Source organism: Aphelocoma coerulescens, chromosome 3, assembly GCF_041296385.1.
Source record: "Aphelocoma coerulescens isolate FSJ_1873_10779 chromosome 3, UR_Acoe_1.0, whole genome shotgun sequence".
Lineage (NCBI taxonomy): Eukaryota > Metazoa > Chordata > Aves > Passeriformes > Corvidae > Aphelocoma > Aphelocoma coerulescens.
Window position 1 is genome coordinate 98,977,834 of NC_091016.1, and position 576,716 is coordinate 99,554,549.

The following is a 576,716-nucleotide window of genomic DNA, read 5'->3' on the forward strand; positions in this document are numbered from 1 at the left end:
CTTAGCAGAATGAAGGCCACATAGGAGATACTAACAAGGGCTTTGCAAGCTTATGGCTATTTATTTCATATTTTCTCATGTATAAAAACCAAGTATTTTCGTCTTCTTAATATTGTCTAAAGAATGAGTAACTGGGTGTCCTGGGTTGAGGTGTATTCTATTACCATCCTCATGAGCTGTGGAAATCAGGTGGGGCAGTGTTTCCTTGCCTCCTCCCCCCAGACTATCTTGCTGTTAATGGCCCATCATTGTCCTGCTGCATGACTCAGAGATAACTCCCTCCAGACTATCTTCTGTTAACGAGCCTAATCAACACTTGGCCTCATGACTCATTACCCTATTGTGAGATGCTCCACCCAGAGGGAGGAACCAAGCATCCCATCGTGGATATAATCTGGGACTCTAAACACCAGAGACTCTCTTTCCACTGGATTTCCGAAGGACGGGAGCTACACAGTCACCACGGACTTTCTGAGGAAGAGCAGACCCCTTTCTACTACAGGATCACCACTTCAGAGGGCTGTGACCACCACCCTGCCTAACAGGGACTCAGGTTGTATCTTGACTCTGTCAGTGTTTTCTTTTACTTTCTTTTCCTTTTCTTTAATTTCCATTAAATTGTTATTCTGACTTGGTGCCTCCCACTGGTTTGTTTTCAAACTAGCTCACTGGATCTGTCCTTACCTGGTAAGGTACTGTAGTTATAAGCCTCTGCTGTGTTCTGTGCATGCACCTGTGCACACAGACACCTGGCCTGATGGGTTTTTTGCTTAAAAAAAACCACAAGCTAAATAGGCATTAGAATTTGCAATTTTTCTGACAATTACAAGCATGCCTTAAGTGTCTGGGTTGAGGAACCTTCATCTAAATAGGCATTAGAATTTGCAATTTTTCTAACAATTACAAGCATGCCTTAAGTGTCTGGGTTGAGGAACCTTCATCACTGGCCTATATGACCCTGGATTTTCTATCTGTCTGTAAGGACAGGGGAAGAAATCCCTTTCTAGCATAAAATCAGTATCATTGTTCATGATGAACAAGTGTTTCCATGTCAGTCTTCTTACAATTCTATCTTCATAATCCACAGGGCTTCAGTGAGACTTCCATGCTCTTATGTGAGGATAAACTTGATTTATAATCTTTAAGCTACGATATAAATAAGTTTTGGAGATAGCTTTATTTCCCATTTTTTTCTTCTGTAGGAAGTGGCTGAGTTGTTTTTAAAGAGGACAATTTGAGAATATTGTCTTTCTGTACATCACCTGGACACCTTTTTTGGGAAAAGTTAAAAGATTTTTTTACATGCCACTAAATCACACAAGCCTTCTCTTTTTGGAAATGTGTCCTATCCCAAAGATACCCTGGAGCTGACAGATTATAGTCCTACATAGTCCTAATATTATTTTTCAAGAGATTGGAATAAAAAAATGCCATTTAGAGTCTATATAGGATAGATATAGGATCCTCATATAGGATAAGCACATTAGATCAGAAAGGCTAGACTTTGGCATGTAAATTTTATGTATGTTATAAACTGCTTGCAGATCTTCATTGGGTGCATATGAATGCCAGCAGCTGTTGGACTGCCCTGTACTCTACCTCTGCCAAAGCAATATGGAGCACTGAGAAGTTATTTAGCTTTAATCACAGAATCACTGAATGGTTTGGATTGGAAGGGACCTTACAGATCATCTAGTTCCAACTCCCCTGCAATGGATAGGGATACCTTCCACCAGACCAGGTTGCTCAGAGCTCCGTTCTGCCTGTCCTTGAACACTTTTGCACAATTTGCAATATTAATCTGAAGTCGTCATCTCAGAAATCATTGCAGTAGATAAAAATGCAACTGTCAAAATAATGAAACCTGTGTAACTAATACATATATTCTGACCTTGCTTTCCAAGAGAGGGCTTTAAAAGCCTTTGCCATGTAAGGATATGTAATAAAATATGCCACCTATTAGGAATATAAATATTTTTCATTCTTCCACTCTATGCTAGAAAATCTGACATTAAGAGGTGGAATGTTGTTATTACTTGAACATCAATTATCCTACTCTCATTTTAAATAAGAACCTTTGCAGATTTTGTTCCTTTGTCCATTGTGGTTTTCCCTTTTCTGTCAGTTTTCTGTTGCTGACTTTCCCCTGTTATTCATCAGTGAATTTCATCTCAGCAATATTGCAACTCTTTCTGAACTTCATCCTCAGTTGAGCAGAGGGGATTTTTTTTGTTTGTTTATTTGTTTTTCTGTTGTGGGTAGTTTATATTCCATGTTTTTAAAATTATTTTTAAGAAAGACTCATGTTTAAAAGGAAGATCTACACAAAGTGCACTAAGTACATTTTTATATACTATCTTATGCCCTCTCTTGGCAGTAAAAGTCAATTCTGAATTGCTTTAGCAAGAACTATAAAAATGTAAATTGCTAAGATCTGATTTGGTCTTATTGCTTGAGCTGAGTTCTAGCAGCTAAATCTAGAATATATAGCTGCTGAACCTTATTAATACAGGATAATTTACATATTCAGAAGGATCCTATTGTAGTCTTTCAGTTAGTATAAGATGAATGAGAAAAAGCTCCAGAGGACATCTAAATAAGGTTCTGAATTTGAAATTTTTGCCTTCATTTAAAATTTAGAATTCCTTTAGAAGTATATCAGCTTATGGTGTCTAATTCCCCCTTTTTTATTTTTGAAGGGGGTTTCAAATAATGAAACAGATTATTTTATTTCATATGGGTTGCAATTTTAGAAAAAAATTATTATATAAAGAAACTTAATGCTATTGTTTTGTCTTTGATCCTAAATGATCCAAATGAAATGTAATAAAATTTTCCAATCATATCTCTGTGATGTAACAAGGGAAAGGTATATGTATACCAAAAGTAATACTCTCTATTTTTTCAGGACTTTTGCAAAATTATTCCAGTTTATGCTGCAATACAGCAAAGTAGAGAAAACTTATGTTTTTTTTCCTGTATTAACTGTTTGGTATTAGATTCTGATCCAGCCAGTCGCATGTGTACTCTGCACACAAATAACCTTCAGCAAAAGGAATTTGCAAGAGCACATAAAGAAGATAAGAATGTTTATATATTTCACATATTATATATAGTAGTTGTGCAAGTAGTGGTATTTACTTTATAAGTGGACATTCTTTTAATTTAAATAGACTACTTGAACTCGGTCAATTTTTCAGTAGAAGCAGCTTGTCAGTATAATCTGCTTGATTTCAACATGAGAAGATAGACTCTGCAAAAAGCTCAAGATGTTAGACAAATTTCATGGTCCAATAAACATAAATTTGACAGATGGAACTTGCTGGCATGGGATCTTTTCAATCTTATGATTCAAAATAGACCAGACATTTGTGTAGATGTTATCTTCAGACCAGCTACCTAAAATGGAATTGACAAGCACAGTGAAATCCTATGAAGTGTTTACTAGCTGCAGTCAATTATATGGTTTTGGTATTCTTGGATATTTGTGGGTTGTACAGCCAGCAGGCAGAACTGCGTGGAGCTAATCTAGTACTACCCAGCTCACAGACCACATCAAATGAGTCCAGTATCAGGCTCACAGCTTCTGCAGAGCTGCCCTACATTTTTCAGAGATACCACTTCTAAAGACTTTGGTGATAAAGAACACATCAGACTGCTAGGCATTCTCAAGAGGAGAGAAACACATTGGTAGTAGGCAGAATGTACTTTCATTTAAACCATTTGGTGATTTTCCCACTCTCTTCTTTAGATAAACCTAACTTTCACCACAATAACTTTTCAGTGAACTTCAAATTAAGTGAATGACTGCAGATCTAACAGGTATGATAAAGTTGCTGATTACAATCTAAATTCTGTGATTGCATCTGTGGTTACTGAAATTTTTGTGTAAGGAGAGACTGTATGATGGGACTTCATCCTGGGGAAATGTGTTTCCAGGGCACAAAGATGCACAAAATTTAAGCTATGCCATCTGTACATGTTATTAAACAAATGACAGAAATGTGAAATCTAGTAAAGCCATGGACATTTAAATTTGCCAAGATTTGCAAAAATACTTGCAAAACACTGTAGAATGAGTCACTCTAATGTTATTGACATAATTTATTGTTTCTCATAATATTAACATTGAGGAGAATTCTGACTAACATATCCTGAAACTTTTCTGGAAAGCAAATATAATCTCTTCCAGATTGGCACTGAAACCGCACAAACAATTCACACTTAGAAAAGCAGGGATCTACATTAAAATATTTGGCAAATTCACATAAAACCTTAGTTAATTTAAGAAGGGATAATATAATATTTAATTATTATAAAGCCAATTTCAAATAATGATTTATTCTTCCTCTTAATTCACATTTATTCCATTTAGTCATTTTATCATCCCTCTACCATGCCATAAAGCTATCTGTTGACTGCTCAGAAAATGGATAAAGCACTAGCAAAAAGCCAATAGTGATAATATATAGCATTTCTTTTATATATTGCACCCCCACTCTGTGGATATGCTATCATTTCCACAGATCCATTAGATGGTATCAGGTACCATATTTTGTTCTGTAAATTGCACCAAAGGAGTCTTCTGTTATGCACTCAAATTTTTGTTTACAGGGAAGCAAGCAATCACAGACTCTGTGAGAATCACAGAAAAACTTTGGCACCCCACAAGTCACTCAGAAAACTGCATATTACCAGCAATAGGATGGCAGCAGGTACTTTAATTTGACCATGCTTATTCACACAAAGAGCCAGCATTTGTGACTCAGATTAAAAAAAAAACACACTTGGCACAACAGTGTTTAGGTAGAGAAGCAGTCTTTGCTACTGGACTTTATAGTATCTTGGTTATATCTCATTCTGACATTTTAATTAGAAACTTAGACTTAATGCTTTTATCTTTTCTATTCTGTGATAAATGCAAGTAGTAGTTCAGTCGAGGTTTCTAAACATACTCAGACACTTCAGGATGCAGACAAAACTGTAGTAGGATTTACAGAATCCTGTAGAAACTAATTAGGAATTTAATAGCCAGGTGCTTCTGAAAGTCTAATTAGGTGGATATTTAAATTTTTAACAGCCCCTTGCAAATAAAAATATGAGCCGTATAGGCTCTAGAAGAAAAATAAGGATTTTTATTTAATCTTTTAAATAAATTTTCGAATTTAATATCCCTGGAAAATTTATTTATTTTGTTGTTTATGTCTCTGATTCAGATTGCTTTGCTCTTTATGTAGCAGTGCAGTGAGGATCTCCACATGCATTAATGCAATTCAGTGCAATTTATTTTTCATAGTGGCTTTTATATCATATACTCTAAACCCATCAATTTTTGGTATGATAGACCTTATGACAGTGAACAACAGTAAAGAAAATATATTTTATTTTCAGAGTAGATAATTTGTGACATTTGGGGGGAAAAAAGTAATTGTGGTGGGTTGACACTGGGTAGGTGCCAGGTGCCCACCAAAGCTACTCTATGCTTCTCAGCTGGACGGGAAAGAGAAAATGTAACACAGAGCTCATGGGTTGAGATAAGAGCAGGGAGGGATCACTCACCAGTTACTGTCATGGGCAAAACAGGCTTGATTTTGGGAAATTATTTTAATTTATGAACAATCAGTGGGAGAAGAATAATGAAAAATAAAACCAAATCTTAAAAACACCTTCCCCCTATCCCTCCCTTGTTCCCAGCCTCAAGTGCAATCCATAATTCTCTACCACCTCCCAGTGCAGCAGCACAGGAGAATGAGTTGTGGTCGTTTCATCACATGTTGTCTCTGCCACTCCTTTCTCCTCAGGAGAAGGACTCCTCACACTCTTCCCCTGCTCCAGAGTGGGGTCCCTCCCATGGTAGACAATCCTCCATTAATTTCTCCAAAATGAGTCATTCCCACAATTTGCAGTTCTTCATTAACTGCTCCAGCACTGTCCTTTCCATGGTGAGCAGTCCTTCAGGAACAGCCTGCTCCAGCATGGGTCCCCCACAGGGTCACAAATCCTGCCAGCAAACCTGCTCCAGCATGGGCTCCTCTCTCCATGGAGCCACACATCCTGCCAGGAGCCTGTTCCAGTGCAGGCTTCCCATGGGCTCACAGCCTCCTTTGGGCATCCACCTGCTGCACCACAGACCTCCATAGACTGCAAGGGTACAGCTGCCTCCCCATAGCCTTCCCCATGGGCTGCAGGCAAATCCCTGCTTTGGCACCTGGAGCACCTTCTCCCCCTGCTTCTTCACTTACCTTGGTGCCTGCAGAGTTGTTCCTCCCACATAATCTCACCCCTCTCTTCATTGGCTGCAATTGCTTCTGCACTGTAACTTTTTCCCTTGCTGAACTATGTTATCCCAGAGGTTCTGCCACTGTCACTGATGGGCTCATCCTTGGCCTCTGGGGGGTCAATCTTGGAGCTGGCTGGCACTGGCTCCGTTGGACATGGGGGAAGCTTCTGACAGCTTCTCACAGAAGACATCCTGGTGACCTTCCTGATGCCAAAACCTGGCCACACAAAACCACTACAGCAGTATACCGTATTTCAAGTGTAATAGAAAAGTCTTTTGAGGATGTTCCCAGTACAAAGGGGGAAAAAAAAGCAATAAGGAAATATTTAGTAAGATTAAAATATGAAAACCATGTAATAGATTTGGTTATACAGATGCATATAACTATAAAATTCACTGAACATGAATTTAAAATTTCCTCGTTATAAAAATGTAGTTCAAAGGTAGGAAAAATAAATTTGGTGATTAGTGGAAGGGTAGCTTTTCTAGTTGTGGGCAATTGAGTGAGATTTCCTGGTAATATTAAGAGTAGGTCTCATGGATGCATTTTCAACAAAATGACCTCAACAGGATAATAATTTTTGGGGTTCATGTCATTGACGAGAAAGTATCTTTCTGTGAAGGAATTCCTAGGAGTAAAAGTTAAATACTGGTGAATAGAAAGGAGACAAATGCCTCAAGATTTAAAATAAAGTCCTTGAAAGCAGTGATGGAGTTTCAAATCCCCTAGTATGGTCAGTTCAGTATGTTCTACATTGATTATCTGATTACAGCACTATTGAATGTCATTGGAGGATTTTCTTTCAGTCTCTTCTTGTGACTTGTTCCATTCTATATAAGATATCCACTATTTCTTTGGATCAGATTACTGTAATCAATAGGTTTAAAAGTATCTCGCAGATAAAGATTTTGAACTAAAAAATATCATACCCCATTTAGGAGATTCTCTTTCACCTTTTTAGTGAAAAATAGCAAATTGCTGAGTTTGAGGGTTCTTTTTTTCTTTTTCTTTTTCACTTTTGATCAGCGTGGTGAAAGACTTTAATAACATTTTATTTCTATTTTTTTTTCAGAAAGCTCCCATTTACAGCCCCTAATACCCAGAAAAGTTAACACAGTCTCAAAAAACAATGGGTGTGAGAAGACATTTCACTTATTATTAAATCTGGGTGTTCTGAAGCCTCTGACATTTTGTGTAATGTTGTGCCGGTTTGGCCAAATTTAGAAATATATCGTCTGAGAGAGAGCAGGCTACAAACAACCCCTCCCCCACCAGGTTCAGGGAAAAAAACTTATTCCTCAAAGGAAAGTGAAAGAGATAAAAGGTATTTATTTAACGAACACACAGGGAAAGGATAATAATGCTAAATAATGTAATCTCTTACTGTGGAGAAAAAAAACTGGGAAAATGTCAGAGTCATCCCTTTGGTACTCCTCCTTCGAGCTGGGGCAGCGTGGGTCCCCTCCTCCAGGGGCCAGGGCCCTCGGTGGAGAATAGTCCCAGCATGTGTTCTGATGTTGGAAACAATCCAGCAGAGAAAGGGAAAAATCCGAAATTCCAGGAAAAAGCAAAGTTCAACTCTCCGGAGGGAAAAAAACCTGAAAGCTGGCTGAACAAGCAAAGCAGGGTGCTTCTCTGCTCCTCTCCCCACAGCCCAGCAGCAGCAGGGGAAAAGAAAAAAAAAATTCAGAGAGCAAGAGTGTATTATCTCTGTCTGTCCTTGGAAAGCACTGCTTTGAGAAGTTTGCTCAGTTTTCTCTCTCTCTGCTCAGGCTCAGTTTAAAAGCACAGAAAGGCATAAAACTACTTTCTGGGCATAGAGCAGCGATGGGGAATACAACATCAAGTCACCCCAAGACAAATGTGAAATTGTGCTTCATCCATTATGAGACTATGTATGTTTAACTCTTCAAGTTCTCAAGGAAAAGAAAGGAATGGTATCTTTATTTCTGAATAGATTTGTCTATTCTTTAATTTAAATAGAAAAATTACCTGTACAAAGCTGTCAAAATGCCGCTTTCCCAAGGAGGATTTTGACCACCTAGTTTCTGAGGTTTGCAGATGTCAAATGGTATTTTTTTGCTTTCCAAAACTGTTAAAGAAATTTGCTGCAGACTGATGGGCTGCTGAGAAGAATTTAGTAATGAAATAAAACTTGTTAATTGCAGGTGAAGCCTGAAACAGATTCCTCCATGATAGTGTGGACTCTAAATTTTGCTAAGCCTGTCTAGACCTTTATTTAACTTGTATTCACAACCTGCAAAATTATTATTTTCCACAGATCCCAATGTATGTGTGAGATATAAAATGGCTGACCAGAAAATAACCAGCTGGAGATAACTGTTGTAAAACAGATGCTCTGATAAAGCTCACCTTGAACCTGATGGAGTGATACTGCCTGCACTGACTGAAGGCGTGCGTAGTTACAGATGTAACCAAAACATTTCCATGAGGAGCAGCTGTGCAGCCTGCATCTTTGGAGATTTCAAAGACCAAACTGGATAAAACCCTGACCAACCCAATCTGAGCATATTATTGTCCCTGCTTCAAGAAGGGCTTGTACTGGAGATCTCCTGAGCTCCCTCCCAGCCTGAATTATGCTATAACCTTATGAGTATCAATCCTTTTTGCACTTTGCAATGGCACAAATTTCTCAGTTTGTTCTGGGTTCCCAGCATTTTGGTCTTGTTGCACAGACACCCACATACCAATTGTTTAAAAAATATATATAATTTATGAAATTTTGGATGGGATAATGCTCAGTATCTTAAACCAGTCGACTGCCTCTACCACGCAGAGATTACCTGAGGAATTACCAGTACACAGCATGGGCATTCACAGAGCAAAAAATTTTTAAAAACTGTCTGTACTAAGGATGTAACTTCAAAAAATCTTGGTTTTCATCCTTATATCACAACTCCATATATGTTGCCGCAGTGTTTGTGAAGAATGAATCTTTTATCTTCACATAGGTGGGGTACACACCTTAGTAATATATCTTGGAGTTGAAGGCCTATATGCCTTCAGCAGAGATCATTGCAATATGATACTTTCAGGCTCAAAAGTATTGGCTCTGAAAAGCAAGGTGATTTTTTTTTAGAATGCAAGTTTACATCCTCTGTAACAGAGGGACAAAGAGCACTTATTCTACTCTTTCTGCAAGGAATGTTGCATCCTTCATAAACACCCTCTTCACCCTGACAGGAAAGTTCTTTGGAGATATTTCAATATTTTATTAATATGTAAAACATCCAGTGTATTATATATTCAAAATGAGTTAGTGATCTTTAGCAGCAAAACAAATAAGACAATGAGTTTTATATTTGTGACAAGAAGATAAAACTGCCAAACTTGTTCAGCAAAGACACTGGTTTGTCTCTCTACATGTCCACTCTGCTAACTTGAGTGTGGTGAGACAGACTATGATGTAGATTATGTCTGACCTGACTGGCATGAAGAAAGCTCTGCTGAGGAAAATGCATTTTTGGATTTAGAAGGTAATACATACCCTTCAACAAGGAAGATTAAAACATCACTGTCTTGTTAATTTCTTAATTATATGGATAAAATACATTATTTTAAACAACCTATTGTATATCTATCATCTTTGGGACTATGGACCCTCAAGGTACCATATGGAGCTAAAGACAGGCTAATCAAACATATTTTTAAGCTCAGTTCATCCTTCTCTATATAGATGAATAGAGGGTTAGAATGTTATTGCAGAAAGTATTGTATACTTGCACATGATTAATACTCTTCCCAATTAATATTACATGAAAACCAAATCCTAACAGACATTTAGCCACAGCCTTTTATATTACTTAAATGAGCTAATTAGTAGATTTTGGAATTCTTTCATAAATACACATGGGAACTTTTTCTTATTTTAAATTTCCAAGACATGTAATTTATACTGTTATTTCTGAACTATTTCTGTTGCTGTGCATTTGGTATCTTATTTAATATAGCATACTCTATTGGTTAGCATTACACCTACATTCCTCAGAATACCATTTTCACTTTGGATAGATTTATTCGTCAAGCTTTATGTAGGAGTGTGTGTGAGCCGTTCACCCTTGACTCTTAATGTAGCAGTGAAGTCAGCACTTTTGGGGTGACAGTCATCTTGATCTGCTTTCAATGACTGCTTTAGTATGAGATGAATTAGACCCAAAAAGGTACTCATTTGTCTGATTAGGTTTAAGCATGCAAAAGGTGACTGGCTCAGATACAGAGGATCTCACCATAAATGTTGACATTTGATAAGATGTATCACTTCCCCCAAATCCACAACTGGACATGTATGAATCATTTCCAACAATCAGGAGGTGTATTTGCAGTCTAATTACATCTGTTTCAAAGTAAAAAGACAGTAAATTATCTATAGATAAATAATCCAATCAAACAAATAAAACTCCTGATAATTATCAAATCATGTTCAAATATTTTTTCCTGTAAAATAGCATAGTAAAAAAGTAATTTACTATGAAATTAATGTAATGCTAAAAGTGTTTATTTCCTTTCAGCAGAGGGAGCTTGGAGTGTATAGGATATATGTGCTTTCCAACTTCATGTTTAATTATATTCATTCCAACCATAACAATCCTAGTACCCTGAAAGCCCCTCTTGATGCTTCTCATTCATTTCTGTGTCATTATTAAAAAACATTTTACAAAAATAATTATCTTGTATTATTTTCGTTAATTAAATCAACCACTTCTTCCTTATGTGAAAATATCCCATTACATACCTATTTCACTTTTATGACCAAGACTAATACTTAATCTAGGAATGTCCATGTCAACTTTAGCAACTAAGAGGACATTTAAGCAGGCGTCTCAAAACCTTAATTTCTGTTTGAATGCCCCCATTAAAATGATTGATGAAATCTTTGATGAAACAATAAACACTTTCATGTAGGTGCCAAACTCAAAGTGACCAAGATGTTAGGTTGACAGATGCAGTAGATCATGTTCCAGGCCTTTTTTTTTTCCCTTTTGACAAGAGCTAGTTAACATTTCAATCACCTAGGAATTAGGAACTTTGAGGACCATTGACCAGCATCAGCAGTAACCATTGACCTTGCCAACACGGTAGCTAAATTTCTGAAGCTGTCTACAGAACTTCTCAGTCAGCTCTGCAGCAAATGTCAGTCTCCAGCTCTACACTGAACAAGGGCTGTAAGGGAAATGATTCATTGCACTCAACTTTATATCTGAGCTGGACACTGTAGTAACTAAAATGGTATGTGCTTTGCTTACTTAAATGATATAAATTAAACAGAAAACGATTGACAACAAATTCTTCAGCACTGGATCACAAGTCAAATTTTATTTCAAATATACAAGAGTTTTAAAGAAGTAAGCTTGGTCAGAAGGTTTAGTCTTTAGGTTTTGTAGTATCAAAGGAAACTTTGAGCCCTGCTGTGGAATGGTATGGTGGCTTTATTGTGGTCTGATAATTCTGCTGGTTAAGGAGCTGAATTTTAGCATAATACTTCTCTCTTAAAATCAGACCTATTAATAGATTAAAGCCTCAAATGAAAAAATGTCGTACAACCATATTGTTTTCTTCTGATTTGGTATACAATAGTCTGAGGTGTTATTCTGAGAATAAGGATCAGGGGCTTCCTGGGTGAAGCTGTCTCCAAGCTCCCCCTGTGCAGAGGGGTAACTGCTCAGTGCCCTTGATCATTTCATGAACCAGGCATGAACCAGGTGTGGACAGGGTGGGACAAGTGGAGTCATTAGCTTGGCTTGTCACCCACTGCACTCATTGGCACCTTCTGCAGCCCTGTGGAAGCTGGTATGGAAATTGCAGAAGTGTCCAGGGAAATGAGCTATGCTTTAGCTCTGATAATACACTTAACAAGCCATGGCTTTTCTCACATGGCAGATTTGTGGATACAAACGGAAAATTAAATCCATCCTGTGGATCAGTTTATAAAAGTAACCTTTGTAATTTGGGGAAAAAAACTTTCTGGTTGCAAGACTGTACTTTGACCATGATTACCTATATAGGTAAATACTGTGGTATTTGTATTGGGTTATTGTGTGGGATTGAATTCTAGTACAAGGTGAAAAATACAGCGTCTTTTCTTTTTGTAGAAGTTACAGCCCAAAAGATTACTAGCCCTGAGTGAACAGGACCAAAATGTATGAGACAAGATATGCCCCAAAAGAAAAGGTGCATTTCAGAAGCATGCCTTCCTCCTACATAGGAATAAAATATTGATATGGATACAGCTGGTATCCTGCACTTCCTGCCACCACGGAGAAAGTTCATACTTCAGGGAATTTTCAAAGACAAAATAGCAAGAACATGTAAATAAAATATAAACTATTTACCTCTGTACTGGATTTTTTCCTTGGTAGGTGCTGTCATTTTCTTCAACAAAATGACAGGCCATCAAACAAGGAATTTATGTTTTCCAGAGTTACATTTGTTCCTTCTTTCATATTTGATATGTAATTTTAAATGGTGGAAACCTTTTTCTTTGTTATTGATCTCAAAGAGGGGTTTTTTCAGAGGTAGAAGTATTTGCAACAAGACATTCTGGAAGGGCCTTGCACTGGCAGTCTTCTCTGAGCTTTTCTCCTGCTCTGGAAAGAGGATAGTGAGAAAATTAATATTGGTGAAACATCCATGTAGTAAAGAACATAAGAAATCTGACTTCTCTGATTTCTATGATGCTGCAATGCTTTCCTAGCGAGTGAGGACCATCAGCCTTTTCTCTAACTGCTAAAAAGTCGAAGAAATCCCTCTCTGTTCTTCCTTCTCATCCTGGCTGCTGCCATCATAGTGACACAAGCTCTTTGCTAGTGTGTGCTTGCCTGGCAGAGAGCAATGTTTGTGTGCTTCTCCCAGGAGGAAATGCTTCTCTGCCTGTGTGCAATGCTCAGGGACTCCCAGGAGGGGAAATGATCTGTCAGTTTTCATGACTGACCAGCGGGTCTGCAAGAACACCAGCAAAAGCTGACACATCCAAATGCACACAATAGTGGGGAGGTGTCTGAGCTCTTAGGCAGACAGTTTTCTTGCCACTTAATTCACATTTAGACAATTATCCTCAAAAATAATTAGAATGGCAAATAATTTTGCCTGGAATAGGCAAAATTATGTTTTGAAATAAAAGCCTGACCTTTGCAGACATGATGACATTTGCCAAGGGGAACATGCCTTTTTCTTAACATGCCTTTTTCTTAGCATTTTTCAAGCCTTGATTACAGTATATTTTATATAGTCCAAAGTTCATAGGAGAGAGAGAACAAGGAAAGAAAGGGAGGAAGCAAGTATATTTTTAAATATATACACAAATTAGAACACAAATGCTGCATCTATATCTAGATTTAGAAATTAAAATTGGAGAGGATCTCTGAAGTCATTAAGACAAATCCCTTCCTGTCACACACACTTTATGTTAGCACAGCAGCATCTTGCTTACAAACGAGCAGTAGCACATTCACATGCAGTAATTCTGTTGATCAGAGCTGTATATTATACATTCTTCTCATCGCAAATCTATTGACTAATGCAGATGTGCTGTGCCTGTTATTTCCTTCCTACAGTCAGTGGGATGAAGGAAAAGTTAGTTATGTAAATCTCCCAGTAATTAAGTTTTCTTGAGCTAGTGAGATAGTACATCAAAAGATGGAATGACCACAAATTATAATGCATTCCACCAGAAACTATTTTCTTTATATTTCCATTGAAAAGCAAGGATGTTGTTAAATTAAAACAGGTTTGCTTGAATAAATTTAATTAGGTGCACACAGTATGTTATTGCTCTTTTTCAGAACTTTCATGTCTAACTCTGTAGCCCTTTAATTTTTGTTGCTAGGGTGTGGTTTTTTTCTTTAAAAGTTTCCAGCTTTTGGTGTTGCATTTACGAAGAACGGCCACTAGAGTGCTGCAAGTATCCATTGAAGCTGCACTTGTGTACATCTACCATCAGTATGTCAGTTTAAGACATATATTTCATATATATTTATCATACATACTTTTTTTTAAACTTAAGATTGGGTACTAAGTAAATACCTAAAATCTTTAAAATGTCTACGTGTATAAGCTAGCTCGGATCTGATACTTTTGAATCTATGGAAAAGAAGCATGTGACTGCTTACCACGTAGTTTACAATTCCATAATAGTTTAGAGGATTGACAATTACATCATATACACCATTGTGATTTAAAGGGTTACCAAGGAACCACTGTTAAGTACCCATTTTCTTGTTTAAGCTGTCTGTAGCATTATTGATGCAACTGTAATATGAGTGCCTCAAGTCTGTTGTCAATTTCTGAATTGACACTAACAGAACATACAGACAAAACTTGTTTCTGAAACTTGTCTGAGTGCTAATATGAAAATCATCATAGAAATCTCAATTCTTACTCAAAGTTTTGGTCAAATCTATGAAACAGAATTAGTCCAAGAAGGAGTCACAACTTTCTGTGCCAAAAGGGATGCACTTTCCTTCCCTGTGATAAGCCCTGAATACAGTGACAGAAGATCCACTCACCCCTGACATAACACAGAATCATGAAATTATAGATTCATAGAATCATAGAATGTTGTGGGTTGGAAGGGACTTTAAAGATCTTCTAGTCCCAACCCCCATGCCATGGGCAGGGACACCTTCCACCAGAATGGATTGCTCAAAGCTGCATCCAACACTTCCAGGCACGGGGCATCCATGACTTCTCCGGGCAACTTGTTCCAGTGCCTCACCACCCCCCTGTCTGTCTATTCTAAACCTACTCTCTTTCAATGTAAGGCCATTCCCCTTTGTTCTATTTACTACAGACCCTTTTAAAGAGTCCCTTTCAGGTTTCTTACGGGCCCCCTTCAGGTACTGGAAGGGGCTATAAGGTGTCCCTGGATATAAGGTGTCTCTTCTCCCAACTGAACAACCTCAGCTCTCTCAGCCTGTCTCCACAGGAGAGGTGCTTCAGGTCTTGTATCACCTTTGTGGCCTCCTCTGGACTCACTCCAATGGGCCCACATTCTTTTTATATTGAGGGCCCCAGGGCTGATGCAGCGCTGCAGGTGGGGTCTCACCAGAGCAGAGCAGAGGGGGAGAATCCCCTCCCTCTCCCTGCTGGCCATGCTGCTTTGGGACCAGCCCAGGAGATAATTGACCCCCAGGGCTGGGAGTGAGCACTGCTGGGTCATGTCCAGCCTCTCATTAATCAACACCTCCAAATCCTTCTCGGCAGGGCTGCTCTCAATCTGTTCTCTGTCCAGCTTGTGTTTTACTTGGAGTTGCTCTGATCCATATGCAGAGCCCTTCACTGGCCTCTTGAACATCATGAGGTTTTCGTGGGCACTTAGCACCCAGCTTGTTCTTCCCTGCCAGTGATTAATCCCTTTACAGCAGCAGTTGTAAGAGTAGTAGCCTGACAGGGAGGGATGATGATAGAAGCCCCTCTGCTATAGCCTATTAAGTTTTGAGGAGAAGCCAAGGGGCATCTCATGTTTCTGTGGTTTTAAGGTTGACCTTGGCCCTGTCTAGTACAGCAGAAGCTGTCTTGGTCAGACTCTTTCATAACCAAAAGTTAGAGGAAGGGACTGAAATTAAAAAAAAAAGAAAGCAAGCAAAAGCTGCTTGAGATAGTACACTTCTGACTGTCTAGTCAGAAGTCAACTTATTCTAAAAGAGATATAAAAATATCACTTTAAAGCTAGCCAAAGACAAGGCCAAAGTATAATAATACTCAAAGGTTAGGAAGAGAAAGATTAATGGTGGGAAGTCTTATCAGAAAGAAAATGATACTGGGGTGATCTGAGCACTTCTAGCCTGCTCTGAATAGTATATCAGGACACAGCACAGAAAAGGGGAAGACTGCTGGGACAAATAGATTAGGAAATGCAGTAACACTTAAAGAATTGGACAAGCTGCCATTGCAAAGCGCTGTTACAAGAGAAAGCTTAAAAAATCCTTGTAAGACCCTGAAAGACGAAGACGACTGAGGTCACTGTCACTATGACGACCAGCAAAATGGACAGAGGAAAAGAACAGGCAAAGAAAACTGAAACCAGAATGATTTGACACACACACATGCTCTTTCTGATCACTCAGGGGAAAAGGAGAGTGGAATGAAGGCGGAAAAGCACTTCAATGGTAAGCAGAGATGGGCAGGGTTTCTTTTGCCTTCATCCTTTGGTTGATATTAAATTCCTTTCCATTTCACACCCTCCATTCTAAATTGGCAGTATCAAACTCTGCTTAAAGTTAATGAAGGATGTGTTTTTAAAGTGTTTGATATTTAATACCCCTTTTAAATGTCACCATGTTCCAGGAATTTCTAATATCACTAAGTTTTTTTATCAACCTTGATTTTTTCACCCTTTTATACTTATCTTACATGGTAAACTCAAAGACCAAGTATAGAAATGTCTGGAAATCCCCAAATATCAGCTATTGCAAACACATAGATTAATAAGGATTTACTTAATCACCAATGTGGAATTAATCCATGTAAAACTATGCAAACAGTTTGGCTCAGGAGGTATAACCAATACGTCAAATTCTTCTTTCATGCAATTGCATGCCAGCTAATTGACTGATGTCATACTATTGATTTGTCCTTTCAGGAAATTTGTATTTTAAATGATTTCATATTTTAATGCAGAATATGGTCATCAGTGGTTGTGGTGAATAAGGGACAGTGAAATAAATTAAATGTTCTATGTCCTAACGAAGGATCAGAGGGAATCTATTACCCTGATGTGGCATAGGGAGAGGAAACTCTTTACAGCTGCATGAACACCTGTGCAATCAAAGACATCTTGTCTGGGCAAAACATCCATGGTCTCTGGAAGGGCTGGAGCTCCAAAGAACCCAGCACCCTTGTTGATACACAGGCTCATGCTCTGTTGTGGCACACTGTAATGTCTGATGTCAAGTGTTCCTGGCATAGGTTGGCTACGAAAACTTCTTATCAGAAGACACTGTCAGGTTACCAAAAAATAGTTTTTATGAAGCAAGGTAGACGTTCATCCACAGGAGAGTTTTTAACCTTTGAAAAGCCTATATTGTTGCCAGTAGGTGCTCAATGTCACAGAGCACCTTCTTCTGGGAGTTGGCCAACCATGAAAAATATTTTGCTGTTGAAAGACTTCCTGAAACAATACATGGCTCAATCAGTGGCCTCAAACAATACTCAGCTGCAGCTTTAAGCACCAATCTGACCTCTTTCAAGAAAACCAGTGTTCAGATAAATCAAACTTTTGCAGTGCTTGTGCTAAACTTCTGCTCAGAGGAAAGTGGTGTGTTTCCCTTATTTTGTCTGCTGCTAGAAGTGGTATTAACTTTGATCTCTACGGTGTGTTTTTTATAGGTAATGCAGAGTCCAGAATGTGAAGGGGTAGTGACACGAAAAACTAGGACTAGGCAAGCAGAGGTCTTCTCATAGGTTGTTATACGCTTGGAATCAGTGCACCGATGAACTCTTTAAACTCTAGGAGTTTAAAACTCTAGGAGATTTTTACTTCCATGACAAAGAGTGACAAGATCTTGTCTATATGCATTTAAGACCCTACGTATATCCCTCTGAATAACCTAAGTAATGCATCTGTTGTATTTAGCAAAATGCCAGAAGGGGTAGTCAGTTCAGAATAAAAGAAAAGTTATTTTTTCTTTTTAATATAGACTAGTTGAAAGTCCAAGCACCCTGTAGACTCCTCTCTTAATACCCAAAGTGGCTTAAATTGTCTGACATTTTACACACAGCTGAATTTCACTTCAGGTGCATCAATAGGTGATGGCTGAAGGAGCTCTAAGCAATCTGTATTGCTATACTTAGGCTATTTTCTGGAGAGGGGGAAGGAAGAACCAAGGATCAAGAAAAGTGTGAATTTCATGGTGATTTGCAAGTAAGTGTGCAGACAACACTTTAGGGCCAAAGCTGTATTTGTTAGCACTTGTACTGAGTTACCATCTATATGTGAATAATTCTCAAAATTGATTCTATTCTAAACACCCCCCTGCATGCCAAGATTTTAATTGATATGTTTCTTAGCAATGTTCAGAGTTAAACACAGGTAAAACAGATTTTTCTCTTTACCCCTACTCATGTTTGTTACCTTCTTTTCAGTTCTCAGTAGATCTCCTGGGACTGTAATACAGGGACCATTATTAAAAAAAAAATCTCCTTAGATATCCTGGTGTATATTGCACTGAACAATTCTGAAAGATTCAATCACAAAGCAAAAACTTTAGATACTTCAAGTCTCTCTGGTTTCCCAAAAGCCCAGTATTTTTCATATCTATTCAGAACAGTGAAGCAAAGACTATTGTTAGTCTTCATTTTGACCATATCACCTCTAACAGTGTATTGCTTCACTCATTCTTTCTGCTTTATAATGTAAAACATAATAGGGTTTTTCATTTTCAGGGTCTTCCATGATCTCTCCTCTCCTATCTATCATGTCACATTCACCATGAAGATGTCAGCCCTGTCCCTGAGTCTTTCACCCATCTCATTTTTCAAATAATTTTTTTTCAAAATATCTTCCTTCCTTCTTCCCCAGTGTTTAACTCCCTGACAATACCTACAATAAAACTTTCCTGCTTTCTTTTGAAAGTCCCTGAAACTTCTCTTTTTGGAAAAATAAATGAAGGATTTTTACTACAGCTAGGTGCATTTACTATGTAAAGTTCTAGAGCTTCTTAGTTTCCTCAGATTTTAGTTCTCTGTCTGTCTCTACATTACTTCTTACTTTCAAATTCCCAATTTCTGATCTGTGGGGCAAAGACCATCTCTGCTTGGTGTTTTCACTAGGCTTAGAATGATGCAGTCCTGGATGAGATGCTGAACTGTGACTAGCAAAACAAACAAAAACAGAGGTAGAAAGAGCATCTCTGAAGAAAGAGTTGCTTATGTTGTCTAGGGAAAAAAAAGGAGAGTCATTTTCTGAGACCCAGAATGCACAATAAATTACCAAGTTACAGTTGTTTACACTCAGAATGGGAAATGTATCCTTATGTTCCCAATTAATTTACTTCAGCTTTTATGGATGCACACACCTGCTGAATAGCTCTTCCAGAATGCCCAGTAACTACTTCAGCAAAAAGCCTCCAAGAGACTTGGATTTTTCTAGTTTGTATTACTGGTTTTAGAGTTGTGTAGTCTAGAAATTGCATCAGAGGTCCAACAGTTCATTGCTACAATAATACTTGTTTTAATGCTGTTTCTAGAAGGTCTGGGGAAATCAAGATCCCCATAGCACAGTCAATTAAATCTCTCTTTGTGACCCAGTAATCGCAGAGAAGACCTGTTGGTTCTGTTGACTGCAGAATATGGGAAAGACTTCAGTTCTCAGTAGTGTTTTCTGGATCATAATACATTATTTTTCTGAGAAGTAGAAATAAAATTTGGTGTATTATATTTTTCTTGCACAGACACCTTAACATAGATCAAAACTTGGTTTTTTAAGACAAAAAATACATAAATATGCCATCAAATCACTAATCAGGAAATACTAAACAAAAACTAAGGACAGATAATAAAGGCAACACTAAATGGGAAGTCAGCTTTAAGAATTCAGTAACCATTGAACATTTACAGGCATTAATGTGTGATGACAAAATGTAATATTTATAAAAGCCATTTTTTTCAAAAAGAATAAAGCAAGATTAAAGTACACTTATATTACTAATACAGTACAACAAAGGAGAAGTAAAAGCAAATGGTTTTATAAACAAAGGAAGAATTTCTTTCTGAATGTACAAATTATTTTACAATTACTCTATTCTTGCAACCAAAAGTGACTCGTTATTATGTTCTACATTCTGCAACACTTTCTTAATTAGGATTTTATTTCAGTTCCATGCCATTAAAAACAGAGCCAACTTTTACAGAAGAGATGTTTGATCCTGTAAACACTTTCCTAATGTATGGGCCCACTGAATTCCAGCAAAATGTTCAGGACCAGACTATAGAATTTTTTAAATCTGTAGACAGACATCATAATAATGGAAAAAGCCTAGTTCAAGGATAGATAAGCCACAAATAGGTTTTTTTCATTAACAGTAATTAACACAGAAATACAGTTGAAATAATCTTCACAATATATCCTAATTTTAGCAGCTTGTACTGTTGAAACTTTGTTAAAATCCCTTTTGCTAGTGCCTCATAATATTTTACAGTTCTGTTTTCCTGTGAAGATTGAAAAAAATAATGGAGGAATTTATTTAAACAGCCATAATGTTGAATTTAAATAAAATATGGCGTTTAATAACAAGTGTAACCCAGTCACTGAAATGTTTGCTGCCTCAGCCATGAATTTCTTCTCTAGGATTTAGAGTGATGGGACAGAATGAGAGTTTCTTTACTGAGTGGCAACTAGTCTAGGTCCTCCTCGTGCTCATCCTGTCTGTCAACACCAGTCCAGCCTGCAGTGAAGGAGTGACTTCATCAGGGTGCATGTACAGGCTTCTGCTGGCCTTAGTCTGGTGACCCTGAGTTCTGGTGTGTGCCTGGTCCTCACACCACATGGGCAAGATCCACCAGAGAAACTGCATCGAGAACCAGTGACTCCTACAGCCCTGCCACACGCCAGACCTGATATAGGGCACACATGGGTTGCTCTCTCCTGCCCTTCTGCACTTCTGGGCTGCACCTTCACAGACACCAAAGAGAAATGTGTGTGGTTGCTGGCCAAGCTGGCAAACAGCACTGAGATTGGCTCAGCTGGTTGGAGCATGGTCCTAATAATGCCGAAATTGTGGGTTTGATCCTTGTATGGGCCGCTCGCTTAAGAGTTGTATTCAATGATCCTTATGGGTGCCTTCCAACTCAGAATATTCTGTGGTAATAAGAAGCTGTGCTGAACCTTGGAAAGGCACTCCCACTTTTTACAGTGTAGATAGACTTAATTATTCTGTTACTTCATGCTATTGCATCAGTATAATGGAGGAAAAAATTCAGACTCCAAGTCACTAAATAGAATGAACATTGCTTTTTTAAAAAAAAAAACAGGGCAATAGAGCTTGACTGGATATGATAGATTCATAACTACATTTCACACTAATGATAACAGCTACAAAAAGCTATGAATCTGCTTACAGTTATAGACACCAGTTTAGGCAAGTCTTCCTGGAAAAGAGAAGAGCCAAGACTTAGTTCAGGATGATGTTTAACCACATGTGTAACATTTAATTTTAACCTCATGCATAAGTGCTTTGTAGTTTTGGGATCTAAGTGAGGAAAAAAATCAACAAAAAATAGTTGAAATATTTTTCTTTGACATTTCTCTTTTTTTATTTGGAAATACATTAAGCAGCCCTGCATTCTGGAATATAGTATTTTTTACAAAGTCTGTCAAACTAAGCAAACAGAAACAAGAGTTTTTATCTCCTGTAGAAATGACTGCACTGCATGATTTATTTGAAGGTAACCACTGAGTCACTCTCACAAAGAACTTGACTGCTCACAAATAAATTCTCTATTTTTTTTTTAAATTATTATTCTCAGCATCAGAGGGCTTCTCTAGTGTCCCCTTTTCATTACCTTTTTGGGAGATGTGTCTCTCCTCCCCTGAGCAGTGCTTCCAGCAAGAGCCAGGAGAGCAGCTTGATAGCACTGCTGCCTGCTTGGTGGGTCCAGCCAGAGGGATGCTTTGGGAACAGAGAGGTGCCAGAAGGTAGAGCAGCTGCTGATGCCAAGGCATCCCAAAGCTTTTAAATTGTGGTGAGAAGCAAACCCCACAGGGGAGAAGATCTGTATGTTGTTCCTGAGCCCACACCAGAGCAGGGATGATTATGGCTCCCTGCCTTGTAATTCCATTGCCACACTCTTCACTGATACGCAAATGTAGTGAAGGGTGGCCAAATACGCTCGGAGAAAATATCAACAAGGAGAAAAAACCAATTCTGAATGACGTGCCAGCCCCAGAGAAATTGCGCTCCTATGTCTTTTACCTGGACATATTTAGATGCCTGAAAGGCCATTACTGCTTGGGAATAATTAAATAATTGATTCTGATAAAGAATATGAAGGTAAGTTGCTGTCGCCATATATCAGGTTTCTGTCCTGCTGGGTTTTCCCCCTCCCTTTTAAGTTCTTAGAAGTTCCATGAAGCTTTTATTGAATTTTCTTTCTTTCCTATGAGCTCTATTATTCTGTACTGTCTGGGCTCAAAGGTCTTGAATAGTACCTTACAGTTCTAATTCTTGCAGCTGAAAAGATCATAAAATGAATCACTGAATGTTGTTCAAAGAGCTGAAGTCAGAACCTTAATTTCATGTTGCTGCTTTCCTGTATTTTTGTCAAAATAAATATTGATTTATAAAGTTTTAAATGCCTAAAAATGCCTATTCTCTTTCATATCATAGTATTTAATGTTAGCTTAGTTGTAAGTTTGAGTACTATTTAAACACCTTTATTACAGGCAATAAGAAGAAATGGATAAATTTTTCTTGAACTGGGCACACCTGTGCCTCTTTCAGCTTTACTGCAATACTGTTTGCCTTCAGTCTATGACAAGAAGCTGAACCTTTACTTGATCACTCGAATGTACACTAGTTCTGATGCTTCTCAAATATATAAAATTAAATATATATACAATATATATACAAGCCTTTCCCAGTTTAAAATCCCAGTTAAAAATTAAATCAGTAGACCAAAAGAAAGAAGAGAGTGAAGAACAGAAAGAGGCTTTAGTCTAAATCTGAAGATGAAAACTGTTGAATAATTGACTACCCAGGAAGAGAACTGTTATAGAAATTTTTGTTGATTATTTATGAAATAGTGCATTGCAGAGGTCCCAAACATAATATCAACATGATTCTGACAAGTGATTTTGAGAAATACAGACAAAGCAGTTCTTGCTCCTAGAAGTGCAAGTAAAGGGGAAAGATGAAAGGGGAAGGATTATTACTGGCTTTATTTAAAAGCCAAAGAACAGAGGCACAGCCAGTACTTGTAACTTGCCTGGGTACAGGCAAATCTGTTTTTTAATAGAACACTGACACTGATTTCCACTCACAGGATAGCTGTTCTGCTTTTGATTTGCTCCTGGTGACCACAGGTTACAAATTTAGCAATGTGTCCTGGCCTAGAGAACTCACTGTGTAAAAGAACCAGACACCCAGAACACGAAAGCCACCTGGTGTGGGTTCTGTGGATTGCTTCCTCCAATCACTGCAGATTTTAGACGGTTATTTCCTGGATATAAAGCACCGGGTAGAAATGGGTCTTCAGAGATTATTTGAGTGGAATACAGCATCAAGAGAGCTGTCAATTTGTAGCCCATTCCATTATATATGGAGGATGACCCTTAGAAAGAAATGTATGGAGTGGATCCTAAGATTTGTAGCCTGACCAGAGTAATAGAATATCTACCGCCAGCAAAATCCTGGAAGTGATAAAACATTGATTTGCAGAGCAAAAAAGCAGAGGTTGACTTATTAGAAATTAAACAATAGATCTTCTGTCTAAGAAATTCAGCATTTATGTTCATTTTGCTCAGACATAGTGCCTCTGGCAGTGATTCTGATTAAGACTATGAAGGTAAGTTGTTGTCACCATGTATCAGGTTTTCTTCCTGGAGATTTTTTCCTCCGCTGTTAATTTCTTAGGAGTTCCATGAAGTTTTCCCTGCGTTTCCTCTCTTTCTTTTGAGCACTACTGCTCTGTACAGTCCAGACTCCAAGGTCTTGAATAGTACCTCACAGTTCTAATCCTTGCAGCTGAAAAGATCATAAAATGAATCACTGAATGTTGTTCAAAGAGCTGAAATCAGAAGTGTACTGTGTTTTTTAAGAAGCACAGTGTGGTATGAAGCCAACCTTTAACAACATAGAATTGCTAATTTTTTTTTTTTTAAGAAATAGAATCTTCTTACAGTGTCATCCAGAGAGTATTGGTAACGCTGGATTGTGACAATGTTAGGACCAGCCTCAATGTTAGAACTCAACCTTGTTTGTATTATCATGATTTTGAAAAAAAAAAAAACCAAAAAACAACAGGTTTCTATGACACTGCTGACTTTATTAAAGTTAGTAGCATTGATTGTTAAAGTTGATGTCAGGAGCTCAGTGAACATTTTTCTGTAAGAATGAACTTAGTTATTTGCTTTCTGATAGCTATAAATGTAGTACCATTTTGACATGACAGAGCCCCATCTTTACAATATAACAATATAATGAAGAGTTTTAAAATGCTCTCATAGCATCAACAGCCAGAAACTTGAGTATTGAAATGTCTTTGAGAAAAGGCTTGGAAATCTGGATGGTGATTATAGATTAAGTTGGTTTAATGAGTACACCATCAACCTAGTAGACTGTAAAGATAGCTTAAAGCTATTTTAACTGTCTCAGTCATTTCTGTGCCAAAGACAATGGCAGCAAATTTAAGACACAGCCTGCATAGACATAGATTCTTGTAATATGGGGAAAAAAATATTGTATGTTAGTGTTTTCACCAGTAATAACAAGCTTCAAGTACTTTCAATTTCTTACACAGTTTTATTTTCTGAAATGCTCACGTTGATTTCAGTGGTGACTAAGAGCAGTCATTATCTTTAATGACCACTGGTCATCTCTTTGGAATGAAGACATCTACTTCAATTATTCAACAGCTCAGACACAGTGAGCAGCACAGTGTATTAATTTAGGTGAAGCATCTGCAACCTGTGCTAACACAGTCCATGTTAGAACAGTTATCCTCACTGCACAGTGTCTTGTCTGAGTAGGTGCAAAGACAGGGATTTACTTGCCAACTGAAAAGTCAAGGAGGAAAACAGCCAGGTTTCCTAGGCACTGAGCTGATGGTCTGATATTTAGACCATCCTTCATTTTCCTTGCAGAACAAAAGGTAGCAAAGATGTGAAAACATGAGAATATCTTCCAGCACACTTGCCATCTTTTCCTTTCATTTCGCCGTTCAGCCGGGGTTTGAGATGCTCTTTGTGGTTTGTGTGATGTGCGAATATTTAGCTGCTGCTCCAGATGAAATTTCACTTCCTGGCTGCACCGTGCCAGAGTATCTCAGAGTTTATCATTGTATTTAAGCTTCAATACCATAATGACTGTTTTTGAAATGCATGCTTGACATTGTCTACTGTTTCCATTGAGCACAGAAGAATAAAAATATGAAGTAGTCTTAATAGAATGGCCTTTGAGCATTATAAATTCTGCTAACCCTGAAAAGCACACAAGATAAAATTTATGTCATGGGTAACATTCAAACTTGACTATTTTGTGTGTAGCTCAAATGTTTGAATATCTTATACAATACCCTGTACTTGTTTACAGTAGTTTCTGTACGATGCTAGCTAATTGATATTACCAGCAGGACATAAACAATTATTTATGGTTTCTGTCTGTTGATTTCAATAAAAACAGGAGTTGCTCATGCTGAGGTTTTGCTGTTTGGCTGTCAAAACATAACACAATATTATAAAAAGTTAAAATTAATAATGCATCTTTTAAAACCAGCCATTTACAGTAGTCAAATTTTAGCTTCCAGATAAATCCATGAGTGCAGTATTCAAGTAATAAATTTTCTTGTAAATCTCTAAAACACCATAACTTTTTATTTTTAAATAACTGACACCATCCTAGGGAATTACTGAGACCAAAGGAAAAAAAAATTCTCATGACTTTCATTCTTTTCCCCCCACTTTTCAACAAGTAGATTAAAATTTTCAGAAGAAAAAACGTTTATGGATGCCTTCTGCTTCGTAGTATGAATTCAGAAACATCCCCATCTGGTAAAAAAATATGTAGGAATTCTCATTGCATTTCTGGCAAAACTATCCAGAGGACACTGCATTCTTCTGTAAATATAATTGTACAAGGAAAATGTCCACAAAATATAGAGAATATACGGGGGAAAAATAAAATAATAGGGTAATATTTAATGAGACAATATTTGAAAAAAAGTGATAAATTAAAGCAGCAGTTCTGCTTTTCTTCCTCTCTTGGTTAATGATTGTCAAGGTTAGCTACAAAGAATATTTCTGGAGAAAAACTAATTTGTTCTCTGCAATTCATAGGTGAAAAGTAGTATTTTGTAGGATAAATGATTAGAAGATCAGGGTACTTGAGAAATATAAGGCACAACCCAAATTGTCAGAGCATATCCATAAAATAATAATTGTCAGTTCTTTCTTTATTGTGTAAAACTTCTAGTATTTCTCTCCCTGTTCTACTGGTTTGGTGTTTTTTTCTACAATTCTTACATAAGTGTGCTGCCTTGTTTACTAGGTTGTTTATTTGTATATGGCTGCTCTTTATTCACTGATGTCCAAAGGGCTGAATCTCTTTGGGACAGCAGCTGTCTTTCACATTGAAACTTTTCTGATCTTTTTGTCTCTAATATTATAATAGCAGTGGCTCACAAACAACATCCTGTAGCCTGCAAAGAGTATAATTGCACACAGAGCTATTTATAGCTAAAGCAGACATTTTGTTTATTTGTGTGTTTATATTTATTAATATGTCCTTTTTTATCCTTCAGATTGGCCAGTCCAACCCTCCCATCCTTTGTCTTTCCCTTATCATGAGAAAAACATCTGTTGAACATGATATACCTTTCATTCTTTCCATTTGCTATTTTCCACAGCTATTTCCATGTTTGTGCAATTTTCATCATTGCCTTGATCTAGAGGGAGAATAAGCCTCCTTTTGCAGTCCAGATACTGCAAATTGATGTAACCAGCCTGTTACATCTCTGCTAGATTCTGCTTCATTACCATTCTTCCACAGTGAATCAGAAGGTGGTGTGAAGTAATCCATCATTCAAGTGACTAGCAGGAATATGTTGAACTTCCAACTAGACTGGGATGGGACATACAATTTTATGCTGGACTCCTCTTTATATTTGTCATATATTTACTAGAATTGAAAAAAAACAGCAAATTAGAATATTGAGAAAATGTTACTGAAAAAAGGCTTCCACTTTGCTGTTACCATTTTATGCAACTAAGAGTAGCCCAGACAGTTAAGTGTGAAGGATGAAACCCTGTCAGTGGGAGTTTTGTCACTGACTCCAGCTGAAACTGGAATGTGTTTGCAGTTGTGTCTCAAATGTCAGTGCAGGAAATGAACTCGGAATGTGCTATTTATCTCAGAGGGGTTAAAACATCAACCTCTTGCCACAGATCCATCAAAAATATGCAGTATCATAGACACCTCTCTTGTATGTCAATTAATTGATGTAAAACATGAGGTATCTGATATATCTATTAATCTATTTATCTAAAAAAATCCTCCAAACCCCACATATTTTCATTTTGGACTTCAGTCACTGAGTAGCAGTGTAAAAATTTAATTCAATCAAGTATTATTTATTTTAAACAAAGCTTTCAAAATCCAAAATTCTTTATATGCATTTTTAGTAGTAAAAATAGGATTTATTCTTTTTATTTCTTATTGAAATAATAGAACTTCTTTCCTTTTCTGTTCTGTTCACAACTAATGTCAAGAGTTTGATGTGATGAGGTTTCCTGCATTTGTCAAAAGCTTGGGAGAAGAAGCTTGGGTCAGTCTTTGATTCATAAATTAATTCAAAGCAGCTGGTACACTGTGTGAAATTATTCTTGCAAGGAACAGATTAATCTTGATTTCATGACCCAACTGAGAGTACAATATGACTACTATCTATACACCTACTTGAATTGTAGTACATTCATACTGATTTGTAGCAGTAAAAACCACAGTAACATATCAGTGTTCACGCTTTTGTATCAAATGATTACTTTTAAGAATAGTATTTTTTAAAAACCAGAAGGCATTCAGTTGAATGCATGAGAATATAATGTTGTATAAATGTAAATTTAATGTAAAAATTAAGTGATCAGGACTTAGGTGCATCCTATATGTTTTCTAGGTAGTAAAGTTAGGAAAATATCCCTTCAGGTTCCCAGTTTTACTGATTGCAAGAAAACTTCACTTGCATTTCTTTAGCATAGATTAAGTATATTTGAAAGATTACTCTTTCAAGCATACGAATACCAGCAAGGTGATGTATTCAGTGTAAGACCATTTATGCAGAGATTTCAAGGAACATAAGGAACATAAGTAAAGCAGCTGAAATGGATTCATTTTGTGTACAGTTACCCTATAAAGATGAGGAGTCAGGATTAAATAAAGCAAAAGACCAAGTGAATAAACTAATTAGGAAATAAGCACTGGCCAGAATAACTGTACACAAGATAGGTTTTCTACTATTCAGTATTTTACCTTGGCAGATATTAGGAGCTATTTTAGTGTCTTCCATTGGTAAGCATGAAATAATATTAGCAGGTATTATAGAAAATAGAAGTTAAAATGTTATATTTAACAATATACACTGACAGTTTAAGTGACAGCATAGTCAACAAGTTTCTGATTTGAAATTATTTTTCCCATCAGTACGTTCACTGCATCATGAATACCACTCTTTCATATACAGAATGGTATCTAAACACTATAAATTTAGATGGATCCCAGCCAAGCAAATATTTAATAATTATGCATTCATTTATATCTTCTACAATGTTGGAATCGTTAAGTTAGAAAGAGTTTGTTTTATCTTCTGTAGTATCTGCCACTCATAATTCAGTCAATAAAGCTGAATCCCCTGTAGGACGTAGCCACCACTTACACACCTGGGGTTAAATCCAACAAAATATTTAAATGTCCTTAATGCCTGAATTTTTCATGAAATTTGCTCAGATAAAAACTCCGTTCCATGTATGCCAAGGATGTACATTTTTCTCCCTATCTGCCTTCTAAGGCCAACTGAGATTCATAAACTCTCGGTCTTGGTGCTTCTAAAGATTTTGGTGAAGTTTTGTTCAATGATGCCTAAGGTACAATAATCCAGCTACTAAATTGGTTACTCAGGAAAATTATTAATTTAGTTCTAGAGCTGTTTGAACATGAGTCTACAATTCCTGTTTTCTTTATTTTTTCCATAGATTGTTTATATATACAGTGTGTTCCAATAACCACACTATTTGCTGATTGTTAAGTCTATGAAATGCAACTCTGTCAGAACTCTGTGGAATCAGTAATGCAAATCATAGGGTTTGAAAGCAATCAGCAGCCTGTATTCCTTGCCTAATCTTTTAAACTCCCAGTCTGGAGCTCCTCTGAGGTGAAAGTGCAAAATCAAAATTTTAAGATTAAGTTTGAGGACAATTTTGTTGCCATAGAGCTGCTTAATGGTTTCTCACACTTCCTAGGAAAATAACTACATTTCCCAGCTAAAAATTCAAATTCCATTTGTGAGTGTGGATGCTTATCTGCTAGATATTTCAATGATAAAGATTACATTGCTTCACAGCATTTTTCTGACTGTCTCTGACCTCATGCATGGACTATGGAAAACAGGAACATGTAATAGGAGTGTTCGTATCTTATGTGAACCACAGAAAAAATAGATGTTTTCAAATAGGGTCAACAGACCAAACAATTTCTTCTTCAGTGGCTAGTGTGAGAACAGAAATGAGAACACCAGTTTATAGTGTAATGGACATATTGCCTGGGAAATCACTGGTCTCTGTTTCCAATTCTGAGTCGGCATTTTACTGAAGAACTGCTTAGGAAAAGGTGTGACCTAAAGTCTTATCTCCCAGGCGTGACTTGTGTGAACAGACTTTAGCCATTCTTCCTTTCACTTTCTGTCCATCTTGAATTCCTTGCTACACATCAGCCAAATTTCAGCAGTAGTGAACAATTTTCTCTGCAAGAAAAGAGCATTTTTGAAAGACTATTTTAAGAATAGATTCTTTCAAGGTACATAGCTAAGAAGTAGCAGACAGAGGTTGAATGTTTTCATAAGGTTGAGTCTCCTTTAGATGTGTGTTTGCCTCTAAATTATTAAACTTTTAAAAATTGGGATGTTGCCATGGTGTTCAGAGTCTGATCCTGTGACTTGTGTTAAGTAGTGTCTGAGAAAACCTACTAAGCAAAGCAGAGCTCTTTTCTAAATCATAAATGGCTTTAGGTGCTGAGCTGTGCAGAAGCAGAACTCACAGTTGTCATTCAATTCAAACTTTATATTCAAAACCTGAAATGCATATTAAATCAAAGCAGCAAGCATTCTGTATTTATGGGGGGAAAAAAGCCCTTTCACTTAAATGCCATTTAAATTCATTTTCTTGGATTTTACTCAGAAAGATTAACCTTGGGTATTATTAGGTTTGATGGGGATCTTTAAAGTACTGAAGGTAAGTCATATCACACAAATCTGAAGACCTTAAAATAAATTATCTGTTAGCAGCTATACTAACCAGAAATCACATTTTCCATCTATTGATTTTTCAATTTAATTACCAAAAAAAAAAGAGTATACTAAAAAAATAGGCTAGGGAAAAATCAAATAGAAAACTTTAAAATTATTAAGGAATTGAGAATTTCTGAATTAACATACACAACTTGCCATGAAAAAGAAAAATGATGGGAGAAATAGGACTTCCACTCATTCCACTTGAGTTGTTGAGACCTAAGCGACTTTTAACAGGAGTCCACCTTAGAATGTTCTTTAAGGCTTCCAAGAAATCATCCTTATATCTACAGTTTGGGATATTAAAAAACTGAAAAACACAGATTCTTTTCAATGGCAAAGGTAGGACTTCTGAAGAGATAGCTAAAGCTTTTTTGCAGTTATTGATTTATTTGCAACAAAACTAGAAATGTGTTACAAATACCCACTTTCACCACTGCCCTTTAAAACATCTTACCATGATCTTCAGTTGTGAATTTGAGATTCAATGGATATATTTAAACATTTGCACTTATTTTAGTTCTAGAAGATGTCACAGAAACTCACTCTTGCACTACACAACTGAAATAGTCATTTATTAGAAAATACCCATTAAGTTGCAAGTACTGCTGAATTTTGATGTATAATATGTCAATTGCTTTATTTTACAGAATGATACAATCTCTTGGAATCTAATAAACATATACTTGAATTTTACAGAGTGAAATTTTAAATTTTAAATTTAAAATGAAATTTTAAATTTCCAGAGAGCTACTCATTTCCAGTATTTTGGAATATTTGGATACTGTGAATTGAACAAATGTACTTACCACAGAAAGTGACCTTTATGAATAGCTTCTAAATCATTACAAATATCATAACTAAATTTCAAAATCAGGAGATCCAATTTTTCCACATAATAAAGATTTTGATAGCTGTATCTGAATGCTTTGAAGATTTTAAAGAAGTTAAAAGTTGGGAGATAAAATTTCTCTTTACTTTAAAGCCATTTTCTTTCTATGTGTCTGCACCATCTAATCTTCCTGCAACAAATCTGTTTTATTAATGGCTAATAGTACCTCATGAATTTGTTATTAGACGTCAATTCAACAGGAACCAAATTTTAGCTCAACCACTACAGGTTTGTCATGATGCTTCAACTCCTTTTATTCCCTCGCTTTCCAGCATAGAAAACCCTAATTTTTCTAACATCCTTCTGTCAACTTGATGTTTTCAGGAAATGTCTTCCTGCATACTTACAGGCCTGTAGGATTTTCTGCATTAGGGGAGATTACAATGTAAGTTTATATTCGTTTGCTTAGGCTCACAGAGTTGTCTTGACCTCTCAAACTAAATGGGAAGTAAATGGCAAAGTAGAGCCATTACTAACAATCTCTAAGTAATTTGTTTTCCCCACTCCCCATTTCATTCCATTATCTCTTGCACAGTGAAACACTATGTTATCATAAGCTAAAATTGTAATTCTGTAAATAATAAATGGACAGAAGGGTATTACCTCTGAAAATCTCTTGAGTGGAAATATGTAATGCACAAATACAAGCATGTGAATCTCACAAAAAAAAAATTGGTCATACTAATCCCTTTTGATCTTAAAATTTATTAATCAATCTTTAATTTTCAAGTGGCCTACAGAGAGACATGCATTATGGATCTTCCCCTTTTCTGCTGAGATAGTGCTGCTCAGTATTTTCCCCTATAGGACCTTTTCATTCAGATGGGTAATCAGTGAATCAAGAGTTTGATATTTAAGTGTACTATCACATGAGGCAAAAAATTGTAACTATGACTTTTAAAAAGAATTTATGCAGATTTTGTTTAAAAATTAGGACCTTTGCTAAAATATACTAGTAACATAGTAATAATAATTATGTTCTTAATGATAAGACCTCCCATGTGTTTTTGTGTTACAACACTCAAGCTTTGCATATCTGTTGGTAAGAGATCTTATCAGGAATCAAAATATATATTCATTGTGTAAGTGCACCATTAACAAAAAGCTCAATATCTTTCCTTGATTAAATGTCATTTAGGCCTCTAAGATCACCTTGTAAGTGGAGAAACATGTAACAAGATGTAATTCATCTGAATTATCTTACGGATGCACCTTTGAGTGAGATCCTTTAGATACCGTGGATCCAGCCACCTACTGAATGTCCATGTAACAGTCCACATTGTAGAGATCATCTCCATATTCCTTGTTGAAACAGGAAGACTTTACGTGGCAGAATATTGCTGAAGTCAGTTTCTTACCATTTGGCCCAGAGAGCACTGATAAACTGACTTTAAGAGACATGCATGTGATGAGCATACTCCTGCAGCTTTCTGAAAGAGCTCATGAAGTCTTCCATGACTCATAGAAAACACACAGTATTCCCATGTTCCCTTCTCATCAGTTTCTAACCTTCAGCTTTTTCTTGGTTAGAAATAGCAATGTTACCTGCTGAAAAGGCAAACTAGCCAGTATTAGATCTACCCCAATGACAAGAAAGCATGCTCTTTCATGAATGTCATGAATACACAGCTTATGCCTGCATTTTTTCATGCATCAGTCAAAACATACAATTGCTTAACACAGGACAAACCACCAAGATATCTCTGTCTTCAGCAGTGATTCTGATTGATTTTGTATCCACACCCTGCAGTCCGTGTAACATAACACGTCTGCTTACTTTTAAGATAATCTAAGATAATATACCTCAAAACAGTAATTTCTTGGTTTCAAACAGAGTGACTTCTGATACACAGAGAACTCTACTTTGAAGTTATTCTCAATGATCTGCAATTGTTATTTTCTCTAATTCTCCCATTCCATAACCAAGGATTTCATATGGATACAAAATTTGTGTGGCATATTGATGGTATATATATTTTTAGAGGAGCATGATTCCAACAGGACATGCATGGGAGATTTTTCTAAAACAGTATTTGTACTTACCTTGTGCAGTTGTTCTAAGTAGGTTTTCACCATCTGTTCAGTCTTTCAGTTCTCCTGCACAACTGTGGATCATAGCAGTTTGAATAAAGTAACACCATATTTCTCAGCTGTACAATACAACATTTTTTAGCCATAGATCTAAGAGAGGACTACAGCACAAATTTTTGATACCTTGTGGTTATGATTCCATATTTACTATCTCCTCAAACTCTCTCATTTAATCATAGACTTGTTGAATATCCCAAATTGGAAATGACCCACAAGGATCATCAAGTCCAAGTCCTACACAGGACACCACAAGAATCACACCATGTGCCTGAAAGATATTATCCAAATGCTTCTTGCACTCTGTCAGGCTTGGTGCTGTGACCACTTCCCTGGAGAGCCTGTTCTAGTGCCCAGCCACCCTCTGAATGAAAAACCTTTTCCTAATACCCAAACTAAACCTCCCCTGACAAACATTCAGGCCATTCCCTAGGTACTGTCACTGGTCACCTCAGAGAAGAGATCAGTGTCTCATCTTCCCCTCACAGGGAAGCTGTAACTGCAATGGGGTCTCCCCTCAGTCTCCTCCAGACTGAACAGCCCAAGTGACCTCAGCCGCTCCTCATATGGCTTCACCTCCACACCTTTCACCATCCTCACTGGCCCTCCTTTGGATGTTATCTAGTAGCTTTTTATCTTGCTTATACTTTGGCAAAGCCTGATTGAATTAAGGTTCTAATCTGAACAAAGAATCTGTATTTTAAGCAGACATGGATATTTGGAGACATGTAGTAAACATGCATGGAGACAACATGCATAGGCCAGCTTATCATGGTAAAGGAGCAATTCAGAGATAGCACCCTTGCCATAATCTATGATATCCATGTAACATTTTCACCTATACGATGTATTTGGTTTGCATGGCCAAGCTTTGGTAGTGAGGGGGCTACAGGGGTGGCTTCTGCAAGAAGCTGTCAGAAGCTTCCTCCATGTCCTGCAGAGACAATCCCTGGCAGCTCCCAAAATGAACAGGCCACTGGCCAAGGCTGGCCAATTAGAAATTATGGTAATGTCTCTGTGCTAACATATTTAAGAAGGAAAAAAAAAAAGGTATTCTGCAGTTGTAATTGTGGTCAGAGAAGAGCGGAGTGAGGACATGTGAGAAGAACAACAATGCAGACACCAAGGTCTGGAGAGAAGGAGTGGGGAAGATCCAGGCACTGGAGCTCAGATTCCCCGGCAGCCCTTGGTGAAGACCATGGTGAAGCAGCTGTGCCCCTGCAGCCCATGGAGATCCACAGGGATGGGGAGATCCAACTGCAGCCCATGGAGGAGACCCATGCTGGAGCAGGTGGATGTCTGAGAGGAGGCTGTGATCCCCTGGGAGACCAACAGGGTCTTGGCAGGGACCTGCAGACCTGTGGAGAGAGGGGCCCACCCTGAAGTAGCCTGTCCTTGAAGGACTGCACCCCATGGAAGAGTGACCCACATTGCAGCAGTTTGGGGAGGACTGTTGCCTGCAAGATGGACTCACACTGGAGAACTTCATGGAGAACTGTCTCCTGTGGGAAGGCCTCACAATGGAGCAGGGGGAAGGATTCCTCTCCCCGATCAGAAGCAGAAGCAATGTGTGATGAACTGACCATAATCCCTCATTCCCTGTTTCCCTGCAATGTTGGGGGGAGGAGATAGAGCTGGGAAGGAGGGAGGGGTAGGGAGGGTGTTTTTAAGGTTTTATTTTATTTCTCTTTATCCTGCTCTGATTTTGTTAGCAATTAAATCAATTTCTCTAATTCAAATCTGTTTTGCCCATGATGGTATTTGGTGAGTGATCTCTCTCTCTCTTTATCTCCACTTATGAGCCCTTTGTTGTATTTTCTATCTGCTGTCCAGCTGCAGAAGGGAGGGATGGAGTGGCTTTGCTGGATGCCTGGCATCCAGCCAGCATCAACCCACTACACCTGGTAGTTCTGCATTATTACCATTTCTTTAGCTCTGCTCTGTGATACACATTTCAACAAGGACCATGGTTTGTAAAAATTAGTTGTTCCAAAGGACAGAGATAAAGTGTGATTGGCACTGTCACAAGCATTTTTGGTATTTTTAACTGCCTCTTCTGAGTCAGAAAAAATAGCCACAAAATTATTCTGAATTAATGGATTTTTTTCCTTTTAAATCTAAGAAGTGACTTGTGTATGACTATAAAGACTGCCTACATGGTTGGAATGACATTTTAGAAGAACATCTTCATTTCAACTACCATCTTTGAAAAGCTATTAATTTGGAAAGATTATCACTCAACTAAACTATGCAAATAAATTAGTATGACTCAAATTTAACAAATTTAGATTGTGTTGTGGTTAATTGATGAACTGACAGTTCTTCTGGAATCATTCCATTATCAATAAACTTGTAATGATGTGTGCATGAAAGAGAGTAAACTTCTAAAATCTTCCTGTGGGCTCACGTAGATTTGTTATTTTTCCAATTAAACCAAACGATTCTTCCTGAGAATTATTTCAACCAAAGTTATTACATTATTTTTATCTATTGTTGTACTTTACATATTTGCTATTCAACCATGAGCAGCTAACAAAACACAAAATAAGGAATGATTATTAATTTTTTTTCTCAAAATTCCACTTGCTATATAAAAAAAGCCTTATCTAAGTATCTGTTATACAGCTAAGCTACAGGCTGATGATTTACATCTAATTCATGCAGGAAAATGTCCAGCTTTATAAATATTTATATCAAAGTAATAATTGAAAGAAATGCAGTAGGTATATTTCTTCTTCTTAATGGGCAAAGTTTCTCTTTGGTAATGGATCATAACATCTCAGTAGACAAGAAAACAGACACAGTGTCTTTCTTCAGAATCTATGAAACATAACTGCCTCTGATTCTATGCACTATGCACTGTGCATATCAAATTTCCAATTTTCATATTTTTTTAAAAGCTATGATTTTCAGTATCTGATTAGTATTGCAGAGATAGATGCTTTGTATCTGCTGATGTTTTGATTGTAAATTATTCTAAATATCTAAGCAAAGTAAATTAACTTAAGTCTTACAGGCACAGGCCACGTGATCTGTTGCAGGCTACAATGAAGTATTTGGATATTGTCACTCTTCTAATGGTTAAAACTTCTCTTCTTCAGCACAAATGGACGTATCATTAATATTCGTGATTTACTGCTGTCTATTTTGTAGGCTAAAGCTATATTTTACTTTTAATGACTCATTTTTTGCATTTATGTTTAACCACATATGTTATTTATTAAGAGTGATGAGCTTAGTAAGCTCTTTCAGCTGTCATGTCAAATTGAACAAGCCAGGCTTTTTTTTGGTAATTTTTCTCCAGGTGGATTTTATATTCCTATCACTATTCCAGTATCCTTCCATCTTTTAGTTTAACTTTCCTAAACTATGTAGGAAGAATAAAATTACAAGGTAGCAGGACATCTGCTGAAACAGATTTAAGGTTTTTGTTTATTTGGTGTGCAGCCTCTTGGTATTTAAAGGAATCAGATTATGAAAGTAAAAGAGTAGTGTTTCCATACACTTCTACACTGTAGTTCGATGTGACTGATTCCAACTGAACCTTCATCACATTTTATGGAGCTGCTGCTTTTTAGATTAGCTGTCTTTTCTAAAGTGATCTTTAGTATGCTCCAGAAGGAAAAAAAAAAAAATCTGAGAAGTAATTTATATATTTTTTCTGAATATTTCTTTACTACCAGGTCACAGCAAAGTAACATATAGAATTCTGAGATTGTTTAGTTTGGTATGAGAGAAGATTAATGCTACCTAGCTTATGCCGGTAGATGTTGGTTTAACCTTGTTTCAAAGATCTTAGATGAGCCTTTGCCAAAGCCTCCCCAGACATTCCCTTTTACCATTTTCACTGCTGCATTATAGAAAGTTTGTTTACCTGTTCTTGTGGTGGGCTAGCCTTGCATAACAGTAAAATGCCTACCCACTTGCTCACTGACTCAGCAGGGAGAAGGGAGAAAATTGGATGAGAAAGGTCATGGGTTGAGGTAAGACAGGGAAATCTCTTACCAATTACTCTTGGAGGCAACATGGACTTCAGAAAAAGCAATTTATTTCATTGCCAGTTAAAATAAATTTAAGTAATGAGAAAAAAAAATTAAAATTATAACAACACCTTTCCTTACCCTTTTCCAAGTCTGTATTTCACTCCTTCACTTCAGAGTCCTACACAAACCCCTAACCATGGAGCAGCACAAGGGATGGGCATTATGGTGAGTACATTGTGGTTTCCTTCTCGCCACTTCCTCTTTCCACTTTTTTCCTGCTCAGTCGTGGGATTTCCACAAGCCCCTTCAGAGATCCCCATCTGCTCCAGTGTATGCTCTCTCCCAGGCTGCAGGGGAATATATGCTCTTGGGATGGTGCCTGGAGCACCATCGTCTCTGACTTTGTTATTCCCCCACCTCTCAGTTGTTTTAATGTCTTAAATACATTTCCCCAAGATGCCACCACCTTATCCATGGGCTCAGCCATGCCCTGTGGCAGCTGGAACCAACCATGCCCTGCCCACACCTGGCCTCTCCTCACAGACCCCCACTGCAGCCCCCTCCTAGGAAAACCTGGACATCTACAACAAATAGAGTTTCTTTTCTCAATTTGAAATTGAAATTTTTGTAATGAAAACTGTAAGTCCATTAGTTCTGTTACTGCTCTCCACAAACAAGGTTGAGAAGTTACTCTCTCCCCCAGTCTTGTTTCTTAGATCTTAAGAATTCCACACCCTTTGTTTTTCCCAGAAATCATGTTTTATAAATCACAGTGCTCTCTAGATTCTTCAATTAATCTTTGTCTTTCTTAAAGTGTAGCACCCCAACACAAGGCCTAAACTGAGCAAGCCAGCTTTTTATGGACTATAGCAAAGGCATTTTTGGCAGCAAACCCACTTTCCACCTTCCTACTTACTTCCTGATTCCCCTTCTGGGAAAGCAAGAAATCAGCTTCAGCGTGGGGTATGATACATCTTACAATACTGCCCTGAAGAAAAGAAAATTGTTTCCTCAGCTTTTATCTGTACAACTGATTATTCCTAAATAGTTAAGATGCTTGGCTGACTCTCACACTTGAGTCTCCAAAAAGGGCAGAAAGCTTTGGGACTGACAGGTGTCTATACTTTCAGAACTTCAGAATTACCACCACAGGTCAGCACATTAAGAGCCTGAATGCTACTTGATTTTATTATTGAAAGATTAAAACAAAAAATGTCCACTGTTTAAAATCTGAAATTCTTGGACATATTTATATTTTTTTATTTTGAATATGTGCTATGAAACAATTCAGTCCTAGTATTCATGGGCAAGAAAGGTTGTCAGAACACAAGGACATTTGTAGAATGGGTCAACAATTTAAGATAATAATAAAATAAATACCTTCAATGTTTTGAATGAAATAATAGTGATAGAAAAACCATCAGCATGTTGAAATAGTTTGTCAAAAATAGGTATAACATTACCAAACTCAATAAAGAAATGTACTTGATTAAACCCACAGAGGAAAACATTGTGATATGTATCCTGTTACTCATTGAAGACATGTCTTTTGTTGCCTAGACAGACTGTCACCATGTTCTCATCCATCTTGGTTATTCAAAGGATACAACAGAACTATTGATTTGTGTTCATTCTTGTATTCCTGTGCATAATAATTGCTAAGGAAGGTAAAATTATTTGTCAAGCAGCTGCAATGTATTTTACTGTGTCTGACATTCACCGTGCATCTAAATAGGCAAATACCGAGTACGGTATTCTGATTCCTTAATGTGATTATTCCATTTTGTACACATTTGTGATTAGTGTTCACAGCACTTCATTTGAAAGCAATGTGTATGGTGAAACTTCAAACACTATTATATATGTCTTTCCTAATTTAGCTCAACTGATTAATTGAGATTTTTTATACTGTAGCTTAACTGATAAAAACAATTTGTCTCTAAAGCACAGGTTTAAGCAACTTGGAATGCAAAACAATCTGGCTGTATGTTTAACTATTTATTTTAACTTCATAAATTAAAAAATATCTTTTTGGTAGTTAAAAAGATCTGCGTTTTTTACTGTCATGATCAGTGAAAGTGCATATTCAAACCAAGGTAAATGGACAATTTACAAATTCTAATATTAAACAGTTCACAGGATGAGCCACTCTTAAGTCTTTAAAGTTCAGACTCAGCGATCTGGTATGTGCAGCAGGTGCATATTTTTGCAAATGAAAAAAGGCAATTCAGTTAATGCAGATTAACAATACCCTTCCATTCTTGTCTTCCAGCAAGGAAGAGTCATGTTCCTGGACAATTCTAGGAGCATTTTAACAACTACAAAGCAGTTTTAAAAACAGAGCCTATATCTTGTCCTCAAATAGGTAGAGAAAGCATTACACACAATGCTATTTGAACATAACAAAATCTTTTAAAGTTGCTCAATTTTAATTTCATTAGCACTTGAAAATGGTAAATGTCTGGTGGTTTGCATTTGTATGAAGGGAATAAGAGATGGTAGTTTAGAGTAAAGGAGATAAATAGACTGTGTGGCTCCATCACTTCTAGTAAAATAAGCAGCCAAGGCCATTCTTTGGACCAGAAGGCTCCAAAGAATCACCATGTGCACTTGGATACTGACCCCATGCTAACTAGCAACAAGGATGGCCCCAGTCCCTGCACCCAGCTGAACTCTATCCTGCTGGATGAGGCTGCTGCTCTGCCCCAAACCCTTCCCACAGGCTAACAGGATGAAAAGTTAGCCGGCAGTGCAGGGTGCTAGTAACCTATAGATATTCAAATGCAATGTTTAGCTTTTCATAAAATAGTTATGAAGCTAACAAGCTTTTTAAGCAGATGGAGGTGATATTCAGCATAGGTAAGCAGTGACTCAGGACATTTATGCTGATCAGTCTGTGCCAAGTCAAACAAATGAGAGTGTTTTCACTGCTTTTTCAGATCAATATGTATTTCATTTCTGGAAATTGCAGGCCTACATCTCAGGAGTTATTGGTGAGCAATGTGCAATCCCAGAAAGGAAGACATAAGAATTTTCAAGATTAAATCCTATATCTGTGAATTGCTGCTTCTTCTGTAGCAGTACTCTGGGTCCCTAAGGGCACCACCAGCTCTGACCATCATGGACAGCACTCCTGCCCCCAGGCCTCCCCTCATCCTGCCTACATCAAAGGTCCCCACACCAGCCCCTCGGGTCCAGCAGCCCCCGCCACAGTGATGCCAGCAGGGCCAGTCTCCAGTTCCCCACAGCCTGGCTCTGCCTGGTCATGGATCCTGCTGGATCAAGCCCAGGCATGAGTCCTGCTGCTCCAGGCACACCCATGGGTCCATGTCCTGGCCTGTCCCTGTTCTTGCCTATGCCCATCCCCAGGAAGGCACCTGGGGCTGGTGCTGCCCAGGTGCCCTCAGCTGCCCTGCTTCTGGCTGGGATGGTGGGAACATTGTTTTTTTTGCCTTGTCAACTCTCCACGGGGAGCCCTGACCATCATGGACAGTACTCCTGCCCCCAGGTCTCCCCTCATCCTGCCCACACCAAAGGGTCTGCTGTAAAATAGCCCCAGAGTCTTTCCTCCAGACTAAATTGTCCCAGCTCTCTCAAACTCTCTTCATAGGAGAGGTGCTCCAGCTCTGTGATCAACTTCATGGCCTCCTTTGGACTCAGTCCAACAGGTCCATGTCTGTCTTGTGCTCAGACCCCAGGGCTGATGCAGCACTCCAGGTGGGGTCTCACCAGAGCAGAGTAGAGGGGCAGAATTCCCTCCCTCAACCTTCTGGTCACACAGTCCAGGACACAGCTGACTTTCTGCTCTGCAAGAGCACGTTGCCAAGTCATGTTGAGCTTTTTTTCCACAAACACTACCAAGTCCTTTTTGGCAGAGATGCTCTCAATCCATTCTCCTTCCAGCCTCTGCTTGTGTTTGGGATTGCCCTGAACCAACCACCTGGAGGACCAGCATTATGATTGTATCACACAGCTTGTCAGCAAAATTGTTGAGGGTGGATATGGACATGTTATATATATATATATATGTATGTATGTATGTATGTATGTATGTATGTATGTATCCCCTGCAGCATAATTATTGACTTCTAATTCTGGTGGACTTTTAAAGAAAAAGATCTTTGTTAAACAAAAATTAAGTGAAGACTAATAAGAATCCAATACATTCAATATAAGCCACAACTGTACAAGTAGGGATAGTATTGTGTTAGAACTTGTGCTTCAAGATGAGGTTATAATGAGATATTTCTAAAGGTAAAAGTGCATAACACATATTACCATAGAACTGTCTGGTCTGTTCTTCCCAGCTTACAGTCCTCCAGGGTTTTCAGTATCCTCACCATGCATTGATCATTACAGCCAGTAAAAGTTGTGTTGGTTTACTGATTTTTAAGGAGTTCTCAGCAATTTGGCTTTTAGGTGAAAGTGCTTGAATTTTTTGGCTGAGGTTTTCATCAAAACAGCAACTCATCATAACAGAAAACCAAGAAGAAAACAATTCATTACTAAATGCCTGGAATCATTGATGGGTAGCATGTTGCAGTACTATTTTCACACTTAACAATGAAAGTCAAGCTAAAACATATTTTTATTAATGTCTGGCAGTACATAGCATTCAGACCTATATGAGGCTTTTTTTTATATATACACAAGTGTAAGTGCAGTTGCAGTTCTGCATGTCAAATATATATAAATGTCAGCAAAGACATCTTTGCATATGTTATCAGCAAAACTTTTAAAGTCCTCAAGTATACACATTTAAATAAAAAGCCACACATGCTTTTAAAACCTTAGTGTTTCCTATCCTAAATATTAATAAAAACATTCACTTACAGGGTGCAATGCAGTTAGAGATGGGTTTCTCTTTCTCAGGTACAGTTTTCAGTGGCTCAGCATCACCGTATGGGCTTTTTGGATAGTATCAGAAATACTTCCAAGGCATGCTAGTAAGTCTAAATGTTTAACTGTTAATATCCCTTATTTGTTCCTGTCTCAGTACACACAGACTTGAGACAAGAAACTGAATTACTCCAACTACTTGGCATTCCAAATTTCACATTTGAAATTACAATGTGACAGAGCATGCACTGTCTTGACGCTGAAGGGGATTTGGTCTTTTCATCCCAGTCTTCCCTGCTGCTTAAAATGAGTTCAAACTACTTTCCCCTAGGGCAGTTTTAACATGATCATTTTCAGACACTGTTCTTCCTGTCATGCCCACAGCCTAGTCAGCCCTTTCATGCTAACAAAGCCCTGTGCATTCATTTGCATGTAGAAGAGTATCAAATTACTCTACAATTCAGATATTTCAGAGTAGGAGATGAGACATAAGTCATATTAAATACAGAAGGCAATTGTAACACATATAGTATGTGTGTTCATCACTTTTTTTTGTTATTCCAATAAAAAAGGAAAATTCCTTCTCTTTTGCTATCTTCTAATTTAATCAATCATACCACATTTTTTCTATTTTTTTAATTTAAAAATTAAATTTAAATCTCTTCCCAAAGAAGTGGCTTTAATCAAACTGTGCAGCTCACCATAATACCATCTTCTCAACAGAGCTTTAGATGAACCCTTTTTGCAAGGTTTCAGGTTTGCCTATCAGTGGGTATCAACTGACCAGCTTGAGTGAGGAGGATTGGTACTGGCTGTTCTCTGGTTTTTTGCATGCATTACATGATAAATAATATAACTTAGAGACAAAAAGCATAATGTTGATACCAGCCCACTAAAAGTAAAAATTAAATTTAGTAATTCACACTATTAACATAATTGTGGATTCCCTATAATTAGATATCCTAAATCAAAACTGTCCGATTACTGAAATTCATGCTGTAGCCATCCTAAATTATTGGACTCTGTAAAAGAGAAGATGACTATAAATATTTAAATTTTTCACCTTGGAATTCAGAATATCCCTTCTAATGTTCCAATCATTTTTCAACAGTCTATGAAAGCTGGTTCATAAAAACTGCTTGTTGTATGTTTGCAACTCTTTTGGAAAAGGAAATGATTGATATTTGCAGCAACCATTTTGTATAGTTTTTTCTTATAAAAAAGAGGGAAGATAAGTAGTGGAAATAACTTGGATCTCTGTAATGGATCCATTCCAAAATACAAATCAGTGAAATCCTACAGTACCAACTCAACTAATTTGTCAAGTTGCTCCATACATAGTCTTCAGTTTGGAAAAGGTCAGCATGAAGTAGACCTCTGTATCTTGCAAGTAAAAATTAGGAGTGGGACAAAGTAAAATGCAGAAATTTTTTTGTGTCACGGCATATTTGGAACAACTGCGATAAATGTAAACCATGTGAATATTTGTAAGCTCACATATGTTGACCTCAATGGGACTGGATCAATAGCAGTAAAGCAGAGGCCACTGTCCATTCTCCACTGAGGCATATATTTCATTTCCTGTTAAGCCTGCTACTGCTAACCTCTCCCCTGTGTTTGCCCTTATTGTAGCTACCTCAGTGAAACTGTATAGAGAAAATTAATGACCTTACAAAAAAAAATTAAGAAACATCCCTATGTCCTTTCAGGAGCAAATGTACTTTATCCATAGGTATTTTACAAATTTTTGAAATAATAAATGGCTATATTCAACCTCAGCAGCCCATGCCAATACAGAGAAGGAAGAACTAGTAAACATGACAGATTTTGTCTTGTGCAACTGTACTAATCCCCCTCTCTTTCATATGCAGCATCAGTTCAGATTTGACACTTGCCACTGACCTTGATCACTATGACTGAAGGTGTAGGATTAGTTGTGGGGAAAGATTGGCGTCTGATGTAAGTCAGCCACTAGAAAAGGGTTTTGGAAAAGTAAGTATCTCCTTTGTAAATCATGGCACAAGAACTGTATTTTCTTTGAGAAATAATGCAAAATAGTAAGTACCACTTGAATTTCATGTTTGGAAAATTAAGTGAATTAAGTGGAATATAAAATGCTTTATGAAATGCCGTGAAAGATCCATGTTCATTCATGTCAGTGAGCTGTGATGGCGTGAGCTGTAATGCTCTCCTGTGTATTACATTTTTTTTGTCTAAGTCTGCTTCATGTCCCTACTAATCTTCAGGACTGAAGAGGCTGGAAGCAGGACCTTCTAGATATTCCTCCCAGATCTCTGTAATCGCCCGTATCTCTTTATCTGATAACCATCTGTCCTGGTTCCAGAGAGGGGGCAGAGCTTAGTGCTGTTTTGCTATGGCCAGGTTGCTCTTCTATACCACTGACATCATTGCTGGGGGTGTGGTTTCAGAGGGAAGGAAAAGGAACATACCCCCAAAAGTGCAGCATTTTGTCTCAGTCTCTCCATCAGGGAGGTTACCAGGATCAGTTCTGTGGACCGAGTCCTCTGTCACTGCTTATCCCCTTCCCAATCCTGCAAGATGTGGCTTGGAGATGTGGTTCTGAAAAGGTGGTGAATGCAGCTCCAAGACGTGGTGCTGAGGAGGGATGCTGGTGTGGGAAACAGCTGCAGAGAACAGTGGCAGAGGGGAAGCCAAGTCTGACCTGAGCCAAAAGGAGCTGAGCAGAGATGGGTGGAGTGGGGCGGAAGCTGTCTGAAGCAGCAGCGCAGCATGGAATTGAACCAGCAGTGTGTAGTGGTCAGGAAAAAAACGTGTGGTGAAGTGCGGACGATCTGGCTTTTTGGGGATTTTTCCGTCATTCCTTTTCATTGTCTCAGGCTTGGGGACAGGAGAACTTGCTGTGGGGAGTGCCTGACATCTTGTCTTTGTCTGGGAAAACCAGATGGAGAATGTGGAACCATGTGGGAATGGCTGCCATCTTGTCTTTGGCCCAGGGGCCATGTAGAACTAAGTTGAGGTGGTGAACACCTTACTTTGTGTGTGTAAAGCACCTTCTCTTTTTTATATACTTTTGTTTTAAATATTGCTGATGTTACTGTGCATTTCTTATTCCATTGCTGTTTTCTTTCAGTAAATTGTTAACTCATAGTCTCTGCCTTTGTCCCTCTCTTGCTGGAAGGGGCGTGGAGAAGGGGAGTGACTTATTTGGAGTTTAATTTCTGGATAATGTTAAACCACCACACTATCTTTGCCCTGGAAAGCAAAGGATTGAGGTTACACCCCCAGTACTTCTCATTGCAGTGGATGTTATTGTGGCTGCAGGAGGAGCAGGGTTCAATGCTTAGATTGTCTGTGGCTTTGGTGTGCTGCCAGTCAAAAAGCAATAATGGAAGCCCCAACAGGAAAACAGCAATTCTCCATAGTTTATTGCCCAGTCAAATCTGAAGATAATTTCCTGGCATCAACCATTGGTATTTTCCTGGCACCAGAACTTTTCCCTGTCAGACTTTCTACAAATAATGTAGATAAACAAGCTACCCCCAGAAAAGGGTCCAATAATGTTTCATGATGGAAAGTGTTTCTAAGTTATCCAAAACAGAAGATCACTATGCATCTGCTAAAATGAGATCTAGGTATTCATTCTGTAATACTAGGCTGTCTTGGAACTGGAAGACTAAACAATTTTAATTTCTTTCTTATTCCCTTTAGGATAGCACTGTTATTTGCACCAAGATTTTGTGATATTATATATGCAAGGTATCATAAAATTACATATAAGAGCAATGAGAAATCTTTCTGTTATTTCTCAAAACATTTGAAAATAAATTACCTTAAATATGCAGGAATGCACTGACATTTTATAAAGAAATTTTGGGTGCATTATCTACTATGTCTACTAGATTTTTTAAATGGTTATATACATTTTATTTTGTTATTTGTTTTAGCTGTTAGAAGCCCACTATCTGGTAGCTGCAAATGGTACATGCTACCTGTAAATTTTGATAATATCTGGACAAAAGTTGCACATCCTAAATCCTCCAGTTAATAAAGAAACATGTCACAGAACCACCAGTCAGGAGCCTGACCATGCATTTTTCTGTTACATATAGATTATTCTTCTTATTAGTATTACAAACTGGAAAAACTGGGCACTTGGCATTCCAGAAAGAAAAGGTGTTGTTGAAAACTAAGGATTACCAATAAGAAGGGGTCCAGAAATACAAAAAAAAAAAAAAGTGAGAAAATGCAAGCAGCAGCTCAACACAAACTGGCAAAACTTTCTGTCTAACTATCCCAGACCAGCAATGATCTGCTGGCTGGGATGGAAAGTGGATACCTAGTGAGCAAAGCAAATTAGTGAGTAGATGCTTGAGATAGCTGAGTAGGGTAAAAGCTCTAATTTTTTTTCTTCTCAAGTGAACCATAGTACCCAGAACCAGTCTGAATTCTTGTTTACTCTATTTGTGTAACAATGTTTTTAAGGATTAGTCCAGCTTCAGAATATAACTTTAGAACAATATTATGTAATGCCAAGAAAAAGAAAGAAAGCTAAAAAAATTTTTAAAGGGCCTACTTTTACAATAAAAGGCTTGATACGAGCTTTGAGATCACTGAAACATACTATTTTTCTGGGCAAAACTCCAGGTATAAAAGACTTAAAGTGGATATAGGATCAATATCACTGGAATGTCTTAAGTGATCTCTCTCTCAAACTCTATAGAAATAGTTAAAGAGAATGATGAAAGAGCTGTGAATTTTAAGAACAGGACCACAGAATAATCCTCACCCGAGCTACTAGATCTACTAGCATTCCAGGTTTTTTTAGTTTCATAAGTTGAATCCTCTGATTTTGATATTTGTGGAGGAAGGGGTGCAAAGTTCCCAGGTTAAGATATATTCAGGACAGATATGGTTTTAAAATGGCTTTAGGTTGATTCACCAATGGTCAACCTCAGTTCTTTCTGAAGTTACCTGAATTGTAGCTTACAATGGCCTGAAAAATTCTTCCTGTGAATGTGAATCACAGATGATCTGACATGGTTTTACTGAGGTTGGACAGGGAGGCTGGAATCCATCTAGCTTATGGTAGTATATGCAAACTTGTTGCCCAAAACTGTTACAATAAACTGAAGCTCACTTTGCAGTCAAAGCAGATAAAATAAATGAGATTAAGCCTCTTCTAAAGGTGTTAACTCTCCACTAAGGAATGTAGCACTAACTAGCTTTAAGTCAGGTTCCTGGCTTTGAGAGATGTAGTTTATGTCTAAATGAATACAAGAATGTTAAAACACAATCTACTTTTACAAAAGCTATTTTCTATATTATCTAATTTGTATTTTGACAGCAGAGTCTTTAGGTCTCATCAGTATATCTAGATTTTTTTGTGCAATCCATGAATAAGGACTTCATTAGTGGAAACAAGTAATCTAATATGATGATTGGAAAGCTAAACAATATTTTCTGTAGGTTATACTTTAAATCCTGTCCCCTTGTGAAGTGGGTTTGTAGGCCTGAAATAAACAGAAGTGCTCATTTCACAGATATTTTCCTGGTGCTTGGCACCTGACCTTGATCACAGGAAAATCAGACTCTACTCTTGACAGTTTAGGGCATTCACTTGAAAGAAGAGACCTGAGTTGTAATCCCTCCTTCCATGATAGTTTCTGTATTAGGGGTTAAGCATTTTCTCATGTGAGAGGTGGAAATGCATTGTCTTTTCTAGAAAGTGCCCTAATCATGAGGCTACAAGTCACAGGCCTGGTCTTTTGTCTGGCAGACATGTAACAGCTGCAAACAGTGAAAGAGATTCAACAGAGGGGATTCTAAGGAATCCTTATTGTAGAAGACAGTGAAGAGACCACAGTAGTAGGAGTCTGCAAGTCTAGACTAGTGTTTGGTTGGCTTTCCTAAAAATCAGTAAATACACAGGAAAGGTGGTGGGTGCTATATTCCACATCCTAGAGGCTACATGGCTATGACTGCTGCCACCTCCACACACATTCTGTGGAAAGGAATGCTTTTCAAGGAAAAGGTTTTTAGGGCTTTAGAGAGTCTTCTCTGTGACATGAGAACCGGTTGCTGAAGACTGTAAGGAGACAAAGGATAAGACCCAGCCTTGCCAATGTCTCACTCAGTCCATGCAGATGCCATTCCCAGCTGCTCTATCCTTCACATATTGCAGAGCAAGCCTGCACACTTCCAGACTGGCACCTGCCCCTAAGCAGCAATGGGACTGTGCAGTTCCAGGCACTTTCCTGAAATTGTGACAGTATCAAAAGATACTGGAAGCCAAGGGATTACTTTCTAAAACTGTCTTGAACGGACTGCTAATTAGTGTTTTGTCTGATAGCCCTTTCATAGCTGGATGCAGCTGGATGGAAATAAACCACAAAGGGAGCACATTTTTGTTTATCATTAATTTTTACTTAGTTTTGTATAGACTTGTGAGACCGTGCAGTAATCGTCTCAATTTGTCACACATTGTAAATTCATTTAGTAAGTTTATTCCTTCCAGGAGTCTTTCTTTGTTACTTCTTACAAGTCTAACCAAATTAATACATTTTATAATGAGTTGGATCATGTGATATTGCTCAGACTAATCTGGTGAGCTTCTACTTAATTATAATATTAGATATCACTAAAGTTTATTATTTAATTTGCCAATGCCCTGAGGGCATTTTCCATGTGGTAGAAAGGCAGGGCTCTGGGAGTACTTTTTTAGATTCTTAAAATCAGGCCACCCCTCCTGTCACATTTATGTGAAAAAATAATTACTTCAGTTTACAAAATAAACAATCAGAAATAAAAACTTCTCTCTCTCTTGCTTTAATACCTGCATCTGTATCAGATCAAAATCAAGGCATTTACCCACTGAATGATAGCTTGCAGATCAGGGACAGCAAGGTGTATGGGTGAGATGGAAGTGTAGATATAAAACACCCTAAAAGTTTTAAACCCCATAAAGCTCTGTATTTTAGGTACAAATATCAGTTGTTTTAAAGATTCATCCTCTTTAGCCAGCAGTAGAGTTACCTTTTTGTGAGACAGCCAGTGCAACCTTTACTTCTCTCCTAGTCCTCACAGGCTTAAAGCTTATTTTGTTCTTAACTGATGTTTGAGACATCTTTATCAGCAATTTAAAGAATCAATGTTTTGGCAGTATCCCTTGCAGTTTAGCTACTGTCTTGGTTTTGAATTCAGGTGCTTTAAAATGTCTCACTACCTAAAGATTGAATAAAACAATTGCTTTTACCTATAAATTTGTCTCCTTAATCACGTTTTAGTGGGTGAAGTATGGTTGTCTCCTAGGCTTTCATTCACCTCCACCAACAGAATATTCTTCAGAAAAAGCTTGCTTTTTCCTTGACAAGGATCTTAGGACATGTTAATGCTAGCTCTCTGATAGGAACTAACAAAAAGACTTCTGAGTGAAGCAGTTCCACTCTGCAGGGTAGACTCTTATCATCTTGAATGTGTGATCAACCGTGACTCCAGAATTTCAATGAGGAAATAGACTGTCACAGAGCTGTGCAAGGGGCTAACCCTGGCCGTGGGGGTTGAAAATCTTCAGTTCAAAGGACTCTGCTTGTGCAGAAATGAGTCATTCTTCTCAGCTGAACTGCAGCATTGGCTGTACAGTCAGCTGTCACACTGCTGCCATGGCAGCTTTGCAATGTGACTCTAATGTTTTCTACATAGATACCTACATTAGGAGTGTTCTTGGACCTGTAGTTCACTTTGGGAAATTGGGGGCTCTGAAATCATGCTGAGGTCACTGATAGCCCATATGCACTTAGTTTCTCCCTCTTGAATAGAAGAATGACTGCCAAGTATTGGGGATAGCTCTCACAGCTACCGCAAGCATTGGCAGATGGAAAGGTCTTACAGAACTATTTGAATACAAATGCAGTAAATACCATACAATAATTTTGGCCTGCAGCAGCCAGTGGAAGAATAAAGAAAAATAAATTTAGAAGGACAGACCCAGGGCAGTCATTGCTAGGCTTCAAAGCCACTGTCAGTGATAGCTGTAAGCATACAAGGAGCACATGAAGGACCCTGTGCATGCTTATGTCTTGGTAATAAATACATTGTTCCTAGGAGACCCACTGAAAAAAACTAAGGTAATAGAACCCAAGGCAGAGCTTAATCAGGAAAGCAATACACTTCTTCTTCTTCTTTTTCTTTTTTTTTTTTTTTTTTAACACAGACCAGACTTGAATGCCTATAGGATACCTGTGAAGAAGGAACTGCTTTAGTTTCTGAGGAGTGTAATTTTATGGCCAAGACCACTGGTCTTTCTCCATTTTTGGCAGCTTTTTACCTACAAACCTGTGTTTATCTGATCTGACTCATGAGGTACCAGATTATTCCTTTTTATTTTTTAATTGGATTGTTTTTATCTGATGCTGCAATAAGTTATTTTGGCATAAATACAGTTATTGAATTCCTTTTTAGCTGGACATTGACTTCATATAGTAATTCATCAAACTAACAGTATCTGAGGAAGTAAAAAGAATAGCATAGTCAGACTAGCTGCTTCTTAAATTAAAAAAAATTATTCTTAAGCCTAAAGCAAACATAGACTATAGGGAAAAAACTGCCAAATAGTCAAAGAAGAGCCACAAAACCAAGAAGATACCTATTTTTTTCTGGGCCATTAGTTATTTTCCCTTTTCCCAATATGTATACCGAGATTTTGAGTAAAGTCTATTTTCTACTTCTCCCACCCTAGAATTATTTATTCCTTCTATCAAAGATGAATTTCTAGTCCGTGAGCAGCCTTTAGCAGGTAAAAGCACACAGTAGAACACCAGTACTGATGAAGAATTCATATGGAGCCACAGTGAGCAACTCACAGGAGTTCCACCTCTTCTCCTCTCACCCCAGTCTGAAACTCTCTTCCTTCATTTTTATAGAGCCTTTTTAAAAACAAACCTGATAACAGCACGTTAAATCTATCATCTACCAAGTTACTGATGTAAAAAACAGGACTTTTCCTGCCATCAAGTGATCAAACTGAATTCTTGAAAATACTGAAAACATCGTGTAGGAGTGCTGAAAAATTGCAAAGAACTTTGTTGAACAGGTGAAGTCAGTGTTGGATAACTGATAGTTCCAATTGCTACTTATCCTTCCCCTTTGTGCTAAACCAGAATAAATTTCTTGTGAAAGGTCAGAAGGCAACCAGATAAAATCAATTCAAAGGAACAGGGAACCTGATGAGGTTAAGAGGATTTGAAAAAAATCCACTATTTCCAATGGTGTTAACTTTCTTCTAAGGTGCCTAAGAAAGTTAACAACAATTTGATGATTGCAGCACAGTCTCTTGCGTAGGGAGGCAGTGGTGTCTCTCTTTAAGCATGCTCTTAGTAAGTGTAAGTTGAGGGGGAAAATCCCCAACACGTTAACAATTGGAAACTTCTTCCTTAAGTAAATAAAATCTGATTTATAAATTATAATGTGACTTCTAATCAGAACATAGACTACAGTCCTAAGTCAGAAATATGGGTAACTTTTCCTGTTTCTGTCAAAGGATTTTATCTCTATCTAATCAGATGCAGCCATTAGATTCACATGGCCAAAGCCATGCACCTTGGGAAAATGAAAGGTAAGCGAGTCAATGCAGAAATTCTATAGCTGGGATCTGGTCTTTCTTGAAGTTACCTACTTCCAACCCTGTGAAGTATTCCTTACAGTAAATAGACTGTATTTAAACCAGGACAACCTCTCTGCTTAAACCAGGAAATTTGTATACCTGAAACAAGGAAAGCTGGCAAAATTGACAGATTTTTTTTTTTTTTCCAATGCCCTATTTTATGGGAATATGTGCAGTTTTTCTGCTAAATTAGGGTTTGCTTTCAGCCATCAGAGACTAGGCTTTTTATGGTAACGTATCCAAATCTGTGCTCAGTAGAAACACATAACCTCAGTATAGTAGAATATGGATTGATTATTTTTTCCAACAGATGCATTACTGACATGAGAAAACCATACGATCGGCTAAAAGAGATTAAGTTCTCTGTGTCTTACAGAGAACAATTTACTAGTTTGGTAATATCTCTACCCTCTCTTGAAGAGAAAGAGCCAGTACATTATTCAGCACAGCTTTAAGCTTATTCTTACGTACCTACCTAAGTTCCCAGTTTGCTAAGAAACCTCATTTTTTCCCTTCCTTACACCTCTCTTCCCATATTTTTCTTGCATTTAAATGTAGAAATTGCTGTTTATGGTAGAAAAAGGTATAAGCAGAAATGAGCTTAAAAGGAGATATAAAGTTATTTTGCCATTATGCATTTAACATTCAGCAGTCTCTCAGCTACACACATGCTTCTAACAGGTTTCTCAGGACACAGATTAATGCAAGAGGATAAAAAAGCAGTTTGGTTAGCAGAAGACAGGCAGCAGTGTAGAGACTAAACATAAGAAGACCCGTTATTTAATTTATATATACATATATATAAAGGGGGGAAAAAAGCAAGCACAGTGGAACTTTTTAACTCTTCAAAGAGTGTTGAATGCCAGCTGCCCACCAAAGCCACTCTATCACTCCCCCCCTCAGCTGGACAGGGGAGAGAAAATATAACAAAAAGTTCGTAAATTGGGATAATGGCAGAGAGAAATCACTCACCAGTTATGTCACAGCCAAAACAGAGCTGGCTTATGGAAATTAGTTCAATTTATTACCAACTGAATTCAGAACAGGATAATTGAGGAGTAAAACAAATCTTAAAATACCTTCTCCCCATCCCTCCCTCCTTCCTGGGCTTAACTTTATTCGTCATTCTCTATTTCCTGCCCCTGAGCAGTGCAGGGAGACAGGGAATGGGAGATTATGGTTAGTTTAGTTCATCACATTGTTCCTGCCACTATTTTGTTCTTAGGGAGAGGAGTTCTTCCCCTGCTCTGTTGTGAGTTCTTCCCGTGAACTACAGTTTGTCACAGCCTGCTCCAGTGTGGGTCCCCATGAAGTCACAAGTCCTGCCAGCAAACCTGTTGCAGCATGGGCTCCTCTCTCCACCCGTCCACAGGTCCCACCAGGAGCCTCTTCCAGGGTGGGCTTCCCACAAGGTCACAGCTTTCAGGCTGTGACCCACAGCCAGTGGGAGTTCCTCCATGGACTGCGGGTAGGTCTTTGTTCCTCCATGATCAGCACCATGGGCAACAGGAGAATCTCAGTTCCAGTGCCTGGAGCATCTCCTGCCCCTCCTTCTCTGACCTTGGTGTCTGCAGAGCTGCTCCTCTCACCATTTCTCACCCTGCTCTTCCCTGGCCGCAATTACGTCTGCACAAATAACGTGGGGTTTTTTTTCCCCTTCTTAACTGTGCTATCCCAGAGGTGCTACCACTGTCACTGATGGGCTCAGCCTTGGCCAGCAGTGGGTCTGTCTTGGAGCTGGCTGGCATTGGCTCTGTTGATATGGGAGAGGCTTCTGGCAGCTTCTGAGAGAATCCACCCCTGTAGCCCTGCTGCTACCAAAATCTGATCACACAAACCAAATACAAAGACACGTGGAATTATTTTTAAAAGTCACTAGTCAAGATGACTAACAGCATGACCAGGTCATCTGATATATAAATTGAAATTTATATAATGGTAAAGGAAAAAAGATGAATGAAATGGCAATTGTTCTGAATTACTTGGAATATAAATTAATGAAACCATCAATCTGACATAGTCTGATGCCTCAACATATGTTTTTTTGAAAAAGATTTAAGTTCCGAAAAATAAGTGCCTAAATAAGTCTGCCTGAAGAAAAAAACCCAGTCTCTTTCATTTTTTATGGCAGAGAAATACTCAGCCTCCTTAATTTTTAAGACCAGCACAAAATTCATCCAGAGTCAGTGGAATGCAGTGCTGGTGCATGACAGCAATTCCAGCAGATTGGAGTACATCTGCTGCAGTGGCCTTGAGCCTGAGTCAAAGTATTGTCAATGACAATACTCATATTAAAACCAATGGTCATTCACGTAAGGATGCCAGAAAGAAAAAGAGAGAAAAACATCACTGAAAATTTTAAAAACTTGAATTGATGACAATATCTTTTTCTTTTTTTTTTTTTTTTTAAGTGGGCTTCAGAAGAGAACTTTTGGAAACATCATTAAAGGACTCAATTAATATTGTAAATATTGCAGTTACTTTGTGCTTGCACAGGTCTTTCATGGTGTGAGCAGTCTGTTGGTGAAATGATTCTGAAGGTCTTCAATAGATGTCCATTCTGCATTTAAAATGTTTATGTTTTGTTGTGTTGTCATGAGCAAGTTATGTTTAAAACAAAGTATCTGAATATGAAAAAGAGAATTGAAAATACAGGAGCAGAGAAAAGTTTTGCGTAATTCATTTAAAAATGATTTTTTAATAAATCTCTTCAAATTCATCAGGTTATGTATTTTAAAAATAAAAAAATAGTGTAATTATATTTGAGGAACTCTTAGGTAGCTGACTTTTATGTAATTTGGAAAGTATTATTGTGTGAAGTTTCTCACAAGTTTTTAATTCAACAATTTCTAATTTCCCATCTGTGTACAGTGCACTAAATTTATAGAAATGCATAGTAATTATTACTTTTTGGAGTTTTTTTGGTAAATCTGTAAGTTTGACTCACCCTTGAGATGTCAAGGTTTAAAATAATAGAACAAAATCCTGTAAAATGAAGATCAGAAGGCTATATTGTTGTTCAGTCATTAAATAAAATTAGTAGGATACTGACTGAACTGGGACAGTGCTTAAACATAGGTAACAGTGGTATGATCTATCCTGAAATTTCATCTTCTCTGAAAGAAATTATATAATCATGGAGTTAGATCCTAGAGCTTTGGAATGAGTTATTTGGAAAATGAAATAATTGCAAGATGAGACTGCACTTAATACTCTGTTTAGGAAAAGAATGAATCATCATCCATTTGCTCCATGGGTGAACTGAGCTTTGCAATAGTTGAGATTAATACAGCCCAGCTCCTGAAATAAAGCAAACCCATTTGCTCTGGCACAAACAGCAAATAGACTCCATCACTTTGAGCAGATTTGACAACATTTGCTGAGCTTTTAACATTTTTGTTCTTATTACTTTGTTTACTCTTACTGGAGCTAGTCAGGCACTGCCAAAACCACAAACTTGCTATGTGTCTGTCTGCTTTTTAAATTTCCTAACTTTAGATTTTCCTTATCTTCTGCATTTATTACACAAATCTCTAAGAGACCTATGAGAAGTTCAACCAAATTCTGGCAAATTCTCCAAAAAAGAAACATTTGGGAGCATTAAATGTCTTTGCTTACATTAAGAAGGAAGGAGAAAGGGTAAGTTTTGAAAGTTTTGAAACTCCTCATGATCTGAAGGTTTCAAAATTTGGGTTCATATGGGTTTTTCTAAATTTTATGGATGCAAATGCTCATTGTGGACTATGAATATTTAGGAGTCAAAGTGCTCTTATCTAAATGAAAAACTGTTAATTTGAAAGCCTTTTCGTGGAGAACTTTGAGAAAAAAAAGACTAAAAAAGCTGTTACTGTTCTTTATTCTTCGGAACTGGAAATCTGTCTCCTGTTATGCATTAAAATATTACATTCAGATATGCTCAGTTTTGATCAAATAAATTGTGAAATAATTTATAACATTGTGCCATGATTTACAGCTAATAAAATTCTAATGTGATTTTCAAATTATTTTTTTTTCTTATAAACATCTGCTTTTTTATCATTCAGCGATTTTTCAAGAAAATGTTTGTGCTGTGATCCAGTAAGACTGAAACATATGTGAAATATTGATTCTATGACTTCTTTAAAAACAGACAAATCCTTATGAGTGGGATGAATACTATTTCATCTGCTGAACTAGAATATACATTGTTGAAAGAAAATATTTTTCATGGTTTTTTGTTTGTTTGTTTATATCCATACTGGTGATGACACCTGCATTTAATCCTGAATTAGATAAATAGAGGATTCTTAAGGTTCCTGCTGAAATATTCTGCCTAAAATAGTTCTGGATAAAGTGGAGATATTTAGGTTCTTTTAATATTCCAAAGTTTCTCTCTTCAAAGGTCCTGGAGGGTAATGACTTCTAATCCTGTATTTAGCATGTAGCATTTTTCTTAAACAGTAAGTTTGCTAGTATTATACACTTGAAATGGGCTTTTAATATACAAATCTATAACATTATGCTTAAGAGTATATGAATTGGTAAAGATGCTGTATAGTGTCACACTTTTCCCCATGTCACATTTCATTTTGAACAAAATTGCCATAATGCTTGCCTATGGTTTGGAGAGTTAGTTGAGTTCTTTCTGACCTTTTAATATTGTCAAGTATCTTGAAACTTGTTTAGTGGAGAATTTTCTTCTCTGTTCAGTTTGTTGATGAGTTGAATGTCCTGTAGTTTTATATATCTCATTTTAAGATTGCCAGATGAATACCATCTGTGAGTGATTTGCCTGGAATTTTCCATTTATACTTCTACACTTATGATGAGTAAGTGGGAACTGGCTAAATTCTCTAGACTTCTACATTGTAAATATATAAATAGGCTTATATTAAATCATTTGCCAAATTTGCCTCATTTCAGGTTTTGCAAAATTGCAACAGACCAATGGATTAATAACACATAATTTTATCTCGTTGCCTGGATTTGGGCTTTGTGTACCTGATCAATAAAATAATTGAGATCAGACAGTTGTATCCATTGTATCCTTCTTAAGTAAGCAAAGTTAACTAATCAAGCTGCTAATTAATCAATTACAGATAAATATTCTCTGAACAGAACTTAAACCAAAACTGGATAAAAATCTATGAATGCACTGAACAAAACCCCCCAACAAACCCTGCAAAAAACCACCAACCCCCAAACCAACCAACCAACCAACCAACCAACCCCACCAAATCCCCAAAACAAAGCAAAACAAACCTGCAGGAAAGCAGAACTATATTGTATTACCAGATTTCTTGTATCCATACCTACAAGTTTCCCTTTCTTTGCTTTCTAATTCTGATGAAATTTCGCTTGCTAAATGAAATGGTAAAAGTAGCTTGTTGTATTCATTATACATTTTCCTATGTGTAACGTAATCTCCTTATTTCTATCTTATATCCTTTGCATCCTCTAAACAATTTTATTCTCATTTGGATATAGTATTTTCTTTGTGCATTTGGACATTTACTTACATCTTAAATAAACTATATGTATGCATCTCTCATCTTTTTTTCTCAAATAAATTCTGTCATTTTGTTTTGAGCATGCTCTCTCTTTCTGCCTCTATATGCCTGAAGTAGAATACATTTTGTCATGCAAACACGTGCACTTTTTGGAAGACTTATTTTTTGGTGCCTTCATCTGTTATATAATGAGAAAGTCCTCAGGACTCTATTGTCATACACCACTGAAATCTGTTGAAATTCATTTGTAGTAATGTTGTTTTCTACAAGATAGATGCTTACATCTAATCTAGTCACTGACTTTATATCCAGTGGAGAGAAATCAGATTTTGCATAGGATGACTCATCTCAACCAAAGATAGGTACTTGCAGGTCAGATGAATAAATGCTGTGAGAGCTTGTTTCAGCCTCCTGACTGTAAAGAGTGTCTGTGGTGACTGGACTAGACTCAGACATGTGATTTCTGCATGCCTAAAGCTCCGTGAGACTACCAATTTCTCTAATTTGCTGTGCTGAATTGTTGGCGCATAACTATGAACTGAAGGATTAGCTCAAAGAAGAGTCCTAGGAGTCTGGAAACTGTAACTCAATTATTCTAAACCACATATCACCTTCTTTGTACCTCAGTTTGTCCCTTAGTTCTTCTTCTTCTTGTTGTTATCTTTCAAGGGAGAAATTTGTATTAAAGGGAGACTTGCATACTGGGAGGGGACAGTGGAAACAATAAACAGAAAGGGAAAAGGTAAAAGAAAGGTTTAAAAGGAATGATTTTTCATCATGTGCAAAGGAAAGCAGAAAGCCATGTAAACAGAGGTTTTATATGAAAAGGAACAGCTCTAAATCTTGGAGGTGATGTTGAAAGAGAAATTCAGGGTTATTGATTGCAGTGAGATTAGAGAGGACAGGTGAATGGAGACTGTGCTATGATCATGGAGAAGATTTTTGTGGAAGCTTTTGAGTTACCCTCAATGGATAAGATATAATATAAAGGTCAGAAACAACAGCATAGGTAGAACTTCAAACATAAGCAAGCAAAATATAAGGTCTGGTGTTTACCTCCACGTGGAGAGGAGAAAATTATAGTTATGTTATAGAGTCAAGATTTCTCTGTCAGTTTTGTTGTCATCACAAGGAAGAAAGAAGATAACAGCCATTCTAGACTGCATTTTATTCTTTGCTGTTTGTTTCTATCTAAGCATTTTTTTCTGTGTTCAGTTGCTATTTTATATTTTATTATTCTGTTTAAAATTATCCCAAATTAATAATGAAGGAGATCTTTCAGTGAAGTTATGCTATCTTCCATGGTATTTACCCTGAGTTACATTTTCTGTTACTTCTTTACAACATTGCAAGAATGCTAATATGAACTAGAGCTGTAACATACATAATTTTATTTTATGTGTTTTGATGAACTAAGCACTTGTAACGTAGGTGTCATAAACCCAGTTATAGCATAAGGCAGAATTTGTTTTACACCTGGAATTCACACTGAACTCTCCTGGGGTCGTAGGCTCACCGAGTTTAGGAAACTATTTAATATCTTGAAAGGAAATAAGTAAGTACTGATATATTTTTAAATTGCAGCTGAATTATTTGATTTGTACGGATTAATGACTAATCTGTAAGAATTGTCTCTAGTTAAGAAAATCAGTGTTTATTCAGTTGTATGAGTGGAGACACCAAAACTCTGCTGAAATCAGAGACTTACCACAGAGATCAACCATCTGTGTGTTGGACCATATACGGCTGAGTCTTTTGCTGTGCCTGGGGTAGTCTGAAGATGATCGACAGTGACTTGTGCACTTGCTGATGCACACTTCCCTTCTGGATTACATGACAAGCTGTTGGCAGTGCAGGAGTCTTCAGGGCTGACCTCGACGAGGAGAGGGTGTAGCCACTTCCATCTGGACCCGCCACTGGCCAAAGCCCAGTACAACCATCTGAGTGCTGTTACGTGGAAACAAACTTTGTGCTGACAGCCTGTGTGTGTTCAGATGCTCCATAATCAAACCATGAAGCCACAAGGTACAAGAACTGGTATCCACAGGCCAGCATGCAGAGATCAGATGGAGCCTGGGTACAGACTGTATTCCAGGAAGGAATTAAACAAACTGTAGTAAAGGAGGTGGGGCCATTCCCTCTTTTTTGCATATGTACTGCTGCTTCTTTATTCCTTATATTGTCAATTATAATTCTACTTTCAGAGAAGATGGTTACTTAGATTATAGAAGAAAGTCCCTATTTATTTTTTTAATGCTCATCTGCAGTTAGTTCAGGAACCAGATAACCCTTACCCATACCTAAAGCAAATGAACTGGTAAAGAAATTTGAAAGCAAATTGAAAACTCCTGATTATTCTGATTTTTTGATGTATGAGGTCCTACGTATACTCACACACATATAGTTACCTACTCATTTAAATTATTGTATCAACTTTATTGTATGTGTCAGAAGGGTAATTCATTGTTATTGTGCTCACACTGACCATTCATTCTACTGCATATTCTCAAAAGATTTAATAATTTTTGAATAAGTATTAGCAAAGTTTGGAGGTTTTCCTTCAATTGTTTGCTTCCACTGCCTTTTGACTTCAGTTCTACATGATAATACAATGTATTTGGACAGCACTGGCAAAAATACATAATGATTGTTACCTGTTCTCTCTTTGAATAAACTGCAATCTGGTATGCTGTGATCCACTTCAGTATCAGACTTAGCAATAAAATATAGTACAGATAAACTTCAATTTGTCTTGACACTTCAAACTAAAGCGTTGTAAAATGTGTCTTTGGTTTTTAGTAGCTGTGAAAAAAAATTTATCTCCAACTAGCAATGAAGTCATGTTTGATGTCATTAGAGGTCTATATTTCCTGTCTGACAGATTTTAATGCCTCTTTTTTTTATTAATGAGGTATAAGGTAAAATTCAGAAAGGTATCTCAGTGGCTTTGCAACCTAAGTATCACTGACAGTCAATTTAACTTTATAAGTTTTGAAAAATGAATTTACAGGGAACTTGTTTCTGTCTAGTTTGCTGTGAAAAGATGTGCAATGAAACCTGCTGTCTACTCTTTTGACCAGAAAACAGTTTAATGAACTTAGCACTTCCCACTGTTTAATAAACTTAAAGGTGTTTAAATCGAAGCTTCCTGTGATCTAAGTAGGTTAAGTACAGTTAAACAGACTAAAGTAACACTATTCTTATAACACCCCAGATGGAAAACCCCCAAAATTTATTTTCCATATACATGATCATATGTTGAGTTTTGAAAGCTACCAGACCAGGATTACTTCTGAGGGGATGGCTTACATTCATCTTGAAGTTGCTTTAAGAGAACACACTTATCACCAGTCTTCTCTGTTTCTGAACTAGAGAAGCACCAGCCTGAATTACTCTGAAAAACAGAGGTGCAGAAGAGCAATCTGATGACATAGGTGATCTCTTGAGCAAGACAGTTCTGAGCTGTGTTGCAAACACCGCCATTTCTTGCTATGCTGTTAAACAGGAAAGGAGAACTATTCATGCGGTAAATTGAATCAGGGTAAATTATTAATAAACTATCTTAGTTCTGTGCTTTTCTTTGTTTTATTTGTTTGTTTTTTAAAGAAGGACTTATGTCTTCCTTTTATCCCCACACAAAATTTGTAGTAAAATCTGATTGACTATTAAACCTTTCAGTTCTGCTTTCAGTCTTCTCTGCTTCTTCAGTGTTTTGTAAGTTTGCTGAAATCAACTATTTTCCTGCTCCTATTCTGTCTCAGCAGGGAGATTGGTTCTCAGGTACTATACCACTCACTTCCGGAAATACTATAGAATAATAAGGCATCGGTCACCGACATTGTCTACATGTTTTTGTAAACACTTGCAATACCTCAATTATCTGCATGCTGAGTGGAAATTGCATAAATGTTGCCTGCATGTACCTTAGGATTTTGAAAACATCGCAGACCAAATTTTTATGTAATGTCTGTAATTTTATTTTATGTCTGTACAACACATTCAAAACCTTGTGGATGCCATTAAGAAGTTTTTGCCTCGATTTTTATCTTTCTTCATTCCTTCTTCCTCTGCCAACTCCCCCCAACCAAAACAAAACCACAAACAAACAAACAAAATCTAAGCACCACAACAAAAATATCTTGACATGAACATTATTAGGCCATTTACAAATGTATTATTGCTACAACTGTCTATTTCATTAGAATAAATACTAAGTTAGTAGTATTAGTGGTACATACTAAGACAGAATGTGCCATAGGGGTTGAGCACAAAATGCTGTATGGTGCCATAGACTGCTTGCTCTTGAGGTCCCACAAATGGAGTTTTAACGAGTTGAGTTAGGCATCTTTTGTTTACTTTCAAAATCAAAACACATTACTGTATGGTCTGTTGGGGGAAAATCCTGAATAAATACAACCTAAAGTAAATGTATATTTAAAGTTAAATTCTAATTAAAATCAATTTTATTTACCCCAGCTGTAGACACTTTAATTGCATAAAAGCTGTAATTCTGTCAGGCGGGGCCGTGGGAGCTGCAGAGAGCAGCTCCTGGAGCAGCAGGACGGTATTCCTCGACAGAGATCGCCCCTTCCCCACAGGACCTCCGGGCCCCTGCTGCGCCCTCTCCAGCTGTGCGCAGCAGGCACGAGCAGACATTTTCGGCGCGGTCTGTGAGCAGCGGTGCCCGGTCGCTGATGCTCTGATCACATCCTCAGGGGAGAAGCTGTCTGGCAGCTCCGGCACGACCACGCTGCCGGTGCATCACCGCTTTAGCGGGGCGTCTCCCCGGACCTCGGAGGGCCGAGCAGCCCGGGGACCGCGGCGGAGCTCGGGGGAGGCACTGCGGGCTGCTCAGGGCGCCGGGGCGGGAGGGAAGAGAGCGGCGCCGGGAGAGCCGGGCAGCGCCTCCGCCTCCCGGCTTCGGAGCCGCCGCCTCCCGGCTTCAGCACCGCGGACAGCGCCCGGCGGGCGGCGCGGGGCGAGGCGGGGCGGGCAGGCGGGCGGGGCACCGAGCGGGCGGCGCGGAGTCAGGGCGGGCACAGAGCCGCGGCCGCGCGTAGGGACATGGCCGGGGCCACACGTGCCGGGCCGCGGCCGCATCGCGCTGGCTGCCAGGAGATAAGCCAGGCAGCGACACCGGCGGCACAGGCGCGCTGAGACACGCGTGGACAACGGGCACCGGGGCACAGATTCCCCCAGACATACACAAAGCACCGCAGCGCAGCCTCTCCCGCGCAGTCCCCTCACATAGTTTCACACACACACGGACACACGCGCTCCCACAGAAACGGGCAGACAGACACGGCTGCACACAGACACAGGCACACACACACACACGCTTGGACATGAACACACAGATAGACACAGAGACTGTCCTGGTTCCTGCCTGGACAGAGTTAATTTTTGCAGTAGCCAGAGAAGGCATGGCCAGGGCCCAGAGGTTGTTCTGCCATCCTCTCAGGTCATTGCCAGGACTGGGGTTGTGGGGAAGGGAGTCTCATCCCGTGAGAAGGGGTTCCTTCTGGTCCAGTAAGTGCGGGGTGGGAGCGGTGGGGCAACCCCGATTCTGAGCGTTTTGCATGAGAATCATTTGCCTCTCTCGTACACTTTTGTTATTAATATCGTTGCTGTTATTGTTCATTTTCTTATCTCATTGCTGTTTCCAGTAAATTGTTCTTATCCCAACTCGTGATCTTTACCTTCGATTCCTCCAATTCTCCTCTGTAGCCTGCCACGGAGAAGGGGAAAAAGGGTGGGGGGAGCAAGTGGCAGCGTTTTTTCAGTGGGAGCAATAAATTAGGGAACATCAGCGGTAAACCACGACACAGCCGCGCGCGCGCGCACACACCGGCACGCACGCCCCGCGGCCCGGCCCGGCCGCGCCGCCCGCGGCCCTCCCGCCCGGCGGCAGCCAATGGCGCGGCGAGTCCCCCGCCCGGCGGGGCGTAGCCGCCAATGGGAGCGGGGGGGCGCGGCCCGGCTGGCTCCGCCTCCCCACTTAAGGCCGGCGGGGGCCGAGGGTCGCTCAGTGGCGGGAGGAAGCGGCGCGTGGGGGTGAAGGCGCGCGAGCAGCGGCGCGCGGCGACCCGCGCACGTGCCCGCCCCCGCGCGGCGCGAGGGGAAGGCGGAGGCGGGGCCGGGGCAGCGCCCGCCGCGGGAGGGGCGGCGGCACCTGCGGGGCGGCCCCGGCGCGGCCACCGGCGAGCGGGCGGCCGAGGGCGCGGAGCGGCGAGACCGAGATCCCGCGCAGCCCGCCCGGCGTGCCCGCGGCGATGGAGCAGGACAAGTACCTGCCCGAGCTGATGGCCGAGAAGGACAGCCTGGATCCCTGCTTTGTTCACGCGATGCGCCTCCTGGAAGACGGTGAGGCTCCGCTCCGCGCTCCCCCGGCCGGGGCGCTTTTCGGGGTCGGCGCTCGGCGGGCCCCGGCCGGGCGACACGGGGCGAACTCGGGTCTCCGGGCGGGCGGGCGGGCGGTGGAGCGGCCCGAGGCGGGACCTGGCCGCGCGTGGGCGGGGGCGGCGGCGGTTCGGGGGCTCGGGCGCCCGGAGCCGACCCGGAGCCCGCGCCGGGGGACCCGTCCGGCAGCAGCCCCCGGCGGCAGCAGCGAGTGCCCTGCTCCCCGCCGCCCGCGCTCGCTCGTCGTGCGCCGGCTCTGCCGCGGCTGGTTCCCGGGCTCACTTACACAAAGACAGATGCTGGCGTCTCATTACACTCGTTATATCCTGTTTTCCACGCTGAAGTAATAAGGTTTATATGGTATTACTATTATGCCGTTAGGGCGACGCTTTGTTAGTCGTCTGCGCGATGTCAGACATTGATTGGATATGGCTTATCAGCTTCATGACAGTTTCATCCAGGACATGATGATTTCCTCTTGGTTTTGTGCGGGGATCAGAATACACTGGTTATACATTTTGTTACTCAGTGTAATTGGACGTGCTTTCCTTGCTTTAGTTTGACTACAGGTTTAGTTGGACCTCAGCTAGAGGTTTTTTTAAAAAGTTTATAATTTAGTCTCTCTTTTAATAACTGCTCAATCTAGTGGTTGAGTGAAGGCCTCGTGGCACGGAATTTCAACTTTTGCCGAAGTGTAATCCATTAAGTTCCTCTTACACAGGTTTTTCTTCTTAGATTTATAATAGTCTTTTTAAAAAACCATGTTAAAGTTGGAACCTAATGTTGAGAAGAAGTAGTAAAGAATGATGCATAAATCAAGACAACCTATCAAGCTCTTAAATGAGACTAAAGCAAAGAAATATATGGTCAGGCCCTTGAGAGTCACACATTCAAATGAACTCACATTCAGAGGTGGCAAATAATTTCTCACGTTCTGTTTATGACTTAAGGAAAATAATAACTAATTCAAACTTACCATGCTAAGCCATAAGTGTTTTTCCTCTGTCAGCAGTTTTTATATTGTCTTTCCCTAATGTACGTTCTATTGATTGTGAGTGAAGATACTGAGTCCAGGTTTTGTTGGAGTGCTTCTGTTTGATAGCTCCTGTTTGATAGCTCTGAAATTCATACTGAATTTAGGTAGGAATACAGACCCATGAAGTACCCTTTTGTCATAGCTGCCTTGCTGCTAAAGAGGCAGCCATGCTGCTTTTTACAGTTGTTTTTCTAATAATCATACCATAAACAAAGTCCTTATTTCTTAGAGGAATGTATTTTTTGCACCTTGCAATTCGATCTTTTCCCAGAGGGGGGAAGTATCCACTGAGAGTGTGCGTGCGTGTCTGGGAAAGGAGAACGTTGCAGGAAGGACAAAACCAAAAGTATGCAAAGAAAAGTAAAAAAAAGGAAAATAAAAATTTTTTAGGCATCAAGTTCATGCAGAAGTTGCATTTTGAGCAACTGTGTGATTGAAAAAATGAATAGTTTTCTCATTCCTTCTTAGCATAAAGAGGACTATGTATTATTTCACTGAATTTTTTAAAAGATGAAGGTGAGTTGTCTGAGAGAATGCTAATGTCAGATTCACACCAGGTACCTGGCATTATCCTTCAAAACACCATCTGTCAAGCTTTCGAGAGATTTGTTGTAGAGTCTAACATACGATGACTGTTAAAACACTTAACCAAGGTAAGAGTGTAAATACTTAAGAAAATGAGAATTAATGCACTGCTGCTGGATGTAAATAGAAATTTATAAAATTGGCAGAATTTTTTTTTTTGGGTGCCAGAAGAAAATGGGATGGTGGTGCATGGATCTCTGGAGCAGTGAATAATTTCTAGTGAATTATATCCATGATGTAACATTGTTTTGAGACTCTGGGTTTCTGTTCTTTAGCATGTAATGTGCAATCAGCTACATCCGTAACGATGCCAGCCAGGTGTTATTTTTATGGTGCCCTAAGCATTTTTGATTGCCACATTTTGTACATTTTGTATAAAATGCGTAAGTGTAGATTTGTTTTGGAGTCCAGAGCCTCAAGCATTCACTCTGACTTTAAAGTGCTGTGTTGTTTCATGTTGGCTGCTAAAACCTGAAGTTGAGAACAGTTGTGCTGCTATGTGAAACCGCAGAAGGGCACACAAGCGATAAATATTCCAGAAAAATGCTTCTGATTTGTGATAGTGAATTTATTTGTAAAGATAAGACCACCCATTTTTCCCCAATAATTTCTTTTGTTTGCTTGATTCTGTTGCATGGTTTTTTTGTTTGTGTGTTTTGGTGTACTTAACCAATATTAAAACCAACAAATTACTTATGTTTTTAAGATATAGGTCTGTGTCCTACAGGTTGACCTGTGTCAGATGTATACTTGAATCAGTAGCTATTTATCCCTCACCAGTGAGGGATGACTACAAATCACTTACTTTAGTCCTTACCTGGGTGTGGTGAAACCCCCAGAAAAGGGACATTTCCTGTGGCAGAGAATTTGCATACTTAGCAAGCAATATAAAGAAAGGTGAGTAAAAAGGTACTAGTGCTGCTTAGATAGATACAAGATGTGGAGGCAAAAACCAATTTCTTTGAAAATCACTGAGGGAATCTGTTGGATTCTGACAATGAACCTAGTCTCTAAATGGCTAATCGAGTGCCTTAATCAGAAGATACTTTATTTCCCCATGGGTCATTACCTGTTTCATACAGAAGTAGATCCTACATGATTGTTGCACTATTAGAAATGGAAAAGTCATTTGTAAGTCATCTATTAGAAGAACTTGTGAGTGACTGGTGATGCTTTCCTCAGCCTAAGTTTTTTCAAACTTTTGCAAAATGCACTGAACATCTGTATTCTGATAATATAATCCAGTCAGTAATGAAAATTTAATACCTTTTAATTAAAATAGGTAGTTGAACTCTAAAGAATAGGCTAATTTCCATCTGTTGTAAAGGGCTTTTCTGTTATCAAGGGAACTATTTTGTGTACTAGGCTGTTATAAGAGCTGGAAGAGTGTCCCTGTTTCATGTATAGTTTTAAACTATTTTATTGTAAACTGGTTACCAGTAGTTCTTTTCTCAGGTAAGATTGTTCTGCTTCTAGTCAGATGATGTCCTGATGAATGTATGAGCTTGGGTAATGCTTGGTCAGATAAAAAATGTCAAAAGTGAAGAGCAGTTTTTGAGCAGTGCCTTTTGTACCCAACTTATGCTTATAATGCAGCACACTCTAGAGCTCTGGGGAAAACTGAGAGCCTCTCTGTTCTGGTACTGCTTCCTACCATGGAAGAAAATGAGCTGCTTATGTGTGTTACTTTTGCATGTATGTAAATATTTGTTGCTTTGTGTAAGATGTCTGTGATTATGAATATAAAAATAAGTGTGTGACTTTAGCTGTGAAGGTGTGGATGACATAAAAAGATACAACCAGCTGGAACTGTTTGGTAGTTCAAAACTGGTTTTATATCAGCATTGTATTTAATAAGCTAAAGTGTCAGCTAATTGTCTATATATTTTTGGTGTAAAGCAAATTATGTATGTGTGTGTATATATATATATGTGTGTGTGTTTATTTATATATGTGTCGCTTTGGAATATCTTGCATAGTGTATTCTTAAAGCCAGCTCCGTGTTTTGTAATATAAACATAAAGGAAAAAGACCTATTGGAAAGAGCTGGCCAAAGTAAGAGCATCTCTCCCAATGGAAATATCAGCATTACTTGGGTAATGAGGTAGCTAATTTCTCTCTCTATAATGACAGTGCAATTGACCTCAGAATTCCAGCTCGCATTCTGAAGGCCATGAGAATCAGGCCTTTAACTTTAATCTTGAGTTAAGTCCCTAGATCATTCCATGTGGCATAGCATGAGTTTGTTAAACCTCCAAGTGGTGTAAATTAGATTCATATAGCTCAGCTATCATCCCCATACAGGCTTCTTGTAGGATGGGACATGATTATTCAAAAGATTAGCCTTTGCACTTTGTGAGCATTAGTACAGTCTTTCATACAAGCCTGCAGTAGTTGTTATAGCTAGTAGAAAACTGTTGACATAATGCAAATTCATTCTGTCTTATATTCAGGATTTCAACTAATATACTGGTATGTGTGGGTTTGGGGTTTCTTTGGATTACTGGAGATGGATTTTCTTTTCATATAGGAATGCAACTTTAGTTCATGAGCGTGTGTTTCTGTTAAAAACCTGGGATGATAATTAGGTTGCTATATGAAAATTATTTGTCTTGGAAATACAGAATCTAACAACCATATCCTTAGCCCTAGATGTGAAAGGTTGTTGATAAAGCGTATGACCTGCTAAAATCAGGCCTCTGATACTTTTTAATTTTTATAATTTTTTTCATTGAAAACTACTTGTGAAAATATGCTTGCAAATGTATGAGTTTACTTGTCTCAACAAGCCTTTGGACTAAAATAAGATTAATGTAAAATGTTAGCATAAATTCATGCATTAATATTAATCTGTGAGTGGTCACTCTTCTGCTTACTGTTTCTTTTTTTCCTGATGTTTACATCAGGTGAGAAGAAATCTGGATTCACAAAATAGTTGGTATTAATCATTGTTTGCTTTGCTGTCTCAAGAAATGTGCTGTAAATTCCTGGTAGATTGACTCAGGAAGCATGCTAATATTCAGAGCATGTATTTTAAGTATCTTGGTTTCATTAGAAACTAGATTTTTATTGATCATTTGGAGCCTTTTCAATAAAAAGTGCGAACTCTAGATGAATACAAGATACTTATGATTTCTACAAAGTAATGATGTGCTAGGCATTATGGACTTGGTTCAAAGTTAACTAAAGTTAATGGGAATTTTTCTGTTGCCATTAGTGGGCCATCAGGCAGTCCTTGTAATACAAATATAATCTACTGACTGGTATAGCGAATAGGTTTGTAATCATGAAAATTGATAGAATATACTGCAGGTATTAGAACTGAGTTTTGCTTTTTGTTGTTTTAAAGCTGAATATTTTTGTCATGGTACGACACCATGTTGTGTTCATAACTCTAGTAATACTTTTGCCTTGCAATGTAATGGAGATGAAGCCCAAGTGATAACCAGATTTATGGAAAACAAAATACTACAAAATGTTAGAATGAGTATAACAAAGCAACTGTTATGTTTATATTGACCCCAGCGTTTTAGTCATAAAAGGCAGGCTTGCTTCAGAGGAGAGAAAAAAGAAATTATAGATGTGATTTTAAAAAATAAAAATAACAAAATTCTCTTTCAGACATCTGAAGCAAGTTAGGACTATTTGATCTGTGATCTTAGAAAACATGTACTTTGAAACACAGTAAATTGTTTTGCAAAGAGGCAACAATGAGTGCAGTAATTGAAGGTTAGATTCTGATACCCTGGTTTAAAATAAAAGGTGCTTTGCTCTTTAAAGAGTGCTGTTTGAATCAGTGGAGCTGCTAAAGTTGCAATTCTGCAAATAGCAGAATTTAGTGCCAATTGTTCAAGGGAAGGTCAAAGCCATTTGCTGAGGCTTATCTGGATGGCCAGAGCCTCATCAACCAAGTGCTGTTTTTTTGGCAGCATGAATGTGTTCCTTGAAGGAGAAGAGTATTTTTTACTTGTCCTGGGAATTCTTTAAGTAAATGTATGTCATATTTAGTCTCCTTGGTGTATATATACATTCAAGGTGCAACTGCTATAACTGTCGATCTCTTCCTCTCTACCTCAAAGTAGACATTTTTAAATTCAAGAATTTGGAAAATTGTTAATATTTGTAGTTAGTACCAAGAGAAGGCAGAATACCTGGAAAGCTGAGTAGAAAATTCCAGTCAACTGTTAACTTCCTAGGCACGGAACACCTGTGTAATGTGTAGAATAGAGTGGCCATTCCTAACCAGGAGGTGGCATGATTGGGCTCCACATGCCAAAATAGAGCTTCATATCCTGGCACCTTCTGGGAGAGGGTTAGTCTGGTCCAACAGATAAATCAAATTCTTCTCATTGGATGTATACTTCTCACATTTAGGCAATATGCAGACAATATATACTGACAACCAGATTTGCTGGACCATGCTGGGCTATTTAGTTGTCTATAAAATCTGGTATTATCAGCAGTGACCCATGCATGAGTCTTCTAATAAAGGTAAAACATCTGCCTAGCCCACCAAAGCAGTGCCATGAGAGTTAAACAGTTCCTCCATGACACAAGGACACAGGTTTCAAGCTCAAAGTGTGAGATATCTTGGGCCTTACTTTAGAAGGCATAAATGTAGCTGCTGTTTGGTAGTTCCTCTCCAGGTTTTATTAAAACAGGAATACATTACACCTTCCTGTGCCTTGCAGCTGTACTGTAGGCTACACATGCTGCTTTTCTGGATCGGCAGGGTCACTGCAGTCACCTGGCACCTCAGTTCGGGGTAAGAGTGCCTTTTCAAAAACATGCAGTTTTTAACTGTTTCCATTTAAATCTCTTTTCTCCAACAGACTGCTGAATGTGAAGGAAAATTCAGTGTTGTCACTGATTTTAGAATATACATTTGTCTTTAAAATATTTTGAGAATAAATAGTAGGAAGAGTGTTTTCATAAGGATTTGAGGTGTTTAGAAAGCATACACGATAAGGAAAAAAAAGGCTGGTTTGCAGGTGGATCCTGCAAGCACTGTGAAGGTGTGCGTTCATCTTTTCTTCACCTTGCATTTTTCAGTCCTTGGGTGGGAATCAGTGCACTACATCAGAATAAGCAAGGAAGCAGACAGTTTTTAAAATCAAGTGTATAAAGTATGAAACTTTACTGATGCTGCAGTGTAATCTTTGGCTGTGTAAACAAGTAAGATTGTGCAGTCTGACCAGAAAAATGGAAAACCTTAATAATCGTGTAAAGATCTGACGTGCATAGTACATGGAGTTTTGGCTTGTACAATATACCTTCAATGAACACATTCTAAAACTCCCATCTGTAAGATGAAGACTGATGCTGAATTTCATTCTAATATTTGAGATCTTGACATGAAAAGAGCTTCATAGGAAATATGTATTATTATTTTTAGTACAAAATTTTTCTTTTTTACATTTGCAGGCAAAAAGAATCCTGGTTATTACAGCCCTCTGTAAATCCTGTCATATTTTAATTAGAATTCTGCTGGAAATGAGTACAGCTCTTTCTTTATCCTAAAAGGGCTGAAACTAATAAAAACTAGAAGAATTATTCAAGACTTTCAGCAGATTAAAAACCCCCAACTCCCCCACTCCCCCCAAAAAACCCCTCCTGAAATAACATATGCCTGTTCCTGATTTCACAACCTTTACTGTTAAAAGGGAATTTTTTAGTTTCAATACTGAAAAAATTACCAAGCAGGACTTCTAATAATGCTAATATGGCAATATTGAAGATCATCCACACTTAATTAAGATGGTAAAAATTTTTGATTGTCATACATGGCTGCATATGATACAACCAAAGACATCTTAAAAACTTCAAATGCTCTGCTTGCAGTCGGCATTCCTGTTTACTGTTCTTGGGTTAGCATGATGCAAAGGCTGAAAGACACAGGGCAGGTCACTGCTGTTTTAGAATTTCTCTGCACCTGCTGAAGTGCTCATCAGATACTCTAGCATCTATCTCTTACTGTAAGGGTTACACTGATAGATATAAAAAAAGTCAAAAGCTTTTGATGAATAAAATAATTTGAGTTCTGGCAATCAGTGTAACTATTAGAAAAAGCAATACTGCATGCTAGTCTAGATTTAATAAAACCTGCATTCCACCTTTTTGCTCTGCTTTGGATCTGGAAAAAAACTTCTATTTGTTTTATAGTTAAAGCATTTTAGCTTTGCTAACTGGTAAAGGCAGGTGTGTCTTCAGTAAAAGCAAAAGTAGGGATCAAAGCCCCTGGCTCATAATCAGTCAACTTCCAAAGAGCAGTGCTGCAAATCAAGGAAAAATAGTTTTTCTAAGCGGTTTGAGCACTGGAGAAAGAAAACAAATCCCCTAGTTTAATGTTCCCTGGGATTTAAGTGTATGTTTCAAAGATCTCTTTCAAATACCTAAAGTTAGAGAACTTGCCATGAAATTAGGGACTGTGTGTGTGCTTTAAAATGGCTTTTGGGTATTGAAAAATTAAGTTAACTTACCTCTCACAATGTAAATTTTTATGTCTGTGTTTCTACTAATGTACGCTGATATTGCTGATTTTTATAATTATTTCTAAGCAAACTTGTTTGTTGCATTTTGTCTTTTTTGAGATTGTGGAAAGAACCTTTTGGTGTTGTCAGGAATTGCTCTGAGGTCAGTGTGAGCTCTAGCTGGGGAACGAGTGAGACTTTGTTTTTCCTAAATACTTAGGACCACACTGATTTGCTGCAGCAATGGAGCTGGTTCCCTGACTTTCCCATTTTAACTAAAACTGATTTTTCTTCAGTTCTCCTGAAAGGAGCAGCACCAAATTTAAGTGAATTACTGTCTCTTCTTTTGTTGTTTGAAGGGCAAATAAAGGACTGATAAAATAAATTCCAAGAGACCTTTCTCCTTCCTGTCTTCAGATAGCTGTTCAGCAAGAAAATGGAGAATTAGTTTTGGTAAATGATGCTTATTATCCTGGTGTCTCGATAGGTCTGTAGAGCTATCTAATAGCTTTAGCTTTTGCACAGATACAGATTTGCAATTATTTCACTAATGCATGTATGCAAAGTAGGAGGATTTAGCCCACTGTAAAATTTGAAATAACATCCTCCTCATACTTGTAGATCCAAGTAAATATATGAATGATATCAGTTTATTACTATGCTCGAAAGCCATTGGCGGGTAATCCTCCACACTTGGTTCTTACATTGCATGGACTCCTTTTCCTGATCCTATTTAACAAGATCATTCTGTCTTTGTAAATACAATATTCCAGAATGTCCTGATTCTCTTTGATTTGTTAGGGGTTGTCCAGACGCTGTTGCTGCTGTTACAGAAGTGGTTGTTTTTTTCTTTACTTGCTGCAAATGGTTTAGTGTGAACACCAACAGATCAGGTTGTGCATAAGTCTGTAAGAAGGGTTTTACTCATCTGTGTCAAAGGGATCCGAGGTCAGCAGTGAACGTGGGAAAACAGGTGTTTGTGTTACCTATTTTGTTACTCTTCTTTTTCTGAAGACTAGCCTGGATATACAGTAGTTGAGCTGTGCATGACAAAAAGATGTTCATGCAGTACCAGCTTGTTAAAACACACAAACCATCTGTTCAGCACGAAAAGTCTCTTGCTGCTCCAAAATGTATGAATAATCTGAAATGATATGTCAGATGCAAGGGGGAAGATAGGACTAAGTTTTTGCTAGAAATATTTTGATTACAATGCGTTTTTAAAGGAATGTTTGTACTGTAAGCTGTCCAAGTGCTTCTTATAGTAGAAGTGGAAGGAGATGTTTTCATAAAGTAGAAGCATAAAGTAGAAATGGAGCAGCTTGGTTTTGACACCAAGCAGGAACTTGATGTGATTCTGCATCCATCCAAACACTTAAGATGTCCTCATTTGAAGACAAATATAAAATAATTAGAAGCTGCTGTGAAATTTTGCTGGCAGCTTTCTGGTTCTTGATATTTCAACTCTGTCCCTTCTCACAGCCTTTATTTAGAGGTTGGGGGTTTTTTTTAATGGTGAAAAAGGAGTTAGAAGGAAGAATGGGGAAAAGGGAAGAGAAAATGGAGGAAGGGTATAAAAAGGAGACCAAAATAATGGGAAGATTGTAGGGGAAGTAGAAAAGGGAGTATCAGTTGAGAAACAGACATAGAGAAGAAAATGAAATAAGTGAAGAAAATACAAATTTAACAGGTGAAAAATATTCAGTTACCTTAGGTCTAAGCAACTGATGAAAGCATAAAATATTCAGCATTTAATGAGGACTTCGGAAGCTTTTAGTTAAGTTCTATTCAGTTAAAATGGATAGCTAAAAGTAGTATAGTAAGCATTTGAAGATGCTGTTGGTTTATCTAAGAAAAAATAAAAATAAATTCAACTCTTTCTGAAAAGCTTCTGTTAAGAATTACATAGTTTTGATACTGTTGTATTTCATGTGTTCAGAGAGACACTGTGTAGGTGTCTGTGATCCATATATATGTGTTAAATTATTCAGTAATTAAACACAACAATCTATTTCGCAACGATTCTCCCAATTTTATACTAAACAGCAACTGAGATCTTCCATGTTAGTAATATTTACAATCCTTTTGGAACACTGTGGTTTGCCAGTTGATAATTTACTTATGCTTTTTATCTTAAAAGGTAGGATTCTAAGATTGAACAGATTGAAGTTTTAGATATGGAGTTCCCTTCTTTCTTTTCATAACAATCTTCAAACGTTGGAATGGAGTGTATTAATGTTAGGAGCTCTGAACTTGGACTTTTATTTATATTAGCTACAACTCACTAAGTTCTTGGGCCAAAGATGAGATTATGATGGTGGACATTTTATTCAGCCTTATGGAATTTCACAGAAGAGAGTTCAGATGTGCCAAGATTATATTGAGGAAGTGTTCAATTGTGGAGTCTGCAGGAGATCAGAGAGCAGCAGCCCTCACAGTGATGTGAGCACTGATTTGCAGCCAACTGTCCTGTGTTTTGTAAACTCACTGCTGTGCTATCCATAAACTGAAACAAAATGTTTGGAAAGGATAAAAACAACTTTGAACGACAGTAAAAAGATTTCATGAAGCAGTGGATTAAAAAAGTAGTCTTGATTGATAATTCTGAGGTAAAATTGTTTTGCTATAATGTTGGATTTTGCATCTTACTGGCTTTCATGGTAAAAGACGACAATTGAATGATTCGAATTGGATCATTTAAGTTTGAATTAACATTCAGTTTCCCATCTTAATAAATATGTGATTTAAAAATATATATACACATTTTGTAAGACACTGGAAGGCTATGTTACAATTTATTTATTGGAAGGCTTTTCTGGGAAGCTTTAGCACTTGTGATATTACTCAGTAAAGGATAATTCAGGTCCATACACTGGTTTAAAATGAAAAAGTGAAGTGAAAATTAGGAAAAGATACAATGCCATGCAATATATGATAAGGTTATTACCCCTGCAGCAGACTCTATTGTAGCTGTCAGAGGCACAAAATGTGTGACCTTACTGAAATTAGAGGTGAAATGTTTGTCTTCCTGTTGTTTGCATTGGCGTGTGCATTGCCTCGTGCGTTGATGTGCTGCTTGCATCTTGTTTGTGGGGCAGGTGTAGTTCAGGGTGAGCACCATAGTCTGATTTCCTCTGGTTTTACGAGGTAGCCCGCTTGTTGGAGTACAGTGCTACTCTCTTCCCTGTAACCCTAACCCTCTCCCATGCTTCTGTTTCTCAAGAAAACCAGGATTCCTGATAGAAGCATTGCTATGTTGTAGGCTTGACCTAGCATGCAGCTGGATGAAGATCAGAACTGGGGCTCAAGGATGGACTTCAGCAGTTTGATTTAAATGAAATACCGAGTACATCTGGCGTTTCCAGTCAGACTTTGGTATTTGGTCACTTCTCTTTATATAAATTTGGTCACTTCCCTTATATAAATTAATATGCTGGGAGATAATTTTCTGCATTAGTTTCAGGCGATGTGAATTTTTGTTGACATTTTCTTCATGATTTGTACCATTCTTTAAGAGTAGTTCAGAATCAAACTCCAGAACCATTTTAAGGCATACTTTTATTTTAACATTATTTTTTCACATTTTTAAGTTGGGGATACTATTTGAAATCCATCTTAAGCCATACTTCCATATATATCAAAAAAACACTGAACTATGGACTACTACAGAACATCTTATGTCATATACAGCAGATTAATAAACTAATAAAATTGATATACAGGATTATATTATACATAGCATCTTCTCATTAGGTTATTTTAGGAAAGGGGGAGAACATTCATCTAGGAAAAAACCACCCACAACAGTCTTACAGCTTTATGGTTTGATTTCTCTTGTGCCTTTCCCACTTTCCCAACCAACATAATAAAAATTTTGCCCATAGCATTCCAGAGACATGATTTTTCTTATGACAATGGTGAGTGTTTTCCTTCTGTTTGATTTTATTTTTGACACAGGCTACAAGCCTTAGTGGTTTCCTCAGTGCAAATATTGGTTTGATAAATTTTAATGGACGTTTCATAATCTGCAGTCATGGTCATGCCTTTTAGCATATTTTTAAAAATTGCAGTCTTGGGGACTGGAACAAAATTCTTGTTTTCTACCCAGGGTTTTGCCCACAGTCCATAAAGTGTTTGCCCTTCATGTTTTACCTTAATATAGCAGGTAAAAATTTATTCCGCCAGCCATCTTTAGATAATTGTTCTTCTCCTTAGTAACACTGGCAGTAGGAGTTCCTGTTTTATGTGAAACCACATTATTTATGGGTTTTGCTCAACTCTGTTTTTCCTCAAATTCTGAGGAACTGTGACTGCCATATCTTTCCATCCTGATTTCTGGTCACTTTTACCTCAGATGAGACCATCTACTTTGATATTTGTCTCTTATTGAGTCCTGTTAACGTATGGTGACACTTTGTTTTCATTACAATCAAAATACAGAAGCTGTTGGCTTTTAAACTGCTGCAGGAGTTTCAGTACTCTCCAAGACGTGGCCGTTTTGGTCATGTTTATTCTAGAATGCATAGAAAATAGAGATTGTTTTACTAAATAATTTCTTTTCTTTTTACTCCATATTTAGAGTTGCTTGTGTAGTTTAGACAGGAGTGGTCACCACTGGTTGCTTCAGATGGCCAGATGGGATGGGATGGGATTTTGTTACACTGTTCACTATCCCGAGGCACTTTGGTATCTTTCCGTTTGTCTTGCGGGACCCACAGCTTAGTTATTTTTTTCTTACAGTGCTCTCTGTTCAATTTATTGTGTTAATCTTCGTCCTGTATTTGAACATCCTCCATTTGTTTCTTGAGTCTTAGCTCTCCAACTCTTTTGAGGAATGTTCCAAATCACTGGGGATTTGTTTAATTTATCTAAACGTTATTGTCTTCAGCCCTATAAAAGTGGATCTTCCTGGGACGTAATGGGTACCTTGGGTTGTTGTTTGCTGCAGCATGTGAGTTCCATGATCTTTTTATTTAACTTCCAAGCTCCTTGAATGTGAGGTTTGGCTTCTTTATAGGGCACCTTTTTCTAGCTACAATCCCAAGTGGATGGATTTATTAAAGTGTCAAATTCAGGCTGTTTCATTGAAACCTAATACTGAGTCTTCAAACAGGTTTGATTTTTATTTTTTGCCCTGAGCATCTTCCCTGGATTTGAATTTCAGTTTCTCTCTTTGTCCTTAGATATTGTTCACATTGCTCTACACTGTCAATCCTCATTTAAACAGGGTAGAAAAATAAAACTGAAATTTAGTTTTAGTAGCTTCATGTTTTCTTACCTTTGCTTGGGTTAAATAAAAACTATTAAAAATGTCAGAAGCTTCTGGAGATGGGTTTTGGGGGCTGTTACTGATATTTTATGGCAAGGAACCTATTTCAAAATTGTTTGATATTCTTCTTGCACGGCTGAAAGTGCTTAGTTCTATCAGAGTCTAGTAGTGGTGGAATTAAGTATGACAGTATTTAAGAAGGTAATAAATGTCAAATAAAAATAATGAGTTCAGATGTTGCTTAGCTCAGAACAGAAGGCACAGATAAGAAAATTGGAAGCTTTCTGGTAAAAGTAATACAGAAAAAATTAACCTTTTCTAAAACATGCCACTAAAATTCCTGAGGAGGAAAATCAGTGAAAACCTCATTATTAAGTGTGTGTTACGTCAAACTTGTTAGGTGTCTCTTCAATGCAGTAAGCAAGAAGGTTATGATTGGACATTTTGGCTGCATATATGGGGTTTGTGCATGAAGAAAGACTGTGGCAAAAATTAAGTCTAGATGCCAAAGCTAAATATCTGATACATGCTCAACTGCTGTTCCAAGTAGCTCTTTTCATAACCAGCAGCTTTGTTGGGGAGGATTCTGTTCAGGCTGAACTTTGCTAGTTCACAATACTATTTGCCAGGAGAAATAAATTGAACCACGCTTCAGTGCTGTGGGTTTTTGCTTTGAGAATATTTTGTTGATTTCCTGAGCTCAAACATAAATGTTTCATGGATGTGTAAATGAAAGGAAGTAAATTGAGGATTTGGGCAAGTTTTTTCTTTTTGCTTCTTGATTGAGAATGACACATTTTTGCAGTGGAGTCCAAAAATATATTCTTGACTCCTAATTCTATTGCACGCGTGGCTCCTGGGATCTCTGCCAACAGGTAGAGACAGAGGACAGCATCAAAACCTTTCCCAAAGCTTAACAAAAATTGTATTAATAGTGTTATCCTATCCCTACATTGGAAAATTCTTCTATTACGGTTTATAACTTAAAAATATTTGCAAAGTAACATAATACTGCTTAATAAAAGCAAATTCTCTTAACTCTGAAGCTGTTGAAAGTATATGCATTGTATTGTTTCTGCCTTCAGCTTCACTTTGTGCATGATGCTGCTATTGATATCAAAGTGGTTTTAGATTTTGAAAGACTAAAGTGTTTTTGAGCTGATCACTTGCCAAGACATGAAGTTTTGGATACTTTTTAACACTATCTTTGTTCATTATTCAATATTGGAGGGTATAATTTCCATCATTACAAATTTCAGTGGGGCCCTGTGTTTGTCCTAGGAGCTTTCAGTCCAGACAGCAACTCACAATCCATTTCTTTCCATTGAATAAGTGAGTGAATTAAGGTAAAACTGTCTCATAACCTGTGAGACATCTCTGTTGCCTATAGTAGTCCATAGGGTGGTTTTTCAACTGCCTGACAAAAGGCCCTCAGGAATTTAGTCCCTCATTTGAATGCTGAGTAGTATAAAGGCCATAAGCTTGTGACCTCTGAGTACTGTAACTTCCCCATCTCTCATGATTTAAATGCTTATAGCCTGAGGTACAGGGACTGGGAAGGGATGTTTGGTCCAGAGGCAAGTCTCAGTACTGCTGAGATAATGATCTTACTGTGAGAGTTATTCTGTAAGAAAAATAGTACCATTTTACAGTAACAATTTATTGGAGACCTTTAAAAAGGAGTTTTCAGGTGCCCACTAATCTCAGCTATCATAACATTATTGCTATCACTTTAAGAAAAATACCTGACAACTGCAGGGGAGAAAAGTTCAGTCTTTGATGTCCATTTTTGTTCATTCCTAAAGGGATATCTTTTCACCTGTTTCCTACAACTTTACAAGCAACCAGTCATTAGAAAACATGAGTATTGATGTTCAAAGTTAACTTTTGAGATTGTTCTTTTGTGCCTGAATTGAGGTATAACTCGTGTTCAAGTCTGTTATTTCTGTGTGGTACTTCAGAAGTAATCCTATGGTATTAGTAAATTGCATGAACGTCAGACTGAAGGATGATGCAGCACATGCCTTTTTGAGAAAATTTGGGAAGACATGTTTGAGGAATAATTACTGCTAGTGAACAAAAGAAGTTTTCTTTAGAGGCTAAAATACGTAATTTCTTTGGTTGTTGGTATTGCTTCATTTGAAGTGGTTGAATAACCCATGCCCACGAACCGTCTTTTCTGGGTGTCATCTCTTCCATGGTTCTTCACTCAGTGGTCCTCGTGGGTACAAAAGCCCTCTCATGCTTTCTTCCCCGGAACTGTGTGGATGGAAGCCTGTTGCTTAAGATACATAGTGGATGGGGGGGGGGAAGTAGTAGTATCTACTGTTTACTGTGTGTATATATATGTGCATAATAAGTCGCTCAGTTTTTTCTACCATTTAGTGAGGATCCTGCACCTAGAAGTTCTTAATTAATGTTCACTTTCTTTTTATCATTCTTTTCCATAATTTTTGTGCTTTCCCTTTCCTGAATTGTCCTATGTCGTGTGATGCCGTTGTTGCACTTGGTTTACAAGCTCTAGGATGTAGGTGTGAGGTGCTATATCAGTATATGGTGGTAGTACATATTAATGTTTTTATAATTTGTGGTTTGTCAGGAAACTGATCACTGCTAAACATAGTTGCCTGTGAATGCCATCAGCAAGTCTTGGATTCTGTCCTGGAGATGCCTCCTATCCAGTTGTTACTGTTCATATTACCTGCTCATTCAAAGTTTCAGTTTAGTTGTCTCTTCCCTGTGGACATATCCATGAGTATGCTTTCCAGTGCCATCTCTAACAGGTTTTTTTGCTTTGGTAACTTTTGGTCTTTTGTAGTTAAGTATTGAACCTATGATTTCCCCATCCTTTCTCTCAGGTAATGTATTTAGAAGTTTACTTGATTATCTCTGCAAGTGTACCAACCAATAACCAGTGTATCCTGGCCTGGATAGGAAGGCCTTCCTGCCTTAACAACAGGATCTAGATTGCACTGTTCTTTGTTTTGCAAAATAATCCAGTTGTTCTTAATGTACCTCTTACAACAACACTGTCATCTTCTAGGCATTTCTTTTTTTCTTAAACAGCAAGCTGCTTCTGCCCCCTTCAGATTTTATTCTATCTTTTGTGTACCCACACATGCAATTCTGATTTCAACAAATGTCAAACACATTAAGTTGTAAAACATGTATCTTACTCATTCTTTTCATCATTTGTCTTGCTTATATTTTCAGAGACGAGGTAATGGTAACAACCTGCATGTTTATCAAATGCACTTTTTAAAAAACAGCATCCTTTGTTTTTTCAGGTTAAACACACTCTGATATATTCGAGTTATTCATTTACAAGGTTGCAGCAAAGAAAACTGATAATGGATTGGAAGGACAGTAGGAAAAGAAGGGAGAATGCTGGGCTGGGTATTATTAGTTTGCTTTCTAGGAAACAAAAGTCTTTGAACAGAGGAAACCAGCATGTGTCAAAGGCACCAGAGCTTAGTTGAATGAATTCCCTGAAGAGCAAGTAAGTCCATGTGAATTGAATTGTGTGAACAAAAACTATTTAAAGAAAAAAATCTACAAAACCTCAAACCTCTTGATTGGTCATTGCCTGAGTTATCCTTAAACAGCTAGTAAAGGTTGGGATAATAGAGGAGCTGATGTGAGAGAGATAGGAGACACGCTAGAGAATTAAGCTTGAAATAACTGGAAAAGAAGCTAGTGTAAGAGTACAAGCCTGAAGGAAATAAAAACAATACAGCATGTAGCTGGAATAAATTACAAGAGAAAAAGTGAGAGCAGGTGAGAAAATTGAGGAATAGGGAAGGAGGGATCCTCATATGGCTGTTTGCAATTATAAGACTACAAAAGATTTTGCAGCAGCAAAGTCTAAGGACAAAAATAGGGTTTCAGTAAAGTCACAGAAGCAAGAAGGTGGTTACATGTGTATTGTGGAAACTACAAGAAGGAAGGGACCCATGCTGGAGCAGTTTATAAGAACTGGAGCTTATGGGAAGAACTCACTTTAGGAAGTTCGTGGAGGACTGTCCCTCATGGGAGGGACCCCATGTTGGAACAAGGGAAGTGTGAGGAGTCCTTCCCCTGAAGAGGAAGAAGTGACAGAGTCAATGTGTGATGAACCAGCCTCAATGCCTGGCACCTCCGATGGGGGGACAAGGGAGAGAATCAGGAATAAAGTGTTGAAAAAACTTCCCTGATTGTCCCTCCAGGAGCCCCTCTGTCAGTCACACTTGCACACCTGAGCTGGGATGGAGGCCCCTTCACAGCTACACCCCCAGACTCACACAGTCACACCAGGCTTTCGAGCTGGCTCAACCCCAGGTTTTCACAGCAGAGTCTCAGATGAACCAATCCTTAAAATAATTTAATCTTGGTCCAGTAGCAAAAAAAAAAAAAAAATACAGCTCAAGTTGGTGCCTCTGAGGAGGGACCCTGAACAAAGGACGCACTGGGCTTTTTATCCTCCCACAGTCTAAGCACAGGAGAGTCTGGAACCCTTGGCTCCTGCCGTGTCTTTAGATGTCCAGTCGCCAGGCTGGGCCACAGGTCCCCAGGCCCTTGGTTGTGCACAGGGTTGGCAATTCCCAGCCTCCTGCATCGGGCTCCCAGAGCTTAACCTGTGGCTCCCACTGCAGCAGCTCACCAAGATACCAGCCCTGAATGGATTCCTCAACAAAAATTAAGACTGGGAGGAAGGGAGAGGTAGGGGAGGAGGTGTTTTTAAGATTTGATTTTATTTCTCATTATTCTGCTCTGATTTAATTGGTAATAAATTCAGTTAATTTCCCCAAATCAAGTATGTTTTGCTGGTGACAGTAACTAGTGAGTGATCCCTCCCTTCCCATATCTCAACGCAGGATCCTTTTGATGCATTTTCTCTCCCTGTCCAGCTGCAGAGAACAGTGATAGAGCAGCATTGGTGGTTGACCCACCACAGCTCATCCATTTCAGTCCAGTTGTCTGGACTCCTTTGAAATGTATTATTTTGTTAGCACTTGATTTCCTGCATTGTAATTTCTTCTAATCTTCAGTAGCTTTGTTGGTTGTGTTACCGTACTTTTTTGTAGTTCTCTTTTTTTATACAATATCTGGTCTAAACGTGAAATAGAACCTGCAAGTGACTCACTTTTTTGTTTAAGTTGAAAAAAGTTTTCATCAGTGTGTTTATGTCAGTTAAAGGCTGTCTGATATCGTGGTTGCTGTAGGGTATATACTGCTTTCTCTTTGCTTGGGGAGCACGGTAACATACAACATTACATTGGTTCACTGTTGCTGTGGAATAAAAGGTAAGCAGTAAGCAAAAGACAAGCAGAACATTAACCTTTTGGAATAATAAGAGAGTATGGAAGATTCACAGACAACATACTTGCTCAAAGAGTAAACAGATTAAAATGGGATACCTACTAATAAATTCTGGTATTGCAGTACTGTAAAGTTGTTTCTTGTTAACAAGAGTGTGCAGAAATGTTGGGCAGCTGAGTTTGGGACTTGGTAAGCATCAGAAAAGCAAAGTGAGTGAAATTAGATGACAAAAATTGCAGTGCCGTTCTGGGCCAGCATCTTGGCGATTAAATTCCAAGAGACCTGTGTTCCACTATGCACTCTAAAGAGGGTGTTCATTACTTGTGGGGTGAATGTGGACTACTGCAAGTCTTCAGACCAAATAAAGCATTACTGCTTCTAACACATGTGATTTATGACTCTCATGCTAATACATGTGGGTGGATGCAGAAGGGGAATGGTGTAAGCTCTACCAAGAACCCAAACATGGAGTGGCTGCAGCTGGTTTTTCCTGCTCAGATAATAAGCCATGCTACAGAAGTGAGGAGTGCCCCAGTTTGGTGACTACACATTGTGGATGCCTGCTTTGTGGGATCTCTGCTATCCTCCAGCATATAATTTTCTGCTTGGAATGAGATTAGTGTTGTTGAATTCTATTCATTTGACCCCGCAACTCTGTCTCCAGGTTCAGCAATGCTAAATGTCAACCTAGTGCATCAGCTTGGAAAATAGTTTTGTATTAAAACTAATGCAGGTTGGAGTTGCATTAATCTCTATTGATGATCATATTTGCCAACTGGGTGCCTGCTCCTGTTTGGCATATGACTCTTTGTCTTGGAAAGACAGGTGTCTGCTAAGGAAGGCAGGAGCCTCCCTTGGAATGGCAGATGTGACCCCCCCCTTCCCTCCGAGTTATTACAATCTTGAAATCAAGGGGCTTTTAAGCAAAGATGTGGGAAAATAGGAATAACAGTTCTTTACTAGGAGATATCTATATGTGCAGAACCAGTCAAACAAACAACAATAACCATGGCAGTAACAGCAAACAATCACAAACCCAGTCCCAGCCTTCTCGGCTGTCAGGCCCTTTCCCCTCGGGTGCAGTTCCGCTCGCAGCCGGCAGGGGCGCTGGCGGCTCCCGGTGAGCAGGGCAGGTGCGATGGTTCCCCCGCGGCTGCAGGGGGCGCTCCGGAGCGAGCTCGGGGAGCACACGGCACCGGTGCCCTGGGATCCCGGGAAGGGATGGGACAAAGGCTTCACAAACCCCTGGGCAGCCGATCCCGGTGTCCGGCCAGACCCTCAGGAACAGCAGGCTGGAACAGCAGGGACGAGCACAAATCCCAGGTAGCAGATGAGATGTATCCAAGCTCAGGAGCTGTGGTGGGAACCCCCCGGAGGTCTGGGCAGGCAGGGCGCGCAGGGCTACAAAGTAGCGAAGGCTCGAAGCAACAGCAGGGGCAGGGCAGCTGCACCCGGGCTCCCAGCGGGGCAGGGAAGGCAGGCTTGGGATCCAGGGCGTTCTCTGGCAGAAGGAAAAGCAGCCTATGAAACAGCCTCCCTCGCTGTCCAAATGCCAGGAGCTGACTGTCCACACACCCAGGTGAAACAAAAGAATAGCCAGATGTACCCCTCCCTCAGTGGCCAGGTCTTTTGTTTTTCTTAAGTACTCAGCAATTTGTCCCCCTGGCAACACGTATGGGGAAAATTCCTTTTACAGGAAAAAAAACCGGGAGAACTCCTAAAACCCCAACACTCTTCATATTCAGTTTCTTGTTATTTTTTTCCCTAACAGTGTCTTGACTTCTTTACCCTGGAGTTCTTCCTTGTAGGAATCAGGCCAGCATTCCATCTCTAGAGTTTTATTTGAAAAACGTATTATGTCTCTTAAGGCATGATGGGCTGTAGGAAGTGTTTAAAGTTCCACTTGCCGAGTCATGTTTTGCTTAACACTTAAACATTTAGGTCAGATAATAAAATTTCTACTGAAAGTTCTTACAGCCAGCAAAGAAAGTCAAATGCAATTATCTCAATGATGCTAATAAATACGGGCTCCTTAACCTGAGCTTTTATTAAGCTGGTATATTCTTGGTAGTCCAAAAGATAATTGCATTTTGAGTAAGTCAAATGTCAGTTTTATGTTCTACGAACTGTACTAGTAAAGCTCTGTTTGATCTTCAGCCTGAAAAATTCCCATTAGATCATCTCTAAGTCCACCAAAACAGTGGAAAATTACAATTCTGAGGTTAAATGGTAAGGAATTAGGAAAAAAAAAAGAATTTGAAAGTATGAATCTTTCAATTTTATTTTCCAACTGTGCAGTCTTCTTTCAAATTTAAGTGTGGTACTGAAGCTTGATGGGCTGCCTAAAAGTTCTGGATGTGCATGCAATTTCATCCTAAAATCTGGATATTATTGACAGAACTCTTACACAGTAAACAGAATTAATTCTTAGCTCTTCTTATGTGTTTTGACTCATTTTTGATGCATTGTTCTAAATTCAGTTTTGGTAAACTGCTCCTTGGGTTTTACCAGTTGAAAAAATTATCTCCAGTTTTAATAGAAGGAATGTATTTTGCTAACATCTTCCCAGAAATCCTGCTAAAAGCATGACATACCATAATTTTTCTAGAGTACTGGTGCAAGAAGGATTTTTATGTTCAATGGAAATGAGCATTTGTCATCTAGACGATAACTTGGTTTAAAGAGTTGAAGTATTTTCAGGGGTCATTAGAAATTTGTTTGTTGCAAAAGGAGATATGCCATGATTTGTAGTTACTCTGAGTTACCAGTTATTTGGTATCTTCCTAATGTTTAGAGATACTCTATTAATTTCTACTAATATTTTATAATTTTGTCTGAATTTCTTATTATTTCCTTTTCTTCTGTTGAATCTTGGTAGTATTTTAGCCTTTTCAGTCTTTCGAAATTTTCAAAAATCTTGAGTTTTCAAATATACTTACTAGCAGTATTAGCATTATCTCAGCCAGTTTTCCAAGTCACTTACGGTGATGTCTCCTGATCCTTTTTCTTCCGCAAAGACTTCTGCCACTGTTTCCTTGCCTTCCTCTTCTCGTTTTTCCTCTTGCTTTGTTGCTAGGTGCAACAAAGCAGTTGGAAATCTCTTTGGCCCCAATGGCAGAGGCCCTTCTGACAGCTGAAGAAGTACAAGGACGTTCATCCTGACTAGAATCCCAACTGATACACAGCTCCTGGGCCATGCCACAGAAGGAATCTGCCTTACGTTAAGCAAGTACTTTTTTAGTCAGGATTGTTTGCTTGAGCTTTGTGCCATGTCTTACCTATATGAAATTAGTATAAATTCTATTATGTTGTACCAGTCTGAGAACTAAAATCTGATTGATCTAGGTAATATTTAACCCAAAACTATTCCAAGATGTTTCACATTTTAAGACTACCTTGCTGTGTTAATCATATTTTTTTTTTAACAAAGGCTGCAAGAAAAAAGGAACTCTGGGTTTCTTGATGTTATCTGTTATTGTCTTTAATATCCCTTTGTGCTAGTCAGAAATTTACTTAGTAGAAGTGTTTCCTTTAATTCCAGCTTAATCTAAAAGTGTGACTTGGTTTATGGTAAAAAGCAGTGAATAGCACCATTTCTGAAACTCATTGCTAGTAAATCTAAATTGACTTTGTAAGAACAAAAATACACCTGTGAATTATTTGGTTTTGATAGTTATATGCTTCTAAAGTGTCATCCTTCATGTGTTTTAAAACACCAAATTCCAGTATAAGGGAGAAGAAAAACTATAGTATTGGACTAACATAGATGAGGTATTGATTTTAAATGATTTTTCTACCCAAATACAACTACGTATTCTACAAGCACATTTGTTCTAAAATTTTGAGAGTAGTGATGACTTATGAAAATTAGTATTATGAAAATAACCCAAACAGATAAAACAGATAATACTTCCTTTTCCACCTGCTTAATGCCAGAGGTTTCCCTTCTCATTTCTAACTCTATCGCCAGAACTTAACCAACTCATGCAGACATTCAGTTCTATACTGCTTGTACACAGGAGGGGTCTGTCAGTGTGTGTTCTCCACATGGTCAATTATTGCTGGTTTTCCCACACTTAATGTTTCCTACGCAAGCCAATTACTTTTTTATTTTATTTTCCCCCCATTTTTTTCTGGAAGTAGTGTGGGGATACAAAAATCATAAAAAATGGAGAAAAAATAGTTAGCCAAACAGCTCCCAGAAACACTACAGTAAATCAGTTCTGTATAAAGGTATCACAGCAGATGGTATAAACTAGTGTAGTTCAGCAGCCAGTCACCAGCAAAAAATGTAGAATCTGCTTCCAGTGAACAGTGGCATCTTGGCATAACTATGCAGATACTGTAGCTCTTTGCTTCCAAACAGTTCCTCCCCAGGAGTCACATATATATATTCGTTTGCTAGGAGGGGAAACTGCCAGCTCGTTTCTCTTCTGTGCTGCTTCAGCTTACTTTCCCCCAGCTAGCATTTCCAAGAATGACTGCCAGAGAAGGCCACTATTTCCTAATCTGCCAGGACCTGCAGAGGCATTTCACCTCTGCTCCAAGCCACTTTCTCTTATGTCAATAGGCCAGAGAGACACCAGTGAGGCAACAAAGCAAGCAAGCAACCAACCAAAAAAATTCTGGAATGATACCTCTCCCTTAGCTCATCAAGCACTCCTGAAAATAAGGTCTGAGCATGAGCTCCATGTTTTCTAAGAAGGAATCAATCCCATTTTTAAGCCTGATCTTTAAATTGTGCATGTGAAAACTACCATGATACTGTACTGAACAACAGCTTTGAGAGTGTATTTTGATGTGGATGATCTCATTTGCAACACAGTATTTCAAGATTGGCTATTATTATATATGCTTTCCTTTTTGTTTTAATTAATTCCCTAATCTTTCAGAAAGTAATTATCAGGCTTTCATTTTAGGAAGCTTGTATTGGTGGTATAACTATATATGTGTGTGTATATATATATCTATCTGCACACACTCTATCTAGTTATACACATATGCATAAATGTATAATACATCTTTCTAGTTGTATATTAGTTGTTTCACTTTGTGTTTCTCTAAACTGAGAATCAAAGTTTTATTGTTTCCTAAAACATTGGACTGAATCAAATATTATTTCTCTCTGTAGAAATACCCATATGAAGTAAAGCAGCAATGAATTAGATCTGGATGTTTCTCTAAATAGCCTTACTTAGTAGGTTCTAAATTTCACAGTACAGACTTGACCAGTTACGATGTATCTATGAAGTGTCATATATATTTAGAGTATTATGCACATTTTGAATACTCTGAATCAAGCCACTTATGAAAATGGAAAACTGGTAGAGTGCACTGTATTTCCAGCCAGTAATTGTTAAAGAAGACTGCAGTGTCAGTAGTGTGTGATACCTGTCCTGATGGGGGAAGGCAGGAGAGTGAGTTACACTCTAGGAGTTTTCTTGAGAATTTCGGGTAAGATGAAGATTATAATTAAAGACTGAGTAGCACGTTTGTGTAGTGTGATGGGGGAAAAGTATCAGAATTCCTCTAAGGATGAGTGTTCTTTTTCCCTCTGTCAGAGCTCTTTGAAAAAAGGCAGGTAAAGTACATAAAGGTTACCTGTCAGACATAATGTTCTAGGATTTTCACAAAGCCTTTGATAAGATTCTTCATAGTAGGCTGCAAAGAAAATGAATAGTGACAGAGGAAGTAGCATAACTTAGGTATGGTTTAAAAACTGATTACGCTGAAAACAACGGGAAAAGTAGTTTGCTTCTGAAATAGCAGTAGGACCAGAGTAAACACTACTGATTGTGATGAAGAGGAAGCTGCATGAGGGCAGAATTTCCTTTTATGTGTAATTTCTGATTGGGTACAGCTGTCCAGATCTGTATGAAGCTCCAGATTATAAATGTGACACATTCAGATGCACCTAGATTTGGGCAACTAGCTTAATTGGTTAAGGCTTTTTGGACAGGAGCCTATCCTTTAATGTGGTATTTAGTGCAGGATGAAGTACTACAGGACCAACTGTGTTTATGTAACTAACTGCTAACAGAAAATAATTACAATGTTGTCAGAATATTTTACTTGGCAAGGATGAAAAATGAAAATACATTTATTTTATTGGAAGCAATTGGTACATTTAGTCCTTTAAAGAACCAGGAAAGGACAAAATGCAGTTAACTACATCATGACTGACTTGCAATGATTTATGAAAAAGCAACTTTAATTTATTTTAAAGGCGGGTTAGAAAGTCATAGAGCAGCCCAAGTTGGAAAAGACCTTGAAAGATTATCTGGTTTAACTTCTAGTGGGAAAGGGAGCCTGTCTGAGATTACCTAGCACTGTGACCAATCATATTCTGGAAACATCCAGTGATGGGGATTTACCTTGTCCCTGGGAGGTTATTCCAGTGGTTGAAGACAGGCTTTAGTGAGGTATTCTGGAAAATTAATTGGTTGTATCTTTTTACCCTTTCCAAAAAATAGTAAAACAAACAGACAGTTGTAAAATTAAGGAGTGCATTAAAAACCTATAAAATAAAATAATTATGTACTATAGTCACCCTGTGGAAGTAATTAACTCTACAGGGTGTTTAATAAAAAAAACAAGGTTTGACTTTCATTTTCTGTAAGTACTGCATACCTAGCAACAAATAAATCAAGATGACTCTCTCCATTGCAGAGTGCTTTATATGTTTTTACATAAGATTGGTGGAAAAAATGCTGTCAGATTGGAAAAATGGTACTGTTCCTTCTCTCAGCTGGAAATGACTAAGCAAGTTGATGATCAATGGAAGTTCAGACTGCATCTCTGTTGAAGGTTGAGTAGTGTCTTCCAAACTGCTTTTCTTTTCAGTGTATCATAATTTCTGAGAAGAGTGGGTTCATTTGGTCATTTCACTGGGAACAGTCAGGTGCTGAAACACACCTGAAAGCTTACTCTGTATATCAGTTTTTATATTGTCACTGTAGGTTGTGAAGTAATCCCAATCATTTTGTGATTCAGAAGTCCCACACTGATATTGCAGAGGAACATACAGATGGGGTTTTTTCCCTGTACCTGTACATAACTATTAACACAAGGTCTGATGCCTGACTGAATTCACATAGTTGGAGTGTACTCTTGAGATTTTGTGGAACAGACTGAAAACATAACACTTAAGGGCCACCATTGTGCACTGGATCCTGTTTGCCCGTTGTACTGGCAGAGGCATGAGGCTTGGATGGAAGGATCTGAAACCTCATAACTTCAAAGAGAACTGGAATGGCCCTCTGCTAGAGAGCCTATGCAGGATGTGGAAAAGTGTTGAGGGAATCAAAGAGTGTATGTTCTGTAATCCTCTGCCCTTTCTTCCTTTAATACACAAAAGCTGTATCCATAGTGTTACATGAAATGGGATAGTACTAAAGCACAAGAACTGGCACTTCTGCTCCCATTGTTAAGTTTGTGGGATGTTTTCTGATATGGTTTTGGGGCAGTCCAACTGGAATTCTCCCAGAGAGGGCCTTGAGCACAAACTTGACATTTGCCATAGTTAGTTTAAGCAAACAGATGTGAGTTGTATGTGACAGCTGGTCTTGGGGCCAGAGGAAGTTTGTTGACCCTAGTATATTTAGTCAGTTGGTGTATATTAAGATGTTGATAATGTCAAGTCCCTTTTCATTTCATTTCTTCTGCTGTCAGGTTTGTACAGTTCCACATCATGATACTATGTTCCTCATACTCGTCACATGGTTTCCCTCTCCATTCTCAACAAAACAACTTTCATACTACAGTCATGACATTTTTCTGCTTTGCTCTTAAGTGCATTTCAGGTGATTCTTTCCACCCTGTTTCCCTTGGCTGTCATATTTGCTGCTCCCCCCTTAAAATCTCTGTTATTCTGTGTTATTTAATAAATGATTCAGAACTTCTGCAATTCAAATGAGTGGTTTAAAAAGCAAAGCACGTATGATCTCTCTTCTAGTTTCCTAATTTTCTCCCTTCTTCCTTCACATGCACACGCTTAAATGTGGTTTTACTTTTGCTCTATTTTAGGTTATAATTTCCTTAGGCAGGATGCATCTCTGTCTTGTTCTGGATGTTTTTAATGGGAAATGGTGATAGGAAAGCTTTGGTTTTCAGAAACTTCTGCTAATCTTTCTAAGACATAATGCTGCTGATGGCCACAGTTGTCCATACATATTATTTATGACTACAATGAGCTAAGGTCACTTAGCTCATGCATTGAAACTAGGTTACTGTTCAGTTCTGAACATAACTTCTATCCATTTTTTGTTTGATCAGATGATTCATAAGGACTCAAATGGAATGCAGTGTTTGGTATCTTATAGCACTTAAAGTGACACTTAAAAGTTATCCCAAAAACACAGATTTCTGAAAAAAGGTATCCATTTTTGTTTACATTATAAAGTTTGTTACCTATGGTTTTAAAATAGTTTTAAACAACACAGTTGGAAAAATACACCTTTACTGTGGTTGTGTTTCTACAGATGTATAATGCTGTATACTGCTCTGGCCTGCTAATATTATTTATGTCAAGATTTGCATAGCATCTGGAAGACTAAGCATGAGTACTTAATTTATATTTGTCTGAACTGACTAGAATACTGACAACTGTGTCCAAACCAGTCCCAGGATGTTTAGTGGAAAGTATGCACTTCTCAGATAACTGTGCTGTATGTCAGGAAGAATCCAGAAGCATTCTGTGAGAGCTCAGCAGCTGCCTGGGTGTTTTTTTCCTGGCTACAGATGGATGTAGTGTCCATACATCCTTCTCTGTGTAGTTATCAATTGCTGTAGTCACTTTGGATACAAAGTCATATTCCAAGGAGATTTTCTGATTTGAAGTGAGTTGCTGGGGTCGCCTGAGTAGACTAAGAACTGAAGCTTTGAATAAAATCTTCTTTATACCAGTACCTGAAACATAGAACATGAAGTCCTAAAAATGGTCAAATAATTTGAACAAGCTGCTGTAAAAGCTCTGGACAATCTCTTTCTCTGAGAAGACAAAAAAAAGTTAAATTGAAATACATTTTACCAAGGAGTGTTGATTCTTCAGTTAACAAGTGACTTTTTATTGTGGTGAGAAAAGAGATTTTTAAAAAGTTCAATTTTGAACTGTAAATATACTTGGTTTTCTTTCTTGTAGTCACTATGAACTTGCCCATTTATTGGGGAAGGGGTGGGGAGAAAATCATATTTCACTTGCAGTGTGTTGCTAAAATTAAGAATAAATACTGCTTAAAATAAAGGACAAGCATATTTTATAAGTCTTGCATAGATTGGCCAATCTATCTTTGAGTATGTTAAAACAGACCTGTGATAATAAATTTTAAGTCAAGGTAATGGACTAGAAAAAAAATACAGTACATTGCATCACGATTGATGATTTAAAAATACATGAAGAGGTATTTCCCACCTGTCTAAATGTTCTGTGTGACAGTTAACTGGCTGGGATATTTCCCAATCCACTTGAAGTCTGACTGTCCCCTGTAGCTGTTGCTTGTGTCTGGAGTGGTTGGCTTCTCTCTTTCAAGAACAGTAAAAGCAGTGCAGGCAGATAACTCAAGTTCTGTGCTACCACAATCCTATTAAAATTTCATGAATTTTGAGTATCTAGGAGACCAAGGAATGGTAATGCAGCAGGAATGGTAATGCAGCTATTCGGAGGCGTTAAATCGGCCTGGAGAACACTGCTGCTAGAGGAACGTTTTTTGTTAGAAGAAAATGTTGTGGTGTTTCTTTGTAGTATAAAGTCAAGGTTCTTTTCTCAGCAAGCTGAACAGGGAAATGTATGTTTTTTCCTCTTCTATTACAAAGACTGTGAAGACTTCATTAAAACTGCTTTCTCTTGGCATATGAAACATAATTCAAAGCACTGGAAAGAAATAGACTTAACAGGGAAGAGTTCATCTTAACACTGAATATAGCTGGAGTTTCTAGTCCCAGGAGATAAGGAATTCCTGAATTTAATGGTTCCCATCTAAGGACTGGAACTGAGGTGCCATCCAAAGTTATCTCATGTACAAAGAGAATGTAGTTCTCTAATGTTTTTTGAGAATGAAAAATGAACTGAAATCATCATGCTCTGAGGGACACACTGCTATTTTACAGAAGAGTGCTTAGAAGAACTGCCCTGGAATATATTTGAAGATTAATTGAAATGTTAGGAAACTGAGTGGGAATTTGTCTGTGGATATTAATATCCCAAAGTAAATGTTACTAATCAAAAGCTTCAGCTTGATTATGAGGACTTTCTAGACGAGATAATTTTGAAACCCTGAGTAGAAATTAGGCTTAAATAGTAACACCAGAAAGACATCTTCCTTCTCAAATAGATATATACCACCAAAAAAAGTGATATTTTACGAATCAGTAAAGGATTAAAACAAATTGGGGAGAAACTCTAACTGTTAAAACACTTTTAATAATTGACATCTCAGAGGGAACTGACAGATCATTGTTTCCATAAAACAGTGAACTGTGCCACTAGATGGATGTGCCATAAACTCCTCCATTATAGTACATTTAAAATGACCATTTCCTGCTGAATTAGTTGCCAGACAGTGTCTTCCTATATGGTATGGGCTGTCCAGACTCTGCCTATCTCTAGCTGGGGTAGCTGTACTCCTTTATCACTGTTCTCTCAGATTTGAACTGGCAAACCATTAAATTCTGTATGTCACGGGGCGTGTTTATACCCTCCTGATACAGTACTTTCAGATGCTGGGATAATCTGCAAAGTGAGGATGACACATTCACACATTCACATTCTGCCTTGCAGGGTGACTTGTTTGGGATGACACACTTCTTGCTCTGCGTAGCATTCGGGTGCAGTTAGTTCTTTACTAAGGCACAGGGCCTGTGGGAGACTGGTCCCCCTTCCAGAGTGGTAGCTGGGCTATTCAACATCTTGGGTAGTAGTAAATCACTATATTTTGGTAATTTAATCAAATCCTTGCATTTTCAGTAGATGTCAAAATTTAGGTATCATAATCTGAAGCTGAATTTCACTCAGGTCTAAGATATCCATGAAAGGATTGCAAGGAAGACATGGAAATGTGTAGATTTGCAGGCTGCTGCACTGGCAGCTTCAGGACAGATGAGATGTCCTTTGGTATCTCAGACTGTGTTAGAGGCTTAAGATTAAGTAATTGAAGGAAGGGCAGAGTGGGTACTATAGTGTAGTTTTCTCAGAGTTATAATAAAAATTAAAAATTATAGAAATGTAAAGAGAATCTGTGAAATCAGTTAGATATCTTGTGGTTATTCCAGTCTAGTGAAGTCTTTGCAGCCAAATTGTATGAACTCTGAGCAATTGATGGAGTGGAATGTTGATGATATTTTCTATTCCAGAATTGCACCAATCTGCCCTTAAACAAATTATTTATATAGTGCGATTAACTTCTAAATTTTATCTTATGTCTGAGACTGTATTCCTAATTGGAGTTACCAAGATTTTTAGGCTTTATTTCATGTAAAATATACTTTAAAATCTGTATGGTGAAATCTGTATTAAAATCATTGAAAATAATGTTTGATTTGAGTAATGAATAATATATGAAGCTTTGTTTCAAAAATGATCCTGTTAATACTGTATGTGAATATAAGAGAGTGCAGATTGCTCTTTTATAACAAGTAGCATATGTGACTTGAGTTCCTGTTTGATATTGACATGCCTGATAACCAGTAAGTATTAAGTGAGAAACTAGCAGGAAGGAAAACAGAAAAGATAAAATTCCCAGGATAAACAGCTTGAAATGAATTAAAATATCCATGTCTTCTGTTCCCTTTAAGAAATACTCATTTGGCTCTATCCAGGCTGGCAGCCTAGGAACTAAGGGGATCCTAAAGCTTTAAGTGACATCTTACGTAAACAGAAGAGTTGTTGTTTTAAAACAGTCAAATTAACAGTCTGGTATAAACTCAGAGTGTTGGCAGGGCAGGGTGACCATCCCTAAAGCAAGAATCAGCTGCCTTACACTGTGGGAAGTTGAAGTGAGGCTGTCAGGGCAGTGGGTGGGATAAACCCACCTAGAGCTAATGTGGTGCACTGATCCGGAGGAATCCAGGGCCTCCCAGGCTCTGCGTACTCATTGGCATGTTAATATCGTGGGTGCCTGGCCTATATTTAGAAGGTCCACTGTTATGGGCTGGGCTGCTTTTCCCTGGTAACTGGCTCATAATTTTAACAGTGTGACATTTAAATGGGATTATTCCCTATGTCCACTGTTGTTATGTTTCTCAAGTTATGGGTCGGGCATAAGGCATTTGTCTGACATGAGAGCTGTCTTAGCTCCTGTTATGATCGGGTTTAAACACAGGAGAGCAAAGAAAATTAAGTGTCTATGCATAAACCGGAAGGAACTTGGAAGGTTCAAAATATACCCAAAAACGAGATTAAAACCAAACAAGGTTAGATATTGGTGCCAAAAAATTGATGTATTTTATTTAATAGTAAAAGAGGCAAAGAGAAAGAAGGAGGAAAGAAAGAAATAGGGAAAGAAGTGTGTGTGGGGGGTGGGGGAACAGGGAGAGGTGACAGGGGTTAGGTGGAAGCAGATCACCCATCCGAGGCTCCCAACGAGGTCTCGTTGCTCCCCTCCGTCTGGTCTGCTGGCGGTGAGGGTCCCCTGTCGCCGCTGTCGCACACTGCCACACGCCGAAGAGTGCAGAATCCTGGGCATTAATACGTGTTTTGGCCAGGTGGGAACGCCCCCGTGCCTCTCTTGCAGGGGCCGGTTTAACACTGTCCCTTGCAACACTGAGGGTCTGTTGCATCCTCTCTGGTGCAGGGTCTGGGGACCCCTTTGTGGGGGGCCTTTGATGGGCCATGTCAGCCCCTCTGTCCTTCATGTGGATGCAGCTTGGGTGAAGAGGCCCCTCAGCTGGGCTCCTCTGCAGTGGGAGGATGGGCTTCACTGCGCCTCTCACCAGAGGCTTTTCCAACACACACCCAAAACCTCTCTCCCCACCCTTTGGTTCGAGGGTCTGTTCAAGCCTGGCAGCTGATAGCCCTGGGGCCGTGATCTCCACCCCCAAAGGTGCTAAGCTTGATCCCTCTGAAATGTATTCTTCTCCCCCAGCCCAGACCTGAGTCATGTTTACCTTATCTTCATCATCAAGCAGTGTGTAGGGCCTCTCAGAGTCTCATTCAGGGTGTGATAGTCTTCTCTGCAGCTTTTGTAATACAGTTTTGAAAGTCCTGCATGAAAATGTTTAAGTCGTAAACTATAATATTTCAGTCTCTGGCAGCTCCTGGGTCAGTTGGGAGGGGAGGGCTCTGGGGCCTCAGAGGCAAGTAGATAAAATGGCTATTTTTTCTCTGTGCTGGGTTTTGTTGTATTTGTAACTTATGTCACCTGGGGAACCTATTCCAGTCACTATATTGGGTTTTCTACCTTTGACAGTTCCTTTTGCAGTGGTGAATGGTGACCCTGAGGGCTGGGCAGTTGCACCTCAGGTGCAGCCTTTTGTACTGAATCTACCAGGCACCACAAGTTCTTACTTTGTCATGCTTTAAGTCTTAGGAATTCCTAAAGCTTATCCTTCTCTCCACAAATGATTTCCTCCTTCACTGAACACAGGTGTTCTAATAGGTGTCCTGGATCCAGCTGGGGGAAGGACTGGTCTTGCCAGTCTTATGGCCTAGACAACTTTAGCATTTGTAGATTAAAACACTTGCTTTCCGCCTTCCCTAACCTGTGTGTACAGACTGTCCCCTGATTCTCCCCAGGTGACAGCCAGAGGCAGCCTGAGCAAGATTATAAGCAGGAATTTGCTCCATTCTCTCCTCCTTTATTTGAAGACAGATGGGGCCCTCTTGTTACTGGCCTGAGATGTCCCAGGTTTCCTGTCAGGGCTGTGCAAAGTTCTCTGGACCCCATGGGTTTATTAGTTGAGGAGAAGCTTCTTTAGTAACAGTTTCTATAATTTCATTTGGGCCTTTTGCCACTAAAGTTTTAGGCTTCCCTCAGTCTCATGGGTCTCTTCCTCCTTCCTAGTATGCAGTGCTAAATACGTTATTGATTTATTGCCCTCTAGTCCAGTTAGAAATACTCTTGGACCACAGTAGTCCTCACATTCCCCTGGGGGCAGTAGGATTCTATCCCCCTCTCAGGCTTACTCAGCAGTTGTATTCTGCCTCCATGTTCCCCTGATTTTTGCTCTATTTTTCTTGTAGTTTTGCAAGCTTCCCAGGTGTATATGAGATGGATGTTTGAGATGTATATGAGATGAGATGAGTGTTTGATTTACTCCATCACCCATAATTTTGGTGGTCTTTTGTTTTGCTTATAGGCCTGCTTGTAGACTAGTTTCTATTCCTCTTGTTCTGATTCTTTCCGTGTCCTCAGGGTCATTCCAAATGCCTCTGTCCTAGTCTTTAGGTGAGACTATGAATTTTAAAGGTTCTGATTGTGTTATTGTAGCATCTGTTTTTTCTTCTGACTTCCTCATTCTGTCCTTGAATTGACTATTGACTGCTACAGTCGTATTTTGCTTGATTTCTATCTTTGCCTTTTTCTTTGTGGAGTCCCTGGCACGCACGCACTTTGGGCAGCAGTCAGACACTTTACATATTACATCCTTTCCTTTTCCATCTTTTACAGATCCCTTGCATTCTCTTTCTCTCAGCGCTATTTTATCTTCATCTTTCCAATACTATCTTGCTGAGCCCAATCCCTCCCCTCCTGCATGGGTTTGCAGTTGTTTGCTTGTAAAACTTGTACGAGATGTCCATTTCTAGTTCGTTTGAATACATATACTTTCTTCTAGTGGACTTGGCCAAACTGCTGTGCTTGATATGCCTGAAAGGCTCTGCATCAGTTTTAATATGGCAGAGTAGCTGAGAGGAGGTTCTCAGCCATGTATGACAAATAAGACACAATGATTGTGTGGATGATTGTGTTTAGATTTATTGCTAATACAATATCTAAACATTGTCAATTCAGTGTCTAAATAAGAACTCTGTGATCTGTTACAGTGGTTTGTATAATCAGGTTGTGGTCTCTCCTTTTTGAGTCATGAGGATTCAATGAGACCCTTGAACTTTCTAAATTTCTGTAGGTGCAGCTGGGTCTACTTATTCTCAGAATTGGCCAACAGATTTGTATAAAGCAGGTTCAGCTAGAAAAGTATAGGTTTGCAATCTTTGACCTTGTAGAATTCAAAATTACAAGGAAACTTTGTAGCTTCTTTAGGATTTCATCTCCTTATTTGAACAAATATTAGTGCTTTTTACTCAGCTTTCCAAAAATGAGTATTCCCTGTCTTTGGGCTGGATGTACCCTGCAGGCATCTCTCCCAGGGTAGGATGGCCCCTCCCTGGGAGCTGCCTGCAGCCTTGGGAGGCCTGTTTGCCCAGTTGGCCCACTCTCCAGCAGCATTTTAAGACCAGGAAACCTTAGGGCAGGCTTTTATCTCAGTATACAGGGGATACTTCTCAAGCCTTAACCATTCATTGCTGCTTATTTTGGTAAACTTAGTAATGAACGTGGGATAGACTTTACAGAAGTTTATGTCATTATACAATTTTGTTAACATGAAAGATAATGCAAATGGTGTATATTCCAGTACATAAAATGCAGTTTAATTGGAAAATATAGCAGTGGTCATGACAGAAGTGAAAATTGCTTTATAATCATATGTTAACTAGCATTTTGGGGATGAATAAGTTTATTCAAACATAATCCATAAGGAAAAGCATCCATGAGTTTTTCTAAAATATCAAGCCAGTCACTGACTCTTCAAGTAAAGATTCTCAGTGTCTGCTTCTATTAACTCAGGTTTTCTAAAGGTAGATTGTACGTACTGCTGAGACCTATTGCTTGTTGTGGGCACATTCAACAAGTGTATGAATATACGTAATTCAGTCTCTCCAACTAACTCTAAATATACCATATTTTTTCTTTGCACTTCTCAATGTCACTGATACACTAAGACAGTGCTCAGGTTTGACTTCAATATGTTGCACAAGACTGCTTTATGTTATTTAAATCTTGTAAATCCTACTAGTTCGAAGAGGAAATGCCTCAGAGCCAATCTGCTTTTCACACAAAATGCAGGCATCCTACTCAGAACAAATTACCTTGTGAATGTTTATCATTGTAAAGATTGATTAAAAGAAAGATGTCATTTTTCAGAGTTTTATGGGATAGAATGGGAAGGACCTGAGCTTGTCACAAGATGAGAGAAATTGCATATCGGTCTTCTGCTAAGAGTTAGTTACAGCTTTGTGAGAGGTACTGGTGGCTTGTTGATGGACCCTTAAGAATTAATAGTTGAATTAAAGAAATTATAGTAACTAGATTTCTCTAAGGAAAAAGATTGTTCCCTGAGTAGTCAACTGGAAGCATCTTGATATTAATCACATTGCTGCTGTCTTGTGATCTACATAAAGAAACAGTACTGGTATTTCCAACACATTTATCTTTGTAACATGAATATTGAGCCTCAAATCAGGTACGGAATCTAGAACTAGTATAACATGAATGGCACCACATAATGTACCCAAATATTGAGTCTGTCCTTCTGAGACATCATCTTCCCACTTCACCTGAATTTAAACATTGAAATCAGCTGCGTTCTCAGGCCAGTGGTGCTATTAAACTGTTGTGAGGTTTACTTACTTTCCAAACTCTTTAACAGGTATTTCTTCATTATGCAATGCATTTTGGAAAAATTACATTAATTTACTTAAATATTTCTATTGATCTGATTAGTTGAAGAGTTTGATATATAGGGTTTAGTCTGCTGAGGCTCTGTATGAGAATAAGTTCACGAATTTGAATAGTTGCTGTCAGTCATGAAAAAGAATCTAAAAGGTGCTGTTTGTCCCTAAGTTGTGACAGCTCAGTTGTGAAACTTTGTCTGGTAAGATAAAGGTGCTTGAAAGGCTGAATGTGACCGGTGATCACAGGGAATCTTGGGCAATTACTCACTTCTGTGGTGGAAGGATACCAAATGTGCATTTCATATTAGACAGTCTGTTCATTCCTTTTTTGATTACTTAATGTAGAAGCTAGTTGTCCCAGTTAATCAGTGTGAAGAGATGAGCTCTCAATTTTTTCTTCCCAGAGATTTAATATTTTTAATACAGAAAACAGATTTTGTTGATGTAGTAATCTTGCTTCTTTCAATCAACCTGTTGTTCAGCCAGCTGCATTTTTGGGTAATTACTTAGTGCCAAAAGAGCCACAAATACTTGCTTTCCTTCTGACTAAGAGGATATGAATCCCTCAGGGATGACATTAATCTGTAACCCAGGCAAAACAATATGGTTTGACGTATTTTAGGTAATTAGTAGAGATATCAACTAGTGATAAGTACTGTAGTCTTTTGACAATCATTTAAAGTTGGGAGTTGAGAAATCAACCTGTCTTAGAACTGTAGCATGGTTGGTTTTTTTTGTTTTTTTTTTGGTTTTTTTTTGTGACAGCTTTATATTTTCTGTCTTAATGTCAATGCATAGTGTAGTAAATTATCACTTTGCAAAAAGATAAAAAATATTCCATGATAAATTTTCCCATTGGGGTGAGGTACTGTTTATCTGGACTTCAGTTTCAGTGGGATCCATCATGAAACCCTGCTGTTACCACGTGGAGAGCAGTGATGCACTGGTACAACACTTCATTCCTGCATATGTTGGTCAAGTTGTTTGGTCTCTGGTGCTTTTTTTATTGTAGATAACACTGACCAGTTGTACTGATGACTTTTTGTGTTAACAGAATGACAAGGAAATCCTTTTTTGAATGAGACAGCAGAATGTTTATGTATGAGCTAAGCATGGATAGTATATGATTGAGCTGTCATTTACATTCCTTGAAGACTTAATGTAAAATAAACATACAGAAAACTAAGAGTAGATTTGGAAGTGATTTGTTTGGAGAATTTTTTGTGGTCAAGTGTGAGTCAGAACAGTTTCAAAAGAAATTCTTTATTACTTACTTAAATATGTTGCAGTTTTAATAGAAATTTCCTTGTGGCTTTAGCTGACTTGCACAATCTCTGAGATATTTAAAAGAAATGTCTACGAAGTCTATGTTGTTTTGGGGATTTATTTCAGATTGACTGTTGCCAGAGGACATGTTTAAATCAGAGGTACCTTTAATAAAACTTAAATTACCTACATGTAGTCTATAGTTCCAGTAATACAATAGTTCTAGTAAAAGTATAGTTCTTGTAATACAGTAGAGGTCCTTGTTAGAACAAGAGATAGATGGTTGTTTTTTATTATTCTGACATTCAGTGGTATGAGTTTGAGGTAGCTGGATGTCTAATCTATAGGAAATCTATCTTAATATTTTTAAGTATAGCTCTATATGATGGCATGATTTCATAGTTCTACCCAAGAAAGACCTCTAGTCTTTTTCTCTCTTTGCTGATCTCTTTCTTTATACATTCATTTCAGTGTTGCACTTTTTTAGTAAAAAAGCTTTTGAGGAATAAAAAAATACCAATTTTCAGGATTTTTGGAAAGGATTCATTATTTTGGCTCTTCCCCAAAATGCATTTCATACCATATTCTTTGTGTATTCTTCCTTCCTTTAGAGGGAAGCTGTATAATGCTGTGCAATGACTTCATCAGAAGACATTAACACTTTTGCTGTTTTAAAGTAGCATCTACTCAGAATTTGTAGTTGTATATATGTGTATCCCTGCAGACTGATGAGGGAGTTACTGTCTGCCTAGAAACCTCCTAAGTCCGAAATGGCAACCAAGTTCACCTCCTCTCCTACCACTGCCTGACTCCAACCTGGGGCCCTTCTCTCCTCAGTCTGAAAGCTTTCTGTCAATGTTAATGTACTCATACATAAATGCTCAGAAAAATTGCATTGAGGATAATTACCACTGCTCTCATACCCTGGAATTCTATCCTGTGGTGTATTTAGCATTAGTTTCTTGAGTGCTCACCAGGGAGCACTGGGCATGGAAATTGAGTGGATCAGTTTCTGTCTCGTTCTACACAGCAAGAATAGAATGAATAGAAAAAGAGGGTTGTCTCATGTGTGTGGACTGCCCATCTTTGCACATACTCCATTGCATCTGCTGCTTCTTCCTCCGACTAGAGAGACTCAAGATACCTATTCTAGCACAGTCACTTGCAAAACTATTTAACCAAAGCTTAGACAAAATAAGGCAGCCTGCATTTAAGGAAGTGGACTCTATTCCATGATTTCTGTATCCCATGCTGTAATTGTGGTGATTAATTAGAAGAACAGCAATTGCTTTTATGCTTACTTTTGCTTCTCTAAACTTCAGCAACTGTGAAGAGTTAATCCACACTGTTTCAGTCTTAGCTATGAAATGTATAGACCTTTGACCACAACTAAAAGATAAGTAAATGAATGCTGTAATGTTTTCAGAAGATAAAGACTGCTGGGGTGGATAGCTTAAGCCATGTAGACTTCTGGGCATTGTCTTGTGAATGTTTTGCATTCGTAGTGGTGTAGAAATTCGTAAAGCTGATAATTCCTGCAGAGCCAACAGCAAGACCCTGTTCTAGGTTTGGCAATAGCATTATTGGAGCCTGAAACCCTTCAACAGGCTACTTCACTATTTTATCTAACACAGCCAAAGAGTGCTGAATAGTTCTTGCCACACTCCTTCACTGATTAAGTGCAAAATAATAATAGCTTCAGAAAATATATGAAAAAGAAATAATACTTTTAGATTTTTGTGAGAAAAAACTAACTTGTAAACCTTTCATACCTGTATTGCTGTTAGTTGTTTATACTCAAATCCATTTGCCTTTATTAAGTTTCCATGACAACTTTAAACTGCATTTATTACTGTGCACAGGGAGAAATACTTTTGGGTTTTGATTGCTTTTTTTTCCTTGTGTTACATTCTCTGCCACTCAGGAAGGAATGGTACTCGTTTCACTATATTTTAATAATTTTTCCAGGGAAAGTGTTTTTGTATGTTGTAAATATGCATTTGTGATTTTCAAGGAAATTCTAATTAACTTCCAGGATACTTGTAGCATTACAAAGTAAGCAGTGGAGGTAATTCAACAGAGGACTGTCTGTAGGTGACCTCCTGTGGGGTGGCTCAGGAGCTGGGGATGTGAGAGGCTCAGTTCCCTCATGCATTGTGTTGCTACAGAAAGTTGGGGTGCCACTGTTACTTTAGCCTATTAAGCTGTTAAAAGTTACTTTGCCTCTCTAAATGGGCACCCAAAGATACTATTTTATTGTTTGGGTTTTTTGCTGAATTCTTAGATGTTCCAAATTTCTACCAAGTTCTGCGTTCTTTCACTGTTAAAAAGCTATCTGACTCTATCTTCACATACATTAATATTTCAGGTTGATATTTCTCGAGTGCATATTTTATGAATATGTTGATTTATCAAAGATGTGTAAACCAACATTAACTTATTTCCAGTCCAGTGAAGGTACATGCAATGTATTATATTAAAGCAAGCCCAATGCAAACTTTGTCTAAATAAAAATGTCTTAGCAGCATAAAATATTAATAATATGTAGAATTACAAAAAAAAGGCTATTTGAAAAGTCACATGCTCTATATTACCATGCCTTTAACTGAATCAGGTATGTTGTTATAAGATCTCTCTGTCCAGATGGATGTTGAAAATACCAGGTGATGGAAACTGCTCAACATGTTTCCCTGGTTACTCTGGGCCACTGCTGATTTGGGGAAGTACTCACTCTCTAGTGGTAGCATTTTTGCAAATACCTTTCCATAGTTCAAGCTTCTGTCATTTCATTCAGTTATTCCTTCTTAGTTCTGCACATTTGATTCCTTGTGTTCAGCCCCCTCAGGGCAGCTTGAAGAGCAGTTCAGTAAATGAATTCTGCAAACATTGTGTGTGTGCTGGTCAGCTTAGTGCGGGTTTTTTCCCAGCTTTATGTGGGTTAATGTGTATGTGCACTCTGTTTATGTCATACTCTATGACTGTGAACACATTAAAAAGATGGTTGGGCATCTAAATTTTCATTTGAGTATCTGTAGAGGAAAATGTTCTATTGTGAACATCAGTCAAAAATTATGGGGATTGGGGGCAGTCTTAGGAGAATTTTATGTCAATGAAATAAATTGGTATTTGGTGAAATATGATCTTTCTTCTCTAAGTTTTAAGTAATTTTAAATGAATTCCCGGTTAATTGCAACATGATGAAATCCCATTGTGGCATATATAAAAACAACTTGACAGCATCCTAGAAAATTTAGTCCAGGACTGTTCATGATCAGTGATAGCTCAGATGCTTTTTAGCTGCTGAGAATCTCAAGAGGAGCTGGTTCACCAGAGATGTGGTTGTGTGCATCTGTGTGAGTGTAACGCAGCAGAAAGAGGAAAGAATCTGCAGAATAAGAGCAGAATGGGCTTTCCATTGTGCCAATGATCATAACAAAATGAGACTATTTAGTGTTATAAATTAGAGGTCAAAAAATGTCTGTTGCCTTGCAAGTGGTTTTATGCCTGTCTCCCATATGTCCTCTGGTTACCTTAATAGTGGTATTTCAGAGATACTTTGCTCCTTTTAAGTACTGAAAATGAATAGAGCAGTTGTTAAATTAGGTACTTATTTTCTAGATATATAAATCTACAAATTATCTATTAGAATTTATTTTAATAATTAAATACATGCTCTTTTATGAGTTGTTAGCAGCCATCATAGAGTGTTTCATACCATTGCCATGATTGCACTGAGTGTAAATCAGCTTGGGAAATGAGAATACCTCCTTCATTACAACCACTAAAACACCATTTCAAAATCATCCATCATATCCATACGTGCTTGTGACTTTTTCATGGGCTGCCACTCCCTTCTGCTCCTCACCAATCTTTTTAGTGTCAAACAAGTTGGAAGGGTGAAACACGAGGCGGTAGCTTGTACAAGTCAGAAGAGAGTGGGACAACTTGATCAGGATCTCTTTGGATATCCAGTGGCAGGACTTGTGGAAGTGGTTCAAAGCTGTGCCAGGGGAGACTCAGCCCAGACATCTGGAAGCATTTCTTCACCCAGAGGGTTGGTCAGACCCTGGAACAGGCTTCTTAGAGAGAGAGGAGGTTGGTTCTCCAAGCCTGTCAGTGAGAGGCATTAGCAAATTATCCTTCAGAATATGTTTTAGCTTTTGGTCGAGCCTGAAGTGGTCAGACAGTTGGACAAGGTGAGCATTGTAGGTCCCTTCCAACTGGAACAGTCTGTTGTATTCTACAGTCCATTCTATAGGAATGGGAAGGGAGCCAAAAGCATGTTGAAGCTGGAAAATGAATGCTGTAGAGAAGTGGCAGGGGGACATGCTGCAGGGTGCCAGCCCATTGGCTGTGCTCCCCTTTCAGGGCTTTCTCCTCCCCATGTGTGCTGTATTCTATTGCTGTCCTCCCTTGCATGCCTTTCTGCTGCCTGGTCTGCCTCCTGGTTTTTGCAGCAAGTTGCCTTGCAGCTGTGCCCTGATAAGCATGTAATGAGTACTGTGAAAACATATGTCTTCAAAAATGGCTTCCATTTGAGGTGGTAGATGCTTTATTCATTAATTGTGTCAGTGTTTCATGTTGTTAAGAAATGGAGAACCTCAATAGTGAATTTCTGTAATTTGGGTTGAAGGGATTACATTTAAGGCTGGCTTTAGAACTATTCCTCTGAGCATGTTTGAGTGCTGGTGTTTGTTAATAATGACCATATGGCTGTCATCTCTATTTCTTTAATTCACTGAAAAGTCCTAGGATTTTCCAATCTCCTGTCATTGTGTTTTGATGTCTTTTTGTCTTCATTGTGGCGTGTACCTGCATTTAATTCTTCCAAGGTACTTTCTCCTTGTTAGTAAAAGACCCACCAGTTACGTTGCTCATTTTACTTTGACATTTACTTTAAGGTCCTGTATATTTTTTTTTGTGTTAGTGTTTCTTCAGAACTCCTGCTATCAATTAAGAATATGCTCAAACAAATGAAGGCCATTTTGGTTGTATACTTCAGCAGTAGGTGTAAAGATTTACTGATAAAACCTAAAGAATTGATTTAAAATCAGTGAGATAACATATTTCTGTGACTTACATAATATTATATATGCCTGAGGTAATCAGATTAATAATTTTTCAAGGATAATAAACATGTTGAAGTTTTAATAACCTAATATGCTTCAGCATTGGATTGCACTGGACAGTGAAAAGATGTATTTAACAATGCCTATATTCATTATAAAAAATGCCATATTGATGTTTATAAGAAATGTTTCTAAAATAACAGTATAAAGATTTCATCATCAGTTAATCAAGACAAATTAGTTGCTGAGGAATACATAAAAATAGCAGTGAAATTTATTTTAACCTTATCACAATAAACATAAGTAAATGCTTTTTCAGTGAAGTGTGGACCTACTGCCATTGGGAAGGAGAAAACATACAGTAGTTATATTATATTTCTTTGTATGATCATGAGAATTGGAAAGCGATTTGTGCGACCAGAGCTGTAGGTTGCCCAGACAGATACTTTATTTATGGCTGTTATTATGATGCTTATGATACCATGAGATGCTTGTTAGATCTGTGTACACAGATGTAGTGGACTTTAATCTGCTTATTCATCACTTTGTGCTGAGACTGTGATAGTTGGTGCTTTGTGCTGGTGTTATAATTGCTTTGGTTTTTTGTTTTTTTGTTTGGAGAATAACATCATTGTATGAAATACTGATTGTACACGTACTCCTTTCAAAATAAATTTAGTTACCCTTATGTATCTGCTAAGATCCTAGACACTCTGAGAAACCGTCTTCTAAGCATAGTCTGTGCCTGAAACTGCTGCTAAAATTCACTCTTTCAGCTTACCCTCAGGTTGGTACACAGACTGGTACAATCCTTAGTCATGTGACTCTTCTTTGAGGATTGGACTATTCTTAGTTTTATTTATACCTATGTTTTGATGTGAGGTCAGTTCTTGTGGTTCTAGTGAGAGTGTGATAATTATACTGCCTGAAATTGCAGATTTTAGAATCTGTCAAATAGTCCCTGACTCTCTGGAGATGAAATGGTATATTAAAATGGAGCTCTGAATCAAAATATCTGTATCAGCTTTTCCATGAAGCCAAGTTATAGGTAACATGGACAATGAATATCTCATGTGACAAATACTTTTCTAAATATTGTGAGGGTTTCTTTTGAAGTAAAAGTAGAGATTAGAGGAGTGTATTTTATAACAGAAGGTTAAAAAGGCAGTGATGAGAGAACAGATTTATAAGTAGGAGCATCCTGTTAAGTAACGTATCTTGCCGTTCTTCACTTCTGTGCCACATTGTCACATTTTGTATTGGCATTCCAGCTGCCTTGGCTATTTTCAGTAGCACTGCTGTTAAGATAGAACAATCTGTCTATATGGTATCAATAAAATGCAGACTGTACAGAAAACATATATTGGAATATTTGGAATCATTTAGATTTTGTTTAGGGACTTCTGGAAGTGTATAATACAGGTGGCTGCCAAATGTCAGCCTTCAGTGGGGTTGTCCTGGTTTTTGCTGGAAATAAGGTAGCACTGAGAGTGCAAATACCTCCTATCGTTTTTTAGAGCATGTGGTATTCAGTAGAGTAGAAAATCAGGCATCATGATCCTTAGCAGGATTTAAGTGACATATGAGGAGACACTTAGGCAAAGTGAGCATGTTTTGAGGGTAGTAACAGAGAGTAATCAGAATCTAATGTGTGTGAACTAGAGACTGATGGTGAAACTTGTGATCCACAGAGAGCAAGCAGAAAGCTCTGCAGAGTGAGCATCCAGTGCACTGCTCAGCAGTGCTGCTTTTATGGTAGGAATAATAGGAGCAAACCAAGAATACAATAATCTCCATAAGAATTGTACTGATCTTTTGAAGATTTAGAAGAAGTACTTTTTTCAAGACCACTCTTTAGGCAACCCTAGATCTTTGAATTTTTATGCCATTTATTCATTCACTATCATTGCATACAATGAAAAAAGAAAAAAAGCAGCATATTTGAATTAGAAGGAAAAATAACCAAAGTACAGAAGATATTTCTGTGTAGATTGACAGCTGTTTTTGTGCCATGATTGTTTTGGCTCTCTTGAGAAGTAACTGCTATTATGCCTACTTTATTTTATGCCTCCTGCCACTGCAGACTCTTCCTCTGATTAAGGGACTAATATCTACTGTGAGGTCCTTTTCTTTCTTCTGCATTACTCATTACTTAATCAGTTTTGGACTATGCCAAACACAACGCAGTGCAGAATAATTCATAACATTTGCTATATTTTACAGCTATAAGGTTTATATTATTGGTTTTGTAATTTATTTACACATCTCGCCTACCTAATAGCAAGAGTGGTCTATTAAGATGTTTACCAATGCTTCCTTCAGCTTATTTCTTTGCAATTACAATTCTAACACAATTATTACAAATAAATATGTCTCTAAACAAAAAAACAAACAACCTCCAAACAAACAACCCCCCACCCCAAAAAATTACCCTGTTAGTTTATTTTCCAGTTGAATCTTGAATTCAAAATTAATTTAGCTGGAACAGATAAACTCATATATCCTCCTTCAGTTCAGTATGAATTCATGCAAAATGAGCAGCTGAGTTTACTTATATTGCTTAACAATCCTTACACAAAATTACTGGCATTATTTAAGGCCGCCCTAGGTCAAAGATTTGACTGCCTAGTAGAAGTACATCAGAAGACTGGATGCTTTAGTAAAGAATACTTCTATTTATGAAACAAAAATTCCATTGTGTTTGACGACCTTTTGCATGTAGAAAAAATCCTGAATATACAGTAGAAAGCATGTCCCAGCAAAATAAGGAGTGATGTAATGCACTTCAGAATTTCACTGGTACTGTGCCCACAATACTTTATGTTCTATAAAATACTTTTAGGGCTGATTCATCATTAAGATTGTAGAGTTATACCTACACTACTAGCTTTTCATACAGAACGATGGAGCTTTGAAGAAAAGAAAGAAAAAGGATCATTTCTTCATCATGTCTATTTGTCTTCCTTAGGTGTATTGGAGATACACATCTGCTAGCAGGTGAAGGAATAAAGCATTTATAAAATGTTCCTAACTACAAATAAAACCAGTGACTTTATTAATCGAATAAATATATTGACATTCTGCTAAGGAAAAGTTTAATTTTTCACCATCTGTATTTGTGACAATTCATATAAGGGAGAAGCTTTCTAAAATTAGGAATAGCTCTTGCTTGTAGTGCAAAAGGCAACGCAAGATGAATATTTAAGGATGAGTTTGATATCAGGTTCTCTCGGGGGAATATCACATTGCCTGCAGTGCCAAATACAAGACAATCAGGGTGATACCCACAGCCAGGGGTATCAGGTTGTCTTCTCTTTTGCTTGCAACAAGCATACAAGTGAGCAGTGAAAGATTGGTCTATCTATTTATCTGGTCTATCTATCCAGCTAATTTTTCACGTTTGCCTCTCTTGTTGCTTCTACAACTTTCTCTCAGGATGTCAGCTTATACCTGCCTGATTTGTATCCCTTCAAAACACTTCTGATCGTCCTTACTTAAAGTTTGACCTGTGATTTTTATCTTTTTTTTCCTACAGCAAGCAGGTTATGTTTCTCTCTTCAGATCTCTTCATAGCATTTTCTGTGTGCTGCCACCCACCCAGTCATTCATCATCTGTTATTGAGATGTCATCTCCCAGCTAAGATCTGCCTGCTGAGCCACCCCTCATCACTCTTCTTGAAGATCCTCAAGGAGAAATACCTTTGCTCTTGTCATGTGGTGGTCCTCCATGATAGCACCTGTAAACTGCATTGGTTCGTCAGTATCATGTTAGAAAACAACTTTTACAAATAAGTGTTTCTTTAAACTTTGTCTGTTATTATTGAAGGTTTAATAGGAAAAACAGTGTATAAACTGGCCCTGAAATGAAAGCTGGTAATGTTTGCTAGAGCCAGCTGGGATTGGCTCTGCTGGACAGGGAGGAAGCTTCTGGCACCTTCTCACAGAAGCCATCCCTGTAGCCCCCCCACTACCCAAACCTGGCCATGCAAACCCAATAAATACTGTAATAAGAACATAAACATAATAAGACTGGGCCTCTCCTTTCTTTAAACTATAGTACTGAAGAATCTGCTAGGGGTATGTTCATTGCTCAGATACCAGTTTTTGGTTGGGATTTTGCATAATAGGAAAAACAGGCAAGGAAAATCAGGGGATGGATTATTCCATGTTCACTGAAAAGTCATGCATTTTTCTTGTCTAATTCCCACTGGTTTCCTAATGGTATATTTCTAGATCAAAGCATATTTAGTGGAATCTGAACCTCAGAAGAGCCCTTTCATCCTGCAAATGAGAATATGTTGGCACAATGCTGTGAATCATGGGCAGGTTTCATAATGTTGGATATAGTGCTGTACTTGTCTGTAGAGAACTTCATGATCCAGTCCTGGCCTTATATTTGTAAGCATTAAGGATGTGGCTTCAAAAGATACCTGCTCATCTGAATGCTTAATTTCAGGATGAATTAAGAACTTAAAGATCTTTAAAATCCAGGGTTAAGTTAATTTTTCCTTAAACATGTCAGTTTTAGAACATATCTCTATTGTTTTTATATTTCTCTTTAATTTGGGGTTTTCACAGCATGTTTTATGCTGATCCGTGGCATACAATTGTTAGAGCTGTTGACACACAAGTAGAAAGTCTGCTCCAGTTCCATGATGTCTTTCGTTTAACCCGTTCTGCACTGCTACTGATTTGATTGTTAGTGAAATATTTGTATGGATTTGTTACAAAAAACTTTCTCAGATGCTTCTTTTTTAATAAAACCATCGTAATTTCTCCTGAAGCATTTATTTTCAAATTAATAGAATTTGTCTCTGTGGAATGACTATCATATGGCATGGGAGAGAGAAGTTTAATAGAGGACAATAGCCAATACCCAAAATACAGTATAGATCACAAAGGTAAATCTGCATATTTTCCATTTTCTTTTGGCAGATAGCCAGACAGCCACTTATGAAAAGTTACATTATTCCAAGATTTTCAGTTGACTACGTGAATAACTGCTCCATTTTTTATTTGCAGATACTGGAATCTGTCTTCATATCATAATGATAGCCTAGCCTTTAATTTGTGTGCAGGAGTTTTAATTGGTAGAGATGTTTTCTATAGCAGCATGCATCTTCTGAAATAAAGCAACACACATCCTTTGATTAATGCGGGCTAAGTCACTGGAGTGTTCATGGTGGCAGCATCAATTTCTAGGCAGAAAAGCTAGAAAAGAATGCAGAAAGAATAGTAAGCCTGTTATTATCCCATGTCACTTTATTTGTATGTTAATGTTTCAAAATCTGGATTTTTGTTTACCAATATGCTATTCAAATAGTATTTTCTATTAGCAAGTTGTTGATGTTTTTTTGGTTTTATTAAAGAATGATGTTTTTTTCCTGCACTTCCCTAAAATACTGGTAGGTAGATGCATGGATTCAAATGTAACATGACTTTGTTTTCCCTACAAAAGTTGAAATAAATCAATTTTATTGAAAATTCCTTTCATGTCTGTCTGTGTAATTTCAAATTAGAAGTATTTTTAAAGTAGGACACTTACTGTGTGTATTGCTTGACCTTGTTTGACTTGGATGTTTTGGACTTTTTAGAATACACTAGGAAGTATTACAGTGGCATTTGACTTGTAGCCTGTGCTTAAACTCTCCATTTATATGGAGTTTATTTATCCATTTAGTTTTTATTTTTAAACCTTGATATATAAAGTCCCTAAGAAGAGGCTGTTATGTATTCAGGTAGATGACAAAATTAATATTTAAAATTTAGATTTCAAAGTGTGCCTAATCAGTGAGATGGTCTATCTTTGCCCATTTCTCTTTTAGCTCCCATTCAGAAACAATTCTGTTCTTCCTCTCTGATGTCCCTTCTTATTCTCCACCTTAGTGTAGTCTTCAGATTTGTTCCCTTGATTTCTCATGTCCTTCCTGATAATTTGTTGTTGAAGATTGATGAAGTATGACATGAACTTTTGCCCTTCTTCTCCTTTATATTTTTTGTTTGTTTGTTACTTTGGTTGATCCTCCCATCTGTTTTCTTGTTTTTCTGCTTCGTATTTCCTTGAGTGTCTCCTGGCCATCTCTTGACACCTTTCTCTCCAGATTTCCAGATTCCTTGCCTTCTAGCTTCATTCTGGCTTATGCCTTTCCTAGAAATATTTTATAATGGAAAATGAGCTATATCTGTAGTGTCTAATACCATGTCTTATACAATGTTTTGGAAGCAGTCACAATACTTAATTTTGCTTTCTGGAATTTTAGAAAATGTTTTTCAGCCAAGAATCCAAGTACAATCCATTGGCAGTTTCAGAAAAAAAGAGAAGAAAATAAAAGTGCAGATATAAGTTTCTGTTTCTTGTCTATTCTGCTCTTCTTTTTTGTTTAATGTTTTAATTATTTAGTTACTTTACTTTTGAAATTGCTCACACTTGCTGTTTTTGTAGATGCATGAAAAGACCTATATCCTTTCTTGAAGCATCCTTTTAAACAAATACTTTTAAAATGGACATTAATACTCACAGCTGGGTAGCCATGAAGTTATGTGTGGGCAAGAACTGACATGATTATCCACAATTTTACCTCTCTTACAAGAGCATGTAGTGACAGGACAAGTGGTGATGGCTTCAAACTGAAAGAGAGTAGGTTTAGATTACATATTATGAAGAAATTCTTTACTGAGGGTGAGGGTGGTGAGGCACTGTCCCAGATTACTCAGAGAAGTTGTGGATAACCCATCCCTGGAATTGCTCAAGGCCAGGCTGGATGGGTTTCTGAGCAACCTGGTCTTACAGAAGGTGTCCCTACCCATGGCAGGGGGGTTGGAACAACATGATCTTTGAGGTCCCTTCCAACCCTTAAACATTTTGTGATCCTCTCCAATAGTAAGAGTGCTTTGTGTTTCCTTACTGAAACAAAAATCTATCTTATATTTTCATTACTCCATAAAATTGAAATGATAAATATGTGAGTGCCATCAGCTGTTGCTATTGATGGCATCCATCCTAAAACAAAGGGAAAGTGATAGGATTTTTATCATAATTTAAAAAATGCCAGCATTAAAAACACCCCAGCATTATACCTGCCAAGACCTGATGGAGTTTTTTTTATATGAAATGGTTCAAATTTGTTGAAAAAAGCAGCACTTCCCCAAAAATATTAAATTCCTTATTAGCTCAGCATCAAGTTGCAGTTCTTGTGTTGGGTTGAGCCTGAGCAGAGCTGTTTTGCAATGGAACAGATTGTCTTGCGGCACAGTGTACTCCTGGAAATTTTCTTCTTCCTTGAGAATGAGCCTGTGGCATTTTCTGAACTTGAGAGGCTGTTTCCTGTACTAATCAAGGCAGCTGACAAGCCCTTCAGTGTGTTTGAATCAGTGTGGGTTTGTCCAAGTTCTTTCTTTGCCCTGTACACCCTAAGGCACAAATTGACAGATTTTTTTTTTTTTTTACCAGCTGCTGAGATGGTTGGCAAGAGACATGTAACCAGATGAAAAGGCTTGTTAGTCTGAGACATAAAATTCAGGCAAACTGAGCAATTTCCTTCTTAACATTTTCATTGTGAACTGTATTTTCTTCTGTTTTTTAAGTATTTCATGATACCTAATCTGCAGCAGCATAAGCAGTTTCATCTGGACGTGGTTAATTAGGATGCTTGTTGTGAAGCAGGACAGTTCTCAAATGTGGCCAGTCTCAGAGATCTCACTACTGTTTCACCAGAGCTAGGAGAAGGAGTTTTTTGTATGCCTGTTAATGAACAGTAATAGTGAGGTAAATTGTGAAGGTGACATATAAAGTAGGAGACAGGAAAGAAGAAAAAGATGTTCCCAGATGCACAAGAGTATTATGGGCATTTTCATTTGCTTGATGATTTTAAGTAAGGCAGTTGCTCTCTTCCACACTCAGAATCAGGGCCTAACTTACCAATTACCTTAATGGAAGGAGTGAATTGCTCCTAAAGAAAAGCAGGGCGTACACCAAATTTATATGGCTTTCTGGGTAACAAGATTAGCCAACATTCAAACTGGTGAACAAAACAAGCTGAAAGGTGTTTACACTTTTTAGATGAAATTTAACGTCTCTGTTTACTTAGAATCATAGAGGTCTTGCCCTACTTCAGTTGTTATATGATTCTGAGTCCATTAACCAGCACTGCCAAGTCTACCTCTAAACCATGCCCCTAAGTACCACAACTGCATGTTTTTTAAACACTTCAGGGATGGTGACTTCGCCACTTCCCTGGGCAGCCTGTTCCAATGTGTCATTACCCTTCCAGTGCAGGCATTTTTCCTAATACTGACTCTAAACCTCCCCTGGCACAATATCCTGTCCTATCTGTTGTTACATGGGGAAAAAAGATGGACACACACCTGTGCACACCCTCCTTTGAGGTGGTAGTAGAGAGCAATAAGGTCTTCCCTGATTCTCCTTTTTTCCAGGCTAAACAACCCCAGGTCCCTCTGCTGCTCCTCATAAGACTGGTGCTCCAAATTAATTTCCAGAATTATACTGTAGTTCTTTATCCAGTTCTGCACAAGTATTCACTGGCTTCAGAGTGCTTTACTGGGCAGCAGTACATTATTCCCTAAACAGTTTAATGATAGATATGCTAGTAAGGAGGAGGGTAATGAAGAGCTTGCATAGTGGCAGCCTATGGGCTCCTATGTCAAAAATAATTTTATTACATTCCCTCTCAGTCATGTAATCTGTGCTTCTGCATTTTTCAGGTATTAGGTGTTCACAAATTATAGGGTAAAATGACTACTGGGATGACTTTTATGGTAATTTTAAGAAAAATCTTCCAAGGAAATACAGTTAGTTGGTACAATTAAATGGTGTTTTTGTCTGCCAGGCTCTTTCCCCCCCAATATTTTCTAAACATGTCAGCTAATTTCAAATTTATAGGAAATAGAAATTCATTAGTTACTGTCTTAGCATTTTGTGGTAAGGTAAACGCGATGCCTGGTGTCAGGTGTTTGGAAAAGAGCCATAATACTCCTTAGTCTTCTGGAGATGCTGGTTCGCAGAAAAACTGTTGTCTCCCACAGAACTGGTCCCAGTCTTTTCCACACTGATAATACAGCAAGGTGCACTGAGCTTGAGGAGTGAACTCCTGAGTCTGGCATAGACTTTTATGCCAGCTTTTCTATCCCCTGGGCTAGGAACTGCCTTGAAACTGGGTGCCATTGCTTTGACTTCTAATGATGAAAAGCCATCCGTGGGAGCTGAGAATATATTTGGTTTTATGGTGCGTTGCTGTTATAACTGCAGGACTTTGGCATTAAGAAAAATGCATCTTTTTGACAGGGTGAAAAAATGATATTTGGCCATTTAGGCCAGTGTGGGGTCTTCCAGCTAGCTGGAGTTAGGAATAGTATGCCTAGGTGTTATTTATAGATATCCACTTGTGTAAGGGCTCAGCAAGGATTCAGACTTACTCCTGGACTGTAAAAAATTAAGCAGCTGTGTAGATCCGTCACAAGCAGGTTCTACTGTTATTGGAAGCTTCTCAGGTTGCTTGTTTCCTGGCAGTACTCCTGCTTGCTCTGGATTCCTGTGATATTTTTTTTTTTTTCAATTGAATAAGAAGCAAAGGATCTGGTGGAGAAAAAAGGGATGCTTCCCATCACTGATTTTTAGATGTATGCCAGAAGCATACACTGTACTCGTACTATTTGAAAACATTATCCTGGGCCCTTTTTTTCCCCCTTGACAAGATAACAGGCTTTGATGAAGTAGGTTGCAGACAGGTTCAAACATGTCTTCTTCACCTTTTAAAATTGATTTCTAGAAATCTAGTTGGAGGAATCAAAGGATATGTGCAGGAAAGGAAACAAGTCTCCTTGACATCAGTATGTTTTAATTTAGTGCTGTGGCCTGTACAAAGAAAATGAGTATTCTTACGGCAAGGTTAGCAATCTATGAAAAACATACGTCTTGTTTGCCACAGTATCAGTTGTGATACCTCTCTAGGATGAGTTTTAATTCCTTGTGTCAAATAACCAGAGTAATGAAATCACATTGCCTGATGTTAATGTGGTTTCTTCCCTAGGAATACAAATTCACTTGCTTGACATTTTCTTGGTTGCCATAGACTATCCTATTTCCAGGCAGGATGGAGGTTTCCTGCTTTTTGTTGAATAGTTGGCAGATTCTTGGTTTATATCGAGTTGTAAGAATGTCCCTAATCTTGCCTCAGTTGCCAAAGGCTTTTTCTTGCATAAATGAATCATAGCCAAGAACACTGAGGGGCACTTAAAAAAAACTAACATGTAGTTTGCTCCTACTTCTGATGAGGGTACTGGACTGGTTTCTGTATCCTTATGTTACAGCTATTTCATTAAATGGAGTAGGCCCAAGCATTGGCACCTTGTTCACATGTCCCTGTCATGTCTGCAGATCAGTAGGTGAGCAGCCAGTACTTAGACATGGCCTGAAGTGCAGTATGAGTGAGGAAAACCTACTGAGTGTGGTGGGAGCATAAGTGTGTTCTGTCAAATCCACTGAAAAATCCAACATAGAAAAATCCACAGGAGTCTCTGCAATAAGACCTGCCTCAGATTATTAAAATATCTTTTAATTTTACACATTTTCTTCATTTCAGCTTCTTTTGTTTTCACTGCATGTTTACAAGTGTGTTGATTCATGTTGCTGTACGATCCATATATTTTTAGATATTGCGGACAATTTCTTCTGAAGTGGCAGCGCAGAAAGGTTGATCATCTTTTAGTGTGTGCTGCTGATCCTCTGGAGCAAGGATCTCTTTGTACAGACTTCAAGTGGAGACTTAAAGCAAAGTGGATTTGTGAGTGAAGGCTTACATACCATTGTGCTGTTTAGATATCACTAGTTTAGTCCTTAAATTTAAATATCAGTTTATCAAAAAGTTCTTATTTGTAACTGTTGCTTTCAGTCTGAAGTAAGATAAAGTAAAATGTATTGCAGCTGAAGCAGATGAGTCGTCTTTCATTGTGATAGGAAATAATGTGATCTTTTGGATGAACTAGGAGATCCTGGTAACATGCAGTTGAATCTCTGAACATCATTAAACTTTACATTTGGCTTAATATGTATGTTGACTATATAGTCTTAATAAGCACCTGGATATAACTTTAATGTAAATGAAGTCTTTGGTGATGAAACAGTGAGTGTTTAAGAGATAATGTCATTGTACAGAGGTAGAAATAATTGTTCATATCATCACTAAATCTTTTGTTTCCTTATTTTGTGCTTTTTTACCAGTTATGAATAAAAAGTTTGGGTTTTTTATATATAACTATTTGTTTTATATATGAGTATATATACACACAGTATTTTCCGGTCTGTATAGCAGTCAGAGCCATTCTTTGCTGACAGAGCACACTAGGAAGCAAGGGTCATACTCTGAGGTGCTGAATCTCTCCCACCTCTCAGCAATTCCTTGCATTTACCTGGGGTTTCATAATCTCTTCTGAACTTCAGTTTTTCCTGTCAGTCTTTCAGATACAGATAACTTTCTGAGCCCAAGAGCTGAAGTCACATCCTAAATGGAAACTAGTCTTTTGAAGGTTTGTAGACTCCTTTCAAATACTTTGGTAACTGTCTGAGCAGAGATTATTAGCTCATTAGTAGTATTGCTACCTGGAAAACCAGGAGAGGTCAGTGAGAAGTCTGAACTTCAAGCAAAATTTTACACTGGTTCTTAACTTCAGTATATGGCATATTTTCATAGTTTTCAATATTGTGAACTTCTAGATATCAGTCTTATTCTGTAGCTGTTTCACCTCACAGTACAGAAAAATCTGAAAAAGGCTAAGTAAGAGCAGAAAGGAAAAAAAATGCCTGCTGGTTCATATCTCTCTCTTGCTCTGAGGACAGAATAGCAGACATTATTATCACTAATAAGTTCCAAGGACTGAAGAGAGTAAAAGAAACTTCCCAGAAAGCGTGAAGAGACAGAAAAGCTTCCTTTTGTCTGGTTGCTCCAGCTGGGTAGAGCAGCCCGCTCAAGAATACCAACAGCTTTCAGATAGTCAGGGATAGGCAATGAATATGTCACTGGTGGACTTAGCTGCGATTTCAGTGATCGATTCATCTTTCACCCCTACTTACCTGTTCCACACCACACAATATGTAGCACAGCACTGATGTTTTCTCTTCAGATTAATCTGTGAGAACACTTCAGTGTGTCCTGAAGTGCCTTGTTTGAATGGACTTTTGCACAGTAGAAACTACAAAAATCTTTGGCAAAAAGCTACTTTCCTTTTCTTACGTGTCATAGCAACACAGTTTCCTAGGGTTTTAAATTCAAGGACACCTAGAGATATGTTCACAAATAAATACACTTGTGATGTTTTTGTTGGTTTTTGCTTGATTTTTTACTTGTCTGAGTAAATCTTCATGCTCCCTGTTTCTTCTTATGAGTAGTCTCATTCTCAGATGAAAGAAACCCAGTATTAAATTTAAAATATTCCAACAACTTTCAGATTTGCCTTTCATCCAGCTGGTGGCATGTTCATAATACTATCTAAGCTGCTCTGAAGGTAAGAGGTAAGAAGGGAGAAGTGTGCTGGGAACAGCTATTTAGTGAACTGCACACAATAGTTACAGCAATACAACAGCTGCCAACACCAAACTTGCAACACAGCCTATGCAGGTTAACTCCCCAAATGCGTGTTTGACTTCAAAGACACTTTTGAAAGAACTTCAGTCTTTAAAATCTTACCCAGTGGCTTGCTCTCTTTTTAACAATTTGATGAAAAATATATTTAATCAATGTTGTAATTGTTTGGCCCTTTTAATAATCCTTTTATAATCCTAATAATAGTCCTTTTTTTTCCAAAGGAAGAAAAAAACTGTATCTTGAAGCTAACATTGCTGTCACTCTTCAAACGTTGTCCCCAATTGTATTAGTAAGTCATCACATTCAAAATGCATCCCAGATCTTTTCTTTATACTGCACCTGCTGATGCTGTCCTTAAGATTGCTGTTGCTTATTTTTACTGAGGCGAGAAAGACTCCATCAATTTCCTGCAGCAAATTTCATCATAAATAGTATTTTTTTTGTGATTACAGTTGGTATATATCTAGAATTACCTGGGATAGTGTATCAAGGAGTTATGCATCAACTGAACTAGGACTATATGGACTACTGTCTTGAGGAACTACTTGGAAATCAGACCTAAAACTCTCCATGGGAAGCTATGCATCTGAGCAGATGTTTATAAATTTAGTAAGAACTAGTATTTCAATTTCAGGACTTCTCTAGTTATTTAACACTACTAGTATTGTCTTTATAGCTTTTTTAATCTATACTGATCTAGGCATAGGTCAGTAGATGGATACATTAGGTAATTATTTTTCTACCAATAGTGTAATTTGCACATGAAACTACCCTGTGGCATACCTTTGCAAGCTGCTGATTACACAATAGGTAGAGCCAAAGTAGTAACCAGGCAGTTAGTATAGAGTATAGAGATATATAGTATCTCTATAGTATAGAGATGGGGATGGAAATCTAAGTTTTTGCACACTTTCATTTTCTCCTTTGTCTCCTTGTTAATTCTCTTTGGTTTTCATTAAATTAGAAATACGAAGTTCTTTAGATTTTTAATTACTTTTCTACCTATGTTAGTACATTTTGTTAAAAAAAAAGCTTGCTAAGGATACAGGGCTTATGCAATCATGCTGTTTCTGTTTTCTAACTTTTTCTGCAGTAATATTTAAGTCTTTTGGATAAGTTCCAGAAATTTGACAGACAAGGATAAGTCTGAAGGGTTCAGACCAGGTTATTCAGGGATTTGTCCAGATGGAACCTGAAATCCTCCAATAGAGGAGATGGTGTAGCATATCTGGACTACCTGCAGCACTGCTGGGCTGTGTTGAGAAAACGTTTCCTTATATACAGTCCAAACCTTTCTATTTTCACCTTTTCCCTGTTTTCTCTCATCCCTGTTTCACACTGCTGTGAAGAGCCTGGCTGTGGGAACATCAGTGTTGCTGAGCTGCTGTTAGACCCCTCAGAGCTGTCTCTTAACCACAATAAACAGGCCCAGTTCTCTCAGCCTCTTCTCACAGGGCGGGTGCTCCAGCTCTGACCACCATGAGTGGCCTCCACCGACCTTGCTCCACTTTTTCAGTGTCTTTCCTGTTCTGTGGAAAAGAGGGGGCAAATCTGGCCCCAGTGTTACACATACATACCATCTAATGAGTACCTACTAAAGGATATGGTCACCTTTCTACGTTTTCACTATATTCTATGAAATAGGCAGCCTGATAGATGATAATGGTCATAAAGTCCAACAATAAAAAATACTTGCATTATGAATTAAACTTTTAGTGGAGACTGTATTTTCAGATGTGCCCAAATTGAAAAGACCTTCATGCCTTATGGGACATCATGGAATCTAATAATAAGGGAAGAATCTGTAAAAGACTTGATTTTATCAATATGGATGCTTTCAGCAGCTCCCCAGTATAATTACATGTTATACATAAAAGTATTTTTTTTGTTTTCAATCTGTAACATGACAAATAGGTGCTTTCCCCTCCTGAGAAACACTAAATACCCATTTTTGTTCCTTCTCATACTGTGCCTGATTTTGCATGTCTCTGTCATTCCTTTTTGACTTGTCTTTCAGAATTCTTTCTGAGCATTATTTTACTAGCCACTTTTCTTGCTTGAGAGCCAAGGTGGTTCAGCCCGAGTTAATACTGTAACAACGCTTTTGGTGATTTTGAGTGTAGACAAATTCAGTTTGTATCTGTCTACAGCAGATGACATGAACATGTAGATTTGACCCACAATTATATAAAAGGCATTATATTCATCACTGGCAGAGGTATTGCCTTACTTGTCTGATGTAATAAAAATTACTCCCTTATCTTCCCTGAAATCACCCCAGCTAGCTGTGTGAGTTAATGAGTATGTGTACATAAAGTCAAGGAATGTTAATACAATACATGAGTGTGTTTCTGGGTGAATATAGTGAGCCAGTGGCTAATTTGTCAGTGCTTATGGCTGATTGTACTGTCATTATAACCCCTCCCAACTCCTGTTAGACACTCAATGTTTTTACTTTTAAATTACCTGTTCTTAGGGGTTTGGATGTAGTTTTCATTACTGGAAACTTCTTAGGATGTTCCCTTCCCATGAATTAACTTCATTTTAATTTGTCCAACTGGTTTTGTTGACCCATCTGCTTTTTTTTTTTCCTGACTCAAATCCAGTAGCCCTGCTTTCAATTAAAATGTAATGCCTTAGACAGAAATCGAGTCTTCATGTATGTTTTCAGTATTTTCTTTCTAAAAATATGCTGGGATTTTTTGTTAGCACCACTGTAGGTATTCACTGTTCCAGCTGTGTAATTTTGTAATGAACTTCAAATTTAAAAAGCTCTCTCTAGATTAGAACTGTCAGTGATTTAGCGATTGTTATTTTTAACTGGCGTTGTCTCATTGTTCCTCTTGCAGGTCAAACATTCTTTCATTAGCCTGCATAAAAAGTGTGCTTCTCAGAGTACTAGATGAGCTTGATATACATATACATATGCATGCATGTAAGAAGTTGGTGATGCTCCCATTCTGGAAATCATTCCCATTAATAGAAACATATGATTGTTTCAGGGGGCCTGGCCTTGTTAACAGCAGCCCGTGATTCTTGATTGAAACAGTGCCTGTACTGCAAATGCAAAGGCAAGGAAAGCCAGATAGGTAAGGTGCATGATAGGCTGCAGAATTCCTTTAAGTGGGAGGCAAATGTTGACAGCAGAGAGGACTGTGTAGATTTAAATTTTTTTGGTGGGTTGGACAGACTGACAGGAAGAACATTATTTTTTGAAGAGTTTTGACATGACTCTTAAGTGTAGCAAAAGGATGTTTTTACTGTGGGATGCCTAATTTTAATAGAAAAAATATATTAATGAGAGAAGTTTTGTAATGGGTGTCAAGGACTTTGAAGAGAAATATAATTAACATAATTTTATTGGCACTGTTAGAGTAAAGCAGAGAATACTGAAAATGAGCTATTAACTTAACTTTCCATTTTATAAGTCCATGAAGGAAGAAGAAGCTACTCCCCTCAAAAAAAATCCATATAAGCGGGCTGAGAATATTTCTAGAATTTTACAGCTCTAAGTCTGGAGAATAGGTGAAGATAAATTTTCTTAGGGAATAATATCTCTAAAAAGATACAGGTAGAAATGTCTTTTTGTCTCTGATACTTCTCTAGTGGGGACCTCTTTTTGCATGACTGAAATGTGCACGTTTTCTTCCAGTTAAGAGGGATGAGATGCATGTGTATTGTACAGAAGTAAGTGCAAGAGTACTGTGTTAATGGTAAATGGCAAAAATGAGGCATGTTTGAGGATTGATACTAGAGGAAGTAGTTCAATAGCTCTGTGTCTCCCTGCTATTCAGTTAGCTCAGAGCAAAAGTGAGTGGAAAATATATAAAGTTTCTTCTTGAAATGCTTTATTTTCTCTTTTTATCTAAGATCAGTGATGCAGAAAAAGTACCATTGAGACCCTTGTGTTTGTGCTCTGTGGAGGAATGCTGTTGATCATGGACATTCTATTTGCACTGGTGTAGTGGGTTGACATTGGCTGGATGCCAGGCACCCTCAAAAGCCACTCACTCACTCCCCTCTGCAGCTGGACAGAGGACAGAAAATTTAACAAAGGGTTCATGGGTTGAGATAAGGACCGGTAGAAAACACTCGTCAATTACCGTCAAAGGCAAAACAGGCTCAACTTAGAGATACAAAGAGAATTTATTGATAGCAAAATCAGAGTAGGATAATGAGAAGTAAAATAAAACCATAAAAACACCTTCCCCCACCCTGCCCTGCCTCTGTCCCAGCTCTACCTCCTACCCCAGCAGGGCAAGGAGGCAGGGAATGGGGGTTATGGTCAGTTCATCACCCGTAGCTTCTCCCACTGCTCAGGGACAGGAGCCCTTCCCTTGCTGCAACTTGGGATCCCTCCCATGGGAGACAGTTCTCCCCAAATTTTTCCAGTGTGAGTCCATCTCACAAAAAGCAGCTCCCTGTGAGCTGCTGCAATGTGAGCTCATCCCATGGGCAAAAGTCCCCCTTAAACTGCTGGTGCATGGGTCACTCTTCCACTAGATACAGTCCTTTGAGGACAGGCTGCTCCAGCATGGGTCCCTCTCACTCACCCCAGGTCTCCCACATGGTCACAGCCTCCTCTCAAGCATCCATCTACTCTGGTCTGGGGCTCCTCCATGGGCTGCGGGTGGATCTCTGCATCCCCATGGATCATCATAGGCTGCAGGGGGACAGCTGCTTCACCATGGTCTTTACCACAGGCTGCAGAGGAATCTTGGCTCTGGTGCCTGGAGCAGCCTCCTCCCCCTCCTTCTTTACTGACCTTGGTGTCTGCATAGTTGTTCTTTTCACATGTTGTCACTCTGCTCTTCTCTGGCTGCAATAACAACTGCCCCACCATTTTTGTTTTCTTTATTCTTAAATATGTTATCACAGAGGCATTACCACCGTTTCTCATGGGCCCAGACTTGGCCAGCACTGCATACATCTTTGGAGCCACCAGGGATTGACTCTGCCGGACACTGAGGAAGCTTCTGGCAGCTTCTCACAGGAGCCACCCCTGCAGCCCCCTCCATGTCCAAAACCAAACCATGCAAACCTAATACAGCTGGTCACAAAATCCTATACTGCCTAATAGAGCTGGTCACAAAATCCTGTACTGCCTATAGATTTCTGTAAGCAGCAGCACATGTTCCCCTGCACTAGGAGCACAGTCTGCAGCCAGCAGCAAGCTACTGAAGTCCAGCATTAAAGAACTGCCCACTCTCTCTTGGGACAGCACTTGGGCTGCCACCAGTGCCAGGGACCATCCTGGGGCAGATGAGTGACACTGGAGTGTGTTGGCATGTTCCAGCTCTCAGAGCAGGAGAGCGACTGTCCTTTCTGACATGTGCAGGAATGTACTCAAAAGCTGTGTGGCTGTGGTCCTGGGCCACCATCTGTCAGTGCCTCTGCTTGAGCAGGTGAGGGTGGACTAGATGGCTTCTGGAGGTCCTTTCCTGCCTCCACTGTTCTCTGGTTCTGTGACTCAAAACACACTCAAGCTAGGAAAGCACCTTCAGATTTCATGACATGGCAAGGTTTGAATGATTCCATATTCTCATGAAGAGCCAGGTTTGTCTCCCAAAAGTCAATTATCCATGTGGCAGCCACCTCTTCTGTTTCCTTTGGGGGATTTATGAGTGACTTCACAGAAAACTAACAAGCTAAACACAAGCATGAGGGGTGCAATGAGTGTGACATCTCACTAAAGGCATTGGTTCTGTTTTTGTAGCATGTGTTGCAGGTGACCATAGTTTTCCAAGCTGGCAGGTCACAATTTACAACTAAAGCAACTAGCTGCATGTCAGTGCTGTGAGCCAGCAAGTTGGCAGTTTGATCCTGGCCTGGATTCCTTTCATGAGACTTGTCTTAATGCTTCTTTTCTGTGGTTGTACTAGTCATGAAGTGACATGAGGATTGTCACAGCAGGCACTGACTGTAGTTCAATACAAAAATTGAATACAGTTTGTCTTGCTCCAGTAATGAATGTATTGCCTCTGTCTTTTGAGAAGACTCCTCTTTTTGCTCCAGTTTTACTTGAATGTAACAGTTCTTGGCACATCACTGTTTTTTGATGATTTTGGGAGTCTTTGGCCATGGTCTGAAGAGCCTGTAGCCTGTACTGCCACTCTGGGCATTAAACCTGAGGCTTTGTACGGGGCATACCATGAGGGCAAATTTCTCTGTGAAGGCTTTGGGGATTATTTTTAAAGTCTCTAAAGAAGAAGGAGAAGGAAAGGCTTTTCAGAGGCTTGCTACCAGGCATTAGATTTGGATTGACATTATAGGCAGTGCCTTTGAGACAGAGTAATTGTAAATTGACTTCACTTTTCACTGCTACGTTGTGAGAAGAGTGGTAACAGAAGTTACTTTGGGGGATGTTTGGGATAAAGCATAAGAAAACAGGTGTGGAAGGACAGGAGATTTCCTAATAAGTCATTGGTGTCTTTGGTACCAGGGCAGAAAGGAGAAAAAGAGAAAAGTTGATCACACTGTGGAAACCCAATATAGGGAGCAAAAGCACCCCCATACTAAATGTTCAGTACCACATTTTACAGACAAATGTGTAACATAGAACAGAATGACAAAAGCAGCACTGAAGTTTCATGCCTGTTACCCTACTAATCTGAAAAGGCCTTGCAAGGGTGTCTTTAGATTTTCAGATGCATCTACTGTGAGAGTAGATGCTTGGCCCCAGCCTTGAGCATTGGATTTGATTTTATTTTTTGCAATTATTAGTAGGGGCTGTTTTTGTCTAAAGTAGCATCATTCCTGACACTGGTAACAGGGCATACAGTAGTTCCCTTGTTGGTAGGGTGTGCTACCAGGCTCGTGCCCGGCACAGCTGGGGACCTCCACAGGAATCAGTTCCTTGCCACCTGTGGTTCAGTGAAAGAAATCCGGTGTCCCTGGTGATGGCGCTCACTCCTCGCCGAGGAGCTTGGGATGTCCCGTTCAGGTCTTAGAGCTCGTCCCTCGTCATGTTCCATCCTCCTTCGATTCTGGCGCAGTGTTTGGTGCCGTGTGCTGTGGGACCTCCCCCGGGATTGGCTCCTTGTCACCCGCGGTTCGATGAGAGAAGCTTGGTGTCCTCGCTGAAGGCGCTCACTCCTCCTTGGGGAGGCATGGATGCCCTGTTCAGTCCTTAAAGGCTGTCTCTCATAACGCTTCATTCTCCTTGGATTCTCCTTCAGGGGCAGCCTGCTGTGGAACCTCCCTGGGGTTTGGTTCCTTGTCACCTGCAGTTCTCTGTAAGAAACCTGGCACCCCCGCTGTTGGCGCCTGCTCCTCCCCGAAGAGGCACGGATGTACCAGTCGTGCCTTAGAGCTTGTCCCTCATCACGTTCCATCTTCCTTAGATGCTCCCTCAGTGTTTGGCTGGCAGTGCTGCGTGACCTCTGCTGGGATCGGCTCCTTGCTTCCTTCGGTTCTATGAAGGAAACCTGGTATTCTTGCTGACAGCGCTTACGCCTCCTTGAGAAGGCATGAACAGGCTGCTTGGTCCTTGGAGCTTGGCCCTTGTCACGGGCAGTGTTCTGAGCCCTGCTCTGCTGCCGTCTCCCACTGCTTGAGTGGTCGTAGCCCTGGGCCTGCTGGACCCTGCCACGGCCATCGTGATGCCGCCTTGGATATCTGCTTTGGCTCTTCTCTTGGGCCCTGCCACGGCTGCCACCACGGCTGCCACTACGGCTACCACCATGGCTGCCACCACGGCTACCACCACAGCTGTCACCACGGCTTCTGCTGTAAGACTTGTGGTGCTGGCATCCTGAGGAATGATACCACCACCTTTCTGCAGACCGGGGCCCAGCTTCCCCTCCTTGAGTATGGCTGGCAGAGCTGATGGACTCCCCGACGGAGTACACCTCAGAGTTACTGCCTCCCACCATGTGGAATATGTGTGGGAAAGACGACTGGCGTATCAGGCCATCCATTCTTCTGTGGAACCACTCCACCATGCAGTAAAAACAGAAAGGGTGCCGACGCCAGCTCACAGAGGCTTGGTCATTAATGGTGTCCAGGCAGATTGGGCACCTTAGGTTCACTGAAACATGTGGACGTGTGGCCCGGGACACCTGGCTGGTGCTGGCAGCAGAGGAGGAGGTGCCACTTCCTGCCAAGTCTTCCTCCAAGGCCATTTCGCCCTGCAAACCAAAGAGATAAGCTGATGTGTCCCCTGGTGCTGGGGACACAGTCTGCCGCCAGCAGCGAAGCTACTGAAGTTGAGCATTAAAGAACTGCCCACTCTGCCACAGGACAGCACTTGGGCTGCCACCAGTGCCAGGAACCATCCTGGGGCAGACTAGTGACTCTGGGGTGTCTTTGCATGTTCTAGCTCTTGAGGCAGGATGGTAACTGACCTCTGATATGTGCAGGCAGGAGCTGGGAAGCTGGGAAAGGGATTCCTGGCCTCTCAGCAGCTGCAGCCAGAGCCTGGGTACATGGCAGGTTGGGACCAGCACCCCAGGCCCTGCTAGTGTCCTTGTCCAGCAAATCCTCTCTGTGCCCTCAGAAAGCACACAATGGGATGGGCATCCTTTCTGCCCCCCTGCAGATGTTTGTCCCCAGTGGAGGAGGCCAGACACTGTGGCCTTTCGGGGCTTCCCCAAGCATCCAAAAGGCTTGTTGTCACACGTGTCACAATGACTTCCTGGTGACATCATGGGGCTTTCAGGGACCATACCCAGAAGACATAAGCTCCAGCCCCAAGGAATAAAAACTTCCAAGATGGCTTATCTCACACAACTGCCCCACTGTCAAGCAAAATCCTAATGCCGTATTTTTCATATAAATTCACAGGTTTCACTGATCATACCCAGCCCTATATTCTGTTTCAGAAATAAACTATCTCAAGGCATTTTTTACTCCTCAGTCAACTTTGCAGGTCAAGAGAGGTGATACTCCACTGGAGCAGTCTGTCCAGTGTGGGGCTCCCCAGCATAAGTAGAGATGGACATACTGGAGAGTGTTAACTAAGGGTTCACAAGGATTATGAAGGGTCTAGAGCATCTCTTCTGTGAGGAAATGGTTAAAAATGCTGCCTCCAGGCTGTCTGGAGAAGACACCATAGGGGATCTTTTCCAGTGTATATCAGTACTTGAAGGGAAGGTACAAAGAAGACAGAGCCAGGCTTCTTCCAGGGGTGCCCAGTACCCAGAACTTCCCTCTGAATATTGGGGACCTTTTTTTTTTTTTACTGTGAAGGTGACCAAGCCCTGTCAGGGTGCTTGTGGAATCTCCCTCCTTGGAGATGATACTCAAAAGCTGTGTGGCTGTGGTCATCGGCTGGTTGCCACTGGTCCCTGGCGGAAACCTGATGTCCGCAATGTCCCTGCTGCCTTCTGCTGCAGTAGTCTGTGCCCCTGTAGTTCTGGGCTTGCAGCCTGGCCCTCCTCACGATCCCTTCTCATTTGCTTCTCTCTCTGTGTTTGAACTTACATGTTGTGGGACCTCCCCTGAAATGGGCTCTGTTGCCTTTCATTCCCTGGATGAAACTCAACTCCCCACTGCTGTTTCTTGTGCCTTCCATAATAAGCTGGGACTAGCTCTTCTGGGTTTAGAGCTCAGCCCTCATCATGGAGTGAAACCAATTGAAGTGCCACAGTTTGTCTCATTCTTGGTAGATCAACAAACTCTTGTTCACCTAAGTCTGATAAGCCCAGCTGAAGTAGTCTTTCATTAACTTTAGCAAAGGCACCACATTCATTCCAAAATTTCCATGTACTCTCAGTCAAAAACAAAGCGCAAGACTGGGACTGGTTGCAAGGCCTGGTAGATGATTCAAAAGGGGGAGCATTTTGTCCTAACCTTTAGTACCCCTCCCTACTGACCACACTGACTTTTAAGTGCCTTCAGCTTTCCAGGAGAAAGAGTTTAATTGTTTAGAAGGCCAATGGCATCCTGGCCTGTGTGAGCAATAGTGTGGCCAGCAGGACCAGAGAAGTGATTGTTCCCCTGTACTCAGCACTGGTGAGGCTGCACCTCGAGTGCTGTATCCAGTTCTGCGCCCCTCACAAAGACATTGAGGGGCTGGAGCATGTCCAGAGAATGGCAACAGAGCTGGGGAAGGGTCTGGTGCACAAATCTGATGAGGAGCAGCTGAGGGAGATGGGTTGTTTAGCCTGGAGAGAAGGAGGCTCGGGGGGACTTTATTGCTCTCTTCAACTACCTGAAAGGAGGTTGTAGTAAAGTGGGGGTTCATTTCTTCTCCCAGGCAAGTAGTGACAGGACGAGAAGACATAGCCTCAGGCTGTGCCGGGGAGGTTCAGGTTGGACAGCAGGAACCATGTCTTCACAAAAACAGTCATCAAGCATTGGAACGGATTACCAGGGAGGTGCTGACTAGCTCTGGGGGGATGACTGTCCCTGGAAGTATATTTAAAAGACATGTAGATGTGGCACTTAGGGATATGGTTTAGTGGTGAACTTGGCAGAGCTCGATTAACAGCTGGACTTGATCACCTCAAAGGTGTTTTCCAACTTAAACTTCTGTGGTTCTAGTGAAATACATGTGTACATGTGGATTGACTTCCCCACTTGCCTTTTAGAATTATCTCATTTAGTACTGTGTTCAAAAGACATTTGGGAAATTCCTTAATTTCATTTTAGTACTTACTGTGCTTGGAACACTTTTTCCTCTTTATGCACCTTTGTGTCTCCCCTCTGTACCCCCATAGCACAACACTTTGTATAATTGCATTGGATCTATTTTCAAAGAACTTTCTATTAAACTTGCCCAAAAGAAGTATTTTACTTAATTGATGCTTGCTGCTTTTCAGATTGATCTTCCACTGAATGCAACATACCACGTTTTTTTCCATGTATTCAAGTATTTTACGATAATGAAATGTTCTTCTGATGCTTTTAGTGATTGTAAATAATTTTTTATTCGTAAATTATTGAACATGTATCCCATCTGAGGTCTTTTAGGTGTGTTCACTGAAATGTTTTAAAAGATCTTATGACTGTAATATTAGAGAACTGTCTGCTGGTGCAGGTTTTAAATAAATTATTTGATCTCATAAAGGCAGCATAAACATTTGTTAACAAATCATGACATGGGCTGTTCTTTTCAATACATTTTTCCTTATGCTTGTTGGAAGTCAAAGAAACTTGTATATGAACGTTAGAGCGTGCTGTTGCTGTGTTACTCCTTTCAACTCTCTCTTCCCAGTCCTTGAAGCAGCATGTTTCTGAGACCCACAGCTGTCCCTTTTCAGCTATAATTCAGATATAATTAGCTCATTATAAGCATTGCCATTTTCTGTGCTTTCAACAATGTCACGGCTGCATAAGCAGCTTTTTCAATAGTACCTGTGTGGTCAGGGTATTCTCAGGCACTGTATGAGATGTTCGTTGCAGGATGATGAATTCAATTATTTGTTGTTGTCCATTGCTTATAGAGCTTTAGGGAATAAAGAATTTAAAACTATTCTACCTGAATATATTGTTATTTCTTTTTTTTTTCTTTCCTTTTGGTAAATTTTAGAGTTCTACAAATTAGCAATTATATATATATATATCTATCTATCTCACAATTTTTTACTGCATTTCTTAATTGAAGAATCTTTTTGAGCAAGAGTTAGCTTTATTTCTTATCTTATTTTGTATAACCTTTAACTAATTCAGAGGTATTTGAAAGGAAACTCAGTAACAAGAAGAAGTTTCTTCAGTTTTCTGGTATTTGTACTGAAAGTTACCCATTGCAGTTAGAATCCAGCTTTAGTTCTGGCAGGTGACATTTGCAAAAAGCATCAAGCTGTGATCATGTTATCACCTTAAAAAGATTGATGGCTGGAATTGTAAGCCTTATCTATTCCTGCTCCTGCTGAGATCATTTGGCTTCCCTTTCAGCCGGGGAAGAATTAGTTGTGCAGTGTGACCTGTGGACTGTCACCTCTGCCTCTCAGCACTGCTGACAGTCCAGGTTCTCTTAAAGACAACAGTCCCTGTCACGTGAGTGCAAACAGCACAGGCGTTCAGTGCACAGTCTGTATAGCAATGTGTAAGTTTAAACTTCCTAAGGATGACAAATATCATGTCACTGATTGTTCTGTTTCGTGATATTTTTCAGAAATGGAAAAATTTCAGGGTTCAGAAGGCAAGAAGGAAGATGAAGAAAAGAAATATCTTGATGTTATCAGCAACAAAAACATAAAGCTGTCAGAGAGAGTTCTGATCCCTGTCAAACAATATCCAAAGGTACTGTAAATCTAGTCTAACGTGTGTTTAGTATTTATTAACATAATGATGAAAAAGTTATGCACTTAACCATTTTTATTGACTCATAATATGCAGGCGTTGTGATATTAAAAAAAAAAGAAATTAAGCTCCTATTTAAATTTACCTGTTAGCTATTACATGTTTTAGGTTCTGTCTCAGGGCCTTTCAGAAAAGCAATTAAAGTGAATGAGATTTTTTGCAACTCAGGTTTTGTAGATGGTCCTTAAGCAAATTGCTGAGGTTTTTTCTCAGTTGCTTTTTTATCACATGTATTATCCTTTTATAAAATAAAATACCAGTTACCAAAGAAAAAAATGTTACAGTAACTCTGAGAAGCTTCCTTGTAGAAGAGTTGGGGGATTTTCTCTGGCATAATAAGTTTTAAAAGATCAAGTGTCAGGATTACTGCAGGCTGTGACTGACAATGTTCATTACTGTTTATAGAAATCAAATGTCTTAGCACCTCAGACTTTCTTATTAGTTCTCATTGCTACATACTCTGATGTAGAAAAAGGATTTTATTTATTGCAAAATTCAGCTTCTTGTTGGAAGTTTTGGTTTTTATTTTTTATAAGAGAATATTGATTTTTTTGGAACTTGGGTGTTTGTTTGGTTTTCTTGTACAGTTTTTTATTTTACATAAACAGTTGTTTTAATAGTATTCATACTGAAATGATAAATATCTTCATTTGTCTCCAGAGTATTTTTTCCTTGCTGATTTATTATCACATGGTATTTGGTTCACCATTAGCCTTGATTACACTTGGAGCTTTTTGCTTTATACTTTCATCAGAGCAATAAATTACAATTGGTAAAAAGCTCATCAAACAAAATGAAAGTTGTAAAAAAATTGAGATTCAGTGATTCCAGCTGACATTTACCTCCTGACTAGTGAATATAAAACTGAGATAATGTAATAATCCAAATGGTAAAGACCTTAGAAACACATACAGTGATATAAGGAATTACTTTCTTGCTGCGTAGCCTGAGGTGCTTTGCCTTTATTTGTGATATTTTGTGTAAAAACTGTAGGTGACCTGAAGTTCTTAGTCAGGATGTAATATTGCTGTAACTTCATAGCAGCAGTGTGATAATTATTCAGAATACTGTTTGATGAAGATAGTAGAATGAAAGATAAACTATTTAAAAGACAAACTGCTATAATCTATCCAATATAGCACCTGAATATGATTAAATTAGCTTCATTTACTTTAATGAACTTGTCATATTAATGAGCAGTAAAAGATATAAGGCATTTTTTACAGCTTTTGAGCGGTGGAGCAAAAAAAATCAGTATGATAGACATTAAATACTTATTCAGTAATGCAGAATAATCTCCTGCCAGGTTTCTGTAGTTGATTTGCTAGCAATATTCTGTGTTTGGTAAGGAACTAGTCCCAGAACTGCAGGTTTCCTGGTACCATCTCTAGTAACCATCTTTCAAGGATTGCATCTGCCATTTATATCAAACTGCTGATTGCTTTATGTGGTGTCTCATCTTTTCTTCATAATTGTATACATTAGTCAAATTAGTACACAGTGGTTGCTTCAGATTGCTTTATAAATAATGAAAAAAAGTAGAAAATAATTAAGAGAGGATTAGTTTTATATAGTTGGTAGAATATGGTAATAAGAGCAGTTGATCAGACTTGTATTTATAAACAGTTAAGGTAATTACCATATTATTTCACTGGAGAGGTATTTATATTTGAAAGAATATTATTTAAAATCATTCATTCATTGCTTTCTGGTAAGCTTTTTTGGGCAGTGCTGGTTAAGCAGGGTTCTGTAAATCGGAAGTGTCCAAGTGTATAAAGTTTAGGAAAAACTACCCAGTTAAACACCATCTAAAACAACAGTTTACAGGCTCTCTATTTAGGAATGAGGGCAGCTCTTGGAAGACGTTTGCTTTTACTTTAACTTCACGTAGAAATATAAATTGCTCCAAGGGAACCCTTGGCCTTAAAATTTGTTATGGTCTGTAGGCTAAGCTTCAATGACAGCTGTAGAGTCAGCAGCAGCATTTTAAGGTTTGAGCAAAAGTTAACACAAAAGGCTTCTAGTGGCTAAACAGCTCTTGAAGTTGCAGAAAAATTGTCTCAAGTGTCCACAGTCTGGTGCAGACAACAGGAAAAGAGTATGAAAGGCTGTGATTAGCAACAGCTGTCTTATGTTACCTACTCGGGTAAGACACAGGCCTCTTTCCTCTGCTGTAAAACAGGCATCTAAAATAGAGATGGGGTGTTGGTTGATACTTCAGCAATGATCTTCTCTGAGATTCATTATCTTAAATACTAGCAGCTCAGGTAAAAACAGCATCTCATTCACACACACACTCCATTATCCAGCAGATTTTTTAATGCAGTTAAAATTTCTCTTGAAACAGTGATGCAGTGTCTTGTGTTTGTTGATCCTTCTTTCTGTCCCATAATGCCGTTTTTTTAGTTTTGTGATATGTGAATTCCAACTAAGACTTGCATGAAAATTCCTCAGGGCTTGTGTAAAAAGACTTTGGCACAGATCAGTTGAATGATGTATTTCAATCAGATATGGGAAGAGAGTGTGTCATTTAAAAAGAAAGAAAGAAAGAAACAGAAATCTGAAATTTTCTTGTTGCTAAAAAACAAAAGTGACACTTTAGCTGCTTGGTGAGAAACTTTGTCATTTGCATGGCAGTACAGATTTTTGCCATTCACTTACCTGTAGCTTGGCTTCTGTTGTTTTCTATAGTTTTTACCTTTTTCTGCGATAACTTTTTTAAGGGGCATCTAAACTGGGCTTTGCAAATTTGTTCCTTTGCACAATTTAAGAATTTGAGAGCTTGTTTAAAGCCTTAGCTTTATGTAGCACATAAAATAGGAAGCTTTTATTTGCAAACTCGTCTAGTACACATTGAAAGTTAAAATGTTGCTGTCTTTGGTGAAATTCTGCCCCCTTTATCCCTGGCTTCAGCTTAGCTGGATTTCAGCCATTAAGGAATGGCTCGGTTTGTTAATTTCTTTTGCTTTCTGTAAGTGTAGATATATGAAATACCTGATGAGTCAAAAATAAACAGTATGTGTATAAAAGTCTTAAAAATTGCAGTGCATCTGTCTTGGTTAGACCTCAGCCAGCAACCAAGTCCCGTGCAGATACTCACTCATTCCTACCCCAGTGGGATGGGAGAGAGACAGAACAGTGACAGAGGGTTGAGACAAGACAGTTTAGTAGCTAAAGCAAAAGTTGTGCATGGAAGCAAAGCAAAACCAGGAATGTCTTCACTGCTTCCCATGGATAGGCAGGTGTTCAGCCATCTCCAGAGAGAAGGGCCCCATCACATGTCATGGTGACTTGGGAAGACAAACAGCATCACTCCAAACATCTCCTCCTCCTCCCACCTTTATGTGCTGGGCATGACACCATATGGTTTGGGATACCCCGTTGGTATTTGGGGTCAGCTGTCTCAGCTGTGTCCCCTCCCAACTCCTTGAGCACTCCCAGCCTCCTCACAGGTCAGGTGGGGTGAGGAGCAGGAAAGCCTTGACATGGTAAGTGCTGCTCAGCAATATCAAAAAAATCTGTATGTTACCATACTAATATGATATAGTAAGATATATGTCCATTAAATGGATTGACAAGAAAATAGCGAATTTCTAAGGGGAGTGGGACCCAGGCTGTTAGTCTGCTGAATAAGTAGCCAGGACTTCTCTCTGTGATTTGTACTGTTTTAATGAAATAAGTACCTTGTTGTTGGATAAGGCGGAAGGAACATTTGATATGTCACTAATCCTGTAGATGTTTCAGGAGACTAAAACAACCTCCAACATTTTTAATAAGAGAAAAAAGAGCTAAGTTTCTAACTACAGAATGGAGATTTTTATTTGACCTGCCAGTATTTTTTGTCTCCTATGGTAAGACAGGAAAAGCCTTTATGCTTGGCAACATACTAGAATTTAACTGATGCCAAACTAAATCTAAAGATTTTGGTGGTTCTGTATTTCAGCTGAGTTCTTTAAAGAGAAGCCTTAACATTGGAAAGCGGAAAATTATAAATTTACATGAAGTGTGTTGTACTGAAATTGATCCTGCAAATAGTTGTGTAAATAAAGAATGCTTTCTCATATGTCTTGAAAGATTTCTACCCCTACCCGGTCTTAATGAAATAACTGAACATGCATCTTTGTAGGAAAATACTGCTTTTTACTTTTATAAATGTATGGGGAAGTTTCAAAATTCCTTTTTAGTTGAGGCCAATTTAATTTTCATATTCAAGTGTAATTGTATCTCAGAATCTCTGATGTACACAACACCAGGAATAATAGGGGCAAGAACTTCTTTAGGTACTCTGTTTAATCTGGAATTTGTTCGTATTTGATTTTTTCATTAAGTTTCTATTTCTGGAGTCACTGATATACAGAAAATTATTCCAGAAAATTTATATAAAGTGTTTTAGTACTTAAGGTTCATAAAAATCTAATGAAAGATACTTGAATAAATATTAATCAGTGGTGTAAGACCAGGCCCTATTAAGCACTCAGATATTATAAGAAGGATCTTTGATTTTTCTAATATTTAATTTCTGCTTCTTACCAAATTCCCTATTAATGTATAGTTTCCGTTTTGATCATTAATTATATTTCAAATATACTAGCAGAAATATTTCAAAATTCAGATTATATTTTTTCAGTATTTTTGACTTTTTTGCTTCAAATACTTAGCTGTAACCAAGATATTTTCTTTAAATCACTTCTGTATGAACTGTGCAACCAATTCTGAAAAGTGAAATCAAGTATGTGAACACCTGAAGAGAGGAAAGTTGGAAAAGGATTTACCTTCATTTTTGTTTGTCTCAATATCTTCCTGTACTTCAGCTGAGAGAAAAGGCAAAACCTCTCAAACCTCAAAACCTCATTCTACTTCTCCAAAATTTTCTTGTGAGTGGTGCAATTCTGCTATTCTATGCAATTTTTCAGTATTTCTAATTGTGCTCAAGACCCAAACCAGATATGAATCTTCTGTTCTGCATTTCATGACAACAGGCAATTGGAAAATTCAGACAAATACTTCAGCTGTACTTTCAGTAAAGTACATGAAAAAATACCACACACAAATCTTTTTTTCCTGACTTACTTAGGACCTGATCTTTCATCCATCTCTCTACTTATCTTTTCCAGGTAAGTTCAGGAAATGAACCCTGAGTCTAATGCTTCTAGGGCCAATGCCAGTCTTGCAGAGCTCTTGAATGGTTGCAGGAAATACCTTTTATTGTATAAAAGTAATTTCTGTCCCCATTTTCATTAATGCTTTGTTTGTTTCCATAACACTGCTGTTGAAATCAGCTCCCACAGCATTAACTGCCTTCCTAATCATGCTGAGAAATTATGCTCTGTACAGACCTCTATAAAAATTCTTTCATAAAATTGTTCCTGACTGTAGAGAATAAAGTATATTCCAGACAGAATGTAGCGATTTGCCTTTCTGTTTCATTTAACTATCCATGGCTTTATAAATCTTTAGCAATGCAATTAAAACAGCATTAACATAGTTAAAAACAAGTAGTACCAAAAAATATTCCCAACATTAGGACTTTTTTCCCCTTCTTTGATTACGTGATTTTGAAAGAGTTCTCGTGGAGTATCTTTCCTTTATTTATGCATGAAAATACATAGTTCAGTCTTCATCCTTTACTGTTTTCTTCCTTTAACTCATTCTTAAAATTACAAGCAAGGACACTAAATTGCTGCTTAATGATTTATTGGGACTTACTCAGTGCTGTTACAGTGGAATGTGGTATTGCCTTCCATATTTCAAGGCAGACTTTTAGAGTAGTTATAATTTACCATTTCATATTGCAGAGCACTCAAAGGCCAAAACTAAGATGGAGACACCCTTTGTACTCAATACCCCTAAGAAGTACACTGGTCTTTCTTCAAGGAGCTGACACTCTGGAAAACACAACATAGGTAGAAAACAGGACAAATAGAAACATCATCATCATGAAGTTGCTAGCTGGTAGCAACTGTGTGAAATACAGGCAAGTCCTAGCCACTCCCCAGTGGGAATGTTTGTCATGACTCTTGTTTTCTAAGCCACCAAAACTCTTACATTCCTCTCTATTCTTCTTTGTTATTCCTATTTGATGGAGGAAGAAAAATATAATTTATAACACTGCTTTAATAAAGTAAGTTTGAGAGTGGGCAGGAATTCACCCTGCATAAACCAAGTTTTAATCAGGAGCATGATTTCATGTTAATGGTACGCTGGTTGAGTATGATTGATTGTCAACATATGCTCCACCTACATCCAAAGATATTTGAGGTTTTCTTTGCAATTACAGCAGCATTGTTTCTTTCTCGGCTCTTTGTATTAATGAATGATTTGGGGGCTAAATGTTGTCTTCAGCATAATCAGTACAAGTTCAGTGTTTTCAAAGGAATCTGCTTTTGGAATCTGAGGGGAGTTCAACAAGCAAGTCTGTTAGTGGTTTATGATAAGAAATAGAAACTAACTCACTTCCACTTATCTGTGTTGCTTCTTAAGGACTAGAAAAGGTAGTGAACAGTAAAAATTAAACTTTGTGTCTAAATACACAGTGAATCAGATGTAATAAAACTTTCAAATTGTACCTATGCTTCATGAGAACTGTAAAGCAAACTGTTGGTTAGAGTGAGATTTTTCACAGTACTCTTGACTTCAGCAGGAGCAGAACTAAGCCAGTGATGTGTCTGATCAAAAAGTTCACCTATTTGTGATCAGTTTTGGATGACTTGTTACTATTTGTTTTCGCGCTAGCTTTTAAGAGGATTAGTTGCCAGTTACATAAGTTAGCATTTATAACATCAACATCTTAAAGTTGCAGGGCAGTAGAAGAAAAGACTTAATGGCAAATTGCTTTTATTACATGTCTGGGCTTTTCTATGTCCTTAAAAATTCAAGTTTAAAAAATTCTTAAGGTGTACAAGCAATAGGTAGAACATTGTTGTGCTATCAACACTTTTCTAACACAAATCCCAAACACAGCACCATACTGTCTGTTACGAAGAAAATTAACTCCAGTCAGCCATATTCAATACAGCTTTTCCATTTGAAATGCTGCTATGATGTAGGATGTGAGATTTTCCTTATTTTAGGTGCAGTACTATTTCATATACATATTTTTAATAATAATAATAGTAATACTTTTAATAAGGAAATACAGTACCGTATAAATGTCATGCCTTTTTTAAGGTTACATTCTTCTTATGTGTTAGCAGAGAATGAAAGAACAGTAAACTGAAAACTTTAAGCAAAGTAGTAGGGTTTAAAGAATGTTTTGGAACCCCGTTAAAGTTGCTATTAAAATGAATATTTACTTCCTTTCAAACATTTAAAAAAATTCAATATTTAAAGGAAAAAATGCATATCGGATGCTTCAAAATTGCTGCAACAGGTAGTTACTAGTCATTTTTTCATATGCCTCCGTTACTCTAGTCTAAACTGATCAAATGTGCTGTAACTGCAGAATCTATGTGGGCTAATCAGTTCCTGAAAGCAAATACATTGTTTTGTCTTACACAAACACTCTTGAAGCATGTTTTTACCTCTTGAAGCTGAAGATGAAATCTGTTTTGTGGCTCTTCAGGTTTTTTCTCTGTTCAAGTGGTGTTACAAGGTCACTTCAAAGTAGTCATTAATGTAATTTGTAATAACTCTCATCTAAAGTTAGCTAAACTTTTTTGAAAATTGCTTATAAAACATGAACACAAGAGATTAATGCTCTGCTTTGATCCTTTTGCAATAGACCTAATGACTCGACAGGGGGTAATACAGCTCATCACAGAACAATTCACATTTCAGAGGTACCAAAGTACACAAGCAGTTCCTTGAACTTCAGAGCTAAGGAAGCTTTTTTTGTGCACATCTGTGTCTTTTGCTTAGCTATGAGCTCTGATTTGATGTTTTGCTGATGGGTGTAATGACAAAAATTTTCTCTTCTATGGATTTTCAGATCTCTTACAGCATGAGCTTAAGGCATAGCATAGCCTTTGCCTTAGTTTGAACGTGTTCTTCTATCCAGGTCTATGCTCTCTCCAAACTTCAAAAATCTTAACTTGTCTTTGAAATAGCCTCCTATTTCAAACTGACTTGAAGTCAAGCTTTGAGGTCAGTGGTTACTAGGGAAAAAGACTGCACAAGACAGATGCACCTTGCCTTGCTTCCCTATGAAAGGCTTGGCAATTACATGGCCCTATGCGTAATTTGTCTCCTTACACAGGAGAAGGCCAATTACAGCAACAGGGACATACAGGGAGCCTTCTCCAGAGCCTGTATGCTGCAAACAGAGTGAATGTGAGTTTTCTGGACCAGTTAGTTCAGTGACAAGGTTTTCCTCCTGTTCAGGACTGTCATTTGAATAATTTTGTGACTCCTTTGCAATGTCATGGATTTTGGTGGCTTTCTCCCTGTTTCTCAAGCTTCCCACATATAATCAGAAAACTTTAAAACATAATTATGTGTTGCTATATAGAGGAGTACGGTGAAAGGAATTCACACTCAAAATGATCTTGCTTGCTGAGTTGCAGCTATTTAGCCTAGAGTATGTTTGACCACAGCCACCTTCTTTCCCGTTCTGTTTTTTACTCACATTGAGCAAACAAAATCAACAGGTAACACCTTCATATAATGCAAATGCAAAGGATATGCTCTAATAGTGAAGAAATCTGTTTCATAAATACATCTTTCATGTTTTATTAGAATATATGTAAATGCGTGTGTTTTATTAAGACTTACTAAAAATATGCCTTCCATTTTCAACCTAGATAGTTTGGTAGTTGCATCAGTGTATAAACATTTTCAGGAACACAAAGAATCAACTGCAAGCATGTTCACTTGGTAGATTTAGATTTTCAATTAACAGTAGAATACCAGTTTGTCTGTGGTTACCACAGGTTATCTGTGGGTTTTTTTAAACTGTTACATATCTGTGGTTTGGGGTTGTGAGTCAGAAGAAAAATACGACAAACTGGGAGGAAACCATGCCATCCCTCGTTTATTTCAAGAAATGTAGGAATTCATAGTTCTGTCACTCATACATTCTTAAAAGAAGACAAGGAGGAGACAACTCTTCTTTCACTTTTCTGGATATGAAGTCACAGTTTTGTTCCAATGGGATGAATTTAGAACAGGTGATGACCATATCAAAAATATGTTTCCATCTACCTTCTGAGATCATAATCCTACTGCTGAGGTAAGGGGTGGGTAGCACTAAGGTAAATACTGTCTGATGAGAGAAACTCTTTTTTGTCTATGTCAGCTCAGCAAGAGAGAATTAAATCTTCTTCACCTGGTTATTTTTACCCAAGGAAAATTCACTGAAGCGATGTTTAATGAAATACTAAAAGAAAAATTATACAGGCTATAGAGAATTTCTCAATAATGATAATAATAATAAAAATGAACATGTTTCTTAGGAATTAAAGAAATTTAATGTTAGTTTTGAATAAGTTATTTCTCTGTCATTTATTGAGAAAGAAACTGGTGGGTAGCAGAAAGCCAGAAAAAGCCTTTTTTTTCTTAAAGAGAGCAATTTATTACTGCTTTTACCAGCAGTGAATTCTTGCTGTCTTTTTTTTTTCTTTCTTTTTTTTCCTCTGGTATATTGGGAATACTGTTTCAGATAGCATAACCTTAAGCTGCTCCTTATCACCTTGCTTTAAATACTTATTTTTATGATTGAGTGAAACTGGCCTGTGGAAGAAATAGAATTCTTTCTGTGTAAGCTGTAAAATTTTACCTGAGTTACTCGCATATATACCAGATACTGTAAATGCGTAACTTTAAATAAGAAAGTGGATATAATTAAGACCATGTTTTATGTCATATCCCAGCATGATGCAAGACAGTGCTTTTTTGTTTTGCTAGTTTTCAGACCCAAGAGTCTGCATTCTCAGTGAAGCATGTCCAGTGAATTTGTCATGTTGCCTAAAATAATCAACATACTTAAGTGAGCAGCTTATGTGCAGATTTCCAAGGTATCCAAGTACTTTAATGGATACCAGAAACCACACCATATTTTTCTATATAAATGTGTTCACATATGAAACTTAAAACACTGATGTATGGTGGCTTTATTGACAATACATCACCTGACATTTGCTGTTTATGAAACTCTCTTCTTATTCATGATAGTATTTAGATATTTCTTTAGTGGAAACCTCAGTTTTCCAAAAATCCCTACTAGCATGTCTGGGTGGGAAGATGGTGAAGGTGGCTATTATATACAGCAACTATTGTCTCCAACCTTACCAAAAATAAGTACTTTTAAGTCCAAGCATATAAGTCACATTTTGAATGGTTTTTTTCCTACTGAATTGTCACAATTTGCTTGTGATTTACACCATGTAGCAGACAAGGGAGTTACAAAATTGAAGAGTAATTTCAAATTTAAGCCATTTTTAGGAAAGTGTCACTAATGAAGCCATTAACAACAGTGTTGTGCACTCCTGTAAGAGTAGCTAACTCACGCAGAGCAGAATTACAAACCCTGGAATGAGGGGTTCGTAATGTAAGCGCTGACACTATAACAGAGCTGTAGAGGCAGGAGTGGTGTCACTGTAATTAGCTTAGTGCTAGTACAAATCATATTATTCTTTCAGCCTCTGCAAGAAGAGATGGTTTATTTCTTTCAAGTATAATTGCATTTGTCACATTTTTTGATATTGCAAAAATGATACAAGCATAAGAAGGCAAGATGACTTTCATAGCACTTAACAACATGTTGTTTGGAATATCATTAGAGGGAAGAGATGATGGGTGAAGTGGAAAACAGAAACAAAGCTTTCAAATTTTCAGATATTTTCTGTCTTTTTTTTTAAGGATTCCTTTTCAGAAGAAAAGAATAGGATGATGTGTACAGAAAAAGTGTTCTCTCATGGATATACTTGAAGGATGACATACAGGGAGAAAGGAATCTCTATACAAATCCTGTCATGATTGTTCCCTCAATGAAGAGAGAAAATTCTGGTTTTTTTCCTCAGGAGCAGATTACCAGAACACGCTATGTCTCTGCAAGGGTGTGTTTCGTTAGGCTCAGGCTCAAGCTCATGGACCAAGTGCATGGAGTCAATTGTGTCTGCAGGAGCAGAGCTAGGTCCATTAGTGCTCTACAATGCTGAATTTGTCTTCTTAGTCAGAAAGTTCACTCTGTTATAGAGTGAAACTGCCAAGATTTTCTTCACATTCAAGGTAAGGGATATATAAGCTGGGAAAGGAATGACGATAGGGCAACCAATGTGTTCACCTGCTGCCAGTAGAAAATGATTGCCTGTGTGCCTGTGTCTCATTTTAATTCTCCATATATAAAGTGACACAGATAAATGAGTTCAGAGGAGGACTGCCAGGATCACCAGTGGCTGGAGCACTTACTCTGTGTGGAGAGGCTGAGGAAGCTGGACTGAGTGAGTCAGGAAGCAGAGTTGTCTCCATAGGACTAAGCTGCCTCCCTAATGTCTGTAGGGAAGGTGTTGAGGAGACACTTCACAATGGTGCATCTTGGGGGAATAAGAGGGAGCAGGTGTAGCTTGAAACAAGAAATATTCAGACTGGATAAAGGAGTAACTTTATCAGCATGAGAACGGTGAAGCCAAGGAGCAGGCTGCCTGGAGAGGCTGTACAGATAGAGGGCATTCAAATAGTACTTGGCTGCAACCCATTAAAACGTAGTTATCTTTAAACTGGCTTGCAGGGGTTTTTATCAGGTTTCCATTTCTTTAATCCCTAGTAATCTAGTTGCAATAGCTCTGAGTTCACTAAGGCATTGGCAGCTGAAGACTCAGATTTCTGAGTGGGTTGAGTAACTTCAGTGCTCTTACATATCTTTGTTGTTAGCAGAATGCAAGTAGTGAATTTAGAAGTGATTCAGGTATACCAAGAAGTGCTCACAGGTGTAGAAATACTCTTATTTCTGTCCAGGATAATGGTACTAGGGTTTTAGATTATATAGAAACGCAACATTTGAACCTAAGAAATTAAAAAAGGGGGAAAAACCCCATTTTTTTCCCCTCCCACTATCAAAAAGCTACATTGAAAACAGAGAGAGGAATTAATAAAAGTGGTACCAGTATAGAGAGCTATTTTATATAGCAAAGACTTGGTTGCTTTCATGTAGCAGATGGCAAGAAAAAGCTTTTAATAGCAGATATTCAGTGCAATGAAGAAACAAGAATATTTTTAAATACTGTGGGTTTTTTTGCATTTCTGAGGTATTAGGAATGCTGTAATGTCAAAACATCTTTTTAGTCAGACAAGAAAATGAATGCTAATAACGGGAGGCATCTATTCATTTGAACTTTCTACTGCAAATGGTATCATAAGGGGTGAATTAACTGGTACCAGAAACATTGATAGCTATTTTCTGGGGAAGGAGACTTAAAAATAACTTCTGAGAAAACAGTTTGACTTTTATTTATCACTGAAGAATGTGATCAATCATTGAAGTACTTCAGAAACTATAAAAAATTCTGGGAATGCATTGCCCTTTCATGCTTGTCATGTTTGGCTAAAGGTACTGCTGGAACAACAGTGGGACAAGTCCCTTCATCCCAGTCAGAGAGGGATGGAAAAGGAGAGAAGGAGTTATCCTAAAAAGGTTTCCAACTCAGCTATGTCCCCTGTGTTCCCCCAAAACCCACACGTGAGCAGACTGGACGGTGTACAGTTTTAGAGGGAGGCACTCGGTAAAAGAGCATTTTTTTAACTGAGAGCATTTATGTTGCTTGTAGATCGGTGTTAAAATGTTCCCTCATCCTTCTAAGACCAGAAGCTTACTTAAAGAATTAGAGAAAAAGGCTTTTCTAGGGTAAATAATTTAATCCTAAATGTTTGTATGTAAAATAGGTTCCCTAAAAGCAAAATTTTTTCTTTTTTTTATTCGGAAGCAGACAGCTTCTATTGTAAATTTAGTGAAATGGAAACACCTAAGAAAAAGTAGTTATTGCACTCTTGGAAATACCACCTAAATACAGAACCTGATCAAAAACATTGAAAGCCATTGGAAAAGCGTCTCCAGCTCATCTCTTTCTCGAATGGTGTTAGTTTGAAGTTAGTTTACCCACGTATTCGTCTTCTTACACCATGGAACCACCATCTTATTCCCTGCTTCTTGCACATTTTCTGAAAGCAGAGCCTCATAGGTCCATTTTTCTTTCCAAATTTCTGTATAAAATTAAAGAAAGTTACTAAGGAATAATAAACTATTTGGAGACTCGAAACTAAATGTTTGTTGCATAAAGAATGCACATGTGTGCACACACGTAGGAGGACCTTTTAAGATGAGCAATTCACATGACATACCAGCTGACAAAATTTGGCTAATTTTACCATCATCAGCGTGGGAAAGATTTGTGTTGCATAGGGACAGTATGCAAAGATTGCACAAACTGCCAAACAGATAATCATAAGAAAACTAGTTTATTAATGTGCAGTGCTGTCCTGTACAAAAACAAACAAAAAAATCACACTGGACTATGTGTAACATTAGGCTTTTCTAACAAGCTAAATTATTTGTTTTCCAATGGAAGTATGCTCATAAGTTTTTATTGTAGACGGTGTCCTTGTGTCTAGAAAGCTCTGGATCACTATCAGCTTCCCTGTCTTCCCCCCAGAAGGCATATATACGGCTTTTTCCTGTGACAGTGAGAAAATAAAAGTCCGGTTTGCTTACAGGTTAATTTCGTGATAAAGGATGATGGGGATGGTCTGACAGAGTGTAGAACAAGCTACTTCATGCATTTAAGAAAGGCATCTGAGCCGTATTACAACTGCTGCAACCAAGGCTTGGAGCAGACTAAAGAGAGTTGTAGTCATCTTTAATTCAGGTTACTGTGTTGTTACACCAGTAGCACTTAATGCTTGGTGTTTTCTGGCAGTCACTGTTAACTTCAGTTGTTATTTGAAAAATTCTTTAGTACTTTGGCAGTAGTGGCTTCAGTGTTGCTAAGGGTCAAGCTTCAGTTTCAAGCAGTTTAGATTTTTTTTCCCCATTGTGCTGGTTTGACTGCTCAGTGTATGCTGTTGTAAAGGTGGTGTTTGTAAAAACTGAAAAAAAAAAAAAAGATTTTTGGAAGTTACTTTGAGATTTAATTGCTTCTTCTTCACTTACTGTGTAGTGGACTGGGTTTTTATCAGTGTGATTAAATAGATACAGCAATGCAAAATGTAGTCGTTCTATCCCTCTCCCCCTCTCCCATTTCTTTACCTGATGCTCTTGAACTGTTTTTGCAGCTATGATAGACACATCCAGCACACAGTACATTCAGGATACCCACATCTTGGATGTAACATCCCAAAACCAGACTCCAGCTTTTACAGGAGAACAAGACTGGGCAGTTTTGAAGTACTTTAGGAAGTTTTTCCCTTAAATCAGAGATTCTGTTGCCAGAATCTGATGCCTTGCAATCATCACTGCTCTTTGGTTTTTACAGGGATTGATTACATCTGTAGCTATTCATATTATTACTTATATTTGGATAAGTAGCCTGCAGAAACTTTTTTCTCATCACATTTTTATGTTTAAAACATATGATGTTTAAGGAAAAGAAATACTAACACTCTGGTGTTACCTATTATATAGCATTATTTGTATATGAAGACTGCATTTATGTCATAAAGTGAACAAACAAGTCACTGAGGACACTTACCACAACAAAGTTTGTTGGGTTTTGGGGATGTGGTTTTTTTATTCAAATGGGTTCTCTGTGGAAATAGGTACTAGTCTGAAGTGACATTTCAAAAATATATCGTTCTCAAGTATAACAGCTTGAGATTAATGTCATATTAGGAATTTGATAATGGCATTGCAAAGATTTGCATATATTTTAGATTTTTATGTGATCTGTAGAGTTTTTCTGAAGACACTGCAAGCATTCTTTGGATGCATAAAAATAGATTCTTTTTTTTAGAATAAAGACTTCACTTAAAGCAAGGAAAGTGGAAAAAAAAGGGATACTGTAGAGTCTGCTGTACAGAGGTGTACTGTTCAAGCTTATTGTGAACACATTCTCTTCAACAGTCAGTTTCTGCCTGAAAGAAGTAATTGTAGCATCAAGACATTGTTCTGCTAACTAAAGTAACCTTAAATCTATTGAAAAATAGAGTCTCTAACATGAATGAGTAAATTATAAGTAATTTTTTTCCTTCAGTAAGTACACTGTTTCTCGTTTTCTGAATAATTGCCTCCTTCATACGTTTTTAACTAGGAAAATCGGGGGAAAACACAGGTTATCTCAGTCTGGTGCTATATCTGTACATAAGAAGTGTGTCAGAAATATCAAATACTTCACTCAGGGCTTGAATGGTGAAAAAATACAGACTTTGATTCATTCACATATAACTTCACTTTGAAGTTTCTTCGTTTTGCAGCCTCTGTAGTCTGTTAGTTATTCGAGAAATGAGCTAAATTAAAGTTGGCCATTTATCAGCCAGTACAATGGCTTACAATGAACACCAGCAAGTACAGGACCCAGAAGATACTGTGATACACCTATTAACTGCCCACTTTAAGTTTTAGGGAATTTTCAATTACAATGTTTCTGTAAAAGTCATTTATTACTGTTACATAACTTTGAGGGAGAATGAGGTACTCTGTTTTGGTGGGGAGCTGATCATGGGCACATCCTAAATTTTGACTGGATGTCAGGGGGAATATTCTCAGAAATTTACAGAAGAATAGAAGTAACAGTTCTTCCAATAATTATTATCAACTAACTTTGCAGTAAGTCATAAAGGAAAATAGTGTACTGGTCTTAAATTAAAAGGAAATTTTAAAAAATTAGAAGATGATGAGAAAACGTAGAAGAATTGTACAGTTTTTCTTTCCAGGCAACAGAAGGCCAATAGTTATTTTGAAGCTTTAAGGACTTTTTTTGAGGAGTGTGGTTAGAAGATGTAGTAGATTGCATGTGAATTGTTATTACTGTGTTACTCTGGCATCCAGTGTATTTGTCAAGTTTTAAATGAAATTTTCAACTAAGGTCATCATTTGACATACATCTTGTGTTAATTCAAAAAACAGTGAAAAGTGGTTGTTATTGTATCCATCTGTAGCAGTGGAAAGCAATTGTAGTAGGTTTTGGAATAAATACATATAAGATGATACACATTTTTCAACTGAGTCTGACATCTGACTTCATGAATAAAAAAGACCCTATTAATCATAAGGTGATAGAGTCACATACATTGTATTTATCATTCTTGTTGAAGAGTGAAGTTGTCTCTTGTTAATGTTTTGAGGAAGTGCATAGTAATTATACAGAACAAATAAGTCAAGAAAGTAAAGAAATACAGTTAACTTGTGTGGAAGCTTAAATGTTGGTCTCTAACTTTTATGTTACTACTTTTCAAATGATAGTGTGTGCATGTAGGGAATGTCATTTCTTCCTCTGTAATTGAGCAGTATGCATATAGGAATGTATATGTGAATAATAGTTAATTCCATGGCCTCAAAACAACTTAAGCTAACTACATATACTTGATATCCAACATCAGATATGCTCATGCAATCTACAGAAAGTATGCAAGGACTCTGGAGCAAGAATATAAAAATAGTATTTTCAAATAATCTTTGATAGTATAAATGAACAACAGTTCAATATCACAATATTTATTCCCTTGAGCCGACACAGCATGTTGGCATGTATAACCAGAATATATGAGGAGGGATCTATTGTCACTTAGCTGGGAACACAAGACTCTGGATATTTATTGAAATACTCATTTTTGATCTGTACCAGATAATTTTGTGGGAAACAAACAATCTTTAATTCTGGGTAGACTTTCAAATACAACCTGGCTCATATTCCCTTTGAAGCAAGCAGAAGTCATGACTACCAGGCATTTATTCTGATCTGCAAGTTTATGATTTGATTATTTCAGTTGATTTGTAATAATGGTTTAGTACCTCCAGTTTGTACACTCCGTCCAACCTCATTTTGTACATATTATGCACAGCTCTTGGGGATTCTTGACTGTTTTACCTATACTGTTAGTGTCTTCAAGTAAAGGAAAGATTCAAACACTTACTCATAACGATGAGTTGATTGCATAAATTACCTTCTAGTCTTTCTGCTGTAAGACAGTTTTTTTCCATCTCCACTTTTCACACCTCTTCCATCATTTTCCTTTGACATTTAATGCATTATATTGAGGGCTGAAGCTTTCCTGTAAGTATTAGAAATAATATTATAAAAAATACTGAAAATTTGGGACCTCATGTTACTAAGCTGGACAGTCTACTCAAAGTCAGAGGATCACAGACTGGTCTCTTTGACAACGTTTTAAGGAACAGAGAAGCTCTAAGTGTTTAACAAACCTGTGCATCCTTAATTCTTACAGATCTTAAGATTCTTTTCTAGAGCTTCTCACCTCTTGTTGAGGTATTCTCTCTAGTAACGCTTTTCTGCTACTCCATATTTCTCCTGTCTTAAAAGTACTGAAGTATGTCAGTGTCTCTTTCTTTTTTAGGTGTGTTAACAGGACATTGTTGAAAACCACATGCCATAAAAATGGCTTTAAACTTTATGGATAACAAGGTGTGCCAGTAACAAAGGGTATTTGCTATTTTTCCTTTTCATTATTTTTGAATAATGATACACAAGCCCTATGTGCTATAGAAATAGTCTTGCCAACTCTAGGTTGATATCAATATACACTGTAAGATAGGAGTTATCAATATGCATGACAGGGTGGCAGACTTCAGCTATTAGAGCTGAAAACAGATTTAGTACAAAGTGGAGAGCTAAAATGAGCTACAGCAGGGCTGGCAGCATCATTTCCATAATCCTTTTAAAATATTTTGGAAGATTTTTCTAATGGTTGTATTTTTCTGACAGCTGCTGTTTTCTTCTTCGTCTTGCACATACCATGATTTCTGGCTCTTGATCTTTTGTCCTACGACTTAAGTCTATCATAGGTCATTGGTGACTGTTTTGTGTCTTTTTGTGTGTAGGAGAAAGAGATACTTTGTGAGCTACTGTATAGTACAAGTGTGCATTCAGACTCAATGATCCACGTGGTCCTTCTCAGTTCTGTGTGACTGTGAAAACTCCCACATTTTTTCATATCACTGTTTAGGGAAATCTAGGACTGGAAATTGAAAATCGCCCCTTTTCTCCCCCAAGCCCATCATTGCCTCTGCATGCAGGCAGCTGTAAACATCAGACCTGAATGAATTCTGGCAGGAGGAAGAGGCACAGGTGACTGCCTTGTAGCACTCATGAGCAGGCAGTCACAGCTCTGCATCTGCATAGAGATAGCAGGACATCTTCACCTGCCATTGGCCACTGCTAATGCCAGCTTTTTGCCCAGTAAGACGTAAACTATGAGAGCAATTTTTGAGGCCATAAACTAGAATTTAGTTAAATAATATATGATGAGTAATACATAATGCATTACCTTTTTATCAGCTGTTCTGCGTTACGGGACACGCAAACCAAAGCGGCAATTGTCCCCTCAGCAATAAAGTAGCTGATAATTCACCACTGCAGGTCTCTCTCTCTTTGCAGACCTTTCTGTGCTCTTTGCTTAGCATCCCTTAGTGCAGTTCTAAAAGCTGTTTGCTGACGCTCTTATCTGGAAAGTAGTTACCCACTATGACTGGTTTTCCAAACTGTTAGGAGGCTATAGGTAAGTATCTGATGGTGTTGGGTTTTTAGGTGCATGAAGTGATCTGCACACAGGTTTCTCCCAGTTCAAAGGAAGTTCATTCCCTGCTTTTTCAAATCTATTTAAAAATACTACAAAACATCTGCCCATACTTGTGCATAGCAAATTACATGTGTGAAATGCAGAGTCTCAAGCAGTGCCTTGCATGTGAAGTGCCAAGTCATCAGCAGATGTAGTCCCAGTAATATCAAGGGCGCAGCTTTTCTCTTGGCTTCTTGCTAGTTGTAAAACTTTATGGAAGCCAGACTGCATAACAGGTGTTGCCCTTTTACTTTTGTATTCATTATATAGCAGACACCTGATTATGTGTTTGTTTTGTCCATCCTTTGGCTAGTTATCCTTCACACACTCTTGTCTTCCCATCTGTCTATTTCAGATAGACCAGTTTGTCTCTTTATGATACCTAACCCTTCTTTTAGGTTTTCCTAACAGCAGATGATATGGATTCTTGTCTATATGTAGTATTCTGTCCTGACTAAATATTTGTAGCATTTCTATGCATGACCTGCATATGGACACCTTCATTCTTTTCAGGTACACTTTTATCTTTATGGAAATGAAAAAAAAATTGTTTCTTTATGCATTAAAAATAAGGCCAAAAAAAAGTGTTAATATTTCTGTACAAGATTTTTATGTGATTTATTATTCATAAGTTTATTTAGTACTGGAAAAAGAAATCACTATATTGCATCAATGGAAAGTAATTTTTGAGTTGGAGATTAGAGCAGTGGTATATTTTTTCAATCAAATCTTGCAGATTTATAAACATCAATATGTCTAAGACCTCATACAGAGTTAGCAATGTCTTTTAAAGATGTATTGTTGCAGTAGCAGCATATTTGTGGAAATAATAAGGGACCATATGCCACTTCTGAACTGCACCTGCAATTTGCACTGATGTCTGTTCAAGAAGTACCTGAATAGGTTTAGTCTATATACCCTCTGAAACTGAGGTCAGCCAAAAATTGTCTGTCCATTGCAGTCCCCCATAAAGATTTGGTGACTTAAAATTTCCTGCCTTTCTAAATAGGGTAGATCAAAGAGATAATGATAGTGTTGCTATAGAAATATTACACTTAGTGGATAGAAGCCATTAGCAGGACTTTCCTGTCCTCTGGGCAGTTTCATGACTCTGGTCTCACAGCTTGTGATTCCTGCTTTTTAAGCCATGTTAAAATAAATTTCTCCCAAGCAGACTGATCCACTAAGTAGTTGCTAACCTTGAAAGTAATATCTCTTTTCTTAATATATTTTTAGGAACCTCTTATAGCTTGACATACTTTTTATTCTCTTCTTGTTTATACCAAATGAAATATATTTTCATTTTGAAGAAATAATGATATAATTTTCAGTACTTGATACATTCAACTGATACAGCAAGAATAAATTGTCCTCATTCCATTCTGAACCTAGAAAGATTTGTTGACAAGTAATATGTCACATTATGTCACATGACAGAAATTTCCATCTTGTATAATGATCTCGTTATTACAGGAGGATGAATGCAGCAGCTGGACATTTCTACATAATATTTAGTCCTATGTAATGTTTAGTCCCTCTGTATAACTTCACAGCTCTTTCCCACAAAGATTATTTTTCTTTTTTTTTCATTTTAATTCCTCATGCCTTCAGTGCCTTCTTAACAGGGTTTGTTTCAGTGGGTGTTATAATTGAGAGACAATAAGCAAACCCCCCCATTTGTCTTTAAGGCAAGATAACCACTTACACAACTTTCAGTTGAATTGTGGTCACTGAAGCATTTTGCTGCTTCTGATTAGTCCCACAGAGTGTGAGCATCCTCATCTTGTCAGTTCAGAGGAGTCATTAAAATCTGGGTAAGCTGTGATGATGTATGAGCTATGGGTATGTAAATTCCCTGTTAGCAAATGCATTCTTCATCTTGTCAGTTTTTTGCTACCTGCTGCTAGCTCTGTAGGTAACCCTGTGGAGCTGATTGAGGAAAAATACTGAAAGCAGATTGCTTGTAAAGACATAGCAGAGGTGATCCCTACATGTTCATAATTAGCCTTCTTTGGAAGACCTTCTATTTTCATGTTATTTGGATAGCTTAACAATGGAACACAGGGTGTGCTCTTCTGTGTCTACCTTACCACAGAGAATCTATGATTCTACCTAATCTTAATGCAGTTTTAGAATAGAATAAATAGCATAGAACTGGAAAGTTTGAGGTGCACATTATATATTGTTGTATGTTCAAATAATGATTTCCGGAGTAAATTCTCAGATGTCATGAAGTATTTAAGATAGTTTCTTGTCATTATTAATTCACAATATAGCTGAGACTTTTCCACTGGATTGTGTTAGTTTCTTTGTAGAAGTTCGGCAACACAAAAGTACTCCTGCTATGCTTAGTAGTGACCTGCTGTATCAGTAATTTGTTTTCCAGCTGATGGAAATAGGTTTTCCTCTTAGCCATAATGTTCCTCATACACACAGTGAGTATACAGTGATACTACTAGTGCACAGCCACTCAATCAGCACTTTGAGCATCACCATAATGACAGCATAGCAAAGGGTATTTCCTGTCAGAATTACACCTTTCAAGTTCAACAGGCCAGTTGAGGATGGCTCTTTTTGTTTTTATTACTACGGATTCTTTTCCTTTTTGCTTGTTTCAGATTCCTAGAAATAAAAATTTTATGAGCATTTTAAAAACACTTTGGGTATTTTCAGAAAAAGAGTACGTAATTCTGATGATTACCACTTGCTTACTAGCCTCTAAGACTATTTCTTGTAAAGACAACTTCTTTATTAAAAAGTGAAAGGAAACAAAGAACAATTCTGTCCAACTAGGAAAAAATGACTATATTTTGCACTCCTAATTAGCCACAATATGTGCTTTTAGCAGTCATTCACTTATCAGTATGTTTCATTTAATGAAATCTAGACGATTGTTGTTTTCAGCTGAACTGTAAGGCACTCTGCACACACCTATCTGGTTGGTCATAGAAGGTCCCAAATGGCAGGTGCATATTTTACAAGTACTCTTTATAGATACTGAGACATTCCATATGATTATTAATGAATCTGAGCAGAACTATTTCATGTCAATAAGCAGATCAATTTGAGAAGGTTTTCTCAAAGTATTTATTTTGTACCAAGATTGTTTCAGTTACTAGTGTGAGGGATTTTGCACAGCTGGTGATTGTTTCTAGGACTATATATCACTCATATTGCCTAATTGGCAGAGACAACTCTTTTTTACTCTATTTGGAAAAAAAACCCTAAACCAGTTTGGAAAACTCCAATGTTTGTTAAAAAAATCATTGAAATGAAGACCTGCCCAACTACATTCTTTCCATGTGTTGATAGCTATAAATGAATAACAGCACATGTGTATTTTTCTCTCAAAATCTTGACATCTGTATTTGCTGAAGAGCTACTAAAAGCTTTTCTTCAGGCTAAATTAGCTATACATTAAAAGCATGTCTATCAAGAAGTAAATATCTAATGTATAGTTTTTGAAAAAGTGTTCTGTGTGTAGTTGTTAGTTTCCATGACTTCTGCTTCAGCTTTTTGGAAGTTCTGTTTAATTTTTTTAACCAAGTTTTGTGTCCTGGGAACATGAGATCCATTAGCCACATATTAAGATTAGTACATAGGTTGGTCAGAGGAAGGGATGGTGAGATTTTTTTAGATATTAAGAAACACTAATTTCCTAATAGGCACAATAATTGACAGTCATTAATCAAAATCTGAAAAATGTGTTTTTAATGCATACCATACCAGCATGTAATATTTACTATTTTTTATATTTATTTTCAATATTTATTAACAGCAGTTAGTATCAGGTTATGCAGTACTTCAGACTGTACATTAATCTCTTTGTGAACATGTCAAACAAATGTGGCTTGAAAACAGAGGCACGAAGTTTTCCTGGGTGGTCCTTGATATAATGAGGAAAAAACTACTGAACCCATCCCAAAGAGAAGTCTGGTATTCTTCAATTTCTAAGATATTGTTTCTCCTAATTTTTGTTATCAACTGTCCAGATCACTTTGGATAAAGGATCTTAGGATATGCACATGTTTGAGCACAAGTTTATGTCAATGGATGCTGGAATAACTTACTCTTCCAGGGCTCTCGTTGCTGAGGGCTAGTTTGAGGATAGGCAGAGGTTACTGCTCAGTCTTCTCCTACCCCACGCTGGATTTGTTATGCATGATGGATTTCACCAGTGACAGTTTCCCTAAGGCCACTGAAGCAGTGGGGAGCAGGTGTAGAAGGAAACAAACTGTGCTGTGTAAATCAGCAAGGCCGTTTAGTGGTGTCACCCCAGATTAGTAGCAGCTGTCTGGTGTTTGGAGACAGCACAGGTTTTAGTGTAGTGTGGAGCTGAAGGAGAAAATGAAATGTTGGCAAAAAGCACATTTACAGCTATTGTTCTTTTAAAAGGATCTCTCCTATTACAGAAGTCCTTGATTTCAAGATCTCTTATGAAAGATCTTGAACATGAATTCATTTTAGTGGCCATGAACAACTGAATGTCTGTTTTATGTATATTTATATGGTGGAACTTTATCCTGTATTGCTGTATTAAAATCATTTTCCCTCTGTACTTGGCACTGGTGAGGCTGCACCTCAGGTACTGTGTCTGGCTCTGGGCCCCTCAGGTGAGGGTCAGCCTCTTCCCCCACGCAACCAATGACAGGACAAGAGAAAATGTCCTCAAGCTGTGCCAGGGGAGGTTCAGGTTGGACATCAGGAAGAATTTTTTCATGGAAGGGATTCTTAAGCATTGGAAGTGTCTGTCCAGGGAAGTGGTGAAGTCAGTATCGCTGGAAGTCTTCAAGAAATGACTGGACATGGCACTTGGTGCTGTGGTCAGTTTGGCATGGTACTGTTGGGTCAAAGGTTGGACTCAATGATCACGGAGGTCATTTCCAATCTCACTGATTCTATGATTCTGTGATAATCATTGGCATTCCAGTAAAGCAGTTCCTTCACAAATTACTTGCTTTTATGTTGTCTGGTATCTGGTTAAACATGCTTGTGAAGAATGTTCAAAAAGTTATTGAAAATATTCCGTCATACAAAGAAGGAAAGGTTTAATGAATTAGCATTACTGAACAGCATGTCCAGCTGTTCTGGACAGTTTTCAGAAGAAGGATCTGATGCTTTGGGACATCAAGCTTCTGCACTGTTCCAGTGTCTGACCCCCCTCTTGGTAAAGAAATGCTGTCTAGTCTAAACAGCCAGTGGCACAGCTTTGAGTCATTCCCATGGGTCCTGTTACTGCATACCAGGGAGAAGAGCTCAGCACCTCCCTCTCTACTTCATCTCACCTGGAAGCTGTATAGAGCAATGAGGTCACTCTTCAGCGTCCTTTCCTCCAAACCTGACAAGCCCGGAGTCCTCATCTGCTCCATTTAAGACATACTGTCCATCCCTGCCACCAGCTTTGTAGTCCTCCTCTGGACACATCCAAGGACCTTCACATCTTTCTTAAATTGTGAGGCCCAGAACTGCACACAGTTGTCCAGGTGACACTGCACCATTGCTGAGTACAGCAGGATGGTCGCCTCTCCTGACTGGCTGGTGATGCTGTGTTTGATGCACTCCAGGGTGGGTTTGTCCTCCTGCCTGCCCAGACTCACACTGCTGACTGATGCTGAGCCTGCTGCTGACCAGCACCCATGGATCTCTTACTGCAGAGCTTCTCTCCAGCCACTCCCCTACCAGTTTATACTTGTGACCAGCATTAGTCCATTCCAAGTGCAGAATCCAGCATTTTGACTTGTTAAATTTCATGCCATTAATCATATCCCAGTTCTCCAGTCTATATAGATCTCTCTGCAAGCCTCTTGTTCCTCAGGAGAGTCAAGTGCACTTCTCAGTTTGGTATCATTGCTGATGGTGCACTTCATAATTGCTAAGAAGAGTTTCTCTTGTTTTGGAGACTACTTAGATTACTTTTTTAGATATTGAAAAATCTTTCTAATTTATTTTATAATTGCATTTAAAACATATTAGATCATTCATATCAATACATTACTATTGTCTGAAAACATGAAACAAAATCATAGTTGAAATATGTTGTAGTATTTGAGTTGCGACAGCTTCTAACAAGTACAGGTTGAAATATCTGTTTCTTGGAGAAGAAGGTATGTTAAGGAAATACCTCAGATACGTAATTTAAATTCATAAACTCATAAAATAATGTAAAATAATAAAACCCATAAACCTAAACAAAAGAAAATAAATAAAATTTCAAATAATTTCTCAAATCATTAACATTCTTGAAATATCTGAATAATAGGTTATAAACTTCTTCATAAGTTAATAATAGAGTTTCACTTTTTTTTTGTTTTATTCAGAAGAGAAAGAATAAGGAATTTCTTTTACAGAAGAAGTTACTTATTTTGAATGGTTCCATTTTGAAATTCTTTTGAAGAAATTTTTAGAAGGTACTAGAATTGAAACAAAAACTAAATTTTCCGAAGTGGTGTAGAATGCAGTCAATAAGCAAAAGACTTCCTAGATAATTTGTTTGTTAAAACATTTTCATGGTAGCCTTTGGTATGGCGTATTGACAGGTTTTGTTTCTGTTGTCATGGGGGGAGATCCTACTTCCAGTTTAACGTTTTTTCTCTTAAGTGTCATGAGATCCCTATTAGAAAAGAAAGCAAGCATTTATAATAATTTGCTTGGTCATGAAAATCATGCTCTTTAAGGAGTGCGGTACAGGTCATCAGGTTTTTATAGGATATGTGCTGTTTGAAAGAGAAATTGTGTATTTTTTAAGCTTAAGGTATCATAGCTGTAACTCTCTGCTTCCTTGTTTACCACAAATAAATTTTTCTTCCTAAAAGTTCCATTAATGTTACTTGATATCCTCAGAGCATGCTTGCCTTATGTTAAAGTGTCTTCATCTCAGTGTTTCACTGAAGTAAGAAGTATTTATTTAAACAAAATATTTGATACTTCTGAATTTGGGAGAGGTTAATATGGTGAATATGAAAAAATGTTAAAGAATCTGAGTAATACTACAGTTGATACACCAGTGATTGCTGTAATTAATTTTTCCCAAATATTTTCTGTTGCACAGTGTAACTCCACAAAATCTATACCATCTGGCTGAAAAATGCCCCATTTAGCTCTGGTGGAAAGGTGATATTTTGTCTTTGAAATAACAGTTAATTTGTCACTCAGGACTGCAGAATAATCACCTCTGCTCTCAACAGACAGCCTTGATTTCAGTGTCAGAAAGGGTTTATAAGGTGTTCAGTTTCACTGTGTTTAAAAAACAAACAAAAAAAGGCATAAGATTTAGATTTCTACACTTGGCATGAAAGGAGCATGTTTGCTCAGGGATTCTTAGGAGAATTAAGTGCAATGAATTTTGTTGTCCTAATTAGTTCTGTATTTATTTGGTTCAGAAGTTAATTCAAATTAGGACCACATCAATTCTGAGTAAACGTGTCCAAACAAGAGCTAAATGCAATTTAACTACTCCACTTTATAATTTATTTTAAATACATTTTTAATACCACTGTAAACAAAGCCTCAGTCTCTTCAGTGGCACCTTCTTCCGTGGTGCATCTAGCAGTTGTTTATGCTATGTTTTCTTTGCCATTTTAAATACAGAGAAGATGTGATGCAACACGATGCTGAGCTGTGAGGTGTCCCCACAATGGCTGTCTCAGGTGGGTATTTGAGGAGGACTGTGTGCAGTGAAGGTGGTTGTCTTGCGGCTGATGCTGGTGCCAGACTGCACAAGATACAATGCCTTTGTGGGTGCTGGGCTCAGCCTTCCACCTGCAGCCTGTTGGCAGCTTGCTCTGCTGCTGCTGCTGTTTCTGTGGTACTTGCCCGTGCCATTTATGTCTGTGCTCTCCACAGGTGCCTAGTGTGGGTTTATAGCACTTTTCCAGGTAATCTGATGCAGCCAAAACTTCTCTGTGCTCCCGTGGAAGTCCAGACCAAAGTAAAGCTCTTTTGCTTGCCTAACTGATTTGGAGAATACAAAATCTCTAGTGAGAGACTCAATATTGGCATGGGGCAGTCCATCTCTTAACATTATCTTTTTCCTTAACTCTTGTCTTGGGCATAGTCCATGACAAGGAACTTAATTTTCCATCCCATGGCTTCTAAGCTGCTTTATTCGTATATTGAGAGGGACTATACCTAGCGCATACAGAAGGACAAAGATGAGATATAGTCATCCACAGTTTTCCCAAATCATCTAAATATTTCTAGTAGGTTCATTTTGATATTTTTAATAGGTTAAGTATGCATCATTCAGACTCTGTGAAATACTGCTTCATTTTTTTTTTCCAAAATACATTAATTAGCATTCGTTTGACTCATAGAATTCTTGGTCTTTGCCTCTATTTGTGTTTTGTATTGAATTGCATATTTTTCATTTCACATAATCCTTGGCTTTAATAAGATTGTGTACTTTATTAACAAGTTTTTGTAAAATGGGGTGTGCAAAACTCCTTAGGTTTTGTGATGCACTCCAAATTGCTTTTTCAATCTGCTGCTACCACTAACATGGTGGTTGGCTTAGCTGGATAGAAAGGGGAAGGTCATATTTTGTTCTTCTTCCCTCAGAACACTTTAATTACATTTGTTTGGAAAGTTAACTTTTCTTACAGTTTTTAAAAAGTACTTTAGGCTAAGAAATCCGTTCCCTCTCCCTTTTAACTTTATAATAGTAATCGATAGTCTTGTCTTAGCCTTGCAGAGAACAAAATTTAACTGATTAATATTTATGTTAATACCTGAAACACTGAATGACTTTGTTATAGGAAATTCTTTATTAATGCAAACATGTCACAGGGTTTTAAGAGTCTTACAGCATTAATCTAATCAGGATGAAACTTTATTACAACAGAGAAGATAAATATTTTGCTCTTGGATTTGAGCAGTAACCAAAGCAAATGTGGCAAATCCAACAGTGGCAGTGCCTGCCGGCTCTGTGGCCTGCTGGTATGGTCTAGCCATGTCCTTAGCATTGTATCTCTCCTATCTCTGTAAAAGATGACTTCATTAAAAATGCATCTTGGAAATCACTCCTGGCCCAGTTATAAGGACTGCTTGAATACTGTTGGAGAGGGCTCACTGACTGGCCCAAGGCCTTGTCTGAACAGTTGTAACAACGCTGGCATTGCCCATGTCCAGCTATAGCGCTGAGTTTGCTTCCTGACACTGTGTTCATGCAGATATGCAGTCTGTGCAGCCCCCGCTGCTTGGTGGTTTAATAATTTCCAAAGTCCAAGCAGAAGCTGCTTGACCACGGAACTGAGAGCAATTCCTCTGCCCACTTGTGCCAGTGAGGAGAAATGGAAATGGGTTCTTCAAATCTGTGCAGACACATAATCCAAATGACAGCATGGTCATTGCATTGCAATTATTTTGACTTAAATGAGCTGTAATGCATCAACATGAATATTTGAAACATAGAGAACAGTCCTGTACTGCATATGTATAATGTATATTTTAGTCAGCTAAAGTTGTAATTCTCTGGTTTATAGTTCATACACTATTTCCTTTGGGACACTGCTCGCCATTGTAATATACACTAAGTCCTGGCAATTTATAACCTCCTTGTATATATCAATATAAGCTAATTTTGATTGTGCCAAAATAGAATAAATGAATTTAAACAGAAATCAATTGTTTGGCAAGACTAGAACAGTGTCTTTATTTCTGAAGTTTGTCCTAAATAGTATTCAATCTTAATACTTTAAATATGTAGTGGGCTTTTTTTTTAACATGATAATGGGATTGAAAATACCATGTCACCTGAAAGGAAACTGATCTGATTAGATGTGTACAGTCACTTTAAACAAGTAAGGATTCATAGTAATTAGCTAAACGTGTTAGAACTGCTAATGATACAGGCTAAGACAAAGAGCTAAGAAAGAAAACACTTAAAAGGGAAAACGTGCCAAATATTGTTTTAATCAATAATTTTTTTTCTGGCTTGTATTTTCCAGTAGTACAGGGAAATCTCAGTTATAAGGAACCATTTTGTATAGAATGGGAAGGTATTTATAGCTCCTAACAAATTACTGTTTCTGCTTAGAGCTTGATTTGTTTTCAGAGATGCTGTACTAAATTTTGCTTGGAGACATTGGCACATTGATTACTTCTAGTTTTCAGGTCAATGGGGACTGTGCTCTGCTTATAAAAAAATTAGAGGTTACAGTAAAAAATCTTTGATGGAGTTAATTTAAGATACAAGGACTTATTTATATACATATGGGTCTACTGACAATGGCATTTAAAATCTTGCAGTATAAAACAAAAAATATTGATTAGCTGTGAAAGCTGTCATTTAGCAATTTACAAGAGCACTTTGAAACCATTTATATGAAAATTAGGAGAAACTGAATACACTGAATGTTTCATTAACTTTATGTAATGACATAAGGTTTTTTTTCCAAAGTATGCGGTAGACTCAGATCGTGCAAATTAACAGTAATTGTTAGTAAAAGAATATTTTGCCATGTTTTCTGAAGACTTCCCATAAATCCTGTGCTGTAAACATCTGACTCACTTTCTTTTTGACTCATTTCTTATCTTCTCCATGTCTTCTAATTTTATATAAACCAATTTGTTTGCTTTAATATTAATAGTAGATAGTTCTTCATCACTTTATAAGCACCTCTCAAAAATAATTCTTAAGGAGTTTGCCAATTACCTCATGCCTAGGGCCTGCAAGTGCCACAAAACTATTGTGCAGGTTTGGCCAAATTTAGAAATATATTCTCTGAGAGAAGGCACAACCACCCCTCCCCCACCAGGTTCGGGAAAAAATAAATTTTCCTCAAAGGAAAGTGAAAGAGATAAAAACTATTTATTGAACAAACACACAGGGAAAGGAAAATAATGCTAAATAATAAAATCTTTCTCTGTGGAAGAAAAACCTGGCTTAGCGTTAGAGTCCTCCCTTTGGTCTCCTCAGAGCTGGGGCTTGGGCCAGGGCCAGGCCCTCTGTGCCCCGTGGAAGGTCCTCCCCATGTGCTCTGATATTGAAGCAGTCCAGTAGAAAGGGGAGAAAATCTGAAATTCCAGGGAAGGAAAAAAAGTTCAACTCTCAGTCTCTCTCTGGAGAAAAAGAAACAGAACAACTGGCCAGAAACTGATCCAGGAGCAGCAAGCCGGGTGCTTCCTCGCTCCCCTGCTGCAGCTGAAAAAAAAAGTCTCTATCTCTGTGTGACCTTGAACAAGCTGCAAACTGCTTTGAAAAAGTTTTGATCAGTTTTTTTTTTCCTTCCCCCTCTCAGGCTCAATTTAGAGGCATAGAAAGGCACAAGAATTAATTTCTGGGCATAGGGCAGCGATATGGGATACACATCATAAAGTCACCCCAAGACATCTCTAAAGCTAGAATAAATATTTAAAAAACATACATTTTACAGATAAACCTTGATCTCTAATCTATGTTCTCTAATCTGTATATATTAGATCTATATCTAATCTGATCTAATAAGAAACACATTTTCACTTAGTCTGTCATGGTGAATTCTGTCATATTGTAAATAAATGTGATGCTTTTCAGTGACAAAGTTAAAAAGGAATTTTAATTAATGTTACTATTTGAAAAGGCTATTTCACAAATATATAACTTTCAATTTAGCAACTAAGTCTAAATCTACACTGAAAGGCTAGAAAGTGCTATCTTTGAAAATTAAAGTTACAGGAGATGAATAATAACCTTTTTTTAGATTATGTCTTGTAAAGCATATGTCAGATCATTAATCACTGTTTTTAGTAAATCAATAGGAAAAAGCAGAGACAACCCCATTCTGCACTCTCCTTTTTTTTTCCATTTGAAGCAGACCAATATGAGTGTGAGTTGTATCCGAACCAGTGTGTTAAGCAATAATTCTATGACATCCATATTAGTTACATTGCATCCATTTCTTCATCCTAAAAATATGAGAATTCCTGGACAAATAGAGGAGTAGGATTAGGCCTTCAGCCTAGTTTTATAAGTTGCAGTCTGAAGAAATGTAAGGAATTCATTAATTTGTCATATTCTATCTGGATGAAAAAAAACCCCACACATTTGACATCTCTTCCTGAAAAGCAGAAGAAAACATGCCACCATAGATGGATTGTAGTTAATTTTTCAGGGATGATAACTTATTTAAGTGAAGAATATAATTTATTTAATTGCCATCACTGTTATAAATTGCTGTCTTTGCATTTGAACAAAATCTCTAGATACAACTCCAGAGCACTGTCAAAACTGCATCTTTAGAGCTTAATATTTGGGTCAAAGTGTACTTCAAAAATATATTTCTAATAAACTTCAGTCAATTCTGTTTGACCTAAAATACAAGAATTCTGTATGTTCGCCTCAAGTTTGAAAGGAGACTGTAATATTATATCTCAAAATGAAATTTAGCGTAAACATATAATTACTTTTGCAGTATATACAGTATGAACAAAATGCTGGTGTGTTTTGTTTTGCTTTTTCTAAGACTTTTTGCAACATTTTGGTGACAGTTCACCAGATGATCATAGCATGTGATTTATAAAAAGATGGTAATACTTGCTTCACTGTATCTGACTATTTCAAACTCTTGCATAAATATTGCAAATGACTTGATAATCTATTTCCTGCATGATTTCTGCTGTGGTTTAGCTCTTCCAGCAGTGACCAACACTGGATACCTAAAGCCAAAACAGAGTCAAGTCAAACAATGCAGAGATACATCCCCAAGATATTACCCCAACTTCCAACAAAGCTGTCCTGAGCTCAGGGTCATTTCTTCTGGGGAATCTTCTGCTCAATCCTTCTTAAAACTCAAATTTGGAGGATTCCTGTGCAGAAAGCTTTCTTGTGCTGGTTCTGAGACTGCTGCTTGCAAGGGTCTCCTGTTTCCCCCTGAGTTATTTTTCTTGATACACTTTCCAAGGACTTAGAATCAGCACATCATTTTGTTTATAAAGGTGGAATGTTTTTTGATGTATTTTATATTTATTTACACGGACTTTCAGCTGTAATTGTATCACCAAGTATCATAAGATGTAGTTTCTTATAGCCAGTCCAGCCTTCAGAGCCTTGACTTAGCATCATCAGTAATGTCTGTTTTCTCACTGTTCATTGCTTTGTCTGGCTTCAATCTCTTACTGAATCTCTGAAAGACTCGATTAATTAATTCCTCTCAGTGTGAATACTGACAATTTACTACAAATTTTCTCCAGTGTTTAAACACATTTTCAGTTTCCATGAGAGGCCCTTCCTTCTAATACCATGCCAGCCAGCCTGGTCTTTTGGAAATCAGGGATCTGGTTATCAGCTTGTTTTCTTATCCAGGTTTGTTTGTTCTTTAGAGAACACTGACAGATGCCCGAGAAATTATTTCCCTTTAAAATAGCCATCTTAGCTCTTTACCTATCTAATGTATTTATTTTAGTCTTCACTAAATGTATTGTTTATTCTGATTTGTAGTAATTTAATTGGAAATTCTTAGAAAATTTTTATTGCACTGCCTTCCTCCCAACCACCTGTCGCAGTTTCCTCCATTATGAACCCAGATGGAGAAAAAGTATTTTATTTTTGTGTTTTGACCTCATCTTTCTTGAATCCTCCTTTTATAGCCTGAACATCTGTTAGCCCTACCAGCTCTCTGTCTGGCTTCCAAGTCTCTGAATAATGTTTTATTTTCTTTTTTTATACTTCTCCAAGTTGTTGCTCAAAGTTTTCTCTTACTTGCTGTGTGTGGATTTGACTTTGGGTTTTTTTTGGCTGATAGTTTATGGTCTTTTTTGTTTCCCTTATTTGAATACAATGTCAGATTTTAAAAATATCTTTTTCTTGAATTTAAGAACTGAGTTAAATGTTATTCCATACCCTGCATATTTCATCTATTTGATTTTTAGGCATACCCACAGCTGGATCCCTTGTACTTCAAAGCAGGTCTTTTCGTTTTGTACAGACTCTTCCTATCCTGGATGTGGCCTCAGTTCCAGGTGTCTCCCAGTTCTTCATCCTGACACCACTGTTTCAGCCCTTATTGTAGCTTTGCTTCAGAGCATCCCCGTCTCTCTGAGTCTGCACTTGCCATAGTGAGAACATGGCAAAGGCTGCTGCCGCACAGGTTGCAGCTTTCAACTCCCAAATGACCTACATTTCATCTCTGGAAGTTCTGTCCTGCATCCCTTGGCTGTTTCTTTTTTTAATGTAAGGACTCCAAATTGCTGCTGCTGGTGTGTCTCTGGAGTCTGCACAGACATATGGGGTCCACAGGATGCACATTCTCCTCAGAGCCACGAGTGCAGGTCTCTGTCTGTGTCGTGGTTATAAATATTCTGTGACGTTTCCAAGAGAATAATAAAGTTCTAGGATCACCAGGCTTGACTGCTGTGACACTGGAATTCATCAGCTGAAAGCCCCTTTAGGATTTGGGCATCCATATTTGTTAGCAAGCATGGAGTTCATTTCTTTTGTATTTGCTAAAGATTAATGAGACAGCTGCTTTCATTATTCTAAGTGGGGGATGTACAGGCCTTAGAATAACCAAACATGTAATGCCCATACTCTGCATCTACAAGCATTTGACAAACCTTAGTCTGGAAATTACACTTTTACAATATACTCAGAAATATCCATTTTCTGTGGTAATTATAACAAAATGCAGAATGCCACATGCCATAAGAAAAGACATGGCAAGGGTGAAAGTTGTCATCTGAGGCAAATCTCTATGAATATAATGATTTACACAAAATTCTATATTACACACTGATTTTAAAATAAATAATCTTTTCATAAAACAGTTTCTCATATTAATCTAATGATATAATAATATATACCACTTTGTGATTTTGAGGATGGTGCTATCAATGTGAGAATGTGTTTGCTCAGTTGTCAACATCATTCTATAGTGTTTTAGGTGGAGAAGATTACATGAGTGAATAGTTGTCCACTGATTTCATTGTTGCTGCAGGTTGAAGTGCACTGTTTTGTTCTTATTTTGGTGCAGTAATATTTATAGGTGTATTCAGTTTTAAGGGGAATAAAATTGTCTTGTAAATAAATTTGTGGTGGGAAAACATTGCCAGTAAATGGAACAAATCCTTAGTTTTTACCTTTAAGAATGTATCAGTTTGTTTCCTCTACTTTGCTATAGTCTAAGTGTTTAAGACTTATATTGTCCTTATCAAATAAAAAAGCTTCAAAGCACTTTTGAGATTTACAGAGAACATAATGTTCCATGTAAATTTGCACTTGACATTTGCCCTTAGTGTCTGTTGGAAGTTAATTTTCCTTATTGTTTCATGTAGTTTTGTCACATATTTGTTGTCATCGTTTTAGTTTGTTTTAGTGCCTACTGCATTTGCAGACAGACAGGGAGTATAAATGCTTGAGGGTTGCAAATCAAAACATTTTCTCATTTGTAACACTTGATGCAGTGATTTCCTGGAGGAACATGAAAGAGTACTGGAAGATGCAGGTTTCCAAGAGGACTAGAAGTTGTTCTTCTGTTCATTGCAGGACCTAGGCATTGAGCTCCAGACCTGGAATTTATGGCTTTTGTACATGTAAATGTGTGTGAGATACCAAAGTTCACACAGTTACTGAATGAATGAGGCAGTTAGACTGGAGATGACAGCAGCTCAAGGTGGAGGAGAGTGTGGAAATGGGACTGATGTGCTTGAAAATTCAGCACACAGACTTGAGTCACACATATTGGTCAGGTGCCACTGTGAAAGTGAGTTTCAAAGCCTGAATCATCTTCCTAGATACCAAGTCTATTATTTGGGTATGGCTAACTGTGTCACTTTTCAACCCTTCCAGGAGAGCTCCCTTGACGAGCTGGAGCTCGGGACATATTGTCTTGACAAGGTGAATCAAAAATATTCACTGCTTTCATATTGGTGGCTCTCTTTAATATGTATTTTGCAAACACATTCATCCTTCTTGAAGGTTGTAGATGTGCTAAAGCAAGGTAATTGTGATGGAATAAATATTAAGTTTAAACCAGATGGTTATTAAATATACCTGGGGCATTTCTTAATCTTGTGTTAGAGGAGAATTCAATATTACTTCAATAATATTCTTTTAAGTGTGAATCAGATCTTAGCCTGGGGTGCGAGAATAAGAAAAAAGATGCAAGTGAAAAAATTAGCAGATCATTTAATATTTTATCAGGTAGGGGCATCCAAACTGCAGTTTTGTTCATCCAGGAGTTGTATCTCAATAGCAAGACTGTTGGTTATTACAGCCTGCATTATTCAAAGCCACTCAGGCCCTCCAGCTCATGGTTGCCATCTCATTTGTCACATACTCTATGTCTTGATCTTTCAAGGTGTTGTCCTGAAAGTACTTTTTTCTATGTTACATTAATGAAGTCTCAAGCACAGTTATGTTGCAGGGGAAGGTGAAAAAAACAGAGTTTCATAAAATATTTTGGAGTGCTTTCACAGGCTTGTTTAATTTCCACAGAGCTATGTGAGTTTGCATATGTCAATCACTTTAAACTAATGCTTTGCTTTGATTATGGACGTGACTTGAGAATAAAATTGTTTGCATAGTACTCAGTATATGTAAATTGATACTTAAATGCTGCTGTAAGTATAATTACTTTAATAGCAAAAGGCAAAATCAAGTTGACTAACAGAGTTTTTAATTAGATTAACAGAAGCCATTTGTGATTTAATACAATGGTGTCTACAAAATTAGATACTATAAGGATGTATGTTAAATCAGTTCATTAACACACTGGGTCCAAATTAACTGTTGTTATAATTTCCGTGACTGATAAGAAATTTGTGTTTTATGCTACATTTGAGTAGTCTACTAACATATATGGGAAAGATGCATTATTTTTATGGTTGGGTATTCAACCCTAACTTAACCTGTTTCTTGTTGTCTTAGAGTTTATCTTGGCAAATATAACATCTGGCAAAGAGAAATCTTTCACATAATATGAAATCATATTCAGCTCAGTAAGAGTAAGATGATATGCATGAAAATCCCACTGTATTAAAACTTATTTAGATCTTCCTTTTACATTACAAACTCTTCAAGTTAGAAAAAAGTTGTTAGGTTGCTGCCAGTTAGCAAAGAGCAGATGGTGTTTATTACTGTGACCGGTAAATTGTGTATCTGTGGGAGTAATAAGCCCAATTAGCCAAATGTTGATTGTCCTTTTAAGTGTTGTAGTCTTGGTACCTATCTCCGTACCTGTGAGTATACTCAGTATAAACTTCTTTGTGCACTTCGGCAAAAGCTCAGTGGTGCACTTCTGCAGCCCGAATTGTTGGCCTTTGTATAAATACCATTTTAGGTAATGTCTTGCAAATGAGCCAGTCTTAGACACACAATTCCAAGAATTTCTTTTTACTTACTTTGTATTTTATTTTCCTGGAAATACTAAAAGTTGACTACTTCAAGCTTGGATAGAATAAATGTTAAAAGCCAGGTAGCTCTGTGTCCTAAAGAACCCTCTTGCCTTAGTCAATAAAATACAACTTCAGTACAAAGGAAAGTCAGCATACTCTGCAGTTTTTAAAAATACTGCTCTTCTCGCACAGTTTCCCAGTGAGGAGTAGCGAGCCATCAAAGAACTTCCCGACCTTTTAGAGACATGGATTGGGATCAGTCACGACCTCTGACTGGTGACCAGTTTGGTAGACCAGGTTGCTAAGAGCCCCATCCAGCCTTGCCTTGAACACTAGGATCCTCTGTGTCTCTCTGAGTTGCAAAAGCAGGCTCTGGTCTGGTCTTTCTGTCAGCAGAGGCTGATGCTGCACCTGCTTTCAGTAATAATACCCTCAGTGAGCCTGATGATTTTAATAGCAGTAGTTTCGGCAGTCACTTCCTCACAATCCAAATAAGCAATAGTAGCTACATACATTCAGCAATGCCTCTTTTGGGTTTTTTTGGCATACTTGACAGCTCTTCAGGGTCAAGATCATGTCTTCCTGCATGGCTGTGCAGTGCCTGGTACAATGAGTCTCTTTGGATACCTCTCTAATTAAATAATAAACCCTTTGCAATTAGCAACTTGTTAGTTGAGGATTTAATATAGATCCACAACTTTAATTTGTTCTTTGGCTTTTCTTCAATTGCCTCACAGTAGATTTAAAAATAGAACCACATAAAATAAAATGCTTGGGTGTTTTACAGATGAGCAGATTTTAATAAATAACACCACTAATGCATGTATTAGAGAAAGAGCCATTCAAATTTTCCTGACTTAAGAAAGTTTAACTAAATGAGGGTATATCAGACACCTTTTTTTTTCTTTTTATCAGAAAATTTATTTTCATTTTAAGGCTCATTTAACTTACTTTATTTGAATGCCACAACTTGTTACCAAAATTCTGACTGAAAACTACTAAAAGTGAAAAGTGAGGGGATATTTTTCCTATCTCAGTGTAGACTTACATCTAGAAGATTTTTGTCTGGAGTTGCTTACCATCTGTTTCATGGAGTTATGCCAAAAATATATTTTCACTGTAGATATAGCTGCTTGCAATGAGCTAGTAAATAGCCAGACAAGTATTGCAGCATCTTCTTCAAGCACACCATAAATACAAGTTCCCAGCACTTCTCAAAATAAAAGAAAGGTGTAATAAAAATCCATTTATTTCTTAGGTAAATTTTCTAGTCACAGTAGCTTTAAAAATTCTAACTTTGTTAATCAGATTTAATTTATTCTTGAAGTGATTCCACTGATTTAAACCTGAAATTAATTTGGCCTAGAGTTTTCAAGAAGCTGTGTTTCCCTTTGAGCATTTAATTTTTCTGTGCACAGCCTGGTATTGGGTTATTGTTCAAAGCCTAACAAAGAGATGAGACCCAATGTGCTCCGTAGGAAAGGGCAGCTTTCTCCTTCTCTCCTTTGGTTCTGGGATCGCTGCAGAGACATTTCTGTGATACAACACGGTAAGAAAGCAGTAGCACACATTCGTTGGAGTAGATCTCCAGGGCCTCTCTGGAGTACATTTATTTTCTGCTTCTGCTGTTTGCTCTTTCCTGACATGCCCTGCTAAAGTAGAGCCCTGCAAAGTTCAGTCCTACCAAACAGGTGTCTTCGGAAGCTCTTCTCCAAGAGACAGCAAGTATCACATCACATTGCTGTTGTAAAAAATAACGTTGCATGTTTATCTGGAACACTAAATTAATTTTGCTAAAGCCAAAACTACCGGATATTGCATGGGGTAAGCAGGTACATATAGAGGGAGACAAACCTGAACTCTGCAGAATCTGCTGAGCAATAGATGAGAATAGAAGAGCATAGTTCCAGTAGGAAGGGACCTACAATGCTCAGTCCAAATGCCTCACCAGTTCAGGGCTGACCAAAAGTTAAAGCATGTTATTACAGGCATCGTCATGCTTACAAAATGTTGAGAAAAATAAAATTTGCCTTCATAATAGTCCAGTACTGCCTTAACATGAAGTCCCTTGTGCATATCGAAAGATCAGATATTTTAAAATAAATGCTATTCTAAATTAAATGAACTGTCAGAAATCGTAGAATAGGACCTTAATTATAGGCAGGTCTCAAGCAGTAAGGTTTTATTCAGGAATGACTGTCTTTGTCTTCTCCCCTTTTCTTTAGAACAGGACTGAATTTAGAAAGATTCTTCCCCACCCCCCATCCTGTTCTCCATGAATAAGGACAGGATTTTGTGAGGATAAGTAGCTCTGAAAATTGAGTGACACTTTGTCTCTCCACAAAGGAACTGATAGCAATGCTGAACAAAACACGCTGAGAAATAACAAACCTGTTTCATGTTGTCAAGCCAGGGCCATTTCTGTTTTGCTGCTTCTAGAAGAAATTAATTTCTTCTCCCAGTTCAGGGCTTTGTTCTGCTTTATCTTACAGCTGGAACCATTTGTCTTATCCTATTCGTTATTTATCTAGGTTTGTTACTGCTGTGAACACTGATCTCTGTACAAAACAGAAACCGTCACTGACACAAACATTTTTTCTGAATGATAAGCATATTCCTTGGGTCTGGTTATAAAACCCTATTAAATTAGATTTTATAAAGTAAGAAATGTTACCGTTCTAGTAGAAATGTATGCAGGCTGCATCAAACAGGGAAACAAATACTCATCTAAATGTAAACATGCATTTTCTACCAGTCATTGTAGTTAGCTTGAGGCTTGAATGATAATGCTGTAAACTATACCTAAGATTTTTTATACCTGTGGTATGCTGTCCTGAGGTAGTTTGAACAAAAACTTTGATGAAAACTGAGGAGCCAGAGTTCTGGCTTTGAGCACCTCACTGTCTGATTGCTTTGGTGGGGTGAAGTGTGAAAGTAATCAGGATGCAGATAAATCTGCTGAAACTGTGTGTATATATTGGTTGGGGAAGATGCTGGAGATACTGGCTGTAGATAAAGGAAAGATCTATCGACCTGCATTCTCTGTCAGGTTTTATTTTGCAGAGGAGGAGGTTTATTGCACAGCTGTTGATACATGAAGCATCATGTGCATTTGATTATAAGTAAAGCATCCCCTGCTTTCACCTGATCATTTTCCCCTGAAGACATGCATCATCTCCCCTAGACAGATGAGAAGAAAATCTGAGAAGATGATAAACAAAATCTCTGCCATAAACCACGAAGGGTTTCTGCAAGCAAACAGAAAGCCTAGTTCATGTTCATAAACATGATTGAAAAGTTAAGCCACCTATAAAAACATCTAGTAACACAACAATATTTTTCAAGTGGAAGTCTGTTTGCTCCCCAGCAGTGAAAGCTTTCTGTTAATACTCTCTTCTATGTGTCAGCATTTCTCAGCTATCCTCTCCTAATATGACCAGATATTATCCCAGAGACTTAGAGCTGCTATTATTTGGAGAAAATTTGTACACATGGCAGAATTGGATTGGATCTGAGATTGCAGAATAAGATCTGCAGTTACAGCTGCTGTACCAGGAATGTGTGTTTGTGGGCAAGGCTCACCATTATGTGCAGTACAACTGCCTGAGTTTCCACATTTTCCTTCACTGTCTCTATGCTCAGGTTACATGTGCATGCGTGTGGCTGTAATTGGAGCCTAAACTTTCCAGTATTAAAATCGGTTCTGCCCAGCATATCTTAGTTTAAAAAACGAAGAGAAATGAAGTTGTGTTTCAGATTTCTTAAAATGTGTGCTGTTCACTGCAACGTCCTCCTTCTTCTGTGCTGCTTTTACTTTTGTGTGAACATAATATAAAGCATGTAATTTTTCATAAGTAATTGAGTTAAAGTCACTCTACCAGTACTTTCAGACCTTGGGGAGTTTTGGGATTATAGATGGTGCTGAGGATATCCAGTGGCCCCAGACTGATGGTGGAAAGACTGAGCACAACAGTAGGATTCCTGATGCAGTGCCGTGGCTTTTCTGCAACTTTAGACAAAACCAAACTAAGAGCACATGAGTTTTTCAGTTGTAAATAACTGCTTCCTTCCTGATATGTGTTTTGTAGATAGTGGATGAAATGTCTGTCTGCTACATAATCAATAGAATTAAAATCCCCAGCCACTTATTTCTTGGGAAGTGATTAAAATCCACTTAGTATGTAACATGACCTATGCTGGCCATGCTGCTCCTTTGCAGCAATGTGTCAAGGTAATGATTAGACAGTTTATGAAGTGCTTAAATATAAATGGCCAACATAAATCTTCACAGAGTGTATTTTAATAGTTTTATTCCATTCAGAGAACAAATGTAATCAAGCTTTGGTTGGCCTTCTCATAGTTTCCTCTGAAATTACATAACTATATCGTTCTTTCACCTTTTGAGGGGTAGCTTTTCTTAATAGTAAGAAACACTGAAAGGATGCAGCAGGACATGGTTCTTGTCTGATTGGTGATGTATAAGTGTCACAAAAGATTTGGTGCTGTAACTTGTGACACCTTCCCTTCTGTCCGTAAGGGGGTCCCTGCAGAGGAACAAAAGCTCTGCTGTTTGCTCAGCCATCTCTAGTAAACCTTTATATACATGAGATGGGTGATTATTGAAATCTTATATCTATCAATGCATTAAGTCTACAGTCTAGTATTAAAGTTCAGTTCTTGCCATTTCTTCCTCATTGTTTGGTTTATTTTCATACAAAAAGTTTGAAGCCAACAACATCTTCTAAGCCAAGTTTGCCCTGGAAGAAACAGGGCAACAGTTTGAAGACATAGGATTGTTGATACCTTGATTGGAACATTGATTCTAAATGCTACCCTATTTTGAAGAGTTGATAACTTTTATTAATTCAACAAGTAGAGTTGGAAAAAAAGTACAAGCACACACAAGCTTGAAAAATCTGCTTTTTGGAGCTTCAAATCATGCTGAATTTTCCTGCAAATGTTACCACTTACTACTTCCCTCACAGACGTATTATCTTGCAGAAATCGATTATTTTGGTTTAAGTGGCAGTAGATTTTGCCTTACATATTTATTTTTCCTGTGATTATATACTATTTTCTTAGATAGTTTAACCAGTATTTGAAGGAAATACAAATGATTTTTAATTAAGACACTGGACTAAAAGCCAGCTTGGGGTTTGGAGCACCTGGCATAATTCAGAGTTTGGGTGTTACTAACATGGCTGATGCATTTGTGTTGTTATATTCTTGCTGGTTAAAGTGAAAACAAGAATATTTCCACATTTTTTCCATTTTCAAAACAGAAGGTAGTGCAAAACAAAATATATTATAACGTCTTTATAGATATTTGTGTGTATTTTTGACAGCAACATTTTCTTGATTTATATTTCTTATTGTCATATTCTTTCTCTCCAAAATAAAACCAAGGAAGTGCTGATACAATGACACCCCTTTTTCTTTGGCTATGCTTATTCTTCGTTGAAAGCCAGACCAGAATACTGTCTGTTCAGACTTGGACATAATTCAGAAGCATCTTAAGCAAATGCTGATGATTTCCAGTCAGCTTCTGAAGACCACATACCACAGTGTTTTAAAGGATGCTGGAAAAAATAAAAAATAATAAATTGAAGAGACTATTGATTACAGAATAAACACATTACATAATAGACTCCCCCCTTTTTGCTACTTTTTGTTGACATGATATTAGCACCTCATTTATTTATTGTTCTGTCTTTTGATTTTCTGTAGGCATCTCTCCTCTTCATACAGAAAAAACTGTTTTATGAGTAACATGAAGCGTGCAGTGATTAGGAATATTAGCAGCGTGGCAGACAAAGCCCAGTGTTCTACAAAATCTTTTTAGAAAATGCCCTTGAATATCTACCACGATCTATTGATTGTGATTTGTTCTGGTGCTGGCAAAACAGGTATTTGAAGCCAATACACAAAACAGAGCTTGTTTCCAAGTCGATGTGTGAATGATCAATTCCTAAAAATCTATCTAAAGCTCTAAATTTGCAGGATATATTACTTGCCAGTAGAGCTGGCTTACTTGGGAAAGAACCTAGGCATTCTCTGGGTTTCCCCAGTACCATCTCATGAACAAGTATCTTGTTTAGCAGTTTGCTAATCCTAGTGGCCACTGGCCTGTTCGTCCTAGAGAGACGCCTCCTGGGGTTCCAATAAACCATGAATGCTTTTACTGTGTTTCATACTAGATGGGTGAATATCTTGGTTCTGCAGTCTTGTATCTCTGTCAGTTAGGCTCAGAGCTAAGTAGGAGTATTTTAAAGGGAAGTAAAATCTTCTTGTTTAATCATCATGTTTATTTATTAAGTTTTTGGAAAAGTACCTGTGGGTCTTAAAGAGTTCTTTTATTTTCATTCTAGTTCAATTTTGTTGGGAAATTGCTTGGACCAAGAGGAAACTCTTTAAAGAGATTACAAGAAGAAACAGGTGCAAAAATGTCCATCCTGGGAAAAGGATCCATGAGGGATAAAGCTAAGGTACTGTGTGTGGATTCTGGTTGTAATTAGTGTTGAAATATATGTTGTTTTAGGTGTTACACTTAGATTGCCTGTCTGTTTATTAATGACTCAATTAAAAGGCCTATAATAGACTCTTAGTCCAAGGCTAATTTATTTTTTTCAAGTTATATCAATTGCTTAAATATAATTTTTTTCTTGCTATGCCAACCTTGCTTAGACCTCCACAGCTGCAATATTACCACTGTTATTTAAATAATTCGCCTAAAAGAGAAACCAGTTTTAAGTTTATTTGTTCTGAGAGAAGTCTCTTTCTCCTGAGAAAATACAGCTTGTATATATTACTGCTGTAATACTGGTATACATAAATGTGTTATCGCTTTTGTTTTCTGTTTCTTTAGAGTTTTGTTTTTTTTTTTTTATTTTGAGTATTTATTCAGGGTATAGTTCTAGGAAAAGATAACAAAGTGAACATTTTGCTTAAATGTGTGTAAAAATGCGCTATAGATAAAATAAAAAACAAGCTGTTTGGAATCACAGCCCAGTCAATGCCCCTAAGTATTTATTTGCAGGTAAGTGTTACTCCTCCTCTGCCAGTTCCCCCCCCACCCCAGTTTATATACTGAGCATGATGTTCTGTGGAATGGAATATCCCTTTGGCCAGTTCAGGTCAGCTGTCCTGGCTGTGCTCCCTCCTGGCTTCCTGAGCAGCTCCTCACTGGCAGAGCATGAGACATTCAAAAGTCCTTGGCTTGGGATAAACACTACTTAGCAACAACCCAAACATTAGTGTGTTACCAGTATTAATTATTCTCGTACTAAATCCCAAACACAACAGGGTACCATTTACTAGGAAGAAAATTAATGCTATCCCAACTAAAACCAGGACATTAAGGAAGCTTCATCTATATTTGACCCAAAGAACAAGTACCGTCATGTCTTCTTTTAGAGTCTGTAGAACAGCAGTATTATGGTCAACACAGAAATAATGACTGCTAATTTCACTATATTTTAAGTGTATATGACCTTCAGTAGTGTTGTGCATTCTTCTTTCCTTTCTGTCACCTCTGTCATTAATCTCAGTAGCTAAAATTATGAAAGCAATAATATGCCAAAATAAAGGAAAGACCAATCAGGATTTTTTGGTTGGCATTATTTGGTCTTGGTGATGTATATCAGCAATCACATAGACATTATGAGGTCTGCAATTGCAATATTGAAAAAAAATAAACCCACAAACCAGACAAATTAGGCACACAGATTGTATTTAATTTTTCAGCGTTTTCTTTATGACATTTAAGTCAGACATTTAGTGACACTTCCGTTATGATTATATAAGATAATAATTTTTGAATACACTATTGATTTTATTTCCAAGTATTGACGGGTAAAATATTTTAATTACTTATGTCTAACTTATAATAAAAAAATATTTCCCTGGATGAGAGAGTGTATGTGCTGCTACGTAGCAGTAATTTACATCAGTACTACATCTGATGCCCACTCACTCCATTGTCAACCACCCACTCATATTATTATTGCCAACAGCATCAATTGCCCAGACAGGGGAGTGTAAAGATGTTTAAACACATTAATAGACAGACTAAGTCTTCTGATTTTGAGATTGGTCACTCTTCTGATCCTGTCATTTGATTTTCATCTGATCATAATCAGCAGTGCCAGCATGACAGTTTCTACACTCATGAGTATGTCAGCAAAATTTGGGGTATTTTCTTTTCCTCTTCATAGGGTATTTAGTCCTTAAGAATAATCTGAAATTGAATATGAACTTCATGGAAACTCATTTTATAAGACTGGTGTAAAAAATGAAGTTCTGAGGTAAACTGGCATTAAATATAGCGGTCATGAAAGCACCGTCTGTAGAGAAAGGCTCATAAGCGATTTATCTTAATCCAGTTTAGACATTACTGACTCAAAAGAAAACAAAATCCCTGTGCAATTACAGTGAGAGGTAGGAATTATCTGATCCATGTGCATCACTGTTACCAGTTCCAAGTGAAAGAGTGTGAGAATGATCTTGGGATGGGTAATAGTTACAATTAGCATTTCAGAGAGGCTGTTCTAGGTTGAAATACTGGTAAAATGTAAAGAAAATATGTTTGACTGTGTGCATAAATAATGGTGTGGAATGCTACATTGCTAAGGAAAATACAACTTGCTCTGGTTAAAGCGGTTTTGTTGTCATAAAACAAGCACACTAGTATAATTTATACAGTACTTTCTTATTGATTTAAATACAAATTACCAAAGTCTGGAGACTTTTTGTGGGGTTTTGTACCTTAAAAGAAATCAGCTTATGTATATTGGCTGATAGATCTTTGTTTTGCAGCAGTGTTCAAGAAAAATCTATGTAATTTCTGTCTAGAAACTGGAATTTCCTGAAAGCTGTCGATATTATGCCATGAGCCATAGTAGTCCCTAGACAGACTGCAGGCACGTGTGCTTTTCATCTTCAGTCTGGTGCAGTTGGATGCTGAGTTGCATCAGAGAAGCAGAAACAGAATTTCTGCTGAAAAGCGCTAAATACATCTATGCCCTAGATCCCTAGATACTTAAATGTTCAAAAAGAACTTACCCACTGATGTGAGGTTTTTAAGTGCCAAAATGACAATAGGGAAGTTCTTGGCTCAACAGTGAACCACTCTAGAGTCATTTTGGTCATATGGAGGGGCGATTTCCGTGTCTGGGAATCAGATTATATCAACAGAGGTATGTCTGCACTTCAGAATTTCCTTATCTTTTTTAAAAAAACCTGTGGGTAAATTTTAGAGACTAAAGATTTTAGGCTGTTTCCTTCCAGAGCAACAGGGAACACTTGCTAAGAGTGACTTGAGATTTCTGAGTATCTGCTGTGCCTACAGTGTGGGAACAGGATATATTAATTTGAAAAGACAATGCAACTTACTTAAAATGTATTATATTAACAGTTCCAATTGTGCACAAAATACCACAGTGCTAATGTATGTCACAGAACGTTGTGTTAGAAGTTACTGAAGAGATGCCCAAGTATCAGTATTGCATCAGTATTGCGGAATGTTATCTGGGATATGAGGGAAACTTGCAGTTCTTCCAGAGCAGCGTGGCTAATGTGAGTACTTGAATCTCTCTGCTTAAGCTAATGCCACTGGCTCAAGAGAATTGTACTGTTCCATAGTAGGAGAAAGATGCTACAGTATTCTGACAGGAAAAAGAAGCACTGTCATAAAACATGGAAGTCCATCCACTAGACATAGCAGATGATGAGTATCTGGCTAGCTTTTAGATACTCTTGATTTGGCTTCTAAAACTGTAGATAAAATTTGAAATCTTTTTAGCTGTGTTTTTAAATCATAGAGAAGGTATTGTTCCACATACTGAGCATAGCCATGACCACTGAGAACTGTGCCCAATGTGAGAGCACAACCATCGTCCAATGAGTTTTTAGAACAGGTTGTGCTCTCACTGTCTTGTTGGCTTATATGTTTTCACCAAAAGTTGCCATCCCTGTGGTAATATAGTACTATAAATATGCAAATACACTTTTCAGAACAGGTAGCGATGAGATTAAACATAGTTGTGTTGATTTGCTTAGTTTTTGGTTCTTTTCCATTTCTTTTTCTCCTTTTTGCAAGCATGGGAAGTGATTGTAAAGTTAAGCAATCAAGCTGAAGTGACAAGAGAAATCTCATTACAAGGGGAATGAATTTTTTGCTTTCATACATAGATGCAGATTTTCTCCTTTTCAACCATGGAGAGAATACTTTTCACTGTGCAATTAAAAAAAATATAGATATGCAGTGAGCTGGAGCAGCTTTTTGTTACGTAAACTATAGCAGTAAGATCATGGATTCTCTTTAAAAAAAGAATCAGAAAAATACGTAGCAATGTTTCAATGTTTCTTAACCACTTCTGCTTTAGCTAGTTTCCTGACAGTTTCATAGAAGAGTCTTGGGACTTGCACTATTTCTTCGTGCTCCCTACTTTTAGGTTATTTATGTTAGTGGTATTTTTTTAAATTCACATAAATAATACACCAGTGAGCAATAACCATGCACTAGATAGTACATATAACTCGATGTTTGTGTTTGGTGGAACTTCATAACATCATATGTGAGAAAGCACAGTGACAATGATTTCATGCAGATGGGAGTAAAATGAATTTTTTTGTAGGAAAACCAAGAACATTTAGGGCCAGAGATAAAATACTCTTACTGCTGTCATTAGAACTGCTTTTAAGGGCTGTGTGAGTGAAGATTGCTGGTGCTTGGGGAGACTATTTGGGAACTCCTCTCTCTTCCCTGTTTGCCAAAGAACCCTCTAGTGACTGCAGAGAAAATACTGTTCTAAGGGACACTGAGACCTCACCCTTAAGCAGAGGACTGAGAACAGAACAGCAGCGTTAAACCCAGTTCAGCCATGGTACTGCTGCAAAATGACACCATCTCTTTTTGTTACATTTGTTCTTCAGAGGTGCACTATCCAGAGTAGCTGAAACCAGATGTGGTGAGGCTTGCCTGGAATGATTCTGTGTAGCATTATACCATTAATTAGGTGGTATGGATAATGCTGGTAAAAGAAGGCAAATTAAGGCCATGACCGCAGAATAATAACTGAAATGGTGAACAAGGCATAGAAAAAGCAAAAATGTGTTGAGAAAGGCAGAAGGACTGGCTAAAAAAAAATGAATGGCAGGCATAAATCTTTTACAAAAGAAAAGCCTTGCCTTGTACAGAATTTCATCTTTTGGCTTTCCCATTGCATGTGTAACTTTATATAGTGAACATTCAAAGAAAAAGATGATGGAAATTTTCCAGTGAGCACAAAATTCTTTAGAAAAGAGGTATGTGGAGGCTTCAAAATTCTGAAACAAAGTTTGTGAGAGAAATCTTGAAGACATACAAGTGTAGTTGAAAATATTTAGAGCAAAATATTTGTGCTTACATTTTTTTTTTTAAGAACATTTTTATTTTAAAAGTACCCTAAGGGAGTCTGGAAGAGCAGAATAACCTAAGAACAATAGAATGTTTTGATTTTGCTTTAATAATATATTAAGTGTTACACAAAGATTTTTGTTTACCTTTAATTTTGTTAAAAAAACATGAAAAATGGATTTTTGACCTGCTTATGTTTTCCTGAAAACTAATTGTTCATCACCTGTGAGACACTTAAGACTGATCAGTTATTTAAACTGAAAGGGCTCATATTGTCTTTGCTCTAAACATATTTTTGAACCACATTTTACTTACATAGAGCAGGATTTGGAAATTACTGTTACGTCCTGATAACAAGGTTATATATTAGATTTAAAAAAGCTAAAACATCGATTTTTACAGTAGCACATGTGGTGTCAGACACACATGAAGGAAAATGTAAGTCACAGTGTTTGCATTAAATCTTCTGAATACTGATGTATAATTGTCATCCTGATTTAAAACTTTTTAGCATACAGAGATCCTATCAACATCATGTCCTGTTTCGCACACTTTCTGTTTATTACCCGTTTCTCTCATCACTTAAACTTCCATTTACTTATGTCTTTTGTCCTGGTTATTGAAAGGATGCTGTTGTTAAAGATTGATGTTGCCTTCCTATAAAACATGGAAAATTGTAGAACAAACTTGCATTGCAGCTTTGAAAAATCCCATAAACTATTTGTCTATGACTCAGTGTTTTATCAGCTACTGAGCACTTTCAACTGCCTTCTTTAAGTTTTAGTTTTTGTTAAAACAGTTCTTAAGGAACGAGGAGATAATTGCACTCAAACTACCTGCCTTTCATTCATTTGTTAGGTTAAGTGCTTTCCAAAGGAGGTCCACTGTCACTGGACAACAGCTTTTCCTGTTAAACAGAATTTGTTGCATTACCTTTTCTTTATAAGAAATACCAAGTATTAAGAACTTGTTTGCAACTAAAAAGATCTGAAATCAGCACACACAGAAACTACTGAGATGCAATTATTAGCATGCTGGCTTTAGGGTGGTTTTTACAGCTGTGTTATGTGAGTGCCTTAAAAAGATTTTAAAAATATGGGATCGTTGCAGTAGACACTTCCCTGCAAGTGCTGTGAGGACAGTCCTGCAGCCTTTAAATAAATGTTTAAATATCGTACAGGATTAAGTCCATATGTAATGTGAATACTGCCCAATAGCTTTTTGGTTTGGAGCACAATATGTTTTTTCATTAGGTCATGGGTGTGTCAGGGTCCCTTCCCCCTGCCATGTGGTCCTGGGAGAGGGGCCCTCAGGGGAGGCACGGGATTTCCCTGCCCCTGGTCAGCCTCGTTCCCCATTGGTTGGTTTGTGTTCCCCTGCGTGGGCAAGGACCCTCGGGTCCCAGGATTGCGGCAGAACCTGGCCTTGCGGCTGGAGAAATAAACATCTCTGAAACATCTAGCAAGAATCTGTCCATATATATTTCTTTCCACGTGTACTAGTTTGAAAACAAACCAGTGGGAGGCACCAAGTCAGAATAACAATTTAATGGAAATTAAAGAAAAGAAAAAAAGTAAAAGAAAACACTGGTTCAAACTGACAGAGTCAAGATACAACCTCAGTCCCTGTTAGGCAGGGTGGTGGTAGCAGTCTGGTAGAATGGTGGCTGCAGTCCTCTGAAGCAGTGATCCTCTAGAAAAAGGGTCTGCTCTTCCTCAGAAAGTCCAGCGGTGGCTGTGTAGCTCCTGTCCTCTGGAAATCCAGTGGAAAAGGTTGTCTCTGGTGTTCAGAGTCCCAGATTATATCCCCGATGGGATGCTTAGTTCCTCCCTCTGGGTGGAGCATCTCACAATGGGTCATGAGGCCAAGTGTTGATTAGGCTCATTAACAGAAGATAGTCTGGAGGGAGTTATCTCTGAGTCATGCAGCAGGACAATGATGGGCCATTAACAGCAAGATAGTCTGGGGGGAGGAGGCAAGGAAACACTGCCCCACCTGATTTCCACAGCTCATGAGGATGGTAAATAGAATACACTGCAACCCAGGACACCACGGGCCTTGTTGTCTGATACATGTGTTGCAGCATCCCCACTGTAATGTGGGTGTAGTGTCCTAATGTGGAAAGTTAATTCTCTGATAGGATTCTCTTGACTTCATTGTTTTTTCAAGAAAATTATAAAATAATACTCAGCCCAAAAGGGAAGCAAAAAAGTTGCAGGTTTTGTCTATAGGATGCTGTGATCCAAGCATTGCATTATATTCTTTCCCAATGCTATTGCTTTACTGAAACTTGAGATCAGACGTGTTGTCTTTAGTGTCCAGACTTAAAAGCTTTTGAGTGTCACTGCCTGTTAAAATATTTAGGGTCATGCAGCATGGGTACATACACGATATTTTTTTCCAAGTGAGAGTGGCAGCATTGTCAGCAAGAATAGGAAGTTACAAAAGACTTTAGGAAGTTTTAAAAAAAAAAAAAAAAATCAAACCAGCCAAAAATGATCTAGTGGTCTGTTGCACCAGGTTTTATGCTGGTGCCACTCCACTTGTGCTTGTAAGGTTTCTTGCTCTGGCTTATGACAATGGTAATTTAGCTCAGTGTGTTGTCAGGAGTTTCAGCTCCTATAGTTGGAGATAGAAATTTGGGAATTCCTATAAAAACTCCGTTTTAGTTTTTTAAAAGGTAACCTTTAGATTTACTTCCAACCTGTTGGGAATTTTTATTTGGACCTTATGCAAAATCTCTTGAATGTTAATTTCTTAGGTAAGGCATTTCTGTTCCTTTAAGTACACCATTAACATCTTCAGCTGGAAAATCTCTAAGGGAAAGATAGAGGTATATGTGGCATTGCATTTAGAAAACTAGCTCACAGCCAGGAGCATCAATAGCTAGTTTTAAATCACTAATTGGTGCTCACCCATTTTTTCTTTTTCTGTTAGGTTTTCCTTTTCTGTGTTTAAAAGTTGTAGGGACTTCATATTTTTATCTCTACAGCCATGGTACCTTACAGCTTACAGCCATTTCACCCCACAAACAGTTTTATGACCAAGAGCAGGATTAGGCCCTCAGCTTGCCTTCAAGATGTGAGCAGAAGTTAAAACAGCACACTTCTGCTGCAGCACAGTTTTTTCCCCCTTCCTAAATATCTCCAGGTTCCTGATAGGAACTGCTGTGGGCTATAGGGATGATAACAAACCAGCAACAAAGAAAAATGCAAGGAGAAGGAAACAAAAAAAAGCAGACTACCCCATCTTTCGAAACTGAAACCTTCAGGATCGTTTGCAAAAACGTGTTAACTCTTTAAATCCTACTGTAATCTGCATTCTCTCAGTTTTTCCTTTAAGTGAGCACGTCAAAAGATGCCAAGGGCTTTCACATTCTAAAGCTGGGTTTTACCTGAAAAAAACATTCTAAATAAAATAGTTTCTTCTTATACAGAGAAATAAATCTGTTGGCACAGATTAAAAGAAGAGACCATCTTTATTGTTGTTTCCTCCAGTGTTACTTGTACTCTAGCAACTTCCAGCTGCTCAACCACCCCAGTTTCTTGGAAAATACCTCTGTGTATCACCACTAGTGACCTGTAAACTCCTTTTCTCCCTGATAGGGGAGGCAGTTTGAGGTAGATACAGATCACAACCAATGTTTCTTAGAATAGCTTTTATTCTAGAAACTTTTACTGATTCTATTAAGTACTACAATTGTTTAGGTTCTTACTAATGGCAGGTAATTATTCTCACAAGGTATTCACCTTATTGAGTCTCTCGTCTGAATTGCAGTCTCATGATTGCCTAGTTAGAGCAACATTTGGGAAGACAGTTCTATATACTCAGAAAATAGAGGGCATTAGTGGCAGCTCAGTTGTAGGTGTTCAGAAAGTCTGTCAGAGGATCCTTTGTTTCAGCAGAGGCATATGTGACTCCAGTAGTCATCATCTGCACAGAGCAGTTATCTTGGATACAGGCCGAGTGACAGAACACGCGTGGACAGAAGCGTGTGCTACTTCACCAGCGCCAGTAGTCTCCAGGGCTTGCCAGTCCTTGGGAAGCTTTCATGCATCACCTTCTCAGCACATACTTTTCATTCCTTTGTTTGCTGTCTAAACTTAGAGGTCCCTATAGAATCAATTCATGAGAAGTCATGTGGATGAGACTTCCATGAAAAATGCTTTTTCCGTTGCTTCTCTTAGGTGTCTTATGTCCATGCATTCTCTGCCCCCTCTTACGTTTCACCAGTTCCTCGGACCTGTGCAAATCAGCTTCTTTCCAGAAGGGTGTTCCTTCTCTTTGCTTCAGAAAACTCCCATGTTACTCAGAGTGCAACACCTAGAAAAAAATAAGTCATCTTCTCTACTTCTCAGCCACATCCTTTTAACTAAATATGTATTTTTGGATATTACAGAAAATTCTGTGCTTTCAGTCATTTGTCTTCCCTCTGGCACAAAAAGAGTATTTTTATTCAGTGAGATTCTTTCTAGATGTGGAGTCATAAACCTCTTAATTTCTTGTCATATCCCTGCATGTTTTGATATTTATGCCTCTTGCCTCTCTGCTCTCCATGGGACTATTGCCTTTCCCAAGAAAATTTGTAGCGCCACATTCCTGGCAGAAAGGAACATTTTTTGTTTAATAGTTTTTGCAGGTTCCATTAGTTAGCTATCTGTCTGACTTGCTGGCTGAAGTGGAATCAAGCTCAGAAATATGAGGCCCATGGGCCAAAAGAGTTAACTGGCTCCACAGGGTTAAATTCTTCCCTTCTTGATATTCAAATGATCCTGTCTGCATACCTGATTCAGGAGATGCCTTATTAGTTCCATATCTATCAGAAAGCTTATCTGTGTTAACAGGCATCTCCTAGTAACTTTGGGTTTAGAACCTGGCTAGAAAGAGCAACTGCCTCTTTTCCTTCAATTTATGCAGTTTCAAATGATCTGCAGCAGACTAGTGCCTGGCTCTTTCAGTTTGTGCTATAAAATTTTGGAAATCCATTTGTTTCCATTTCTCTCAAGTTTATTTGTTTCTTTGCAGCCTGGATTTTTCCTTACAAAGGTGGTTTGTTATATTTATGTCAGAGATTTACAATTACATCCCTCTCTGAATTTTAGAATTCGTTTAAGTACATAGTCCATCTTGCTGCAGAGGAAACAGCCTTTTACGCAATTCCTTTTGAGTTAAGAATGGGTCTGCTTTTTTTGACTGGATGGGTAACACTCTGACTTTGCTTAGTGGAGTTAGGCTTAAGGTAAGCTTTTTGTAAGCTTCGTTATCTGTATGTATATGTGGAGAAAGAAAGATGTGTGTGTGATATATGGCTCCAATTCATGGTTGAGCATTAAGTCTCTCTGTGTTAGCCAGTTCCTTCTGTTTTCTCCTACACAGTGACTAGGGATGTCTGTCTCTTAACCATTTTAAATTCCCATGCTATTTAATGTTCAGCTCTTCTATCCCCAAAAGATGCACAGTCACCTTGAAAGTGTTAAGATCGATTTGTAACCCATTTCCTAAATGTTTCTACAGATTGGTAGGACTTCCATTTTAAAAAAGAGTTGACATCACTGACATTTTAAGAGGAGTATAGCTGAAGTAAAATTACTTTGTGATTATCACCAAATTAGTCAACAGTGTTCCTTTCACTTTGATATAAAACCTGCTGCCTTCTCAAGTTATACTTAAATAAGCCTCCAGATCATTCCATATCCTAAATGGGGTGATATACTACCTTTTTTTATTCCCTGCTGAGTTTTATGCAGTATGTAAAGACAAAGCATCAGTACCAAGCCATCTTTGGTTTGGAAAAAGATACCTACATTGGAAAAAGATACCACTATCAGAACCCACCAAATTACTGCTTCCTGCCCATACATGAGGCAGTGCAGCTCCTTGTCTCTGGAACAGTGCCTTTCACCTTGCTGAGTCTCTCAAGTTCTAGAAAAATCTTTTCTCTAGAGATGGGACTTGTGATTTGTGCTGCCTGTAAGCTCTGACCTGCACTTCAGAATCTAGGTCTGAAGATTGGGCACTGGGGCAGTCTGTTGACTTCTCCAGTCAGGTTCCAGTTCTTCTCTGCATTTTCTGCCTGAGCATGGTAGGAGTATGTGAACAGGACATTTTTTGTCTTGTTAGAGAAGTTGTTTATGTGTCTCAGTAAGCAACCTGATGCTGCCCTCAGGGCAGCTGGAAATTTTTTAGTTGCGCTTTTGTAAAAAATGGTACTTGTGAGTTTGTGTCAGCAGACTTTTAGAGCATTCTAATATTATAGCTAGAGCCCAATTTACTGCAGCTAATTTTCCTGTAATTAGATACTCACATGTGCACAGTGTCAGTTTCTGAAAAGGGACACAGGTTGTTGCACAAGGTAAATGTTGTTCCCCAGTTACTGGAGTTTGTTTTAGTGTGGTGCAGGATCTGGACTATGATCAGAGTCAAGAATTAGCCATCAGGACTTGCTGGGTCACAGGAGCATCATATTTATCTCCTTACCACTTCTTATCCAGTGTCTCCCTGAGGCAAAGGTAACAGAAAAGACCTTGGTGAAGGTTGCTCTGGTGGTGTTTTGCTCAGTAAAGATTCCCCAGGAGAGAAAAATCCTAAATTGAGCAAATGAAAAAAACTTCATGGCCTTTTTCTCCCTCAGAGACAAATTTTGGACTATAAACTTTGGGCTGTAAATATTGGAAACAGCCTGCCTCATTGATTCTGTAACTTATTTGTCTGTGATTTCTTGAAAAAAGCTATAAATATTGAACAATTTTTGCAAGTTTGTGTGCTTATTAAAAGAAACCGAACTGAAGTCTCTGATCTTTTTGATATTCTAGTTTTAATGAATTTGTTTGGTATTAAATAAAAAAGACTTAAGTTTCTTCATACACATGAAATATTGGAACCACAAGGTTTTATTTTAAATTTGAAAATTTAAATTGGCAGTAAAATTGAGATTACCGTATCTTCCTACACTAGACCTGTATTAAGTACTGATGAAAAATTAAAGTTCATGGACTGGTTACATGCCAAGACAGGTTAAAACAACCAGGAAAGTGGGGCACTCATTTAAGTACTTTAAATGTTTGTAATTTAAATAAAACTTGAGAATTGTTGGAGTATTCTTCCTTGATGCTTAAGGAGGTCCATAAGATCTCCTCTAACACTCTGAGAGTCCCAAGTGCATTTCTTGTACTGCTGAAGCCAGTGGCAGTTTTGCCAATGACCAGTGCAAGGAATAAATCACTCTTCGTATTTACCTGAGTGAGCAAATGAAATTCAAATGCAATCTCCAAATAGTTCTCTATTAATTTTTAAACTAGAGCTCCAATCTGAAGAGTGAGGTGTTAGAGTGGTTGTAGGGATTCAACAAGCTATGTCAATTCAAGTATCTCCTACTAGCACAATTCACAGAGTGATGTGATGCTTCCATGTAATTAGTGATGACATTTTCAAAACAGAATAGCCAAGAGGGCAATTTAGCTCTGTGTTAAAAATTTCATACTCTGAAGCTGATAGTTAAGAAAATTGCATTGTCATCACAGAAGAATCACATCAGAACCTCAAGCAGATGCTCTTTTATTACTGATGTAACACAGTGGTGATATTAAAAGTCTTCATTGCCTCCCTTGAATGTAATGTTAAAACAGACTTACATATTTCATTGTTCTGACGGGACATTTGTAAGACTTACACTGCTGTGTGTAAAAAGATGGGACACATTCTTTTCTTTCTACAAAATTAGGCTGCTTCCAAAGGGCAAAAGATTAAGGTAGTGCTTCAGCTTTATTCTTTCTGAGTTGAAGGTGATGGAAGACCATGAAACTTTAAAGAAGGCAAGGCAAAGAAGTGGCAAGAGAGAAATGTGGGAAGGGTAAAGATTAAAGATAGCCCTTAGCAAAGAAAAATATGTATTATTTGAAGTAGTGAAAATTAACATGCTTTCAGTTTTGCCAACTTGTAAATGTTTAGTAATTTTTTTACGTGAAAGCAGTTTAAATTTTTTGTCTGTGGAATATTGTAAGATTTTCTGAATACGTACACATGTATTACGCATTAGAAACATGCTGCCAAGTGACTCAGCTGCAGTCTTCCCTGTGTCTGCAATGGTGCCAGTTTGACACCCAGAAGTCTGAATTTCACATGCAGACCTGTGCCAAACTCCTCTTGGTTTCAGCTCACTCGTATTTCATTGGTGAGAGAACCACTTGGTGCATGTTGACAGTGTCTTGTTTCTGCCGCTGTCCGCTGGGGCACTCCTGTGCTTCGTGTCTCCCAAGAGGTTTGATTGTGTTTGGTTGTGCACCCAGCTGGGAGATCCCCTTCTCCTGCACGTGGCATTTGCAATCCTGAACAGCATTGTCAGGGTGAGTCCTTGCATTAACATCACTGCCTGTCAGGCAGTGAGTTTTCTTAAAAAAAAATAAACATGGGAAGAAATAAAGCAGCGCATTCATGTATAGAGATGGGAAGATAAAACAAGAGAGACAAGGAAATTAAAGTAAATTAACTCAATTGCTTACAACAATTTGGGGGACTGACTATCTTTTCCAACTGATGTTTTTTCCCATATGTACTTTTTCAGAACAGTGACTTACTTACATTCCAAAGTATTTTATTTATCTACATGCAGCTTCATAAAAACCAGGTTTGATCTTGCTGAGTTTTGTTTTACGATTATTGTTCTTCCTGTTTTACATATAGATAACGCAGAAGGAACTGCTTTGAATTATTTGTAACAATTACATTAAATCCCAGTTTTCCATGCATAATGTTATCTGTACTCTTGAGGATCATGATAAATACTTTTAATAAACTTTAATGGGCTACTCTTACAAGGAATTTTGCATTGCCACAATAGAGGCAGCATTACAGTAAATTAAATTACAGTGCACACAATTAAATATAATAATGAAAAAAAAAAAATCAGACTTGGAGCAACAACTCTTTGGAGTCCCCTGAAATTCAATTCCACAAGAAACATAATAGAAGAAGATGGTGAGTAGAATTTAGATTGCTAAGTTAGATATTATTTAGTTTGTAATATCTCCATCAGGGATTAATGTTCTCTTATTCAGAGACATTGGTTAGTCTCTGTATCATTTTTCAGATTGATTACTGTTGTAGTGTAGCATTCCTTTTTCATTTATCTACCCAACATCAATATAACTTTAGAGATATAACTTCATTGCAGTACAGTTGTTATGCAATCCACAATAATTTGTGGCTTCTCAATAATAGCTTTAAGGAAATCTGTACAGATTTAATTTGAGTTTATAGCCATTTATTACAAGAAAAACCACCCCATCTTCCTTTCATCTTCTCTGAAAGAAAAAATTTATCTGACAGAGAAGTATTCTCTGACAAGCTTCTTTCCAAGAATGCTTGAGTGTGAGATACATTTGTGTTTTATCAAACATAGCTAAAGTAAGGCATATGTGCATCTCTAACAGTTATGATTTTGAATATGCAGTGAAATCAGAAGGTATGAAATTAGCATTGCAAGTGATATTGTTTACTTTTTCCTCATTTTTCTGGTTTCTGTTATTTTGATTGGAGATGAACATGAATTCAATCCAATATGGAGTCCATATCCATTTGGAGTGTGCAGGACTGTAAAGTTTTCCTTTAGTTTCCACCACTGTGCGGCTCTGACTTTATTTCTCAGATTCTTACTTTCCCCACAGTAAAGGATAACAGCTCTTTTCCGTCTAATTTAGAGGTGTCTACAGAGAATTAATTTGTTGATAATTACCAGTCTTTTTACAAACGCAGCATGTTACTGCACTAAATTCAGAGTTTTCTGAGTTTAGATGAATGAGCTGTTATCCCTACATCTGTGGATGTGCTCAAGGCTTTCAGGCTCTTTTGCTTATTTTTTTACTGATATATGTATCTATATATGAACTCAGATACTCCATTGGTTTGAATCAGATCAAGTCCATTTGTAATTCAAAATAGAATGAACTTTAAATTTTGCAGAATTCGTGGAGGAGACAGGAGGAGTAGAAGTTAGTGATTAAAATCAACACAAAGCCTTACCCTAATCCCTGCCTCCTGTCATCTTCTGCCTTTCACAGTCTCTGAGACATTTCTTTGAAACCAAGTCTTTAGAAGTAACCCTACCACTTACTGGACCCTGCTCTCATAAACTGTGTTTAGAAGACATAGGAACACAGCTGGGATTTTTTAAATTTATGGATGTGCAAATGCTTTACTGGATTTTGGTCTTAAAGGCAAGTCTTTTCTTCTTCATGTGCTTACAAACCCTGCTGTGAAAGTCAATGGCTGCACTGTGTGTTTGTTCTTCAGTGCTCCAACAGATGAATGATTTAGGGGGTGTCTATAGACTCTAAAGTATTCACTTCAGTCATTTTTATGAGGTGAGGTGAAAAAATAAATAAAAACTCTGTTTTTCTGTCCAGCTGCAGGTCCTGCTTCATCTCCTCATATTGAAAAAGTCTGTTACCAAATGCTTTTTTTTTGGCATGAGAGAGAAAGAAAAGGGATGTTTCCTTTGTATTATGTTGTTAATCTTTCTCTGGGGGTCTGTTTATAGAATAAGGAGATATAGGGAATGTCCAGCAAGTCGTACTTTCTTAATTAAAAATGTAATTAGCCATCCATATAACTCTCAACTCCAGTGTAACACTGGTTATATTGAGTCTCCAGCTGTTAAGAGACTTGATCCACAGTTACATATGTAAGTCCAAAAGTAATGTTGCACATTTCTTTAAATTGATGTAGCAAATGTGTACTCTTAAATAGTTTGACAATTAATTATTAATTCTGTTTTACTGTTTCAAGGCCAAACCCTGGGTGTCACCTGTTGCAAGCAGAATTAATATTTTAGTTTGTTCTTTTGAAGATTTAGCTGCAACTGCTAAAACATGCTTTACAGAAATTAATCTCTTGCAATCATCACCGAGTTAGATATGGGAAGCTTTTTCTTCAACTAGTTTTAAGTAGAAGGCTCAGTCATGGTGCTGACAAGTGTGTGGTAAAAAAATGTGATATTAAACCTTGAATTAATTTTTTTTTTTCCCCCTTCATGATCCAGACCCTGGATAATTTGTGATGAGGACCTAATTGCAGCCTTACAGTAGTTGATGGCTGCAAACAAAGTACAACAAAGTACATTTACAACAAAGACAGAGACTCTTTAGTTACAAGTGCTTGTAGTGACAGGACGAGGGGTGATGGCTTCAAACTGAAAGAGGGCAGATTTACATTAGATATTAGGAAGAAATTCTTTTCTCTGGGGGTGGTGAGACATGAACAGGTTGCCCAGGGAACTTGTGGATGCCTCATCTCCAGAAGAGTTCAGGGTTGGATGAGGCTCTGAGCTACCTGGTCTAGTGGAAGGTGTCCCTGCCCATGGCAGGGGGGTTGGAACTAGATGATCTTTAAGGTCCCTTCCAACCCAAACCATTCTGTGAGTCCATGACTCTGTGATATGAGTCCCCATGTATTCATACATCAATACAATTCCTGTATTTGAAATGGCTGTCTTTGGTTTTGTCTGTTTTCTGCCACCTTCTTTCCTGTCATTCTTATTACATTAGCAGAGTGACACACTGAACCTGCAGATTTGCAGATTTCCCTTTCATGATACAGACAGTTATCACTGCTTCTTATTCTAAAGTTTTTAGGGGAAACATTACTATATATATTCTGCATAAAATTATTAAAAATGTAGTGGATGAACTTAAAAAATGTGGAGGTTTTTTAATGAGGTTCACATACAGTAACTCCTATGGGTTTTTTTTCTTTAGGGTTTACCATTTATTGCTTTTCTGCTTAGTGTACAAAATATATAATATGTATTATGATCTATAGGTACAAACCATCTACAATAATTTTAATGCAAGTTCATGATTAAATGAAAATGGTTACATTCATTTCATTGAAGTGTATCAGTACTTTGGATTGCTAGAATAGTTTATTAAAAAGGTTCCGAAAGTACTTCAAGTATAGCAAAAAAGATGTTATTCGGCATTAGGACTGTATGGAATTTTGGCTTAATACATGTACAGAAATACATTTCAAATGTATACTGGCAATGTATTAATGAAGGGAATAGTCTATAATTAAAAATAGATGAATTTTACAAGTGTAGAGCAAGAATGCAGAAAAGGACCCTGATATATAAACTTAAATTATTTTTTTCACATGGGCTTCAGTGAGAAAGAACTTATGATAGATCATAGACCATGTTATTTGTTGTATGGCCTTTTGTTTCCAAACTGGGCTTCTCTATGTCACAACTATAAATTTTGCTTATATTATATAGCAATAAGGGCAAATTTTCACGTTTTGTTTTATGCTATTTGTACAATGTAGTACAGCAGTGAAATCTAGGAGTTGTCATATTACAATGAATTATTAATTCATCTAGTGTCATTTCCTGGCTCTAGGAATAGTATTCAGTGGTTTATAAAATTGAGAGGAGAAAGAGGAGCAAATAATATTCTTGGATAATTGAAAAAGCTAGTGTGATTGAGGAGAGAATTTGTTTCACTCACACGTAAGTTATCACTGTATATTATGAAATACAGTATCAAATAACTTTTCATAATACATTGGCTAGCACAGAAGCATATGTAACATGTCTCCAGTCAGCATGCCTAATTAAATTTTGCTAAGATATTTGTGGAAAGATTTCTTGTTGCATTGTATGAAGAAATGTCATTAGAAAGAAAAAAAACAAAAAAAGGACAACTCTTTTATGTCTTAGAATACATTTTATGTATGGGGTGAAAGTTTAGGAGGAGTATTGTAGGCAAATATTAGAAGAGATTCCAGATCCCAGAAAGGAAATCTAAGAATCTTTTTAGATAAGGACTGCAACAAAGCTATAACAGGTGGTACTAATCTAATGGGTTTTTCTATCTTGAGTTTGATTTATTTCTTTCATTTTCTGTAAATTAGAGAAAAGAGTTTTTAGACTTAAAGAAAGCATTATTACATTAAGACTCAAATATTATGGAGCATGAAAAACTGGGATTTCTTCCATTCACCATGACATATTTATGATAGTTTGTTCCTTTGTTTCTGTGAGTGATTTGTGATGTATGCTCTCATTTTAATTTAAAAAATAGAACAGTCATCCTTTATATGTTGAATTGGCCACAGTTGAGTGTCATTAAGAAGATGCATGTGCTTCTGGACTAGTATGAGTGTATCTGAGTGATTGGAAATGTTAGCAATTATTCTGTCAGCTTTTGGCATCTCAGGGGATAAAACCAAAAATGCTGAGACTACACATAAAGTGGTAATTCTATCTTGTTTATTCTTTTATACTTGTTTTAGATGCCTTTGGTGACTGGATTGCTGTAGTCATTAGCTGGAACTTTGAGCTGCTTGTAGTTATTTAGATGTGTTTGGGTTTTGTTGGTCTTTTCTGTTAGGGGTTTTTTTAGGGTAGAATTTTATTTCTGTCTTGTTTACTACTTTATTCTCAGTTCAGAAGTGTTGTTTAATCTGGACAATGTCTAACCCTTTAGATAGTTGTTCTTTTTGTACCTGCACAGTCCCTGGTGTGGACCTGACATGGATATGCTAAGTTCTGCAAACAGTGTGCATGTCTCTGAAGTTTCGGTAAGCTCAGACATAAAAGCAGGAGAAACTTCACCTTTTTCATGCACTGCTATTCATGTCACTGGAGGTGAACTCACTGCTGCATTCTGCCCTCCTTCAGGAGAGGCTATTTGGCTCTGCTGGCTAGCCCAGCAGTGATCAGTGTTGTCACTGAGCTAGCTAAGGTCCGTGCCTGAGATCAGGTGGTGCGAATACTACTTCAATTGGTGCAACACCCTGTTTTCATAAAAATGACCTCAAGCTACTTCTTTAGGCCAGCAATGGTAATATATCACTGTGGAGTATAGTAAAATAGTGGGATGAAAACTCAGACGTGAGCCTGCAATGTGTACTTGCAGTCCAGAAAACCAGCCACGTCCTGGGCTGCATCAAGAGCAGCATGGCCAGCAGGGCAAGGGAGGAGATTCTGCCTGTGGCTCCACTCTCATTAGACCCCACCTTGGGTACTCTGCCCAGCTCTGGGCTACCCAGCATGTGAAACATGTGGACAGGTTAGAGTGGCTCCAGACTAGGTCAGACAGCTGGATCACCTCTCCTATGGAGACATGCTGAGAGAGCAGGGGCTGCTCAGCCTGGAGAAGAGAAGGCTCTGAGGAGCCTTCTGTGTATAAAGGGGGCGTACAAATCAGACACAGAAATCCTTTTTACCTGAGCCTGTAGTGACTGTACAAGGAACAATGTTTTGAACTGAAAAAGGGTGGGTTTAGAGTGGACATTAGGAAGACATTTTTTATGATGAGGGTGATGAGGAACTGCAACAGGTTTCCCAGAGAAGTTGTGGGTGTCCCATCCCTGGAGGTGTTCAAGGCCAAGCTGAATGGGGCTTTGAGCAACCTGGTCTAATGGAAGTGTCCCTACCCAGTAAGATCAGTTGGAGCTAGAAGATCTTGAAGGTCCCTTCCAACCCAAACCATTCTATTATTCTATGATAAAAATGCAGACTTAATTTGTGAAGGCATAAAGATACCTGGATCTGCAATATCCAGCCTGAATGTTTATGTCTATCTTCATAGATAGTGTGATCATAAAGCTTGACTTTGAATTTGAGCCCATATTTAAATAAAGTCTTGGTATGGTCAGGTAGCTTCTTCAGTGACTTTGGAAGGGGTTCAGTAGAAGAAAATCTCCAATGTCATTTATTTCCCTTCTGCTTTTACTGCTCAAATATTTACCAGTCTAGGAAATCTCTACTGTCTCATTTTATGTCTGAAAAAAAATCAGAAGTATAGTTTTCAGTTTTGCATGATTCTTACTTAGTTAGATTACTATTATTATTTCCAAATCTTCCCACTCTTTGTCCTGTACCATAGTTTTAATGTATTCATATGCATATCAATATCTCATTAATAGGCTTGAGTGGGATTAATTTTTGACAGGCTGTAGTGTCATCACTGCAGAGAACTTTTTTTATTGAGCCTGAGAAAGACAAGGATTTTGTACAAAAAAAAGTAAGTTTTTTCTTACCTTAATCAGACATTAAGCTCAATGTTACCAAAGATGGGTAAGAGTAGTAGTTCATAAGTAAGAATAACAGTTCCTAAGTACTAGATTACTGTTTATAGTTTTCTAAATTTTCATTAAAAAATAAAAAATAAGCTACTTGGCTCTCATTGATTATGATCATGTGCAAAAGAACATAATAAATCGCAAATTGCAGTTATTATGTAATTATATATCATTATCTTATTATCTCTTTTTTAACTTTTGACTGTCCTCTACAATGAAAATTGTTATTATATCACCATTTTTAATTGCATCACTTTATTTTTCTGTTGTTCCAAAATCCTATGAATATGAATACAATTTTGAAAGTGGTTGGAGCGTTCTTTTTAGACATTTCATTAACATGTTTCTGGCAGACTATTGGTTTAGGTGATCAGCCCTTAAATACTAAATACTGCATTTCAAGTTCATTTTGACATGGATAGGAAAGACTTGTCAAGTAGCTTTTGTAAAAGTGACATCATGAAGTACTTTTGCAACATAATATAAAAAGAACGTTGAAATATAAAGTGATATTTTCTTGGAGAATATGTAGGTTGCAATGTGGTATAAAATATTCTGCAGGACAGCATATAATTTTCTTTTCAATTTTTCTGTGAACTCTGGAACTAAAAATGGTTCTGAAAACAGAAGGTAATCATATTTTTAATAACATCATTTGTCCATTATAAACTTTTGAAAAAAAAAGAAGTATCATGACCAACATACTTAACCACAGTAAAAAGGAATAATTGAATTAATATGGGTATAATGTTGTCTCTCTCATGGTACATCAGAAAACATAGACTTCTAAAAAGATTTAATGAAGCTAGTAAGTGTATGTGGATTTCACCCAAAAAGAATACTGTCTGCTAGAGATTGAATAATGTGTAATTTGGGAAAAAATAAACAACCGTCTACCTGCCAAGGCCATTCAAGCCTGGGAAATGGTTTTATTATCAGGGTCCTGCTCTGCTTTCGCTTCTGCAGTCCATCTTCTGCCCTGCCACTGACCAAACAAAGTTTTGGCTATCTCATCTAAATTCCTGCTGTGCATAAATACAGCTCCTGCTTCAGAGGCATAAATGTAGTTGGCTATATGGAAACAAAGTGCATAAACCCGTGTTGGAATGGGTGGTGATTTAATGAGCACCATCACAAGGGTGCAATTATCTCTTCGTCTGACAAAATACAGACGTCTGTCCTAAGGCAAGCTGAATTATTCTCTGGTCAGGATTGAGTGTTGATTTGCTTAAACATGAGTGTCTAGTGCCATTTAAAGTGCCTGAGGGTATCTCATGTGCCCTCTACTGTGAACTTTGACCTTCACGTCCCACATACTTTACTCCCACCTTTTATGTTTGTTCAACTTCGTATATCCCCTGGTGTGTCCTGGCATGTTCCATGTTCTATGCCTTGTGCTGCTTGGATAATTGCCTGTCTTGTCTGTAATATGGTTCTTGGCATATGGCTAGGATTGTGGACCAAGGATTTTATAAAAATTTAGGGGGTTAATGTTACTTCTGTGATTACTGCTGATTCCTTAAATTATTTTTCATTTCTTCTGGCTAGGTTTTATTTGTCACCCTGTTACCCTTACCTGGATGTTCCTTTGTATCATATAATGTTTAGAAATTTCTAAATCCTTCCTGTACCTCTGATATATATTCTGAATGCCAGTTTCATCATGTCTGCATGTTTAAGCAGAGTTGCTCTAATATCTGGTTCTGTGGTTTCTCAGTATTTTCAGTACCCAGTTTTGCTGCTAGACTGAACTTCTCAGTCTTCTAGACATTTTGCCAACTGTTCAGCAGTATTCATTTCAGGCCACCAGCATTGCTACTGTGTACACAGCAGTTGTCTTACTTGCTGTGTCCTTTCTTGTTGTACTTGCAAGCCCTTTTCTCTTTAATCGCTGGGCTTTGGCAGCCTGGGGTTCAGAAGATCAGGCATGGTGCCAAGTTCTCACAAGCTGTCGCTCTTGATTTCCAGAGCAAACCCTATGAAAGGGTGCTGTGGATAACATGGCCCGTGTTAGGAAGCACAGCTCAGTGTTTTTTCACATGCACACACTGTTCACATTACCAAAACCCACAGGGGATTGGCAGCAGTCGCTGCGTCATTGTTCTGCCGCCTGTCCTGTCCACGGCCCCAGGGTGCCGTCTTCCAGAGGACGTGCAAGGAGACATGGCTCTGCATAGTTCACAGAGTTTGTACTTTCATTGAGGAAATTGCCTTTTAAAGCATAATATTCCACACGAGAATCCAGATTTTCCTCCAAGAATTTATTGCTTAGGAAGAGAGGTACAGAGTGGCACTCCCTCCTTGGTGAGGAAGAAAAAGCCAGTCTTGACAGTAGCCTGCAGCCTCCTGACCAGTGTGCAGTGCCATTAAAGTCCCCCTGGGAAATTCTGGAAATCCTGGAAATGTGAGGTGGCAGAAGATGGCTTAAAGTGATGTAATTCAGTAGATACGAGGCACCATCCCACAAAACTGGAATATGCAAATAAACATCAAAGCCCTGTCAGAAGTGTCTTCTCACCTGGGCCTGTTGCAGGGAGTAGCTCTTGCATATTTTGAGTTTCTGTTTCTCAGTAGACAGAAGGCACTCGTTCCTGGCCACACATTCATTCTAGAAACTTCTAAGCTATTACAGAATGCTTAATTCATTTATTTTTGCCTATATGGAGTAACTATAAAGAACTAACAAAGAATATCTTCAGTGCCTGTAGTCAGGAAAATATTCATGACGCTTGGGAGCGTGGCTGATAAACCATTCTTGTGAATTAAACATTTTTCTGCTTGCTTTAGTTTTGAACAGTTCTTGTCCTCAAGCATGGATCAGATATTCTGCTGTCTTTCAGTCTGAGTGGTATGGATAAAAACATTATTCTTTAACTAAGCTGGAGTATTCATCTGAGTAATCATCTTTACTGATTTTTGCCATTCCTTTTAATGCAGAGGTGGTGAAAGAGATTTTTAATGCCTTTTCATATATACTGAGATGTATTTCTGTCTAAGGACAACTTTCATGCCATGAAATCCAGTATTTATATTGGCAGTGGTCTTATGTGCCACATCTCTGCAACCATGGTGTAAGGTCATACGAAAGACTAAGGCCTGTTCTCCTCACTCTCTTTTCTGGCAGTTTGAAATGTGTTGTAATAAAGGGATAAAAATTAGCTTTATCCCAGCCCACACCAGTACAGGGAACCAGTGGAGCAGGCACAGGGTGAGTTAATAGGTCTTCTGTATTCATCCCTTTTCTAGGAGCTTCCTCAGTATTTGAACAATCAAATTTTGCTAGAAAACTTTAGAATCACATCCAGAAATACCCTTGGTAATCCACTTTAGCTGATTCCTTATGCCTAAAATGCTCATCCACTCAAGAAAGTGAAATAACATTCTGGTCAATAAACACTAGGGAAATTCAGCTCACTGGCTGATCCCAAGTAAAAGGCATTGACATCAAAGAATCTGCTGCTAGGTACTTTGGGAGAAAAAAGCAAAGGTCAATATTCAGTAAATTAAATACTCACTGCAGATTATTTACATAGCTCTACTTTGTACCCATAAATTAGAGACCTTTCAAACCAAAATCTGTGCCATTGCTGCCATGTTAACAAATTATGTGTGCAACTTAATATGAGCAATAAAGCCCTTTAAAAAAAAAAAAAATTACTTCCGACAAGACTAGTAATATTTTACGGTTTTTTAGAATGATCCTAGAAAACTGAAAGTTGTTAAGCCCTGTGTTGTCTAAAGGAGGCTTTTCCTTTGTCCAGCCTGCTCTTGGTGAACCCAGGAACATAGTAGTTATATTGGAATTTTCTGCATGTGAGATTTCATTAATTCCTGCTTGTACAACTTGGTATGTTGTTTCCTATTTTGTTGTAGTTCTAGTGGCCAGATAACTTTTGGGCAATTTAAGAAATCACTTACAAAAGGTTAGTCATTTAAGCAGCATTTCTTTATTCTTTAGATATTTAAATTGCTATGACCTTCTCAACAGCTAACATACTGGACTTTCCTAAGTACTTAGAAAGTAACTGGGTTTTAGCTTTAAGAAAAAGAGGGATATTAATTTCAAAACCTATTAAGTGTGGGTCCATTCACTTCTCAAAAGGAGGAAAAACTTCTCAACAAAATTATAATGGCATTTATCCTCTGGAAAATAGCATCATGAAATTAGGTCTCAGATGACAGGGCCCAGAGTATGTAAGCCCACCCAGCAGGCTGTGACATGGAGATTTCTGTTGTCTTTCTAAATAGTCCAGTTTTGGCATTGTGGCATTGCATCCAATTTGGATTAGATCCAGACCTACACCAGCCAAGTATGCACTTCACCAGGTTGTCTCATGAGGTGTTAACGATTCCCCTCATTGTCATCTTGGAGTTCCTTTGTCCAAGGAACGTATTTCTACAGTCTACATATTCTTTAATTATTTAAGGTAAAAAGGAAAAAGAGAGGAGAGATGAGGAGTTGCACTGGGGCCACTTCCTTTCACATCCATTTCATAGGGAGGATTTTGAGATACCTGACACTGTGGGACACAGAAGCTGGACAAGGTCCCTACAGTAGCACTTCCATGGCCCCAGAATAATTTGGTTGCATTCAGATGAGAAGGAGGATGAAGGATAGAGGTGGTCTATGGACTGCTTTTTAAATGCATGGATGATCACTGCTGTGGATAATGTCGTTGTCATACTGATGCATATTTTCTGAGCTGCTTCTTCCAGTTTTTCTCCCCAGAGGACTCTGTGGTTTAATGCAGAAGTAAAGCTAACACACAGGGTTGTTTGAGTGGGCAGTTGTCCATCCTTTGCTGCTGCGCAGTGCTCTTTCTGCCTCCTCAGAGCAGGCAGTGTCTTTGTTGCCAGACCTGGAGCTGGCGGGTTCTGTGGGTTGTGCTGGTCCCTGTGCCTGACCCTGAGCAATGCACCACTCCCTGGGGGCTCAGAAGGTAGAAGTCCAGGAAGAAGTAATAATTGAATGCATGAGTAATTGTTACAAGATCAATAACCAATGTATTTAGGATTGCTCTATTTCATTAATTTTCAGTGCAGAGGTTTGGCTGCATTCAGCAATTTTACAAACTGGCTTTACTGTTCAAATACGGGGTCAGTGGTAACATTTTCTCCTAATCACCTCTGGAAAAAAAGGGTCCCCTAGCCAGGCCATACCCAGTACTATCCAGGTTCCGCACTGGTGTGGTGAAACTCACATATATTCATTACCAAATGCAAATATTTACAAGGAAAGTCTTTTTAAAAGAAGCAAGCATGCATCATCTTAATGCACATGATGTAAAGACTAATGAGGGCTTTTGGAAAGCACTCAGTACTGTAGCCCCTCTTCAGTGCATCACTATATAGAAAATAACTCTGCCATGAGAGAGGTTACCCCTGTGACTCTGTGTTTCTGTCACTTTCCTGGTCTGCTGTTGGCCACTCTTCTTGCTGGCTTTCAGCCCACAGTCCTCAGACCACCCCCAGCCAAATCTCAAAGCTCTCCTGAGACAGAGGTGGAGGCCATCTCATCTAGAGCAGTGCTCCAATTCATGTTGCTCTGTTTAAAGATGAATGTGGAAGCATTATGTGTTGCACAGCATTTTCTCAGGCAGTGTGTGCTTTTAAGGAGTACCTATGTTTTATTTCTCCACATACAAGCAGAAAATTTTCCCATTAGCTTTCAACAAAAGACAGACTGTGCAACAGCAGTTTTCTTTCCCCTAAGGATGGCAGCCTGTCATCTCTATTAATCTTCCACACATTATTGTCACCTGCATGCTTTGTTCAAGTATGATGAATTTTTACACCAAATACAGAAAACTAGTGATATTTGAGAGAAAGTAATCCCCCTGACAGACAGTTGTGTACACAAAGATGGAAGTGGACAGGGTTAAATTTGTGAGCCCTATGGCCTTTTTTGTTTTTCTTTGTTATTTTGGTTACTGAAGGATTTTTAAAACTCAGTAACAAAATTTCCAGCGAGTGTTTCCCTGTTTCTTCTTTATGTTGGAGGTGATTTTAAATACTTTATAAAGTCGTCATGTGAAGTTCAAAGGGATATTTGTCCATTTAAAGTTGTAAACATTCATTAGAGTCCACATTATTGAGGCCATTCTTAGGGCAGCACCCAGTGCGTTTAATCCAAATGGGATCTCTGAGCCGTCATCAGAATAGAAAAGGTTGAATAATGGGTGTTCCCATTCACATTGCTGTTTTTCTTTCATAGTTTTGTTGTGTTGTTTGGTTGTTTTGTTTGGGTTTTTTTACATTACTTTTAATTGAAAAGGGCCTTGATTGTTTTTGTTACTCAGGTTATATTGTTGGTGTATGCTGGAGGCTTGCAGTGATGCATAGCAATGGACTTTATTGTACATTATAGAATTATGTGCCATAGCATTGAGATCATATTATTTGTTCAAGGCATTTTGTGAGATGCTGACTTAACACCATTTAAACAATGCTTATGTGGGTTGTGAATTAAATTGTCCTTGCATTTATATTAGTATTGCCTCTAACTGAAAACTTCATTTTTAAAATGAAGAGGAACTATTAAAGCTGCTTTTCCCACTAAGTTGTTTACTATTATATGTAATTAATAGCTATGTTAAGTACTCTAGTTAAAAATGTTTTCCTGCCTTTTTTTTTCCTCCCAGTCATCTACCCATTATTATTAAAAATGTGGTTTGGTTAGGACAGTTTTTGCTGAGGTTTCAGTTATAGTGCCCTACTGATTTTTTTCGTGGCTGAAATTGAGCTCAATACCTATATTCCAAGGTATGGCATAGATATTTCTTAGAAGTGTCATTCTCTATAAAAATGTATTATTTTCTTGGATATTTTGCAATCTGCTGGCTTAATAGCAAGTTACAGAATTGTTGCCTCTCTGTTCCAAGTTGAAAGAAACCTTTGTTAAAAACAGTGAAATATAAATGGTCAGTTGTACCTCTTGGTAGTACTGCAGACTTCAAAACTTTGGATCCAAATATTTCTTTCAAAGTTGTACAGTTTTTAGTACCAGCTCCTGCCATTTTACAGAACCCGGTAGGGAGACCAGAAGAGTAGTTGTAAAGAAGGAAACCTTAAAATGGCAAGTGAAGGGAAAATGTTTAGCTTTGATGTTAATTAAGCATTTCAAAATTTGTTTCTGTAATATAAAAATACAAAATTGCCCTCCATACCCCTTATTTTCCTGCCACACCGTTTGGGATTGAAAAGCTGGTGAGAACCAATGAGGAAAAACAACATTAGCAAACTCATCAGGTTGTACATTCTCATCAGGGGATGGAGAGCTGTCCTAGCCCTGGACTGTGTGGCTCTAGTTGGAGGGTCCATCTCCTTGTGTAGGGGAGATTGTTCCCCAGGGTGATGCTCAGAGGAAGCAAGCCCAGATGTATTATGGTTTGCTACTTGTGGAGGGTAGCATCAAAGCAATTCTTTGTTGGGATTCAAACTAGGGAAGGAAACTGTCTCTCAGAAGTACTCCCTGAGACAGAGGTCCCCGGGACTCTTCTGTTACTGAAGCAGCTTGTGGAGTGTGCTGTGTTCAGGCTGACAAAATCCATCACCCCTTGCTGAATGACTGGTGCAGGACCATGAGAGGACTTCCTGTCACAGCTGAGCTTAGAGTACACACGCTCTCAGGTCTTCGTCCTATGCTCAAGGTCTGGAAAATGATAGGAAAACAGACAACCAACCAGACAACAACCCTACAACCCAACAATTTATAACATGTTCATTTCTGTAATAAATGAAGTGAAATGGAGTCAAGCAAGCAAGAGAAAAACACTTTTTTTTCACGTACAATTCATTAAAACAGACAAGAACATGGAGGAAATAAACCACATCCATGTATAAATATAATGGGATTCCTTTTTTCATGTAGTACAAAATAATATTATTAATGAAAGATATTTCACTTTCAGCTTAGGAAAGGCAGTTTGTGTAAGTAGAGTTACTTTGACAGCTAAATGTGATTAAATAAGCAAAACTGAAGTAGGAGAAAGTGTATCCAGATCGAATACAGTGTTTTAAAATTCCTGCCATATTTTTTCTAATATCTTCATGGAAATCAAAATGAAACTTAGAGGCACTCGAGTCTTTTTGTTCCTGACAATTTCAGCTGCTGGCAGCCAGTGCCTGTTTTCTTGGCCTGTTGATTAGAAAAACATTAAATAAAAGAAGTAGCAAAATTAGGTGGTTGGATTACTTATTTCTTAAAACTAACATGGCCTCAATTTTAAGACTGTTTTCACCCTATAGGAAGACTAGTTTTTTGAATCATTCTGTACTAAGCTAAGCTAAGATGAAAGGCATACTGTAACACGTGTATTTATGTAATATCTAATGCCTCTGAATAAAAAAAAAATAAAATTTTGCAAACCATATCCTATTTTTCATTCTCTTTATTTTCTGAGTACTTTATGTAAGTAAAAATACAATTAAAATATAAAACATAATAATCTGACTCATATCTTATATAACATTGTGATATCCTAATAGAATATACTTGAAAATCTTGTTACTTTTCAGTATTTTGTTTCATGTTGAAAATAGAAATGTGTATTCAACATGTGTCTAATCATAAACAACACTACTTCATTCTGCAAAAGAAGCAAACACTGCTTTTAGTTGGCTGACATATTGTAAATCCATAGTGCTGCCAGTTTTGTTGGTGTAAACAGGTTTGAAGGACAATGACGTTTGCAGGTTACAGAAGTGGCCTCATTGTTGCTTGACTCATTTTTATGTCATATATACAGGCACACTATATAAAATAGCAGTATTATTTTTCATCTTGATAATACAATACTTACGGTGATCATCTAATGGAAGGAATCATTCTTTAATGCCAGAAAGCTGTCAGCCATGCCTAATGAGGAACATAGAAAGTCACAATGGACATTCGGAAAATTCAGTAGCAATATAATTGGTGCAAAATCGCAATTCAGCAAAGCACTAATGACCATGTGCATAATCTCTTGAAATGTCTATTATGCCCACTTTATGTTCAGCGCTTTTGCTTTACAGATTTATTGAGAGTCAGATGTGAGAATAGGCTGCACAGTTAATGCCAAATGGTTTGCTTTAAATGACAGCCCACCTCTGGTCACTGACAGGGGCGAACAGAGTGAAGCACCATGTGCAGGTGCAGGGTGGGATGTGCTGCTCAGGCACACACAGGCCATGAGCTGAGCACTGTCAATCCCTGGTGGTGACATCAGCTTTATTTTGGAACAGCCAGGAGGTTGTTCTGCACAGGCAACAGTGGCCATCTCATTTGGATTCATGGGGAAGCTGGCCCAGGAAAGCTCACAGGCAGGAAGGATTCAGTTAGAGGAGGAGGAAAAAGTGACCAAGGAAACCTGGGCAGGCACTTGGTGGTCCTGCAGCAAACAGTGCAAATTAATTACATAGTTGTATCTGTGTGTGCATTTTAAGTATACTTTGATGAAGTACTTAGAGAGAATTTGATTCTGATACTAACATTAAATTTAAAAATTACACGCTTCAATCGTAAGATTTACTAGAGTTTCTCATTCTTCATTTTACCCCCTTGTATGTGCCTTAATGTTATTGCTGCACTACCAGCCATTTTACTATTTACTTCATATTGATGGGAAATTGCTCAGTAAAAAGAAACTATATATATATCATAAATATATGTATATATTTATTATTTTTGTAAAATACAAATAGAGGAGGAAATAAAAATACAGATATTTTGAAAAATGCAAAACAAATCTGTATGCTTGGCCTTAATTTTTCTCCTAACAAAAGCATTTCATATTTAAGCAGTTCACATGTCAGTAAAAATAATCAAATAACAGCACGCTGGCAAGGCATTGCTTCTACAAAAAAGGATATAGCAGCTATCTCATACATTGCCTGAAGCTCCAAATACTCTCTTACTGACTGTGCTGGTAGGCAGCAGAGATTGTAAATGTTCAAAGAAATCAGTGAAGCTTCAGCATATGTTTAATGCTGAAGTGCTAACCCAAGGAAGGATGATGTTAGGACTGACCGTAACAGCTCTGTGTCAGATCACACTTCCCTACTCTAGAGGGGGACTTGCTCCTGCTCTGTCTGTAATCATATTACATGGCCATTTTAATGACCTGATTAAACTCATACAATGAGTTCTGCTCCCATTACTAGCATCTGAAGGCTCTCTCCAGATAAAAATAATCTCTGGTAGTTAGAAATTTAGTCCTTCAGTTTAATTTTTCTCCTTTCCTTTCCTTTCCTTTCCTTTCCTTTCCTTTCCTTTCCTTTCCTTTCCTTTCCTTTCCTTTCCTTTCCTTTCCTTTCCTTTCCTTTCCTTTCCTTTCCTTTCCTTTCCTTTCCTTTCCTTTCCTTTCCTTTCCTTTCCTTTCCTTTCCTTTCCTTTCCTTTCCTTTCCTTTCCTTTCCTTTCCTTTCCTTTCCTTTCCTTTCCTTTCCTTTCCTTTCCTTTCCTTTCCTTTCCTTTCCTTTCCTTTCCTTTCCTTTCCTTTCCTTTCCTTTCCTTTCCTTTCCTTTCCTTTCCTTTCCTTTCCTTTCCTTTCCTTTCCTTTCCTTCATATATCCCTTCTAAATCTACTAGGCAAAAAGCACAAGCTATTTTAAATGTCTCTCCTGAAAGATACTCCCAGTACTTCTGAGCATCCTAGTAATTTGTCTTTGTAGCTATTCCATCTTGAATCCTAAGATCATCCATGCTGCATTGGCTGCAGCAGCTGTTTTCAATGAAAGATTTTTGATCAATGTGTCTCATTCTGCAACAAGCAAAATTCATTATAAGTACGGCAACAAACAACTCACTTCATTTATTACTTGGCTTAGAAACATGAAGCCAGATTATACCAACATTTACACACACAACATTTTCCAAAGATGTAAGTAAATGGCTTAGTACTTCTGCCAGGAACATTACAAGAGAATCTAAATAAAAATGTTTCTTTTTCAATGCAGTATAATTTACATAGAGCACAGCAATAGATAGTTAGAAATTCAGAATTAAATATGAAGTATTATATTAAATAATGCATAATGGTGGGAATTTCAGTATTTCTAAACTATAAATTTATTAATGCAATATATCTAGTAAAATATTGTGTATGATTTTTACATTTATATTTTCTGAGGCCACATGCAGTTTTACTGTTGTGTTAATTTTGTAGATATGCTTTCAGAGATGCAATGTCTGTGAAAAGAGGGATTTGGCTGAGAAGAAAAGTGTACTCATCTTATCTGTATAAGCCTAGCAGAGCATTGTGTAAGTCCTTTTAGTCCTGAAATAGTGTATGCAGATGCTTTCAGGGACTGGCCAGGAAAAAATTAATACATTAAGCACTGTGATCCTGAGCCCTGGGGCTCCTGTGTTGGTGCATAATGCAGAGGATAACAGTACATTTTGCTTCTGGCCTTTGTGATTTCTCTCTGTTGCCTCTGTATTCAGATCTTTTCCGTTTACAAGTCTTTTTTTTTTCTTTTTTCATTTAATTAAACCTTAGCACAAGTGGTGTTTTCAAAATAAGAGCATTTCAAGCTGTGGTAGAACCTGGAATGCAACTCTTTTATTATTCACAATCTTAAATGTTGTTACTAATTCATATTCACTTCACAACCACAGAGAAGCCATTGTAAATTGCCTGGATGGTTCTAATGGAGCTACTTTCCTTTCGCTCCTTAATCTCACTCTCTCCTAAACTCATAGTGACAGTGTAAGTCCATATTCAGAGCATGTGCTTTTAAGGACGTATCATGGTTGATTTTTTGAAAAGTAGTCATCCAGTCACAGTAGGGGGATCGAGTGCCTTTAGTTCAGGATTTATATAATTAATTGAGACGGCAGGACAGGCCTCCAAAGGAAAACTAAGATAACCTAATGTGTTCTGTATTTTTCTGTTCTCAGTGTAGGAATGATTGTGGTACTGTGCCTAAAGCCAAGCAGATGGTGGGCACACTCAAGTGTCTGAATATATGTGAGAGGTGGGGTTTCACAGCTGATACTTTTATCCAGTTGAAATTTCAAAGTTGCACTATTTTTGGAGGAATCAACCCCTGAATGAAAAGAGTAGTTGCCTCTGGGAAGTATGGATGTGATTTGACTTTGACAGACAACCTTGCAGCTGTGCTTTATAGAAGAGTCATGTACCCATGAATTGGAAGACAGACACACTTGAGGAGCTTTGTAAAGTAAGGAGGAAAAGGACTTTTTCCACTTACTTTGAGTCATTCTGAAAGAAGAGATGCTCTAATCGTGCCATGAGAGAGACAAAATATGAGACAGCAAGACTAATTGTGGCTCTGGGGTTTATTTTACCTTTTTTTCCTAGAAGAAGGATGCCAGCTCTGCTCAGTTAGTGGAAATGAACTGTGAATGGAAGACATCAGCTCTGTGCTGAGCTTGAGATAATGCACGCACCTTTCAGCAGGCAGAATTAGTGTTTTGCTGTGCTTGTTGCAGCTATGCAGCACCTGGCTTTCAGCTGCTGTATGTGAGTTCATCCTGGGCTGAGGGTACAGCACACCATCTGAACATGTTCTCCTCAGCCAAGTGAAAAGGTGACTGCTGGGAGGATGAGCTGTGCCTTCTGATCACTGTGAGAAGAAGTTTCTGTCTATTCCTAGTTATTTCAGGTGCCTTCAGAAACCAGCTGGTGCAACACAGTTTGCTCTTTGAGACCTTTGGCATTCAACATAGCTCATCATGTCCTTCCTTGCCTTTCATTTTCAAGTAATGACAAAACTAGTGAAACATGAGCTTAAAACATGATTTTTCAGATGAAACGCACAAAGGCAAATGGACGGGTATAGCTGTCCAACATACTTACACGTTTATGAAGATCTGTGGCATCATATTCCATGGAATGTGCTGGACTACAAAGGGCAGGAAAGCATATTCAAAGAGAAAATAATTCTTAAAATCTTTTAGACTCTCGAAAGTCATAATTTTGAAGTCAGGCTGTAATTCTTACAATAGTCTGTTGCTGTTTCTTAAATTTGTCTTTCAATGTCTCGCCTTGCACCAACAAGAACTCTCCTAGTACTTCCAGAACTTCTTACTCGTTCTCTATGGTTGGATAATGTCCTTTCTGCATCTTTTAGAGGAAGAAATAAGTAGTATTTCTCCAATTTGTTCACAGAAAATATGTGCCATACGCCCTTTACCTGAACATGATAGGAAATAGGCAGTTTTCTTGTTCAGAAACTCAAGCTTTCCTTTAAAAATCCTAACTCCAAATAAGGCCTTTTTTGTGGCTTCCTCCTGTGAAGACTTTCACATTGACTATGTCTCTTGCCTCTGTTTTTCTTTTGTTGGGAGGCAAAAAGACCTCTAGGTGCAGGCAGATGGGTACTGGGTCCTACATTATCTTCCAGCTTGCAGGTAAAAACACCACACTGTATTGTTTCATCTTTCCATTCAGGAGTCTTGTATGCCTGCTGTTTTTAACCTCTCGTAAGGTAATGTGGTAGTGACGTGTTTTTTCATGTAGCCCAAATGGGTGGTGTCCAGCATGACCACCAGATCTGATAGCCACTGGTGAAAAATAAAGGCAGTGGCAGATGTAACCTGTCTCCAGCACAGACTGTGCTTTGTTGAACAACTCTCGTAGCTGTTCCTCCAGGTTTGGTTCGCAGAACTGCTGGTGGCACATGGATGTCAGTGCTTGGGTCTCCAGCTCGCTCGCAAGGCTGCCCCAGAGGCTGTGCCAGGCTGCTCCTGTAGATACCCAGCAGCCTGCACAAAATCAAATAGCAGTCAGCAAAACAGTACTGCTCAACCTTCTGGCCGTGCCTGATCAATGTCTCACGGTTTTCAATTTGTCAGAACCAGAGCTTATCAGGCAACAGTGAAGGAGCTGCACCTATCTCCTCAAAAGCCAAAAAATATGTGAGAAAATCTGGTGCTGTGCTCTAAAACCACCATTATCCATTATATAGAGCCCATTCACATCCCTTTCCTAATCCACTAGAAGCAGAAAATCAGCAGTTAAGATCTTAAAGGCCTTTAGTTTGCCTATACAAGCCTAAGTAAACAAGGTACCAAAAAAGAGAAAGTTACTGTTTTCTACCTTTGTTACTGCATTTTATGTACTCTTTCTTTCTAGACCTCTAACTTTTTTTCCCCTGAAAATGAAAGCTGAAATTCTGTGAGCAGGGAACAGAAGGATTCTGTTTCCAAGTCACCTGTTTCTTTATGAACACACTTGGGAAACACATAAAAAGATTCCCCCAAGATTATGTTTGCAGATATGTTCTACCCATCAGGGTAGAAGAAAATGAATGGAAATAAGAGAAATAAAATACAAAACAGTCTACTGAAAACGAGCAAGAAAAAAATCCCCACTATTTAGATGAGCTCTGTAATGAGCTATACTGGAGACGCTAAAAGAGACTGGTATGCTTAAGCCGTTTGTCAATCATGTTGACCAAAAGTGTTCCAAACTTAAAGGATGCAGATTTTCAAATGTGAAACCAGAATGGTTTGATTTTTCAGTGCAGACCAAGTCTGAATTAAAACACCTGCATGCTGTGCTTAGATTCAAAAAGTGAGAGAAACAGTGGGTGGCTCAAAAGGTACAGCATGGGTTGATTACAAAACTAGTCAGGAGTCACAGGCCTCATGTGCTGGCAAATGCAATGGTTTATTTCATCTTGGGCTTTGTTTACGCACTGATCCTTTGTGCTCTGGCCAGAAAGTAGAAAGTTCTCAAAACCATGCTTTTAGGTTTTTTAACAGTGTGTTTAGTATTGGCGCATTTCAAGGGAGGTGTTATAAAGCAAAGGAAAGTCCTTCAGAGTTAAGATTTATGCATGGCACTTTGTAGCAATGCATGCACCTAAGTTTTGTGTTCACAAATTACAATAAAACCAGCCCATCACATCAACACATACTCCAAAGGCTTCCTTTGGCTTTCAGGCAATCTCTGGGAGCCACACCTTTTGATGTAACATTGGACTGGCTGGGTCTGGCAGGCATCCTGTCCTCTTCTCCCCTCCACCCTGCTGGGACTGTTTCTAACACAGCCCCAGCATGCAAAATATTGTATAATGATAGCAATAATTGCTGGCTTTACATTTATTTCAGAAAATAGATATAATCACAGCTTCTTTACTTCTTAAATATTTCCTTACTGTTATTATCAATACAGCTTCAATAAGATAAGCAAGAAGAAAGCACACTGGACCTCCTTAAAGTTACAAATATTTCAGTCACATGTTCTGATCTAGGGAGAAGGACTCTGAACTTCACAGGTAAAGCCACTGCATTTCTATATTCCTATCAATACTTGCATAATCTGAAAACCCAGCTTTTTCTGCTTTCTGTGCAAAGGAAATTTGGCGGACCTCAGTTAGTTAACCTCTCCTTTCTACTCATTGTCCAGAGACTGTACCATTCTGTGTGATAGAAGATGCTAGCAATACTTGGTCAAATATATTCTCAGTGTTGGAATGAAAGAAGAGCACATAACTAAGCACAAAACCAACAGGTTCTGGACTTCAATCCTGCCAGCAGTCTGAAGTTGGTTTTAGATAGTCCAGGATTGTTGCTGCATTATATGCAGATTACATTCATTTTCCATAATATTCTCCTGAAAGGGGCATTTAATTTCTCTTCCTGCACAGCAGGATGCTACAGTTGCTGACCCGCATTTCCACAGACCCAGAAGAATCAGATCTCCTGTCTCTATGGCAAACATAGTGAGTGTTTCGTCTCATTTGTCACCCTCCCTTGTGTCTGAGGAGACAGTGGCGGAAAAACTGAAAACCCACCCGTGAGTGGATTAGAGGGTTTGTGGGCAATGGACTCTTGGGGACCCTGTGCCCCAGGGAGAGATGCTCAGTTGCCTTCATGCCTCTCTCACTGAGTGCTGGTAGCAGGGCCAGGTGACCCCAGCAGAGGCAGGCACTGGTGAATGCAGTCTGCCAAAACAGCATCAGCAAGGAATGGCTGACAAGAGGATTTCTCTGCCACTGAACATTTCTAGCATAGTAAAACCTCTGACAGAACGGGATTCAGAGAGATACTAGGGAGAAGGAAAAAAAAAAAGGCAGGCAAGCATCTTTCCTTCCTTGTTAGCCATTTTATGGATAAGTCCATGGCAGGTGGAGGTCTCTCTGTTACTATGAAGGAGCGATGTGCCAAGGAAACACATGTGCAGTCTGGTGCTGGAGGAGGCATTGCAGCTCCTGGGACAGGGCGCAAGGAGCAAGAGAGGGACAGCGGAAGACTGGAGGCAAGTGAGCCAAGGGGTAATAATCCCCATCATGGCCAGGGGTCAAGGAGCACAGTTAATGGAAATTTGTCATGCTCTGCTTACCAGAGAGGCATCTCAAGTGCTTTTTCCAGACTCTTCCATGCATCTTAGGGGAGTGCAGTAATATAACATGATGGCCACAATGCCATTGTTCAGACTGCAGAGGAGCAGAACCTGTCCTTTCATGACAGATTTACTGATTGTGAAAGGATATAATTGGGAAATGACAGCTGAGAAAGGGTTAATTAATCAGCTGCTATGGTGCAGCAGCATTCCCACAGGTCCCTGGAGCCTGAGCACCGTGTGGCTTTTCTGCTGGGGAACTCCATCACTGTCAAACCCCTCAGTAACTTACATAAAATGAAAATAGGACAAATGGAGTTTCTCATAATTAGATATATCATATCTCTTAAATCATACCAGAATCTGTTGGCCAGTGTTGCTTTTGCAATCACTTTTTCTGATTGAAATAAGAATTACACTGTGCTTCAGAAAAAAATGGGTATGAAGCTGGTAATAGTAACATCTCAGCCAGTATTTGCCTGATTGCTTAGGTTTCCACCTCTTTCTTTGCTCTCTATGTCACCAGCAGTGCAACATCTAGGTCAGTTGTAAAATACTGAAATTTTCATTCAGCATGCCCAGTGAAAACAGGTAATGCTTAAATATGTATTTGGAAGAGAAAATTGGTATATACAATGTTTCAGATTCATTCTGGATATATTACCTTTTCCTGAGCAGTTAAAATGATGTCTGTAATCCGTCAGTCAGTTTCCAAAGCACTGCCAGCAGTCTTTAAACTTGTCTAACATGGCTCTAGTATTTTCCATTTTTTTTCCTTCATCCTAATAACTTTTATAAAAGAATCCAACTGATGCTACATGCTTTTTTTTCACATTTTCATAGTTACCAATTGTATTTTGATTTCTTCCTTTATTAATATGATTTAGACAGATCCAGAAAGATACTTAGATCCATAGACTGCTTTATTCAACTAAACTCCCAAGTCATCTTGAACACCAGCCTCAGCTGCAGATGAGTCACCCTGTTTGTTTCCACTGAGAGCTCCATGTGATTTGTTTAGGCTTAAATATCTAACTTCTGGATGCCTAAGTCAAGGTAAATGAATCCCACTCAAGGGACACAAATAACTGTTTATCTGTCCTATAACTCTCTTTTCAAACTGGGACCTTTGTCTCAGATCCAACACATCGGCAAAGACCTGGGGTTGATCACAGCCTGGAGAGGGAGATCATGACGTCTTTAAAGAACTTGAGTAATCTGGTCTTTGCACACTTTGACTCAAAACCCTTAACATTTAGATAGAAAACATAGCAGAATGAGCTAAGTCTACTAGGAGCTGAAGCTTTGCTGAGTTTCTGTAGTGCATGTATTCCTTATTTAGGAAATATTTTTTATTTTTCCAATTTAGGAGGGAAGGGAAGAAAAATGTAGAAATGTATTTTTTTCAGCATTTAATATCAGTCATAGCATTTGAGGATGTTCAGACAATGATAAAAATATCCTCATCTTTTGTCTCAAATCTATGGAGAAAGTCTGCAATAAACAGGGTTACTGTTCAGTTTTATGTTCATTTGTACTGGTATTGAAAATGAGCAACAAGGGAGACCACAGGTGCTAAAGCAGTAAAAAACTGGAAAACAAATAAAATGCTTCATTTTCAGCCAGAGGCAGGTTACAGTGTTTCCTGGGAAAAAGCTTTTAATAGAAGGAAATTTTGTGGTAAACTGATGGTGACACTAGGCAAAATTTTTTATAATAGATTAATTTAATCTGCATATTTTGTGATTATATGAGATATGGCTACTATGTAATGAAAATTCTGCAACACTCAAAGCCTGTGCACAAGGTTATTTCTTCTTGCATAAATCTGAGTGCATAAAGGGGGTTGGAGGAGTGCTTTAAATTGCCAAGGATGATCTGGATGATAAAACTTAAGTGCAAAATGAATATTAATTTTTAGTGCAGTAAAATTAGCTAACTCTGAAGACTGCAGGTATTTAACCTTTTCTGGAGTACAATTATCTGTTTTAAACTGAATTTCAAAATTATTTTACTCTTTCAATTGTATGTATGTTTGGGGTTTTGGTGGTAGTCCATTCTGGTTTGGATGCTGTGCGAGTGCTCATGGGAGATGGGGAGTTCTGGGTAGAGGACCCGGAGCAGTGTGCTGTGAGCTTTTAGAGGGAATGCCCTGGCTGCACTTAGTCGCTGACATCTTGGCATGGCCAGTTTAGTACCAATGACATCTTCAGTCCAGGGTGAGCTCCTCTGAAGTGAGTGCATACCTGGTGTTTTCTTTGGGGTACTAGAAAGAGCAGTGTGAAATTCTGAATGTTGGACTTCCTGGAAGAAAGCCCGTGCCATCCTTCAGGCTACTTTCTTTGTGATTCTGGGATTTGTGTGTACTTTGCAAAGGAGTCAGTCTGCCTTCCAGTGAGGATGTGTCTTTGTTCTTAGGTAAACGAGGTATTCTGAATATTTGCAGTGAGGAACACTGAAGTTTCTATTGGGTCACAATGGTTACCCCAGCCAAATCCTACCATCATCACTTCAGCCAAGTTATCTCAAAATAAACAAACTTGACAGAAGTCATTTTGACTTCCTTTACTTTTTCTCTACAAGTGATAGCTTCTTAAAGTACTCTCTCATGATACAAAGTTCAGGTCAGGTCCAGACTGCACTGCCAAGGAGCTGCTGTTACCTGAATTGTACATGGTCTGAGTGCTCTGCACATTCCATGAAAACGAGCCTTTAGTAAATTTCAGTTAGAATAGCTATAATCACTAGTCATTATAAAATCATGTCTTTTACTCGGATTCATTTATGGCTTATAATGGACTAATATCCTTACAGATTTCCCTTATGAGAAGATTAGAAAATGTGTTCTTCGTCTTTGCAGAGCAAATCCCCGTCATAGCTGAGATGACCGAGAATCTATTTGCAAGCTATTTTATTTGCAGTCAGTAAATCAGTCAGACATAAAATCGTGGTAGTTCCCCAGCACAGGAAGGACAAGTCCAGAGGAGGGCCACTGAGTTGTTTAGAGGGATGAAGCGCCTCTCCTGTGACGAAGAGCTGAGAGAATTGGGATTGTTCAGCCTGGAAAAGAAGCTTAGGGTTGATGTAATTGTGGCCTTACAGTACCTGAAGGGAGCCTACAAGAAAGATGGAGAGGGTCTTTTTACAAGAGCGTGTAGTGAGAGGGTAAGGGAGAATGGATTCAAACTGGTAGTAGGTTTAGATTAAATATTAGGAAAAAATTTTTTACTGCAAGGGTTGTGTGGCACTGGAACAGGTTGCCGCAATAAACTGTGGATGCCCCATCCCTGAAAGTGTTCAAAGCCAGTTTGGATGGAGCTTTGAGCAACCTGGTCTAATGGAAGGTATCCTTACTCATGGCAGGGTTGTTGAAATGAGATGATCTTTAAGGTCTCTTCCAACCCAAACCATTCTATGATTCATTCTATGATTTTATGATATATGTAATATTGTTATAACCTATTCATCATCTGTCAACTATTTCTGGCATTTTTGTGAGAAATCATCCAAGAACTTGCAATCATTAATATTTATTTTTCTAAATTAATATAATGTGAATAATTAGATTTTCTAGATGGTAGAGGAACAAGTAATTTTGCCATTGAAAAGTGTTTGTATTTTTTATCATTTTGCAAAACCTAACTCTACAAGAAAAGAAAAAGTGAAACCTGCAAAATCATGTGTGACTGTCACATGGGAGAGGGAGTGCATCATTTGCAAGACATTAAAATTCTGCCTCAGAAAAAGGATATGTTTGTGAAGAGGAGTGGCACACTGGTTGATTTTTCAGTTATTTGATTTATCTTATTTGAAGTACTTTTTTGGAAGATAATGTATTTTTTAACTCAGCTCAGGTATTGAACATTTTTATCTGTGTAAATGCCATTAGAGTACAGTGTTTTCCAATTATTTATGAACTTCCTTTCCCTCTTCTACTCCCCAGAGTTCAGTTTGTCTCTGCCATTGTGGCTTCCCTCCACTGATGTGGTTTCCACATCACTGCATGAGAATCAAGGGGATACAAGAAAATAGTGGTCTCTTCTAAATTTGTGGTAGGATACTCAAATACATTTACTGCTTTTGTTTGCAATGTTGTGGTTAATCAAGGGACAGCCTTAAGGAAATAATTATTGACAATCAGCCAGAAAAATGAACTTTATAATACAGTTTATCAGACAGGTCTTTAAACTGCTGGAATTCAAACCGTCTCCATTACCCTGCGTGGGCCAATATGGCAATCAGGGAGAAGTCACTTCCCTTGTATCCACTGTTAAGGAAGTACATTTCCTGTATCATAGGTTCCATTGTGTTTCAAGGTGCAAAAACATGGATTCCTGCCCAATGGTGGAGACTTGCTAGAAAAAGCAGTGAGGAGTTAAATGGGATCATCAGTTTGAGCTTTTAAACCTTCCGCTTGCAGAGGCTTCCCAGTTGGATTTGAAAGGGTTTGTCAGAGGCATAACAACATTATTCTTCAGAAAGTCCTGATGTGTGGAAGGAGTGGAGGAGGCAGCCACTGCGGGAGGTGAGGAGGTGAAGGCAGCCGACAGTTCTCCACACACCTTGCAGCAGGCAGGATTCCTGAATTTGCAGCTGAAAGTGGCTGTAAATCGCTCTCCTCTGCACTCTCTCAGCTCTGATTATAATGAGCAATCAGAGTGGCTGAAGTGTTGCCTTGCTATCTAGATGAAGCACCTGTAATATTACTTGGAGCTCATTTGAATGCTAATTAGTAATAGGATCTTTAACATCAGAAGTGGGTTCCATATTTGTCACATAACCACCTTAAGCATACATATCTATGTGACAGGTGATAAAAGATACATCAGCAAGCAATTGCAACTGTCACAGAACAAAAACAATAGATCCATGTTGGGGGTTTTTCTCTCTGTATGCAACACATCGTGCCCCACATTCATGAGTTCACAGTTCCAAATGAGACAGGAAAACATAAGAATGCACTCAGTCTATAACTCCTGAAAGTTTATAACTCCTGAAAAACATAAGAATGCACTCAGTCTATAACTTTCTAGTGTGTACTTGGAGCCTTCATCATGAAATTGGGTTTAAATATAAATAAATTAATTACTGAAGACAACTTTCAGGCTTTTTTATAGTCAAAGCTAAGTGCACACATTAGACCTCTTCTGATGGATTGTTTCAAAATACAAAAGTTTGGGTAAGAACATAAAAACTAGTGAAAATTGAGAGGCTTTCCAAGAATTAATTGTTTAAGGACATCCTTAACTGCAGGAACATCAAGGTTGCCAAGACTTTGGTATTTAGCATCTCATATGAAAATATTTCCGTATTCGTAATAATTCTTTTCATCTTGATCTGTTTTGTTTCTAAATTTTTTTAGATTGGGACACCAAAATGGTCTAGTAGAGGTTTTGCAGTTTCATTTATCTTCCTTTCTTAAAACTTGCCTAATAGAGAATACCCTATTAACTGATATTGAACAAATTCTTATTGACACTGATTGAACAATTGATACTGAACAAACACTGAGCAAATTCCTTCTGTAGATCTGAATGTAATGCCTTCAAGATCTTTCTCCTGAAATAACATTATCTGGAGTCTGTGCACACAGAAAGAGGTGGTTTTTATCACTGGAGAATTTTTATTACTCTTCAACTCATTTTCTGGATCACTTATGAATAGTTTAACAGAACACGTTCCCAAATGGTTCTTGTGGGATTCATCTAGCAACTTCTCTAAAATGAACACCTATTTCCTGACTTCCATAATGTGTAACTTGATGAGCTCTCCAACTGCTACCTCATTAAGGAAAAGGGCAGCAGCGCCGCTTGTGTATTCAATAGGAGTGTATTGGGAACACCTGTCTTACTTAGTGAATCCCAGAGAAGCTTAAGCGTGAAAGAATTATCAGATCTCCTTCACCCTCATGTGGTGCTGCTGCCCAGACACTTCAGTCTGAGGAGTATTACTGTGGACAATTCTGGTATCTGTAGATTTCAGGGATAGGAAGCAACTGAACAGGAAATTAGGTGGCCACAATTGGGTGTTTAGGATCCAAATCATGCCTAAATCCTGGGTGTTTGAGTTCTTTTGCAGCTATAAGCTAAGTGAGTAGCTTACACAGCTAGATTGGGAAAGGCTTGAAGGTCTCTTTATGTTGGCACCTGCAGTAGCAATTAGGCTTTGAAGTAATACCTACATGCACCAGTGGACCTGTCCTCTCGGCCTGTATTGGGGAAGTGTCCTTCATCAGGTGAGCGGTTAAGCAGATGTTTACTTTCTAGTGTGTACTTGGAGCCTTCATCATGAAATTGGGTTTAAATATAAATAAATTAATTACTGAAGACAAGTTTCAGGCTTTTTTATAGTCAAAGCTAAGTGCACACATTAGACCTCTTCTGATGGATTGTTTAAAAATACAAGTCTTTTGTTCTTCTTTTGCATAAAATAGCTTACACATGGATTTTTCCCTCCAGAATTTTCTCCATGGTAGAAATATTCTTTCTACTATTTTCCTTCAAGTGACCAAAACTGAGGTCTTTTAAGTACTTGACTACTCTACAACTGGAATGTATTTATATTTCAGTTCAACAATGTGTAGCAAAACAATTCATTCAGAGCCTGGAGAACTGCAAAACATTTCTTTTCATACAAGTCCCTATTCTTAAAAACAGAATATCCTTTGCAAATCTTGTGATACAAGTGATATTTATTCTTTGGAGAAAAAAAAAAAGTGTTCTTGTAGGACTAATATAATCATAATGAAACTTAATGACAGAGAAGGAACAAAAAGGTGATAGAGATATTTAATTTAAATTTTCCTGTTTGTACATTTTAAATAACCATTACTGGTCTTTATTAAACACAGTTTTTGAGAGCACTATATACATAACTGATACAAAGATTAATATTTCCTGAATAATAAGAATTGTTGATAAATAAATTATTGTCAGTTTATGGAATTCATAACATAAATACAGTTAACCTTCTTTGCAAGATGACTGATAATTTGTCATCAGATAGCTTGTTGAATTACCGAAAACATTAGTAGAGTTTTCTAGTGTCTATAACATTTGTATCACTTTAAGGTGACTGTTATGTTCTCTTCTCAAAAAAAAAGGGACTAAAATTTATAAAACTGTTGGCTCCAAACATAATGAGATGGAGCTAGATTGCTGTAAGAGAACCAGTAAAATGATTTCTGGAAAGTAAAAAGGACAGCAGAGGAAAAGAAAGTACATTTTCCTCCAACCAGTGTAAATGAAGTCATATCTGCTTTCCTCAAATGATGTTTCTCTTCTGCCCAAGGCTTGTTGTTTTGTTTTTGACACAGTAAGCTCTTAAAGCTCTTACAATGTCATCAGCCTTTATTATATCTCTCTACTCTTAATTTTTTCAAATCACTAAATAACTGTATTTATCCATTTGAATGTGGTGATTTGGCATTGGCTGTCAGTAGCCTGGGTGTAGTTGAGCAAAACCCTCTATCATAGTGAGGAGCCCTTCCTAAAGGGATGTTGAGGTTTGGGAATACAGTCTGTGCTCATTAGTTTTGATCCTTTTGTGCAGAGACTCATCTTCAGCTGTAGCTGTAGCCATCACAGTTTTACACTGTGGCAGAGCCCAAGCGATTGTTTATACCCTGCAATAGGCACCTGTATAATCTATCATTGGTGGAACTGAGAAGTGCATTGAAAGCAGAAGGCCTCATCCAGCTATATATTTAGGTTTAAAATTAGACATGTAGCTGAAAAAAAAATCTCTGTATCCCAAGAGTGCTTTTCAGAACTGGTCATCAAAGCAATTTAGTTCCTCATGTTGTCTTTCCACTGCCACTGGTAGCCCTGTGTTCCAGTAAAAATGGTGTTGCCATCACCTGTTGCAGGTTGCAGGCTTTGTGCTAAAACTGTAGCACAGGGCTGGGACCTGCCAGCCATCCTCTGGACTGTTCAGGGTCTGCCCCCAGCTCCCTTTGAGCTTGCTGACTTCTAGGAGCCCTTGTCTAATGGCTGAGTAATTCTTGCCTACGCTGCTTTGCCTTTTACCTAGGTTTGTACTATATCTGTAATTAATGGTAGCGATAATAAGTCATTATTCTGTGTGGAGGGCCCTAGAGTAAAACTGCAGCACAGGGGAGTACAGGGTTGTGATGGAAGTGGAGGCATTGAAAGCAAAGGCATGGGATGATAAGGAAGGCTCCAGGATTCTAAGTGGGGACTGGTCACCAAGGTCAGCTGCAGGTCATTAAAGGGACACAACAATGGGATCTGGGTAAAATCACTTCATGAGTAACAAAGAGAGCAAAGGAAACATACACAGCAGTTGTAAAACCTTATTTAATGACTTTGGATGGGAAATTGAATTGCTAAATGATGGAGAAATAACAATGTATATAGCATGTTTACCATCCTAAAAATAACCCCTTGTGCTTCCTGGAGAGAGGAGGAAGAAATTATTGCCATTGGTATTATGTGTCTGTAGTGGGTTGAGTTCATCTGGATGCCAGGCACCAACCAAAGCCTCTCTATCACTCCCCTCCACAATTGCACAGGGGAAAGAAAATATAACAAAGGATTCATGGGTTGAGGTAAGGACAGAGAGAGATCTCATCAGATACTGTGAGGGCAAAACAGGCTAGAATTAGAGATATTAATTGTTACTAAAAAAATCAGAGCAGGATAATGAGAAGCAAAATAAGACCTTAAAACTACCTTTCTCCCCACTTCTCCCTCCTTCCCAGCTCTACCTCCTCTCCCACTGTGGCGCAGGGAGACAGGAAATGGGGGTTAGAGTCCTCTCAGTTCACCACAGGTAGTTTCTGCCGCTGCTCAGGGAGAAGAGTCCTTCCCCTGATCCAGTGTGGGGTCCCTCCCACAGGAGACAGTCCTCCATGAATTTTTCCAGCAGTAGTCAATCCCACAGGCAACTGCATAATGCTGCGATGTGGGTTACTGTTCTATGGGATGCAGTCCTTCAAGGACAGGCTGCTCCACCATGGGTACCCCACAGAGAAACAAGTCCTGCCATGAAACCTGCTCCAGCATGGGCTCCTCTCTCCACAGGTCCCTGCCGGCAGCCTGCTCCAGCATGGGCCTCCCATTGAGTCACAGCCTCCTCTCAGGCATCCACCTGCTCCAGCATGGGTCTCCTCCATGGGCTGCAGGTGAATCTCTGCATCCCTGTGGTCCTCCTTGGGCTGCAGGGGCACAGCTGCCTCACCATGGGCTGCACCATGGGCTGCAGGGGAATCTCAGCTCTGGCACCTGGAGCACCTCCTGCCCCTCCTTCTGCACTGACCTTGGTGTGTCTGCAGAGCTGTTCCTCTCACATGTTCTCACTCTGCTCTTCTCTGGCTGCAATTACATCTGAGCAATAACTTTTTCCTTCTTCTCCTTAAATATGTTACCACAGAGGTGTTAGCACCATTTCTGACTGACCCAACCTTGGCCAGCGGCACGTCTGTCTTGGAGCCATCTGGGATTGGCTCTGCCAGACACTGAGGAAGTTTCTGGCAGCTTCTCACAGAAGCCAGCCCTGTACCATCCCCACTATCAAAACCTGGCCATGCAAACCCAATGCAATGTCTTGCACCAAAGAACTCAGGGTACTGCAGCTCTCATCAGTGTTGTCCTCTCCCAGCTGAAGCCATTAACCTTAGGAGCCCCGGGGCAGTGGAAGGTGAGCGTAACACCAGGCAAAGAGTCAGAAACTAGAAAGTTTATGTGTCATTTTTGCCTGCATGGAATTTGAGCTGCAATCATTAGTATGGAACTAGACTTCTAATAAATCTTTGATTAAGGGAAAAAAAAAAAGACTTCTTTTATGTTTTTGCCCATAGTAAAAGTGTAACATCTTGTTTGGAGCTCAGGCAACCTACCCTGTAACTTGGTTGCAACAAATTGCTAATTAGCCTCTCATAAATAAAAGCATGACATTTTCTACCCTCATTAATTAAGGCAAAGTCTTCTTCCTGAATCTGAAGGCATCTGAATTGAAGTGATCCCGAGTTGTGAGCATAAGTTTTAAGATGAACATAATCCTAGGAAGCATTTTTAGGTATGGTAATCATGCATTTCTTGAGGGTCTTTGATTTCCTACATAAGCTTTGCAAACTTGGAATTCATTGATTGCATTCAATGAACATCTTTGGCTTGGTTAATTCTAGGAGCAATTGTCTAATGCCCAGGTGGTTCTTATCTATGCTGTTTTAGCTTCTGCTTAGGTTTGTACAAGTGTAGAAACATTCATAGGTCTGTGAACTCTATTGCTGCTCTTAGTTTTCTGGCAGGGAATTTAAGCATAGATCACTAGTTGTTGGTCACAGTGGTCACCGTCTGTTGCCTCAGTTTTGGCAAATAACACTTTAGTGTGTTGAGCTTTCCTAGACTTTTCCCCCCCCCCCCAAAGAATTTCTACATTTTTTTCATTTAACCTTTATGTCAGGTGTTAGTGGTATTTCAATAGTGGTTGTCTCATCATCACATTCTTCTGCTGATTAGTCTTTTTTTTCCTTTTCACTGCTCTAAACAAAAAGATGATCTAGGTATGGTTTAGTACCTCTTAGCCATTAAGGTTTTATTGTATTTCATTATGAAAATCATCAGGAAATAAAGCACTGAAGGACCTGTTTGCCCAAGACAGTACTGAGTGTACACAATTCTCTGCTCCATTTTACCAAAGGAACAATGAAAATTTTAATAATGAATCAAGTATAGAAAAATAATTGTTGTCACCTGTATCTCCAGTAATTTCCTCTGATGTAGGCAGTGTTCTTTCTAATGCCTACATTTCATAATGGGGTCTCTGTGGCTGACTGCAGATGTTGTACACCCACTCTCTTTGCACTACTTTGTGAGCTCTCCTCACGCATTCACCACCTCCACCTTCTTTATTCTTCTTCCTGGAGTGAGAATAACTGGTTTAAAAACAAGAGTCAAGGAACAGCTAAGGTCTTTTAGCTTCATTCTGTACTCTGCTGAATCCCTTTCCAATGCCTTATCCATTATCAAATTGTTACTCTTTTCTTTTTTTTTTTTTTTTTTTGTTTGTTGTTTCTCCACTGATGGGACCTTGGACCTGAAAGTTTTTTAACTCCAAACCCAGTATCACCAAGAAATTAATTCACTGTTACTTTTACTACAATCAGTGTGGCAGACAACCTTTTGATTTTTTTCATTTATGTCCAGATTAAAAATTAATAGGTTTGCATTTGTCAAACTGCATGCTCATTATTTTTCTTCTGTAGCATTGCCCATTGATCTTATGAATAATGCCTGTGTAGCAGCAGCCCTGTTATTATCATCTTTGTCTAGTCTCTGCACTATGCTTTTATTTGTAAATTCTTACAAGATATGAAATCCATTGCAATTCACATATTGTTCCTCAAGCACCCATTGTTTCTTTTCATAGCTGTGTTTGTTTCATTATGGGAAGTTCTTTGTATTGTATTGATGAAATTTATCCCTGAAATCTACACAGTTCCTACTGAAAGTTTATTTTCTATTATTCTTTGATACCCTGTTATTTCAGTGTTAGGAGGACACTTTGTATTCACCAATCTGGACCGATAACTTGGTTTTCTGTGCAGACTCCATTTCTTTCAACTTTATTCCCATATTTTTATTCAAGCACTTTGGCCAGGCTTACAGACAGAAAGCAGTTCTCTGTTAACACACATCCTTTTAAAATGTTAAGACTCCTTTCACATCCAGAGATAATTAATCCTTTTTCTTGGCCTTTTATCACTCCCATACTTCACTTTTACAGCGGTCAGTACTCCTAATATTTCTGCTATAGAGTTTTAGAAGTCATTTTCCCTGCTTTGGTCAACTGGAATTTATAAAACACAGGTGTTTCAAAATACCTGTTATCCTTATGAGGGAGTGGCTTATAGAGCCATGCATCACAATGAGGGTGGATGGACTTCAGCACTGTGTAACAGACACTCTAAGGCAGCAAATGAGAATGAAGGAAGCCTGAAGCACATAGGATATAGGGAACTGGCTTCTGTCCCTCTTGAGAGATGAAGGGAATTGACATGCAGAGCAGAGTGGAAGAGGATCAGGATGAGGGGCAGTTGTCTCTGGAGGGTGATGTGTGTTTCCTCTGCTGCACTCAACCCACACTGAAGTAAGACATTGTCACCAGGAACTAAATAAGAACCATACTACGAACCTGAGAGTCCGTAATAAGAGAGATTGCCATCACTGATCCAGAAGCCCTGGGAATCTATTCCGTTCCTTTTATAAAGCAGACTGATCAGGTCCCAGGTTTGTTGTTTTTCTACCCTAGGATCCAGTGCCTGAGACTTAACTTCATTTTGATTCAGAGAATCCATCAGGCTTTCGATGCACATCACCTTCCACTGTGATTTATTTCATGTATACATGAGTAAGCTTAAGCAGTTATTTCTGTGCTTGGACTGTGAGAGAACAACTTGGCTGCTGGGTGGCCACTGGCCAAGGCTGTGCAAGCTCAACAGGGTCTAAAAAACTGCTGGACATGATGTAGGGAATCGTAGAACATAAAAAGCAGTGACCACCAGCCCGCACCATGGGGAATAGCTGAACCTCAGAGGTGATTAAGGCAGAGTTATATGAGAAACAGCCAAAGTCCACAGGTGATCGCACCGGTGCGTTAGAGGCCACTAGGGCCTTGCAAGGCCGTTCACACCCAGATAGCCTTGTAAAAAACACCATATAAAATAGATTTATGATGATCTCACCTATTCTGCCTTAATGTACCAGGGGCTGGAAAGTCTCATAATCCATTTCAGTCCTTACCAGTGCTACATGGGGTGTTTATTCGTTAGTGTTTTCGTTTGACTCAGAAGCACAGTTAAGAAGAGAGCCTCCTGATCATTCCCAATTCCCATTATTTAAAGTGAGCAGAACTCACAGGGTTTTAACTGGACTCCTCTCCTAAAAAACTATATCAAAGTTAGCCTCCAGAAAGGCTCTCTGGCTTCCAAAGGGAGCTCAGTTATTGCAACCAGACTATGACTAGCAGGAGGCAAAACCCACTGCTGTGCTACACAAGGGGCAGTACTGTCATCCTAAGCAGAAGTAGTATGGATATTGGGTCCACAGCACTGGCCATTTTGCTGTGCAGTTGGGATGTGTTGCTTGCTAATGAAGATTTGCACAGGTGTTGTCCATCTTCATGTGCTCCTGGGAGAGCGTGTTCATCTGTACTGCACTTGGGAAGCTGTATTAGCTGCCCGTAGGTATCACCTGCTGTACCAACAAGTGTCTCCCCAACAGTGTGAGTCACGTCTGTTGGTTGCTTGGTAGATGCCTGGTACCTGACACACGATTAAATGAAAGGCTACATTCAGTCCCCAGATACTCACTCATATTCACTGGCTTTGGGAAGCAGAGCTTGGTACAGTGCTCACATGGTCTGTGAGTTCTTACTCATCCATAGTTTTCCTTAGTTAAGTTTCTCTGTATCCACACACACATGCAATAAAAGGAGCATATTGTGACATTTTACCCTATTATGGTAAGAGATACTGTGTGAAAATTCAGTCTTTAACCCCATGTGTTCCACAAGAAGAAACCTCAGTACGTATTCTCAGAAAGAAATGTGTAGGATCTCACAGCCTCATCCTGCAGTTTCTAACAGCTATAGAAATAAGTGCCAAGTAGTGACAGAGAGCATGTGCTACACTAAAGAGGCAGGTTATAAAATGATCTGTTTTAAGAAATCCTGAGTTTGTTCAGGAAATAAAAGAGAAACATAATTACCATTGTTACCACCGAAGAAGCATATTCCTAACTTTCTGTATGACAGGTATGCATTATAAAATCATGTTACTGATGTCTTAGCTGTACAAAATCTTCCTCAAAATAATGAGCCAAATATTACTCTTTTGTTTTTTCTACATCTGAACACAAAGGTCCAGTTTCTAAGTGTATTGGTAGTCTTTTCCTGAGAGATAACTTTTGGGGCTTTCTGGCGTCTTTTTTTTTTCCCCTCCGAATCTTAAAAAAGCAACAGGAAAGAAACTTCCAACAATCACTAGGATGTAACTTTATAGTTATTAAAACTTAATTCTACTGAAATACTCCATACCACATTTTTCCAGAAGCAGTAATCAAGTGTGTGATTTTTTTTCCAGAAAACGGAAAGGTACTGTAACATCTCATGGTGAGCTTTTATATTATGCTATGGTTCCTATGGACATTTCAGTGAGATTTCAGTGATAAGCTAAAATGCCAAAGAGAATTTAACTGTAAAAATAAAAATACTGTGACAATTACGTCTTCTGTTAATTTTTTAGTTTCGGTTGAAAACAATTATGTCAATTTTCAAATTAAATAATAGTTCACATTTATTGAGTTATGATTTTATTATAATCTGTGAAATGTTGACTTAGCATGGAGCCAGATCTTGGATTCTGGAGATAAAGGATGTAGCCTTTGTGTATTCTCTGGAAAATCAAAAAGTCCTTGGGGCTGGATCTTCTAACATAGATAAAAAGAACTGTATACTTACTGTTAGGAGCATAGCATTGTGCAAATGTTTTTGGTAGCAAGCATTGGTGTAAATTAGTCAAGGCCAAAATAAGTGAAGTTAATGCAAAATTAAATAAGCTAAATCAGTAAGAATTGTAATCTGTTGTTACAGTTTTTATATCTTAGCTAAATGTTCATAAACTGTTATTTTAGTATATACTAAAAAGCTATAACCTCTTTACCATTTTCAAGAAAATTAGTTTGCTTTTTCTGTGATAATGTTTTCTGTATATACATATATTCTTCTAATTACATTTATCAAAATATTTTTGAAGACTGAGAGTTCAGCTCATCATTTCTTTAGCATTACTTATGGCTATCTTGTGTAGTAATGGCATAGATTTTTCATTACATTGTCATAGCCAGTGCCATTAACATGATCACTATTTTATGCCTTCGATTTTTATGGGGCAGTAACTACTATGGATGTATTTTGCAATTTACATTTGTTATCTCAAAGCTTTGTGTAAGGAAGCAGATTGACATTTCAGAACATTACTCTAACGTGAAGTAGGATTATTAGGCTCGTTGTATAGCTAGGAAATTTGGACCCAAAGGTGGTTGAGCTGTATCTAGGTGAGGTGATTCACCATCTGAGCTGGTGTACACTGCATTGTATAGGTGCCCTGTATTGGGATTGGGACTGAAACTCAGACATCACTGAGTTTTGAGAGCAGCTCAGGGGCCCTCAGCATGACAAGTGCATGGATCTGTCAGAGCAAGTCCAGAGGAGGGCCATGGAGATGATCAGTGCTGGAGCCCTTCTGCTATGAAGAGAATTTGGGTTGCTCAGCCTGGAAAAGAGAAGGCTCAGGGTAAATTTATGGCACTTTTCAAGTACAAAAAGAGGGCAAGAAAGCCAAAGAGGGACTTTGTCAAAAGGCACATAGTGAGGGGACAAGGAGTAGTGGCTTTAAACAGAATGAGAGTAGGTTTTAGGTTAAACATTAGGAAAAGGTTCTTCGCTGTGGATTTGGTGAGACACTGGAGCAGTTTTACCAGAGAAGTTGTGGATGCCCCATCCCTGGGAGTGTTTAAGGCCAGGCTGGATGGCCCTAAGCAACCTGAGCTAGTGGAAGATGTCTCTTCATGGCAGGGGCACTGGAACTGAATAGTCTTTAGGTCCCTTCACACTCAAACCATCCAGTGACTCTGTGTCTCAGATAAAAGTTCTAGGGCATATTTTTCTTTGGTGATACTAAAATGTACAGGCTGCAGATACTCATCGAAGAACCTAAAGACTTTACTAAACAATAGTGTTCCAAAATGCTTAAATGCATCTTTATTTTATGGGTTTTTTTAAAGAGCTAAGATTCAGACAGATGAATGCAGCTTTTCCATTATGGATTTAATATGTCAGTACTTCCTTCTGGAGCATTTAGCATTTTTTCACTGTGCTGATTAAAATCTGTTTTAGATGTAATTATGCTGGGTTTATTATTCAAGCACTCAGAATTGATTTTTAAATCTTTAGGTGGCTTGAACTAGACTTTTATTTCTCAACGGATTTAAAAGTCTGCTTATAGTTTGTCCTTCTGTCATGTTATCTGTGGGTGCTAAATCACTGCAAAATTAGTAGATTTTCAGTTCTAAAAAACAAATCCACCCTTTCTTCATAGGAGGAAGAACTAAGGAAAAGTGGAGAAGCCAAATACGCGCACTTGAGTGATGAGCTCCACGTATTAATTGAAGTGTTTGCTCCACCTGGGGAGGCGTATTCTCGTATGAGTCATGCCTTGGAAGAAATAAAAAAATTCCTGGTTCCTGTAAGTCCCTTGTAACATTCTTCTGTGACAGGTTATGGTTTTGTTGCATTGAGTTTGTTCCTTCCTTAGACTAATGAAAAAAACCCTTCAACCTGTTCTGTTGAACTTTCATCTTTCATTCTTTTGTCCCAGGGAGATGCCGAACAGGCCATTAAGTGTCACAGGTGATGCCCTGATGTATTTTCTAGGTATTTTATTATTTCCATTTGTCAATGTTTTTTGCTTTCCTTTCTTGGTTTCTGGCAGAACTGGTAGATTACTTTTGTCTTCTGATTGCAGACATTAGTCATTTGTATGAGAGTACACTGTCAAGATTTTTGAGCATTTAAATCTGTGAAGACATTTTAATACATATAACAATTTATCTAAATACCCTGCTAATGAAGTTAATGAATTTCTTGTGGAGGAAACAGCATGAGCAAAACATTCCTAAAAAATTCCTGTTCAGCTTATGACTCAGACCACAGTTTAGTAATCTTCCATCAGCTAGGAGAGCATAGAAACATACTCTAAAGCTGTGAACTTTTTCAATTTGATTTTTACTAAATATATCACTTTCTGAAATACTTACTTTCATGTCTATTGATTTTCCTCAAATTCTCTGAAATTTGTTTTTTCCACATTTATGCACTTATTCCATGTTATTTTCATACTTAAATTTGTCTTAGAATTGAAGCATATGCATACTAAATATTAAGTAAAGCAGTATTAGAATTACATGAGTTGTTTTCTGAGGTCTGTCCTGAGAGTTCTTAGTGCTCTAAGAATGTTCAGAACTTACATCCCTTAAAAAGAATATGATGAGAGCTTGTTTCTATTTTTGATTTAAAAAATTAGTGTGGTAACTGTTCAGGTCTCTTGATAATAATGGAAGGATTCAACAAGTGCCTTTTTGTTATGAGTAATATGAAGCCAAGGTAAGAGATATTCAGGTGAGGCATATGAATAATTTCATGGCAGAATTTCAATGCTTTTTTTGGTGTGGGCTTCTTGGTGGGGGAAAGGGGAATATGTTACAAGCAAAATAGTGAAGTAGACTATTTAAATGTTCAAATTTTTAAGAGCAAATAAACTTTTTTTTTTTAAGAGCACAAACTAAGTAACTTAAGATTGTTAAAAATAAACATCTGGATATTTCTTTTAAATAAAAAGTTAATTGGCATCAAGTGAGTGCCCAGAAATGAGCCACATTTTAAACAAGTTAAATCTTAAATCTGTCTTTCTGATTCTTCCTTCTCATCTCCTAATTACGTTTCCAGTTTAGGAACACTGGTGATAAAATATCATTTAAAATTCTTTGAAATAACTGTGAGACAAGAACGCATTTTCTTTTTCGTGATTTCTGACTTTATGATGAACATATAATAATTGGGAAAAATTAGGTCAATATTGTAATGCTGGCAGCATATCGTGGAATGACATTTTGGCTGCAACCTAATGGCAAAGATCTGCCAAGCCATTACACTGGAACAAAATTTATCATTAAGTAACAGGTTCCTGAAAAGTCTGGAGTGTTGCAACTTAAAATGATAACAGGGCCAATTATAAAATTTGCCAGTCTTTGTCCTTTGGATAACCCTATTTCCAGTTGTTCATGACTTTCCTAAACTTCAGTTAGTTTCTTTAAGAGGTTCCTGTTTAAAGTTATCTTCTTATGTCCTTGTCATTCTGGAAGAGAGCTCCTGCATTCTAGCATGGTGCAATGATGATGGCACCTGGATTTTTAACATCCATCATGTATTCTGTTCAGCCTGGGTGAATAAGGGAGAGGGACCAGTGTGTTTTGGGAGTATTATTAAAATTTTTTGTAAATATTCACCATCTGTGCAAGCATATATTTTGTGTGACACATTATTTATTTGTAAGAATTATATGCATTTTCCAGCATAAGTATAATAGCTACACTGGAGGAAATATAAAGCCAGGTTCTCTCTTAGGAGATTTTGACCATGGTTGACAGTGGCAGTAATAGACCCCGTCACAGAAGGCCACTGAATTTGTCAGGCATGATGTGCCCTTAGTGAAGCCGAGTTAGCTGTCACCATTCACCTCCTCCTTTTACATGTGTCTTTGCAAAGCTTCCAGGAGGCTTTGTTCCGTGATCTTTCTGACCTGAGGTGAAGCTGAAAGAGCTGTGGTTTCCTGTGTCTTCCTTATTTCTCTTTTTGAAAGTGGGGGTTATTTTTCACCTTTTCCAGTCAGTGAGAGCTTCAGCGGACTGGCATGACTTCTCAAATGCAATGGGTAGTGGCTTAGCCAGTTCCTCAGCCAGTTCCCTCAGAATGAGCAGATGTATGTCGTCAGGTCCCATGGACTTGGGCACCTTCAGGTTCCTTAGATGTTCTCGAATCTGATCCTCTCCTGTAGTGGGCAATTCTTCATTCCCCTAGTGCCCACTTCTGCAACCAGAGTGGTGTGGCTGGAGCACCTGTCCGTGAAGGAAGAAGTCGTTGGTTACTTCAGCCTTCTCCATGTCCTGGGTAGCCAGGACTCCCGGTCTGCTCTGGAGAGGGCCCACATTTTCCCTAGTCTTCCCTATATCACTGATGTACTTTTCCTGTTGCCCTTGACATCCCTGGCCAATTTTAATTCTGTCAGGGCTTTAGCTTTCCTAACCTGATCCCTGGCTGCTTGGGCAATTTCTGTATTCCTCCCAGGCTAGCTTTACTTGCATCTACCCTCTGTTGGCTTCCTTTTTGAGTTTGTCCAGGAGCTCCTTGTTCATCCATATAAGCTTCCTGTCATTTTTGTCTGACTTCCTCTTCATTATGATGAAGCTCACTCCTGAGCTTGGCAAAGGTGATCCTTGGACATTAATCAGCTTTTTTGTGGCCCTCTTCCCTCCAGGGAATCATAATCACTCCGAACAAGTATCAATTGTACTTTATGACTTGTTTGTTAGTAGTTAGTTGTTAGTCCTCTGCTTCATTTCAGATTTACAAAGCAATTATTAACTGACTTGTTGCAACATGTTTCAAGGGTTTTGCCCTCAAAAAAATTGCACTAGATGATCTCCTTTTTGTTCCCTATTTGCAGCATGTCTTGAATTTGTTTTGTGATGTTTTGTTGTTTATAAGACCTAATTTATTGCAGCAATGAATATTGGGATTGCATGACAGGGATAAAACAGTAGAATATAACAGTTTTATTTATTCCAAATCAAGTATGTAATGAACTATTCAAATGAGTTTTCACATTGCTTATGAATTTTGTGAAGATTTCATGAAATATTGCCCTCAGAAATTACACTGATCATGTCAGTGAAACGGAATAATGTTTTTATACCTTATCCAGAAGTTTTAATGGGGCTGAATTTTAAGATAAATGCTCAGAAAACATAATAGAAATGTAGATAAATGTAGAACAGGACTGAGAAAAAGTTGAACATTTACTAACTGAAGCAAAGCTTTCATGAACAACTACTTTTGATTTAAATGTGATTACTTCATTTTTACCTTCAACCTTCAACCCAATAATAGGTATCCATATTTTTACTAGTGAAAATTTTACCTCCAAGCCAGGGTTAGAAACCACTTTTGGCACTGTCTGTCCCAAAAGTTAACACATTTCAAAGCTGCAGCTTGGTCTCAGGTGGTGCGTTGGGCTCCCTCCAGCAGGCTTTTCGGTGCATGACTGAGCCCCAGTGTCTGCAGCCCTTGGTAGCTGACACACTTCCAAAGCCAAGCTGCTCTGTTTGTGTCTGTGGCTTCCATTTTGCAGATGGCTTGAGGTCTGTGTGGGTGCTGTCAGGGGGACGTTGTTAACTGTTTGATTTTGTAACTGTCTTTGCTAGTTCTTTGGTGGATTTTATGCAAAATTAAGGCTTTGTGGGGTGTCATATCCAATTACTAGCTAGAAACTGTGCTCCGTTTTTATTTGATGTTTACTCAGTATGAAAATTTGAATATAATTGAAATATGACAGATCAAAAGACCCATGATTAAGTAAATAGGATTAATCTCAGAGTTTTGAAACACAACTGCCTCCTCCAATGTTTTTCTGTCAACACAGTAAAAACAAAAACCAGAATGTGCTCCCCAAGTCAAGGTTTTGCATTAACGATCACATTTGGAACTGATGCTAACAAAATGGAGATTATCCAGTATTAGCTATGTGGAAAGTACAAACAGTAGGGATGCCTAGGAGGAGGATGTGTTTTGCAGATTTGCCTTTGTGGCCGACACAGATTTGATAAAACCCATGTGTATCTGACAGCCAAGTACTTCTGATCCTAAACTGCCAGGGACCTAGGTCCAGGTGAGGAACCTGAGGCTGATGTTAGATCTCAGTGCCTCAAAATGGGATGCAGGGTCAACAAACTAGAAGGGGAGACTGGGGAATAGGGGGAGGGGAGGAGAGCCTAGAAGCTTTTCAAGCTTTAAAATCTGCTGATTTTTAAAGGTTCTTAGCTATTAAATGCAGTTAAATTTTTTCACTGTTAATGATCAATGAAACTCTACATCAGTTGTGTTAGATAGAATTAGATAATTTTGATGTACATCCAAACATACAAATATATTTTCCGAACAAGCTCTTAATTTCCATGTAGTAAGAAGCTATACTGTCTTAAGGAGTTCTGTGCTTTCTAACACATGCAGAATCTTTTTCTGATTCACATTTTTATCCCTTTAAGCAAAGCATTTTTATTTGACATGGTTAGCATCCCTTGGGAGAATGAGGGAAGCAGATACTGATCATTCATTTTACGTATGAGTGCTCTGTAATAGGGAGCTATTATGTAGAGGGCAGATTGCAGCTGCAGTGACATGACCACTTTAAAAAGATTGTTTACAACTGTGTGGTCAGATGATCAGAAATTGAACCAATTACTACTTTAAAAGCTGCTGTCCAACATATTTGCATACATTATTCTAGCCACTTGTGTCTGCTTTAAAATGAGGCATATTGGCACCACTCAAGGGCTGGGAATAAACACATGGTCATGTAATGCAGTCCAGTTGATGGACAATCCCTGGTGATCATCTGCCTGTACAGTTTTCTGAGGGTGTTTATCAGATCAGATCAGATTCTGTTACTAGAAATCACTGTGGTGAGGCAGCAGGTGAATGCAGGGTTTAATGCTGTTTTTAATTCAGGCTGCAGTGTCTTCCAGACTTCCTTGTAGGTGCCTAAATACCTTACTGACTGTTTAACTTCAATCCTTTATCTCACCTTGCTCCATACTATCGATTAAAATAATTTTCTTACCAATCATTTAAGAATGTTATGTGTTCTCACTCATCCAGCTAATTAAAGATTAAATATTACTAAGGAAGAAGAGCCTTTCAGTGAAATAAAAATTTACTAATTTCACAGTGGAAGTTATTTATACCAGAACTATTTATGAAAAAATTGAGATCTGTGGGAAATTGAAAACAACTTTTGAGGCCAGTTTGTTTCAGTGGGAACAATTAAAACATCTTAAAGTAGGGTTTAGTTGCTTGAAGGTCTTCCTCCGTCTAATATTGCAAAAGAAATTATTTTACTTCAAACATACATTTACAGTATGTATAGGAACTCCTTTATGGTAGAGAGCAAAGTTACAGATAATCTGTGTACATACAGCACACAGTAACAATTCTGTCAGTTTTAGCTATATGACATTTGTTTTGCACATTTTTTATTAGCCATGTGAATTTCTTCTGTGCTAGAGTATAATGTGAAATCTCTTATTTACATACCATTTCATACTCCATGGTTTTATAATCTTATGTTTGTTTCTAAATAAGCTGTAGTGTGGGTGAGGGGATGCCAGTCTTTTTTTCGTCTTTCAAAGAACTTCAACAGGCAAAATATTTCCCTAAATCTGACACTGAGCAGCAGCACAGCTGCATCTCTAAAATACATCTTTTATGCCTGTCAAAGTGAATAATTTACACTTGCACATTCTGCAAAACTACTTGCAGTAATAAATAATTAGTACAGTAATTATTTTAAAACTGTGCTAAGGAAAAATTTTAGCAGCTGTTTTAGTTGTTCTGGGTTCTGTTTCTCCCAGTGTGCAACATCTCTGGCAATTTCACACACAAGTTTTGATAATCAAGGAAATAAAATTCAGAGATTCTGTCAAGACCTAAAATGTCATAGCACTTTACCTCTTCACAGCTTTTTTTCCTAAATATTGCTTAACAAAGCAAATTATTATGAATACATTCAAACATCAGTGTACTCAAGAGAGTCATCACAACTTGTGGACTGTGGTTCTTGACTTTTCATAGATGCTGAAGTTTTTCCTAATAACGATACTGGCTGATTGAGCAGCACTTGTGTTGTTTAAATCACTTATTTTAAGCTTGATGAAAATAATCCTAAGTCTTTCCCTCAAAGTGAACATTTGGGGGTGGAGATGTACACTAAAAATGTTCAAATTTTTCAAGTGAAAATTAAATTCCATTATTTTTCAACTGACTAAATTTTTTTATTTAGTTATTGATACACAGTATAGAGTACTGGTTCTTTCTGCTGTAAAGCTATAAAATGGATTATTATTTTGGTGCAGGTGATAAAATTCATGCAGAAAAATTTGAATCCCACAGTATTGCTTCTGTTTTTTTCATTGCTGGTCTGTAATATGTAGCAAGAAGTTTGCTGTGGTATTGCACATTAGACTGTTCACCTTAGCGAGACCACCAGACCCTCCTGCACATGTGGCATTTCATTTAAGAGCTCTGTTTGTGAGTACAAATTTGGTCAGTCAACTCAACAATAAAGGTTGGTTGGTTTACCCAGTGAAGAGGCTGCAGCTTTATGGTTTGAAAATAAAATTCCATGTGGTTCTGTATAAAAGTAGGCACAGAAAGTGTATTTAAAATAATTGGTTTCCATTCAAAGAATTACTCTGTAATCATGATGAAAAAAATGTGCAAGATGTTGTTACGTGTTCCCATCACATATATTAGTAACTTTTTTTTTTTCCCCCCAGACATCAATATGAGGAAAGAAAAGGATAATGTCTAGTTAAAAAAATAAGACTGAAAGCAAGGAGATAAGCAGTACTTATTTTGGCTCTTTCAACGAATTGGTTATTGGCTTAATCAGGTTACTTTAACTTGCAGCTTACTTTTCTCTCTTTCACATGTATCAGCAAAATGACAATTGGATTTTTAAGGTTTAATCCATTTGTGAAGATACACTTAAATAAAAAAAAGATATTTTCATGCTGTCATTCACATTGAAAACCATACTGCAGATCCTGCAGTGTGTTGGGGTTTGTTTTTATTTTCTTTATTTATTTTTAAAATAGTTTTCCTTTTTAAAGGGAGAAAGAAGGTTTTGGTGTTATTAGTAAACCTTATATATTTTTTTTAAATGTAGCAAAAGTCAGTGTAGTCAATTCTGAGGATGCTGAGTTACGATCATTTAGGAAAGCTTGAAAGAAAAAGCAAAAATCAGAGTAATCTTACCTCAGTCGTGTTCTTTCAGCTTCCAGCAGTCAAAGATTCAATCTTTTCAAGGCTGCATCCAAGACCATCTTGCCTTATACCCTGTGGTAACTTTTATTTCTCTTCCCTGAGTTTGTCAAAGGCTTTTTTTGAACCCTAGTTAAGCTTTTGGCCTCAGAAAAACTTAAGATTGCAGTGTTTGACAGTTCAATTATGCACTGAGTGTAAAAACAAAAATAAAACCCCAAATTCCACTTCCTCTTGTTTGTTTTAGAGCAGTTTCATATGAGTTAGTAAGTGTCCTCATCTTCATGCATGATTAAAAGCAGAGGATAATTTCACACCCATCCTCACTCTTACATTGCTCTGGATTTGTTTCTTTTCTAGCCCCCAACTTTTATTGTACAGAAGCAGAGGTAGCTCTGGTTTTCCATGACATACTTCTGACTATGTTTCTCTCTCTTCCTTAGCTTGCCTCTTTCATTTTTCAGTTGGGACAGGATGGCCAGGATGGCACACAGTGGCTCATCTTGGTAGTCAAGAAGCAGTCCAGTAATGGAATGGATCTTCTGTTGCTTTGTAGTTTAGTGTCAGGGCTTTTTCTAGTGCTGTTTACCATTCTTCCTGCTTCCACTGATTTGATATTTTTGAACGGCATTTGTAAAAGATCCAGGGCATCTTTGTTGAATGATAATAGCTAATTAAGAGCTATTTATTTTCAGTATTTTGATGTTTATCAATACTTCGGTTTAATTATTTTCATAGCATTACTTTGCATTTAGCATCCCTCAGTTTTTCTGCCAGTTTTATTTCTAGTAATGGAGTATAATGAGACCTTTCAGCAATTCTCTGCAATAACCTTTAGATTTTATTGCTTTGAATAATTGAATTGAAATACTATCACTTCACTATTCAAAATTTGTAATAAAATTTATAGATATGGTGAGCAGACCAGATTTTTTATTCACTCAATAAACTCTTCGCCTCAGAAAAGAGAAAATTATAATAACAGTCCAACTATTTCTAATATTCTTTCTCCTGTAACCAAGAGACAATTATCAATCAACAAAGTGCTCTGTTTTAGCGTTTGACAACTTTTGGTGTGGCTGATGAGACTTTTGATCTCCATGGATGGAGATGTTTGAAAATGGATGTCTCATTTGCTCTGTACCAAGCCATATGATATAAATTTGTTTAGAAATAATCTGCATGAAGGATAAAAATACATTCATCCAGAGTGTCCTTCTCCAAGACAGTAAGAGTTGCCTGTATACATGAATGTATAGTTTGCATGTACAGTGCAAACATGAGGGTTTAGTAAGTAAAGAATATATATTTGTATATAGTCTTGATGTTTTGAAAGGTTTTAAGTCTCCTAATGGCAAGGAATACTATGACAAAACTTCATCGGCATGAGAGATTTTTGAAAGAAAAAATTAAATTTAAATATCAAGTTGAAAAGGAAAGATTGGCGGCTGACAATTAAAACAGCTTTTGACATTAAAAAATCCCAGCTTTCGTTTAATATGGTTTTGGTTCGACCTCAGTGATGAAGGGATGGCAAAAACTTAGGAACAATGACTATGTAAAAATCAGGAAAGATGCAAAAGACAGATTAATGGCAATCAAGTTTATAAAATAAAAATTCCATATTTATTTGCATAGTTGTGAAGGAAATATTTGTTAGCAATGCAGGGATAATACAAATGAGTTCAGGGAACATAGTAGAAATAAAAGGAATCCTAAAAATATACAGACTTCAATCTGAAGTGGAGATGGTAGCATTATGAATCCCCGGAGATGGTAGCATTATCAGACATTAATGATGCAGAAAAATCAGGATGTTCCCATAAATATCGGTTGTGTAGCTGGAAAAATAAAATGTGGTATACTTGTATTTTACCAAAATGATGCAATACTTTGCAGTTACTAGTATAGTAATGTTAGTTTTAGGAAAGAAATCAGGCATGTAGAGAAGAGTCATAGAGCACTGGTCTAAGAGCACCAGCACTACTTTCTAATGGCTGATTTCTCATCCTTTGTCTTTCATGTTTGGATTTTGGTTGTTCAGGTAGGGGGAGTGTTCTCAGTCTGAAGCTTTTATGTATACCAGACAGTCACCACTTTGTTCTTCGGTGGGTTTTTTTGGCTCACCTTATGTGGGCATTTGCTCTTCAGTAAGGGCACATACAGTATCTTCCTCACGGTGTAGATGAGCATTTCCATGAAACTGGGAAGGATTGACTGTTCTAGGACTACAGGACATCTGTCAGATACAGCTGGGGTTGACCAGTGAGTCAAAAGTTAATTAATTGTGTTGGAATGATCAGCGGTGGAATAAAAATGTGGCCAGTGAAAGAAAAAGTTGCAGTAGCAGCCTGACTGTGTGGTGATTGTGCCATGACCAGCCTGGCAGGAGTCCCTCACTGAATAGCAGGAAAAGATTGCAGACTTAAAAAAATAGAGAAAATAATCTAACCTCTACTTTGATATTCTTATGTCATGATGAAAAATTAGTCAACAAATCCCAGTTCAATCCCTGCTCAGTGAGTTTGTTGATAAAACTGCATTAGTGACATTAAATTCCATTAAACATCTATCCATATGTATGATGTGACAGGGATGAAACCTTCTTAATAAGAACATTTCTCTTACTATATGTGTCTGTAGCAATTTTCTTAAGGAGTTGATGTATGAAACTTCTTTGTCTGCCAAACCTGCTTTGTGTATCAAATTTTGAAGATGGAGATTTGGATCTTGATAGTAGATGATTTCATTCCAACACAGAGGGTTCTTTTGGGCGAGACCTACACAGGTGGTGCAATACTTAGACCCTGTAGCTAAACCTGTAGCCATTTAACAGATGAAGAGACTTTCTGCATGAGAGTGGTGTCTCAAAGTACGTTCCCAGCCATCAGCCCACTTACACCAGCAGAAAAAAATGCTGATAATTAGAATGCATCTTATAAGCTGCCTGCCTTCTAAGTTTACACACTTCACATTGGAAACATCAAGGTGAGAGACAAAACCTTCAGATAAACTAAGTGTGAAACTGGAAAAGGCTTTTAGTAGGAGAGGAGGCATTCCAGAGCTGCCCGTATGTCATTGACTGTAAAGGGAAACTGTTTGTGACTTGGATTAAAACAGAAGGAAATTCTCACAGGTAAATTAGCCCTTTTTTAGAAAGTCTATACAAAGCATAATCTTTCTAAAGACTCATATGATGACTAGAGATTAGTGATACAGTTGCATCAGGACTGACTGAGGGTATTATGCAGAAAGAGTGAGGCAGTCCCAAGGCTGTGAATGGGACTCAGTTGGGAATGATGGCCCAGCATATCACTAGCTAGTAGAATATCACTAGCTAGTAGAGACAGGAGCTCATTCAGAGAGGAAGGCTGAGGACAGATGCAGGAGTCAACAAAAGTATGCTTAAGAAGAAACAACTCACGTTACATATTTAAATTACTTGAGTACAATTACTACCTACCTCTTAGCTTGTGTTTTCTCTCAGCTGTTTGAAAACTCTTTGATGCACGCAGTTTCTTTTTTAACTTCTTACTTACTAAACATGGAAAGACATTCGAACTCTCTGCTTTTCACATGCTAGAGCAAGGTTTGTGTCTGTTGGACACCAACTCAACTGCTACATTATTTCCATGTTGGCGTAACTTGTAAATGACCCAGTGAGTAACAACTCAGTTACATCACTGTTGAAAATTTTTAGAGCCAGATTGGAGGAAGTGAGAAATTCTTGAGGGCATACAAGTTCAGAAGGATCTGTGGCTATTTCTGATTAAGGTACATGCTCAATGTGTCTGTTTATAATGGATACTTACCACGGAGTTAAGCCTGAGCAGGTCAGTACAAGAAGGAACTGAAAACAATGGAAAAGTCCTTTTTTTTCAGAATTTTCCTTTTGATTGTTGATTTACTTCTATAAACTCAGTTAAAAAGCAGAAATAAGACACTGAATGGTAGTTAAAGCTGGACTCTAAGATTCTGATTCGACACGATGAGTAGACGTATACTGTCCAAGAGCTGTCAGTGGAACAGCTGTCAAAAAAACACAGACAAAAGGTGATGTTTTTCCAACCAATATGGGCTTCAAAAAGTCATGGAGAACTTTGCAGAGGATAAAAAAAAGTCACTCTTAGAGTAACATTTGATAGCCATTTGTTGTCTTCATTATTTGCTTTACATCATTATTACTTTTGAGGAAGTGAACAAATAACACCTTGTTCTAAAGACATATTCCTGAGTTGTTTTAATCTAGTCATGAGTCCCAAGCCTGTAGAAATTCCTTAGGTGCCAAATACACATGGGCCACTGAGCTAAAACAGACGGAGAAAAGCAACCAAGAGCTGTAAAATAGCTGTAGTTACAGCGGGTTTGGGAAACCAGAGCTACTATCCCAGAAGGGCTGAGAAAATTCCCTCAGCGTCAGAAAGGGGAATTGCATGTGTAACATCATGGTAAATCACAGGATAAACAACTGTTATCTCTGCCCAGTCATTACCCTTAAACTGATCAGTTTAAAATCAGTGAAAGAAACCAATGCTAAATTAAACAAAGGTTTTGCTCTGATTTGGATTGAGATTTCTTTTCGGCCTATAAACACATGAGAAAGAGAGATTGTGCCTTGGCTATTGGCTGGTCTACACCTGTATTGTGCTTTGAAAAGCACTTAATAGATTAATGTGAGTCTGTAAAATGAGCTGCATCTGGAGTTGGAGCTTGCATACCAGACTGAAGGCAGATGCAGTTAAAGGCAGAGGTGATACAAAGCTCTGAAAAAATATTTGGGCAATGGGAATCCTTGCAGTTTCCTTGACTACCACATATTGTGTGTTACAGTGGGTGATTCATGTTACACAATGGGATGAGTCCCTGATAGGCTATTGCATATCTGTACAAGAATGTGGTTTATCCATCTCCATCTGTCTCCCAAACAGTGTGAATATGTTGCAGTATATTTAAAGAGATCTTTAATTTTGTTAATCAGTCTTCACTCAGAGCTCAACTTTTTGCATGGTCAGAAATCATACTTTCTGCTGGATTGCAGAAGCCTGTTTTGTTTTTTAGTGCAATCATGTATTGCAATATCACTTAAGAATAATTTCTTCTCTGTCACATTTCAAACTAACAGCTGAGTCATATCCTAAGTATTAAAATGGGATACAAACAAAATCTGAATGTATCTCATTTTCTGCCAAAGCCTAGTCTGTTTTTATTTAAATTACTGTATCCAGCCATAGTTGAAGGGTATTTATATGGTATATCAATTAAATCTCAACCTGTACTTCAGCTCTTTAATCAGTTTTGAGCTAGAAGTGATTTTATGTAGTTTAAGGCCAGCAGGAACAGAGAATCTACTTGATTTTGTGTATATTATTATATATTATTATGGTTTATGTATTGAGTTTCATATAATGATACATATCTCTGTATGTACTAGGAAGTATATTGCTATAATAGTGTGGTCTATTATTCTATAATGTTGGTCTGTTAGATTCCACATCAAAAAAAATACATGTACACCCTTTTTAGTGTCATTGTTATATTGTGTTTTTCTTTTCCTGAAATAGGCATTTAACCTAAATATTGTATTGCCCAGTGCCACTTTTTTTAATATCTTTGGCATTTGGGTTATGAGGGTAGCTTGTAGGATGCTCTTCAACAGCAATTACAACCTGGCCCCTTTTAGCAACAGTACAGTTTTGTTGCAGTTAAATATTATGATATCTAGCAGATATCCCCAAGACAAAGTCAGTCCCATTGCACATATTTTTCTTCCTAGGTAGTAAGAGCAGAAGGAATATTTTGTTTTCTTGCATAGATGGAGTGGTCTGTAACACACGCACACCAATACTCCAACCTTTGCTTGAATAAAGCTCTAACTCCTGTTATCCAAGGACCTGATTCTACTCCTGTGAAGATTGTCCTTGCAGTAAATTACCATCTTCCTATCTCCTTTGGCCCCCATGAGATAGTGCTTAAAAGAAGGATCTTTTCTGCCCTGTGTTTTGGATGCCTTTACATACTGTGTGCCAGTTGCTAGATCCCACCAGTGAATTCTCTCTTAGATCCTCTAAGCCGGTGTTTCACACATCTGTAGATGAGACCACATAGAAAGGAGAAAAGAATGGAGAAAATAAAAATACCAGAATGGAAAAGTTAAAGAAAACCAAGGAGAATAAATAATGAAAATTAAATTAATTTAAATGAATTAACAAAAACTTATGAATAGCAGTGGAAAGATACTATCCATGGTTGCAGCATTTATGAGAAATTTAGATGCCTTGAATTTTTCCTGAAATTTACATTTTCAGGAAAAGCAGCTTTTAAATGAAGAATACTGTAAATGTTTCTATTATTTTAGTTATGAAAAATTAATTCAAAAGTGTATGAGAAAACAATAATTTTTATATTGTTTATTTTTATATTTTTCATTTTAAATGTGATGGAAGCATTTTCTAGAAGGACATATGCACTAACTGGTAAATGCCGTGTAAAAATTACACACTGCCATTAATATATTGATGTGCATGTTTTTTATTTCAAAGAGAAATTATGATTAATTATTACAGCATGCTCACACTTTTGATAAAATATTAATAGATTTAATTTTGCAGAGATTGACAGGCCAGCTAGGGCTTGATTTCCCACTTGAATTTTTGCTCAGTGCTATTAAAAAGAACTATGTAAAATGTCGCAATATGTGCAGAGATACTGTAAGGACCAGCGTGACAGTGTCATCTTTTCATGCATGTTGGTTGAAAAATAACTGGCCCTGGCTGTAAAATAAAAAAAAAAAAAATATTAAACAAAAGCACACAGTAGTTGCCATACTTTCTTGAAGTCAGGGCTATTAGGAGAGGGCTAGAACTGCAGGGATGGTGAAGAGTCAGGAATAAGCACAGTTGTCAGAAAAGATCAAATGTAGTAGAAAATATCAGATGACTCAGAGAAAAAGATACTAAATTACATTTTTTATTTCTTTCCATAGATATCAATATTAAATGGTTTTGGAGAACAAGAGATGAACTCTCTTGTGAGTTAGTGTGCCTGACTTTACCAGGCTCTGGGACTGCTTCAGCTGGGACTCCTCCTCCTGGGAATGACAGTTTGATTACAAGGTCTTTTCAGAAGTTCACTGATCATCTTTGTTCTGTTTTTGTAGATATTTATTCTTCCCCAAACCTTCCATAGGGGTCTTTTACTTCTGCTTCTCAAACTGGAGTCTCACTACATTTTTGCAACAATAATTCTGACTTCTTTGTTGAGTCTGGGGAAAATAGTAAGAAAATTAGGCAATTCCAAGCAATATAATGCAGTTTAAAGCTACATGGTGATACTTGCAGTTTGTGGGATGTATGTTAAACTGGAGAAGAAGGCAAATAAGTAAATGATGTTTTTACCTAGGATCATACCAAAATTTTTGTTGCAGTTGGTTAAGTGCAGAGTTCCACTGGGTACAAATTCCTCCAGTAAAAGTGTTAACAGACTGAGACCATGAGATTATGTTGCTGGGAAATACAAGACTTGCTTTCATTTGTGTTGAATCTTGACCATGAGCTGTGTATAGCAGGAAAGGGTTTTATGTGTATGAATAAGAAGTAAAGGTGTGTGTCCATGGGCAGATGTCATAGCACTGATAAAGAGCCCAGAAGTGAGGGCTCTTTTACAGTAATTTCTGCATGCTTTGAAAAGCTCTCACCATGCTCAGAGGAGCAGTCAACAGTACAAAGAATAGATCTGCAAATGGAGACAAGATCTCCTGCCAGGCTTTAGATATCTCAGGGCTGTGATATTTTAGTGGAGTTGTTGAATATTTTAGTTACTTGTTGAATTAAAATCAGAGAAGTAATTTATTTTCTTTTAGGTTAAGTTAGAAAAGATGGAGCTTAGTATTGCCATGAAGCCATGTATTGTAATAAAAAACACTCCTTTTTTTTCATTACTTTAATAGGGTTTGCTTAGGTATATTCTTCTTTTGTAAAACTGCTAGTTGAATTTAAACATTGTAAGGCCATAAATATAAATCACTGAACAACTGAACAGTCTCTTTTCCAGTTAGAAAGCTTGATTTGGAGATTATATCCTTGGGAAAGATCTGAAAATGCTGCTAATGACATTTAATTTTCAAAAAGTTTGTGTCCCTGGGATTTGGAAAAGATTCCTATTTCCTCCCTCCATGCACAGAAATAAGGTACTTTATAGGAAAACAAATGCAAATCTGTCCCCACATACATGTCCCCCCAAACTCTATAATAGTCTATATGAATCCTTTCTAAAAATGCATAGATCTTGAGCCAGACAGGGGCATATCAATACACTGACTCAAATTGTAGGACTGCACTAACCAAGGAGATGTAGAAAACATCTTGTAGATGATGACTGGTCAGTACAGAATTGTACAAATTAAACAAAATGAATATTGTAAAAATAATATCTCCATGTACAGGGATGTGTACAGTTGTCGATATTCTAAGATTTTGTATCAGCACTGGGTTATTAGTGTATCAAATTAAAGACTGTCTGTTTAACTAGAGTGTAACTGATTAAATATTGAACATTTACTCTGTATAATTTCATTACTTTCTTCCTTGTGATACACTGCACATTGCAGTGTATTCATTTTCAGATATTTGGCAATTTTCTGTACTGTTTTTCTCTCTGACTTTCCCTTGTTACTTCCTAAGCTCCAGGAAAAGCTTGAATTTATAATAATGCTTGTCTAACTTTGCATTAAGTCTTTATCTTTTTTATTATTATTATTACTTTAAATTAAGCATTTTGCTATGATATAGTCAGGGGAAAATTATAAGAAATTTGTTTTTCACCCATTTTCTTAAATGAGGCTAATGCAGATGTAACATCTATGTATCAGAAACTTTCAAATGAAAAAAAAATTCAGTTGGAGTAAAGATTGTAAAGATGTCTTAAAGCTATATGAGAACTCATTTCTGGGGCAAGGGAGCCTCAAAATACTGTTTTCCTCAAGGAAAAGCAAAACTTTAATTTTTGTAGATGAACATTCCATTTTGTGCATTTTAGCTGTCCCAAATACCATCATGTAGTGGTAGTAAATCCATTCTGCTGCCTTATGAGCCAAATAGTCAAGGCACTTGAGTCAGGCTTGCAGTACAGAAGTGTGCTGGGTAGGACAGGGGCTGGTGGCTGGGAGGGATCCCAAACACAGCAGCCAGTGTACTGAGAAAGCATAATGAACAGGAAACTGAGACCAAGGGTGTGAGAGTTGCCCTTGGGGCTTTTATGGTGGAGTCAGCAAGGTGGGATTTAGATAACTTTGAATGGCAAATGCAATTTTGTACTAGTAGTACTAGATTTTCTTCTTCTGTTGTTTTGGGGGTTTTTTTCTGTTTAATTTGTTGTTGGGGGTTTTTGTTTTGTTGTTTTTTTCTTGTTTTCCAATATTGGAATCTGATAGCTGAGAGGAACTTCAGCAGTAAAGTATTTCAGCACCAAGGAAAAAATGTGGGTCTTTTATTTCCTTTCTTGTAGTTGAAATATATTTGGAGAAAATTTAGTACTTCCAATTTCCTTCAAAGTTCTATGATGATGACCTTTTGAATAGAGTGGACTTTTGAGTGATGCTTAATGTGTACATGGGGCCATTAAAACCATTTTGGTGTACTGATTTTGGATGGGTACAGGTCTTTTGAGGAAAGAAAGGCTGTTATTAGCCTTTGAGCCTCACAGACCACTTAACTGCCTGCAGGCATACCAATTAAGTGGAATTATCATCCCAATTAACCATTGTCCCTTGCCAGTCAAAACTCATTTGGTTTAATTCAGCTTCCTTGGAAAAGTCCTAATTAACCAGATTTCGTAATTATCTCTGTCCTGATTAAGTAAAGTGTACTGGTACAGCCTTCATTAATAAAGGATCGGTTTCATTTTGTTACTTAAATAATTTTTCAAAATTATGGTTTATGGGTAGCATTCTCAGGTACCTCACTGAAATAAGTGATTTCTTCTGGACTTGCCAAGAAAGTATCATTTATAAAGAAAGGCAACAAAGGTGTTTGTATGTCTGTTTTTGGGCTGAAGATTTCATTGAGGTGTGATGCAGCCATGCGTTAGTACTTTGGGTGCTGAAATCTGCCATTGCTTCTTGATCTCAGAAGATCTCTGCAGAGTCTCATGAGCTGAAATGTGGAGCCAGATTTTTTGATCTGTTTGGACACAGGTTATGCACAGAATGTCCCTGCCACACCCAACACATTCAGATTATATTCAGTATTTAGTCACTTTTCTCTTTGCTTCAAGGTGCAATTTAGTTTGTTGACAGAGGACCTCTCTGTGTCTGTGCTCCTGGGTATGTGACCTGCTAATAAACATGAAACTGAGTTGCCTCCAAGTTGTGTGTGACCCTGATACTTCACATCACATCAATTAAACAAGATGATAGAAGTTGTTGGGAGGTGGGAGAGCACTTGAAGTTAAAAGCCTAAGATAGCTCATTCATTTTATTAATTATACTGTTAGTAGAGTTGCCTTTGTAATGCTATGTAGCTGAGTTTACTAATCAATAACATTATAATGATTTCCATCCAAGAATATAAAATCTTGACTACACAAGAATATTTAGGAAAGGAGGTAGAAGTGAATCAGTTACAGGTAGAGAGCGAAGTTCTTCTGTAGATGTGTTCTAAATCAGGAATAAAGTATCTGAATACAATTCTGCACCCAGACATTTTCTGTGCCTTGTCATGACATCTTAAATGATTTGCCTGAACTTGCCTACACTTCCATGTCAAAAAATGTCAAGATTCTTTCTGAAGAGAATCTCTGTATGATTTGTTACCCTTGCTTACTTACTCAACACAGGCTTAAAATCAAGAAAACTTGGTCTTGGTTCTGAACAGGATATTGCAGGAATTCATCCTGCTCCGTGTTTTGGCAGAGGTATGACCTAAATGGGCCAGCATGGTAAATATGCATTGACGGAGTTTTCTGTGATACAGAGGTTTTCACAGTGGCTGTTCATAATCACATATATCATTCATATGTCGTTCACAAGAACCAGGTTTCCAAAATAGTCTCAGGACAAAGCACGTAGACCCTCAACTTTCATTCCCTGATGTGTTGGGTAGCAGGGGGCCTTGCCTGATGGAAGGAGCTCTCATGGATGCCTCAGTGAGCTCTACTTCTTTCAGCAGCTCTGATCGTTCCACTCTTTGAATTAACCGTTTTTAGCATCTTCTTTTATGGCAATCTGTCCATGACCAAGCTGAGAGGAGTCAGTACCAAGAGCCCCATATACAAGGAATAATCCCCACACTAACACTGAAAAAGGTAATCAATTCTAAAATATTAAAAACGTAGCATACAACAAAGGGACATTATTGTGCAAAACTGATAACCAGAACAACCGGGAGGTACGCAGACTCACAAAGAAAGAAAAGAAAAGCCTTTTTAATCTTTTCTGGGTGGCTTAGGTATCTCTGTTTATGTTTTGATCAGATAAAAGCTGTAGTGAAAGTGGAAAGAAAATGTCAGTAGCTTGATTGCTTTCACAGTTTTTACTGTGGGAGATATTAAAAACATTAACAATAGATAGTATCATAAGAGGTTTCTGCTAACTTATAATTCTCTCAAGCCAGCTGGGAATAAAAAAACTTGAAAATGTTTCCTGAGTGAAAATTTTTTCTGTCACAATGAAATTTTCATTTTCTATCTTTTATACTGTGACTTTTCTGTCAGACATGGCTGGGATGTATTGAGTTAGGCAATATTAAAAAACATAGTAATTCCCTAGAGTAGTCCTTCAGCACTGTCACATAATTTGAAAACAGCTGAACCACACTCTTGTCACTCTCATCATCGTGAGATAAAGTATTTTCATTCATGTCTGTTCTTGAGGTTTGCTAGCTCTCAAGATTTGCGTAAGTTTTTCAGTTCCTCAGACCCTCGATAACACATAGAATCCAAATTGGAAAATGGCACACTTTGGTCAAGGATTATGGATTTGACACATATCATCCTCAGAAGTGAGGGATCAATGTTCAGCTCATATTTGCCTTTGTATATTTTGAAGATAAATGAAGTAAAATAGGTTTTACTTAATTTTCTGTTGACTGAATGTGTTGTATAGTTATATTGATGACAATGCTTGAAAGTGTAAATAACAAGCGACAAAATTGCAAAGCCAGAATTTCAGGAATTAGCTGCCAAGGATTAGCCAGGTACGCATATCCTTTTGGACGTAGCTTCTGCAAGTAAACTGTGCAAAGCAATTTAAAATGGAAATGTTTCTTTTAGCTGTAAACACATAATTTATCACTAAAAAAACCTCAATGCCAAATTTCACTCGTTAATTGCTTTTTGTATTCAGGGCAAATGCAAATTTCGCTTTTGTTCATATGGAAAAGTGTAGAAATACGGCATTTCGCAATTTTTTCTTTCTTCTCACTGCTATATAGGCCATTAGGACACATCAATGTTCCTAGGAATTGAGCTCATTGCAAAAAAGTCAAGGAAAATAGTAGTAAAGCCTTTGAAGGATAAAGTATAATGCTGGAAATGGAAGCTTCTGAAGGCATGATAGGGAGTTCCAGCGCTCAAGAAGAAAAGCCTTGTGGAAAGCTGGAGTTTTTCCTGATTTTAATTGCTCTGAATTTTTTTTTTCCTTTGAGTAATACCATCAATAGGAAAACACTCAGCATACAAACATGCCAATTATAACTTTGTGGGATTTAATGATGAAAGAACAATGCAGGTAATCTCTATCCCTGGGCCAGTGCTGACTGTTCTTTTGAAAACAATCTGTGTGCTTTGTAAAAGAAGTATAAAAATAGTTAGTATATTGCAAAATCAGAATTACAGATATTAAATTTACTGTATTGTTTTTGTCTGTGGCTTGTGAAAATGCTGTTACTTTGAAGTAGCAAAATAAATGCAAGATAAAAATAATTGCTATGCTCTGTTACAAGCTGTTTTGAATTTTCATCAGCATCCTGAAAGGAATAAGACAGTCCAGATTTCACCAGAGAGTTTTTAATGCCACCTCCAAATTGTAGCAGTTGGTTATGACCTTATCCCTTTTTTAATCTGCAGATACCATGTGCCTCTGTGTGTTTCTGTGAAGAAAAGTTCCAGAAATTCCCTACCTGTTGTGTAAAATACTTTCTTTCACCTGTCCAGCCTCACTCCTCCTAGCTTAATGGACTGCCATCTGCCACTTGGGTTGGGGATGTGGGCAGCGGGAGGGGTGAGGTTTGTTGTATTACAGTTCCTTATTCAGGATATACGTGGTCAAATTATTTCATTATTTTTGTAAACCTCAGTCTTATCCTCTTCAATATTTACTGTGTACTTTTCTAAATATATACGTTAATATTTTTTTAGCAGTTTTAGTATAATGTAAAATTCTTAAATGTAGCATTTAAGGCTACAGAGAACATACCAAAGTCATCCTAAACTTTTTTATTTACGATGTTCTCAAAACACTGCTGGCAGCTGTGAAATCCCTTGGGGAGTGCTAAGTCAAGTAATTGTAAGGATGAACTATAGGGGTATGCAGTTCTCTCTTGTCAGTGAGTAACTTCTCCACTCTATTCTCTGGCAATTCTTAAATACATTTTAATTCATTGACCAAATTCATAGTTATTAAACAACTTAGACAAAATTAGAAGAAATTTAACTTTGTATATTGTAGCTGTGCCACATTGGGGGACCTTCACCCCCAGTTGCTTGTAGAGAGTGGTGAGAGTTGTATAGTAGTCCAGAAATGCACATAGGTCTTTCATTATTCTACTTGCTGTATTTCAAGCTTAGAAAAACTGAAAATATTCCCCAAATAAAAAAAAAAAAATAGAAGCTCTAACAAGATGATGAAGCCAGGAGTTTTGGTAGGCTGACCCTTCCACTCTGTCCTCATTATTGGATATGAATTTATAAAAAGTCATGAAAGCATAAACCAAAGTACGGGAATTCTCTTGTCAAGGATTTTTAATAAATTCTAATTGTCAAGAATAAGATTTAACTTTTAGCTAAGGTTGTTAAACATTAAATCCTGAGATTAAAACACATATCCAGAGAGTAGTCCCCATCTTATGGGATACTAAATTCTTCTCTGCAGGTCATATTAGCACAACAGGAAGAGTGGTATGTCCCTTCACTCTTCCATAATGTTCTACTCATCTCCTAGTATATGGATTGATCATTCACCTACCTATCTAGAAAATGTGGTTCTGAATTCCATCAAGCAAGCTGATCTTAGACTCCCATGGCAGAAGTTCCAACAGGGAAGCTGTGGCTTCAGCTGTGGTGTTTCCTCTTCTGTAGTTTGCTCTTCTTGCTGTTTGAAGACAACACCAACAGGTACATTTTCTGAAACACCAGATGCTGTAAATGTGTACTGGGCATGTGTGATATATAATGCAGAGCCTCTCACGGCACTGCAATAGACCTGGAGTTCAGAAATCAAGCATAAGAGCTTTTACCATTTAAGCCTGCATAGGTTGTGAATTATTGCCAAAAGAAAAACTTGTGCTCAAGAAAACCTTGGAAAAAAAGAAGAAAAGGAAACTTCATAAGTTTTGCTGCTTTCAAGATCAGATAAACCAGAAAAAGGTCAGGATTGTAGTTACAATTTTAGAGCTAACTCTGCCTTCCTCTCAGTTTTGGTGTCTATGGCTTTCAGTGTTCTAGAAAATGGAAAGGAAAGGGGCAGATTTAATCTTGTGTGTACAAAAGTCTTGTTTTATCATCTACATTTACAAAGAGAAGGCAGACATAGTAATATTCAAGTGGTGGTAACAGATCTACTGTTAAATTTTCCATTATTGCAAAGAAACTGTTTTGATCAACATTTTAATTTCTTGGGCAGGATTGGGTAGAGATCTCAGCAGATGGTTGTCATAAGCTCCATACCTCATTTTGGAAGTAGCATTCAAATCTATCCAGCTTGGCACTAACTACACAGGCTAATTTTCCTTTATTTTTGTGCCAAAAGAAATAGGGCATGGAGAATATTTTTTCTAATTATTTTCAGATTTTGTTAACCAATATCAGACCTGCTTAGCCTGTGGTTGCTCTATCCATAAATCTCCTGTGTTTTATACTTTTATCAGAAAAATTAAAGTCAGTTATTAAGCAGCAGTGATCTAAATGACTGATTGTTAGCATTACTGGGTAACTTAATTTGAATAATCTGTACATTTTCTTGGTACTGTTATTGCCCAGTGGTGAGTCTGAGCGAAATGGTTGTGCCTAAATTACAAGCTTTTTGAGAAGAGAGAAATTCAGAAGATACAAGGACAAAGTTGTCATTCTTAAAACTATTTAAATAAAACTTACTCTTATTTTTGTAGCACTTTTGATTTTTTTAATGGGGGAACAGTTCCTCACTGTATATTTGTGTGAAGGGAAGGAAAGTTGTATTGTCCCCAGAAACTCTTCCCCATCCATTGTCCACCTCATCCATTACTTTGGTCTATACAGTATTGTGTTAGCAAGGTTGGCCCTCAGCTGCACAGGGAAGAGAAAATACAACTAAAGGCTCCTGGGTTGGGATAAGGACAGGGAGAGATCACTCAGCAGTTACTGTCATGAGCAAAACAGGCTTGACTTGGGGAAATTAGTTTAATTTATTACCAGTCAAATCACAGTAGGATAGTGAGGAATAAAAACCAAATCTTAAAAACACACACACTCATCCTTCTTCTTGGGCTCAACTTCACTCCAGAATTCTCTTCCTCCTCCTCCTGGTGGCAGGAGGGGCATGGGGAATGGGAGTCATGATCAGTTCTTCACCTGTTGTCTCTGCTGTTCCTTCCTCCTTAGTGGAAGGACTCCTCACACACTCTGCCCTCTCCAGTGTGGGGTTCCTCCAGGGGCTGCAGATGGATTTCTGCCCTGTAGGGCAACCTGAAGGTATGCTGGCCCCAGGAGATGTTTCTGAAATTCCATGACTCTCTGTTTAAGTAGAACATTCTGAAGCTAAGGACACATTGTTTTCAGAAGTGCTTCTTAAGTAAGGCTAAAAATTACCTCTGACAGATATTAGATACCTCTGAAAGAGATGAAGTAGGTACAGAAAAGGATTGAGTACCAAAAAAAGCCAGGAGCTTCTTGCTTATGCTATCTTACCTGTGAACAAGTTTTTCGTGTGCAAAAAATAGTATGGATAACATTTCAGTCGTAAAGATTGATGATGAAAATAATGAATAGGATCTCAACAGAGAAATTGCAATGTCCGTGTTTTAGACCTTGAAAACGAAGACCATTGATATGACAGTGTCAAAACCAGAGGAGGTGATTCCTCTGAATGCCCTAACACCAAGCTCCTGTCTTCTCTTCCACATTTCATTAAAGACAGTAAGCAGCAAAGGTAAACATCCTCCTTTGCATACTGGGACACAGGCACCCAGTGGTAAGGGCTGTGCGGCAGCAGTCTCACCACCTCCTCCCAGGGGACTGAACCCTCTCTGTTGAAGAGGAAGGGGTTGGGATGCAGCTAGATCCCATCATCAGGTGATACCCATTAGAAATTCAACCCTTCTTCTCCTCATCCTCCTCCTTCTCCTCCTTCACTATCCCCAAAGAAAGCAGATGTGTTTGTGTTATGTAGATGTGCAATTTAAATCTCTCATCTCTAGACTGACCACGTAGGAATGAAGACTCAGGAACTGAATTTGAAGATGCTTAGCTTGGGTTTTGGTGTTTAATAACATGCATCCTCAGTTTCTTTTGCCTCTAACTGGTGTGGCTTAATAGAGGAAGTTGATGTCTTCATAGTAGTGAGACTAATAATGCTATCAAAATTGATTTCTCTTTTCATCATTTATTGTATCATACAGTAACATAACTGGAATCATCTGTCTAAGATATGCCACTAAAAATAAGAACCCTACTTTAAATTTGTCACTTTAACTCAGCCTTGTAAGTCAGTCACTCATCTCTCTTGAATCATTTGAAATAGCTGATGTAACAAATTTGGATCCAAATGTGTCAAAACTTTTTTCCTTTAACAAATGGCTAACTCATAACTTTGTTTAAAAATAAAACATAGAACTGTAGAAAATAGGATGACCATTTCTTCTATGAAAAATGTTTTTTTTCATCTCTGCACTTTAATGAAGTGTTAGGTAAGCTCTATTTCCTACTCTTGAGAAAGAAAATTTTCTATGTTCATCTTTGTGATACATGTGACTGATGTGTGAATCAGAAAACAACCACCCAGAACTCAGCAGTGTGAGATCTGGAAGAGTTTCCCTGTAAAGGTCAAGTCTGGAAACGCTGGTTAGCTTTAAGACCTACTAATGGGATAATAGAAACCAGAGAGTAAAAGTCCAAGAGAGCAAGCAATGATTGCTATTTCTGTTGGATCCAACTGAAACGTTATGTGCTTTGTAAACTGATATTTTAACTGATACGATTGAATAAAGAAGAGAAAAATGAGCCCTTTATGATTATTCTCTTCAGGGCCAGGCAAAATTAAAAAAACATACCTGCCCTTTATGCTGCTACTCACATTTTTGAAAGCTTCACTGGCTGTTCTGCAATTATGCTAATGGCATCTTTGACCCAATGTTCAATGCAGAAAGTGATGCTTAAGCTGTGCTTCTGTGAGTGGATTCCTCTTTCTGTTTCAATCCTCTTAGTATTTACTTTTATAAGTATGCTAAAAAAAAAGGAAAAAAGGCTGCTGTAATAATTAGTAGGAAAAAAAGAATGCATTTTGCATTTGTACATATGCTACAAAAGTTTAAACTTCCCCATCTTTTGCATTTTGCTTATGCAAAACTTTTTTTTGTGTAAACTTTTTAGTGCATTTGAAATGGATCAGATGGATGGTTTGGATATGGGAAAGAGTAGGACAGACCCATAGGGGTTCTGTATCACTTGACTAGCAAATTTTGGCATCTTAAGGGGGTGCTAATGGTGATGCTGGTGTATCTGTTTTACTCCTGGTGTCCATATATGTTCTTCATAAAGAAAAGCCAAATCAGCTCCCCATGAACTTGTGGGTAACGTCCCAGATGCTCAGGAACTTGTAGTCAAACATTGTGGTCAGGTAGGAATTTCTGCTTTTGATTCACTGTATGAACTTATGGAATATATTTAACATTGACGCCACTTGCTACCTAATTAGGAAAATTAGCATAATCATACTTAATTACTGTGCCTATTTCATAAGGAGTTTGAGGATAAATTAGGTACAAGAACTTGAAATATAAAAAGCTTTCTAAGTGGGTAATATGATCTACTTGTTCAGTCTGTTGACCTCAGCTGGTAATGAAGAAGCTGCAGCTAATAAATGTATGAGAAAGATCTGTGTTAACTAATGATTTTTCTGCTATAATGTTGTTTAATATATCTACTTAACAGCCTTCTCAAATTTTGAGAAAAGACTCTGTGATAACAACTCAGTTGCATCAGAAGAAGAAAGAGAGCAGGAAACTGAATAGTATGCTTAATTCCTTTCTTTGTAATGACTTACAGTTCTGTTGTCAATCTTACATTAATAGTTTTCAAGGAATACAGGGACTACTATTGACTATAGTATATTGAGATGCTAAAATAAGCAGTGCCTCTTGAAATGTTGCCTCATTTATGAATATGCTGCAGTATGTGTAAAGATATGTAGATTATCATAACCTTCTGTTGCTGAAGTGCAGCAAAGATTCTTTTGTAAGAAACAGTGTCCATGGACAAACTAGATCAAACAGGCACAGCAGGTGATGATGATGATGATGAAGATGATGATGATGATGATGATGATACAAGTGACCCACTTAGGCAGGGAAAAAAGCCCACTTAGCTATGCAAAAGAAAACAGGGAGAAGACTATGCTAAAATTACTGAAATGCTTAAATTTACTTACTGAAATGCTTGTAGGCCAAGGGTATAGGCCTGGCAACAAGTTGGCTATTGACAGGTCATTTATCCATCATCTTGAGGAAAAAAAAATCTACTCTTTAGTGAAGATGAAAAGGATATACTGGGCAGAAACAACGTATTATTATCCTTATGGTGTCCACTGTTTTCCTGGGAGACAAAAATTCATAAATCTTTATAGAAGAATAAAGCAAGCTTTAAGAAAAGTAGTCTTTAGAAAGATTGTTAATATTAAACTATCCTCAGGAATCCTTATTCTTTTACATTCCCTTTCACTTGTCTTTCCTACAAGAATGATGATTCATCCGTGCTAAAATATCTGGATGCCATGTTTCTAGCTCCAAGTCCTGTGATGGAGTGGCACCATCCTCCACTGTAAGTGGTTATACTTGGTTGATCCTGCTGGATGCCAGGCACCCACCAAAGCTTCTATCACTCCGTTCCACAGCTGGATAGGGGAGAGAAAATCAAGAGAGATAACGGAGGGTTCATGAGTTGAGGTAAGGACAGAGAGAGATCACTCACCAAACACTATCACAGGCAAACCAGACTAGAATTAGAGATATTAATTGAATTTATTACTAACAAAATCAGAGCAGGATAATGAGAAGTAAAAGAAGACCTTAAAAACAACCTCCCCCCACCCCTTCCTTCCCAGCTCTACTTCTCCCCCCCAGCAGTGCAGGGAGACAGAGAATGTGGGTTATGGTCAGTTAATCACACGTTGTTTCTGCTGCTGATCAGGGAGAGGAGTCCTTCCTCTGCTCCAGCATGAGTCCATCCCACAAGAGACACTTCTCTATGAACTGCTGCAGTGTGGGTCACTGTTCCACAGAGTGCAGTCTATAGGCACAGCCTGCTCCAGCGTGGGCTCCTCTCTCCATGGCTCTGCTGGTCCCTGCCAGGGGCCTATAACAGCATGGGCCTCCCATTGTGTCACAGCCTCCTCTCAGACATCCGCCTTCTCTGGTGTGGGTCTACTCCATGGGCTGCAGGTGGATCTCTGCCCCATGGATCTCCTTGGGCTGCAGGGCACAGCTGCCTCACCATGGGCTGCACCATGGGCTGCAGGGGAATCTCAGCTCTGGCACCTGGAGCACCTCCTGCCCCTGGTTCTGCACTGACCCTGGCGTCTGCAGAGCTGTTCCTCTCACATGTTCTCACTCTGCTCTTCTCTGGCCACAATTATATCGGAGCAGTAATTTTTTTCTTCTTTTTCTTCCTCTTCTTCCTCTTCTTCTTCTTCTTCCTCTTCTTCTTCTTCTTCTTCTTCTTCTTCCTCTTCCTCTTCCTCTTCCTCTTCCTCTTCTTCTTCCTCTTCCTCTTCTTCCTCTTCTTCCTCTTCTTCCTCTTCTTCCTCTTCTTCCTCCTCTTCTTCCTCTTCCTCTTCTTCTTGTTCTTCTTCCTCTTCCTCTTCTTCCTCTTCTTCCTCTTCTTCCTCCTCTTCTTCCTCTTCCTCTTCCTCCTCTTCCTCCTCTTCCTCCTCTTCCTCCTCTTCCTCCTCTTCCTCCTCTTCCTCCTCTTCCTCTTCCTCTTCCTCTTCCTCTTCCTCTTCCTCTTCCTCTTCCTCTTCCTCTTCCTCTTCCTCTTCCTCTTCCTCCTCTTCCTCTTCCCCTTCCCCTTCCCCTTCCTCCTCTTCTTCCTCTTCTTCCTCTTCTTCCTCTTCCTCTTGTTCTTCCTCCTACTCCTCCTCTTCTTTCTTCCTCCTCTTCTTCCTCCTCTTCCTCCCCTTCCTCTTCCTTCTCTTCCTCCTCTTCAGAGCTGCCAGGGATTGTCTCTAATGGACATGAAGAAACTTCTTTCAGTTTGTCACAGAAGCCACTCCTGTAGCCCCCTCACTACCAAAGCTTGTCCATGCCAAACCCAATTTAGTGGTGTGTGTGGGCCTTCACTGATCTCAGGTAGTGGTGCTCTTCCATGGCCGTCGTAGATGCCACGAGGGAGAAAAGATGTTTAATTCTTTCCTTTAGCAAACTCCTCCTAATTTTTGACGGAGAAAAATCATGTCTTCCTGGAAATAGAGTGGCAAGATTGGAAAAACAGGTGGAATTGACATAACAACATGAAAGCTGAATGATATTTAAAATTGCCAGAAGGTATAAATAGACCAGATGAAAAAGATGAAATTGAGGAGTGATCACAGGTGTCTGGAAAAAGAAGAGGAGCTTAGTCCCACACATCTATGGCCTTGCAAAACCCATGGCCAGACTTGTTGCTGACTGACAGGTCAGACAGCAGCAGTAGCAGAGAGCAGCTGCTGGGGAGGACACAGATAGTCTAACAGGTGCTGTTGGAGTCACTGTGACACAGCAACATCCTGACAAAGCTTTGTCTCAGTAGTGTGCCCTGTGGCACTATGAGATGCCTGTGGAGTCTGTGTCTGCCTGAGTGTGCCTTTGCTAAGGTCAGTACTTGTTTGACAGGTCGTGATTTTGTGGTGCCTTTGTTTCTTATGTCTCCTTGTTTACTCGCTTGTGGCGTTTGGTACACCATCTGTTTCTTCCCTCTCTGCTTTTTCTTCTGTTTTTAACACCATAAGTTATGTTCAGTGTAAATATATGTATACTTTTCATCTAGTATTTTAAATAGTTTGTGGGTTTGATTAGCATAGAGTTTAAGTGCCTACCCTTTCTTTGACCTTCAGAAAAATAGCCAGATTTCAGTCTTGTTTACCCTTATTGTAGAGTCTAAATAACTCTGTTGGGTGTCATGCAATTCCACTGTATGCTGCTATAAATAGCAAGATAATTTCACTAAGATACAGGCTTCACACCCTTTCCACCTGGGCATGGGACAGACAGATGCATGGCAGTTCAGGAAGAGCCCTATGTCTCTCCTGTGCTGCACAGGGCTCACAACCCCAGCGCTGGTCATGGCCACAGACACCACCATGTCAGCGTGATTGCAGGGGCTGCAGGAGGGGAGCTGTCAGAACTGGATGGCGGCTACTGCCTCCATTTTGCTACAGAGATTTTTGTTTGACAATTCATGCTCGCTTTCAGCTTCAAATCTACCATATGATGGCTCAGATTTATGCTCAGAAGCTCCAGTATTTTTTCTGCCATCCCAATCTTCTGCCATTCTTGTAGTCTGGCTTCTACGACTGTCCTGCCTCCACCTCCTAGTGCAGTTGCATACGTGTTATCAATACCAGTCCTTTTAATGTATTAAGTGGTGGTTTTCTGATTGAGAACTGCAAGATATCACTGGCCTTATTTTCTTGCAGATTTTAGGAGAGAAACAGGAGGCTGCACTTGTGTCCTCTAAACAGTCAGAGCATTGGGGCTCGCACAACTTCACAAGCAACATCAGCAAGTTATTTCTTTGTTGCTCCGTGCTTGGGTCATTCCAGCTCCTGTCACTGTCAGAACTGATGTGGTCTGCAGAACAGGGAAAGAACAGCAAGTCTCCACAAATTTGTGCTGAGATGAGCGTTTAAAGAATAGGCTGTTTCTTAAGATGTCAGAAATGCTGAAGGACAGCAGCGTCAGGAGGCAGGTGGGGAAGCAGAAAAAAACCCGTGTATGTCAGAGATCAGCAGCCATTATAACACCTTTTTTCACATAAAAATAAACTTGTAGGTTAGCTTGTTTTGTCACAGCAGTGGGTGAGGGAAGCATTTGAGAAGCCCTGGGAAGCAAACTGGTGTTTGGGAACCTGTGCCGCTTGGAGGCCACTGGTGCTTTCTCATTGACCACAGCAGCTGCAGCACCCCAGCATCAGTGCTTTTGTCTCTTTTTCTCTTTTACTAATGTTAATAAAAAGTGATAACCAGATGATAGAAGTGATAATTGACAGCCTCTAGGTTTAGTGACAAGTTTAATAATAATTTTGTTACTTGTCTGATGCATACAGTGATTATTTCTAATGTTTGTAATGCTTTTCGAAATAGTGATATGTCTAACCAAAAGTCTTTTTTCATTATATTAAGTTTCTCAGGCACCTTATTTAAAAACCTCTCACATAAACATGTATTAAATAGAGTAATTCAAGTAAACAGATATTAAATATACAAGCAGGAACTTATTTCTGCACACAATCAATGAAGAAACTCATTAAAGAATATTGTTACTTACTACTTTCATGGTTCAAGTCAATTAACTAGTAAAAACATTTTAAACCAAAAATGAACAAAAATTTCCTTGTTTTCATTTTATGTTTTGTTTCATAGTTTTTTTGCTTGTATGTGTATGTGTTAAACTGCAGTTTCAGTTTAGGAGTTCTAGTCCTTTGTGAAGGTTGGAAACTACAGCATGTATCCTCTAATACTGCATTCATATAGGAGGAGCAGACCTGAGCACATACACTGCTTCCACGGGCTTTGTGCTAGTTGTCACAGACCTCTACTACATAATAAATGGGAAGCAGAGATTGCAGGATAGTGTCACCAGAGATACTGCAAGGTACTCACTAACCATTGTAAATGCATACCCACAGCTTCACACACGTAGCCCCTGGATAATGTGAAAAATCAGAGCAAACAAGCTGCCAGTACAAGTGATTGCACATGTTGTTAACACAAGGAGCAGATTACGCTGGAATCCTCTCTTTCTGATTTTGATAAGTCTTCTCTATCCCTCCAGATAATCCCCACCATCATTTTGTCTCTCCTTTCCCCATTGAATAATCTCCAGTAGCTCCAAGCTAAATTCCTTTTCTCGGTTCATATAAGTGTAAATTTTCCCTGGCCCGAGTACAGTGAACAGATTTTTTTCTGTCCAGGACAAAGAAGTGGGAAGAAATTCAAGACCTAGAAAGGTAGCAGTTTCAGAGTTTCCCACAAACAGAACAGAATATGACTTGAGTTAAAGGAAGACATAGTGCTTTTTTCCTCTGGACTTTCTTAACTGGATTTCTCACAAGTGTTTTGATGGGGGTGGGAAGGAAATTCTCAAACAACACAACCTTCTTCACTGACATGCCTTTGCAGCAATCAGATTGCACTATGAGCTCTGACTTTCCAGGGAAAAGACTAGAAATGTTACATTTGCTTTTCTAATAAGAAGTTATGACTCCAGGATTTCTTTGATGTGCCAGACAGTGATTACTGGAACTATCACAACCTTATGTGGTTACTAGAAGAATATATAATAACTTCTGATATGCTGTTCTTCAAACTTGTGTTAAAAGCATTCAGATTGATTTTTGTTAGGAGAATTCGCTGAAGTCAGATGTTGCTTTCTCTGGTTTACTTTCCTCAGATTTTTCTGTTAGGTAGAAAAATAAATGTAATTTGTAATGAAAACCAATCTTCGACCTGTTCTGTATCACTGAACAGAAACTTCCTGACAAGTATTTGCACATGGTATTGCTTCCTATAGAATACATAAGAAGCAGCTACTTCTCCTTCTGCATTTAGTACAATGATGAATATTCTATCAGCCTTGGAGTAAAAATCAAGAAACCTGCGTTTTAGGCTGCATTTAAACATGTGTATGCTTGTTCAGGTGTTTTAAGTAAGCAAAGGAAGAGCATTACAATACTGTAGAATGTAAATGGGTTGCAATTCTATCATACTAATAACTATTCTTGTTCTGTAAGATGTCACATACTGTGGTTGTCTTCCTAAAATAATTATGAAACCTTTGTAGCAAATATATTTTGTCAGCTGATTCATTTCCATGAATTCAGACATAGCATTTTATTTCATTGTAACAAACCTGTTCTGTTTGAGTAACAGAAACTGTAATTATTAAACATTCCTGATAGTTTTCTGAACTTTGCTGAGTGGGAGCCAAAGTCCAAGAATGACAGGGATTACTTATGCAGACTCTGATGTGATAAATGCCTTTTTATTTGTTCCAGGTTAAATCTAAAACATTGGTGTAAATAGCTCTGCCAAGGTCACTTTATGGCCAGTGCCCAGCAGACATCACATGGAAGTATTCAGTAGTTTAGACTGTATTTGAATTTTTGTAATTTGGCCTTTGAAAGCTTTCACGTACCTTCCCTGTCAGGCTAATCGATTTAAGAGATCTGGGTGAATGAGCAACCATGTTGTGTTAGATGGCTAGTGTGCTGTATAGCTGACACTTTTCCTATATAGTTACTGAATAAACAACCAATTTTTTCTGACCTAAAGGAATGAAAAAAAGAAAAAAAACCAAAAAACACTAAACCCGCCACAGACATGTACCACTAAATACAAGGCAAATTGATCTATTTTAAATACGCCTATCCTACTGGAAAGAACAAGGCAAATATCAAAACCAGAAGCAAAATTAAAAAAATAAGTTCGTAGATCAGATACTGCATAACTTGTCCCTACATGAGGACATTTTCTGCCCTAAGGTTTCCAGTCTACTCAAGACTCTCTTGTCCAGTTTAGTTAAAGACTGTCTTAGATGATCTCTAAATGACTTTGTTCGGTCTACTATTACCCTGTCTTTCTTAAAGAAAATTCCTGCACATTCAGGTAAATATCCCTACCAGAGGACATATCTCAAAACCATTCCCATATTCTCGTATCTTAGGTGTATTTTATTCTGAAGACAAATACAATTTACACTTTCAGGCAGAGACAGACATTGGACATCCACGCGTTACTCAGTTAAATGTTTACTTTGTTTACATGTTTAGTAAGATTTTAAATACCTGCAAAACTGGAAGAAATTTTAAAAATAAACATGTAATAGAAGGGTCAGTCAACAAGTCCTAACTATGTTTCTTTCTTAGTTTTGATTTGCATAAATGCGAATAAACTCCAACTGCAGCACCAACTTTACATTGTACAAATAAGAATATGCATGGAGCAATTCACTTGTTGCAGGGCAGAGCAGTGCCAGTTAGTGTAGCTCAAAAAAACCTAATTGAGAAAATAAAGACTAAAGTCAAACTCAGAGAGAAGAATGTCAGCATTATATGTAAGTGAACAACAGATGATTGAAGTAACTTCTAGTTACAGTGATCGTCACAAAAAGTCATTATTTTCAGATTCCTCCTCTACTACGGCAATTCTGATAGAATAACTGTATTTGATACAGAACAGTGATCTTTTAATGCTGTTCTTCAAATAATTAATGTCTGATTATGGGTACTATGATTGCATATACTCCTTTAAGTTGCTAAAGTAAGTATAATATGACCAGCAGAGAGCTAAACCAAAATATTTTGTGTGGCTTTTAAAAAGATGCTATTCACTAAGTCATTAGAATTCTGTCTTAAAAACAGATAATAGAAAATTGATTAATATTTTTTGATTTTCCTATTTGTATTATGCAGACAAGACAAATTCTCTAAAAGAGTGCATATCTATAATAACACACAAATCATCTGGAAGTCTTTTCATATGTGGGTATTTTTCTCTATGTATGCATATGTGTATGTATATGTAGACATACACATATATATATGTTTTTATGTCTCCCAGCTTTTAAATAGCTCTGCATTCTCAGCCTAGAGGGATGACATGTAATACTGAATACTTTAACCAAACATAATTGCTGCGAAATGTCCTCATGCCGAATTGGCATCAATCAGTGCAGCAGTGTAATCATGTGTACTTAATCATAGGCAGAAAATGCTAAAACAGTGAAGGAAAATCTCTTCCTTATGTATTTTGTTATCTGAAAGCTTAAGTGGACGTTAAGTGATGCAGGGTAATAGCACAAAACATCATTATCATGTTATTATGTTCAGGCTTGAGTGACACTGAAAAAAGCTGAATTTGATAAGAAATGCATATTATTAAATTTGGTATTTTCTAAAATAATTACCATATTATCCATCATATAGCACTTAATCTTTTATTCCATGAAATGGAAAAAAAAGAAAAAAATCAGTCTGTTACAGGATGGTTCACACAACTAAAAAACCCTCTTTTTAATGTGATAATGAGAGAAAGAAAAATCTGTGATCCAGACGGAAGCCTGTGCAATGAAGTTTTCATTTTGAAAGGCAGTGTGTTTGAGATCCGTTTTCCTTTCACCCTTTAACCTTGATAAATCCTCAGCACAGCTGTATACTGTGTATAGAACAAAAGAGTATATAACAGGGCAAAAAACGTGTGATATCATGAAAACTTCATTAGACATTTCTGTGGAGCTGGACTGTGCTAGAACTCAACTCTAGATAGATATAATTAATTTCAAATTAGGAACTGGTGAACTGGTTTGTTATTGCATCTTCTTGGTCTGTGCCAGATGAATATGAAAGACATAAACTGTAATTTTATATCAGATGTGGTACCTGTGCTAAAATGAGAAGTACTGATAATGTATGATGATTTATATCATACTTCTACTTCAGAAACCTATTTAATCACATCAGTGTCTTAAATGGATGAGCATTTTTCCATAACTTACACATCTGGTGTATTAACTTTAACTGGGTGTTGCAGTACTCTGCTGTCTTAATGCAGGAAATTCATTATCCAGCATCTGCTTTAGAAGGCAGCTTGTAATATCACTGGTGACAACTACATTCCATAGTTTCCACTGGAGCAATATATTGTATTTTCCCCATCAGCACTCAGGGCTGAATAGCAAACAAATCATGGAGCAAAACAATAACCAAAGATGATGAACTTGAAAGATACTGGTTTTGCAGATAATTAAGCTATTATATCAGATTTCCACAATGAGAAACAAAACCATTGTCATTATGGGACAAAAGAGAATCTAACCTTTCTCATAGGTTAGTGTGAAAATCATGTTCTAGCACTCCTCCTCTCCTAGTTATGGTAGTCTGTAGGCTCAGATCACTGGCATTAAATTAGGATACAAGCTATTTGTTGAACTTTATACAGAAAACATTGCACATATTTCTTCTAGTGTTAAATACCAAAGTTTTCCCGTAAAGCAGGATTTTAGCCCTTAATTGCTATAGAACAACTCTATTTGGCATTAATGAAACCAAAAACTATTTGGCAGTACAGAGGATCAGTATACACATTTATATATCAACTGACAGAGTAGAAATATTTACAGTTAGAATACATATAATTTAGAGAGCGACAAAACAGAATCCAGGGATTTTGTTCCCAGGAAACAAATTGCATAATCCAGTGCTGAATTTTTTTATTGTCTGATTTTTAAATTTAATGCATTCATTAAGCATATGAATTTACTTAGGCTTTCTTAGATTTTATATGCCATGCAACAGAGTTGTTTATGAAGCTGCCTTAATATAATTCAAAGATATAAAAAGGTAAAGATAAAAATTAGCTCCCATTTAAAATCTTGCCTTGAACTGCAGACAGACCTGCTTGTCTGTGAAAATGTTTCTTTGGCGGCCAGTGGCGTATGCCAAATACCACTTTCAAAAAATTTGTATGCTTCTAACATGACTAATCAACATTTCTGCATTTGAAATGGCCATTTGAACTGAAAATAAAACAGCTTCAGACTTTCCTTTTGTTGCTGTAGTTTAGAAAAACATCCTGCATTGAATCAAAAAGTTTGATACTTTGTTAACTTATGACTGTGTTTAAAAACAGGAAAAGGAAACATGTACCATGTTGAAAAATCCAAATGCATTTTCACAGCAATGAGCAGTATTGGTGTGACCCAGCCCCCTGCGGGGCTGGGGCACCGAGATTCCAATCAATCCCAGCCCCTCCCCTGGATCGCGTTCCCCGAAGAGGCAGACTCAGAGGGTGGGTCGAGGGGCAGCTCAGAAGCCTAAGCCGCACCCCCTGGGCGGAGCCCGGGTCCAAGCCGCCTCCCCCAGTTCAGGAAAATTCCCGGTTCCTCGGTTGTTCATTGGTTCTGATGTAACTCCAACCTCTGGTTTCCCCCCCAACAGTGGTTCTTGTTACATTGTACCCTCCCCCTGGCTTGTAACTCATTGGCTGTTTTCCCCTTTCCCCGCGGTTTTCAAATTCCCTATAAAACTGAGAACGAGCCTCAGGGGAGGATCCCATCATTCCCATCACATCGCATTCCATCCCTTCCCAGCTTGTTCGGCTTGTGGAACTTCTAACAATAAACCTGTTAGAAGCCAGACCGGAGCAGCCTCTCTCTTCCTTTGTCTCCGAGCTAACGTGAGCCGATCCCATCGGCTCCTGCCGTGTTCCCTCTGCCGAGGAGCCAGCCAGCCAGCCCAGCCAGCAGCTCTTTTGCTGGTGCCGAAGTCGGTTCTGTGACGCACAGAAGAACACAGCTGGACTCGCTCTGACCTGGGGCACGCCAGAGCTCGTGCCTCGAGCACCAAACGCTGCGTTAGAACAGTAGTTCCTTGCAAAATCTGTGTTTGTGAATACAAGATGAGTACAAGTACAGGCACACACAGTATCACGTCAAACAAGCAGATTTACAACTCTGTGCAGAAAGAGTTTTTTGTGTTTCCAGGGTTTTGTGGCTGCATGACCATGTGCTTTCAAAACATAGCTGTAAATGCAGGCTGCCTTAACAAAATACAACATGGCAATAAACCCTTGCGAGTCTTAGCTGGGCATTTTCTAATGCGATGATCTGAAACTTGCATGGCAAGAAAATCCCAGACCTAAAAGAAATAGAACTATTATGAAGATTAAATTGCATCTTAAAGGAGGTGTGATTCTGTGAATGTGAATTAATTTACATTTGCAGGAGAATGTGATGACAGTTTAACAGACTTGGTCAAAATTACTTCAGCCCACATTTTGGGAGTGTGTAATTCAGCATAAGAAATGAGTCATTCAGCAGCAGAGTTTTGTATGGGTTCCTAGTATGAACCTGAAACTTGTTTTTAAGCCATCAAATAATTTATAACATAGGATTTCCTTTCACAAAATAAGAATATGGTTGAAGCTGGAAGGGACCTCCAGATGTCATCTGGTTCAACCAACTCCAGGTACCCAAGACTGTGTCCAGACAGCTCTTGAATATCCCCAAAGATGGAGACTCCGCAACATCTCTGGGCAACCTGTGCCACTGTTCAGAATCCTCAGAGAAAAAAACAACCAAAGAACCAACCAACCAAGAAAAAAAAGAAAAAATTGTTTTGCATGATCAGATTGAACTTCATGTTTTAATTTGCAGCTGTTCCCTCTTGTCCTATCAGTGGGCTCTGCTGAGTAGAGTTTGGCGCCCTCTTCTTCATTCCCTCATTTCAGATATTTATACACATCGATGAGATCCCCCTAAGCCTTCTGCTCTCCAGACTGAACCGCCCCAACTCTCATGGCCTCACCTCATGTGAAAGATGCCTCAGTCCCTTAATCATCTCGGTGGTTCTATGATGAACTCACTCCAGTAGCTCCATATCTTTCTACCTGGAATTCTAGCACTGGGCACAGCCAGCTGTAGCCTCGCCAGTGCTGAGTGGACAGGAACAATCCCCTCCCTTGACTTCCTAGCAGTGCTCTTCCTAATGCAGTCCAAGATGCCATTGGCCTGAGGGCACACTGGTGGTACCTGGTGAGCTTGTTGTTCATCAGAACCTCAAAGTCCTTTTCTGCAAAGCTTCAGGAAACTGCTTTCAGGCCACTGAGACTCCAGGAGGTGCTGGTGCCTGCATTGTTCCTCCCCAGGTGAAGGACCTCGCACACGTCTAAATCCATGAGATTCCTCTTTGCCCATTTCTCAGCCCAGCAGGATCTTTCTGAATGGCAGCACAACCCTCTGGTGTATCAGACACTCCTCCCTGTTGTGTCACCTGTGAGCTGGCTGAGGGAGCTCTGTTCCGTCATCCACTCATGAGCAGAGGAGTGGAACAGTGCTGGACCCAGCCCCGACCCCTGGAGTCCTGAGCAGGAGTGACTTGCCTCCTACTGAACTTTTGGCCACTGATCACTGTTAGAAGCTCTGCGGGACGGGGAGCCCGGATCCCAGCGGGGGGAGAGAGAGAGACAATCCAAACCAATATGGTTGATAAGCGAACTCCGTTTATTAGCAGTCCAAAGGCACTTATATAGTATACCAGCCTGTTAGCTCCTAAGTGGCTTAAAGCTTATCAAGACACATTTCTATTTCTACATAATTGGACTTACATTGGCAAGTTTCCACAGTCTTGTTATGATCAAAAGAATTTTGTGCTCACCTCCCTTGTTCACTCCCAGATAGCACAGCTGCAAGTTCTTCACTCCTGCGCTCTTTCTCAGGCCTGTTTTTCTTCACACAGGGACTTTCCCATGGAAAGTTTTTCTCACACACAAGCCTAAAAACTTCCAGGCCTATTGCTTGCACAGTTCTTTTATTGATTCCAATAATTCTATTTCCCAACAGATCACAACCCCCGAGCCCACTCCCAGACCCTTGAAAATACAAATTCACCTGCTCACATATTTCTAAAAATTATTTTCTGCTTACAAATACATACTCATCAGTGCTTGATAATCTGATGTCTTAATGGGGTTTAGGGGGTTTTCTTGGTAATGTGTGGAAATTCTCTTTTCCAAATCTTCAAACTTACGGCCCTGGTAAGAAGGAAAAAAAAAAGTGTTAATTGGAGTTAATTAGGAAGAAACAAGTGGTTTTTTTCCAAAAACAGAAAACAAAATTATAATTGTACTAACTGTAAATGATGTTTGGGGAAATAGAAAATTCTGAAATTACACAATGCCAAAAGTCCCACTGGGATAAGGAAGACATACTCTAATTAGTCATGCTTGAGTCTTCAACCAGTCCCTGAGCTCTCCTCAGATGTTTTGGTTTAAGAAAAGATAAGGGGAAAAGGCAGCATTTTCACATTACTGTGTTGTGTATAAAACTGAGCTGATGGTGGATTCCATTGCATTTTGTAGCACATACAGCCTTTTGCCTTGTTCTGGGTATTTTAAGTTGGTGCTGGGAAATGGCCCTAGAGAGACGAAGGTAAGATTGCTTTGCCAATAGAACAAAACCTGGAGAAATGTAAAGTGCTCCTGCTTTGTGCAGAGCACCTGGCAGTGTTTGAAAAGATACTGGATAGATTTCTGTGGTGTATCTTTAATTTCTTTATATCTAGGTTTATGCTTAAATATTCAGCAAGAACTGATATAAACATTCTCCCAGACACTGATCTCTGCCAGTCCGAAATCAACCCACATGAAGGCAATCAGTGAAGTGAAATTTCCACTTTAAATGCAAAGACCTGGTGCACTTCTCAGACAGTTGGAGAAATGTGGCATTTGTAAGTCTGGGCTTGTATTAAGACTTGTCTGGAGGTTTCCAAATATTGAAAAATCTATGGGCTATGCTTGGTAAGAGAGGAAAACTAACTTATTGATCAGTAATATGTATTGTGGTATTTTAAAAAGGTTCTTCTAACAGCTCTCTCTCAGCTTACTCTTGCTTCAAAAAACTTCGTAAGAATATGGAGGACAGTTCTTACTGTACTTCAGGAGCATAGAAGACATTCAAGGGCAGCAGTTTATTACAGCAGAGTCCAGAATCTCCAGAGAAAAGGTAGAACCACTTGAAATTAAATTAATTAATTAAAGTTTTGCTTTTGTTTTGCTCCTTTTCTTTCTACAGAAGGAAGTATAGGATTGGGATTGGCTTGCTTTTGGGGCTCTTGAGATTGAAGAATCCTGGGACAGAGGACGGAGTTTGCCAAATATTTTAAAATAAAACTAAATTCACAGTCATGGAGTTAGGATGAAGATGATAATGGTGATTGTCCAGAGAGCATTTTTTGGAATTAGTGTCAAATTCTTCCTTTAGCAGAGACAAAGAAAAGGATGCTCAAAGGAAAGAGTACAGGCAAGAAGAGGTGTCTGGTATCTGTATTCTCATTGTGATTGCGTGTAGGTAAATAAAGGTAATGGTTTATATGCTGGTGAGCAGACTTAGAGGAGCAGACTTGAGAGCAGTTCAAATTTCCCTGTTATTTGCCTGAAATCACAAAGTTGAGTGATGAAAATGGTCTGGGTTTTTAACAGCAATATCAGGTATGTTAATTCTCAGCATTTCTTAGTGAGGCTCTGGCATGATAGCAGGAAAGCCTGGACATCAGAATTTCAGGTTAAGACAGAAATTTTCCACCCAGGTTATTTATGGAAGGTTTAAGGAATCCAGGAGAATCATGAGGTTTTTACCCAATCTACTTAGCCTAGGTAGTAATGAGTGTAAATAACTGTGGGTTATTGAGACCTGCCCAGCAGAGAGCTGGGTTGGAGACTTTAATCCCATAAACCCCAGGTCTGGAAAGCTTAAGTTCAATAAAATAATCTACCTTTGTTGCTAAGTAGGATTAGTTGCAGCCACTGGAAGCTGAGAATACTCAGCACCTTGAAGTCATATGTGTTTGCCTTGGCTTGCTATGCTGAATATAAATGCATAATGAGACATTGATATCCATTACCTATCCAGTTTAATCATTGAGACACATGGCAAACATTTAAAATTAAATTAAATATATTTTGGTTTTAATTAAATACATTTCAGTTAAAATAATTGATCATTTGAATTACAAAAAAAAGAAATAAATTAGTCTCAGTTCATTCCATTTATAGAACTCTTTCCCTCAAAAAAACAAGAGTGGAGTTATTGTTATTTCTTTAGTGTCCACTCATATTCTCTATGATTAAGTGAATTATTATATTGAAAGATGAGGTGTTTAGTTGTCCTAAACTTGAGACATTTAATTAAATTTAGAACATTTTTCTTGAATTGAATGGAAAACCAGAAGGAATGCCTAGGATAGATTTCCACCATGCTTCTAAAGTCAAAAATGTAGAACTGGGTTAATTATGGTTAAATAATTATTTTGAACTAATGGGCTCACAATCACTTGTATTCAGTTCCACATAATTCCACTATAAGTCTATATAATTTTTTGGTTGGAAACATGCAAAGTAGGGTGATGGTTATTTGCTGATGTTTTGATGTTGATAGCTCACCACAGGCTTTCTAGCAGCATAGAAGACAGGTAAGGAATCATCCTTCAGGTGAAAGTTTTTGTATTCATATCACAGCTGAGGCTTATTAGCACTACCGATTATTTTTAGGTAAAAAATAAACGAAGTCACATTTTTAGCTATATGACTGAAACTCCTGTATCTCCACAACTTGTCACCTGCCCCAGCTTTTAGTCACAGAAAAACACTGAAATCAGTGGGATCTTGTTTCATGGTCAATAATACAGGGTTGATATTAAACCCCAGTTGTGATTCTGGAGTGAAATCGGGTGAGACTTGAGATCATCAGCAAGGTTCTGGGTGCCTGGTTTGGGTGTGCTTGTGGCGTTTGTATGACTGAGGTAACTGTCCTGAGCACTGGGCTCTGAACAAACATTCCACATTTGTGCTGAATGGGAAATCTGCTTGGAAAATTCAGCTTATGTGGCACTTGGGTAACAGGTGCTGGGATCCTCTTTCCAGATGGAATTAGTGAGTCCACCTTTAAGGTGGCACTGAGCTCAGCAAAGTGTTTCAGGGCATAGAAGTTGTGCTTACTCATATAACACTTCCTCAATCTGGCCTTGTATTTTGAGGATAAAAAAGAAAAGGTGAGACCTTAAGTCTCATTTCCTAATTCTTCAGCCATATTTTCACTATCCCAATTCAGACTGTGACTTTAGGAAAGGAAATTTATGGCCAGGATAATGTTAGCCATATTACTAATTAATAGTATTGACTTAATAAACAGTTGTCAATATATGCTGTATTTTAAACACCTATACTTGCTTTCACACAGATTTAATAAACAATTACAGAAATTTCTTGGTTTAGCTGTTCAGGAAACACTGAAGAATATAGTTCTAATATGAAGAGTGATTAACATCTGGCTTGGAAAAAGTTCTGTGAGCATTCCTTTCACCCAGTCCTCATGTGTGCCTTTTCTGCTATAACATATGAAAAATAAAAAATAATTAATCTCCGTGAATTAAAAAAAAAGTAACTTAATAATTCCTTTTTTGTAGATTTCTGACTCACAGCACAGAATTAAATTTATTAAGACTTTTCTTTGATAAAGGTCCAGATTAGTAGCTTCAAAGAGACCTAGACATTTTGATACATTTCAGTGATTCATATTCGTAATAAGCAGGGAGGACAACCATATATGTTCTTACATGCCATTTAAATATTGTAAATATATGTATATATTATATGAATATTAGAAATATTATAAAATGTAAGTATTGTTTTAAAAATGTTAAGATGTTTGCAAGTGCAAAACTGGATGGATTGCAGTAAGAAGGAGCTAGGTAGGGTCACTTTTAAATACTTTGATATGTCTATAACAGTATAATAATGTGTAATGGAAAGAAATTGAACATGTGTTTTCCAAGCCCATTTTACCTCCTTCCTATTAAAAAAAAAAAATAAATGCCCTAAGGTATATTACCGTGTCCCACAGCCGTAGGGAGGAGAAGATCAAGCAGGCAGGAATTGTGCAGCAAGATTGGTTTATTTAATTATTTTACAAACTCTTTTACAAACTTTTTTCTTCATAGTCTAATTGGACAAAGGATCAGCCACCCCTTGGGGGTGATTGGCTAAAATCCTAAAACATCCATTGTCAAAATATTTTTCTACTGTACTATAAACAAGACTTTTCAAGGCTGCAGGTGTTTGGTTGTTTACATACTCTGCTGCCTCTTCTGTGAGAGAAAAAAGTCTCTCATGGGCTTAGAAAATAGCAAGAAAATCCTTGCTAGCAGCATTTTTGTATCTACCTTCCCCTCTTTCCCTTTCAGTACCATGTATAATTACTGATCACGTTTCTTGGAAATTATAGAAAAGTATTGAATTCTGTTAAAATGCCTGAAACCTTCTTCAACACATGCTACAGAGAAAAAAAGGAGACACTATAAATATCCTGGTGGATAAACATTTAAAAGGTTTGTGCAATAGCAAAATAAAATATATACAACTTAAATAACAAATATAGAACTGATTACATTTTTGTTGTGCTATATATTAAATTTTTTAGCTTGAAACTCTGACAGGACTTTCACCTAGATCTGGCTGCATTAATTACTTACTCAGTTTTATACACTTCATTCCCAATGTTTCATATACCATGTATTTTAAGGATAGCAGAGAGACACTTGGGAATGAGTATATCTGTACTTGGTACATGGTCTAAGTTTTCTTTGTAAGTTATTTTCTACCTCTTGTTACTCCTTGTCATTTCCTTAATAATCTTTCCTTTTGTCTCAAATCTCATTCTGAAAAAAACAAACTTAAAGCATCTTACGCCTGATGCATACCTTTCTAATGGGATCATTATATCAGCTGTTTTAAACCTACGTATTTGTTGCTAATTTGTTGAGCTTGCCATTCGCTTTGGTTTTCCACTGACATGATTTCAGCTTTTCTTGTTTGTTTCTTTTCCTTTCACTATTTTTTCTCACTTTCACTTTCTCACATGAACTTAGGCATAAACTTCAGAAAGCTAAATCTATATTATTTTTAATATTTTTAGTTTCTGTGATGGTTCCAACAGTAGCCCTGGGGTTAATAGCAGCATTCTTTCACTGTCTTTTCCTCATGCTTATTGAATTTAGTATGGAGAGGGGGACTCCTCACATACCTGCTTCTTCTCCTGTGATTGTCCTCTGTATCATTACACTGGCTATCCATAAATATATCAGCAGTGAAAATAATTTAGATTATAGCAGTTCAAACCAAGCAGATTGAAAATATCTTTGATTCCAGTGGTGAAAATTGCTCTTGTATTTTTATGATGCTATTGCAGACCATCTTCCCAGCGTGTATCTTCCTTTTTTTTCCCTTACTATGCAAAAAATCTTGGCACTGGATGGGATGTGCTATGCTGTTTAGTTTGGGTCAGTCAGATTGCTGTTTAGGAGTGTCATGGTTTAGCATAGTTTGGTTTTTTAGTAAAGAAGGCTCCATCAGCCACGGAAGTGATTTTCTTTCAAAGAGGTGCTTATAGCTTCCTCTATGACCTAACACAACCTATCAACTGGCTAGTTTGAATATTGGCAGCTTTTTAAGCCGCTTAAGAAGCTTGAGACATCTCTGTGATCCACATTCAAGAACGAACAGAGCCCGGGAAAGCTCTCTTGTCTTCTGGCTTTCGGACAGGTAGCAGGGAGGAGTAGGTAATGGATATTTTGAACCGAACCACTACGAGGAGGAGTGCATGAGAAATAGAGATACTGTGTTTTCTGTCTCAACCTCTGGCTAGAGAAAATGCCCAGGCACTGCTGCTGCCTTCCAATGCCAAGTCCCCATGGCAGCCGGAGGTTCCCAGAAGGAGTTTCTGTCTCCATCCTTTCTTTTGCTGTCAGTACAGCTTTGCCACCAGTTTGTTCTCTGCCAAGCAGCTGTGCCAGGCAGTGATGGTGCTGGTGCAGTGCCATCAGGAGTGGAGACAATGCTGCTCCAGTCAGAGCATCAGTGACCTGTGTGATCTTGTTTTTTCTAAGCCAACAAAAAAACTTCTTAGATACAGACTATGGCTAAATTGGATGATCAAAGAGATAGTCAGGGTTCCTAAAGGGTCCTGCATGCAGCAGAATCTAGACCAGAACCTGGGTTAGTCTGGAGCAATCTGTTTTCTAGAAAAATGGAGGACCAAGCACACAGGCCATGCTACCATTCCTGCAGCTCCTCTGTCAAGAGAGTGCTGACTATAATGAATCACCCTTCTGCCAGCTTCTGCTGCCAGGATGTTACAGCTGGGTCTGTGGTAACTGAAATTTAAGATATTTTTTATCTCCTGACTTAACGGTTATTAATGGATTTCAGTATATCCTAGCAGCATTATTAAGAAATTCCTGCTCTGCATCTGTAAAATATACTTAGTGCTTGTCAAGACAGTCCTTACTCCAAGAACAGCTCATGTTATTGTAATCCTATATTGCAATAAGTAAAAAAAACCACTAAAATTGGTTTAAAAACTAGTTCCTGTATCACGTATCAAGTTCAGTCACAATATATTATATGCTATCAACCTGTACAGACTATCACCTAATAGGACTTTTTTAAAGTTCTGAAATGATTCAGAAGCTATAAAAGAAAGGACACTCCACAGACCCATAGTAAGATACTTTCTTGCCCAGACTTCTCATTCTTGGTTGCCCTTTCTAGTCTCCTCAGGTCGAGCAGCATCTTATGTTTACTGTGCCACATGGGACTGAGGGGGCGTGTCTGTAGCCAGCCTGGATGAGACAGGCGCCCTGAACAAGAGTAAACACGTCTGAATTTTGTTGGCTGCTGTTGCTGACCCTGTTACACTTGACTAGGGAGCTGCAAACCTATAGCAGTGGGTTAGCAGGAGGCAATCTGGGTCCCACCTGGCACAGCTGGAATAAAAAAAGTTGCATAGGTACTATGTATAACTTGCTACTTATGTTGGCTTCAGTGTAAATTACAGTAGACAGTTACTCCAGCCTTAAGAGCAGGTAATGATCTCATTAGTAGCAGAGCTTCAGCAACCAGCTGGAGAACAGTGGCAATCCTACTCCTCTCCCTGCCTCCTTTGAAGCAAGTGGATTTTTCTGAAAAAGGACCAGGCATATCACATCCCTTCCTTCCTAGAAGCCAGTGTAAACATCCAGCAGGAATCCATAACAATTTCTTTAGGATTAGGTGGCTACACCACTGTTCCTGCAGCCTGCTATATGCCCTCTGTTCATATTACCAACTCCCTTATATGTCTCCTTCAAGTGACAGCTGTAAATAAGCACAAGTCTTTGGCAGCCAGAGCTCACTTGGAATTAAATTCAGAGACAGGGAGCTGTCAGCTAACCGACTTCTGTGGCAGCATAGCTGTCATTTGAATGAATTACAGACCACAGTATCCATTTGTGTGGGGCCTGTGAGCAAGAGGGGTGGAACAAATTGGGGTAAATGGCTGAAATTTAATACAGGCTTCTGCCAGTTTTTCGAAAGTCATGCACCCATCTTCAATGTGATTATTTTGTGTGGTTTACAGCATTTCCATGTAAACTGCAATAATCTTCTGTTGAAAGGTCTCTTTGGTATGAAAAGCAAAATTTAGATTGATTATACAATTAGATGAGACTTATTTTGCTCTGTTCTATGAAAAAGACTAAAATATCTGGGTCAAAGTTTCTTAGCACTTTGCCTATGTACAATTTCCACCCTGGGATTGGCAGCTTCTCTTCAGATGCTGAGGAGAAAACACCCCCCTCCCTTCCACACTGCTTGTAGAGAGCGGTGCCTCATGCTGATGATGCCAGGCAGATTTAATTGTGCATGCTCAAAGAGAAAAATGACATCCACGCTTGGGTGAGTGCTCTCTGTGGCAAGCTGACAAATCCCCCAGCTGTCAACTAACCTCAAAGGCAAGTGTTCGTGGCTCTAGCTTATGTCTGCTTGCTTTCTGCCCATAGGCATTTAGAAGCTGAAACTCATATTGGCTGCAACACATTCAAACTGCTGCTGAAAGAAATGTATGGTCTGTTTTATGTGTTTCAATCTCTAAGGGTGATCCAAACAATTAAAGTTTATTTTTCAGACAGACTGTAAACAGGTAAAGACAGCACCTTTTGCATACGGGGCAAGTTAAAGTGCGTAACATTTATGGCTATGGATCTGGCTAAGTTGCTGATTGCTTAGAGAAAGTAATTCCTTCCTTGGGCTCAGATGGATTATATTTATATTTTTATGTATTTATTGGGGACTGCCAGAGAACTATGTGCATACAAAATGGCCTTACTTGAGTGCCAATATATATGGGCAAATGCAATGAGGTATGTGTTGCTAATGCAGTACTGGAGTCATTCTGGCAGAAGCTTTGTCACTTGTGGTGCACTGCAGGCTGTCCATCTAAACCCATCATTACCTGGCACCTATGCTCTGGTGCGATAACCAGAACAATCTGTGAATGGGCAAAGAGCCATCCTAACAGATGGCTTTGACTGTAGGTAACCAGGAAACGATGCATATACATTAAACATGGGTTCAGAGAGCGTGGGTGTTACCGAGGAACATCAAAACAGCTGTGGGGTTTGAGCTCCTCTGTATACTGTTGAGAACCCATCAGACACCCGCGCAGGGTGGGCTAGAGCCAGTTCCCACAGTTCTGGTGAACTTTGTAGGGACTGCTTGGTTGGGCATGGGCTCAGCTACTGATGAATCTCATGTTTTGCAATGAACTTCAAATAGTTTTAGAAAGACTAAGCATGAAGCTTAGGATGCAGTTCATAGAATCATAGAATGGCTTGGGTTGGAAGGGAACTTAAAGATCACCTAGTTCAAACCACCTCCCACTAGACCAGGTTGGTCAGAGCCCCATCCGACTGGGCCTTGAACACTGCCAGGGATGGGTCATCCACAACATTTCTGGGCAGTCTGTCCCATTACTTCACCACCATCACAGTAAAGAGTTTTTTCCTAATATCTAATCTAAACCTACTCTTTCAGTTTGAAAGTAGTCCTGTGACTTTGTGCCCTTTTAAGTAGTCTCTCTCCATCTTTCTCATATGCCCCCCTCAGATACTGGGATGACACAATTAGATCACGCCAAAGCCTTCTCTTTACCAGGCTGAAAAATCGCAGCTTTCTCAGCCTTTTCTCATAGGAGAGGTGCTCCAGCCCTCTGATCATCTTGGTGGCCTCCTCTGGATTCATTCCAACAGCTCCGTGTCCTTCCTGTGCTGGGGACCCCAGAGCTGATGCAGCACTGCAGGTGGGGTCTCACCAGAGCAGAGCAGAGGGGCAGAATCCCCTCCCTTGCCCTGCAGGCCACTCTGCTTTTGGTACAGCCCAGCATAGGTTTGGCTTTATGGGCTGCAAGTTGACATTGCCAGGTCATGTCCAGCCTCTCATCCACCAGCACCCCCAAGTCCTTCCCATCAGGGCTGCTCTCGATCTGCTCATTGCCCCAGCCTGGATTGATGCCAGGGGCTGCCCTGACCCCGGTGCAGCAACTAATTTACATGCCCACCTGAGGCACTGTCTCACCCAAATTCTAGGTGATGGAGAGAGCTATCCAACCTACCTTCTGATTTTCCTAAGCTGACACTGATAAATGCTATTGATATGTGCAGGAAAAAGTTCAATATGTTTATATTTGAGTGCACTGGTGTCTTAGAACAGGATTTTGAAATACAAAAAAGTAACAGGAAATGCCAAATATCTCTTGTCGACTCAGGATTTAGTTCATCAAGTACTTCTAGTACTGAGCAGCCACTACTATTCTTTTTTGTAACAGCCTGATATTAAAGCACTCAACTAAAAAGTGGGAATTCCAGGGTTCTTGGCCTCTTCAGTGTACTGAACTGCAGATCCTGACCCCATGAGTCCAGATGAGTGGTTCTCACTATGCTCTGAAGCTGAGGCATAGCACAGTTCACCCTTGTAAGGCCACAGGGAACACAAAGAAGCGGGGACTCCAGGAACTCCTCATCACCAGTTATTTTCACAGTGTTTTTTAGTGCTTCCCCATATATAGAAGGGGACATGTGGACAGTGTCTCTTTTAGTGTCCAAAATAAGAATGGATCTAAAACCAAACCAAACAAAAGGGCTATATTCCCATCACCTATCTCCACCTAAAATTCACTGTGTCTTCTGTGCCCCATTTTCTGGCTGTGAGTTTTCTGAAGCAAGTACTCAATGAAAATTTTAGCCTGATTGGAATTTAAGCTGCCTGAAAATAGCCCCAAGGCAACACCAACAGAATTTAGGGGAGATTGTCTAGCTTCAGTGAATCTGTGCAAGTACACAGAGCCCTGAAACTCTTTTGCTGATGTGAGGAGCTGGGCAGGATGCAGAAATGCCCCAGGAGTCCAAATCCATCTCCTGTTCCCTTTCTGCTGCCTGAGCACAGGAAGACAGTGTGGTGGGATGGGCAAACATATATCTGGGAATGTGGTGCTCTGTGCTGGCAACACGGAGCTTCAGAGGATATTACAGTGTAGGAGTGAAAGAGTGTGCCCTATTCATGCTTCAAAATTGTCAGTGTGAAATATTGTGATTATCATTTTAGATTTGCCATGTATATCTCAAGGTAGTTTGAATTTAACCTAAATTACTCTTTCCCTAACTATCTGGTAAGAATGAAAGTCAGTTGTCATAGATAAGAGTAATGATATTTATTAATAGAATTATAATAGAACCTAAATGTGCAGAGTACATCAGGACAGGAGATCACAGTCCTGAAGGGATTGATTTATCCTTGACTTCTATGAGCCTTTGTTATGGTAATTATAGATATATATTCCCCAAATCCTTTTGGTCTTTCTATGCCTTACCCTTTGATTTCTTTATTAACTCTCCTCCCTTGTCACTACATGTTCTTGTTAATTCAGATCAGGTTTTGCAACGTGTCTCATACTTTGCTATTTTTTACCCAAATGGTTTATTGAGCTCTCTAGCAGCTTCTGTGCTTTGCTGCACCTCCTGTCACTGCTGGCAGAAGGGCCCCTGGGTGAGTTGCCACCAGCCAGACTGGTTTCTTTGGAAAACCTGGACATGGGTTTCCTTTGTTCCTACAACAGTCAAGGCAACCAACCTAATTAATCACTCCTAACCTTCATTAATAAACATAATTGTGATTATTTGGGGTAAACATGTTGATGTTTTCTGGACTACTGAATTTTTTATCTAAACATGTAATTTGGTTTTTTAGGCATTTACATAAATACAGCAATTTTTGGTGGCCCTGGGTGCTATGACTTTGCTGATGTTGTAAATCCTTGGCCTTTCTAAAGTCAAGATGTATGTTTAGGTGAATGGTTGGCTCACTGTGTTAGTAAACACTGACCACCATGATACAAGTCAATTGCACCCCCTTATCAGCAGTAAATGGAAAAGCTGTTTATGGGTAGTAATGTCTTTAAGGATATAAATAAGAGCAAAACATATAGGTTAATGTACATTATCAACTGTAAGAATAGCTGTAAGACTATTAGAAAGCTATAAGAAAAGTTATGAAGTACAGGACATTTTTCATGAGCTTATTTTAACATAAAAAATAGGTGGTTTTTTGGGGTTTTCTTTCTCAAACAAAATATACTACTGTACTGTGCAGCTTCTTCCTTGTACTTGGTCCAGTATAGGTATGTCTTGCAACATCATGTACTCTTTCTTGAGACTAGATACATCTATGAAACATCAGCAACATAATTTTGCTCATGTGCTAGGCTCTGAACTCAAATACAATTAAATATTCATCAGGATAGATGCCCTTACTCTAACTTGTAGCAGCTATGAAACATTAATTCAGTGTTATGTTTCTGTTTAATGGAAGAGGCAAAATGAGCATTTCTGCTGAAAATTTCAGGTTTCAGGTTTAGAAATTATGATCCTTACTATGCTTTTTAAGGAGCCCATAAGATAAATTATCTAGATAGAGTTATATTTTTTAATGAAATCTTTCTCTTTTAAGAGACCTGTCCCAGCATCTTCCATGTACTTTGCTGTCTTTACCTCATCATTTCAAAATACACTGTTTCTTAACTTAACATGCAGCAAATAACCTGCAGGCTAAAACGAAGGGCATTGCATAACAGAATGGTGAAGTTTTGCAGATCTCATTGCATATTATAAATTTGATTTGGATTTTCTGTTTTGTCAATACTAAGATTTTAAATTATATTTTTACCTGAGGGAGGAATAGTGTCTTTGAGGCAATTTCTGGTAGAATTCATTTATACAGCAATATTCCAAAAGAGAGAGGTTAAGGCAGCAGCACAGAAATTCCTATTTCTGTCCCTTGCAGGTCTTTTCTCTTTTTCTTTTTGCCCACATTTTCCTCTTACAAAATGTACCTGCATTATTAATGAAGTTCAGTCGCAGCACCAGTGTGGAATCCGGAGGGTAAACTCAATCAGCAAGTTTGAAGTCCTAATCCTTGTAAAGCCAGTATGAATAACAGATGATATTAAGAGGGCACAGTAGATGGTACCTGTTCCAACAATTGCTGTAAATGCGATCTCACTGATTTTGTTTTTCCTTCTGTATTTTACGGAGAACATTGATTTAGAAGATGTCTTTGGCTTTTAACTGTTAGTGTTAGAAGGATAGAAAAATGTGCAAAAAAACTTGGGAGATGGTAAGAAATGAAAGCCGTTATTTTATTAGCAGATTAGGGATTTGTTTTTAATTATGGTTGTGCTGCAATTATCACACACTATGGTGTATAAATAGGGTTCTTTTCGAATTTTGTTAGTAGATTTTTCTCCAGCTACACTCTTTAGAAATTTAGAAAGGAAATCGTGACCAGGCCTACACTCTCTTAGAACACAGGATCTGGATCATACCTTTAAACAGATTTCCTGGGCCTCCTTAGGAAGAAGAAGGAATGAGCAAGGCCTCAGTTCCAGCTCACCATTCGCTTGGTCTTTAACTTGACTAAAAGAGGTGTCACTTGTAATGCATTTTCAGGTGCTTGCATGACAGTCAGTTCAGTTGCCTGTGGAAGCATGGAAGGAGAGAAGAGCTGAAATTCAGTAATCCTTTCTGCTTTGAAACAATAATTAGCTGGCACACAGCTGTGCTGCCAGTGAGCTGGCTGCTGGAGTGGACTTTTTGTACAGTGATCAGCCCATAAAAAGCTGGACATAATGGAAGGAGGCTTTAAAAAAAGGAATTTCTGACAAAAGAAATTTGACAAATGTTGTAAAATAAGTAAAAAAAGTCCATTATTATCTATTATAGTGGATGAAACACTCTATAGACAGAAAAGAGCAACTTCATGTTCGCAAGCCTTGGTCCTTATGGGGGACTTCAACGTCCCCAACATCGGTTGGAGGAACAACACAGCAGGGCAAATGTGTTACTGGAATACCTTGAGGATAACTTCCTTATCCAAGTGCTAGAGAAGCCACTGGGGAGATGCTCTATGCTGGACTTTGTTCTTACCAACAGGGAGGGGCTGGTGGGGAAGTGGAAGCTCAGGGGTAGCCTGCGCTGCCCATGAAATGATGGTTCAAGATCCTTAAGGCAGGGAGGAGAGTGCACAGCAAAGTCTACTCTGGATTTGAGGAGAGCAGACTTTGGTCTGTTCAGGGAGCTGCTTGGTGGAATCCCATGGGATAGAGCCCTGGAAGGAAGAGGGGCCCAATAGGCATTAATATTCAAGGATCACCTCTCCCAGGCATGCATTCCAATGAGGAGGAAGCCAACAAAGTGTCCATGTCAGGGTCCTTGGAATTAGGTCTTTAAGGTCCCTTCCAACGCAAACCATTTTATGAGTCTGTGATTCTACTTTGGATCAGTAAGTAAAGGAAGTTCATCTGGTGTTGTTTACTGAGCCAACAGAAACTGCAGTGTTGAAGTCAATACTCTGCTGTCTTGGAATGGGCCTATTTTATTTCATTTAACAATTTCTTTATAGTAAACACAGCTTTTTTACTTGACTCCTAAAGAGAGAGTTTCTTTCAGGATATACAAAATAACTGAAGGCTACATTCAGTGGTGCTAATTGGTATTGAATTAAATCATCCAGTCATGCTAATGTGCAATATAAGGTAGAATTTGTGTTTTAAGTGCATAAAGGTAGCCAGGGAAGTTTGCCAAAAATACAAAATACTTATGAAACACATTTTTTTGTCTAATTACAAGTCGCTTGAAATTTGTACCTTTTGCATGTGAAAGTCCATTTGCATTTTGCATACAGGTACATTTCTCTGTGTTTATGCCTTCTGTGCCTTTTGTATTTTATTTGCATGTTCCTGCTCTTTATGACCACCTTCACTACCCATACATATGCATTTTTCTGTCCATATATTATAGGTAGTTGTCTACTCCCACTTGTACAATTTTTCAGCATACCAGTGATTATGCAGAGCAGTTCACCCAAATACCATCCATGGAGTTTCTGGTTTGGGTGGTTTGTCAGCTTAGCCAAAATACGAAGTTTCAGAAAGTTTCACCTTTTGAATTTCAGGATTATAATGATGAAATTCGCCAGGAGCAGCTGAGAGAACTTTCATATTTGAATGGTTCTGAGGATTCATCGCGTGGACGGGGCATTCGAGGAAGAGGGATCCGTGTGCCACCTGCAGCTCCTTCAAGGTCTGGTAACCTGGACTATTATGTCAATAGCTTTACAAAGTGTAAGCAGTAGTAAAAAAAACCATAGTTAAAAAAAAAAAAAAAGACAATTACATACATATCCTGGTCAGTAAACCAAAATATTTGTCTTCTGATGACCTGTTTGGTCTACATTGTTCCAGATTTTCTGATCTACAGTTCACAGGGTACAGGGGGTGGTATACAAGTAATAAACAACAAATGAGAGCAGATCATGAAGACAGGAAAAGGATATTTCTGAGATTTATTGATCTAGTGAAAGATGTCCCTGCCCAAGGTATGGGGTTTTGCCTAGAGGATCTCTGAAGGTCCCTTCCAACACAAACTATTCATTGATTCTGGAAGTCTAAAATCAGCTACTGAAAGTTGTAGTAAAGTAATGAACATCACGAGCTAAGGCGATGGGTTTGGTTGTCTCAGCAGGGAGCAAGCCACAGTTCCTACTGCTACAGGAGAGCTGAGTTCCATTCACAACTGTGGATATGGGTGCCATGCATGGTTTTTATACCTGACATTCACAGTCTTCCAAAAAGACAGCACACCCAGGAGCATACTGCTCTGAAACAAAACCCACAGGCTGCTACCATGATACATCTCCCTTCTATTTCGTCATATGGTGTAGTTACAAGTCTTTTTAAACAGTAACAGCTTCTTCTGACTTACTAATTAGTACAGCAAGGGAGATATAGCATAAATAGCCAGGAGGATGCTAAACCTCTCTCCATGCTTGTCTATATGCTCTATTCTCTCTGTGCCGTGGGGGAAAGCAGAATCCCATGCAGCCATTCCTTTGTGCCAAACTAAATTAGACAGGAAGAAAAGTTACTCCTCTCCTTTTATATTCTTCCTCTACTTTGCCTTGCAAGTCTGCTGTCCTGCAATATCTTCTGCCAATAAATTTCTCCTACCCACCAATAAACATGAAAATGAGAGTGATGACAGCTCTTGTAAAATCATTTGAGAGCAACAGAAAAGGTTCCTCATTTTCTTCATCTTCTAGAACTGCTTGGAGTAATTCTGCAACCCTGTGAATTACAATGATTCAGAATTTTATTAGTACAAGCAACAAGAGGATCAGGTGTAAAAGGTACAGGATGGTTTAAAAATAATGCCTTTCCATAATATGAGTTCCGCCTGAGATACTGCCTAAAAGTGCTTGTAGACATTGTAGCTGCCAAAAGCCTGGAGTTATATGTTGCTTTAAATAGTAACAAAAAGGTGAGTCTTTAAAATGGGGTAGCACACGCATGCCTTCCCTCGTAGGCACCAGAGTGACCATTCCTTTTTGCTCCCCACAGGGGACGTGGGGGTGCCATTCCTCCCCCGCTGCCGGGACGAGGTGCCCAAGCGCCCCGAGGAGCGCCGGTGACGCGTGGAGCGCTCCCTGTCCCACCGGTGGCCAGGGGCGTTCCCACCCCTCGAGCCAGGGGCGCCCCGTCTGTGCCGGGTTACAGACCACCCCCGCCGCCCGCACACGAGGCCTATGAAGACTATGTAAGTAAATGCCTTCATTCACAACATGTGAGCCAAGCTCTGTGATGAACATCAAGTCTTTCTGAGATGGAATAATCCAGGCCAATAACCTCTCTGTCTTTAATGCTTTCCCCCAGCAGGTGAACGACACTCTGGGTGATGAAATGTGTCTGCAGGCCTGTGCTGGGTGATGTGGGTTCATAGATTTGTTCACAGATTAGTTTTGGATATGAGAGATCATGCTGGATAGTTCTTGGGGTGTCACAAAAGAGCAATACAGATATTCTAAAATTTTATACTTAAAGTCGGTTTTTACTGTAACCAAGTTCCTAAGAATAACAGCTTATATCCTTTATGAGAAAATGGAGGGGGGGAGCATGTTGTTATTCCAAATCCTTTTTATTAAGTATTTGTATTCAACACTGTGTTACAGATACATAACAAATAGAAATTTAGGTAGTTTTCATAAAGGTTGATACGATGATGCATCTTCAGCCAGGAGCAGTACTAACTGTCACCTTTTCTTATGAGGTGTTAAAGTAATTGTGCTGTACACATCAAAGCTTTCAAGTCATCCTCATTAATGTTTCCTCCTGGAGCTATCACCATAACAACAGATATCCAAATAGGGAAGAAAGTGCTATCAAATATGATGTCTGAATTTTTTCCAGCTATGGCAAGCCCAAGAGTAAGATGAACATCTGATCTGTTCCCTAATCCTACCACCAGGGAAAGATGCACTTTTATTCAATTAATAGTCTTCCTAGAACTGAAGATAAGAAAATTAAACAGAAATTAATCTTTGTTGTTAAATCTTCACACAGCCATGTGTGTCTGTGGTGTAGCAACTAGATCACAGCCACTTCAAATCAGGGATGCACATTCTGTTAATTCTAAGAATCACAACTGAGCAACAGCAGCAGAAAGGAAGGAGAGAAAAGTCACTCCTGCATTATTTACCTCAACACAGTTTCCATTATTAAACGAGCTAAAATTCCTGTTAAGAAGTGGAATTTCAAAAGTATGCCCTTCCTTGACAGACAGTATATTATTGTCTGTTAGTGTCAAAATATATGAGAGCTTCCTTTCTGTGCAGATACAGAACCCTTGTAATGTAAAATTAAGATTATAATTGAAGTAATTTTTTTCATTTACAATACTAGTAAATGTCCTAGGGTATTAAACATCTTTTAGGGAGTATTTCTTGCACTTTTTGTGGATAGTAAATACATGGAAAGCAGGAGGAGAAATTTAGGCAGCTGGATTATCAAGGTTAGGAAGGCATTCAGCCAGTTCCACATAGTTTTGAAATGCCTACACTCTCAGGAGCACAAAATACATATATACAATTAAAGAAGTCAGTCTAGTTTGTAATACATTAGTCTGATAAAAACAAACATATGTATTTGTGGGGTTTTTCCCACTTCTTAGATAGCAGCAAAAAAATGTGCTGCCTTATAGGACGAAATTCACATGTTTTGGAGATCTTTCCATCTCCTGTGTCTTTTCAACATCTATATTCCAGAGCTAGGAGTATATGAGATTGCTATCATGCACCAGTTTTCAAGGAAAATTTCTTGTCATTTTATGAAAGTTCAAAAGTTCAATCTAAATCATTTCAGTATCTTATGGACTGAGATAATAACTAGAACTCTGATGCTGTGCCAGTAGAAGGAAAAGTTCACTGTCACATATCTACGTATAATATCATAAATTATTTTTTAGGGAAAATATTTTTATTTTTGCAGAAATTCATCAACACAGTTTTTCTTTCTAAATAAACCACATAATAAATCAAATATCTGGCTGGATACTAAAAGCAAGTGGATCTATTTGTTGACCTGCAGCAAATGTCATATGTAATTGTTGTTCTTTCACACTTAATCCTACAGATGAAAAACTAATTTATAATGAATAATTTATCCAATTTACTTTTTTTTCTGCTTCTAAGCAACCCACAAATGTATTAGAATTTCCTTATGAGTTTATATTTTTCATTTTTGACTACAGTATTGCACACCATTTTTTTCCTACTACATGCAAGCACTATTAGTTTGATTAGTGGTAAATATGAATGCACTGTCATTGATTGTGAGTATCCATATTCTTTATTTTTCTTGTCTCTAGTGAAATACAGTTACTTAAATGTTGATCTGAAAGTGAATTCAAGAAATAGAATCGAATGGCTACAGCAGATTTTTTTAAATGTTTAGACAGCGTTTCCTGAAAAAAAATCTTTACCCATTTGCTGAGCACTACTAATCAGAGATTGTATTGACTGTTTGACCTTGAAACATCTAACTGTTCCAATCAGTTTGGATAAATATTGAAAAGTTTGGATTATCCAATATATAAATATTTTGAGGTTTCCTGATGGCCTTTCTGAGAATCCATAAAGCAGGTGTCTGAAGGTTTCTCAAGAAAAGTAAAGTCCTGTCATTGTGGTGAATATATTCATGTGCAACATTTTGAATGTCAAGCCTAGCCAGAGGGAAAAACATTTGGAACAACTTTCAGAAAAGAAGAGGGCTGGAGCAGGAAGGGGGAGTAACTTACTTCATGCTTTTTTTTTTACTTGCCTTTGAAACTTGCTTTGTGTTGGGTATAGCCAAAGTAGTATCTTACAGGAACTTCTTACCCACAGGAAGAGGAGGTACTGACATTAGAAAATACATGCAAAGGGAAAGTAGTTACTATGTGAACTTTATTCACTTCAAAAGCAGTTCATTAGGTGTGAATTTGGATGGAGAGTGTAACTGGCAGCTGCTGTGCAGCTTCTGGGATCAAGAGGGGTGGTCCTGGGTTTGTGACCTGGTGTTGTGTTTTAACCCCAGCCAACAACTAAGTCCCATGCAGGTGCTCACTTCCCTGGTGAGCTAAAGGAGAGATTCAGAAGTATGAAAGTGAGAAAACTCTTGGATTGAGACAAGATAGTTGTAGTGGGTTGGCACTAGCTGGTTGCCAGGCACCCGCAAAAGCCTCTCTATCACTCCCCTCTGCAACTGGATGCGGGAGAGAAAATATAATGAAAGGTTTATGAGTTGAAATAAAAACTAGGAGAGAAGTCACTCATCGAATACTGTCAAGGGCAAAACAGACTCAGTTTGGGTATATTAATTGAATTTATTACCAACAAAATCAGCAGGATAATGAGAAGCAAAATAAGGCTTAAAAAGACACCTTCCCCACTGCACCCCCCCATATCCTTCCCATCTCTGCCTCCTCCCCAGGTGCAGGGAGACAGGGAATGAGGGTTACAGTCAGTTCACCACAGGTTGTTTCTGCTGCTGCTCAGGGAGAGTTCTTCCCCTGCTCCAGCATGGGGTCCCTCCCACAGGAGACAGTTCTCCATGAACTTCTCTGACATGAGTCCATCCTATGGCAGCAGTTCTCCACAAACTGCTCCAGCGTGGATCACTTTTCCCCCGGGTGTAGTCCTTCAGGCACAGCCTGCTCCAGCATGGGCTCCTCTCTCCATGGGTCTGCAGGTCCCTGCCAGGAGCCTATAACAGCATGGGCCTCCCATGGGGGTCACAGCCCTTGCCAGTGGTGGTTCTGTCCCAGAGCCAGCTGTCATTGGCTCTGATAAACATGGGGAGATCTTCTGGCAGCTTCTCACAGAAGCCTCCCCTGTACCCCTGCCACTATCAAAAGTTGGCCACACAAACCCAATAGAGCAGTTACATGGGTAGAGAGGGAGGTGGATAGAGAACTGGCTGAATGGCAGATCCCAGAGGGTTATGATCAGTGGCACAGGGTCTAGTTGGAGGCATGTCACTGGTGGTGTCTGCCAAGGATCAATACTGAGCCCAGTATTGTTTAAGTTTTAATCAGAGACTTGAATGAAGGAGCAGAGGCCTCCTCAGCAAGTTTGCTGATGACCAGTACCCCAGAGGGCTGTGCAAGCCTTCAGAAGGACCTTGACAAGCTGGAGAGATGGCCGGAGAAGAACTGTCTGAAACTCAAAAAAGGCAAATGCAGGGGTCATGCACCTGGGGAAGAATAATGCCAGGCACCAGCACAGCCTGAGGGCCAACTTGCTGGAAAGCAGCTCTGTGGAGAAGGACCTGAGGGTCCTCTAAAGGCTAAAGTCTTGTTGGCAACTTACGAAACAGGCAATAAGCATGACAGATTGAGATTCGTAATTTATACAGAAATGAAGAGTACTCGAGTAGGTCTGCTGCTATTGAGGCAATAAATAATAGAATCATAGAATCATAGAATGGTTTGAGTTGGAAGGGACCTTACAGATCATCTAGTTCCAACCCCCCTGCCATGGGCAGGGACACCTTCCACTAGACCGGGTTGCTCAAAGCCCCATCCAGCCTGGCCTTCAGCACTTGCAGGGATGGGGCAACTTGACAGGCCAAAGCCAGTGTTCCACACAGTCTATTTTGATCTGAATGCAGAATTTTCCTCTCAAGCTTAAAGCTATATTTGGAAGGGTTGCTTAATCCAAATCTAAGCCAGAATCACTGGTGCTTTCAGATCCTGTTTTGGTGGAGGGCATTTGACTCTAGATATGTATTTTTTCCTTATGAAACAGAAGCTAGTATGAACTGTGCAGTGTTATTTTTCTTTACATTTTTTTAGAAGCTACGGTGAGCCTTGCTAAGAGGTCTGATGTGAGTTTTGAAGTGACTTAATCACTTGTTCCCTTACACCAGAGGGAAAGAATCACCAAAGCAGAATACATTTGGGACTAAAATACACATGGCTTTTATATTTACCTCCACTTGCATTTTTACTCTTGGATAAAAAAGAGGACTTTTGCACAGAAAGCCACTCATCTTAATATGAATACTTAGATGAGCTTCTTGCTTCTACAAACAAATATATAATTTGTTTGCAAGAAATAGGCCAGTCTGTCGGGACACTGTGAAGCTGGTACAGCTCCTAGGTCTAGGACAGCCAGATTAAAGAGCCATTTTAAATGCAAATATTCTCTCTCACCTCTCATTTCACTGATCAAACCAGCCAAACGCAGATTCTTGTTATCTTCTGGAATAAGTGGAGAGCTGTGCTTTTACAAAGTCACTGGAAAAGAACCACACAATAAGATAGATTGTGCTTTTAATGTCATGCTGTTCTTCCTCTCATTTCAAATAATTTAATATGAAAGCGAATGCCACATGAAATTGTTTATTCTAAGACCAATGGTTATTTACATTTTTCAGTAGTTTTCAAACAAACTGAAACATCTATGGTCATGCTTATTCAGTGCCAACCTAGACAATGAAAAGACTGACAATAAGAGGCACTTTGTCACACTTTAAAAAGAATAATCAACATTTACATGTGACTGCAATCCACAGAATTGCAGTTGCGGAGGCTTTGCTTAATAATTTAAGTAGGAATTCTTAGGTCTTTTGAATACATCCTGTCTGACATTCCTGGATGTAGATGGAAACTGTAGGTAAAGACCTAAACTTCCTGTTCATGGCATGTTTGCTCCTGTGTTACTGCTTTAATAAATACAGAAAGCGAGCAATGGGTATTTTTGAAGCCCATTCCTATAAGCATAGTAGGACATTGTCAATGAGAGTGAAGCCTGGACAACTAAGAAGACTTTTAAGGTTGTTCCAAACCTTAAAATAGTGAAATGTATTGGATATAATAATAGGTAACAGGGATTGCTTTCTTTTTCTTTTTTTTTTTTTCTAAACTGGTATTTTCAAGCTTTAAATGTAGCTATTTCTGTGCCTTTTCTGGGTGAGAAAAAAAAATCAATGAAGAGTGTACTGAGACTAAAGATCATTTGAATAAAGCTGGAATTATAGACATGGGAATCTGCATGGCTGAACAACATATTGATTAAATATGATTGATTACCTATTTATGCCCAAGGCACTTAGAAAAGGAGCTAAGCTCTATTCAGCTTGTATCTGCTGTGACTTGAAAAATCAAATTTTATTTTTAGTACAATAGCAATAAACAGGATAATGTTTATATTATCTGAACGACCCTGTAGAGGTTTAGAAGGATGCTGAGCATGGCAGCCTGCTGAAGGCATAGTGGATTTATTTAGATGTTGGAGAATTTTGTCCATGGAAGTATAAATATATTTATTGTGAAAAAATCCAGAAACATAAATAGAGAGTTAAAGTAATGGCAAGTTTTTAATGTTTTTCTAAGAGCAGAATCCACAGTCAGCGCTAAATCTTCGGTGTCTGGGAACCTGCAGTTCTAGAGTTTTTTGCTTACCTGTGCAAACTGAAGTTTGGATCTTATTCTGAAAGATCTTAGTCTGAATAAATAAGGCTTACCTCATGAAACCAGAAGAACTATCCTGAGAGCAGTGCAGCAATAAATGTGAATACTGCTTTCAGACTCATCACCACTATGAATTGCTCACATATTGACAGTGAGGTCTAAATCAGACTTTATTATATTATTTTCTTGATTTGAATTGTTTTGATTGTCATAATCATAGTTATTCAATGGACTAAACACTAACAAAATACATAAACCCTTGTATTAATGTTGCAGAAATATTTTTTGTGGAGGATAAGTTCTTCTGTCATCCCCTTCATGCTGTCCTTACTTGGCAGAAATAATTCTCTACTTGACATGAGTTACCAAGTTTTCAGATGAAAATTATTTTCTATGCTAGAGAGAGTATAAAGGAAAATGCTGATGCAGCTGTACATGTTTTAGTATTATAAATTATGTTAATACAAGTACAATGTAATAAATATTTATATTTTTTATAGAGATATCTAAGTGAAGGGCATCTCTCAACTGATGATCCAGCCTGCATATGGTCCTTAAATATTAATAGTGTGTGCGGTTGTATTCATAAGATCCTACATAAAAAATAAATGCAGTGTTATCCACAGAGCCAAATTTGTCAGCATCATGCAATGCACCATTTGATCACTGAACAATGTGATTGTTCAGGAGCCTGTTACCAAAAGTACATGTCTACTGTCACTTAGCTCAGTCACAACTTGTCACTTGGGTATTTATCTGATAGTCTAGATTGGTACAAAATAACTCTACAGGCATTTGCAGGCTAAACATGATCAGGTGTTTGTATCTCCACCCATGTTATCCTTTCCCAAAGGAAAGCAAAGCAAAAAAAAATTTTTTTTAAAAACTTTCTTAACCAGATTCAGTCCACTGAGGTACTAAAAAATAATTTTGGACTTCAAGGTTCATCAGTTCCAGGGGAGACAGACACATCTGCACTCAGTAAGTGCAGAGACTTCAGCTGTGCCAGACAAGTACAGAAGGCTTGAGCTCTATTTTTGGGAAGGGCTCTGGAGAGTAAGAGGCCATGGCACTGAACATTATCACACCAACATTGCCTTCAGCCTACCAGCTATACTTGTGATTTTCAGTCTAGCCTTTTGGTGAACTCAGATGAGTGACTTTTTATTAAAGTAGATCTACAGAGTGCTCCTTATATCAATAGATTCCATGTACAGATGATAGAGAACTTCTAGTTTGTGTATTATGATTATTTATTAAGAATTTGCATTGTAGCTAAAATGTGAGCGTGATTAATGTAGTAAAATGCACTTTTTAGGAACTGTTTCATCTTAATTGAAAACTTACATGGGTTGTTAGAAAATAGTATTTGAGTTTTACTGGAATTTTAGGGCCATGTATTTAAAAACCACTTCCTGTTGCTGGAAGAGTTCATCTGTTTTTCTCATTGGTACATTTGCGATATTGTCATCTTGCAAAAAATACTTCTGCATGAAACTGTAGAGATGCATATTTAGCAATTGCACTTAAAATAAAATACAAATATTACAGACCACAGTTCAGTTTCATTCACTGGCTGATGGGCCTTTTAGCTAGTTGCCTATATCCATACACTTACTGTTTATTCAGGATAATGGAAGAAGAGAAAATGTATCTGGTAAAATAAAAGGCCTGAAATGAAGCCTTATATGCTTGTAACTTTTTTTCTCCTCCTGCATGACCCTGTACTACTTTATGCAGTAACATTAAACTGCATTTAAATATTTCTTAAAATCAGTATATCTGTGCAAGTGGAGTATGTAACATTATGTGTAAGTTCCTAGCAAGGTGTTTGAGTTGTAGCTTTGGTGTTCATACTATCCTCCAACTCCTTCTGGGCCAGTTACTGAGGTTCTGTAATGAAAATACTAATAAATCATTAGCTAATATACTAACATGAATTCTTTTCATCACACAGTGTCTGTCAGATGCAATTTAAGTGTAAATGGGGACACAGAGGCCTAAAGGTCAGAAACTCCATATTGTGTTATCTTTTATTTGGATTTTCCAGTCCCTTAATATTGTCCCTAACTGTACAGTCTTGCAACTTCTGACATCTAAATTTTTCAAAAGCTGAAGTGAAAAGGAAAAAATCAAACAACCAGATATACGAAAAGTGAGTCTTATTTGGGGCAAATATGTAAAATTATGTACTATACTGAAGTATTTTAATATTTATTTTCGTATTTTAGTTTCTTTTACTATGTATATCACACTACTTTTCCCAGTTCCTTTTCTCAGTTCTTTTTTTTTTCTCCCCAGAAAATCTCAAAAAATTATGTTATGAGCACTACTTACTAATCTTTGAGGACTAAACTGTAAAACAAGCAAGAATACATTTGAATAGTGCATATTTGGGTATTGTAAAAATAAATTGTCCAAGTCTGATGCTGCACCATTTTACTCAAGACTGAGCTCTACAATGTCATGTAGCCCATGAACTTGTCTTTATGAGGACTTTGCATGTGTATACCACTCCTCACACATGCTGCAGCAGGAAGTTTTCTGAAAAAATAATGTATTTAAAAAAAATACATTGGAATTCAAACTATATTTCTTTCTATTTTACCAACCAGTTGCCATCAATCATTCCACTTTTTTGGACAAATGCTTCTTGCAAAATTTAACTGACATGCAAAATTAAGATGTATTAAGATTTGAAACAAATCTTTTTTAAGGGTAGATAGTTCCCTTTATATTACCTGTTTACAAAAAAAATTCAGAATTAGTCTTTGTTTACTTTGCTTTGCTTTTCTTGCCAAAACTGTTCATATATGTGAAAGCTTAACAGGTTATTTTAATTTCATTTAGCTATAAATGACAGTGAAAGAATAAGTGCTTATAAATGAAAATTAGTTTTGGAAATTGAGGTTTCCAACTACTTTGACACAACTGCACCAGTTACACAGATAATATGATAATAAAGAAAAAGTATTATAAGCAAATACATATAAATCAAGTTTGTGTAAATCGGGCTGTAGGGGACATGCAGATGGGACCTGTGTTTCATTGCTAGTTAAATTTTGCCAAAATAAAGTGTGGACACTGCAGCTCAGAGAATGAGAAAAATAAAAATAAGAAAAAACAGAGAATCAGTGAAATGCAGTTTTTGAGCCAGAGTGCATCTATCAAATAAATTAGAAGCAGAAGAACTTTGGTCATTTTTCACTTTCCTTGAACAGCCATTTTACTTTCTTGCAAGGCCACCTTTCATGCAAACACCCTAAACAAATAAATCCAAAAAGCCATTCGGAGCTTTTCTAACTTATTACTCTTGAGGTGCCTATTACATGTTGCCATTTTGTAAAAAGCAACAAAAGTGGCTTGTGTGTGCTAAACTTAGCACAGGCAGGGAAATAAAGGTAATTTTCATTGAGTTTTATTCATTTCACTCGGGTTTCAATTGTTATTTTCTAAGGGGTAAAAAGACTCCCATGCAAGTGATTTGTCTTGTATTTGCATGGTCTTACTGTGTGCAATTGTGATGTATATTTACAAGTGAGGTTGTTACATTTGTAGCTGTAGCCAAGAGCTCTGTGGCTGAATCAGTGCTTGGAGTCATAGAATGATACAATCATCAAGGCTGGAAAAGGCCTCCAAGGTCATCAAATCCAATCTTTGACTGAACACCACCTGGTCAATTGAATCATAGCATTAAGTGCCATGTTCAGCCATGTCTTGAACACTTCCAGGGATGTTGACTCCGCCACTTTCCTGAGCAGCCCCTTGCAATGCTTGACAACCCTTCCACTATGTGAGCTGTTTCTGTTTCCATGCACAGAGCAGTATGAAGGGAAGTGAGAGTGTTTTCCTTGGGCAGAATCTGTTGCAGTCCAGTGTTGTGGTATCCCCTTGAGTAGGGAGCATCAGGAATGAAGCAGAGCAAAAACTGCAAGTCAGTGTGTCACATCTTGGATGCATGAAATCCTGGATGAAAAAAAGAGTGAAGGGACTACTTTTATTCTACTCTTCTGGATTCTTTTTAAAAGACTCAGACTCTTGCAGAATGTCTACAGAAGTAACGTGCATACCTCTCCACTGCAGCAGGCTGAGTTCCGGGCCTTCCAGCAATGCAAACAATGGCACCTAAGTCTTGGAGAGGATCAAGGTTCATTCAATGCTCGTTTTTCATCCTTTCCAAGAGGACAGCTAAAGGGTACTAAACAGTACAGCACTGTGGGTACCATTCTTAATTGTCTAAGTTTTCTTGTATATCTTTCAAGAAAGTGCATCCATCTTGGATGTAATTAAGTCCTGTATGTTTCCTTTGTTTATCCAGGATCCAATAATTTAAGATCCTAAATTACAAAATTTGCAAATAAAGTAGGCTTCTAATTCCTTAAATAACTTCTGAACAGAGGACTTCAGTTCTAAATAACTTAGATTATTTTTTACACACTATTCATTTTGTGGAAAACTTACGGGGGAGTGGGGGGGGGGTAATTATTTTAGCTCTTTAAAAAAAATCCTACCCATCTGTTTTGACAAAGTCTATGATCTTTCTAGGAGGAAAGAGGCAATACTGTTTTGATAGTCCTTGACTGAATGAGGATGTTGTTGAGGTGAAATTCAATTTTAAAAGAAAAGACTTTTAAAGGCCCTACTTTCTTTCCTCAGGACCTCAGTAGTTGTGTATAGAGTACACAGACGTTTGTTGTTTGTGTTGGAGGAGGGGAATTGGTACAAAGAAGTAAGCTTCTATCTGTTTGGAAAATGCCCGCTCATCCATCCTTGATCAGGATATTGGAGGATAAGCAAACAGGTCACTGAGTAAAGTCTGAGAAACTGTTTAACCTTCTGTACAGCAGAAATAATTAATGAATGCTGGAAGCTGTCAAAATAAACTTCCCAGGTTCAGTAACATGAGGCTTTTCCCTCCCTATTTTGGGAATAATCTCACTGAACATTTCCTTTAGAGCTGTGTATCTGTGTTGCCACAGTAAGTATGAGTGTACAAATTTGTATGACTTAGGTGTTGAGTAGCTGTGATATAAAACTAGAATATTATTTTGGGGAGGAAATTATCTTTAAGAATTTTTTATATATTCTCCATCCTCTCAAAATGATGCCTGCTGACATATTAATTTGTTTTGTTAAGAACACCGTAGCTCTTCTAAAGGTGCTGGTTAATTTTGCACTGTAAGTTCCATTACTGTAGGTTGTATTCTTGAACTGTCCTGAGATGTACTGACCTTCTTAAAAAGATAAAATGAAAAATCTAAGGATAGAGTTTGTTTCTAAGTTCGAAGCATTATGAACCTAATGCTTTTTTGTTTCTTGACATCTGCCTGATGCAGCCTAGAACTTTATGGTTGCTATATAATTTCCTTATTACGGAAAAAAAAATTCTGAAGGTCACTGTAAAAAATTTGGAAAAGAGAGAAAATGTTGCTGTAGCTTAATTCATCCACTGAGAGGAAGAGAATATAGAGGTAAAGAAAATGAACACTAAATTAACAAAACCAGCAGGATTCTCAGGGTTGTTGTCTAATCATCATAGTGCTTAAGACTGTATTTATATATATTATCTATTTGGCTCTTGGTGATAAGGTTAGTCATCTTTTCTGTTGGCAGGTGGTCATGTAAGTCTGATTTCATCTCCTCAGTGGAGTTCAGAAGTGTAATAAGGCAAAAAATCCATGAGTTAATCACTGTTAATCCAAAGTGGCTATTCTGAAAAAATAAGAAAAGTGAGAACAATTGTATTCTGGCTATTTCCAAGAAAATTACTGCTGGGTGGGCTGAAGCAGGCTTTGGTACCGAGGTACTTCTAGTTGGGCCACCCAGCAAATGATCAAGAATGTTGCTGTGTCATCTTACTCTTCTCAGCAATAGTCTTAAAAGCCTTAAGAACATCTGGGAGCAGCAGTAACAAGTTTCAAGCCTGATGAGCAAGAAGGAGTTCATGTGAAGCAGATACATTTTTTCCAAGGATGGAATTAGAAAAACAGTGGGATGAAGCTCCAAGATGTTGCTGATGTTACTCTGGTAGGTAGCTGGAGGTCAAGAGAAAGGGGGAATCTCTTTTACTCCACATAGGCTGAGGCTGCAATAGAAGCCATAAATTTCAAAGTAACATTTCAATGTGTGCCAAGCAGGAAAGGACTTGTCCCAGGACTGTGGTGCAACCTGCTCTTTCAACAAGATTGTTGAGTAGACTCAGTTAACAAGGACAGGGTATCTCTGTCAGACAAAGCAGAAAATGTAATAATTGACAAAATGTTTGTACAATCCAGCTGTGACAACTTTATTTATTTATTTTAATTGGTACAGTTGCTTCCAGGATTTTAGATTAGCAGTTTAGATTTAAATATGCCTAAAGCAAATCACAGAAGACAAATTGACTTTGGATTTGAGTTGCTTGCCCTTTATAGACCTTGGAGGAGTACAAGTACAGATAAATGCCCAACAAAAAGCCTTGTTTAAATTTTATTAAGCATCTGTTGAAGACACAGGAGCTATCCTTTACCAGTCCTGGAGAAAAAAACCTCATCACTGGTAATCTTTCAACTAAGAGGCTTTTTGAGCAAAACAGGAATGTAAAGATTGTTCCAAAAGGTGCTGGCCACTGTCTGAGTTGCCCTTGTGATTTACAGCCACAATACAATTCCCTGCATGAATTTCAGGACATTACAATCTGTCAGTTCTCGAAGCCATAAAGTCATCCCTTGGAGATAACTGAGCCAGTCTCACAGTGACGGTCATTTCAGAACATGACTGTAATTTCTTTCCTTAATAATAAAATGGTGTTGTGGTTTGGAACGTCATGCTTCAGGTGTAAGACTAATAATCCTATTAAACTAGAAATTGTAAGATACTGTAGGTACTAATCTAGACTGAAATAATATGTCAGATCCTTTTCAAAGTAAATAAATAGGAACTGAAAAAGGCCCATAAACAGCTTGGAAAATAAATGAAATAAATGAAATAATGAATGACAAAATTATTTAATGAGATGCTAAAACGTTCACAATATTTTTTAATAAGCTATATGGGGAACCAGAGAATTTCAACCATCTTCCGTTGTGAAGTGCTATGTTTTTATTCACTTGTGTTTATCTAAGATTCCAGAGTTTTTTTGATAGTGTACAGCTATGAGACATAAGCACACATTGTTCTCTGAAAGAGTTTCCACTGTGTGCAGGAATTTTCTCTAGTGGTATGTTGGTCCTTTAAGTCATCAGCATGGGGACTGAGCACCATAAGTAAGCATATTAAATGAGACTGATTCTTTTAGATAGAAGTCCTTTGTTCCATTAAGGATGAACATAATTTAAACTAGTTGCATCTGAGTTAGAACTTGTTTACGTTTAAAGAAATTAGTAAGTTTTGACTGCAGTGAGAGGGAAAGAAAGTTAGGTTGTGACAGCTTCATACTGAAGCTCACTTCATCATCTCTGGCTGCTCCCTGAGGAGGTTCTGTCTCAGGAATAGGGCAAGGTTCACTTGTGGTTTACAGTGCACTACCAGACCCTGCATGAAAGTCATAACTTAATGGTGGGTTGGTGCTAGAGGCTGCAAGGCTTTAATTCCTCATGAAAATTCAGTTCTTTCTGATAATGGAAGTTTGCCGCCCAGCCTCTGATCAGGAGGTCTTTGAAAATTTTCAGTTCAGTCAGCATCTGGAATAAGAAAATCAGCAGCTTCAAGGCTCTCTCTAGAGAGAAAGAGATCTATAATGTATGCACAGGAATGAGGACTTAGATACTGCATGTGGCACTAGTCAGATTTTGGTAAGAACCAGTGGTGCAGATATGCACCATTATGGCATTGTAGTGTGGTGTTCAGGCATGTTCTCTCACCCTGTTTAGATGTATAGTGAATACATAGGTGGGGAAGCTCAGAAACTATGAAATTCTCAACTAGACCCATTCAGAGTATACTGATGTCTATGAGCAGGATGTTTGAAAGTATCAGATACATTTGTAATTGTCTTTAACCAAGCCACAAGAAGTTCTTACAGAAGAATAAATTCTATTGAACTTCGTATTCTGAGAAAGATGGGTTTTTAATAAAAGCTGTTGCACACAAAGTAGGTGGGAATGCAATGAAAATATATTTAGATCTCTGTTCACAACTTGTCTTAATATTGTCTAATCACTGAGATGCTTCCTGCACACCTGCACCTTCTGTGAGTCACATAATCTGCACATGAAAGTTATTAGCATAATGTCTGACTATTTTAAAAATGTGTTTATATTAACTGCGCAGATTTTCTTTTTGGGACAAGTAACCCCAATATGGATAATGATGAATTTGTATCTGTAATACCTTTTTTTTTAAAAAAAGAAGGTAAAACAGAAACTGAGAACTATGTGCTTGGTATTTTTCTTTGCAGCCTTACTGCTGCCATGCAACCTTTCCTTCATCATAGATTTCTGACAGAAAAAATACAAGGGTTGCTTTTCTTCCAGTCATCCCCCATAGATATTGCTGATTCATGCAACACACTACTATCTGGATATTGAACCTTTTGATCTTCTGGACCTGAATTTATTCTTGGTACTGCTGACTTTACTAAAAAGCCATTTCATTATATGGGTGAGACAGAAAATTCAGTCATGCTCCAACACCATGTTTTCTATTCTTCATATTTTTGTTTCATCTCCTCTGTTGTCAAGCAGAAGCATTCTACTTCAATTTATAGATGGTGCCTCTTTCAGCATATCTCATTTTTGGTGTCTTTGATCTAAGTTTTGAGAAGTAGAATATAAGATGTACGATACAGAGGTCTCTTCTGAATGCCTAACGTACGTCTGCAAGCTGCAGTTTGTAGGCAGTATGTCATCACTGTCACAGTGAATGTGGTATTAAAAAGCACATTCATCTTGCCAGATGAGCCTTTTTCAGCACATATGTAAGAGATTCTAAAAATAGCTGTTGGTTTCAAAGGAGTCTACAGTGAAGAGAAAAATAGCCAGAGTACAGAGACCTCTCATATTGCCTTCTCTTAATTACCTACCCAAACCTTCAGAATTAGCATTGTAGTTACCGTGCATTATTTATCAAGTCATCAAAAAGCAAAGCCTGGACTAAGACAAGTACATTCTAACAAATTGTGGACCAGGGTCTGAAAGTGGAAAGAGGAAGCGAAAGCTCACTGCTATTGATATGTATCAGGGTCCAGTCCTTAAGGAATTCTTTTTGGAAGGATGCTTGGTTGAAAACTTGGTACAATCAAGAACCAAACATCTTGCAACAAGCAAATCCAACTCACATACATCATTTTAGGTCTCTTAGGAACTAACTTTTAACAAAAACTCTCTTAAAGGAATCTGTTCACCAAGCACCAGGCACAAAGTTGCTTTATTCCCCTATTTTAAATGGTGATTTTGCTTTGAATTAAAGATAACACTCCCTGCCCCCTGAACTCTCACACATCCTCAATCTAAATTGAACAGAAGATTTTTTTGTTTTGGAAAGTCTGATTACTATCAAAGTCATTAGTAAGAAAAAGTAGGTGTAGTGAATTAATAATCATTCTAATTTTAACAGAATGTTCCTGTAGAACTTTTTCTTCTTGCACTGAAATGAAAGAATTGATGTAGGTTAATCTCAACACCAGAGTTATTTAACAAACAGCCTTTCCCCAGTTGCACCACATCTAGATGCAAAACTCCATCCTTTTCTGTATGAAAACACACAAACATACACTCATTAAGCAATAGAAACATAATTAAAAAGTCATCTTTAATCTGTACAACAGATCCATTTTCAATTTACTTAAAAGGCAGGTCTGTAGCTTAAATGACATAATAAAGTAGAAAACAAAGGAAGGGAACAATGAAAATAGTGCTTAAAATATTAAAGAATAGACAGAGAATTTGAGGTTAGATCTTGGGCAGGGAAATCTTCAACAAAGAGTAGGAATCAGAATTCACATTTGGGATGTCAGAATCTTCAGGATTTACCCCAGACTTAAACCTCCTCATATTTCAGTCAATACTACAACAGCCCAGTAAATGAGTTATTAAAAGGAAAACTGTAGAAAAAAAAGGGGGGTTGTTTATCAGTCATTTTGGCATGTTTCTCTAATACTGGTAAAGGTATTTTATTTATATTCTAAAGGTCATTTATATGAGAAACACTTGCTCCCAAAACACTTAGTATTCCATACAGACTTATCATGCAGTTGTTTCAAATCACATTAGATTGCATAAACTTTTCTGCAGTGTAATGAAATGGAAAAAAATTTACAGATGCAGTGCATCAGATTAGTTTCACAAGAGCAGTATTTATATCTTGCAAGCAATGACATATGCTGAGAGTGATACTCTTTCCAGCTTGCAAGTCAGAACTGTTTTATCCTGAGAATTATTCTGTTTTCTAAAACTGTAGCAAACAGATATTTCAAGAAGGGAACAGTTGCAAGACTATCTTAGACTGTTTTTGCATCCATGCAAATTATACATTCACTGATAATTAAAGTGTTTTGAAAGAGAATTGGCAAGAATAAACCTCCAGATTATACCGTTTTCTAGGATCTAAAAGGAAATTGCTAGAAAACGTCTTGAGCAGGCAGTGGACCAGCTCTTTTTATTTTGGATTTGAATTGGTACAAGTGTACTGAATCTGATTTAGAAAACAGGAAGAACCTCAATGAAAACTTGCAGCAAAAAGGGAAAAGAGATGTGAGGAAGCAATAAAAATAAGATAGAGAAAGCAGATGATTAAAGCAAGCAAGGGCAGCAAACCTGAATTTTCAAAGAAAAAGGTAAAGATGGTGATGAAATAAAGGAATGCAGTCTAAGGAAAGACAGAAGAACTTGGAGCAGTGGAATAACATGCCTCAGTGAAACAGAGAGAGATTAAAATCCCAGCTGAGAGAATGAGAACAAAGCAATAAGCCCTGCTAAACCTGGGCTAAGAGAAAAGGATTACTCATAAAGAGGAGAAAAGAGAATGAAAATAATGGAGTGGACAAGAGACAGGAGAGGAGAATATGAGAAAAGGTGTTCGGAGTATAGCAAAGTAAGAAATGACAGACATGGAAAGACCCTGAATTCTTCCAATTCCAAATAAAATTCAGTGGGCACCAAAAGACTTAACAGGCTGGAGAATCATGCCTGAAGAAAGGGGATTTTATTATTGTATCTAATTCTCCCCCTCCATTCTCTGTGGGTTTTGGTAGTTCTTGCGTTGTTGCCTTGTCAGTCTAGGACACGTCAGGACTGACTGTGTGCTTTTCTTCAGTTGTCTGCAATGTCCAGCAGTTTCTCACATGGTTGTCCCATTAGCTTAACCACAGGGCAGAACTGGCCATCTGTACTTGTGCTGTGAGACATATTCATGGCTGAACAAGACTGGTCAGTTGTCCATAATAGATGATACATGTCACCACTTCTCTGAATGTGTATTTCTGAAGTTTTTGAAGCTGAGTGGTTCAGTCAGCCGGATGCATTGCAGGAAGTCTCCTAACAGCCAACACCTTGCTGGATTACGTCTTGTATGCCTGAAAAATTGAAGCCATGGCGTATTAGGAAGTTGTACATCTTTCTCTGCATCTATTTCACACCAGTAAACACCAGAAAAATCCCAAATTGGATTTTTCTCAAAATTTAAAAATTAAACAAGCAGACCTTCACATTTTATGTGATATTCATTTCTATTGTTAGAAATACCATGAAATTCTTCCTCTGGAGACATAGCTTTTGGGCTGAGAACAGCATTTTATCTAGGATTATTAGCAAATAATTGTTCATTCAGCTTCAGAAATTTTGGATTATTTTCCTGAAATATTTTAGTAGGCTATTCTTTTTTCCATTAGTTCTATCTCCTATCAAATTTTAAGAATACATTCTTTTGTGAGATTACAACCTATGATGTTAACAGGAATGAGATGCTCACTTTCTAACTTGTCACCAGGCAACAGTTTAGACTATCCATTCACTTAAACCGATTTGGACATGACTATTTTGAGTAGCCAGATCTAGTTCTTTCTCAAAACATACCAGTTTCTTGAAAAACTTGATTCCTCTTGGGTTCAAACTAGTACTATCTGTGGCCACTATCCTACAAATTGTTGGGCCTGGCTGGCCTTTTTTAAAAAGAGCTTCAATCACATACTTAAAACTGGCAGAATAATAATGTAGGTTGACCTTTAGATATATTTCTCTGGTACAAGAAAGTGCAATGGATGAACATGCTTGTTTACTTGTTTTTTTAAACTCTGTGAAGGTGGTTGGTGGGATTTGGAAAGTACCCATTGGTGCTTGTCACATGAATTGGCCATAATTCCTGGCCTTTGTACTTAATGTCCTAAATATATTCATTATGCACTAACCATTCATGTGGAATTTATTGGTCTGTTACAAAATGTTGAAAACTTCATGTGCACTCTCTCATTCTCATTTATCAAGCGTGTCATCCTGCCACTTTGAACAGTAACCACTTGATGTTAAATGTTTTTTGTTTTGTTCTTCAAACCAATATCCAAGATCAATTTATGACTGTAATGTGGGAGGCAGCTTGCAGAAACTTGCTGGATTTTATGACATCTTTATTGATGCAAGTGGCACAACTATTATCTGGACTGTTCAACTTCTGCTACAGAGGTATAATGCAGACACAAAAATGCAAATGAAAGAATCTAAAGGATAAAACAAAGCTGTGTTAGTGAGATTCAAGGTAAGACAAGAAAGGCTGTAAACATCTTCCTCCTTCCCAAACAGTTCTAATATTAGTTATCCTACAAAATCCCTAGGCATGCAAGTAACCTTTGAAATGCTTTGAACAATTAACAACTTTATTCTTTTATGTGCAATTTAGCCCTTGGAGTATCATTTACTGCTAGGAGCACTTTATTCTTGCTAACATCTCCCTTTTTTTTCCAGTTAAGTATACCAACCAGCAGTAGGAGTGGCAAAATCAAATAGCACTAGAGAAAGATAAGTGGGGACTTACCTGCCATTCTGCTGGGCTCAGTTTTAACACATGCTTTCAATACTAAATTTTTTTACCTGAACTTGCAAATTCTGTTTGGATGTGATTGCATGTGTTTAGAGCCAGTAGGAGAATATTCTGCCTGTGCTTTTGAGCCATCTGAAGCCCTATGGCAGTGTTGAAACAGCATTGCACTAAACCTCATCTGAAGGTATGCTACTGAGTCAGATCCAGGTATCCTCACACTTCTTATTGACTTTGCATTTACTTTCAAAAAGTCATCTAATCAAATGCATAGGAGGGAATAAATAACCTAGTTTTAAAAAAAAATCCTTATCAACAAAGTTTTGCATTTTCCCCTGCAGGATTTAAGGAAGGTAGTGACTCATACTCCAAAATGTGTATGGAAACACACGAAGGTATTCAGTCATTGAAATAATATTGAGCAGTCCACCACATTTCTGATAATGGTCTAGTATACATTAAATTGAGGACAGTAATGCGTGGCAAGTACCAGCTGCTAGAGTAGCTGGGATAAAGACTAGTTTGTCCCATGAATCATCAGCACTATAGTAATCTGAAAGAGTAAAAACCTAGTACATTTTTATTGCTAGAGAAAAGAGGATTATGTTCCGGCCCTTGAAGAATTTCAGGAGGAGGCAGACTGAGGAATTGATGATTCTTACTACATTTTGTGTAGGTGTAAGGATGAAGGCAAATTTTTGCAGAATGGAGGGAACACATATAAATGGTGAGAGAAGTCAAAGTCCATCTGTTGTGCAGTAATTTAGCTACATTTCAAGTGATTTTTTAAACTAGCAGGTAAAGAAAAGGTGACATTCTTAGGCTCATACACAGACTGAAGCATACACCAGTAATATCAGAGTAATTCCTGAGAAAGTCTGGCACTAACAAGGAAACAAATAAGGTCACAGGGGCACATTTAGAAAATGTGAGAGTTGTCTGGTACCTAGGACAGTCAGAGGAGAATCCTGGCTAGTAACAACAGTGACCAAAGCAATACTTTACACTATCAGTTTTTCTTCTGAAAAGTATCAAATCATGTCATCTTTAAAAAGGCTGTTTATTTTCAGATAGTTATGGCTAACTCAGTGTCACGAGTTTTTGGCGGTTTTTTTGTCAATGAACACCAAAATGTAAAAGCCTCAAAATAAATCTCTGCGTTAGATGAAATGTTACTCCACAAGTTCGCATTAATTTAATTACATGTTGTTGTCACAGAAAGGTGCTGTTTTTCAGAGTTATCCAAAAATGAAACTAGGCATGCTGTCACATTTGTTATTTCATTATTTAATTATTGCTAATTTAAGTAAGAATGTGTTACATTTCCAAAGGAAATTGGTATAATTTCCTTTATTGCAGTATCTCATCAGCAACAGGACAGATTTACATGCTGGGCTTTTTTTTCCTTCTCCAGAACATTTGCATTCTATTTGCATTCTTTCCTTAATTTCCCTAAGACAACTGGAAGATATCCAGACTATAGTTTAAATTGCAGTTCCAGTCATTTTAGATTAGCTCTACATTTTTAAAATTAAGTCCCTAAATTGTATCCCAAATGCCTTTAAGTGGAAAAATCCTCCTTATTTAAAACACACTGTGTCTGGATAAGCCCGTGTTTTACCAAGTACCTACTGCTTGTTTGTAAGCGATCAAAGGAAAGAAAGGTGTGTGCATGTTTTATTAGAGGACTGTGCTTGATTGTAGGGGCATCCCACAGTGGTTTAGACCTGGCTTGCTGTGGTTTAAATTAGCTCAGTGCACTTAGAAAATGAGTTGCAGTTTAACTGACAAGCTAGTGCTGTTATAGGACTGAGGTTCTTAAACGTCTTATATTTCTCAGCAGATTTGATCTGGGTTTTTTTCACGGTTTATGCTAAAACACATGTAGCTATAACATGTTAGGTAGGCTGAGATTGATCTTATGGCAGTGTAAAATTTATCTGTCCGGTACAGCTTCATAACACATACCTTTTACATTCTTTTTAGATTAAAAACAAAAATTCCAACTTCAGGTTTTCAAATTGTACCAGAAGGCTGTGAAGATTTTTCGTAGAAATTGTTTATGCTGTTTCCAGAACTTCCTTTCATTCAGATGTTTTTTGAGAAAAACATGTATTGCATTCAGTTTTAAATTATGTTTAAGAGATTTTAAAATCATAGCAACAGAAAGGGTTTTAACTTTATGAGAGTGCCTAACCACTCATTCATTCTTGGGTCTTCCTAGAGGCAGTACATAGAAGATACTGAAGACAATAGGCTTTATTTTCACCAGAGGATGTCTTTGTCCAGAGGATGACATCCTTCCTGTCCCCAGAAGTCCCAGCCCCTCTGCAGTTGCTGTTGCTCAGAGCCCTTTCACACAGGCACACATTGACAGACACGCACTGCTCTGCAATCCCTCCAGGGACACACCGCCCTCCAGGAGCTGGATGCGCCCTCCTGGGACGGGAGGAGCTGGGCAGGGTGGCATCTGAGCTGCCCCACCTGCCATCATCTTCCTGTGCTGCTTTGCCAGCACGCAGAGGAGCATTTTATCTCATCACATATCAGTATGTATTAGGGCAATTAAACAGACATGCAACACTTTAATTCATTTGCTTGCATTTTACAATATGCTAAAAAAAGTCTCGGGCAGCTAAGGAAAACCCAGCAGTAACCAACTTACTTTTCAGCATGGATTTCATGGGGAAAATGAGTAAGCAATAGCTGCTACTTTCCGTGGTCAACTTATTTGGATTGTGATAGGTGGCAAAATAAGAGTTCTCTGCAGTAGAGGAGAAGGAAGAAGACTGAACACCATTTAGGGTTAATTCTAGCAAGGAAGACAACATAATAGTTTTAGATGTGAGGGAAGCTAGAAGCATGTAAGTTGAGGGACTTTGTTATGCCGCTTATAGTAAAAGGACAGTTGTTTTCCTCTCATAGCGCTAAGAATGGAATCATAATGACTTAGCATTGTTTAAAGCTAGTAAACTGCAACTGTAAATCAGCAAATTAGCTAATGATTGCCTCTGGGTAGTGATACATAATGAAAAACAAATGAGGAAAGGTACTCATGCATTGCACTTTGTTGCTACTGGAAAAATTGAAGTTCTATCTTCATAAAAATACTGTTAAAGGGATGTTATGAAGGGCTGTGCCCTGGCAGCAGAACAATTACTGCTTCAAATGAGTATGTTTTTTAATAAATGCTGCTATAGTAAGTCTGCAATTCAGTGCTAGCACTTTTCATGGTGTAACTGAGAGGTTGTATCTGCAGTGGGAATCTGTGAAGCAGAATACTGTATTTCCAGCCCTTTCTAGATAGTGCCAACCTCAAGTACTAGAAATACACATAACTAAATAACCAAATAACATCACAGAGTGATATCACTATGCCAGTAATCTTCAGTGCAGAGACAGTAATGGTAAGCAAGACCTCAGAGCTTTCAAACCATAAATTGATTTATTGCCATTTTTAATAAAAATAAATATATAATCATAACAAAGCAATAACATTCTGATCTCTTGACCCCACACTCATCAGGCTTCTACTTGCACAGTTCCCGAAACTTGTGCAATGATTCTTCAGTTCCCATGTTGCTTGTGCTCAGCATCTTACTGTGGTTTTGCTTCCAAATCGCATTATTTTTAGTGACTTGGCTGTATTTAATTGTCCATTCCTAAGTAAAATTTGTTTCTCTTTGCTGTTTAACATTTCCTAGAGAAGTGCTGCAGCTGAGATGCCTTGTATCTTTTTTGTCACAACATGCCTAACAACATTTTTTTACATTGAGATGTCTATTTGTTTACAGTACACCATGCACACTAATCAAGGGTCTGATGAGATTTACATTTCTTTATATCAATATGGGATAAGTGTGATGATGATCAGCTCACTCAAGTAAGGTGGAGTCCACACACACACGTAATGGTATTATTTTGACTTGTTGCTTCTACCGTAAATTATTGATAATTTCTTTTCTGATAGATGATGACCAGTATTTTTAAATGCCATAGGGAAGGTATGGTTAGCTCCATGGAATTCAGAGGAGACACTAAAGTTTCCATACAGAATACAAAGATGAGCGTGCTAAAACAAGAAACCCCTTCTAAATCATATACCCCTTCAGCACTTGGGAGCCACTCTCTCTAGCAAGACTTTCCTTCATTTTAGTGTCTGTAGCCCTAACTGTAGGCACCTCAAACCCACACAGGAGAGCCAGGATGGAGCACATCACACCCTTGGAGCCAGCAGCAGGGAGTGCAGAGCACTCAGAAGCTGCTGCAGATGGGACAGAGAATCCCAGTGCCATACTGTACCTCTGGGATGATTAAATCTCCCCAAGCAGGAAAGAAATACATTTTTGTATTCTGCATCTTGCATAGTAAGTCTAAAAATTGAATTTTTAAATTAAAAAAAATTAGTGGGAATTAGTGAAGTGGTATTCTCTGGAATCACACATTGGATTTGGGTGCTGTAGACAAAGAATTTACCTTGTGGATTGGTTTTGGAGTTTATCATATCAGGAAGGTAACATTAAGACAAGAAACTGATTTTCAGGCATCGGATGAATTTTAGTTATGAAAACTTACATATTCCTGGCTTAGATGATACATGACAATGGCAGTTTTTAGAATTTGAGTTTTAGTCAAGTATCCAAAGAGGCAGTTATGCAGACTTGTACTTCAAAGCAAGTGTAATCCTTAATGTCTTCAACCTTAGGAATTTTAAAATGTTGTGAGTCATGTTTTCCAGAAACTTCAAACCACAACTGGAAGCTGTCAAAACAGATCTGTTGCTATAAAAAAAAAAAAAAAAATACACAGGCTAGGGATTAGTAATCTCATGTAGGGGCATTGAAAAGGGGTGAAGAACCTGATACACTTGTCATTTTATACAAATATTCTGAAAGATATTTTGATCAAAAGCTTGTGTTTCTTCCACTCTCTGATATTTAGAGATCATTACTATCTGTGAAAACAGCCCTCTTTTCACCATACAGCCATTCTACTGCTTTTCTGGAAAAAATCTGGTTTGTGTACATGGATATTTGTATAAGACCAATTTCCATCAACATAGATATAAACGTTTTTGTGTTTTAGTACTCATGGAATGCAGAAATCCATTGTGATTACACTAAGAGCATAGTTATTTATAACAAAAAAAATATTATTCATTCCAGAACATTTACAGTCTTGAAGCCTTCATGCCAAAACATGAGTGGGGGAGAGACTATAAAAGCATATAAAGCATGTTTTTTAGTCCAAATACATTTTTTGTGGAGACCACTTTGTGGTGTTACATTTTCACATTAAGAGAGAAATTTCTGCCTTTTGACATTTCACTGCAGCAGGTGTGCTTTGCAGACAATACACCTGTAACCATTTATAGATATGTGAAAACAAGTGGTTACAGTGATCTTATCTTACCAGTCATCACTGCTGATAGCAACATTGGTTTTGACTGGACACAATCTGATAGAGCATAGAGCAAGGACGGGGGGTTCTTTGTCAATAAATAGCTGGAGTCTGATTCCTAGTCCCACAGTATTGTGCATGTGGAGCAGTTCCAGTGAAGGCATGGGTTTATTACAGCTGAATTCGGAAATGAGAATTAAGACTGTTTGTGATGGTTGCATAAAATTATTTTCAGAGGTGAAAACAGTCTAATACTTCTTATACTGCATAAGTTTTCCATAATGCTCATCCAGATGTACTTCCTTGGATACTACTTGGAACAAAAAGTCAGACCCTTTCTTCAGAATCATTGTCTCCCTTTATTGACTATATGTACTTTCAGATTTCTTATTAGGCATGTAAGTAAATTAAGTCCTCTTGTACTTTTATTAATTGTCCAAACAGGCCACTTCTCAAGAAGGTGAACACTCTTATCCACTACAGCTTTTATCCACAACAAGCCCCAGTGCTGGGGACAGTAGCATCTACTGAGAGTTGCTGCTGTTTGCAACAAGCAATTAGTCTCAAGCAGACTGTATTGTCTTGGCAGTATATCAGTTGTCACATGGAGGTAAATGGAGTTATAGTCTAGTCCTTCTTAGATATTTTTGCTTGGGCTTTTTTGTTTTTTCAATAAAAGCTATCTTCTGTTGGAAAAATTATGCAAAGAAAATATTTAAATGTTTTTCTCCACAAAAAATGTATTTTCTACAGAGTCCACTTTTGACCATATATACAAGGTGCTTTACAGTTATAAGAGAAATTGCTGGTATTTTAAAATTTTAATAAAATACAACTCCAAAGTTGTCAACTGAGGTAATGTATAGTGTGATTTAGTAGAGTCCTGGGAAATAGGCACTGAGATGCTGCCAGCAATGAATCTAAATCACTGCTTTATATCAGTCTGTTTTACAAGACCAAGAGTTGCAATACTTAACTATGTCAGAAATAAGAACCCATGTAGAAAGGTACTGGTCAAATAATGGCAGCTGGAAATTAATACTGACATGGGAAGGAGTCAAAGGTTTGATACTTGTATATTCAGAACTGCTTTTCTCCCCTGTATGTAACAACGAACTCCAGTATGTAACACAATGTCTGTCTCTTTGAAATGAGATTTCCAGATTTAAAGTTCCAAGGAGGAGCAAGCCCTGCTCTAGTGAGGAGACTGGAGCAGACTATCCATTTTTATATTCTGCAAAGATTACATCTGAGGGGCCCCTTCTGCTGTCTCCTGAGTTCTGAGAAGCCCCTGGGGATCCTCAAGTGCTGATGGAGTAGAGCAAAGAACCTAGCTGAGAGCAGTCCAGACAGTCATTGCAAACTGTCGGTAGTCAGAAGGGGTCAATGCTGCAGTAAAATTTTATCATCACTGAAAGTGATATGCTCTTTTTTTTTTTTCTGTGGGTTATCATTTTAATGCTGTGTTGGTTATTTGTAATTAGGTAGCTATCACAGGATAGGAGGGGAAAAAGGGTTGAATAAGGCTCAGGTAGAAACACAAGTTACTAACATTTTACAAATGTAAAAATAGAAAATTCATGTATTTCCAGGACAAATACCCAAAATTGCTATGAGTTAATATAAAGATTCTACCAAATGTTTAACCTGTCCAAACTGAAATCTCTTTGAAGAAATTTCCTGTCATTAAAGGGATCTTTCTCCTTACCATGATCTCCATATCTTCTGTCATTGTCATTACTGACATACATGGTATCTATCTGCAGTATTTGTATGCTTACTGCATACCTCTTATATGTTTGCCAGAGCACTGTTAGTACTAGACATACTACATGCTGAACAGGGTATTTTGAAAGGAATAACTATTAAATCTGAAGGTATTTATGGGGTTTTGTTTTCAATGAATTGCTCAAATGTAAGAATTGTTTTAAACAGAAGATGTAGTTTAGCATTTGTTCTTTTCCTTGTAACAATTGTGTTCTTTACAGTGCTACAGGCAGTTGAGCATTAGCTTCAGTATGAGGAGATTAAACTCAAGTTATTTTGGGGTTGTATATTTTTTATAATGAAACAAACTAAAAAAGAACAGACTGTAATTTTTAATTACTCATCTAAGATGAAAACAGCATAAATCCAAGTTGGAATTCCAATTATGACAACCATACTATATACAATAAATATAGCTTACTATATAATGCACACAAAAAATGTGTGCCTCTGCACCATTTTATTTAAATGTGCATATGTAGGAGCTTGATTTGCTGAACTTATTTCAAGCTGAATATACTTAGAGTATTAGGAAAAAAGCCTTCAACTTCATTATCAATTCTCATTTGTTTTGTACTGAAGCCAAAAATAAATTCAGACTGAAATCAAAGTAATTTATCATTTTAATAGACATAGGAAAAAAATTGGCTATAGATTTTGTTAACAGAAAAAATAGGAAAATTATTTCATGCATTAAACAACAATACTTGTACAAAATAGATGAAAAAAAACTACAGGATTCATTTTTCCTGAATGGTTTGGTTTTAAGTGGTTACACCATGCTAAAAAGCCATGAGCCAGATGCCAGTGTTCTCCAAATATTACTTCATGCATGTTGCCACTGAAATATATGGATATAATCATGAAGTAAAGCATTAGTAAAGAGTAGGTTTAGCAAAATAGGAACTTCAGCAATAAATGACACAGTCAAAATTAATGTGAGAAAAGTAATGAAAAGGGTCATAAATGAATTATAAGAGGTTACTGTTGGCATTACCTTTTTCTCTCCAAATCCTAGATTTCCCTGACAGTTTTCCATTAAGTTAAAACCTCAATCTATCTATCTATCTTAGGAAGGACACAATGCCACTGGGTACTTTGTGATATATTTATAATTGAGATATAACTTGAAAACACATCAAAAGCTAATGTTGAGATGCAAAGTCCATTGTGCAGAAGAAGCATCAGGAAGAGCTCAGAGAAATGGCCACAGAAATGTCAGGTGCTGCTTGCTTTTAATCATTTGTGCACCAGTGAGAAGTGAAGGAAACTGCATGGAAAAGAGCAGGATTGCATCAGTGTGAGTGGGTTGGAGGTAACTGACTTACTGACCTTGATCCAGCTGTTTTTATAGCTGCAATTACAGGCAACTTCCCTGTCTACAACAAAAATAAGGACATTGCATTGGACAGTCTGTGACGATGCAACACTTCCAAAACAACAGCCACACACCTCAGAGAATGTGCATGTGTATGTGCATGGTACCTGGTCTCCACAGTCCAGTCCCTGAGGAAAAGCCAAGTCTGGGACATGTTGCAACTGCAGTGCTGGCTTATTACATCAAGGTGATTTCTAAAATACAAGGCAATTTCAGACCAAAATGGCTGGTGGTGTACTTTGCCCTGTTGCAGCTTTATGTGTCATTAATGCTGCCTTGTCCAAAATCCAGAATGACTGATGTCTGTGCTGGTGTTTAGTTTAATTTGCATTTGGATGTGTCTGTACCCAGTGACCGTGTGCTGTGAACTTGAGCAGCCCTTTGCTTGCTGTGCAACATTATTAGTGATGGTGATTTGTGAACACAGGGGTGTAAGGTAAAGAGTGGAATAATCAGTATGTAGAAAAGGATATGCCAGAATATATGAATGACACAACACTATCAAAGCTATTTCAAAAGTATATTTTAGAGGCTGCAGCAACTGTCTGTCCCAGAATTTAATCAGAAACCAAAGCTTTGAAAAGACTCCACGAGAAAAAAAAAAATAGAGGTAATATAAAAGTGTCACTCAAGCCAGCAGGCAATGCTAACCAATTGCCATGTCTTTGTCAAATGCTCATCACTCATTCTTGTGGCAGGTAATGACCATACAAATTGTAATTGTATAGATTGGGCAAGATGTTCATTTCAAGCAGTCACCCTTGCTGTTTTATTACATGAATGTCTTGTAAACTCAGAAAATGTTGAAAGGACTGTAGTAGGAGAAAAAAAGTTCAGAAATAAATGCACTGTAAAACAGGATTAATGGTATAAATTTGGGATTAGCATAAATCCTATTTACCCCTACTTAATAAGGCATTATAAAGCAAGCAAGGTTTATGTAATAGGATTTAATCTTATTTAATTTCCTTTTTTAAGCAAATATTCAGTTGACCCTAACATGTATAATACAAAAGACCATTTGAGAAATATTCTGCACATCCCCAAAATCCTCTGTGATTCAGGGTAGTGAATTTACTTGACACAGTTGTATGCAGGCTCCAAGTTATCCACATGCAGGAAAATTTGTCACTAAATTCCAAGGGAATTGTGGTTTTCCGTAAACTTAACACTGTATCATCCTCTGCCCCCTTTTGTTTTTAAATGAATTTGTAAAGACTTGGAAATGTATACTCTCCATTATGTGGGTGATTATATACCCATTAATATGAAAAAAATTAGTTGTTTAATAAATATGCTGTCTTTGTTTATATTCAATAATTTGATACATTTATGCATATCTGGAAATAAATAGTTTTCCAACCAGTAGTTTTTTAATTCTGAATATAACTCATGAAATAGCTTCAACAGTAAGTGATAATAACAAATTTGATTTTGTCTATGATAGACTTAATTAGCACCTTTCTTACAAATATATTTGTAAGTTTATATTCCTGAATAATAAAAATTGTCCTGTTTGCATTCGAGTAATACTTTTGTCTCAAGATAGAGGTTAATTATGAGGTCAATAATATGTGGAGCTGAAAATGTTTTATTTATTACTGGGGACAGTTTCTCCTCCAGACTGCAAATTTATTTTTATCCAGTGTCTTTGAGCAGTTTAGATAAACAACATTTGAAATTTTGCTAACTCATAAAATTGCCACAATTTGAATGCTGACGGCAAAATATCAATACCCAGAAATAAGACATCTCAATTTAACTACTTGCAATGAAGTTAACATCTTTCAGGTAATTTTAAACAGCTATCTACTGTTGTTGCTGTCATTTTCATTGGTCAGAATTAATTTCTAAGGTTTATGGAAGATTTGAAAAGCTTATGTTTGCATGTGAAATATAAAGCAAATTTTCTCAGGCTAGTGCTATAAGAAATCCCAGTAGTGTTTATGACAGCACCAATGCTCCCTTGAACTCTGCATGGCTGTGCTAATGATTTTCAAGGCTTTACATTTGTAATGATACAAATGGCATCCTATATACCAACTATCTATATAATGGTATTCTATATACCAGCTATCAGGTCTGTTTAGTGGCTAGAATTCCTTTCACCATGTGGTCATTTTTATTATTAACCCTACCGCCCATGTGCTACTTATCTTGCTAACCCACTTTTTAAATTAGTGATAGACTATTTTGAAAAGTCAGGGTTTGAAGGTACTTTTTCTTGTTGTGAAAAGACATTAATCTTGTTTATCAAAGCTGTCTACATAGGAGAGCTGAGGCTCCTTGGATGCATAAATGATTTCCCTGCCTCAGATGACCTGAATACTGCATTGAGAAAACTGCCAGTGCATGTGTCCTCAAGGAAAGTGTCACTCAATGTAAGCAGAATTCTTACAGCCTGGAGGAGTTGAGATTTTCAAAAACCTCCCTAGTAGCTCTATTTTTCTTCCCCCTATGGCTTTCAGAGAATTTGCCCTTTTTGTTTAGGAAATAGCTTTTGCTGGTTTTCACCTTATTTCTGTTTCTTAGGCAACACAGACTACAGGAATTGTTGCTAATATATTGTTAACTACTCCATCCAAAGTCATTTTCTTCCTGACTCCAACTTACCTGTCAGTGACAGTTTCTGCTGCTGCATCTGTCTGGTGCAGTTCTCTGGGAATGCTTTCATTTCTTCAAATGCATTTCAGTACATAGTATTTTCTGACAGTACTCCAGCACTCCTGTCCTCATCTGGACAGGGGAGGGAAACAATAATGAAAGCCTCATGGGTGGGGATAAGGGCAGGGAGAGATTCACCAGACACTGTCGCAGGCAAAACAGGCTTGACTCTGGGAAAAATTAATTTAATTTATTACCAATCAAATCAGAGTAGGACTATGAGAAATAAAACTAAATCTTAAAACACCTTCCCTTCACTCCTCCCTTCTTCCCAAGCTCAACTTCAGTCTCAAACCTCCTCCCTCCAGCCTGTGCAGAGGGATGGGGAATGTGGGTTGTAGTCAGTTCATCATCACACATTGTCTCCTCCTCAGGGGGAGGATTCTTCACACTCTTCCCCTGCTCCAGGGTGGGGTCCCTCCCAAGGGAGACAGTGTTCCATGAACTTCTCCAATATGAATCCATCCCACAGGCTGCAGTTCTTCACAAACTTCCAATATAGTCCCTTCCATGGTGAGCAGTCCTTCAGGAACAGCCTGCTCCAGTGTGAGTCCCTGTGGGGTCACAAATCCTGCCAGCAAACCTGCTCCAGTGTGGGCTTCTGTCTCCATGGGGCCAGGGGTCCTGCCAGGAGCCTGTTCCATCACGGGCTTCCCATGGGGTCACATCCTCCTTTGGTTATCCACCTGCTCCAGCATAGGGTCCTCCAAGGGCTGCAGGTGGATCTCTGCATCCCCATGTAACTCCTTGGGCTGCAGGGCACAGCTGCCTCACCATGGGCTGCACCATGGGCTGCAGGGGAATCTCAGCTCTGGCACCTTGGAACACCTCCTGCCCCTCCTTCTGCACTGACCTTGGTGTCTGCAGAGTTCTTTCTGTGACACAGTCTTACTCCTCTTTATCTGCAATTCCTGGGGTTTTTCCCCCTTCCTAACTGTTATCCCAAAGTTACTACCACAGTCACAGATGGTTTGGCCTTGTCCAGTGACAAATCCATTTTGAAGCCAGCTGGCATTGGCTCTATCAGACATGGAGGAAGCTTATGGCAGCTTCTCACAGAAGCCACCCCTGCCTGCAGCCCTTCCCTGCTGCCAAAACCCGTCCAGGCAAACCCAGTTTATCACAAATAACAAATATAGTTGGTGTTTTTTTCCGAGTCGTTCTTTATTTTGATGCTTAATGCCATTTAATTTCCACTTTCTCCACGTTTGGTTGATGGTCCAAACATTTTGGATAGATGACTACTAACTACAGTGGAGAAGTTGCACAGGTTGTTTGACAAGCTATTCTAGTCTGTATTACAACAGCCTGAAATTGCTGATTGCATTTTTCAGAGAGCAGACAAGTTCTAAAATCCGAATAATTTTGTACATCCATGAAAGTACTGAAAACATTAGTTTATTGTTTCCAAAAGGCAATGAGTTTAGATTTTTTAAAATCCACTTAAAATGTAACACCTGAATATTCACAAGACATTGAAACTCATCAGTAATTAGCTCAATAATGGGTCATGTGAAAGGCACTTATACAGAACATCATGTCAGCATTATGAATGGTCATGGTGCTACAACCTTGAGAAAATGGCCTGTCACTAATTTGGTAATTAAATTTAAATACCTAAGATAATCATGAATCCTAAGTCTATTTTATAGGCTGTGGTAAAGAAAGGCTGATTTATTTTGAAAAACAGGCATTGTCTTAAGTCTGTGAAAAAAATTAGCTTTTGATATAAACCTCAGAGTCAACATCTGACATGTCTGATTATTTTAAATCACATAGAATCATAAAATCACTCTGGAATTGAGTGGAAGTGTTTGAAAAATCTGTACCAATACACTGTTTGTGTTCCATATGGATAAGCATATTTAGAAATTACCTTCAGTGTCTTTTTTTTTTGTTTGTAGAAGCTCTCTTGACACCATTAATGCTGCTCATGGATGATTAGGGACAAATGACTTGCAGGCACACTCTTGTAATCATATCTGGGGTCCTAAACAAGCTCTCTGAGGCCCTTCTACCTGCAGACACACACTCATTTTGTCTCCCTGGTTTCCTCAGGTGCTGGTGGAGAGGGGTAGGGATGTCCCAATTAACCCCCTACGCTTTAAGCCACTTAGCATGGTCCAAGAGTTGATTTTCTTCAGCGACTATAACAAGCATTAATGTATTTCCACTGTGGGGCATGCTAGGTAGGGTGAATAATCTAGAAATATAGTTCAAAATTCTGACCACTACCACTATTAAACAAAATTTAAGGAGATTTGTGGGTTTGGGGTTTTTTTTCCCCATTTTTACTCAAGATTTGCTCTAGATCTCCTTGTTCAGAGAAAATTACAGTCTACTTCAGAAGATCAAGTGCTGTATCTGATTAGCTCTTTAAAATACCATCAAGTGGTGAGGCTTCAACCTATTGCCTTATGGCCCTCATGGGGTGTAAATATTGTCTATTCTTCAACTTACTTCTGGTTTCATATTAAAGAAAGAAATATACCTTTTTTTAATGTCATTCTCTTGGGTAGGACAAAGATCATGCTCTTAGTTATGTTGCACCATATATTGTAAGGTTTGAGCTATTCCAGGTATCTCAGATATGAGTCTGAAGTTCTAAAAGAATAGAAGTAAATGTTAATTATATCATTTGTTCTTTTGTTCTTTTCTACTGATACTTCTTTATACTTCCCCTCCTTTCCTTTTTTTTTGCCTATCTCATCTTTTGAATTTTATTTGCTCCATTTCTTCTTTACTGTCTTATGGACATTTTTTGTGAAATTTAACTACGTCATAAAAATGTGTTGAAATTGCTTCAGCTGAGGTTTCTCTATCTTTCCCACCCTTTGATTGTAATTTCAAACATACATTTTTTTGTAGAAGAGTGAAAGGGGTTCTTCTTAATGTATTTTTCTAGTTCTTCAGTATTACCAGAAGTTTTTCATCATGAAAAGAGGTACAAACTCTAATAGAAAGTTCCAGTCATTTCCCACATACCAAAGAAAAATGGTAAGACATGACTTAAAACATTGATTCCTAAGTTCTTTATTTTAAATCAGCTTTCCCTGCTAGTATACTAAATGCGAATCGAATTAATAATTTTCTGCATCAGACGTTCTGGATAATGTATTTTGCTACATGGGTTTAATTCATTCAGTAATATGGTACAAGTTAAAATTGGATTTGCTGTGCTAATCCTTTTAATAAATATTCTAGCATCTTCAACAATATCATCCCACTGCTTGAATCCTTTTCTTCTCTCTGTGTGCTTTCATATTAATTGGAAATGTCTCATCTTTGACTCAGGACATGAAAGATGAAATATAAAACATTATGCTCTTAGAAGCAGAGTACTTCTCATGTGCTTCTATTTCTTACTCCTTTCCCTCCTCTTTTTCCTCTAAGTCATATTATTTGTGGTGGTGTTCCCACTTCTGCCATTACAGCCAATTTCTGCTTCTTCTCTTGAAATCAGCAGTAAAATAGTGCATACATGTACAATAGGAGAAAAGGCAAAAATAGTAACTGTGAGAAAAGATTTCTGAGAGGAGTGAAGCCTGGATAGTTAAGATGCCAGATAATGTATGTAACCTTTTGCTTAAGCTCATATTATTACAGAAACCTGAAGTCCGAAAGTATGCTTTAGACAACAGATTTTAAACATTATGTCCAATACATCAAGATGACTTTCAAGTTACAAATTTGCATTTTCAACATATTTGTATTACCATTCCATCTTGAATTTGTCTACGCAATTGTATATTTAACAACTCCACCCAAGTAATAAATAAAATACTGAATAGTACTGGACAAAGGATAAATTCCTGTGACTGATGCATCTTTCTATTTTGATAGTGATTATTGGTAATTATTCTTATGAGTCTTTTTTTTTCAACATTTCTGAACTCATATTTAAATGGATAGATGTGTTTCTGTAGCAACTCCACAGAAAAGCAAATCAGATCTTATATGGGCCAAATTATCTGTGAAAATTCCATTTTTTCTTAGTGAACAGTTCAAGATATGTAAAATGTTGCTTTCAAACTAAGTATTCCAGTCACATACCTAAAGCTAAGAGGAAATATTCTGTGCCTTTGTCAAAATTAATGAATTTCAATAACCAAGAACAACAAGTAAAAAAATAAGAGTAGGGGAACTGAAACATCTTTCAGTGGACAAAGATCTTAACTAAAGATACAATGAGTCAGAACCTAAAAAAAAAAAAAATTAGTGTTAATGATTTTCTCTTGAAATTGGGAGTCCAAGGGCATACAAAATATGTTGGATTTTCACTTTTAGCCTAGTAGTGTACAGGTACTAATTCAAGTTGTTGCTATAGATGAGCTACTAAATAATAAAAAACACCTTATAATTATTTTTGCTGCCTCACAGCAGATACTGTACTGAAGGATGAAAATGAGACACAGAATATTTAGGGTTTTTAATTATTTCAATACATGCAAAAATGCAGTTGAAAGGATAAGTAATAAATTTGTCTTAAATTTAGGAATGAAGCACATAAAATTCTCACAGATTATGTAGTTGCTTCTTACGAAAATAACACCTGAGTTTAGTCTGCGACATAACTAACAAATTAAATACTAAATAGGTATGAATATCAGATCAAAAAGTCTGTGAAATAATCAGTATTATTTGCATCAGTGGTTATGTTATCAAAATTATTACAATTAACTTCTTTTCTTTATTTACTTGCAGAGAGTTGATATTTTTGGAAGCTGAACTATCAGAAAAAGGAGATTTTGAATATTAAGAAAGGAAGTGATACTTGCAAAAGTTATGGAAGGTTTCTGAACGAAGTGAGTTCAAAATAAGCTAAACTGTCCAAAAATGTAGATGGTCTCTTAGCAAAGCAAAATTTCATTAGAATGGAATGCCAGAAATACTACATCTCTATGCTATAATCACTTAGCATGCAGGAAACATGGAGAAAACTCTGATGCCCATAGTCAAAACAGCTGTATGTGGAACAGCTGTATCATTTATGTATTTGTAAAATGTTCAGCTGTAGACTGTGAAAAGTGGAATCAAGTCTTGCTTCCTAGGTTCCTTGATTGTTTCAGTAAACTACATGGAAGAGCTGAAATGCTTTATGTCTGCAAAAAAAGCTTTTTGCATATACTTCTAGTTGTCCTGTTACCGTAGTTATCCATATTTGTCCAGTCTTCTCAGAAATAAAATCGTATTCTGTTAGACAATTTTTTTACCTTTTATAAATAGTTCCTAGTATTAATAATTGCAGTGTTTAAAGCTTCTGAAGCCTGGTTTTGTCTTCAATTCACCAATGACTGATAAAGTATTTTCAGCCTTGAGTAGATGTGTGTGATTTGTGGTCAGAAGGAGGGGGTCTCTTCTTAGGACTTCAGTGCGATTTATTCATATGAGGGGCATGTCGCTGTAAGACAGAGTAGATCTAATCACGTATTGAAAAATCTTTCCCTTTTTATGCTCTATCTTAAATATTGAACAGTGTCTTCAAGATATTTGAAATAAGGTTGCCTATATTTACCCATGCAAGCTTTGTAGCAGGCTCTAAAGAAATAATTTGATACCTTGGTTTGTTCAAGTGCTAAAGGAACTACCGGCTGAAATTTTCCCAGCAAGTGTCCCTGGGCCATTTGGCTTCTTCATCCCCTGAGGGAGAGTATAAGCTGCTTGTTCATTCATTTTCAAGTAACCAAAGCTAAGACTATCAGAACTGCTCTGAATTACACCAGATCGATAAGAAAGAAACAAACATAAGATTTGGTAGGCATATAGTACCAGTAATTACACAGAAACTACAGAGAATGTGAACCAGATGTGATTGGTACTTCTAGTTGCCTGTACCTGAATGCCTGTCCCAATTCACTGAAGCAGTGAAAAGGACATCTTAGCTGAACTACTCTAGGTCTATACTACGGCAGTACAGTATATCTGTCATAAACTTGTGTAATGTTTACTCTTCTCTTACTCTTTTTCAAAACTTTAATTATGTTTTCATTTGCAATGCACTCTGAAACCTACTGAGGTTGCATCAAATGGGCTTTTAATTGAATTTCTTTTGTTGAGTGTTCTGTTTATTATCTTCCTGGCACAGGGTACCATCCCCAGCTTGATAAATTTATCAGAAGTGCTTGTAACCACTTTTTGAAGAAGTGTTTAATCCAGCCTCAATTCAGGGGCAAGGACTAGTCCTCCCTTTCAACAGTTTGTTGCTAAGGCTGACAGAGAATTTTACTCTTTCCCTTGGAAACTCAACTGTTTGGGACCCAGAAACCTGGCCAGGCACTCTGAACTCCTCAGAGTTCAAGTACACCAGCATGGTAATGGCCCTTGAGAGGGAGCTTCTTGCTCTCAGGTCCTCACATACCATGTATAGATCCAAAGATTTCTCACATTTATATTTAATCATAGTAGTCACTGCCAGCCTGAGCCTGAATTTTGGAAGGTACTTCAGCTATAGCGAATTCTTCATCCACTTATGAAATTTATTTCTCTGTTTTTAACTCCAATGCTTGAAATAGGTTGTGGATGTACTGTATTGTCATTGTGGGGTGTTTCTCTAGAATGCAACTTACAGGTTATGTGATTTTTTTACAAAGAATTTATTAACACCTGTATTATCTTTAACTAAGATTTGTATCTGGTAGTCAAGATGAAATATGTGCACACCAAGAAACTTGAGTAGTGAATGTAATAAGTTACACACTTTGCTTCATGTTCAAGTTATTAAGGATTGTATGTAGAGCCCATCATTACAGACATCTTAGTGTTTTGGGGGGTTTTTTGTCTCAGCTTCAGGGACAGGTGAATAAATCAGACCACCAGCTAAGCCAAATCAGAATCCCTGGCAGTCATTGGGAACAGAGAGTCATGAAAAGAGTATGTGTTCTACTTTATTCCCACGTCTGCTTTTCTTTATAGGCAGGAAAAGTCCAAATAATGAAACTCTAGAGTTAATACTAAACATTTGGAGAAATCCTGAACAACTGATTGTTATTCTTGAGATTCAATAAACCTTTTCTTTGTACATTCAAGTAATACAGAAAAGCAAAGAAAGTCATAGCAAATACATGGCAAGGCTTGCCACAATAAATTCCAATTTCTTTGAAAACATTGCATGTGGTCAGTGAACCTGTTAATGTTGTCTAGGAAATTTATGCTGTCTCCCACCTAACAGACTAGATTTCCTGCAGAATATTCGCATTGAATGTAATTTAAAACCTTAGAGCTGTTTTAGTTTTCTAGACTGAAGAAGGAATATTATGCTTCTTATAAATCATAAAGAACTTGAACCCAAATTTGAAAAGTAAAAATACAGTGGTTTTGCTGGATGATAGCATGTGTAGCAAGGGGAACATACAATTTTAATTGCTTTGGACAGTTGAAGTTGTCAATCTATAATGCTGCACACCACATAGTCAGCCTTGGGCACATCAGTACTCTAATTACAGAAAGTCTGGCTCTTCACCAATGTTTTAACATTTGATTTATTTCCTGTTCAAGTTGTTCAATAGAGCCCGAGTTAATTGGTTTTCCAAATGAGTGTTAAAAACATAAAGACTCAGCTTCATTAAGTGGAGGCTGTACTTACTGTGCACCAATGAGTTGTAAATCCATGTAAAAGTTAGAGTGAGATTTCATAGCCTTGTGTACAAAACCACGACTTGAATTAGTTTGTTTTGCTTACAAATTATGGTTAATATTTGACCCTAGTTAATAATTGACCCTAGCTGCCTTTTCTTTTTTAAAGGACGAGATAAGTTGCCTGAGGAAAAACAATCAAGCTAAATATATTAGAAGTAGACTAATCCATTTTATTTATTTCATGTGATGTTCACCATTTATCTAAAATAATCATGGTATTTCTTTGCCATCCCTATGTAGTTTCATTGTTCACAAAAGGGATCAAGATTTTTACTGAGTCCTTTTCTTCTCTTTGAAAGATTCCTTCAAAACATCTTGCAAACCAGCAATGTATCATGGATAAATCGTAATTTCCTGTTCTTGTGATCTGCATGCTGTTCATGCTTGTTCAGCAATCTCATGCTTCTAATAGCAAAATTGTAATTAAAGGAACAAAGGAAGTTGGCAGGTATTTTAACATTTTTTAACTCCTATGAGGCAATAGAACAGGGTAGAAGGACTTTGCTGGCTTTTTCTCAGGAACAGCTAAGTTTATTGGCTTTTTTGTTCTGTGGGTGCATATGTGTGATTTTGTTCTACTGGGTTTTATGGGGGAAGGATTGCAGTTTTCCATTGCATTACATTTTTTCTTAAAACATATTCAAACTTGCATTCAGAAGAAGTATTTGATTTTTAAGACTCCTCAGTTTGGGTTGAATAAAAGGAGTGAAGAATGCTCTGCAGTGTTTGGAGTGTAGTGCAGGGGTGACTCAAGGAAAAAGCTGTGGACAGTGTGGTTTTGTTTAGGAGTGAGGGTAGGAAAATTTGGTGAGCAAACAGCTGCCAAGCCAGCCAGGGTGGAAGCTGATCAGCAGGATGGAGTAGGTAGTGAAGATACACTGACAAAGAAGTGGCACGATCTGGCTGGGTCTCCTGATAAGCCCATAAACAAGGACCGGTTGCTGGTAATGGAAGACAGAACAGCAGGGAGGAGCAGGAGCAGTCTCCATAAGGAGAGCTGGATACTGAGCCAGAGACCCATGGCCAAGGAGGGATGATGATGAGTAGGTGAGACTGGGTGAGCTCAGGGGAAGAAAGGAGAGGAGACAGAGGATGTGAGTTTCTCACCTGTGAAAAATAACACGGATGTAGATGTTTGGGTTTATCTGTCTGGAAGGTTGTCGAAGAGCTGATACACCCATCTGCCAGTGCGGCTCGTTACATGGGAAGGCACCCAGACATCCATGTGGTAAACATGAACAACATGAACAGCTGAATGCAGGAAATGGAGCTATTCTTGTATTTTTAAAAGCTAATATTGCGGAGAAAGAAGGAGGGTGGCCTATTAATAATGACAGTAGAACAGTAGAGTATACTTTCTCCTAGGGGGCAGGGGAGGGGCCAGCAGCAGCACATGCTCCCCTGGGGTAGCCTGGGAGCCAGGGCCCATCCCATCCCCAGCCAGGAGCAGGGAAGCCAGGGCACACTGGGGCAGACCCAGCCCTTGGGTGTTGCAGTGGGGATACTGCAACACGCCTATATCAAACCAGGAGTCCCGTGGAAAAGAAATATATACGGACGGATTCTTGCTAGATGTTTCAGAGATGTTTATTTCCCCAGCCGCATGGCCGGGCTCTGCCAAGCGACTGTTACAGTCAGGACCCGAGCTGCTTTGCCCGCGCAGGGGAACACAAACCAACCCATGGGGAACGAGGCTGAGCAGGGGCAGGGAAACCCCGTGTGTCTGTGCCCTCAGGGCTCCATGGCAGGGGAGGGACCCCAACATCTCACCCGTTTTATTTTAATAAAAGGAGAATGAAGACAACTGGATAAACATAACAGGGACAGTTTCAAAACAAAACAAGCCACCCTCCTGAGTCTTTAAATGTCCAAACAGATTCTCTGGAACATCTTAGGGCTGACAGAAGGGAGACAGAACTCTCTGGACATGCCTGTGGGGAAACTGAGGCAGGAGAGGGTTCAATCTCTTCCCTCCCCCTTTTCATCCCCCCCTCGGCATTGGAAAAGGATTTTTGGGGAAACAATTGGCAAAGGCAGGGTTTTGTGAGGGAAACCATGGATGAAAAAACGGATTGGGAATACACTGGGGGTAATAGGACATAGGGTAAAAGGGAAAGGTGGGATTAGGAAAGGGAGACTGTAGGGGGGGTTTACAATGGAGATATTGTCCAACATGACTACGATTTTTTGCATATATACTGTCTTTTACAGGAACACCATCAGGCCCAGTGACCTGCGATGCTTGTAACCCTTTTCTACCTTGTATGATTTTGAATTCCACCACCTCTCCATCTCCCAAGCTTGGGATGCATTTTTCAGGGTTATTCTTTTTAATAGCAGTTCTATGCACAAATATGTCTTGCTGGTTATCACATCTTGTTATAAAACCATAGTTTTGTTTAACATTATACCATTTCACTGTCCCTAAGATCTTAGCTACTATGGTCTTTTCCTTTTTCCGAGTGGCTGCTGTTTTCTGTCTCGCTGTGTCTTTGCTCTCTTTTTCGGTCGCTCCCGTGTTGGAATTATCGGCGCTGCTGGTTCCGGCGCCCTTTTCCCAGGGTCACGTTCGGGGCCGCGGGGGCCGGGCCGGGCCGCGCCGCTCCGTTCTCCGTGTGTCGCCTCCTCTGCTCTCAGCTGCGTTGCCACTGCCAGGCGCTGCATCTCGGCCGGGCCCCCAAGCGATGACCCCCCCGTGCCCTGCTCCAGCGCGCGTTTCGGCTGGGCACAGCTCCACTCTGCCGCCGCCAGCCGCTGCCCGTGTGCTGCCCCTCTCGTTCGGGCGCTCACGGGGCTCGCTCCACCACGCGCTGCGCGGGGCCGGGCGGGCACTGCTGGGTCCCGCCGCTCCTGCCGCGCCTCGCTCCGCCACCGACACTGCGGCCCGCGTGGCTCCGCCCGCGCACGGGAACCGTCTCGCTGCTGCTCGCAGAGCACTCGGTGCACGTGGCCGAGGCCGCACGGTCCCTGAGCCAGGCTTCCCTTCGCCAGGACACAGCTGACATTGCTCAACAGTCTCGGTTATTAAATAATATTCACGAAAATATTCTTCCATCGGCATATATTTTGACTCAAATATTAACTGGGTCCAAACGGTCTTCCAAAAGCTCTTGGTAAGAATTAAATCCCAAGAAACATAGAAAAAGTCCTTAAACAACCATGCCAGGAAGTGTTTCAGTTCTTTCTGAGCTTGAATCAAGCTAAAATTTACAAATCGTTGTTCAAGAATCATTTTAAGTTTAAGATAAATGTCCATATGAGGCTCTGAAAGCCAAGAGTCTTCCCACGGTTCCTCCATAGTTTAGATATGGAATAGCAAAACAAAACCAAGAAGAGGAATCCAAAGTTTCCAGGGTTTACTCACACAAAGTCACTTAGGGATCGGGGATCGTTCTGCCCTCAATTCCCCACCATTATGTTGCAGTGGGGATACTGCAACACACCTATATCCAACCAGGAGTCCCATGGAAAAGAAATATATACGGACGGATTCTTGCTAGATGTTTCAGAGATGTTTATTTCCCCAGCCGCATGGCCGGGCTCTGCCGAGAGACTCTGCCACAGTCACAGGACCCGAGCTGCTTTGCCCGCGCAGGGGAACACAAACCAACCCATGGGGAACGAGGCTGAGCAGGGGCAGGGAAACCCCGTGTGTCTGTGCCCTCAGGGCTCCATGGCAGGGGAGGGACCCCAACACTTGGGCATTGCCCATCTCCCAAGGCTGGGACATGGTCCCACAGGTGAGCCCAGCTCAGCAGGGCCCAGGGCCAGGTGGGGCAGGGTTGTGGGGAGTTGGAGTCTGGCTCTGCTGCAGCATTGTAGGACAGGTGCCGGTGGCCCCTGGGGGCTGAACAGGGAGAGTCAGGTCAGGAGGAGCCCTCAGGGCCCAGATGTTTTCAGCAAAAATAGGAAAACAGAGTAAGAATGTTGTATAGCATGGTATGTTACTGCAATGACTGTCAAAAAATAAAGGACAGAATGGAAAAAGAAATCAATGTAAATTAAAAAAGTATAGATTTCTGTGTTTAAAAGCTCATAAATCGGCTAGAAATCTTGAGATATGGACAGAGACACCTGAATTTCTCTATGGAGAAATATCACAAAAAGCTGTATCAGCCTTTAGCCTCACACCTAAAGATCAGAGTCCAAGCATTCCTAAACAGTAGTTGAAACAAGTAGGAAACTATTTTTTAATTAAAATGTTTTAAAAGTGCACGTATACTAAGATAAGCACTATGAATTTCATTAAACTGATTTTCCTGAGATTTCCTTAAACATATTCCATATAAAAAGAAAACTGAAATGTCACCCTTTTTCTGTCCCGTATTATTCGTACCCAGGTTATAGATTATAGTCTTCAAACTAGGAACTACTGTGAGATACAAACCTGTCTAAACAGTGATGTGCCAAATAAACTCCATTCTGGTTTTTCAGAAAAGTATTTAGAAACTGGCATTTTGTCCAGCCAATGCTTGAACATGACATTGAGTTTCAGGGAGATAATCAAGGGCCTTATCAAATGCATTGGCTTAAATATCAATAAAACACTGGCTTTGGATCTTAATACTGATCAGGTTTATCTGAAGCAGAGCCGGATTTCAAAGGTGATGTTTATATCAGACTACAACAAATGTTTTAGGAGAGTTTTCAATGTTTGGTAGCTATCAGAAACTTGTCTTTGCTAAATTCTCTTACATGGAAAAATGTTTTAGGGTAACCAAGTTGCAGACTGTATACTCTGTCAGCAGACTAATTGTGGTAGTACGTCTCATTAACAGTGCTGAATGCTGTAATAGCTTCTCTGCAGTTGCTGCTGCATCTAATGAGAAGCAGCACAATGCAAGCCATTACTGGCTTGACAATTTGTTCTATTGATTTATCACACTTCTTTTACTGCTGCCTACCCATAAGGATTGCAAAACATTTGTCAGATATTGGTGGGTTTTGACTTCTTACCTCCACAAGCATACAACAAGACCTCTTTGAAGCCATGAGTTGGTGTTGAGTCTGATCTGGATTTTTCTTTTTTCCGTTTTCCAAATTCCAGCTCCAGTCTTCAATAAAGCAGATTGAAGAATCCATCCTAAATTATCTGAAATTTAAAAAATATTAGCAATGTCTTAATGGATAACTCTTCCATTTTATAAAACTGAGTTCTGCCAGCATTTTATGTTATTACACTATTTTTTGTATTAGTCTGAATATTTCACTTGTACTGTATGTAATATATAAAAGAACTTACATTTTTAGATAAAGCAATGCTAAAAGTTTGTAGATTTTTCCTAGGATGTAACAAGGACAAAACTGTACTTCCAAGCTCTGAGTCATATGCAAGTCTCATAAATACCTAGTTGCTGTACCTCACATATAAGAAATGTTCCTTGAGAAATTACTCAAGTGATATGAAACATCACAGAAGTATTTCTACTAGGAAATGCTCATAAAAGCCCTGGACAGGAAAATGAAACTACAACTGAAATTTTACAAGGACTGAGTGCAAATCTTGATAGAAATATGCACAAAAATCCTGCATTACAAATGCATGACAGTTCATTGGCTGATGAAATCAATAGAAAGGTTCCCTTGTGAGGTTTGCCTCTAGAAGCTCTTGCTTTCATTATTGTTACCTACCATTTTGGTAAAAAGTATCCAGAGAGGTAGGATAGTCTGTGCTTCATTTAGCTGCAACATATCTTTCTATACATCTAAGATAAATGGAAAAAGAAAGAAAGTTGAGTTGAATCAAAGGACATGCTGGGAAGTACAAACCCCAGCCCTATTCTCTAAGAGAATATTTATATGTCCATATCACACACTGGAGGTTGATAAGTTGACAGAAATAATGAGAAGAATTACATAGGATGTGGAGTGTTTGAGAAAAAATATGCTAATATGGTCATATATGAGGTTGTTTTGAACATCCAGCTGTTAGAAAAACAAAGGGATAACTGTTCTATAAACTAGGAACCTTTACCTAATTAGAAGACTTTCTAAACTTCAGAGTGGGTGTAGGTTCTGCATCCTTGGCACTATATACTGCCCTTAGTCTCCTAAACAGAGAACTCAGCTTTCAAAGCAATGAGAAAATCTGTTTTGCCACTACGCAAGTACTGTACAGTATCTGAGTCATCTCCTGACTCTACCAGAGAGAGATCTGAGGCAATTGCTCTTCCTTTCTCAGGAAATCTGACTTGGCAAGACAATTTAAGATCAGGGAACTGAACTGGCATCTGGGTGAGTAGTAGCTTACAATTTCCTCTGAAAGTTCAGATGCTTTCCTTGCCTATGAAAACTAACTGTGCTTCTTTTTTCTTTTAAGTGGTCATAACTTAAAAATATGGCATAAAGTAGTTTTGAAACTCTTGCAGAAAAGAAAACTGCAGTGATATTAAACCATCAAATCCATCAGAAAAATTACTTGTGGTATCTTGAATATAAGATATCTGGAGGCATATTACATGACAGACCTCCTCCCCAAATCCATGACATTATTTTGGTAGGTTGTACTCAACACAGAAGAGCCTAGAGAGATGGGTCATAGCCTCCTGAGGGGCTGGAGATGGATGGCAGACATAGAAGATTGCCCTGATCATTATTCAAAAAGATAGTCAGTGGATTTGCCTTACATACTAAAAAAATGAATAGACTGACTGATGAAGTCTAAGTGTTGCCAAAACTTTCTATTCATAAGTTCTGTAGGCTATAAGAAATAAAAAAAATAAATTCTAGAATGTATGTTGTCTCCAAAAGAACGCTGTATCATGGCTGTCATTGTGTAGATGTCAAAATTATCAGGCAGGTAAAAAGCAGTGATGGAATCAAAAGATTTGAAGAAGAATCTACAATCCAAATAAAGGAAAAAATCACCCTACAAGAAAAAATGACATTACCATTTCCTCCTCCCTTTCCATACTTTGTTTAGTGATTATGAATAAGCTTTTGCCCACAACATTCTGTAATGATTCTTGAGGAGTTTTGATAGGGTTCTCCAGTAGAAGGACTTTGTTGCCACCTCTTCTGGGAAGTCTCAAAAAAAGGTCAGAATTGCTGTTCATAACCAACCCTTTTTCCCATCAATTTCTGTCTTATTTGATACTGAGTGACAGTCTTTGGAGGCAGTCTGTTCCACAAACTCGTGTTTGTGGTCCTGACAATTGCCGTGTCTGTGTAGGATGATCTGTTCCTGATCTATACAGGTGTACTGCTCAGTTTGGCATTGACTGGTAATGGGTTTTCATTCCTAAGATCTAGAGAAAAGCTGCAAAGATACACAAAGAGCTATGAATGTCACATATACTACAGCCCTAACTTCATCCATGTCTTAGGAATTTTGACGCATAAGGCTGTGTATTTTCAAGCAGCCTTCCTCAATCTTGATAATAGTATTTAATTAACTTCCCTTTATTTTAATCTAAATGTTCCTTACTGTGTTGTCAAAATCTTTTGGCCCAGTAATCTGTAGTGGAACAATGTCCTGATTTTCTGTTCTCTGTCTTTACTTATCATAGTCCTACAGTCCTTGCAATTATCAATATGTGGAAAATACAGTATATTGTATTTTTCCTTTAGAGCTGGCTGGATAAATGAATATATCATTGTCATACATTGCTTGCATACACTAATCAGACACAGGGGTATGAATTATTTTAACCAAATATTTGACAAATTAAGATTCCAGCTTATTTTGAATATTGTAGCATTCCTATCTGCCTTTATCCAACAAAGCAGTGATGTGGTCTGATGAATTGCTAACTATAACAGTATCTTAATGTCAGTAGCTTCACCAAAAATTCATTTACACTTCCAAGAGGTATTTAGATCAATCTTCTCTCATGAGCCTTAGATTTGGCTGAGTCAGTTAATGAGGAAATTAGCCTGTGCATCCAATTCACCCAAATCACTGGTACCACTATCAACTGTAATTGATGAAACTCCTTCACTCCTTATGAGTCAACTATATAAATCAGAATTTGCTGTCTCTTTCCTACTAAGTGTGTCTACTGTGCTGAAGAGAAAGAATAAGATACTTCAGTCAGTTCAATGGTTAAACGTGTTAGTTTGCATTGTTGTTTGCATTTTCACTTCTCAAAGTTGGTCTAGGATCTTGAGCAAGTAATACCTACAAGTTGTAAGAATTTTGCAGGAACAATGGTGATTATCATCTTCCAACCATGTCTTAAATACAAGGTTTGTTAGATGCAGCATTACTTCAAAGAAGCCATCTAATTCCTTCTTCCATGAGTTAATACTTTCTTTCCTTTTTTTCTTTTTTTTGTATTATATATTAAACAGAAGACTAATGCTATTATTATCATGTGTTCCAAGTAAGGATTAGCGATGTGTAGCAATGGCTCAGTTTGATAAGGAAACAAGCTGTACATAGGTAACAATGTGGTAGATAAATAAATTTCTAATGTATAGAGTTGCAACCATGAACTTAACTTTAAAAAGGCAAAAAGCCCACATTTTGAAAATAACCACCGCAGAATAACTATATATCATAAATTGAATAAAAGCTTCTAGTTATTGATCTAGTGTGCTGGATGGGAAAAGGACACAATTCAGAGACTGAGGAAGTGACCAGACTGTAATTTTTATTTCACTACTTTGCTCCCTCTTACATTTAATGAGCACATATCTTCATGGTCACATGTAATGACTCCTTTGCTACTTGTTATATAGCTTTATATTTATTAATAAATGGTTTGTGTCATAAAAGAAAGATTACACTTTCTCTTTGGTCAATAGCGTTTCCGAAACTGACTGCTGAAGTGGAATTTTATTGTAATTAAACTGAGTCTAGGCAAAACTCGGACCTAAAATACTGGTGAGATCGAATTTAAGACAGCTTGCAATTTTCTAAGTTATGAATTGCATATTTTAAGAAAAGCTTCCTGCCTATGGCATTGTCTTCTCTTTAGTATATTTCTGGTTTGGGTTTGGGGGGTTTTTGTTTTTTCCTTTTTAAGCTTATATATGCATAGTGGAAGTGAGAAGCTTGCTAGCTGTGTGCATATCATGAGAAAATTGATAAATGTTTAAGAAAATAAAATATATATAAGCTAAAATTAATTGGTGGTTGAATATCAGCTATTAAATAATTATTTATATTTTCAAGCAAAAAATAAGGAGAAGATTAGCTACTTGAGGACAAAGTCTCTTTGAGCTGCCCACTGAGCTGAGCACTCCCTCAATAGACACAATCAAGTGAGAGTGGGTTTTTTAGAGACTGAATTGAAATTTAATTTGTTCTTTGCATCCCTACTCAAGAAAGCTAATTCAACACTATTATCAAGAAAGATTCCTTTAGTTACATCAAACAATCTTCTGTTTGACATTTATAGCTTTAACACAAGCTGAACTGGATATTTGAATGTGCCATATAGTAAATACAAATACCTGAGGGCATAGATATCTAAAGAAACCCTATGTGTGTGTTATATACTACTTACAGTTCTATCTTCTGATGGTTTTCCAACTTACCTGAGCATTCATTAATTCATTTTTATGCAGATGGCTAATCAGTTAATTGAGCACAAAGGCAAAATTTCTACAAACCCCATTTTGAAACCTGACTTCCCTCCCCTTCCAGCTGTATTCTCCTACCTCCAGTTAACAGTCCCTGTACATCAGTTCTGTAAATCTGCATGAGGTTTTCAACCCTCATGTGACCCAACAACACAAATCATTGGTGGAGAATCCAGCAGTGGCTTAGCTGAAATCAGAATTTGCTGCCAAAGAGGACAGCAATGACATTTCAAGTCAGGTTCCCATTTCATGTGACACCAGGACAAGCTGCGGCCAACTGTCTGAATTTTTTCAGGAAAAAGGACCTGGGGATCTTGGTGAGCACCAAGTTGACCATGAACCTACAATGTGCCCTTACAAAGAATGCCAGTGGCATCCTGGGCTGCATTAGGCAGAGCACTGCCAAGGTCAGGGAAGGTGACCCTCTATTCAGCACTGCTGAGACATACCTGGAGTACTTGGGCCGGCTCTGGATTCCCCAGTCTGAGAGAAATGAACATGCTGGAGTGAGCCCAGCAAAGGGCCATGAAGGTGATTAAAGTGCTGAAACACTGACATACATATGAAGAGAGGCTGAGTGGGTAGGAACTGTTCAGCCTGGAGACAAGACCTAGAGAGATCTTATCAATGCTTAAATAATTGAGAAAGAGAAGTTAAAAGGCATACATTTTTCCCAGAGGCACAGAGCTGACAGTGGAAATAAAGTGTCAAGAACAGCAAGGGCTGTCTTGAGGCCAGTAATTGAGGCCAGTATCATGGCCAGGAGGGTGGGGGCCCTGCCACCCAGAGCCCAGTCCTACAGAGTCCCAGCAAGGTAGACTCAGAGATGGTGCCCAGGTTCAGTCAAGACTCCAGATCATCAGATCAGTTTGTAGCAGAGAGAGATCTGAGGTCAAACTGGGGAGTCAGTCCACAGAACATGATCAGGTGCGGTGGGGATGAACAGTGTCAGACACAGCTCAGTGACTGTCAGGCAAGACCACGGTGACAGTGCAGACCTAAGGTCAGGCTGGGACCACTTGGGATCCAGACCAAGAGGGCCCCAAACAAGCACAGCTGTGACTCAACTAGAGACTGGCTCTCCAATGGCATCACTGAGGCAGGGAAAGAAGGCCAAGCTGAAACTGGGCTCCTGGGCCCATGGGCAGGGGTGTGGATGGAGCTTCCAGGTGAGCAGGTCAGGGCCAGTAAAGGCTGTAAGTGCACCCTAATACAGGCAATTCCACTTAAATAAAATACACTTTAACTATGGAGGTGGTCAAGCAGTGTAATAGCTTCCTCAGAAAGGTTGTGGAGTCTCCATACTTGGCAATACTCAAAACCAGTCTGGTTCTTGGAAACTATCTGTTTTACTAGGCAATCTCGAGATCCAGCCTTCCAATGTTCAGGTTTCTGTAATTTTCTGATAACTAGAAACAGATGTTAAATTTAGGGGCAGCATATGCCCATAGGTAACTGCTATGGAACAGCTGTCTTTCAATTCACATTGTATCTTATTCATAGCAACTTACCATTTTTCCAAGCCCTCTACCCCTGAATCTCTTTCTGTTCCTTAAATGTACAGCAGACATTCATATTCAAACACATCTTTTAATTTAAGCTGTTACATAAAATTTATGATTCTTAAATACATTAAAATGTGTAATTAATTAAAAGTCAGGCTATATATGTGCCTACATTCTGGAAGTTAGAATTTTTCATTCCACAGGTTTTTCCCCAGATTCATGTACATGTACAAATACCACAGAGACACTCTTCTTTACATCTAATTTGCATAATGTATTAGTGCTGGAAGAACCTAAACTGGGTCACAAGAAATCTTGATTCAGCTATGGTGCTCCTGCTGACTCCGTGGACCTCCTGTTGATATCAGTGTGAGTTCTGTATATTGAGGGAATGCAGCATATCTGAACTAAGTTCAGTCATGTAGATCTAAGAGAATTTTCCCTTATGATATAGTTTTGCATTTTGTGAGCTGTTTTGTTTATACATTATAGATTAGCTGTTGTCTGATAGCTAAGCTTTCATCCTAAAGTTAAAACTCAATAATTTCCTAACTATATTTTAATGCAAAATATAAATTTCCATTTTCTATTCCCTCAGCAATATTTCTGCAAGACATACTTGTCTCCTTTTTGGAAGGGGAAGGAAAACCTACCAAAAATGGTATGAAAGCAGTCAGTTTTCTTTGTATGGGATTCCTGTTGTGCTGGTTTCCTGCCTGTACTGTGATGCATGCCACCAATTTAGCAGTCATTCAGTATACTAGATGTGTTACAATCATAACAATTTTACTTAATCTGAGAAACATACTTGCCACAATTTCAGTAGATCTCCAGTTTGATTTAGCAGAAGCTTTTAACTTTCCCCATGCTCATAAGGACCTAATTTTAACCCCCTTAAATACACATTTTCTACTCTACCAAAGTTAATTAGTAGTCAAATATGCTTGAGAAATTTTGCCCAAAGCACAGTCCTAATAAAACTAGAGTATACCAAATGATACAGGAATGACTGGAATAACTAAGATTTTCATAACATTTTTTATCTCTTTTCATCTTCCTAGTTATCATTTGTTTGAATATAGAGGTAAAATTGAGGTGAAAGACTGAGTTACAGTCAGCACCACTGAGTGGAAAAATGCAAAGTTTCTCCTATGTGGAAGGTGGTGTGAAGACAGGAATGGAAGGATTACCTTTATGAGTGCCATTGTTTGCGTGTGTGCATTGAGTTTTTGCATTCAGTAAACTTAGTTTAGCTCCTTTGCTGTAATCTTTAGATCTTATGACCCTCAGTCAAAAAGATGCTGCTGTTACAATTTCCTATATTCTGCTGTCTTTGTATTGCTAATTTCTGTACAGCATTCATCTCTTTTTGTTTTGACTCATTTACAGAATTGGAGAAAACATTGATTTTTTTTTAAAGTTTTTATTTTAAAATGAAAATAAAAAGCTTTTTTTATAGATGAAAAAGCTGACATATGATCAATAGAAAAGATACTAATGGGCTGTTTTCCTGTCACTTCCCTTTTGATGCAATTTTAGTGTCAGCACTTACTGTAGTGCTGTGCTTCAAGAAAGCCAAAAGGAACAGAGAGAAGCCCTCACTAGGTCAGCCAGAACCACAGATTCTGATAAAAGGACCTGTTTCCTGTGCACCACCATGTACTTTTACCTTTTGCTTAGGAATATATTAGCGTGAATTGTGGCTATTTGAAGAAAAAAAAAAAAAAAAGCAGAAATAGGTTAGCCAAGAAAAGTAGCTTTATGCTCTTGGGATTAACTTTTCTAATCAAACAATTGAAACCTTTTCTAAAACAATTCTTTTTTTCTTGAATGCAAGACAAAATTTTGACAGACTAGCAGATGCTATCCTGACTTCTTTCCAGATACTCTGCAATTCCATCTTTCTGCACAGAGCTCTGCCTTAATTCTCTAGAATTTTCCTATGCAAAAGATGCACCCTTCCTCGCATAACGAAATTATTTGGACTCTCTTCTAGTTGATCACAGATTACATCAGAATCATTTAGGTTGGAAAATACCTGTAAGACCTTCAAGTGTAACCATTAACCCAGCAGTGCCAAGTCCAGCACTAAGCCACATCCCTCAGTGCCACGTCTACATGGGGACCCAACCACTTCTGTCAGCAGCCTGTTCCAGTGGCTGACAATCCTTTCTATGGAGAAACTTTTCCTAATATCCAATCTAAACTTCCCCTGGCACAAATTGAGGCTATTTCCTCTTGTCCAGTTATGTGTTAACCTTGGAGAAGACACCAACCCCCACCTTGACACAGCCTCTTTCAGGCAGAGCAATGAAGTGCCTGCTGAGCCTCCTCTTTCCAGACTAAACACCCCCAGCTCTGTGTAAACTCGTGAGTGGTTTCCAACTCATGTGGAGTTGACTTGTGCTCCAAAATCTTCACCAGCTTCATTGCTCTTCTCTGGACATGCTCCAGCCCCTCAATGTTTTTCTTGAAGTGAGGGCCTGAGAACTGAAGACAGGATTCAAGGTGCAGACATACCCAGTTTGAATGTTCTTATGGTTAGAACTTTTCTGCTAGATTAATCTTTTTCATCTTAAATGCTTTCTTGTCTGCTTATCATGTGGTAACAATGGCAGTCATTTCTGGGTCTTGATAGACAAGGAAGCATCATTGAAATGGAATGAGGCTATGTTATGCACACAGAAATATTCCCATATTCTTTGCATTTTATATTAGAGAATGTTTCTCACTCTTGACAGTTTATTTATCGTTTCCTCACTTCCTATCTTTACAAACTGCGTTATCTGTGTGTTTCATTAATTATGATCATAAGTTGCATTTGTGCTTTAAATTCAATCTGTTTTTTACTCCTGTCTGAAGCTGAGGTTTGTGGGGTGTACCTTGGAGAGAGAAATACTGTGAGCCAGCAAGCACAGTCAAATGACTTGAGGCAATGCTACAGTTTTCTGTGCTGCAGTTCTCCTTGGCTGAGATTGTCAGCTGTCTGACTTCCATTGAGCCAACTCTAGGGGAAAATGCAGACCTGGAACTGAATCAGTAACCAGCCTGCTTCCTTCCATGCCAGGGTAATGAGCATGCCTGGCAGGAGGAGATAGCAAGGCTGCTATCCCCCAGGAATAAGTTTTGCATCTGAGTTTTTTACGACTGCTTCACAGGTAATTTCCTCAACCCCTGCGCATAGGTTAGGCACGAATATACTGTCAGTACAAGTAGGGAACTAATCAAGCTACTCTGGCTAGAGAAAAGATTTCTGGGGTTAGAAATTTCTTGCAGCTCATAGAAGCACCATTTTAGAACAAGGAAGAAACATACACTGAAGCTTAATATAAAATGATCTCATTTTGTTATGCAAGATGATTTGACTTAATTAGACCTCAGACTTCCTACCATGAAAACAAGAGGACATCAGATTTGCATAAAATATATAAGGTGCAGTTAAAGAAAGGAGACAAGGATGGTTTTAAGGCGCTACAGAAATATCTCACAATTGGACAATTTGATAATTCAGACATACACATTCATGGATACGTTTTTTTGTGCTTTAAGACACTGCTGTGATCCATGCTGACCAGGAATGATGGACATCATGTGAAGATGCAGAGAATTAAAAAAGCTTGAAGAGCTTGTAAGTGTAGCTAACAATAAGTCTGAAAGTTCAAAAATTGACACTGACCTGTCAGCTTTCTGTATGACCAAAAGGTAAATTAAAGGCTAGTCTTGTTCTGCAGCACACTTCCTCATGGCAGTTACCAGGCATTTCTGCAAAGCAGCTGAATCCCAGGAAGCAGCTGAATCCCAGGAAGATAATCAGTTACAGAAGTGGAAAGGGGCATCCACCTGTTTATGTGAAAGACAGACAGGCACATGCACGCAGCCACGCACCCACCCACCCCTTTTATAGAAATGCAGTAAACAAAATTTATCAAAACAAAAATTTTGAGTAATCTGGAGAACTAGAGGTCATCAAGCTGAACTTTTCCACTGAAAAATTGGTAGAAGATCTGAAGAACAAAAGTGACAGATGAACACACAAAGAAAAAGCTTTGACACAAACGTATTCATGGGGTGCTCAGAAAGAATCAGAGCAGCCTATTTAGAGGCAGTGAAAAAAAATAGGATGAAGGTTAGCCCAGACATTTCTGAGAAGATTGTGATGGTGTTCTTTAAAAAAAAAGAAAACCATTAAAGATATTAAGCCATCCCATTAAATGGGGAATAGTTTTCTTATGGGCTTGATTATGGAATAAAAGATAACAAAGTGTGCACGAATCCTGTAGTTTACCCGTATCTGGAGCAGTATAAATCCAATTAAAAGACTGAAAAGGATGTGTATTTTCACACAGGAAATAACTCCTGGAATCTGTGTTACAGGATGTTACAGGTGCAAAAATGAGTTTAAAATCAGTTTAAAAATAATTGCAAACATTTGTGGAAAGTAGGTCCGCCATGATGAACAGTTCCAACCACTGGCATAGGAAGTCCTTAAGTTGCTGTTGCTTGAAAGCCAACAGACGAATCCTCAAACTATCTCTGAGATCGTCACTCCTTATTTATTCTACATAGTATTTCTGTCTATACTATTTATAGTTTTTATAAAAGTAGTTGCTACTGTTTGCAGCATACTAGACTAGTTGGAGCTTTGGTGTGGCCCATGATGTCTGGTGGACAGACAGTTTAATGCCACACAGTCACTAATCAGTATAACCAAACCTGCTAGGCCTCAGTGATTTTATTTAGTCTATGACAATAAATTGCAGTCACAAAGATATGATCAAGTAAGGGCTTCTGCTCTGTGCTTTGCTTGAGAGCATGATGGAAGGTGGCAGCTGCTATCAAAATGGCAACGTGAATTGCATGTGCCACCTCTGTGCACCTTTGCAGCACCTCAGCTTGCACACATGAATATTGAAAGAGTACTGCCTGTTCTAGGTGGCTGTTACCTCTGCTGAAACACAAATATGTGGTTTTCCATGCCACAAAATATCATGGCTTACTTTGCTTTTGTGGGGATTTTTTTTCTCAAGCAGACTGCTTTCTCAGAATAGTTCTTGTGTTGATTTTTAACATTTTATGATAATGTTAAGCCTGACATACACAGAAACACTAGAATGTCTAACACCCCTTGTTTTCATAGTGCTTAGTATGGATCAGTAGTGTTAGTCTCTAAATAGCTTTTTTAATCTAGATTTAAGGCCTTTGGGGAGAGATTAGTCCTTGGTTTTAGTTTGTGAGATTTTGCTTTCCCCCTGATTTTCCTAAGATCACCTTCACTATTTATGTGACTAAAAATTACTAGAAATTACTTTGTACTTTTCATCTTGTTTTCAGATATTTTTATTTTTTGTTTTATGATGACCCTAAAGTTCCTCTCCAATCTAAATGGTTCTACTTAACAAATTGAATCTTCAGGCATCTGCTTCATCCAGACTCAGGCTGTTCCCTTCATCTCTTCAACTAAACTGTCTTGAATTATGAATCAGTATTTTAAACTTTCAGCAACCTTGTTCAACATAGAAGCTCTTAAATTAAGTTCGCGGTGATAAAGATAAGCATCTCATTCATGGTTGTTCATATGGCTTATTATAGTAGAATATTTATGAGATAAAAAATGCCTAATAATTAGAACCTAGAACAAGAGGTTATAATTTAAGTTTTTAGAAGACAACTGTGTAACAAAACAATGTGGTTTTGATGTCCTATTAACCTGGAAAAGTGGTACTTTAAGGCTGATTTGGATCCAATGGCTGAACCAATGCAGAGGAGGTAACAACATACTTTATTTTTTTAGCAGGATCACCTGTTGTCTGTAGCATAGGTAACTGCTGGGTTGTGTTTCTATTGGAACATGCCTGAAAGCAATGGTTTAGTTTGAAAGTATCTTTCTGTTTATTCTAACTTGTATTTAGAATCTAGCACTGTTTTTTTTCTCACCTTAATCTACTTTAGGTAATTTACACAAGAAATATCTTTCCAGCTTACCAATATTGATTAGCAAAATTATTATTTGGAGGTTTTACTTTTAAATGGCTCCTTAGGATGTTTAGGACTAAAAAAGTTTAAAGTGCTCTTTGATGAAGAAAGGAATTTAACAGCAAAGTATAAAGAAGAAGTAAGTTTAGGACATGTGGCAGTTTGAAGATGATCCTGTCTCATGAGGATGACTGACTTTGTTGTGGAGTCTTTGTTGATTTCAGTGTAACCCGTATGAAATGGTAGTTTCTTTCTGCTCTTCAATCCTTATTACTTGTTTTTCTTTGGTGCTCCTTGGGTTTTTTTTCTCTTCTGCCCTGATGTGGGTTGCCCACAGTCCCTCAGAGGGTCCCAGCCCCAGGGTGGGTTGCCTACACCCACCGTCGCATCAGAGGTGTTCCTCCTCCAGCAGAGAGCACCTCCTTCCAAGAGGCAGTCTCTAGCCATGTCTCCTCCAAGACTTAGAGAGTTTGAAGCGTTTCTTTAATTTTGATATACCTGGTAAAGGAACAATTAATATCGTCTTTACTTCCTTCACTTTACTATTACACCTCCAAGGGAAATTATTTTTTTAATATATTTATTCCCTGTGGAGCCTTTATTAACTTAGGAGTCCACACTGTTTTAAAATTATTTGATTGTTATTATGACAAGAAAAATGAAATGGTCATGGTTCCTTGAAATTTGCGAGAAAGAAATTTGATTAGCAGATATTAGTCAGTGCAGGTAGTAAATTAATTCTGTAAATAAAGAAATTTCTTTGCAGCTTTCTCTAACTTTTATGCATACCTGTGTAGTAGCAGTTCTTCAGAAAGACCAGCTTTCAGTCATATGTCTTCACAGAAGGATCTCAATTTCAAGGGAAAGGTTTCACTTTTTTGAAAGGAAAATTTGGAAGGAAAACCGGACAGAAAACTTTTTAAGCTGTGAAATGTATTGTGATTAAATCAAAATAAAAGTATCACTTTATTTCATCTTTTGGTAAATTTTGAAGAAGTTCTGCTTTTTCATCATATGCTCCCTTGATTTTCTTTCCATTGCTTGTTTGCTTTTATGCCAGCATCCACCAGGAATGGTTGGACAGACATTCTAAGGCCTAAAAACTCTCTTGGTAGTGTTTTTTAGGTAGAAAAACATTGGAGTACAAAAGATACTAGTCTAAAATATGCACACAGAAAAATATAAAGAAAGAAACAAGACTCAAAAAAAGAAATAATATTTTAATTAAATTAAAACAAAGTATTAGGAAATAATCGTGACTTTAAAAATACTAACCAAAAACAAGTGTTAGCATTAGAACAAGCAGAAGGTTCTATGCAGGCTGTTTCTGAGGAGGGGATGTTTGAATCTCCTGATCAAATTTAATGACTTCCCTCTGAAATGTAGTTAAGGTGTCTATACACATAAATATTTAGAGCAATAAATTTTCAGATATCGATATGTCAGTGCTCCTGTCTCAATCCTGATGATAGTCATCCAGTAATGGAAGAGAATATGATATGATGAGAGATAAATTTAAAAGATAAAATAGAGGTAAAGAGTGACAGTAATCACAGTATTGGTAGAGATTTCTTTATTATCCTTCCCTTTGGATGAAACAATTTTGAAAAACAAAAGATAAAAATGAAAAAAGACACCTGTTTTTAAATACCAGACATACTTAGTTAAACCATAATTCTCTCACAAACAGAGAAGTTAAACTTTTCCCTCAAATAATTATTGTGAGATATTCTGTCAGCTCTCAGACACACTGATGGGCATCACTAAGTATACAAACTTTTTTTATCATCTTGCAATCTTACTCATTTTTTGTTGTGCCATTATTACAAATATGTGAACAACTAAATGAAGGCCAGCCTATGCATTTTGTGTCTTAGTGAAATCAGATAAGGAAATATTTTGACAAAGCAAAAGAATACTATGTCAGTCAGATTAGCTTAAAACTCCTCAAAACTTGAAGAAAAAGTCTGAGCATTCATCAAGTGTTATGAGATAAGAGGAAAGTTGTACAAGGGCAGGCTGTAATGAACAAAGCCTTAAGCTCACAAACACAGAGATGTATTTCAGTACAATTTTAACACATCTTTTTGCAACAATATGTTGCATGTTCTAAGGTGACATAAACCTCTTATTGTGGACTTCTAATCATGGATCTTAAAGTGTTTGAGTTGGTGAAGCTGTTTGATAAGATATTCGCAACAGGTTTATGAAACATCCTTTCTCATAGCATCAATATCTAATCTGCTTTTAAAGCTGGTATGAGCAAGGAATGACTCATATCACTTAGGAAGGTGGTGATGTGATCCAAATGACTCTGAGTTTTTTTCATTGCTCTGACATGGATTTTCACTTGGGTTTTGAGCATGTTAATTACATTAACACTTTTAAATTCTGTTTTCTGCATCTGTATAACAGGAATAGTAATAATGTGTTATAGCTTTGCTTGAATATGCAGTATTAATACAGTAAACAGAACCAGTATAATTTTTTACATTATTAATATGATAGTTTTTCTTCTAAATAATGAAAACTAGAGTTTAACATATTTTTAATTTCCATATTAATACCTAGTTACATTTCCAAAATGATCCAAAAGATCTAAAAATGAAAAAAGATTCCAGATTTGTTCTTTTAATTTTGATGCCACTGAAGTCTATGAGAGTTTTCCCACTGTTTCAAGGAGGAAGTGCTCTTAGCTCAGTGGATAGTTTGTTGTTCATGTACTGTAACTTACAAAAGTATACAGACCAAAACATCGGTGGTGTTTTTGCCACAGGGATTGAACAATCCAGAAGACAGATTAGTCATGCAGAAAAATATTTTTCTTTCCTACTTGTCATTTCTGTGATCAATGCTAGCTTCTATGAAAAGCAGAGAATGATCTGGGAAACAGAAATATACAGTCGTTTTTGCATTTGCTTTCTCACTGAAAGTTAAAGCAGAAGCAAAATATTAAATATTTCTCTTTATGAAATTAACAATGCAAAAGACATTTAGAAGATGATCTGTAAATGCACAAAACCTTTACAGAGATATTATGGGCTTAAACACCAAGATTTACATCTCAGATTGAAAGATTTTTTGAGAATGGAAATCAAGAACCTTAAAAGATTGTTTTTTCAATTTTTTTTCCATATTAAAATACTATGTTTAACATCCCAATTGCACTATTATAGAAACTTCGTATAACATGCTTGAATTTTGCTCAGTTATGAGGAAATAGGTATAACTATCTATTTATATTTGTGAAGTCCATTAGGGATGATTATGATTTACAGGCCTGAATCTTCTGCAGCTAGAAAACTGAGGAATAAAGAGGAGCTATATCTTTCCTGCAGAATGCCAATGGAAGAGAGCAGATAATTTTGGTACTCCATGCAAATACGGTGGTATTGTGCTCTATTGGAAAGAAACAAGGGGTATCAGCTGTGGTTTTGGGCAGACTCATAGATGTATGTATTAGGTATTCTTGGGGCATGCCAACTAGCTCAAAACCTTCCTGGATGATAAATGGAGAACTTACTGGACAGTAAATAGGTGTTAGTGGTATATAGTTGTTGAGCTGTTCAATTCTGCCAAGATTGAAGCCACAAGGCTGCTCAGAAGAAAGGTTTTATGAATATCAATCTCAAAGTCTTAGATGCTTCGAGACTTCAGACGTATTGGTAGTTAGCCTCAGTTTTGGAGGATCAGTGCTTAAGGCAGCTCCTAACTCAAAACACTTATGTAGCTACATCCTTCATCTCCAAGCAAGTCTCTCAATTCAGATTCAGTTGGGCTGTCTGGACACAGGTTTTAATGTCATTTGAAGACACTGTAGGGAACTTCATCCCTTCAAGACATCCACAGAGAATATTTGATGTCATATAAGACCCAGGAAAAACCTCTGGCTTGCTGGACTAGGAGGCAAAAGCTGGGATATGTTCATGTGTCTAAAATGGCAATAGATGACTATGTGGAGCTGCTGAATTGAGCTCTCAGTGTCTGCCCTATGGTCAGATGTGAGGTACCTAGCTTTCACACTGTCTTGGGGTGACTTTATGATGTGTATCCCCTATCGTCTGCTCTGTGCCCAGACATGATTCCTGTGCCTTTCTGTGTCTTTAAAATTGGGTGTGAGAGAAAGAAAAAAAAAGCCAGATGAATTTTTCAAAGCAGTTTGTGCTCCAAGGTCACTCTGTCTTCTCTGTGTGCTTCTGCAGCAGCAAGAGCGAGGGAAGCACTCTTTTTGCTGATTTTCAGCCAGCTTTCAGCTCTGTTTCTCTGGAGAGAGACAGGGAGTTAAACTTTTTTTTTCCCATGGGACTTCAGCTTCTTCTCTTCTGGAACTGTTCAGAACACCAAAACTCACTGTGAGAGCTTTCCACTGAGGCCCAGAGGGGGCCCATGCCAAACCAGCTCCAAAGAGGAGAAAAACCACACCCAAAGAGAGGACACTGAGAATTTACCAGGTTGTCTCCACAGCAAGAGGTTTTATTATTTAGCATTATTCTTTTCCCATTGTGCATTGTGTCTGTTAAATAAATAGGGGGTTTTTCCCTTTCACTTTCCTCCGAGGATAATTCTTTCCGAACCTGGTGGGGGAGGGGCAGCTGAAATCTGCCTTCTGTCAGAGGACATTCATTTTGGACATTCCTCCGAATTTTGTCTCAAATTGACATGCACACTGAGACCAAGATCAGTTAGTCTTAAACTAGAAAACTCCACTGAACTGTGCTTTTGACCTCCAGCAGGCACTGATGAGAAAGACCTCTTTCAAAGGAGAAAACTTTGTTGCTTATCCAAATGGACTTAAATTTAAATTACATTCAGCTTCTCCAAGCCACATCTTGAAATACAGGAACCCCATTGATCCTTAGACACTATAGATGATAAAATCAACAAGAAAAATGTTGCTTCTAATTTCAACAAGGGATGTTCTCAGTTTTTCTAGCTTCTCTGATTTTTACTCCAGTACTGACTGCAGATATATTCATCAGTCTGTCTAAAGGTCAAAATTAAAACACAGCCTTCTTCAGTTGGCAGGATGACTACAATTTAAAAGCTGAAGGCTGTCTTTTAATCACCTGTGATGCAGTGCTTAATGTTTATTTTCATACTAATAATTTAGTATTATTTCAGTGATCCTTTAAGTATTCTAAGTGTCCTTCCTCCATTTTATAATTCTGAGCCCAGGTTCTGGGCTTCCCAGATGTTCAAGGTGATGCTCAGGAGTTTACCTGTCAATTTACTGACATACCTCCAAACATTTTACCATGGCAATAAATACTGCTAGCCCAAATGACTTAGTTTCCTTTTAATATTAATGCTAAATAGGCAAGTCAGTGTTCAGGAGGTGTAACTGAGATCTGTGTCCTTGACTGTCTACTGATATGTAAAGAAATACTGAAATTAGGAGGAGAGTTTCATTTTTTTATCTTTTTAGAGGGATACATTTGAGAAATCAACATCATCGATAAATCAGCACCTTTTGCTTCTTAGATACATGAACAGACTGAGAGTCTGGTAGAGATTTTAAGTCAATGAAATTTCAGCTGTGGTTTTGCGAATCTACTTCAGCCTCAAGTAGAGTTCTTCGGATTCACAATGATGGGACTCAGAGGTGTCAAATATTTTCATGAACCTGATTTGGATGTTGCTTATGATAACATTCAAATACAGAAAATAACCGGTGACAAAAATAGTCAGTTTCCTTTCAAACCATATTCCCCTCAGTGTGCCATTTGCTATATCTCAGAAGTATATTTTTATGGATTTATTTCCTTTTATGTTTTAGTATCTTTAGCTTTTGGAATTGAGTTTTATGATCTTAGTGCAAAAGACATTAAACTGAAAAAATGGAATGAGTTAATTAAAGAAAATTAATTTTGAAATTTTAAATAATGTTTAGATGTTTTTTGTAATCATGTATACATTTTAACACTGCATTAGACCCTAGTCTTGGCTCAGGGGAAAAACCAACACAACCCTGTGTCCAATGGATTTCCTGTTTCAAAACCCAACTGAATATTGTTATGAACCACTGTATAAAGCACTGACACTCCCTCTGTGAATCATGAAGATTTTCTTTTAATGTGGATTCCTGAGTCATTGACCATTGCAATCACAGCTAAATCAATGTCTTTATTTTCTCCGCTGCATTAACAGAGCAAGGGCAATGCCAATGAGGAGATAATGCTGACATTGTGGAATAGTGGTCCTGCTCTTCAGTCACAACAACCCCATACAGAGCTACAGGCTGGGGGCAGAGGGGCTGGAAAGCTGCCGGATGGAAGAAGACCTGGGAGTGCTGGTCAACAGCAGCTGAACATGAGCCAGTGTGTGCCCAGGTGGCCAGGAAGGCCAGTGGCATCCTGGCCTGTATCAGCAATAGTGTGGCCAGCAGGATCAAGGAAATTATTGTCCCTCTGTACTCAGCACGGTGAGGCCACACCTCGAGTGCTGTGTCCAGTTCTGGGCCCCTCAATTCAAGAAGGACATTGAGGGGCTGGAGGGTGTCCAGAGAAGGGCAGCAGAGCTGGTGAAGGGTGTGGAACATGAGTCCTTTGAGCAGCAGCTGAGGGCGCTGGGAGTGTTTAGCCTGGAGGAGGCTCAGGGGAGACCTTACCCCTCTCTACAGCTGCCTGAAAGGAGGCTGTAGCCAGGTGGGGGCCAGTTTCTTCTCCCAGGCAGCCAGCGACAGGACAAGAGGAAATGGCCTCAAGCTGTGCCAGAGGAGACTCAGATTGGACATTAGGAAGAAATTATTCACTGAAAGGGCTGTCAAGCATTGGAATGGACTGCCCAGGAAAGCAGTGGAGTCACCATCTCTGGTGGTGCTTAGGGAATGACTGGACATGGTATTTAGTGCTGTGGTTTAATTGGCATAGTGATGTTTAGTCAAAGGTTGGAGGCAGTGATCTTGGAGGTCTTTTCCAACCTCAGTGTTTCTATGAAGGTGAGAATAACCTTCTACTGATTTTTTTTAATATTCAAGCAAAGTCTAAGAGCTGGCATCTTCTCTGAACTGATAGTAAAAAAATGTATCTGTATGCTTCTCCTTTTCTACTACAGTAAGTGCTGACATATCTTCTTTGTTATTTAGTTGTGAACAGTCTTTCCTTCAGTATTTCTAAAACTGACCTAGTGGCCTTTTCAGCTTGCTGTCTAAAACCTGATATAAATTTCAAAGAATTCAATTTTAAAATTCCTTTTAACATTGTTGCTCTTTAAAAGAAAGAAGATCTGAAACACGCGTAGATTTTTATTTTATCCAGGGCAAGGTATTATCATAGCATAAACAAGATAAAGATGAGTGTGTAAAATGCTGAAACACTGTTTAAAAGGAAATAGTAATTAACGAATTCTTTTCATCCCACTTCCCTACTTTCTTTCTGAAATGGAATTACGATAAATCACAATCTATATTTCATACAATATCCCCATATAAAAATAAAATAAAATAAAATAAAATAAAATAAAATAAAATAAAATAAAATAAAATAAAATATAAAGAAAGCTGAAAATTATAACAATAAACAATAAAAACAAGATTATGTCAGTTAATACTAGAAGAGTAATACAAATTGACTTGTTATGCAGGCATAGTCAAAGAGCTAAAATCACACAAAATAATTTTCAATTCTGAATATGGAGCTAAAAGGGTTCTGATCTTACTGAGAAAATCTAAAGAATAATAGTAAAATTTATTCATTCAAAAAACCAGCAACAACACAAGATTTCAGGCAACATCAGACAAATGTTCACTGCAGTCTATATTGTGCCTCCACATCTATGGCCAGAGAAAAACCTCTTCCAAGAATATTTTTTCTTTTAGCAGGTAGTCTGCCTGTCGCTCTTTATCTAATGTAGTTGTTAAAACAGAGGAACCAGAAATTACATTTTCAGTTACATTGTTGGACACCATGAGTAGACTGCCCAGCAGCTGGAGCAGTCATGGCCCAGGATGATCTCTACACTTTGGGAATCCAGCCCTAGGCATGCTTGAGAAGGTTGAACTCTGCTGCTGGTGTCTCCACCACGGTGCTTAGAGTAGAAGAGGCATTATTAGATGTGAACTTCTGCTTGTATATGATAAATGAAAATCAGTACTGTTCTGATTGGCAGTCCATCAATATTTTTAGTCTTTTTTTGTCCTTAATTTGTTGGCAGTCTGCACCAGGAAAGGTCAGAGTCACTCTTCTGAGAAGAGTAGTCTTGCAATGAAGAGAGCTGTTGGCCTTTTTTACTTTTCCTTTTGCTTCTTCTGTCCTTTTATTCATTGGCAAGCATTAAAAGAATTAGCATAGAGATACCAGTAAGTGTTTTCAGTATGTCAGTTTTACCTGTTTCTGTACCTTTAACACACTTAACTCAGTTCATGGATCAATACCTGGTCAGTTTTCTGAGTTTTCAGCCATGAGTGATAGGAGGCGGGTAAAGACTAAGCTCGACCAAAGCCATTGCAAGTGCATGGTAGAAAATGTGTATTATTTAAGAGGGGAAACAATTACAATTCCTTCTTCTTGGTGTTCAGGATCACAACACATCCTTGTTTGCATGAGAGCCAGGCTGCACCAGAGTCTTGGAATATGCCATACACAGTAACAGGATTTTTATTCTCTATTCAATAGGAATTGTGTTTGATCCATATCTGTGTCACTTCCATCACCTTAAAAAAAAAAAAAAAAAGGCAAATTTGATGTGGTGCACAGCACACAGGCTTGCAGAGTAAGTCAAATGAGTTGCTGTGAAAATCATATTCTGAGATCTATACAGACTTGCTATGACTTTCTGGGTGGATTTTAATGCAATAAAATTCCATCAGACTTTAAGGATTTAATTCAGGCAGCTCATCTATCACCACTGACAGGCACTTCCTTTAGAAGGCTTTCACTTTAGGATACTTAGTAGTAGTATTTAACAATCTTGATCCACTACAGTCAAAGACAACCAGACATCTTTTGCAGTACAGCCGTTTCCTGGACCCTATTTGTGAAGACAAGGGTCTGTATGAGGTTTTTATGAGGATTTGGGGGTCCTTGCTGGTTGCTGTGCTGTCTGCTGATCAGTGTATCTCTGTCTATGTCAGGGTTGCATTGACTTTGAATCTTTATATTTGAGTAATTTGTAAAAGAAAATGAAAGAATATAACACAGACATTGGAGAACACTGAGAAGACTGAGTTGTGAGAATGCATTTCATTGGTGCAGTGAGATATATTTAGTCATATGGGATAAAGTTAGCAGAGGTGTCTGACACAAAGATCTATTAGGCTGTCAGACAGTCTCCCAGGAGAAATGGTGGAATCCCTACTCCTAGCAATATTTAGCATTTGATTAGAGAAAGCACTAAAAAATGTGCTGAAAGGAGCAATCATGTTTGACAGGAGTTTCTAATAGATGATCTGTTCTTTCCCATCCCCAGTTTCTCTAATTGCATGCTCAAACTCGAGGGAATAACAATTTAAAGACTACCTTTAAATATCTCAATAAGTATTAACTACTCTTTACTGTTTTGTTCATTCTTATATTCACAAATGAGAAGTCCCATTACATTTTGCATGTTTTCTTTTAATTATACCTGGCCTTTATGAATAATTCTTGTACAAGATTGTGCTAATTGAGTTCACTCTTCTTACATATTTTTAAAATCCAAGAATAAAAGCCTGCAGTACGTTTAATCCTTGCTAAATTGTACTTCCCTATTGGACACTATCTGTTAGAAAATTAAATACTACTTTTAAGAAGATGCTGTGAGTAGTTACTTTGGATTTTACTCCTTTACAGTACACAGGATCAAAAAGAATTTTCAGGAACATTTTTGTTCAAATGTGATTAGCAGCAGTGCAGACATTGCTGCATTCACTGCAGGCAATATTTGTATAATAAGATTAATCATTGTCATAAGCAGAAAAAACAATGAGGTCATCTCTTCTGCAACTGATATTGACTTAAAATTTAGTTTCTGTAGTGACTGATTTTCATAACTTTTAAATGCTAATTATTTTTTTCATAGTAAATTTCATTGCATCAGCACTTAAAAACTGAATACAAAGAAAAGTTTAATCAATTCAAACATACATATATATATATATATCACATTATTCAGGTTACAGCTTAAAAATATAATCAAAGGTTATCATGGTACTGGTGAAATAGTGTTTAGCTGGGCTTGAACCAATGCTAAATAAGATCATTGTTATGCCTTCTAAATACTCCTGTATAGTCTTTCATAAGGTAAGAAAAATGATTGGAAGAGTTAAATGTTTATGTATGGACTCAAAAATCATGCAAAATTAATAAATCACATACAGAAGACAATTTAAAATTCATTGTCCAAATTTATTTTTAGAAATATTTTTCTATAAAATTAGATTCCAGAAAATATGTGATGAACTCAAATTTTAACAATCTAGACATTTGGAATTTGATTAAGCAAGAGCTTAGTCAAATTTATGACAAAGGTATGGGGTGTCTTCCAAATATTAGGATATAATGATTCCAACGTAAGAATGCCTGAACACTCATCTAGACCAGCTGAGGATTAATAAATAAATAAATCTTTATTTGCCTTGGGTTTTGAGCACTTGAAGATTTGTTAACTGTTAGGTATTACTAATTCATGGAGTCCTTAATGGTTAAATATATTTAAATAGAGGATAAAAGTGGATCAAAAACAATAGGATTGCACAAAGAATTAACCTATGTATTTTCTTTTCTTTTCTTGACATAAAAAATGTAAGGCTATTTTTGTGGAGCTTTTTCTCTTCAGTGCTGCAGTAAAATTGTATAGCTGTTAATCATCATGACTCCTACAAGTCTTTTCTTTAGGGAATTCTGTAAATTTGGATACATAGGCAGCTTATAAAATTTGAGGATGTATTTACTAGAGCACAATATCTTGCATTTGGCCAGGTTGTATTAGTCTACTTCCAGCATTAATAATACTTCATAGTGAAATTGGGTTTAAAATTAAATGCAGTTTAAGGTCCTGTAAAGCACCTATGAAAGCATTTTTGCTCTTTGCTAGTACCACAGCATTTACTTTAACATTTAAAAGCTCTGAGATGGACTATCCACTTTTCAAGAGCTTGAAAGTAAAAAGTAAAATTTCTTGGAATTCCCAGCCATTCAAGGCCTGGAAATATCATTTCCTAGTATTACAGAGTTTATTTAACATACAAGACATTGTGTCTAGCAAGTCAAAGCACAGTGAGATGCTTTAAGCCATCAATAAGTTACTAAACTTGGGCAGAAGAGTTGTCACTGTTTAGTAGATACTTGTAATTATTTCTGTATCTCTGATTCACTAAATCTTACTGCTCCATGGACAGATCTTATGCCAGCTCCATCTATTGCTCTCTATCTACAGCTGGGGGAGCATCAGAATGCACAAGGGGTTCACCATCTACTTTGCTGGAAATTTTGCAGAGAAATATTAGCTATGATAAAGATACTAAAACCAATTGTGGGTGTATTGCAGCCCATCCTCCCATGGCAGCCAAAGGCTGCTTTCTACTCTGTTCATTTCAGTTCACAGGAAAAAGAAATCTTTCATTTAAATGACATTTATGTGATAGAATGTCACCAGTGCAACTTGCTACTGTAATATATTATCACTCAAGTACTATGTAAAGCAGTACACATCATCAGTAAAAATAGCAGTTAAAAAACCCTTTCTTAAGGAATCTCAGAGTCACAGACAAATGCAAAAATACATCTTACTGCAGATACACAAAGAAGATAACATTGGATTATTTTCATCTCCACTTGCTGCTTATTACTAAAGTAGGTAATTTTATTGATACTGGAAGAAAGATGTTTCTGCAAGACATTCCTGTGGAGTGGGAACTGAGTAAAGGATCTTTGCACTGGTTAGGATGCTGTTCCATAGGGAAAGGCAACATGAAAAGCGTCACAAGTAAATGGGAGAGGAAAGGGTTTCAGAGTCAGTGATAGCAAAGTTAGGGGAAAGTGCAAGAAGTTAAATGGGTGTAAGCAGCAGTTGATTGTTCAGAGCTTTGACACGTGGATTAGAAGTTTCAATGTGGCTTCATGAGCATAAGAGAGCAAACAGAAGGATTTGAAGAAAGATGTTAATCGGATGAATGCTGGAGTATAATAATTGCAAGAGCAAATTGTGCTGTACTCTAGTCTGGCAAATACGGAAGGAGTGAGAAGAGTCTCTTTTCTATTTGATTTTCTTTTACATTTTCATTCTGTTCTGATTTTCAGTGCACCAAAACGTATTTTAAGTGTTATTCATTTATTTTTAATTTAGTTGAAAAAATACAAAAAAAATAGGAAAGAAATTAACCGTACATTTAGGAGAACACACAGCAATTTTTTGAAAGTATTTGAGATTATGTTTTACTGTGCCTGCTTTGGCACTGCACAGCTATTTGCTTTCATGTCTGTCTGCCCTGTCTTTATCTGGGTAGTAAACTTGTTCAATTTCACTCATTCTTACTGCCTTAATTGTTCAGAATGAGGTTTATTTAAACCATTGAAATATGAGGACATGAATGTTCTCTGCTTTGAATTTGTAAAATTGCCATGACTGTGATTATACTGAAACTTAAATTATACTTCTATGAGCATATGTAAATTTTTCTGCTCTTTATGTTTTACCATTCATTTATTAAGGTGGTTCCCATTGCTGGTGTGAAGAAGACTGATCTCGTTAAGAGGTCGAGTCTGTTGAGACAACTTCATTGGTTCTAGTGAGCTTGTCTACTCTGGGTTGTGTCATCACTGTAGACTCTAGTTCATACTTTGCATTTATGAAATCCCTAACATAGAGCTCTGATTTTTCAATTGTTTGGTATTCCCATTTTAATTTCAGCATTATTTTTTTTATTATTACTACTAATTATAATTTCAACAGATATTGTGCCACTCTACTTCTTGTTTAGTTCATCTTCAAAATGCTTGGTAAATCTTCAAGTGCAGGGGATATATATATATCATCTTCAAAAAACTATAGATAATAGTTATTATAGATAATATCTAGTTTCTTATTTTTCTGATCCTGGAAGTATAGCTAAAGGATCCATGGCCATCTATAATAATAGGCGTATGTACTTACGGAATAATTTAGTCAGAATTTCAGTTTCCAAATATAAATTACAATTTTGGGAATCCTTGCTCAGCAGCCAACTAACTTCCCAGGTACTTCAGTGAGATTTATCTGCTCTAACTACAAGTTTTCAACACTGAACAATCCAACTATAAAGTAATTACTATTTTTACCCCTCTTTGTAATTGGTAGAATAAAATTTCTATTTTTTCTAAATTATATAAAATTAATACACAGAAATGTGTTCCTCTGCGTCTACTTAGAGCTGCCCCCCACCTTAGAATCATAAAATCACAGAATGGTTGGGTTGGAAGGGCCCCTAAGCATCATCTAGCTCCAAACCCCCTGCCATGGGCTGGGACACCTCCCACTAGACCAGGTTGCTCAGAGCCCCATCCAGCTGGACCTTGAACATTTCCAGGCATGGGACATCCACAGCTTCTCTGGGCAACTAGAGTCTTACCAACTGCTTAATATGCCTTTCTCCCTTGACCTGTCACTTACATGTCCTTGTAAAAAGTCCCTCTCCAGCTTTTTGGGGGGCCCCTTTAAGGTACTGGAAGGTGCTCTAAGGTCTTCCCAGAGCCTTCTCTTCTCCAGATGAACAACTCTAGCTCTTTCAGCCTGTCTTCATAGCAGAAGGGCTCCAGCCTTCTGATCATCTTGGTGGCCTCCTCTGGACTCACTCCAACAGGCCCACATCCTTCTTATGTTGGGGACCCCAGAACTAGATGCAGTACTCCAGGTGAGATCTTACAAGGATGGAAGGGGTGGGGCAGAATCCCCTCCCTCACCCTGCTGGCCGCACTGCTTTTGATGCAGCCCAGGATGTGTTTGGCTTTCTGGCTCCAAGCATACATTGCTGGCTCATGTGGAGCTGCTTATCAACCAGCACATCCAAATTCTTTCCCTTAGGACTGTTCTCAATATAAGCAATAAATTCCTCCAAATTACAAACTAGCTTGCTTAACTTAAGATCAGTTATCTAAATCTTAACACATCCGTCCTGGGCTCTCTTTATAGTCATTGGAAAGAAAGTTCTCATTTAAAGAGCAATTCAACTTGTTTTCAAATATGTGTCAATAGTATGAATTATCCTCCAAAAATATTTTATGTCTACCCTGTGAGTCTGATGGGAATCTACTCTAGCTTAGTGGTAGACAACTGGCTTTTAGCTGTCTAAGCTAAGGTGATGTGGATGTGTGAGAAAGCACAGACAGATGTGGCCAAGTCACAGCAGAAAAGAGAGTGAGACAGCAACATAGAAGCAAGGTGAATGTCCTGGGTTGAGGTGTATTCTATTACCATCCTCATGAGCCGTTGAAATCAGGTGGGGCAGTGTTTCCTTGCCTCCTCCCCCCAGACTATCTTGCTGTTAATGGCCCATCATTGTCCTGCTGCATGACTCAGAGATAACTCCCTCTGGACTATCTTCTGTTAACGAGCCTAATCAACACTTGGCCTCATGACTCATTACCCTATTGTGAGATGCTCCACCCAGAGGGAGGAACCAAGCATCCCATCGTGGATATAATCTGGGACTCTGAGCACCACAGACCCTGGCTCCACTGGATTTCCAGAGGACAGGACCTACACAGCCACCACTGGACTTTCTGAGGAAGAGCAGACCCCTTCTACTACAGGATCACCACTTCAGAGGATTGCAGCCACCATTCCACCAAACTGCTACCACTACCCTGCCTAATAGGGACTCAGGTTGTATCTTGACTCTGTCAGTGTTTTCTTTTACTTTCTTTTCCTTTTCTTTAATTTCCATTAAATTGTTATTCTGACTTGGTGCCTCCCACTGGTTTGTTTTCAAACTAGTACAGTGAAGAAAACTGAAAATGTGCAAAGGTCCCTCAACTGCTTTTACTTAAGAGGTACAGCTAGAGGGGGATATTTATACCTTCACCTTCTCTGAGGTACAGGACTAAGTTTTGTGTACTGCAGGATGCAGCTAATGAGAAGGGCTATTCTGTTTCTGTGACTGAAGGTATTTTTCATGTGTTTGTGTTTGGCTTTTTCCTTTTTAAAGTCTGGATATTTTGCAGTTTGCTACTTTAGAAAGAGTTGGGCTATTTTCTGTAAAAAACAAATCAGTTTCAACTCTCTTACAATCTATTTTATCATGTATTACGAGGACATACATAAAATATTGTGAGTAGGGCAGTTTTCATTAGAAGTATTAGATTCATTTTCCTTCTTGGTTTCACAGAGTTGAAACCTACCATTTTTCAGAGCATGCTGTGAAAATTCTATTTTCTAAGGCTATTCAGAGAAGAGCTGGTTTAAACTTGGTGCATTTGAGTGTGGGCTGTTATTGTTTGAAACAGGGTCTTAACACTAAGAAGGAAATTCATGTTTAAAGAGAACTGATTGTGTTATTTGTGATACCCTTGTAAGTAATGATACTTAAAATTTTGTTTGTATTTCTAATGTCTTTTCTGGCATCTGAAAATGGACGAGGGTTTGAGTAAATCTAAATAAATAAAAGAAATTCTTCTCAATAGTCTCTTGAGTGTTGAATCAAATTGGTACTTAACTGTTTCTCAGGTAGTAGAATATAAGCCTTTTTTCAATTATGTACCTTTTTGCTTCTACATCCCTTTTTCCCCTGACTATAATTTTCATTATCAGTAGTAGAGTAGGGAGTCTTTCCTCCTGAAGTGAGTCTTACAAATGCTGATTTCAGATGCTGTTGTGAGATTCTCCTAAGAGTTTTTCCAGTCTTCCCTTTGTGGGGAGAGACTAGTAAATACTTAAATAAGCTCATTTTCAAATCAGTCTTCTTTTGAATTGAGTTCTATTTTAAATTTTTACTTAACTTTTCAGCTCTTTTTGCTATTATTTTTCAGCTCTAAACAATACCAAAACTCCTCAAAATCATCCATAATTGTTAATGAACATTCTTAGTGCCACTGCAGCTTCAAATGTGTATTTCTGTTCTTTTATCTCCTATCCAAGATGTATCATTGCAGGGCCAGAGCAAATCCTAGTCTATGGAAGACTCACTGTCCTTTCCCTTGACACAAAGTAAAAAGGTTTTGTTGGGTTTTTTTTTTATGTTTTGGAAAGTTGATTTATTGAGAAATACCTGAGATAAAGGTAGCCAGACTCAAAAACCTAGCCTAGAAGTGGCTATCAGTTTGAATAGTTCTAATAGTTCCCCACTGCATATTTTCCGGTTCATTGCAGTAGGATTTTTCTTCTGAATGGTGGTGGCAGCTACCATGGGACAAAAAGACTTCTACACAGGAAAAGTTTGTTTGTTTGTTTTTTATAGAAGCACTAACAGACCTAGAAAGTGCATGAAGTGCTGAGTCTAGTGCTGAGTGAAAAATTACACTGCATTTAGGGTTCTGGGTTCTTAGGTTACACTGGGTTCTGGCATCTGGATTTGTACAGAACTGCTTTTGGAACACCATTCTCATCACACACAGAGCAGAGTATATGAATTTGGACACCCTTGGACTCAACAGGGTCTAGGTGGGAGCTGGGTGTTTCATCTCTCAAAGTGCCTATCCAAGAAATATTTTCAAATATTAAAGTTGTAGGTTCTGGGGAGCTGAAGGTTAAAGAGGAGAAAACTGCTCAGTGAGCTTAAGACACTTTGAGGATGTGAAAGGAGCTATTTTGGGTCTCAGTTCTAGATGCTTAAAGGCCTGGGGGGTATCTGGGTACTATACATCATATTAAACTTTCAGTAAATTCTGGTATGTGCCTTACACAAAGACATCTCCTGTAGGGTTAGAAGATAATTTTCATACAGAATGAAACAAACAAAAGAACATTATCCAGAAAATAGTTTTTCTTTATTAAAGGTACATTGTGCTTTTTTACTTTATTTTCCAACCATTTGACTTGAATCTTTTGCACTTTACTGACCTGCTCTGAGCCTTTAGGGAGGCTGTTAAAATCTGTAACGTGAATCCACAGTGGTGTCAAATATTAACAAGTGCTCTCTGCCCTGCTGATGCTGAACGTTGATCCACCTCAGGCATCAAGAAGCTGAGAGATCTAATTTGTAATTGTTGCCTTTCCTGTTCTCTCAGATGGTGGGTAAGCAGGCTGAAATGTCTGTCCTCTAGCCATTCGACTTTATATAGGAACTCCCATCACCCTCATCTTCACAGGGATCCCACCCAGTAGCATACTAATCAGTGTGACTAACATGTCTCCTGGGGTGCATTGTTCCTCTTATCCTGTCCCCAGAAGCAAGATTATGTATTTAGCTATATGTTAAATATATCACTGTCATCTGCAGGGATATGTTTTTAGCTGTACTTTTTGCTATGAGTTTATACTAATGAAGACAAGTCAAAACAGTGCACTACCACCCAAAATGGAAGGTGATGGAGTTGTGTGGACTTCAGATTCTGGGAGAGGCAATTCCCAGTTCCAAAATGGACACACTCTTCTGCCCAGAAGGGCTTTCCCTTAGTACAGCTGACACAGTCTGAGAAGTGAAGTCACTGTCCAGAGTCCTGTCCTTCCTTCAGGACACAAAGCACCACAGGGATGCAATCTCCCACCAGGAATCCACTTACCATCACTGCTGGGTAGCCCAGAGGAACAGGCAAATTTAATATGCTTGACCTAAGGGGACAGACCTGAATGCTTCCTCCATAGAATGTTTTCTTGAATTTAGGAGTGCCAGTGAAGTCTTCTTCAATACTGCTAGGGAGTTTAACTAGCAGAAATAATGAAGTACCAAACTAACACTGTACTTTGGGTGGTTATGGTAGTGTACTGGACTGATTTGTTTATTGGACTGCTGTTATTTCAGAGCTGTCTCATGCCGCCCCTTCTCCCCTCAACCTGACTAAATTTTGCATAGCTTGTGGGGGGAAAAAATTGCCTTTTGCTGTTATTAATAATTGAGTCAAAGATGTTTAAATCCCCTATTTCCTTTAGCATTTCCCTTAACAGTTGTCCCTTCCTTGTGAAAACAAAATGTTTCATTCCAATTTAAGTAAAAATACTAGCTACCAAAAATCATGAAGAAAGAAAAAGAGTTTCCATACTGCATTTCTTACCTACTCTGGTGTCCTGTCATATGAAAAGAGCATATCAAAAGTCATCCCTTGGATTTTATCTTTACTTATTTTCTGTGTGGTTCCTGAGCATTCTTTGGTTCAGAGACAGCTGCAATGGATCACAATTGCCCATGGCTCCCTCAGTGGAAAGTTCAGGCATTAGATGAGCTGAACGACCTTCTGAAGACACTCGTGTCCCTCTAGCTTAGGCAAACAGAGCATCTGTCTGAGCCCTTCAGTGAGGACCTTAAGTTAGATGGGAGGAACTTGTATTAAAGTGTTGGTTAATTTGTCACAAAAAAGCATGCCTTTAAAAGGAGTAGGATGCTCAGTGAAAGTAAAGGGGCTTACTCTGCGTTATTTATAAAAGTCATATGCTTGATATTTATAGAAATCGCTTCCTTGACAAAATATTGTTTGTTATAGGGTGCCCTGGGTTTTTTTGTTCTGTTTTGTTTTGTTTGTTGTTTTGCATTTTTTAGTAGACTGAATATTGAGGTTTTATCACAACACCCTTCTTAATAGTGTAGAACAGTCAATATATTTGACCTGCCATTTGTTCATTTCACCTGTAGGTATTTATGGAACCATTTATGTAACAAACTGCTAGGAAATTGTTGGTTTTATTATCATTCATCAGTATTCTACACAGATCCCACTGAAGCACTGTGGTTTGGACAATGCACCACAGTTTATCAGTGAATAAGCTGAGTTCTAAATGAGTGACTGATTTCTTTACTCTTGCAATGTACGGGTTGTTCTTCACGACTCACAATTCTCTTCAGCTGGCTGTGTGTTTCACATTATCGTGGGCAAACATGCCATGCATGTGTTGATGCAATTTATTTTTACAGCTTGATAATATGCTTTGATTTATCACTCTTCTAATCTGTGGTGTTCTGTTTTCTCCTTAGGGATACGATGATGGATATGGAGGTGAATATGATGATCCAAGCTATGAGGCGTATGATAACAGTTATGCCACCCAAACACAAAGGTAAGCATTTGTACTTCTACATAATTTCTCCAAGTACACTTTTTTCTCTTAGTTTTTCATGTAAATTTACTGGTTTCTTTTGCACATTAAATTTTACAAAATCTCAGAGTACTTCAGAATTCTGTCAAAAAGTAATAGTGACAGTCAGAGTTTATATACAGAGATTCAGATGAAGCAAAAATGAAAGCAACCGTGCTTTTAAAATTGGTGCAAATTAAGTGTATTTTTTTTACAAGCAGTTACATCATTTTCTTATTTGATGTTATCCTGAACATTTTTGTCCCGTTTTTTTATCCTTTACTGGTGATAAGTTGTTAAGGGCATCTCATACTTACAGCTTTTACAATGTCTTGGGAAAAAACAGAAGGAAATTAAAAAAAAAATAGTTATGAAGGTGGATACCGGTTTCTGGTTGGCATCCACCATCAAGGTAAACTACAGAAGGGAATTGCGTGCCAGAAGTAAGGCTGACACTATCTGTTTTCAAGCAGTTACTTTCTAAGCAACTCTCAGAATTGATAAGTTTGGAAATTTATTTTTTGTCCTTATGATGTGGAATAATAGGAAAAAGCTACATTAACATCTTATATTGATTTGTGTAACTGAGGCAACAAAAATGATCTTTTTTATATACATACACCTCACACACTCATCCATTAATTTGACAGTTGGTGAATGTTTATTAAATATGGAATGGCATCTTTTTCACAGGTAAGCTAAAGGAGAATAGGGTCCTTCAGCCAAATATTCAGGAAGTGCTCTTATGCATTGCTAAAAGTACTGCTTGGGTTGTGGAAAGGCAAACGAAATTTTAACAGGAAAAAACACAGATTTTAACCGAGTTAGTGTGATTATCACTGAACAAGAAAGCGATGTATACGTACAGAGTTCTGTACTCCAAAGCCAGTGGACCTTAAACTTGCTTTTTTTGTTTAGCCATCTTTTTCATTGAATGCTTTGCTGATGAAAATGCCTTTAAGAATTACGTTCAGCTCCAGAACTGCTGTAGTGAGTGGTACTTCAGTGGATAAAAAATATTTCATAAGTATTTTTATATCCAGTGAAGTATATTTAAAAGGATTTGTCGCACCTAAATGTGAACCCCATCAAGTATACTTTAACACTTTCAAGTAATTATACATTACTAGCTGAGCCCATCATATCATTGTGTAGGTAGGTATTCGTGTTGTCAAATGTACTTCAACCTTTTTAAAAAAATTCAGCTCATCTTTTGCTATAAGAGTGAATTGTCACAGGAGATATTGCTGCTGATGTAAAAACAGTAATTAGTTGGAACTCTCTCGCTATGACATTGCTTTATATCATCTGAATTAACCTGTAATTTCTTTGCAAGTTGATGTCCCAGGCAACTAAATGACAAATATATCAACTTTATGAGGAGTGTATTATAATGCAGCTAGAACTAGTAGTGATAATTTGATGCAAGAAAGAAAATTTATAGTCACATAATTTAGTCAATTAAACAGCTATTAAGCTTAGTCATCAGATACGTTTTCTACTAATTTGAGCTACCTCCACGATACCTAGTCTGTATAAAACCATTTTCTTTTGAAATATATGACAGGACATGTGGTCATACTTACCCATGTTGAGTGGCACTTAATGCCTCAAGTAGCCTATTGATTTCAAAGAGAGCACTTCCAGAACTACACACTTCTCATTTCAAAGATTTAAAGAACAAATGGACCATTAGATACATAATTTGTATTTTGTCACCTTATTGGCCATTTAGCGTCATAGAAATGCCTGCCTACTAAGCCAAAAATAAAAATAATAATACTATACAATGAAATAGTGTACCCAAAATATTTGGTTAGATGTGTATTTAAGAATGTTTTCTCCAAGTCTCAGATCTTGCTTAATAGTATGCTCCAGTCATGTGAGCAAGACATAACAAGTGCACACCTAACAAAGAAGACTAGTAGTACTGCTTCAAAGTACTTATTCATCTCATCCGGTGTCTGATTTACAGGAAGAAAATTAACAAAAACTTGCTGACAATGCCCGTGCTCAGCCGGAAAATTATCATTGCTTCCCTCTGCAGGGATTGATTGAACTTCTAAAGCATGAGATGAGAAGAAATTGTAGTTAGTGGCTTAATGCAGAGTACCAAGATTTCTATTCGTTTTCTATCCCATTGCTTTTTATGACTTATTAAGGAATCAATGTGGAAATTCTTAGAGATGGTACATGTTCTTGTCTGACTGTCTGTCTCACTGTGCATGTTGGCCAAGCCTTATTCTCTTCATTGCTTCAAAAAGAAGAATGTGTTGGGGTGGAGGGTCATGAGCAGACAGGGTGGGTGTCCTGAACTCAGGCTGAATTCAGTTTGCTTTAGAGCAGAGCTCATAGTAAGTCATGCCTTGTTCCCTGCTCAGCCCATGCACGGAGTGAAGATAGAGTCTGGGCAACTTGCCACCACCACCCCTGTTACGCCTGCCTTTGTCTTCCATATCTTGTCTACTTCCCATTTGCCAGAGTCTTTCTGCCCATATATATTTTGTTTTGGGGGCCCTAGTCCTTCATTGTCCAAGAGGTCTGATTTAGAATTTTGCAAACCAAGCTCTGCCAACAGCAGGGAAAATGAGCACAGTATTGACATGCACAGTGCTATAACATGGGATTATGGTTTAGTACAAGGAGCACCAAAAATACCAATTCCCAAGACCATTCAGATGCTGTTCTTTAGTGCACAATTATCTAAAAGTTTGTACTAAGAGTCAGGGATGGTGTTGCAGGACCAACAGTACATTTTCTCCTTCTCTAGTGGACTTCCCTAATGAACTTCTCCAGACAGAAGGTGCTGTCCTTCATGACAGCAGTCTGATTTTTAGGCTGAAACTAGGGGGATGGGGTCACTTGTGGAAGAGGCATGACAGAGTCTCAGAATCAGGCTGGAATTAAACCCACAGTAAGCCTGCGTGTCTGAACAAGCTAAGAGGCATCTCAAGCACACCTTGAAATGGACACAAGAAGCAACCTGAAGAAAGAGAAAAGCAGGACTTTACCTATGGTAAGTGCCACCTGTACCTTATCAATCTGGGGAGGCTTACTTTAGAAATAAGAGAATTATGGGTTGTGACAAGTACAGTCTATATTGCATGGAGGTATGTCTTGCTTGAAGTAGCAGAAGATGTACAGCCGCTTTTTTCCCTCCTCATGTTCCTGTCCCATAATGACAACCCAGAAGATGAGGTGGAGCCTCAGGACAGATTTAAATGAACAGCCACCTGTCCTTCCCAACTGAGTCTGTAAGCAGGATTTACAGGATTCTGTGAAAGACCACACATTTTCTGAGGACATTTAGAAACCCTGCTCATATTAGAAATTTGTTCATTTGGACGTCAAAATACAGTTTTTAAGGTAATTGCAACAAATGCTTTGTCCAATACCAAAGAGAACAAGGAAACAACCATTTCAGTGGGCAGGAGAAGACACCAGATCTTACATACTTCCCATGGGCAATACTGCACTGTAATTTGAATTTCGTGATGAAACCTTGTTTTCCTCTCTCTTCCCCTCCCTTCCATGTAATGTGAAGATGGATCTCAGTGATAAGAATATCTGCCTGTCCAGACACACCAAAAGATATTCAGTAGTTGTTAAGTTCATGCCCTGTGTACTTGAAAGTCAGATAGAACAGACTCAAAACCTTTCTGCCACCTAGATTTACCTCCCAAACATCTAGTCTGACAACTTTATTTAAAAATATAGGTATAATATACAAAGTGGTAGAAGTGTCAATTTCCAACTCAGCTGTAGGTAACACAGAAAACGTAGGAGAATCCTTTAAGCTTTCAAAATGTAATACACTTTCTGATTTTCTTACCAGGAACTTCTAAGTCTGTTGAACTATCGCCACTCTCCAGGATTCATGGGCTGAGATCACTAGATCACCAGGAGAAAAGGATGCAAAGTTTTGTGAGGAGATGTAGATCAATCTCTTTGGTTACTCAGTGGTTGTTAGGGATCACACGTGCAAAGCGTGGCCAGACTCCTCAGCCAAGACCAACAGAATAATTTGGTGGAAATGGATAATTTGCTGATGAATCAGCTGAGAACCATGATGGCCAACAGAGCCATCTTCAGCTCTGCTACCACATCTGCAGTCATCTCCACTGACCTTTGTGTCTCTGCCAGCAGCAGTAGTTTCATTTCAAAGAATGTCCATGTCTCACAGCCAAAAGAGATACCAAGGAAACCTGGGACTGATTGGCCGGTCATGGGATGAACCAGGAAGGGTATATTCTCTTTAATCTGCTTGTGCCTAATTTATCCAGCCATATGTAGTGTAAACAATGATGCCTAACAGTGAAGAGCAAAGGAAGACAAAGGTTTTCTGATGAAGCTTAAAATTTGGGTTTGATATTATTTCCCTGATCCACAATGCCTGGCATAAACACTCACCCATCAATCCATTCTGGTTTTTGTTAACAGGTATATGGTATATTGGCAATGGCTTTCAGGTCTGGTTGCCTGGCTTTTTATTCTGCCTTTTTTCTGTATGGCTTTTGTTAAAAACAGTTCAGCAGCAAAATTAGTTGCCGAGTGTGTTCTTTCTAAAGAAAGAGCTCATAACTCCCACCTTAGGCTGTAAATAGACTTGTAGATATCGGGAAACCCATAACTTACTGACAAGAAGAATAAATAATTCAGTGATAAAAGACAGATGAAAATAGTGCACAACGTTGCTGTTACAGATTCCGCTCCACAGCAGTACAGGCCTTGTGATGGCATGTTGTCATCCTTGCTGTGACTGCAAGATGACATAGGTAAAAAGCATTTCTCATGCCTGCCTGTGCTCATCCTCACTAATGACAGTGACCCAATTTTAGGACCTTGAAGCAATTCTTGGCAAAATATTTACTGTTAATCTTGCAAATAATTTATGTAATGCTATAGGCAGCAGTCCTCTGGACAGATGTTTCATGTTGGTATGCTGATCATTTTGGGCTAATGACTTCTTTTTGGTCTGTCAAACTCCCACTGCAAACCCATCCTGCAGCTGCTGAGCAAGCAATCAAACTTATGCTTCTGATGTAGAATTGCATATTATAGGCCATGTCATCTCCAAATTTCCCCTCTAAGATGTTAATGATAGTACAGAATCTAAACTTTAACATAAAGAAAGATGCCATTAATATATCTGGAATAAATTCTAAGTTCTTACAAGATCTGAAGACTGACAAACATTGTGTTAGATAATTGCTAAAATCTTAGAGGACTGAAGAAGAGAAAAAGAAAAGATGAGAAAGTAACAGGGAGACTCAAGTTGGCTGATATCTTTCACCTAACTGAATTGTATTTAATTCAAAAGGTACGATAATACCTAAAGCTGTGCTGTTGTGTGCAAAGTCCAGTTGGGCATCTGTTTCTCAATACTAGTAACAGAAGTAAAAGGATAAAAATGCTGCCTATGTCCACTGTGCTGCTGTGGAAAATAGATGCTATGACCATATCAGTGTAGTATTATCCCAGTAACTATGTTTGTAGGAATACCTATCCCTTCAACCTCTAATAGGTGCTATAGTTCTGATGCACATTCTTCTAATGACTCATACTCACAGAAAATTTTCAAGAGTGTATTCAGCCACTGAAGTTGAATATATGACAAGTTCTTGATTTTGAAAAGCAACTTTTTTCCCTGGTTATTATTTCTGTTACAAAGTTCATGTTATCTACTCTACAGCTTGTGTTTACAGCTTCTTTTTCTGCAGTATGGACTGCTAGTACAGGAGCTTTAGAGATTACTTACTTATCTCTGATCTGATATGCAGGAGTACAACATGGACCACAGTTCAGTCCATGTCACTTATGTGGCTCACAGTACAATCACATCAGTGCAGAGCATGCTGCAAAAATATTTAGGAAGAGTATTTTATCCAGTTGTATCTGCAGGAATTATTTACATCAGCAGGTTATATTTGCCTGAGCTCCAGTTCATTCTGCTTATCCTTGTTTGACCTCCAGATATCAAGATACTGTATGTATATCTGTTTCCAAAGATGAGTTTCTCCAAGCAGTGTTGCAAGTAAAATAACAGACTAGTACACTTGTGAAGACAGCAGTATAAGGTTCAGCTGGGTGTGCACGTTCCTTGGTGAACTCTACTCAGAAGTCCCACTGTTTTTGACTACTTGCTTTGTGAAAAGTTCCAGCACATTAGTTGTGAGCTACCCATAGTTAAATGAAAGAATTTTGTCCTTAGTTTAAAAACAGTGGTTAGACACAAACATGAATAACCATTAATTGAATTAGTACATTATCACATAGTTAAATGTTTTGGTGATATAATCAGAGGTTTGCACACTTCTGTCTCACTGTCAAAGTATCACTATGTAGTAAAATACATAGGCACGTAAATGTAGTCCAAGCTGCAATAGGTAGAATGGTTACACTGATTTTTTGCAAACTTAGATATTCATTATTATTTTCTCTACTACTCACTCTCACTTTTTAAGCACTATGCACTTTTTCATATTTCATTTTGGCTTTGTGCTTATACCCGCCTGTCCGTAAATAAAAATTTCCCTGTTTTTTATTTCCAACCTGTTGAAATCAATCAAGGCAGCAAGCCTAGAATATGACATTTTATGTATTTTCACAGCAATCTACTTATAGCATTCATAATCAGAAACTCTTTTCAAATGCCACTTCTCATTTATTTGATTCAATGAGCAAAGTGGAAGCAAATTTCACTACTCTGAACTGAAGGAAAGCTTTTCCTCTGAAACTGTCTAGGATTCCTAAAATGTTGCATCATTGCCTTTGCAAATACTGTGTCTGCAGACATTTTGTATTATATTCTGAAATAGTCAGTCATAATTCTTGTCTATAAGAAAATGACTGTGGAATGTAGAATAGGTAAATAGAAATTGCCATGTGAAATTAAATGGCAGATTGGTTTCTGTGTCATATTTTGCAAAAAGTTCAGAACCCGAAGTCATCTTGCAATTATGTTGGCTCTGCAATCTTATGCTTGTATAACTTTACTGCCTTTGTTGTTTATAATATTTTCAAATTCCTATTTTCAGTAGCATAAAATCAAACATACAAAAATGCTGGAGACAGTTGAATCTAGTTTAACTTCAGGCATGTTGTAAGGTACTAAATAAATCCAGGACTATGGCAATAGAGATATTCTTCTCTGATAAAAATACTGGATACAATCAAAATTGAGCTTTCAGAAAAAGGGAGACTTTATCCACTAAAATGTTCACCATATTATTCCATTAGTTCTAAAGAAGTATTGAGTAAAGGACTATATTTGTGATTTAAGGCTGGATCCTGTAAGTTCCTATATTCAAAAGATTTGTCATCTTCCCTATAGACATAATGCTCTATTAAGTAGAAATGTTCCACTAAGTTTCAGATTCCTAGAAGGATTATTTCTTTATTCTCACATTTCCACTATGAGATATTCTTCTGTAAAAATTTCAAATATTGTAATTCATGTGAATGCAGATCTTGCTCGCCTCTCTTCCAGGCAGAAGTGTACTGCTTTGTGTAAACAGCTTTTCTTTCATGGCCAACTGTATGTTAAATCCTGCTGGTTCCCTCCCTCATGTAGTAGGGAGAAGCTTTACAAACACAGTCTTACATAAAACAACTGCAGCAATGTTAGACTGGATCCTGTTAGCACAGGAACTGAATATTTGATTGTACCAGTTATCGATGTTGGAAGTTGGAAATGCCTAAGATTACTGAACAGAAATTATATAGGAAAAGAAGGAGATAATTGATATAGACAAGAGTGCAAAGGATCTGTTTGAGGATATGAAAAAGAGACTTGTCTAAAATATTGAATCCCACCTCTAAAATTTTAAGTCCCACTTCTAAGGATTCTTGTGATCTGTCCTGGGCATTAGCTTGACTCAAGAATCTTGTCTAAAGGTAACCATAACTGGGATTATATCTCTAAGGAGTGATAAAGGTTCATTTATCTCTACCTCTGTATAGATGCTGATTGCAAACTGACAAAGGCTGGGAATCCCTCCTCAAAGAGTTCCAATCCAAAAACCACAATATTGGTTCACTCTCACATTGTTGAGTGCTACAACACAAAGATGGAAGTATCTCAAATTATTTTACCTATTCAAAGGCTAGTGTACAAGTTTTTAGCCTATTTCATTATAAGTCTGAACTGTGGAACTTCACTGGCATCAGCTGAATCTCCAGTTTGGACCAATTCATGTATTTCACAGAAGAAGCCTGATTATTATCTAATGACAGAGTTAGAGTTCCAAGGATTTGTCAAAAGCCTCTTTACTAAGTTGACCAGCTCTTTCCCAAACATTTCCCAATAAAATATTCTTGTATTATACTAACATATACTCTCCCAGTTTAAAAGTACCATTAGGAAAGGAAAAAAAATGTATTTACAGAAAATGTAATGGCTAAATCTCAATTAACAGGTCTTGCTCAAAGACTTTCAGTTTCTTAGGATCTTTCAGGACAGACTACAGAACATGCTTCTGTACAGATGCACGTGTTACTGTTTAAAGAAGATGATCTCTTGTACCTTTCTGCTTTGGCTTTAGAGAGCCCATTGTATGTCTGAAACCATGCTTGAGAGTAAAAGCTTAGATGCATCCTTCACCAAATAAAATCAAAGAATGCAAAAAGAGAAAGGAAGAACAAAACAAAAAACCACACACAACCAAAAATCACAAGGGAACAAGAAGTACTTCTGTTCTTCAGTTCTTGCAGTGTTCTGCTGCCTTGTATTACTGCAGCTGTAAGAGCAGCCAGGGAGCCAGATGGTAATGTTGCTAACCCAGGGTCTCTTGCCAGCAGCTTCCTGCAGGTGCAGGAAGAGATTGGTCAAAGGCTAATGCAGTCTATTCATTAATGTCATGTTTTCCTGTACTTAACCCCACTGACCTCTGAGTGGTGAACATCACACTTCCCTTGGGTAGCATGTTGACCCAAGAGTCAGGGTTTTGCGGCTTCAATCTTAACACCTTTGTTTGTGGTTTTCAGCCTAAACCACTTTAAAGCACTATTCTCTACAGCCTTTTGGGCAAAAAGCTGTGTGGCTTCCCATGGGTGTTGACACAGTTAAATTGGAATTCATTTTTTTGCACTTATATAAATTTGAAAAAGTCCCAGTTAACAAGAGGTTAAAAGTCTTTGTTGGCTTTAAAGGTTGCCGTTTAGATACAGTCTCTGTACTTGAGCCTTTGTCATATCATAGAAGCCCTAGATAATAAAGATGGGAAGGTACTGAAGGACCCTCATCTCTCACAACAATCATCTTGTGTTGGTTTGGGTTTTGGGGTTTTTTTGGAAACTGATCCGGCTTTATCAGCAGGAAGAGAACAGATCACAGTTTATGGAAACTTTGATTCCAAATCTTTGAAATTAACGTATTCAAAAACATTAACCAAAAGGAAAAGTTAAAAAAAAAGCATAAATAGGTAAAGATTATGAAGATTTACAGTATATGTATTATTAATCTCCTTGCCCACAGAATAGGAATTAGGACAGGGTCATATATCTGTGTTGTAAATGTTTCTTATAGAGAAAAATTACATCAGATACAAACCCAGTTAAACTGCTTGTAAGATACATACCCCTGTGTATATCAATTTTTCCCTGAGTGCTACATATAGAAGGTTACTAAAGTGTAAGTCATGGTACATCAAGACCTCTGTGTTTCAGAAATCTGGTGTTAAAGTATAGTGCAGGTAAAAGCTGAGAAGCTGGTAATGAGTTAATCCTTCCTGTCTGCTTTATAAAATGTGTTGCATCCTGCTTTCAGGTGGGTGCATGTACTTTAAGTAAATTACACTTCATGTTGCTTGAAAGTAATGAATGCTAATGACAGATAATGGTGTTTTGTTTCCAATTAGCACTGCCAAGAGAGTCAGAGGTTTCTAGAGCTCATGATCACTATATTTTCCAGGAACAGTCTGAGAACGATAAAATTATATAAACAAGTTTTATTTATGCTGAATGCATTTGCTGATTGCTTCCTTCTCAGTTGGCCATAATGCAAATGAGCTACATCTCTGTAGTTCAATAATTAAAAAAAAAAAAAAAAACCTGTTTGTAAAGCCATAACCTATCACACAATTTTTATAAATATTGCTTATTGTTCAGTTGGCTAAAAAACAGAGGAAAATGTTTACAACTAAATGCATATAAATGCATATAATAGATTATAGTGAGTATAATAGATTATGGTGAGTATTCAGAGAGGTTTAAAATAGAGCAGACTAATGGATAAGCAGTTTGTCTCACAAAATATGAGTTTAAGTCTGGTATTTCATAGTAAGAAATAAGTTTTCTTCACTTACATATACTTCAAAACACTTTTTAATATTAGTTGGCAGGGAATTTGAAATGCTGTTTTGGCTCAAATCTATGAAAAAGATGTATTAGGGAAATAAAGGAAAAAACAAGTATAGGGAAATAAAGTTGGAGGACTTAGATGACAATCATGTATTGTGCTAGGAATTACATGTTTTCGGGAATGTGTTAAGTACTGTGCTCACAGACAGCAGATACACAATATGTAACAAATTACTTCCTTTTTATAGTTACAATACAGCTTGTTTCTTATTTTTTGATGGTTTCTGTATTAACTTAGTATTCTGTTGATAGTGGATTTCAGTTCGGAATGTTCACTGCAGGATTTTTATCTCTCATCCTTATCTCTAAGATTGTGTGGTTTTTTCTCAAATAAAAATGTACAACAACAATAATGTAGCAATGAATCTCTTGCCTGCTCTTGCAAGTCTTTTGTTCAGCTGGATGTTATGTTGATGGGTAATAGCTCAAGGCCCTGATCAGTGACACTGAAAGCAGGACTGCTGTTGATAAGTTACTGGCCTTTGGACTGGCCTCCTTTTAAAGCTAACCTTTGGAAACAGCTGCTTTGGTTTGCAAAAATGTATCAGGAAGAAATATAAGATCTTATCTGCTGGCAGAAGATGGGAGTTCTTGTGTTTCTTTTCTTTTAACACCACTCACTAGTCCAACACCCTCCTCTACCCAGGAAAGCAGGCAGGATGCCAAAATGCAGCTTCTAAAATTAGTTTTTCATACGGCTGTCTGCCAGAGCTGGGTGGTATGTCATCTGTCTGTTCTAAACAGTGCAAGTCATTTCTTACGTCTCAACTGTGAGCTTTGTAGATATTACTAGATATATGATTTAACCCTGATGCTGCAGTGCTTTAGTTCACCTTACATAATCCTGTTACTTCATTTAATTGGCTACTAAAGTAATTGCAAAATAGTACAGAATGAATATTGTGTTCTACAAATAGAAGATGGATTCTTCTTGTTTGTTTCTTGCACCATTTCAATGGGAGGGTTTGTATATTTAGATGATTAATTTTCAAGCAACTGGATGGTTTTCATTATCCAGGAAGTCTCAATAGTGATTGTTTTCTATAGATCTTGGCTGGCATTGGGAGGTCTTCAGAAGTGTTAACTTCGTTTCATTCATGTTATTCCTATGTCCGTTTTCTGCAACCGCTTTAGCAAATGAATTTCATCTCTCTGAGATACTGACGTTATTGTAATTCATTCACTCACATGAATGACTTCTCACTATACTCCTGAATTAATGCACAGCATTATGGTTACATTTTCAGTTCAAAAAAAAACCCAAACCAAACCCATGGATATTTGTAGCTGAAAACTATGAGAGCTGTCCCTAGCCATTCAGGTGACGACATGACCCAAATCAAAACAGCTTGACTGTCAGTTATCAGATACATGCTGTCAGTGTTCTTGAGTGAGACAGAGAACATGAATCATTCTCAGAAATTATTCCAAGAATAGTTATGGATAGCTATTAAGTTCAAGAAATTAAATATCTAATCACAGACTGTTTGTGAACAAGGTCAAAATTAGGTTAAGAAAATAATTGTTATAGATTGATTGTTTATCTCTGTTTCACTTCTGAAATATTTCTATTTGCGCTGCACTGTCAACTAAGCTTCTCTCTCAAGTGTAAACTAATATTTTTAAAACAATAATCCAATATGGAAAATGCCCTGAGCAATAATGTTATAGCACTATTGAGCTGCTTGCCTGCTTCTGTTCATTTTGCAAGTCTGTCTCATGCAGTGTCCAAGGAAAAAGAAGCAGAAGTGACAAAGATCAACAGAGAAAGTGTTACATTTTCTGTTTGGTTCACTGCAGATTGAAGAAATACAATATAGTGGAGTTCATGGAGTTTGTAGATTTTTCTGGGCAGAGACTGATTCTTGTATGTTTACCTGGTACCTGAGAATAGAAGTAGCCGGATCTTGAATTTGGTACCAGGTACCAAAACACAGTGCAAACTATAAATAATAATAGCAGTCAAGAAAAAGTGTGAATAATTCCCTTTCCATTTAATTATGTCTCAGAGGTTGAATTTTCTGGATGCCCACTCTACTTAATAGCTGGGAATTGCTGATTATTAAGATGTGACTATTATCTGAAATATTTTGATAACATGTTAATATGACTATATATAATTTTTGAAAACAGTGAAAAAGTGAGTTGAGACTGAATTTTGCACTTCTAGACCCTTGTTTCTTTCAATATGTGTTTTATTGATCACTGTATAAAACTTTCCATAGATGTCCAATAACTACATAAGGAAAAAGGCTGTGGAGAATCAAAGTTCTCTCTACAGGTAGTGGGAACATGCTTTCTTCTTCAGGATCAAAGCTGGAAACCTGTCTGGTTTTGGTAAAGATTAGTAGTTTACAGGTTCCACACCATACAATACAGTCAGCTTTGTGAAAACAAACTGTGCTGAGTTTGATAGCACATAAATGTTTAGAATTACAGGCAAATGAGATTAACATCCCTTTTGGCAATTTAACACCAGTGCATTATACAGTGGTCTTTTTTCAGACCTCATTTTTGCAGATAAAATTTCTCTCCATCTTTGTCACATCTCCTAGGTTTACATATTTAGGACCAAATTTTTTTTATGCTTAGTAGATAAGAAATGTGATGTACTCTGTTATAGCTGTTATTGTCACTGACACATTTCTCATATTTTTAAATATTCACTCTTCCTGAAACTAGCTGGACTATGCTATCATGTCAAAGTGTTAAAATGCCTTTCATTTTGTTATCTCTGTTTTTGTTTTGAGTTGGTTACCCATGATAATAGTGACATGGCTCTCTGACTCTGTTACAGTGTGCCTGAATATTATGACTATGGTCACGGAACAAGTGAAGAGGCTTATGACAGCTACGGTAAGGTCTATTCTATCTTCAGCAAATGCGTGAAATCAAACAAAAATATCTGTCACTGGCAATTCAGAAATTACTTCCATACACTTTTCTTTATTTCTCTGATTTTACAAAGACCGAACAAAATAGATTTCTGTAACTTTAGGGTGAGTTTTGACCTGGGACCAGAAAATTGAACTGATGAATTTCAATCAAAATTGCAAAGCAAATTACTCATAGTCACAGGTCAGTTTAACAGCAACAATAAAGTTTCTATTAGTGCTTGAATATCTTTCACAGTGTTAAATTTCAGTTTGCTTGATGTCCTAACAGTACTATGCATCTGCTGCTGTCATGTGCATCATTTCAACCAGTAAGGTTTGTGAGATTTTGAAATACAGACTTAATCAAAGTGGAAAGAAGGAGAAGGTGCTGTATCACCATGGGAACCCCTACTGCACCAAGATAAAGGAGTATCTCATGCGACACTAGGTAGTATGAGCAGAGCAAGGGCTGTAGACTTTGCACTTCCCCACCAAGTCTGTGGGTGAGCTGGAATAGTTCCACTTCCTGGGTGCCAGGAGCATGAAAGGAAGAGAAGTGTAGCTCAAATGAGTACAAACCATTTTCTAGATCTGTTGTTTGCAATTAGTGGTATATTTCAAAAACTAGAGTCTAATCCATGTTTTCCTATTAATAGTTATCAGTACATTGTATCATCAGTTGGCACAGTGAATCTCACTCTGAGACGTTCACTGAAATAACAGAAAGCTGACTACTGTCAGCTTAAAGAGTGACTCTAAAATATTCAGCAGAGATGTCATGCTTGATTTACTGCTTCTAAAGTATCCTAAGTCTACATGGTGACTTCCACAGCACTGTGAAAATGAGAGCTGCTGGAAATGATGCTGCAAGTGAAAGTTACACTAAGGGGTTATATAAGGGTTGCTGCTTGAAATAAATAATTTTATTCATGCAGCTGTGAAGCAAATGTCACTAATGCAAACTTGCAGTTTCCTTTGTATTGGTACAGAAATAGACATTACTGAGACATTGTCAAAATTATTACATTGCATAATCAGAAATAACTTATTTTTTTGTAAAGTCAGTTCTTACAATATATTTGGATGATGCAATGTGCAGTCAAGCGTATTTTTAGTGCTAGGCAAGTAATAATAATAGCTTATCCATATGAATGTGAGTGGTTCAGTTACCCTTTGTTTGTTTCCTTTTTGCACATACATTTTTAATAGCTGTAGTGGAAGATCCTTCCTCCTGTCTATAGATCCCCTCTCCACTGCTGTCCTGAATCCACTGCTAAGCTTTTGGGCTATGCAGGAAATAACAGTCTGAGCTTAGCAGTAAGAATTACCCACTGCTTAACTTTTAATTACACTCCACCATGCTGAATCTCCATGTGTTTGGGCAGGACATTTAAAGTAGTGTCACTTGCCTTCCAATCCCGCATTTGTAAAACTAGAAGAATATTATTTGTTTTCCCAGCAGGGATTTTGAATGGACTAATTAGCTAAGGCTTACAAAGTGTTCACAGAGTGGCATCATGACTAAATTTGTGCTCTGCATGAAGCTCCTTTTTTTTCTTCATTCAGCAGCTGAAACAAACCCAATATGCCTGGGTTTGCTTTGCTAGACTTGTCTTAAAATACATGGCTGATAACTGTGGACTTGCTTTGGTTTTTTGCTTGAACTATTTTATTTTCTGAGCTAGCATTTGAATACAAAGATCTGAGTGTTATCAATAACCTGGAATAAAGTTGAATAATATTTCTAATTGCAATTTTGCTACTTTCTGGAAGCAGATACATTTATGTGTAATTATTTATGCTACTGTTGGTTCAGTTACTTTAGGAGATTAGTAAATTTGCCAGTTCCAGCCTTGGAAATCTGTGCAGGAAGTCATTCCTAAGTCACCAGTATTTATCTGAGGAGGTAATCTGAGTACACAGAGCTATAGAGCTATCGAATACATGCTTAACTTCCTCGGTTTCTGAGTTCTTGCTGCATACACTGATGTTCTCTCTGTATCTGATCTGAGACATCACCCCTTCTCATCCTCACCTAACTTTACCCTAATTCTCTGTTTTCAGTTTTCTACTTTTTCAGGATGTTTTGTAACTCATTGCGAGTCTCCTGAATCCATCCCACTGTATAAAATCAGCTGCCCTTTCATTTTTCACTATCCTGAATAAATCAACAGTCTTTCTTTCATCTGAGTTCAATTTCACACCTTGTTTTGCCTTCCATAACAGGGCTATATTTCTCCTTTACAATTCTTTCTGGCACACCTCTGTAATCCTGAATTCTCCCAAATTCTGAATAAGACCACAGAAAAATGGTACATTAATATAGAACTGGTGTCTTGTCATCTCTTAGGTGTTTCGTGCAACAACTTGTCTTTTCACCCTTATCCATTCCAGTAACAATATCTGAATTATCATCAATTTACTAGCTTGGCATTTTTTACTTTCTCCCATGCATCCTCTTGCTTCCAACTTACTTTAGGGAGGACTGTTTTCAGTCCTGAGAAGGTTTTTTTTCATTTTTCCTGAAGAATATTTGGTGAAACAGTAGTGCTACTTTGTATTTACAATCTTTTTAAAGTATAAAATTGAGTTCTCTGTAGCTTGTTAAGTATTATAGAGCACAATAGTACTCCTATATGAGCCACCTGCTATGACTTTTCTTGCTATCTGTACTCCTGAGAAGTAGCAGGTGGTTTATGTCTCATGGATTCTTCTGTGCTTCTTTTAAAAGAACTTGTGGAGAATTCTGATTGGGGGAGCAGTTTCCTCAGAAGTTCGTAAGATTTATGCATTTATGGATTGTTCACCGTATGGTTGCAAAAATCAGAGGGGTATGTCAGAGCAGAGCCCACCTGAACACCATTTAATTCTCAGGAAGTTGACATCTCTCTGATTAAATGGAAGTACTAAACAAGGAAGAGTCTAAGTCATTTGTCTGAGGCTGGGCAAGATGGATTCCTAAACAGCATTCACTGCTGTAAAATCCTAAGAATTCCATTCCCTCAGAATTCAGCCAAGGAATTTCCCAAGACAATAGGAAGAATCAGGGGTGTATGTAAAATTGCACTGCTTTCCATGACTTAGGGATGTTCCATAAATGAAAATTCACAGCACAGAACCCCCTCATGAAGTTAGACACTTAGGCTCTGTTGTGATTTGACATGCTTGTCACCCAGTCTCTCAGAAGGATCAAAGTAGAGACACTTCAAAGTATTCCCTGCAGCAGTCTCTGAGCACAGGGAAATACAGTACTCAGGAATTCTGAGATTCCTACAAGTTTTTGATAAGATCAGGATTATGCAGCTATTTCTAGAAAGTTTTGAGGATCATTGTTCCAGGCTGAGGAGCATAAATTTAGGACATACGCCTGAAAATCTTGGGAATGTAGCCCTTATAGCCTTCCTCATGTGAGTTGTAAAGAATTACCTTCAGAAGACAGTTTAAAAATAAAAGACCAGTAATTTAAAGTATTGTACAAATTTTCAAAAAGGTAAAGTATCCTCACCTCTAATCACACTCAACAAACATTTATGATAGTTCTGTCACTGAAGGTTTTGATATCTGCAGATAAGTCTAAACTAAGGTAACATTATCATGTTAACTTGATGCTTAGGTTTTAAAAGAGAAGGCATGAAATTGGATTAATTTATGAACAAAAGGTTTATATTCTTTGCTCTCATTATACTTTAGTGATTTTGTGGTTTCCCTTCTGGCACTGTTGTCATCTGAAGAGATATCTAGTGAAAACATGAATTTAGTGATTTGTCTTATAAATCGATTAGGATAAAACGTACACCTAAAGTTTGGTAACTAAGAATCTTTCCTGCCCATGTGAAATGTCATGCCCAGCTCCAAAAAGCATCTTCTCAGGACAGGATCACTGTAAATGAAAAGCCCTTTGTAATCAATTCATGTTCTGATTTCTTTCTCGTTTTCCCTGTTTTTTGTTTTTAGAGGAAAGAGCATTCTTGACTCAAGCGTTGTGTTGTATTAGGCCACATTAGAGAGGTAACAGAGAAGAGTATGACTTGCTGGCAAGGCAGAACCAAGAAGCTGTATTCATTACATCTGACCTGCCTCATTGTTCTTTTCATCCGAATCCTTTTTTGCCCTTGCACTGATCAGAGCATTCAAAACTTTGTTTATCAGCTGCTCTTTCTGTCTTAGTTCTCCCAAAGGCTGAAGACTCCAGCAGTGAGTTCTGCCAGTTGCTGCTGCAGAAGGTTCAAGAGGCTTCTGCCCCTGCTTCCAAAGGGAGACTGCCAGAGTAGTGAGAGTGTGCCTCTTGTCAGATGCCACAGTTCACAGCCTGGTGCATATCCTGCCTTGTGTATTACCTGAAAATAATGGCCATTATGTTTTTATGACAGGTCATGAACTGCAGTATCTGAGAGACCAGTACACAGAGACTTCTTGTTGCTGCTACCAAAAAAGCAGAAACCTTAGGTAGAGAGTGAAAGGACAGGTTGAAGTCTATACCTCCTAAACCACCACAATTAAATTAGGATAACACTGTCTGCCAAAGGCCTTAGGCAAGAGTTAGGAAGGTTAATCTGTAGCTTGCCACCTACACAAAGAGGGAAGACATAAATGAACTCCAGTCACATTACTGCTGCTTTTCAAGAGAAGCTTGTAAGGCTGTTTACTGCATGTTCTCCATTGCATTAAGGTGACATTATTTAAATATTTCGTGTCTTCGCCAAAAATTTTCAGCTGTTAAGATTTTCTCAAATAACCATGGCTTTTTTGATGCATATTCTACTCCAGTTTAGCTTTAAGTACTTGTACAGAACTGGGTATTTGGTTTTAGGATAATTCCATCTTTAATTAAAATTGGAGATTGTAACTGCTCAGTATAATTCCTTTTAATGTAAGACATCGTTTAAGTTGTAAAATGCTGCCACAATGATTTAACTATTTCACAAATAATTCCCTGCCAGTCACTCTATAAAAGAGCTTTGGAATTGTTATGACAATTAGTTTACTAAGTAATGCTCTACAGAGATGGCACTTCATAAAACAATTCTTTATAGACCTTTATAGCTAACAACTAAAAATGTACAGCAATAATCAACTACATTTTTATTATATTGTTTATTTTTTTCACTCTGTGTTCGTCCTAAAAAGTGTATCATCTAGTAAATTAAGTTTTTCTACAATAATAATAATAGTTTCTGCTGAACAAGTAAAAGCAAGTATATAATGATGAAATTTGCAGAGGAAAGCATGTGTGGAGGGTTCCAACCTCATAGGAAGTCAGGTGCTCAAATAATTCATGGTGACTGATTTGCAGATGTAAGAGACATAGGTCTGATTCTCATCATTACAGTGTTTGACTTCACATGGCTTGTGATTATAGTGTCTTTACTAACACTAATTAACAAAGTCTTACTAACGTGCACCAATTTTTCATTTGTATCATCTGAGTGTATACATTTGGTGTCTCCTAGAAAATAACATGGCAACATACCAAAGAAAACCTCCCTTGGTGTCTGGGTCTTAAAATCATCATGGAATGAGTAAAAAAATCATAGAATGGTTTGGGTTGGAAGGGACCTTAAAGATCATCTGTTTTCAGCCCACCTGCCATGAGTGGAGACGCCTTTCACTGGGCCAGGTTGCTCAGAGCTCTGTCCAACCTGGCCTTGAATGCTGCCATGGATAGGGCACTCACAACTTCTCTGGGCAACCTGTCCCATTGCCTCACCATCCTCACAGTAAAGAGTTTCTTCCTAATATCTAATCTAAACTTTCTCTCTTTCTGTTTGAAGCCATTCCCCCTTGTCCTGTCACTAAATGCTCTTGTAGAAAGTCCCTCTTCATCTTTCTTGTAAGTTTCCTTCAGATACTAAAAGGCTGCAATTAGTTCACCTTAATCCTTCTCTTTTCCAGGCTGAACAATCCCAATTCTTGTAGCTTTTCCTCACAGCGGAGTTGCTCCATCCCTCTGATCATCTTGGTGGCCTCCTCTGGGCTCGCTCCAACAGGTCCATGTCCCTCCTGTGCTGGGGACCCCAGAGCTGGATGCAGCACAGCAGGTGGGGTCTCACCATAGCAGAGGGGCAGGTCCCCTCCTTCACCCTGCTGGTCATGCTGCTTTTGATGCAGCCCAGGACATGTTTGGCTTTCTGGGCTGCGAGGCTCATGCCCAGCCTCTCCTCCACCAGCACCCCCCAAGTCGTTCTCGGCAGAGCTGCTCTTGATCTGTTCATCCCCCAACCTGGATTGATACCAGGGATTGCCCTGATCCAGGTGCAGAACCTTGCACTTGTTAAACTGCATGAGAGTCCCATGGGCCACTTCTGGAGATTGCCCAGATCCCTCTGGATGCTGTCCTGTTCTTCAGGTTTGTCAACAGCACCACTCAGCTCAGTGTCATCTGCAGACTTGTTGAGGGTGCACTCAATCCCTTCACCTATGTCATTAATGAAGATATTAAATAACATTGATCCTAGTCCTGAGGAACACCACTTGTCACTCATGTTCATCAGGACTCTGAGCCATTAACCACTACCCTCTGGATGTAGATGTCCAACCAATTCCTTATCCATCTTATTATTAATTAGGCATCTCAGTGGCAACAAAAGACAGATTGTACCATTGTGGTGGAGGTTTTGTGGTTGACCTGGCTGACTATTTAGCACATGCTGGCTGCTTCTACACTAGCATGGAAGCAGGAGTGTTCTTTATAAGCAGATTTACCAGTTGTCTGCATTTGTAGGTCTTCTGTCCACATCACTGAGTGGGTTCAAAGTACATAAATTCTATTTGAAACTAAAGCAAAAGATGCAATCCCAACTGTTTGTGAAAGTTCACTTCCAGAGGCTCAAACTAGGGCCAGTCTGAAATGAAAAATACCTGTAGAAGTCATATTGGGAATATCAGGTCCTCAGTGTCGGCTGTTTCCTCTGCCGCTCATTCCTATTGGTATGCACTGTGTGCTAATATTGATACAGCACCTGCATCCTGCTGCCCCCCAAGCTCCCCTGCTGCTAACAACCTTGCTACATGTGCCATGGTTCTGAGAAGTGTGTCATGTTCCTGCATGACCACTTGTATTTTGGGCTGATTGAGGCCTCCAGTCTCTTGCTGAGCATGACGAAGGTATACATCCAGCCCTGGGAACTCAGAAGTATTCCGGAGTCTTCCTGTACAGTGCTCAGTACAGGAGCATTCCACTGGAAACAGGAGTTACTGAAGATTTTTACTGCATATGGACAGAAGATATACCAAATAAATTGCCCTCCTTTAATCATCTATTTCAGTCATTCCTATACTTACTGATAGCAGCATTCCTGCTGTGGGACAGAATGAACTGTCAAAAGCATTTTCTTGATTTTCTGCAAAATTTTATCAATTCTTTTACTGGAGGAATCACCTTAGCTATATACCAAGTGGCATTTATTCCCTCAGAAGAGATTTGTGATTTTCATAAGAGCGTGATTTTGAAAGTTTGCAGGGAAAGGGCCACAGTTTGAATTCAGCTATGACGACTAATGTGGGGATGATACTAGAGCTATTGCTGTTTTGTCAAATCAGAGTTTTAATTAGGCTATAATTCTTTAGAAAGCTCCATATATAAACTCATCATATTCTTTTAACTGTCTGTATATCCTAAAACTTTTGTAGTTCAGTAATGCTAGAACAATCAAAAAAATTCCACATGTAGCACAAGATTGGTTTTAATTTATAGCAACTTACTGTGCTTCCTCTATTACTTCTGAATTATAAATCATTTTCTATGACAGAATAAGAATAAGTAAATCATGCAAAACTTTCCTATGTAATATTTCAAATGGTAGTTTCACTGTCTTGCACCATGGGAACTGTAGTGTTGGAGAATCTAAGACTAAAGTCCTGTAATATTGATGTTCATCTATTTAATTCCAGATGCAGCATATCAGTGCATGTTTCATGTTGCATGACCATAAAGTAATAGAAAAGTAATCTTTACTGAAAATAAGTTAAAAATAAAACTCCTTCTACACTGTAATATTCACACTCACCTCACAACAACACTGATAAGAGTCTTCTTCCTCCTGGCATTGCTGTTTCCCAAACTAGTTGCCAGTGTTCTCTGATGCTGCTCCTTCCCTGTCTGTGGCAGGTGTTCACTACAAAAGTGGATGAAGCCTTCTAGGAAATCATTTTCTCCAGTGGTCATTCCTGCACCTCTCGCTGTCATTACTTCACCTGCAGGGAGGGCTGGCAGAGGGGACTGTGCAAGCACTTCTCATCTGCTCCAGTGCTGTCAGCTGGAGGATTGCTGTGATCCTCCACTACCGCTTTAAGCCAGAGAAGCTCACAACCCGAAAGCAGGTTTGGAGCAGCCATGCAGTTTAAATTGTTAGCCCTCCTGAAGAGAAGGTACCATCAAGCATAGGGGCAGTAGGTTGGGGTGTTTTGAAGACCTACGGCCATGTTCAGAAACTAGACTATTAAACCACAAGGTTTTCCATTCATTTCTGGGTTTTAAGCTGTATATATTTCATACAGCAGGTATAGTAAAATAAAGGGTGCTTAGATGGTGTAAGTAAGCTTAATTGGTTTGAGCCTGTGTTTTGAAAATATTTCTTGTCTTCACAAAACTCCAAATTTCAAATAAGAAAGGCACCATTTGTGATTCAAGATCATGAATCACATGATAAAAGATAGTAATTTTAGCGCTTCTTCACACAAAATAATAAAATGCGTAGATGTCAAGTCAGAAAATCCTGTGTATTTTGCAAGCTTTGCAGATAAGCAAAAAGAGACCAGAAGAGTGAAAAAAAGTGCATGTTTTACTTTAAAAAAACCAAACAAAATCTGTTCTTGCATTTTTGTCTAAAATAATATATCCTTGTCCAGTTATGACATGAGAAAAATGCAGCTACGTTTTCTGTGGGGATTTTTTTGGCTGAAATACTGTCTTTGTCAAAGTTAGTTGAGCTTCAGTCATTAGCTTGTGTACGGCAAATTTTCCAACCATTTGCAAGCAGTATTTTGCCTCCATCCATCTTTCTATGGAGGCTTACTAGAAATACAGCACAAATTGAATTGTCCAAAGAAAGGCATTCTAATTTTAAGAGTTCCCATTTTAAAGCTATATGTCTGGTTTCTATTGGGTCTTCTTCTCAGCACATCTGTATCACTTTTCTCTTACTGCTCAGGCAATTAACTACATCTCAGAACACCCCAGGGAGGGAGGTACTCCTCTCTCATTCTACCAGTGAGGAAGCCATACCACAATATATTGAACAATTGTCCAAGGTCACTGAGCAAACAAGGAGTAGAGCTAGTAATCCCAATTCCTGTGCAGAGTGCTCTCTCCATGTGTATGCAGTAAAAGAGATTTTTTTTCTCACAGGAAAGATAACTTTTGTATTCTGAATTAAAAACAACTTCTGTTTCTAAAACACCAAGAGGTAAATGAAAAATCAAATTGAACCGTTACACTACTTGCTGTTATATACATCTTAACTATCTACTCAGAACAGCTTTCTAATCTTTTCCTGGCCGCCTGTCTGAAATAATTGACCAGAAACTAATAAAACTGTGCCCAATAATTGTGGGCAGTATTCCAATGATAAATAAGTTACTGGGAAGAAAAAGTGATCACATCTTGATTAGTACCAGGATTAAGCAATGATTATAAATAAAAAATAATTAGGAAATGATATACTCCTATGTAAATCACATGCCGTTAAGATATATTTTTATTTTTAACTCATCCATTATTATGATCTGCCCTTCAGCTATTGCATTGTTTCCCTCTTTGCGTTTTTGAAAGAGTTTTATTCAGTATTCGAAAAATCCATTATAAGGTTGCAGAATGCTAAATGAAGAGTAAAAAAAAAGTGTCTGAATACGTGATTTTCTCAAATCTTTACTTGAAGACATTTAAGCATGTGATGATAGCCATATGGATAGACCACTGAATTTTTCTGTGCTTGCAATAATGCATAGGTAAAATAGTAAGACAGAAACAACTCCATATGTATCCCTCTCTGTGCTATAAATGTTTCCATTTTGATCCTATATTCAAAGAAATTTCTTAAGTTAAAATTTATATGACCTTTTTTTCATCCTGACTCTCTAGTAAGAAAAAGAAAAACTAACTAAAATTCTGTATTTAAACAGATTAAAGCTATGGAGTCTCCTAGCAGTTGATGAAAAAATAATCTTCAAAGATAGCCTCAAGTAAGGTATCAATAATGTCTGTAATAAATACTGAAATAAATGATTTCTATAACTCAATGAACACAGTAAACAAGAGTCCATCTGAACCATAAGAAGCAGTGCAAAAACACTAAGACGCAATTTCAATTGGGCATAAACCAAGGGTGCTGATTGCCTGTGATAATAAGAACAATTTTATATCCTAAAGGTGAGCTTCAAATGCCAATTCACAGGGAGCGTATAGCAGATTGAAAGACATACGCAGTGTAATAAAAAGGGCTGTGCCCATGTCTTCACACTTCTGTCCAAAGTAGCTACAACACTTCATATCACACACAAAGCAATCCTTTAGCCCAAGCACTCTCAGATTCCTCACCTATAAACTCTCTTAATTTTCCATCATGCTGCTATAAACTTGCACTTTCAGTTTTTCTGAAAGTAAAACATACAATATTTCTCCTTAAATTCCTGGAAAAACTCTGCCCTCAGTTATTTATCTGCCTGTGTGGATTTCTTTTTAACCATAGTCTTTGAAACCTGATATCACTGGAGACAGTCAGAAGTGAAAAGGACAGGGAATGAGTGTGGTCTGCTAGAGCAGAAAGACTGGATGGAAGTCTGCACATCACTGAGGGAAGGGGAAGTTCAGACTCCACAGGGTTTCTCTTCACAGGAATCAGAAAAAGGAAAAGAAATCAGCAGTAAAACACAACAACCACCCTGCACATTTCTTCAGCTCTTGGGCAATGTCTCACTTGTTCTCCCAATTACCTTTCTCTCTCCAAAGCTACACCTATTGCCTGCTCTTCATCTGAAATCCCTGTCCATTTCATTAATATGTCACTTTATTATGATGAAATATGTCCAGGTTCTCTTTGCTCCCCTTTTGGCACAGTCTTTCAGAGAAAGACCAGGCTTGCTCACTGTTCTCCTGTTCTCACAGTGAAACTCAGCCTGGTAATCAAACTTTCAACCCTTCTAATACCCAACGAGCTGCCCAAATCTCTGTGTGACTGCTGAGGTAATCTATAGGACTCCAGCTTTTAAGACTGTTCCTGAAAATAGAGATTTCCATTCTCAGGAACTCCCTTTCTTCCCTTGGTGCTGAAAGAAAAAGGTTACCTTGGACTTCTGGAAGGGAGGCATGAAAGAGCAGCTTTCTTGTCAAGGGAACTTTAATTACTAGCATGCAGGTGCATTGTTCATTAAACGCCCCCCTAGGAAAAAAAACACTAACAATCTGATTTCTTTTTTGGTGTGGCTGCATCTTGTAATATATTTACACAGCGTGGTTCAGAGACTCTTGATAGTGCTGCTCCCTATCATCTTGCTTTCTCCACAAAAAAATATATAATCTTTTACTGCTATATGAGTGGTAAACACCAGGGTTTTCTCAGTTGAAGGCTGTAGTCCCAAAACTTCGACATGTGCTTTGGCTATGGGTTCACCTGTTAATACAGTAGGCTCTATCAACAGGAGCTGTTAGCTGTCAACTATCACATCATATTTCAATTATGGTGTTAAAGTCTGAAATCAAGCAAATAGGTCCACCATGTTACTGAAAGAAAGAGCATAAGAGACTTGTACCACAAATTATGACTCAGTTTTTGTTCCGTATCAGGAGCTGGTATGGTCACAGGAGCAATTTGCTTTAAGAACAGTCAAGGAAAAACAGTTTCCTCCAGTTGGTAATACAAAGTCATTTTTTACTGCATGAGTACTACCAAAAAGACTGTACATTTCACCTTTATATGAAGGTGCTTCAATCTGGGTAATGCTGAGGGGACTAAAAAGAAACAAGAAATTGGCTTGTCTTTGTGTTGTGCATTTACTGGATATTTTTACTACTTCAGTCATTTTCATTTATTTAAATAAAGTTTCTCTTTTCCAAATAAATCTCTCTTGTCCCCAAGGCCTCTGCAAATGCAGTACTACTTCAGCAAAGGGTAATTGAAGCTGCAGAAAATTTACAGTAAAATGCCATTTTTAAAGGGTGTAATGAGACATACTGCAGAGACAGGATTTTTAAATTCACTATACAGAAACTTATTCCCTGTAGGAATGAGAGACCTGAGGATTTAGAACTATATCATATTGGCTGCCACTTCTTCAACCCTCTAGGCAGTAGCTTTCCACAGTAAACTTTGGTTTCATGTGACCATAAAACCCCTGATATTCAAAAAGAGAACATCCTGAAGAACTCAAAGAAAAAGAAAATAAATGGAGTGCACTAAAAAATCACAGCAGGAGTGTTTCTTGTTCTATGGCAAGATCAACTGCTACCAAATCTTTTCCAGAGATGCCCACTCCATATATGCTAGCCTGAACTCACTTTAGCTCTACAGTTGCTATTCCCCTCATACCTCAAGGCAACGAGATAATGGAGTTGCAGAGAAGACATCTTGCAGAGAAGAAATAGCTTTCAGAATTTTAACAAGCTTTTTATGTTTTATATTTTCATTTTTCATCATCACATAGCATTATCTTTTACAAAAGGAACCTTTGATACCTGATTTAACCATTTAGTATTTTTTGCCTAGTGACAGCTATTTTGGCACAAAAGTCAGCAGTCATTAGCAAAAACAGGATCTGGGCAATGTTGCGCTCTGGCGTGATCTAAGATGATACACTGTGGTCTGTGCATTTCCATTTCAATCACTCTAAGTATGATCAGTTGAAGTCAGAGGAAGACAAAAACAGAAATCATTTGACAACCCACTGGCTGATTTAGGAGATAATTCAAGTTTTGGGTTCAACTGCTGGACCACCACTGTAGGGAGTTTCCTGATTGCACCTTTGGGAGGGTTAAATTCCAGAAATATCACACCAGGGAGGAAGAAGAAGATTTGTAGAAGCTTTGTAAAAACTAAACTAGACTTACAGTTTTTACCTTATGTGTCCTGAGCATAATTGATTCACGAAATTTGAAGAAGTGTTCTAAAGATACTGCAAAGTAAAATCTTTTGCTTAATGTAGTAACTTCACATTTTTCTTCCATTATTTTCTTTCTTTTGGTCTCAAATGGAAGTAAAAAACATATCTTTCTTATCTTTTCATGATTCAACTCCTCATTTTGTTACCATACCAGCAGCATTAAATGTTATTCAAATTCCTGCTTTAACTTAAATGCTAGAAACTCAAAATATCAAATAAATTCTGAACTGGCAGACTAACACAGGGATTTTTCCAGAGCTGACTGTACCACCAACACAGTAGTTATTCATTCTCTGCTGAAAGTGAAGGAGTAAGGCTTTTTTTTCTTCCTAAGATAGACAGGTTTCCTGTGTAGAGAAGTAGGTTAGTTTTCTGTAGTTTTTTGTGGGAGGATAAAGAAATGGATGATAACACCATCCTCATTTTGATTTTCTAAAGCTTTCAGCCAGAACCCTCAAGAATTTTGACAGCCATTAGCAGTGGCATCCCTTTGTTCTTTCAATTTTAGATATTTACAAAACTTGTTTTTCTCTTCTGTTTTTAGCACAAGAAGAATGGGCTACAACCCGTTCCAGCCTAAAGGCACCACCTCCAAGGTCAGCCAGAGGGGGTTACAGGGAACACCCCTATGGTAGATATTGAAGGTCCTCCTCATCTGTGACCTCATCTCAAAGACAATTAATAGCCTGTGGTCTCCACATAAACAGCAACAAGACAAGTAATAGTCCATTTCTTTTCTATCCTAGGGATTACTGCTCATTATTATCCTATGTACTACTTGTATTTCCTACAACACTGGCGTGACATTGGCATTAGTATTATTTTATAACACGGACTTAAAAAAACAGAGACAAAAAAACCTTTGGCAAGCATTGTCTATAAACTATTCAAAGATGATGTTCTGTTGGTTGTATTCATTGCTGTGTGTAACTTAAAAAGCATGACACTGTTACAGATCTTGAGTCTCTCTACATACTAGCTAAGGCTAAGTTTCTGTTTAGGGTTGCTGAAAGACTGTAATATGATTTTTTTTTTTTTTTGAGCCAGAGAATAATCAAGCTGTAGATAAGATGTTTTAACCTGTCTTTTTAATATATGTTAGTTTAGATTAAGATGTTCGATATTAAGTTTGTAAATTTAATTTTAAATGCTGTTTTAATGGGGTTGAAAACAAGCAGCTACTGTATGTATGTAGCTAACTGAAGTTGTTCAGTGTTTTAACCTGTATTTGTTAAAAAAAATCACTTAAAGTTCCATGTGTAAGCTTCTCTAAATAGGAAACCATAATTTTGTCAAATATGTTTGCCATAATTTGTCAATAAAGCTGAAACCTTTTGTAACAAACTAAATTTGGAATTACTTGTTTTCTAGCTTTAAATGCCTGCTTTATTTCTTTTTCAAGAGATGCCTAAAATGTTTTTTATATAAAAATTACAAAAATGAACCCAAGCCTGTTTTAAGATTTTTTGTGTAAGACTTTAAAAGTTGTATTAATAACTTCTTGTTGTTAAATAATATAAAAGTTAACAAACTAAACTGTTACATGAATCATGGTTAGTATCCACTAATGTATAACATGTTAATGGAAAAAAATGCTTTAGAACAATAAATGGATTTTAAACTATCCTTTAAGCTTGATCTTGCTAAACACAAACTCTGATTGACTTGTTTGTATTAGCATGTCTCTCGTGAGAATGTAATGGAGTTTAAAGAGGTAAGATTACCACTTACCACTGTTAGACTGTCTAAATGCTAGTTCTTCAACCTTTGAGTTTCCCCGCACATTAAATATCCCATTCAACATGTAAGCATTGCATAGATTCACCTATTTGTTTTCACTCAGAAGAGTGCGTTGACTGCATTTTTCGTAGTATATAACAATTTGTCTTGATAAACAAATCATCAGTGTCACTGCCCAGTTGTTGGTTCTCAACTTCAAAAACTTTATTTGTAATTTTCAGTGCTAAATATCACCGCCCTTGAAGGCAGTTTAGAGGGCTGATATTTCTTTTGAGACTATCAGACTTGATGGCTGATGATTATTAAGGAAATATGTCGCAGGACTCAAAGGATGACTAAACGTTAAACAGGTAACACTAATAGTAACTCTGTAATTTTGAGTATGCAACAGTAATGTAAAATATTCTCAGTTATTAAGTTACTGATAGTTAAAAAAGTAAACCTACCAAAAGATAACAAATAGGTATATAGGCTATTAAAACAACTAATTAACATTAACTAGTGACAACAAAATTATTCTACAATATATAACCCTCAAAGTAATAAACAGAACTAAAATTAACAATAATAGTAATGCAACTCTTGCTAACAACAAATATATAACCTAAATTTTGATGAAGAAAAGAAAAAAAGAACAGAAGACTTGATGGTAGGGATGCCAAAAACTGTTAATCCTTTCAATACAGTCTTTTTGTTTACAGTGGCTTTTTGTCAATGTGATTGGTTTACTTTTTTGATGCGACTAAAGTACAGGCCGATTGCTGTTCAGTTTGTGAACAAAATCTCTTGCAGCTGGAGTTGCATGCTAGCTCTTTTTGAATAGTTTATGATGAGTATGTTTTGTCCTTTGAAGTGTTAAAGTGAATTTAGTAGGCTACATGATGGTTACATTGAGTTTATTCTGTCTCACTATTTCAGGGACTCACAGGCATTGGACAGCTAAGCAGCAGATCTGCTGGGAAGTGGTCAGGTAAGCTCCACTGCATCTCAGGGGTTTTTCCTATTTCCTGTTTGATCTGTGCATTTGTTTTTATTAATGCACGAAAACGTATTCAGCTACCATTTTAAAATCAATGTCTTTCCGGCAATGTTTCTCCGCGTTATCAACATAGTGATTATGGTATATGGCAATCAAAACATTTGCATATATGTTATGCTACTCTTCATTTAAATTAAAGAAGTCTTGTCATCTATCCTTTAAATGGTAAATATTAAGATGGTGTACTTTATAACTGCTCTTGCCAAAAACATGAGCTTCTTTTTATTAAAAACATGCCTACATTTTGGCTAGTCACATAGCAAAGAAAAATACAATACTAGCTTGTCTTTGCTTCTGAAAATATTTAACATTTCTTCCTATGAAAAAATCTATCTGTATAGGGACAGGAAGTTTGTTATTTATTCTTATGCTTGGTAGGTTTTTCTTTTATATGCTTCAGAATGATAGGGACACTGAGGTATCACTATGCAATGGCATGGATTGAGCCATTACTTATATTTCTCTGTTAAACACATTTAAACCTGAAAGTTTATCTTGAATGACCTCCTTAAACAGACTTCAGGTTCTATATGAGATTTTTGACTGAAGACAAATGTCATTGCTGGCAACAAACAAAAAAAATTCAGCTAAGTTAAAACTTTGTCCATGGACTCAGAAGTGTGAACCTAATCACAATACAAAGATTACAAATTCTTGTCATCATTGTTAAACTAGATAAGATATACACAAATACACAGTCCTAGACACATTTATTACTCTGGTATTTTTTCCCATTACTGTGGTCTGGATGATGTAACATTTTCCAAGTATGGTGATATTCAACAGTTACTTACAAACCACAAGTTGTGTTGTATAACAAGATATAAAGGGTTTAATTTTCCTCTCCTAAGAGTTGCCTCAAGATCTTTATAAATTGGTTTTATTGATGTACTACAACCACCCTACAGACCAAAGTGATGTAACATGGCATTAAGGTTTGTCTGCATATTACAGCCACATCAGTGTGAGTGTACCACTGCACATAGTTACACAAATTTGCTTCTGTCAGTATGTATCTCTACAGAAAAGAAAAACACTTTCCATCGCTATAAATAGTTTCCTACTGGTATAACTGTGATTTTAGATTATTATGTATTATAGATTTTACTATATAAGGAAATACTCATATGCCTTACTGAAATGATTAATAACACAAAGCTGTGAGCAGGTCATACCTGATGTAAGTGAGATCCAGGGCAAAGTAGATAAAATTAATTTCTCACTTGTGCATCACGTTTTTATGTGAGGGTAACTACTGTGAACTCCTTGAGGATGGACTTCAATAAATAAACCTTTACAGCAGAGCAGCATCCTTTAATATTCCTGTCTCCAAGTCCACTTTACAGCCATTACTTGTGTATATTAAAAAAAATGGCAGAAAGTGTCGGTAAAATGATGCATTGTGAAATATTCTTACATAAGGATTATTTAGAAAAAGTAGGTTAAATCAGTGCAAGCAAGGAACTGTTCATCCAAACTTTTTTTCTATTGATTTTCAGGAAAATAGTATGAAAAATTACCAATGACAGCATGTGCAGTTCAGTGCTAACTAAAAGTATATTTCACTACTGTTTCTGAAGAAGCCTTGCAGTTAATCAGCTGTGTCTTGGGAAAAACATAATCCACTTTATTAATTTTTGAGAGAGTAACAAGAGAGTCTGGTTGTTGTAATTAACAGCTGTCTTCACGTCTTCCATGGAAAGCTGTGACATATTCCACACATCCACCAGTCAGGTCAGCCATAATTCTAAGGTTCTGAAAACTTATATGCACCACCAGAAAACCTGTAGTTCCACTCATGCTACAGATCACTCCAAGACACTTGTCACCAACCAAATTGGCTTAATTCACATGCCAATTAGCTTTGTTTGTAATAGGAAGAAAAAAAGATATAAAATATCAGAAGAAATAAATGAAAACATTAGGAAAGAGAAGTTAAAAATGCAAAATTTCTGTTCAAATATTTCTAAGATTTTTTTTTTGTTATCCAGGTTGACCTCATATATAGAACAGTTTGATTTTCAGAAGAAAATAGTGCAATATAAGTTTTAGTACTTTTTTAGTAGTTAAATCAGCAAATTATGTTTTGTTTAGCAGACTTCTTGTATGTATTCAAGAGCCATTCTAACTGAAAAAATTAGGTGTTTCAAGAGCAGCAACTTTTATTAGAAAATGAAGTAGCACCATGTAACTCTTTCTTTCCTATTCAGCTTATCTTACAGTGTTTAAACAAAGATCATAAATCTTCAGATGAATAAATGAAGAACCTCAGGAAATACAGTATATCAGTATATCTGACCTCACCTCAGAGGATATTGGCAATGTTTTTGTAGCTCAGTGAGGTCCTCAACCTCCATTCAGAGTGACGGAGCTACAGCCATAAAGCCAAGAGATCTCTATCCCCTTGCTCCACACCCCTTCCACAGCCCAGCATAATTACTCCATTTTATTTAGACATGTGATGACTTCCAAACTGCATAGCACTGATGTTAGTGATGGTGAGTGAGGGCATCAGAAGCATCACTGTGACTGTGGTAGGGCTGAGGAAATAAATGTGCGGACCTTGTGACTGAGCACAGCAGGATGGAATGGCCTGTGTCTCTTTGTTGCCAGGGAGCTGCCAAACCACAGCCATGACTGAGGTACTGAGCTACATATCAGGAATTTAGTAAAGCAACCAAGTTGCCATTAGAATCAGGATGATTAACATGTATGAGTGCATCAGTTGAAAGGCTTATAATTTTATTGTGAGAATATGGATTTATGGTAGTCTTCATGAAATATCATCCAGGATTATTATCTAAAGGTTGAAATCAAGAACAAGCAACCAATGTATTGTGTTCAAATACAAGGCAATTTTGTCTACATTAGTGATGTATCCTTCATGTTTGACAGCGGGAGTGTTGTTTTGTGAACTTTCTAAGTCCAAAGTTTTGCAAGAGTCAAATACTGCAGCTACAGAATTATAAATGGAGGTAAAGGAGAATCATCAAATAAGCTAAACATTGGAGAGAAAGTCTTTGATAATGGGTGAAAGAAGCCTGTGATCTATTAAGGAAAGGAAGTCCTAGAGTATTTTCCATATTGTATTGCATTAACATGCAGAAACACGTTAATTCAAGACTATATAAAGGGTAAGTAGGGACAGCACTGGTATCGGTCTTCGTGCAACCTTCTTAGGGATACCTCATCCTCTGAAAAGTTTACTGGTACACTTCCTTTCTTTTGTGGAAAAATACCGTGTAAAATGAAAAGACAACTGAGAAACTCTACCTGAGTTTCTTAAACAACTACATATTTTGACAGAAGATTGTTCTTCTGTTGTCTTCTGTAATTTCTTTTGTGAAAGAAATACCAGATCTAAACGAGGTTATACTCTTACACAATCTGTTTGCTAACTTCTTAGGAAAGATGTTAAAGCAAATAGTTTTGGTTTTTTAATAAGTATTACCCCAATTCTTTTATAATATTGTAGAACTTCAATAAATGGCTCAAGATTGCAAGAAGATAAAGTAGTTTGGGAAAAATATTAGTTCAGTCAGAATCATAGAATAGGTTATAAATGAATCCTTTGTGATAAAGTACCAATTTATCCCTATATCCGAAACCATGGATTTTTAGGGGTCAGGAGGACAGAGTTCATTTGTAGGTGCATTTTTTTCAAGGTAGGCTTAAAAAAACTTTAATTTCACTAAGAGGTTACAAAGTTTTCACACAAAAAGAAAGGCTGTAATTGGAAGGGTTGACTGTAGTTAATGTCCAAAGAATAAAGAAGACATTTTTTATTATTTCATGTCATCCTCTGTTGCCAACAGATTCATCAAAGTACAAAAAGAACACTAATTAACAAGTAAAATCAGCAGAAAAACTGAAAAATATTTGAATGCTGAACAGAAAAATAATCCTAATGTCTTCTGAAGTTTTTTGTCCTCCATTAAAAACTTAGATGCACTCCGTGACCTCCGTCAGTTATTAAAACCCAAGAGTTACCAGAAAAAGTGTCACATGTTATCAGTTTTACTGTACTGGTCTGCTGGGACAGAACAGGCACACAAGTAACTTTCTCAAGGCATTATGGTTTCAAAGATGATCACCATCATCACTCTGTTTATAGCTAATTGAATTTTTCTAGTCATTACTGTTTACCATTGAGACTCGAGAGAAAGCTTTGAAATCATCAAACCTTTCATTTTTCGGTTTTGTTTCTGGTCCTGGAGGTCAGGACCAGAAGTTTCAAATTCATTTGTAGGCATCAGGAAAATGATTCCTACTGAAAGATTTGCTGATCTACCTAGCTATTAGACAATTTATGAGCTTTGCTCATGAGTATGCCAGTATCTTTTAGTGGAGACACACTGTATACAGTATTTATGTTCTGAAACCATGGAATCTGAACTGTGCCTGCCAGTATGAGTACAGGAAAGATTTTCTTTGCTTTCACAATCTCTGGTTGACTTAGTAATTTGTGTTACATCTTGGCAGAAAATGTTGAAATACATCTCCAAATCATGCATATTTGGAACAAAGTTTTCATTCTCAATGAGAAGCAATTTTTGTCAACTTAAGCATAAGAAATGCAGGTTTTTAAACTTATACTAAAAGCATGTCACTGTTTTAAAGGCTTGTTTTTCTTACATAAATCCTATTAAAAGGCTGTGTTGGGTAGTTATTGAAAGACATAAATGCCTCCTTTCCTAAAATAATTGAATTAATTTTGAAACCTAGTGTGCTTTACCAGAGAATAGCAAGACTTGTTGAGAATGCAATTGCAGACATATATCAAATATGTAAATCAGAAGGAAGGTTTATTGGAGGAAGATCACACCCATGCTGTAATGGTCATCATTCACATATTAAAAAGAAAAACTGGAAGAAAAAGATGTGCAGTTGATCATCTGTATCCTGCATGTGCCCTAAGAATTTTTCAATATGTTATATGGAAACAATCAGAACTTCCTAATATCTATTCACAGCATTTGGGTGTATGAGGTGGAAAATAGAAATACTTCGGTACCCTGATAAGAGTAGAATTAATTATGAAAACAATGTTTCTTGTTTATTTCTGTTGCTGCTGTACCTTATTGATTTAATGGAGGTATAGTTTCTTGTTATACAGTGTGAGAATAGCTGCTTATATCTTGTTTGGCACTGCTGGGTGCATTAGCTCGTGATGGATGGCTTACTCACAGGAAAGCAGTGAATACCTTTGCTACGTGCCCTTGCGTTACAAGACCTTCACGCTGTGTTACCACCAACAAGTCAGAGGTACAAACTGCTGAGCTGCTCATATGTGACTCAGCATTCTGGGTGGGCATGCTTTCTTTACTTCTGCACAGTAAACAGAACAAAATGTGCAGATATTTTGCATCATTATTTACTATATTCACTTCGAACTCCATATTCATTGCTCAGCTAATAATTCATTATATTTCTTCCTGAACTTTATAACAATCCTGCACAACCAGTGGCAAAAATCAGTGAAAAGGTCTTGCCAATGCAGCTTCTTTCTTTTTATTTTCTTTTTTCCCCTTTTTTTCTCTTCTTCACAGAATAACATAATGTTTCGTATACCTACTGTAGCTGAAAAGATAATCAAGGACACTGTCCTACAATGAAATGTTGCTATTTGCTAATAATATAGGAATTCAGTGTGGTATTCTCTGAGTATTTAAAACTAATAGGGTTCTTTTTATTATTCTCTATGATATTTTGAGTATTTAATACCTTTTTAATATCTGTTTCAGAATTCATGATGTAGAGATACAAACAACTGACAGGAATGTTGTATTACATTGAATTCTTGTTAAGCAAAGTAGCTTTCTGATGGAGAATTTAATCCTGCAGATCTTACCCAGGTTTCATATACTAAAAATCGATGCTGACATCAAGGACTGAAAAGGGAATATGAAATTCAGAATGTGATCTCTAGTCAGTTTTATAATTTAATTAAATTCAAACAGAACACTTACCTGTTAAGGACTGGATTGCTTCATTCCAGCCCATGTCCTGCTTAGCAGCAGTGTGAAATAACTTTGATCCAGAAAGAGTACTTCAGATACAGTACCACATCAAGATTTTACTTTTTATGTCATCATAACCAGTTTTCCCACATGCAAGAAAAATATTTAGTTGAAGGTACTTGCTTGGGACTGTTGCTCACTCAAATCTCAACTTGGTGATCAAGTTCATCCATTCACTTTATTTTCATGAGAACTATTAAATTTCTGAAGGAGGCACAATACTTTTTGTATCACTGAACTTGTTTGCAGATCTAAGGCAAAAATGGGTTGCCCATTAGACTGTGAAGGCCTGTGGGATACGTGCTTCAGGGAATCTAGAGCTCATTTGAAAGAGTTACTGGAACCCCAGTAGTGCTGCGTACTCCTTACAAAGCTGAAATAACACCTACAGTGCTCAAAAGAAAATTGCTGCATAGAACTCAAAATGCTTCCTAAAGGCAGCAGGTATTTTAATCTCTGCCTTGTAATGGAGTGTTAGGCAAACGGTGAAGCTGCATGATCTGGCTAAGGTCACTCAGCAGGTCACAGTGATGTAATAAAGGGCAATTAGCAAAGCAGCAGGTGAGGGTAAGAAGCTGCATCAGGAAATGAAACACAGGATGTATTCTGAGCTGGGATTTGTTTAGAGAACTGAACTCCCTTGTCCACAGTGCAGTTGCACTGTCATCATTTGGTGCCTGCTGGACTTTACCAGGCAACTGGATGAAGCCACAGCAGAATGTGTGTGTATGGGGACCATACCTACATATGCCAGATTTACAGTGAAGAAGCCTGTTGTTATTATTATCTTCATACATTTCCTTTATAACCTTGTTTTTCTATAGCTGCATCACCTGTTGCCATGGTAAGTTTCTCATGCTGTATGTCTTTGATGAGCAAGAAAGACATCTCGAAACACTGGTAAGGGCTTGAGACTCCTGGTAATACCCAATGTCCTTCCTGTAGCACTGAGCACAGTGGGATCAGACCCTAAAAACCTACATATTCTTAAACTTTGTAGTGCTGACAGTTTTAGAAATAACAGAAGTTCTATTTTAGACCATTTTAGGGATAATTTTAGATTCAGAGTCATTTGTTTGGGTTTTTCTACTTTGGAGTCTGCTTAGCTAAATTAATGGAAATAAGGCACCTGATTTTGTAATACATAGTCAACCAAAAATAACCCTAAGAATATGTTAAGGATCTAGAAAGCTGTTAGCTTTTTAGTATAAAAACATTTTATACCAGGTTCCTCATCTGAACTTATTTCAATGAGTCATTCTCATCCATAGCTCTCATAGATAAAATACAGAACAAGTTGTACAGTTTAATCTGCCATGCCTCCATTTCTCTCATTTTTCTTGTAAGTATACTTTTTGCAGGGGTGGCCATATTATCTACCATTAAAATGTTCTATAAATGCAACTGTGTCCACTTCAAATTAAATTTTCCAAGATAGGTGTCTGCTCAACCCAAGGATTTTTGTCAAAAATGCTAAACATTTCAGAAAAAAAAAAATCTTTTTTCTGTCAGATCCAGAAAAAGATGTGTGGGATGCAAGGCGGAGGGATCAGGAGAAATACGTAGAACAAGCAAAAGCTCTGTCTGTATTAGCAAATTAGACAACACCAGAATGATCCTATCTCAGACTTATTTTCTCAGTGCTCGTATTTTTAATTGCACTGTCTTGCCTAATGTACCAGTTGATATCTGTGGTAATGTAAAAGGATTGTGTGCCTAAATAGGCTCTTAGCCACAGAACCACTGGCTGACATTCCCAGTGATTTGGGTTACAAGTGGAGGGTGTTTAATGACAAACAGCTGAGTTTGACTAAAACAGAGGAGTGGGTTATATGATCCTTCAGCACCTCTATCAGCAGACTTTTGTGTGAGGGTAGGCAAGTTGCTCAAAGTTGCTCAAACATTGCCTGCTAACGTTGTGTTTCCTGTTGTCTTGAGATCTTACAAAGACTCTTTGGATCTGATTTTCATCAGAGTTACAAGTGTCATCATCAGCTGTGCCTATGTAAAGTGCTGTTTAAGGTTAGGTGCAAGCCTTGGCTTTCCCAGGGAATGTAACAGTGTTGAATGTTTTATTTTAACTCAGAAATACAATAAACAATTAGTTGCCCTAATGAGGTATTCACATGGTATAGCCAAAAATAATGCAGAAAGCCAACTGCGAAATTCATAATTTCGTCAAGAAAAATTAAGGTTTTGAATAGAGTTCAGTAAATTAATAAAGGAAAAACACATTGAATAATGAGGATAAAAGAAATATTGAATAGCTGTTCTTTCAGTGCCCTTTCTTGTGCATGAAATCAAGCAGAAAAAAAAATTAACCATTTTAAACTCAATGATTTAAAAAAAAAAAGAAAAAAGAAAACTAACAAAATTTAACTCAGACACTGGCTACATCAAATGTATACATGACAAGACCTGAATTTGGGTTTCACAGACCTGTAGCTGATATTTAACTAACTTCAGAGTGCTTGGCTTTAACCATTTATTTTGCAAGCCTGATGTTTATAGCTACCTGATAGTTTCCATCAAAGAAAAATGTCTCCCAAGTTTATGGAAAGGTTTACACAATTTGCAAATTGAGGTTTCCTGTATCATAAACTTGCTTAGGATATAAGGAACTCCCCTGAGTGACCCAAAAATTATTTTCTGACTCTTCCATGAAAATCTGTTTGTTTTGGAGAATATCATGAGATGTCTACAAGGTTGTTGTTTGCCAACTCAGTAAACTTGCTAGAAGCTATAAAAAGATGCCTATATTCCCCTACTCCACTGATCAGGATTTTTATCTTCTATGTGAAGTTACCTAGGTGCAACACTTGGGGAAATACTGAGCACATTCATCACCAAGCCTCGAATACCTACTTTTGCTGCTACAGGTAGCCAGGGTATCTATACATTCAGTGGAGTGATCTTTGCTTACAGAAAATAATTCAGAATACCTACACCAGATGCTCTAAAACACTCTCTGGATGTACCTTGTCTCCATTGGCTGACTGAAGAGACTAACTAATGTTCTTAAAAAATGCCTCCCTCTCTAGCCTAAATCTTTAAATTCTCTAGCAATTATTGATTTTAATACGAACTTATTTTAATTGGTCTCTCATGGGACTGATTCTGTTAATATTATCAAGAAAAGGAACACAACTCCAACCCAACTTGTTCTTACAAGTTCCCATTCTCATCCATACCAGCACTCAGAATTAATTTACTCTGGAAGAATATAATTATTCTTCTGTAATACCTGCATAAAGAGTGTTGGTGTTCATAAAACTGACCCCCACTATGTTTTTATTACTTTGCCAAAAGCATACTCATACTACTGTGCATGGACTATGAGCCTTCATCTCAACTAGATGCTTGCAGGTACAGAAAAGATATGGAGGTAGCACATGATAAATTTGTAGCAGTATAAAAATAAAGAATTTAGATGAGAACTCTAGGCTAAAATGATAGCTAAAGTTTTATATAGTAACTTTACTAAAAGTTTCAAAAAGTAAAGAAAAATAAACCAAAATCTAGAAATACCAGTGTTTCATTTGTTCCTTTCCCTCTTTTTTGCTCTGCTGTTCACAGTCATCATTTTAGAGACCCTAAGCATGTGATCATATGTTCTCCCATTCTACTTGTGCTTTGCAGGGAACAGGAATGTGTAGCAAATTCTGTTGTTATTTTTTGTAACTGCTTTATCTCACAGCATGCAGAATTTGGAAGGTAATGTCTTCCAAGACTTTTCTGTCATCCAAACTATAACCCTGTGTCACAGAGATGGTATGTGAAGCTACATAGGTCATTTAAGCTAAAATATTAATGTGACAACTAATTTTATGTTCTTCATTGAATATGTCTGCCCAACTTTATCTTGATTTTCAGATTTTTGGAGCCTTAGGGAAGTACTGTACCTTTTGAATGGTGTTCAGGGAATTGAGAGTGCTCAACATCATTTGCAATAAATCACTGGCTTCTGAAGGACTGAGCCTCAGGTTGGGACTCTCCACAGCCCTGAGTTCTGGACCTACAATTACCACCCTCTCTAGGATATGCCACCACTCAGACTTACAGTGATCTTCCAGTCTATCAGGTGAGCTGTAGTATTTTTCTATATGGTTTTAGTTAATGTCAAATGTGAGATAATTAGGTCACTGCAGTCTGCAAAAAACAGGATTATTTTAAACTAGTTCATATTTTGTTTGCCATTGGAAAGGAACTTATACAGAGACACTTGTGGTGCTTCTTACTTTGAAACAGGACAGTTTGATGATGTATCTAAATTCTTACACTTTTTCTGTCATAAAGAAATATAATAGTTAATAATCTTCCTCACAGAAGTAACACAATAATAAATAAACTATATTTGTGCAGTGTGTTGAACATAGAAATAGTTTTTAAAAATGCCAAATATTTGAAGAAATCATCTCCCCTTGGGATAAGCGAATTCATTGAGACAGTCATATGAAAACCAAATTTTGCAGAGCCTGGGGTTTTTTGCTCTGTTCTCCACTTGTTCATCTCTGAAGATACTGGTATCTTTATTGAGCTGCTGTGAATGTCCACTTACTAAGGTTTGTATGGTTCAGTTACTGTAGCACTGTTGCTACAAATTATGCACAATGAAAATCTGTTAGAAAGTAAATACTCTACAGCAGCAACCATTTGGATGAAAAAGAAAACAAACAAGGGTCATACCATTAGAGTTTAAGACAGATGCAAGTATTTAATTCGATCCTATAACCAGAATGAGTTAGGTCTTTTGCAGAAAAGGATAGTAAGGGGTCCTGCAGTTAAAGGCTGTGTCCTCTTGTATATACTAAAGGACATCATGTAATTATATTGGAAATTATAAATCTAACATTTCCTAAATCCTTCAAGCTAACTACTGAGTTGTATTTTTCTGTAATAAACTTGTATACATCCAGATGTCATAGAAAAATGCAATTATTGCATTTAGTTATTAGAAATGAGCATGTGAAACAAAACACCACTGTCAGCCTTTGCTGTTGGTAGCTAGTGCATCCAGAAGGTTTCAGCTCACAAAATTAATATCAAAAACTAATGTGGAATCCCTCTGTAGCTGGACACACCTTCATTTCCTACACCCTGGTGCAACCACAGTCCTTCCCTTGCTTCTGCTGACTGCACACCAGAAAACAGACCTGAAGTCTGCCCTGAAGAACTGCATGAAGCCCTCATATGGGACCCCCATTCCCTGTCATCATGTGTTCTAAAAGAGGTGACACTTTTCTGCCCACATTATTTTTGGATCTGCTCTTGCAAATGGTGATAAAAATTTAAACTATGCCCTGCTTTAGATGCAGATTTTTCTCTGCAGAGAAAGAGCTAAAAGAATGCGGCCAGAAGCTATTCCAGCCTAACACAGCTCTAGACTTGAGAAAAAACTCCGTGGATTTTTCAAGATTCTTTTTCCTAGATAGAGCTGGAAATAAACCTTAGGTGACAGTATTCACACTCCAGTTTTATGTAGGCTGTGAGTGAGATTAAAAAATGGGTGAAAATATGCAGCTTTCTTAAGGGTTTGCTTAGATTATATTTAAATGTGTTAACTCTATAAATAGTATTCTAGGGCTCTTAGAAGTGTTTTTATTTATTATTATTTTTGCTTTGCATATAGCAAATGGAAGAAGAAGGGGGAAACTGTGCTGCATCACACAGAATGCTTTTCATCAGAACTAAAATACCTTTACTTAGAGCCCAAGCTCCTAACCATTATACCATATTTCCTAAAATGGCTTACAAGGAGGACTTGGAAGTAGGTTGTTTTCACTCTTTGCCTAAAGAAAATGACCTAGTGTTCTTGGAAATTTGAGAGTAGTAATTCCTTTTCACTTGGTAACAGCAGATTTTAATAACTGATAAAATATTTCAGAAGGTTGGAAGACTCATATTTCTAGAAGACAAAAAAAGTCTATAGAGGAAGAAAGGGAAGTCTGATTTTTCCCCGTCCTGAGCAAGCCAGAACTCCGTAGCAAAATACCAAAGTTCATCTGATTCCATTACTTCCTTGCATGTTCTGGTTTTTTGTTTTCCAGCTGCATAAATATGCGTATATACTCAGTTCAGGTTCAAAGGACTATTTAACCCATTTTCAGGTATGTGTCAAAAAAACCCAAATGGAATGAAATGCCCTCTACTGTTTAGAAAATGTGCCTAAATGCCTAGTGTAGACTATGTAGCTATCTTTTAGGTAACTGAGATTGGGCAAAATTTATCCCAACCTTAATAATTAAACTTTTAAGGAACAAAATTTTAAATTTCAGTTGTGGGAGTTGCTTTCATTAAAAGCTACAGATTGTTTATGTCATGTCATATCATTAATTAAACTGTATAGAGCTGAGAAGAACAAGGCTTGAGGCATATGCTAGTCCTTGGAGTTTGAGGTAAGCCTGTTCTGTGCCCAGTGCTCCGTTGTCGAACAAGAAGCTGAAAAGTGGGCTTGGAGAAGCACACAGGCCAATGCACAAGAGCTTTGTTGTGAACAGACCATTCAAGGCTTCACTTGGAGCTTCTTGTGCTACTCATTCACCTTGTAGAAAGTATCCTATGGAATTTCCCAGAAGTTAATTTTCTGTACTTCTGTGATTTTTGCTAATTCTTTTTTCTGATGGCTTTGTTCTCAAATGGCTTGTTTAGTAAGAAGTGGGATTTGTTTAGGAGAAGGCACTTCTGTTGATAACTCTCAACATTTTCAAAAGATGGATTAGACTTCTCTCTGTATTTGAGCACTGAAGACATACCTTCATTTTCAGAAGTACTGACAGCCTGCAGCTTTCACTAGTCTCAGCTTCGGGTTCTCAAAAACCAGGCGTCATCACTGGCAGAAAAGACCTAAATATCCTGACCCAAACCAGCTTTTTTGTACTTCTTGTCTTGCATCTTTATACAGATACTGTTGAAATTAATATGTTACAGATTTTTGAGACAGCCAGCTGGTACTAATGAAAGCTGAAGTACTGAAAATACACGTATCACACAAATGTTTCATTATTAGCTGGAATTGCTGCTGAAGTGAGCCTCCTTTATTTTTGTAAAAGCATCCCTAATGACTGGGATATGTTGCTGTAGTTATGCACTATAATGATGGTGTACAGAGCAGGTAAGTAAATGAGAAGGTAAATTGTGTAAGTATATGCATTTTTCTCAAGATAGGTAGAAGTAACTGTTGGTGAGTACTCACCCTGAAGCTAATAAACATAAGACACTATGGACCATATTAGTAATAATGACATTAAGCTCTCAGTTACTCCCAGACCTTACTGGTGAGTTCTGTAGATACATCTGTAACCCCTCTGCAGCGTGTAAGTTTGGGTGACTGATTTCTCCTTGTAACACTGATGCAGAGATAAATGTTTAGCCAGGGCTGAATCTAGCCTCTAGGCTGTGTCCTGAACTCTCTTTTCTTTCAGACTTATTTTTAGCTTTTATTGACCTGACCAGCTGACTCCACTCAGCATTTGTTTCTGGTCAAATGCTCTGCTCCTCATCTAGGTCTAAACTGACTTACCAAAGAAGTTGTGTTCTTCAGGCATGAAATGGATTTTTATTACTGAGGTCCACAGTGCAGATCATTGGAAGTTATGTAATGATATGAAAGGACATATAATTGAAAGACTCTTAGAAGATAAAAGTGTATCAAGCTTCCCAGAGCATTCACATTGCAACTCCTGAAGCTGGCTGACACTGAAAGAGCAGTTCAGTGTTCAGTGCCGGCCCCTCTGGTAGCAGCGCTGCTCCTGCTCAGTGCTGCCTGTTGAAATACCACAGAGTCTGCAGCACAGAGTCTAGTACAGGAGTTTTCCATTAAAGACATTAGCTGCTGCAGTTCACAGTAACTTCTAGCTGCAAACACAGTACTTTGTCCTTGAGTAGGCAGGTTTGCCTTCATCCTATTCTTCCCTCTGGAGCAGAGAGGAAGTAGAGTGTGAGTACGTATGGAGCAATGCCCAACAAGTGAGTAACTGCAATATAGAGGCATATATTATTCTTGGATGTTTTAAATGTCAAGCAATAACACATGAGAAGTAAAAGCAAGTCTTTAACTATCCTGACATTCTCCTAAATGTGCAGTAAAACCATAAGAGATGCCTGTATTTACTACAAATAATAAAACTGGAGTGTTACACTGATCAAATTCAAATCCGTTCAAATGCATAATTTTCAGTGAATAGGTGCTTATGAAACACAGAATGAACTCCAGAAAGGAAGGTTCATTGCTTCCTAATCAAAAGCAGTCAGCTTTAAACACCAGCCAGTCAGGTGATAGGTTTGTCATTTCTCAGCTGTGCTCTTGTAGGGAATTTGCCAAGAAGGCTTGACAGCCTTTAAACTTCACAGAGCCTTTTTTGCCTGTTTCTGAACATCATGTTGAGCTACAAAAACTCCTGGGAGACTGGGAGGAGAGGCAGAATAACAGTGGTTCTATTAAAATATATTTGCTGAAATGAATGTCAAGCAGAGTTTATGATGCAAAAAACCAAGTATTTCCTGAAGAGAAATTTTCACCACCCCTCAGGTCTGATTCTTTCTTGTCTAATGATGTCCAGCTACCTTGGGGGACTGAGGAGTGTCAGTGATTAATTGCTTGGGTGTCAGAGAAATAAAGGCTTGTAATGCATCATTAAAAGCTAGAAATCAGGGTGTCTGAATTATGATGGGCAGCTTAAAATTAATATATTACTGCTATGTACAATTAACAGCCCAAGTCAGAAATCATTTGCTTTCATAATTTAGAACAATGGCAGCTCTCCAGTGAAAACATGTTTACAGTAGTTTTACTTTGCTTTCTAGAGGCTTAGTACAAAAGGGAGAGACAAAAATTGGTATGCACCAAGGCAGTTAAAGAGAAACCTGTCTTTGAACTGTTCTTTCATTTTAATCAGCATGAGCTCTGCTAAATAGGGAAAAGAATTATGAGTAGGTGGCAAGCATCCGGGTTACTGAGGGCAAATCACTCTCAGGGGAATAAGTTGGCAATCTGAGCAACAGAGTCTGACCTGTGCATGACTTGGGATGAGCAGGTCTTCTCTGTTTTAACCCAGCATGAGCAGCAATTGCAAGGCAGCCAACCTGAAGTCCCTCAACCATCTTCCCCTACGTGAAGGTCTGTTCTCTCCCTCCAATGGCATTTATAACGTTGTCCTAGAAGAATTTGTCAATGTCTTCTATTTCTGTTTTCTAATGTCTTTGTAATGTCGTTCTAGTGTCTTCTATTTCACATCCTTAACTGTGGGACCTCATACATGTTTTCGTGATTTTTGGTATTCATTGAAGTCCCATTAAGCTTCTTAAATTCTTAAATGGCTTCTTGGCGGGATTTTGTTGGATTTTTTTCTTGTAACTTAGGTTATAAAAGTAGCACCATAAACATTAATTGAAGAGCCATTAAGCAGTAGGGCTGTTTGTTTTGAGTTGATAGAGGACATAAAACTTCGTACCCTGTGGTGGAAAACAGTTAGATCTGATGATGAACATGCTATTAAATATACCATTACCAGACTTCTATCAGTTTAACTTTAGAAAATAGCAACCAGCTGTAGCCAAAGCATACACCAGTGATAGAAAGTCATATTTTAATTGTCATGTCGTAGCCTGTTACAAATATTGTCATTTCTAATGTTTTATGCTAATGACAGTGACTAATAGTAGTCATTATCTCTGTTCATTCTCATAAAAATTTCCTCAAGAGAGTATGATCACAACTAGAATACTGTTTAAAATTAAATTGTGTTTTTCTATAATGGAGAACATAAAAAAAATTAAATACTGAGAGGTTGGCTAACTATTTTATTTCGTAATAGCATGTGTTCGACAACTACAGCTTTTGTTAATTGTGCCTTAAGTTGAACATATATCCCTTTTAGAAACATTTTGGCATGCTAGCATGTGTATATGTCATGTCTTCATATGGTCTCTGAATAGTGGAATAAAAGGTGAATCTCACAGAAGCCATAAAAAGAGTCTCATGCTACCCTTGTAGAGGTTTAATATTAAGAACTTTGAATTTTCTCATCCATTTCTTATTTCAGTTATGAATTCTGCTTACTTGACAGGTACAGAGTACTTCATTATGTGCACGAACAGAAATGCTTAAATGGATGAAGCAGCTATTTACGTCTGATAGGAGCTAAGTGGGACATTAAATTAATGCCAAACAAGTGAGTGCTCATTTTAGTTTTGTTATAAATGGCTGCAGCACAGCAGTAATGTATTGACTCTTATGTGCTGACAAGTTCTATATTTCTTGCAAACTTCCCTTAGAGCTCGATGTGGAAAGACAAATTCACACTCTGCATGATGAAATTAGCAGCAGATGCATTAATAATTGAATAAGGATCTCTGGAGACACACCACAGTTCAGAAAGAGTTGTTGACTGGCTGGTTTAAGGAGAGGCTTCTGTCCTTATATATATGCACTTACATAAGCCCTGAGTTAAGAGCTGCTGCCTGTATGTAGCTTTTGATATCAAATCCACTTCCTGCTCTTAGCAGACTTTGCATAGTTACATTTGACAGGTCCACGAGCAGACTGACAACCATTAATCTGGGCAGAGCATGGCCTTGCTCATCCCTCCTCTCTGACTGTTCTTAAACTTCAAGGCAAACTGAATGGTTTCCTTTGGAATCATCTCCAGACAGCGAGTGGGATAGGACTGACTGAAAGGCTTTCAGTGTATGCCAGACCCTTGTCATAGACCTCCATTCCTATGGGGTTGAAAGTTTCCTGAAGTGCAAATCCCAGTTTCTCTCACAGAAGAATTAGGATACTGTACTGCCATCCTTTCCAGCAAAGATGATGTCCTTTGATTTAACCACATGCCCAGATTGGAGAGGGAAGGAATTTCACAGAATCACAGACTGGATAAGGTTAGAAGGGACCACAGTGAGTCACCTGATCCCACTTCCCTGCTCAAGAGGGACCATCCTAGAGCAGATTGCCCAGGATTGTGTGCAGACAATTCTTGAATATCTCCAGTGAGGGAGACTCCGTAGCCTCTCTGGACAATCTATTCCAGTGCTCAGTCACCACACAGTAATGAAGTTTTTCCTCATATTCAGGTGGAACTTCCTGTGCATCGATTTCTGTCCATTGCCTCTTGTCCTATTGCTCAGCACCACAGAGCACAGCCTGGAAACATCCTCTTGTCACCCTCCCTTCAGATACTGATAGACATTGATGAGTTCCCCTCTCAGCTGACTCTTCTCGAGGCTCAACAGCCTCTCCTTGTCAGAGAGGTGCTCCACTCCATTAATAATCTTTGTTCCCCTCCACTGAACCTGCTCCGGGAGCTCCATGTCTGTCTTGTACCAGGGAGCCCAGAATTGGGCACAGCACGCCAGGTGTGGCATCACCAGGACTGAGCAGAGGGGCAGGGTCACCTGATGTACCCCAGGATACCATCGGCCTTCTGGGCCACGAGCGTACACTGCCAGCTCAATTTGTGTCTTTTGGACAATAGCAAAGAAAGCAAGAGGATTGCCAGAAAAATAACGCCAGTTTTTAAAGATAGCCACCAAGTCTATGATATAATTCTTAGTAGTTACTTTGTAGTCACTCCTCACACCAAATAGTATTTTGCTCAGAAGATATTGAGTAAATAGTGTGATATTTCATCCACAGCAATACTACTGAAGCAGAATTCTTATGAGTTTAAAATCAGAACTTTATTGCACAGGTCCCAAGAAAGTGATAGTAATTTAAATAGTCTGAAAATTTGTTCCAGTTAGAAGAATTCCAAGATTTAGCACAGTGTTACCAGATTAACTCCACAGAGCTCTCCTAATTATGCATGAAGACTTTAGGCACTGGTTTTGAGCATAGGTTGAGTTGACTTCTGTGTTTTGCTTTCCATTAGGTTATTTTGTAAATCTCAGGATCTGGAAGAAAACCTTACCTTTATATATCTATCAGTGTATTTTCTGGAGTTCTGTCACCTAAAGGAAAGCTAATTCTAATCTCAGATTTTAAATAGATTGCAATATTTTTCATAAGTTACAGTATGATTTAGTAAAGTGGCACTGTCTTTAAAGCAATACTCAAGATTCAATTGTCTTTAAAACAACACTTCAGTTCTTCTCTCTTTAGATAGGCCATTCTTTTTATTCAATAACACTGCATATGTTATTTATTCAGTAAGAGTTTGGTATGAATCTCGTCGTAATGGAAATACAGAATTTGAGATCTTTTTAGTATGAGAAACATTTAAAGTTTCTGTTGTCCCTTGAAATGAGTTAAGTCCCAGAGATTCATATTTATATAATGAAGTATTGTCTCAATCTAGATACTCAACATCCTGCATCAGCTGAGGAAAGAACAGTACATATTTTGCTTTGTGATACTGAACCAGAGTGCAGATATTAAGAGATCAATCAGGTGAAGGAGTAAGCATGCCAAAATAATACCCTGGTTTCAGCATCACATCTTCTTTTGGAGTGCTTGAACCAAAGATGTGAAAATTAAATTGGATTTACATAAATATTTTTAGTGAATAGAGGGACCATTTCAGAATTAATATTTTTCATTTGATTCCCACATGTATAATACATTTCATTGCTGTTTAAAAAAAGTACTTTTAACATCATCTGAGTTTTTAAGGGAAAGACCAAGTACTTGAACAAGGTCATGAACTGCTAGGTGAGAGGAATATACATGAGTTATATAGACCAAAGAGGAATAAAGAAACTGCATTGATTGGGGACAGGGGGAGAGAGATCACGAGTCATTAACTGTGGCTTTATGCTTCACATCTCTCTACAGTGGGTTTAATCCTATTAACTGATTTCCATTCATTCCATTATTTCCATGGAATAAGATCCTAAGTCTTCTCCAGGGTAGAAGTGAATATTATGCAATCCAATAACTTTTGTACCTATTGTTAGCATATACGAGGCACATAAGTGGTACCAATGTTTATTCATAATATCTGCAATAATTACCAAATTTCACAGCTCTGGCAGTTATCACTGTAAAAGTGAAGAGATATTTCTAAATCCTTCTAGTGAGTGAATAAACCAGTGGGTTTTATCCAGGTTTTGCAGGTCACTGGACGTTCAAAACAGCAAAGCAAATTAAAAGAACCCCTTCTCTTTCTCTATCACAGTGATTTTGCACCTGAGTATATGAGCATTTGCTAATATAAAAGCAATTGAGGAAGATACGGAGGGAACTTCTTCTAACACTGCCTTATAAGGTAGAAATAAATGTTGCATTTCAAGTCACAGTTCTCCTTGAAATTTGATTTCATTTTAAAAGTCATCTTGAGCACCAAATTTTTGTCTCTTGGTGATTTCCAATCAGACAAAACCACTTAGAAGTGAAAACATAGTTTTCTAATTGTCATCCCGTAACCTCCACCTAAAGATCAAGTCGCTACTTTTTGATTTATGCCTCATCACTACTACTGATGTTCTTGCAGGCCATAAAATTTTTTCCCCTTGTACATTCACCACCTTCTAGCCTTTGTAGTCTTCCTCAGTTGCCCCTTTCTGTTGTTGTTGTTATTATTGCTATTATTATTATTATTATTATTATGTCTCTTTGAATATTTGCCCAGCTATTGCTTAGGTGCATCCTTTTTTGGAATAAGTTGGCAAGTCTGTTAGTACTCCATGCATGCATTTGTACTTTTCTACAAATTGCCCAGAAGAATAAACTGTTCCTTAGACTCAATATGTGAAGTAAGGGGGGGGGGGGAAGAAGGGGGGAAAGGTATAAAAACTAAAACCTTTTATTACATATTTTTCTGAACTTGAACATGGTTGTGGAGAAGCTGGTGTATGCTGCATCCTCCATAAGTACTCTGTTGAGCATAAGCTGTAGGAATGGCCAACACAACTGAAGCAGAGTAAGATGCTGCAGCAGCACATTATTGCAGAATATCAGTCCTTTCCTCAGGAGCTCTTGGGATGACAAAATAAGCATGGGCAGTGTCCACAGAGAGTCCTTGTCTACTGTGTTCAAGCAAAACAAATATACAGGGCTGAAGCCTCTGAGACTTGTGATAGCTATGCTGAGTTGGCAGGGCCAAAAATTCCACTTGGAATCCTCCACAGAATGCATTTCTTTTTAGCCCACCCTGAGAAGAGAAAGGTCAGGTGTTTCCATATATTCTCTGTAAACCTTCTTTGAATTTAATAAATTGGATGGGCTGCCAATTACACAGAATGATCCAAGCTTTTGCATAAAATTATACCACTACATCCCAGTGAGTAATACCCTGATTCTACTTCTCCTGCTATATGAGAAAGTAGGACCTATTTTTTCAATATCTCATGTGAGAAGTGCAGCCTTTTCTGATCACAGACAAAGCTGGGTACTTTTACCAGCTTTTCTCTTTTACTTTCCAGTCTACTGAAAGAGATTTTCCTCTCCTGTCATGGTTTTCCTCAGTTCCCTAACATTTATCAATCCAGTTAGTGGTTTCACCTTTCTTTCTTCCCTTCTGTCTCTCTTACAATGCAGAGATAATGCACAGGATGTCTCCTGACTTTGGAATAAAAATATCTATTTTGAACTACATTATGCAAAAATGTCTAAAATTGGGCAATAACTTGACACATGCAGATCCAAAGTCTTCCATATTGCACAGTGGACCAGTCATTAAAGAAGTGGACTTCTTCAAGGCCTTAGGAGCAGATTTCCTACTGCTGAAACAATAAACTCAGTTTTGCCTTTCAGACACTCTTTGGGAATGCCTCTCTCCCACACAGCTGCAGTTTCCTGTCCTTTCTGTTACCTACCTTTGCTAATCATAGCTCCTGTGGAGTTGATAGGAGATTTGTACATAGGTTTTTGCAACTTAAAAATGCCAGTCTTCATGGGACAGTGAAGAAAATTAAGAAGACAGAACCAGCATGCAGTATAAATAAATTGTGGTTACAATCCTAATCCAAGATGGAAATTCAATCCATGCACTTTCATCCTCTTGTAAAGTCATATTTAATACTCATTTCCATAGTTATATTTAGATACTCTGAATGTCTCCTCTAATGTACTTCTAAACTTGTCATTTTAATATATAAAACCTTTTTGAACATAGATGGTGCAGTAAAGACTTTCAAAAGATAATTGCAAGTTCAAAGACTTCAGTTAGGACAGCAGTTCCTCAGTACAAGCAACTGGATCCTCTTAGTCACAAGATAAATGCACTAAGAAAGTTAGAAGGGCTGGAATCTCAAGATGGCAGTTGAAAACACAAAGCAAGATGGAATACTTTTTTTCTCTGAAAAATAAGAAGCCATGTGTCTTGGATGCTGCCTAGCAGGAGCAACTGAAATTCAGGCAAGGAACAAGGGGTGTTGTGCTTGCATAACAGTGCTTGCATAGAAATTACCCATAAAGACCCAAGGAGTACAAGGTGCTTCAAAATCAGAAGACAACGCAGACTTGAAGGGATGGCTTGGAGCAGCTCCTGAAAACTCCTGTGCCTGTGAGCAGAAAGCTAGATGTTAGCACAGGAAGTTTCCTTGCCAGGGCAACAGATTTTGTACTCTCTCTAGCTTTAACATCAAACCTACATGAAGTTGAAGCATTCAAAGTGAACCCAGATTTTGGCTTATTGGTTTCCTTTTAAGCAATAGTCAAAAACAGGCTGGCAATGCATGCATCATTTTCCATAGTATTGAAACAGGCAATGAATTATTAGTGTTTATATAAATAAGAAATAACACAGGTTGGAATCACACTCTTACAGGGGTTAAAAACTAAAATGATCAGCATGAACCCCCTCATCTCTCAGTAAATGGAGCACAGATAAAGGCTACGTGTGCTGCACTGCGCTATGTAATCGCCTTCTGCTGTAGCATGTTGGTGAAATAAGCAGTGACACTGATAAACCCAGATTGCAGTATGCACCCAGAAGGAGATGGCCTGTTGGATAACCAGTGCCAAACATAAGCTAAGGTCACAAATGTAGGGATAGGTTACCCAGGAAGAATAACTGGCAACAGAGAAAGTTCATCCCCAGTCTCAGGAATTTGATGCCTCATTTTTGTCTCAAAGGGGAAGAATTTACACTTTTTTTTTTTTTTTTTAAAAGAGTGTCACATTGCTCTAGAATTTCTCCCTGTGTTAAATGTACAGAACAGAATTCAACATTAGGGTTCCTCTAGAAGATTAAAGTGGGGTTTGCCATATTCATTCTTTTTGGGGGATTAGGGAGTAATGTTTTCATCAGAATTATGGTTGTTCCCATTGCACAAAAACACATATTTATGACATGTATTAGGAGCATTTCAGTTCAGTGCTTGCTAGGAATTAGACATAGTGATTTTTTCAAGCTCATTTGGCATTTTTTAAAAAAATTGGTTTTCTCTGAGCTCTTCTGCTTTTGCTTGTTTCTAAATTTAATTAATAATAAAATTTCGTCTACAGGCAGCACTGACAATTTAGCCACTAGAATTTTTCAAGTATTTTAGGTTCAGATCAAAGCAGACTACTGAGCTATAAATCAATCTAATATTGTAATTGTACTTCCCATTCAACTGTTTACTGTTTCTTGGACATCAGTTATGCATCAGCCAGATGTTTCTATTGGGATGGACACAATGACTTCTAGATATTTTCTATGAATCCAATGAATTTAAAATCCAGGAATATAATTTAGTATCCAGAGTTTGGAAGTACATCTTTCTGCATTTTGTCAAAATGCACGTTGCATATTGGTGTATTTCTCAGTTTCCCATTTTAACATAATCTCTGAGATGTCTTAATTGTCTTTTCAGTGCTATCCTGCTTTTATTTTTATGCACTTCCTATTTTGACATCTCACTTTGAGTCATATTCTTCTATTCTAATTAAAGTATATTCAGCATCAATCTTTCTATGAATACCAAGTGGTGCAATATTAGCCCTTTATTATGGTTTTCCAATTATTCCTATTGCTTTTTGTCAGAATCTCATCCAGCTTTTGAACTTCTCCCAATCGACCTTGGTCCAGAGAGGTATTTAAGATATGACAATACGGACATAGTGCAGAGATAAAGATTTTTTTGTAATGACTAGTTGTTTAATTGGTAGTTGAATGGAAAATATTTTGAGTATTTAGGTACTCACTCTGAGTTTTCCTATAAAATCGGAAAGAATTATCTCTGCAGAGAACCTCAGAAGAGCGTGCAAAGACTGTGAAACTTTTGCAGGCTCTTCTAATGCATCATATAATGAAAATGTGGGAAAAATTATCCTGAATTAAATACAAAAAGGTAATCTATGTTCTCTATGTTCTTTATGTATCTGCTGTTCTTGTGCTCCAGATCTCCTTCTTAGAATTTCTACTTGCCCTGTATGCCAGAAATATTTTCTGTAATATTGCATTATGTTTAGCATTATCATAAATGTACTTTTGAGTAAAACCCACTTTTTTGTAATTTGTGAACTGTAGAAAATCATTCAGCTCATCCCAGTATCTGTGGATTCAGCTGGCAGAATCAGGTAAGCGTAGCATTACCGTGGCAAATAATTCACTTAAAGAATACAGTGTATACGTTTCAGAGGTGCAGATACCTCAGTACAATCCTGCATGTGTCTGTCCTGTCAACAAAAGGGCAGGTATTTCCATCACATGGAAATTGGTTGTCACAGCTAGTTCTCTGTGACAACTGGAAAAATGGACAGCAAAACTGATTTTGTCAAGGACAAAAGGAGAGTGAAGGGCAACACAAGAGAAAACAATAATATATTTAGGCATATAATTAAAAATATTTGAATGATCCTTACCAAAGCAAAGGACAGTTAAGAGTGATAAATGTAAAAACTGGAAAATAAACACAAGAACTCATTTAAGCTTTTTACTAAAACCACAGAAGGTTGACTTACCATAAGCTATAAAAGATGTCATTAAATCATCAGCCTTTAAGAATTGCCTGTTGTGGTTTCTGAGATACTCTTTTCTCTCCCAGTACTCTGATTAATTTTGTACAACTCCAGGAATTGGTACCTGTAAGGAAGTTCCAATGTCAGATAGACAAAGAAAGTAAAATATAAAGAAAAGTCATTTCTTATTGCAATAAGCAATCCTATTCACCTCAGTGGATCTCGTCGTAGTGTATAGGTGGTAAGATCTGTCTCTAGAATTATGCTGTGCTAGATATTACAGTACAGCAGAAGGTTTAATGAATGGGCTACATCAAGTTCAGTGGTGTTCTGTGGAGTATAGTCTGTGTACCAATAAAAACCTCCACGATTTTTATTAATTCCATTAGAGTAGGACGCTACCTCCAAATATTTATCGAGATCAAGCAGATTCACTTCAGGACAAATCCTTCATACATACCAGAGAGACCTTTCCTGAAATGTAAACAGTTGGCATCTGCTGAACCATAATCCCTGAATCAGAAACACAAATGTTTGGATTAACAAAAAATGGAAAGCCTCATTCTTTGTTGTTGACCTCCTGGTACATATTTTTTCACTTTCGGTGTTGTGTGCATGACTAGTGTTCTTTATTCAGGACTGGAAATGCAGTGACTTTTTGGCATAATGACCACAAAGGACAGTGGTGATTAAATTCAAGCCAGCACAAGCCATCAGTGATGCTCACTGACTTGGGAAATCAAGTCTTCAGTTCCATGCTACACATGTGATGCAATATGAAGCAACTGAGATTTGATACTCTTAAGAATCAGAGAAATAAAAGGATATTTATTTTACCCCTTTAAAAGAGTATATTGATCTGATACAGGAAGAACTTGAGGAAATATAAAACATAAGCTTGTGAGCACCATCACTGAAATCTATTTGGTTTTATACACATAGAGTTTTAGCATCCCACTGCACCAGGAACTGTGTTCAGTAACTGTTAGGTGTTTTAGCACAGACCCAGAATCGCTGTCGTATTTACAGTGCATATTTATGTAACACAGAATGAGCATATACAAAATATTCCATTGTACAAACTAAAGCTATAACAATGAGCAAACTGCTTTAATTGTAATGCTGAGGGAATTAAATTTTAAATTCTTTTCCTAAGTAACTTATTTTTGGGTAGTGGCTTTTTTTCTTGAAGAGATTAAATACCCAGCTATTGGAGAGCACTGAAAAGTTGGAGAAGAATGAGAATGAAGTTTCAGATGTTGGTGCTGAGGACCAGGGGCACAAGCAGTGATCTTGGAATGTCTGCCTCTTCTGGTTTGTGCCGTGGTTTTAGGCTTTATGCATCCCAGTAGGATGAGCCATGATCGAGGTGGGGTTTCATGGATTTCAGTCTTACTCTTCCCAAGCCACACTCCAGCCACTGCTTCCAGTGTCATGCCAGGGTCTCCAAAAGCTGTTGTAGCTTCTCCAGGTCCATAGCAGGAGGTGAAAGAACTAAATGCTCCAGGTCAACCTACCTGGTGAGGGGGTTTCCTGCAGCCTGTGCTCCCAAGGGCAGTGGATTGGTAACTGCACACTGGAGCTGGCAGTGACATCTCTGAACCAGCACCTCTTTGGAGCCTGAGGCACTCACCAGCTGTTGCCTTTGGCAAGGGGACAGGGAAGCAGTCACATTTCCTCTGAATTCTGCCGAGCTTTACACACACTTGTGACAGGTACTCAGTGTACACTCGTTTTTTTCTTTTTGGATTTCACAGATCTATTTGGCTGGGAAGTAAATTCTAAGTAAGTTTCAGGGAAGGCTGGAACTGTCTATGTAAAAAAAGTTTGATGCCTTGAAACTGCTACAAAACAATAAAAAAATCAGTAAAATACCCCTAAGTGTAATTTTAGTTGTTTTAATAAATTCTTTGATGTTGTATTTTCATGTTATTAATTTCTGTACATAGTAGACTTCATTATAGTCTGTAAGAAGAAGGGAAGGCTTTCAAATTAGATTGCATATTGAATTTTAGGTCTGTGCATTAGAATTTTCATATGATTTCAAAATTATCAAAATAATTACTTCTTGTCTATGCAACTGTGAAGGGTTTGCCTTCATTCCTACTCTGTCATAACAAATCCAAAATTCTTGACAGTATAAAAAATGTGCCCTGAATCCTATTGTCAATATTCACCTATTTCCCTTTTCATAAGAGAATGTCATTTTACCAGACATCCCTTTAACCCTGGGGTAAAGGACAGTAGCTCTTGCCATGTTAAATAACAAGGTGTGTAAATTTCAGCTGTTGGGGATCTATTCTGTGTCTCCAACAGGAGGAAAAGGTATTTTCAGTGGTTATGACTTTTAATGTTAATAATTCAAAATAACTGATACACTGATACCATTCATGGGAAATCTAGTTTTTCTGCACCCTTACTTTTGCCAGAAAGATCTCAGCAAACAATATTAAGTCTTGTTATATTACGGCCATCACCTTGACACTAGAATTGGCATAGTGCACTGCATTTGTATTTATAGTTTGTACACTAGCACATTTCACCCTTGCTTTTATTATTCTACTATCATGTAATTCATATCTTTCCAGATTTTGTCACCCTGAGTTACTTATTCACCTGAGTAAGGTCATAAAAATAAGGTCTGAACATCCTTAATTGTAGCCATGAAATGAATGTAAGAGTTGAGAGTGCTGCTCTGGCTGTGGGTGTCTGTGTCCTTACAAATCCATATGCCATCCTGGACTGTGCCAGGCAAGCAGGACACAAATATAGGTGAAAAAAATACCTTTGACTTCTGATTTGAGAGATTGTATGTGACAGCCACAATACTGGCATAGAGAATCTCAAATCTTGGGTTTGTCTCTGTTGGAGAATGTAACATTCTTTGCTTGCGCAGAGAAAAGAATTCTTCCTAATTTCACAAAATGCAAAATATGGTCAATCACAGCCACCATTAGTAGGATCTGTTCAGGGTTCTTACATTTTGTCATTGTTACTGTTCTTTGTATTTTTATTTGTGAATATTAAAGCCAGATTTTTAAAAAAAACTTGCAAATTATATTTGTAGAATTAAAAATGTACCTTGGAATTTTTAATTATTTGCATTTTAAGAAGCCAAGTCTACTTCATCATTGTTGTGCAATTTGACTATTTCTATTCATAAGGTGTACCTGCAAGCCACTTTGCTGAGCACTGCAAGGTTAGCAAATACCCTGCAGGAATTAAAAGGCTTGTTTTTTATCAATAGGGGTCAGTGATTAAGGACTGCTTCATTGCTTACAAAAACTAAAGGAAATTGTCATGAAATAAAAGCAAATACAAGGATCTAATGGCTCTCCAAGCAATCATAAAGTGGGATTTGGGGAACTGAGTCCTAAGAAACTTGCTTGACATCTAACTTCAAACAAAAATTGAATATGTAAATGTCTTCCTGCTACTGGGAAATCTATCCAGCTACCAGGAAGGCTTATTCCTATAAGGATACATACATACTTAATGTCTTAAGAAGCTCAGCTACTTAATTTTTGAGAAAATTGTATGACTTTTCAAAAAACCCAGGACTTTAAAAAGCAGAAAAGAAACCAGGAAAGAAAAAAGGGAAAAACAAGAAAAACCTTAATGTTACAATCCATTGATAAAATTAAATTAGGTTTAATGGGATTGGCTTACTGGTGAAATATTTGGGGATACAAAAAATGTTTCATAAACACAATGAGATCTCCTGTCATGTAAAATCCCTATCCATTCTTCAAGGGCCTGTCAAGAAAACTAGGTTTACTACCTAAATTTTATTTTTCAAAGTAAAAGACAGAATGTTCTGAAAATCAATCTATCACTCGTTAATGCTGTCAAAATAACATGTCAATTTTACACACTTGTTCAATTAGACTTCACTCTTTCTTCCTCCTCATTTTAAACAGTTGTTCATTTGTTATTCTTTGGGCCCTTTTTTCAGAGTCCCGTGGACACAAAACATAAAATCAATGATGCTGAAGTTTATGTAGGCCTAATATTGGGATGAAAAATGAAGGTGCCTGGTCCTGCTGTCAATAAAATATATTTGTGTCGTTCTCCATGCAGCACTTTGAACAGGGTGAGTGACAGCAATCTCAGTCTTAGAAGAGGAAGAGCCTTATGGCTCCATTGTATGGTTTTACAATAGCCCAAAACAAAACATTCATGATCCCTAAACAGATTCAGATACTACATGTAGACGGGGAAAGTAACCATGTGGAGTGCTGTGGTGTTCCAGTCTTTTTCCCTGCTAGGAAAGCACACCAAGGATTGCAGTTTATCAAGAAAGGAGAAATGTTTCCTCTGAGGAATCTTGATATTCAGCAGGAGATTCTCATGGTTTCTGTAGGCAGTTGAGGTTACATTATGGTAATTAGTTCATACATGTAGTCTGTAGTGCCTGCAATAAGAATGTTCTTGAAGGCCACCACAGGCAGAACAAGTCAGCTGATGCTGCTGTGCCACACTTAGTTCAAATATGTAGACACTTGAAAAGGTTTGTAAGTTCACATTTCAGTCACTATGTGTGTGTGTGCATTGCCTGGCTAACCACATGTGCATCCAAAGGGATATGAGATCTACAAAAGGATCTTAAATTATTTGCTTTGGCTTTGCTACTTCCTTTTGATATTGAGTTGTCTGTATGAATTCAAAGTGAGAAAAGAGTTGATACAGTATCTAGATTCATTGTAAACCTTTCCTGACTGATGACTTGTCTTCTCCTGGGACCCAGCACTGTAGCAGAAATCAACTGGTATAAACTGCAGCTACAACTACTTCCTGGAGTTCTGCTTCTTTTCTAGGGAAATGTACTTTTTGTACAGGAAAAAAATGTATCTGTGGAAGTGTGTTATACATGGAACTTCAGGCTGTTGCTCTTCTTGATGATACTAATGTTTTTCCTACAGAGAATCACATGAATTGTTACCTGTCATTGCATCCCCACGTTCATCTCTTAGTACTTGTGGGTGTGAGAGACACCACTTAAATTCGCTGCCCAGACTGGGCGATTTCCTTGTTACAACAATATATTTATTTCCTAATGTGTCTTTTGGTTTCATAAGTGCTAATAGATTCTTACCCAGTGGTTTTAAAATGCTTACTGATCCACGCAGACAGAAAAAGTAAACAACAGCTAAGCAATTGCTCTGATAGACAGTGCAGTTCCTCAGGAGGCAGTCATAACATCCACACCCACGCTGAGTTATTCTCTCAGGAGCACCATTAGCAGTTATTTCATCACCACCAAGTGTGTACGTAATTCTCTAACAGCAGTCCCAAGGCTGGCCAGTTCTCCTCAGCAAAGGTTAAACTGTAGGAAAAACCACTTCACTGTTAAAAAGAAAGTAAAAACCAGCCTAAAGTGTTAAACTTACAGTTTAAAGTCCCATTAATATGGACACTTACAGATAAAAGAATTAAAGTATGAACACAGTGGAGTAGTGTATGACTTATTTTTAATTGTATATGAAGGGACAGCTTGTGTCTAATTTTTTGTTTAGATTAATAGTTCATTTTGGTTTAAGTATGTTTTAATCCTGAGTTAATTCCAAAAAATAATGGTTTTGAGAAGGACACAGTGTCTGTAGATGTAAGTTGGATATGAACTATGAATGGGATGCTACTTGATGACAAATGTAATCTCTGTAAGAGTAAATAGGTAAATAGTATTCAGAAATTGGCACTTCTTTTTCACTGCATTTGAGAAACTTACTGGAAAGCCATTCACTTTTATGGTTTGTTGAAAAAGGTACGGAAAGTCAAAAAGATGTACAAAAAAGAATTCTGAAAAAAAAAATTAGGAAAATGTACCAATAGTGAAATACTAAATAAATTCTTAGCTATTAATTCAGTCAAGAAAAGACTGAAGAAAGAGAAGTAACTTGACTACAGCCTTCAGCCTACATGCAAAAAGTATTACTGACAGTAAAGAACCCTCTAGTTTAGGAGTAAGGAATACGTAATTAGCTGGAGCCAAGAATTCCAGTCTGTTCCCCCATCACCAAATTAACAGTGAGAGCTTTCAACCATTAGAGCCGTCTGGGTCTCTTAGGAAGATAGGCTGCATCTCATTCAGAAGCTACAGAGGCTGATAGATAACATTTTGGGACCATGCAGGAGGTTAGACTAGACAATAATGCATAATTTCTTCTGCCCTTAATATCTATTTCTAAATCTAAATAAAAATGAATAAGGTTAACAGAATCTGGCCCTCAGTCATATATATTTTATCATTTAATTACATTTCCATTTGAGGATTATAATTCAGTTCTCTTATGACTTCATCTCTGAAACTTTTCTACAGGATCCCAGAAATAGAGTCTTTCTTACTCTCATAATTAAACTTTGAACCAAATAAAAGTTCTTCAGCTTTCAATTCTAAATTAGCATGTGAAAAATTTAAACAAACATCATTTTAGCTTCTTTGTTATGAATGAATCGTACAGCCCACAAAGTGTTAATATGTGTTATAGCCCTTGAGCTATACAAATGTGTGGTTTTGTTTTGATCATGCTTGATATGCTATGTCTTGACTGGATCTTATTTCGTTCTGTTTCTACAGGTTAGTGAGACTTTAATCAAGAAAAAAAAATCTAATGAACAGTAATTTGAAACAAGCATTTGGAAAGGTCAGAATGGTACATTACATCCTTATTATCCAAAAGAACAGATGAGTTTAATATCCTGGCAGCATTTTCCTGTGAAGAAGATATTAAACAAGAACTGAAAATGGCACAAGGTTCTCTCTTCCTTTTCTATGAGAAAGATCGTAACAAGATGATGAAACTACACAGAATAAATCCCATTCTGCTTTAATGGTCCAACTGTGGATTCTGTCTGGATTTCAAAAACCTAAGCCTAACAGAGAGCCAGCACACATGCTATTTGTTTCAATTCCTTTACAACACACTTTCCTGCTTATATGACCCATTTTCCATTAATATTTTCTAGTCTTAAACATGGGAAGGTATGTTAACAGAAGGTGCACAGTACACCGAGTTTTGCTACATAATGTGTTGAACTGCAACAAATAATGCACTGCATCAACACTGCTGAAAATACAGATGTTCCAGCTTCTCTTTGAATAACCTACAGAGATAATGTATTCCAACACACAACACATTGCATGTGTCCTGCTTTGGAGAGTCCCTGAAGGTATGTAACTCTTTGAAGGCAAAGGAATTTGCAGTATATCCAATAGGTTGTTTTAATATAAGAACTGTCAGAATTTCCTACCTTAAATCATTATCTGCATGAAGACTCTTCCTTTTGGTTTATAGGTCTAACGGGAGAAAAAATCTTCTGGAACCGAATGTTATATTTTAACACTAAAATACACCATCAGGGTCCTCATGTAAAAAGTTATTATGGCAACTAAACAAATGCTATGCTTAAAAAGGAAAAAATTAAGTATGTGGCATGCCCCTGTATTAGTTACTTATATGCAATCCACATGAGATACGATAAATCTGGTATTTACCTAAGACTGTAACAAGTTAGATTTTAAAGATATTAATAATTATTAAAGAAAACATTTTATATTGTTCCAAAGATTAAAAAAAAAAGTCTTGAAGTATTATTGGCTGAAGTAGACCTACATGGGTTTACACAAGCTCACAATTAGAAATCGTGTCGAACCTCTTTTTCCCGCACCATCTGGAGAATACATTTGACAAAAAACTTCTCCATGGTATGTTACATGCAGCACCTTGCTGAGAAAAGCCATTCTGCTTTGGCCAAGAGAGACAAAATGACCATATCCAAAATATGTTTTCAGTATCTCGAGTGAATGTATAAGTATGTATATTTATACTCGTGGGGTTTTTTTTCCATTTTTTTTTTAGGTGATTTTATTTTCCACTGGAGATTGTAAATGTATTTTTCATTCTTTGTTTTGCAACTATAAAGCAGGATAGCTTCTCAATGCATTGGCAATGTGCAACCTATTTTGAAACTTCAAAGGATTTGCAAAACTACAGACAAGAATCCCTAATGAGTGTTCATTTCCTAAGTGCCTACGGAAATTAATGTTTTCTGGGTGTCTAGAAAAAATCCACTAGATAAAATTTTCTATCAAGTTCCTTGTTATTAAGGTAATAGTCCTTAAAACTGAAATGACTACAAATAGCTCCTTTCTGCTTCCTAACCAAGTGTATCAGCCATCTAATATGCAGCATACAGAAAATAATAAATAAAACTATTTTTCAGTTCCTAATTATTATTCACAATATAAATCTGAATTTTTATCATTTGAGTTACTGAGAACTCTGACCATATATATTTTTGCTATGAAAAAAATAAAATACATGCGGTTGTATCCATTTTTTTAAGGATCATGTTTCGGGCATGACTGAATGGAGAATCCAGGGTGCTGAGGGGAGACTCAGTGTGTAGTCACACAGACAACTCCAGGCTTTCTCAGAGAGTGAGTCCAATGATGAAGATGATGGCAGTGGGGTTTGTTACACTCTTTCAGTTCTCATGATTATACAAAATGTTGTTACTGTGTCACACAGTATTTAACATGGGGAACACCTTGAATACCTTGTGCAGCCCTATTTAGTTATTCTTTAAATGGATTTTTTTCACTACGTGGTCAGTCTTTTTTGAATAATTACCAAAATAATCAAGTGCATCTTATTAACTGATACAAAAGCTCGAGGCTGAACTTTAAGAGACACCTCCTTTCATCAGTTATCTTCAATAAGTAATGTGATTGTTGGGCATTTCCCTTAAGTCTTTCTTCAATGAGGAAGGTGAATGTGAATTGTGCATAAAATGTTGTGTCCATGAACCTATGAGAACATCTTAAAGTAAAGGATCACATAATCATCTGTGAGGTATATTCAATAAATTAGCAGCAGAACAAAATAAACAGAAAAAGGTGAGGCTGATGGAAAGGTGTCATATTGAAGCAAGATCACAAAAGAGACACATCAAAGCGCAACAGGCCATGTGCAGCACACACATTCCCACAAATAGGATTTTGTGCCAGGAGTTGCTGGTTCATTGTAATCCCAGTAAGAAGGACACTCGAGACTCTGTGAAATATGGTTTAAAATACCATTTATTGCAGCTAACACTTTAAAGAAAAAAAGGTTAGCACAGATGATCTTACATCCCTTCAGATGCCAGGAAGCCCAAGTTACGCACCACTGAATGGGCTTCCATGCAGGCTCAGTATCCAGTGCAGATCTTGTCCATGTAAAGGTTACCCAATATTTCAGTCTTTGAGTTCCTGTAAGGTTTTCCTAAAACAAAATGACTCCATTAATCATTTTCACAGTCAAAAAAAGGATAGATACGCATGTGGGAATTTGTTGCTGCTGTTTTAGATAAAGGCAAGGAGGTACAGTGGTGTGACCCAGTGGCAGCTGCCCACAGGCTACTTCATTACAATCAGTCAACCAAGCTTATCCTGCGGGCAGAGGATGTGCAGAGCACAGCACAGACCTGGAGGTCATGTTGTGTGCATAGCACATTTTGTGTGCACGGCATGGTGCAGGCCTGTGCCTGTTTGGGACAACAGCCATGTGGGACACTTAACTTCCCTGGGTGCAGTGGGCTCCTGGTCAGGATTTCAGCACATGTATGCATTCGTACCTGGTTCACATCTGCATATAAAAAGCTGCTTTTGTCCTCCAAACTGAACTGGTGCACAGTATTCAAATCTGCATGCATTAAAAACTGTGTAGGTCCACTGCCAACACTCCTCTGAACAGGTCTCTGTTTATCAAGCTGCATTGTGCAAGAAGTCAGATAGGTTTATAATTACTGAATTTACTGCTGCTAAAAGGCTGTGTAAGCACGTTTTTGCAAGTGTGATTTTTGTGCCTGCAGCTCAAATTCTTGTTATACTTGCATTTGAATTTGTTTTATTTTGTCACACAATGTTACTTGGCATTATATGAATAAATAATCCATGAGCTAAAAAACAGACTAAAATCAAAGGAACAAAGTCAGTTGCATTATTAAACAGAGATTAAAATAATTTGACATGAAAGGCATTTTAGAGACAATACAGCTTGTCTGACTTACTGATGTGCACAGAAGCTAATACATCATTCAGCTCTGTTACCACCTGACAGCTGCTCAGCATCTAATGGGAAATGTGAGGGTGGTCACAGTCCAGTTCATAGTGGACAGGTGCTGGCATCACAAAAATCATCATCACCACTGACACTAATTGGCACCTTTGTTGACAGTCTTGGCAGAGAGGCCAGTGATTGGATCTGCACAGAGACTTCCTTGCAAGCTCTGCTGGTTTGGGACACTGGGCTCAGCTCATCCTTCACTTATGCCATCCTTAGTTTTGCACATATTTAACGGGAACACAGTCAGGTCCTGACACTCTATTTGCCTGAAATTTCTGTGAGCCTGCACATTACTGTGGCATCTCTCTGGAAGTGATACCTCTGGACAGAGAGTTAGACACACCTCAGAGACACTAAAGCGTGCCACCTGATGCTGGCCAGCAAAAGAGCCTGTGAACTTTCCCTTGGGGTGGAAGAAGACAAAAGGGGATCAAACCAAATGCTGTTCTAAAGGAGAAGCTACACATGACCCACATGGAGCTCAAGTTTCACCCAAGATTTTCTCAATTTTAGTTTATTTTAGATACAACTGTGATTCTGTGAAGTTCTACTAGCCACTTTTACTCTGTGCATCAGTTTATTCTTTCGTATGAAGGTTCTATTATTTGTCTCACTCTCAGACATAATACGAGGCTTTGCTAAATAATCAGTGCCCTAAAGTATTTAAACACCTCTGATGGAAGTCAAAAGACACATAAAATATTAGGATTCACATTTATAGGAACTTTTGTTTCTTAATAATTCCTTTAAATGAGTTGCAGGCAGTGACTGTTGAATATATCCATTTTGCATTTATACATCATTCACTCTGCTTTAAATAGAGTTTCATTAAATACAGTTTCTTGTGTCACCTCAGCCTATCTTGTCCAAATCTGCAGTTAAAACTAATTTTCCTTTGATGCATAGAAACCTGTACTGTTTGTAGGTTAATTATCAGTTTATATTTTTTATTTTAGCTCTATAGACAAATAGGTCAGTAATGTGACGAGGATTTGAGAATGTTTAAATGGTAATAAGAAGTTAAAAGTGGGTGATAAGTCTGATCGCAATTAGCAGTAAAAGTATAGAGATGTTATTAGAGTTCATTACTACCTTTTTCCAAAATGAAGAAATAAAGGCAGGCAAGCAGGAGGGAAGGAAGTACAATAAACAAGGAAGTAAATAAAAAGTAGGAAGGCTGGATAAAAAGAAAGAGAACAGTTCGAATTTCATGTGTATGGAAAAAATGTTGAGTTTATTGCACATGGATTTGTCAATATATAGATAAATGTGAGAAAAACAAATCAGAAAAATGATAAATGAAATCGGGCAAAGTAAATCTTAAAGCACTGAAAAAATTATGTAAAGCCCAAGGTTTGTCTGTGTGTATCATTGTACCTGAGGAAGAGTGTACCTTCATTAGGAACAATAAGGTTATACGATAATATCAGCACTCAAAACACCAAGGTTAGAAGATAATAGGAGGCTCAAAACACCACCAAGCAAGATTCTGAAATTCTCCCCATTGATTTTTCACTTGTGTATTACATCTGATCCCAAGGAAATATCTTCTCATTTACATGCATCTGCATAAATTCCGGATCAAGCCACCAGCTTTGTCTTCCTCCAGTGTTAATAATGAGCAGTGGCTGCTATACTGTGCTCCTACAGACACTCTGGAAACAGAATATGTCATCGTTAGCCTAATGAGGGGAAAGAGGGAGAGAAATTGCTAAATGTTTTCTCTCTAGCCCAATTACAGCAGAGAGAGCAAGACGAAGAGAGGGGGAAGGTGTGCTGGCGGGAGAGCTGTGTACGTGACAGATTTCTTCCTGCCTTTAGCTACGACAGCTTTCTCGTTAGGTAGAACTGAAAAAGACAAGAAGATGTGGGAATACAAAGGATAAATCCTTTGACTGAAATCAGACTGTGGCAGCATGGTCCATCAGTCTGAGCTGCACATTGCCTTCCAAAAATAGCTTGCTTGGGAAGGGAAGAATAAGATAACAAGTACACTATTGTCATTACTGGTCTTAAGACAAATTACCCATACAAATAAGAAGAAGCAGAATTTGTCTGCCTGCTGAAAGCCTCTCTGGCCATCCAGAGTCCCCCTTTAGGACTGCTGTAGAGGGAGAGAACTACTTGTGTATGAAGGACATCTCCAGTTTAGAGGTTGCTGAGCTCACTGACAAGTGCCAGCTCACTCTTTATAAAGCAAACAGAACTGATCCCATGGTGTTTTGTGCCAGAATCATCAGGCCTGCTAGAAAGGGTGTCTACATCCCTAAGTACATGCTAGGTCCCAAACTCGTCCTGTCCCGTGGGCTGGGCCTTGGCACTGCCAGGTGGTAGCTCACCTGGCCCGGGTTTTTGCCAGGTACCACAACAAAAATTTCCCATTACAGATAATTGCAAGCCAGTGCTCAGGGCTTAATGCCTGGCCAGTATAGGTTTTTTTCATGACTCAGAGTCTTTGGGGGCGAGTGTGGGCTTTTGGAATCCAGGTGCTATGCAGGGAGCTGAGGGTCCTAGCTAAAAACCATGGTATGAAGGTTTGCATGTGTATCACTGAAGGTGAGGAGAATGTTCTCTTTCCAAACACAGAAAAGAGTCTTGCATCCAGTCCTATAGCATGGCACTGTACACGCATTCTCATAGGGCGGAAGAATACCTGCTGCTTTAAACTGCAGCAGATATATAAATGGACATGTTGAAACATTTCTTTGCACCCACAGCACTGCTCTTGACTCCACACGCAGCTAATGGCACCTTTCTGCCATGCTGTGGCCACATATTAAAAATATATCCAGCCCATGGGCCCCAAACACTGCTGACTGACTGCATGTGACCCAGGGTCCATGGGCAGCTCCACTGTGTCTGCAACAGGACAAACACATGAGGAGGCAGGTGAGGGGTAAGTCAGTGGAATATTCTTTGTGCCCAGACTCTGAAATTTCACAGGACTGCATGACTACATGAAGATGCAAAGTTTTTCCATGGGTTAAAGAGACCTGCGACCAAAGCTAACTAGGAAGGTGGGAGTTTCCTTGTTACCACATCAGCCACCAGTCCCTGATGCAATTCCAGAATTATATCCCACACTGTTCTCATTACCTGCACAATGGCCTGAGCCATTCAGTGGACAGAAGAAACTACCTTGCATCCCTATTTATATATAATGCTCAGTCCCTGAGCTGAACAATAAAAAGCAGGATTGATGTGCCTAGTATAATCCAGTCCCCAAATGTTGAATTCCTGTTACTTATTTTAAATCTCTCCACATTTTCTTGCATTCTGGCTAAAATGTAGCAGCTTTGTGGGCTAAACGATAACTGTCCTTTTACCATTTCAAGTGCAAGAAGGTTTAGCAAAGGAAAATGATTTTGTAAAGACTTGCTATGCTCTGCTAGTCTTACCGATTGCAGTTCCTGCCAATAGCTAAAAAGAAGTTGAGAAAGTTCCTAAGAACACCTTGCATCACGAGTCTTTTGCTGTAATTATTTTTTAATCTGTGACTCCTGACTCCCCATCCTGAGAGACCTTCTGCTTGTTCCATCATCCAGGCATGACTGGATTAGATTTGTTTTTCCCCTGCAACAAGACCTAATTTCTTTATTCACTACTCATCTGAGCATAGAAAGTAAAAGGGGAATATTTGGTCTGGTTTCTGGTTGTCCAAAAGGAGTCACAGGGATGATTTCCCAAGCCCTCCAGTTAGGAATACAGGAAAGGAATGGAACTCTTCTGTCAGCCAAATAGATATTGGGAAAAGTAGCCTGTGCTGCTTTGGAGAGAAGGGTAAGGCTGCCAAGAAGACTGGCAGTAGCCCAGACATGTAAGTGAGCCCAGTGCAGCCATGTCTGTACAATGGCAAACAAACAGGAGATAAGGGAAGACTATAATTAGGGTCCAGATGCTTTCAGTCTCCTTGCAATATATTCCATATTTCTTACTGAGTATTTATATATTATAAATATTCTAGTCAACATTAACAATGTCATAAGATTTCCTTTCAAAATCTGAAGGTTCAGGTCTCTAAGAGGGTTTTTCACATTAGATTCTTTTCTCCTCTTTTATGCTTTGTGTCTTAAAAAGTACTAAGCTGCCTAGTAAAAAAAACACCCGACTCATGTTTGTAATACTCAATTTCTGTCTATTCTTCTATTAAAAATTCTGACCCACTAAATTCTGACATTCTAGCACTGTAGTCTGTGCAGGATGCTAGCAAAATTGGTATACACATAATTCAGTACTTTCAGTTCCTCTTTCCTAAACTCTAAATATCACAAGATCTGAAATAAGGACATTATTCCTGAGGCGTGAGAACAAGATACTAAATTCAGTCTGATTTAGTGACAAAGCCTGCCATTTTGGGAGATATAATGGCTATATAATGAAATGGTATCTTACTTGTTTACAAATGCCATTTTATAAAATATCATACTTGAAACAAATTAACCACTAATTGTTTCTCTAGGGAGTTTATCCCAATGGTATAATTTAGTGGACTAATGTGAGTTCAGTTAACTTCAGCTCTTGAAAACCAATCACATGACTGGATCCCTTTAATGTTTACCAGTGGCAGGTCTTTGTGCCCCAGCCTGGAAATAAATGCCTTCTGTTTCCCAGTAATGGTCTGTGGTGGGGTGAGGAGGAAGGAGATGAGTACAGTCCACATTAGTATGATGCTGATACTACTCAGGTGCTTTCTAGTTACTTTCCCCTTCCTGTCATACCTCAACTGCTTCCAGGTCTGCCTCACATTAAAGAGACTGAAGTTATTAGATTCAACACACATTTTATTTTTTTATATAAAAATACTGCATTAAATAGGAGAGTTCTGCTAACAGCTACCAGTAAAAATTGTGTCCTGATCAGCGATACCAACACAAAAAGCCAACCCAGTCTGAATTATCTGTCAGCACTTCAGCAACATTCCAATTATTTTCATTATTTAGAATAACCAAAGCAGTATTTTGAAATTACATCTAAAACTCTAGCAGTTATTAATCAAGGACTCATGATCAGCTGAAGGGTGGAGACAGATACTATATAATTTTGATCTTACTGAATAATTTGCTTTTAAGCATAAAACTTCCTGCCACTGAATCTCTTCATCATTTGAATGTCCAGAATAACAAGCAGACTATCTTATGGTGGTTTAGATGGCTTTTAATATGTCACAAGAAGAAAAATAAATTAAATTGCATCTAATTCCCGCAAAACAGCCTGAATTTTTCCATTCATATACACCAATTTTTCATTAAATCTCAATTTCTCAGCCATTAGGATGCACAACAGGACCTTCACAAGCTCTGACTCTAGCATACCAGAACTGAAATGAGTTGTTAACAGCACACGTTTAGGGCTGATGTTTTCTCACAGGAAATAAAAAAGATTAATTTTTTTCTTTAATTTATGAAACATCATGGCTACAATTTTGTTTGTAACATTCATTCACATTTTCACTGTGTAAAAGCAATAATGTTCAAATTTTTTTGATAATGTTACATAAATACTATTGTTTTTAATAGTCAAAACATTTTTTTTCTTTTGAGCAATTCTTGCATTCATGTGCTCTAACAGGCGTCCTCTTTTCTAGTGTAGCTTAGTTATATCCTGAGCACTGTTGCTTGGGTATTGTTAAAGGAAAGACCTAATTTTACTTCATCTTATTTCTTATCCCAAGTCAAATGAATGTCTAAAGGTGGTACCAGTGGTTTCAGTTGTTTCTCTTCTCCTTTAAAGTTCCATGGATCATCAAAATTTTATAGGGATGCTCAGTAAAATCTGGCCAAATTTACTTTTACTATCTTAAGAAAAGGAAGGTCCATAAGACTACTTTTTCGAGTAATGCCCATATGTTTTGTGATCTTAAACATTAAACAGAATAATTCCTTTCTGTGTATTAAAAATGGGATCTATCAAGCATTGGGTTTACATAATCCTATTTCTGATTGAAGTATCTCACTCAGAGAAGCTGAAAGTTCCAAAAACTGCAGACCATAAGTGTTATCTAAGGATTATTTTATTTCTCTGAAACACAGTTCAGACAAACCCTCTCCATGTAATTATCCTCACAAAGAGCTGTTTTACTTAAAAAATCAGAAAAATCTTTAAAGCTTTTCTCTGCATTAAAGCCACTTCAATGCCAACAGTACACACTGAGTAAAACCCTTAAAATGTCTCCTCAAAGATCTATAATTCAGTTAGGTTCTGAAGAACGAGGAAAAGAGCTGCACATAGAGATTCTTTGGCTATTACAGTACTAGCCTAAAAAGCCTGTCTCATCTTTGGTATCAGTCAAATCATTCTATTTGATTCTGGCCACTACTTGCAGATAGGAATAGGAATGAAGGCTGCAGGTCTGGGTAAATGTTGAACTCGTTGTGATGCTGAAGCATCACCTGTAGCTCTGGTGCCGAGAAGGAATCAAGCAGAATTTCTCTGTGACTATCAGAAAGATACTTTACCCAACTACATTCCTTTAGTGAGGTAGTGACACTCAGTTTTGCTAGAAGCAAGTGGACTAAGGGAAGGATCATTCTGTGTCTGTCATCTTTTGGATACTGTCCTTGTGCTTCTGCTACCAGCCACTAACAGAGCTTCATCTTTGGACTGAACTCAGTATGGTCTGTTTTGTGGCTCACTCAGACCCTCTACTCAGCTAATTTGAACCAGTGAATCTTCTGCTCTTCTTCCTTCCACACTGGTTTTTGCAGACACTCTTGATCTATTTTATATAGACACGAAACCTAGAAATATTCTTGCCAGATGGTTTCCTAACATTAATTACTAGTTTAGTGTGCACTTCAGTTATCATGACAGGAGCTGTACAGATGTCGGAGAGTTTAAAAAAAAACTTTAAAATATTGCAGACAGAAAAATCTCAGCTCAATTACAGCCTCTTCTGTCAAAGCATAGATTTTGAGAAAATTCAGTCTGAATAACAACATGTTCATGCTTCAGGAATTTTCACTAAAACAGTACAGCACAGCATTCTCATTGAAACAGAAAGAGGTTTTTTTGTGACATCCTCTGATTTCCCTATGATTTTACATAAGACTTGACTCTTCCAAGTATGCAATTGCATGCAACTGAAGGAGGAATACAGTGTGCCTAAACATGATGTCTAAACAGCAAAACAAAAAACAATGCTGGCAATGTTAGTAATACAGCAAACAGATGAGGAGGGAATATGTAGGGCTATGACAACCAATCTAACCACGTGTCTTGAGCAGATAATGTAACACATAGGAGAGAATGAAGTTATTTACTGGCTGCAGCTCCTGTATGACACCAAGTTATAATTCTCCTCTTGTGCCATATACATGTTACAGTATTTCTTCAAGTGAAAACAAGTGGATCAAGGAAAAAAGTATCTTGCTTACAAGCACCTATGAGGAGCTTGGGTTTTAAAATATAAAAAGTGGGGACAGGGCATGTTTTCTTTTTAATTAAAGCTCATCTAACATTTATGCAAAGAATTTGACACTGTTCCTCAGTGTAAAACATCTTTGTTTCTAACTGGAGAGACTTGGATTTAACAGATGGACAAAGAATTGGCTGGATGGTTGCACTCAAGGTGTCAATGACTCAATGTCCAAGTGGAGAGCAGTGATGGCTGGCATCCCTTAGAGGTTGGTACTTATGCTGTTTGGCACCTTTGTCAGTGTCATGGACAGTGGGATCAAGTGCACCCTCAGCAGTTTGCTGACAACCTCAAGCTGTGTGATGTGGTTGACAGGCTGGAGTGAAGGGAGAACATCCAGAGACACCTGGATAGTCTTGAGAGGTGGGGCTGTGAGAACCTCATGAAGTTCAGCAAGGCCAGGTGCAAGGTCTTGCATGGGGGTGGGGCAATGCCAAGCACAAGTACAGGCTGGTTGGAGAATGGGTTGAGACCATCCTTGAGTGTTAGAACCCTGAGTTCTGAGAATTTCAGCCTTTCAGCGCTGACAGACAGTGATCCTCAGAAGCACACTACATTTGACCTGAAGCCTTGGGAAAGGCTTTCCAGATTGTGTGATAACACTGAGGTTGTTGCTGTATAATTAAAAGTTATATCACTGGGTGGAATATGTAGAGATGTAGAAAAATTAGTTTTATGGGATATATGTAACAATATGGAGGATTTTGGGTGGGGATTAGCTCTTCCTTCCTCCTTCTTCTTCACAAATCTGGGTGTTCCGGTATTAGGTCAAAAAACCCACAGTGCGGATCATGAATAGTTAGTCATTGGGTTATAAGTAAAAATAAATTACTTGGCATTCCATAATTGGGTAATTTGGACCTTAAAAGACCATGGAAGTTAGAAAACTTGGGGCCATTTTCACCTTGTTAACTTAGAGGCACACTCTGTGCAGCTGTATTATAGATAAGCTATAATAAAACGCTAAGTCTGAAGATAAACTCCCGGTCTCCTGTATTTTAATTTGAACTCTGAGTAAAAGAACTCAAGAAACAGAGGCAAAGAAGAAAAGAAATGAAACGGAGAAAATTAATAGTTGAGGAGAAGAACCTGGGGGTGTTGGTGGACGAGAAGCAGAACATGAGCCAGCAATGTGCACTCAGAGCCCAGAAGGCCAAAAGCATCCTGGACTGCATCAAAAGAGGAGCAGCCAGCAGGTCAAGGGAGGGGATTCTGCCCCTCTGCTCCGCCCTCATGAGACCCCACCTGGAGTGCTGTGTCCACTCTCGTGTCCTCAGCACAAGAAAGACATGGACCTGTTGGAACAGGTGCAGAAGAAGCCACAAAGATAATCAGAGGACTGGAGTACCTCTCCAGTGAAGATAGGCTGAGAGAGCTGAGGCTGTTCAGCTTGGAGAAGAGAAGGATTCAGGAGGCATATAGCAGGGTTCCAGTACTTTAAGAAGGCCAACAAGAAAGATGGAAAGGAACTTTTTTACAAGAGCATTAGTGAGGAGGGATGGCTTTAAACTGAAAGAAGATGGGTTTAGATTAGATATACGTAGCAGGGCATCTCATCCCCCCACAGGAAAGCTTCTCTGTTGCTTGTTAGCTGATGAAATAACTCAGGGCCTTCACTCTCACATGAGCCTCACATGAGCCTTGGTGAAATAACTCAATCAAGACAGTTTGTCTTGTAATGAGCTATTTTGGCACCATGGAATTGATGTTTTCAGCTGACAGTAAACATCTTGCTGTGGAAGCAGATGTGGAAAAATAAACTGCAATTCCTGACTGACAGACACTTCATTTTAAAAGCTATACAAAACTTTCACAAAGCAGAAATCTTCTGCACATTCCCTGCAAATGTGCAGGGGTCTCTTGGGATGCCAATTTTGTGGTTACTCCTTGGAGGGTTGAGTTAAAAGACTCTGTGTACAGTATCGGCATTTTGGTGGTAAGTTACACTGACTCCTAATCTATACTGTTTCTTTCCTAGCTATAATATAGGTACCTTGGTAATGTTGTGCACTGTTTTATGTAATCTGCTAGTAGTTCTTGTGCTAGTAGTTACTAACTGTGGAGTAAGTAACTCTGTTTAAGGCCTCTTCTCTGATATCTGCTGTATATTCAGTAAATAACTCATTTTATACTAGACCTGATCTGCCATGGTTAGAACTTGCGAGCTGGCTTGAATTTAGGTGTGGGCCACCTAAATTCAAGCTGCTGCCAAAATCTTAGCTTTAGGCAGGGCTTGTCTGAAGCTCCAACTTGATCCATAACAATATAGAGAAGAAATTCTTTACTGCGAGTGTGGTGAGGCACTGGAACAGGTTGTTCAGAGAAGCTGTGGATGCCCCATCCCTGGAAGTGTTCAAGGCCTGGATGGATGGAGCTTTGAGCAACCTGATCTGGTGGAAGGTGTCCCTGTCCATGGCATGGGGGTTGGAATTTGATTATTTTTAAGGTCTCTTCCAACCCAAACCATTCTATGATATGTTCTATGATTTGGTAAGCATACAACTATGCCACAGCAGGTTAAAGGCATCTTCTTGCTATAAGTTTCCTCACAATTGTCAAACTAAATTTTCTTGAATATTCATGAGCTATTCAACACAATAAACACAGACCAAGAAGAAAATACACAAAGCAAAAGTGCAGCTTTTAAGAGGTATGATAGATTTACAAAGTGCAGTACACTAGACCTTGAAATATTGCCACAGTTTCTTACACTCATTACACAGCTGGTTTTGCCCTTCTTATGTATTTGGGTGATTTAGTTTCTTAGACAGATTTTTTGTGTCTAAATGTAAGGATGCACTTTGAAATTTTTACATGAAGCTTTACATTTTAAAAGTGTCTGGTATTGCTAGGCTTCTACTTTTTCTCCATACGAAAACACTGAAATTTATTTTAAAATATATTGCATTTAGAATGAGAATTAACTTCACTCTGTCTTCTCTCAGTAGGTCATCTAATACCCCCTAGAAAATAAACTGGAAATTACTACTGGCACAGCTGAAGAAGATGAAAGAAAAAAACATTTAAAACATTCACCCCATAATAAGATTCAGGAACTAATGTATTAGAGTAGTCACAACCATAACATATGCTATATTGAGGACTCTAAAAAGCAGTCTTAAATAAGCAGTTATAAACACTTGGTTCAGGGAGTTCTAACAACAGGAGACTGCATGAATGATAAACAGCCAAGTTGAAAGTATATGATTTATTTTATCCCCAAAGCCAACACAGAGTCTTTCAGCATCAGAAACTCTACAGAATTGGAATATATGGGTACACACTTTTGAAATATCATCCTTTCATCTGATCAAAGTAAACAAACATCTAGCACACTTCAGCAATGAATTGAAGAGTTTTCTTTTACTCCAAGGATGCAAAATGAGAGCGAGAGCGAAAATAAGCACTGCATTCATAGTTTGTAGTTCAGAAACGAGCAATTGTCTGCTTTGTTTTCTCTGAAGAGCATGCTAGAGCTTGCCTGTGTAGTGTGTGGAATGAAATCCAGAATGTAGCTATAGTTAACATATTTCAGAAGGCATAACAATTCCACATGCTCTGCCTGATGTTTTCTGCTGGAATTGCCAGTGAAATATAATGTCATTGTTCTTTTGGGAAAGGGATAAATCTTGAGTAGAATAACAGATTTATTATTATAACACCAGCAGAAAAAATGTGGCAGTATTTGGAATGAATTGTGTGAGTAAATAAATAATTTTGTGATATTTATGCACTGGTGACAGAGTGAAAATTTTGGAGACCAAGGCTAACAAACCAACCAGTATAAACAAACAATACAAGCTTTCTCTTCTAAACCTGGAAATTTCCAACGCTTCTTGAGCGAAACCATGGGCTATATTCTATTTCCATAAAATAGTTGAGCTTTCTGCTAATACTGCAAATCAATGTGCTGCCTCTCTACTGCCAACTATCAACCAGAACTGAGGCTTCAGGTGGTAACAGTCCTGCCCACGTAGGTGTCTGAATTGGAACCCACAGGATCATTGCCACCTACAATACCTTATACTTGAACTGGATTACAGCATACTGTTTTCTATTTCTATGCAAGAAAATATAATTTGGGAGAGAAAAAACTAGGTGCTGAATGGCTATGGGATTCCACACCCACTCATGCAAAGTGCTAACCTCCTTCCACTTTCAGTGAAATGCAGAAGGGTTTCTCTGTTGGTACACTGTACGACATCAGTAATCTGAAATAGCATGTCTTTAATACTGCTTCTCACATTAGGAACACATGCATTGTTTTTCTCTTTACTGCTGTCCAGATCTCTGCAATAAGCAATGATTACGATTCTGTTTTTCACTGCTTTACATTTTTTCTCTCCCCTTTTTTTGTATGTCCTTTAAAAAAAAACCAAAAAAGTAAGATTTTAATTTTCTTTTTTGTAATTGGAAATTACTACCTACATTTTTTTTCTGTAAAGAGTTAGATTTAATGACCATTTAAGATACATCCTCAGCCATAGGTAGCAGGTCAATGCTGTCACAGAAGCGTCAGGATGACCTGAGAAGCATGCAGCACTCTGCAGAGCTAATGCACAGAGGCCCAGTGTCATTTCCTCATGCAGCATGCTTCTCTAAATCTGTTTTATGTTGGATGTAAACTATTTCACATCGTGTGCTTAGCAGATTTTAAATGTGATATATGATGTTATTAAAGCATAAAGGAAATATGCTAATGCCAAAAGTCTTGCACAACATACCTGTGCTGGGCACCCATTCTTCTCTCTTAAGGACCAATTTTATCAATGTCTCTCATCTTTTCTTGACTCATTTTCCCCCCACCACTCATAGGAGGTTTCAATGGGCTGAGTGGGCCTGAGCCTTAGGCTATCATTTAGCCCAGTTCATTGATGAATCAGAAAGGAATGGGCACACTTTTTAACAGAGTGAAGGGGTAAAATATTTCCTTCTTTGTGAATATGTTTCACAAACTTTCTTCCAAGACTATGAACTTTCAGGCTACTTTTACAATGCTGGTAGCATAAGCAATGTTTTTGTCAGATTTTACTCCTTTGTCCTCATTTTAAACATCATTAAAATAAAACCAGTTTACAATCTCATGACTTTGCCCCCATTTAAACCCATGAAGGACAGAGTGTTGTTTGTTTCCGTTGAAGGGCTTTTGGTAATTGCCAGCAAAAACAAAAAAATCTCAAATGACAGAACACTCTTGCTGAAGGCTGTTTGGAAAAAAATCACATTTCCAAGGGCATATGTACAAATACAGTATATCATCATTGAGTATGGTTGTGTTGTGTGCAGTCTGTCCCTGGTTCTGTCACCCACACAGCAATAGTGCTGCAGCATCTGACCAGCAGTGACACAATTCTGTGCCACCCCAAAGCCCACCAGCCAGCTGATTACTCCCCCAAGCCCCTCTTCTCTCTTACCCTGCCCTTAGAGAGATGCTGTTTGCTACCACCCTATGCTTGTTAGCAGTTGCTATATCTGCCCATCAAAGCTCACTCTGCAGATCTAAAGTACATCATCCGCCTTTGCAAGGACCTCCCCTCATCCACTGGGCTAGATGGAGGAGGAAATGAAGGAGAAGAGAGAGGAAGCTCTACTTCCTTTCTCTTTTACTCATTACATGTGCAACATGTGCTGGAGTGCCATTCTCATAGCTGTCAATCAGAAGGCTTGCAATTAGGACATCCTCGTTAGCCACCATGCAGATGAGGCATGGTATGCCTGATGAGCCAAAGCCTCCAAAATACAACCCTCACCCCAGAATTTTAGATCAGCACAGGCCATCCATGACTGTTTTAATAAATTACTGTGCTCCCACTTCAGATGCCTGTGACTTCCACTTGGCTCAGTGTCCAGCTGTATTTGAAAAAGCTCTAGGTGAAAAAGCTTTTTGACAGCACAATCTCGTATCAATTGAATCTGTTGTGCAACTACATTTTTCAAAGGTATTCTTTTTCAAAGGTTATTTTTAAACACTTCTTCCCCTGCTTGGTTTTCCCTACTTTTAAAAGGCCACACAGGAAGATTTGTTGGCAATTTACTGTATAGATAGTAGGGGAGTGGGAAAAACAGATTTCACTTGCCACCTGGATGGACAATCGTTCATAAATCCTGTTTGAAGGTGTGTGATGCTTGATCCCACACCAAAGCAGAGTCTCATTTCAGTCTGTTTCTGCCATCAATTCTGCCATTGATGCAAGCCCTGCTTATGTACTGGCCCTCAAAGACAAAATGGTGCTTTCTGCATCATGTTCCAGCAATGAGGAAAAGTGGCAGAAATGTGATGTGGGGTTTGACAGGCTGTTGGGATTAGTGCCTTGCTTAGTGAAATGGCTTCAAGGCAAAAACCTGGTATAATTGGGAGCAAAGGTCAACCTTTCTGTCAAAATATTAGGTCCCATTTTTCAGCTTCCTACATTTTCCTTTTTAGATATCCATTGCAAACACTTTCAGCAGTAAAGATACGCCAAATTTGTATTTTTTTAAGAAAGACACAGCCTTAGTGAATGAAGCCTTACAGCCTGTAAGTATTCCAGCCATATCTGATGTTATGCACATAGCTCTTTTCAGAACTATGTGTCCTGTCAGGGCATATAAATTCAACAGACTTGGTAAACAAGGGGCCCAAAGGGAGCTGCTACTGGCTGTATTATAAATATTCAAGATCCAGTCAGCCATAATTAGTTTATTCCCTTATGTTGACTTACGTTCCCCTCCTTTCAGTCTGTATATTTTGTAAAAGTTCCACCTTTAGAACAAAAGCTTGCTTGGGCAATTTTATCCTCCAAGCACAAAGAAAATCTTCTGACTGTCCCTGTGAGTATATCCCATACATACAGGAGGAGATAAAAAAAGTCTTTCCTCGTTTTTGAAGGGAACACAAAAATTTTATTTTTCTCCATGTTTCTTCCGAAAGGAAACGTCACTATTTATATGCTTTGTTTCTCCAAACGCTGTCTCCTGCATTTTACGAACCATACAATTATAGAAATATCATTAGAAATATTTTATAATCTAATCACAAAGAGGGGTGCTCTTAAATACAGGACTTGGAGCCACGTGTAACTTTCTTGAAAGTTCAAGAAAGTTCTGATCAAATGTTTGGTATTGATTCTTCTCCATTCATAGTAAAAAAGTGTAATCACTTTTGCAGCTAGAAACATTCAGAGAGTAAGCACTGAGAATGGCTTAGATACAATCAAAACCACTGTCAATGGAATGAGGTGATTTTTAGTCAAGCTGTCAGAACCCTGAGAGTGCTACCATCCCTGTCTGTCCCTGTGCAGACCCCCAGCACCTTCACTCCCCCTGTCCGCAGCCCAGGACCACATTTCAGCCCAGTCTGGGTCTGCCAGTCTCTGCACCAGAGATGCTGCAGCAGGGCCAGTGCCTGGCCTTGCCTGCTGGACAGCCCTCAGTACTCCACTATAGCCAGATTTCCAGATTTGTCCCCAAGTTTTCCTGGCTGGACCCTGAACTCATTAAGTCACCTTGTCTAGGACTATGGATGGACGTTTTCCCATAACCACACGAGTCTTGCTAGATTTTGTTCTGGTCAGTAATTTCACACTCCCTGCTTGTGCCATGGTTGCCCTTGCTTGGCTCCTGGCTCATCCTCCCTTGAGAAGCAGCTCTGCTATTGCTAACCCCTTAGTGGGGTGGGACTATGAGGTAGATTGCTTTAATCAGAGAAAAAAAAAGACTAAATGAGAGTAAAATGAGAGTAAATATTACTGACTAGGTTGTGTAACCAATGACAAGCAAATGCTCGGTTAATATTTCCTCCTGTCTTCAAGACACGTTTGTGTACACAGATATTTTGATAAGCCTTACTCTGATTTTTGTTGCAACAAGTGGATAAAGACCCTTCACTGTCATCACCCTGCTCTCCAGTCTTATGAGACACCTCTCCACATCATGTCTAATGACTGCTTTCTGCCTCACAGCTCTCATACTGCTGCCATATCAGGACTGTCACCATGTATAAGCATTCGGTTCAACATCTCTCATTTCTGCTATTAGTGGAAAGTGCTGTGTTTGCCTGTCCCCTTTGAACTTCACAGTGCTTTACCATAACAGTATTTGGCTTGTGATTGTTGCTGTTAAACTTGCCATCTCACCTTTCATACTACAGCTGCATCTGGTATTTCTGCTACCTAAACCTTTACAGTCTCAGACTAACTTATAAATAAGTCATTGGCACTCAAGACAAATAACTGGTGCAGTGTGACTGTGAATTTGGTCTGTATCCTTTCCATTTACTTTTGGTCAAACTGAGAACATATCTCGGAGGCTGCATTTCTCTAATGAACTGTGGAATTAAGTGAATGATAGATAAATACTGAAGGCAATGATGATTCAAGTTGTCAGAGAACCAAGGAATTATCTGTTGCATTCTGGAATTCACAGCTACATTCATGATGGAACATGACTATTGCAATGGGAGACTTCAGCCTCAGATATTAGGAGGCTGATGAAATTCCCCTTACTTTTAGATACAATCTTCCACGCTGTACCCAGAGAATTAGACATCAAAGAGTGGTATCTCCAAAGACGTATGAAACCATCTTCATTAAAAGTAGAAATACTAAGGAGCTGTGGTTCTTACTTCCCATTCCTCACTGGAGTTTTCATGCAAACTGTACTACAAGGGGAGGACTCAATTCCTTCACCTCAGGATGCATTCTTGGCCAATTCCTTAAATTCTCATATCTTCATATTCTAGAAGAGAATGCATAAATTTGTTTTCCAAAAAAAACCAAAAAACAAACAAACAAACAAAAAACAAAACCCAACAAAACTGACACAAAACCCACAAGTAAAATTGTTCTTTCTTTGAAATTGCAAGGAGTTTCAGGATATGAAAGGAGGCAGGTGGTTGGCTCAATGATCTTTAAGGTCTTTTACAGCCTAAATTATTCCAAATGTAGTGATGCCAAATATTATAACTCCCAGCTTTTCTTCCAGAGGATCACAGCACTATGTCAGAAGGTAAAGAGGATGTAAGCTTAACTTGACTGAAGCTGTAAGGACATTTGCCATACAAAACCTAGTTGTATCTAATTTCATAGCTCCCACAACATGTCACCTGTTCTTGTACTACCTACAACGTAGTTCCCACTACTGAAACTTGGTGGGATGAATTTCGTGACAGGAATGTAGCTATCGACAGCTACAGAATGCTCAGAAGAGACAGGGGAGGAAAGAAGGGTGGAGTAGTTGCCCTCTGCATCAGGAAATGGATACAGTGTGAAGAGCTGTCCCTGAGGAATAGCTCTGAGAAGATTGAAAGCTTGTGGGTATGAATTTGAGACAGAGGCAACAAAGCGAACCTTGTGGTTGATCTCTGTCAATAGGACTCTACTGACGAAGCCTTCTTGCTCCAGCTACAGGAGGCATCGTGCTCACAGGTTCTTGTTCTCCCGGGGGGCTTCGACCACCCCAACATCTGCTGAGAAAGTTGCACAACGAACTGTAGGCAATCCAGGAGACTCCTGGAAAGCATGGAGGACAACTTCCTGACCCAGGTAATAGCCTTAGCAGAGGAGATGCAATACAGGACTGATGGTCTCAAATGTGAGATAACTGGGGCTCACTCACAAGACTGGAGGCAGCCTGGGCCACAGAGATCATGAAGTGGTGGAGTTCATAGTCCTGAGGGATATGGGCCACGTGAAGAACAAAGTCATGACCCTGAATTTTAGAAAAGCAAAATTCCATGTGTTCAAGGACTTAGGGAATAGACACTAATGGGAAACTGTCCTCAGGATAAGGGAGCAGAACAGAGCTGGCTGATCTTCAATGATGCTTTCCCATAGAGTACAAAAGCTCTGGACCCTCAGCTACAAGAAATCAGACAAGAAAGGCAAGAGACTGGCATGGCTGAGTTGAGACTTGCTGGTCAAATCAAAGGGCAAGAAGGAAATACACAGACAGAGAAAGCAAGGATAATTATTCTGGGAATAGTATAGGAATGCTGCCTGGTTACGTAGGGATGAGGTCAGGAAGGCTAAGATGTGGACGGAGCTGAACTTGGCAAGCGATGCAAAGAGTAATAAGAAGGACTTCTATAGGTATGTCAGATAGAAAAGGAAGGTCAAAGTAAGTATAGCCCATCAGATCAGCAAGACTGACAAAGTGCAAACAAGAAGGCTGAGGTGAGCTTTTTTGCCTCACTCTTCAATAGCAACCTCTTTCACACCTCTCAAGAGGATGGACAGCAGGATGGGAGCTGGGGGAACAAAGTGCTTCCCCCTCTAAGACTAGATCAGGTTTGTGATCAGGTGAAGAACCTGAATGTACGTAAGTGTTGGATTAGATGACCTCTAAAAGTCCCTTCCAACCCAAACTATTCTATGATTCTATGATTATACTTCCTTTTGCTTTGGGTACTGCTTGTTAATCACAACTGGCATGTTGTATGGGAATATAGTGAATGGAATTAAACAAATATTTCTGTGCCTGAACATAGACAAAGTAGTTCTGAATGCTGTCTGCCTCTGCCTATGATGGAAACACAGAAACATAGGAAAAAGCATTCAGTCCATACAACCAGACTAAAGGCTGTCAAAAGTGACAAGCCTGTGGGGCATCAGGTCTTCAGTCAGGTGTCCTTCTTCAAATATGCTTGACTGCAAAGTAATGTAGCCATAAGCCTCTTTACCAGAATTGCCCTTCAGAGCAGGATTTTCTGATAATAGTAGAATAAAAACACACAGCAAAATAAATATAAAAGTTCAGCTAATATAAATCCAAAAACACCACCTAATTTTCATCCCTTACACTTACCTATTATACATTAGAAATCTGGCAGAGAGCTCTGTCAAATTGAACTATTGAACTCAAAGTGGCAAAGGGCCCTCCCTAGGCAAGACATTTAAATCATTTTCAAAGTTAATTTCCTGCTCCCAGACTGAGAACAAATCTAATCGGGTTTGCTTCATTCTTCTGACGAACAGGAAAATGTTGCCTGCATACTCAACAAGGGAAAGTGTCCTAAAAGGCAGCTAGAGAACCTGCTTTGCAGCACCAGAGAAACCTCCTCTGCAAAGCAATGCATGTGGATCAGCATGTGAATGGGAATTCGGATTTAAGCATCAGATCTTCCTGGTCTCCTGCTAACCCTGCTTTATAATGAGATTATGAACTGTTTACAAGCTAGTAGTGCTCATGGGAGACTGAAAATAATCAGAAATCTGTGGTATAGTTACAGGGTTATGTTTCAGATAGCTGGCTATGCTTTTAAAAAGACCCACGTCTGGTCCCTCTGGATTCCTGGTGACCAAGAATTTTCCCAGGTTCTAAGGATATTTCCATGAAAACTTCTAAAAACAAGTAACAAAACTTCAATGAGCTTTGGAAAAAACTGAATAAGATTACTAGAGGACTAAAGAGAGTTTGTAGAAGAGCAAACAGAAGTGTATATGCACATGGGAACAAGAGTATATACATGTTTATATGACACAGCAAGATAAAACAGGGTTAATTCACATCTAAGTCACTGTGTTATCAAAGGTAGAAGACAGACATTATTAATTTTCTAAACAGAGGAATTGTCAGATTCTATTTCTGCGTGCATTTTTACAACTCCAAAGGAGAAAAATGCACAGAATAGCACCTGAGTTTCTAAGAATTTCTCATTTATTTTGAATGAAATAGTTGTAGCGTGTTGGTTTTTTTGGTTTGATTTGGAGTTTTTTTGTTAGTTTGGAGTTTTTTGTTTGTATGTTTTTCGGGTTTGTTTTTTTTTTTTTTTTTTTTTTGTGAAAGAGATGAAATATATTTAAGTATTTTTTTAAGTGGTTTAACTAAATTTTTTCCCAATTTCAGCATGTGATATATGACTTTCTATTGCTCTACAACGCCAAATGCTATATGTAGAAAAAAAATGAAAATACTGGTGTTGTCAATTTAACTTTACTAATTAGGAGTCATAAGTTTTCAGTCCGTGCAAAGAGATTCTATTTTCATTGCTAAAAGCATAAATCCTCATTAATATAAATTCTAGTGTTTGTGCTTTTATTTGTGCATCAGATGTAAGTACAAGGATGCATTACTTCAATAGAGATACAGTTCTTAAGTACAGTATCGCTATTAAATAAGAAATAAACAAGTAAATTTCATTAAGCTAATGTTATAGGGTTGAACAATCATAGCCATCACAAACTCACCATTAAAAAATAATTAGTTCAAGTTACTGAAAACTTATTTTTTCAAGTTGTTGAAAACTAACACTGAAAACTAGGACATTTCCAAGTAGCCTGTTCATATTAGTTGATTTACTCAGAATATATCTCAGTTTCTTTACTCCTTATTTCTCTCTATCCAGAAATTCTTCTTTCAGCATCTAGCTTTAATCCTGGTGATTGACAGAAATTTTTCTTTCTGTTGAGCAATAATGTAACTTAACATACAGAATTAGCCCTGCCATAAGAATTGAGACATTCAGTGCCATTGCTTACTTCCTTAATTTTACTTTCTCTGACAAGCACACATAACTGTTGCATAACCAAAAGATGCATATCTTCAAACTGCTCCTCAGTGAACCTTCAATTTATCCACTGAACTAAAATTGACCCTCCTTGGCACTTAGTGAGATGGAAATATTTTTTCAAATATGCTGAAACAAGCTCAGTATGAGCAAACTAGCATGCCACATTTTCAAGGATCACTTCTAGAGCCCTGCTATGACAAATTAAATTGCCTAAGTGTTATGGGTAAGAGAGGGAAACCAGACCTTAACTGAAAACTGTAGGATACTTTGCTCCCATATTGACCTTCAGGTGTATGTAATGAAAGAAGAAGCATCCCAGTTTCATTCCTGTATCTTCAGACTTTCTCTGTTCTTTTTGTAGATACTACTAAGTTTATCTTCCTAAAAATCCTAGACTATGCTCTATGTTTAATATGCATTATCTGCAATAAAAAAAGAAGGATTTGTTTAGTTAGTAAAAACACTGTCATTAGCATTTCCCTGCCCAGCAGTAAAAAACTCTCATTTAAGGTCTTTTTCTTTTTTTTGTATGTGTGATCTTCTTCTGTATTGCAAATGTTTCACTAGCTCAGACTGCATTTTTATAAGAACTATTATTTGAGCAACATGAAAAGATTCCATTTATCTATCTGCTCTATTGCTATTAATGGAATATTATATTACCATGAAAGAAGCACTCTAAGGTCAAAAGCCAGGGTGGATTTTTTTTTTTTTTAATTTTTTTTTAATATTGTTTATTGTCCACAAAAGGTTTCAGGCTCCTTCTCATTCTATTACTTAATATTTTGTGTGTTCAGTAAAATCATCTTTAGATCAAGTTACAGGAATAATACAGTGTAATCAGCTGGTTTTATTCTTTAAAAAACTTTGATGGCTGCAATTTAGAACAAGCCCATTTATGTAATAGTGTTAACAAAACAGGTGAAGACAAATCCCATAATGTCACCATTACTGTGCATCATCAGCCAGGTGATTGTACCACTGGATATTTTCAGCCTCTGACTTCAAAACACAGATATTTAACAAAACCAGATAATTCAAAATTAAAATAGAGATGTAAAAGGAGGAACTAATTGACTGTTTCAAGTAATTAGGAGAGAGACCACAGCGTTTAAGTTTTTAAAAAATGGGACCCTGTTAACTCTTTAAATAACTTTATGAGATGAATGCCTTTTGGACAACTTTTAGCAAATCTCCCGACATTGAACTTTACTGTTTCTTATGCTTCATCACAGTATTTCTTGGTAAAATTTTTTTGGTAAGTGTTTAATTGTCTTTCTTTTGGAAGCTGCAGTTTCATCCAATTATTTCATGGGATACATTAGGGAAAAAAAAAAGAAACCTCATTGCTTTATCATTCTTCCAGACAGATGGTATCCACAAAATACCAGGTAGCATCACTGAGATGACTATATTACAAAAATTCAGGGAAGATTAATATCTAATGCTTACCAAATGATTCACAGCTAGATGATCATTCAAGAACCAGGCACTAAAATAAGCATGACAATACATGTGACATATTCATTTAGGTTGCAGGCCTAAAGAGAGATAAGGAAAACAATTCCAAGTATTCGTTCCTTAACAGGAAAGAGGTGCAAGTAAATCCACTCACAGAAAACCATGCTCTCATCTTGAAAATCAATAATTGTTCTGGGGGAAGGGGTGGTTTCTATTCCCTGATCATCTGCCTTATGCTCAGAAATGGTTTCTGTAGCTCTAAGGTGGGTCTGGGGAGGGGGGAGCCTTGGGACTACTGCCCAGGCTTTTGCAAAGGCTCACTCTGAGGCATCTGTGGTGCCCTGTGGACAGCATCACTGTCCCTTAGCTAGCTTGGGTTTTTTGTTCGCTTAGGCAAGAAGTTTCTTTCCTTTCCTGGCCCTGGAGACTGCAGCAGCAATTCTTCAGCTGCTTTTGCTTTTTCCTGAACTGTTCAGTTTGGTTTAGTCCAAGGCACGAGAGAACTATTGACAGGAGAATTGGGGGACCAGTGGGGAGCCAAGGAGCCGCTTCATCCTGGCCCCAGACCTCAGAAAAGCCAACCCAGCGAAATAAGGGACACTAAATCTACCAGCCTCATCTGCTGTGAAGAGGAGACAAACATCAGAGATTCACCGGATTTCCATCTGGTTTTGCCCGAGCTGCTGTGAGGACCCTTTGGTTTTTTCCTTCCCTGAGACAAAAGCTGGCACTATTTTTTTTTATTTTTCTCTTTCTCTGGCATTTTGGGGTTTCTTATTCTTATGTGTCTGTGTGTAAGGGGAGGGGGATTGGGGGAGATGGGGAGGTTGACAATTAAATATCTAGCATTTATTCACCATTTTTCCCCATGCCGTGTTGGCACTATGTCCATAAATGGTTGGGGTGTTTTTCTATTTCATACACTAGTGTTAATATCTCATCGGTAGAAAGGGATTGTTGGAGGCATTTATTGTGAAAGGAAACATTCATTCCAGAGTGTTCTTCTCCTAAACTAGTTTCTAAACAACGAAAAATGGCCTCCTCATTTTCAGAAAAAGGCTGCTTTTACTGCTCTTCTTAGGGTTAGGCTTCAAAAAACCACAAAGTCTACAGCTCCAGGGACATTGCAGCTACAGAATAAAATGCCAAAGGGAGCACGGCACTTCCACAACATCATTCCCTCCATAACTTCCTCCTTGGCACCAGCAAAGTGTTTCCTGCATCAGCCTCAGAAAATGGCTGCTTTTGCTACTCTGCTTAGGGTTAGGGTTGCGCTTAGGGTTAGGGGTAAAAATAACAGAAAGCCTAGAGATCCAGGGGCACTGCAACTCCAAAAGGCAAGCCAAGGACTACATGGCAGTGACACAACAATGCTCCCTTCACACATGTCCTCTTTGTCACCACCAATGCACTGGCAGCCTCAGCCTCAGCAAAAGGCTGCTTTTACCCCTCCGCCTAGGGTTAGGGTTAGGCTTAAGGTTGGAAAAACCCCAAATCCTGCAGCTCCAGGGACACAAAAACTACAAAAGACATGCCAAGGGCACTGCCCCAGCATTGCTACCTCCACACCTATCTCCTTGGCACCAGTCATTTAATGGCCACCTCCGCCTCAGCAAAAGGCTGCTATTAATGCTCCATTTAGGGTTAGGGTTACACATAGGGTTTGGTTTGGATAAACCACAAATCCTACAGATCCAGGGACAGTCTTGGTACAGAAGGCATGGCAAGGGCAGCAAGGCCCAACATTATTCCCTCCAAATCTTTCTGCTTGAAAGCAGTCTCAGCTAAGGCTGCTTTTACTTTTCTGCTTAGAATTACGGTTACACTTAAGGTTAGGATTAGGGTCAAGAAATCCATGAAGCCTAGAGCTCCAGGGCTACTGCAGCTACCAGTAGCATGCCAAGGGCAGCAGGCCTTTCCCCAACATTACTCCCTCCCCACATTTCTGCTTTGAACCAGCCTCAGCCAAAGGCTGCTTTTACTGCTCCTCTGAGGGCTAGGGTTATGCTTAGGGTTAGGGTTAACAAACCCATAAGCCTAGAGCTCCAGAGACAGTGGAACCACAAAAGGCATGCCAAGGGTAGCACGGAACTGCCCCAATATTGCTCCCTCCACACCTTACTCCTTGCCACCAGCCATGTCATGGCCACCTCAACTTCAGCAAAAGGCTGCTTTTACTGCTCTCCCTAGGGTTAATGTTTAGGTTTAATTTTAGGGTTAATGTTTGGGGTTTGGGTTAGGGTTACTGTTGGGGTTTAGCGTTAGGGTTTAGGGTTAGGATTACTGTTAGGGTTTAGGGTTAAGGTTAGGGTTAATGTTTGGGGTTAGGGTTAAGTTTAGGGTTAGTGTTAGGGTTAGGTTTAGGGTTAGGTTCAGGTTAGGTTTAGGGTAAGATTTAGGGTTAGGGTTAGTTTTAGGCATTGGGCTAGCATTATATTTAGGGTTTAGGCTTTAAGCTTTCGGTTTATTTTAGGGTTTAGATGTTACAGTTAAGGTTTGGGTTATGATTAGTGGTCTGAAACCCTCAAAGCCTAGAGCTTCTGAGACTCTGCCACTAGAAAACCCTTTCCAATGTTTACGCAGCTCTGCTTCCACATTGGTCTCTCCACACCTTTCTCTTTGGCTATAGCCTTGTTATGGCCACCTCAGCTTCAGCTCTGATAATTCAATATCTAGCATTTACTCACTTTTTTCCATGCTATGCATTTACTCTGTCAATAAATGGTTGGGTGTTTTCCACTTTCATCCACTAATATTCAGTTCTTATTGGCAGGTACAGATTGCTGAAACCTTTTTCTTTAGAGGAAACACTCATTCTAGAGTGGTTTTTTCCTAAACTTGTCTCTAAACTGAGACAGTGATGTAATCACTGTTGCCTTCAGTGACACAAGCTCCAAGCCAAGACTCTCTACAGTATCCAAAATATCCTAAATCCTACATTGGAATTATCATCTAAAAGCATAATATTTTTTTGTGAATAGCTTGGTGATGTAATTTATTGTCAAAGGTGAATTACAAGGAAATAAAGTTTTCATCATGCCCAATAGAGTCATAACCCATATGGGCCAAGTGACACTTTCTTTTGAAAGGCAAATGTTGTATTTTGTTAAAGGGTAAAGAAGGTATTTACAGTTCTAAAAACAGTCTTGTCAATAAGAAAGGAATATATTTGCTATCAATGTCCAAAATTACACTGGACTACACTAAGCAGAGTAATAAAAATATTTGAAAATGGATTTATTAGCAATTAATCATAAATTATTTTAAAATATTTATGCTTTTTAGTGTTGTTTTCTTTACTACAACGAACAGTTTAACCAAAACTATATCAAAGCACTCTGTTTTTCGCATTTCCCCCACTTCCTCGCTGGACAAACACCAACTAGAATGGTGACATTTTCAAAGATCATTATACACTCTGTCCAGTGCTAGAGAAAGTTAGTATTAAGGTGTTTCTGTGGCCTTGCTAAAGATTAATTTACCTGTAGACTGAGATACCATTTTGAGGTTTTCTCACAAAATACCTTGTCCTCAAAGAACAATCAAAAAAGCATACAAAAGCAAAGGGAAATTAAAAATTAGGAGTGGAGTGGAAGTAAAATGGAGGCAAAATTTTAATTTGAAAGGATACAGACTATTTAATTTTGAAAGGAAAGTAATTTTTGGTCAAGAAATATCTAGTAAAACATAGAAAGAAACCAGAATTTTTAGATATATATTATTAAATTATTGATAAATTATTTTTGTTTTATTATTTTGTTATAATTTTTGAATTTTCAGTACAGTTGTAAAAACATGAGATACAAGGCTTTGTGGAAAAGTATTGGCTTTACTGACAAAAAAAAAAAAAAAGCTTTCGTAATTGGGGAAAAAGGACAGCTTTACAGCACATAGTTGGGAAAAAGGCAGAAGCCTTACAGTTGAGCTGGTCTGAGCTTAGGTTGATTATCTTAAGTAATTAGACAGCTTGAGAAAAAGAGCTGATTGGAACATGGGGAGAAGAGGGAGGAAAGAGAGGAAGAGGAGGATTCTATTAACCCTAGCATGACACAGAAACAATTGCTTATGAGGCACTGTAAAATTAGCCTTAGATATAATGTGGTAAAATTTGTCATGTGCTAACAAATTACAATTTCTATTGAGTTCATTACATGTAACATCCAATATAAATTAAAAATAATTATTATGAAAAATAAAACTATTAACTTTTGTCCTGTGACTCGTTTTGAAGACCATAGGGAAGTCTGTTTTATTGCAGCTATACCTGTTTCTCTAGTACAAGATCTTTCTGCCAAGTCTTTCTTTGCTCACATCCTTAAACTCTCAATCACAACTACATAGCATAACATAACCAAAACAAAAATCAAATTTGAGTTAATTTATTAGTGAGTAATTTAACAACATGTAAGGCTAACTTTAGTGTGGGATCTCCTGAAACAGGCTGAAGGCTAGGGGACAGTTTGGTAGGGTTCTGGGAGTGCATGCACTTCCACAAAGCATCTTCTAGTTGTGATAGGTTTCATCCTTTATCTGATCAGCTCCTGCAATTTTGTTTCAAAAAATCTGGGTGCAAAGCTTGTCTCATATCTCAGGGGAAATACCTCCAAATTTCCTATTTAAAACAAATCAGTTGTGATAGACCCACAAAGAAATATGAAAGCATATTGAGCATACTGTTTCCAAACATGAATTAATTCTTAGGAGAGACTTCAAACATGACTCAATGCTAGAATTACACAGTAAAAGTTATCTGTCCCTTTCCTCTGTTGTACCCCACCTTTAGAAAGGTTGGCACCAGTGACACTCCTTACCACGAACCTTCAATTACACCTTTGAAATTTAAAATTACTGTGCCAATATTGATTCATGGGGAAAGGAACCAAGTTATGAAAGCAAAACATTATGTAGAAGCCCTAGGGCCCTCAGACACAGTAATAGCTCTGTAAACACAGGCAATATTTTTTATTTTTGCATTGGTCATATTTAATGACCAATGGTCATATTTAAATGATTTTAAGTTCAGATAACTGGATAAGATAAAAATCTGTATTTAGGTGAGGTCATTATTGGTTATGCTTAAGCAAATAATGCTCAGACTACACTTCTGTCAGACATGCTTGTAGTCAATCTGATGAACAAAAACATCAGAGGGTGTACAGCATAAATTAGCAAACTGCTGAGAAAAACATGAACAATGTCTCCAGAAACTCCATTCCAAGTCTTTAGAACAGGGTCTAAGAATGGCAAATACAGAATAAGTTACTTTTTGGTGTTATTTTTGCAATTATTAGTATTGTTAATTTATTTTTTAAAAGTTTCTTACATTATCGAAATCTGGCAAGTCATGAGGGAAATAAAGTGTATCTTTATTTTCCCAATTAAGTTATCCTTATAACAGACTGGGGGAACACATCTGTCAATGTCACAGTTCGCATATGGTCTCTGAATTGTACAGTTGTTCCATACAGTACTATAATTCTTTTTCCATTTTAAGCTTTTAGTCACTGTCAATGATTCATTGAAACGTGATCATATTTTAATCTAGAAAAAAAGACTACGAACTTGTCTGAATTCAAAATAACCCATACTGCTGCTCATGTGCTTACAACAGTGCTTACATTTTCTGTGGGTTAATCAAGCAAATTTCACGAGCACTCTGATAGAATTAATCCAACAGGGAAGAGTAGTTTAATAACTGAATATCAGTTATTGCCAGAAAGGCTGAATTCTAAATAAATCCACTTACAGTGCAGTTAGGGTGGGTTCTGGTCTTCTATTTGTAAAACATGGAAGGAAAAAACATGCAAGTAGAGTCTCAATAGTAAATGTGTGGTTCCACTATGGTGCATAAACAGAGATCCACCAGGTCATTTTTCAAATATCAGTATTTTTTAAAATTGCCGTCTCTTTGGAAAATGATCTGTTGGATATCACCTACATGGAAATATGAGAAAAACAAAAATACATTCTATTTGGAGACAGGACAGCAAGCATACCAAAGAAGGCAAAGAGGCATACCACAAATGCACAGTAATTGTAAATTTAACCTCTGCACAATTTTTACCCCTTCTCTTTTAAGATTGCTATTATGTTCCTTTCTATTTCTCCTGAGCCCCAAGAACAGGCCTTTATTCACATGTGCTCTATCAGTTGAGGAAGAACGATTATGAGTGTAAATAAAGCCAATCAGTTTGAATCAGGTACAAGAGCAAGTGTACAAGCAAAATCACTGCAAAGACCAGTGGTCTTTTGGACACAGATTTGTATCTTGCAATCCAACTATAAAATGCTTTCCTCTTTCAGATATTCCAAAAATTCCCATGACAGTCACAGGATGAATTTAGGTATGGAGATAATTTTCTTCTACCTAACTGGATTCTGAAACAGTTGCTTTGTAAAGTAAAAGCTAGGACTATTTCAGACCAGTGGTTCTGAAAGAAAAAAGCTATTTCTAAACATAAATCCTGCAAGGAATATTCTGTTGACAGTGGTTATTTTGGCATTCAATTCTAAAATGGTTGAATTCAAAGTTCTATGTAATAACTTCAGAAAACCTGAAGTAAAGAAACAAACAAGGTTAAAAGGCTTGTTGAGGGTATGATAGAAGATGGCAGTATTTTACTGTATTCCTTTAGTAAAGTCACTTCATATATTTGTTTTCTTTAAGCTGTGGCAGAACATTCAAGCTATTCTCTGCCATAAGCAGCCATCTGTCACATCACTGTCTTTCATATTTTCTTTCATTTCTGTGTAATAGCATGCACTGACTGAACATATGGCCTAGAAGTTGGACAAATGCCCCCCCTGGCTAATATGAGCTATTCAGGGGTGTTTGCTGGTGTAAATCATTATACCTCTCATCCTTCCTTCAAGCAATCAGCTGTTAGTTCAAGAAACCATCACAGGAGGCTCCAGTTCTATAGTATCTCCCTCATTACTCTCTGTAAGCCAGACTGGCCAAGGCAGTGGTTAATCTGCCTGTCTTAATCTTCTCCCAGAGAAGGACAAAGGTCATTCTGCTTTTCATCTAAGTACAGCTATTAAAAATTATAGCCCTACTGAACTGGATGAATCCAGAAGGGAGGTGTGGAAGAAGAAAAAGTCATTAAAGGTTTTCAATATTTTACCAGGTACCTCAAATGTTCTGCAATAGTCTTAATTAAGGACAATACGACAAGAGATGACTAAGTAGCAGTGGCATAGCTGGACACTCTGAACTTCAATACCAAAAACAATTAGAGGAAATGCAACCTGCTGAGATATTTTTATTTAACACAGACGATTCTGGGTTAGATGAAAGAATAGGGTTTTAAAACCCACACAGATCTGGTGGTAACCATGATAAGCTGAAGAAGGAATAGTAGGGAAGAAAGAAAACCATTCCTTACAGAGAGGGGAGAAATCCATCTCTCACTACAAATGTTTTTTAGAAGAGTGTGTCCTTTCCTGACTTCTACTGTTGCAGAATAGTGCAGACCACTGTTAGTGAAAAAAGAATTTGTTCAGCCTTTCTTGCCCAAAGTAACCACACTCTTTTTGACCATATCAGATTATGATTGTCTTTTGCGTATTTGTGAAAATTCAGCACATGCAAAAAGTGACTCAAAAAGGAAGCAGAGAGTACCATGCTTGAAAGAAGCCATCTTGATTGGTTTGTTTCCAGCGTTCCTTGAACTGCACTACTTCCTATCAGCATTATAATGGAGATTCATACTAGTAGAAAACGGGCTTAGAGATCTCCAAGTCAGATCTCCTGGAGAGGACTGTTGCAGTTCTTTTGTGTTGGGGTTTGGTAACAAACATAAATATGTCATGGCATATATAGCTTTATTAGGAAATAAAGCTATACAAGAGCAACATAATTAAATTAACTTGATAGGATCACGAGGCACATGAATAACTTATTTTAATGCTTTAGGAATAGGTTTTATATATACACCAGTAGAGGAAACCTCACTTCCTTCAAGTTTTTGTATTACTACAATATCTCTGGTGCTGGGTACTTTCCTGGTCAGCTCTTATTAGATTATTATAAGAGCTACATAACATAACATTATTATAACATGATTATAATATATATAATTATTAGATATATTATAAATAATATATTAATTATATAATATATAATTAATATATCATATAACAATATATTAATTATATAATATATTGATTATATAATATATTAATTATTAGATTTGGTTATAATATATAATTATTATATAGAATAATTATTATATAATATTATAATAAGGATTATTATACATCACTTGTTCAAGTATTTGAAATTGCACGTAACAAAAGCTATAATTCAATACCTGTCTATTCAAAGGCAACTACAGTCTTAGTCCTTGTCAGCTATGGGTGGTAATTTTCTTCACATAAACTATACAGAGCCTATTAATACTGCAGTCTTCAGCATGCTTATGTGATTTCAGTAGTGATCTTACTAAGTGTTTGAGGCTTTTAAGTGCAGCAAAGAAATGACTGAGAACGTTTTTACATCTCAGACAAACTGATAGGGCAGACCCAAAATATGACTACAAACTTCAAAGGCCTACAGACGGTTGCAGATACAGATGTTTATTGTCTAATTGAATTGCTCCAAATTCTTCCCTGTCTTCCAGTTTGGTGGGTTGCTAAGAGTCTTTCAAGACATTAATGTTTTTGCCTTATCTTCTCCAATGCTTTAACCTTCAAGACAATGTAAACAAGTCAGAGTTTTGTTCTCAGGTGTGTCAGGAGCAAGTTCATTCACTGACTGAATAGAGCTTAACTGTCCTTGCCCACACCTGAATACAGGGAACATGATTTCCCACATCTTAATCATTTTACCAAAATCATGGGCCAGTTTGTGATGTTAATTAACCTTTTTTACCAGCTTGCTCACAGCAAGGCAATTAGAAGCCCAAGTTAGTAGTTGATTCATTTTGATTTATTTGATGTGTTCTGCTACTTTTATGGAGAATTTGCAAACCCCCTAGATACAAGAGTCAGCTTCCAGAGAATAATAAACCTGACATTCCAAGGTTTTCACTCAGTGCAGTCACCTTCCTTTTTGCGCTTTTTCTTAAGGACATGTCGTAGTTTTAAAACGGGATGTGTCCTTCAACCTCTCTCTTAAAGACTTTTTTAATCTTTTGGGGGGGTTTTAAACTACTCCTATTTTGCCTGCCCAGAGCAGAAAAAGCAGAATCTTCCCTCTACAACTGCCTTTATTCACCTTTATGTTCAGCCATGCCATATACCTACTTACATTTTGATGTGGAACCTTATACTGTCTTCTAGAAAATCAGTTTTCTACAACTTTGACATGCTTAAACCCATCCACACACCCTTCCCCATGCCATGCCCCCACTTTTAAGTGTATTTAAGCCATGGATAATGGCAAGAAACTGAAAGATTTAGGCAAAATGGCAATATTTTTTAAAGTGTCAGCTTCCTGTTGGCTCAGAGGTCAAAAATATACCTTATACCCTTTCACCTGTGATGACCTCTGAGCCTAACAGAGTTACTCCCTAGATTCTGAATAAAATGTATCTAAGGTAATTGGATGGCAGTAATGAGAAAAAAAATTCTCCTTTCCTACTGCTGTCTTCCAATTTTCCTGCTGGCCTTATTTTCCATACATTGATCTCCCACAAAGTGGCAGATATAGTTTAAAGTGTTCCTGTTAATATTGATGACAAAAAAGAAAACTGTTTTCCATAGTAAAATCTGGTTTGTTTTGCCTGTAGGAGGAAGACCAGCAAATGGATGGAGTGCATTTTTTCAAATACCCATATTTGTGAATGGGTCTTCTTTCTGCACATGATGCTGTGACATAAAATCAGTAGAAAACTATCTGTTTCTTATAGGTAACCAGTTTTTCAGAATGCTTGGTTGAGAGTAGACGTACAATGAACATACAGTGCTGAGGAGAGGTTGGGATTTATCTCTTTTTTTCTGTTTCAAGAGTTCTGCAGGATCAGGAAGCTGATTTTCCTCACACCAGCCACTTCTTTTCTTAGAAAAGATGAGTAAAGGAGAACTGCCATACGTACAATTAAGTTTGGTTTTTTTAAAGGAAACACCCTTAGTTCAAATTCCTCAAACCTATCAAAGTGCCTGCCTCACTTAGAAATCAGTGGAAACTGGGTATTTGAATCACTGGAGATGATGCCTGCCTGGCACAAAATGAAGTCACTTGAAGCCTTTCCAGAATGAGAATTAAAGCTTCAAAAGTGGCATTTTCAATATTTCTCTATTAGAATCATGGACTTGTAGTGTAATTTGGGTGTGAAAGGACCTAAGTAGGTCTCCAGTTTAACCTTCCACTCAAAGCAGGGCCAGACATGGGACCAGACCAGGTTGTTTGGGGATTTACCTAGTCTGGTCTTGAAAATCACCAAGGAAAGAGGTTATGTAACATTGCTGGGCAACTTGCTACACCGCCGGGCTATCCTCATGGGGAAAACCTTCTCCTTACAAACAACTTAAGCCTATCTTTCAACTTACAGTTTTACCTCACATCCTCCCACCAGGAAGCACCGTGGAGAGCCTGCAGCTTCAACAGCCTCCTTGTAAGCACTAGGGTCCGCTCTTTTGTTCCCCTGCAGCCATCTCTTCTCCAGGTTGACCAATCCCATCTTCCTCAGCCTTTCCTCACAGGGTGAGTGCTCAGTCCCCAAACATTTTGGCAGCCTCAGCTGATTCATCCAAGTTTGTTGAGGTCTTTCTCATACTGAGGGCCTAAAATTGGAGGCTGTGTTATAGAATCATAGAACATACTAAGTTGGAATATACTCATCAAGATCATCAAGTCAAGCTCTTGGCCCTGCACAGGACACCACAAGAGTCACACCATGTGCTTGAGAGCATTGTCCAAACACTTCTCAAACTCTGTCAGGCTTGGTGCTGTTATCACTTCCCTGGGGAGCCTGTTCCAGTGCCCAACCACCCTCTGGGTGAAAAACCTTTTCCTGATATCCAACCTAAACCTCTCCTGACTCAGCTTCCTGTCATTTCCTTGAATCCTGTCACTGGTCATGAGAGAGAAGACATCGGTACTTGCACCTCCACTTCTCCATATGAGAATGTTAAAGACCCCAATGATGTCTCCCCTCAATCTCCTCCAGGCTGAACAGACCAAGTGATCTCAGCTGCTCCTCATACAGCTTCACCTCCAGACCCTTCATCATCCTTGTGGCCTCCTTTGGACACTCTCTAATAGCTTAATGTCTTTTTTATACTGTGGTGACCAAAACTGCACACAGTATACAAGTTGTGGCCACACCAGTGCAGAGTAGAATAAGGTTTAACAAATGCCAAGAAGAGGAGGATAGTCTCTTCCCTCTGTCTACTGGTCATGATTCTCTTATGCATGTTGTGAAGCTGTTGGCCATCTTTGCTGCCAGGGCATACTGCTGGCTTGTGTATCACCATTCAAGAGCTAAACAGTTTTAAGCAGAGCTGCTCCCCAAGCAGACCCAGCTGTACCATTGCAGAAGGTTCTTCCTTCTCAGGTGAAATGCTTTCCATTTTTCCTTTAATCATATGAGTTTCTTGTGGCCCACGGCTCCACCCTGTCTGGTACCCCCCAAGTGACAGCTCTATCATTGAGGGCAATCCAGAAACTTACCTGAGTTATTTAAAAAAGGATTTGTCTGCTGACCCAGAGAGAACATCAGGTTTCCGACCACAGACTCCTACCACAATGCCACCATTGCTTACCTCTCCTCTGGTCTTCTTGACCCATGAGCTCTCCCTCAGCCTGTTGTCTGTCCTATACAAGAGCTCCCCATAACTAAGCTGCCATTTCATGCAGAGAGCACCTCCTCCAGCCCCCCTGTTTCTATCTTCCCTAACAATATTTCCTGAAGAGCTTGTACCTGTCCATTGCAGATATCCAGCTGCAAGCTGTTCAAGCATGTCTCAGTCCTCCTTTGCATTTCTGTTGGCAAACAGGCACTCACCACATTTTGTCAGGTGGATCCTGTTACTCTCAGGGCTCTTTAGGGCTTCTTGTGTTTATAAAAACCAACACCCCATCTAAGACACAACTTCTACAGGATTGGCCTATTCCCTGCCCACCCTCTCCCCCCCAGCTGTGCCCCAAACCCTTCCCTTAGATCAAGGTAGCACCTCCAGGGCTCCCATTGCCCATAGGATCAGCCCAGAACCCTGCAGCCCCTCCCAACATCCTCAGGATCTCCCCTGGCCAGATTGCTGGTGATCACATGGATGAGCAGCAGGGAAATCAGTTAGCAGCAATGCAGAAAAGGGGAAATTAAGAAATGTGAATGTGTTTTTATGGGGATTTCTTAAAATGCTTTGTTTGATGATTCATTAAGGGGATAGATTTCACTTTCAGAAAAATATCACCTGTTGGAAAAAACAGCTGTGGCCTTTCCATCTTCACGGTCTCTTCTCTCATATAACAAAAAAATAAGACAACAGGAAGCGGTCTCAAGTTGTGCTAGGGGAGGTTTAGTTTGGATACATTTAGTTTAGTTTGGAAACATTTCTTCTCTGGAAGGTTGTCAAGCATTGCAATAGGCCACTCAGGGAAGTGGTTGAGTCACCATCCCTGGAGGTATTTAAAACACGTGTAGGTGTGGCACTTAGGAACATGGTTTAGTGGTGGACTTGGCAGTGCTAGGTTTCCATTGGACCTAATGATCTTAAAAGATCTTTTCCAACTTCAGCAGTTGTATTATTCTATGATACATTAGAAAAAAATTTAGAGCATTTAAGAGATTCTATATCTCCCCCCAATTCTGTTTTCAAGTTCATGGGGTATAAACCCAAAGACATTTCATCTAGGAAACGCATTTTAATCAAGGTGAAAGTTGTCCTCAGTGAAGATTTTTAATTTAATATGTAGCTCTTCTGGCTTTATATGAGTGTTACTGAGAGCAAAATGTGATTCATTACAGTCATCTCCGCCTTTTTCTTAATCCTCAGCTTTATCAAGGCCTTTCACATGTCATGCTGATGTTTACAGAATAGCCAAAGAGAATCTTTATTTTTAGGCAAGGCTCTCCTTTAAAACACCTTGCCGGTATAATGCGTCTGTGTTTGATTATCTAATCTATGAGCAGATCAGTCCTCTCAGGAAAAAATGTTAACTTGCTCCCAGGAGGCCAGGATAGCTGTTATACAGACATACATCTGCACTCATCTCTCTTTTTGCATCTTCGTCATTCTGGCAAAAAAATTTGTTAGCAGCAGAAAACACTTTGTATTTATATCCTAGTTTCCATTCATGAATCTCAAAGCACTTTTCTAATATGAACAAAGATAATTTTTAATTAAGACAAATTAATCATTGAGACAAATATGCCTATCAATATTTTTTGGGTAGGGAAGTCAAAGTACAGGAAGCTTAGATGACTTGCTCAAGGTCATATTGGAGACAAACAAGAAGATTAAGGGGTAAAAAAAGGTTAGGTTGTTAGAATTGTTAGATCATTTTCAATTCCAAGCTATTAGCTAGAAAAATTATTTGTATTGTCACAAATATTTTGACATTTTAATTAAAATAAGCAAACCATTACTCAATTAATATTTAACCCATTAAATCTTTAGGGGGGAAAAAATGAGAGTATATCAAGATACAAAATGACCTTTTTAAAAGCATTGTTCAAGCATGTGTCCTTAGGACACATCCTGTAAGAAGACTGAGAAGCTAACACCAAGATTTATGTCCCAGCATCATCATCACTGGCGTATGCAATCTGTGTGCTGCAAACATTTATGTACCTACAGGTAGACAGAGATGAAGCAACTCTAACATCAGTATTAGAACACAAAACTAGGAGCTATACTTCAAACAGGAGGGGGAGATTTTTAAATTAGGTATTTGGCATTTGCTACATGGCAAGGCCTGAGGTCTCACGGGAAACTCACAGCACACTCATAAAAGAAACACACACAAAAAAAAAAAAAAGGTGGTGGGGAGAGAGAGAGAGAGAGAGAGAGAGAGAGAGAGAATGCTCGGCCTCCAGCTACAACTCCAACAGAGCAAAATTGTCCCTTTGGTCCACTGCCATGTTTGCCAGCCTTGTATAATCATTCTATATATTCCAGACCATCTCAAATAGGACTACATACTTGTATTTAGGCAATCCTGACCCCTGCATCCCAGTTTATCATTCTCTCATAACTCAACAGTGACATATATATGCCTTTAACAATACAGAAACTAATATAAATAGCTCTTTAACCAAATGTTTCCCATATAGCAAAAATATTTTCTTTATCAAGTACACAATAAAAAAAAGTGAAATCCACTGCTAGAAGTCGCTGCAAAATCCTAATATCCAAATTGTATTTCATTATGATTATTAAAACAGTTCTATGATGTTCTTCTAAGTCTCTGTCAATTACATCATTACCCTTTGATTCAGCTAACAAAAATTGAATTATTTTTGTGAGCTTTGTATCTGATAAACAGAAAAATACCAAACTTGAATCAATATGCTCTCTGTTACCATAACCACCATACTGGGGTTATAGAAGAAAAAAGCCTTCTGTTTTTCACTGTCCTTGTTCATGCAGTAGCCAGTTTGCTGATTAGAAAGCAGATCATGCTTTCCTTGGCATTTACCCAGTTGCTGTCTGGACTGAAAGGTTACAGAAGCACACATGGCTCTGCAAAAATTAGAAAGGCCAGCAAGTCACATATTCTCAGTGCCTGAGGAAGAGAAAATACTGTTTCCTTCTCCAACTTCTTTCCACCTTCAGTCTTCTGAGGGAGTGTCAGACATAAGGTATATATGTACATTAGCAACTTTGGAGATTGACAGTTTTATTCATTTTCTTTGTCAGACTCTTAAGTGCAACGTAGTAGACAGCATATGAGATACTTCTTACCTACTATGTGTACCAGAATTTCCACCTGGAAACCTAGCCCCACCTTTCTATTCGATTTTCATAAAATGCAAAAAATATTAAAGCTTGAGACGAGCTAAAAATTCAGTTCAAACTGATAAAGTTAATTGTTTGGATTAATTTTTTTTCAATGAGACCATATTCTCTAGTCATACATCAATCAGAAATGTTTTGATTTTCAGGAACCTCCCTGATTAAATAACACAACAAACAATCAGGAAACAAATGTGCTGAAAATGTTATTGCTCAGTTTGTAACAGGGCTCTCCTGCACTGTCAGTGGGAAAAAAAAAATTAGATCACAGTCCCAGCATCTTCTATTTTTGTGAGACTCAAAATTCCATAAGTCTGAATGGTAAACTAGTCCTTTGGCTCAAACTACTGCAAAAAAAAATATACATCTATGTATGTCTGCTCAAGCACAGCCTCTGGCAATTGCACCCAGCATATCCCAGGCAAATCAGTGAAGTCAGATTAGACCAGCAGAGTTCCTACCTGTACAGACCCCACCAGAGCAACAAGTCTGACATGACACTGAAGTTTTTCACAGGACTGAATCCAGACAAAATGGCTGGTTGGAAATAGTAGGGTGGCTTTGGCTTCAGGGGTTTTATATAGCATGGGATTAATTGTGAGCTTTGTCCTTCCGGAGTTCAGACTAGTCAGAATTCGTCAGACTGGGAGACAGATCATAATCAACTGGTGGAGTTCTTAACCCTTTTTTGCTATTTTACAGCCCCCTTCAGGTGCAAAGTCCATCAATGTCAGAATTTCTGCATGCAGTCTATATCTTCCTTCCTAAACCAGGTTGAGGTCTAACCGTGAGGTTAGTCTTATCCTCCTAAAATTTTCACCCTGAAAAATCCTATTCAATCCCCTGCATTTGTTCCAAACCCCCTTGGTATTTCTACACAGCTCCCTAATGTCTCCTCTATCTATGTAACATCTGTTACTGACTGGATCAGTCAAGCACTTGGCTTAAATCTGGGCACTGCCAGGATTCACAGTCTAAGGACTCTTGTGTTTGCCTTAACTGTAGCATCAGATCTGGAGGGTATATGTCCTGAAAACATCCTCTCATCCCAACTTCTTAAAAAAAGCATGAAAAGCTTGGTACAAGTGGTCATAAGTGCTGAAGTCTACGATCTTTGTGTTTACTATATTAAAACCTTTGCACGGACTGGGTACTGAACACCGATCCCAGGAACTTTGAATGTCCACCACATCAGAATGTACATCAGTAGCAGACAGTTACTTCCCAGAAAGACATTTAGAAATATTTGGTCACTGTATTAACACAAAATCCGTAACAGTTTGATTTCTTTACATTGTGAGTGTGACAAAAAAAAAATTGAATGCATTTTCTTGGATGAAGTTAATATATTTTCCTTATCACTTTTAAACTTGGCTTAAAAGATGATACAGCAACTTTCAGGTAGAAAAGGAAAGGCTAAAAAGCATGTAATTCAGCTCACAATGGATTTTACAGGCCTCAATGGAATTAATTACGGAGAACTTGCACATGTAGTAATTAATTTCATGCAATTCAGCACCATCTGCAGATGCATTATTTCCTTTCAAAGCTACTATAATTTGATGTAAAAAAGAAATTGCTAGGAGTTTTTGGGCAGCAAAAGCTTTTGTATCTTGTTTATGCCAAAGGAATTAGATAAGGAAATTAAATATTATTTGAAAAACATAACCTCTTTTCCCATTAAAGAGAAAATTCCTCTCAGTTGTCAGTAAGGAAACTGCTTGCAATTACCAAGATTTGGGAAAAAGAAACTTTGATTTAAGACTGGTTTTCTTGTTTAAAAAAACAGTCATGGGTTTTTTGGCAGCAATCACTTATCATTTGCAGGTGAAGTGTGCAATTGCATCAACTTCTGTACCAACTGCAAGCAAAACCTATTGAATATACATTGCTCTGTTGAAGTATATTCCAAAATTACTTTATAATTTTTTCTTGTAAGATATAGAAAAATCTTTAACTACTTTTCTCTTCATTAGGTTGTATATAACTTGCTCTGGAACACAAAACAATTGACTGCAGCAAATGACATGAGCTGTTTTTCTCATATTCAAGGGTGGGGAGGGTGTATCCTTTTTAACTCCTATTGAGGGTTCGCATGTACTGAGAAAGAAATTCCATCAACCAAAATAAATTTAAATTAGACAGTGCCTTGAAGCATTGAAGAGTATTCCTCTGTTGCATCTTTAAGGTCTGTAGAATTTATTGCCAGAAATACTGTCAAAGAGCATATTAGAACAATGTACTCTGCACATCAGCTGAACCATCACTTTTCTACTGGAAACTCTGGAAAAATCAATCTTGCCTTTTTTTAGGCATTCATGTAGCACCTAACACAATGGCTGATTCTGCTGTAATACTTTGACTGGGAAAGAGTATGTATTTGGGAGGGAGAGGCTATCCACATAGCACAGGTTTTGTTCTCTGATGTGTTAGGCAGCATGCATTGTTCTTTGGCAGTAATAATAATGAATAAGTTACAGCCTCATCAATCTATGTCCACTTAACACAGAGTCACATTATCAAGGAAGGGTTCCTGTTTTGAAAAAAACCTGCAATTATTATTTGCATTTGTTAGCACTTACAATATTCAACTTCAGCTGAGAGCTTTTTGTTCTCTGTAAAAAACAAACACTGTGGAAATAGAGAGTTGAAAGCACTAGTCTTATAATTGCAAGAGGCACGAGGCCAGTCAGGCTCTGTGTATTTCCCTCCTGCTCATAGAAGCCTGGACATGGTTTCCCTCCCTGAAAAATACCCATTGAAGCCTTGTGTCTAACAAGCAAACTAGATAACATCATTAAAATTGAATTTGGAGCTAAAGGAGATGCCATCATGATAGTCACATTATGGGAATAGTATAGGGCAATACAGATGATTGATTTTAGAGCAATCACTTACCAAAGCAAGAAGCCGTGAACAAGCAAAATCTCTTTCTAATGCACTTTACAAAGAAAACATGAAGACTTGCAGGCAACAAATCTACAGTCTTCCCACAACAACGACTTTTAAACAAGCTGGGTATCTTTACCTGGAGAAGCAAAGATGGTGAATCATTAAGGAATTACAGTGAGGTGTCCTAATTTTTGGATTCAGGTTTTTGGATATGTGCTGAAATAGAGCTTGCATTTGGATATGTAAAATCCCCAGTCCTTAAAAAAAAAAAAATTGAAAGCATGAATATGAAGGTAATATTCAGGGCCTGAATAGGGCAATAAGGTTTTCTGAAAAGGTCCTTGAAATCACAGTTTTAAATATGCCAGAGGAATTGATTACTTTTGTACCATTCTTACTGTCATTGCATTCACTGAAAAGAGAAGACATGAATAGTATGAGGGAGGGGAGACAAGAGAGATTCGCTCGCTCTGCAGCCTTAAGATTTCCTCAGGCCTGGATTGACAGTCATTTTCTGATCTTTATGTGATGTTTATCACAATAGCTTATCATCACCATTTAATTTCTTATATATTCTTCATGAATATTGTCATTCTCCTTACTACGATGAAATGGCAGAGTCATGTAGTAAAGGCAGAAAACATCATGGATTTAATACATTTGCATAGAAAGATCTTCATGCTATGACAGAAAAGGCTCAGAATGTATGCAGTCTGATGATTAAATTGGGAATTGCTAAAACAAGCAAACAAAAACATCTTGCAAATCATTCTTCCTTCAGACAGATTTAAGATTATGGTCTCCCAGTTCTTGATGCTGCTGTACATGTACAAGCAATTCAACCTCATCAAAGTCTTGATTTAGAGGGCTTAAATTCATCTCACTGCTCACTTTTTTGACTGAAACAAAATTATTTAGACTACTGAAATGTTACCATTATTTCTGGATGACCTTAAATAAACAACTGATGCAATAAATTCATGGCTACTTAGTAAAGCTTCCATTTTTAGTTAAATAGTGTTCAACTTGCTCATTTCTGTTAACACTTTGTGGACTGTGTGGGTCCTTTTTTATGATGTAATGAATTACCCATTATTAATATTATGAAACTTTTTCTTATGGAACTGTGTCTTTGGAATAGTTAAGGTGACAATATTATAATCATAAACCCATGACATGATCACGTGTCCTGTGGTGTAATGAATGATATCAGAGCTTTTTCTACTTGCTTAAAAGCTGTCTTATGGAAACCCCAAAACCCTAGAGCAAATGTCTTGTGGGGATTACGTGGCTCATCACTATAAATGTTGACACAACGGTCAATTGTACAGTAAATGTAGTAAATAAACCTTTGACTGTCACATATGCTCAAAGACTGATTCTTTTGGTCTCTGGATACTGTAAATGGTCACATTTTTCTCAGCTCGTAGCCTTATTACAAACTAAATCTGTCCGTAATATCTACTTTATGAAGCCAAATAAAATATTGGTCTAAGATAGAAGTGAGGAGGTAGAAGTTTTTAATCAGTCTAATGGTAAATAGAAGTACATTAAAGAAACAAACACACAGAAACAAGTGTGTGAGAAGACTAGCAACACACAAAGGAGCTGCAATCTATTAAGAGGCTTATGTGGTAGGCTTGCTCTTCTTATATGAGCCTTTGAACTGTGCCCCTTTAGTACATATGGTTCAGACTTCTAAGTATGTACAAGTCTCTATAAGGCTGTCCTTTCCACTTCCCTAAAGCAACAGACACAAGAAGATGAAACAAAGCTGGACTGAATTATTTCCGGATTTAACTTCCTCTTCTCTCCATTAAAAGTTCTCCCATGTCACTTTACACTGTAAATGCACTCATAGCTTGGCACAAAGGACTGTTTCACAGTGATTCCAGTAGAACATAAGTATCCTGAATGCAAATATTTATACGTGGTAGACTGATATCGTCCCTGAAAATTTTTCACCGGTTAAGTGAAACACCTTGCATTAAATGAAATAACAGCTATTTTTTAAATGTTCAGGCTTCAAAGAAGAGATAAAAATTTACACAAGAGCACAGAAATATCACATGTTAGTAGGCAAATCAAAATCCAATAATTGCTACTTCATCTCATTTTTCCATATCACTGCAATTCTATTTTCTAGATTGCAGCTGCTGAAAAAAACAAAGGCGTTGAATATCAGGTATCAATATTACCAAAATTTAAATCTGCTGAGAATAAGGTCATAAGACAGAATCAAAGAATCACAGAATGCCCAGAGTTGGAGGGACCTACAAAGATCATCTAAGTCCAACTCCTGGCCCTGCACAGGACCACCCCAAGGATCAGATCACACCATCTTTGTATGAGGAGCATAAAGTAGGTATAAAGGAAGACCGGAACATGCAGGTCACAGGACAAAGTGATGAAGGAAATATCTGCAGAAAATAATACAGCAAGCATTGCTCCAAATGCAGTATTAGATCATGCTGCTCCATTGTCCTGTTTTCAGCTGGGGTACAGTTGACTTTCTTCCTTGCTGGTACGGTACTGTGTTTTGGATTTAGGATTTCAGATTTAGGATAACAGTGGTAAAACCACCCTGATATTTCAGTTGTTGCTAAGCAGAGCTTACTCTAATTCAAGACCTTTTCAGTTTCCCATGCTCTGCCAGTGAAGAGGCACACAAGAAGCTGTGAGGAGCACAGGTGGGAGGGCTGATCTGGACTGGCCAAAGGGATATTCCATACCAGGCAATGTCATGCTCAGCACATAAACCAGGGGAGACGGCTGGGAGCTGCTGGCCACTGCTTGGGAATGGCATCAGTCAGCAGTGGTGAGCAACTGTATTGTGCACCATCTGTCTTTCTCGGGTTTTGTTCCTCTTTCTCTTTTTACTTTTATCATTATTATTTACTTTGTGTCATTTATTAAACTATTCTTATCTCCACCTGTTGGTTTTATCATTTTTCAATTCTCCTCTCTATCCCATGGAGAGGAAGAAAGAGTGAGCAAGTGGCTGTGTGATACTTAATTGCTGTCAGGATTTAAACCATGACATCCATCTTCTAGCTTTTGTAAGTATTCCTGATGATAGAAATTATATGCTTATTTTAAATATATTTCAATTTTTAAACATAAAAATACTTGAAATCCTAATGGGTTATGTAAAGATATAGACAGATAAATAAACAAATAGAAGCCAGTATCTCTGAAGTCAATATCCTTAAGAAAGTGAGATAATACAATATCCTTCTGTAATTGAAATTTTAGAAAACAAAATGCTTGAGATAGTGTTTATTGCTTTGGGGTCTATTTCTTTTGAATTTGGTAGATTTTGACTCAAACTTCACCACACACACAATCTTGAAATAATCTTTTAGTTGATCTTGTCACACTTTATGGACACACTGCACAGCAAAAGAAGATGCCTGCAAGATAGGACTTCAGATAATGAAGTTACCCATGAACACTTTTAAACCAGGCAAATGTACTTTGATTTGTTGGATGGTTTAGCTATTGCTGTGGCAATTCCTGACATCAGTGTTGGATTTAAGTTAAGGGTAGTGGCAAAAGGAAATCAAGTGTCCCATGTTACAGAAAAATAGCCAGTAGTTGACAATTCTCCTGGGAAACAGGAGCCCTGATGTTTGCAAATTTACCCAAAGTCTGTTTCAAGCCACCTCAGATCATCAGGTGAAGGTGGTCAGTGCAAATAAAGTACAGTGCTCTTTCCAACAGCACACAAGAGAAATGTAGCCAGCACAACATCCCCAGTAGCTGCAGATTCTCATAACCTGGAGGAATTCACAACTGAGTCCAGTGAAAAAAGTCCTCATCACACTGTTGACAAAAGAATATACTAATGATCCTAGAACATGAAACTAAGAGTTTACAAATGACTGTGGTAATTTAGATACTTAAGTTATCCTAACTTTAAAAAAAAAAATTGAACAGAACTTCATCCAAGGATAAAGATGCAGTAAAAGCAATCTCACACTTACAGCATTCATTTGTAAGAATTTGTGGATGGCAAGGGAATAACAGAGGAGATAAAGGGAGAAAACAGAGAGTAGGGAGCTTTAGCTCAATTAGTATAATGAGAATTTTCACATAAAAAAAAAAACCCAAATCAACTGAAAATCTAAGATTACAATTTATTTTTAAAAAATGGAAACAACCTAATATTGTTGTAAAACATTGTCATATCTTGTGGAATCAAAATAAGTAGCTTATCCTGTATATCATGATTCTCATATGGATTTTTTTTAACAAGGTAAGAAAACATGAGCAAGATTAAATCATTCTGGAATAGGTCTACTGTGAGAATGCCACTTGAAGAGGAGGTCCTCAGACTTCTGCTTTGCATCCAGCCTTATTCAAAAATTCCATTTGTGACCAAAAATGACAGAATAGACTGGGGTTTTTATAAACTAACAGGAGGCTGATGGGAATGTGTTTATTTTGGAGGCTAGGGTTCAATTCAAAATGGTCTTGACAGAGTAGACAAATAGCCCAGAAAATAATCTAGCATGTGAAAATGGAAATAGCTAACCACAGGCTGCAGAACAACTTATTGGTTCTCTGGAAATACTTCTTTGCTGTATCATACCTGCTCTGTACAGCAAGAGCATGAGTTCAGTTTTAGGAAACAGAACCACTAAAAAAACTTCAAAATATCAGATGCATAAAGAACAATCTATTAAAATAAACAAAACAAAATCAAGGGAAAAAAACCAAACAAAACAAACAAACACACAAACAAACAAAAAACCCCAAACCAAAACAAATCTTAAACCTGATGTTGTTTGGCATAAAGCAGGAATGTTTGAGAAAAGAATTCTGAAAATTGTCTCCAGTTCCCTAAAGGCTGCAGCAATAAGGAAGAAATTGATCTCTACTCAAAATGCTTAGCTGATATGAAAAGAAAATATCTGAAGTTACAAAGAACAATAATAGAGGCAAGACATTAGCAAAACATTTTATGACCAGAAGTGAAATACTTTAATAGATCACCTTGAGTCTGCAGCATCTTCATTGTTTGAGGTCTTTAGCATAAAGTTGAGCAGATCTTAGAAAACAAGAAATGGAAAAAAAAAATAGGTTACCTTAGGGTAAGGCAGTTGATTAGGTGACCTCCTAAGGTCTCTTTCCAATGAACTTTTCAAGGTATGGCAAATTTTTAAATTATGCCCTTTTGTGAATACACTAAACCCTGTGCCCATTCTATCACCTCACTCCCACATATTTTCATCTCATATATTTTCAAGGAAATTTTGGCTTTGCACCAACCACTTTCATCTTACACATCTTCTTCAGCAATGAAGCAGGGCAATAAAATTTAATTTTTCTTACAGCATCAGAGTATAGTAGGTTTCTCTGTATTTCAAAGCCATTCAACCAAGCAACACGAAAACTGTCTTTATTTTTACACCAGACATACAATTTTTGTGCCTTTCTGAGTCACTGTCATGCCTGACAAATGCCACTTCCAGACCCCAAGGGCACAGACTCCAGACTCCCTGCAGAGCACAGCACCAACCAAAGGCTTTGAGGGATGCTTAAGATCTTTCTAATCTGTCCTGTGGAAGCAACGGCAACTGAAGCAGGGTTAGGATAGACACACATTGCATATCCTTTTCTGGTGCCAGCTGCAGCTTGCTAGCTCCTGGAGAAGAGTGATGACCACTGTTGCACCTCCCATGTGTTGGTGCTGCTGGCTGCACTAGCCAAGAACTCCTCCTGTCCAGGGACTCTGGGAGCTCCACGATTAAGAACTCAATTGCCCCCAATTTACACACCTGCACATCCTCACCTAGCTGCAGTCTGGCCCTGGGGCATTAAAATAATGCACATGAGGGAGAGAAAATTCAAATACTGCCTCTTTGTGACAGAGTATAAATAAACAAGAATGAAAGATTTATAGTACATTAAACATTGGAGAATTCAACCACTATAAATATAGTGTACTCTTGAAATTATAGCGACAATTTGGAAGTAATTGAAGGATACTATGTGTAAATGTGTCTCTATATACAGGCAGGTCCATTCACCCCCAGTTGTAGAGAATAAATAGCATGCAATACATTTTACACCAAAATGACACTCTAGAGAAAACAGAGAGCAGAAGCAGGATAATGTGACAGAAAAAGACAGACAAAGAACACTGTAAAAATGCTCAGGGGGGAGAAAAGGAGAAACAAGAAAAATAGGACAATGTGCTAAGGAAAAAACCTAGGCTGCAAAAATGAGAAATAAAGGTTGTTTGACGTGGTATACTAAAACAAAGAAATTAAATGAAAGGGATAGGTGTAACAGTGAGAAAAAATAGGAAGACATATGACAAAAGAGAGTAAAGGTAACAGAACAGTATACAGAAAAAACAGTTAATATGATGTGAGTATAAATAAATAAAATGTATTAATTTTATAAATAAAATACCAGTTAGTTCAATGCTAAAAGAGAAGAAGGGAAGACTGAAGGGAGAATTCAGGGTAGACTGGACATTCCTTTCTTTAGACAAAGAGACTTTTATAAATATGACACACAAGCAAGTCTACAAAAATTGAAATCTTTTAGGAAACAATGGGGAAAAAATGAGGCAAAAGCTTTGCACCAGTGTCATAAACCCCCCAGGAACTTTGGAAATGAGAAAGACAGTGGTCAAGGAAAATGATTCTATCCCTCTACCCCAGTCTCATGAGACGCTACCTGCAGTGTTGCATCCAGCTCTGGGGTTCCCAGCACAGGAAGGACATCGATCTTTTGGAGGGTCACCAAGATAATTAGAGGAATGGAGCATCTTTCTATGAGAAAAAGCTACAAGAATTGGATTTGTTCAACCTGGAGAAGAGAAGGCTTAGGGCTGACCTAATTGTGCCCTTCCAGTACCTAGAGGGGGCCTACAAGAAAGATGGAGAGGGACTTTTTACAAGACCATGTAGTGATAGGACAAGGTAGAATGGCTTCAGACTGAAAGAGAACAGGTTTCAATTAGAAATTAGGAAGAAATTCTTTACTGAGGGTGGTGCGGCACTGGAACAGGTTGCCCAGAGAAGCTGTGGATGCCCCGCCCCTGGAAGTGTTCAAGACCAGGCTGGACGGCGCTCTGAGCAACATGGTCTGGTGAAAGGTGTTCCTGTCCATTGAGGCATTGGAACTACATCATCTATAAGGTCCCTTCCAAGTCAAACCATTCAATGATACTATGATTCTATGATGGGGTATGGGGAAAGGAACACAGCTCATGGCATATATTGGTGAATATCTGAAAGAGTATAATTCATACTGCTAAAGGACTTTTCTTTCTTCCTCCAGTGATTTTCCATGTGCCCATTCATTACTACTGGCCCAAGGTAATGTGTACACAGAAGATTAGATGCAGGAGGCCATAGAGCATCCAGAACACTGACATGGGGTTGGAGACATGACACTGGGTCTACAAGAAATTTTTTCATTTTTAAAAGTAGCACCTGGAGCACAGGCATATCCTAATCTTGTCTCATCTAAAATAGCACTAGATAGTTAGGCAGCCCATGACCTACTTTTTAAGGGGATAGGGCCTGAATTTTTTTGACATAATTTCTGCTGTAAAGGTTTCACAGTTTTGTGAATAGAGCTGTATAAGGTCATTTCACAGATATGTTCTTAGCAGCCATTAACAGGCAGAGAACACTACCTTGCCACCTTATAACCTGTCTGTATGTGATGTGACTGGGAAGTTGCTGGTAGGAAATTGCCATGACTTTTACCTTCTCTGCTAATTCAGAAAACTGAAAACCTAGTTCAAATTCCAAAATTCTTCGTAAATCTACAGCCAAGAAATAGCTCCTAATTAGGTCACCTTGCAAAACCACTATTTTTTCTCTAAGGGCAAAACTGGTACACACATCAAATATTGGGGGGGAGGTGTTTAAAATATCATCTCTACACATAAGGGCTACATATAACATGTCTGTCTCTTACCTTCACTGTGTCATGTGACAGGAATTTTAGATGACATGAGCTTGGGCTGGAAGAGCAAGGACTACTTCTTGTTTAGAGAAATTCATCCATACTGAAAATTAGTTTAAGTAGATCCATATTTAAATTTGGCCATGTCTTAAGTAGATAGGAAGGCAAACTGTTGGTTAAAGTAGTAGAAACCAAAACACTTTGTACCAAGAAAGTGAGCTGCAAAACTGGGACTGACAACCCGTGTGGGTAGTAACACTTTAGTCAGCCTTGTAGGACGAGAAAACAACATCTGCTTGTTAGGTAGACATGAGGACACATTCCATTCACATTAACCAAGTCGAATGACAATTTATTCTCTCTGAGACCCAGACAGCAGGAGAATTATGTATGGTTCTCGTGGTATTAGAGGCTTTGAAGCAGACAAAACAAAACAAAACAAAACAAAACTCCTCTGCTTTACTAGGTAGTTCTGCCATATAGGTATTTTTTCTCAGAGTTGTTGTTCTGTGAAAAAGTGAGAACAATCTGGGAATCACTGAGAGCAATCCATCACCCAGGCATGAAAGAGAAGGGAGTTAAGGTCAATGCAAGACTGTTCTTTCTTTTTCCTAGAGCACCCAGTCTGCAGAACAAGACAAGTATTTAATATTAAGGGATGAGAAAAGTAATACTTCCAGGAATGAGAATTCTCCATAAGAAAGGTACATAGAAAATATTAGTTTTAAATTGTTTCTCAGCAAATCCAGGGCAAAATCTATGATCATCTCATGAACACGTGGTATTTAAGACTTGTTTCTCCTTGCTGACTTCTCTCACATAGAAATAACAACAGGATACAGGAGAACAGATTGTACTTCATCCGCCTCACTTGGACTTTTCAGAAGAAACTGATCTCACATCTTCAGTGGAGACTACCGATTGTCAGTATTTTATTTTTTTCAGCTTTTCTTTATTTCCTTGTGGGAATCTTTTTATCAGATTAGCACCTTCATACCCTTTTGTTGCTCCTGTTAAAAGAGCTGGAGCAACATCTGTGTAACTAATGTCGGATACACAGCACAGGAATAAAATATAGAGGAATGCTGTCATTGAAGTCCTTGGAATGCTGCATTTGTGCCAGAAATATATACTCTACATCAGCTAATGCATTCTTCATTCAATTTTTAAAAATCAAACAGATTTATATTATATTCAAAAAGGTTTCTAATGTATCCAACATAGTGAAAATCCTAGAAAAAAAGCCCTCCTTACAAGCAAAAGTAAACTTGGCTTTATGGGTTGTTAATCATGGGATAAGTACTATTGAAAGAAGAAGAAAATGTCTTTTTAGATTTTCAGTAATTTCACATCTACTTTTAAATAAAATTGGCACATAACAAAGAGTTGTTAAATACTTCAGAATTAACCATTTCTGGTTATTGAGGTGTATCAGTGATTATGATGTGCAGCTTTCATAATAAAGCAATAAACATACACACCTTCTAGATAGTCATTAGGGGAGATTGGTAGAATATGATTCTAAATGTGTGCATTTGTCTGGCCTAGTATCTTTACCCTGTCGTATCTCACTGAAATCATGGCATATTCAGGAAGATAATTCAGTGAGTAGACTGCAATTAGCATGAATGCCAAGTCTGGCTATTTTGTTATAGACTTTTAGGGCACACTTCTATTTTCCCTGTCAGTCAGCAGTTTTAAATTCAATTGCATTTCCTAATTATTCCCAAATCAATTGTAAGTAAAATCTTGTTAGTTGCATGTAAAATGTATTGCTGCATTTGGGACCTCAGTGAAAAACTGCACCCTTTCTTGCTTACTACAAGAGAAATTGAAGGTGTGCATAAAAAGGTGAATCGTTCTATTGGTACATTTCTTTCAACTGTCAGCTGAAAGATTAGGACTTCCCTTGAAAAAACTGCTTCCCTGACGATGCTCTTGTACACTATATTGAGTCAAGGACCTGCACTTCAAACTCCTTAAAAAATACATCGGACTGGAACTTGTGAACTGGTTCTATTTGTCATCTGCAGAAATAAATATGTGAGCCAAAGGCAAAGAATTTTAATTTCAATGCATGGTAAACATAGTTTCAAAAGCAGCTGAGATTCATGCAATGAGACAGAGGGAGTAAAAATATGAAGCCAGTAAAGGTGATCTTATATCTGTGTGTCTGATTCTCAGGGAGTATTAGAGGCAAAAAAAGCATGACTGGCTGGCTTGATTTCCTCTGTGAAAAGCACTAAAACAGTAACTACAGCAAAGAAAAGGTCATTATTGTGAGATTCTTTACTTCTTTTGTCTGCTTTTGATGCTTTCTCAAAATCAGGTTTAAGAAACCCTGCATAATAGTTCATTTTAAACCAGTTCAACTGAAAAGTGCAAATGGCTCCTGTGCTGAGAGAGAGTAAGATACCTGTCCATAGGCAGTGCAATGACTGGGATCATATCAATCTGCCATGATAAGCTGAGACTTTTTAAGTGCAATACAAATTTCGCCTGTATTTTGAAATATGATATTTATATTTGGAAATCCAAATTTTGTTTTAAAATTCCTTCCCTACTTATATTTTCTGTCAAGGCTATTCTTAGCTATGTTTGCCTCTAGATAGAAGATATTACAGACCAAGAAAGCTTGAAAATTACTAGACTATCCAGATACTCAGTCATCACAAATGGTGACGTGGATGTAAAATTGAGCTCCTCTTTGAAAGATACCTAAAGGATATGGAATCTGTCCTCGAAAAGGATCTGGAGTAAATATTGTTAGAAAAATCCCATTAAACAAAACCAAAAATTCTTTCATTTGTTTTTGTTTGTTTGAGGTGGGGTTTTGTGCGGGTTCATTTTTTAATTAAAATCCAATTGTTTCTTCAGTAATACACTTATTATAAATATATTAAATAATTTACCAATTTACAGAGTAATAATACTATAGGACTTTATAGCTGAAATATTAGCAACATAATGAATGATTGAAATCTGAAGTAACCAAACTGCAAAACAGTAATGCAGTAACCCTTATGAAACAATAATAATTATAATCATGAGAAAAAGAGGAAAGACAAGGAATATAAATGCAACCTCAATAAAGGCTTTTTAAATTTTGCTTTAAAAGTATTTCAGATTAGAATTTACTTGTTGCTAAATAACATGCTACTGGATAAAACACTTTGATCAATATTCTCTGATATTTTCTAGGAGCTACATTGCAGTCTTTCAAGATGAAAAATGTCTTTGAGATTTATAATGCATTTGTCATTTGGTGAAGGGAATTCTACTCTCCAGTTTATTTGCTTTTCGGCAATCAATAAAGCTATTTGTACAAAAGTCCCTTTGAATTTGTCTAGTCTGGTGTTTTCATTTCTGTGAAGTAAACAAACACAGGATAAATATGAATTTGTATTTTAGCTATTCCATTTGTGGCTTGAATCACCTGAGACTAACACTTTCACAATTTAGAAAAAGTTCAAAACATATGTATGGGGTTACTTTCATTTAAAAAAAAAATCTTGGACAGCAAAACCTAGTAACCTTTACTGAAAAAACTATAAGGTTTGTAGCTTGTAAAAAAGTATTAATATAACTACTGAAGTTTAATAGAATTTAATACATTAAAACCAATTTTCATTTGGCTGTCAGCAAGTGTCTGCAGACTTTTGGTACTTCATGTTTTGTGATTAATTTGTAAGACTTTAGTAAACATGAGTTTGAAAAACTGGCACCTACCTCTACACCAATATTCTTTAGTTCACAATACGTCTGAGAAACACTTCTGCTGAAAAATGGATTTTCTGACTACTCAAGGATCCATCCGCTTTATGCATCAGCACTGATGCAAGCTCCACCATCATATTCCTTCTTTCTGTCTCCTCTGAAGTGTTTTGTATTTCAGTGACAAAGGCCAGCATCTAGACAGCATCCATATGAAAACTCCTTGTCATTCCAGTCATTATTTTCTACTCAATTATGTCTGTCTATTAGGTGTTACTTATGTCTCATTTTAGTCTTTTGCTTCATGCAGAGATGCTGAAACTGTATAAGGGCAAAGAGTCTAATTGTCTTTTCACATCTGAGACTTGGAAAGTGACAATATAGTCTTCCTAGGTTATGTTTGCTTTCCAGTAACGCAAAGATTTCACCAGTGGCTTTTCTTTTCTTCTGAGGCTTATGCAATCACACTTGTATATGACCTAGTATGTGTGAACATACGTACATGTGTGCACATACATCTTTTGTTGGTTTCTGTGTCTGTCAGTAACTTTCAGTGTGCAACCACTTTCAACTTAAGATGACAGAGCCATAGGAATTTTAAAGCCTGTGAGATTCCTAAAAGTCATGAAAATTAACAACCGAGTGAAAACCAGGGAATGGAAAAGGCTGGAACATCTCTCTTTACCTTTCTCACCTTGCAAACTCGCCATGGCACACAAAGCTGCTTGCCTAGGCAGAAGAGGCAGGAGGGATTTGTGTGTAGATGTAAGAATTAGCAAGGAGCAATAAAGAGGGAGAGTGAGGGGAGAGCTATGACATGGCAATAGCAGCCAGGGGCATGTGAGACAAAAACTGCTCCCACGACCTGAGAAACTGAACACCTTCCTATTGTAAAGTCTTTGTTTTTCTCTGCTTGAGGAGATCACAATTAGTTAGCTGACTAGGTAGCTGGATGGCAAAAGGACACATTCTGAACTACTTCATAACCCAGATATTTTAGGTGGTCTGGGATATCTTGATTCTTGAGCAATTAGGACCCTTATTGATAATAGCTCATTGATAAGAACAGCAATAAAACAGAAGGCTGGGATGACTATAATGAATGTACATAGTTAACTAGAATAAAGCATTTTGATGGCTGGTATTTTTAAATAATTGGCTCATTAACCTTAACTATATCAACCTTTTCTCTTTACCAAGGTTAAATAATTTAATGGAAAGACTTCTGGGGAAGTTGCAGTCTTACACAGAGGACAGCCACTTATTCACATGGTAGAAACCTGCTTAAAGAACCCGTTTAAAGAAGGTGTTTGTAAGAGAGGAGAAATATTCACACACATACAAATCAATACCTGCTTGCATTTTAATTGTGAAAAAACACAAAAGAATAAAAATCATGCAGTCCTGAACAATTTTCAAGCAGTTCTCATGTATTTTATGATGCACTTATTTTTTCAGTGATAGAACTTACCAATTTCTGCTTTGTTGCAGCAAAGCTTGTTCTGTGTCTAGGCCTCTTCATTCCTTAGCTTTGGTTCTCAAAATTGTTTCAATGACAGAAAAACTTGAAACCCCTGGTCAACAAACAGGTCCCTGTGAAACATATCACCACTCAAATTTTTATGCAAAACAAAAAAAGTCTTATTCTAAATGAAAGAGAACCAAAAAGATGCTGTCAAGTGCTCATAATACATGAGGGTTACAGAAGCACCAGTTTTGTATTCTGTGTATCATCTGCATGTCAACAAAAAAAAAGGATTAAAATGGACTGGGGTAAGACCAGTATGCACCAACATGGCAGGGACAGTGCCTGCTGGCAACCGCTACGAACTGCTCTTCTCAGGGCAAAGAGCTCAGAGCTGCCATCACTGCTACCTCGTTCACCTCAGCAATGGGCTGAAACCAGTTCCTTCCCACTTTTGATGACATCCTCAGCTGCTGGGGGACTCTGCAGGCCACAATTGAGAGAGCAGTTTACAAACATCCTTGGTTGTCAGCAGAAAATCGTGGTGTGAGCATCTAGAAGAGACTTGAAACCTGAGAAGTGACAGTGGTAGGAGGTGCAAAACTTTCAGAAATATTATTAATTTCTCCCTTCCTTAGGACTAAGGTGTAGAAGGTTGAATTATTCATGGCACACTAGGCTCAGCAGCAGTACAAGGAGAAATGATGCAGACAGGGGGCATAATAGAGAAGCCCTCTTGCAGTGGAGGGAATCTCCTAGGTCAGACAGTGTATTCAAATACACACAAAGATCTGAGGTATTTCTGGGAGATCAGTGCAAACAGACACCTATAAAGTAGTTACATAGGATAAATATGGAAATTTAACTAAGAAGTGATACATCCATCATCTGGTGACCTTATTTGGTACTCCAAATAAAACTATCAAATCAGAGAAGCCTCAATAAAAAAAAATCCAATCCTCAGCTCATCTCTCTCTTTCCCAGGATGCTTCAAAGCTGTTCTTCCTATCTTTTTTCTTAAGTTGTTTTTGGCTCTCAGTATATCTAAACAGTAAAAATAAAAAATCAACATCACCACTGCAGTGGCTTTGGAAATCTGTGCTGTATAAATGATCAAATTAAAAGGTAAAGGTCAGAATAGAGTTTTGCTAAAATCTGGCATCTAATTGGAAAAATGTTAACTCTGAGCTCAACTAAACTCCCTGTTGTATTTCTTCGGATAGTGTCTGGTGTTTTATTTATGTGTGGAGTGTGCTGTGATTTTGTCTACTATGATTTGTGCTTGTTTTTCAGCCTGTTCTTGCATATTTGACATGGATCTAATCCTTTCTGCAGCTCATCCTCCCACACTTCTAACCTAGCTTGAGTTATATCTTGATATTTGAAATATTTCCTGCAAATAATTTTATCTTGAGTGGGAGGATTATAATAATGTTCAGAACATTGATCTCAGTTAAACTTAGAGGGCAAAAAGTTCCACAGAGAATTGGGAGTTTACCCCAAGGCATAAAACATTAAATCGCTCAGAAAGTTGATAAATATGTAGTGAGGGAGGTATGTATAATATTGAAATGGGTGATGCAGTTCAGTGGTTAACAGGCAAGGTCCAAAGAATGGCTACACAATGAATTTCATTTCTAAGTTACTTATTATAAATATCATACTTTCAAAATGGCCTACAACTAGAAGTACTCCTCCTTTCTGGATGAATAGTAACTAATCTGACTGTTCTCTATCCACCTGTCTTTAGACAGAACTCTGAATATCTCAGTATTGAAGTCCTCTAAATTTTCTTTCGACAAGCAGTTAAATATACCAAAGTGTCCAAAATATTTTTTCACTTCACTTATTTACTCAGGACTGGAAAATACTCTAAAGAAAGGACTTCTTATAGTAGAAAGTAGTGAAGAATCAGATACTGTCTACAACATACCACACACAAGCACTATAACCATCAAGGAAACCTGGTATGATTCCCTTCTAAAAATGCACCGAAACGGGAATGATAAAAAAGTGCCTTCATATTCTAGGCAATCAATATCAGTTTCTGTAAAATCAGTGGAAATCTTTAATCACTAGTATACTTTTCTTAGAGGAGACCAAATACAATCTTATAATTTGCTTACAATTACAATTTTTCTGCATAAAACTTACTTTATCATAGTATGAAACAACAAAGGTCATGTAAAAGCACAGATTGAGCAGCAAGGATGATTATAAAGCTATCAGACATCCAGACCTACCACAAGTTTACTCTTCAAGGACACAATTGGAAATGCACAATAGTCACTCCGAGCCGCCACTATGGAAATTATGCACTATAAAAGAAATGGTGACTTTCCAGTGTCTATTGTAAGTACCACTGCTTTTATACAATATAAAATGTATACACACATTTTTCATATAAACACACAGAAAAATTCTTTTAAAGGAGATTTTCAGAAGTTGGAAGGTGAGAGTAGGCAATCCATTATTAGGTGCCTTTTAAAACAGTAGAAATTTTCTAAGATGCAGACTGTCAGTTGCAGAGGTCAGACTAGTTGTATGCCTTTTGGTGTATTTATTCTGTTTGTCTTAAGGTTTCTGTTCCAGGAACCACCACAGACCCTGGGACTTTCACTTGACACCTGCAAGTCAGCACTCCATATCCAGTATGAAATCAGGTTTGCTGATTTTGTAGCCAAAGAGGAACAGAAAACATTTTTGGTGATATGGAGACATAGAATGATGTTGCAGGACTTCAGAAATCTCCTATCTATGTCTATTTTGTCTTACGCAAAAGCACTGTCGCACAAAAGTTCATGCTCCAGGAAAGGACTGCTAAAGTAGATATAAAGAAACACCCACCACCACCATAGATCCCCATAGTGCTGTTAACACAGAAAGGGTAACTTTGGAAAACATCTGCAAAATATGTATTTTCAACAAAAATGTTTCTCCCCACATAAATGTTAAGATAAGTAGGCAGACAAGCAGTCACACAGATGAGCAGACCTATACTCCTATACTATAAGTTAGGGACTGTGAAAGAGAATACAGAATTCATGCTTATAAGGAGGTTGCTGTAAGAGAAAAGTATAAATTCATACAATTTATCCAAATCACTTACAGTAGATACATCCTACAAAGACTTGTTTTAGAAAACAATGGTGACATTATACTTCTGTAAGATTTTGATGAATGATAGATGTATCAACACACAAATATTCTGCCTACTGTGCACCTACCTGTAAACTAAAGTATGATTTCAAACTTGTTTCCTGCTGTCAGGTTAAAAATGCAACTGTCTAATACAAATGTAAAATGAAAATTTCACCTAGAAAATGTTCAAGATTTGTTAATCAATTTTTCCTTCGTGAAAAGGGTTAAACAGTTATGGGAAATAATTTAAAAATTTTTTCTTTAAAAGGACTTGATTAATTAAAAGTGTGTTCATCATAGTTTATTCATAATTGCTAAACATCATAAATACTTCATAAAACCATAGTTGAACATTTAGATATAACTTTAACAGCTCATGTTTAGCAATTACTGCACAAAAGAAAAAAAAACCTGAAGATCATTGTTCCCTCAGACTTTGAGGCCATGGATTCTCTGCAGATCACAACAGGGAATTGATCATTCCATTCTGGAGATGAGTTTTGGGATGGCATTTGAAGTACAAACACTCCTACTATAATTGAGTTACTTCTTGGTTTCCAGAGTGAGTAACACATACTCAGATGCACAATCAGATACTCCTCTTAGCTCCAGGAGCTACAGATATAAACTCAAGTCCATGATGTGAATATTCTTCTCTGTTCTAGGAAAGATGCAGTGTACAAAGACCATTGAAAGCAAATAATTCAATAGACAAGAAATAAAATGTGTTCAACAGGTGGCAATAAAATGTGTGCAAGAGAACTTAGGCAGCAACCTGGACTTGGTTGCTCAAGGGCTTGTGAACTCAGTCTTCCTCGAGATAACATCACCACTTATGTAGTCTTTGGTATTCATACACTCTTACTTCTAAAACAATCTTACTAGGCTCAAAGAGTAGTGTAAGTAAGAGGCCTTTGCATTTATAAAATGAGAGCAAGAGAGGACAAGTTCTGGCTTTCGCTGATCTTTCTGAGGACCAGTATTATCTCTGAAGGGGTGTCAGGAAGAGAATTTTTATTCCATTATAAGGCTCCATGTTCTAAGGACAGTTTTGCTGAGTAGTTTCACAAAATTCTTGTTGTTCATCTGTTTTGTCTCACAACTGATTTGGACCACGCTATCAAGCTTCTACACAGACAGCAGATCTGGGTGAATTTCCTGCACAACTTGCTATGCAAGGAATCACATGTTGAGCAGTCAATGGTATCTGCTCCCATACACATGCCAAATGTCAAAAACCTAAAGCAAGCTACCATGGCTTGGGCTGCCTCCCAGTAACTGAAGGCTGAGCATGTGCACATGAAGGGTTTCCACACAGCAACTGGTGCTTAGCAATGTGCTCATATTCTAAACTTTAAACCATTTCTGTTCTTTAGAAGCCCCAATCATGTAATGTTCTCAAAACACTTATAATATCTGTGTCTTTCACTCTCTCTTACTGCTTTAATAGCTTAATATAGACTTACCTAGCATGTGCATGAAAAGGCAGAACACATAATAAAAGCAGAAGTATAAATTCCTCATCTACTTTAGGAAATGACACTGGTTTAATTTTGCCTTACTCATTTAAGTAGCATGAGACCCTAGTGTAAACAAGGACAACAACATTAAAATGTGTTCAGTAGCATTGGTCAAACCATCTAAACTCAGAGTTTGACTTTTTTCATCTGAACTATATACTAAATGCTGTCATTAATATAATCTCCTTTCATAGGAAGCTTCATTTTCCAAATGTTGTCAAGACCATTATTGCCCATACAATATATAGTCATGGAAGCTAGGATGGCTTCACCAGCAAGCCACAGATCACCAAAAGGCTTTCTAATAACTTTTTTAATGAGGGAATGAGAGAAAATACATCAGAAAGCTAATAGCTTTCATATTTGTTAAAAGCACCTGTTGACAGCAACAAGAAGCAAATGAGAGACAGTCTCAGAGATTTCATACAAAGCTGACATAGAAATTGCAAGCTGTGGTTACAGATACCAAGTGAATAATCTCATCAGATCAATATGCATAGCCCTGAACATTATCTGAGCAGAGTCCACCTTGCAGTCTAAGAGTTTTGGTAACGTGGCACCATGCCTGTGAGCCCAAAAAGAGAATCGCAGCTGCACACAAACATGATCTGCTTTCAGACAGAGGGCTGCAGCTTCCTAAACTCTTTCAGCCAGAAACACTCAGAAATGGAGCTCTGGGAGAGACCACTGAATTTGCCACGTCTTTTCTGGCAGAATCAACTGTATCTAAAGCCTTCCTACAGCTACTTATCTATTCAGTTGTTATTATTTGAAGGCAATTTCATTCTTCAGAGTTCACTGTGTGTTATATTACAATAAAATAGGTCAGCTGAGAGTGTCTGGAGGGGAAGTTCTTTCCCTGGAAAAATTTGGTATGATCAGATAGGAGAACTGTCTGAGTGTAGCATGGAGCACATGGGGATTGAAAGGCATAGCCATTAGAGAGACTGCAGCATGAGCACAACACGAGGGATTCCAGACAGTATCTGGTTTAAAAGACCACAGCTGGGCTTTAGAAGGAGAAGCAGCTAGGACACTTTCCAGGAGACCTAGAAGGGACCATAGAAAACATGTTGCTAAGCAGACATCTACTGGAAGTTTCTAGCCTGGAAACAAGACGAGAGGAAAGCTCCCCCCCCCGCAGTGTGGGCAGAGGGAAATGGAAAGAAAATTGAAAATTCTTTTATTTCATCTGGAAGATCTAAGCATTCCTCACTTAGAGTTCCTAGTTCTAGTCTGTGTTTAGTAAAGAGTACCTTGGCTAGTTGTAACCCAAACAGTAATTTTTATTCACTCACTGAAGTCAAGAGTGCATCCTGATCCCTGTGGCTGGTACGGGTTCCCACTGTGCATACTTAAAGATATACAGCTCTGTGGATTTCCCAAATTTCCTATGCATGGTTTTCAAAAGAGTAATGGTTTTTTCTCAAGAAAAGATTCTGATGTAAATTCTCATTACTGTCAATTAAATCAAATTACTTCTTCTTCCTGCTCTCAAAAGATGTGGAGACCAATAGACACTGTCTTTTCATAAGAAATGTTTTACACATGATCCCATCTATCTTCTCTGTAAAGTCTTCTTTTGTACAGACTCATCAAACCAAAGGTTTTCCATCTTTCCTTGGTAGCCGGATTTTTTAAATTTAGCTCTTCTCCCAACTCTTTCCAGCCTGCATGCATCCATCTCAAAATACGGTGCATAAAATTGGCACAGAACTTTATCTGAGACTACAGTGTGACTGGCTGTCAATGTACATGAAACAATAGGAGTGACAGATTTACTTCTGACATGATACATAAAATAGAAAGCTACAGTTATCAGAAATTATTTATCTAGCATGTAAGGGGTCTTTTCACTGCTAATGCAAAATAATTATCTCCCTGCATACGATACTGTTATTACTATTTTAGAACATGATCTTCCTACTGTTTAGAAAAGTACCTGCCATGTTTGTTGACTGGTTTGCATCATAACAGACAGGACTGGAGCTCCAGCATAGAAGGACCTTCTCCATTCATTCAATTTCCACCTTAATTTTTTTTTATTTAGCAGTTAAATTTCATCTTGCTGATGTCAATTCACGTCTCAAATCCAAAGGTAAAGAAAAGAATTGGAAAAGAAGAAAAACAGCTTGCTCCAGGTTTCCTTTTAAATAGAGTTGCGAATGGACTTAAATGTACAGAACTAGTGAAGACTATTGAGAAAGAGAGTGTGAAAGATGAAAAATATCACTAAATGAAGACCTTAATTTTCAATATACGTTGCCATCACAGGCACTGAATGGCAGAGGATGTGGAGGAAAGTTGGAGAAGGAGGTGGCATCATTCATACTACTCAGTTCAGCTAACTTCTACTCATGCCTCTGAAGACATTTGTAAGGCCCTCCAGGATGCTGAAATAAATGGTTTCTCTTTATTCCAGCACTCTAAAAATATTGGTGAAAATATTGACTCACATTGTAGCTCAGATTAGGATTTTGTCATATTGCATGTGATAAACTCTTCCAGTTTCACAGGCAGCAATTGATAACTACTATCCCACTACAGTTTTCTCAACCACTTGTGCAGCAACTTTACTGTAATTTCATCATGCGCAATTTCATCATATTTCCCTGAAAGTGTCATAGGGGATATCATCAAAAGCCTTACTCAAGTCAAGAATTATCACATCTTCTGCTTCTCCTTTCGTCCTCTAAACCAGTTATCCTGTCAAGGAAGGAAATTAGTCTGGTTTGTTGTTATTTCCTCTTAACAAATTCATATTGGCTGTCTCTTACCACCTTATTGTTCTCCAGGTACCTTCAAATTGATTGCTCAATAAATTGTTCCTGCTGTATAATTCTCTGGAATCTACTTCTCCACAAATAGGTACTATGATATCTGCCCTTCCCCAATCTACTGGAGTACTTCTCTTACTGGGAGATAAACGTGGATGGTGCATTCATCTCTGATGATTTACTTCTAGAAGAATCTATGCTAAAATTAGTATTTCAAAGCAGAGTATTTACAATATTATATAATTTTAGCTGCAAATGAAGACTTTGCATAAACCTGTTCTATGGAAATATCATTGCCCTCAGGAGACGTTTCTATCTATTCCCCACAATAGTATTACTTCACTCAAAAATAATGATCTAAATGATTATCAGTGGATTTAAAGGAAAACATGAAAGGCAGGAAAGAGGAAAGGCAGGAAGAAAGGAATGGAGGGATACAGGGAAGAAAATTTATTTCCCAAAAGGTTAATACATGCACGTAAGGAGGAGCATCACAGGATGGCTCTGAGAATGGTTTCTAGATAAATCTCCATCAACACAGTACCCTAAAAAACCAATACATTTAAAAAATGGACAAATTGTTTTGAGGTAGAGCACATGAAAACAGTGAAACTAGTCTGTCCTTCTTCTACTTGCATATGTGCATGACTTTTTGGACTGCTTCAAGGAGTCTGATCCAGATAAACCAAACAACTTCCTCCAAAATATAGCTCTCTCTACAGAGGTATTTCTTATCATCTTAACATGAAGTATTTGAAGCTTTGTGTATGTTTCTGGGAACACCTGTGAAGTAAATAGTTGCCCAGATTGAAAGAAAAGAAAACTAGCAGCTTGAAGCTAAAATATTGTAGCCTGATTTTCCAGCCAGCTTCATTGTTGTTTAAAGCTGTCATTCTGTTTTTAGGTAAGAAAGAAGTACTCTGTGGAGGCTGGTGGACCTGTGGTACAAGGGACAAAGAGAGTCCATTGGTGACCGTAGTAACAAAGATTCCTCCCCAGATTAGGGAGACAGAAAAGGCTTCCCCCAGGACACTTTGTTTTGCTTTGTTAATGTACCCCAGTTCTGCTTCCCCAGAAGCCCCTGTATACCTTATATGTCCCCGCCCTAGAAAGTTCTCCGCTCCCTGTTTCCCCGTTGGCCCTTACCCCATCACTCCCTCAGAGCTTCCCCATTGGCTCCCATACCCTAGCCCCACCTGTGTACCACTCACATGTCCTCAGATCACTGGTCTCTGATGCTCCCTCCACTCCCGTACATAAACCTGGAACCCCCTGTGTTCTTTGTGTTCGTCCCTGGAACCCTTCACGAGTTTGGCTGCATTAAACTACTCCTGTGGAACCCCATACAAAGACCCTTCCCATCTCTTTGCCATCGACCCATTTGCTGGAGCTATCTATGTGTGTGTGCGTGTACGCATGTGTGTGTGTGGTGGTCCTGCCGAGAGGCTTTGCCTTGGAGACACTTTGCCTTGGAGACACTTTGCCTTGGAAGGTCACGGCACATCAGCATCTGGCACCGCCAAGCCAGAGACCGCAACAGTACTCTGCATGGAAATGTTTCCTAATGTAAAGAACCTTGTGTACATTTTTATTTTTGAACATAATCACTGGTGAATATTATATACTTTGTGCATATTCCTAACTGTTCTTACACACAAAAATAATAACTGCAGTTTGCTCATATTGATGATGAGCATTCATGACTGCAAGACCATCATATGTTATCTTCCTTGTTCTATGAGAAGAGGATTCTTCCTGAGACATCCTTTCACTCCTATAACAGCCAGCCATAGAACTTTCTAAAGGACAACAGTGGTAATATTTCAGCAACATAGAAGAGTCAATGCTGAAATTCTCTCTTGGCAATTAATTGAATATATTCAATAACACTGGCTAGTAAGTACTGACTGTACTTCAAAATGGTCTTAGGTAGGTGGAAGCAGTAGCACATAGGGAAGTGCAGCTCTGTAAACAGAAGGTAAACATTAAGGTCATTTATTGAATTAAGGGGAAAAAAAAGAAACATTGCAAACACAGCTGGCTTTCAACATTTCATTCTCCTTAGAACAAATTTGTCCTTTATAGATTACAGTAAGCTGTAAGGAGAGTACAGTGTCAGGGAACTGCAAGAAATCCTTTATGAAACAGGACAGGGAGACAGTGACAACTGGCAAAAGTGAAGACAACTAAGGTGAGAAGGATATTTCTAAGAGGCATCTCTGTTCACAGCACGTCTCTTGTGGATATACAGAATGGTTTGATAATGAGCAAGGCTCTGTTTCCAAGCCTGATTAAAGGAGGCAAATGCAGTTTTGGTCCCCTGTTGTTCCGTTTTCTGGAATATGCTCCCGTGTCCAATTGCATGCAGCCTGCACATACAAATGCCCACAAGACCTTGCCTCTGTCAACTACAGCATTCTTCTCTTGCTTTAAAATATGTGACATGAAGCATGTTAAACCTGTCCCTCTCAGTTTTCTCTGGTGAGAAGAAACAGAACACTATGTTTAAGGGGTAATTCTTGTTCCATTTACTGCTAATTATGAATATAGCCTGTGCAGTATTTCTCAAAAAAACCAACTTTTCATCCATTCTCATAGCACATCACTTCCTGTTTTCTGAAAGACTGCTACAGTTAGAAATAGTCTCTGCTTTCAAACTGCATCCTTTTTAGCTCTCTCGAGTGTCTTCCTCTCCCCCACAAAATGTTACTCATTGGAATTTCAATCAGATCACTCTCTTACCTATTTAGATGTTCAAATTGTCATCAAGATGCCTTGGGATCCAGGATTGCCTCCAAAACCTGGAAGTTGCCTGTCTAAGTGTGAAAATTAGTGAAAATATGAACCTTACAGGTGATATTACAGCCAGTCATGGAAACAATAAGTGGGAAAGTCAAGAAACCATGGTGAGATTACTGGTCAATATGAAAACAACTTAGTCAAACGCACGCAAGGCAGAGTCACGGATGTGACAGATATGACACAGATGTTAAATGGTATTGTCTGTAGAATTGCTTAATATAGCTAACACTGTGTGCTACATATGGAAAAATACGAATTTCATACTAAACTCCAACAAAAAAAATGGATGTAACAAGAAATTCTTGTAATTCTGACAAGCTGTATGAGAACTGTTCCGACAGTTCCAATGGTGCCTTGCAGAACCAAGCTCTTTACAGGAACCTCTCTAGAGATAAGTAGCAGTATTTGAGGAAGAAACACAGTCAAGTTACAAACAGTTCTTACAAACAGGGCAAATAACAAAAGAAGCATTTCACTGGGGAAAAAATGGGACAGCACAAAGCATGAAAGAAATCGTTAAAAAAAATGGCAGAATGTTTTTGGAAAATAAAAGGCTCAGTTAAAAATTAGGAAAAAAACCCCTATATAAATGACATGCATAAGATTAAGCTACTTGGAAGCATAGACAAACCAAGGGTACAATGAGTAAAAAAAGGCTAACTGAAAGCAAGTGCTAAGGAAAAGCCAGGAGGATAGAAGGAACATTTTGACAAAGTGCTAATCCCTGCTGACCATACAGATCCAAACAGTGCAGGCACGCTGGAAGGACAAGACAGCTTTCAAGGCAGAAGGGAGGAGAGCACTATGGGGTGGCAGAAAAAGGAGGCAGAAGGAGCATTGATGTAGATCAGAAGAGGAGAGTTGGTGGTGCAGACAGCATAACTGCTGAGCTGTAAATAGCTAGAAGGACAAGTGTGAACAAAGCATAAGAAGTACAATCCTTTGAGCTTTTGAGCAGAAGTGATATTCAGTGACTGGCAAAGCACAGCTGCTGTGTCAGTCTACAAGGCTACCTTACTAATTCAGGCAACAACAGATATGAAACTCATTGGCAGTTTCTAGGCAAAAAAAACCCAAAACCATGAAGAATAAGACTTTTAACAGATTGAGACAAGTTATAAAGAGAGTTTTAGAGTAAAAGTATACTTTCAGATCAGGTACTGTTTGGATGTAGTCATCCTGAGCTGTACAAGGACAAAACAAGGAATAGGGACACTTCAGCAGTATGGGAAAAAAATCAGCATAATTTTCCCAATTTTTTTTTTATTTATTGGGAATACATTATTGAGAACCTAACAAAACTTCTGAGATCTCTATTTGTTGAGGGTAAAGCTTCATTTCTATAGTGTTTGATTTATGTGTTTCAAAGGGTCTTAGCAGAAACAATATATCCATTAAGAACAGCTTAAAATGCAAAAATGCTATTCCAGTTCAACAGGTTCATATAAACTTACAGGAAAACAGACACTTCAAGGGGACCCATTTTCACTGTTTTTTCTCCTGCTCCCACATGAGTTTAATGCAGTGTTAGAAAAGACTTCAGTTACCTCATTCAGGAGTGAATGAACTCTGAACACATTAGGCATTCATGCTTGATTTCCTTGAATCACTGATTCTAGTTGGTATTCAAGTTCTGAGGCTAAAAATATAGCAAAATTAGACTTTTCACTAATTTCTACAGTAAAATTTCAGTGCATGTGAATTGGCATCAATGCGAAGTGATGCACAGTGGCTTGGCTACTTGACAGTTTTATGAACAATTAGGATGGAGAGCAACTACTGCAGTGCCACTTGAATGTCAACACTGTATCAATTTTCCGTGGCATGATTGTGTTATGGTCACACTTTCTGGAGGTATTAAATACGTGTAAACCTTCATGGTTTTTGCCTTAACTTCTACCTGCCAGCATTTGAATGCAAATCAGCAGCAGAAGATTCCCTGGAGTTATTCTCAGAACAGCCATGTTCCTTATGTGCTCCCTCAGAATGTAAATGTCAGTTAGATCACTACATAGGCCAGGCAGCAGCTTGATCTGGAAATAGTGTCCTCTTTCACCACAAACCAGGATCAATGCTCCAAGTGCCAGAAGGTGGAGGTCAACATGAGCACCAGAGCCTGCCAACACCCTCAGAACTTGAAGGTTTGTGTGGGGCATTTCTGTGCTGTCACAGCAGTCAGGACAGAGAAGAAATTGTAATTCAATTTCATTATATCTTCATGAGTTTCCATAGTGATGCAGGGACAAAAACCGGCAGTTACTCCTCCCTGCTGCCAGTATCATGGGAGACAGAGGTGGAGGCTTATGGTGAGGAGCAGGAGGCTCGCAGACATTTCTCTGCTCAGCAGCATTGCAAACCTGTACAGGGTGATGTGATACAACAGACAACCATGCAATCCAGTAATGCCACAGGAGCTGTTGCTATCACTCATCAGTACTGGGGTACCTTTTTATAACACTTACTTATGTGTGTACATTTATTCCAGAAATTATTTGTCTCTAGAAGGACAATGGAAGTCCAGCTAGCAGCAGCTTCAAAAATTAAACTAGAATATTACCATCAGTCTATTTTCATCTGTTCAGCCACTTGTCTTAGTCAATGGGAATGAGACTACTTTTGCGAATATTCATTATGTAGAAAAGGAGCAGAGGCAGATCACATGGCAAAATCTTACACCCTTCTATTTTTGGGTCATGACTATGACAGAGAGAATGCCTCAGCAGAACAATGTAATGGGTTAAATCATTTTTTTAAATATGGATGATATTCCCCTGTAAATCGATGAAAGGCAAGGGTCTGAAAAGCTACACGACTCAGCTGAATTCTACAAGCTACACCTGTCAGGATGCTCAGCACCCTGGGGGATTTGGTTGAAGTATTTTAAGACAGTTTTAAGAGAGGGTTTTTTTAACCTAATCTGAAAGTTTATAACCTCATGCTAAGGACTGTTGACAACTTGCCATTCTCACTAATAGCTCTGCTATTAGATATGTTTTATAATTTGGTTATTAAGCAATCAAATAGATACTCTTTGGAGAAATAGAGTCCGTTATAGCTCTTTGAGACAGCACTATGGATTTCATGTTATGATGAATAAAATTTGCATACTTTGGGTGCTATTTCCTGCTTGTCCCTTCATGACAGAAAACATTAATATCACTGAATCTTTCAGCAGGGCAGAGAAGAGCTGCAGAAGCAAATGCTGCTTATTCCCCAAATTAGGAGCATTTGAACGATCCATAAAGGAAAGTTTTTAAACACAAGACTAGTGACTGACACTTCAGCTGCAATAAGATATATACATTGATTCTTGTACCCACTAAGAAATGCAAAAATAACAAATTTGGCATTCCAGCTTACATTGTTGACAGTATAATAATGCAATCAAAACATCATTGCAAACTGACATCCACCCTTTAAGGTTGTTTATGAAGGACAAGCTACTCATAAATATGATTGGAAGGTATCCTACAAGAATTTCTTAATGTAAATACTTCATCAATGTCATCTGAATGAATTAAAAAATGCAATTAAACAAAACCTATTTTTTTGAAAATTAAATACATGGTAATATGACATGAACTTTGTAATAGCCACTGCACATAACTGTTTCTTCATTAAACATCAGCTGGAGAATGCAGAAAAATTTTGTCACCACATCACAGACCAAAGAAGCAAACACTGAAATACGTAAAATATTTCTAACGAAAACAAAAATTGTGTATTCAATGTTCTTAGAAATATGTATAATATTTATGATGAGAGATCACAGAATCAAACCAGCCAAACTAGAAATTAGGTCCTCAGTGACTAAATTTTATCATCACAGTTCTGTTGGAGACCTATGTGGTGAAAATCAGAAACCTGTCTTATTAAAACCAGTTTTCTTATTTCTGAGAAAGAATGCTTGTATTGGTAAAGGTTAGGCCACTTGGGGAGATTAAATTTATGACCCTAAGAAACACACACTGAGCCAGAGGACATGGTGTTTCCACTAAGAGCATTGCTGACCCCCTGTACCAGCACAATAGGGTGCAGCCTCCAGCAGCAGAGAGGACAAAACTGTGTAACTGGCAAAACTGTGCCATTTATTTTCCTTTTTTTATTTTTTTTTTAATATTTTAAACACTTATTTAAAGTATTTAAAATATTTAAAAGAATATTTTTAACACTTATTCTGAAGCAAAGATATGAAGGTGATTCTTGAACTTGGCACATTATGCCAACGGAAATGATGTGCAAACAATGAACTTACTTTTCCTTCGTTGAATATGGAATATCATGTTATTCTGAAATTGCAATTTTGGTTTTTTGGTTCCTCACTTGGCCCAAAATGTCATTTTGTTATTTCACCAGATAGTCCCATACTGCTCTGCAGGGGGAAAAAAACCCTTAATTTTACATGTGTACACTAGTAAAGCATCCTAACAAACTGGTACATGACACTGTTATTTTTACAGGACAGCAATTCCATTTGACCCTCATCTTTTTCAGCCACTACTGCAACAGATTGTGTTGGTGCTATTAAGAAACCATCTGCCAAGCAAGCATGAGTTTTACCCCAAATTATCCCACTGCCTCTGGATAACAGCATTCACAGTGAAGCTTGGGAATGGCTGAATATCCATTTTGAATGAATATGTTTGTGGCCTGCCACCTCTCTTCTGGAGTAGGTTTGAGTCCTATGCTGACACGGGCAATAATAATTGAATTCAACCCCTGCTTGCTTTGTAGTGCCTTGACAATGCCACTTCACCCATGCAGGTAAAACAGGTTCCCACCTGTGGGAAAATAACAGCATATTGACAAGGAGGATTGTAAACACTCAAATGACTTGCAGCTAGGATATAGAAAAAGACATACATCATACTAATTGTTGTTTAGTCTTACATATTTGACAAGTACAACATTGGTGTTTTTAGATAACAGAGACCTGTGATAGATGTAGAGGTACCCTATCGAACATGCTTGAGGTTCCTGCCTTGCTGTGGGAAGGATCAAAGTACAATGGTACATTACACCTGTGTGGATCCCTGATATACAGGAGAAACCAGCAGTGTGGGTGATCTCTACATTGGACCGTGGTGCCTGCATCCCTGCTTGTGTGCCTCTGTCCACATCCTGCTTCAGGCATCCCACAGTTGGCAAGGATTGAGTTTACTCTTTGCATTTCATCTGCAGTTTTGTCATTATCCCAACATCCTGCCCATGCCAGCTCACACATCACCCATGTTGTAATCCTTACCTGAGTCTCCCTTTAGTAGTCCAGATGTTACCATGCACTGTTTCTTCATGTAAAACAACCTGTTTAGTACTCCTGGGATTCTGAGAGCCTGTAAATCACAGATTCTTTCCCCTGCCCGTGTTGCATTTCTACCCTTTCAATTTATATTCCCCTGAGAAGTGCTGCTAAAGCTACATGTGTAAAGATTAAAGGCAGGATCTGCTGTGACTTACAGACATCAAAAGCCAAGAGCAGTATGAGATTGGAGTAAATTGCACGTTACTGGCTTTTGTTAGCCTCCAAAAGCCTCTTATTATGATTCTTGCTGTAAGAATCACTACTGGTTCTCTAGTGATTGTAGATGCCCATCAGAGGTGATAAATACTACCTCCCAAAAGAGCACAGGTGATTTAATTGATGTGCAAGAGCGGGAACTGAGGCGGGTGGGCTTAGTGAGCTGTGAAAGCTGTTGTTCGTGATACATCACATGTTACATTTCCTGGTTAAATTATTGTTTGCAGAAACAATTTCCATTTGTCTAAACCTGGATTGCAAACAGAAAAAAACATCTATTGCTGGTAGTTTAAATACACTGTAAAATCATGCTCTCACCACTCTCCTCTCCACTTGATGCAGTTACACTGGTGTAAAAACACACCTTTATGCTTATATACCTCTCTCACTCTCAAGTGGCAAGTAGCCATTCCAGTGCAAGCTACCTTCAGAGCAGTATAACAAAATACACACTCATAAAATTGCCCCCCTTGAATGCATGAGAATGAGCATACTGTGTTTTTTAAAGGCCCATTCATCCTAGTACCACATCTCCAGCACCAGCTGTTAGCAGATCTGGATGAAGAACTGTAAGACTGGAACAAGAGCAGAGTATTCCCCCGAGTGCTGTCCCATCTCACTAATCCCTGCTGGAGGGGGTCTCTAAGCTTGGTATAGTTTCTATATTTAGAAATTTAGGTTACAGACCATAATATAATTTTATCTAATAACTCATTAACTGAGAAGACCAGATATAAATGGTTGGTTTTTTTCATTTCTCTGCACAATTTACTTTATTTTACAGAAGTCATCTACCTGCAGTTCTAATTCTAGGTTTCTCTGCTGGTATTCAAGATGGTTTATAGGCTGCTCATTCCCTTCATATCTAGCTCATCACTCTCCCAATATTTCGTTCCTTTCTGTCCATTTCCTGCAAATTTCAGAGGTATTGCTTTGTTATTTGTTCTGCCATGGTGATCTCATTTTGCTCACTCATCTTAAATCTTCCTTCTTTTGTTCTTTAGTTCATAAGTGACTTCAAGTCCATAAGCATAAAACTGTTGCAATAACCTATATGCAAACACCAATATATTTTTTTCTGTATGAACAAATGAGGATTAAGTATTTTTGTATGTTTCCAGTGGGACTCTACAGTATTCTTGAATTTATTGTAGAAATGACCCTTAAAGATGCCGAGTGCTGTTTTGTTTTTACAGGCCAATTAAAAACAAATACTTATAACATTTTTGGATGGTTTTAGAGATTATTTTTATGTTTTTTTCCTTTTACTTCTGATTGTTTGGGATAATAATAAAGTTAAATGTATTTAATTGCAAAAATCGGTTTAAATATCTTTTTCAGTGAAGATATTTAAGATATGTGTTATTGAAGTTTACAAATTAGCACACTCTTCTTGCAAAATTTTATGTGTGTAGAAGAATTTAGTTAATTGTAACTAGGTATTGTGCTGTATACAAAAGTTTATGGCACAACTTAGAGAAATAAGTAAATAATTAGTGACAAGAACATGATGTGTTTGGTATGATGATGGTGACATGAAGAAATGGCCTGGAGAATGAGAAGTCACACAAAAGAAGTTTGTAAAAACTTGGGGGGGTAATTAACTTTGCATGAGTTTTTATTTGTTCACACTACATATTCTTTATTAATCTCTGCTGGATGCAATGCCTTTTATTACACAGACAAAGACACTTCCTCTAGTATGTTATCTGCATTTTTGACCAACTTTTACAGTCAATCATGTACAGACTGGGGGTTGGACCCTTTTTGGAGAGATTTGTCACCAAATGAGTGTTTTGGCCATTTAAAGAAGCACTGTCAAAGGTATTGGCAAAAGCAGGGATTAACAGGAATTTGTGAAAAATGTGGCTTTACAGAGTTTGATGGCAAGGTTCATGGCTCATGGTACAGTCTAGGGACACTTCACTGGTTAGACAGTTCTGTCAAGGCTTATCAGGAGCTTCTGAGATCAGGCCCGACGACGGAGGAAGAAGGGAAGGGGGATGAACCACCACAGGACTGACCACTTCCACACAGCCTAGTACTTGGCTTGAGTCTCTTTTCTAAGGTGGTCACCCAAAGCTTTTAAGAATAATTTCTGTGAGATTTTGAAGATAAAATAATTTGAAATCTCCTGAGGTTTACTTTTCAGGGCTCTAAACCAGAGGTCTTCTAGTATTAGGCTACAAATAGAGGACTGTGGGGCATTTAGGGTCTCTGTTAGAAAACACCTCTACAGGACACAGCTCTGGGAACTACCTCCAGAAACACACTTGGCTGGTGAGAGCACGGTGCTAATAACACCAAGGCTGAGGGTTCAATCCCCATACAGGCCATTCACTTAAGAGCTGGACTTGATGATCCTTGTGGGTCCCCTCAAACTCAGAATACTTTGTGATTCTATGATTCACACCAAAGGGCAGTACAGGAATGAACACAGTATGTATGAGATTCGGATAATTAGGGGAAAAACAAGGAAGTAAATTCTTTTACAGTGTACATATACTCAGTGAGTTCTCAGAGAGACTCAGGGGTTTCCAGTGAGGACCTTTCCATGCAAAAACTTGGTATTATGGGAATAAATCAGAAGATGCAAGTAGTGCATAGTATACTTGGTGGCACAGATTTGGACAAGAGGAAAAGGATAGTAGCAAATGTGAAGGTAAATGAAAAAAAGGTTTGCATGGGCACAGAAGAAGAGGAGTACAATAGGAGCAAGAATTTCGAAAACATTTACAGAAACTTATAGTGGTCTCTTCAAACTGAGTTTGTTTACAAGAGAAAACTAAATCAGATATGACATTAGTGGGTTATGGGTTTTTGGGTTTATGTTCCTACAGAATATATAAAAGTATAGAGGAACCTGTGTACACTGTGGAGTATTATCATATTATCTTACTCTACAGTTCCTGTATAGACATTTCCTGTATATACATTTTTGTCTAGTTTCAGCACTATAGCAAAATAACAAATTTCAAAAAAAGCAAGATAGCAAATTCCTCTCTGGCTGTCAATCTAGTAAGTGGTAGCAAACCCTCCACTTGCCAATTCCCAAACTCCATTCTGATTTATTTCCTTTTTGCTCCTCTTATATGCATTGGAGGTCATGCTGAAGCTAAAAGGTAGTGGAATAGCAAATATCTATCCAAACAGTCCAGTCTGACAAATTCCTGTGTGGAGCAAGGCACAGGAAAGAAAAATTCAGAAATTGCCTGTTAGAAGAATGAAAGGCAAAATAAAAGGTAAATACAAATCGCTCTTTCAAACAACCCAAAAACTCAAAAACAACAAAATAAATAAAAAACAACAAATAAAACCTCTAAAAAAACAACAGCAAGAACCCCAAAAATTGGTGGTCTCTGCTCTTTGACAAACCTTTGTTCTGTTCATAAAGAGCTTAGACAAGCATTATTCATCATCACAGGACTTCAGGGTGGTAAACCAAGACAGAACAGTATTTTGTTCACTGGAGAAAACAGTCTAAAAGTTTTGGAACAACTCTTGACCCCTGTGGTGGTTTGACACTGACTGGATGCCAGGTTCCCACCAAAACTGTTCTACCCCTCCCCTCCTCAGCTGGACAAGGGGAGAGAAAATACAACAAAACACTCATGGGTCAAGTTAAGGACAGGGTGAGATCCCTCACCAGTTAGTCACAGGCAAAACAGGCTTGATAGGGGAAAAATTAATTTAATTTATTAACAAATCAGAGTAGGGTAATGAGAAAATAAAAAAAAAGCCCAAATATTTAAAACACCTTTCCCCCAGTCCTCCCTTCTTCTTGGTCTGAAATTCACTCTCGAATTCTCTACCTTAGCCTAGTGGCCCAGTGGGACAGGGAATGGACGTTGCAGTCAGTTCATCACACACTGCCACCTCTTCCTTCTCAGGGGAACTCCTCACACTCTCCCTTTACTGCAGTGTGGGATCCCTCCCATAGGAGATAGTCTTGCAGAAATTTCTCCAAATTGAATCCTTCTCACAGACTTCAGTTCTTCACAAACTGCTCCAGGGTGGTCTCTTCCATGGTGTGCAGTCCTTCAGGATCAGTGTGCTCCATTGTGGTCCCCATGGGGTCACAAGTCCTGCCAGCAAACCTGCTCCAACATGGGCTCCTCTCTCTCCATGGATACACAGGTCCTGCCATAAGCCTGCTCCCATGGGATCATAGCCTTCTTTGGGCATCCACCTGCTCTGGAGTGGGGCTCTCTAGGCTGCACGTGAACCTCTGAATCCCTGTGGATCTCCATGATCTGCAGAGGAATCTCAGCTCCAGTGCCCAGAGCACATCCTTCCGGTCTTCTTCACTGACCTTGGTGTCTGCAGAGCTGTTCCTCTCACATGCTCTTACCCCACTCTCCTTTGGCTGCAATTTTTCATGCACCATAGCTTTTCCCCCTTCCTATGTTATCCCACCACCATAGCAGATGGGCTCAGCCTTGGCCAGCAGCAGGTGCCGCTTGGAGCTGCCTGGGATTGGCTCTGTCACACATGGAGGAAGCTTCTGGCAGTGTCTCAGAGAAGCCAACCCTGCATCCCCTCCCCAATACCAAAACCTGCCATTCAACCCCAATACTAAACTAGAATATTTTACAAAAGGGTATGTTGGGGCTTTAGGAGTTCTCCTTTTGTTTTTTGTTTCTCTTAAAAGAATTTTCCCCATACGTGTTGCTAAGAGACAAATTACTGGGTACTTAAGAGAGACAAAAAGACCTGGCCACAGAGGGAGGGGTCCAGCTGGTGGCCCTCTCTCACCTGGGGTTTTCTTGTGTAGGGCAGAGATGCTGTGAGATTTAAACTGGTAAAAAAGCGGTTGGTTACAGCCCCTAGCTCTCTTGTTCTCCCAGCGTTCGGAGGCGGAGAAAGACTGCTGTCGTTGTGGAGAGAATTTGTCGCTGCTGCAGGTTTCTGCTCTCTGCTGCCTTCCTTCTTCCTTCTAGCTTGCTCGCTGGAGCAGCTGTTGCACAGGGACCCTAACACCCTACCTCACTAAAAGACAGACCTTTTCACCATCTGTTCAGGTGCCTCAGGGAAAACCCCAGGATCCCAAGCCCACCTTTCCCTGCCCCACTGGGAGCCGGGCTGCCCTGCACCCCCAATTTTTGCACAGCTCTGAGTTTCGCCACACTGTAGCCCTGCACCCGCTGCCTGCCGAGACATCCCGGGTTTCCACTGCAGCTGTGGAGTTTGATACATCTCATCCATCCCCCAGGATTTCATGTTTGTCCCTGCTTTTCCTGGACGTCCTGCTTGGGGTACCGGGATTGGCTGCCCTAGGGAAATTGTGAAGCAAACTTTTCATCTGCCATTGCCGCGTGCTCCCCGAGCTCGCTCCGGAGCGCCCCCTGCAGCCGCGGGGGAACCATCGCACCCGCCCCGCTCACCGGGAGCCGCCAGCGCCCCTGCCGGCTGCGAGCGGAACTGCACCCGAGGGGAAAGGGCCTGACAGCCGAGAAGGTTACTGGTTCTGTTTGTTGTTACTGCCGTAGTTATTGTTGCTTGTTTGCCTTGTTTTACATATAGATAGATAGATAGATAGATAGACAGATAGATAAGAAAAGAACTGTTATTCCTATTCCTCATATCTTTGCCTGAAAGCCCCTTAATTCCAAAATTATAATATTTTGGAGGGAAGGGCGTTGCATTTTCCATTCCAAGGGAGGCTCCTGCCTTCCTTAGCAGACACCTGTCTTTCAAACAAAGATAGGGTAGGATTGAAGAATATTATGTTATATCTTTCATTAGTTTTCTCCTTGCTTCATATGCCTCCATAAATGTGAGAGGTTGTAACATGGTTGGTTGGTTTTGGTTTTTGGTGGGGTTTCTTCGATAGTGTGTCTTTTTGAGTTTATGTTTTTTGTTTAATTTAATCCAAATGCACACTTATCCAAATTTGACAAATACATTTCTGAACATAAGGTCTTGTTATATGATAAAACCAAGAAACTCGCTTATCATAGTGAATAGCTGAATGATCACCTTGTAAATTTATCTGTAGAAACATAAACTGCAGAATAATTTAATTGCTCTTAAGGCAATTTTATTAATTTTATTCTGAAAAAGAAATTACTTTGAAAAATCAGATTCCTCATATTTGGAATCCAATTCTATTAAGTTTAATAACAATATAAACCCAAATTTTTCTGTAAGATTTTAACTGGGAATCAAGAAATCATGAAGATTATTTTCTTCTCATTGTAGTATCTTTTAGAACTGAGTCTTGGACTCAGACTGAGTTGCATCTTGAGGATGATTTCTGGGTGGTGTTGCCTTTCCCTGGTCTTAAAATTAAGAGCCAAACACAGTTAAGGGAGAAGGGTTTTCTACCTTGGTATTTGTTTAAGTATCCTTAAGGTGCACCACTTGGTTCAGGTGGAATGAGCTGAAATGCACACACACGATAGATCACGTATACAATTTACAGACCTTGCAAATTAGCATATCTATCAAAGATTCCCCAATGAGAGGCTTGAATGATTAGCATGATATCCCCCCATCCTGAGGAATTCCCCCCTGGATGGGCCTATCTTAGTTTACAGGATGTGTTCTGGAGAGGACCTTGGTTTCTCAGAGTAGAATAGGGCTTTCTGGTCTCCAACTGCAGGGCCTCCAGGATGTTTGATCTCGTGGCTTAACAGAATATTAGGACTATGCTAAGTTATCGGACTTAAGGAATTGCAAGTATGCATGCTAAAAGCACTGAGGATACATAAAAGCTATATAAAAGGGTATAGAAAAGGTATATAAAAGAAAAGGCAAAAAATCATCATGGCATCAGTGGGACCAAGTGTTGAGGTCACTGAGCCAGCAGCTATGATGGCAGAGGGACCAAAGAGCCCCGAAATAGCGAGGGTCTGCTGGTGGACCGATGCTGAGGTTTGAGAACACCCCCCAACCTCATGGAGAGAAGGGAAAAGCCTCTCCTGGCAGGCTTTGTGGCGCTATACAGACTTAGTCTGTTTGACTGACATACCCCTACACACCCCCCAGACCTTCCCCATTGGGTCCCTTTTCCTAGCCCCGCCTTTGTACTGCCTCCGTGCACTCAGATCATTGGTTCTGATGTTCTCCCCACTCCTTTATAAAAACCCTGGACCTTGCATGGTCCTCTCTCTTTCATCTCAGTTCTCCCTTCGCAGCAGGATACAATAAACCTTGTCCATGGAAATGCCATGTGGGAGAGCCATTCTGACTCTTTGCCTCTGGTAATGCTGAGCCATCTGGCTTGAGTGTGTGTGTGAGATCCACGCCTAACAGCCACGCGGGTGAAAGGAGTACGCTTGCTGGAGTGCTGTACTGCACCCACCAGAACGATTCCTTGCCAGGGACGTTTCAGGGAAAAGCAAAGCTGAACCCTTCACGAACATGCATACAGGGCATTAACCAAGAGAAAAATACTTCTTTTTTTAGCAGACATTGTCTGTATTTCTGCTAGCAGTAACAAAATCCTGCCACTTGTCTAAAACATTAATTTTTAAGACCTTCTGTTGTCTATTCAAAAGGTATTATAATTAGCACTTATCTGTCATTTTGAAGTCTAATTAGTTAGCCTTGCATTCTTATTAAATTATGAAGAGTTGAAGGTCATGTCATACATCATTTCCAAAGTAAATGTCCCTTAAGTTTTTAATACAGTCTTGAAATTTACCACTTTTGCAGATATGACATTTGGCATTAAAGATTTCAACATCGTTAAAATGCAGGTTTAAAAGAAAATTCCAGGTTTTATAAAATGCATTAATTTTCTTATTTCATAAGGGGAAATTTGATTTTCCCTTTTATAACCATTTCCTAAAATCACTGAATACCACGATTCACCATTTTCATATGTTTCATACTAGCTTTTCTCAATTACTGTGTTGGAGTTGCTCCTGTGTGTTTTGAAATGATCGACACAGAAATAGGTCCAATTACCTATCTATGCTTTTCAACATTTGCTTGGCCATATTTGATTAACAACACAACTCCTCTGCTCCCTGCCCCACCAATTACAGAAGCAGGATGCTCAAATGGCAATGGAAAGCCCAAGTGATTTTCTGTGCCGGAGGAAGGTACAGAGCTCTGAAAGAGCAGGCAATTTGAGGTGGAGAAAAAACAGAGGTGTGGGACACAATTTCCAAGTTTCCTGCAAAGAGACATGGGGAGAGGGCTTGCAGTTAAAACAAAACAAAACAAAACAAAACAAAACAAAACAAAGAAATAAACCGAAACCAAACCAAACCAAAAACTGAAAAGCAAACAAAAACAAAGACAAAGACAAAGTAAAAAATTTCAAAACAAAACAAAACCAACCAAACAAACAAACAAAAAAAACCCAAAAAACAAAACAAACAAAAAATCAAAACAAAATTATAATCTCAGATAAATCTCAGTTTAAACTCAAAATTAGCCTCACATCTTACACTGCCAACTTTGACATCTCAGCTTTAGGCAAGAAAAGGAGTATTCAGTAAATATATAAGGGCACAAATTTTTGCCTGTGGCTTGTGCATAAAAGTTTTGTTTACCATCACGCCAAAGGTAAATGCAAGGTAAATGATGTAGGCCACCCAAGAAGCAGGGAAAGCCAAGTCCCCGTGCATCTGTTTAAAAAAGAAAACAGGCATTCTGCAAAGCCAGTTGTAGTTCTCCATCTGCTGAGCTGAGAGGCTGAGGATGACATGAATGTGCTGAGTCTCCTTTTTTCCCATATGATAAATTTGAACTAAATAGTTTTTGACATTTTTTAGGACAAGTCAGAGTCAAAGCAAACCTGGTTTATGTCTTAGGCCTAGATAAGCAGGGTAACCAGGGGACAGCCATTAATCAACAAATTACAAAGCAATCACCAGGCCAAGACAAAGGTAAAATCAATTACAGTGACAATTAAACTGGTCAGATATCAGACCTGAAAGCTTTGCAGTTAATAAATGCTCTCATACAAGATAGCAGACCGTAGGCTTCCAAATTTCCAAATAAAATCCTAGATTTTCCCTGGAAGGAATAAAGCTATTAGTTAATAGAAATTATTTGTATAATAAGTTAAACCAAAAACTATACATAGAAATTAAACTAATGAACTAATCTGCTCCCTTGCAACAAATAACTGGTAGTTAAAACAACAAAAATACTGAATGTTACAAATCTTGCAATAATAACAGTTAGATAACTGCTATTATATCACAAGGAAGATAAGAACAGAAGTAATTGGCACCTTCCTTTTCTTTAAATTGAGTGGTAAAAAGGCAAAAGAAAGTGTGGATTATTTAGTGGCCCTGTTCAGGTGTCTAGATTGTGCCTTCTACTCCTGTGCCTGAAATGATGCAAAGTCTAGCAAGACTTTTCCAATCCACAGCTCTGGGAAGATAAATGTGTCTTTCCATTAATATATTATAGCATGAGTAGTGGGATTGAAAATGCTGGAGTGAGATGATCTGAAATAAGAATTTCAGGTACAAGGAAAATCAGCAATCAAAAGGGAGAAAGAAGATCCTATCATGTGGGAAGGATCTGAAAGTCCAGGAAAATGAACAGAATTCAGATATCAGTTTTGCAACCGAAGCTCAGGCAAACCATCATGCTGGTATAAATACACAGTGTCTGGTCTGAAGATTAATTTTCATCAGTTAGATTGTCTGAGAACATGAAGGCAGAAAGCAGATACCTCCTGAGAAAACCATACTGGAAGATTGAAAAACTGCTGGCAGACTGCAGTGGGTTGACCCTGGCTAGATTCCAGACACCCACCAAAGCTGCTCTATCACTCACCTCTGCAGCTGGACAGGGGAGAGAAAATGTAACAAAGGGTTCATGAGTGAAGATAAGGACAGGAGAGATCACACACCAAATATCATGGGCAAAACAGACTAGAATTAGTGATGTTAATTGAATTTATTACTAACAAAATCAGAGCAGAATAATGAGAAATAAAATAAGGCCTTAAAAACACCTTACCCCACCCTCCCTCCTTTCCAGCTCTAATTCATCCCCTGCAGCAGTGGAGGGAGACAGGGAATGGGGATTATGCTTAGTTCATCACACATTGCTTCTGCTGCTGCTCGGGGCGAGGAGTCCTTCCCTGCTCCAGTGTGAGGCCTTCCTATGGGAGACAGTTCTCCATGAACTTCTCCAATGGGAGTCCATCCCACAAGAGACAGATCTCCACAAACTGCTGCAAGGTGGGTCACTCTTCCATGGGGTGCAGTCCTTCAAGGACAAGCTGCTCCACTGTGGATACCCATGGGGTCACAAGCCATAGCAGGAAACCTGCTCCAGCATGGGCTCCTGTCTCCATGGGTCCACAGGCCACTGTCAGGAGCCTGTTGCACAAACCCAATACACAGACCCAGACTCCCAAATGCAGTTCCTCAGCTGAATGAGGTACCTCCTTGAGAACCCTACTCAGGCACTTAGACTTCAGATAGGGTCTGGCTTTCTGAAAACCAGCAGCCCTAATTCAGTCTATATTTACGTTGTTCCCAAGGGACAGCCACCAAAAAGTGCTCTTCTGGTTCAGCTCATCAAGGATCCTTGGCAAGTCACCCATAGTTAACATTAGCTGGAAATATTTCCTGCTCTATGGATGAGAAATTTGTATACACAATCAAATCAATTTTCTAACAAAGAATACCAACAACAAAAAATCTAATCAAAACCTCAATCCCATCATATTTTTAGTAAAAAATAAAATTTCATTCAGTCTTTTATCTAGGCCCTACTTCTTATTTGATTCCTAGGATGTCTCGCTCTCAGAACTTCTCTAAACTATGGATCAAAATGAATAGGTTTACAGACTTGAAAATTCACTGTGGTTATGATCTGTTCTGAATTCTCGACAAGGCAGGGTCATTTCATACCAGAGGGCTGATGGCCAGTGCATCCAAGTAGAAGGAATTTTTTAACAGACTCACATTCCTTGTCTCTTGGAACTAAAACCTCATATTAGTGTTTTGTTTCTTTCATGACTATTAAGAACATGAAGAAAACCTAAATGTTTATATGAAGATGCCTTTGAAAAGCAACTGTCAGTACTAAAACTTGAAAAAAGCTAGTCATCAAAATGCAAAAGAGTACAAAAATGCTCGGAAAATGCTCTCATGCTCATACTTTCTGACATGAAGTCAGCACAAGCAGGTCTATGCCTTCTAAACCTCTGGTGTTTTTTTTCATAAAATAATTACGGAATCCATTTATCACTGTGTAAATGGATCTGCTCGTTAACTGAATCCAACACAGAAAATCATATAGAATAACTAACTACGTACATAACTATTCATTAAAAGTTAAATGCACTGAACCTAGATTATCATCAGTGACAAATTTCACTGTGGGCCAAAGCTCATATGGTTATTTTCCAATTTTTAATGGAAAGCTTTTCAAAGTACATATTTATTTCACTATAAGTCTGCAATTTCAGTTTAACAACCCACAGAGAATGGTGACAAAAACGTTTATATTTTTGGCTATGTAATAGGCTTTTTCCTTTTAAAAAAAAATTGCATTATATATAGAGATGCGGATACGACATGTTTTTATCTGTTAGGTTCAATAAATGTCTCACACCTTGGACTAAAAACATTAGTTTAATGCTTTAATCATGTAGCAAATTTATCTGGGATAATCTATAATGCCTTAAAATACTTACAGGTTATTATTAAAACCTTTAACTTAGACAATTTACTTATCTCCAAATATTAATCCATTCATATGTTGGTGACTGGTCAGAATTCTGAGTAGTTGCAAGGTCTTAATCTGTTTTTCCAATCAGATATGGCATCTTATTCAGGTTGAGGACTTATTTTTATTGCTAGATGGGTGCCAAAAGTTCAAACAGCTACACGAGTGAGGCATTGTACCCGGCTCAATAAACTGTGAACGGTTTGGCCTCGCTCTACATCACATATGTGCCCTTGTCTCCTTTTCTCTTCCATTCAGTAATATCTCTGTCTAGGTGGGTTTCTGCTTCTGCTCTGGACTGAATATATTACAGGCCAAAGACATGTCCTTTCCAAGTAAAGTCTAATGCATAAGCCACTAGATGACCTTCCCCATTTTAGATGTGCTTTACATTTTCCGTGTTCTATAATTTGCTTCAGTAGTTGGTTTATTCAAAGTTATGTCTTCCCTGCGCTCCTATAATTAATCTTTAATAACTTTTTTCTCATGGAAATAAAGTGACCAGTTCAACATAACACTACAAGATGTCTTTGAAACATGAGAAATAACATTAAAACTGGGAAATATTAATGTTGTTTCTTTATCTTTAACTTGATTTGTGTCCTTCAGCTTTCTGAATTTCTAGATTCTATCTACAAAACAGTAAAAATCATAGCTAAATGTATTCTGTGCACATGTATATATATATTCCATATTATATGTGAAAAACATTCTTTTAAACATTTTACAGCCATTATTATAGGCTTGTCTCTCAAGCTTTCAATGTTAAAACTAGGCTGCAGTAAACAAAAGTGGTTACTCTTATAGAGGGAAAACACCCATCTATTGGGTGAGACAAGCTAAAACATAGAATCACTCTTCTACCCACCAAGGTTCTGCAGGATAAACTCTTTCTTCCAGCCTTTCTTTCTAGTCTAGGAAATTTCTTTCTAATCTAGGAAATTTTAGAGTTTCCCCAAGCCACAATAAAAAAAGCTGGAAAAGCTGCTGTGCACTCCCAAGATAACTACCTACAAGTACAGGCAAGGTCCCTCCTCTGCTCCAGGGTACCTTCTCCCCGCATTGTCCACTGCACCTGCATCTCCAGGCATCAGCTCTTGCAGTGCATGTTCAGGCTTTGCCTAGCAACGAAAAGTACCTCCTCCAGACAGAGAATTTGGCCAAAAGAACAGGCAACTGCCAGAACTGCTGCCTGTTCTTCTGTGTTTTAGAGCCCAAGACTTTTTTTACCTAAAAAATACTACACATGAATCTATGTATGAACAAGATGAGAATAAACACACCATATGCTCTTCCAGGTCTCTTACCCCAAGTTTGTAAAGTCCTTTGCATTATAGGAAACTGCTAGGTCCGATGTGGTTCTTTACAGGTCTCTGTTCACAGGTGTCTTTGTCCTTGTGCTGCATCTTGGTGACTCTGTAGTTCTGAAGCTAATTTACTTGCTTTAGTCTTGCACCTTCAATAGTCTAACAGTGAAAGCTCCTTAAGCCTCTGACTTCTTAGCCAGACCACGTAAGTTCTATGACAATCCCCCAAACACCAGTCTGCCAAATAAAAATAAATTGTCCTGACATAAATATTATGAAAAACTTACTAGTTAATAGAATATCTCCTTGTTACAATGAAAAATACCAGCGCATTGCAGATTGCTTTTTTTTCATCTCTGAATGATAAAGGCTCAGGAGACTGATTTCTTCCTGAAGAGCAGGAAGGTCATTCTGTGAACTAAAAGTTGTGAGGATTGGACAGGCTAGGGCTACGTTAGGTTTTGGACAGGCTAGGGCTACGTTAGGTTTTGATTACTGGAAATATTAAATAGACAATTAATGACACAGAAGGAGTTTTGCAACTTCTTTTACAGCAATTACAAAGGTGTTTCATGAAATTTAGATACATTTACCATTACATATTTGGATACATTTCTAAAAATTACGTGGTGATGCTGTAGACATCACACAGACAGTGACAAAGAGAAAAAAATTGAGTATATTGAAGAAAAGATGGAAATATAGGACCTCCAGAGACTGCAGGTTTGATAAATTGTTTGAACTACAAGACAGAATAAAAAGAGGAAGGTGAGATATGCACTGATGATTAGATGGGAGAGAAAAAACTATAAACAAGTCATAGGCTCCAACACGGCTAGAGCCTGTTTGTAGATTTATTATTGAAATAAAAGCCTGGACAAAGAATGTTGTGATGTAGAGTGTGTCAAAACCTATTGACAGAAGAAATACCAAAAAAACTAGATTAAATAATGCAACAGGTAGCTGGAACCTGCCTAGAAGGTTTACTGAGGGTCAACAACATTCTCCGTGAAACAGTTTAAACTGCAGAGGTGGAAGAAAAGCAGTTCAGCAGCTAAAACGATCAGAAAGTCCAGTGAGATATTCACCCTGAAAAACAATGTCCAGCCAGCAAAATCTGTGTTATATGTTGATATAGATAAAGACATATGTTCTCACTCTAGATTGCAGTGTAATGTTGGAACAACTTGACCTAATTTTAAATGAGTTAGCTCAGGTACTGGAAGCAATGTAAATGCTATGCTACGGTGCAGTATTTATTCTGCAAGGGCAAGTAGAGCTCTGCTTCTATGGGTGGCTTTCTTCTAATGGGTTTGCTTGCTACTTGCTTATCAAAGCAATCTAGTTCACTGAAAGCTATTTCCAATATCTCTGCAGTCTTTAAAAGGTACATGTACCCAGATGTCACAATAATGTAAGACTGAAACAAATGTTATTGAGACTATACTACAGTTTCCTATCTGTTAAGAAAAAGGCTAATGAACAAATTCTGCTAAGATAGCGAAAATAAGAAAATTGTCTGAAAAACGATGTGAGGGCAATATCAGCTACCCAAATAAATTATTGTCTCTTTTCAAGGCTGAAAATCACCCAGGCAAAGGAGTGGCTTAGTTACATTCTGTGAAAAACCTTTCCTGGGAGAAAATTATCTTTGTCCTGCTTTCAGTTCTTATCACCAACCTCTATAACACAGGGGAACTTGAAGTCATTTCAGCTTCCCTGTAGTAATTTCAGCTTTACCTGGAGTACATCTATAGTAAACTTAAAATGCACAGATTCCAAAGTGGAGGGACCACATCTCTTTGCCAGGCTGGACACCACTGGCATTAAGGCAGATTTTTATTGTATCCCACCAGGGAGAAAAAAAAGAAGATGAAAGATTAGGAAGCCTGCAAATATCAGCTTGCTAACTGTTCTTGCACCTTACTCTCACATCAAAACATGCCAAGGGACTATTCCTGGATCCCTGGTCTGTATGCTAGCTCCACTAATTGAATCTGATTTTATACTGGATAGATCAATTTTCTCCTTCATACACAATGGCAAGACATCACTTTGTAGGCAGATGTCTTATCAAAGACTAATCAAATCTGCAGTAATCTGGTTCACATTTATGTTCACCTTCTAGCAACCTTAAGCATTTTTTTACTTGACTGTTAAAGAATTTCTTCTTTAGGTTGAAGTAAAAAAATGTTATCCTTCAATTGGCTTTAAGAGCCTTGCATTGCTTTATCTTAATTAGACCTATAAAAAAATCCCTCTATAACTATATTATTTTCCTTATTAGTGAGAAATCTTCATTGCTACAGCAAAAAACTGACTGTCCTGGTGCAGCTCAATTTTGACTTGCAATTAAATTCTCTACTACTGCAGAAATTGGCATCTTCTACAACATATTTTAAGATAGTCTCCATGACAAATATTCTTGAAACTGCCTTCACAGAAAGGTTTATATTGATGACAAAAAAAGTAAATAGAAGAAAGGATCAACATGAATTTCACTCATTGTCCTCAGTATTTCCTGCAGCCCTGCAGAGAAGGACATGGGGTGCTTCTGTATGAAAAATTGGACTTGAGCCAACAATGTGTCCTCACAGCCCAGGCAGCCAACCTCATCCTGGACTGCATCAAAAGAAGTGTGACCAGCAGGTCAAGGGAGGTGATTATTCCCCTCTCCTCTTCTCTTGTGAGACTCTAACTGGAATACTGTGTGTGGGGATCCCCATACATAAAAGACTGTTGGAATGAGTCCAGTGTAGGCCACTAAGTCAATCTCAGGGCAGGAAAACCTCTGCTTTGAGGACGGGCTGAGATAACTGGGGCTGTTGAGCCTGGAGAATAGAAAGCTCTGGGGAGACCTTATGGCAGCCTTCAAGTACCTGAAGGGGACTTAAGAGAAGGCTGGAGAGAGACTTTTCACCAAGGACAAGTAGCTGTAGGACAAGGCAGAATGGTCTTAAGATGAAGGAGGGCAGGTTTAGATTAGATATTAGGAAGAAATTCTTTACTATGAGGGTAGTGAGGCACTGGAACAGGTTGCCCAGAGAGATTGTGGGCTCCCCATCCTTTGGAGGTCTTCAAGACCAGGTAGGATGGGGCTCTGAGCAATCTGATCTAGTGAAAGGTTCCCTGCTCACATCTCATTTGGAACGAGCTGATCTTTAAGGTTGCTCCCAACACAAACCATTCTATGAGTCTATGAATTTCTTCCCAGCAACACATAAAATTTGTGAAACTAACCTTCCTCAATTTAAAATAGATTATGTTAATTTAAATAACAGTTTATGCTGTAGTCAGTCATTCTGGCAAGGGAGAAGTCTTACTTGTGATGTCCAGCGTGGCAAAATTCAGTCCAAATAGACAAAATTCAGCAAAAACAGAAGAAACTGAATATGAGATCTTATAATGGAAATTGTCAGAGTAATCTATTTCTGTCACACGAAGATGTATACACATACAGAATTATAAAATAATCAATTGCTGTATTTTTAAATTCTTTCCTACAATACAATATCCAGCTGCAATATGACATGAAAATGTTGTTATTGTAACAAAATGAGCCAAGAGGAGATACATACTCTAATTTGAGTTCCTATTGTTTACACTATTTCTATTAAATCAGCTTCCTAGATAGTTGAATTAAAATTTGTGTCAACATGGGACAATTAATGACTGCAATCTGAACTGAAGAAATCTTGATACTTTAGTCTGAATGAAATGTGGCAATACCCATTTTCATTCAAGAGGCCTTGGTTTTGTCATTTGCTGTTGCTTAGTCTTAACCAATTGCAGATTCTCTAAAACTGCTTTATGTAGAAAGAAAAAAAAAAGAGCTGTGAATTGTTATCAGATTGTAAACTATTTGCTGAAGGAAAACATAAAATGGGCCTGCTGAGTATACACTATTTCTGCATTTTGTTCCTGAAATTATGTACAAAGGCAGTTTATAGCTAAACAAGGTATGTCCTTCTTAGCAATTATATGCTGCCATAATCCTATTTGCTGGGGTAAAATCCATTTTATCGGGAGACAAAGAATATGTAGGCATGTACACTGATGGCATATAAAACATCCCAATACAAAACGTACTACTAAAATCAAGTTGCCACTTTGAGTTTATCGCTTTCTCACTAGCATTCACTTTACATTTTTCTGTGAGACACTCTGTAAATTCAAGATGAGTTTATTTCACAGTGTTTGTGAGAGGAAAGATCCAGACTAGCAAACAAGAGACATGCAAGCACATTTTAAAGTGTAATCAAATTCTCCAGTAGAATAGGGATTTCTAATTTCAGAAATATGGTTGGTGTGCCCATTTTAGACAAGGACCTATAAGAGCTTCTGTTGAATGTCAGATACTGATACTTAAATAATAGGGTCATGTCTATAATCTTTTTTCAGCTTTTCAGAATACACAGCTTCACAGCCCTTTAGCAAGATATGGTTCCATGTTAGAAGAAACCTTTTTCAACACACTGTCAGGATTTCATTTCTGGGAAAGTGGAGAAGTACATATTCTGGTATATTTCACGGCTCAAGGGAATTATTCACAGTGTATCCTGGGGCTTGTCAACTTCTTTTGTCTGTCTAGCTATATAAAAAATTATTCACTTGGCCCTATCCTAAAGGAAAAGAAACTCCATTGCTTCTACTCCAACAGAACTGGGACAATTTACAGGAAACACCTGACTCTGCATGTGTGTGTAGAGGTCAGAGTACCAACCCCAGGAGTGAGGCTGCAAAGCTCAGAGCATTCAAATGGGCAGATGCAAACCACTGGAAGACCAGGGATCTGAGGCCAGCTACTGGGATGATTGAGTGGCTAAGGTCAGCAGCTGGAGTGTGTATAAATATATGTTCATGTGTGTGTATATATATACACACCACTAGCAGACTTCAATCCTGACCAGCAGGAGGGGAGGAGCAGCACTGACAGCCCACGCTGTTGATGCTTACACAAGACCCATACATCTGTGCTGACCTGTTGTCTAGGTGCACGACTATCCATAGTAATGAACTCAGCCTGGCTGCTGGCTGAACCTGGGCACAGGGAACCCCAGAAGTCCCACAGCTTTGGGGTTAGTGAATACAGCAGCCACTGTGCCACTGGAGCTGCTATCTGCAGAAGTCCTTTGGGAACTTCTTGCCATCTGACCACAAGGTTTCCAACCCAGTTCATGCTACTCAGGATTGCATTAGCCCCACTGAGTGCAGGACAGATGGGTCACATCTTGAAGGAAGATATTGCCAAAGTCAGGTAGATTGCTGAGGGCTGACAGCTTATGAACTCTAACCAGGCCTGAGTTAAGAAGTTCTAGATCATCTGGAACACCTAGTTCCAAAGAATATGGTGTTTTGTGTTTTGTTAATCAAAACAAAACTAATTCTTAATTTTTTAAAATTTATTTCAACTGTTTTACCGGCAAATCCCCACTAAGATAAAACAGCTAGTATAAAGTTGTGTTCAAAGAAATATTGAAGAATATGCATTCATATTGATATCAGAATTTTTTAAAAAATTAACACTTTAAACATCCACAAATAATTTTTAGATTTAGATTATAGAAATAAGAATCTTGTAAGCAATCTCTCAAAATAAGGCAGTTATAGACATGAGATTAGCACATTACTTACTTTCCTGAAAGCAGTAGCAAAGAATCTGATGTAGATCAACAGAAAACCCACAAGGAACCTAACAGAAATTTCATTTCAGTCAATGATTTCATATTTCTAACATTAAATCTAAGGTCATTATGTTTCATTATCTGAAACTGCTGTAGGTTTATATAAATATTTATTTGTGACAATTATTTTAGCTAATAACCAGAAAATGTTATTAGATTGTCAAGTCCATCTGCCATCAAAAGCAGCATACTTTCTACTGACAAGGTGAGAGATCAGATATTAAACTAATAGCTTGCTCTTAGCCAAAACGCAGGAAAAAAAATGTATTAGCATATAATTGTCTTTATTGGAGAAACTACAATCTAGTTCTAAAAGAACAAAACAGGACTTTCAACAGCAGCTTGTCTTTTGTGCATTTTTCTATCTGCTTGTTTGGGTTTTTTCTAAAGAAAATGCCTCATAGATGCACTGTGAATACTCACCTCACCTTTATTTGACAAATAACCTTGACAGTTATTCATGGAACTGCATTGAAAAGAGACTCTGAACTTAAAAGACACTCTAGGCTATAAAAAACACATTGGTATTTTGAGTGGTCTGTTGACTGATGCTCCCATTACATTGCTAAGGCCAGGCAAACAAAGCCCAGCCCTTTTAATTTTTTTTTACAAGTGCCATCTATTTTATAAGATATATCCTATAGCTATGCATTGTGAAACCACAACAGTATTAATATATTTTCTTTAGTTTCCCATTTCTATCCAAGAGGTTAAATAATTCTTTACTCTTCCTCAATTTCCTTCCTGTTTCTGAACCCTCAGCTCTGTTCTTTCCCTAGACAGATCTCTCAGACACTTGTACCCATAATAAGCACTTAACTTTCCCTATCTTTCTCCTCTCCACCCACTCTCCTAATCTGCCCTGTTTGCTTCTTTTACGCTTTCATCTTCCCTGTTGTCAGTGCTATCTTTTTCGTCCTTTGCCTGCCAAAGGTACCCTTTCATGACATGGCTGTGCTAACAATTCCAGTTATTCTCAATGGAGAGTATCTTAAATGGAAATCAATCCCTGAGTCTGTTTTACACGTCATAGAAGAACTGATGCTGAGAAGAATGGGTTTTCTCTTGACAGTTTTCATAGGCACAAACTTCTCTTCATTTACTGTTACAGTGGGGATACTGTAACACGCATATATCAAACCAGGAGTCCCGTGGAAAAGAAATCTATACGGACGGATTCTTGCTAGATGTTTCAGAGATGTTTATTTCCCCAGCCGCATGGCCGGGCTCTGCCGAGAGACTCTGCCACAGTCACAGGACCCGAGCTGCTTTGCCCGCGCAGGGGAACACAAACCAACCCATGGGGAACGAGGCTGAGCAGGGGCAGGGAAACCCCGTGCCTCCCCCCCAGGGCCCCTCTCCCAGGGCTACATGGCAGGGGGAGGAGACCCCGACAATTTACTGGGTATGTTATATTAATAGGAATATCTATTTCTCCAGTAGATCCTATTGGGAGTTTCCCATCTAAGATTTTGATGAGAAATGTAAACCAGTCCAAATCTCAGTTAATGTGAATGAACATACATTACTCTCTCAAAACCAGAGCCTCTCTGTGAGGGTTGTTGACAATCTGGAACTTGGTTAGCCCAAGTTTAAGCTTGTTTTTTCCCAAACTAAGGGAATTGTTTACCTTAAGGCTATTTTATACCCCAAGCATCATAAATTCTTGGATTGAAGTAAAAAAGAATCTTTTTCTTCCTTTTTCAATCCCTTTGTCTTCTTCCTCATTTTTGTACACAAGAAAGCTCTTACCATAGTTTCCATTAGGCCAGAGCTGTCCTGTGCTTTTTGTACCAGTAAGACAGAAGCAACTACTTTACTTTGCCTTTCAAGGCAAGAGCTTTAATCAAAATCCCTGCTGAATGACACTGACCTGAAAAACAAGGATCCTGACTCACTAATGAAATATCTTGAAGCACTCTTACTGAGGATGAAACATTCCCATGAAACTGCAGAGAAAAAAATTTATATTATGTTTTACAGTTTAAATAACAAGAAAATATACCAGATATATGAATTTCCCAGTGATCAACAGGATGAAGTATGGAAAAGTTATGTTCATGTAACTTTTCTTCATTCATACCTTCTTCTGTGGTAATTGTTTCCTGAGTATGTCAGCCCACCAGCTCTGGCTTCAGAATAGCTTGTCCATGCACATGGATGTTCATTTGTTCCCTATCACTGAAGAAAGAATTGAAGAATTCGAATGCTTTATAGTTTCCCTTGGCAGGAGAGGGAAGTCTTTTTTTCTGAGACCTATGAGGTGGGATGGAGGAAAAGTTTTATTGTTGCCTTTTCCTGATAAAGTATCATTCCTTATTCCACTGGCAGCAATGCTCCATCCATCTGTGAATACCATCCAGTGTAACTTCTTTTCTTATGCATTGTTCAGGATTTCACTGTCTTCCTAACTCCATTCAGAAATGAATTGGAGAATTTATTCTCACCATCTGTCTAGTTAGAGAGCATTCACTACCTTGTACTACTATAGCTGTGGAGAAAATGTCATTTAAAATGGCTTTAACTCCAATTTATTTTTCTCTGGTTGTCAAGCCATTCTCTTTCAGGTGCTAATGAGAATAGCAAAAGCAACTATTTCCACTAGCTGCTGAATCCTGAGCACCAGGTGGTTCTATGCATCTACTCCTCTCTGTAGCTAACAGCAGCAAAGGTAGTAATTAATTGGTACTTTGCCACTTTTTCAACTTCAGGGCACAGGACTGCATTAAAAAAACAAATGTTCCAGCTTTTCTTCTTTTGGTTGGATTTTGATTTTAGATCTCAGTGAAAAATAATATTTATCAGACTAAAAGTAGCAAAGAATCAGGGCAGACATAGCTTGGATTATGATTGGCATAAAGAACAACTGACTGGGGTGACCATGACGTGAGGTATTTCATACTCTGGAGGAGGATTTTCTAACAGAATAGTAATTGAGTCAGCACTCCTTGCTTCTCACTTTTTGTTTATAGTGTCTCTTGTTACATGATGGCTGAGACAGAGTAAAAGGATTTCACTGAATACATGGTACAGTTTAGAGATCGTGTTTGAAACCCTTTCTCTTTTCCATTTCTTTGCTACTGACATATATCAGAACAGTGATCCAAATTTCAAAACTGGCTCATTTTAACCCAGCTGCTATGACTCAGTAATTGACAGAAGGAGAAGGCTGCTGCTTGTAACTCTGCTACAGTTAAAAGCACTACTTTGTAAAGAGCGTTCTCACAAGAAAGCAAAGCTACTACTCTAATTGAGTTTATCACTGACACCAATGACAATTTATTTTTACTTTGAATTCAGCATGTAAGATCTACTTCAGGGAGAGCTGTAAAACTTGTTAGTGCTATAAATCACTTTTCTTTAAAAGAAAGAACTGCCTTCAATCTCTCTATTTAAAGACTCCACTACCACCACACCACAATGACCAGTGTTCACAGGCAAGGTTTTTACATTCTTCCTCACCTCCAAGAGTTTCAGCTTTTCTTTTTAGAGTCAATAGTCTGTCTTCATCACTAGGTACTTAAAAATGTCTTAGGCATCAGTGCCAGCTAGTTCTTGCCTTATTCTCCCATCAACTAGTACTTTTATCATATAGGTCTACCCACTTTGAATTTCCACTTACACTGTACCTCAGTCCCAAAGTACATTAACACTTCTGAAGGTCATAAAAAAGGGAATATTACAGAGCAGTATCCCCAGGGTGAGATGGACAAGACTGCCAATTACCACTGTCCCAGAGAAAAAACCAAACATGACTTCATTCAATACAAAATGTAGACTTCTCTTCTTAGAATTAGTAAGAACATCAACAGACCAAAAGTAGGGACATTAACACTGAACCACTTAAAATTACAGAGCAAGTCCAAACTCCATTGAACTTAATGGCTAAGCTCTTGGCTGACTTCAATGAGTTTTGATGCAACTGCTGCAAATTAAGAGCTTTTACATGCCCAGCATAAAGGAAAAAGAGCTCATACAAAGGTACTCAGCATAAAGATTTTCAGCAAGCATCTCTGACTTCTCAGCAGTGAGAGAGAATGTTTTCAGACATAGTTGTGAAATTGTTCTGGATTTATTCTGTGATTATTCTTTTATGAATACATTTTTCACTTCTGCTAAAGACCTGCTCTTTTCCAATTACCTCAAGACTGAATAGGATATGCATGCTATTTAATAGTCCTCCATCTACAGTAACACTCATGTTTACATCTAGGCGCGCTAATCAACAGGAGATAAATCAAGGTAAAGATCCTCTCTACAACCAGTCTTCTCTATGATGTGAAAAAGGTGATGTGTATTTCCTGGTATACTCAAAGGCACCTTTTATTTTGCAAGGTATGGACAAAAAATGGTATTAACAAGGTGTGAATTATTTTGCATTTTGAGAACAATCTATATAGAAAAAAATGGATATTCATGCTTATTCTTCCAATCATCTTTTATGTTTCAAGATATAAAATGTAGTTTCATGTTCAAAACAAATTTTAGAAAATGGTTTATGTCACTTCAACATAAATTCACCATTTAATCTCTAATACGTCTTAAGTGTTGCTTCAAAAATATTCTGAACATATTCTCTCTAATTTATGATTCACCAGCAAACAAATACCCTGTAGAGTGTAAAAATATATCACTGACAATTACTGTGTGAAAGAATAGTAAGACCTTCTATATCCTGTTCAGCAAAACCTTTGCAGATTTCAGAAGACATTTTAAGGAATTGTATTGCTATAGAGACTACAAATCAGCAATGTATATTATTTCTGTTACTTTGTGCATCTCAGAACTTAGAGACTGACCTGGATAGTTCCAAAAGCACAAAGCTGTGATATATGTCTTTACCTTTTGTCCTTTTTGTAAACAGAGAAAAGCCCCAGGGAAGGTTATGCCATCTTTTATTACTCACAGCCTTGGAATAAAAATGAATCTGGTGCAATTTTATTAACTCAATGCTCTTTAACTTTTGCTAGGTCTTTGGGCAGATGCAGATTGAAGTAATAGAAGAAATGGCAAAGATTTCATAAATATAGTACTCCATTAACAACTTTAGCAAAACTGTTCTGTCCTTGGGTAAGCAGATAGAACAAATTTCCATGTCTCCCTTCTTCCCCAGACACATTCAAATCCTTCTACAAGACTATCTTCCCAGGGCTCTTGATTAAAATTAGCAACATGATTCCAATCGTTACCTGTCTGCATGTAGCTTTTCAGCTCCTTTCAGAGCTTATGCTCAATAGGTCATGTCAACCTGTGATGTAACACCAAAGAACACTAGATTAGCACCAGCCATGGTACAGAAAAAAGTTCTCAGGACTGGTACAAGTCACACATTGTCAGTTTTCAGCTGCTATTCCCACATAAAGCATGCTGAAGCACTGAGCTGTCAGCTGTCAGACAGGTATATTTACTGTACCTCTTAAGTCCTTCCCAGATTCCTACCACAGATATTTAGTTCATGAAAATTTGGTTCCTACATCTTTGATATTTTTATTATGTAGTGTTGGTTATGACTAAGCATGTCTTGTCTCAGAGTATTTTTTGCATTTATAACATAGAGCAGAGCAGCCACAAACTCAATGAAGCCAGCAAATTTTCCTATAATGTTAATTTCTGACTGTGAGCATGCACATTTACATGCATTATTTTCATATAGTTATTTGTATTTTCATAAATCATAGTTATAAACATTACAAAGAAGATATTTAAGTCCAGAACTTACTGAAATTTTTAAGAATTTCTTCACACAAATATATTAATGTGTTTCCATATAAGGGACAATATCTTTTTGCCTTTGTGTGTAAATTAAAAATTAAATTATTGAATTATCTGACTGTATATCCACACTTTTACCATATAAAATCTCTACACACAAATTCAGAAAATCAAAATGTACAAGGGTAAGGTAAAAATGAGGAATTTTTATTTCATTTTTCATGGAATAGCTTTTGGTGTGTTTTTCTTTGAGGTTTGTGATCAAATCCATTTGAGCCCTATTAACATATGTCATGTTTTGCCTGATTACATGGAAAAAAAAGCATGCATAAATTTACTCTGCCAGATCTTTCACTTTTGGGAGCAGATTTACTGTGATAACTGAAATCTGCTCATTTCCACGTAATTTCAGATTTCCTTATGAGTATTTCACATAATGCTAGTATGCATCAAATAAAAATTCAGTGTGTAGTTATACAGGACACATGTCAAGAGGGACCATGTTTTATTCCTACCCCTCAAATATTAGTGAATACAGTGTTCTGCCAACTAACCCCTGTGTTCATTTAGAAGCAAGTCTCTGAGAAGCAATCTGCATTGCAGAAAGCTTCAGTAGAAAATTATATAAACAGAGATGATGTTTTAAGATCTCTTTAGAGTGAATTTGACTTTCAGATACTCTCAGGAAACAGAACATCACAGAGCAGTAATACACAAGGAAGTTTTACTGTAGTAGCCATATATTTAAACTTCATGAGTTACCATCGCATAACGCCTTGCTTCCAGTTGCATCATACATTTCAAAGCTTGGCTGTGTACTTCTTCACATACAAAAGTTCTTTTTCAAGCAAAGGGATATTTTTCCTTCTTTTTTTTTTTCCTTTATATTTATGCCATGTTTCCTTTTATCTAATAGCAAAATTCCTTCAACATGAGCAAAAAAAGCCTCCCCTCAAAACTTGTCTCTCAAGTTTTAGTATTTATTCACACTCATAAAGAAACAGCAGATGAAATGTCATCTCTGAAAATATTGAATAGAAAATATCTCCTTGCTGAGATGGAATCTTTCCAGCAAATTGATTTTTAACTTACTCTCAAAGGCCAAATTGTTTACTATGTGTTTGAAATTATATTTTCTTACTTAAGATAAGATGTGAAAGTGATTTTTGGAGGGCTTAGAGGTGACTTTAATATGGTAACTCTCATGTCGTGTATTACCCTTTAATGTTTCAGCCAAAGCAAATGGCATTGAAAGACTACTTCAACTACGAAAGGCAACTAATATTGCAATGAGTATTTTCTTTCATAATTATTACAAGATACGCTATAGACAAATGTCTTGCATATGACAAGTAACCAATTGTTAAAAAAATGCAGATTAGCATGACAACCAAATCAAATGTAAAGACAATTGTCTGTGCTGTGAATTAGCTGCGTGTAGGCCAGGGTCACATTCCTGACCAGTACACTGTCTCACTTTCTGTTTTCCAAGACTCAGACATTTCAAATCACAGAGATTTAAACCAAACAGATTTTAAATTTTGAGCACAGGTTGCTCTCCTTTCACGACCAAGCTGAAGAATACAACCTCAGGCTGAAGGAAAGGTCATTCTTTAAGTGTTTGCACTATGGAAGTTGTCTTCCTTGCCCTTCCCTCTCTACCTGTAGCCATGATCTTGATCTCTTGGCCTAGCAACAAAAATAATCTGAGTCTTCACTTAACTAATACGAAAAAAAAAGGTGAAAAATTTTCTGAAACTTCTCACTCTTGAGATATGATTTGCAGCAGCGTTACCAGGAAAGAAATGGGAGCCTCTGACCAAGTGGAAGATCAGAGAAGAAGTGTCCCTTTTCAGCAGTGGTTACCATGTCCATCAGGCTGCCAGAACTCTGTTCATTCAAAGTGCAACAACACAGTATACAAGAGAAGCAACTGGGAAATAGCAGGGAATATATGAAAATTAATTTTTTTTTCTTTGCTCTAATAGAGAGACAACAGCTATGTGAACACAGGCAAATGTTATCTTCAAAATATTTTCTTGCTCTGTATAATAGCAGGTAGGTAGGCACAGTGATGTTGCTGACCTCATCACCCAGTGAGATACCATTTCTTATTTGAATTTGGATCTTTGAGCCAATTTATATGAAATTGTTGTATAGAAAACAAAAGAGACAATGAAGTTGACAAAAAAAAGTTGTCATGAGCTCCCATATAGTGGCTTAGGAGCTCCATTGGAAAAGAGGTTACAGATATCTCTAATTTACCATGTTATTCTGTGAAATTTTTGGCAAAGACAACTGTTACAGTAACTATCAGGGTCCTGCTATAAAGTGAACTTGCTGAAAACGAGTTGTCTAATAATAGCTTTCTAGTATCCTGCTCTGGTGATAATTGTGGCTTCAAATCCTTCTGTAGATGTAAATATTATGTCAGAAGAAATTAGTGTCAGAAGAAAAGCTATAATTGTAATAAGCAATCTTGGGTTTTCAGGTTAACATGATTTCTGTCAAGTACAATGTGATTAAGGAAAGTTTTTATCTTTTTTCTTTTTTAAAATACTGTACTTTTGGTGTCCTTGTCAGTCTTCAACAGAAAAGAAAATTACATCGCTCAGAATATAATTTTATGACTAGCATTATAGAAGTATTCATTCTGTATGAGGCTGCTCTGCCTTTCATACTACACACATCGTTTAGCTACAAATTTACTCTATTTTCTCCAATACAAATCTCCCTAATAACAAAAGATTTATTTTGCCACCTGTTTTCATATTCAGTATCTTAATTTTTAAAAGCAACAAGCTGCAAAGAAACTGATTGCTTTAAGTAATACAGGGATAGAAATGGAATTTCCCATTAGGACTTTAATTGCTCATTTCTTCAAAATATAAGCTAGCAAATTGTGAAATAAAAACCTCAGAAATTATTGACCATAAGGCTGATACTGAGTTCTAAAACCTGGACTCAAAGTGTAAGACTTCATTATGTAAATAGGTTCTTTCAGGTTCAGCAAATAATTCAGGTACTACCAGGACCAGGCTGCTGCTCTGATGTGTGAAACGTGACCAGCCTGCAGAATCATTGCTCTCCATGCAATGGTAACACCTACTCAAGCAAACTTTAATAGTTTTATGCTTTATTGCAGAAGTACTTCCCACAGGTATAAATTACACACTGTACCCATAGTGCAGTGATTGTAATCACTGATCAGCTGAATATCTCTGCATCCAATGCTTTTAGTAACACAGATTAATCTGTGCTAGCATTAGCAGAGAACCTTGCCTGTAGGACATCAGGGATATTATTTTAAGGCCTACAGGAAGTTTGGCTTCACTTTAATACTGACACAAAAGGTTGCAAATTTAAGTTTACTGTAATTTCCCCTCAGTGCTACACTAATTATTGACAGCTGACAGTGAAACTTTGAAGTATTATGCTGGTTTTCAAAAGCAGGAATCATGGGAACTTCCAATACTTTTAATCCTGGGAGATGCTCAGGTAGAAAACTCTATGGATTACCAGGAAAAGTTCTGATATTCATGATTTGCAGTTTGAAAAACATTGAAATAAATACAGAAAGCAGAGAGTTATCCATGCCTATCAGAGCTTACTGTACTCCTCAGGCTGCAAATCCTTTAGCATTTGATTTAGAGCAATTGTAGGATTTGAATTGAAACATGCACTTATCACTCACCATCCACACTTAACACATTGAACAGTTCACTCCCCAGAGCAGGTGTGGTGCTCACAAACAAGGTTTGTTTTGGAAGCCTCTACTTTAGGTACATAACAAATGTGCTTCATCACCTTCTGGGATTGGAAAACATAATGGTCCAAAACAGTGTTTATCCTTTTGGCAATTTTAAACCGCATACCCGATAAGGACATCCAATTGAGGCGACTAGACTGAATTCAATCAAAAATAAAAGGCTCAGGATAGAGCTAATGTGGCAGCCCTGGCAGCAATGATTTCAACCTGTGCTCTGCCCCTACTCAGCCAGATGACTTGCAAATGGAGATACAGCCTTAGCCTTTGAAGGGGATCGTGGGACTCTGAAAACAGACATGTTACATTGCCAATCAAAGAAGTAATATCCTCAGGTTTTAATGAGGATGTCTGTACTCTTCTCAGGCTGTTGTCACCCATACCCCAGAGAATGATGCAGGTCCTGGATTCTTATCCAAATATCTAAGTATAACTATGTATTAATTTTCTTTACAGTTATTGATAAAGAATTGATAAGTGCTTACACATTACTTCAGGAGAAACCAATATGGGAATTTATACCTAATCCAATACAGAAATGAACTACTAATGTAGACCTCTTGGCATCTGAGTTTTCATTCTAATCAAGGTTAATTGATAATTAAAAGAGAAGGCTTCTTTTAATAATAGTGCACTATTGGACCAGTAATATCAGTACAATGAGCAGAAAAATCACAATTCTAGGGGAAAGAAAAAGACAAATCTGTGATTTTCAGAACTATTTATTTTAAATCTTATTGATGTCTGTACATTCATAATCCCCACATCAAATACTTTCCAATGTACTGCTTGATAATTACATTAGGTAAAATGCTATTAACCAAAACTGTTAAGCAGGACCTGTACAAAAAAAAATTAGTGAACTTATATAATAGTAAGTTTACATGTACATTATCCATAGATTAGCCGTAAAAGAAAGACTTTAATTCAGCCCAAATACCTGAGCTACAAAAGGAAATGTATCTCATCCCTTTTCTTATGCCTTCCATTTATTTCTGTGAATGTGACATCTTCACTGGTGGCTGCTTTTCTGCCAGGGACTTCTCAGCAACGTGATTTCCCACAGCATGATGTCTGACACCATATCTGCTCTGACTCTCACTCATTTGTCCCTTATGCTGGCTTTGTATGGGTTATCTGATTCTGCATGTTATCTGAAGTGAAACATGAAATCAGCATGAAAAAATGCTAATAGTCATCAGACCTTGAGTTTTCAAGTTTTCAGCTGAGTTTCCAGTCACTTCATTCCTACTTGTGCTGTGGTAATCTGTCTTTTCAATAAGGTTTATTTTGTGCAATTTTTCTAGTTTCTACATATTTCTCTGTGACAGGCTTGTGAACAACTGAAATCCTGGCAATAAATTAGAGAGGGATTATTTCTTTTGTTAACATTTGTAATGAAAGGCCAACCCTCAGCAGGTCAGTTGCTTCCCAAGTAAATTAGGTTATAATCCATCAAACAGATGTCAGAACCCCATAAAGATAGGAGCATATGTGTACACTGACAAATTCCTTATGTGAAAATCATACAGATTTTCATGAGAATATTTTATTCTTCCCTTAGGCACCATGTATGAAACATATTTTCTAAATTGCTGTTTGCCATATTTTACTGAATTTGTGATAATAAATAACATTATCTGTAAGTGGCATACCAGTGGCAATGGAAGCACAGCATGTTCACTTCTTGTGATAATGACAGCATTTTCCAAGACAAGGCAAAGGCAAGCCAAGGACCAACTGAAGAAATCAGTTTTTGAAATTCAAGTCTTATGTCACCTTGATCCTTTTGTGCACTCCCAGAGAGACATCCAAGCACCCAGAATTTTCTCTCTGATCCCCACACGAAGGGGATCCAAGACCCAGGCTGGAAAGGAGCTGTGGTGTGTCCTGGCTGGGACACAAATGGCTGAAAGATCATGTTTCTGGGGTGTACCATGGCACTCACCACTCGCACTACTTTATGTAGTTCTAGTCTGATCCTCAGATTCCCAAAAGAACCTTGTTTATTAGTAGACAGAAGAACCAACTGAACACCCAGCTACAAGCCACAGGGCCTACTGAACACACAAAGCACTTGTAAACAGCAAATAGAGTCATCCCATTGAGTAGGCCCAGAAAAGTCAAAAAACATGAAGCTCCCACAAAGGGACTTCAGAAGTATTCAGTCGCTCTCCAGACACTGCCAAATATTATGCATCACTCTTATGGATAATTAAAAATTCAGCTTACATACTTTTGTAGCCATATCATGCCCTAAAATGGGTGCCTAACTTAGGTACTAAGACTGAAACAGCCCTAGCATTCAAGAGAGCAACAAGGAAATGCTCTGCTGTGTGCTGGCTCCCTATGGAGCCCCTCTGACTGGGCAATTATGGTAGCTACTCTTCCTGTTTTGGACACCATAATGAATTTATTCCTTAACTGCATAGGGAGTGAGGGTCTAGCACCTCTGGCTAGCAAATAGTCCAAATCATAAACACCATCACAAGGTGGCTGTCATGCTGGCCACTGCAGTTATCTGCACCTGATGCAATGGGACAAAACCAAGAGTGTCACTTGTTATACCCATTAACCCTAAAAACCATGAACCAATTGTATTAAAAGGACTCTAAACACCACAGGTAATTTTAAGCAGTTTGCCTCAATTAATGCCCGGCCTATATTTTCTTTTCACAATTAATGATATCTCATGAAAATTATAGCATTAAAAGATTACCAAATAGCAGCTGCAAAGAAGCATTTAAAGCCTTTAAAATTTTCTATACAGTTCATCTCAATGACTAGAACTATTTAGAGTAAATATTTTTCTGGAAAGTCAGGCAGCATCATAGAAGAATGAATGGTGGTTAATAAAAAATAGAGACTCAGGCACTCAGGTGGAGTTCTAGATAATTGGCACTCAGCTGTAATTCAAAATTATATTGTAAATAAAATTTGAACTTTTCCCAGGAACCTAATAATTATTTTTAGCTTTCCATTTAACTGGAATAATATCACCTATGGATGTTTTATTCTAGGAGATTAGGTTTTGGTTAATAAGAGACATTAAATCCATTTTACATGAAACTGTTAACAAGGGGTTTTTAACTTGTTTCTATTTTGGGCACCTTTTGAGGTCTTTTGTTTGTTCCATCAGAGTCACTTTGAATTAAAACACAAGTGGTACTCCATGCAATGTGTGATAAAAAGCACCTGACAATTTCAAGAGGTTAAGTGGCCATGATCTATGCACTGTCTGTACTGCAGCTGAGAAGAAGATGCAGTTTGACACAGTATCTAATTTGCTGTGACATTCAAGTTTTAAGTGATGTTCAAGGAGATGGAAGTCCTGACTCTAAACATATCGCAACGTGTGCTGGTCTTCTGTCTGTTAACTTACTAATGAACCATGATTGAGTAAAGTAATGAAGAGTTTACAGAGAGCCCCAGGAAACCAATTTCCAATTTTGCAACCAGCAGGCTTTAACTTCACTGCAGTCTTTGCTAATTTTGTCTAGGAGGGGACTTGGATACTAAATGCCATTTCTGCTTTGTGAATCAGACAGACTTTTCCATTCCCTGAATTCTTACTTGCTAATGAATGTCTCTTCTACAGATCCATTTTGTTTCCATCTGCAGTTGTTAAAAATAGGCTGAATAACTAAAAAATGATTACTGAGAGAAATGAAATTATAATCACTGAAAATCAGATGCACTGTTGGACTCATGGTGAGAAGGAAATTTTAATCTTCAGTCTGATCTGGGATGAATCATGGAAATAGGTGTAAGAAAAATACAGAAGGTTAATTTTGAGGGGAAAAAAAATCAGTGTGAAAATCTTTTATACCTAATGTGTCTGTGTGACTGTAAAGAACCAGTGCTTCTACCTACCCTGCATACAAAACAGCTCCATATGCAGTGCATAGAATCATATTTGCAACAAAGCTGTTTCTCTGGAGCCAGTATCCTCAATGTTTGTCACACAAGGCAGTTGGAAAGAACAGTAAAATAGGAGAGAAATCAAATGTCAAGAGAAAAGGTACATTTCTAAGGATGAGTTTGTTCTGCTGAACAGAAGGGTTTCTTTAACCAGGTCCCTGTAAATTGCAAAGGCCACATGTTTCTTTTTTTCTCAGTAAAACATAATTTTAAAACACAGTTTTCAAAGACAATAATGTTACTGCAACATTTCAATGGTTATGTCTGCAAAAAATAATGCAGAAACGCTTCTGTACTATATCTATGAAAATAACTGCAAAAGCAGTCTCTGTATTTCAGCACCTTTTAACTGAATTAATGTACTTTACATAAATTGCAATCTAAAATGCTACCCATTGTGCAGAAGGGTGTTTTCCTCCTGTTTTCGCCTGATCCTGAGGCTGTAATTTTGAGAGCTTGCAGCTAAATTATCAGGAGCTCTCTAAATTATCAGGAGATGTAATTTTGCAATCCTCGAAACAGTTTTATCTGTTATTCATGCTTGTGTGAGTGCAGGTTGAGATAATTCAAAATCACAGAGCACTGTAAATGATTTTCTTAGTGAATTACACTATTGTATTGACAGAGGAATGACTTGAGATATGATGATTAAAAAATGCATAGTGAAATTTTGTATTCTGTGGACAATGGAGCAAGGAGAAAGCTACAATCCAAAAGTCATAAAGTGTGTGTAGGTAACTATGCAGCTCCCATGGCTGAATATGACTCATACAGCTTTCATGAATTCTGGGTGCTGTTTTCAATTCTCTGTTCTAAAGGGCACTTAAATATGGGGTGTATTTTAACATTTCAGAGGCTCTCCAGATAAAATATTTGAGATCATAGCAAACTGCAGTCTGTCACTGAAAGAATCATACTGCATAATTATCAAAAAGAAAAGAGCCCTTTTTAGTCTTGTTACATAAAAAGTAAAAAAGCTTTACCAGGAGAGCATCAGTCTAGATTTCTGCCTCCAGTGCTATTATCTCAGTCAACCTTCTACTTATCTTAGCTGAGTGAAGAATTCTGCATTACTTTGTGTCCTGTTGGCAGTGAAGCACAGTATTCCATTTATTATCTCCATGTACTCAATATGCATTCCAGTTTCACAACAAATCCTTATCTACATTCATACAACAAATCCATAATCTACAAATAATATTACTTACTAATAAATCAGATTTTGCTTTCCAAGCTTAAAACATAAACAATATGTTCACAAATGAACAGAATTTTATTAGAATCTCAAGAATCTAAGAGAAACGCTGTTAGAAATTATAGATATCTTCTTAAAAATTTTTTAAATCTTAGGAAAACATCTTCAGGCAAAAGACATTACGTTATTCTAAACAACTAAAACACTGAGCTATGTGTTCAGGCTGCAAAGGTGAAAACATAGATGGAAGAAACAAGATTCAAAGAAGGGAAACCTGAATCTCTCAGATTATGTCTGCTATCTTTCAGATGAGCAAAGGTAAACCATTTGTTTTAAGAGCTTGTAGAAACCAAGTCCTTAAAGTAATAAACTGCTTCAGTAAACAGGCTGGGGCAATAATTTTCTTTGGCCAAATGAAATTGATTCATGTTATTAACAGTTGTATAATGGAAGTCTCAATATGTCTTTTTAGAAACACACAATTATTTAAAAAAAAGTGTGAGTCTACTTCGTATAGAATTCCAAAACCACTAATTGAAAATGCATTATGAAAAGGAATGCATGGCTGAGGTACTTTATCCAGTCCAGTAACAGATTCAATGACATTTGCAGCAATAGCTCCCTATTATCCACATTGTATTACTTGGTAAATTTAGCAGAAAGAAGAGGATGGGAAAATATGAACACAAGAAATATGAAAATAATGAAACTTTAATGTAGCACAAAAAGTGTGACAGATGTAATACCACAAAGAGTCATTAAATACTTCCTAGTCCATCTCTTTTTATCTCTCTCATCCTGTCACTATCAATTATTCCTAAAGTTTCTCCATGTTCCTGCAAAGGAACATTTAAGGAAGCAAATTTAATTTTTGGGTTTTGCTTGTTATCTCTTCATCTAAACTGCCTACTAACACTTCAAGATGCTGAACCATGTGATGCAAAATCTCTTTTAGTGGAGGAAAACATAAACATTTTACTACATATGCCATGAGCAATTTTACTATTTGTTTGTTTCTAGTGTTCACATCTTAAAAAAATGTCTAAACAAAGCAATGGTTGCAGTTCTTATCTAATCTCCTTATCATATACTTACTTGTTGTTTTTAGGCCCACAACATATTTAAGTAGAACTTTTAGTAGTCTTTTTAGCATGGATCAATGAGATGAAAGAGTGCCTTGAGTGTAACTCATTTGTCCCTGTCAGCTGTGGATAACCAACTAATACACTTAAAATAAAATTACACTGGAACAGCCTGATCTTGTTATGCTTATTTAAATTAGTAAGTATTATGAAGTCTTTAAGACCTAATTTAAAGTTGTAATAGTCTACAGAGATGCAATGAGCTCACCAGTATTTCATATGGTAAACTGAACTAGTCTACCATATAGAATGAAATCACCTTTTTTCCATAAAAATAAGTTGCTCATTCTGAAGACAAAGTAATGCCAAAACCAAATTAAGTATCACTTAATTCTACTTATTCTTCTCAGCTCAGAATTTTTCTAATAAGTATAACCCATGAAAAAATAAACAGTAAATAGTAAAATATTAAGAAACCCATTTTCATTTTAGAGGTCCAGGTTATTCCAGAACAATTTATTTGAATATTTAGAGGGATGCATTATGTATGGGGGTTACATAAGAGCAAGATTAGCGTTAGCCCTATTTCTACAGTGCAACAGATCTGTTACTTTCTCAGCTTAGCAGGCTCAGTTGTAGACATTTGTGCCTAGTTTCTATTACCATTTAAAATATACCCTTACAGTAGCCATTCAAATGAGATTCAAGAGCACCTTACAAAATAACAGGGAGCATCTTGTTAGATAATCTTAAAAGAAAATCTCACCATAAAAAAATTAATATTTTTCCATCTTCGTCACATTTTTAATGCACAGTCTTTTTTTTAATGACTACTATAATTAGAAAAAATTGAACTAGTTCTATGTGAAATAAATAAAAATTTTGGGAAATATATAGGGGAAACATAACTGTCATAAATTAAAATTCAAAATCTGCAAAATTGCAAAGCCCTTTGTATCTTATTCAAAGCACAAAGTTATATCCACTGTAAAAAGATTTGCTACACAGAAGCTGCGTGATTATGAAGAATCAGAAAGATTCACGGAATCTACTCTGTTGGCAAATTTGAGATAAATAGAAAATCAATGTCTGTTGCCTATTTCAGCTAGAATGATATCTCCTAGACATTTTCACTTCATAGGCTGGGATTTCACTATGCAAATCACATTTCTGGTCATGAGAGAGAGAGCAGCTATTTCCAATAGCAATTACACAAGATATTTTAGACCAAGGTAGCAAAAATGGACACTTTTTAGGTTCCTGCAGTGGACAACAGGATCAATTTCAGGAATTCCAGAACTAACTAGACTCCACTGAATTTTTACACACAAGTAGGAGTTTCATTTTAAGCATCACAACCTTGAATAGAGTCCAACTCATTTTATACCGCTCCACTGAGCCCCTTCTTGTACTCCATTAAGTCCCCTGGTCTGGCACCCTATTTGAGGTTACATTTTTTAGCAGACAGGCCTCTTTAGTGGAACTGATGGGCCTCAATTGTTGAAGCTGTCCCCTCCCTATCACAACAACCACTACTTGTTTCTCGGGGTTTTTTTTCTGATTACTCAATTTCAAATATGGTTTCAACAAAGGTCATAAATGTTATTCCAAAATTTAACTGACTTGCCAGCTTTTTGACAATCCATATGTCCTCAGCATAAAGAATACTTAAAAACTTTCTCTTTTGAGCAATCTGAAAGATTCCTTACTCATCTGTACCAACTGGAAGTTGTATAAAACCACCTACACTAAGCATAATTTCCTCAATCTTCTTAGAATAGCAACCTGACAAAAAAACCCATGTAGTCTTGTAAGTTAATAAAGCTCTCCACATTCCCACCCTTGCTGCTGTCTGCTTCAATGCCTTCATGACTCTCTTCCTTTCTCTTAAGAGGATGATAAGTATTGACATTCTCATGCTGTGTAATGCTCTGACCTCGGCTAGCTGCCAGGTGCCCACCAAGCCGCTCTATCACTCCCCCTCTATTAACAATGCAAGGGGAGAAAAAAAAATACAAAAAGCACATGGGTCAAGATAATGCCAAGGAAATTATATTACAGGCAAAACAAACTCACCTTGGGCAAATTAGTTTATTGTCAATAATGGAGTAGGAAAACAAGAAATAAGAACAAGTTAAAAATTCTAAAAAAACCCAAATATCCCCCACCCTTCCCTTCTTTCCCTGTTCAACTTTGCACTCAATTTCTCTGCCTCCTCACACTGAGTGGCCTAGCAGCATGGTGAGCAGGTGTTTCAATCAGTTCTTTACACATCATCTCTGCTGCTCGTTCCTCCTCAAGCTCTTTCCGTGATCCAGCATGGGGTCTCTCCTGAGGAAGACAGTCTTTCATTAACTTCTCCAGTGTGAGACCTTCCCACAGGATGCAGTTCTTCATGAATGCTTCAGCACAGGCCCTTTCTATCAGAGACAGTCCTTCAGGAACAGTCTGCTGCAGCACGGCTCCTCGCTCCATAGGGCCACAGGTCCAACTAAGGGCTGCAGCAGAATCTCTGCTCCAGCACTTCTCCCCTCACTGTTCACTGACCTTGGTGTTTCCAGATTTGTTCCTCTCACACATTCTCACTTCTCTTTAACAACTGCTGTGGTGAACCTTTTTTTTTTCCCTTTCTTAAATGTGTTATTAAGTTGATCCCAACATCACTGTTTGGCTCAGCTTTGGCCAGCAGCTGGAACTGACAGGCACTGGCTCTGTCCAACATGGGCAGCTTCTGGAATCTTCTAACAGAAGTCACATTTGCAGCTCTCTCCCCTCCCACACCCTTCTACTATCAAAAACTTGCCCTATAAACCCAATACACACTGAAATGCAGGCCAGATATCTGTGAGTCCTCCTGAAAGAAGTGATTTGTGTTTTGCCAAGCTCAGAGCAATATTCATCTCAACTCTCCAGGATGACCCTTTCTGAAAGACTTGAGCTATTCCTATCTCTGATGGGGGCTAGAAACCCATAGGTTTGAGAGACAACTCTGTATGGATTTTTTTCTTACAGTGATATCCTGGAAGACCAGAATGGTTTTCGAATTCAAAAAAGACTGAGTTATATTTTAGAATATAAACTAGCATAGGTCACTCTTAAGTGAAAAATACTCTAAGGAATTGTATCCGGTAAAATATGAATAGCTTGTTATTTTATACCATGCTGCTCTTGGATACTATAGGCTTGCCCCATGAACCTCTATTTGCTGACTTTGCTTCAACTGCCTAACTGACAGAATTTCTGAGATGCAACAAAATCTGCCCAATCTTCTCTGATCCATGGGATATGTTTTCCACCCTCCATGACTCCTGAGAGCCTTCTGTCCCCTCCTTCACTTTCCAGTAGCCTGTCAGTGTCTGTACTAAGTGCAAGCACCCACCTCATTGTTGTGCCTCTCTGATTACATCTCTTTCTCATGTGAAGCCATTCCTATGACCTTCTATCCTTGAGCAGCTTCTGTAAGAAAGAGCAACAATCCCTTCTGAGGAGGTTTCTGCCCTATCCAGTCCTGTTTCTTACAGGAATACTACATGAAACCTGAGAACAAGGTATATATGCTTTTGTCAAAGACTTTTAGGAAGTTTTTCTTCCTTTCTAATCTTCTTTACTATTTTCAGTCTTTCTGTCAGTGTGGACATCTCACAGCTTCTAGCCTCTGCAGCACTATGTTTTTGAGTCAGTTCTCTCTGTTCATCTTAGAAGCTAACACAGAGTGATGTTTTATGACCCCAAACAATGAACATTCGTCACTTGATGGATGGCATTTTGGTTTTTTAAATAAACTAAGAAATGTGAAATGAGATTTTCGGTACTAATTCCAGACAGATAACTAAAGAACAGCGATGACATACAAATACTATCTTTCTCAAAGTTAAAAATGATCCCTAAAAAAAATCAGCAAAGTGACATGCTACATTGAAGAAAAAATCGGTGAACAATTTCTTGAGTGCTATCTACCTGACAGACTACCCAGTTAAGGGGTTTACTCCAGAAATATGAATTTGCAGATGGAAAAACATTTCCAGCCTTTTATGCAAAAAGAAGGATTTAAAACTAAACAATTGATATGGTTCATTAAAAAAAGATGTGCCAGAATATTTAAAATGCTATTATAAATGTGGATGCGCATGAAATCCATTTAGGGATATACCAAACACTGGTGTCATTTATTTTTCTCTTTGAAGAGATAAAGAGCTAATGATTAGATTTAAAATTCAGATTCTAAAAAAAAGTGCAAACTTCTCTTCTGTAAGATCCTGAGACAGCATTCAGGATTTGGTTACAGTGTCAGAGAAGAACTAGGTTGCTTTGGAGGGAGAGGAGCATTGTCCAAGGGGACAGCATGAGCCATAGGCTCCCTCGGGTCAGGTGCCAGGATCTGTGGGGACTCCCCATGGAGAAGCAGCACAGCAGGGCCTGTGAGCCAGGGGCCATCTTACTGCTGTTTTCACACCTGTGAAAAAAAAGTTTTACAAATTCAGTAGGGTTGGGCATACATTCTAATGCACCAGAAGCTGAAAAAAAAAAAAAGAAAAAAAAAGAAAACAACTGAAAAACCCTGAAGGTTTCTAAAGGGAAACAATCACACTGCAGTTGTCTGCAAGCTTATGTCAGGCCAGTCAGTGTTAGATATAAACGGTACCTGGTATTGTGTAAAGTTTAAAAATGTAAATTCTTGCCTGTAAAATTCTATATGAGAGAGTGACTTTTCATTTCTCCACATTAGTTAGGAACTCATAAAAATGGTGTTGTTACATAAAGATTTAATTATTGTGGACATTTTCCTTGCTTGACCCCAGGGGATTTCACCCAAGTTAGAAACCCTGTTAAACAAAGCATTTATGCTTAACTTTGTCAAGGCAGTCAGAACAGAGCAGTAGGTTCATCCCATCCTGACTGTGTAATTTTCCAGTTAGTAAGAAACATTGAAATTGAAATTTTCAATCAACTCCTAAACACTAAAAATTGTCAAAAGACAGATATCAATACCAAAGGGTCATAAGACTCGACAGAGAACAATCTAAGACCTTCTCTGCTTAGAAAAGGAGCTAAGCACCTGCTTAAATATACACTAAAGGTTTGGTGCAAAAAAATTCTGCATTTTTTCCTCGATTGTGTTCATATTCTGGGCACAGTCTAAGTTGGTGACTGTTACCAGAATTAATGAGATCATTGTCCTGGCTCCCGTTAATTCAATGGATTTGAATTAGTCAACTGAGAAACTGTGTAGATATGTACTATCAGAGACACTCAAAGACAAATTATCTTTTCTGGCTTTTTCTCTTTTGCTCAATTTTTTACATCAAGTATTTAATCTAAAAGGTTCATTCTTATGAATAGCAATATTGTATAACAGACTGACTAATGCATAATGCAGTTTTTATATTAATGTTCTATATTCATATTTTTCAATATTCACATTTTTCCCATGGCAACTGCTGTATGGGTACAGTGTCCTATGCTACTGAATTGTATATAAAATCATTTAATATCCAAAGATATTCTTTATGTGTAACCCAAACACTATTTCAGTGTTAATAAGTATGTATCTTATATTAGTGAACATAACTTCTTTTAATTAAATGAAAAGTGCAAAAAAGTCTCAGTTTAAGTATGAACAAAGCCATGACAACCTAAGGATTTTCAAAGAACTTTTGGGAAGTGAAGGTATGGGTTGTTGTCCAGAAGTTTTCTGACCTCACAAATCTAGGACTTGCTGGCTTAAGTTTTAAAATATATTTTAATCATATTCCAGTGTAAGATGTAAGAAAAAGTTCACTTTTTTTTTTTAAAGGTCTAGAGCTTCAGCTGTACACAAAACAGGAGATGGACTGCTATTTGTAGGTGCTTTGTGAGGCAGTCCCTATAGGGTAAATTCCCAAGTTCTCTATGCTTTCAGTTAAGACAAGGATATTCTTTCTGGTCATCAGAGCAAGGTCTGACTGCAGGTCTCCATTTAAAATTAAGTAACACGCTTAACAGCACTGCAACCCATTGCTAATCATTGCATAGTTATTTCAGTCCTAGTCTGAGTGATAGCAAAGAATGGAAAAGAAGGGAGTACAGAATATTTTTTCATGTTTTGAATGCACCCAACATGATGACTAATGCCAGCTAAATAAAGAAGTAAAGGCATACTGGGATTTCACAGAGAATCAGTACAAGGAGACCTGCTTTGAAGCAGAGGAGAGCTTGCCTCATGCAATAAGGGGACTTACCTGAGCTGACCAAGAGGAATGAAGTGCAACCCCGGCTGAGATGATTTTGGGTGTATATTTTAGTCCTACAAGGTCCATAGGCAGGAAGGGATAGGAATTTGGCAATCAGAAAATAGTATCAGAAGGCTTGTATTTAAAAAAATATATATAGAAAGAGAGAAAACTACCAGGGGAAATAACTACCCAAGGATTCAGACTGGTTTTGTCCTTAGTGCATGTGTCTGTAGCGAGGTTTTGCATGTAGAGCAAATTATTTGACAAGCATAAAAAATGAGCTAAGAATCCAGAAGCCCCTGTGGTAAATACAAACTGACAGCATCCCTCAGCTGATAGGTTTGAAAGAACCTTTAGTCCCTTACAAAAATGCACCAGGTTTTTCATGCTGTTCTGAAGCAGAATGCTTACATATCTTACTTCATCCATCACCAGAGTAAAAGGATAGAGAATAACTCACAGCTGTAATTCAAAACTACACATCTTGGTCTTTGAACCAGTTTGGTATTTGTAGCGTGGGTTTTCACTGCACTAAACTAACAGTTAGTTGGCTGTCAAGCAAATTTGCAAGTAATAGGGAGCTGATGTGTAAGAAGCTGAGGTATGTACCAATTATTCCATTGCTAACTATTCCATTTACTTTTGCATCCTCATTACTGTCAACAATTTTTATTACATTCTGAGGCCGTAAAATTCTGCACTTTGCTTCTGCACTGACTTCACTGACTTGAAAAGGGTAGAGATTTTTTGGTACTTCTACCTAAATACTGTAGTTGGGGGAAACTGACAAGACAGCATCTAACCCTGGAAAATACTTTAAAACTTCAGAAGTCATGAAACTCTTTTAGTCCCTTTCTGTATGTATGTACGTCATTCACTAGAGCTGTAGGAACTGCTCTGACTGAAACACTCTCAGTTTAACAAATCTAACAAAAGAGTCCAAGAGGATCTAGTCTGGATCCCATGAAAATGGCCTCAGGATCCACTGCCCTAGTGCAGTTTATCAAACCCACCCTTATGGCATGGTGATATGCTTGGTGTAGGATATGGTCTCCAGTCCTAATCAAATGTAGTCTGTGCCTGGGGCAAGTGCAACAGTACAAATGGCTAAAGACCAGAGAATGAACCAAGTCCCCCTGCCAAGACAATTGCACAGAATACAGAAAAAAAAATTAAAGGGGTAATCTTGCTTGTATTCACTTATTTATAAGAGCATGTGAGTCTAAACCTGTCTATCCAGCAAACAGAAATGAGAACAGCCATGGAATTTGATCTTCTGCCCCTTATATACCTGTCTTGGAACAAATGTTTGTTGTTTCTTTCGTCTACAGGAAGACATGGACATGTGTAGTCAGACTGCAACATCTATCTTGTGACACGTAATCTCACATAAACTCTCTATTTCTAGTTATCCTAGAAACCTTGATTAGAATTTACAGAACAGTAATGCTAAGCAGCTGGAATCCTGAGGATACCCCACCTCAGAAGTTGCCTGTGGAAATACTTGGCAGGGAAGCTCACATCTATCGTTAATGATAATTTACCTGAGTAAGGGATCAATGACATTCTTTTAGAATTATTTGGGCCAGAAAAAAATTTTTGAAAAGCAAGATTTTTGACAAGAGGGAGACCCCCCACTCTAGTCACTTCTGATAAGGGACCCCACTTCTAATGCAATCAGCAAGCACTAGGGGGAAAAAATGAACTCACTATTCACTAGTATATCTCTTTCTTCAGAATACAAGAATCAATTAAGTATATATTTAATATTCTTTGGCATCAACCCTGATTTATAAAGAATATTTATTTTCATTTATATTTTAAAACTAGTTTAATCTCTCTTAGCAGATAGATAAATACATGAACAGGTATATTCTGTTAAATTAAAAAAAACATGTTCACAAAAAGTGCTGTGAAAAACAATGTTAAAATAGATGCTTTTTCTCCACTAAATTTTCTGAGTATTTTCTGCTGTAATACTTTTTTCACTGGCAAGTCTTAGGTGTGTTATCCTCTACAGCACTTCAGAAACTACTTTGTAGAATATAAATATGGCAAATCTTCCATTCTGTCACATTTCAATAATTCCAAACACCTTTGAAGTTTTCATGACCTCCTTTTGCAAACTCTTTGAGAGCCGTAGATGAAAAGTAGTCATGATGCTAGATAGATATTATCATCTCTTTCTTTATACTCTTAGGGACAACTGTCATTTAATTTCACCTATTTATCACATCAAACAATACTTAAATTACAGATTTGCTAAACGTTCAAAAATTGTTTCCATCTGCATCTTTGAAAGTCACTCTTTGTCTTGGGGTAACATTATTTCCAGAATCATGTGGTAAAAATGACAGTTTCAGCATCTAATTTTATTGTATACTGTTTGTCTATTATGTCTTTCTATACATATATTTATATAATGATAATTTTCGGTAAACTAATTCATGTTTCAACAGCAGTTTCTTTTCAGTTACCTGCTGTAATATTCTTCCAACAATATTCACTGTAACATAATAATAGTCTGTCCAAAGACCAAGGACTCAATAAAGAAAGTAGAGTCCATACAGTACCAGAAGCATGTTCTGCCTACACGTCAAACAACAAATTGCAGATAGACACTAATATGCAATTCCATGTTTGACTCAGTATGGCACTAATTTCTAATTAAAGCTACACCTCTCTTGATTGAACCACACTAATACCCTGCTATTTTGGCAAATAAGCAAAGCAAATTTGTGATAATTGTGTAAAATAATCCTTGTAGATGTACCCTAAATATGATTTTTTTTTTATGACCATGAAAGAGCAAGGAACTAACTTCCCTATTTGCAAGACAGAACATAAGAGACAGGGAAAATTATTGCCATCCCTTATCCTTTAGTTATTAGTAAGGAGCACCAGCTAAAACCTAATTTGTTAGCAGTTGGCTAACCAGAACATAGTTTGCCACATGAACTTTCAGTAGGCTGTTCTCCGTTCTTTTACCCCAAAAGAAAGAAATAATCTCTAAATTCCTAGTCCTCTGGAGAGTGTATGTAGGCACCCCCAACATGGAGTACGCTGCAGCATTTTGCCTAACACTAAAAACAGAAGGGTCACTTACTATCATTAACTGTGTCTTCTGCTGTATTTGCAACTATACTTTTGCTGGGTTCAATCTCTGTTAATAAAGAGAACATATTTTCTTAAGCCTTCACTGAATGACATGGAAGTGTCATAGCTAAAGAGGACTACAATGGGAAAATGGTATTTGTAAAATTGTTTGCAAAGTAGAAGATGGAAAATAAGAAAATATGCTGCCTTTATTTTGCATATAGCATACTACATTTCCAAAAGGAGGGCTATGAGATCACTCATAATTTTCTTATTAAAAAAATGTAACCTTTTACGAACCCTAAATGTAAGATCATCTCGTCTTTTTGCCTGAGAAATCTTCAGATATCTTGTCACTGTCCTAAAATTTGTTGAGGAACAAAAGCAAATAGAAAGTTCTGCTGGGCATTACTGAGTAGAGGAAATGAAATCTGTTTGTGGGAAATTAAGCTACAATTCAGAAGATAAAATCAGATAAGCCAATTCAACTGCCTATGGTCTAAAAATGATAAATGTAAACAACTACCGGCTAATTTGTTTAAGCACCATCAACATCATATTATATCTTGCAACACATATCAAAGCAGGTATAACATCTGCTTTACTATACCCATTCCTTTCTAGAATTTCAACTTAGTGGTGATCTAAATTTTATTGTTCTGGACACCAGATGACAAGAAATAATTCTTTGTTAACAGTATGATCTCTTTTACCAAAAGCATTTTTAAATTTCCTTCAAGACACATTTTGAACTTCCAGGTGCTTCCACAGCATGACTACATACACCAGAGACATAGGTCAAGAAGGAGCAAATGTAAGCTGAAAGGCAGACTGTGCAAGTCGAAAGAGTGGCAAGCTGGTGGTGAATAAATCTAAAATAGAAAAAAAAAATTAAACCAGTGTACTGGTTTGGCCAAATTTAGACATATATCCTCTGAGAGAAGGCACAACCACCCCTCCCCCACCAGGTTTGGGAAAAATTAAATTTTCCTCAAAGGAAAGTGAAGAAGATAAAACTATTTATTTAACAAACACACGGGAAAGGAAAATAATGTTAAATGGTAAAATCTTTCGCTGTGGAGGAAAAACCTTGGAAAGCGTTAGAGTCCTCCCTTTGGTCTCCTCGGAGCTGGGGCTTGGCCCAGGGCCAGGCCCTCTGTGCCCGGTGGAAAGTCCTCCCCATGTGCTCTGATATTGAAGCAATCAAGCAGTCCAGTAGAAAAGAGAGAAAATCCGAAATTCCAGAGAAGGAAAAATTCAACTCTCAGTCTTTCTCTGGAGAATAAAGCAGCTGAACCACTGGCCCAAAAAACTGTTCTGGGCGCAGGAAGCCGGGTGCTTCCTCCCTCCCCTGCCACAGTGGGGAAAACCAATTGCTATCTGTGTGTGACCTTGAACAAGCTGCAAACTGCTTTGAAAAAGTTTTGCTCAGTTTTTTCCTTCCCCCTCTCAGGCTCAGTTTAGAGGCACAGAAAGGCACAGGAATTAATTTCTGGGCATAGGCAGCAATATGGGATACACATCATAAGGTCACCCCAAGACAACCAGTAACTGAGGAAATTCTTCTCCTTTGTTCGCACAGGGGCCAGGTGAATGTACAGTTCAATCTGCTTAGGCAACAAAATATAAGACCCTGTGGAAATGGGCTTTAAAATTACAGCAGGCATTAAACATCAAGAGAGGAACAGTGAACTCTATGAGCTAAAAAATACTGCAGGCATGCGAGCAAATAGCAATGTGAAATTCTCTCTTTGCATCTGAATGTTTCAATGGACCACAAAGGGAAGTTCTGAGGCAGTCTTCCTCTTGGAGCAGAGAGAACACAAACCAATTTTATATTAGTTGTTAGCTTGATAAATTTATGAAAGGAAATACACAAATACTTGTCTGTGATTGCTTTGAGATCTCCTTAATGAACAAAGGACCCATCTACTACTGTGCGTCCTGTCTATGTTTCCATCTTCTAAAAGGACACCAAACATGACCCTTTTTTTCTTTAGTAGGTAATTTCAGTCTAAAACCAACCTACACTGTAAATGGACATTATAAATTAGAGTGGGAGAATGCAATGGCTCTAGCACACAATGTGTGAGTAAGAAACTGAGACAGGGAGAGAGACCTACTGCCTGACAAATACAAGAATTTAGAAATGTCAGCCTGAGTCTACCAAGCACAGTGGGACTACAGAAAGCAGTATCAGAAGAAGTAAAACCACAGAGTGCAGGAAGCCACAACTTTTGTGCTAGGCATCAGAAGCTGTACACCCCCAGCAGGGACTCACCACTTATGGCTCTAATGGAATGATACCTCATGGATTGCATTCACTCAGCTAGACTTACTTATCCACCAGAACATGGGAGATTTTCCAAACTGCCTGTTGAGAATGCTCCTTTGCCCATGCAAAAGCTCAGACATGGTTTGGGGTTTGTCTGGAAGATTGAGACCTGACCCAAGGCCAAAACCATGCCAGGGGCTGCATGCTGCAAAGCTGGGTACATGCGCTCTGTATTCCCTAACTCTTCACAGCTTAGTATCATAGATGCAGCCACTGGGACCAATTAAGCTGAACACTGTGCTGCATTGATAGAGCTGTAAGACTCCCCTATGCAGCTCCTATAAATTAAGAAAAGCTTCATAATTCTTATAATGTTGACAGAATTTCTGAAAATATTAATTGTATGTAGAAACCATACTTTTCAGATCATAAAACCCTTTTCCTACTAGGTAGTTGGGGCGGGGGGGGGTGGTAATGAAATAAGCTCAAAATTTTGATTTCTTTGATTGTTATCATAGAGTTTATTTCAGTATCTTTACATCTTAGCATGTGAAGAAAAGAAATATGAAGTAGAGAAAAGCAGTTGTAGTTTTTGTTGGAATCTCTTTGACAGAAACATTCACCGCTTCATCATTGGACTGGGGATATCCCAAAATGAAATCTGTAGAGTTATAGCAAGACAGCCTCTGGGAAACTGCAAGCGTCTTCATGGATTGTCTGCTCTGTTATGAAACAGTCTGAAGGTTGATAGAAGATTTCAGACACTCTCCATTTGAACCATGTTTAAACATGTGTTGTGGATACCTTTCTGACTTTGCCATCTTGGCTACAGTGGGTACATAGGCCCTCAAAGTTAAGAAAAAGGTTTTTCCTGTGCGATGCACAGTTTTCAGTTTGTTAGATAACAAAAGTAAACCAAACTTGTGTAGAAGTAGCCTGTATTTGCTTTGAACTACTATGGTCATCCCAGTGGTTGCAACTCCTGTTGTGTAAGGCCTGACTAATTGCAGAGTAGAGACTGTCTGTTGTCTTCCTCTCCTTTTTTTCAATGACTGAAGAAGTTACTTTGGAACATTGCTTTTTCTAAGACTCATGGAACTCTGGTGCTTTTGTTCCCTTGCCACTCACCCAATTAAGATGTCTCTGTAAGGAATATGTTATGTAGTCTTGCTTTGGAAAAACCAGAGATCAACAAAAGAGCTCTGAAAATATTAAAAAATAATTATTTAGATGCAAATATTTGTGTTTAAATTAGATCCCTTAGTATTTGAGTACCAAGATAAGATTTTTCAACTGATGCAAGCAGAAACCAAATAATGATGCATTTGCTTCTGAACATTACGGAGTGGAATTTTGATTGACAAAGAAGAATAGAACCATTTTATACTATGAATAACCTTCTTTGTTTCACTAAGTTGCTCTATCTCTAAATTTCTTAATAGCTAATCCTGTCTAAAAAGACAGTTATTTAATTATTTATATTTTATCTCCTTGAGATTATTCTAGAATTTTACTTTACCTCTCCTAATAAACATGTTGAATATATATATAAAAAAATATATAATACATTTTTATACTAATTTTTATACTAATTGAACATAGCAAATTTTGATGAAAAATCAGGCTAGAAGAGTGCTGCCTCATGAGTTTATCCTTCCAATAAAAATGTGCTTATCTTTAAATTTCATTAAAATTAGGCAAGTATTAAGAAGATAGATTTTAAATTATTTATGTTTTCTCTCTTCTAATTTAACAAAAGTATTTTTACCACTGCTGATAAAATGAAGAATGAATTTTCATCACTTCAAAATGCATAGGCAGAAAATGTGCAGCACTGAATTGCAATGACATACAGTTTCCTCTGAGACATTATATGGTATATCATCGAATGTCATACAGTAAAACTCCTTTTTGCTTCAGGGGATCATTGCTCATCCTTATAATTAAGAGGACCAGTAAAGTTGGTGTTTCTGGACTGGAATGGGAAAAATTAAACTTATTCATGATGAGGGATTCTTTTAGTGGAAACTGGGTTTCATTATAAACATACAGCCCTTAGCCCATTTGTAAAAGAAATACAAAACTATTGCTTGGATATTTGAATATATCTGTATTTTCTAGAGCCAAATTTTGGGATAAAAAACAATAAAACTTTCTTATGAATGGGTGTCTTTCTTGTAATATCCTTTACCAAACTCAGCACAGCAGATCCACTGCAATGGGCTTTTCAGCCCACCTATAGAACAGGCTAATGCCTTGCTCCATGAAGCTCATGTCAGCTTTTGTTTCCCATTAGGACTGACAGACTTGCCCAATGCACAGATTCTATAGGAATTTAGGTTTAGGCAGTATATGTTGACTATGAGGGCAAATACAAGTAAGCAATTCTAAGTTCATAACAGGTTCTGGTAACCTGGAGCCATTAATGAAAATGCCAATTAACACAGCACCGCAAGTGGAAGAGCTGAAGAGGACACACTTTGCTAGCAAGCTTACTACCTTGTGTACTACCAGAACCCCAGCAAGCAGCTGCCATCACCACTGAACTACTGAGGACCCTGGAGGGAGCCAATGCACCAAATGAGATGCTGCTGAGTGGCACTCACCCGAAAAAAGGATTGGATATGAGACTAATGAGGTGATACCAGATGGGTAAATTCAGTCTGCACCCACAGTAAATGTTTTGACTGACTATGCCCATGGTCTGGAAGGCTGACAAAAATGTTAGTCTTTTAAGTCTTGCAAAGGTCAACAAATCCATATGTCCCAGATTGCTTCTCTTCCTCTATTTCTCTTTGTAGCTATCTGTTGTGTTACAGGAAGATAACAGTAGAACTTAAATATGAGTTAAACATCCTCCATTAAGAGCTGTATGACAAATCAGAGAACTTCAGTGGAGATGCCTTACACAAACATTTTTTCCTTTCCAATAAATGGGGAACAGAAAGCAGCATATTACATTGGGATTTTTCATTCAAGCTTCAATTCCTTGAGAGTAATACTCTAATACTGCTAAATTTAAAAGCAAGAAAGCACTTCAATTTCCCTTGCAGGAAACAGCAGGCAATATTACTGTTATCTGTTGGAAAGAGCTCAAGGTATTCTAAACCTTTCAGGTTTCCTCTTACCTCCCCTGATTTTAAGCATACTCTTGCTTGTAAAACTCTCCAGCTATCCCAGAGGTGGACTTACTTTTTCCTGCCTTGCTCTTCTTCTAACTTAGGTCAAGTTTCTCCCTTTTACTTACCTTTTTTGCTGTATTTCATTTTTTTTGTTTCTGGGGATTTTTTAGAAATGGGGAAACTGGTTCTCCAGTTACTAGAGCAACAGGATTGATTCAAAGTCTTGTTCCTATTTCCCTTCTGGACTAAAGAGAATTGAGGCACAGGAAATCTATTGCTAACCACTCTCATATCTTCGTTATGTCTCCTACATGCTTTATTTGATTTCTAGACTATTGCTGCAGTCTACCCACTGATATTTTTGTCATTTCCTTAGCCTGGAATCTCCCCATAACAGAGATATCTTTTAAGAATATTTAGATAATTTCCTATTGGAGAAGCTTTGAAGAAACTCACAGATATTATTACAGTAAATATCAATATACAGAATTACATCTCACACTACCACAATTTGCATATGGTACTAATATTTATAGCTACGATTAATATTAGCAATTTGACTCTAGTATCACCCTTCTGTGAGCCTTCTAGATTTCACCAAAAGTGCCTTTCATCTAAAAATGATGGGATTTTGAGATGGTTGACTAACTTCTTTTCTATTGCCTGTTTTATTTTAAAAATGCTTTATCCTGGTTTGGGGTAGTTTCATCTGTAAATAGCCATCAAATCAGGTAAATGGGTGAATAACAAGCAACATAAAATCTTTATAGGCATAGAAATTCAAGGACAAAATGGGAAAAATATAGTATCAAGATTGCTCAGCTAGAACAGTGATAGTGACTGAGAGAGGGTGAAGGTGATTAGAAGCTAAGGCGAAAAACCCAGTAATGAGACTCCATCTACTACAATATAGACTGGACAGATGTAACTTTTCAAGTGTGAAATCAAGAATGTTTTTCAGGCAAAATCACAGCTTTGCAGACCTGATTTAAAATTTACTTTCAAAATCCCTGACGAGTAAGTATCAATTATCTATCGAAGAAATAAGAAAAGATATACAGACACCATAGCATTGCTTAATTTCAAAAATAATTACATTAAAAATGAGAAAAACTTCTAGAGAAAAAAACAAACAAACCAAAAAACAAAAAACAGCAAAGCCAAAACTGCAAAACATTGGCAGATAACACATTAGAAATTCAAAACAAATGTGCATCATTTGCCAAAATGCTTGTAGAAACATCACAAAGAAGAGAGCCAGCATGGCTAAACAGCACAGTAAAGAAGGTTATTTAAAATAAGAAGGCACACTTCAAAAACTTGAAATTGTGTTGCAAGGAAAAAAATTTAAAAGTGGTTTAGGTACAGCATATCAAAAGGCATAAACACATTTAATAAAACCTTGTTCCAATATGTTTATGGTTAAATAATCCTCTCCAGGGATGCCTTTCAAGAGATGGCCAAGGTATAAATAGAGAAGACAAGACCACAACAGACACATGATATTATTCTTTTCATCCAAGTTTAACAGTAAGCAAAGTAAAGTTTAGGGAGACATCTGTGTGACAACACTTAAAACAAATAGAGGATTTATCTAGAACTGGACTGACAGCAGAAGGTATGAGCAGTCTTCAGAATGTTTGGGGGTTTTTTCTTCATTTTTCTGAATACCTGCATTCCACTAACATTAACTCAATGGAAGTTTCCTAGGTTTGGAAATGCAAGATTAATTGCTTATTTCTAACAAATTTTTAAGAATTTACTATCTGAAAAATGACTATTTTTGTACTTTTAGTGATACTTTTCAAGCTATTTCTCCTTAAATGTTGCGGTGAACATTGTCTATATAGCTGTTTGAGGAGAAAATGGGATTGTCAGGTCTATAAATAAAAAAATGTGCCATTTACAAATGTTAAAGACCTTTACAGCCTTATTTATCAGAGATACATTGAATCATAGATAAGCCAAGGTTTCTGTGAAGCAAAGGACTGCCTCCCCCAGAAAAAGTGCATTTAAAGCAAATGGCTGGGGTGAGGAAAATGGAACCAGCAGCTTATTGAATAAGTTTGTTTAGAATTGATATGTAAGTGATCAAAATATTTTCACAGAAGTTTTAATGTAAGGAAGAAGTTCAGGGAGAATGTGTAATGGAGTGTAACACTGTTTGTCTACTTATATAATGTGTATGTTTTGATAAACAGATACATCTATGATATCTTTGCAACCAGTAATTTAAAAAAGTAAAGAACTGCCTTCATCCTCTGGAGAATATTTAAAAGTTGTTCTCTGGACTATTAAAGACTAACTGTTTTGCTTCTGTGAATGAGAGGATAAGCATCTGAAAAAGCTGTAATAGTATTTCAGATTAATTTTAAAAGTTGGTAAAACTGATTACACTTTTATTTTATGATTCCATTAAAACAGTGGACAGTTCTAAAACTAGAACTAATCTTACTGTGGAGGAGAAATAATGCTTTCCCTTAATTAAAGTTGCTTGTGTATACCCATGCCTTTTTCTTGCAGTAAGATTGTCTTCATATAAAACTGATTTTCTCAGTTCTGTCAATACGGCCAAGGTTTTCCCCCAAGCGAAGTTAGCAATGTAGAAATCTTTGAGCCTGAGAGCTTGAACCAACTCAAAAGTGGAAGAACAGGAACACTCTTGTTTGTCTCCCCTGTTGTCAGAGCCAACACTGGTAAATTTGCTGTTTAAAAGCCCCATCAGAAAGATGACTTAGCCTTTTTTTTTATTATGTCACAAACGCCTAGTAAGAAGTGTGACAGAAGGGATGCAAAGGAGTAAATAAACACATGTAAGTCATGTATTATACTGAAATAATGTCACTGTCCATGAATTCAGAAGTAATGTGATAAAGAACCTTGCAAAGCCATGATTCAATTACAAGAATACCACTCTCACAAGCATGTGCAAATACTACTGCTATTTTCACACGTTTTATCCAATCAGTTCTACTTTAACACAGCAGTCTCAAGTGGACCTTAATGCCATAAATTATTTTTTAAAATCTAAAAATGCAATACACTAGGACTAGAGAAGTGACATTACATTTGTAATTAAACTAATTCTACAATGTAGCAATGAAGACTTTGCAACTCCCTTTTGTTGGTCTTGCTCTGGAAGATGTGGCAATTAGGAAGTAAGAACCAATAAATCTAATTAAATCCTCCCCTTAACTTTACTTGTATTTAAAAGAACTGACTAAACAACTCTCCATCTTATAAGCTGCAAAGTAAATACGTCCAGCCAAGGACTGTTATTTTTTGTAAACAAGATGCTTCTGAAGGGAATCTGATTTCACATTAGCTATGACTTGTCTGAAGAAGACAGATTCCTTGGAAAGGCATAACAAGGGGATGATGGCCAGTTTTCTTTCTACAATTTCCAGGGATTCACACCCTTGGGTACAACATAAAAGAAGCTTGTAATGGACACAGATGAGCAAATAAGCACAGTATAGCAGAGGGTAGGGGAAACTAACTGGTATGTTTAACAACTATTCAAATGTTATTAATATTTTATAAGAAGATCTGGCACTAAAAGATCCTTTCTCATTTCACCTGAACCAGTATTAACATGTTAAACCTTGGTGAAACTTTCTAAAAGTAAGACTAATCAAGTGCTGGTATGATTTGTAATTCCAGTAGGGACATTTTTATAACAGAAATTTTAGGGGTTAGTCGGTTGTTTAGTTTAGCATTTTCAAAAACAGGTAAAATATAAGTGTGTCAGGAATTGCTTAAAAAGAGTTGGTTCAGCTCTGGCCCATGAGAAGGATTTGCCATTTTCCTTCCAACCCTCTTTTCTACATGAAATTAATCCCAGAAACAGTTTTTCTTCATTTTGAGCAATTATATAAGGACTGAAATCAAAAAAGTGATTCTTTGGCATCTTATAATTGTTAAAATTTGTTTCATTGGTGATGAGATGTGAAATGGATTTCTGTTCCAAAGATGGTTTCAGTAATCTAATTATTAGACTCTTCCATATATGTATATATTTTCAAAGTAAGAAAATTGAGAGTTGTAGTAGCTTGTAGTCAAGAACACTCTTTTCACCTCCTTGCTACTATTATATACCTGTCTTGGGGTGACCTTATGATGTGTATCCCATATTGCTGCCTATGCCCAGAAATTAATTCCTGTGCCTTTCTGTGCCTCTAAACTGAGCCTGAGAGGGGGAAGGAAAAAACTGAGCAAAACTTTTTCAAAGCAGTTTGCAGCTTGTTCAAGGTCACACACAGATAGCAATTGGTTTTCCCCACTGTGGCAGGGGAGGGAGGAAGCACCCGGCTTCCTGCGCCCAGAACAGTTTTTTGGGCCAGTGGTTCAGCTGCTTTATTCTCCAGAGAAAGACTGAGAGTTGAATTTTTCCTTCTCTGGAATTTCGGATTTTCTCTCTTTTCTACTGGACTGCTTGATTGCTTCAATATCAGAGCACATGGGGAGGACTTTCCACCGGGCACAGAGGGCCTGGCCCTGGGCCAAGCCCCAGCTTCGAGGAGACCAAAGGGAGGACTCTAACGCTATCCCAGGTTTTTCCTCCACAGCGAAACATTATTTTCCTTTCCCGTGTGTTTGTTAAATAAATAGTTTTATCTCCTTCACCTTCCTTTGAGGAAAATTTATTTTTTCCCGAACCTGTTGGGGGAGGGGTGGTTGTGCCTTCTCTCAGAGGAGATATTTCTAAATTTGGCCAAACCAGTACAATACCTCTTTTCAATTTTGGTTACCTTCCTATTTTTTCATCTATGTTTAATTTCCAGTTTGACTTAGCAAAAAAACGCAACTCAACAATATTGCCTGCAGGTTATTCAAGAACCTTTTAAAAGTAGTATATATTTCAAGGAAATGTCCCGAATTTATATGCTTGTGTTATTAAATAAGACTGTGTAATACTTTGATTGCTTTTGAAATTAGATTTCCCTGTGTAAATAAAATCTAGTAGATATATATACTGTTCAATGAAAGTGGGGCACATAACCCCTTTAAAGCACAGATTTACAGATCTTCTGCACAGATAAGATATTGATCCAAATACTTTGTTATTAGTACTTTTTCTAGTGAGTGGCAAAGATATCCCATTTCAGCAGACAAAAATATGGCTGTAGATGCACAGCAACACACAAAAGAAGATGGGGATTTGGATTTATGAAAGAAAAAGAATTCAACAGACAAATAAAATGAAATAGAAAATTACAAAAAGGAAGAAATTAAAGCCTGATGGGGAGTAGGTGGAGTGGACCACAGAATACAAGCCAAAACCAATCATTTTTTGTTATACTTTATTACAAATTGAGATGAGAGCTTAGAAAAGTCTGCTGTTGACTCAGATTTCTGGCAGTAGCTCTGTCTGAGGTGGCCTGCACCCCTAATGTCTCTCATTCACAAGTTCTTAATGATGACCGATCAGGTCTATTACAACCTGAATTATTGAATAGACACAAGGAAAAACAGACATGAGACTTTAACAGACTTCTTACTACACAGGATAAACAAAAGAAACACTACTAGTAGGTTCATAAGACAGTGCACGATAATAAAGGTACCTATATTACAGCTAGTGAAGAAATAGTATAGATTAGGGGCCAATGTCACTTACAACAAATGATAGTGGTGTACAGAAGTCTCCTTTCACTCAACTTCCAGAAGAGTAACTCGAGGCTGATGTCTTGACTTCAAGGAGCACTCCCCAAACACTCAGAGAATGTGTAAGAGATTTCTGATTTTATGAAAATTATAGTGGTCTTTTATAGTTTGTAGAAGCGCTGTGTCTCTCAGTCACAAAATTTTGCTTATCCTTTCCCATGCATTCAGGGCAGGATGTTTATTGCTGGCTAAGGATCTTTTTCAGATGAGATAATTCACCACAAGGCAAAAGATTCTGGCTTGATAGAGCCATGGGGGGAAAACAGATAAGCTTTTTCTGTATCAGGGTGAAAGGTTCTGTCACATACGTGAAAGAAAAGAAGCAGCCTCAGCCAACTCAACTGCCTCTCTTACTACAGAGTACTGGGCACATAACTCTAAAATGAAATACCGTGGAAAATGTCCAAGGAGGACTGGGAAAAAATTGCCCCAGATCAACAGAGTTTTCTTGTTTTCTTTAGCCCAGTGGCACTAAAAGTGCCTATCTAGGCAGAAAAAAAAAAACTGAGAGCCAGCTAGATACTTCGAAAAGGACGTCAAGGGAGAACATTGAACAGCAGGGATCTTACTGCTTTTCTGGTCTTCTATACTATTCTTAAAAAGCTTCCTCAAATTCTCTTTCTTTTTCTTTCTTTCTTTTTCTTTCTTTCTTTCTTTCTTTCTTTCTTTCTTTCTTTCTTTCTTTCTTTCTTTCTTTCTTTCTTTCTTTCTTTCTTTCTTTCTTTCTTTCTTTCTTTCTTTCTTTCTTTCTTTCTTTCTCTTTCTTTCTTTCTTTCTTTCTTTCTTTCTTTCTTTCTTTTTTTCTTTCTTTCTTTCTTTCTCTTTCTTTCTTTCTTTCTTTCTTTCTTTCTTTCTTCAGCATGGTTAATTTTTCAATTTGAAGAGCTATTGGTATAAAGCATGCCTCATTAGCTTGTGGGAGGTAGTAGTCTCCATTAATTCAGTTCTCACTTCATTTGCTTTGCATACAGTTATAATTAGTTTCAGAATAACTCTGGTAACTTCAGCAGATTTATAGCTTCAGTTTTATTCTGCATTTGGCTTTTCCCTCTTTTTTCAATGTGTCGTATGAGTTTTAAAAAATCAAAACCAATGATGATTGCTTTAGGGAGTAATTTAATGTTGCAATTTTAGAGTGACAGTCTGTTTACATCCCTCTGTCTGTTCAGCTACATAAACAGTTAAAACACTAAGATTTACATAATCTCCAATCATATTTTCTTACAAATAGGCAGAAATTCACACTGTCTGACATGCATTCTCTGGAGAAGCAATCCTATGGCATGTATGCCAATCCCTCACTGGAGTGGATGTGGCAGCACAGTAACACCCCACTCCCCATACTGTTCTGAGCTAAGGAAGGAATCGTGTCATGTTTTAGTAACGTCCTATAGCCAAAAGAAGATTTGGTCTATTCCTTGGGGACATACTGCTCTAGTAAAGATTCACACAGAGCACTACACAATTCAAACTGGTTTATGTTGGCTGTCAAGGCAGCACTCCTATTTTAAGAAGGACTAAGAGTTAAAGACAACAGAGACACAGCATCTTCTGATACCTCTATAAGGCTGATACCACAGAACCACAGAATTGGTAGGGTTGGAAAGGACCTTTGGAAATCATCTAGCCCAACCTTCCTTCATATTCACATATTAACAACTGTGTCAGTGTATTTAGTACATCAGCCCACCCAGGGCCAAGCTGATGTTTGATTTCTTCTTGTGGCAAAAGCACAGTGCTTTATACCACTATATTGGGCCATATTGAGTAAGAGGAGGGGAACCAAACTCTTCAGAAAAGTTCCAGAACTTTATATAAATTATCTTGGCATATGCCAAGGTACCACCACCAAGAAAGATGCAAACACTTCCAGTAAGAAGCCACAACCACTTCTAGAGATATCCCTAAGGAATATCTGACATTGTAAGGAAGTTGAAGTGAAAAATATATGTGGTAAAAATAAGGTGTCCAGTCCCTCCACAGACACCATTTGAGAACTGAGCTGGTCAGCATAGGACAAGGGTGAGGGTTATGAGTGCAATGTTGAGAGCAATGCTGCAAAGACTGCTGTTTTCCTGGCTTAAAGACAAGTCAGTCACAAAGCTCTGGAATCTGCATGCATCCACAATGTGCTTAGCCAGCCTGAACTGTCTGCAAAGCCCACTGAGAACTCCAGTACTTCCCAGAGAAAATCAGAAACCTATGGGTTAATGCTCTGTAACTCTTGTACTTCTCTCTTATTTCAAAAGCCAACTAGCAGACGCCATCTAAAGCAAAGTCCGGCTGTAAGGAGGTTTTACCAATATGTTGCCAGTGGTTCAGTTTATGGTAAGAGAGAAGTAAAGGGAAATTTTAAATGTTGGTAACCTGCCAAAATCCTATTCACTTCTCTGCATGGACTACGAAGCTGTGTCTTCCTGTAGCAGTCCATAGGCTTACTTGGTGATACGTGATCTTGGAGAACAACTCTCCCCCACGGTTAGCCAGTGTGGGATCATTCTACTGAGCCAGCTACTGACATGTGGCTACCTCCACATGTCTCTAAGAAAAATGTTTTATTTGCTCTTCAGTACCATCATTACAGCTCAGAAGTTAGACTTTTAGGGATGTGATCAGTCTACATCACTGCCACCAGATGAGCACCTGGCAAGCCCAAGCCCAACACTCAATATCCTTACATCTGCCATAAAACCCATAGGCAATTTCACCCTGCATGCTCACAGAAATGATTAAATGACATGCCTTCAACAGCAGACCACCTTGCAGAGCAAATTGTTGATGGAGATCCAAACATGCAGAAAATAGAACTGACTTAGTATGTGAAAGACTACTGGCAGAGCCTCATGAGCAGAAAGTATGTTTGAGCAGCTTGTTGTGCTGATCAAATTTCAGACAGGTCCTGGCATCTGGAAGGATATGAGAACAGTCTATTTTCCATAAACCCCAAAACCCCCTGTCCCAGATGGTTGATTTTGTGATGTCATTCCTCCCATACAAGAGTCTTCCCTGAGATGACCAGTTAAAGACTTTTGTATCACATTGGATCTGCTTCATTGTGAGCATTAAAGAGAGTCAAGCTATATCATTGAGGAGATGGTTATGAAATCATTTGCAATCAGTTTTGATGTAGAAATCTCAAGAGTTGCTCGTATGTCTGCACAAATGCAAGATATTTTCATTCTATCAGCACTTTTTTTTTTATTTGTCAGATAAAGTCTCTGGCCTGGAGAGATTCCAGAGAAAGATGATCCAGGGACTGGGAAGGCTGCCATAGGAGGAAAGTCTGAGAGAACTGGGTTTGGTCAACACTGAGAAGAGAAAGGGAGACCTTATCACCATGGTCCAGTATTTAAAGAGTGGCTAAAAAGCCTTTTTAAAAGAAGTCACTTGGAAAAGAGATGGGGGAATGGGTACCATTTACTCATGGGATGATTCCAGTTGGACACAGTATGAATATTTTTCACCATAAAAACAGCACCTATTGGAATTATCTTCCCAGAGAAATGTCAGATTCCCCAATACTGGACACTTTTAATATATAGCTGGACAAGAGCTGGGTCATGTCTAGACTGTACTTATGGCAGAAAAGGTTGGCTCATATGATCCTAGAGGTCCCTTCCAATGTGGTATTCTGTGATTATATGATATTAAAAATAGATGCTTAAAAAAAGAATAAATGTAAGAATGTAGATGAGAATAAATCTTATGTCCCTTCAAATGCTGGGAATGTCTCCATGGATGGGTTCTGTGTGGCACACCATGGGAAAATCCATTTGGTGTCCATTTGGTGCTTTATGAAATCAAGGTGACATCCAGAGAGAGCCCTGTATCATCTCTCCCCCTAAATCCTTTTCCACCCCCCAAGCAGGACATGCATCTAGACAACAGTTCCTACAGGATAGGTGTGGCACTTGGAAGTTGTGCCGTGCTGTAACGATTTCCCTGTGCAGGAAAACCATTCTCAATGACACTCTTGGCACACAGTCAGAAGCTGCTGTTTGCAGCAGAGCAGAAATGCCTGAAACCAATTTGAGAAGCTTTAATTTCTGGGCCTGCAAGAGCTGAAACAGACCTGTGTCAGTTTTCAGAGTGGTGATCCTGTTTTTATCATCCCCAATTATCCATCACACAAATGGAGAGGTCTTAGGTGAAGTATCTAAGGTTACCCATGCCTCAGTCTGTTGCAGAACCTTTCTTCTATAAACAATAAAATAGATCATGGCAGACCTAGCAGGATATGGGCACTAATTGCTGAAAGAATCCATATTTTAAGCTGGAGAAAGCTTTGCAGAATTTTTATAAATATTTGAAAAATACTATTTCACCCTGCTTAATGCATCAGTACTGTCTCTCTTCACATTTTCTAGTTAGAGAAAAGCAGTGAGATGCACAAAGCCATAAGCAAATGTTTTCAGCTGAATTTTCTCCACCTTTCCTAATTATTTTCCATTTAAGAATTCAGTCAAAAGAATTTAAAATTTGGCTATAATAAGGTGAAGGCTGCAACAGTAATAGACTGTCTCTGAGTTTTTTGAGAGATGCAACAAATTGCTTTAAAAAAAATTACAAGCAATGCCGTGAAAGTTCCAACATCTGGAAAAGGATTTGTGTTGCTAGCTGCCATGAATAGTCTCTAATTATACCGAGAGTCTTAATACCAAGAAACAGGGGTTTTCAGCACCGGACGGTGGGCTGCAATCAAATGCACACAGTGAATTCCAGCTCCAAGAAGTTAAAGATGCATTGAAAAGTCATAATGAAGTGTACAATTGGAAACATTTATCAGTGATTCTGTTCCAGCATGAGCCAAGCAATTGTCTGAAATCACTGGAAGCTGGTCTGTTGGCTATTCAAAATCTAGATTGAAGAGCTGATTGAGCTTGCATATAATTTTTTTAACAACTTAAGCTTTCTGACTTCAAACCAATGGGAGTGCATGCTGCATGATTGAGAGGAACTTTGACTAAGCGCGTCCAAATTCTGCCATTATATCCTCACATAGTCCAGATTTTGAACAATTCGAGTTTAATTTCCCATGCTGAGCAGACGACAGCAACACAACTGGAGGGCCCGGGGCCATTATTCTTGTTCTTTTTCATAATTTAACATGAAGCAGAAAAATAAGGCAAGAAATTTGGACCCAGAATCTCAAAGCTTTTTTAGTCAGGCTTTGTTAGCAGAAAGACTCCAGCCACATTCTCCCATGTATTTTCGAAAAGTGTCATCAGGACCCTGAAATAATTACATTGCCTTTTGCCACTTGAACATACAATTCCCCGATGGTCTTATCCACTTCGTGTTTCCTTCTTTTGTTGTTATGAAGATCTGTTACATGATGAATAAGTACAATACTATTGAAATTCTTCTGTCAATTGAAGGCATCAATCTGAACACAGTTCCTTCATTAAAAAATCACCTTTTAAAATTAAAAAGTGGTCTCTTGTCATTAATAAAGAAACTTTCATGTAAGAGAAAGATGGAGATACTATTTGGGATGCCACCAACTGAGTGTATCTCTTAACCAAGAAAAATCTAGCAATTTTGCCTGAATACCAAAAGCAATGGATATACAGGAATGGAGGTTACCCAATACTGTTCACCATTTAATGGAAAAATGGGTGGACTGATCATGAAGGATTATTATCTAAATGATGGTTCAATTTCTGCATTATTAAAACATGAAAGAAGGAGGGTTATCTATGATGACAGAAAGCTTTCACTTCTGCCCAAACAGCTAAAGGAGAGGCCTCCTACTATGCAACATTTCAGCTGTGATGAGTTGATATTGTGAATTGAAACAGAGAATAGTCTACAGAGAGTCTGAAAAAAGCTCTCAGGAAGCCATCCCTTGACCAGAAATTCTTCCCTGTCCAGATACAGCTGAGCCCATCTTCCGGCTATGCAGGACTAAGACATCCTGACAGAGGGGTTCTTAGCAGGTAGGTCCCAGTTCAGAACCAAAGTCACCTATCATTCTTCCCCAAAGCCTCGCAAAGTTCTCCTTCTCCTAGAAGGGCAGGCAGAACACAGCCTTTATAAAAGCACTATGAAAAGCCAAATGATAAATCAATGTTCTTTCAGTCTGAAATTAAAACCTATGTCAATTGTAATGGCAGAAATATATGTTTTAAATTGGACTCAAATTGCTTTCAGCAAAAAGACATTTGAAAGCATCATGAGCAGATTGAAGTTTCCAAAAACATAGCAGCTGCCAACATCAGTAATCCCTGGAGTGCAGTAGAGAGCAAAAGAGCCTCCTCCATTGAATTTTGCCTGCAGAAAGCCACTGCAGCCTGGAGTGGCTGGATGTGTGGAAAGAATATATTTTCAAATGAGCATTAGTACCTGAGTAGGTCGAAATACAAACATGAAAAAAGTCTTGATATTTCAAAGACTATAGAAGTCTACCATTCATTCTACAATTGAATGAAGCCTAAATTACAAAGCTGCAGATTTTTGCCCTGCCAGGATTCAGCTCTACAAGTGCTTAATCAGTCACCCTAACAACAGGACAAGGCTTAGAACTGCTTTGCTTTCTTGAGGGATTATGCTGTTGGCATTATCCTGTAATGACATAACAAATTCTATAGACAAATTTTGCTGCAAAAGCAATTTCTCTCATTTTCACCTTAAGAAAACCTGCACAGTAATTAACTTCACAGTTTCGTTTGCAATGCAGTTTCATTTGGCAAAGTAATATAGCACATAAAATAAAATATTCATTAATACTAGATTATGAAAACTGTAGTTAAACTACGATCAGCTAATGTAATAGCTAACAGCTATCAGAATATATAGGACTATAAGAATATACAGGATGTGGTTCTTCACAAGAACAAAATATTTCAGTCTAATAGTGTTTGAGGGATTTTGGAAAGAATAACTCTAGTAAAATTGCAAAGGACCCTTGTTGGGGTTCCTCCCCACTGGCATGGGGTTTCCCCACTCCCTGGTCAGCCTCGTTCCCCATTGGTTGTTTTGTGTTCCCCTGCACGGGGGAGGACCCTGCTGGTCCCGTGATTAAGGGTTCTTGGGCTGGACCCCGGCCATGTGGCTGGAGAATAAAGATCTCTGAAAAAAATCTATCAAGAATCAGTCCCTATTTCTTTTCCATGGGCCTCACTGTCATGCATGTTGCAGAAATCCCTGCTGCAACAGACCCTCTACATAATGGATTGCCAGGGGTGCAGTGAGCACTTTTTACAAAATTTTAACCCATACTACAGAACACTTCTAAGAATTAAATTATTGATAATTTCTCCAAATGCAAGTAATATATTTCTTCTAAAGATTTCAAGGGCCAGTCAATGGTTTCTTCTCAGTGAAGACTCAAACTGCAAGGAAACAAAACTGCATTACAAATAACAAAACCCGATGGTGATGTATGGTAAATATAGAATGAAATCACTGATAACTGTGCTGAATCAAGCCTTTTGTTTCCATGTTAAAGCTTTACTCTTTTATACTGTCTTTCACAATCACCTTTATTTCAATTTGGTGTTGATTAATGGGAACCAAAACAGAAGTCTACTAATGACATTTGACTGTGATGTGGTGCATTTTTTCCTCTCTCTTCTTTCTTTGCATGTATCAAAATTTGCTAACTAATTTCTGCCAGAAAGAGAACTTGATGCTCAGTGGACCTCTGGTCTAATGCTTCAGCTTTCATACAATGAGTACCTGCAAACCCTTTTAGTCAGGAAAGAAAACAAAGGCAATAGGAATATTTTTTCCCAAGCTGTTTTTTTTATTAAACTATGTAGCTCGCCCTTCATAATTATTCTAGCCATGCAGCCTGAATTCTGCTGGAAAACAAACCAGAAGCAGAGAATTGATATGTCCTTTCTGAAAAGAAGTGTTAGAAACAAGCATATAAGAACTCCAAAATGCAGAAATACATTTTGATAAGGATAGAAACCTACTTTAAAGAAGGTTATCTCTTTCTTCCCAAGGGATCGGATTTTTTAAGGCATGAGTCTGAATATGAGCTCAAGCTTTCCTTGAAGCTTCGGTGTATGACTTTATGGTCCAGATTCTGGCCTTTCCACAATTAGAATGCTTAAGATTCTCTTTGGCCTTAATTACAGACACCTGGTTCAGGTGTCCGTAGGCACCCTTGCTGTCTAAATTCCCCTTGGTAGACCACAGATAAAGCTAATACAATAGTCCCAGTTTGAGACACCTTTTCTAAATTATCATCAGAATACCATGCCATGAGGAAAAAAAAAAAAATCCTCTTTTTTAAAAGCAAATAGTTAAAGTATATTAAAATCACCTGGAACTAGTCAGCCAGCTGTATCTTGATGCTCACTACCAAGAAAAAGTTGCTGCTACACCAGTAAAGGATTCCCAGAGATATTCAATTGATCTTTCTAACATTGTCTAAACCCAGTGTAACAGTAGAAGTCAACAGCAAAGCAGTGAAGAGTCCAGGCAATGGGAAGCATTAGGTTTCTAAGCCTTAACCGACACTTGAATTTATCCAGCTAAAGACAGAATTGCACAGAAGTGAGCTCCGCTCCACTCCAAGGGCAAGTAGCATCATTTATCCTTAGTAAAGAAAAGCAGAATGGATTTACTCCAAAGGAAGATAATCTCAACAGTTCTGCCTGCTGATTGCTAACATGAGAATTAGGGCAACCCCCATAGCCAGGAGGCACAAAGAGACATAGTTGACTCTGCTAGCTCTGCTAAAAATTAGCAACTGGACATCAAAGGAGAATTTCTATCTGCTGAGAGAAGACTATAATTCACATTTAGGTTTAACCAGGATATACTGCAGGCTTTTCTAATGAAATAAACAAACAATCTAGACTGGGATTTATATCTTTTATCAATATGTTGCCTGACCTTCTTCTTGGCTGGATTCTTCTTCTTCATCTCCAAAATCAACTACCATGTTAATTGCATTAAAAACAAAACATCTAATAGGCTGTTAATGAAAAGAGTACAAGAGAAAAGGCCATTGCATAGCCAAGACAGGCAACATGTTGAGCAGCAAGAGGTGATTCTACTAAGTGCAAAGACGACACTTACTCAGTCTTATCTAAAGACAGCTTTCATTTATTTTCAAACTCTCAAAATTAAATGATTCGCTGTTTGAACAAAAGAGCTGATCAAGAGTTTCCCAGCTTCAAAATATTATGGACTAGCAAAGATCTGACATTTTAAACTGCCAACTACACAAGGATGTTTGGTAACACTTCAAAATGTCTGTGATACTTAATACACAGTTGTGTGGGGGGGGAAGGGTGGTGGTGTAGATTTTTAAACTTTCAGTCTTAAATGCAGCAAATTTTCTGTGAGCTTTACATGAAAGAAAATCACATTCATAACTTGTGTGAGGGTCTTGGGATTCAGTGTTTCCCATTACTCTTCCTCTCCCAAAATCAGACACCAGCTCAGGTACACTTTCGGTGGTGTAAAAAGGTGCCTTTTTTTTCTATACTGTCCAGTAACACAAAATTTATTCTTCTCTATTAAGTAACACAGTCTATAAATATTTAACTCAATTAAATCCATTATGATTGCAGGTTGAAAGACATCATCCTTGTCTTTCACATGTGTATCCTCTCTTTTTTTACGTATACATGGATTTACGTAATTATCTTTCCTGAGAAAAGAACAGTTGGCCTTCAGCTGTTTGGCTCTCTTCAAAGGGTATTTGCACACTTCATAAGAACATAAAGTAGGGGGGTTTAGCACAGTATATAAGGCCTTTCAGTTCTGAATATTACTAAACTCTGAACAAAAGGTGATGGGGTTTTAGCTTATCAAATATGTTTCAAAAATAACTCAGTATAAAAATAAGCTGTTACTGTGGAACTACATCATTGGAAAGGCTGTCCCCTATGCATATGGAGGACCAGATCAAGCAAGCTAAAGCTAACTTCCTCAAAGCTGAGTGACCAGTCATCCATGGGCATCTGTGTACCCAGCATGCAGCACAGAAACTAAAGAAGCCCACTGGGAAAGAGTATGAACAACCACAGACACAAACATGATTCCCATTTCTATTCTATTAACAAATTTTCTCCTGATGCCCTTGTGTCTTGGAGTGACTTTATGATGTGTATCCCTACGCCCAAGAATTAATTTTTGTACCTTTCTATGCCTTTAAACTGAGCCTGAGAGGGGGAACGAAAAACTGAGCAAAACTTCTTCAAAGCAGTTTGCAGCTTGTTCAAGGTCACACAGAGATAGTGACTTTTTTCCCAACTGCAGCAGGAGAGCCAGAGGGAAGGGAAGCACCCGGCTTGCTCTTCCTTTCCAGTCAGCTTTCGGCAGTTTTTTTTCCTCAGCTCCTTTTCCTTCAGAGAGTTGAACTTTTGTTTTCCTGGGACTTCATTTTTTTTCCCTTTTCTCTCTGCTGGATGGTTTCAACATCAGAATACATTGGGAGGACTTTCCACTGAGGCCTTGGCCCTGGAGGCAGGCCCACCACCCCGTCCCAGCTCCAAGGAGGGAGAGAGAGATCTACGGAAGGACTCTGATATTTCCCCAGGTTTCTCTCAGCAGGGCAAAGGGTTTTATTATTTAGCATTATTATCCTTTTTCTGTGTGTGTGTTAAATAAATAGTTTTTATCTCTTTCACTTTCCTTCGAGGAAAATTTATTTTTCCCTGCTGGGGGAGGGATGGTTGTGCCTTCTCTCAGAGGATATATTTCTAAATTTGACCAAACCGGCACACCTTGAGACCAGGTTTCTTTGTTGGTCAAAGGCAAGGGTGGAGAATAGCTTTAATTTTGGATTGCTTACCGCCTGTATGCAAACACACAGAAGTCAATCAACAGAGTATTTACTGGGATACAGAATATTGCATCAGCACTTAACACTTCATGCAGGTCACAGTGCTAACAGGATTCTGAGGCAGAAGGTGCTGCCCATCCCTGCACAGAAATAGCTGAATTTTTTGCAGGTGCTGGCTAGCCAAGCCATAAACATTTGACCGAAACACGGTTTGGAGCAATTTGGTTTTCTCTTTGGAGATGGACAGCACTGGACCTTCTCAATACATTCTGCTCCTCCAGTTCTGCAGTATGTAGAGCTGATCACACCCCCCAGCCTCATGTCTCTAGGCATTTTCAGTCCTGAGCTCAGGCTGGAAACATTCCTATATACTCCACATTCAATGCCACTTAGTGGAAGTGTGACTGGATGGATGAGGCCCGGCTACCTTGAGTATCCTAAGGGCAGTCCAGCAAAACGGTGCAAGCTGAAACAAGTAGTTATGCCCCTAATGGTTTGCCCTTCTGGTGTCCATGTGCTGGTGTGAGACTGGCCCGGGCTATTGAGCACCTTTTAAAATACATAGTTCTGCCCAGACCTGGAGCTGCTGTGAAAAGGACAGGATCCTTTAATGTAGAATGTTTATCCAGACGTAATACTGTTCCCGTAACAAACTAGATTCCACGTAGCCACACACTTCAAATTTACATTTTGGGGCATGCAGGTGATGAGCAGGTGCCAGGAACATATATTTGAACTCTTTAGAAAGTTTTTGACATCCTAAAGGCAACGTGGTTTTTGTCTTTTAACATTTTCCAACATGTGATTAAGATATTTGTAATAACATGTTCCAAAGCTTCACTGAAATTCTTGGAAGCTTTCTTGCTTTCTTTGTTTTTATTGCATGCTACCATACTATATGCAAACACTGATTTTTCAGGTAGTTCATCTTATGCCATGCTTGGTCTCCATCTCAGTACAGATGAGATGAGACTTCCTTGCTTCTGAAAATCTTTGACTGTGACCTACCTCCTTTTAGGATAACTCTCCTTCTTCCAACAAAATCTGTGTTAGCTGTATTTGAAAAAGGCATCTGTGATGCCTGTACCATCATCTTACCCTCCTCTTGTATTTTGTGAGGTTTCACTTGTGCATCTCTCCTTCTCGTCTGTCTTTGTTAATTGTTTTCATGTAAGCCTAAACTTCCTTGTAGGACAGAGGATGTAGAGCAGATGTCAAGATACCTCCTTCCAGGGAGTCTTTCAGTATGGGTTATTTGCATTCGGTGCTACTCTGCACTTTCTAGATAAGCATTATTGGGAGTTTTGCTTTCTTTCCTGTTGTCTGAAGAAGCCAAGTGTGCATCCAACATATATCATATTTCAGGTTTATGTGTCCTCAGAAGGGCACATAAATTATCTGCTGATTAGGCATGTACAGACCTTGTCTGCCCATTCCAGGAATGAGACTCCCTGTACTAACAGTGTTAAAGCTATAAAGACAATATCGTTAAAATGGTTTGGGAGAAAATAAAGGAGTAGAATTCCACAAAAAGTTCCTCTTTGGCACTCCCAGTTTTTACTCTGCAGTATTGACTCTAATGTAATTTTATTCTTCTTCCATCTGTCTATATATACTGTATGTGAAGCTGGGAAAAACTTAGACTGAGTAAGTCAGTGTTGCAATAGTCAGATGCATCTGTTGCTGAGAGACCACTAACATTTTCCCCTCTCTAAGGCTGTCTAAGAAGAGTTTCTTTCTTTATCCATGCTTCAGGAGTCCTTATGGAACATGAGGCTGTATTCAGAAATCCTAGCACTAAAAATATTTTTTATTCCACCTCAGAAGCCAGCAAATATGAAAAGACTATTTGAAGGACATGGAGATTTCAAAGTCTGGCACCATTCCATGTTGTCAGCAAAGTTAAGCTAAACATTTATTTTATAAAGTCCTTACCTCAGTTAAAACAGCGTCTTATAATTTTAGGGGGTTAACACAGAAGACAACACATCACCCAGTATGTTTGATAAGAGAAGCACAAGATACAGAAGTAAAATGACCACTATATAGGATGTATTTGTCCATCACTGTTCATTTAATAAGTCTTTATTCATTTTCCTGGCTATAAGTGGGACTTATTACTCCTCTGTTATGCACAAATTTTATAGTTTGGAGGACAATACATTGCAAACCTCAGTATCTCTGTGTTCTCCTGAAGACATCCCAGGCAAACTAATGATTTTCATTTCAGACACTCATTTCCCTCTGCACTTTTCATTGCTATGAGGGCTTTGTAATGATCACAAAATGCTTACCCAAGCAAAATAAAACTGGAAGTCATCTAAGGTACCCAGAAGTCTACTATACTACCCTTGAAAATGTGTGTTATTCTTTTCAGTATTTTGTTGGCTTAATGAAATGTGACTGTGCAACCTTTTTTCTTCTCTCTCATCCAAATTCATACTACCATTAGCAACACAAAAAAATTATAGTTTCAACTGCAGAAGCAAGATATTCCTCTTTCTCTAGCTAATCAAAGTCAGCTTCATGTCCATTTTTTTAGCCAAAATCTGTATCAAAATTTGTCATGTGCTTCATTACATACACCTGCCATTTGTTTTTTATTGCAAAATGGAAATTAGTTTACAAATTATATTTTTGCTTTATTACCAAATGCTGATTTCTGATTTCCTAATGTTTTTGAGGAAAAGTTTTCTTTTACATTTTCACATTTTTACCGGGCTTTTCTTATTCAAATCCTTCCATAAATTCATTTTCTACCTGCATATTTAACTGTGGTTTCAGGTTTTTAAAAATTTAAATATTTTTAAATATTTTCTCTAATGCATTGCAATTAATGGGCACCATTACATATTTCTAAACTGTGAATGAGTGTGTTTTCTTATGGCTACAAGTTTGCATCAGGAATAAATCACACAAAACTGAAAAAACCTTTGATATACAAATTAGGTCATAAAAATAATGACAAAGAAGCAATCTAATTCCCACACACACATAAAATTGCTCAAAACATAACCAGCCATCCTCTGAACCTTTAAACAGACCTGTCAATATAGAGATTAATGACTGTGAGTTCTTTAGATATGTACTGTTTCCAGGTTTGTTATTATACAGCAATAGATACGATTCATAGACAAGCAATACCTGAAACGTTATTACAGTTGTTAAACTTAATTGCTTCCAATCCTTGTCAAAAGCAATTCAACACATGCTCAACACAAAAAGAGGTATTGGACACTAATATTGTTACAAAAATAACTTCCATATCCAGATAACAGATTTGTGAGCGTGCTGCAAAACCTTGTTTTGTGAGTGTTACCCCAGTGTAGAAAAGCTATTTTAAGCCTTTAAATTTTGCACATTAAATGTTTCTGAAGATAACAGTGACAAAAGAAGAGATCACAACTTCTCTGTCCAAGCTATTTCTTCATAAAGCTGTCAAAATACACATAAAGAACAACTCTCTTATATGACATATGTGAATATTTCTTTCAATAAGAAATTTATCTGTACTCTTTTTAGTGTTAATAACTATGGGAAAAAAATCTTAAAGTTGCAAAATAATATAAGAAAGGTAATAAAATGGCCTCACTAACATGTATAGGGCAGAAAGGAGAGATGCTGAAGACTGAACAAAGAAAGGAGACAGCAGCAAGTAAACATTCTGAGCAAATCAGCCATTAAAACCACTACTGAAAATGCTGTTGTTTTGTTTTCCCTGCAGCGTAAAATTTCACTCCTGAAATATGCTGTCTTCTAGGTAGCACAGTTTCTAAAACCCATACACAATAATTTGCTTGGCAGTCACAATTTAGTGATCCATTAAAGACTTATCTTTAGGCTCCAGTTCCCTGAACCCATCAATCAGAGCTAAAGCAATAAAATCTTGCTGAGGGCAGAAGATTTGGGGCTCATTTTCAGAGCAGCTGAGCACCCTCAACTGTCAAAGTCATAGGTACAGGTCCCCAGCACAATAAAAAAAACCCTACTTCCCACATTCTGTATGTTGGTTTCCTTCACTTGCACTGTCACTGAGCAGAGAAAATCTGCTTTAGTGTATTTCTCAGCAAGTCAGCTTTCACATTTCCACGAGTAATATGCATGCCAGTGTGTTAGGATCAGAACCAGGCATTCAGCAGTGATAATGTATTTTGTTTGGTCACAGCAAAGAACTTCCTAAAACTACAGCAGACAAGGAAAGAGCAAGGAGGAGACAATAAAGTTGTACTATCATGAAAAGGAGTATTAAGGAGAAGTTGGACAGTCACTTTCCCTTGCCACTGAACCAACATCCTTCTACAGGGAATAGCTGCCAATGATCCATGAAGAAACTCTCTTCAACAGCATTGAAACTGTGTGGGTTTGCTGCAGGGTCTGAATTTTCATTAGGGAGAGTTAGAATGACAGTACTTTCATTTGCATTTCAAATATGTCTTTCTCTTCCCCATAGATTTAGATCTGTTTATTACAAGAACTATGACTTAAACCAGTTTGGACATACAAACTGAAATTCAGATCCAGATTTCATGCCTGAAATTCAGATCCAGAACTAAGAACTGCTGTTCCAAGTTTGAAAATGTCCAAATTTCATAATTTTATTCAGTATGTGCATGGTTCCAGACCACCCCAGGTAGGAACTGACCAAGCTGAATCGGTTTCACCAAGCTACCAGGTGCTACACTGAGGCTGAAGATCTGTTCTGGTCAACAGGCAAACTTTTCTGAAGAAGAAGCTGGGATGTGATTGCCATGACTCCTGAGATGCACACAAGATAACAGTATTGCCAGCTTCCCCACTGTTGCTATTTATCCCCTGATAATAGTATTTTTCTTCAAGCTCTGGTTCCTGAAATGAAAGTCTCAGTTTTCATTACAAAAAAAAAAAAAAAAAAAAAAAAGCCTTAACAGATTTCTAGCTCTTTTTGTTGCAAGGAAAAGTTAGAAAGTGAGGCTTCAGAAAACCTGAACATTTTAGAAACCCCAAATATAAATATAAAACAAATATTATTACTTGGAGGTGTTTTAATTGGATTAAATAAACTTACTAAAAAATAATCTAGGGAATCTGATTCCCTGTTTGTTAATGCACAAGAATGGTAATGATGAGAAATATACAGAGGGTCCCTAATGCAGATGAATGAGACACCAGGAGAGATGCAAAAGATACTTTGATCTTTTCTCTGCAATAGCTCTAAACCAGTCAGTAATAATTGCCACTGGGGAGACAGCTGCTGTGACTTGCCTTCTTTATGTTTTATTTTCCTTTCAGAGCAGAAAAGAAAGCATGCGTGGTAGGCCTGTGAGAACTGCAAAGCTTGCATCATATATGTAAGCAGTATAGCCCTAGCTGGAGACTAGCTGGAACACAGCTAACACATGTAGAGAGGGCTGCAAAGGGACGTAAAGTCACAATCAATTTATTACCGACCAGCAGAACTATAAAGACACCAAACTCAAACACAAGAAATTGTTTGGTCTCTTGGATACCAAATGCCAGGGTAACAAGAAGAGTGAAATGGAAATTCCAGTGGATAAGCAGAAACATTATTTAATTGGCAACACTAAAATTAAAAAAGAACAATTTTAATGATTGAATGGTAAAATCATTGGGATAGGTCTGAGGAAAAAAAGGTGTCAGTGGGTGATATGGTGCGCTACATGAAAGAGAAAGCATCTCTTGTGGAGTAAATGAGGGCACTGCAACAGGTTCTGCACATATCAGTTTATGAATCTATGTGTTAATGAAGGTCAAGAAAGTCTAATACGGCTACAGACCACTAATACAGCCTGGTTAAGAGGATAAGTCCATCCCCCACAATGAGAAAAAGTAAAAGCTGTATACAGAGGCATTTTGGTTGGGCAGGAGACCACAAGCAGCCAATGGCAAACAGCATTTGAGCTGGTGACAGGTACAGAGGATAATGGCCCAGCACAAACTCCAACACAGAATTTACACAAGTGGGGTTTGTTTGAGCTGAATTGAAGGACTAAAGGGATGAATTGATCACATGCCTGTGATAGGAGTAGTTGCCTATTCCTAGATGTCAAACTGAATTAAGACTACTTAGGGCACCACTGTCTCTTTTCTAGAAGTTCCTCCAGCTGAATCCTGAAATGGTTACAGAAGATCACCAATTGGTTCCAACAGCAATCAAGAGTACATGGGTTTTTGGTGAAATCAAGGCATTTGCTTATTTTGTTTTATCTTAACTCACCATGGCAAAATATGGCTGCCCTTCTGGAGCAATCTTTAAAGAAGAACCACCTCATTAAGCCTGTACTACGTGCCCCAATCTGAGTTGTGCTTTCATTACATCTTTTCAGTATCACACGGAGCAAGTAGGTGGTGTGCATGCCCCCACAGAAAACACTGGAAGACAGAAATAGAGCGATCTCCATTTTGAAAATGTGGTTACTTATAATGAAACCAGGGGGCGAAAAAAAATGAGGCAGAGTGCAAAACTCTCCGCATCAGATAACACCTGGGGATCTGGGGATGCTCCTGGGAGAAAAACCTTGATCTGACAGATCTGACAAACCTGTGACACATCCCAAAATCCGTATATGCTGTTAATGTCAATGTGAGGTGAACAGGGCTTGAATCTCACTCCACTGACCCTATATGCTCCTTTCTGACACCAGCAGGAGAGCCTGAGCAAGGCAGCCGGGGCATGGTTCTTTGCCATAAGACAAGGAGAACTTTTTCTAGTCCTGTCAAAGTATAACCTGAATCTGTGTTGCAGTAAAGAGGCTCTTTTAATAATCTGGAAAGCCCATAGCACTGCACATTGACATACAATTACTACAGTCATATTCTGTTGGGATGGTCTCATAGATCTCCCTGCCTTGGTTTATGCAGAGTTAAAAGCTTCATTCTTAAGCAGCATTTTAAAGACTAATTACATGAACTGGATTTTTTTCTGGGTATATATAGCTCTATAGTAGGTGGGCATGGCACTCCTTTGTTTTTTTCTTCTTCTATTCAGATTGCAATTGAAAATGGATGTGCAAACTGTGGAAGCCATAAACCAGCTTATCCTAAGACATTTGGGGTTTTATTTTGCCAATTTGTATTCTTAAGTACCACCTCCAGGCAGAAATTTCAGAAGTATGCTTTGTGTTTGGTTTATTTTGTCACAAGGTAGATATGGATTAAGTTTTTTAAGCATACTTACCTTATTTCCATAATACCTTTCCCTTTATTGCACCCAAACTGAAGCTGCCCCATAAAAAGCAGAAGTATGAAAGATAAAAGCCATCAGTAAAAGGAAGAGACAGTGAAAAAAAAAATCTGCCAGTTTACAAGGTTCTGGGGAATGCTGGAAAATTCACACAGCAATTCACAGTCATTAACTCCTTCCTCTGCCATAAGTGCATTTGATGAAGCTCCAAGAAGTATGTCAAGGTCACGTTTACCCAATTCTAATGAAGCAAAGCAAAAGTCACAATTTGCTAACTATCCACTGGGAATAAAAGTGTAATTTTTTTAACAGCTAAGTAATTAAAAAGGCAAATGTGTTCCATATTGCAAGAGTGTTACTATATTAGATAAGGGAATGGTTGATGACCATGTGACACTATTAATATGACCAAAAATTATCTGGTCCCCTAAATTACTATATTTCCCTCAGCAGAATGCTAATTTCAGGTTAGTAATTTTAATTGCACTAGTATCTGACTGCTTAAAATTTCATTTCATGTATTTTTTAAGTTTCTCCTCTTTGAATTTCTTTTCCTCCTACTCAGGGTTCTGTTTATTTTAATTGGGAGTTACTTATGCCAGATTGTGTACCGACTCCCCATGATTTTTTTTAAACAAGCAATTTTTTTTCAAACACACCATAATGTGGAAAGAGTCACTATAAATAACAGAAAGAATTTAAAATCCAGCCTCCTTTGAATGGAGGATCTCTCTCTTCAAGACTCAAAATGATCTAATAGTTTCATGGCACTACAGTTTTTTGCTTGATTCTGTCACCCTTTCTAATGCTAATTAAAAATGTCTTTTGCAAGCAGTGCCACTTAAGTCAGTGTAAGAGGAAAATGATCCATTTTACTTAGTCATCTGTTTTCCACAAAGTTGGAAACATAACATGGCAACTTTATCCAGTGTGGAAATACAGTAGGAGACAATAATTACATAACTTCTCCTTTTCTATTAGTTTTGCTACAAAAATTACAAAATAGCTTTTCTTCTTTCCCATTAAAGACAATATTTGCATTATCATTTTTTTATTCACCAAAAGTTTGTTTCCTTGGTAACTAAAACCTTTACCACAAACTTCAAAGAATGACCAGCAAAGAAACTAAATAGTTAACAATGTTGATTAAACCAGGAGCACTTACCATCAGCAGCCATAAAATGGTACCTAAGATACCACAGTTTTTCTTAATCAAGTGTAGGTGATGGTCAGGTAAAAATGCAGGGAAGGCAGGTGACAAGGTGAGAGAACTGACAGAGAATTAGTGCTGAATGGGGAAAATCTGGTACCAATTTTTCTAAGACAAAATGTTTCCTGAATTACTAGGAAAGCTGAGCTGGAAAAATATGCCGAAGTTTTTGCTGAAGATTTTTACTGATCTCTTATTTATTACTGTTAGTGAGGCACTTACTTGGTACCCACCAGGTGCATATGCATGTGCAGGAAACAGCAAAGGTGACAGCAGTGTATCCTTCTGGCTGGTGACCTGTGACCTGCCACTTTGTATCTTAACATTTTGAGATCTCAGTTAACCAAGTATTGAGGGCCCTCCTTAATAAAACAGGCCCCTGAGGGGTTGGCACCCAGTGTAACCACCTCCTGCCTTGCTATGGCACACTCTAATGCAACACTGAACAAACTGCTTTAGGGATCGCATGAAGGTGTTGTGATTGCCCCCTTAACTATGTCAACATCTTATGACAGAGATTTCCTCAGAAATAAAAGATCTCACTTGATTAAAGAGGAATTAAAATCACTAAAGACAGAAGTATGTAGGTAAATGGTCATAAATTAGTCTTGTACGTTTTACCAGGAGCAGTAATGACTGGAATGCTGTGTATGGTGTCTTTGTTACTCAGCCTCAGTTTCAGTAGGCACAAGAAGGGAGAATGCAAGTTAGAGAAAAATGCAGAAAAAATCATTCTCTCCCAGAAGGTAGATGACTTTTCATTGTGGCTGAATCCTCATGTCAGGAGCAAAGAGGATTTTTTACCATTTTCTATAAAGTGTATTTGCATTTGGAGTTGTTTTTAAGACAAAATGTGCAAGAGCTGTTTAAATAATAGCAGTTAAACCACAAAACAGCACTGATATTCTTTGATATATGATTCTAATTTATAAAGGAAACTGATGAATTCACAGATTTTGTTGAAACTTAATGTGTTCAAATACTCTCTGTTTAGTACAAGTACTGAATAGCTCTGTACTTCCAGATAATTATATGAGTTATTCTGATACCAGCAACTGAAACAACTAATGACAATCACAATATACCATGTACCAGACATTGTAGCAGGCAGATGTATGTTCCTCAAGAATCAAGGAAAATGTATAGGTCTTGCTTTTTCAACAGGATATTAGATAAGCAGTTGGTGTTTCCAATTAAGTCATAGTGATTTGTCTTACTGTAGCATTTCTGAAAAAAAGGTATAAACGAAAGGTTTTACTGGCATAGAAGAGAACAGATAATAAAAAATGCATACTGATTTTAAAACTTAGAAGGTACAGATGAAATCAATTCTCCTCATGAATGGCAGGATCTGCAAAAGCAGCTTTGGTTACAATTTTGAGAGGTAGTAATAATGGCAAGATTTAGCTAACTGGAAAAGAGAAAATAACTCCATAATCAGTTTACCATTATTAAATACCCATATAAGAAGTAAACAACTTTTCCTCTTTAAGAACAAGTTTAAATTGGATACACTACAGATGTCCCAGCACTTGGAATTCTTAATTGATAAATGAAGGATTAAGTATATCCATAAAACATTATTTTTATTAATTCAGATGCACTTAATGCATGTCAGTCCTCTGATTTTATTTGAAGGAACTGAATAGCAGAAACTTGCCACTATATCATGTGAACGTCACATAGCCCAGAACAGACTAAAATAGTGTACAGAACTGCAGAACAAACTACCCAACACAACTTTTACAAAGAATATGAGCAAGAATAAATTTGCTTTGCAACCCTATATCTTGAGTAAGCTACAATACCTCCTGTACTAGCAATGTACTACCCACATTTTCCTATTTCAGTGGAAAAGGAAAGGTCTGGTATTATTGCAAGGTCATGATTGTGAGGAACTTCTTTGGTTTTAGTTTTAACTACTGTAAAAACCCATGATTGAACCAGTAGGCAAAATATGTCATTGAATGATCAGACCCAAAGGCTCCATGAAGTATATTCATGAATAAAATTGCTACTTCTTGCAAAGGATGGGGAACTGATGCCAAAACCCTTCACAGCCTTTGAACCTCAGGAGGTCTGGAGCTTTTGAAGAGACACAGTTCTGTTTTCTAGCTTGTTTGTTTCTAGGTAGATGTTAAAATCCTAAAGGAAGCATCTTTAGTATTTTGTGTACACAAAATTATATACAGCTCTTGATTGTGCGCTTTCAGAGACCCGTGAGAAAGCAGTTAATCTTTGTTAAAGCTCTTGAGCAGTAGTGGCTAATAGAGGCTGGTGAGTATTAGAGAGTAGTTATTAATCTCATTGTGATCCAGTAACAAGTTTTCCACAGTATCTGGTTCTTATAGTGAGATCTTCTCTAAGAAAGTACATTATTAATAGGCAGAAATTCTACAAAGTGCCATAGCATTTGAAGGCAGGAGAGTGTGCTGGCATCATCCAGTCCTCAAGACAGAAAGCGAGAATTCCAACACCATATGCTTTCATCTGCAAAACGCCTACTTCTGAGTAAAAGTGGCCCATAAAATTAAAATTATCTTCCTGCAGAACTCAAAGTCATTTGCAAGTCTGCTTCTTTTAAACAAGCTCAGAAGTAAGATTAATGGAGTAATGAAATTAACTCTGCTCCAAACCAGCTTTATATTGTGACTCTTCCAGCAGTTTCTGAATTTCCTGGACTCCTATGCAAACATATATTCACAGAACTCCAGTCAAAACTGTTTATCATCTTCCCTATAGCAAACACAAGTTCTTTCTTGCTGTAGCAGCATTGTTCTTTTTGTGACATCTGGAGATTAGACAATGTCAAACATAATTTAAAAAACAACAATACAATGCTTAGCTTCACTCCTTTTTCACTGCTTCTTCAATTACTTCATGTCAGTTAGCCTGAAGAATTAAACATATCCTGAAAAATACCTCAGAAAAGTGATGCTTTCATGTTGTATCACAATGTTTTGCTATTAACCTTATTCTTGTTCTAATTACCAAAATTACACATTACAGACAGACAGAGATCCTCCACAATGTCTAGAGGTGATTCTACAGGAGAGGCACAACTCACTGGTAGAGTGCACTCATGTGATTTTTTGTCACTCCTCTGGTAATGAAGAATCAGTGTTAAATCAACTAAAAGTGCTAAAGTTATTGGCAGGCTAAAAAGTAAATACTCACAAATGTGGCAAATTGAGAACCTCTTTTTGGTATCAAAGCAAGAAGGATGCTTTAAGGGACGTCTGACCAAGGGTTGAAAATTACTGTGGAGATAGCCAAGGACAAAGTCATTCTATGAGTGCAGCCCACAGGGATGTTAATTCTCACTGTTTTAAGAAACCAGTAAGGGATGTACACCAAAAATGTGCTGCAGTGTTTAACTGAGGAATGAACAATGCAAATGCAGACTTCTGAAATGTGACATGTCTACATTTTTATAGATATATATTTTTTCTTGCTGTATTTTTCATTGCAGGGATGGTAGAGTATGAATAACATAAGTATGTTTATTTTTTTATACTGGATTTGCATGAGAAGCTCACAATATCTGAAAAAAACCCATGAAAACCTATCACTCAGTCTATATTATCCAGGACACTTTGTAGCTTTCCAAAGTGGTCTAAACAGGACAATACAGACCCAGGGATAGATTGTTATTTCTTTTCTCTGACTGACACAAAAGGCTTGCAGTGGGAAGGAAATTGTGTTGTGAATCACACACACCATCAAATGGCTGTGGCATACAATGGGCTCCATATATCACCAGCAATATTTAAAACAAACAGATTTCATAGCATTATTGGCCCATCAGGAAGTAATTCACCTCCAGAAGGTCTTAATTTTTATTTTGAAAACCCTGCCAAAAGGGTTTTGCCTTCCTCTTCCATTGCAGCAGCTCAGCTGCCTGCAATGTGTTACACAACTGTTTCACTTAAACCCAACAACTGAGCTTTGCTATCAGAGCTATATTCAGAAACACTACTTCAGCCTAAAATTGAATGAAAATCTATTTTCACCCCTTATACGGAGTACATTTGCTTCTTCACTGGGGTAGGATTATCAGAGGCACACACACTTAAACGTATTATTGATTTTTAGAAATTAAAGCCAGTTTCACATAGCTCTGGGCTTCAATGAGTCATAAAACTCCATGAACAGTTAGTTCATATTTTTTTTTTGTTCCTGGAATATGGGGATGGGTTCATGTGAACTGACAGGTGGAAATGTATTCAGTGTGAAAACTGCTAAAGGAATGTTTGAAGTACGACTCTTAGCAGAGAGAGGTTGATTTTAACTAACCTACAACCAGCTGAGTACAAAGACCAATTTGTAGAGAAATGAGGTCATCACATTAGGGAAGTCTGAGATTCAAACCTGCAGATGTTCATGTTGAATGCTTAACTGAACCTCTGGAGTCCTCAAAGCTGTGCTTTAAAAATATATTTGGGGACTTTTTTCTTACAACACTTCAATCTCATAGTAATGCAGAAAGTGCTCAGACCACAATCTCCAGTTCAGTAATTTTTTATCTTTCTTGTTTCAGAATATCTAAAGGTGCTAAGATGAAAACCTGATTTAAAAATGAAAGAAGAAAAAACAACTTAGAGAAATAAAACCATACATTTATTAAAAACAAGTATCTTGAATTTGTTCATGGTGTTTCTATCACATGACTCAATACCTTCCTTTAGCAGATATTCCATTACATTCAACTATCTAAAAAAAAAGCCATTCGTTTTCTCACAAAAAACATGTATCACATCATGCTTGAACTTAAACATGTTCAGATATGGAAAATGTCTCTTCCCTAATATATCAGTAAGTAAAAGCTATAAATACTACCACCGAAATAGTTATTACTCAGACACTGATTCTCAGTGTCCCACTCTATATCAAGAAATTATCAGGTATTCTGTAAACAGTGAAATGCCCAAAGCTATATAGCAAAGAGCAAGGAAGAACCCCCAAAATATTTCTTTCTAGAATTCTTTATAGATGTTTACCTCCTATCACCAACAGTGCACCCGTCCAAGTCGTGAGCAGCCATGAGTTCCTACAGAAGAATGCTCTGGGAAATGGCTTTAAAGGCTTTACTAAAGTCCAAGCAGGCATCATCCATAGCCTTTCCCTCATCCACTAAACAGGCCAGCATGTCAAAGAAGGAGATCAAGTCAGTAAAGAAGGACCTGTCTTGCATGAACTCATGCTGGCTGTCCTTGATCCCCTGGTTGTCCTGTACATGCCACATGATGGCACTCAGAATCATCTGTTCCATATCCTTCCCCTGCACCAAGGCCATGGTGACAGGCCTGTAGTTCCTGGGATGCTTTTTCCAACTCACCTTATGGGTGGGTGTCACACTGTCTAACCTCCAATCACTCAGAACCTCCCCAGTTAACCAGGATTGCTGGTAAAGGACGGAAAGTGGCTAAGTGAGAACTTCCGTCAGCTTCCTCAGTACCTTTGGGTGGATGCCATCCAGCCCCACAGACATCTGTATGTTTAGGTGGTGTACCAGGTCACTGACCATTTCCACGTGGATCATGGGGGCTTCTTTCTTCTCACCATCCCAGTCTTCCAGCTCAGACAGCTGGTATCCAGCTCTGACTATTAAAGACTGAGGCAAAGAAGGCATTAAGTACCCCAGACTTTTTCTCATCCTTTTTCACTATGTTTCCCCCCACGTTCAATCAAAGACAGAGATACTCCTTAGTGCTCCTTCTGTTGCTGATATATTTATTACTTATTAGTAAGACATTATTTATTGTCTTTTATAGCAGTGGCCAGATTAAGTTCTAGTTGGGCTTTCACCCTCCTATTTTTCTTCCCACATAACCTCCTGACAACCTTGTAGTCGTCCTGAGTTTCCTGCCTCTTCTTCCAAAGGTCATAAACTCTATTTTTGTCCCTGAGTTCCAGCCAAAACTCTCTGTTCAGCATGTTTTCTACCCAACCCTGATGTTTAATTCTTCTAACTTTCAGATAGGGACCATCCACAAGATGTTAAAAATTGAGTGAGATTTCCCTTTCCCTCATTATACTTTAACAATCAGCATAATGAATGGATCTAAGATCATCTGTAAAATGGCACTCATGGGACAGCAGGTCCAGGTTACACACACAGTTTTCAAAAACTCTCCACTCATATGAGCGATTTGCACACCAGTGTAAATCATTGCTTTCTCAGCAAGTACATTCCTGTAAACTAATATTAATGTCAAATTTACACTCATGAAAGCATGCAGACTGAAAAGAGAACTGACAGGTATTGATTTAATTTCTTGTCATGCATATATTTGAATAGTATTTACAGATTAATAAATGAGACATACCTTGTGTAAATCAATAGCTACCCTGCCTGTATAGTGTACACTTCATTATTTATGGCCTTATACTATGTTGAATGAAACATTAAAGATATAAGTAAAACTACTGTGGATTGCTTTGAAGGACATAGGAAAGGTCATTGACTTAGAAAGATAGAACAGGGATGTACATGATTTCACAAATTTTACTCTCTGACCTTTCCTCCATTCTTTCATAGTTTTTTTGTCTGTTTCCCATTCTGTCAAACACAGATGAAAGCATCTCAAAGGGTCATCGTGAGAGGTTACCAGTTAATGTTTGCAAATGTCTGAGAAAAAGAACATTGTTTTACAGGCATGGATGCCTTCTAGTTTACAGTGTCATTAGGTCATTCCCTAGCCTTGTAGGTCCATATGGAGTGATTACTACATGATGAATAGAGGACAGCATTTGCAACGTATCTCCCCATAGAACTTTATCACCATACATTGATATCGTGATTAATTTGTGATGACTGTTATAGATTAAGAAAACATGACTTTAGCCTCATTCTGCTCCCTTTACAGAAACAAGACTCTGTGGAAGATGCTCCAAGTATGGGGAAACATCTAGTAGTCCCATAAGTTCATTTCTGCAAAGCACACTGGGTACAGGTAGGGTGAGCAGGCAGAGAGAAGGAAGACTTATTATACACTCCACAAAACACAGCAACAGTTTGTCCCACAGGAACTCTGCCAGCAACAAGAAGTTTGGTCAATCTGAAGGTCATACTGGAATGACTGCTCCTGGACAGCTGTGTAATATAATGGACATTGGTCTAAAGTTATCCCAGCTAACACACAGGACAGAAATAGCAGCAGCCACTGTGACAACACTTAGCTCCTAGCCTGCTTGATAAGGCAGAAAAAATAAAAGTTTGGGATTGGAATAAGTTCTGTGACAAGAAAAACAGGAGCTTTGTAGTCCGCTCAGTCCACAGCCTGTTAAAGCATCTGGCTTTCCTTCCTTTCCTCCAGGAACTAAGGCAAACCAGTCCCCATGGCCACCAGATTTGTCTCCTGTGGAACAGGAAGCAGAAATCCTGTGGAACAGGAAGAAGATCATGAAGCTGATTTTACCCAGTTAACTCAAGGATCTCCCCCATACAAAAAGGATGAACGTGTTCCTCCCTCCACCAGCACATGAAGTATTTCCAGAACCCCAGATTCTAACTGAAAAATATCAAGTCATTCCATTCTCTTCTTACCACACCATGAGCATCTGCTGCATTTTCTTCCTTTCTTCTTCCATAATTGTTATTTATGTGTCATCTTTATAACAGAGATGGACTGAGCTGAGATTAGAATTGTATTAGGTTTGTGCGGCCAGGTTTTGGTAGCAGGGCGTTTACAGAGGTGAGAAGCTGCCAGAAGTTTCCTTCATGTCAAACCCAGGCACCTCCAAGATGGATGTGCGGCTGGCCAAGGCTGGGCCAATCAGAAATGGCGGTAATGCCTCTGTGATAACATATTTAAGAAGAAGGAAAAAAGTTATCATGCAGATATAATTGCATCCTGAGAAGAGCAGAGTGAGAACATGTGAGAGGAACAGCTCTGCAGACACCAAGGTCAGTGCAGGAGGGGCAGGAGGTGCTCCAGGTCCCAGAGCTGAGATTCCCCTGCAGCCCATGGTGCAGCCCATGGTGAGGCAGCTGTGCCCCTGCAGCCCAAGGAGGACCACGGGAATGCAGAAATCCACCTGCAGCCCAGGGAGGAGCCCCGTGCCAGAGCAGGTGGATGCCTGAAAGGGGACTGTGAACCTATGGGAAGCCCATGCTGGAGCAGGATCCTGGCAGGACCTGGGGACCCATGGAGAGGAGCTCATGATGGAGCAAGTTTCCTGCTAGGGCTTGAGACCCCGTGGGGTACCAATGCTGGAGCAGCCTGTCCTTGAAGGACTGCACCCCATGGAAGAGTGACCCATGCTGCAGTAGTTTGTGGAGAACTGTCTCTTGTGGGATGGACTCACACTGGAGAATTCATGGAGAACTGTCTCCCATGGGAGGCACCCCATGACAGAGAAGGGGAAGGACTCCTCTCCCTGAGCAGCAGCAGCAGAAAAACCTGTGATGAACTGGGGTTGTAAGCCCTATTCCCTCTCTCCCTGCACCACTGGGGAAGGAGGTAGAGCTGGGAAGGAGGGAGGGGTGGAGTTAAGATGTTTTTTAGATCTGTTTCTACTTCTCATTATCTGGCTCTGATTTTGTTAGTAATACATTCAACTAATATCTCTGATTCTAGTCTGTTTTGCCTTTGACAGTATTTGGTGAGTGTTCTCTCTCTGTCCTTATCCCAACGCGTGAAGCCTCCATTATATTTTCTCTCCCCAGTCCTGGCACCCAGCCTGGGTCAACCCACTACAGGAGTACCATCATGCCACAACACATAGTATGTCACTGATCTACTGACACAGTTCTGTGCCCAGATTCTATACATATTATGTTTGAACTTTTCTGGTTTTCAAATCTTCAGCAAAACCAGAAGAAGCCAGTCTACTATGTCAGGGCAAGTTCCTTTAACATGGTATTGATCAAAATTGCATTATTTCCAAGCAGCAAAATGTTATCACATTGAACCTGGAACCAATTTTGCTTTTCCATAAGTGAACAAAACCAAAGTTGACAAATTGTTGGTGTTGAATTCTGTTAAAGAAAAGACAACCAGCAGAGATCACAGAGTTTTTCAGGAAGTTGACTTTCACCTGAACTTGTGAACTGGGAAGCAGAAGAAGGATACTGCAGGGGTAGACTGTTCTTCTACTGGAGAGAATGCAGAGGAAGCTGGGAGCCCTCATTGCTCAAGCCAAGCACAGAATGCTGATGCTATAAATTTGCGAAGATAAAATGCGACCAGAAAAATCCTCACCATGCCCTGCCTGATCCTATAAGACTTGGCACATTGCACCACAAGATCAAATCTTCTATAGTTGACAGTGCTATTGGTCCTTCATAATATTAAATAAAATAAATCCTCAAGGAAAAAAATAAAGCTCACATAAAAGCATGGTTTAAATTTTGGGTTACTTCTCAAACACCTTTTGCTCACTCTGATGGATTTAGCCTGATCAAATGGAAAACAAATCTCCACAGAAAAAACACAGCTGTCTCTCTGGGCTCTCAGGTTCTTTGGAGGGGTGGAGAGGGCACTCAAAACTTTAAAGTGTTGTTTTCTGGTTCTCTTTTACCTCCTTCTCAATATCAAAAAAAAAAAAAATGGGCATAGAAACGGGGGTGAAGCCCTTCAAGCTTGGAAGATAAATCTTCCAACTTTCTTAGCAAAATGAAGAAGTTAAAAGAAGGTAAAAGAATACTAGTGGTAACAGACACAGGAAAATTCAAACACAGTGGTTTCTAAAATGGCTTAGATATAAACTTACAAGCATGTCTTAATATTCTGTCCTCAAAGATGATTCTGAGGACATGAGAGGAGGAATAAATGCAATAAAAGGAATTAGAGGTCTTCTGCCATCATTTATCCAGGAGATAAACAAGGATGAAATGGATGAAAGGATGAATGGAACAAGAGGTGGGCTGTCTGGCAGTCATAAGCATCTACACTGTGCAAATATAGGAGGTTGAGCAAGGGATGGGGAAACAGGATTATTTCACCCATCGGATCCTACCACATTTGTCACATAGAGTTAATGAAAGCAGCAAAAGAAAATGGAAAATCTCTCCTTTGGGGGAAATACTAGACTGTACATTGACAAAAACCTGACAAAGGAACTTGAAAACATTGCTTGAAAATAAGGGGCTGAGAGGACAACAGTACAGGACTGCAAGTGCCAAGCTAAAAGTCAGAACCTAGACACCTGAAGGAATGAAAAACTATTTTTGTTTTTTTAAAGTCATTACAGCCTATGCACATGCACAGACACCTTTGCTAAAACCCACCATTGCTAAAATAAAACACAATTGCAGCAGAGAGACACCTTGTTGGGTACACAGCCAGACTGATCCTGCTCCAGGTGAGGCATCAGAAGTCTCTCAGAGGGGACAAAAAATAAGATTTCTTTTTATCCCATGATCCTAGTGGCTATTTTTGTTATTGTTCTTCAGCAACAACAACAAAACCACTGGAAAGCTGTACTGAACAGCAGACTAAAACATGCCTACAGCAAGAGGCAGCTTTTTAAACTTCCATCTCACTAGTGCTTGTCTATATGAATAATGTCACCATGTCACTGCTTTTCCTGCATTCTATTAGAGAATATTCTTCCCCCAGTTTTATTATGCTATTCTATTTCAACTTGATGAATTATGTATATTACATTTTTTGAGAAATATTCCCTCTAGGGATGGACATAGTTTAGAAAGTTTTCAGCAGAAAGAAAAGGGGAAGAAAAATAGAAACTTCCATATCTCCACTTTTTTTAAGCTACTCCTGGGACTAGGACATAATTATCCACATTCTGCAATTGCCAGTCAACTCTTAGGCGAATGATGAAAATCAGTGGTACTAAGAAGTGATGTTCGGGCAAGTCTAGGCAGAAGGAAAAAGGAGTCTGTTAGCAAAGAGCAAGAATGGAAGCTGAAATCACAAGGTGGGGGCTCAGTTAAATAGTTTCATTTGCACCAAGTGTGTTTTTCTACTCTTTTCTCCATGGTTCCAAAATCACTTACACATTCGGCCAAAGACAACAGGCTCAAAAACCTCCTCTTTGAAAGTGGCACAAAGTAAGAAAATAGCATCCCCACAACTGCTATGGGGATATGGGCAGGTGGGTATGCTCTGGATTATGTAGTAAAAAAGATTTCATGTCTGATAGAGACCAATTTAAGGTTAAAATATGTGACTATGGATATAGTTTTCACTTTGTCTTCATCTCCAACGTGAAGAATAAAAGGAAAGAAAATATGCTAAATCACGTTCTCTTTTTGGGTATAGTTATTAATGTATTTTATTATATTTCTGCATTCCAGCAGACTTTAACAAGCATTGCTAATAAGATGTCTTCTCCCTTCTGCAGTGCTAAGGACTCCACAGGCCAAGCACACATGGTTTGGCTTGTCTGCTACTCTTACAGTAGTCTGTACTTTCATGTGAATATATTAACTCATTCCCATGGTGTCAGCCTAGAATAGAAATTCAATGCTGAACATGTAACCTTCTGTCCTGTTGGGTTGCTGCAGTTACACTTTTATGCTCAGAGATCTGCTTTGTCATCATAGTAATTTTGGACAAGGAGACCCTATAGACGTTTTTTTTATTAAAAACAAAACAACAGAAAAAAAAAAGTCATTTTGGGAACATAAGTTCCACCACTGAGCTAAGTTTCAAATAAACCTCTAACTATTAATATGTGTTCTGCAACTGTGAAAATATTTATGGACTAAACAGTCCTTGAGGATCAGTAAACCAACATTGCCATGTAGGATGATTGTGGTACAAAACCTCCTACTTACCCTTTCTTCATACCTGTTTGTTTTATTTCTGTTGACTACTAATTGGGTTTTAATAACTGTAAATACTTAAAATTCAAGAGTGCTTATTTGCTTAGAATTAGGAAATATCTTCCTATGCATTCAGTTAGAATGTAAAACATTCTGCAAAAATCTTCACAGTTCAGCATATATCAAAAAAACCTTACTTGTTTAGTGCTATGCAGATGCAAAAAATGCTGCTAGCAAGGATTTTCTTGCTATTTTCTAAGTCCGTGAGAGACTTTTCTCTCACGCAGAAGAGGTAGCAGGGAATGTAAACAACCAAGACACCTGCAACCTTGAAAAGTCTTGTTTATGGTATAGTAGAAAAATATTTTGACAATGGATGTTTTAGGATTTTAGCCAATCACCCCCAAGGGGTGGCTGGTCCTTTGTCCAATTAGACTATGAAGAAAAAAGTCTATAAAAGAGTTTGTAAAGTAATTAAATAAATCAATCTTGCTGTACAATTCCTGCCTGCTGGATCTTCTCTCCTCCTCCTCCCTATGGCTGCAGGACACAGTGATATACCCTAGGAACCAGGCCTGCAGTAATAGTGCTATTTTCTTTTTTTTTTCTTTTTTGAAGATTAGGCTCATTGCTGTTCCATTAGGTAAAGGAAAGGATCCACCTAGAGAGCCTGGTAGCTTTCCATCGCTAAGCAAGTGTCCCAGGCTTAAACTACACACTGCAATAACAGTTCTTACTGAAGACCCAATATGGCAAGTTCTAGACCTCTAGTCTAGCTATAAATTTGTCTCATCACTTGTTTTAGAACATTTCTCTCATAGAGAAATTTCACGGTTCTCGTTCATTATTGATTTGGGACTCATGGGTGTATTTCTGAGGTGGCTATATGTTCTTGTTTCCCAGTTGCTACTTGGCTACAATAAAGAGAAGACAAACACCACTTCTCTGGTGACTTTTCCTTAAAAGAGCAGAGAGCATGGAGGTTCACTATTGTCTCATTGAGAGAAGTTGTTTACATACCCAAGGCACATATATTGCTTCTTACAAATTGTAGGTACAGATCAGCTGTATGACATTATAATTCGCACAAAGAGCTCTACAGTGGGGAAAAATGCTTCCTCTTCAGGAGGCATGTCCTCAATTTTCATTGCCCAGCACATACAAAGACAGTTAAACAAAAACAGAAAGGAGTTAGCCAAATTTTAAAAAGCATGTTTATGTCAAGGATTATATCAGTTTCCTGAACATGTAATGCTCACTAGATCCTTTGCATTGCAGAGGAAGAGGCTATACATTTTGGAAAAGGTTCATACATCAGCATCAGTATCCATTATCACATTTCCATGAGTTTTCACATGCATTCTCTTGGGATGACAAATTATTACACCATTTAATGTGCTTAGTCTTTGTGGCATTAAAAAGATTATCATATTTTTAGCTGAGAGTTTCATTACATATAATTTTGACATTTCTCATCTAAATTTCACAGAGGAGAAAAAGAGTCTGAAGGTGTCTTGCAACTAATTTTGTTTATTTTTTTTTCAGCTGGATGTCTTGTTACAGATAAGAAATCAAATTTTGGTTTATCTATGACTGGAATGAGCCTGTTCTTCAGGTCTTCAGGCTACTCGCTTTGGTACTGACAGTCTTTACATTTACACCATTCCCCTCAAAAGGAAAGATATTTAGTCTTGCAGCTATTTGGAAAGAATCCTGAAACGTCACTATACACATAGCAATTCTTTTAATTACAAGTAGCCAAAAGCAAAAAGAGTGGTGATGGAGTGGCCTAGAGGTAGAGAATTTGGCTAGATTGTTAGGCACTCAAATTTATTGGTAAGTGTAGGCTTCCTCAAGGAGACTGTCTATTCTCTGAGGCCACATTTGCTCACTTGGAAATAGTAGAGGAAATCAGAATGTAGCTTCAAAAAACTGAAAGTAAAGGAGGAGCATACAGCCCATTCTTAGGGGAGGCTCCACACCTTTAAAATTCATACTTTCCTTGTACCTTGAAATAGCCTGGTTCTAATGACCTCCAGATTACATTGCACAACCTTATTTTTTCAGAACTTTGTACATAGTAGAATGGGTGAGACTGAAAATGTTCAAAGGAATGATTTTTCAGCAGGAGTGCCTTTCAGTGCTGCACTTATGATAAGTTCTATATTATGTCAAAAGTTCTGGGTTCAAATGAATGTTTACTGTTCCAAAAATCTAAATAAATACATAAATTCAGACAATATAAGGAACTGCAGGTTTCAAAACAAATGTACTATGTAAAAGTTGCATTTATATTCCAAGTAATGACCATCTCACTAAAATCTTAGTAATGGTCAGGTAATGAATGTATCACAATACTGCATTAAAAGAGCAGAAATTGAAAAACATAAAAATTGTATTTTTAGATTCCTAAAAGACATTTCTTTAAGTGTTATCATCTTAGCAAGAAATTTCACAAAGAACATGCAAAAATAAATTACTTTATATACAAGGCACTTTTCTGTAGTCTGATTTCTCAACCAAGTTGATTTCTCAAGTTTCTTGGCCAAAAGAAATTAGAGGCACCAACTTTACAAATTTCATGACAACCATTAAAAGGTAGGTCCAGTTAATAAAGGTGGTAGACCAAGATAACTTAGACTATTTCTATCTTGTAGAGGCCCCTGAATAGCATTCAGGTATGTGGTACAGTTTTAAAGAAGCTAAGGTGTTACTGCCTTCCGCAACCAAATCTGTCCCTCCCGACCCTATATTCAGTAGCAACATCTGTTCTCTTTTGACCCATGATAAGGTAATAATCTCAGTGTGGCCTGTGCTGGATGAAATTATCACAGTTTTGTAGAAAAGTAATTTTTCTCAAGAAACAACGCTGCACAGTTAAAACACACAGAGCATATAAACCAAAGTTAATTGGGCACATAATGGCTCTTGAGTCATAAGGTTAAGTATTGAAAAACAAGGCAATAAACAAATCCCAGACACCAGACCACGGTGCATGCCATGTTGTAACTGATGTAACACACTGCTCAGCTTTCCTTCAGAGAGAAAGAAGTTTTAGGGAGCGAAACAAAGAAAAGAATGCAATACCTTAACTGAAACAATAGTCATTGCATTGATTTGATAACATGCTGTATCAGAGGTCCGTCTAATCTTGTAAGAATTTATTTTAGGACTATTTCACAGCTAGAAATCACAGAGTTTATTTCTGTATGTAACTATATTTCCAGAACCACCTATTCTGAATGCTGGATCACAGTTAAGTGCTAGTAGGTCAGGTCCTCACAGTTTTGCAGGGGTTTTGTCTGTCAATAGAGGTTTACTTGCAATATTTAACTCTTTATACACTACCCAAACAAGTCCTATCTATTTTATTAGGTTTACTTATTTTTCCAATATGCTTGCATTTTTCCCTTCTTCTGCTGTAGCTATTACTTTGATTTGCAATTGAAAGCTGTTCTTTAAACACAGAAGAGGTTTGCTGCTCCCAGTAATACATATTTAGATTCCCATTCATTTTATTTAGGAAGTATTGTTGGTATGCATTTTTTAAACATTCAGAGATCTAAACCCTGCTGTCAGAGATTAAGACAAATGATCACAGATATCTAATTTTGCCTATCTTTCATCTAGGACTGAATTCTCTTGTTCAGTTTGAAACAGAAAACTTCTTTATGCTATTAATGAATTTTCTTGTCAAATAAAACAATACAGTAATTTTCATAAATTCAACTACAAGAATAATGAACAATCAAACCCAAGAATTTGGTAAGAATGAGATAAAATAATAGCTTGAATCATTCCAGGATTAAAATAATAATTTCATTACACACATACAATGATGATTATGAAAGGCTCACTAACCTTGAAAATTTAAGCAAAACTGGGAATCCTTTCTAGGCCCCTAAAATAGGTTTTTGAAGGCTACAGACTGAGTGTTTACAATACAAAAAGACTGCTTGGATCTCTCACCCTGCAGAGTATATTTATGCAACTTTACACAGGGTGACATAAGTACCGTATTCTAGAAATATGGGTATATGTGTGCTACTACATAAATGTGAAGAAAGAGAAAATCCAAACAGCCCTTGCCTTGCAGATATAAGCAGGCATTCCACATAACATGGCAGGAGATGCTGTCTTTGCTGCAAAGTACAGAAAATAAAAGAAAAATAAGTCAGTAAGCTTGTCATCCAAAATAGCATTTGTATGCCTGAAATGCCATAAACCCCTCAAATTTTCTGACTAGAATCTTGCACACAGATGCCCATGTCTTTTACTGCTTAGAAACTCTGCCATTGTGGCTGAACAGGTTATTAACTGAAGTCTACCTTGGGGTGGGGGGGTGGGGGAGGCTGGGATTTTCTTCCAAAGCAAATATCCTTGAATCCAAGCCCAAAAGAGACTTGCTCTAACAAGCATCCAGTAATTTTATCCTCCATTTTGCTGCAGAATGGCTATTACTAACAGGCTGACAGTGAAAGGAAAGGAGTAGTGCCTTCCCTTCTTTTTGCTGCAGCTCTATCATTGGGATACCTCCCAAAAGCAGAGAGAAGAGACACCCCTCTGACAGATTTCAGCCTAAAGGGGAGCGGATCACTGCTCCTCTCCCTTCCAGAGAGGAGGCATGTGCATCTATAAAAGAAAGAAAAAACCTACGCAAAACTAAAGGCACTTTTCGTGTCTCATTTGCAGCAAAAATGCGAAGAACTGAGAAACAATATGGAGAGCAAGAGAGGGGAATTCTGATTCTGGAGGGCACATGGGGAACATGATTCTGATTCCAACCCGTGCTTGCAGAAATACTCATTCTGGGATGAAAAAATAGGAGTAATCCAGATAGAGATGACTGAGGTAGTTTTTCTCAAAAATAAGCTGGGGCTCTAAAGACCTTATCCAATGGTAAAATGGTCAATGTTGCAATGTTAGGTTTAATGAGGCTCTTTGGCAAATTATTTGATATCATAGCCTTCTTTTAAACTTACAGATTGTGACTACAGATAACAGACAGTCAAAAATCATAAGAATGAAGGGCTGGAAGGTGACTAAGCCTGGTGAGATATTTTGAAGTATTCCTAGTGCATCCCCAGCATTTGTTTCAGCTCTTCTTCAAAATCTCGGTTGTTATCAGATCCTTAAAGCAGCCTCTTCTGGAGTTCCACAATTTTAACAATGAGAAAGAATTTTTGATAGAAACTTTCCAGCCATCTCTCCTTCAAATTAAATTGCTGGTTTTTTTTTTCTTTTTCCCACTGACTATGCAGAATAGTTGATCACATGTATCTTTATAAAACTCTTCAGCATCTCAGAAAATTCTCCAGTCTCTCCTTTGTCTTTCAGACTTTCAAAATGACAGCCGCAGTTCTTTCAACCTTTTTTTTTTTTTGTCTTGCTTGGGCTTCATAAATTTCTCATAGTTGCCAATGATTTTCTTCTGGATGCTATCCAATGTGTTTACAACTTCTCTGAGGTTCAGTATAGAACAATGGACATGGTTCTCCAGATAACCTCACTAGCACAGAGTGGAGTTCAGTAATTACCTTCCCTGTCTGACATAATCTCTTCCTTATAATAACAGTTCTGGGATGAGATTAGGTTCCTGGCAACAACATCGTTTCTTAGCCTGTCTTATATACCTCTTGCATTATAATCCCCTGCCTTTATCAGAAGTGCTGTTGTCTACTTATTTCCACCTTTCTGTGTTTGTGTTTGATACTTCCCTCTGGAGAACAGTACTTTGTGTTCAGGCTCATTTCATATATTGTAGATATCAGAGCACTTCTTCAAACTGTGAGCTCAAATGAAGGATTATGGAGACACTGTTTTAGTCTGTTTTCCTTATAATAATTTGGGTGGAGATTACAGACATTTCTGTGATTTCCTGTATGTTCTTGTCATGGTCAAGGTCTAATCATAACCTTATTTTCTTATTCCTCTTGCACTTTTCACCCAGCCAGCCACATTTTCATTCTCTCAATTTTTTCCTTTTTTTTTTTTTTTTTGTTAACTCTTAATCTTTTTTATTTGGAAGAAATCAGAGAACAATTAATATTTTTTATTT

The 576,716-nt window shown here is 38.0% G+C and overlaps 1 protein-coding gene and 1 long non-coding RNA gene across 14 annotated transcripts; one reads left to right on the forward strand and one right to left on the reverse strand.

Moving 5' to 3' along the window:
* The first annotated feature begins 63,654 nt into the window (after nt 1-63,654).
* Nucleotides 63,655-381,936, forward strand: KHDRBS2 (KH RNA binding domain containing, signal transduction associated 2). Of its 11 annotated transcripts, none has more exons than XM_069011371.1 (10): nt 129,350-129,420; nt 129,924-130,025; nt 130,144-130,271; nt 172,664-172,780; nt 225,186-225,332; nt 278,265-278,392; nt 279,709-279,904; nt 353,904-353,986; nt 367,161-367,219; nt 380,876-381,936. In XM_069011371.1, the coding sequence occupies exons 3-10, from the start codon at nt 130,146-130,148 to the stop codon at nt 380,971-380,973; spliced, it is 954 nt and encodes a 317-aa protein (XP_068867472.1). In that variant the 5' UTR covers nt 129,350-129,420; nt 129,924-130,025; nt 130,144-130,145; the 3' UTR covers nt 380,974-381,936. The 11 variants fall into 11 exon arrangements, with proteins under 11 accessions (XP_068867469.1, XP_068867477.1, XP_068867471.1 ...); XM_069011372.1 differs by having other exon boundaries at nt 129,365-129,411; XM_069011373.1 differs by lacking the exon at nt 129,350-129,420 and adding an exon at nt 129,462-129,547.
* Nucleotides 381,937-431,332: 49,396 nt separating this feature from the next.
* Nucleotides 431,333-450,391, reverse strand: LOC138107376 (uncharacterized). 3 transcript variants are annotated; one of them, XR_011149462.1, is made up of 3 exons: nt 450,290-450,391; nt 448,917-449,150; nt 431,333-433,189 (listed from the first exon to the last, which is right to left on the reverse strand). It is a non-coding gene; the product is annotated as an uncharacterized lncRNA (long non-coding RNA). The 3 variants fall into 3 exon arrangements; XR_011149463.1 differs by having other exon boundaries at nt 448,925-449,163; XR_011149461.1 differs by having other exon boundaries at nt 448,917-449,163.
* Between the last annotated feature and the right edge of the window lie 126,325 nt (nt 450,392-576,716).

Bases quoted from the DNA above. Each gene is read 5' to 3' on its own strand.
- KHDRBS2 (XM_069011368.1), top strand. From the start codon at position 63,707: ATGGAGCAGGACAAGTACCTGCCCGAGCTGATGGCCGAGAAGGACAGC. The intron at 63,798-130,143 runs GTGAGGCTCCGC...GATATTTTTCAG, and splicing joins GATGCGCCTCCTGGAAGACG to AAATGGAAAAATTTCAGGGT. The intron at 172,781-225,185 runs GTACTGTGTGTG...CTTTCTTCATAG, and splicing joins CCATGAGGGATAAAGCTAAG to GAGGAAGAACTAAGGAAAAG.